The following is a 442,372-nucleotide window of genomic DNA, read 5'->3' as shown; positions in this document are numbered from 1 at the left end:
CTCTCCCCCCTTCCCCTTTGATAACCATAAGTTTGTTTTCTATGTCTGTGAGTCTATTTCTGTTTTGTAAATAAGTTCATTTGTATCATTTTTTTAGATTCCACATAAAAATGATATGACATTTGTCTTTGTCTGACTTACTTCACTTAGTATGATAATCTCTAGGGCCATCCATGTTGCTGCAAATGGCATTATTTCATTCTTTTTTTATGGCTAACAGGATTTTTTTTAAGTATTACATATATTATGCTGATTGCACTGTTTCTACAGGCTTGAGCTTCAAGTGAAAATCTCTATCAAGGACATACATAGTTTAAGGATCATAATAGCCCAGAGAATTTTTAGTAAAGCTCTGTCTTTCTACTATATATATATATGTTATGTATATATTTTAGTTGCTTTGCTCCACCGACATGAAGATATGGACATAAAATACAATGGACCTAAAACAGTGGACAGTTCTAGCTACTCCCAAGCCACAGGCCTTGACTGTAAAGACTTTGACTCCTGTCTCACATTACTGCCAGCCACTCCTGGTAATATCAAACAGCTGGACTAAGCACTCTATGAGCCTCATTAATTTCCGGTGAAACCCCTTAGAAAGCAGCCCCTTTGCAAGTCTTGACTCACACACCTTCACACAAGCAGCTATTTTTCCTTTCTGAAGTGTGCTTCCCCATAATTCTGTACCTTCCTGCCCTCCACTGGCAAGTAGTCCTTTCACCAACTTGTCTGTACTCTCCCAACACTCAAGATTTGCATCCCTGCTGCAGTCTATTCTGTACGTACCTGTGGGAATGATAATAACTAACGTTGAGTAAGCACTGGCCGTGTACTAGGAACTATCCCAAGCACTTGAAAGAGATTAACTCATTTAATCCCCACAATTATCATCTGACATATGTAGTATTATTGTTACTAACATTTTACAGTGAAAGAAACTGAGGTTGACATTGTGTGCCCAAAGTCACACAATTGGTAAGCAGCTGACCCAGGACTTGAAAGCAGTCCAGCTCCCAGCCCTCATAAATACACTCTTAACCACTCCTACACCATGGTACACTACTATAGTACACTCTCATACACTGCCTTTTCGAGCCTCCCACCCCACCCCCGTGAAACATTTTTATCTTATGACTCCATCTTAGAAATCCTACAATGGCTCCTTAATACCAACTATATCATATCTGAGAGTCTCCTCTTGGCTTTTAAGGACTGTAGCACACTCTCTCTCTCTGACTATCTTCATTCGCCTCACTTCCTTACACTCTCTCCCTTGCCCCCGACACATCCATGGGTGTTCACTCCATTTCAGCCCAACTCACCTCCCAGATGATTTGCTCTTTCTTTCACTCTGCTTTTCCACATGTAAATCTTTAAATTAATTTACAGCAATTTTCTTTTTTGGTACCTGACTCCACAAACAACCTGGACTTAGATTCAAGTACTACTTCTGCTGTTTTTGCCGTGTAAGTTTGAACAGGTTACTTAACTTTTCAGTCCCTGAGTTGCCTCTTTGGTAAAAAAGAAAATAGTAATGATACCTCATAGAGTTATTGCAAGATTAAGTGATTTGTGTATTTAAAAGGCTTGTACAGTGCCTGAAACATGTTAAACACCCAACAATTGCTATGTATTAGTAATAAAATCCCATCCTCAGTCTATTTTTGCCCTTCCTTGGCATTCTTTAGCACTCATGTATGTAGCTACATTTATTTATTCCCTGTTACTTTCAAAGGAGCAAAAGAGGGGAAAAAAACACTACCTAAATAATAAAGAAAATGAGTGAATACACTATCATTTCACACCTGTATTGCCACTTTCCCCAGCATCTGTCACCACAAATATTGCAATAACTTCAAAACTGGTCTCTATTTCTACCTTTACCCCTATTTTTTTTTCATCTCCCCTGTGCTGTTTATTCAGAAGAAACAGGAAAATGTGCTCCATAAAAACAAAGATGTAAATCGAGGAAAAGAAACTCAAGAAATCCGGGCTTCCCTGGTGGCGCAGTGGTTGAGAATCTGCCTGCCAATGCAGGGGACACGGGTTCGAGCCCTGGTCTGGGAAGATCCCACATGCCACGGAGCGACTAGGCCCGTGAGCCACAACTACTGAGCCTGCGCGTCTGGAGCCCGTGCTCCGCAACAAGAGAGGCCGCGATAGTGAGAGGCCCGCGCACCGCGATGAAGAATGGCACCCGCTTGCCGCAACTGGAGAAAGCCCTCGCACAGAAACGAAGACCCAACACAGCTAAAAATAAATAAATAAATAAATAAATTTAAAAAAAAAAAAAAAAAAAGAAACTCAAGAAATCCAAAAAATGCACAATTCAATACCTTTACCCTCTTTAACAGTCCCTCTCCACCTTCCCCTCCCCAGGGTCTATTGTTAAGAGTAGGTCAAGTCAATGGTTTCCCCTCTCACTGAGAGTAAAATCCAAAGTATTTCCTATGGCCTATAAGTCCCTCCAAGACCCGGCCCCCTCTCACCTCTGACCTCATCTTCTATTACTCTTTCCTGGGTTATTCACCTCCAGTCTCATGAGCCTTCTGTTCTTTGATCATCCAAGCATGCTTCTTCCTCAGGGCATTTGTAGTAGTTCTAGCTACTCCCAAGCCACAGTCCTTGACTTTAAAGACTTTGACTCCTATCTCACATTACTGCCAGCCACTCCTGATAATAAAGAGCTGGAATAGACACTTCTTCTTTGAGCCTCATTAATTTCCAGTGAAACCCCTTAGAAAGCAGCCCCTCTGCATGTCTTGACTCCTTTAAGTTAGCTGTACTGTATGACTCATTTCGTCATTTTTTCAGGTCTTTACTCAAATGTCAAGCTATTTTGTTTGAAGAACCTAGAAACAGTGTCTGGCACATAGTAAATGCTCAGTAAATATGTTTTAAGGGAATAGAAAAAATGAATAAGCAGGTTGACTCAGAAAAACGTGGACTAAGTATAAAATTATATGAAGGATTTTGGGTCTTATTTTTATGCTGCTTAAATTTTTAAAAATTATTTATGCTTATACTTACTGGAATATTTCTTCATAATTCTGGGCCTCAGTTCAGTCAATATTTGTTCCACAAACATTTACTGAGTGCCTGCCATAAACCAAAAACTGTGCTAAATTGTAGTGATAGATGGTGTAAACATTACCTTCTGCCTTCAGGGAGACAGTAGATTATTTTATTTCTACAAGTTCTTCTGGCCCAGATAGACTGGGGTTGTGTGTTTTATTGGTTTTTTGTTTGTATTGCAGTTCATGTAGTGCTTTTCCTGTGGCAGAGATATCATAAATACCATTCTCAGGCTAGTTGCCTTATTTTCTTTGAAACTGTTTGCCATCCAAAGTAGCATTGACCTCGCTTTTTGCCTCCTTAAAAACAGCAGATGGCGGATGAAGCCAGTGCTGGGGAAGGGCCCGGAGGTGGGGGGGAGGGGGCCTGGAATGGGAGGCCGCGGTGGCTTCCGAGGAGGCCGCGGAGCTTGCGGAGGCAAGGCGGAGAGGACAAGGAGTGGCTCCCTGTCACCAAGCTGGGCCGCCTGGTCAAGGACATGAAGATCAAGTCCCTGGAGGAGATCCATCTCCTCTCTCTGCCCATCAAGGAATCTGAGATCATTGACTTTTTCCTGGAGGGCATGCCTCAAGGATGAGGTTTTGAAGATTTTTCCTGGCAAAAGCAGACCCGTTAATAATTCAATAAAAATAATTAATGAAAAAAAAAAAAAAAAAAAGCAGACCCGTGCTGGCCAGCTGACCAGGTTCAAGGCATTTGACGCCACTGGGGATTACAACGGACATGTCGGTTTGGGTGTCAAGTGCTCTAAGGAGGTAGCCACTGCCATCCGTGGGGTCATCATTTTGGCCAAGCTCCCCATCGTCCCCATGCGGCCAGGCTACTGGGGGAGCAAGGTTGGCAAGCCCCATACCATCCCTTGCAAGGTGACTGGCCACTGTGGCTCTGTGCTGGTGCGCTTCATCCCTGCCCCCAGGGACACTGGCATCGTCTCAGCCCCTGTGCCCAAGAAGCTACTGATGATGGCCGGAATTGACGACCACTACACCTCTGCCAGGGGCTGCACCACCACCCTGGGCAACTTTTTGATGCCATTTCCAAGACCTACAGTTATCTCACTCCTGATCTCTGGAGAGAGATGGTGTTTACCAAGTCTCCATATCAGGAATTCACTGACCATCTTGTAAAGACCCACACCAGAATTTCTGTGCAGAGGACCCAGGCTCCAGCTATAGCCACCACATAGTTTTCTATGAGAAGAATAAAGTGAATGAAGCCAGAAAAAAAAAATTAACCTCTTCTGAAACATACCTTTTTACCCTACGTCAAACAAAACTAATATGCAAAGATCTACCAAACAGCTCAATCTTTTTTTATTGCAATATAATTGATATACATCATGTATTAATTTCAGGTGTACAACATAATGATTCAATATTTGTATATATTGTGAAATGATCACCACAATTAGTTAACATCTGTCACTATGTATAGTTACAGAGTTTTTTTTTCTTGTGATAAGAACTTTTAGGTTTTACTCTCTTAGTAACTTTCAAATATGCAATACAGTATTATTAATGATAGTCAGCATGCTGTACATTACGTCTTCATGACTTATTTATTTTATAACTGAAAATTTGTATCTTTTGACTCCCTTCACCCATTTTTCCCACTCCCACCCCCCACCTCTGGTTACCACCAATCTATTCTCTGTATCTATGAGCTTGTTTTTTTGTTTGTTTTTAAGATTCCACATACAAGTGAGATCATCCAGTATTTGTCTTTCTCTGTCTGACTTAGTTCACTTAGCATACTGCCCTCAAGGTCATCCATGTTGTCAAAAATGGCAAGATTTCATTCTTTTTTTATGGCTGAATAATATTGTGTTGTATGTATATATATATATACCACATTTTCTTTATCTATTCATCCATCAATGGACACTTAGGTTGTTTCCATATCTTGGCTATTGTAAATAATGCTGCAAGGAACATGGGTGTGTATATATCTTTTTGAGTCAGTGTTTTTGGTTTCTTCAGGTAAATACCCAGAAATGGAATTGCTGGGACCATACGGTAGTTCTATTTTTAATTTTTTAAGGAACCACTATACTGTTTTCCATAATGATGGCACCAATTTACATTCCAACCAGTAGTACACAATGGTTCCCTTTTCTCCACATCCTCACCAACACTTCCAGACAATTCAATTTTAAATGTAAAGTGTATTTGCCATATAAGTCCCATAAACGGTGAGTTTCTCTCAGTGCATTGAAATATTAGATATTAGATGTGGAACCACCAGTATTTTAGCTACTTTAATTAGTTCCCTTTATCTTACAGCCTATTAAACTACTCACAAATGAATCTTAATTCCAATTCCTGGCTTTTTAATTTCTGTAAATGTGTTAATAAATATTTTTATTTCTTTAATGTAGAATTTTCAGAAGTTTTAAATTCCGCCATTAATAGAAAATCCATTACATGTGTTTCTATCAATCAACAAGCATTGACTAAAAATGTATTCTGAAGAATGTAAAGGCTCTCTGGTTGTATATTTAGATGAACATTTATATCCTGGCTCCCTTAACCCTTCATTATCTTTTCAAGCCACTCTTACATTTTATCTATTATGCTTTCACCTACTTTTCCTTCTTCTCCTAGGAAGAGAATTTTTAATTCTTCAGGAGGTTCTTCTTCCCATGACTCTTTTGTTGTAAATCCTGTGTTTTTCTTTCCCTGGTCTCTCCAATAATTCATTTCCCCTATTTCTCCTACCTCTTCTATTTAGCCAATCTGAGTGCGAAATCAAGCTTCACTATTCTGTAAAAAGGAATGCAAATTCATGTTGATGAACTCCATTGACCTGAGCCAGAGAAAGAATACACCTGAAGTTTCAGGTCCAAAGAGCAAGACAAATCACAGCTGTTGCAACAATAATCAAGGATCCACACACTCTCCACCCATTTATGTGTAATTAATTTCATGTACAAAGGATGTATGACTATCTTAATGACAGGGGACATTGAATGACTGTACCTGAACTCACCCTGGATTACATCAGATTGTTTCTATGCATGCATGCACTTAAAACAGAAGTTCTTAATGTGAGTATATTGCTCTCTAAGGAGGTTATTTCTCCTGACATTGTTTAACCAATGGATGCAACAGCCTTAACTTGGGTGAAATGGTGATTAGAAGATAACAAATTGACTTAATTTAAAACTAAGTGATTGGACTTCCCTGGTGGCACAGTGGTTAAGAATCCGCCTGCCAATGCAGGGGACACGGGTTCGAGCCCTGGTCCGGGAAGATCCCACATGCCGCAGAGCAACTAAGCCCGTGCGCCACAACTACTGAGCCTGCACTCTAGAGCCCGCTCACCACAACTATAGAAAGCCGGTGCACAGCAACGAAGACCCAACACAGACAAATATAAAAGTAAAATTTAATAAATAAATTTAAAACTAAGTGATTTAGCCATGTATCAAGTCAATGACAAACAGAAGCCTGAATTTTACTCCTCTGAGAACCCTTCTCTGTCTATACTAACCAGAAGTGATTTTTACCCACCCCCATCCTACGCCTAATTATCTATACCTCTCATTTGGTATTCATTACTACTGTTTTATATGATTAGACATTTCTTTTTATATTTTAATAGTACAGCAATTTACACAAATAAAGATTCAACACATGCTTGTTGAGACCAGTAAGTGTTGAGTGTCTTAGGTCAGAGACAACTTTATAGAAATCAGACCAGTGGGTCAATGGCTTAAGTTAGTGCTTTGAAAGTTCTATAGCTTTTATCAGCCTCTAGTAGCATCTTTAAAACTCCATTAGTGAATCATCCCTCTGAGTAAGTCTCTGTCTTCTATTAAAATAAAGCTCCCTTAATAGCACAAGAAGAATTTTTAAATTAATTGCAGAATTATTGGGAGAGAGGACATGACAGTAAGATCAAGGGAAAGATGAGAATGAAGTGAAGCTCAGGAGGCTTCGAATTCTAACTGCATCACTTGTCGACTGACTGGCTTTGGACAGGTTACTCAAACCTTGATTTGTGAGTTGTTAAAATGGAGACAATAGCAGAAGCCACCTAAGGTTTTTGTAAGAAGTAAACTGGGTAAGGCTTGAAAAGTGTTTGGTATTGAGTAAGTAGTATTATTACCCAGATAGCCTAATAAAGATGATAAATGGAATAAAACAGGAATAAAAATTAACAACTTGAGAGTAAAAGTGTTATGTCTGAAAAGGGCTAGTGATGGACATTGAAAGTAAATAATGATATGGAAATAATTATAAATAATTGTTTGAAATAAAGCTAAAAAGAATGTAAAAATTATCTTGAATAAATTCAGATTTAAAGGCAACAGTTAACCAAATAGCTCTTCATTGTAAATATCACAATGGATTAATATTCTTAATATTTAAAGAGTTCATATAAGTGTATAAGAAAATTCAAAAGCCCAGATAGACTGGGCAAAATACACAACTAGGCAATTCACACACAGAAAGGCAATAGTACTTTGGTGAACAAAGTAGGACATAGTGAAATGTTCACACTAACTACAAAGAAATTCAAATTAAAACAGCAAAGATATTTTGAAAAATGAGTTTATCAAGAGTTCACAAAAGTGAAGTAAAATAGGTAGGAAATGAAAATTATTAAAATGAATAAGGAAATAATGTGGCAATATATACTCTAAATGTTTGACTCAATTCAATTTTAGGAGATCTGTTCTAAAGAAATAATCCAGGGACTTCCCTGGTGGTCCAGTGGTAAAGAATCCACTTTCCAATGCAGGGGACGCAGGTTCGATCCCTGGTCAGGGAACAAAGATCCCACATGCGGCGGGGGAACTAAGCCCACACACCACAACTACTGAGCTCACGCACCTGAATGAGAGAGCCCATGCCCCACAACTACAGAGCCCACGTGCCCTGGAGCCCATACACCACAACTAGAGAGAGAAAACCCTCACACCACAACTAGAGAGAAGCCCAAGCAGACCGCACGCCATAACGAAAAGATCCTGCATGCCTCAACAAATATCCCATGTGCCACAACTAAGACCCTATGCAACCAAAAAAAATAAATAAAAAGGAAAATAAATAAACAAAATAAATAAATATTGAAAGAAAAAATAAAGTGTAATGCTGAGGTTAAAAAAAAAATCCAAAGTACAGGAAAAATATCAGGCACAAAAATGTTAATTGCTGCTTTATTTGATAACAGTGAAAAATGAGAAGTAACCTAAATACTTAGTCACATGTGAATGGCTGAGCAAATTATGATGCATTCACTTAAGGAGAGTATAATATAAAATGTACAGCTAGCATCATACTCAACAGTAAAAAGCTGAAAGCATTTCCTCTAGGATCAGAAACAAGACAAGGATGCCCACTCTTGCCACTTTTATTCAACATAGTTTTGGAGAGAAGCAATAGTTTTGGAGGAATCAGAGAAGAAAAAGAAATAAAAGGAATCCAAATTGGAAAGGAAGAAGTAAAAGTGTCACTGTTTGCAGATGACATCGTACTATACATATGAAATCCTAAAGATGTCACCAGAAAGCTGCTAGAGCTCATCAATGGATTCAGTAAAGTTGTAAGATACAAAATTAATATACAGAAATCTGCTGGATTTCTATATACTAACAATGAACTATCAGAAAGAGAAATTAAGGAAACAATCCCATTTACCACCACATCAAAAAGAATAAAATACCTAGGAACAAACCTACCTAAGAAGGTAAAAGACTTGTACTCAGAAAACTGTAAGATACTGATGAAAGAAATTGAAGATGACACAAAGAGATGGAAAGATATACCATGTTCTTTGATTGGGAGAATCAATATTGTTAAAATCACCATACTACTCAAGGCAATCTACAGATTCAATGCAATCCCTATCAAAATACCAATGGCATTTTTCACAGAACTAGAACAAAGAATTTTAAAATTTGTGTGAAGACACAAAAGACCCCAAATAGCCAAAACAATCTTGAGAAAGAAGAACAGAGCTGGAGGAATCATGCTCCCTGACTTCAGACTATACTACAAAGCTACAGTAATCGAAACAATGTGGTACTGGCACAAAAACAGACACATAGATCAATGGAACAGGATAGAGAGCCCAGAAAGAAACCCATGTACTTATGGTCAATTAATGTATGACAAAGGAGGCAAGAATATACAATGGAGAAAAGACAGTCTCTTCAACAAGTGGTTCTGGGAAAATTGAACAGCTGCATGTAAAAGAATGAAATTAGAACATTCTCTAACACCATATACAAAATTAAACTCAAAATGGATTACAAACCTAAATGTAAGACTGGATAGTATAAAACTCCTAGAGGAAAACAGCGGCAGAACACTCTGACATAAATCTCAGCAATATTTTTGGATTCATCTCCTAAAGTAAAGGAAATAAAAACAAAATAAACAAATGGGACCTAATTAAACTCAAAAGCTTTTGCACAGCAAAGGAAACCATTGACAAAACAAAAGACAACTTACTGAATGGGAGAAAATATTTGCAAATGATATGACCGATAAGGGGGTGATATTGAACATTTATAAACATCTCATGCAGCTCAACATCAAAAAACAAACAACCCAATTTAAAAATGGACAGAAGGACTGAATAGACATTCTTCCAAAGAGGAAATGCAGATGGCCAACAGGCACATGAAAAAGATGCTTAACATTGCTAATCATCAGGAAACGCAAATCAAAACCACAGTGAGATATCACCTCACACATGCCAGAATGGCTATCATGAAAAAGAACATAAATAACAAAAGTTGCTGAGGATGTGGAGAAAAGGGAACCCTTGTACACCATTGGTGGGAATGTAAATTGGTGCAGCCACTGTGGAAAACAATATGGAGGTTTCTCAAAAAACTACAAATAGAACTATTGATACCATATGACCCAGAAATTTCACTCTTGGATATATAGCAAAAAAACCCAAAAACACTATTTCTAAAAGGTACATGTACCCCAATGTTCATAGCAGCATTATTTACAATTGCCAAGATATGGAACCAACCTAAGTGTCCATCAACAGATAAACGGGCAAAGAAAATATGGTTTATATATACAATGGAATACTACTCAGCCAAAAATAAAAATGAAAATTTGCCATTTGCAGCAAAATGGATGGATTAGGAGAGCATTATGTTAAGTGAAATAAGTCAGACAGAGAAAGACATGTACTGTATATCACTTACATGTGGAATCTAAAAATACAACAAACTAGTGAATATAACAAAAGAAGAAGCAAACTTACAGATACAGAGAACAAACTGGTGGTTATCAGTGAGGAGAGGGAAGGTAGGAGGGGCCGTGTAGGGGATTAAGAGGTACAAACTATTAGGTATAGAATAAGCTACAAGAATATATTGTACAACACATGGAATATAGCCAATTTTTATAATTACTGTAAATAGAGTATAATCTTTAACAATTGTGAATCACTATATTGTACACATTTAACTTATATAATATTGTACAGCAACTATACTTCAATAAAAAATATAAAAAAGAAAAAGTGTACCTTCAAAAATTTGCAATAACACTGGAAAGTACCTATGTCAATATGCAAAGAAAAGGTCAGGGGAAAATTGTGACAGCATGATATTAACTATGTAAAAGAAATTAATTGATGTAATATTAGAAAGAAATATATCAAAAGGTGAAGAATGGTTGTTTCATAGTAATGAAAGTTATGTCAGTTTTTTTCTTTAAACTTTTCAGTATTTTACAAATTTCTATACTAAAAGTATATTATTTTTACAATGGAAAAAGTGGTATTTTGTGTAAAGCATGGAGATGGGCATAAAGAAGAGGTTCCAGGACCCCAGCTATTGTTATCCATCTTTCGGGGGGGTTGCTGTTTATTAAGGAGCAGACGGCCACATTTAGTGAAGGGCAAAATTAACTGGCTAAAACAAGTAACATGGAGAACTCCCAGTATTCTACATTTCTTCAAAAATTTCTATTTCTGAAAATTCCCTTAAAGTTTTTAAAGAAAGAGAGAAAGGGGCAAGGGAGAAAGGTAGAGGTAAAAACGGAGAGATATTTCTTTAAGTGGTAAGAAAACATATTGTAGACTGAAATAACTGGATTCTAGCTTTGGTTTTGCCATCCACTCTGTGTAACATGGGTACATTTTATCTAATTGCTGCTTCACTATCAACATCAAAGTGTAATGGAGAAGACCAAAGACCTAGAGGTACTTTTCCCAACTAACCACCATGTATCTGACCTGAGGAAGGTAATAAGGAGGAAAGACCATTTAGGGACTTAATTGTCATTCCCCTGAAGAGTGGAGCTCCATGAGGGTAGGAGTCTTGTGTCTTTTTTTTTTTAATTGAAGTATAGTTGATTTACAATGTGTTAATTTCTGCTGTACAGCAAAGTGACTCAGTTATACACATATAGGCATTCTTTTTTCATATATTCTTTTCCATTATGGCTTATCACAGGATATTGAATTTTTTTTTAATTTTATTTATTTATTTATTTATTTATTTATTTATTTATTTATGGCTGTGTTGGGTCTTCATTTCTGTACGAGGGCTTTCTCCAGTTGCGGCAAGCAGGGGCCACTCTTTATCGCGGTGCGCGGGCCTCTCACTGTCACGACCTCTCTTGTTGCGGAGCACAGGCTCCAGACGCCCAGGCTCAGTAGTTGTGGCTCACGGGCCCAGTTGCTCCGCGGCATGTGGGATCTTCCCAGACCAGGGCTCGAACCCGTGTCCCCTGCATTGGCAGGAAGATTCTCAACCACTGCGCCACCAGGGAAGCCCTGAATATTTTTTTTATGCCATACAGCTAGTGCCTAGTACAAAGCACGGCACAGATAGTAGGTACTCAATTTCTGTCTGTTGAATGGACTTACAGAAATCCCCATTAACAGCATTATTCGACTTGTTTTTTTTTTTTTTGGTTTTCGGTTTTGTTTTTTTTTTTTAAATTTTTGGCCGCACTGCGCAACATTGGGGATCCTAATTCCCCGACGAGGGATCGAACCCGTGCCCCCGGCAATGGAAGCACAGAGTCCCAACCACTGGACTGCCAGGGAAGTCCCTATTTGACATTTTAAAACATATCCAAACAAATAAAGATAGACTTAAACTGGAACAACTATTTCTTTCTTGAGTCTTCTTTTCTTTACTTAAAATTTGTATTGAGCACTGTGTGGCCGGGGCTTTGCTAGATGCTGGTGATGGGAAGAGGAAGGAGCACAGAGTCCCTCAAGTTGTGTATGTGTGTTTCCAGGGGTGAAAATTATTAGCATAGTTTTAGTATACACGACAGATGCTTTGTTTTTGTTTTTTACAAACAAAACTGAACTTTTACATTTAAAATGACCACTATCCTCTTCAAAGTAGGTACCCAAGGAGACTATGAACCAATTTCAATGATGCCTGCCAAGAAATAACATCGTTTGAACTTTTGGGGGGATTTGTCTTCAGATTCTACTGACATATGCTTTGAATGTCCTCAATAGTAGCAAATATTGTCTTATGCTGATAAATTTAAGTTTTAGAAACAGGTCATTTGACACTGGACAATGTATTTATTCTTACTGCAACTGAAATTCCTCATTTTTAAAATTAGACAGTGAATGTAGAGCAGTTAGCTTAGTACCTGGATGTCTAAGTTCTGAACGTTTACTTCTGTTGTTCTCATTATTAGTAGGCCAATAGGTGACTTCCTTGAGAGAAGTTTCAGCTAAAAATGAAATATGGCTATAAAGTAACGAGCCCAATTTTCTTGTATGCTTAGCAAAGTTGTTCTGAAGATTATTCCTAAAGGGAAATCCCTTCAATGTTCAGTGCTTATTTGGTTGAATCACTCCTAGTATATATCCATTTAATCATTCTCTTATTCTATAGCCAAAGCTTTTGCCCTCAGACATCAGTACTGAGGAATTCCTAACACAATAATAATGTTACCTTAAATGGTTTTTGAACTTGCAGAGTTCATAAAAAATGTCACTTTTTTTTAGTTTTTTAGTTACTTTATGATTCATCGACTTTGAACTTGCCTGATCTTAAATGAACTCTCTCCTGGGAACAAGGTCAAGTCAGTTCAATAAGCTGATATTCACTCACTTATTTTTTCAAATAGGTTTTGTATTATTTCAGAAGACAAATCTACTTAAGATATACTTCCACATGGAAGGAACATGGTGCTAATAGACTGATGGTAGTTGGTTAGATCTGATTTTGAAACTGTAACTTAAGTTAGGAAATGTTTCATTTTACATTTGTAGTGAGGATTCACTCTTGCATCCATTCAACAATATTAACTGAGCAATTTCTGTATGTCATGTGGTATTATATGTGCTTCGCATCCATCCAGGAACAACAACAAAATCCCTTCCCAGGTAAAACTTACATTTGGTGGAGGGGTAGGCAGATCAACAAAAGCATAGATAATGAGTGATTTAGTATGTTAAAAGGTGGAAAATGCTTTGGAGGAAAACAGAGCAGAGGAAGGAGACTGTGCCAGTCAGGGAAAGATTAGAATTTTAAATAGGATGACCTCATGTGACCGAGACAGGATGAAGCTGAGGAAGGTTTTCAGTGATGCAGTTAAGATCTTGGGAATCCTTGAATATTAATGCTTTTAAAATTATTTCTATAAAATAGTTTCTACTGTAGGGTAATTTTCATGCTCCGGTGTTTCTTTCTAGATTCATGGATGCTTAGGCTTGTAAGAGCATTTAGAGGTCATCTTATGCAGGTCTGTTATTACACTGAGTCTCTGAAAAGCTAAGGGACTGGACTGAAGTCCATATAATCAGAAAGAGGGTCATTAACGACATGGCTTTTCTGACACTGACTTTGCTGTTCTTTCTATCATACTGAGAGGGAATTCTAATGGTGAGGATTCAGACTGGCTAGTGTGGGATACGTGTTAGGGGGACAGGTGCAATCAGACTCTAGCTGTTTTACTTCAGCTTTGTGTGAAGTTTCTCCCACTTTGATTTTATTTTTGTCCTTGACCAGTTATGTTACCGACCAGGGTTCTTGCCCTCCGTGATCAATAGAAATTGATAAGAGACCCGTCAAGAAATTCAAGCAGGGACTTCCCTGGTGGTTCAGTGGTAAAGAATCTGCCTCTTACAAGGCAGGGGACGTGGGTTCGATCCTTGGTGAGGGAATTAAGATCCCACATGCTGAGGGGCAACTAAGCCCACGCGCCACAACTACTGAGCTCATGCGCGCATCAACGAGAGAGCCCACGTGCCACAAACTACAGAGCCCAGGCGCCCTGGAGCCTGCACGCCACAACTAGAGAGAGAAAAAAACTGCACGTCACAACTAGAGAGAAGCCTGCACACCACAACAAAGAGCCCAAGCACACACACACACACACACACAAAAGAAACAAAGAAATTCAGGAGGGGCTTTATTGGAGCTCATGCTGCAACAGAGGGGAGGGAAAACAAGTAAGAGCTTCCCTTGCTTGCTTGCTTGCTCCCCGAGGTGGGGTGAGTTGGCTCTTTACATGCGGTGAGGGTAGGGATGGGTCCAGGGGTTGGGCCGGAGGGGTGGCTTAGGTAGTTTGCCCACCCCTTTGGTGGCGCTGTGTGCAGAGGGCATGCATAGTACCCTGCTTTTGCTTCCGACCCTTCAGAAGTGGCAGCTGGGTTTTTGGTCTCTTTGTATCATGTTGTCTGTAATTTGCCCCAACTGCACATGCACGCAGTTATTTTTAGTCCCTTATAGTTTCTTTGTATTTTGTTGCTCAAGAAGACATTTGTCCAGGTGCAAACACTGCAGCAAAGTGTCCTAGGTCCTAGGTCCCAGCCTGTCTCAGGTAGACTTGCCTGTTTTAATCATCATTTTTCAGGACCCAGGAGAAGGGCTATAGATTCTAGAGTACACTATTTTTTTTATTTGTTTATTTATTTTGGCTGCGTTGGGGCTTCAATGCTGTGTGTGGGCTTTCTCTAGTTGCGGCGAGCCAGGGTTACTCTTCGCTGCAGTGCATGGGCTTCTCATCGTGGTGGCTTCTCTTGTTGCGAAGCACGGGCTCTAGGTGTGTGGGCTTCAGTAGTTGTGGCTCATGGGTTCTAGAGGGCAGGCTCAGTAGCTGTGGCTCACGGGCCTAGTCACTCCGCAGCATGTGGGATCTTCCCAGACCAGGGCTCGAACCCGTGTCTCCTGCATTGGCAGGCGGATTCTTAACCACTGAGCCACCAGGGAAGTCCCCACTCTATCTATTTGCCTTAGTAGTGTCTGAAGTCCAATTATCTGGGATTCTAAAGCTGGGCAACTGAGGCCCAGGGTTTATTTTACTGTGCATACTTAAAAATGCATGAAAGAAATATTGCTCATTACAAGTTGCATGTTTGTTGTAATTCATAATTAAATTATCTATTAAGATACCTTAAATGATATTAACATTTCTAATATTATTAGAAAATGAGGACATAATGCTAACCACAGTAGTGTAAAAGAAGTTGTAAAACTTGTAATTTATCGCATAACCTTTCCTTGAGACACTGATGAATTCTGATTCTTATCTTTTAGTTGGTTTCCCTTGTGTTAGTCCTTCCTAGTGAGGAATTCTGTAATTCTGCCAAATATTTGACTGTATTTTATCTGTTGCTTGACATAGCATGCCATGACCTTGTAGCTATTGTGTTGCTTTTAATTGCCATCATACTGCAGTGTTCTTTTCCAGGAACTGGAAATTTAATTTGCAATTAATATTCTGCTCTATCACCTCTAGGTTTGTTCCTTTTATTTTATTGATTACTATGCATTACAGTCAAATAGTCCTCACCCAAGCCAAGCATATTATCCTATTACCATTTCATCACATGTCAAAGGCGAACCTTCTTGCTATCCTAAGTCCGGTTTTTCTCACTCTCCATCATCTTTGTTACTCTTAAAGACAGTAAATTCTGAAGATCATGCTTTAGAATTGCCACCTGGGTGGCTCAATTCATCTCACATTGAGCCCTGAACTGATCCTGTCCCCAGATTGGCTTCTCTTTCAGATGGGCATATGAGTATCCAACACCACCATTTACTTTGTATGAGAAACCTGGGGAGAGGGGAGGAGTCAGCATTGTCACACACACACACACACACACACACCTGTCTCCCTTACTTTCTATGTCAGAATTGGATCCATTTTCTTCTCAACAGTGATAATAACCTTGTCCAAACCATTATAACCACTGTACTCTCTTACTTGGGCTACTATGAAAGCTTCCTACCTAGTTTCTCCATATCCATTCTAGAACACTTCTAATTCACTCTCCATACAACAGCCAAAGTAACTCATAAAAATGCACATATGGGACTTCCCTGGTGGCGCAGTGGTTAAGAATCCGCCTGCCAATGCAGGGGACACAGGTTCGAGCCCTGGTCTGGGAAGATCCCACATGCCGCAGAGCAACTAAGCCCGTGCGCCACAACTACTGAGCCTGCCCTCTAGAACCCATGAGCCACAACTACTGAGCCCATGTGCCACAACTACTGAAGCCTGCATGCCTAGAGCCTGTGCTCCGCAGCAAGAGAAGCCACCACAATAAGAAACCTGTGGGGGCTTCCCTGGTGGCGCAGTGGTTGAGAATCTGCCTGCCAATGCAAGGGACACGGGTTCGAGCCCTGGTCTGGGAAGATCCCACATGCCACGGAGCAACTGGGCCCGTGAGCCACAACTACTGAGCCTGCGCGTCTGGAGCCTGTGCTCCGCAACAAGAGAGGCCGCGATGGTGAGAGGCCCGCGCACCGCGATGAGGAGTGGTCCCCACTTGCCGCAACTAGAGAAAGCCCTCGCACAGAAACGAAGACCCAACACAGTCATAAATAAATAAATAAATAAATAAAAAAGAACGTGAATTTCTTTAAAAAAAAAAAAAAAAAAAAAAAAGAAACCTGTGCACCGCAATGAAAAGTAGCCCCCGCTCGCCGCAACTAGAGAAAGCCCGCGCGCAATTGCAATTTTTGCTCGTTACAAAATGTGTCTTTCCCATTGAGATATAAGCTCTATAAGGGCAAGCCATCTCTGCTTTGTTCTTCTGTTTCCCAGCAAATGCAGCATAGTGAGCACTCAGTAAATATTTACTGAATGAAGGAATGACTAATTAATATCATTGCTCATCCCCTTGCTTTTTCTCTCATTATATTGGGCACTCCTCTTTTTGAATCATCGTTCCACATTTGCAGAACAAGACTGCAAGATCTTATCTGGAAAGCATCACTACGTTCATTTGACATTCTCAGAAAAATTCCTTTAAAGATAAGGAAACTAAGACTCAATGAAGTTAAAACATTACTATCTTTCTGAGACTATGAAGAAAATAGAGCATTAATATACTTTTAAAAATGCTTAGGTAGCCCTCGCACAGAAACGAAGACCCAATGCAGCCATAAATAAATAAATAATTAAATTAAAAAAAAAAAATGCTTAGGGCATGTCTGAAATTCTTCGTTCTATGTAGATTTGATTCTCAGTTTTGTGTACACGTTGCAAATAAAAACCAGGACATTTTAATTTTATTTATTTATAAATAAAATAATTATTCATGAAAGAATAATTTTTGATTTATGACTCTTTGTATATAAAAATGTTACAAAGGGGGAATTTCCTGGCACTTCAGTGGGTACGACTTGACACGTTTGCTGCCATGGCCTGGGTTCAATCCCTGGTGGGAGAACTAAGATCCTGCAAACCATGTGGCGTGGCCAAAAAAAAAAAAAAAAAACTTACAAAGGTATAAATTAATCATGTTTAGTTACACATAGAGCAAATCACCTTTACCGAAAAGAAAGGTTTGGAAATTTTTGGAGAGTCTTATATGATCAAGATTCTTGACTAGTATTCGAAGGAATTCCCTGCTCTTCGTCACCACGTGCTATGCCCTGGTAATCTGGTGCCACAAGAAATACATTATTTACAAATTTTTTTAATAGCAGTGCTGCAGATGGTTCCCTCAGATCTAAGGATCCCATAACAACAAAACTTAACAAATATTTATTGAGAAATTGTACTGAACACGCTAGGTATAAAGAGAAATGAGTTAGCCCTTGCCCTCAAAAGAGCTCCTAATGTATTGGAGGAAAGAAGGTAAAAATAATGACTAATATTTATTGAGCTCTAAATCAGATGTTTTCACACTTAATCCTGACACAAGGAGGGCTATAATTATATTTATTTTAAAGAAAAGGAAAATAAGACTCGGTGAAGTTACAAAGCTATAAAATCACACCCAGTCAGTGACTGGCAGGACAGAAATTTGAAGCCAGGATCCCATATCGAAATCTGAACTTTGGAATCCACATCGTTAACCACTTTTCTATGATTCCTCAGGTTCACAATGACATTAAGTGTTTAAAAAGCAGAACTGAGATTTTTCTCAGGCATCTATTGTGCTACTTAAGGACATCCTTTTTTTTTCTTTTTTTTGAGAACCTATATATCCACATTTGATTTTTTCCCTAAATAAATCACATAGGTTAATGCTAAATGAAGCTATATTAAGAGTTTGAGAGGATGAATATTTGAGGTGCATGTTTTGTTGTTGGAAAGGTACTTAAAATAGTCTCCATCAATGTGCCAAGGAAAGCAATTCAAGTTCATGAAAACTTCAAACCAACCTGCACCAGCAATTGTTATATATTGTCAACAGTTTCTTAAAAGTAAAATCAGGCCTGTTAAAACTACTGAGCTGGAGCGTGTTTGAATGATTTGGTAGGCAGGTTTCGGAGCTAGTTTCTGAATGACATGGCTCTCAGCGTAGCCTTGGGACATGGGAAGATTGGCAATTAAATCCAGAAAGGTGTTGTCATAGCCTCTATAGGTGGAGTGTGTGTGAGAAGAGTTTTTAATAATTGCTGTTAGCTTGGGAGTGATGGCAGGAAACCTTAGTTTATGTTTCTGGGTTGTACAATTCCATGTGTTCCCTGATGGTTTTTTTTTTTTCTCTTCCATTATGGTTTATTACAGGATATTGAATATAGTTCCCTGTGCTATACAGGAGGGCCTTGTTGTTTATCTACTTCATGTATACTAGTTTGTATCTGTTAATCCCATACTCCTAACTTCTCCCTCCCGCCCCCGCCCCCCATCCCTTTCCCCTTTGGTAACTGTAAGTCTGTTTTCTATGTCTGTGGGTCTATTTCTGTTTTGTAAATAAGTTCATTTGTATCATATTTTAGATTCCACATAGAAGTGATATCATATGATATTTGTCTTTCTCGCTTGATGTTTTCTTGAATGTAGACTCCGAGAGTATCTTGTCTACTGATTCTAGGATCGTGAAGAAACACCAGTATCCTACATGATGAAATTCTAGAATTTAGCAAGGATGGATAAGAAACAAAATCCTGGAGACTTAATTCCCAGTGGATGTCGGTTTACTCAGGGTATTCTTCCTGTAGTCCTTCATCCCTAATGCTAGGCTCATGGCGGGATTCATAAGCAAGTATAAAGGAGTTCTTACCCTATGTGGCAGTGAGAAAATTCTACTCCAAGAATCTTAATATTATAATAAATCTTCATGAAAATTTGCCTGATCTGTTCTGATGAGGCAGTACAAACCAGGATATAAATTAAATTAGACTTTAAAAAAGAAAAATATCTCTCCTTTCTAAATAAGTCTTGTACATCAAAAGGATTTCAGGATTTATGTGGTTATTTCCTTTAAAGGAAGCAAAGGAAGTGTCTAGGGAAATGGGGATAATTGGAAGAATGAGGAAAGACATGGAATGGGAAGGCATGGATGCATGTATATTAAGACTTTTTCTTTTTTTTTTTTCCTCAACATTCAGATGTTCCTTAAGCCCATAATTTTCACAAATGAGTTGATGGACGACAATGTTTTTACATAATACAGTGAAGAATATCACTGTCCCAAGCATGGTGTATAGTAAAAAGGAAAATTTCAGCCAAAAGTATAGACCTTTTCTCAAGGTATATATATATATATACATATATATATATATATATATGTATGTATATATATATATATATGTATATATATATATATGTGTATATATATATATATATATATATATATATGTATGTATACATTCTCCTGGAAATTGGTCTTAGAAAAATAATCCTAAATACAAAAAGCTTTATGACAAACTTGATTATCATAATGTTATTTGAAGTACAAATAATACACTGGAAAATAATTATTCAACAATAGGGGAACAAAAGTAAATTATGATTTGTGACCACTTTCATATATAAGAGGACTGTGGAATAACATAGCAAGAGTTTACCATATAAATAAGGAAAAACACAGGACACAAGGTTGTTTTTACCATGTGATTACAATTGTATAATACTGCTTGCACATAATGAAAAGCCCTGAATATTTGGGTAAAGAAAACGTGAGTTATTATTTCCAAAATTTAAAAATATGCATGTTCTATTATTCTATAAGTACAATAGCATGATGTATTTCTATAATAAGTGTGACACTTTTTTCACAGACTTTACTGAAAGTAAAACTTGCACTTTTAGTTTTTGACTTCTATAAAGTTTTATCAGAATACAAGGGATTATCATTTAGAATAAAGAATTTGTATATTTTTAAAACTCTCTATAATGTCACGTTTTCCATTTAAATATTTGATTGTATGTTATGTGCAAGGCATTGTGCTATGCACAATGGAATAAAAGAATAAAAATTTGTTCTTGGCTTTAAGAAACTCACAAGTAGTGAATAAATAAAATCTTGCCATACAATAACATTTATGTTTTACAGTTAAATTTAGCACAGGGTATACTATGGACAACTCAGATAACAAATTTTTTTTCTGAGTTATTGAAACATAGACTAAATTTTGCACAGTATAATGGGTGATTTGTCTACCTGTAGATATCACGTCAAGACTTATAGGGATACGTGGAAGTTATTACATTTATGTTTGGTGGAAACTCACATATCCTATGTCTATGTGCACAGTGGAGAATTACCTGCCACCAGAGGCATAGGGGCACCTTGGCTGAGGACACTCCTCCCATGAATGGGTCTCCACTCGGCACTGCCAACGCTTACTTACAGAAACAACAGGATTTTATGGCTGATCAATCCAGACTCTTCCAGTTGATCCCATTTTTTCCCTTTGATTTATTACTACTTTTACAAATATTGACTCTGTGTCTTGCTTTCCTAGCCATATGTTTTAAGGTACTTTGGTATATTTCTATTTTGATCCATTATATATAGGTTTTGAAATTTAACTATCAGAGGGTAATCTGATTTCCAGGTTCAGTGGGAAAACTTCATCACAGCTCCTGAGACAGCAAATACTTCAAACGCAACTATTCCCAGTGAATTTTCTCTATATTTTTCTTCTTTCTTTTCATCTTTTACCATTTATTTCTCAGAAGTAGCTGAATTATATTAAAATGACTTTATTTTAAAAATTCTTCCTTCAGATATTAAAACCTGAATTTCTTTCATCAAAAATTGGATCTAAGAAGAGGAAGATTTGTTTTTGTTTGTTAACCTATAAAAACTGTTAAATTATCCTTTGGGTTCACGATAATATTTAATATCTTCTATTTACTTGCTCCTCATTTTAACCAAACTATTCTAAATGGTTTAATAACTTTTTTCTTTATGAAGTTAGTTCTCTACCCAAACCAAAAAAAAAAAAATTATATTATGATGAAAGGAAAAACCCTGACTGATATTTATGTACTATAGCTTATGGTATGGCCCAGTTTATAGCATTTCAAAGTTCATGCATGACCTTGCATTACAAAGCATTAGATCAAATAAAAATACTCTTCAAGGTGAATGTTCATTGTGTAAGAAGAGTGTTGCAATCTAAAATAAAGCAAACTAAAATGTGTTAAAATTCACCAAGTTTAAATATAATACTTACTATTGGTTTTGCCTTTTATGTTTATAACTTGTTCGTTTCCTACTGCTACACTGTAAATTCATTAAGGAAGGAGCTCTGTCTATCCTGTCTGCTTCCATAATCCCCAAAAATCTGTGCCCAGAGTAGGGGCTTAATCTGTATGGGTTGAATTAATGAATAAATAAAGTTGGGCTGTGTCGTCCACTGAGAGTTAATGAGAGACCTAGGAATGAAGAAGGCAAAAATGAGGAATTACTCTAAGAAATTCCACCTGCTCTTCGCCTCTGGTCTCAATCCCCTCCCACTCAAATTCCAGAATGATCTTTCTAAAGTTGCCAGAAAAACAGATCTGACTGTGACACTTTCCTGACTAAAACCTTTCAGTGACTCTCAGCTGCCTAAATAATATAGTTCAAATTCTTTTGCACACAAGGGCTTCCAAATTCTGGCTTGTGTTACCCTTTTCAGCCTTCTCTCTTGACATCTCTGCTCCAGTCTTACTTAACCAACTGCAGTTCTGATACCCACATCCTTACTCACCACAGATTTTGTTTAGGCTGTACTCTCTGCTTATAATGTTCTTCCCTCCGAAGCCCACTCACTGAACACCTACTCAGCAAGTCCCTTCCTATCTCCAGCGCTCAAGTAAAATTACTTGTTCCCCCTTCGATGTTCTAATATGTACTGTACCAGGTTTCATTATGAGAGTACCTATCAATGTGTTTTTTAAAATTAATTTTTATTGGAGTATAGTTGATTTACAATGTTGTGTTAGTTTCTGCTGCACAGCAAAGTGAATCAGTTATACATATACAAATATCCACTCTTTTTTAGATTCTTTTCCCATGTAGGTCATTACAGAGTACTGAGTAGAGTTCCCTGTGCTATATAGTAGGTTCTTATTAGTTATCTATTTTATTTTATTTTTTAATAGATTTATTTATTTATTTTTGGCTGCGTTGGGTCTTTGTTGCTGCATGCAGGCTTTCTCTAGTTGCGGCGAGCGGGGGCTACTCTTTGTTGTGGTACGCGGGCTTCTCATTGCAGTGGCTTCTCTTGTTGTGGAGCATGGGCTCTAGGCACGCGGGCTTCAGTAGTTGTGGCACGTGGGCTCAGTAGTTGTGGCTCACAGTCTTTAGAGCGCAGGCTCAGTAGTTGTGGCGCATGGGCTTAGTTGCTCCGCAGCATGTGGGATCTTCCCAGACCAGGGCTCAAACCCATGTCCCGTGCATTGGCAGGTGCATTCTTAACCACTGTGCCACCAGGGAAGTCCCTATTTTATGTATAGTAGTGTGTATATGTCAATCCCGATCTCCCAGTTTATCCCTTTCCCCTCCCCCACCCGCCCACCTCAATGTGTTGTAATGATTGGTGTGCGTGCAGGTGATCACTTTGACAGAAGAGGTTGTCATTCATTTTTGTAACCCCAGCATAATACCCAGATTATAATGTGTTTAATAAATGAGTGAATGAATAAAAGGCAGAAAAAGTAGGAAAAGAAAACTGAGGCTGGTTTCATCAATTCAAAAATAATAATTAAACACCTATAATATGTCAAGCATTGTTTTATATCAGTGAACAAAACCTACAAAAATTTTTTGCACTGATGAAGTTTTACATCATCGTGAGAGGAGATAGAAAATGAACAAATGGATGAGTGGAAATTATTGTATTAAGATGGTGCTATAGAGACAAACAAATCAATGAAAGAGGATAAGGAATTCAGAGCAAACAGGTTTGCAGTTTGGAGTGGTACTGGGGAAGGCTTCACTGAGTAGATGATTAAAGTAGGTAAGAAAATGAGCCCTGCTCTTATCTGGGGTATAGCAGTGCAAAGGCCCTGAGGCAGGAGCATCGCTGACATGTCCAAAGAGCTGCAGGAAGCCAGTGTGGTCCGAGCAGAGTGACCAAGAGGGCTAAGAGGTAGGAGATGATGACAGAGAAGTGACAGTGACATATGATTCGGTCCTATAGGGCCTTTTACTTGGAGTGAGAGAGAAAACCATTGGAGGATTTAGAGCAGAGGTGTAACATAATCTTATCATTCTGGCTGCTAAATTGAAATCAGACTATAGAGAGGCCACGGGAAGAAGCAGGAAGTCAGTTGGGAAGCTGTTCCAATAATCTGGGTCATCCCAGAGGAGCAACAGTGGGAGTAATGAGAAGTGTTCAGATTCTGGATATACTTTGAAGGTACCAACACCAAGATCGTAGACAGCCCTTAAATGTCATGATAACATAATTTGTAGATGTGTGTAATAAAGTTGCTAAAATAGGCTATTAATAAGAAGTAATCAAGGGAGGAAAGGGTAGGAGGGCATGAGGTCATACCAGAATGTCCAGAGTTTATAAGTTTGAAAAGGTACATCTATCTAATTTTATATTGGAAAAAACTGATTTTTCAGTACAGATTACAGAAAGTAAAGATCTGCAAAATCTTCTTGACTGGTGGGGATGGAGAACACTCAGAAGATTAAGGAAGATGGCATTGAGAGAGAGTCTAGCAATTATCCTTGTTCTTAGCTTCGTTAATGAGTAAGTTCACAGTCAGTAGAAGGTGTAATTTATACCTCTTTGGCTATTGCTTCAGGTAAGTATAACATATTTAAAGGAGAGTAGATTTTTATAGAAATGAGGTAAAAGAACAAGAAGCATCTGCCCTGTAAAATTCTGTACCTGAGTGTTATTTATATTTTATATTAGTATCGTCTATTGGAATAATAAGGCATCTGAAGTGTGATCATATTCTGGGCTGTTACTGAATTTTTTCGATTTCTGCATTGTGAAGCCTTGGAAGTCTTGTGCAGCATGAGAATGTAGAAGAAAAGGACAAAGATCATTCGAAATACCCTATCAGACAAACCTGAAGAATGACAGAGAATTCTTTTTTTTAAGTTTCTTTTTTTTTTTTAATTTATTTATTTATGTATTTATTTTTGGCTGCATTGGGTCTTCGTTGCTGTTCGCGGGCCCTCTCTAGTTGTGGCGAGCGGGGGCTACTCTTTGTTGCGGTATGCAGGCTTCTCATGCGGTGGCTTCTCTTGTTGCAGAGCACGGGCTCTAGGCACGCAGGCTTCTGTAGTTGTGGCTTGTGGGCTCTAGTGTGCAGGCTCAATAGCTGCGGTGCACGGGCTTGGTTGCTCCGCAGCATGTGGGATCTTCCCGGACAACGGCTCGAACCGATTTCCTCTGCATTGGCAGGCGGATTCTTAACCACTGTGCCACCAGGGAAGCCCCGACAGGGAATTCTTTGTGAGAAAGAAGAAATGCCTGATAAGGAAGTATAGATATTCTGCTATCTTCCTGGTGGCACCGTGGTTAAGAATCCGTCTACCAATGCAGGGGACATGGGTTCGAGCCCTGGTCCGGGAAGATCCCACATGCCGCGGAGCCTGTGTGCCACAACTACTGAGCCTGCGTGCCTAGAGCCCGTGCTCCACAACAAGAGAAGCCACGGCAATGAGAAGCCCACACACCACAATGAAGAGTAGCCCCCGCTCACCGCAACTAGAGAAAGCCTGCATGCAGCACCAAAGACCCAACACAGCCAAAAAATAAATAAATGAAAATAAATATATAAATAAATAAATTTTTTTTAAAAAAAGAAAAAGAACCTGAGCCTCATTAAGTCCTGAAACCAGGTGTGTGATCCCAGTTGGAAGACTGTGGGTTTTGGCCAGGTTCGAGTCCCGATCTGAGTTGAGGCTGGGTTCAAGTCCTGGCATGTGGGTTCAAGTCCCAATCTGAGGTGCACGGTTTCTCCACCACCTACGACAGTGTCTGTCACATAGTGGGCAGCTGTGATAGCTAATTTTAACCTGTCAACTTGACTGGTCTAAAGGATGCCCTGATAGCTGGTAAAACATTATTTTTAGATGTGTCTGTAAAGAGTGTCTACAGAAGAGATTAGCATTTGAATTAGCACACTGAGCAAAGAAGACTGCCCTCACCCATTGGGCATTATCCAATCTGCTGAGGGCTGGAATAGGACAAAAGAGAAGGAAGGCAAATTCAGTCTCTTTGCTGGAGCTGAGACATGTGAGCTTTTTCCTATAATAAATCTCCTCTTATGTCTATCTTTATATATACATATATATATACTATTGGTTCTGTTTCTCTGGAGAACTCTGACTAATACAGCAGCTAAAAAAATATTTATTGAATGAACAAGAAAGACAAATGTTGCTTTCCCAAGCTATGGAGACCGCCAGTTGATTAATGGTCTCTTTGAAGTTAGGTGTATCAAAATTCTTACAAGGATTTCAATGGAAATGGTTTGGAGTGGGGAGGTCAATGCCAAATTAACAGACATTTAGCAAAATAACTCTTTTAAGGATTGTATTGTTTCTTTCACCACTGCAGTGGGCAAAATCCTGAGATGGCCCTTATGATATCTGCTCCCTGGTGTTACTCCTGAGATTACATTATTGTATGTGGTATTGATGACAAATTAATCCGTTGACCTAAGAAAGAAATGGCAAATTTTATTCCAGCCAAATCTGAGGGTTTTACCCTGGGAAGAGTGTCTCAGAAAACTCTGAGAACTGTTCAGCCCTTTAGAAGTCAAGGCACAATTACCCAAGTTTTCTGAGACAGAGGGCTGTACATTAAATGACGTTTTACGGACAGGTTACACAATCCAGATACGAGCGTCATCATGGCCCCTTACAAGATCACGAAGGAATGTTATCTTTTAAGGAATTCTCTTATTGCTGCTACGGGAATGTTGCTGTTTATGGTTGAGCAGGTATTTCTGCCGATGGGGAGGTTTGGTCGAATGCATAATGCAGATACACAGTGTACAGTAGAAGGGACATAGGCGGTCAAAGGGCAGAGAAAATTTTTTATGTTTAAATTTTTTGGTCTCACCATAAAATGTGAATTTTATTTCACAGTGACATAAGGGATTTTGCAGATAAAGTTAAGGTTACTAATCAGTTGACCTTGAGTTAGGGAGATTATCTAGTTGGGCCAAACCTAATTGCATGAGCCCTTTAAAAGCAAAGTTTTCTCTGTCTAGTGGCAGAAGAGGACATCAGAGCTTCAGAGCATGAGAGGGCTTCAGTGTCTGTTGCTGACTTGAAGATGGAGGAAGCCACATGAAAAGGACTTGAGGGACTTCCCCGGTGGTCCAGCGGTTAAGACTCCACGCTTCCACTGCAGTGGACACGCGTTCCATACCTGTTTGGGGAACTAAGATCGTGCATGCCCCTCGGTGCAGCCAAAGAAAAAAAAAAGAAAGAAAAGGACTTGAGAGTGACCTCTAAGAGTTGAGAGCAATCCCTGGCCAATAGCCAGCAAGAAAACGGGGACCTCACTCCTACAATGGCAAAGGACTGGATTCTGCCAGCAACCTGAAAGAGCTTAGAAGTAGATTCTTCCCAGAGCTTCCAGATGAGCACACAGCTTAGCTGATACCTTGATTTCACCCTTGTGAGACCTGAGCACAGAACTCCATCATATTGTGCCAAACTTCTAAACTACAGAACAGAGAGTTAATAAATGCACGTGTTTAAGCCAGTAATATTGTGGTAATTTGTTATATAACAATAGAAAACAAATATAACCACTTAAACTTTGGCTTCCAAACTCTGCCAACCATACCTGAGCAGATATTAACCTCTTTATCAAGATCCATTGTATGAAACACAATAAATTAAACATAAGCTTGGTAAAGACCTGAATGATAATCATAGCATTCTTCTTTTCCGTATGTTACTGAGCTCAGGTTCAGCTGCTCACCGCTCGAAAGCCAATGATTGTGGGACAAGTGTCGGTAGAAATGAAAGGTGCTTTATTCAGAAAAGCCGGCAGTCTGGGGTAGAAGGTGAACTCTTGCCCAGAGACCAACCCCGAAGATTCTGCGCAGCCATAACAATTTTTAAAGGGAAAGAAGGGTAACAATCTCAGTTAATCATTAAGGTAGGAGGTCAGATTCTTCATCATCTTTCTGTTGCATGCAGACCTGCTGACTTCTCCTGATCTCCCTTTGGACACTATCTTGCTCCTGTTGTCTGCCTGCAATTGGATTCTCTCTTGCCAGTGTAGTCTGCTGGCACCCATGGGGTCTGCCTGCAAATTTACCAAGGGGAATCTAGGGGTAGACAGCTTAATTCTTCTTAATTAACTACTTAATTCTTCATTCTTACTCCTTCTAATCCAGGAAAGGAATCAACAGGTTAGGCAAGGAATTGTGTACACTCAGTAAAGCAAAAATCAGGAGCTAGGTTAAATGTTAACTAGTTACCTAATTATTTTTATGATTAAGGTTTAAGGGGAACAGAAATAGACAAACAGGAAAGGGGCAAAAGAGCTGCTTACATATATGGGCAGAGCGGGCTACAATTATTCTAATGCCCACAAACATATAGATTATTATGAGCAATAGTGTTAATCTCATTCTTTCATCAGACACTGAGTCTGTGACTCTGTTGTCCTAATCTTTAACCGCTTGGGCCTGTTCCTTTGTGACTCTGAGAGGCCTGGGAGACTTCAGCTTTTCTACAAAATAGAGGCAGGGGACATAGAGGGGTTTTGTACTTGGGGGTGACCCTGCAGGGTACTGCTCCGTTCCACTTAACTTTAGGTTCATTGGTTGGCACAGGGAAATATACTTGGCTAGAGTTGAAGGATGCAGCTGTCCAATTTTTGAACACCAAGCAGCGATCTTAGTGGTCATAAGGTAGTATATATGTATATATATAATTATATATATATATATACACATATATATATAATTATATATATACATATATATATACATATATACATATATATATACATATATATATATATATATATACACATATATATGTATATATATATGTATATATATATAATGAAACCAAGCAAGACCCTGTGAGGCCCTCCTGGGTACAAATCCTTTCCGTGTCCTCCCCACCCCCTTTCTTGTTTGTTGAAAATAGGCTTCATTCGGCCTCCTTGACATTCCCTGAGTTCCAAAGGGCAGAAGCAAACATATGCTAATTTGGGAAGGGAGGGAATGCAGAAACAATGGAAGAGCAGTCAAGAAACAATAGTACAGCAATAAAGCAGGGTCCTGGTTCCTCCTCAAGGGATATATATAATAATACCTTTGAGTTTTTCTGCAGGAACTAAGGCCCCACTCAGGTGGAGGATGGTAACTTCAGGCTAAGTACAAGATTCCTGGAACACCGCCCTGTTACTTCACCACCAACCAATCAGAAGAAAGTCTGCACACAGTGGAAGATAATGAAGACCCTGACCCCCTCCCCAAATGAATCTCCCTTTAAAAACTTCCATGGTCAAGCAGAATCTTCAGAGTTGGTTTTTGGACACAAGTCTACCTTCTCCCCAGGTCGCCAGGGAATAAAGCAACTTTTCTTTTCTAACCAACATTTGTCTGTTGAGTACTGGCTTTTGAGTGGTGAGCAACCAGACCTGAGTTCAATAACAATATGATTAACATGACCCTGAAAATTCAGGGAGGCAATCATTACTGTCATTGTCTTTTTGATATATTTTAAACATGTTTACGCAGAATTCAACTGTGGACATAGTAAACTGGTACCAAAATGTATTTTAATTCTCTTAACTTTAAGAATCTCTCAAGAAGGACATCCCTGGTGGTGCAGTGGTTAAGAATCCACTTTCCAATGCAGGAGACGTGGGTTCGATCCCTGGTCAGGGAACTAAGGTCCCACAGGCTGTGGGGTTACTAAGCCCACACGCCACAACTAGAGAGAAGCCTGCTCGCAGCAACAAAGAGTCGCCATGCTATCCTACGTGCCTCAACTAAGACACAAGGCAGCCAAAAATAATAAATAAATATTTTTTTTTTAAAAAAAGAAGCTCTCAAGGAGAATTTTCTTGAAAATTGTTTTAAGCTTAAGAAGTCTCATTTAGTCTACCTGCAGAAAGAATTAAAGCAGTATATATATTTTTATATCCTTGACATCATAGTTTAAAATCCTATTTGGAAGTTTGTAAGTAACCCATTTCTCACTGATGTTTAACTTTTGCCAAATATCCCCAAGATGATTATTTTTAAAGATCTTACATTTAAATAAGTTAGCTAAGATAACTTGCAGAAAACTACTTTATAGAATTGGCATTCACACAGTTTTAGCTATGAAAATGAATTCTTGATATTAAAGAGATTTGTGTGTTACTTCACTAACTTCACTATTAATCTTTCTGTTTTTGAGCTAGTATCTTGCTATTTTATAGTATGTTTTTATATACTTTACAGTAGATTTTAATATCTGATAAAGCAAGTCTTCCCTTGTTACTCTTGTTTTACCCAATGATCTCGGCTATATATGCATGTTTATACTAACTTTAGATGAAACTTAGAATGATTTTGCCAAGATCCAAAAATGTAAACCTACTTACTTCATCATGGACAATTTAGTCTTTCTAATAACTTACTAATATAAATAATAATAATCATAATAATTATATCTAATGGTTATTGCATACTTACCAAGTGCCTGTCAATATTATAAGCGCTACATGAATAAACTCAGATGATATAACTGTTTACCTGGAAAACTAAGAGAATCTACTGAAAATATATTAATAACAATAAGCACACTTAAAAAGATAATTGTGCAAAATTAAATATCTTTCCTCCGTAAAAATTATAACTAGTTAGACATATAATGAAAGAAAAAAACCTAGTCATACTGTCACTGGAACTTTACAACAAAAGCTCCACGAGTGAAATAAAAGAATATGCAAGGAAATGAAGACACATACCTTGGTCTTAGAACATTGCAAATATTGCAAAGATGTTTATATTTTTTAACATAATCTATTAATGCAGTGCATTCTTATTAGAATTTCTATAGCCTTTTGGGGGGGAAGAATGTGTCAAAATGATTCTAATGTTGTGAAGAACAGACATTCTAAAATTGCCTAAGAACCTTCTGAAATATACTAATTAGGAGATAAGCCCTACTAGATATTTAAAGTAATTATAAGGCTTCAGTACTCATGAAATTTTGGTACCAGTAGTTCACAAATGATAAATCAGAGGATCAGAATAGAAAATCCAGCAATAGACTCAAATATATATAAACATTTAGAATCTAACATAAGTAGCATTTTATATCAGTGGGAAAGAATGCATTATTTAACACCAGTATTAAACTATTGGTCATTTGGAAAAGTTATGCTTTTTTACCAAATGTCTCTTACACCAAGATAAGTTCTGTAAGTATCAAATATACAAATGCAAAAAAAATAAATAAATAAAATAAAAAAAGGAAAAACACACTACAGAAAGATAGGTAAACATTTTTATAATCTAAGCATAAAGAAAAGCTTTTTTAAGCATGAAAACCCAGAAAACTTAAAAATCAGAATACATAAATTTGACTGTATAAAAATACAAAATTTTTGAAAGGAAGAAAACTTTGTAAACAAACACATACAAATAGTCACAGGTGGTGAAAATATATATTGACTGTATGTAGCATGAGCCCATCTGGATAAAATTCAGTATGTATATCTGTATTGTGTGTCTGGAGAGATATCTAGAAAAAAACTGCTGTGAAACATTTATGAAACGTAAGTTCATTGTCTCTGTGGATTTATTATCATGAGCACAAATCTTTATTGCAAATGCAAAATTCCTATTAAAATTATTGCATGATAAATTTAATATTTCAAATCAGTAGGGAAAAGATGAATCATTTAATAAGTAGAATTGGACAAATGGCTAATCATTTGGAAAAAATAAACATATATCCTAATTTCACACCTTCATGTATTTCATATATATGAATTATCTTTTTCATTCAAAAAATATTTATTGAATATTAAAAACAATGTGCCAGATGCTAAACATGATGAATGTGATATCTATCTTCCTGGAGCCACAGTGTACATAAATTTTTACAGAAATACGGTTTTTTGAATTTTATTTTAATTATTTTTTTATACAGCAGGTTCTCATTAGTTATCCATTTTATACATTCTAGTGTATACATGTCAACCCCAATCTCCCAATTCATCCCACCACCACCACCCCCCTGCCACTTTCCCCCCAGAAATATGGTTTTAAATGAGAACAATAGACGAACTATTTTTGATGTAAAAAAGAAACCATAAAATATCTGTATAATCTTGGGGGTGGCAAAGGCCTTTCTAATATGACCAAAGGAGAGACCAATAAAGGAAAAGAACGATGAATTTAATTTATATAAAACATTTTCAACATCTCTCTATACGATAACTCTATAGGCACCATAAACGAGGCAACAGCAAGCTAGAAAAAGTATTTACTATACATACAATAGACCAATATGATAATCACTATAAAAAAGACTCATACTCTTTTAGAAAAAATGGTCAAAGGACATGAATAGGCAAACCCAAAGACAAAATATAAGTGACAAATAAGCACATGAAATAAATGTACAATTTCACTACTAATAAAAAAAGTTAAGGGACTTCCCTGGCGGTCCAGTGGTTAAGACTTCGCCTTCCAATGCAGGGGGGTGCAGGTTCGCTCCCTGGCCGGGGGGGCTAAGATCCCACATGCCTTGTGGCCAAAAAACCAAAACATAAAACATAAGCAGTATTGTAACAAAATCAATAAAGACTTTAGAAGCAGTCCACATCAAAAAAAATAAAATAAAATAAAAAGGTAAAATTTAAACAAGGGACTTCCCTGGTGGTCCAGTGGTAAAGAATCCGCCTTCCAATGCAGGGGACGAGGGTTCGATCCCTGGTCGGGGAACTAAGATCCCACATGCCTTGGGGCAGCTAAGCCGCGTGCCACAACTTGATTCCAACTACTGTATTATTTTAGACAACATCAGCATTGCAACATCTGTATATCCACAATTTCTACTTTAAGAGAAATTGTTGCATACAGTTAGTTGTGCACCTCAATGAGAGAGCCCACCTGCTGCAAACTACAGAGCCCACACACTCTGGAGCCTGCATGCCACAACTACAGAGAGAAAACCCGCACGCCACCACTAGAGAGAAGCCCACGCACCACGACGAAGACTCGACGCAGTCAAAAAAATAAAAAGAAAATAAATATTTTAAAAATTTAAATAAGATCTTGCCCTTTGCATATTATATGGAAAAACAGCAAAAAGAATGATAGTTCCCAGAATAGGGAAGGGTTTAGGAAAGCTCTTTTATGTACTGTTAGTAGAAGTGTAAATTGGTAAGACAGCTCTAGAGAAAAATTTAATTTCTAACCATTAAAATTTTCATATCCTTTGACTCAGCACATAGTTGAGTGTATGCAACAATTTCTCTTAAAGCAGAAATTGTGGATATACAGATATTGCAATGTTGACGTTGTCTATAATAATATAGTTGGAATCAAGCTAAAAGTTCAACAATGTGGGGTTGATGGAGTAAATTATGATACAACCACACCGTGAATAGTGTTTTGTTATTATGATGGTGTAGAAGAGTTTTTATTGTCGTTAAGATGACATAGAAAAATGTTGATGATATGTGATAGAAACACAGAAGAGGAGGGGACTGGGTAGAAAACAAAGTTAATGTACTGGCAAATGCTGACAACAGTTCCCTTTGGCACAATTTCCTTTGGCGTAAAGTAATTCAGTTTGGTGTAACATGAGGCTAAGTTTCTAGTCCAAAAAGAACAGTAAAAGGGAGGAGAGAAATGAAAGAACTGCTGCCCTCCCTAAGTTGGTCAGGTGACTTTCTCACTGACTCCAGTGGTGAAACGCATTCTATATTTCTTATAAAGCATTATGGAAGCCTGAGCTCTGGTGCTCTCAACTCCCTGGAGACTGTATTCCACGAGGGATGCAGTTGGTCATTCCCTACCATCCTTCTTGATTCTTAAGTACTCTGTGTGCAAAGCAGGGGTTTTATGTTATGCCTTACCTGGAGCTACTTTCTCAAAAATGTAGTAAACATGTTAGGAAAAAGAATGGACCTTTGCACCCAATAGATCAAGATTTCAATCTCAGCTCTGCCACTTATTTTGTGACTGTGTTACTTAGACTCTCTGCTTCCTTGCTTGTAAATGGGAGAATATAACTACCTATATCAGAGAATGGCTCTGAAGATTCATTGATATAAACCATGCAGTGTCTGGAGTCTGTAATTTTTGGTTTATTAACACCCCTCTCCAAGACAAAAAACAAACAAACAAAAAAAAAGAAACAGAAGAAGGAGAAGAAGAAGAAGAAGAGGAAGAAGAAGAAGAAAGAGCCCATATTGCCCTCCTCAAAGAAACTGTAAGACCAAATCCAACTTGTTTTTATCAACCTTTATTCAAAGAGTAAGCCTTTTCACACAGAACAATTTGTGAGACCTGTCAAGGTACTCTTCAACATAGCCTGTAACGCCAGCCTCACCATCCATGCCAACATGTTTTGCACTTCTTTGCCCTGGACCTTGTCTGCCACCCTCTTCCATCACGCCCTCTGGAACTTTTGCTGTATGACTAAGACTACCTTGTATCCTCCATGGGTACAATGGAAACATGGATCTCCCATAAGGATTCTGCTTCCCTTGTCAAACTCTCAAACGGATGTTTTTGTTTTGTTTTGTTTTGAATAATTTCATCCCTTTTATACCTCTGGCCCAGAGGAGTAGTGTTTTTCCTGGTTTCTACTGCCACTTCTAGACCATTATTTCTCCACCTTCTTGTAAAAAGCAAGCAAACCAACAAAATTTGCTCTCAATGCTTGAGGCTTAGGTAATTTGACAGCATTGTTATCTACTAATCTCCCATGTATTCCCACTGAATTATTGAAGATAACAGTGGCTACTATGTATTCTAAATCCTGCCGTAATTCTGGATGACTTCATAACAGCATAAATTGCCATTCAACACTCTGACTTCTGAATTTTTTTTTTTTAACCTCTTTTCATCACCAGCTCTACTCCTCAACCCCTCCACTGGTACATATTACCATGGTTACAAACCTTGGATTTTGTCATCACCCATAACTGCTCTAATTCTAAAACTGCTATTCAAGCGTATCACTCTCTGACCACAATCTCCAATCTCCTCTCTTACTTTGCTTATCCAACTATATCCATTATGATTATTCTTTGGACTTAACAGATCATCCAGGCCTTTGATCCCTCTTCTCTACCCCAACCCATCATTTCTCTCTTTTCGTCTTTCCCTCTGTGTCCAACCTAAAGTGCTTTAGAATCGCACTGTTCATATCCCAAACTTCCTTGTATTTTTGTCTTTTCCTTTTACCCTTTCATAAAAATCTCATTCCTGCATGAAATTAACATTTTCCTTATTACCTGCATGCCAGCAGTCTAATCGTTCTGGGCTGAATGTTGTGTTCACCCCAAATTCATACACTGAGGCACTACCCCACCCCCACCCCCCGCCCCAGTGTTATGGTATTTGGAGATGGAGCCTTTGGGAGGTGATTAGGGTTAGATGAGGTCAGGAGGATGGGTCCTTATAATGGATTAGTGCCCTTCTAAGAAGAGACACCAGAGAGCTTGCTCCCTCTCTCTCTCTCTCTCTCACACCCGCTACCCAACCTTCTGCACACAAAGAGGTCTTGTGAGCACACAGGGAGATGGCGCCACCTACAAGCCAGAAAGAGAGTTTTCACCAGGAACCAAATTGGCACCTTGATCTTGGACTTCCCAGCCTCCAGAACTTTGAGAAAATAGATCTATATTATTTAAGCCACCACACTATGGTGTTTGTTACGGCAGCCTGAGATGACTAATACACTCGTAATATCAAGGAAAGTCACACAATAGGATGGATATGTCCATTGTAAATTCATCATCGCCAGTCTTAAATAGGTCCTCAAACACTGACCTGGAGTCCTAAATTTAATTAGTCAACTCATTCTACTATTCACTGTAAGATGGACTGTTTGAATCTTTCAGCTGGTGACTTTGTCTTTTAATTTGCAGATAAAGCACAAGTTACCAGATGGGAACTTCCTCAACTTCTAATAATAAATGCTTAAAACTACTTATGTTTGCACCTGTGCTCCCACCCTTCTCTATGGTTACAAATGAGAATTAGTACCTTTAACCAAAGCTCAATTCATGCACCTGTGTCTTGGATCCCAGTGCTCTTCCATATTCTCACTTCTGATCATTTTTTCTCTCTCTTGCGTTTCTAACGTTTCCTTCCCAGTGGATTCATTCTATCAGCTTTAAAATGTGCTCAGGTCATTTCCATGAAAAGTAACAACACAACGATAGGGATAAAATACCAATATCCTAAGTGAGTTGTGTGATTCTCACTTCCCACTCTTTTGGTCTCTCCTATTTGGCTTCCACCTTCATCATTCTACTGAAACTGTGCTTATTGATCCGCAGGAACATTGTGTATAAAAGGAAATTAGCTTTTTGTCCATGATGAGAATGTCAAATATCTTTTCTCGGTCTGTCATTTTTCCTTTGTGTTTATGGTGAAACTTGCTTCATGGATTAAAAAAAAATTGTCTCTTCAATTTTATCAATCTTTTCTGTATGGCTGCTGGGTTTGGGCATACACAGGAAGTCCACTTCTTTGAGGGACTTCCCTGGTGGTCCAGTGGGTAAGATTTCACGCTCCCAATTCAGGGGGCCCAGGTTCAATCCCTGGTCAGGGAACTAGAGTCCTCATGCATGCCACAACTAAGAAGCTCGCATGCTGCAACTATGAGCCTACATGCCACAATTAAAGATCCCGCGTGCTGCAATGAAGATCCTGTGTGCCACAACTAAGACGCCATGCAACCAAAATAAATAAATAAATAAATACATAAATTTATTTTTTTTTAAAAAAGAAAGTCCACTTCTTTGAGATTATAAATGATGCTTTGGTAATCTCTCTGGCTTGTAGCATTTTAGATTTGAGGACATTTTATATGTCACAGTTGTAATTTTGTCTCTTTTTAAAAAAATTTTTGTCTTTTTTGATGGGGAGAACAAGGTGATTGGGAAAATAGTGAATGAGTATGACCTGCCCATTCAGTTCTACAGAATTCTTGTAGGTTAAATTCAGCATCTACTGTTTTCATTATTTTTGTTGTGTCTTTTTACCTCTCTGAATAACCTTTGTGCAAATTCTTGGATAAATAAAGAATTGCAATAGGTGCCAAAAAAAGTTCAAAAAGTAATGTGAAAACTCATGTGGCTGTATAGTAGTATTGTACTTCGCACTGCATATAATTGATTAGTTATCACCGGATTAGTAATCTGGAGAAAGAATGAGACCCAGGACATATAGTTCAAGATAATTAAGAAAAAAGCTTTATCACATAAGGCCCCCATGTGGCAGTTTAATAGCACACTGTACATAGAAAAGATGCTTTAAGGCAAAATCTTCTTCAGCAAGTGCCACTGTCAACTGAATCCCCCTAAAAGTAGCACTTGAAAAAATAACATTATCACCTAATCATCTAAGATGGAGTTTTACCAAGTCTTCAGTCATAAATATAAATTCGTAGTACAAATAACATGAAAATGTACTTGAAAGGCTAGAAAGCCAATTTTGAGAATAATGACACCTCACTTTTCCCTATTTGACATGACCACTCATTTTTGTCTTCCTGATAAGTGTTTCAGACATATGTGTTCTCTCACTCCTGCAGGACAAACCAGCATGGAATTTTCTTGATAATTGATGGCTTTCCACTGTCTTTTCTATGCAGTTTTCATCTGTGTTTAAACAACAGTTTCAATTTGAGTAGGGTAAACCTCCTTACAAGCCTCTATGTCACCATAGAGCCGACAAGAAATGTTTGGCAACAAGTGCACTGACCTGGAAAAACCTTCTACTTTTATTTATGTGAAAGATAATGTTTAAAATCTGTCTGAATTGTTTCTTATAATTTTAATATCTGAATATTTATCATAGTAAATTAGTTAAGACAGTTTTTTTTTTTCTACATGTATTTTCATTCCACTATGATTAGGATGAGTGGATGAAAGGGCTCAGTCTTTGCCCTGATGATTTCAAATAGAGCTTTAAAATTTTTTACAACCTCGGAAATTAGTAACCTACAGCTTTAATATACATAACTCTGTTTTAAAAGCGTTCAACATAGAGTAACAGTAACCTCCTGTAGTACTTTGTATAATATATAAGAAGTACAGAGATATCTACACTATATCTATATATCTATTCTATAATATTCTTTGACAGAAATGTCAAAACCAGAGCTGGAAGTTTAATGGATTTTAGAACCACCAAAACTGTAAAATTAGAGTAAAATAATTCCAAATGTGACTTCCAGTTAAATTTAGTGAACATTTGAGAACCTGTTCTATGCACAGCACCGTGCTAGGCTCCACAGGGATAGCTGTCAATAAGGATTTCACTCTAAAATCTGCGCATATTCATTTGCAGCAACATGGATGGATCTAGAGATTGTCATACTGAGTAAAGTAAGTCAGAGAAAGAGAAATATATGATATCCCTTATACGCGGAGCCTAAAAGGAAATGATACAAATGAAGTCATTCACAAGACAGAAACAGACTCACAGACTTAGAGATCAAACTTATGGTTACCAGAGGGGAAGGGGGGGGTGGGGAAGGGATGGTTAGGGAGTTTGGGTTAGACATGTACACACTGCTAAATTTAAGATGGATAACCAACAAGGACCTACTGTAGAGCACAGGGAACTCTGCTCAATGTTATGTGGCAGCCTGGATGGGAGGGGAGTTTCGGGGAGAATGGATACATGTATATGTATGGCTGAGTGGCTTTGCTGTGCACAGGAAACTATCACAACTCTATAATGGGCTATACCCCAATATAAAATATAAAGTTTTAAAAAAATCTGGGCATATTGATGCAAAGAGAGGTGAACGACCGACCTAGATGAGCACCAGAGAACTCGGGCCGAAGCCAGGACCTCCCTGCTGGTAAGGCCGGAGGGGTGGAGAGGCTCTGGGAAGTGGGCGCTAGGTTCCAAACACTGCCCGGAGGCTCACCGGCACCCCCCCACTAATTCCGGGGGCACTGCCCAGGACGGGAGATGGGTGAAAGGAGCAGAGTGTACACTCGCACCGCTCTCGTTCTTCTGTGGGTGGTCAGTCCGGGCTGCAGGCCTTGCTGGGGGCTAGGGTAGGAGCGAAGTGGCGTCAAAAATCCCACCACCAGACGCCGCAAGAGGGATGTTCTGCGGGCAGTTTCCCTCTTTGGGCTATCTGTAGCTGTCTACTAGGCCAGGGGAGGGCGTTAGGACAAAAGAAAATCCGCTCCTTTCCTGGGAGTTAGCCCTGGGTCAGGTGCGGGAGCCGCCGCTGCTGCTGGCTCGGCCTTGTAGCTACGGATGCCACTAGGCTGGGGAGTCGGATTCTGGGAACGGGATCAGCCGTTAGAGCTAGCGATCCCAGCCGTTAGCTGGGCTCCGGGCAAGGGTGGTCAACACGCCCCGAGCACTCCCGAGTCCCGCATCCCACAATCCCCAGGGCAGCTGCGGCGCTGCTCCCCTGAGGGCCGACTGCCTGCGGCTCACCGGCTGCGAGCGCGGGCCCGGCGTTGACAGCTACCCACGCGCCGGGGCGGGGCTCTAGCAGGTTGCTTTAAAGATCCGCGCGGCCAGCCCCGCCCCTCGCGCGCCGCGATTGGCTCCAGCTGGGGCGGCATTGGCCCGATAGGGGCATGGAGGGCGGGGCTGCGCCCGTGAGGCCCGTGGCTCTCTGCGGTGCCCGCAGCTGGGGCGCCAGGGGCGTCCGAGCGCGGGTGGTTGGGCCTGCGGGGCCTGCGGGGCCGGCGGGCACGCGCGTGCGCGGCCGCCGAGGTCCCTGGGGGAAGTAGGGGAGCTGCTGACGCCGACCTGCACGCGCTTCCCGGCGGCTGGCGGCGCGCGCAAGGGCGGGGGTGGTGCGTGCGTGTGTGTGGGGTGTGTGTGTGTGTGTGGAGCTCTGGTGCGGAGCGCCAGCCGCCAGTCCCCGGGTGCGAATCCCTCACCGTCCTCCACACCCTCCCTCCGTTCCCCCCTCCTTCCCTTCCACCCTCCCGCGGCCCCACGGCCGCACGCCGAGCGAGAGCCCAGGGAAGCAGGTGTGGGCAGCGGGCGGGGTCGCACGAGACAAAAGGGGCGCAGGGGTCAGCCCGCCATGGCCTCCCGGAGCCTGCGGGGCCTGGGCGGGAACCGCGGCGGGGGCGGCGGCGGCGGCAGGAAGAGCCTGAGCGCCCGCAACGCCGCGGTGGAGAGGAGGAACCTGATCACGGTGTGCAGGTACGGCGCGGCCCGCCGCTTGGGAGAGGAGAGGGGGCCGCCGGCGCCGCGGGCTCAGGGTTGGGGCGAGCGCGAGCCCCTGGGGGTCCCGGAGATAACGGGCTGTAGCCCCGGCCGCTACCGCGCCGGGCGTGTCCGCGGCCCGGAGCGTCCAGAGAGGGGCCGGTCTGGGTACCGCCAAGGCCCCGGACTTTCCATCAATTTCAGTGCTGGGAGCAGCTGAGGGTAGGGCTTGGGGCGGGGCTGGGGGAGGATTTGTTTCGAATGTGCAATCTAGTGTCTGAGTAAAAGAGGAGGGCAGGGAAAAAGAGCTCTTTCATTTAGTGCGCGTTAAGCTGTCAGGCAGCTGTTAGTAAAGCAATCGTTATTGTGATTGTTTACTGTGTTGCCTCAAAATCGGAGTGCGTTTTGTTTGTGTTTTGGCTTGTTTACATATATATTGTCCTTTCGTGCCACATATTAAGTGCCTGCTACATGCTAGCTAAGTGTGTGTGTGTGTGTGTGTGTGTGTGTGTGTCTGTCTGTCTCTCTCTCCGTCCGTGTTCTCTCCACTTTAAATTGCAGTGTTAGTGCTGTTTCTGCAGTTGAAAGCAAGAGTGGGACTGTCGAGGATACCTATTCAGTGATTTATTTCAAGGTCTGCCTTTCTTTAATTGTTTTCTAACTGTAATTGTAGTATTCCCTTGCTTTAGAAAATGTAGAAACATAAGAGGAATAATGACTTTCAGCCAGCCCAGTATTCAGAAATAACTGACTTTTAACATGCTGACATTTTCTTTAAGTCTTGTTTCTGGGTATTAAAAAAAATTGAAGTCCTAAGCATTCATTCCTTAGGAACTTCTTTAAACCATTAAGTTGTTGTAAAATTACGTTGTTCCATCAAACCCCTCCTCATCAGCTGTTGAAAATCCTGTAAGAATGAGAGAATGATGAGACCTTTTCCTCCTTTGCAATTTATATCTGTATTTTTTCTTTTCCTTGTGTAAATAATGTCTAGCATCTTAAAACAGAATATAGATATTTATACTAGGACTATATTCAATAACTTTCAGTGATTTTTTGTTTTTTTACCTTGGACTATTACAGCTGTTTGCCCACTTAGCAGGAAGACCTGCCTTACTGACTTATATGGCACTTGGAGTTATAAACAGTAAAATATTAATATGGAATCTGTTGAATTTACCATTTGTGCTGTCTAGGACGCAACCTTTGGAGGAAGATAGGTTGTGTGAAATTTTTTTTACATCTAAGCAAATTTTTAAAAATTAGGTAAATAGAACAGTAAGCAAGGCTGATTTTCTTACCTTTACATGTATTAAAAAGAATTATTTTTTAAAAAGAGGATGTTTTCAAGCAGACCCCAACATATACAGTGATTCTTGGGGTGATGTATTTCATAAAGGCTCCATAAGTGTTAAGCTTCACAGGGCAGCGACCATGTCTGCTTTTTGCTCAGTTTTCTTTTTTGTTTCATTCTTCCTACCATAGCATCTGACACTCAGTAAATATTTATTATATGAGTAAATCCAGTGGAGGGTAACAGTTTTTGTTTTGGGGAGTTTTGTTTTGTAGTAGTGGCAGCTGAAGTGATTTTGAGTGTTTGCAGCATGGTGTTAATTAACCAAATGTTTCAACCTAAAACGTTAACACCTGGGCTGACATATATTGCTCTGAATCAGTGTGGCAATCTTTTTGAAACGGTGGATGTTGAAGATTTGGGGTAAAACACAGTAGATGGGAAGAGGTTTTATGCTGTACTCATTTTTTAAGACAGAATAAAAAAAAAAAATCAGTGGAGGGTACTGTTCCCTTTGCATCTCCATTTTTGTCACGGCATCAGAGGCAGTTCAGAAGAAAGGGACTTGTACCTCAACCTTATTTAAGTTACATGTTAAGTTATGTTTTAAGAAATTTCAGTCACGTCACACTGATTTGTGTGGACTGTTGTCTGGGCTAGCTGTATTTTTTGTTATGTTTATTTGTCTAATTCTTCTTCTCTACTCTGAAGTTAGTATAAGTGCTGACTTTAGTTACAGTTTACATGTAAACTTAGTATTGTAGCTAAAATATATTTCAGTTTCTGGCTTAGATTTCAACTTGTGTATTTATTTATGTGGATAATACTACTAACACTGTTCTTCATGTCCAGATAGTTGATGGTGCATATAAATTATTATCCTTGTGTAGTAATGGGATGTATTTGATAGGCTTTGTCTAAAAGCCTTTTAGTTTTTGGAAAAAAGTCACTGTAGGCCATTTGGGTGTTTTAAGTATCCCCACCTAAATTCAGCAAAATGAGCAAATCAATATTTATGCATTTCTGTCGCTTTTCACTTTCAGAGTTACCAAACCCTGGGTATCTCACCCATGTCTCTTAATGAATTTATTTAAAAATTTTTATGTAGCAGATCAGACGTGATTTGGTATTTAAGTTGGGAAGAAGCTGGTTTAGTGGACATATAATTGAGTTCTAAGTTTACTTTGTCATTAATTGTGTGCCTTTTAATAAGCCCATTTTCTAGTTTCCTCATCTGTAAAATAAACTTGGACTAGATCATTGGTAATCTTCAATGACAGCCCTGAAACTAATAATAGTCTTCAAGCAGAATGAGTTTATATTTGGTTTTGAATTTCTCCAAACATGAGCAGGGTAATGGTGGACATATGTTTAATGGTAGCTGGATGAGGCATGTGCATTTTTCTCTGTAAACAAAAACATTTTGAATTGTGCCTTCCGTATTGTGACTCTCTGCTGATATTCCGGAAAAATGGAACAGTATAGAAAGCCAAACCAAACCAAAACAAACTCCCCCCACCCCCTGACTATCATTCTATTATGTATATTAATACTTATACAGTAATGATTTTCATTACTCCTTAAACAATTTAGGCATACTGTGCTCTCAGTTTAGGTTTACTACCTTATTATGTAACTACACAATTTTTTCAGTTTAAAAGCACCTTATATAAGAACAATATTATTAGAGTTTGAACTTTGGACGTGAGTTATTTGGTTAGGTGGGATAGTCAGGAATTGAATTTTGGTTCATTGTGATTGCGTATGTAATTAGTTCATCAGTTGTATTTTTTCATGAACATTTATATATTATAGACTAAAAACACTTCGTACTTATCTCAGCAAGTAAGTACTCTTTTATCATATTTTTCACATTGTGGTGGAGAGAAAGTAGGTCATTTGAGGTCTCTAAATGTTCCACACTCAACTCAAAATATTCATAGACTGACTTTAGTTCTGTGTACCAACTAGTATTTTCCCTGAATATTCTCCACCATTTAGAAAAATTAAATTGTTAAAGTCCTTCAGGATTTTTTTTAACCTGCATTTTTCATCCATAGAAAATCAGGTACTACTCATTTTTTTTCTATCATTTTTAAGCTTCATAGGTTATTGAAAAACGTACATATTCCTTTGATTTTAGTTCTGGTGACAAGGAGAATTAAAATATAAATTCTCTTTCTGTGGGTTAACGTCAGTTTATGAAAAATAAATTATTAAGATAAACATTTAAATATACATGGATAAATATTTTAAAATAACATTTGTTAAACGTTTAAACCAGTTCTTTAAGAGAAACTCCCCACACAAAGTCATAAGTTTCCCGTCTTGTGCATGGAAAGGATTAATGAGAGATTGAAAGAGGTAGTATGATGAGATAAGCACAGTGGAGACCAATGATGATTTTCAAAATTAAAGTACTTTTAATAACATGTACATAGTTCTTAGTTTTCTATAGGTCAAGATATTATTTCATAACATGAATGTTAATTCAAATAACAGTACCACCTCATTTCCTCAGTGTTTTTGGGAAATGAGATGCTCATATTTTTCATGTAACTGATGTTTGAGTTAAAATTCTCCTATCAACTGCAGTGCTTTACTCAGCATTTATTGTGGTGTGCAGTCTTCCGTATAACTGAAGCTTATAAATTAAGTGTTCAGATTTAAACTATAATCAAGAATATTTTAAACATTTTGGATGAACTCCTTTTAAAAAAGGATTATGCAGGGACTTCCCTGGTGACACAGTGGATGAGGCTCCGTGCTCCCAGTGCAGGGGGCCTGGGTTTGATCCCTGGTCAGGGAACTAGATCCCACATGCATGTCACAACTGAGAGTTCACATGCCTCAACTAAGGAGCCGGCGAACCGGACCGAAGGAGCCAGCCTACTACAACTAAGACCTGGAGCAACCAAATAAATAAATAAACATTAAAAAAAAAAAAGGATTATACATTTCTCTACCTTATTTTAAAAAACTCTACGTAGTATAATATAATCCTTATCAATGACTTTACTCTGGATCTGTTTCCGTGAATATACCCTGTGTAGTGGTTGCCCTTGGAGACTCTTGAGGTACATAGAGCTGTTTGCTACATGGCCTCAGAAGATTGTGTGTTTGGAGTTCTTGGTCTGTTTTTGCATTTACTGTCTCTTCCTACCAAGTTAGCTGTTATTTCTTGCAACTCTGCCTGTTTCTACCAGCTTTTTTCTTTGTGCTTCTCATCCTGACTTGCTCATTGTAATTGGTTGTGAACTAGGAAAGCAGAGAAGTAAATTTATTTATTTTTGTTAAAAAAAAAAAAAAAAAAAGTCACCGAGAGGCCTGAGTTCAGTGAGTGAGCTTTAGCACTCTGAACTTCTTAACATTCTGGTTGCTGAATAATCGGGAAAAAAATGATCTATTCCTATGCTTAAGCAGGGTGGAGGCATTGCAGATATGTGAAGTATTACCGAGTATTACTGGTGGTATAATCCTCTAAATAACTTTAAATTCAGTGACTTACTTTCCTTGTTACTATTGATATTTGCTTGAGAATGCCCTTTTAAGACTGTTCATACCTTGCCTATAGTGATTATATTTTTGGCTAAAGCTCTTTTAGTCAAGCTATACATAGTAGAACTTTGGGTTGGGACTTTGAGCAACATTACCTGTACTGTATTGCTTTGGAGAAGGTTCAGTATCATTTCTAAAGATTCTTAGAGCCCTAATAGTAGGTTTTCACAATGGAGGTAGGATGATCATCCCACCAGTCGGAGGTAGGCTTCTCAGCATTCACGGAAGGTCATTATCTCTTCCCCTAGCTTAACTGGGTTCATATTCAACTGACAACAGAGAATAGCTGTCCCCTACACATTTATTAGAGGGTATTATCTTTTTTAAAAATAATTAATTAATTTATTTATTTATTTTTGGCTGTGTTGGGTCTTCGTTTCTGTGAGAGGGCTTTCTCTAGTTGCAGCAAGCGGGGGCCACTCTTCATCGCGGTGCGCGGGCCTCTCACTATCGCGGCCTCTCTTGTTGCGGGGCACAGGCTCCAGATGCGCAGGCTCAGTAGTTGTGGCTCACGGGCCCAGTTGCTCCGCGGCATGTGGGATCTTCCCAGGCCAGGGCTCGAACCCGTGTCTCCTGCATTGGCAGGCAGATTCTCAACCACTGCGGCACCAGGGAAGCCCTAGACGGTATTATCTTAACTTCACTGCTGACTGATAAATGTCAGAAGTCAGGTGAGAGATATGATATTGAGGGGGGAGATCTGTGAAGCTTATCCACTATTATATTCAGTCTTACAGGTTTATAAAATGTATCTCTGGATCAGTCCAGATCATCAGAGAGCAGTTGAGTATGTAGACTGCATTGCTTTGCACTCTCCTATCCCAGTTGCTTTTGCCCCTATCGTGCATTGATAAGATTCCATCAGCCTACCTTGAGAGTCAGCAGAAGAAGCAATTACAGAGGATCTTCTTGAAATTGTTGTCAAAAACATTGTTTATTATGTCAAAAAGTATCTTCTTTTGTGAAGATTTTTATGAGAAATAGCTGTCTTTTTTTTGTGCCAAGAATTGTAGCTTTAGGCAGTTGATTTATTTGTATCTACTGGGCATGAATGTGTAACTGACAACTTCTCTTTTCTCATACAGCTATTAGAAGTCTTAGTGTTAAATCTGTGGCCAACCTCTAAAACACATGTAGAACATCATAGTGATGTATCAGTATTTAGCCTCATTTCTAGCAACAATTTTTCTATATGCATATAAGTCAATTTTTATTGACTTATATGCACATAGAAAAGTACACACAGCATAGGTGTATAATGAATTGTTTTTGCAAAGAGAATACAACTTTGTAACCAGCACCCAGGTCAAGAAAAAGAGCGTTACCCAGAGGAAATGAAATCATTATGTCAGAAAGGTATCTGCACCCGCATGTTCATTGCAGCATTATTTCCAGTAGTCAAGACATGGAAGCAACTTAAGTGTCCATTGATTGATGAATGGATAAAGAAGATGTGGTACATAGATACACAATGGAATATTACTCAGCCATAAAAAAGAGGGAAATCCTGCCATTTGCCACAGCATGGATAGACCTTGAGGGCAGTATGCTAAGTGAAGTAAGTCAGAGAAAGACAAATACTGTATGATCTCACTTATATGTGGAATCTTAAAAAAATCATACTCATAGATACAGAGAACAGATTGGTGGTTGCAAGAGGCAGGGGGTGGAAGGTTAGCAGAAGGGTGAAGGTGGTCAAAAGATACAGACTTCCAGTTTTAAGATAAATAAGTTCTGGGGATGTAATAATAATAATAAAAGAGAGTATTACCCAAATCCCCAGAAACCTCTTCCTTGCCTTCTTTCATACTACCCTTATGAAGGGTAACCATTCTCCTAGCTCTCAACACAATTGTTTAGTTTTACCTTTTTCTGAATTTGAATGTGTTGGGTCTTTGTCGCTGCATGCCGGCTTTCTCTAGTTGTGGTGAGCGGGGGCTACTCTTTGTTGCCTTGCGCGGGCTTCTCATTGCGGTGGCTTCTCTTGTAGTGGAGCACGGGCTCTAGGCGCGCGGGCTTCAGTAGTTGTGGCTCATGGGCTCTAGAGAGCAGGCTTAGTAGTTGTGGAGCACGGGCTTAGTTGCTCCGTGGCATGTGGGATCTTCCCCCACCAGGGCTCGAACCCGTGTCCCCTGCATTGGCAGGCGGATTCTTAACCACTGTGCCACCAGGGAAGTCCGTGTACCTTTTTCTATTTAGCTTATTTTGCTCAACATTATGTTTGTGAGATTAACCGTTTTTGTTGCACGTAACTGTAGTTTGTTAATTTTCATTGCTGTATCTTTTTCCATTGTATGAATATACCGCAGTTTATCCATTCAGCCTAATGGACATTCGAGTTGTTTTCACTTTTTGACTATTACTAATTGAATATTCATGAATATGTATTTTGGTGAATATATGTACATATTTCTGTCAGAGATATACCTATGAGTGGAGTTCCTGGGTTATATGGCATGCATATGTTCAGCTTCAGTGGATGTAACAGTTTTCCAAAGGCATGGTACCAGTCTGCATAGTAGTGAGCAGTGTACAGTTGACCCTTGAACAATGCAGGGGTTAGGGGTGCTGACCCTCAGCGCAGTCAAAAATCTGCATGTAACTTCACAGTGGGCCCTTTGCATCGGTAGTTCTGCGTTCTCAGATTCTACCAACCGCTGCTTGTGTAGTACTGTATTTAGTGAAAAGAAATCTGCATAAAAGTGGACCTGTGCAGTTCAAACCCGTGTTGCTCAATGGTCAACTGTATAAGAATTCCAGTTGCTCTACATGCTCACCAACACTTGAAATTTTGTATTTCCCTGATGTCTATTGAAGTTAAGCACCTTTCCATAAGTCTGTTGGCCATTTGGAGAGTCTCTTTTGTGAAGTGCCAGTTCAAGTCGTTCATCACCTGGAATATCTGACTTTTTGATTCCTCTGATGTGTAACTCTGTACATTCTATGTGGGTCTTTTGCTGGATATATTTAAGGCAAGCATCTTTTCCCATTTGGTGGCTTGATTTTTCATTCTCTTTGTAGTGTGTTTTTATGAACAGAAGTTCCTAATTGTAAAGTAGTCCATAAATTTCCTTCATGGGTTGCTTATTGTGACCTGAAATTGGCAGTAATGAAAATATTATCCTGTTTTCTTCTGAAAGATTTATTGTTTTGCTTTTTTACATTTATATCAACAATCTACCTGTACTTGATTTAAATATTTACCTTAGGAAAATCAATTTGACCTGGTACCATTTATTAAAAAGACCATGCTTTTCCCACTACACTCAAGTGTCACATTTATCAGAAGTCAGGTGACTGGATCATTTGTCTGCTTCTGGACTCCCTCTTCTGTTCCATTAGTCTATTTGTCTGTCCTTGAGCTAATATCATACTGGCTGAATAACTATAACTTTATAATATGTCTTGATGTTTGGTAATGTAAGTTCTCCAGCTTTGTTGTTCAAGATTGTCTTGTCTATTCTTGGGCTTTGCAAACTAGATTTCGAATCAGCATGTCAATTTCCATTAAAAAATCTGCTGGGATTTTTATTAAGATTGCACTTAATCTATAAATCAATTTTGGGAATTGTCATTTTTATGAGACTTAAATGCAATCTATGAATATACTATATCCATTCCTTCATGTATTTAACTATTCTGAAATTTTTCTCAAAGATGTTTTGTAGTTTTGAACACATAGATATTGTATCTCTTTTTAGATTTGTCCTTCCATATTTGATATGTCTGTATTATTATAATAGATAGTTTAAAAACTTTTTCGGACTTCCCTGGTGGTGCAGTGGTTAAGAATCCGCCTGCCAATGCGGGGGACATGGGTTCAATCCCTGGTCCAGGAAGATCCCACATGGCCGCGGAGCAACTAAGCCCGTGTGCCACAACTACTGAGTCTGCACTCTAGAGCCTGCGTGCCTAGAGCCCTTGCTCTGCAACAAGAGAAGCCACTGCAATGAGAAGCCTGTGCACCGCAACAAAGAGTAGCCCCCGCTCACCACAACCAGACAAAAGCCCCTGCGCAGCAACGAAGACCCAACGCAGCCAAAAATACATAAATAAATAAATTTATAAAAAAAAAAACCCAACCTTTTCATTTTCTTTCTTTTTTGCTGATATATAGACATGGAATTTACCTTTTAAAATATTGGTCTTGTAATCTAGCAATTTTATCAGATTTACTTATTAAATCTAATAGATTTTCTGCAGTTTTTTGTTTATTTGTTTTAGCATTCTGAGTACATTGTCATGTCTTGTGCCTGTTTTATTTCTTCCCTTTTTAAACTTTATGTCTTTTCTTTTTTGTCTTACTGCACTGGCTAGGACCACAGTATTACAGAAAGCATTAATAGTTTTACCTTAAAGTAGGATGTTTGCAGTAGGTTTGTTTTAGTTCCCTTCTACTTGTAGATTGCTGAGAATTTTTATCATAAGTGAATACTGAATACTCTATTAACAAATATTTTTTCTGTCTATCAGGATGAACGTATGATTTCTCTCCTTTTTTCTTTTTATGTAGTGAATTACATTGATTGACTTTTTAGTGCTAAACTACCCTGGAATAAAAAAACTGGGTTGTGCTGTATTATCTTTTTTACATATCTTTACCTTCAGTGAGTTGATATTTTATTTGGGATTTTTGCATATTTGTTCATGAAAGTGATTGGTCTGTAATTGTTCTTTCTTATGGTGTCCTTGTCTCGGTTTGTTGTTAAAATTATCTGACCTTACAAAACAAGTTGGGAAATGTTCTTTTGTGTTCTGTAGAAGAATTTGTGTATGATTAATATTATTTCTTTCTTAAACTTTTGGAAGAATTCACCAGGGAAGAAATCTGAACCGCAAATTGTCTTTGTGGGAAGTCGTTTAGTAACAGATTCAATTTATTTAATAGATACTGAACAATTGAGATTTCCTGTTTCTTCTTTTATCAGTTTCAGGGAGTTCTTCAAGGAATACACCGATTTCATGTATGTTATCAAATTTAAACTTAAAACTTTTCTTAATATCCTCTTAATATCTTTCTATTGTTTAAAAATCTGTAGTCATTTTCCATTTTTCTCTCCTGGTACTGGTAATCTCTGTTTTTCCCATGTTTTTTTTCTTACTAGGAGTATATAAATTTTATTAATATCTTCAGAGAACCAGCCTTTGGCTTTGTTAATTTCCTCTGTTGTATATTTGTTTCTTAATTTATTGATTTCTCTTCCCGTCTTTATTTCCTTCCTTCCACTTTTTTTAAAGTTCATTTTCTTTTTCTAATTTCTTGAGATGGGAGTTTAAATCATTGTTTTTCAGCCTTTTGCCTTTCCGATCTATGCATTTTAAGACTGCACATTCCCTTGTTTGACATTGCTTTGAGATAGCAAACAAGATTTAAAATTTGTATCTTCACTATTAATTAGTTTAAAATGTTTTCTACTTTCTGTTGGGATTTCTTTTTTGACTCATGGGTTATTTTAAAAGGTATTGTTTAATTTTCAGACAGCTGAGGATTTTCTATTTTTAGTTATTGAATTCTAACTTAATTCCACTGTGCACAGAATATTCTAAAAGATTTTAAAGTTTTGAATTTTTATTTATGTTTGCTTTATGATGCAACATATGGTTAATTTTGATAAATATTTTATATGCATTTGAAAAGAATATAAACAGTCCTCTGTATCCACCGGTTCCACATCCGCCAATATGGAGGGCCAACTTTAAGGGACTTGAGGATCTGTGGATTTTGGTATCCTCAGGGGTCCTGGAACCAATTCCCCACAGATATCGAGGGACGACTGTATGCTGTCATTGTTGATTGCATGTATGCCAATTAGATCTAGTATGTTAATTGTGTTCATATCTTCTGTATCCTTACTAGTTTTTTGTGTGCTTAGCCTGATATTAAGAGAGATGTGTTAAAGTCTGTCTCTATGAGTATAGATTTGTCTTTTTCTCCTCTTAGTTCTGTCATATTTTTAAAAATTTATTTATTTTTTTATTATTGTTATTATTTTTCTTTGGCTGTGTTGGGTCTTCGTTGTGGCATGCGGGTTTCTCTCTTTAGTTGTGACGCATGGGCTCCAGGGTATGTGGGCTCTGTAGTTTGTGGCATGTGGGCTCTCTCGTTGAGGTGCACGAGCTCAGTAGTTGTGCTGCATGGGCTTAGTTGCCCCGCGGCATGTGGGATCTTAGTTCCCCACCAGGGATCGAACCTAGGTCCCCTGCATTGGAAGGCGGATTCTTTGCCACTGGACCACCAGGGAAGTCCCTGTCATTATTTTGTTGTTGTTGTTGTAAGTATTTTGTTGCTCGATTACTAGGTGGGTGCAGATTTAGAATTGTGATCTCTTCCTAGTGATTTCATTCCTTTGTTATCATGAAATGTCCTTCTTTATCTCTAATACTGTTCCTACCTTAAAGTCTATTTTTTTCCTGCTATTAACGTAGTTAAAACAGCTTTCTTGTAGTTAGCATTTGTATGATGTACTTTTTCCATTCTTTTTTTCCCCTTAATATTTATTTATTTATTTATTTATTTAGGCTGGGCCAGGTCTGCGTTGCAGCATGTTTAGTTGCAGCATGCGGGATCTTTTAGTTGTGGCATGCAGACTTCTTAGTTGCGGCATGCATTCAGGATCTAGTTCCCCGACCAGGGATCGAACCTGGGCCCTCTGCGCTGGGAGCGTGGAGTCTTACCCACTGGACCACCAGGGAAGTCTCTACTTTTTCCATTCCTAACTTTCAGTATTTCTGGGTCCTTAAATTTAAAGTGTCTCTTGTAGGCAGGATAGAATTGAATTTTGCATTTTATCTAGTGTTTTATTTAGAGTATTTAGCCCATCTCTATGTAATGTTATTACATTTGGGTTTATGGCTACCATTTTACTATTTATGTTCACTTTTTCTCTCTTCTTGTTTTCTTATATATCAGTATTTTTTATTATTTCATTTATTCCACATAGAGTTTTTCTCTCCATGAACTTGTTGGTCATATATTCTTTTCTGTTTTCTATACAGTTGACCCTTGAACAATGTGGGGGTTGGGATGCTGACCCTCCACAAGTCAAAAATCCACGTGTAACTGTGCAGTCAGCCCTCCATACTTGTGATTCTGCATCCACAGATTCACCCAACCGTGGATCATATACTACTGTAGTATGTATTTATGGGAAATAAATGGTCCATGTATAAGTGGACCTCTGCAGTTCAAACCTGTGTTGTTCAAGGGTCATCTGTTCATATATTTGGTTTCTATCCTTTGGGCAGTTACCCTTGATTTATTACATATAATGCAAATTTAAATTTTATTGCCTCTCCAGTAGTGTTAGAACCATTTATCCCCCCTCATCCTAAAACATACTTTTAAATAAATATGACTCTCATTATGCTGTAATCTAATTATCTTTTTGTCTCCTATTAGAATGTACATTTCTCAAGTCCAGGAATCATAGTTTATTCAGCATCTGTTTTATTCCCAGCATCTAGTATGCAGTGGGCATGTTTATCAAATGAGGTAATTCTCCCTAACTAGTGAAGAATAATAGCAGTGGACATTTCCAAAATAAGGTTGAAGGTGAATTAAAGAACCATCCTCACTTATTTTTAAACAGTCACCCTAATGACTAATCTCAGTAATGACTAATGACAGTAGAGTTTTAAACATCTAATAGCTTTAGACTCACAGATATAGAGAACAAACTAGTGGTTACCAGTGGGGAGAGGAAAGGGAGGAGGAGGGGCAATATAAGGGTAGGGGATTAAGAGGTATAAACTGTTAGGTATAAAATAATCTATAAGGGTATATTGTACAACACAGGGAAGATAGCAAATATTTTATAATAACTATAAATAGAATATAACCTTTAAAAACTGAAAACAAATAAAAAGCATTCAAATTTAAAAAAATCTAATAGCTTCAGTAGTAGAATTGTCTGTCTAGTTTACTAGATAGCTTACCTATGTTAAAATATATTGCTTGAATATTTTCATTTGTCAATGAGTAAAGAAGAATTGGATTCCAAAGGGATATGTGATCCAAGTGTACAGTGAAAGTATTCTTTATTAAAATGATTTTAATTGGGAGTATTTCATATAAGAAGTCAAATGAGTTATTATAAGATGGGAAATTTTCTTGGTTTAAATACTTTGCAATTTTAAATAACTTTTTTAAAATTGTCCTTTTTTTTAAAAGATAGTGCTTCAATGTTATTTTTCATGTTGTGCAATCTTGCTCTCATCAGTCTGCTTATATAGCAGTACAAGATGTTAATAATATACTATCTCAGCCTTAAGGTACCTAGATTAACAATTGTCTTTTGAAAGAAATTTTGACAGTAGAGGTGGGGAAAATATTTTAAAATATACTTCTCTCTCTCTCTTTTTTTGATTTTTACATTGAGCAAAAGTTTAAAAAATGTTAAACACTGCCAAAATAGACTTTTGAATTTCACAGTATATATTCCAGATGGTTGGAACTTTTTTATTCTGTGTTTAAATAAAACTTTATTTACAGAAACAGGCAACTGGTTGGTTTTGGCCTGTGGACAATAGTCTACAGACTCCTGCTAAATGGATATATGAAAAGTATTTTTTTCTCCTTACAAAGGAATTTAAATTATAGAAAAAATAAAGGGGAAAATACACATGATGGTTGGGAGTTCTTAACTTGCGTAAAACTGGAAAAAAGAAGGCAAATTGCTGATTCAAAAAGATTTCGGGGGTTTCTTTTTTATTAATTTAATTTAATTTTTTTTTATACAGCAGGTTATTAGTCATCCATTTTATACACATCAGTGTATACATGTCAATCCCAATCTCCCAATTCATCACACCACAACCCCCACCCCCCGTGGCTTTCCCCCCTTGGTGTCCATACGTTTGTTCTCTACATCTGTGTCTCCATTTCTGCCCTGCAAACCGGTTCATCTGTACCATTTTTCTAGGTTCCACATATATGCGTTAATATACGATATTTGTTTTTCTCTTTCTGACTTACTTCACTCTGTATGACCGTCTCTAGATCCATCCACAACTCTACAAATGACCCAATTTCGTTCATTTTTATGGCTGAGTAATATTCCATTGTATATATGTACCGCATCTTCTTTATCCATTCGTCTGTCGATGGGCATTTAGGTTGCTTACACGACCTGGCTATTGTAAATAGTGCTGCAATGAACGTTGGGGTGCATGTGTCTTTTTGAATTACGGTTTTCTCTGTGTATATGCCCAGTAGTGGGATTGCTGGGTCATATGGTAATTCTATTTTTAGTTTTTTAAGTAACCTCCATACTGTTCTCCATAGTGGCTGTATCAATTTACATTCCCACCAACAGTGGGGATTCCCTTTTCTCCACACCCTCTCCAGCATTTGTTGTTTGTAGATTTTCTGATGATGCCCATTCTGACTGGTGTGAGGTGATACCTCATTGTAGTTTTGATTTGCATTTCTCTAATAATTAGTGATGTTGAGCAGCTTTTCATGTGCTTCTTGGCCATCTGTATGTCTTCTTTGGAGAAATGTCTATTCAGGTCTTCTGCCCATTTTTTGATTGGGTTGTTTGTTTTTTTAATATTGAGCTGCATGAGCTGTTTATATATTTTGGAGATTAATCCTTTGTCCGTTCATTCGTTTGCATATATTTTCTCCCATTCTGAGGGTTGTCTTTCCACCTTGTTTGTAGTTTCCTTTGCTTTGCAAAAGCTTTTAAGTTTCATTAGGTCCCATTTGTTTATTTTTGTTTCCATTACTCTAGGAGGTGAATCAAAAAAGATCTTGCTGTGATTTATGTCATGGAGTGTTGTGCCATGTTTTCCTCTAAGGCTTTTATAGTGTCCGGTCTTATATTTAGGTCTCTAATCTATTTTGAGTTTATTTTTGTGTATGGTGTTAGGGAGTGTTCTAATTTCATTCTTTTACATGTAGCTGTCCAGTTTTCCCAGCACCACTTATTGAAGAGGCTGTCTTTTCTCCATTGTATATCCTTGCCTCCTTTGTCAGAGATTAGTTGACCATAGGCACGTGGGTTTATCTCTGGGCTTTCTGTCCTATTCCATTGATCTATATTTCTGTTTTTGTGCCAGTACCATATTGTCTTGATTACTGTAGCTTTGTAGTATAGTCTGAAGTCAGAGAGTCTGATTCCTCCAGCTCTGTTTTTTTCCCTCAAGACTGTTTTGGCTATTGGGGTCTTTTGTGTCTCCATACAAATTTTAAGATTTTTTCTTCTAGTTCTGTAAAAAATGTGATTGGTAATTTGATAGGGATTGCATTGAATCTGTAGATTGCTTTGGGTAGTAGAGTCATTTTCACAATATTGATTCTTCCAATCCAAGAACATGGTATATCTCTCCATCTGTTTGTATCATCTTTAATTTCTTTCATCAGTGTCTTATAGTTTTCTGCATACAGGTCTTTTGTCTCCCTAGGTAGGTTTGTTCCTAGGTGTTTTATTCTTTTTGTTGCAATGGGAAATGGGAGTGTTTCCTTAAGTTCTCTTTCAGATTTTTCATCATTAGTGTATAGGAATGCAAGAGATTTCTGTGCATTAATTTTGTATCCTGCAACTTTACCAAATTCATTGATTAGCTCTAGTAGTTTTCTGGTGGCATCTTTCGGTTTCTCTGTGTATAGTATCATGTCATCTGCAAACAGTGACAGTTTTACTTCTTCTTTTCCAATTTGGATTCCTTTTATTTCTTTTTCTTCTCTGATTGCCGTGGCCAGGACTTCCAAAACTATGTTGAATAATAGTGGCAAGAGTGGACATCCTTGTCTTGTTCCTGATCTTAGAGGAAATGCTTTCATTTTTTTACCATTGAGAATGATGTTTGCTGTGGGTTTGTCGTATATGGCCTTTATTATGTTGAGGTAGGTTTCCTGTATGCCCACTTTCTGGAGAGTTTTTATCATAAATGGGTGATGAATTTTGTCAAAAGCTTTTTCTGCATCTATTGAGATGATCATATGGTTTTTCTCCTTCAATTTGTTAATATGGTGTATCACATTGATTGATTTGCATGTATTGAAGAATCCTTGCATCCCTGGGATAAATTCCACTTGATCATGGTGTATGACCCTTTTAATGTGTTGTTGGATTCTGTTTGTTAGTATTTTGTTGAGGAATTTTGCATCTATATTCATCAGTGATATTGGTCTGTAATTTTCTGTTTTTGTAGTATTTTTGTCTGGTTTTGGTATCAGGATGATGGTGGGCTCATAAAATGAGTTTGGGAGTGTTCCTTCCTCTGCAATTTTTTGGAAGAGTTTGAGAAGGATGGGTGTTAGGTCTTCTCCAAATGTTTGATAGAATTCACCTGTGAAGCCATCTGGTCCTGGACTTTTGTTTGTTGGAAGATTTTTAATCACAGTTTCAATTTCATTACTTGTGATTATTCTGTTCATATTTTCTGTTTCTTCCTGGTTCAGTCTTGGAAGGTCATACCTTTCTAAGAATTTGTCCATTTCTTCCAGGTTGTCCATTTTATTGGCATAGAGTTGCTTGTAGTAGTCTCTTAGGATGCTTTGTATTTCTGCAGTGTCTGTTGTAACTTCTCCTTTTTCATTTCTGATTTTATTGATTTGAGTCCTCTCCCTCTTTTTCTTGATGAGTCTGGTTAATGGTTTATCAATTTTGTTTATGTTCTCAAAGAACCAGCTTTTAGTTTTATTGATCTTTGCTATTGTTTTCTTTGTTTCTATTTCATTTATTTCCGCTCTGATCTTTATGATTTCTTTCCTTCTGCTAACTTTGGGTTTTGTTTGTTCTTCTTTCTCTAGTTCCTTTAGGTGTAAGGTTAGATTGTTTATTTGAGACTTTTCTTGTTTCTTTAGGTAGGCTTGTAGTGCTCTAAACTTCCCTCTTAGAACTGCTTTTGCTGCATTCCATAGGTTTTGGATCATCATGTTTTCGTTGTATTTTGTCTCTAGGTATGTTTTGATTTCTTCAGTGATCTCTTGGTTATTTAGTAACGTACTGTTTAGCCTCCATGTGTTTGTGGTTTTTTAATGTTTTTTTTCCCTGTAATTGATTTCTAATCTCATAGCATTGTGGTCAGAAAAGATGCTTGATATGATTTCAGTTTTCTTAAATTTACTGAGGTTTGATTTGTGACCCAAGACGTGATCTATCCTGGAGAATGTTCCATGTGCCCTTGAGAAGAAAGTGTAATCTGCTGTTTTTGGATGGAATGTCCTATAAATATCAATTAAATCTATCTGGTCTATTGTGTCATTTAAAGCTTGTTTCCTTATTAATTTTCTGTTTGGATGATCTCTCCATTGGTGTAAGTGAGGTGTTAGAGTCCCCCACTGTTATTGTGTTACTGTCAATTTCCTCTTTTATAGCTGTTAGTAGTTGCCTTATGTATTGAGGTGCTCCTATGTTGGGTGCATGTATATTTATAATTGTTATATCTTCTTCTTGGATTGATCCCTTTTTCTTTATGTAGTGTCTTTCCTTGTCTCTTGTAACATTCTTTATTTTAAGGTCTTTTATCTGATATGAGTATAGCTACTCCAGCTTTCTTTTGATTTCCATTTTCATGGAATATCTTTTTCCATCCCCTCACTTTCAGTCTGTATGTGTCCCTAGGTCTGAAGTGGGTCTCTTGTAGACAGCATATATATGGGTCTTGTTTTTGTATCCATTCAGCGAGCCTGTGTCTTTTGGTTGGAGCATTTAATCCATTCATGTTTAAGGTATTTATCAATATGTATGTTCCTATTACCATTTTCTTAATTGTTATGGGTTTGTTTTTGTAGGTCCTTTTCTTCTCTTGTGTTTCCCACTTAGAGAAGTTCCTTTAGCATTTGTTGTAGAGCTGGTGTGGTGGTGCTGAATTCTCTTAGCTTTTGCTTGTCTGTAAAGCTTTTGATTTCTCCATTGAATCTGAATGAGATCCTTGCCAGGTAGAGTAATCTTGGTAGTACGTTCTTCTCTTTCATCACTTTAAATATATCATGCCACTCCCTTCTGGCTTATAGAGTTTCTGTTGAGAAATCAGCTGTTAACTCCTATGGGAGTTCCCTTGTATGTTATTTGTCGTTTTTCCCTTGTTGCTTTCAATAATTTTTCTTTGTCTTTAATTTTTGTCAATTTCATCACTGTGTGTCTCGGCGTGTTTCTCCTTGGGTTTATCCTGCCTGGGACTCTCTGCGCTTCCTGGACTTGGGTGGCTATTTCCTTTCCCATGTTAGGGACGTTTTCGACTATAATCTCTTCAAATATTTTCTCGGGTCCTTTCTCTCTCTCTTCTCTTTCTGGGACCCCTATAATGCGAATGTTGTTGCGTTTAATGTTGTCCCAGAAGCCTCTTAGGCTGTCTTCGTTTCTTTTCATTCTTTTTCTTTATCCTGTTCCGTGGCAGTGAATTCCACCATTCTGTCTTCCAGGTCACTTATCCGTTCTTTTGCCTCAGTTATTCTGCTATTGATTCCTTCTAGTGTATTTTTCATTTCAGTTATTGTATTGTTCATCTCTGTTTGTTTGTTCTTTAATTCTTCTAGGTGTTTGTTCTTTAATTCTTCTAGGTCTTTGTTAAACATTTCTTGCATCTTCTCGATTTTTCCCTCCATTCTTTTTCCAAGGTCCTCGATCATCTTCACTATCATTATTCTGAATTATTTTTCTGGAAGGTTGCCTATCTCCACTTCATTTAGTTGTTTTTCTGGGGTTTTATCTTATTCCTTCATGTGGTACAAAGTCCTCTGCCTTTTCATTTTGTCTGTCTTTCTGTGAATGTGGTTTTCCTTCCACAGGCTGCAGAATTGTATTTCTTCTTGCTTCTGCTGTCTGCCCTCTCGATTGGGGGGGTTTCTGATGTGAAATATGAGAAAAGAAATAAGCCTTCCTTCTAATGAACATATACGTGAATACTGTGCTCATTATCATCCATAGTCACTATTTTACATTACATTTGGGGTGGATTGTATCTTATCTCTTGGCAGCAGATGGCTGCCAAGAGATATGATACAATCCTTGTATCATATCTCCTTGTTGATTATTAACGGTAGGTATTATATTAATGGCAGAGGATCATTACCCCCACACCTTGGTAAAGACTGCTAGTGATAATAATATGTTATAAGGAATCCTATAAATTTGGTGTGAAGTAGTGGAAAGAATTCTCTCTTACAATTTGGATACTTATGTTCTTTTTAAAAATATCACTCTTATGAATGACTATATACTTTTCTAAACCCCTTTTAGTTTAGTTGGTTTTTTTTTTTTTGGCTGTGTTGGGTCTTTGTTGCTGTACGCAGGCTTTCTTTGCTTGCAGCAAGTGGGGGCTATTCTTTGTTGCGGTGTGTGGGCTTCTCGTTGCAGTGGCTTCTTTTTTTTTTTTTAAATAAGTTTATTTATTATTTTTGGCTGTGTTGGGTCTTTGTTGCTGTGCGCGGGCTTTCTGTAGTTGCAGCGAGTGGGGGGCGCTACTCTTCGTTGCAGTGCGTGGGCTTCTCATTGTGGTGGCTTTTTTGTTGTGGAGCATGGGCTGTAGAGCACACGGGCTTCAGTAGATGCGGCATGTGGGCTCAGTAGTTGTGGCTCACGGGCTTAGATGCTCCGCAGTATGTGGGATCTTCCCGGACCAGGGCTTGAACCCGTGTCCCCTGCATTGGCAGGCGGATTCTTAACCATTGCGCCACCAGGGAAGCCCTGCAGTGGCTTCTTGTTACAGAGCATGGGCTCTAGGCACGTGGGCTTCAGTAGTTGTGGCACGCGGGCTCAGTAGTTGTGGCTCACTGGCTTAGTTGCTCCACGGCATATGGGATCTTCCCAAACCAGAGCTTGAAGCTGTGTCCCCTGCATTGGCAGGTGGATTCTTAACCACTGTGCCACCAGGGGAGCCCCCCCCCTTTTAGTTTTGAAATGTGATGATTCTGTATGCTTTTATGTACTTTACTTATCTTAAGGTATATTTCCATGTAAAGGGATATAACAATATAGATAATAAAATCTCATTTTTGTGAAATGAATTTTTTTCTGAAGCATATTTGATAAATGGTTAAGATTACATAAGCTTGTTTTAAAGAGATGGGGGTACATTTCTTTCCTACTCGATTGCTCTGTGTATATGGGACTACATCTGTGTATATTACTAATGCAGGAACTAAATATTAAAGATGAATTTTCACTCTTTAAATAGTTTCTTTCCAATAAAGAGTGTACATATTTAACACAGTAAGTTATTTTGGCCTGCAAGAAAATTCTTTTTTTATTATTGAAGTATAGTTGATTTACAATATTGTGTTAGTTTCAGGTATGCAGCACAGTGATTCAGATATATATATTTAGATATATATATGTCTATATGTATCTATATATAGATATATATGTATTACTTTTCAGGTTGTTTTCCCTTATAGGTATTACAGAATATTGAGTATAGTTCCCTGTGCTATACAGTAGGTTCTTGTTGGTTATCTATTTTATATATAGTAGTGTGTATATGTTAATCCCAAACTCCTAATTTATCCCTCTGCCCACCCCCTGTTCCTCTTTGGTAACCGTAAGTTTGTTTTCTATGTCTGTGAGTCTCTTTCTGTTTTGTAAATAAGTTCATTTGTATGATTTTTTAAAAATTTCATATATAAACAATATCATATGATATTTATCTTTCTGTGTCTGGCTTACTTCACTTAGTATGATAATCTCTAGGTCCATCTGTGTTGCTACAAATGGCATTATTTCATTCTTTTTTATGGCTGAGTATATTCCATTATATATGCATACTACATCTTCTTTATCCATCCGTCGATGGACATTTTGGTTTGCTTCCATGTTTTGACTGTTGTAAATAGTGCTGCTATGAACATTGGAGTGCATGTATCTTTTTGAATTATGGTTTTCTGAGGATATGTGCACAGGAATGGGATTGCAGGATCATATGATAGCTCTGTTTTTAGCTTTTTAAGGAAAAGTAATTTTATTTTTGACTTTATTGTGACATTTTTTGCTTTTAACTATTCGTTGTTACAGTTATGTTACAAACTTATGAGCTGTGGAAGGAATTAATATGGGTGCAATGAAGATTTTTTTAAACGTAGTTTTGGTAACCATCTCATCTTTCTTGGTATGTTTCCAAAGGGAGAAAGGTAGTTCCTGCTTTAAGTTTGATGGTTTTAGTCACATTTTTTCTTATTTCTAAGGTAACAAAAATTTCCTTTGGACTTTGAAGGTGGGAAAGAAAACCTTTTAAGAGAGAGACGTTTCAAAAACCGCACTTAAGGGCTTCCCTGGTGGCTCAGTGCTTGAGAGTCTTTCTGCCAATGCAGGGGACACGGGTTTGAGCCCTGGTCTGGGAAGATCCCACATGCCACGGAACAACTAAGCCCGTGCGCCACAACTACTGAGCCTGTGTGTCTGGAGCCTGTGCTCCGCAACAAGAGAGGCCACGATAGTGAGAGGCCCGCACACCGTGATGAAAAGTGGCCCCCGCTTGCCACAACTAGAGAAAGCCCTAGCACAGAAACGAAGACCCAACATAGCAATCAATCAATCAATCTTTAAAAAAAAAAAAAACAAAAAACCGCACTTAATTAAAAGACCCTTTCATGTAAATTTTTGACTTTTTAATTCTTATGTAAAAGCTGTTACTTAGACTTGATTTGGTATTTTTAGACATCCATCAAATTGTCATTTCATTATTTTAAAATCAGTCCTTTTTGGGAAATAGATGACTAATATTGTCATCATTATCAGGAAATAGCTCAGCATCTGTGTGATGTTTTTTGGATGTATTGAAATTCTTTTTACAGGTTTGGTTTTTATAGCATGTCTTAGTTACTGTGTTATGGAGGAAAAGATTCTCACTATTCTGGCATAATGGAACTAGCCACATGATTCTAGAGAAGTAAATGTTGAGTGGGAAGACTTGGCTAGCTAGAAGTAAAACATGGACTCTAAGGAACTAATTTGCCTTCTGAGGTTTTGATTTCTGTTGACAGGAGGAGAGTAGGCTATAAATGATAAAGCAATGCTGGGAAACATTATTTTTCTTCATTATTAACCTTGTTATAATAGAAATTATTTAAAAGGCTTTCTCACCCGTAAAATATCTTCATGCTTAGAAATAACAGAAGTTCTGTCTAATCATATGCTTTGGGATATTTGCACTTTTGTTTTAGTTTTTAGCCAGATACAGAGTTACAAGTAATATAGTGCTCTGAGATTCACCATTTTAGGTTTTCATCATGCAGATAGTGTCTTCTAGAGGAGATGATGCACTAATAACATGATAGAAAGGCATATTTTATTGACTACTGATTGATCTGTACATGGCTCTTGATGCTACAGAGATATATGTGTTACTCTCCATGGCTTTTCCTTCCTATTACATTTACAAAGAAGAACATTTGTTAGGTAATTTTGTGTTATTCCTGGAGGACATTAGTGGCTAAAATGTTACCGGGCTGTTACAGGTGGAAATTGAGTTCTATCTAGCTCTTTTTGATGAAATAAGCACTCTATTATTTTTATCTTTAAATGTAATTTTCAGTTCATTTCACCTATGTGCTTACTATCTTAGATGCCATGCTTTTTTGAAGTGGTAGATTACTCCTACCTTGGGTGTGATTGCAGAGTTAGATTTCCCATTCCGTTCTATCTGTTAAAGATTAGAGAGAAACATTCAGAAGTTTCCTTATTTTTAGGTCAAAGGTGGAGGTGGAGACTGTATGGTTTTTGTTTACTCATTTTAGGAACACTTAGCATTTCATTCTTTTACTGAATAAGAACGTTATACTTATTTATTCTTATTAAAAGTTTGCTGAAGATTGGCAGCACTTTTCTAGTGTATTGTCAATGAAAAGGGCATAGGACACAAAAATGAGTTTTCAAGTCCCTTCTTGAATCTGGTTTTGGTTTACCTTGCTTTTGTTTCTATTCATTTATTCATGTGTTACATGTAGCATTTATCTAACTTGACTATTAGGTGCAAGATACCAACTTCGTCAGAGTTACTTCCTAGTTCTTTTTTTTCTCTCTCTCTTTTACATAATGGCTCCTCTGTTGAGCTCCACTTGCTGTTGTAGATAGCATTATGTAGTTGAACATTAATCTGTCTCAGCCTTTCTCCGTTAGAGTTATTCGTCTGAACCAAAGAAGACTGAAAATTATTTGAGTAACTGTTTTCTCAAGGATATGTAATTACTACCATTCTAGTTGCATTGTTATTTAATTACATACAAAGAATGCTGTAGGGTAGTGGTTCTCAAAGTGTGCTCCTGGCCTCAGACCCTTTTGGAGGTCTGACGCGTCAATAATATTTTCTTAACAAGTCTAGGATATTATTTGCTTTTTGTTCCCATTTTTAAGCAAGTGCACAGTGGTGTTTTCCAGAGACTACATGGTATGTGATATTAGAATAGCTTGAATGCAGAAACAGATGTGAGAATCTAGTTTTCTTCTTTTAAACACAACATAAAAGATATTTGCAAAGATTTAAATAATACTATTGCCACTTTTTTTGTTTTGGAGAATATAGTTTTAATAAAAATATTTGTGCTAACATGTAATGGGTTTATTTGTAATTAATCAGTAAGGCAGTCTTCACTTTGCACAGTTCCAATTAGCACTAATTTTAGTTACGACAGTTTAGTTAAATAATACCAGTCCCACAACAACATGGTTCCAATTTGACGACCACTGTATATTAACTGTGAGTAATTGCATAAAATAAAATTTTGCGGGTAGTTCTTTAGTCCACGGGTCACTGTGTAAATAACAAAATGCACATCATGGTTAGTGACCAATCACATCACTTCTTTCAAAGCCTGTCTAGGATTGGTCAGTGTGCATCTGTTACGAATTCATACATAGAAATCAAAACCTGCAGTTGTGTTGCTTCCTTGTCTCCTGTTTGTAAACCCACATGTCGCTTTATGAAAATGCATATTTGAAAGAGTGAATTGGCCAGCAAAGATGAAACTGTGGCAAAGAAACAGAAAGTGCTAATCTGGAAGTGAAACTTGAATGGAACATAAATGGAGCCATAGAAGAAATAGTTGATCATGGGAATATTGATACTGCTGCTGTTCAAGATAATTTAGATATTCAGTCAGAGGAAATTATTGAAGGCGAACATATTAATATAAATGAGCAAAGTGGTTGTGACCAAAGGATGAAGATGTCCTAGAAGAAGTGATGCTGAAAAACCCCTTCACATTATAGGACCTCTCAGACATTTTCACAGCTTTGAAAATGCAAAGAATAAAATGTTGGAAACTGATTCAAACTTAGAAAAGAATATGACAATTTGCCCAGGCATAGAAAACATGTTCACTTGTATTTTAAGTTATACAATGAGAAGAAAGCAAGCAGTGTTCAAAATACTCTAGATAAGTTTTTTTTTTTTTTACAAAAAAGACACTTTAATTCTCAGTATTGCTAATGTTCTAAATTACAGTATAGTAAATAAATTCGTTTGACTGTTTTTTTCCATTTCCCTGTAGATAATAACTGGCAGTGAGAGAGTTTTTAATATTTTGACAAAAATTTGTAAAGGGCACAGAATAATTGTAATTCTTTCCGTTGATTATTGGGATCACTTTTAGACATTACTCAGTTCTAATATAGTAAATATTGATAGATATAACTCATATAAACAAATCTCTTTATATTTGCCTTTATACTTGTCTCCTATATTTTTTGTCCTGATTGAATAAGCATTGCCAATAAGCCTAAAACCTAAGGAACAATTTATACTCCTTTATCTCCCTCATAGTTTACATTTCTAATGATTTAACAACTCTCATCGTTATCCCCTTCTCTTCATACCCTATTGATTGTCTTTACTTAGGCACTCACATATCACCCTTCATAGGGTATGACTGTAAAGGGATGGTATGGTTATAAAAGGATAGCATGAGGGAAATGCTAGGGGCAACAAAACTGTTCAAGATCCGGATTTTGGTGGTGGTTACAGGAAGGGTATGCATGTTAAAAATCATAAACTTTCTTTTTGTCTTGCTGTGACATTGGCCTTTAAATGTTTCTTTGCCATGCCTTCAAAATAGGTCTTACAAATAAATCAACAAGTACTTACAGAGTACATCTGTCAAGGCATTGTCCTGTGTGCTGAGGAAGATATAAACACACAGAAGCTATGTTTCTGCCCTGGAGGAATTTATATTCTAATAAAATAGAGTTAGACAACACAAGTAACAGCAGTAAGATAAATTGTAATCATCTCTTAAAGGAAATACAAACAAAATACTAGTCTGTGCTAGGAATATGTAGGAGGATAATTCTTCATTGAAGAGATGGCATTTAATCTGAGTCTTGGAAAACGCATTGGTACTTGGCAGTCAAAAATAGAGACAAAGGACGTTCTGAAGAGAAGGAAAAATATAGTGCACTTTACAGAGTTTTAAGTTTTCCTATTATAGCTCATAAAAACTTGGGATCTACACCTCATGAATGCTCACATCCTGTTTTATTCCATTTTGTGCTCCAAAACTCTTAGAAACATTTTGGTCTGACGCTGCAGTCTCTTACAAGTAGTATTATGACTTTCAACTTAATAATTTCGTTCATCTTTTTTATTCTGATTTTAATGGTTCTGTGGACAGTGAACTATTTCTAAGTCTTAATGTAGTCAACAGATAGTAAATATATAAGTGAAAAGTCTGATATTTCTGTAGAATTTTCTATTGACAGAGTGAATTTGAGTAAATGGAGTTTTCAGAATATATAATCTTTTTTTTTTTTTTTTAATTTTATTTATTTATTTATTTTTGGCTGCGTTGGGTCTTCGTTTCTGTGCGAGGGCTTTCTCCAGTTGCGGCAAGTGGGGGCCACTCTTCATCGCGGTGCGCGGGCCTACTCACTGTCGCGGCCTCTCTTGTTGCGGAGCACAGGCTCCAGACGCGCAGGCTCAGCAATTGTGGCTCACGGGCCCAGCTGCTCCACGGCATGTGGGATCCTCCCAGACCAGGGCTCGAACCCGTGTCCCCTGCATTGGCAGGCAGATTCTCAACCACTGCGCCACCAAAGGAAGCCCCAGAATATATAATCTTATAAAGTATTTCTGTAGTACTTCTCCAAATTGCTTTCCTCTAGTTTTTCCTATTTAGGTGAATGAATCAAGTCTACTTAAAAGCAATCGTAATCTCTTTTTTTCCATAGGTTTTCTGTGAAGACCCTGATTGATCGGTCCTGCTTTGAGACAATTGATGATTCTTCTCCTGAATTTAACAATTTTGCCGCTATTTTGGAACAGATTCTAAGTCACCGGCTGAAAGGTAATAGCGCTAATGTATTATTTATTCTGCCAACAGCTCTCATATTAACAAGGTTGAAATTTTAGAAACCATACAGTATGGTGTATGTAGCAGCCAAGCAGCATCTTGAGAAACATAAAACTGATTTTAGAAGGTCTAATCTTTTGGCTGTGTCCCTGTAAAGAATCTCTATTCTTGGATTTATACCCATTTCCAGGATGCATTAAAAATATTGAATATATTAATTGCCACATACAAGAAGCAGGATCACTTTCTATATGTAATTAAAATAAAAGTTTAAATTAAAAGGTAGCCCATCTTCAAAGATTACTAGATGGTATTTTAATTAGTTTACAGAGAAGCATCCAGGCATTAAGTTTGTTTGCTTAATCTTTTCTTTATTAAACTCAGAATCTTTGAAAATTTTTTAGCTGTAAGTAGGTTAAAAAAGAGCTATGTAAAAGAGATGCTGGACTTAAAAAAAAAAAAATCAGTAAATGTATTAATGTAAGAAATGTAAATCTCTTAAAATTTAAAAGGGAAGATGGGAGCTGTGTTCTCTCAGAATTATAAAATATTTTTAAATTAAAAATATACATCTGTAAAATATAGCTGATAACATCAAGAACTATTATGTAGTATAAATTTTAGTAATAATAAATAATAACTTTATCACATTAATTCCATTATCTAGTTTTCCTAAAGGAGACTTGATCATTAGATGTTTTCACTTAAGTTTTTATTATCTTTACAATCTTAATGGTATAGTAGTTTCAAATAAGTAATCTGTGTGGTAATATAATTTATGAGAATCTCAAATTTAATCTGAAGGTTAATCTGTTTTGTGCTTTATGATGCTGAAAGCATCAGTTGAGCAGTCCTGTGGGCTTATAACAAATGGTTGGATTTAATAAATGGGGAAACAAAACCTGAATTCATTCAGCCCTTTGCAATTTAAAATGGGATCCATAAAAATCACTGGTGCTTTTCTGTTAAAAGTTTGTTGTTCTCTATTTTTAAAGGGTTATTTATTTTTCTTATTTTGCTGTTCTGTGTTTTCTAAAATTTCTGCCATTAACGTGTTACCTTTTATGAGAAAATAAGTTTTTATGAACGCAGAGCGTCTGAAAGTATTTTGAAATATTGTCATGGTTACTGTATTGTGTGGTGATCGTGTTTTAAAATTTTATACATAATTTTATAAATAATACTTTAAAACACATCAAATACAGCAGAGCTTGATGTATCTTAATGTTCCAAGGGTTTTATCATAAGACCTCAATTCCCTTGATTTAGTGTACCATTTAGCATTTAATTCGCTCACAAAATAACGTAAACAACTGCAACAGAAAACAATTAGACTGTGTTGATATAGCCGTGCTGAGTTACGGGGTTGACTAACTACCGCATAAGTGGACCCCTCCTGCATACCTGTGTGCCATCTTCTGAGTCATGCCTCAGCAAAAAACAGATCATAGGCCTTTAGACTTACTTCGTCACCATGAACGTTATTTCTGAGAAGCCAGTGAACTACTGTATTGAGAATAGAATCTCTAGTTGATTTACGGATAAGAATTCCACGAGTATGACAGTAAGACAGTAAGAAAGATGATCCAGTGAGGTTAGTGTGAATTTTTTAAGCTAGGTAAGATTAATAATTCAAAACATGCTTTTTAAAAAAAGTTCCTGTTGGGACTTCCCTGGTGGTCCAGTGGTTAATACTCCACACTTCCACTGCAGGGGGCACGGGTTCGATCCCTGGTCGGGGAACTAAGATCCCACATGTCAGAAATAAATTTAAAAATTTAAAATAAAAAAAAAAGTTCCTATAGGTCGACTATGGTGGTCACTGTTATTACTATTGATATGAATTATGAAATGATCTGTAACTCTGAAGATGAGGTAGTTTATTAAAGATTCAAGTGTCTAGAAACTTCATATAATATTGCCCATTTTTTGGTATTCTAATATGTAACAAATTGCTTTTACTTTTGGAGAAGTTATATAATTATTTGGGAGGTTTTTATGTTTTGGTTTTTTGGTTTTTTTAATATCTATCTATTTATTTTGGCTGCACTCGGTCTTAGTTGCGGCAGGCAGGATCTTCTTTGCGGCATGTTTAGTTGTGGCATGCAGACTCTTAGTTCCGGCATGCGAACTCTTATTTGCGGCATGCATGTGGGATCTGGTTCCCCGAGCAGGGATTGAACCCGGTTCCCCTGCATTGGGAGCATGGAGTCTTACCCACTGGACCACCAGGGAAGTCCTGAGAAGTTATATAATTATTTCAATAGTACAGTGTGTTCACTTAAAATTTAGTTATTATAACAACTCATTTTTTCAATGTTTTTCTTGATAGAAGTACAAATTTAAAATGTATAACTTCATGGGTTTATAAGATTTACTTTTCTCTAACTACTTTTTATTTTTGAAATAAAAGGGTGTTTAGTTTATCAGTTTTTTTCAGAGAAAACCAAAATTCATCCCCAGACACAATATAGGCTGTGCTGACACAGGTAAAGGGGAGAGCTTCATTCATTCAAACAGCCCCATTATTGAAAAAAAAGGAGGCTTTTAAAATCACATATATTAATCTTGTTTGCAGTAATTCCTTAATAAGTTGATCTTACTTTTCTGGACTATATTTGAGAACCAAGAATTAATACACCACCAAATGTAAAATAGATAGCTAGTGGGAAGCTGCTGCATAGCACAGGGAGATCAGCTTGGTGCTTTGTGACAGCCTAGAGGGGTGGGATAGGGAGGGTGGGAGGGAGACGCAAGAGGGAAGAGATATGGGGATATATGTATATGTATAGCTGATTCACTTTGTTATACAGCAGAAACTAACACACCATTGTAAAGCAGTTATACTCCAATAAAGATGTTAAAAATAATGATAATAAATAAAAACTATTTCCTTTAAAAAAGGAAAAAAAAGAATTAATCACAGAATATAAAATTCAAAGAGGCCTTAGTTCATGTCTTCAGTTCAGTCATTTTTGAACTTTTACTTTAAAGCATAATCCTTCTCTCTAGCCCACTCCCACCTCCCCTAATAAAAGACACTGCAGATGCTAGACATATAAGTGGAAGGTCTGGTTGAAGCTGAGTAGGGAAATCGGGCATTTTGTCAGCTCGGCAGCAGTCACACCCCAGTTCCACAGCACCACTTCAGGCAGCGCCGTGAATCATAGCTTAAAAATCACTACTCTAGTTTCCCTCCTACTGAAGCCATCCACTCAATGATAATTTCCAACCGGTGGACATACAGTCTTTGCTTTAATCCTTCTGATATTGGGGAACTTAGGACAGTAAAGTAGGGCCATCAATTTTGGGGCAGTTCAGATTGTTAGGAAATTCTTATGTATAAGAAGCCAACTTATCTGACTGTGCTTTTCTGCCTCTTTTTAAAATTGTGAGCCTCATAAATATTAAAAGATTGCTATTCTATAATCCTTTCTCCTTAGTTACCCTTTTTCTTTCTTCCAGGTAAAGTATCTCTAGTTATTTCGATCTTCTGGAACCACTATAGTCTTAGTTATTCTTCTGGTTTATCACTGGTTTACCGAGATCTTAAAATGTGGTACTCAAAGCTGAGTAAAGTGCTTCAGATAGGCTAACTTCTGTAATTTGAGATTACAGTGACTTTTTGATTCCCACATCACACTTTTGTTCACATTGAAATTAAGGCCAAGTAAAATCCCAAGGCTTTTAAAAAATTGCTTGTTTTATGTTTTAGATTCTCTAAATTAGTTGCCTGAGATCAAGTTTGAAAAGAATAAATGCAGTATTATTTTCTTCATCATTCACTTTAGAGATAAATGAGGTGGCTATAAAAATGAAATTCTACTTCCAGGAAGATAAAGTGAACATACTTTCCCCTATTTCTCCCATTTACTATAATCCAAAACCCTGGACCTATAAAACACAAGACTCTGAAAGGTAGGGAGAAGAAGTCTAGGGACTTCAGGACCTTAAGAAGGGCATGGTGGTGGGTTTCTTGGATTTTCTGGTTGCTTTACATCCGACACTGAGTACTGGATAAGCGAGTAGCTTGCAGACATCAACAAGCGCGTGTACACACACACAAGCACACAGTCTCACGAGGACCTACTCGTTCTAGCTAAAGGACCAGGAATAGAACAGCCTGGCAAGACAGAACACTTTTAGACAGTATCTGCTCTACTTTAGACAAATATCACAGAAAAACTGTGGCACTACCCCTAGCCAGGCCTGAAGAGGCTGAATGGAGAACCTAGAAGTCCACCCTCATGAGACTGTAACAGAGTATCTCAACACCACCACAGTGTGGTATCAAAAAAGACCAAGCAGAGAGCTGGCACTTCTTCCCTCTTTGCTGGTTGTGAGCCTTCTCTTCTCACCTACCCCCACACCGTGTCAATGGAGAGCCTGGACTTTCATCCCCACCCAGCAGTAATGAGGTTGTGTCAGAAGAGGTGTATTGGAGAGTTATATCTTTGACCATCACCCAGCAGGTGACAAGGCTACCCTCAGTGCATTGTCAGTCAGCCTGTACTCCCACCTCCACCCAGCGGTAATGAGGACCCCGCCTTCAAGTGTCAATGAAGGCCAACCGGGAAACTTGGACTTCTCCCTCCACTTGCCAGTAATGAAATGTGGTGCCCTCCACCCTCCGACCTTCCCCTGCTGGAGCAGTGTCATAGAAAGCCAGTTAAAACAGAAGGTTTAGGAACTTCCCAGATGGCGCAGTGGTTAAGAATCCGCCTGCCAATGTAGGGCACACGGGTTCAGTCCCTGCCCCGGGAGGATCCCACATGCTGCGGAGCAACTAAGCGCGTGTGCCACAACTACTGAGCCTGCGCTCTAGGGCCTGTGAGCCACAACTCCTGAGCCCGCGTGCCCCAACTACTGAAGCCCGTGCACGTAGAGCCCATGCTCCGCAACAAGAGAAGCCACTGCAATGAGAAGCCTGCACACCGCAACAAAGAGTAGCCCCGTTCTCCACAACTAGAGAAAGCCTGCACGAAGCAATGAACACCCAATGCAGCCAAAAATAAATAAATGATTTAAAACAAACAAATAAACAGAAGGTTTAAATAAAATCATAGTCTCATAACATAGTATGAACATATCCAGGTTTCATTTGAAGATCACTTTTCATACCAAGAACCAGGAAGATCACAAGTTGCATAACAAAAGACAATAGATGTCAACACTGAAATGATAAAAGGTGGTAGAATTACTGACAAAGATCACAAATCAGTCATGATAAAAATGCTTCACTGAGCAATTCCAAAGACACTTGAAACAAGTGAAAAAATAGAAAACCTCAGCAAAGAAATAGAAGGTAAAAAGAAGAAGCAAATGGAAATTTTGATATGGAAAAGTACAAAACCAAATTAAGCTCAGTGGATAGGCTCAACAGGAAAATGGAGGGGAAAGAAGAAAAATCAGTGAACTGGAAGACAAAACAATAGAAATTTCCTAATCAAATAACAGAGACTCAAAATAATCTAAAATTAGAAATAAGAGACTGAAAAAAAAAAAAAAAAGAAAGCCTCAGGGATCTGTGGGACCATAACAAAAGATCTAAAATTCCTGTCATCAGAGTCCTCAAAGGAGAGGTGAAAGAGGAAAAGACTGAAAATGTACTCAAAGAAATAATGGCTGAAATTTTCTCAAATTTGGTGAAAGAGGTAAACATACAGATTCAAGAACCTAAGTGGATCACCGAGTATATCCAAAGAAATACATGCCACAGCACATTATAATTAAACTTTTTAGAAATAAAGACAGAGAAAATGTTGAAAAGTAGCCAGAGGGAAATGATACCTTGTCTATAAGGGAAAAACAATTTGAATGATAACAGATTTCTCATCAGAAACCATGGAAGCATTTCTGTCAAGTGCTGAAAGTAAAATGTCCACACAGAATCCTATATCCAGCAGAATTAACCTTCAGTAATGAAGGGAATATCTAGACATTCTCAGATGATGGAAAACTAAGGGAATGTATCGCCAACAGACTTATTCTAAAACTGTGGCTAAAGAACCCTCTTTAAGCAGAAGTGAGTCATAAAAGAAGGAACTTTTAAAAGGAAGGAAGAACATGGTAAACAAGAATGTGGGTAAATACAATAGGCTTTCCATTTTATTTTGTAGTTTTCTGTTTGTTTCCTCTGTTTTTGGTTTCTCTGTTCCCTTTTTCCTATTTTCCTGTGAGTTACTTGAAAATTTTTTCGAATTCCATTTTTATTCATCTCTAGTCTTTTTGAATGTATCTCTTTGTGTATATTTTTTAGTGGTTGTTCTAGGTATTACATTATATATACATAACTTGTCACAGTCTGTTAGTGTCATCATTTTCCAGTCTGAAATTTAAAAACCTTACCTTTCTTCATAGACATTACTCTCCCCCATTTATAATTGTTTTAGATATTTCCCGTACATACATTTAGAATTAGTGTTATAATTTTTGTTTCCACCATCAAATTTAATTTAGAAAACTCAAGAGGAGAAGGCAAGTCTGTTGTTTCAGGTTGCTGCTTTGTCCAGCACACAGTCTGGGATAGACAAGGCAAAGGGACTTAACTGCTGTGTCATTTCTTGAGTTCCAAGGTCCCTAGCCAATCTTCCTTTTATTCTCCACCTTCAGAATCTTCTTACGGTTTTTTTTTGCATGTAATATCCAGGGTTTTTGGTTGTATTTAACCGGAGGAGAGTACATCTGCTTTATCTTTTCCGGAACCAGCAGTCTCCTTTAATTTTGTAATGTGAAGAATTGCATCAACAGTTTTTCTAATGTTAATTCATCCATGTATACTTGGGAAAAATCTAACTTGAACCTCATGTATTGTTTTAGTATACTTTATTTAGGATTTAGTTTTGATTCTGAGTTTATGAGCAAAATTTGTCATTTTTCTGTTTGGTACTTGTTTTGGTTTTTGTTATCAAGATTATATCACCTCATTAAATAAATGAAGGTGTTTTATCTTTTATTATTCTTTGGAAGAATTTTGCATGAGCTTGGAATCGTCTGTTAGGGAGAATTTGCCAGTAAAAACTCTGGGTCAAGCAGCACGGGGTGGTGTGCATGCACAAGTGCACTTTAACGGCTAATTTACCTTCTTTAATGCTTATAGGTCTGTTTAGGTTGTTGATTTCTCTATTCTATGTTCTGTTCTACAGTTGTCAATTTCTTCTGTATCCTCTTAATTATTTACTTTCTAGTTAGTTGCCATTTTTCATTTCAGTGTGACACACTTAAAGTAGATGAATTCAACTGTGAATGGTTTAAAAAAGTCAAAGCTCACTGAAGAGATCTAAAGATAAGTCACATATTCATTCTTATGGCATTGTTAAAAGCTAAGATTCTGCTTTTTAAAAAAAACCCGCTCCCTACCCTCATCGTTTGCCAGCTGTCCCCCTCCTCTGAAGGATATGGTATACAGTTGTTCTTCAATATCCATGGAGGATTGGTTCTAGGACCCCCTGGATACCAAAATCCGCAGATGTGCAAGTCCCTTATATAAAATGGTGTAACCTTTGCATATAACTTACGCACGTCCTCCCGTATAGTTTGAATCATCTCTAGATTACTAGTAATACTTAATACAATGTAAATGCTATGTAGATAATTGCCAGCACCTGGCAAATTCAAGTTTTGCTTTTTGGAACTGTCTGGAATTAAAAAAATTTTTTTTCATGCATGGTTGGTTGAATCCATGGATGCAGAGGGCCATCTGCATTTAATTCAGTCTGCTGTTAAAGAACGAAACAAAAGCTCCATTAGTGAATACCTGGTATTATTTTCTACACAGATGTCCCCTTTTGCATCCCTAATATTGATTATTAGTTATTTTTCTCTTTTTTCATGAGCACTATTGCCAGAGATTTGTTCATTTTATTAGTCTTTCAAATAATTAATTTTTGGCTTTGTTGATTTCCTCCTCTCCAAATACTGCTTTGGCTACATTTACAAGTTTGGATATGTATTATGTTTACTAATATTCATTTTTAAGTAATTTCTACTTTTCATTATTATTTCTTCTTTGGCTTATGTGTTATTTGGAAGTTTAGTTTTAATGTTTCTGAAAATAGGAGCTTTTAGCTTTTCATTTTTACTTCTATGTTAATTGAATTATGGTCAGAGAATTTGGTCTGTATGGCAGATTTTTTGAAATTTGTAAGATTTGCTTAATGGCCTAGTTTATGATTAGTTTTAAATAATGTTCCATATTGAGAAGAATGTTTATTCTCTAACTGTTGATTATGTTTTTCAAATGCTAGTCACATTTTTGTCAGTTTGATCTGTTAATAACTTAGAAATTTTAAACTATTTTATTATTCTGATGGATTTATCAAGTTATTCTGGTAGATATGTCTATTTTTGCTGTCTGTATTTTGAGTCTATTTGATGCCAGTTTTAGGGTTTTTGTAAATTCCCTTATTTTCTGTTTATTTTTCATTTTTAGCCTCTTAAGTATTTCTGTGGGTTTCTTCGTGTGCTTGCTGTGTTTAAAAGCGTATCTATTATATTTTATCCAGCATTTCTAATTTTCTTTTGTTTTGTGTTGGGAGGAAAGATTTTCCTAAAATTCCATGTTTCCCACTTGAAAGACCAATTCTGCTATCGCTAAAGAGAGTTCTAAAACTTTCTCTTCTTTTCTTTGAAAATTATCATTGCCCTTTGTTGTTGATTTGAGTGAGCAGTTAAACTTAATGGTCAAAGTGTATAATGTTGAGGTAAAACAAGTCTGGCACCAATAGTAAGTATTCATTAGTTCCTTTTAGATAGTTTCTATTGTCATGTAATTAAAAAATTTTTTAATTAAAAAATACTCAGGTGTATTTATCTGTATATTATATATCACAATGCTATAGTAATATATAATCACTACATTATATGTATTCATATTTAGGTAATACAGTATATAATGTATTATATATTTTTTTATGTTTAGATCCTACCTTTTTCCTATTTCCCTTTTTATACATAAATTCACCCATTTCCATCCTCTAGCCCTGGCTTTTAAATACTGTTTTGTTCCTGTAGATATAAGGTTTTTTTCTACTTGACAATGAGGTCTATTCCTGGTTATTACCCACTGAAACTATTACTTGAGTAACCATTTCAATTTCCACTTCAGTTGCACTCTTCTGTTTCCTCTTTATTCCCTTCTAACCAGTTCTTAATAAGCTTTTCCTACAGGTGGTTTTTCTCCTTCCTCTTCTATGTATTACTGCATTCTAAACTCTCTATTTCATTTTTCTTAGCTCTGGAAATTTTCCTAAGAAAACTTGCCTTATTTTTCTACTGTATCCTTTTTCAGACAGCATGGGTTCTGTTTATCTTATGTCTTTTAGTATGCTGTACACTTTACCATACTATAGCCTTCAAAAAGTTACAATTCAAAAAGTTAACTCAACTTATGATGCTAGAGAAGGTGGAGTAAGTCCACTACTACCCTAACTCTCTGTCTTAGCATGCTTGGGCTGACAGGACAAAATACTACAGACTGGGTGGCTTAAACAACGTAAATTTAGTTCTCACAGTTCTGGAGCTTGGGAAGTCCAAGACCAAGGTGCTGGTTGATTGAGATTCTGGTGAGAACTCTTTTCCTGGCTTGTAGATGGTTGCCGTCTTGCTGTGTCCTCAGATGGCAGAGAGAAAGAGAGAATGAGAGTGCTTTCTGGTGTCCCTTCTTATAAGGACACTAACCCTACAGGATCAGGACCCTACCCTTATGACCTCATTTAACATTAATTACCTCTTTATAGGCCCTATCTCCAAATATAGTCACATTGGGTATTAGGGTTTCAACATAAGACTTCGGGGGGAATCAGTTCAGCCCACAGCACTCTTCTACCGACTGCAGCTAAAAACTCTGGACAGAATACAAAAAGCAACTACTTATATACTTTGGAAAGTAAACAATAGCAGCCAGCTTGGGGAGAGAGATCAAAATTTGAAGAAGAACCATCATAGGAATGAGTGTCCTTTGTATTTTTTTCCCTCCTATGTCCTCAGCCTTGATCTGAGTGAGGGGCCCTTTGTCTTTAATTGTGCTATGGATACAGACAGCAAAAACTCCAACAGTAACCTTCTCTTCCTGGCCAGAGTATCCGGAAGAGGTCCCTCTGTGAGCCAGAGAGTATGAGGCTTCCCATTTTTTCTCTTTTTTCTTGCTGCTTTCCCCCAAGAGCAGCTTGAGTTGCCGAGGATTGTGCCATTGCGTGAGAGGTTAAACCTCTAAAACTTTTTATTAGGCTAGAGTAATCAGGAAGAGGAAGGATCTGGGGGCTGGAGAGTCTATCAGGGAAGAGAGCACTGGAAAGGGGAATGCCCTAATTCTGTATGTAATGATCAGCAGAAGTTCTGGCCTCACACCCAAGAATGTGAGGACTGAGCTAGGATACAAACCACCACCCAAATCCCAGAGCGGCATATGTATCAGTAAGGCCCAAAGAAGCATAGCTAAGGCTTTACAAACTGAACTTACATTGTAACCACTGCCCACATAAAGCAAGAAAGAACTTGGTTATCTGAATCTAGCTGGGTCGATTGCCTACCAAAACAAAACAAAACAAAACAAAACAAAAATCAATGTATTTTAGGGATTTTAATAGGATTTAGAGTCTAAAGATAATATTTAAAACATCCAGTGTAAAAATTAAAGTTACTTCATATACAAAGAACCAGGAAAATATGACCAATTGTCAGAGGAAAAGACAATCAAAGATGCCAATCCCGAGATGAGTTATCAGGCAAAGACGTTAAAATCAACCATTAAAACCATGCTCCATGATGTAAGGTAAATATTCTTGAAATGAATAGAAAAATAGAAGTTCTGAATTGAGAAATAAAAACCTCATAAAGGACCACATGGAAATTTCAGAACATAAAAGTAAAATATCTGAAATAAAACATTTACTAGGTGGGGTTCTATAGCAGAGTGGAGATAATAGAGCTGTGTATGAATTTGAAAATAGATCAATAGAAATTATCCAAACTGAAGAACCAGAGCCTCAGGGACCTGTTGGACAATAGCAGAAGATACAATGTTTGCATCATTGGAATCCCAGAAGGAGAGGGGCAAGAGATTGGTGCAGAAAATACGTTAAAAAAAAAAAAAAAGAGCTATAAGTTCCTGGATCTGGGAAAGGCATAAACTTATTCGTCCAAGAAGCTTAGCAAACCTCTGAAAAGGTAAACTCAAAGTTAAGCACTCCCAGATACATCATAACTAAACTTCTGAAAATAAAAGATAAAAAATCTCGAAAGCAGACAGAGAAATATAGTACATTATGTACAGGGAGCAACAATTCAAATGACTATAGGTTTTTCATCAGGAACCACAGAAGAGAGGGGAAGAACATCTTAAAATTCTGAAAGCAAAGAACTGCCAACTCAGAATTCTGTATGCAGTGAAAACATACCTCAGAGATGAAGGCAAAATAAAGAAATACTCAGATGAAGGAAAAGTAAGAATTGTTACCAGTAGACCTGGTCTAAAAGAAGTGCTAGCGAAAGTTCTTCAGACTAAAAGGAGATGATACCAAGGAAACTTAGAACTTTGTGAATGAAGAAAGAGCAACAGAAATGGTAAATGTCTGAGAAAATATAGCAGTTTTTTTTCCTTCAAGATTTTTAAAATATAACTGTTGAAAGCAAAAATTACAACATTTCTTGAGAGGTTTCAATGTTTGCATATATAATGTAAATGACATTTAAAACAAAGAGGGGAAAGTAAAGGGACCTATGTGGTCATATGTTATACTTGAAATGGTAAAATATTAACTCTAAGTAGACTGTTAAAAGTTAGGTTTTTTTTTAGATTGGAATATAGTTGATTTACAGTGTTGTGTTAGTTTCAGGTGTACAGCAAAATGAATCAGTTATACATATACATATATCCATTCTTTTCCCATATAGGTTATTACAGAATATTGAGTCGAGTTCCCTGCACTATACAGTAGGTCCTTATTATCTATTTTATATATAGTAGTGTGTTTATGTTAATCCCAATCTCCTAATTTATCACTTCCCCCCACATTTCCCCTTTTGTACCATAAGTTTGATTTCAAGATCTGTGAGTCTGTTTCTGTTTTGTGAATAAGCTCATTGGTATTTTTTATTAGATTCCACATATATGTGATATCATATGATATTTGTCTTTCTCTGTCTGATTTACTTCACATAGTATGATAATCTCTAGGTCCGTCCATGTTGCTGCAAATGGCGTTATTTTGTTCTTTTTTATGGCTGAGTAATATTCCATTGTATATATGTACTACATCTTCTTTATCCGTTTCTCTGTCAGTGGACATTTAGGTTACTTCCATGTCTTGGCTCTTGTAAATAGAGCTGCAGTGAACACTGGGGTGCATGTATCTTTTCGAATTACGGTTTTCTCTGGGTATATGCCCAGGAGTGGGATTGCTGGATCATATGGTAGTTCTATTTTTAGTTTTTTAAGGAACCCCCATACTGTTCTCCATAGTGATTGTACCAACTTACATTCCCACCAACAGTGTAGAGGGTTCTCTTTTCTCCACACCCTCTCCAGCATTTATTGTTTGCAGATTTTTTGATGATGGCCATTCTGTCTGGTGTGAGGTGATACCTCATTGTAGTTTTTTTTTTAAGGTATTTTAAAATTTTTATTTATTTTATTTATTTATTATTTTCAGCTGCATTGGGTCTTTGTTGCTGTGCGCGGACTTTCTCTAGTTGTGGTGAGCAGGGGCTACTCTTCATTGCAGTGCACGGGCTTCTCATTGCGGTGGCTTCTCTTGTTGTAGAGCATGGGCTCTAGGCGCCCGGGCTTCAGGAGTTGTGGCTCCTGGGCTCTAGAGCACAGTCTCAGTAGTTGTGGCGCATGGGCTTAGTTGCTCCGTGGCATGTGGGATCTTCCCAGACCAGGACTCAAAACTGTGTCCCCTGCATTGGCAGGCGGATTCTTAACCACTGCGCCACCAGGGAAGCCCCTCATTGTAGTTTTGATTTGCATTTCTCTGATAATTAGTGATGTTGAGCATCTTTTCATGTGCTTTTTGGCCATCTGTATGTCTTCTTCGGAGAAACGTCTATTTAGATTTTCCACCTATTTTTTGATTGAGTTGTTGTTTGTTTTTATATTGAGCTGCAGGAACTGTTTGTATATTTTGGAGATTAATCCCTTGTGGGTCGCTTTATTTGCAAATATTTTCTCCCATTTTGTGGGTTGTCTTTTCGTTTTGTTTATGGTTTCCTTTGCTGTGCAAAAGTTCTTAAGTTTAATTAGGTCACATTTTTTTTTTTATTTTTTTTATTATAAAAGTCAGTTTATTTTCCCTTTCTGTGTTTTGTATTTTCCCTTTTTGTCAGTAATGAGCAATTAACTGATTGGGAATCTGCTTGATTAAATAAATTAGCAAGTTCATAAACACACCACATTTAAGAGTATAAAGCAAGAGGTTGAAAAATATTCCATAACCCAATGCAAATTAGGCAGCCCTCAAAATTGCACATTTTTCGCCTGTTAATTTCCATAATTTAAAATATATATACAGTATGAGCTTAAAATATTGATAATTAGTATAGAATTCACAGCCTTGAAGACATATATTCTACAAACTTCTAAAGAATAGATACCTAGAGGTGCCTCAGGCCCTAGTAATCCATTAATGTGATTCAGTGTCACATACTTAATGCTTATAGGGCCAAAAGGTCTTTCTTCTTTCTCTAATTCTAGTCTTCAGCTGAGGTAACGCAAGGAACCCGGTTGTGACAGAGATCAATCCTCTGAAAATAGCGCTAAGCCGGTTACCTTCCTAGTGGATCCTAAAGTTCCCAGAGAACAAATCTGGGGTTGAGTACTTCGGTTGTAAATTACACACTGGAATGTTCACAATTGAGGTACCTTATGGTCCTTGAAAGGAAGACTAAAGACTTCCAGGAGTCAAAGGGAATTCTGAATGAAGAAGACGGAGGAGAGCAAGTTGGCAATCATTTGAAGGTATTTCTGCTTCTGGAGCTGAATGACTTTAGAGCAGATACAGAGTGAGAGCCAATCAGCATGTAGTGTGATTTTTCCCACCGTGGTTAACAAAGGGATTCTCTGTCCAAGGCAGGCTTACACTGGGCCTGGCTGGAGTGCTTTATCCGGATTTGATGTGTCAGAGATGAGCCACTCTCTACAAACTCATGACCAAGCAAAATGCAACGATCCTTTCTGTTTGTGGAGCATGTCGTTGATACAAACCATGCATGAATGCCTCGTGGTCACTCAGCTTTCCAGGCTGGAGAACTAGGGTCCAAGTCCAATACAGCATTTACGTTTAAAAGGATAAACCTCCACAGGCCAACAAAGATGCTGGCAGATTCATAGGCCATTCAGTACATTCATGAAACAACAGCGATAAAAATCATTAACAATAATTCCTGTCGTGTAGAAAAGCAGCCCAGCCTTCACTCTGGTCAGCATCTCCGGTGGCTGACACTGTTGAAAGAGGCTTGACAGTCTGAGGTTATGTTGGAGCTCTTAAGACAACCCCAAAATAAGGTGAATGTAAAGAAATAGTCCTGATGTGTCTCCTATTTTTCTTGCTCTTTTGTGGGCACTGGTCACTCACTCAATATGCGAGCTTGTCGTCCTTGCATAAGATAGCATATTTCCCTCACTATTAATGGTGAAATAAATAGAATTGTGCAAATAGTCGTAAGAATGAAAAAGTAGAAAACCCACATCCATCCTGGGTTGTCCTGGATCAAAGACACTAAATACTGGCTCACCGCAGCTCCAGTGCTCCCGGTTCCATCAACTATTCTGTGATGATCGCCAAAGCCTCACTGCTCCCTTGGATCAGCTCTTGATGACCCAGGTCCTCAGAAATAGCAGAGCTAATCATATTAGAAGGTCCACCAATAAAAAATCCTGTGACAACCATCAGAAGTGCATTGATAGACTTATTGTTTGGAGAATGACTACATCCAACGAGGGACCTGACTGCCAGAAGCAGACTGAGAGCTAACACTGGGGCTCTCTTTTGTAGCACATCGGAGATGAAGCCTTGCAGAGTTCCACCAATAATTCCTCCAACATTGTATCAAATGGACAGCTTGTCGGCTTCAGGCTCCTTCCATCCGAAGTTATTACTCAGATAAAAGGGCAACCAGAAGAAGAAGGAGTAATTCACTAACTTCAAGCAGGCACAGGCCAGTGAATATGCTATAACTCCGGGAAGGCAACAAGCCTGGTAAAAGCTTATCGCCTTGACTTGGGTAACACTCTTGCCTTCTTGGATTGAATAATTAGGATCAGCTTCATCTTCATTTTCAGCACCATTAATTAATGGCCTGTGCAAGTCTTCTTCAAAATCTTCTGCCTCAATACCTGGGAGACCAATTTCTTTGGGTGACACCAGGAGTCTAAAGAAGATGATGATCCCACCAGCAAACTGCACAGCCGCTGTCACCACAAAGGCATACTCATAACCATACTGCAGAACAGAAGAAGCTAGACACACTCCCAAAATATTGCCCACTGAGGCACAGGCACTCCACCGACCAAAAACAACTCCTCGTCCGGCTTTCCCAAACCATTTGCTCATAACAGTAACCACACAGGGCCAACCAGTGGACTGCAGCAGGCCATTCACGATCCACAGGCTGCAGTACAGCCCCTTGTTGTAGAAATGCAGCCATTCTGTGAGAGTACCAGAGACAAACACCACTAATGCAGAGGAGCACATGCCAGAAGACAGAACCCATCACAAATTAAGCTGATCCCTGACGATACCGCTGATGAAAAGGCCCACAGCGTAGGAGAGGAAAAGAGTGGCTTCCTCTGCACTGGGAAACAAAAGGTTGCTGCTCCAGACCTCTACAGGCAGTTCAGTTGACTTGTTAAAGGCACTTGGGGTCCACTGCTTAGAGATACTGACTTTGACATTGCTAAGTGTTTTTCTTGATGCGTGGAGCAACGAGTAACTGAAGAAGGTGAGCAGGAACATGAGCACATGATGATGGCTGAACCGGGAGAGAAAAGTTCCTCTTTGAAAAATATTTGGCCAGGCCATGTTCCTCCTGACCTTCCTTCTCACCTTGACCTTAAAGGCTGGATAATGAATCGTTTACGTCATTTCTTCTTTCTGAGTCCTGCAGTAGTCGTCGTGCTCCAGCCGGCTGCTCCGCTCACTCCACTGTGCCTGCAACCTCGCCACTCACATTTGTTTGTTTTTGTTTTTATTTTCATTACTCTGGGAGGTAGATTCAAAAAGATATTGCTGTGATCTATGTCAAAGAGTGTTCCGACTGATTTCCTCTAAGAGTTTTATAGTATCTGGACTTACATTTAGGTCTTTGATGCATTTTGAGTTTATTTTTGTATATTGTGTTAGAGAATGTTCTAATTTCATTCTTTTACATGTAGCTGTCTAGTTTTCCCAGCACCACTTATTGAAGAGACTGTCTTTTCTCCATTATAAATTCTTGACTCCTTTATCAAAGATAAGGTGACCATAGGTGTGTGGATTTATCTTTGGACTTCCTATCATTGTACATTGATCTATATTTCTGTTTTTGTGCCAGTACCTTACTGTGTTGATTACTGTAGGTTTGTAGTATAGTCTGAAGTTAGTTAGCTGATTCCTCTAGCTCCGTTTTTCTTTCTCAAGATTGCTTTGGCTATTCAGGGTCTTTTGTGTTTCCATACAAACTGTAAAATTTTTAGTTTTAGTTCTGTGAACAATACCATTGGTAATTTGATACAGATTTCATTGCATCTGTAGATTGCTTAAGGTAGTATAGTCATTTTCACAATATTGATTCTTCCAATCCAAGAACATGGTATATCTTTCCATCTGTTTGTGTCATCTTTGATTTCTTTCATCAGCATCTTATAGTTTTCTGAATATAAGTCTTTTGCCTCCTTAGGTAGGTTTATTACTAGGAATTTTATTCTTCTTGATGCAATGGTATACGATATTTGTTTTTCTCTTTCTGACTTCAGATGCAATGGTAAATGGGATTGTTTCCTTAATTTCTCTTTCGGATCTTTCATTGTTAGTGTATAGGAATGCAGGAGATTTCTGTGTATTAATTTTGTATCCTGCAACTTTACCAAATTCACTGATGAGCTCTAGTAGTGTTCTGGTAGCATCTTTAGGATTTTCTACTTAAAGTATCATGTCATCTGCAGACACTGACAGTTTTACTTCTTCTTTCCCAATGTGGATTCCTTTTATTTCTTTGTCTTCTCTGATTGCTGTGGCTAGGACTTCCAAAACTATGTTGAATAAAAGTGACAAGAGTGGACATTGTTGTCTTGTTGCTGATCTTAGAGGAAATGCTTTCAGTTTTTCACCATTGAGAATGATGTTAGCTGTGAGTTTGTCGTATATGGCCTTTATTATGTTGAGGTAGGTTCCCTCTATGCCCACTTTCTGGAGAGCTTTTATCATAAATGTATGTTGAATTTTGTCAAAAGCTTTTTCCGCACCTATTGAGATGATCATATGGTTTTTATTCTTCAGTTTGTTAATGTGGTGTATCGCATTGTTTGATTTGTGTATATTGAAAAATCCTTCCATCCCTGGGATAAATCCCACTTGACCATGGTGTATGATCCTTTTAGTGTATTGTTGGATTTGGTTTGCTAGTATTTTGTTGAGGATTTTTGCATCTATGTTCATCAGTGATATTGGCCTGTAATTTTCTCTTTTTGTGGTATCTTTGTCTGGTTTTGGTATCAGTGTGATGGTGGGCTCATAGAATGAGCTTGGGAGTGTTCCTTCCTCTGCAATTTTTTGGATGAGTTTGAGAAGGATGGGTGTTAGCTCTTCTCTAAATGTTTGATAGAATTCACCTGTGAAGCCTGGACTTCTGTTTGTTGGAAGATTTTTAATCACAGTTTCAATTTCATTACTTGTGATTGATCTGTTCATATTTTCTATTTCTTCCTGGCTCAGTCTTGGAAGGTTGTATGTTTCTAAGAATTTGTCCATGTCTTCTAGGCTGTCTGTTTTATTGGTATATAGTTGCTTGTAGTAGTCTTTTAATGATCCTTTGTATTTCTGCGGTGTCAGTTGTAACTTCTCCTTTTTCATTTCTAATTTTGTTGATTTGAGCCCCCTCCTTTGTTTTCCTTGATGAGTCTGGCTAAAGGTTTATCAATTTTGTTTATCTTTTCGAAGAATGAGCTTTTAGTTTCATTGATCTTTTCTATTGTTTTCTGTGTCTCTATTTCATTTATTTCTGCTCTGTTCTTTTTGATTTCTTCTACTAACTTTGGGTTTTGTTTGTTCTTCTTTCTCTAGTTGCTTTAGGTGTAAGTTTAGGTTGTTTGTTTGAGATTTTTCTTGTTTCCTGAGGTAAGACTTTATTGCTATAAACTTCCCTCTTAGAACTGCTTTTGCCAGGTCCCATAAGTTTTGGATCATTGTGTGTTCATTGTCATTTGTCTCTAGGTATTTTTTAAAATTTATTTATTTTATTTATTTTATTTTTGTCTGTGTTGGGTCTTTGTTGTTGCATGCGGGCTTTCTCTAGTTGTGGCAGGCGGGGGCTGCTCTTTGTTGTGGTGCACGGGCTTCTCATTGCAGTGGCTTCTCTTGTTGCAGAGCATGGGCTGTAGGCACACGGGCTTCAGTAGTTGTGGCATGTGGGCTCAGTAGTTGTGGCTCGTGGGCTCTAGAGCGCAGGCTCAGTAGTTGTGGCGCATGGGCTTAGTTGCTCCGCAGCATGTGGTATCTTCCTGGACCAGGGCTCAAACCCATGTCCTCTTCATTGGTAGGTGGATTCTTAACCACTGCACCACCAGAGGAGCCCTCTCTAGGTATTTTTTAATTTCCTCTTTGATTTCTTCAGTGATCCATTGGTTGTTTAGTAACATACTGTTTAGCCTCCATGTGTTTGTGTTTTTTATAGTTTTTTTCTTGTAATTGATTTCTAATTTCACAGCATTGTGGTCGGAAAAGATGCTTGATATGATTTCAGTTTTCTTAAATTTACCAAGCCTTGATTTGTGACCCAAGATGTGATCTATCCTGGAGAATGTTCCATGTGCACTTGAGAAGAAAGTGTATTCTGCTTTTGGATGGAATGTTCCATAAATATCAGTTAAGTCCATTGGTGTAATGTGTCATTTAAGGCCTATGTTTCTGTATTGATTTTCTGTCTGGATGTTCTGTCCATTGGTATAAGTGGGTTGTTAAAGTCCCCCACTATTGTTGTGTTACTGGTGATTTCCCCTTTTATGGCTGTTAGCATTTGCCTTATATATTGAGGTGCTCCTATGTTGGTTGCATATATATTTACAATTGTTATAACTTCTTCTTGGATTGATCCCATCACCATTATATAGCGTCCTTCCTTGTCTCTTGTAACACCTTTATTTTAATATTTTAAAGTCTATTTTGTCTGATATGAGTATTGCTACTCCATCCTTTATGTGATTTCCATTAACATGGAATACCTTTTTCCATCCCCTCACTTTCAGTCTGTATGTGTCTCTAGATATGAAGTGGGTGGCTTGATACAGCATATATACAGGTCTTGTTTTTGTATCCATTCAGCCAGTCTGTGTATTTTGGTTGAAGCATTTAATCCATTTACATTTAAGGTAATTATTGATAGGTATGTTGCTATTGCCATTTTCTTAATTGTTTTGGATTTGTTTTTGTAGGTCTTTTTTCTTCTGTTCCTCTTTTTGTCCTCTTGTGATTTGATGATGGTCTTTAGTGTTGTGTTTGGGTGGGTTTTTCTTTTTTGTGTAAGTATCTATTGTGGTTTTTTGGTTTGCAGTTCCCGTGAGGTTTTGATATAGCAGTCTCTATATATACAAGGTTGTTTTAAGTTGCTGGTCCCTTAATTTCAAATGCATTTCCCATTTCCTGCATTTGTACTCTCCTCTTATCATGGTTGTTGGTTTTGATATCATATTTGTGTGTGGATAATTTCCTACTTTTACTGTATGGCTGCCTTTACTGGTGAGCTTTCACATTTGTGATTTTCTTGTTTCTAGTTGTGGCCTCTTTTTTTATTTTCCTGCCTACAGAAGTTCCTTTAGCATTTGTTCTAAAGCTGGTTTGGTGGTGCTGAATTCTCTTAGCTTTTGCTTGTCTATAAAGCTTTTGATTTCTCTATCGAATCTGAATGAGACCTTGCTGGGTAGAGTATTCTTGGTTGTAGGTTTTTCCCTTTCATCACTTTAAATATATCGTGCCACTTCCTTCTGGCCTGCAGAGTTTCTGCTGAAAAATAAGCTGTTAACTTTATGGGGATTCCCTTGTATGTTATTTGTTGCTTTTCCCATGTTGCTTTTAATATTTTTCTTTGTGTTTAATTTTTGTCAGTTTCATTAATATGTGTCCTGGCGTGTTCCTCCTTGGATTTATCCTGTATGGGACTCTCTGCACTTCCTGGACCTGAGTGTTTCCTTTCTCATGTTAGGCAAGTTTTTGGCTATAATCTCTTCAAATATTTTCTCAGGCCCATTCTCTTTCTCTTCTCCTTTTGGGACCCCTATAATGCAAATGTTGGTGCATTTAATGTTGTCCCAAAAGTCTCAAAGGTTAGGTTTTACATTGTAATCCCTAAAGCAATGACTATAGAGCAGCTAAGAGATCCAGCAAAAATCCAATAGATAAATTAATATGGAATGCTGAAAATATTAAAATTATCCAAAGAAGGCAGGGGGAAAAAAGGATAAATGGAAAACAATGAAATGGTAGACCTAAATCCAATTGTATTATTAATTACATTGAATATAAATCATCTAGACACACCAATTAAAAGAGATTGTTTGGATAAAAAAAATGTTAATTTTTTAAAAAAACCTTTAATATAGTGATACAGATAGTTTAAAAGTAAAAGATATAAAAAGATATTTTTATAAAACAGAACTTCAAAAAGCAAAAGCTGGTAGAACTGACTGGAGATTAAAGACAGAAAAATTCACAGTTGTACTTATCAACTACAGCACTCTTCTCATAATAATCAGTAGGTCAAGTAGACAGGGTATCAATAATATAAAAGATCTGAACAGCATTATTAACCAACTGACTTAATTGACATTAATAAAACACTCCACCCAGTAACAGCAGGTTGTATGTTCTTTTCAAGGGCAAATGGGACATTCAAAAAGATCTTATTCTGAGCCATAACACAAACCTTAACACATTTAAAAGAATTAAAATCGGGCTTCCCTGGTGGCACAGTGGTTGAGAATCTGCCTGCTAATGCAGGGGACACGGGTTCGAGCCCTGTTCTGGGAAGATCCCACATGCCGCGGAGCAACTAGGCCTGTGAGCCACAACTACTGAGCCTGCGCATCTGGAGCCTGTGCTCCGCAACAATAGAGGCCACGATAGTGAGAGGCCTGTGCACCGCGATGAAGAGTGGCCCCCGCTTGCCACAACTAGAGAAAGCTCTCGCACAGAAACGAAGACCCAACACAGCCAAAAATAAACAAATAAAATTAAAAAAAAAAAAGCTGTATAATTACTATAAAAAAAAAGAAAAAAAGAATTAAAATCATTCAAAATATGTTCTCTGACTGTAACAGACTTAAACTAGAAATTAAGAACAGAAAGATCTGAAAAATCACCAAATATTTGGGAATTAAAAAAAACTGTAAGTAACTCATGGGTCAAAGAGGAAGTCTCAAGGAAAATTAGCAAGTATTTTGAACTGAATGAAAAATGAAATGCATCATATCAAAGTTTATGGGATGCAGTTAAAGCAGTGCTTAGAGGGATATTTAAGTCATTAAAAGCTTATATTAGAGAAGAAGAAAGGTTTAAAGTTAATAATCTAAGATTCCACCTTAGGAAACTAGAAAAATGAGAAAATTAAACCCAAAGCAAGTGGAAAGAATAAAACAATAAAGATAAAAGCAGAAATTGATAAAATTAAAAACAGTAGATAAAACCAATCACGTGAAAGGCTGGGTTTTTTTTAAAACATCAATAAAATTCATAAACCTCTAGTTAGAGTGACCAAGAAAAAGAGAAGACGCAAATTACCAGTATCAGGAAGGAAAGTGTACATATCGTTATAGACCCTATATTCAAAGGATAAGTAAATTCTATGAACAGCTCTTAACATAAATTTGACTTGGATGAAATGGACCAATTTCTTCAAAGACAAATCCTAACAAGAGTTACAAAGAAATAGATAAGTTGACTAGTCCTATATCTATTAAAGAGATTGAATAGGTAGTTGAAAACCTTCCAACGAATGAAACTCCAGGCCTACATGGTTTTACTGTTGATTGTGACCAACAACTTAAAGAAATAATAATAATCCCACTCAATCTTTACCAGAAAATAGGAAGGGAGAGAATATTTCCCACTTCATCTTATGAGGTCAGCATTAGCCTGATGCAAAACTAGACAAAATATTACAAGGAAAGGAAACTATATATCACTACCCCTCATGGAAATAGATACTGGAATCCTCAATTAAATATTAACAAATCAAGCCCTGGAATGCAAGGACATTTCAGAATTTGAAAATCAATTCATGTATTTCATTTCATGAACAGACTAAAAACATTAATTCATGATACAACTACTCCGTAAACTAGGTATGAGAAGAGAACTTCCTTAAATGGTATAGTGCATTTGGATTACATTAACAGAATACCATAGACTGGATGGCTTATAAACAACAGAAAGTTGCTGTGTCTTCACATGGTGGAAGGAGTGAGGGCTCTTTCTTGGTCTCTTTTATAAGGCCCTAATCCCATTCGTGAGGGCTTATGATGTGATAACCTCCTCAAGGCCCCACTTCCAAATACCATCATATTGGGGATTAGGTTTCAATATTGGGGAGACACAAACATTCAGTTAGACACAAACATTCAGTAGCAGGCATCTACAGATGTCTACAGCAGGGTTTCTCAACCTTAGTACTATTGACATTTTAGACGAGATAATTCCTCTAAAACTCAACATTGTTAACATGTCAGTTCTGTCTGTATTGATCAATAGATTCAATGCACTTTCATAATCTTAGCAGGTTTTTTTGTAGATATCAAGCAGATTCTATAATGGCTAAACAAAGTAAGTAGAAAAGGCAAAACAATTTCACAAGGGAAGAACAAAGTTGGACACTCAAGCTCTCTGATTTCAAGACTGTCAGGATACAGTGATTAAAAGAGTGTGTTATTGGTGAAAGCTTTTACATATAGATCAGTGGAATGGAACAGAGTCCAGAAACAGAGGCACACAAATATGCTTGATTGGTTTTGGCTAAGATGAAAAGACAATTCATTGGTGAATTGATAATCTTTTTCAACAAATGGTGCTGGAACAATGGGATTACTGTATGCAAAAAGTGAACTATGAGTCATACCTCACACCACATACAAGAATTAATTCAAAATGGATCATAGACTAAATGTAAAAGTATAAAAACTTTAAGAATATGAAACATCTTTGTTACATTCAATTAGGCAAACAGATTTTAGATAAAACAATAGAAGCATGATCCATAAAAGCAAAAAATAACGAAGTGTTGACCTCATCAAAATTAATAACTTTTGTCCTCCAGAAGACATTGTTAAGAGAGTAAGACAAGCCATAGGCTGGGAGAAAATAGTTGCGAATCACATATTTGACAAAGGGCTTGTGTCCAGGATATCCCAAGAACTATAAACACGTAATATGAAAAGAACTAACCCAATTTAAAAATGGGCAAAAGGGGACTTCCCTGGTGGTTAAGACTCCAAGCTCCCAAAGCAGGGGGCCTCGGTTCAATCCCTGGTCAGGGAACTAGATCCCATATGGCACAACTAAGAGTTAGCATGCTGCAACGAGGATCCTGCACGCAGCAATGAAGATCCCGTGTGCTGCAACTAAGACCCAGCACAGCCAAATAAATAAATAAATAAATATTAAAAAAATAAAAATAAAAATGGGCAAAAGATTTGAACAGATACTTTACCCCTGAAAATAAACGATGGCGGGCTTCCCTGGTGGCGCAGTGGCTGAGAATCTGCCTGCCAATGCAGGGGTCACGGGTTCGAGCCCTGGTCTGGGAAGATCCCACATGCCGCGGAGCAACTAGGCCTGTGAGCCACAATTACTGAGCCTGCGCGTCTGGAGCCTGTGCTCCGCAACGGGAGAGGCCGCGATAATGAGAGGCCCGCGCACCGCGATGAAGAGTGGCCCCCACTTGCCACAACTGGAGAAAGCCCTCGCACAGAAATGAAGACCCAACACAGCCATAAATAAATAAATAAATGAATGAATGAATGAATGAACGAACGAAGGCAAGGAAACACATGAAAAGGAGCTCAATATCATTAGGCACTTGGAAAGTGCAGTTAAAACCACAATCAGGCACTACTGCGCACCTATACCAAGTTCTAGTGGGGATGTGGAGAAATTGGAACTCTCATGTGTTACTGGTGGGAATGCAGAATAGTTTCCCAGAAATCTCACTCCTTTACTCAAGAGAAATGGAAACTTATCTTTACACAAAGACCTGTTCATAGCAGCCTTATTCATAATCACTAAAAACTGGAAACAGCCCAAATGTCCTTTATGTGATGACTAGATAAACCAACTGTTATATATCCACACAATGGACAAACTGAGCGATAAAAGGAAAAAACTTCTTTCTACACACAACAACCTGCTTGAATCTCAAATGTATTATGCTAAGTGAGAGAAGTGAAACTCTTAAGGTTAGATACTGTATGCTTCCATTTATATGACATTCTAGAAGAAGCTGAACTATTGTGTTGGAGAAGAGGTTCAGTGGTTATCAGGGGTTAGAGTTTGGGGGTGTTGATTATATAGTGTCAGCTATATAATCATGAAGGAGGTTTTTTGGGTGGTGGAACTGTTACGTATCTTACGGACATGGTCACATGACTGCTTGCATTTAAAAAAAAATCATAGAACTGTATACCAACAGTAAATTTACTGTAGGTTAAAATATATATTTATAACTCCCTCAAATTTTATCGCTTTCCATTAAAACATTTTAAAATGGCGAGGATCCCACTCTTTCATTGTAATACTTAAAATTACCACTCCTTGATCCCGAGTTACTTTAGGAAGTTGAGTAGTTTTTCATAGAGCACAGTAGAAGGAAACCCCAAGGAAAATCCCTTTACCATCAGCCCTTCACGTGTTTCTTGGCTAAATGTAACTCACTTTTCCTCTGCTTTGGAAATGAGTCATAGTGTGAGTTCTCTATACTTTTTCTGGAGCAGATGCTTTAAATTTGACATTGTACGAATGCCTTCCTCTTTTTTCCCTTTTCCCCTAATCTTTTCCACACATACACACCCTATTCTCTTTATCCCATTCATTCTCTTATTTAGCAGTCCATCTAGGCCCTGTGCTAGGGAATGGGATACGAAGATTAATCAGGCATGCTTTCACGTGAAACTCAGTTTTGGAGGGCAAAGGGAGGATACATTAACAAATAATGATGTATATTAGTGTCGTTGAGTCATAGTAGAAGTGTTAATGAGCATGATGTAGCGCAAAAAGATGAATAATCCTTTCTGCCTGGATGGGTCAGGGAAGGCTCCACACAAGAAAGGGGCATAAAAGTGACTCAAATAAAAATTAAAATTTCATTTTTTATGGGAGATTGAAAAAAATAAAAAATAAAAATAAATTTAAAAAAAAAGAACGACATAATGGCATTTGCAGCAACTTGGATGCAGCTAGAGATTACCATACTAAATGAAGTAAGTCAGAAAGAGAAAGACAAATACCATATGATATCACTTATGTGTGGAATTTAAACTATGACACAAATGAACTTATCTATGAATCAGAAACAGACTCACAGACATAGAGAACAGACTTGTGATTGCCAAGGGGGAGGGGGATTGGGGAGGAATGGAGTGGGAGGTTGGGGTTAGCAGATGTAAGCTTTTATATACACAGTGGATACACAGCAAGGTCCTACTGCATAGCACAGGGAACTGTATTCAATATCCTGTGATAAACCATGATAGAAAAGAATATTAAAAAAAAGAATGTATGTATGTATAACTGAATCACTTTGCTGTACAGCAGAAATTAACACAACATTGTAAATCAACTATACTTCAATTTAAAAAAAACTCGTTAATCATTCTTTTTAAAAATTTGTTAAACTTATTTTCAAGGAAAATGTTATATTTATGTCTATTCACCATCTCTGGACGCTAGGAAAATGTTATATTTATGTCTGTTCACCATCTCTGGATGCTACTTTGGTAAATGCTATGAAATAAAGTCTGCTTCTTGTAAAAAATAAAAAAATAAAAATATAAATCTTGCCCAAACATACTGAATTCTTTGTTGATTAAATTACTCTAATCTCCCTTAACAATGTTAAGCACAAGATATATGTAAATATCAAGAAGGATATCACTTTTCTAGAAGAAAGAACATTTGAAATATTCCAGTTCACCAAAAAACTAGTCAAGGTAAGAAACTCAAAAATGGACAAGTCGTGGTATAAAATATCTCAACAGTCATTTACACATAGAGTTAACAGTCATTAAAATGTTTATAAAATATAGCAGATTTCTAAAAATACAAAAATTTCATTTTTTAAAATGTCATCTGTGACTTTGATTATAGTCGTATATTGTATACCAGACAGTTTAAGAAAAATATGTCAGAAAAAATCTTGAAAAAAAAAAAAAAAAGAAACAATCTTATAAACTTCAGCTAGGTGGTGTGGGGATGGGATACAGTAGTGAATTTCATAAAGGTTATAGGGAAAATAACTGATTAAAATGAAAAATCTTCTGAGTATCATAGAGGACTAAAGCCCATCAATTAGCAATACACTACTAATTGAAGAAAAAATGACCAAATATAATGAGATACTATTGAATATATCAAATTTCCTATGAATTAATCTGCTAATTATGCTTATTAACATTGGGCTTGCTGACTCACATTCAGTTTAGATGTTTGTCTTGATTCTAAATATTGTTTCCCCATTATACTTATGTACAGAGAATCCTTTTTTTGTTTTTAAATTGGTGTGCTCTAGCCTCATGGGTCTTTTCCTTTTTCTTGACTATACCAGACACATTGCTGTCATAGAGCACCACTGCACTTCTCCTAGATATCCAAATGGTTAACTCCCCATCTGTTTCAAAACTGCTCATTGAAGCCTAAATCCTTCCAGCATATTTTATTTTATTTTATTTTTTTAACATCTTTACTGCAGTATAATTGCTTTAGCAGCATATTTTAAATTATAACTCACCTTTCCTCCTTTCACCCCAAGCGCTCCTGACCTCTTTTCCCTGTCCTACATTTTTTTTTAAATTAATTTATTTGTTTTTATTTTTGGCTGTGTTGGGTCTTTGTCGCTGCGTGCAGGCTTTCTCTGGTTGTGGTGAGCAGGGCCTACTCTTCATTGCGGTCTGCGGGCTTCTCTTTGTCGTGGCTTCTCTTGTTGCAGAGCACGGGCTCTGGAGCGCAGGCTCAGCAGCTGTGGCTCACGGGCCCAGCTGCTCTGCAGCATGTGGGATCCTCCCAGGCCAGGGCTCGAACCCATGTCCCCTGCATTGGCAGGCGGATTCTTAACTGCTACATCACCAGGGAAGCCCCTGTCCTACTTTTTTTTTTAAGTCTTAGCTTCTAACATATTATGAGATTTACTCATTATGATCATTGTTTATTATATTCCTTTACCTCTGCTAAAATGTAAGCTTCGTTAGGGTAAAGATCTTTGTCTGTTTTGTTCTTTGATGTATCCCACATTTCTATAACAGTGCCTGGGATATGGTAGGCACATAGTGAATATTTGCTGGAAAACAGAACTGAGAAATTCCTACTTCTTGATCCCCAGAGTACTAAACTCTGGGTTGGTTTTTTTTGGGTTTTTTGTTTTTGTTTTTTTCTCTGATAGTATCTGGATTCAGACTCTTAAAATAAGGTAGAACGCCTGTGACTTGACATTTTAGAATTTCTCCAATCCAGTTGAACTGTTATGATACCTAAGCATTGTTCAGGAACACTGGCTTGAACCTCAAAGCTCTTCCTGACTTAAATGATAAACAGTTACCTCCCCATGAGGCCACCTTTTGAAGTGTAGTAATAACACTTTTAGAAACAATGGGTAAAGATAAACCTATCCATTTGGCTTTTGAATTTTCTTTGTTCATTTTTGAAGGTTTTCCAACTTTTGATTCTTGGTGTGCACACAAAATGAGACACGAATTGTTTCTGTTGTAACATAAGAACACAACTCACCCAATAAAACCCACCTACTCAGGCCAAAAAAACATGATACAGTAGATAAGAAAGTGGCTCCGAAGGTTACCAAAGTTTGGCTTTTAGACAGTGGACAAGGCCACTTTGTACTTGGAATGTACTTCCATTATACACTTGGAAATGTAGGAAACCTTCAGCAGATTTTGTATCTCTGGAAATCATAATATTCAAAAAATTCTTGAAACATCCAGGGTTATATGTAGTATGGTAAATTTGGTTCAGTGTCTTAAATTGTATAGGAAATAAAATTAACCTCTATATAATATAGTAAATTTAAGGTTCGGTAGTAAATAAACAACTATGTAGATTCTAAAAACAGAGAGCTTTAGTCTCTGTTTAACCATACTCTGCAAGTATGGTTAAAACAAAAACGGTAACTGAAAAAATTTGTGTCACTCAGATTTCCATGTTCCTCATGTAGCTTTTTTGATTAAAATCATATTCCTAAACTTTTATTTACTTCTAAGTTTATAGCCCTTATCATTTCTTGTTTTTCTGATGCCTTTTGAAAAACCTCTTTCTTCATTTTAAGATTTTGTCCCATACTGGCCATGTAGACTACTTGACTTTGCATTCTTGTTAATGTTCTACTGTGTTTTTAGAAAAAGAAGGAAAGAAAGAAAATCATAAAGCTCTAGCATGATTCCTTAATTTAACCCCTTTCTGTATATATATACTTTTTGTCTTCTTGGACTGCCAGTCATTTTTTGCCTTCCCTCTTACCCCTACTCCATGTAAAAATAACAAGAGGTTCAAATATAAAGCCATAGGAAGTATTAATAAAAGCTTTATACCAGATATAATTGCAGCTGGCAATTATATCTGGTATAAAGAAATACCAGATATAATTGCAGCTGGCAACTCTTTGTATATCTGTCATGTAAATTATCTGTGTATATACATATGAATGTATATACATAGACAATATGTGTATTTTCTTTGTTATGACCTGTATTTTGCCCTTAGTATTGGCCATACTATATTTTTCCATTTCATTTTGTTTTATTAGTATTTTGACTTGAAATTAAATTCACATAACATAAAGTTCACCATTTTAACTACTTTAAAGTGTACAATTCATTGGATTTTCGTATATTCACAGTGTTGTGAAACTATCACTACTGTCAGTTCCAGAACATTTTCATTACATTGAAAAGAAACTCTAGGGAGTTCCCTGGTGGTGCAGAGGTTAAGAAACCGCCTTACCATTCAGGGGACGTGGGTTCCATCCCTGGTCGGGGAACTAAGATCCCACATGCTGCTGGGCGACTAAGCCCCCACTCCGCAACTCCTGAGCCCTCGCGCTCTGGAGCCCGCGCTTCGCAACCAGAGAAGCCCACACACGGCAATGAAGAACCTGCACGCCGCAACGTAGACCCAGCGCGCCACAACGAAGACCCAGCGCAGCCAAAGTAAAAAAAAATAAAATAAAACGGAAAAGAAAATAAAGCCCAGTTTTGATTAAATGCCTCTATTTCAAATTCTTAGAATAAAATTAAATTTCTTTAAAAAAAAAAATCTATATCCACTAAGCAGTCACTTCCTCTGCTCTCCTCCCCACCATTTCCTGGAAGCCACTAATACACTTTTGGTCCTTATGGATTTACTTATTCTAGACATTTCATGTAAATGAAATCATAAAATATGTGGCTTTTATGTTTGGCTTCTTTCATTTAGCATGTTTTCAAGGTTCGTCCATGTTGTACAGGTACCAGTACTTCATTCCTTTTTATGGCTAATATTTCGTTATATAGACACACCACATTTTGTGTATCCATTAATCATTTTAATTAATTTATTATTATTTATTTATTTTTGGCTGCATTGGGTCTTCGTGGCTGCATGCAGGCTTTCCCTAGTTGCGGTGAGCGGGGCCTACTCTTCCTTGCGGTGCGCGGGCTTCACATTGCAGTGGCTTGTCTTGTGGAGCACGGCCTCTAGGCGTGCGGGCTGAGCACGGGCTCAGTTGCTCCACGGCTTGTGGGATCTTCCCGGACCAGGGATCAAACCTGTGTCCCCTGCATTGGCAGGCGGATTCTTAACCACTGAGCCACCAGGGATGTCCCTCCATTAATCATTTAATGGACATTTAGATTGTTTCCATTTTTTATCTTATAACTAGTACTGTTGTAACATTCATGTACAAGTTTTTGAGCATCTGTTTTCTATTCCCCTGTGTATATTTCCATTTCATTTTTAAACAAATATATAATATTCCATTGTATGAATGAACCATAATTTATATCCTTTTTACTTACCAAAGTTTTTTACCAAATTTCCCTTTCATAAACATGCTGTCATATATCACTGAAAAAATTTTTTACATAGTTTTCTAATTTCTTTAAAATTAGTTTATATTAATGATAATAGCTAATGAATTCTTAGAACTGTAATTACTGAAATTAAAGGGTATGCACATTATGATATATGCGCTATGTTATATTTAATATATGTTGCTATATTGTCTATCAGAAAGGTTGTACCAACAGTAATATATGTGGTTATTTTTCTCATATCCTCATTATATTATTATATTAATATTTTTAAGTTTTAATTTGGTAAGGGGAAAACATCTTTTTTTGGTCTTCTATTAATATGAAATATATAAAACATTCTGTTATTTTAATTTGTTTTTATTTACAAATGAGATTGAATGTAAGTTCATGTTTATTAATCTTTTTTCCTAATATTTTGATTATGACCTTTGCCTGCTTCTTTTGTGGAGTTCTTTTAATTTTTCTAGAATAGAAAAGAACTAATTATTTACATCATGTGGAACTAGTTTTTATATAACCCATTTTGATTAGTGACCTTTTTCTCCCTTGATATTAGTCTTCTTACGTGATTATTATTGGTAGTTTATTATTTTACTCTTATTTTTCATTTGAGAGTTTATTTCTGTTTTGAAACGTCTGAAATATTTTTCTTATCTTAGTTTCATAATACTTTATATGGTTTTGAATGTCTAAAATTCTAAAACAGACTATTCCCACATACTTGGTTATTTGCTTCTTTTTGGAGCTATGTGATTGTCATAGTACTCTTAATAACTGTATTTGTTGTAGGCATTTTTGGGTGAAGAGCAAGAAAAGTATCTCAAATATTTGTACTTATTAGGAGATATAGACTAAACAGTTTTTATATTTTGTAACCAAACCATAATTTTCAAGGAGTCATTTTAACCTCCAAATTTAAATATTTTCTTATTTATAGAAGGAGAGATTTATTAATGGTTTTAAACTTTGTTATCCCTGGAGAATTTTTCAAGTTTATTTTACATGAACTTCACTTTCAAAACCCCTTCAACTTAAAGAATTCCAATTTAGATTTGGCTTCTGAGAGGGAGTAATACATAGAAAGAAAGTATTATGAAAAGATTAATTAAATAATAGCTACTATTGATAAAATTGCCTAGGATATTTTTAGGTTTTTTTTTTAATATATGAGAGAGTTAAAACAATTTATGATTCTACCAGGTAATCCAAATTCTTGGATTTAGCAGGAATTGATGGTCTCTGATGGTAGTTTATGTTTGTTTATCTGTGTTTGTAGCCCTTTGAGTTTCTGCCAGAAGAATAATGGGACATTTCCAGTTTGACCTTATGATTTTTGCAAATTAGCATAGAGCAACTTACAGTACTTGTAATAATCAAACCATAGTTTGTTTATTTTCAGTAATGGAAAGTTGTTTTCTTGAGAAAATTTTTTGTTACATAATTTCAGCAACAGTTTTGATCACTTTTAATGCTCAAATATTGCTCATTTAAAGGAAGTAAATATTTCTCATTTTATAGAACATGGAAAATATTGCACAATATAATGTACTTTAATTCATCTTTGGAGAACATCATAATTTCAGTTCCTACACCTTTCTGATTTTCTAATCTCAGTGAGTTGTTGATGCATATAATCTAATATTTTTATTCTTTGTACATTCCTTTTCTTTCAAGTCACTATGACTTTTCAAATGTAAAATATTTGCATGATTTTGGTGCTCAGCTTTTAAAAATTGTTGAATCAAATAGCCAAATACTTTTTCTAATGTACCTAGCATCTACCTGTAAATGGCATTTTAAAGTAAACTTTTAAAAAGTTTAAGATAAGTCATATATAATATTAAATTTTAATTTCAGAAGCTATTAAAAAATGGAAAATGGCTACATAGAAAAGAAGATAATATTGTTTCATTGTTAGCTTAATTACAGTGCATATTGCAGTTGTAAATATTGCTTCACTGAATGATTTTTCTCTTAATATAAATACATGGTTGAAGATTCAAAATGTCAAACAATAAGAACTTGCACATTATTATTATCAATGACAGAAGAGACTATATGCTATCTGGTATTGCCAGTTTAAAAAGAAAACTTGTGAAAATTCTGACTTACTATTTGATCATTTATAATCAGTTTTGTTATATGCCTTATAAATAGCAATCAGTTTACAACTCAGTCCATCTAGGCATCTTTTCAGGAATCCATCTTGAATCACATAAAAATAAAGTCATCTACCTGTAGCCTTATTAGCAGAGTATATACACAGAGAGAAAGAAAATTAGACTAAGTACAGCAAAGGCAAAAGGCTCACCTTCTACATAGTTGTCAAATTTTATCAATCATGATAATGTAGCTCAGTCGTCAAAGAAATCAAAATAATTAGAAAGCTGAAGTTGTAACAAGGGCTAACATGAAAAAATGGAAGAATAAGTATCATATTTATGGATTAGAATTATATTCAGTCTTATCACCAAGGCTGATTCATGTGTTTAAAGCCATGGTCAGTAATCTTTTCTGTATGATGGCCATTTTCCACCTTAATATAAAGATTATAAAGTTGATTTACTTTCATTTATTTGTTTTTGAAAAGTATATAATTTTTGAGTCAGAAAACACGGTATCTTCAGTATGATTAAGCATTCTTTTATTGCATATCTATTTCTTTTTTTAAAAAATATTTATTTATTTATTTATTTTGGCTGTGCTGGGTGTTAGTTGCGGTGTGTGGGATCTTTGCATGCAGGATCTTTAGTTGTGGCTTGCGGACTTCTTAGTTGTGGCATGCATGTGGGATCTAGTTCCCCAACCAGGGATTGAACCCAGGCCCCTTGCATTGGGAGCGTGGAGTCTTACCCACTGGACCACCAGCAAAGTCCCCGCATATCTATTTCTGAGTAGATTCTTCTTTTGGCTGAAATTTCAGAAACTTAACACCTAATATCACAATATATTATATAATTATAATGGTACATTTCAATGAATTTTGTTCTTGAACAAAACACTTTCAGTTTATTTGGTCTTGTCTCAACTGTCTTAACATTATATATTTTAAATATGTAAATAAATTTTATGTATTTTATATATTAATATACCTATATTTTATATGTGATATTATATGTATTTTATGTTATAAATATTTAATATTGTATACTTTAAAACAAAAGTTTTAATTTCAACTACAAATGAGAACGTTTTCTACTAACAAGCACTCCTTGAGCCACTTTAAAATAATGTAAGCTTTGTGGTTCATTTATATATATATTTTGGGGAGCAACTAAACTAAGGCTTTAAATTTTATATGAAAAATATTTACCTCATTCACAGTGCATGTTTACTGCCCCATTATTTTTCCTATTTCTTAGGCTGTAGTGAGAACTCATATCCAACCAGAAAAGCCAGCTGACTGATTCTCTCCATCTGTCAGATCTTGTCTGTAGCCAACGAGTAGATCAGTATGAGGCTACAGGGAACAGGGGTGTGCTTGGGTCTAGGCAGGCTCTCTCTGGGCCTCTCCTTTCCCATCTACAAAACAAGAGTGGTGTTGAAATTTGACTACAGATAATTTGGAATCTTGTGGGTTGTCATTTGGTCTGGATGCTTCTGGTTGCTTATAACTGAGCTAGAGTGAGATATTAAATTATAATTAAAGCAATTAATGCCTACAAATAAGTGAAAATGTTTTAATTGTTAAAATTTTCACATGGTGTCCCATAGCCAGGATCAAAATAACATGCATAACCAGGGCATAAAGGCTAACATATTAACAGCTTAAAAAAATCCCTAAACTATAAATTGAGCTTCATAATAGATTCAGTAGTTGTTTCCCATTTTGTACCAAGGATTGATTAAGCCATGACATAAATCTGGACATGATACATTTTACTTGATACATTTTTTGAAGTGAAATTACTTTAAGTACGGTTTTCCTGGAAATTGTTTTTACTTTGATAACTTTTTGATTACGTAAATGACTACAAATAAGATACATAACTTTACTTTCAAGGCAGAGCTAGTAAATATGGTTTAAACATTAAGAATTGGTATTCTTAATATTTTCAATGAAAAGCATTCTATTCTGATTTACATTTAATGCAGAGAGATTTTCATTTTGTTTGTTGTAGTTGTAGAAAGAGCATTATGTTTTAACATGGGCTTCAACTAGGGTACCTTCTGGTTATAGATCCTTTTGGATATGTGTTTCCAAATTTAATATTCATTTACAGTGATACAAATGGACATAGGAGGATAGAGGTGAATAGTAGAGACATAGAAGTGACCAATAGCACAACTATATATATCTCCTTCCTTTCACTTTTTTAACACTACTGACTGTGTTTGGTTGGTTGGTTTTTGTTTAGTTTCATAAAAGGTCTAGGTATTTGGAAAGGTGTGGAACCACGTCCTATTGGAGATTTCAGTGTTTGCTTATGAAACAAAAAGATATCATCTGTTGGGAATATGACTTCAGAAATTTGGCTTTGGAGTTTTCCTGTATAGGAATTGCCAAACAACATAGGCAAGAATTTATAGTACTTTTCCAGATGGTGATTGTTAAACAATAATTGGAAGCTGTAGGAAAAAACAGTATTTTGCATGAAGTAGGCATTTAGTCAACATTGGTTAAACTGAAGAACATTTTACTAGATATTTAAGTGCTGTTCTCATAATTCTGAAAAAAAAAAAACATACAAACTTTAACTCTGCTTAGACCAAAAAAAGAAAGAACTGCTCTTCAAAATGAATTTTATAACTTTCAGAAAAGTTAACAGTAAAAAAGGTATATTTATTTTTAAAGTTGAAACCTTTCTAAGCCATATAGTTCAATAAGTGAGTAATTTTTCTAACCAATTATATGAATTCTGAGGTGCAAAGCTAGCAAATTCAGTCAGGCTTCTTTATGTTTGGGTAAGAATAATGGAGGTGAAAGTAGACAGGGAAAAATAGCTTCTCATTTATTTCTGTGACTTAAAGACATCCTAGCCTCTCCAACAGAATAGGCTACAAGGGACCAGCTTGATTTCCGTGCTGAGTAGAGCATGAGCTCAATTCATCTTAACTGAGTTCATTTTATTTATTAGGTAAAAGTGGTGTTTATGGTGTTTACTGCATCAAGATTATGTGTAGCCATCTTATTGGGGCCATTCAGCTTGCTATTGTAAACTTGATGTCAGGTTTCTTAAATATCTGTGTGTTGTTGTTGTTGTTTATTTTTTTTAAAGAGATTTCCCAAAGTTGCCGATGGCTGGCTCATCTCCAAATACCTCTTCAAGGTACTCTATGCTGGTGATGCCTCCCGCCACTGAGCTGCGCGGGAGCATGGAATTGACTTACTGGGGAGGGCTGTATCAGTTAAGTGATCTTTCTTAGTACATTGCATGGGTTTTGCAAAGCTTTCTATTTTTGTTTTTGTTAATCCAGAGGGCAGAACTATGCTTTATGCTAATTTTTAAATTAAAAGCTTTTTGTGAATCCACACAATATAATAATCCATTTGCTCTCCTCCTTCTCCTACATGACCCCTCTATATTTCTATTAAGTTTCATGGTTTTAAGCACAATTTTATTAATCATGCATCTCTGTGTTATTTATATTTTATTATAATGATAATATAAGACTTATTGGTTATTTTGTCAGTTTTGTAAGTGCTGTGTAGTAATATTTGTATTACATGCAAACTGGGTCTCAGGGCAGCTGTGTGAATTTCCAGAGTTACTCAGTAAAACATACATGGGCGCTGTCAACAGTAACTGCTTCACTGTTCTTGAACCACTAGTGGGAATATATTCCTTAGTTTCCTTTCTTCCAGGTAGAATATATGCCTTTATTCACTTATTCAAAACTTTTTTATTGAGTTCCTGTTGTATGCAAAGCACTGCTAGGCCTCTGTGCTAATGACCTAGCCTTTTATTATATTTTTCACTTAGAAAAGTAATACATAGTTATTATTTTTAAAGATTACTTATAATAAGAAAGGTAGAAAGTAGAAAACAAATGTCTTCTCATTTCCTCAACCCTGATCCCCACAAACAATCACTTTAAACAATTTAATGTCCCCTATGTATAACCTTAATCACTACTGAAACACATTATGCTTGATTTCTTCAGGGCTACACATTTATGCGTGGCTCTCTGTGTGGACGTCAGCCCTCGGTACTCCAGTTCAGTCTACTGGTATTCTAAGCTTTATGTTAAAAAATGCTGGTGGAAGAAAAAAACAAAACCTTTGTACTCTGCTTAGAAAGATGGTAAAATTACTGGGATAAAAAAGCCTATTAAGTAAAATTCAGTTTTCAGATTTTGGGTGAACCTGGTTATCTTAAGTTTTTTTTGTTTTGGAAGATTAAGAATTGACTTAATTTTTATGGTATAGATACATACTTGAGATGCTTGTTTGTGATAAATTCCTTACCAGTGAACAAGACATTAATTGTCAGTACCAAAGGGTAGTAATTACATTTTATAGATTAGTGACTGTGATTCATAGTCGCTAAATGATTTACTTGAGGCATCTTGTAACATACAGAGCTAGCAGTATAAGTACAGTTGAGTATCTAATCTAGACTCAGACTTCTTCAGATCAGCTGAAAGTGTAATTAAAGTTTTTTTTAAAAGTGTTTATATTTGTTCTTTTTTTTAAAACATTAACATGAGACTTTATCTGGAAAATTAATCAAGGTCGTAATTTTACTTTCAAAGCTGGGTGATCTAATAAGTATAAGCTTCAACTAATAGTAGTACTTTTTTAAAAGGAAAAGATTCTGACCTTTTGTTGAAATGGGAATTTTCTCTATTCAGTAAAAAGATAGTAGAAAATATTAAACTAATTTTCATAAATTAGCAGTAAGAAATTTAGGATTGCTGCTATAAAATTTACAGTGAAAAGTTAAATACTGAAATATTAATATATTGGCAACGATAAATCCATAAGTAACCAGTTTCAAGTATCTGAAACTTTTGCAATATCAGAGTAGTTTATTAAAATTAAAATGGGACTGTCTTTTATTGCTTGTCTAGATGAATAGCAGCTCCAAGGTAATAGACTTTGTTGTTATCATCTAGGTGATATATTGTAGCACTAACAAAACTTCAGCTTGTGAGACCAGTCTTACACTGGCTCTTTACATAGCGAAGTACTAATACAAAGGGTGGAGAAAGGAAGTCACTTAACAGATTCATTTATATTTTATATTATCAAAAGATGATGTGTCATTAGCCACTACTAAATAGAGAACCACTTTGGAAAGTTTAGTTCTTGTTTTTAGAAGGTCTCATCTTGCCATAAAATAAGATAAAAGCAAAACGCGAGTATATTGCATGATGTGACTGTATTATTTAAGTTAGATACCTTAAATAATATTAAGGTAGGTATCTAAAGTAATATTAAGTTAGGTGTCTAAGTTAAATAATATAGAAGAGTAATTTTAGAATAACATTGGATCTTAGAGATCACAGGCCATTTTAAGTTGCTGAAAATGAGGCAGTTTAGTGGGAAAGACATCACATGGCTAGTTAGTAGCAGATCTCCTTTTAGTCTAGCAAACTTTCACCATTTATTTCTGTGCCCTAAAATGAATTAGAGTTGGATTGATGGGTTGGGAATAAGTTTTGAAAAGCTTGTTTAACTTTGTCTTTGGTAAAAAGTCAACTACTAAAAACATGTAAAATTGAAAGCACTTTATACACTTACACTTGTCAGCAACATTAAAAAGAGAATTGTTAGTGACAGCATAATTCTTCTCCTGAATAAAATTTCTTCAAAATGTAGGCTAGTCAGTTTCTTGCTATGTGATTTGCTTTTGTGGTTCTTTTTAAAGGAAATGAGAATATCTTTGGAGTGATTATTTATTACCTCAATAATTATTTTTAAAGGCATGCTCAGCCTGTAGCTTTGTTTTTTAATTTTCCTGTTGAATATTGGTTGCAGACTAATAGCCCAAGTACATCTTTTGCTAGCAGTTAGTCTGTGTTTAAGTAAAAGTGATGTTCAAGTAATAATATCTCAAATAACCAGTTGAACACTTCTGTTATTTTTAATTAACTTCAACCTTTTTCATAGATGCAGAAATTATTTAATTATTTAAATAAAACCCTAGGATACATGAACAATTTACATGAGAGTTCATTTGGAGGTTCTAACAAGGGACTCCACCTTCTCTTAACCCACATCCTTCTGAATGTGAAAAATTCAGGGTCTTGATTTAAAAACTTCATTTTGGAAATGATGCACATGAAAGAGAAAGGAAGGCAGAATCAAGCCAAGTCATCTTCTCATCTCGTTTGTTGAGTAGGTAGCAGTGTTGTGAAGATACTACTGGTATACTTAAGGCCCTGCAAGTCATGGCAACATGTCATTTTGCTAATTGTTTAGTTTCTCAGTTTGTTAGCTAGGAAATCTTGTCATTATCTCTTGGGTGAAAGTCTTGTAGACAGCATATCCTACACATAGCAGGAGTCCTAAGGATTTAGCGCCCATTCCTTCTCTGTTTAACCTAAGCCTAGATATTTAGTTTCTCTATATCTTTGTTTCCTCTCCTCCAAAAGGGGGCTTTGTTATATTCTTTTGGTTTTCAACAGCTCTACTTTGAAACTTCTCATAAATTAATATCCTCAGCCATGTCAAACTCATGAGAAAATTTAAAATAAAGTCACCAGAGAAATCTTGTGATTCTCCTTTTGAGGTCCCTGGCAGTGTGTGGTACTCCATTTCTTGAGGGAAGTGTGGTAGCTATTCCTCATTTTTAAATTGCAGGACAATCCCAATTAATAGAAGCCAAGGAAAATTAGTCAAGACTAGATTTTAGGGAGGTAAATTTAGAATGGTTGATATGGTAAAAGGTTGGATTAGGGAGTAAATTTTAAAGATTTTTCTAGATTCTAAGCAAGTTATGGGAAAAACTTCACTGTGCATCTCATTCCCACTTTGCAATGCAAGGGGACCTTGGGTCTCTTGACTATTTGTATGATAATAGTAATAACAGTAGTAATCATTGTTAATATTTGTATTAGGCTGTGTACTAATTGCTGCACATACATTATTTAATCCTCGCAACAGTGTTATCATGTAGATACCACCATTATTGTCAATTTATAGAAGAAACTCAGATTGGTAGAGTGCAGTTAAGTCATTTGCTCAAGATTGCACGTCTAGAAAGTGATATAATTCTGGTCCACCAGGCTCAAAAGCTCATATTCTTACCATTAGGCATCGTGTTTCCTCTCCAAATGGCTAACAAATTGATAACATGAAAATTGCCCCAAAGACAGACTATACTGAGATCCTGTTCTAGGAACTTTTTTTAACTAAAAAGAGAGGGGGCAAAGAAAAGTGATGGGGAGAGATTGAGAAAAAGAAGGAAGATTATAAACATTCCTATAGATTTCTATTTTTTGGTAGTAAGATTTAATTATTAAGGAGACATTTGAGTTATATAGATGTTTGAGTAAAGATTTCTAGATGCTTTTGTAGTTTTAGTTATTTGTAGACAAAGCTAAATGTATTTGTCCAGAATATTTGATATCTGTGATCTAGCATGCAGACATCTTGATACCAGCTTGTCATTGAGCTGTTTCTGTAAAAAGATACTAATTAGATTTCTTAAATTCAAATTTCTATATGCATTGCTATTAAGATCTTGTTTTGTGCTGATTAACCAGTTGATTTGTTTAGTAAATATTTATTAAATGCCTGCTATGAGCCAAGCACTGTGTCAAGTGCTGGAGATAGAATTGAGGACAAATAAGATACAGTCCTTGCCTTAGTGATCTTACCACCTAATATGTGAGACAATCAAGTAAGCAGATAATTATAAGGGTAAGTAAGCTCAGGGTGATACGCCAGCACGTAGGGAGGAGTAACCTACTGCAGAGATCACACGTGGCTTACCAGAAGAGGAGCCCTTGGAAATGTCCTGCATGATGAATAGGGGTTACCTATCATGATATGTGAGCTTTCTGTTGGTTGAGTAACCATACTATTAGAAATACCAGGGGGATCTTTTAAAAAATACCAGTGTGTAGGCCCACCCCGCAAGATTCTGATTATTTAGTTTGGGTGGAGCCCAGACATGAGTACTTTTTAAAAGAAGCCCCGTCATTCTTATGGGCTGCCATGGTTGGACACCACTCAAATATTTCAGGCATTGTTCCTAAAATACTGCTTGTGGACAAGAACACTTTAACTCTTTTTGATGTTGCTTAGAGAGAACGTGTAACTGGGGAAAAGAAGATTGAGATAAATATTAATTGAAAACAAAGAAGCAGAGATTTTAAAATATAAAAGCTAATCTTTCTTCATTAAGATTGAACAACTTCCCTAGGTAAGAATAATTATTCCAGACACCTGAAGAAATATTAAGATGTCTCTCATGTCCCATTTAAAAATATTCAGAGTAAAAAATTGTTCTCCTGGACCTACTACTACTCAAAGTCCTGCAAAGAAATATTAATACTAATATAAGATACACACAAAAGAACATTTGTTCTTGAACAATACATAATTACCCAAATCTGGAAGATTAGCATAGTAAATGCCTGAAGGACTTGTCACAGGTTGGTGACTAGAAGAGAGCAGATGAATGACAGTTAGATGAAGGCTTGGGTAGAATGGTAGTGAATGGGTGGGAATGATTAGTGAATGTAGGAGTCTCACTGATTATAGGTACTTACAGACCACACATTGTTTCATTTCTTTGAAGTGTCCCTCTGAAGAGGAGAAAAAGTGTTGCCTTTTAATTTTTTTCTGTTATTCCAAGAAGAGGAAGCCTTAGGATGCAACTGGTGACATTTAAATTAATGCTTAACTAGAACCACGAGGAGGCATACCTGCGTGCTCTCTGAAAGACTGTGTTAGAATAACAGGATATTAACCTATAAGAGATTTTTTAGCGTCTAGACCCTTTTTGCTTCATTTAATTTAATTTTATTGTTGAGAAAACTATGATCCAGATACATTAAATAAATTGCCCAAAGTAACACAGCTAGGTAAAGGTAGAACGGGACCAGACTTAAGGCTTTTTGACCCCGGGTGCCCTTTCCACAATTGCACACTCTACTGACATTTATTTCTCAGAGTTTTATTGTTCTTGCATTTTGAATTTCTAGTCTAGTTTTATTTTGTATTACAATTTGTCTCCTGAAGGTCAAGTAACCTGGTTTGGTTATGAAAGTCCTCGTAGCTTCTGGGACTATATCAGAGTGGCTTGCCGGAAAGTTTCACAGAACTGTATCTGCAGCATTGAAAGTATGGAAAATGTCAGTTCCTCTAGAGCTAAGGTAAGACATAAATAATAATGTGCAGTATGTGTAATCTAATCCTAAGCAGTTTTGACCCAAATAGAAGATTTTGAGCTCTTTGCTATATAAAGTCTTTCTTTTCTTTGTTGGAATTAAGCACTTGACCAAATTTAACATCTTTCAGAGGCTTGTTTCATTTTTTATTTCTGGTAGCATGTAATTATTTTAGAATGCCCTTGAATCTTCACTGTTGCCTTATAAATAGCAGGAAGGTATGAAGCTAGTAACTATGAATTTCTTTTTTGAGAAGCACAGTCAAATATTTCCTAGTCTGTGAAGTTTCTACATTTCTTGAATTACCTAAATCAGTGACTCTTAGTGTCCTGCGCTGGCAGTCCATAATGTCAAAACTATTTTCACATAGTACCAAAATGTTATTTGCCTTTTGCACCGGGTTGATATTTGCACTGCTGATGCAGAAGCAATGGTGGGTAAAATTAACTGGTGCCTTAGCATAAATTAAAGCAGTAGCATCAAACTATACTAGTAGTCATTGAGTTCTTCCTCACCATACATTCAGTCTTAGAAACAAAAACCAAAACCAGTTTCACTTAGTGTCCATGATGGTGAAGTAAACATTATTAATTTAATTAAATCTCAACCTTTGAGAATCTGTCTTTTTAATATCTTGAGTGACAAAATGGGAAGTATGTATAAAACATTTCTGCAGCGTATGGAAATGTGATGGTTGTCTCAAGGAAACGTACTCATGCAGTAGTTTGAATTGTTAACTGAACTAGACACTTTTGTCATGTAATACTATTTTTACTTGAAAGAAAAACATTCAAACTATAGCCTTTTTAGACGTAGGCATTTTGTAGACATTTCATAAGTAAAGATGAATGAAGTAAACCTGTTCCTTCAAGAAAAACAGCTTGACAGTATTTGTTGCCAATGGTAAAATTAAAGCTTTCCGGTAAAAATTAGAATTTTGGAAAACTTGTAGTGTATTCACCATCTTAAGCTCGATAACTTCCTAGTACTTAAATGCTTTTCTGATAACGTTGATGTTGATATTAACAAAAATATATTTATATTATTTAATGGAATGTGTCAGTATTTTGTAGACCTGCATAACTTATATTTTTTAAATGACTGATGTGTGGAATAATAAAATCATGCATGGGTAAAAGATCCATTCAAAGTGTAAGAATGTAATACAGTATGAAACATTCATTGATATGGTTATAGAGTCCATGTTGCAATTAACCTTTAAGAAATTATCACTTACTGACTTTTGATTAGAACCAAAGGAGAATATCGTCCACAATTATCTGAAAAGGCTATTAAATGATTCCTTTTTCCAATTATGTGTCTATGTGAGGGTAGATTTTCTTCACATGCTTCAACCAGAACGACCCATTGTAACAGATAGAATGCTGAAGCAGATATCTAGTTCTCTTTTATTAAGCCGTACATTAAAGAGATTTGTAAAAATGTAAAACAGAGCTCCTTTTCTCTCTAATTTTTTTTTAGGGAAAGATAGTTATTTTTTCATAAAAATATGGTTTTCAGTGTTAACATATAATGAGTTCATTATTTTTTAAATTACTATATATTTTTAAAGTTTCCAGTTTTGACTTGTAGTGCAGTAAATATAGATAGATATAACCTATGTAAAAACCCTTTGGAGTCCTCAAAATTTTTAAGATTGTAAAGGTCTGAGCTGGTGACATAAGCTATATCAGCTTTAGTATAGTAGTTTATTTATTTTTATTGGTTTGTCATAGTAACTTTCCTTACCATTTTTGACACTTAAGAGTTACAGAATGAAATAAAAATGAAGTAGAAAATAAAGGTTGAAAATACTAGATATGTACAGTTTTAAGATCGACATAATTTAATTCAATTCATTATTTGACAATCATAACCTTATAAATTACATGTCTGTATAATAAACAAAAGTATAACAATCATCTTTCAACAGTGTAGTTTCTAAGTTTATTGTTCCTGTATCCATTTTTATTTAGAAATTTTTTTTTCTTATGGAAAATTTTTGGTTAGCAAAATTGACACATATATTGAAATTAAATATTTTGTAAAACATGGACCAAGTACCTAAAGTTTTAAAAATTTATTTTTACTTTTTTTAATATAATTTTTAAAGGTTACTTTCCATTTACAGTTATTACAATATATTGGCTCTATTCCCTGTGTTGTATAGTGCATCCTTGTAGCCTATCTTACACCCAGTAGTTTGTACCTTCCACTCTCCTACCCCTATACTGCCCCCCGCCACCCCAGTGGGGGGGGGGATAACATTATCCTATTGTTAGGATAAGCAACCTTATCCCTTGTTCCTTCTATAATGTAAATTTAACATATTAGACCAATTTCTGAATATACTACTCACATCAACCATTCATACATCCATGCATCCTTCCACCTGATAAATTTTTACTGAGCTCCTATACCATGACAGAACTGTGAGTGTAGTCTTTAATACATCCTTATGACTTATGTCCCTAATCCTTCCTAGTTATTCCTGGTCTCATCTTCTTGTTTACTTTTTCCTTGTTCAGAAGCTGGCCTTGTCAGTGCTTTGTCCCAGAGGCTGGTTAGCCAAATTTGCTACTGAAAGAGGCAGAGGCAGAGAGAGGGTGTTAATTACAGATACACCAGAATTACCAAATACTAGAACTTTGCAAGAAGATACAATATTGCAAAGAGGCCATTTTTATGTTCATTTTCTATTACTGATTCACAAATCTACCTCCTCTTTTAACTACCACTCGACTTTTCCTATCCCTAGTTCTTTAGTGTGATGGCCCCAAACCTGGAAGTCAAACAAATTGGAGGGGCCCTATAAACACTCCAGGCTTTTATTTGTGACGCCAGAAAGGCTATACCTTGGGAGTAAGGGAAATTCAGATGAAGACCAGCCCCCAGAAGACCTAAAAGTGGTGTCCTTAAGTGGTACAAGGTGATTTTCAAGTACACTGTCTACCAGAAGAAAAGTAAATCTACTCTAGAGAAAGGTAGCATTAGAGTTGCTACAAATTTTCCTCCACAATGTCCATTATTTAATCAGAAATCACCAGGTATATCAGGAAACAAGATTAAATGAACAAAACTAAGAAATATAAAAAAGGCAATTGAAACAGACCTATGGGAGATGCAGATAATGGACTTTTAAGTAATTATGATATAAATAAAGAAAATATAGAGATGAATAATACTAGAGAAGTGGAGTATATAAGAAAATCAAAATAGGAAACTACAGGATATTCATTCTTATAGAACTTGTACAAAAATCGGTCGTTTGCTAAGTTGTAATTCACCTCAATGAATTTCAGAGGATTGAAATATAAAGTATGTTCTCTAACCACAGTAGAATCAATAATAAAAAGATAACTAGAAAATGCTTATATAAGTTGAATTTGAGAAGAATTTCTAAATAACTCATGGATGAAAGAAGAAATTGCACATGAAATTGAAAAATATTTGGTAAGTAATGATAATGAAAATATATAAAAAATTGTGCTTAGAGGAGAATAGATAGGCTTAAACAGGCTTTTATGTATTTTTTTTAAAGAAAGGCTGAAAAATCAGTGATCAAAGCTTTCATCTCAAGAAGCTTAAAAAAAAGTAATAAACCCAAAGTAGAAGGAAAGAAATAATGAAGAGCAAAAATTCAATTAAATTGAAACAAATGTACACTAGAAGAATATCAACAAAACCAAAAGTTGGTGTTTTTTGGTTTTGTTTTTTTTAATTTATTTATTTATTTATTTTTGGCTGCGTTGGGTCTACGTTGCTGTGTGCTGGCTTTCTCTAGTTTCGGCCAGCAGGGGCTACTCTTCGTTGTGGTGCGCAGGCTTCTTGTGGCGGTGGCTTCTCTTGTTGCAGAGCGTGGGCTCTAGGTGCGTGAGCTTCAGTACTTGTGGCAGGCGGGCTCAGTAGATGTGTCTCACAGGCTCTAGAGTGCAGGCTCAGTAGTTGTGGCACATGGGCTTAGCTGCTCCGTGGCATGTGGGATCTTCCTGGACCAGGGATCAAACCCATATCCCCTGCATTGGCAGGCGGATTCTTAACCACTGCGCCACCAGGGAAGTCCCAGTTTGTGTTTTTAAAAAGATTAATATAACTGATAAGTTTCTAGTAAGGCTACTCAAGAAAGAAAAAAAAAAAAAGAGATTATAAATTACCAGTATCAGTAATGAAGAAGAGGTAAACCCCATCGACCCTACAGACATTAAAAATCCTAAAAGAAGGTATTATGAATAACTTCACACCTATAAATTAAAAAATTTAAATGAAGTGGGCAAATTATTTGAAAACTGTCACAAAGCTAACACAAAAAGGAAGAAAGCATCTGAATATTCTGATGGCTACTAAAGAAATTGATGCTATAGTTTAAAATCTTCCCCTTGCAGCTCATTTTTAAATTGAGTTATCTTTTTCTTATGGACTTGTAAGAATTCTTGGCATTCTACAAATGAGATTCTTTTGTCAGATACATATAATGCAAATATTTTTGTCCACTCTGTGATTTGTCTTTTTACTATCTTAAATAATTACAGTTCATCCCCTGAAATAGGAGGGCAGGTAGAGTGTATGGGTATTAGTTCAATTAGGTTGGTCGGTTTGGTGGCAAGAGTTTCCTGTCTTCCAGTTGTGTCTGTTTTTTGTTTCTTCATATAGTAAAGTAGGGATAGTATTGTAACCTGACTCACACACAGTTCTTGTGAGGATTAAATATCTTAATGTGTAAAAAGCTCTTAAAACACAGGCAAGCATGTATTAATTACATTCTTAAGAAGTGTTGACTACTTTTATTAATTTTTTGGAAAAACTTTTAGTGGCAAACAAACAAATATTTGTGTCTCCCAAACAATAACAGCAACCTTCAGTGGTTCACCATTATCTGATAAAGTCTAAAATCTTAAACCTAATTTTCAGCTTTTCCCCCTTTATGGTCCCAACAAGCTTTATATCTTCTGTTTCTTTTCTTGAAAGAAAAGAAACTGTTAAAATCAGCACCATTTATTATGACAATATAACAAAGAATTCCACAAACGTCTAAGGACAGGAAACTAGGTGCAGCCCAGTTTTGTGTGGATTGAAATTAATAAATCAGGAAGCAGGACTTTCCCCCATATTTCTTATCTTAACAATAGCACAGTCTCCTGTGTCTAACTTTCTCTGGAGAGTAGCTTTTCCCGCTTCTGTTTAAGAATGTAGCTTTTTGATTCAAGCCACTACTACTAGTCTCTGTGTCTTTTAGATGAAATTTTAAGAAACTTGAGACTGGGAGCTGGTGCTTGCCTTTTCCTTCCTCTGTTCCAATCCGCTACAACTAACTGTAGGTTCCCCTGGGCTGACTCAGCAGAAACAATAGACTGAGCACAGGGCAAGCTAAGGGATTTTTAGGTTAAAAAAAGGTGGGCAAATTGGTGGGCAAACTGACTGGTATGCTAACCACACCCATATCATTCCTTTATTTCCCAACAATACTGCTGCTTGTAGCCTGCTAGGTTTGTTTTTTTTTAATTTATTGTAATTTATTTTTGGCTGCATTGGGTCTTTGTTGCTGCGCATGGGCTTTCCCTAGTTGTGGCGAGCAGGGGCTACTCTTTGTTGCGGTGCGCCGGCTTGTCATTGCGGTGGCTTCTCGTGGAGCACAGGCTCTAGGCGCACGGGCTCAGTAGTTGTGGCTCACGGGCTCTAGAGCACAAGCTCAGTAGTTGTGGCACACGGGCTTAGTTGCTCCACGGCATGTGGAATCTTCCCGGACCAGGGCTCAAACCTGTGTCCCCTGCATTGGCAGGCGGATTCTTAACCACTGCACCACCAGGGAAGTCCTAGCCTGCTAGGTTTTTCCACGTCTGGATTAACTCCGTTTTGATCCTTCTGTCTGACAGTTTTGGTGAATTCACTAGAGTTGTAGACATTTCTACAACTGTAGACATTTCAGTGCTTTTTTTTCTATACTGGTAGTCGACCATCATATATATTGGTTAGTGACACCTTTATTCTTAGCTGCCATTGCAGTGTTTTGAATTTCTATATAGTTAATCTTCATAGATTTTCTGGAGATGTGTGAAAGGGTTGAGTGAAAAGGAAAGTAATTGAATTATAAAATTCTCACTAAAAAATATAATCTTTATAGTCTTTCATTCTAAACAAAGAATCCAGAAGAAATGCTTTGGATTATAAAAAAACTTAACTGGCTAGTCCCGACTATTGAATGATGTTACCTCTTTTCAAAAGTAAAATTAAATTTTTCATATTTTGTTAGAATTGTGTGTTTTCTGTGATTTTGTACTAGAGTATGCTTCTGGGTGTTTTTGTTGTGTGTTTGTTTTTTCTGGTTTAAATTTTTGGTAATAGTCTTCAGAATGCTGTGGAGGCACCAAATTCAGTAACTCATGATTTGGATGCATGATAAATAATGAAATTTGGTTGTCTGAAACCTTCCTCTGGAAAGACTAAGCAAGTGGTATGAGGGTGATTATTTTTATTAATGAGAACGGACTCTTTTCTTCATGTTTTATAAGGGAACTCATTTTAATTGGCATGTTGATTTGGGCATTGAAGTAAAGAGGTATGTCTTGTGATTTCCTTATATAATTCACAAGAAGTCTCTAACCCAAGTTAAGTCAATATTAATGGTTATGTCCCTTCTGAAGCTAGAAAGTTAATCTGACATGATCTACCCTGCACCTTCAGAGAACAAAGTATATACTATATATAATTAAAATTTACCTCATCTTATCTACTTAAATATTTTTTAGTCTTTATCAAATGCATATTTTGAGTGAGTTATTCTTTGCATATTAAAATGTTTATATTTTTATGACATAGCAGGCAAAATATATTTTAACTTCTAATTTTTTTTTTTTCATGTTTGATTCTTTCTTCTTCCTTTTAGGGTAGAGCCTGGATCAGAGTAGCACTCATGGAAAAACATTTATCTGAATACATCTCTACAGCTCTGAGAGACTTCAAAACAACCAGGTTTAAAAGTCCTTTTAATTTTCAATATATATTTAAAAGATTTACCTGAAGACTTAGAAGTAAGAATAGATGAAGACACATTTGATTTTAAAGTCCTCACCTATTTTATTTCCTCCTTTTTGTACTTCTCAGATAAATCCACTGTCTTCTCAGGAAAATGCAATTTCTCAACTAAACATACATCTACCTTGGTTTATCTTTTCAGGACTCACATTATGCCTGGAATATCTTTTTTCTGAACAATTTCTGATTCTTACTTTTTCAACACGTGAAGTTTCATTCTCTCCACAGACTTTTTTCTAACTAATTTGAAGAAAAATCTGTGAAATTCCTATAGCATTCTTTCTCTTTCCACACCACAATATTTATTTCATTGCTTTTAAAGAATATAAATGAATCACTCACTTCTTTAATTCTTATATAATATAATTAATGATTGTTCAATTGTCTTTTTAGGGCAGTCTGTACCAATGTTCTTCTTGGGTTGTAAGATGGTACATTGTGCAAAACAGGACTTTAATAATTTTTTATGATGGTCGAGAAAAGGTTCATATTAGGACAACAGTCATTCCTACTCAGCTGTGGTCTGCTAATCTATATTTATAGCTTTTGTTAAAGAAACCACTTTTTTTCCATTTCAATAGTATTTGTAAATGAAAATATTCAATATTTTCAATATCCTAGATATGTACTATTCAATACAGTCGCCACTAACCACATGCCACTGTGTAAATTAAAATTGAAATTAAGTAAAATTACTGGGCTTCCCTGGTGACGCAGTGGTTAAGAATCCACCTGCCAGTGCAGGGGGCACGAGTTTGAGCCCTGGTCCAGGAAGATCCCACATGCCGCGGAACAGTGAAGCCTGTGGGCCACAACTACTGAGCCTGCGCTCTAGAGCCCACGTGCCACAACTTCTGAAGCCCGCGCACCTAGAGCTCATGCTCTGCAACAAGAGAAGCCACCTCAGTGAGAAGCCCGTGCACTGCAATGAAGAGTAGCCCCCGCTCGCCGCAACTAGAGAAAGCCCGCGCACAGTAACAAAGACCCAGCACAGCCAAAAATAAATAAGTAAAATAAATAAATTTATTTTAAAAAAAAGTAAAATTACTGATTCAGTTCTTCAGTTGCTTTATCACATTTTAGGTGTTCACTGGCCTTGTGTGGTTAATGGCAACCAAATTGGACAGCACAGATATAGAACAGTGCTTCATAGCAGAAAGTTCTATCAGACAGCACTGCCTTAGACACTTCTGAATTACCATACTTATTTCTACCTTGTTAATCATATATCTTAAAGAAGAGAGTGACTGTAAACCAGTTTTGACAGAAAGTTAGGAGTATACATACAGAAGTCATGTATCTGGAATCTTAATTTCATGTCCTGATGCCATATTTGACATTTTGGATTTTGAGAAAATCTGGGCCTTTATTATGACACATTCTTTTAGCTAACTAGCTGATACAAATTACAATATCTTTACTTAGGTGTCTCTATGTTTTTAGGTAATAAAACAATAAATTTTTTATTTGGAAGATACAAAGAAAAAATTATCATTATAAATTTGACCAGGATACAAAGACTTTTAACTCCAAGAAGTATTTGCATAAAGTAAATCTGATATATGTGTATTGAATTCTTTTAAAGCAATATGATACTCTTGAGATATTTCTAAAGATAGACAGTGAGATGATGATAAACTCTTAGACATTTGAAATAAATCTTATGTAATCAAACATTTGTTTTATTTATCATCACTAGTAAATACATTTAATTATGAGAGATACTAAATATTGAAGATAATAAGGCTTCAAAAATAAAAGTAGTATCAGAATCTCATAGATCAAACCTAAAAATCCTAAATTAATGAAATCAAAACCAAGTTTATACCATAATTATCTCCTATACAATAACAAGATAGTCTTTTCTAAATAGAAATTAAAGCATTAATAATCTCTCTAGGGTTTCCCTGGTGGCGCAGTGGTTAAGAATCCGCCTGCCAATGCAGGGGACACGGGTTCGAGCCCTGGTCAGGGAAGATCCCACATGCTGTGGAGCAACTAAGCCCGTGTGCCTCAACTACTGAGCCTGCTCTCTGGAGCCCACGAGCCACAACTACTGAGCCCACGTGCCACAACTACTGAAGCCCATGTGCCTAGAGCCCGTGCTCTGCAACAAGAGAAGCCACTGCAATGAGAAGGCTGTGTACCACAATGAAGAGTAGCCCCTGCTCGCCGCAACGCAACGAAGCCCGCGTGCAGCAACGAAGACCCAGTGCAGCCACAAATAAATAAATAAAATAAATAAATTTAAGAAAAAAAAATCTCTCTAAGTTGTTAGTCTTGTTTCTTAGTTTACACAGTTGGGTGGGGTAGAAATAGTACTTGAATAGACAATTTTTAGAGTGAGTAGCTTACATTTTTTAAGGGAAATCCTTTTTGCCTTGTTTTTAGGTATTAGCTGGGTTTTTTTGAAAAAAGGAAGTGATTCAGCTGTAAAAAGTTCATGAAGTAAAAACATTCTTGTAACAATATATAAACATATTATTCAAATAGAAACATGGCTTAGTATATGTTTATACACACACAGAAATACATCATATTTATATACACACATACATGCACAGTATTTAAATGTGACTATGATGGCTCTGTAATTATCAAGAAATGAAGTAAGTAGTTACTTCAGAACTCTCATCCTAAAAGTTAACTAAAAAAATGCAGTTGCAAAAAGACAGTCTTTTTTTTTTAACTATTTACACTACTTTTTTTTTTTTAACTGAAATCAAACCAGAGAAACTTCTTAATTATAAATAAATTTGATTGTGAACCCCTAGCGAAAACATATGTATTTGGAAGATTAGGTTTGTAAAATAACATGCGTACTTTTGGCAAGAATAGTTATCTCTTACCTTTTTGTCTGGATGCTTCCTGACATAAGTGCTTGTAGAACAATGAGAAGTGATCTCTAATCCTTTAGGAATCTTGAGAGTATCTGAATCAAGTGATTTCTTCTTGTTCTACTCTTCACAGATAAAGAGTAATGAGGTCTTTTAAAATGGGGATACAAGTGTTTACCCCAGTACAGGAGGAGCTACATGAGCTAAGACAGGCAGCTTGAAAGTACTAATCAGTGAAAATCCAAGGATAAGATTGGGTAGAGGAACTGTGGGGCCCACAACTACAATAAATCTTCTGAAGTACGTGACGATCGCTCCAAAGTATTAGAGAAATTCATGTGATCTTTTTGCTACCGTGGAGTATATCTTGGTGAGCAATTGAAAAAATCCTTGGAGAGTTTCACGGTTTAGAGATTGGGGTGTTATTGGGAAAGAGCCAGAGGTTGGAAGTTGGCAGACTCAAGAAGAGAATCCAAGCTTAAAAAAAAAAAAAAAAAAAAAGGAATTATTTTGGTAGGTTACTGGGAAAACCTAGAGATAGAGAAGTAAGGTAGAAACTGAATAATTTGCTCAAAGTTTTACTTTCTCCTCACCAGCAGCCTGAAAAATAATTTAAAAAGTTAAGCTAAAGAATACAAATGTGACATTTGAAACAAGATCGAAAATATTCTGGTTAAGATTTTGAAGTAACAACTGTGGAAAGGATAAAGTAGAGAAAAAATTACTGTGCGGAATCCTGTTTATTACTTTGCAGTTGCACCACAATACTTCATTTATGATGACAAAAGTAGTGTTCAAAGAACCGTTAATCTTCTCGATATGATAGTAGTAAGAGAAGAGTAAAGTATAAAGTAAAACTTCAAAATTACTGAGCTGTCACAAAGGGGGGAAAAAAAGGTGTGGATGAACAGTTTTCTAAAGGATAGAAGAGTAGATAGGGTAGTGATAAATTACCACACCTTTCAAGAACTAAGGAGGCCTTTAGGAATTTGAATCTGTTTAAACGTTTTACATTATTAAGATGAAAAAAATAAACGTTATTAAAAGGTGCTTATGGACTGCTGCCACACAGCACATATAAAGTTAACTCAAAATGGCTCAGACCTAAAAGTAAAGCTCTTAGAAGAGAACATAGATGTAAATCTGCATGACCTGGGATTAGATAGTAGTTTCCTAGACATGTTACTAAACACCCAAGCAGCAAAAGGAAAATAGATAAATTGGACAGAATCAAAATGTAAAGCTTATTGCTTTGAAGAATATCTTCAAGAAAGTGAAAAAAAAAATCCACAGAACTGGAGAAAATATTTGCAAAGCCTATATCTGGTAAGAGGCTTGATTGTGAAATATATATAAAGAACTCTTACAACTCAGTAATAAAATATTTTTAAATTTTAAAATGGGCAAAGAATCTGAATAGACATTTTTCCAAAGAAGGTACACAAATGACCAAGAAACACATGAAAGATGTGTAACATCAGTAGCCATCAGGGAAATGCAAATCCAAACTGCAAGATACCACTGCACACCTGCTAGGATGGCTACGATCAAAAGAACATATAACAAGTGTTGGCAAGGATGTGGAAACATTGCAACAGTTATACATTGATTGTGGGAAAGTAAAGTGATGCAACCGCTTTGCAAAACAGCCTGGCAATTCCTCATAAGGTTAAACGTAGAGTTACTATATGTCCCAGCACATGACTCCTAGATAAATAGATACAGATATCCAAGAGAATTAAAACCATATGTTCACAAAAAAAACATGGACACAAATGTTCATAGCAGCATAATCCATAATTAGCCAAAAAGGCGAGAGAACCCAAATATCCATCAACTGATGAATGAATAAGCAAAATGTACATTCCATGCAGTGGCATGTTATTCAGCCATAAAAAGGAATGAAAAGCTTCTGCCGCTGCTCCTGGTGCTTGCTTATGTGCTTGTTCTGTGGGACCTGGGACCTCATTTGTGAAGTGGTAGCTGAGGGGGCTCTGGAGCTCGCCACGGCCGATGAAAAGCCCAAGGAGTCAAGACTGAAGACAACAATCATATTAACAATCAAGACGATCATTTTTGTTGTGATGGAATGTCTCTCCTGTCAGAGGCTGCTTTCTTCTAGATCCTATCCCCATTCACCTCTTCCTTTAGTTATCACCTCTCTCTTTCCTCATCCTCAATCTCTTTCCCATTGCTGGATCCTTCCCACCCATGTAGAAGCATATACTGGTATCTCCTACCTTAAAAGCAAAAACTTCTCCCTTGAACCTGTGTTTCCCTCTCATACTGCTCATTTCCATGTTCTGCTTCATCACCAGACTTCTCAAAAATCTTGACACACTTTCATCTCCTTACCTGAGAGTCGCTCTTTATTCTCATCCAGCTTCTGCCTCTCACCACTCCACCAAGGATAATTTTAAAAGAATACCAATAATCCCCAAGCTACCCAAACGTAATGGACATTCCCCTGTCCACATTGTACTTCATTGTACAGCTAAAATAGTTGAAAACTTCCTCTTTCTTGAAAAACCTCTCTGCTTTTAACTTATATAGCGTTCCCTGGCTTTTCTTTCTCCCTCTATAATTGCTCTTTCTCAGGCTTCTTTTACGCTTCACAGCTTCTTAGTGTCAGTATTCTCCGGGCTCAGTCCTCTATTGTCTGCCCTTCTTTCTCTTCTCAGAATTTCATCCATCTCCCTGGAACTTTAAATACCACCTGTATGGTGGTGGCACCACATTTAAACCTCTAGCCAGATAGTTCAGATTTCTTGATTCCCTGCCCCACCCCGTCCTGCAACCCTGTTCATCCACTTCTTGGCAAATGGTTTCGCTGCCCTACTTACATGGCTGATGAAGTCAGAATCTGAAATTCATATTTGATTCCTTTTTCTCCTTCATTCTTTTTTTATATATAAATTTATTTTATTTCTTTCTGACTTCATTGGGTCTTCATTGCTGCACGCGGGCTTTCTCTAGTTGCGGTCAGTGGGAGCTACTCTTCGTTGCTGTGCGTGGGCTTCTCATTGTGGTGGCTTCTCTTGTTGCAGAGCACAGGCTCTAGGCACATAGGCTTCAGTAGTTGTGGCACAAGTGCTCAGTAGTTGTGGCTCACGGGCTCTAGAGCGCAGGCTCAGCCATTGTGGCGCACGGGCTTAGTTGCTCCGCGGCATGTGGGATCTTCCCGGACCAGGGATCGAACCCGTGTTCCCTGCATTGTCAGGCGGATTCTTAAGCACTGCGCCACCAGGGAAGCCCTTCTCCTTCGTTCTTTCCAGTCATTCCAGTAGCAAGTCTTTTCGATCCTATCTCCAAAATCTATCTCGAATCTACCCATTTACCTTTATCGCCTTGGCTGCAAGAGTAATGCGTACCTCTCTCATCTCTTGCTTATACTCCCCTATTGGCCTCCCATCTGAGATTCCAGTTTGCCCCCTCCCAGTAGCCACCCAGCTTCCAGCCAGTCTTCTTAAAAGTAAAAGGGATCCTGTCAATTCCCACTTTAAACATTGAAATGGTTTCTCATTACTTTAGCCAGCAGGCTCTGCAAATATATTCCCTGGAGTCAGACCCTGGATTCGCCACTTTCTGGCTGTGGAATCTTGGGTAAATTGCTTACTCCCTCCATGGCATAGTATTTCGTGGAAAAGTTTAAACAAGATAATTCATGTAAAGCACTTATAAGTGTGCCTGGCACTCAGTAAATGTTTACAATTATTGTTAATGTTATATGGCCTACAGAACCCTGTGTGATCAAACTTCTCTGGGCCTAAGGTCTCAGACTAAACACTTGAGGATGTCTTTCCTAATGACTTTCTTCAAAGTTGGGTTCTCCTTTAATTTTTCTCTACCTCAACAACTTATTTATTTACTTTATACTACTTACCATCTCTGATTATCTTTTTTCAGCCTGTCCTCTCGCCTAGACTATAAGCTCCATAAAGAGGGGTCATGTTTACCTTATTCACCATTTTATCTATAGTGTATAACACAGTTCTTGCTATATTATGTATTTATTGATAAAAATAATTAAAGAATCTCACATTCTTTTGGAGATTTATTTTTTGGCCAGTTTTTCATTCTGATTCCGTTTGACTTAGAATAGAACATTTCTTTATAATGCTGTAATTTGTTTTGTATGTCATGAGGGAGAATCTTCTTTATCTCCTCCCTTCAAGTTTCTTATGTAAGGACTAAACTGGGGAAGAGAACAAGATGTTGATAAAGAAATTTCTTTGGTTTATAAGATAAGCTTTCTCATATTTTAATATTGTACTTTTAGCGTGTGGAATAACTTATGACTCAAAAAAGGAAATTTTGAAGCATGATATTGTGCAGTATCAACATAATCTATTCTGGTTGTTCACTTTGGATCCCACCCAAAGGATATTTGTTATTGAAGTACCTGAAAGGCCTTAAAATAATCTTTCAGAATGAACACTAAGGATGGCATTATAGAGACATATTTCAACTAAAATTAAATTATATGTGTTAATAAAAAGAGTATTATTCTTATTATGGTATTATTTTAAATACTTTTCTAGTTTCTAATATATTTCTAGTCAACATACAAATAATTGGAAAGAGTATACCTAATAGAAAGTGGGAGCTTTTCTTCCAGACCACAGTAATATCAAATAGTTGCTCACAGTTTTCCTTTGCTTCTAAAATACAAAACTTCTTTAAAGATATAGTCTACTACATAAATCTTTAAACAGAAGTTTTTAATATATTTTTCACCTTGGTACTTTCAATATTTATAATACATTTTTGCAAGTCAGTATGCTCTTTTGGTTAGATCCTGCTCATAAAAATATTTTCTTTAGAACAAAAAATATTTTCAACAAAAAAAAGGGAATTTTTTTAGTATATACCTTACTATTATTGGATTAGTCATCTTAGACTTTGCTCTTGGCTCATTGGTTACATAATCTTGGTTATATAAGCAAACTTTTTTAATGTTCCAGTTTTTCTATGAGATAAAATGAAGAAGTTGAAAGCTTACAGTCTTTAGAAGTCTTTGAAAATATTGATAACAGGAATCAGATTTTCAGTCAAAATTATTGATATGTTGGTTTGATTAAGGGAATATAAAATTAATTTTTCCTAATAGCTTCTGCCTCTCTAATATACATGAATGAGTGTGTTGTCTTTGATTAAATGATAGAAATATAATCTTTTTCAGATCACTTCAATTCAGTATTCTTTTAAATATTGTTATTTTTAAAATTTGTTATCTCAAACTTAGAAGTGCATTTACTGAAAATTTTTTGTTTTTTTAACCAGGACTAATAATGAAAAGTTCAGCATACAATGGACAATTCTCTTAACTAGCCTTTCCTCTTCCATTTGTCCTCCCTTCCCCTCTGGTGCAGTGAAGACTGTTAAATTAAATCAGGTCTATGCAGCATTATGCTTCATGCTTGGTTTTATTCGAGTGGAATTATTGATTTCACATATAGCAAGCACTTCACTTATATGGGTTAGCTTAAAAAAATCAGTAGTAAAACAAAAGCCAAAAAACCTCAGTAAATCAATATGATATACACACATATAAATGACCTTTAGGCTTAAAAATTTTTCTAAAAACCAGTTAGTTTTTATTTGTTTCAGGTATTTTTCATTAGTTCCTAATATAATATTAACATTAGGAAACAAGCAAGAATAGTTTTGATCTGACTCCTAGAATGTACTTTAAAACATGGTGGGCTCAAGGTGGCAAATAAAAGTAGACCTTTTCTTATATAGGGAAGTACTAGGAATAATGGGTGATTGCCAGTGTCAAAAGCCAGAACAAACACATGTGTCCCATAGAATGTGGTGGTCTAGAACCATTGGAATCACAGTTCTTCCAGGAGTTGATAAAATATTCTGCCAACAGCCAATTTAGCCATTGGGGCAGGGACAAGATCTCAGATGTATAGATTTGTCTAAATATCTTTTAGACAAATCTGTATATCTTAGATTACCTTTTTGTGGAACACCTCAGTTGAATATGTAGAAATTACTTCCCTTTATTTTACTAATCTTTGTTAGGCTGGAACTTTTAGTTTTTCTCCTTTTATGTAAATGAATAAAAACAATTCCCATATTTCCGAGGAAACAGAAAACATCTAATCCAAGCTAGTCTTCCCACCATGTTTGTTGGCAGCCTTACATCTGTCAGAGGGTAAATAGTTGTCTCTTATTTTTCTTTGTACTTTTTATTCATATAAAATTCCTTAAGGTCCATAACAGAGGTTAAATTCTCTTTAAATATTTTTGTTTTAAAAGAAGTATTATGGTTTAATAGAAAATATGTAGAACTTAAAGTAAGAAGGATTGGTTTTCCTCCTTGATAAGTTTATCAGCATAAGCTTGGGCAAATTGTTTTAACCTGACTCAGTTCTTGATGGTGCATTTGAAATGAATGACAATTCCTTCAGCATTTACTTCATGGGCTTTGCAATTATTAAATAGTATGATTGTAAAAGTATTTGGTAAACTGTGGACTATTCAGTATTGATGATAGTATTATAAACTTTACATGCAGCCTTTATAAACTCATGAATATGGAAAAGAGCAAGACAAATTTCATTTAATAAGAAACTTTCCTTTTAGTTAGTGGGGTGTTATAGAGTGGTGTTCACTGTGTGTAATATAAATAGTTATAACAATTTAATTATCCCTGTTACTGAACATAAACCAGTTTTTGCATACTATTATTTTTAAAAAGAAGTAAATTCAATGATCTTACATTCTTTTGTGGAAAAATACCTTAAGCCCATATTAAATAATATTTTTTTCAAAATATTTATTTTAAATATTTTAAAATAAAACTTTAGTATTTTAAAAATTAACATTAACCAAAACAGAAGGCTTTCCAGGAATTAGCACAGATAGATTCATATTCACTTTTTGTCAAAGATATGATGAATACTTTTTTTTCATAGGCAGCCACCTTGCTAGCCCATCTGCCCTATTAGTATTGTAGTGTTAAAGGTTAGCATAAATTACTATTAATCACACCTTCCTAGTTCTTAATTTAGTTAATAACCGTTGGAATTACAGAAAAACAGAATGTATGTTTGTTTTTGTTCTATGTATAGAATAATAATCTACATAGTATTGAAAATAGACCAGTATAAATGACTGTGAATTTACCACCTTTCAGTTTACATTTATATTGCTTCACTCTTAGAGAAAAATGCTAGACACTGTAGACCCCTTGAATGCGTCACTTTGGGGATTCTTTTTAAGAGAGGTTTAAGCACTTAGAATGATTTTCTTTGTTACGGTGGCAGCTTTTTTTTTCTAAATATCTGCAAGACTTGAGTGATCCAAGTATGTTCTTGTTGTGACAAATTAAATAAAATTTAGTTCTTTCTACTTTCGCTTGGGCTCTAAGTGATTTCTGTAGATGAAACTTCAGTCAGTTTTTAATATTTATGTGTTCACCCATTTCACTTTTTAGGAGATTTTATGAAGATGGAGCAATTGTCTTGGGTGAGGAAGCAAATATGCTTGCTGGCATGCTGCTTGGACTCAATGCTATTGATTTCAGGTATTTCATCTAACTACATGCATTATGACTTAAAGTTTTTCTACCTCATAATAGTTTCTACTTATGATTCTTTTCCTTCAGTTTTCTAAGTAAAGCACACAGTTGGATATTGATTTGATTTATGTTGTTCCCTTTCGAATGAGATCAGTTTTCTAAATAGGTTTGCTCTCAAAAAAGAGGCTGTCTCAAACTTAGGGAATTAACTGACAACCTTGCTCTCTAGTTCGGGTAAAAAAGCTTGGACCACATCCTGCCAAGCAGAGAAGTCATGCACTCTGGTAGCACTGAAGGAAGGTTTTGGATCTCATCTCTTAGTATTTTTCAACTACTGCTTTAAAATGAAAAAGAAATACACTAAAAGAAAATTCAAACCCAGAAAGATTTTCATTGTCTCATGTGGTGAGATAACGAGGATATTGACAGACTATCTTAGGTATGTTATGTTTCTTGTTTTGTATCTAGACTATTAAAAATTTTGTTAATATTTGCTTTTATTATCAACAAGATGAATTGATTTCAGAATAAGATTACAAGTACTAAAAATGGACATTGTAAGTTCTTTTTAGGTTGATGGCAGTATCCTTTTGCATTTCTTTAATTGATCTAAGATTTTACATTGTACTAAAAGTAAAAGGTTTGTCTAGAAAAAGAACTCAAACATGAGAATGAAGGAAGTATTATATTTTTATTGAAATATATCACTTAAAAATCCAAGAATGTTAACAAATAAGTATAAAACTTAAATGAAAATCTACTTTTAATTTTTAGTTCATTTTTGAACTAAAAAATAATGCTACCCAGTTTCACTGAGGTTAACTTTTTCTAGTAAATCACTTCTTTGCAAAATACTTTTCACTTTGTAAGTGTAACTTTCCTCTATTTAAAATTTGATAAGTGGGATTGGGTTAATTAGCCTAATTCTTTATGATGAACCAGATGGATGCAGTTATGCAGGTTGTCTTTATGATCCCTCTAAGGGTGTTAACTTTTTACATGGCATGTTGCTGGCTCTGTCCAAATACTTTACAACTTAATTTATTTTTTAGTTGGGAAAAAAAAATGGGATAAGAATCTAAACTCTTGGCTTATTGTAACCCATTGATACTGTATAGAGAGCAGGTGTCTTAAAGATGCATTAGTAACATTTCTATAAATGAAGGAAAGCCCAGGTAAAATGTTGCCACTTTGATTCTTTCCTCATTCAATTCTGGAAAAATATATACTGCACCCTTGATAATAACATATTAGAACAAGTATTTCAACAGGCAAATTTCCCAAAGAAACCAGAAGGTAGTGGTTCATATATGAATTTTTTTCTTTCTTTTTTTTTTTTAAATTAATTTATTTTATTTATTTATTTTTGGCTGCACTGGGTCTTCGTTGCTGCTGGCGGGCTTTCTCGAGTTGCGGCTAGCAGGGCCTATTCTTCGTTGCGGTGCGCGGGCTTCTCATTGCGGTGGCTTCTCTTGTTGCGGAGCACGGGCTCTAGGCGCGCGGGCTTCAGTAGTTGTAGCACGCGGGCTCGGTAGTTGTGGCTTGCGGGCTCCAGAGCACAGGCTAAGCAGCTGTGGCGCACGGGCCCAGCTGCTCCGTGGCATATGGGATCTTCCCAGACCAGGGCTCAAACCCACGTCCCCTGAATTGGCAGGCTGGCTCTCAACCACTGTGCCACCAGGGAAACCATATGAATTTTTTTCTAATTAGACCTTTTTAGGAGATATTAAGTGTCACCTGAGAATTTGTAAATGTGAACAACAAGGCTTCATTTGAAAATTCTCTAGCGATGTCTTAAGAATTTAATAAAGACCAAGATAGTATGAAATAAATAATGTTTGAACAGATTTCTCAGTAAGTTTTACTTTTGCATGATATATTTATGTAACAGTGTTATTAACTCATACAAGCCTTTGTTATTGACATGGAAGGTAGAATATCTTTATGAGGTGTTTATAACAAGTCACATTTAAATTACAAATAAAAAATTCACCTGCAATTTGATGAAACAAATGTCTCTAACAAGAGATTGTTTATAACACTTTGATTTAAATTTTTATGTATTAATATATTTACTGTCTATTGTCTTAGCTTCTGCCTGAAGGGAGAAGGATTAGATGGCAACTTTCCTGCTGTAATAGACTATACACCATATTTGAAGTTTACCCAAAGGTATTTGACATTTTGAAATATGTTATTGAAATCTTAATTTATAATTGAATGTCTTGTTGTGCAATATATTCATCTGATTAAAACTACTTTTTATAAAACATTTATTTCAGTATCAGAGATCATTCAAAAATATAAACTCCAGTTGTGTTTTTAGTATATATGTAAATATATAGTTTTTACATAATTGTAATCCCTGTGTAAATATAGTTTTTAAAAAATAGCATGTATTTCTACTGCTGTAGTCAATATAATAACTTTAATAGCTCTATAATAGTCCATTGAGATTACAAAACTATAATTCATTATTTAGATTGTTTTTCATTTATCTCCATTATAATGAAAAGAATAATGAACATTTTTGTGCAAATAAATTTTCCTTTTGTTTCTGTTGTGAATTTATAGAGTTATTCAGGTAAGTACAGTAAAAAATTTTGTGGCTCTTAAAGTCTGTTCTTAGAGTTGTATCAGTTTATCCTACTACCAGTATTTTGTGAGAGTTATGGATTTTCCATAATCTCATCAGCATTGAAAATTAATCAGATGAAATCTAAAGATATTCTGAAGATCTTCTCGCATAATTGATTTCCTGAATAGAATAATGATCTTTATATACTTCTTTTTTTTTCACATCTTTATTGGAGTATAAATGCTTTACAGTGTTGTGTTAGTTTCTGCTGTACAACAAAGTGAATCAGCTATATGTATACATATATCCCCATATCCCCTCCCTCTTGCGCCTCCCTCCCACCCTCCCTATGCCACCCCTCTAGGTCGTCACAAAGCACTGAGCTGATCTCCCTGTGCTGTGCCACAGCTTCCTACTAGCCATCCATTTTACATTTGGTAGTGTATATATGTCAATGCTACTCTCTCACCTCATCCCAGCTTCCCCTTACCCCCTTGTGCCCTCAAGTTCATTCTCTACGTCTGTGTCTTTATGCCTGCCCTGCCACTAGGTTCATGAGTACCACTTTTTAAAATGCCATACATATGCATTAGCGTACAGTGTTTGCTTTTCTCTTTCTGACTTACTTCACTCTGTATGACAGATTCTAGGTCCATCCACTTCACTACAAATAACTCAATTTTGTTCCTTTTTTATGGCTGAGTAATATTCCATTATATATATGTGCAACATCTTCTTTATCCATTTATCTGTCGATGGACATTTAGGTTGCATCCATGTGCTGGCTCTTGTAAATAGTGCTGCAGTGAACATTGTGGAACATATATCTTTTTGAATTATGGTTTTCTCAGGGTATATGCCCAGTAGTGAGATTGCTGGGTCATATGGTAGTTCTATTTTTATTTTTTTTAAGGAACCTCCATACTGTTCTCCATAGTGGCTGTATCAGTTTACATTCCCACCAACAGTGCAGGAGGGTTCCCTTTTCTCCACACCCTCTCCAGCACTTATTTTTCTAGATTTTTTGATGATGGCCATTCTGACCAGTGTGAGGTGATATCTCATTGTGGTTTTGATTTGCATTTCTCTAATGATTAGTGATGTTGAGCATCTTTTCATGTATTTGTTGGCCATCTGTATATCTTCTTTGGAGAAATGTCTATTTAGGTCTTCCACCCATTTTTGAATTGGGTTGTTTGGTTTTGTGATATTGAGCTGCATGAGCTGCTTGTATATTTTGGAGATTAATCTTTTGTCCGTTGTTTCATTTGCAAATATTTTCTCCCATTCTGAGGGTTGTCTTTTGGTCTTGTTTATGGTTTCCTTTGCTGTGCAAAAGCTTTTAAGTTTCATTAGGTCCCATTTGTTTATTTTTGTTTTTATTTCCCTTACTCTAGGAGGTGGGTCAAAAAGGATCTTGCTATGATTTATGTCATATAGTGTTCTGCCTGTCTTTTCCTCTGAGAGTTTTATAGTGTCTGGCCTTATTTAATCCATTTTGAGTTTATTTTTGTGTATGGTGTTAGGGTGTGTTCTAATTTCATTCTTTTACATTGTAGCTCTCCAGTTTTCCCAGCACCACTTATTGAAGAGGCTGTCATTTCTCCATCGTATATTCTTGCCTCCTTTATCAAAGATGAGGTGACCATATGTGCGTGGGTTTATCTCTTGGCTTTCTATCCCATTCCACTGATCTATATTTCTGTTTTTGTGCCAGTACCATACTGTCCTGATTACTGTAGCTTTGTAGTATATATAGTCTGAAGTCAGGGAGCCTGATTCCTCCAGCTCTGTTTTTCTTTCTCAAGATTGCTTTGGCTATTCAGGGTATTTTGTGTTTCCATACAAATTGTAAAATTTTTTGTTCTAGTTCTGTGAAAAATGCCATTGGTAATTTGATAGGGATTGCATTGAACCTGTAGATCGCTTTGGGTGTAGTACAGCCATTTTCACAATATTGATTCTTCCAGCCCAGGAGCATGGTATAGCTCTCCATCTGTTTATGTTATCTTTGATTTCTTTCATTAGTGTTTTATAGTTTTCTGATTACAGGTCTTTTGCCTCCTTAGGTAGGTTTATTCCTAGGTATTTTATTCTTTTTGTTGCAGTGGTAAATGGGATTGTTTCCTTAATTTCTCTTTCTGATCTTTTGTTGTTACTGTATAGGAATGCAAGAGATTTCTGTGCATTAATTTTGTATCCTGCAACCCTACCAAATTCACTGATTAGTTCCAGTAGTTTTCTGGTGGCATCTTTAGGGTTTTCTATGTATAGTATCATGTCATCTGCAAACAGTGACAGTTTTACTTCTTCTTTTCCAATTTGTATTCCTTTTATTTCTTTTTCTTCTTTGATTGCCATAGCTAGGACTTCCAAAACTCTGTTGAATAATAGTGGCGAGAGCGGACATCCTTATCTTGTTCCTGATCTTAGAGGAAATGGTTTCAGTTTTTCACCATTGAGCATGATGTTCGCTGTGGGTTTGTGATATATGGCTTTTATTATGTTGAGGCAGGTTCCCTCTATGCCCACTTTCTGGAGAGTTTTTATCATTAATGGGTGTTAAATTTTTTTTTTAATTTTATTTATTTATTATTTATTTTTGGCTGCATTGGGTCTTTGTTGCTGTGCACAGGCTTTCTCTAGTTGTGGCGAGCGGGGGCTACTCTTCGTTGCGGTGCATGGGCCTCTCATTGTGGTGGGTTCTCTTGTTACGGAGCACGGGCTCTAGGTACACGGGCTTCAAGTTGTGGCACGCAGGCTTCAATAGTTGTGGCTTGCGGGCTCTAGAGTGCAGGTTCAGTAGTTGTGGCGCACAGGCTTAGTTGCTCCGCACCATGTGGCATCTTCCTAGACCAGGGCTTGAACTAGTGTCCCCTGCATTGGCAGGTGGATTCTTAACCACTGTGCCACCAGGGAAGTCTCTCTTTATGATTTCTTTCCTTCTGCTAACTTTGGGTTTTCTTTGTTCTTCTTTCTCTGATTGCTGTAGGTGTAAGGTTAGATTGTTTATTTGAGATTTTTCTTGTGTCTTGAGGTGAGCTTGAATTGCTATGAACTTCCTTCTTAGAACTGCTTTTTCTGCATCCCATAGGTTTTTGGATCATCGTGTTTTCGTCGTCATTTGTTTCTAGGTATTTTTTTATTTCTTCTTTGATTTCTTCAATGACCTCTTGGCTATTTAGCAGTGCGCTGTCTAGCCTCCATGTATTTGTGTTTTTTTACCGTTTTTTTCCTGTAATTGATTTCTAATCTCATAGCATTGTGGTCGGAAAAGATGCTTGATATGATTTCAATTCTCTTAAATTTTCCAAGGCTTGATTTTTGACCCAAGATGTGGTCCATTCTGGAGAACGTTTCGTGTGCACTTGAGAAGAAAGTGTATTTTTCCGCTTTCAAGTGTAATGTCCTAAAAATATCAATTAAGTCTGTCTGGTCTATTGTGTCATTTAAAGCTTGTGTTTCCTTACTGATTTTCTGTCTGGATGATCTACTGGTGTAAGTGGGGTGTTAAAGTCCCCCACTATTATTGTATTACTGTCCATTTCTCCTTTTATGGCTGTTAGCATTTGCCTTATGTATTTTGAGGTGCTCTGTTGGGTGCATAAATATTTATAATTGTTATGTTTTCTTCTTGGATTGATCCCTTGATCATTATGTAGTGTCCTTCTTTATCTCTTGTAACAGTCTTTAATTTAAAGCCTATTTTATCTGATATGAGTATTGCTACTCCAGCTTTCTTGTGATTTCTGTTTGCATGGAATATCTTTTTCCATCGCCTCACTTTCAGTCTGTATGTGTCCCTAGGTCTGAAGTGGGTTTCTTGTAGACAGCATCTATAAGGGTTTTGTTTTTGTATTCATTCAGCCAGTCTGTGTCTTTTGGCTGGAGCATTTAATCCGTTTACATTCAAGGTGATTATCGATATGTATGTTCCTATTACCATTTTCATAACTGATTTGGGTTTGTTTTTGTGGATCTTTTTCTTCTCTTGTGTTTCCCACTTAGAGAAGTTCCTTTAGCATTTGTTGTAAAGCTGGTTTGGTGGTGCTGAATTCTCATAGCTTTTGTTTGTCTGTAAAGTTTTTGATTTCTCCGTCAATCTGAATGAGATCCCTGCTGGGTAGAGTAATCTTGGCTGTAGGTTTTTCCCTTTCATCACTTTAAATATGTCCTTCCACTCCCTTCTGTCTTGCAGAGTTTCTGCTGAAAGATCAGCTGTTAACCTTATGGGGATTCCCTTGTATGTTATTTGTTGCTTTTCCCTTGCTGCTTTTAATATTTTTTGTTTGTATTTAATTTTTGATAGTTTGATTAACATGTGTCTCGGCGTGTTTCTCTTTGGGTTTATCCTATATGGGACTCTCTATGCTTCCTGGACTTGATTCACTATTTCCTTTCCCATGTTAGGGAAGTTTTTGACTATAATCTCTTCAAATATTTTCTCAGACCCTTTCTTTTCCTCTTCTTCTTCCAGAACCCCTATAATTCAAATGTTGGTACGTTTAATGTTGTCTCAGAGGTCTCTGAGACTATCCTCAATTCTTTTCATTCTTTTTTCTTTATTCTACTCCCCACCAGTTATTTCCACCATTTTATCTTCCAGCTCACTTATCCATTGTTTTGCCTTAGTTACTCTGTTATTGATTCCTTCTAGAATATTTTACATTTCAGTTATTGTGTTGTTCATCACTGTTTGTTTGCTCTTTAGTTCTTCTAGATCTTTGTTAAACGTTTCTTGTATTTTCTCCATTCTGTTTCTGAGATTTTGGATCATCTTTACTATCATTACTCTGAATTCTTTTTCAGGTAGGTTGCCTATTTTGTCTTCATTTATTTGATCTTGTATGTTTTTACCTTTCTCCTTTGTCTGTAACATTTTTTTTTGGCCTGAGGCGTCCAGCACTGGAGTTTGCAGGCAGTTGTGTAGAGCCAGGTCTTGGTGCTGAGATGAGGACCTCTGGGAGGCCTCACTCCAATTAATATTCCCTGGGGTCTGAGGTTCTCTGTTAGTCCAGCAGTTTGGGCTTGGTGCTCCCACCACAGGAGCTCAGGCCAACGTCCAGCCTGGGAACCAAGATTCCGCAAGCTGCATGATGTGGCCAAAAAAAAAAAACAAAAACAAAACCAAGTAGTACAATAACAAAGAATAAAAAATAAAATAAAATTAGAAAGATATATTAGGAAAAATAAAAATATAATTGAAACAACTGCAACAAGGTAAAACAAAACCACAACAGAAAAAAGAAAATAAATAAACAAATAAATTTAAAAAGGGGGGGGAACAAGCCAAAAGGAGCAGAGCAATAACAAAGTATAAAGAATACAATAGGGCTTCCCTGGTGGCGCAGTGGTTGAGAATCTGCCTGCCAATGCAGGGGACACGGGTTCGAGCCCTGGTCTGGGAAGATCCCACATGCCGCAGAGCAAATAGGCCCGTGAGCCACAATTACTGAGCCTGTGCATCTGGAGCCTGTGCTCCGCAACAAGAGAGGCTGCGATAGTGAGAGGCCCGCGCACCGCGATGAAGAGTGGCCCCCACTTGCCACAATTAGAGAAAGCCCTCGCACAGAAACGAAGACCCAACACAGCCATAAATAAATAAATTAAATTAAATTAAAAATTAAAAAAAATAATAATAATATTAAAAAAAAAGAATACAATAAAATTAGAAAAATAAAAGATTTATTAGAAAAAATAAAAATATAAATGAATCAACAACAGGGTAAAACAGAACCCCAACCTAAAAGAAGAAAAAAGAAAAAAAAAGCCTTGGCTAAGTGGGGCAGAGTTTAGATGGGGTTTGGAACATAGCCAGGGGTGGGGTTTAGGGTGGGGTGGGGCCTTGGTGGGGAGTGACGTTTCAACGTGGGGCAGGGCCTAGGCTCAAGACCCATACCAGCTGGAAAAGGCCTTGTGGGCGGGGCCTAGGCGGGCGACGTTCAAGCGTAGGGCGGGGCCTCTGCTTAGGACCTGCACAGAAGGGGAGAGGCAGCACGTTCGAAGAAGGGCTTCTGGCGTGTGGGGTTCTGGAGTTTGGAGGCAAGGTCCTGGGTGAGGGTGTGTGGGTAGGGGTTAGGGCCAGCGCATTGGAAGGGGTCTCTGAGGGGGTCTCCGAGCCTAGAGGTAGGGCCCTGGGTGGGGGTGTGGGGGCAGGGCTTGGGTTCTGCGGCAGGAGGGAGGCTCTGAGGGCAGAGGATTAGGCCCGGGAGCCCAAGAGGCTGTGCCTAAGTGGACAGGGAAAGCCTGGCCCCGTTCCCTTCCGTTCCTTCACGCCCCTGCCCCACCGTTTCCCGCAGGGTCTCCCCCATCTCGTGGGTGTGTCCCACTGGGTGTAGGAACTCCTTCCCTCCCCCAGCTGCCCCTCAGGGGCGCCAGTCCTGTCCCGCCTCCACTTCTCCTACCCCCATCCCTACCCCCACCCAGGCCCCACGTCCTACCCAGTCGCTGGGGGTTCCTCCTGTCCCCTTAGGTGTCTGTGGTCCCCCACTGGTGCCGGGTAGGTGCCCTAGTTGTGCGGGAGATGCGAATTTCACGTCCTCCTAGTCTGCCATCTTGACTCCGCCCCCCTCTCTTTATATACTTCTAAAATGTTATTATCAGGCCAAAGCTGTAAGGGAGATAGAGTGAGTAATATATGTATATATATAATATATGTATGTGTACACACAAACATACACACACACTTGAGATACATTTATTGAGTGCCTAAAGAAACTTTCCTAGGGATACATGCATGTCAAGAGTATAGGAACTTTGTGAACTTCTAAAAAGGAATGCAGTCCCTGTATCCAAGATAATCACCATCTAGTAAGAGAAGTCACTATGATTTCAGAGCTAGGAGTGTGAAGCTATTTTAGGTGATGAAGGAGAAGGAGGAATAGAGTATTATGGTACAAAGATTTCTAACTTAAGTAAGTGGATCCCTTGGGAAAAGGGATAATTCTGTTACATTAGATCTAGAAAAGAAATACACCAAGAAGATGTTTTAAACAGGCATAAAATTGTACTGTTTTGGGATATGTTCGGATTATAGGACATTTTGTGAAGATAACGGATAGTTCAAAACAGTACTAGTAAAAATATCAATACTATTTATTGCATGTTTATTATATAGCAAGCATTGTTCTAAGTCCTTTACTTCTATTAACTCATTAATCTCAAAAGCCAGTGAGGTAAGCACCACTGTCCTTATTTTTAAATGAGAAAACTGAAACACAGAGAGGTTAAATACCTTGTACGTAGTCACACAGCTAGTTTGTGCAGAGTGGGCCTCAAGTCTGAAATTAAAGAGCAAGGTGACAGTTGGAGATAGGAGTTTGGTCATCAGAATGCAGATAGAAAAGCTATTTTTAGTGATTTAGGAAATAATTTAAATTAAAAAATGAAGAGAAATATAAATACAGATTTTTCTCTTTTCTTACATAAGAGACTGTAGTAATTATTACAATGCTTTTATAAAGATACGATAATGAAACCTTCTCATCTGGTGCCCTCAGAATGAGTTTAATGATCTATATTCTATGTCCCCAGCTGCTTAGCCACTTTTGTCTGATTTTTTGTGCAGCTTCCTCTTTCTTTAATGCACTAATCCAAACATATATGTATACCTTCCTCTTCTTTATATACTAAAGGATCCCTACTATCTTGTTATATAAAGAATACTAAAACAAGAAAGGAAATACCAATTCAACCTAGTCATAACCCAGTTAGCATTACAGACCATGGAGTTTTTCTTTTTACAAAGATTTAAACTATCCTAACAGTCATAAGGAGCCAATATTTTTTAAATTGAATTACTTCCACCCAAATGTACCTGTAATTAGACACAATTTTTAAAAATTCTATTTGATGCCTAATTTAAGAAACCGTAAGAGTCTCTCCCTCCCCAAATTACTGCTTTTAACTTATTTGGAAAATAAGTATTTATTGTAGAATAATTGGAAAATACAGAAAGGTAGAAAGTAGAAGAAAGCTTAAGTCACTCATCTTACATTTAAGGAGCAACTGCTAGAAGCATTAACATTTTAATGGATAGCTTTCAGCCTTTTCTGTGCATAGGAATATTTTTTAATTAAAATGGAAGCATAATATACATGTAACTGTTTCCCTTAATACTGTATAGTGAACATTGTTGCATGTCTTTAACTATCCTTCTATAGCATCATTTCCTAAAATGAATAGAACTCATTATTTGTATAGTATGTTAACCCAGTTATTGTTGGACTTTTGGAGTGCATTTAGTTCCCTGTCGTATATAGTATTGCAGTTAATATCCTTGTAACTACATCTTTTTATGCAGAACCATCATTATTTCTTTAAGTTAAAATCCTGGAAGTAGGGGCTTCCCTAGTGGCACAGTGGTTGAGAATCTGCCTGCCAATGCAGGGGACATGGGCTTGAGCCCTGGTTCGGGAAGATCCCACATGCTGCAGAATAACTAAGCCCATGCACCACAACTACTGAGCCTGCGAGCCACAACAACTGAGGCCGCATGCCACAACTACTGAAGCCCACACGCCTAGAGCCCATGCTCCGCAACAATAGAAGCCACCGCAATAAGAAGCCCTCACACCTCAACGAAGAGTAGCCCCTGCTCGCTGCAACTAGAGAAAGCCCACATGCAGCAACGCAGACCCAGCACAGCCAAAAATAAATTAAAAAAAAAAAAAATCCTGGAAGTAGAATTTCTAGTATATATGTTATTGAAACTTTTGAAACATGCTGTCAAGAGAGCATGTCCAGAGAGGCCATACTAATTTAGATCCTATCAGCAATATGTGACAGTGCCTGCCTCCACAATTTCCAACTTAAAGGTGTGGCTAATTCTGTAAGTAAAAAAATGATATCCTGTTGTTGTTTTGGTTTGCATTTATTTGATTGCTGGTGAAGTTGAACTTTAAAAAATATTTATTAGCTATTAGTCTTTTGAAATAGAGTTTTATCCTTCTGAAGCTAAATATATGAAATATGTTAATAGAAAACATCCTAAAATGTATTTCATATTTTAAATTGGTTTAATTAAGTTTTAGGTTGTGTACCAGTGAGAAAAGTTTTTTCTGAGTTACTGCTTGGTGTAACTTTAAACATTTTTTTCTTGAATGGATTTTAGGCCAAAAAAGGCTAATACTAGCCAATGATTATTGGTCTTCTATGATGCCTTCAATTTTTCACTTTAAAATATAGCATTCTAATAGCTAAGTCTTTATACTTAGAATGATTATTTCCTAAAGAGGTAAATTTCTGCAAACAAAATTGCTGAGTGAAAGAGACCATAAACGATCAAGCATGCTGTTAAATTGCCCTTCCTAAACGTAGCATTCCATATACTGTCCATATCTGCAGGTTCCACATCCTTGAATCAACCAACTGTGGATCAAATGTGTATGGGACTTGTACATATAAGGGACTTGAGCATCCATGGACTTTGATATCTGGGGGGGCTCCTGGAACCAGTCCTTCATGAGTACTGAGGGACCACTGTACTCTGCCTTTTCCCCCTCTTAGTAGGGAGAAACTAATCATTTGCTACCAAAGGCCAGTCTTTTGGCCTGTGTACTGCATCCCATCCTGTCTTTTCTGTTTAAGGTCTTAGCTCCAGCAGTTGTCCCCTTCCATTAATTTTTCCTTTTCTAGATCTTCCCACACATCACAGCATATAAGCATGTTGTTATTTTCCTCATCTTAAAAAATGAAACAGAGAAACTTTCCTAACCCCACATTCACTTCTAGCTGTTTCTCAGTACCCCTTCCTTTATGACAAAACCGTGCCTCCCTTTTTTTTTTTGCCTCCATTCTCTCTTGAACTATTCAAATGAGCTTTAATACCTACCACTGAAACTGCTCTTTTCAGAGTCACCAGTAATTGTCTTGTTGCCAAATCCAGGGGTTAGTTTCCTCACTTTACTTGACCTTGGAGCAGTTGTTTGATACACATGACTGCTCTTGTCAGCACTCCTGCTTTTCCTCCTTTTTGCTCCTTCTTACTCTCCTTCACTGCTTTCTCCTCATTTCCCCAACCTCTCAATGTCGGAGTGTTTCAGAGATCAGTCCTGAATCATCTTCTCTGTCTATACTAAGTAGTTTCATCCAGTTTCATGGCTTTAAATACTATCTATATGCTGCTTCTTTCCCAAATATATACTTCCACCTGGAACACTACTCTAAACTCTGAACTCATACATCCAGCTGCCAACTTGACACCTCCACTTGGATGTGTAATAAGCACCTCAGATACAACATGTACAATAATGAACTCCTAATCCCACCACCCCACACACCCCCTCACACAAAAACACTTTCCTTCCTTTAGTCTTTGCCATTCCAAGAATGGTAGTTCTGGCATTCCAGTTGTTCATGCTCAAAAACTTTAGAGTCATTGTTGAATTCTCTCTTCCGTAATCCACATATGATCCATCAGCAGATATTTTTGCACCACCGTCACCTCCTAAATTTAAACCTGGAGATTTGCAAGGGTCTTCATGCTTCACCTCTGACTCCTGTAGCTTATTTCTCCATAGAGCAGCCAGAGTGATCCTTCTGAAATAGAAGTCAAATCACTTCATTCCTCTGCTCACAACTCTCCAGTAGTTTCTTTCCTTCGGACCCGAAGTGAAAAACAAATTCCTTAGCTGGTCTGGCCTCCAGTACCTCTCTGACCTCATGTCTTACTCCCTGCCCTGTTACTCTCTGTGCTTCAGTAACACTGGCCATCTTGTTATCCCTTGAGAACACTGGGCACACCTGTGCGTCTTTCTGTTCTCTCTACCAGGAGCACAGTCTCTCTCAGATATTTGCATGGCTAGTTTGCTCATCTCTAAACCTCAGCTTAATACCACCTTAGTAATGAAGCCTCCACTGAATGTTCTGTCTAAAATAGTGATACCAGTTCCCCTTACTGGTGTGACCTCAAGCAATTGCTTATCTCTTATTCTCATTTTCTTCATTTGCTGAATGAACCTATGAAATAGTACAGCAGTACCTCATGGGGATATCATGAGGATTAATGAGGTGATGTATGTGAAGTGTTTATACAGTTCCTTGGACCACCATAGTCAGTATTTATTTTCTGCCTTGCCCTTATAAGGAACTTCCTTGTTATCAGTTCTCCCTTTCTACTCTTGGATGTTTTTATTTATTTTTTGTTTAAAAAAATTTTTTTGTATTCATTGCTTTTTTCTTTGTTTCCATATATATATAAATTTATTTATTAATTTATTTTTACTTTTGGCTGCGTTGGGTCTTTGTTCCTGCACGCAGGCTTTCTCTAGTTGTGGAGAGCGGGGGCTACTCTTTGTTGCGGTGCGCGGGCTTCTCATTGCGGTGGCTTCTCTTGTTGCGGAGCACGGGCTCTAGGTGCGTGGGCTTCAGGCTTTATGGCACACGGGCTCAGTAGTTGTGGCTCGCGGGCTCTAGAGCACAGGCTCAATAGTTGTGGTGCATGGGCTTAGTTGCTCCGCAGCGTGTGAGATCTTCCCAGAACAGGGATGGAACCCGTGTCCCCTTCACTGGCAGGCAGATTTCTAACCACTGTGCCACCAGGGAAGTCCCTCTTAGATGTTTTTAAAACTTACTGATTTATTTATGATCTTTCCAGTTTCTATTATTGGTTCAGTTTTGGTAAATTATATTTTGTTAAAATTTTCAGAATTTTATATCGTGATGTTCAGAGAATTTCTTTTAATATCTTTTAAATCTCTTTTCATCTCTAGTTATATTACCTTTTGCTTTTTGTTATCGTAACTTTTATTTTTTTGTCTTTTTTAAATCATCCTTGCCAAAGCTTTATCAATTTTGTTAGTCATTAAGTGTTTGCTTTTCTTTGTTGATCCTCTGTTATACCTTTGCCATCTAACTCATTAATTTCGGTTTTTATCTATACTATTTTGTTTCTTCTACCTCCTTTGGGTTTGTGATGATCTTTTCTTACTCTTTTGTAAAATCAACTTTATTGAGGTATCATTAACAAGTAAAATTCTAAGGTATTTAAAGTGTACATTGTGCACGCTTCCCTGGTGGCGCAGTGGTTGAGAATCCGCCTGCCAATGCAGGGGACACAGGTTCGATCCCTGGTCTGGGAAGATCCCACATGCCACGGAGCAGCTAAGCCCGTGCGCCACAACTACTGAGCCTGTGCTCTAGAGCCCGTGAGCCACAACTACTGAGCCCGCATGCCACAACTACTGAAGCCCGTGTGCCTAGAGCCCGTGCTCCACAACTAGAGAAGCCACCGCAATGAGAAGCCCGCACACTGCAACGAAGAGTAGCCCCCGCTCGCAACTAGAGAAAGCCTGTGCACAGCAACGAAGACCCAACACAGCCAAAAATAAATAAATTAAATAAATTTATTTTAAAATAAATAAATAAAATTTTTTTAAAAAGTGTACATTGTGGTGATTTGATGCCATATTTTGATAATGTATACTTTGTGGAAGGATTTCCCCCATGTTGTTAATTAACATATGCATCACCTCACGTATTTATCTTTTTGTGTGTGTGTGAGAACATTTAAGTTCTACTCTCCTAACAAATTTCAATTGTACGATACAGTGTTATCAACTATAATCACCATGTTTTACACTAGATCCTCAGACTTTATTAATCTTATAGCTGAAAGCTTGTACCCTTTTAACAACCTCTCCCTATTCCTCCTCCTCACCCCTGGGAACCATTTTCTACTCTCTATTTCTATGAGTTTGACTTTTTTTTTAAGATTCCACATATAAGTGATATGTCCAGTATTTGTCTTTCTGTGTCTGGCTTATCTCACTTAGCATAATGCTCTCAGGATCCATCCATGTTGTTGCAAATGGCAAGATTTCTTAACCTCTCATGGCTGAACGGTATTCCACTGTGTATATGTATACACCACATCTTCTTTATCCATTCATTTATTGATGGACACTTAGCTTGTTTCCATATCTTGATTACTTGTGCTGCAGTAAACATGGGAGTACAGGTATCTCTTCAAGATTCTGTTTTCATTTCCTTTTGATACATTCCTGGAAGTGGGATTGCTGGATCATACAGTAGTTCTATTTTCAATATTTTGAGGAAACTCCATACTGTTTTCCATAATGACTGTATCGATTGACACTCCCACAGCAATGCACAAGGGTTCCCTTTTCTCCACATCCCCATCAACACTTATCTTTTTGATGATAGCCATTCTTTTTTTTTTTTTTTTTTTTTAAGATGATAGCCATTATGACAGATGTGAGGTGATATCTTGTGATTTTGATTTGCATTTCCCGGATGATAAGTGATGTTGAGCACCTTTTTATGTACCTGTTGGCCATTTGTATGTCCTTTTTGGAAAAATGTCTATTCTCTTCCTCTGATTATTTTTCAATCACATTGTTTGTTTTTTGGCTATTGTTTGAGTTCTCTATATATCTTGGATATTAACTCCTTATCAGATATATGATTTGCAAATATTTCCTCCTATTCTGTAGGTTGCCTTTTCATTTTGTTGCTGGTTTCCTTTGCTGTGCAGAAGCCTTTTAGTTTGATGTAGCCCCACTTCTTTATCTTGCTTTTGCTTTTTTTTTTTTTTTACTTTTTTTTCTTTTTGGTGTCAAATCCAAAAATCAGTGTCAAGATTGATATCAAGGAGCTTACCCCTTATGTTTTCTCCTAGGATTTTTACAGTTTCAGGTCTTACATTCAAGTCTTTAATCAATTTAGAATTGATTTTTGTATATGGTATAAGATAGGGTTCCAGTTTCATTCTTTTGCAGGTGGGTGACCAGTTTTCTCAGCAACATTTGTTGGAAAAGCTGTCTTTCCCCATTGTATATTCTTGGCTTCTTTGCCATAAATTAATTGACCATATATACATGGGTTTGTTTCTGGGCTCTCTGTTCCGTTCCATTAATCTACGTATCTGTATTTATGCCAGTACTGTACTGTTTTGATTACTGTAGATTTGTAATATATTTTGAAAGCAGGAAGTGTAATGCCTCCAATTTTGTTCTTCTTCCTCTAAATTGCTTTGGCTATTGGGGGTATTTTGTGGTTCCAATACAAATTTTAGGATTGTTTGTTCTATTTCTGTGAAAAACGCATTGGAAGTTTTGTAGGCATTGCATTAAACCTGTAGATTGATTTAGGTAGTATGGACATTTTAACAATATTAATTCTTTCAATTCATGAGCACAAAATATCATTCCATTTAATTGTGTCTTCAGTTTTTTCATCAATGTCTTACAGTTTGCAGTGTACAGGTCTTCCACCTTCTTAGTTAAATTTATTCGTAGGTATTTTATTCTTCTTAATGCAACTGCAAATGGGATTGTTCTCTTAATTTCTCTTTCTGGTAGTTGATTATTAGTGTATAGAAATGCAACTGATTTTTGTATATTTATACTATATCCTGCAACTTTACGGAATTTATTTATTCTGACAGTTTTTTGGTGGAGTCTAGGGTTTTTATATTTAATATCATGTCATATGCAAATAGTGACAGTTTTATTTCTTCCTTTTTGACTTGGATGCCTTTCATTTCTTTCTCTTGCCTATTTGCTCTCTGGTTAGGACTTCCAATACTATGTTGAATATAAGTGGTGAGAGTGGGCACTCTTGTCTTATTCCTGATCTTAGAAGAAAAGCTTTCAGCTTTTCAGCATTGAATATGGTGTTAGCTGTGGGCTCAACATACATAGCCTGTATTATGTTGAAGTATGTTCCCTCTATACCCAGTTTGTTGAGAGCTTTTATGATCTTTTCTTTCTCAATACTTAAATTTACTTCTTTTCTTATGAGTAAATAAGGCTTATAAACATCCCTTGAAGTACTACTTTAGCTGCATCCTAAAAGTTTGATAAGTTATTTTTTATTTTAGTTGTTTAAAGTACAGGTTCCACTATAATTTTTTGACCAAAGGTTACTTGGAGTATAATTTTTAATTTTCAAATATTTTCAGTGCCTTTGTTATTGTTGTGATTAGTGAATGTGGTCTACATAATAATAGTTCCTTGAAATCTGTTGAGAAATGGTCTAGGATCAATGGTATTCCAATGATTGGGTCTAATATTCATTAGATTATGCTTGTTAATGGTGTTGTTCTAATACAGTATTTTATATCCTTTCTCATTTATCTTTTTTCATCTTTTTAATTATTGAAATAATGTAGTAAATTCTTCAGTATGATATTTGATTTCTCGGGTTTTCCTTGTGATACTTTTAATTTTTTAAACTAACTTGTCAGATGCATACAATTATAGAATTCTTAATTTATCCTGATGTAATGAATTAGTATCAATATGTAGTAACCACAAACATGTAGTAATTTTTTTAATTCCTTGAAGTGTATTTTGTCTGATATTAATGGAGTCTAACCAGTTTTCTTTAGGTTAATATTTTTCTAGTATCTTTTTTTTTTAACCGTATTTGATCTGGCATGCCTTCCATTTAATATGTGAGAAAATGGTTTCACAGTAATAGTAATGTGTCATTGGTTGTAAGTTGTACCCTGATTTCAGATGTGTTAATATGAAAAAATGTACAGCAAGAATTTATGAAATAAGAGTTCTTTTAACCTTTCTGTGCCCTTACGTTTTTAAGTATATCTTTTAAAATAGTACTTAACTTGAGTTTAGAAACTCTAGTCTGATGGTCTTTATCTTTTAACTGAGGTGCTTAGGATATTTACTGATATTTTTGGATTGATATCCACTCTATTGCTTTTTTACTTTCTATTTGTCCTTTCTTTTTCTACTCTTTCTGTCTTGTTCTTCTTCTTGTTTTTTTTTTTTTTTTTTTTGGATTGACTTTTCCTCTCCTCCCATCTCATTCCTCTACTAGTTTATAATTTACATACTTCTCTTACTGGTACTCCACTAGTTTTACTATGCATATTTAAACCTTAACAAAGGCTAAATTTAATATCTTTACCATTTATCCTGATAAATGAAGACCTTGTATTGTTTTAACTCTGATCATTTCATTCTTGACATATGCTATTATTGTCCAAAATTTTAGATCTGTCATTGATTTATTTAAAACTCCATAATCTAGACATTATTGTTAGTGTTTATACTCTCACTATTTGTTTAGGTTTACTCATAAGTTAACTATTTGCTAAGTGTTCTTTCTTGGATCATTTTCCTTTTTCCTGAATTATGATCATTAGGAAGTTCTTTTAGTGAGAATTTAGTTTAGGTACATCCCTCAGGTTTTAGTTTTCTGAAAATGTGCTTGTATTGCCCTCTTTCTGGAAAGATGATTGTGCTGTACATGCTATCCTAGTATAGCAGTCATTTTTTCATGGCATTTTGAAAATCTTTAATAAATGTTATAATTTCTTCATATCTACCTTACATTTTACTAATTGTCTACTTCAATTTTATCTGCTTTTTAGCTAATTCATTTAATTTTTAATGTCAAATAACATCTTTTAAAACCTCTATTCGTCTGTTTTTCAAAGCTGGAACTTTATTATCAGCCACTGCTTTCTTTTCTCCAAGCCACCCAAAGCCACAAATGTGACAGGCAAATTTCATTTGGTGTGTGTTTGCTTATTGGTTTGTTTACGAGATCATCAACTGAGAACATCTCCTTGGTTGGACTTTTATGCGGAGGTCTCTAATTCAAATCTGCAGCATGCTTGGACCTGACAGATGCAAACACAGATCGTGGAGGATAAAACATATAATATCTTTCTTTGATCCTTATCATATTTTCTACCATTATATCTATGTTAACTTACAGAATTACAATTTCTGACCTGGAATTCTTCTGGTTCATATTTTCTTGGTGTGTTTCCATCTTTTTAATTTTATTTTTTCTGTATTCATGTGTATCTTGTAGACAACTTATTGTTGGCCCTTATTTGTCTTAATCAAACCAGAGCATCTGACTTATTGGTTGTTGAGTTTAACCCATTTAAGATTTTTGTAATTTCTTTTGTATTAGTGCTTATTCTGCCATCTTATTTTTTGTTTTAAATTTACTGTATTTTCTTATTTCGCTCCTCTGATTAATAGGGTTTCTTTGTAGACCTTCAAGCTTATACAGACTGTTTTTATGCTCTGCTTCTTAAATGTTAATATCATTGCTGATTTTAAAACTTATTTTCCCTGTTCCTTTCAAAGTATATTTTTCTTCTAAACTAGACTCATCTTAGCACACTTTCCTCTCCATTATCTAGTTTCTCTCCTACTTTTTTTCCCACCTTAGTCTGTATTTCTCTACCATACTGATATCATAAGGAGTTTTAGATATGGATTTTAATGGATATTTTCTCTGCTTCACCTCTGCCTCTCCTTCTTCTGCCAATAGAAAATGTTTAGGTGTAATCACTAGTTTTTCTGAACTGCTTGTTATCTTCTCTTTGTCTGACTGCTCAAGATCAGTCCCTGATATTATACCCAACTGGCAGCACACTTGTGGTGCTGTTTTCTGCCTTACAGTAGAGATTGGACAGGCAGTGATGTACATGGGACAGTAAAAAGAACCCAGCTAGGCAGGTCTTCTCAGCACATGTGGAGTTTCTCATTCTCTTCTTTAGAAGTGTTTTCTCTCTCCTCAGGACAGTCTCACAGTTTCTGTGTTAATGCCTTAGATCTGTAAACCTCACTTGAACTTCTGTAGCATCTCTAGGCTTGATGATAATATCATTATTATTCTATAGTTAGTGATGAATATTTTGGAGCTTGCTCACCAGTAGCTTGCAAATACAGAAGTATTTCTAAAAAATCAAAGTGGAACATATTATGAATTTTGTTTCTTTAAAAAATTTTAATCTTCTCAGTTCTGATAGTATCAGCAGTGATGAGGAAGAGCTAAGGACTTTGGGAAGCAGTGGTAGTGAAAGCAGCACTCCAGAGAACGTCGGGCCTCCTTTCATCATGGATGAGAATAGCTGGTTCAACAAGTGTAAGAGAGTCAAACAAAAGTATCAGCTAACCCTGGAACAGAAGGTATTTATCAGTTGTCAAAAGTCATTTAATTTGGTTCTAGTTACTACCTTTAGTCTGTCACTACCAAAAGATCTTTTAGCTGTGTAGAAGTATTTACCTATTGCTACTTCCTTTCTGTTCTTGGATTGTCCCCCTTTTAATTAAAAATCAGGCCCAGTTTTAGGAGAGGCTTTTGTTTCTTAAATAATTTTATGTTTTAATATATATAATAAGCCATTTATTCTTCTGTATGCAGTTTCATTTGTTTGAGGTATTAGTTTCTATGATTAATTTTATAAAGGATTATTTGGTTTGTGAAAATGCAGTGATTGCCTAAGAAATTCCATATATGTGTCTCACTCTTTTTTTTTAAATCGGGTATTTTAGCAGCTCTTGTGTGTTAAGCGCTGTAGTAGGCAAAGTGGGGTACATAACAGAATGGAATATAAACTCTATCATCTTGAGTTGTAACCTCTTCTTTTTCACTGTATTATTTATTTTCCTTCCTACCCTTCCTTTCAAATTATCATTATTCATAGGTGACCTATGTAGGGAAAGCCCAATGGAATTATCAATAGAATTATTAGAACAATAAAAAATACACTGAGGAAAATGGTTACAAAGGAAATTTACAAATATGAAGAGATTTCCTGTAGACAAACAGCTGCTAGTTAGAAATATAAAGAAAACTTTAATACCCTGTTAAAGGAGAATTCTGGTACCAGCTACCAGCAAGAAGTCACACTAAGATGACTGAAAGCCTTTACATTGCAAAAATCTGAAAATGCCAAGTAGAATAAAATTTTGAAAGAGTTTCATACAGAGCTGCTCTCTCAAAGAATAGGAGCTCACTAAGGACTGTAAACAAAGAAGGGCCTAAAAAATAGGAGCTCACTAAGGACTGTAAACAAAGAAGGGCCTCACTAAGGACTGTAAACAAAGAAGGGCCTGGAATAAGTCATGAGTTAAAGTCATTGCAGGCTTCTGGGGTGGGGGTGAGGGGCCATTCCCTTAACCTAGGTACTTGTGTTTTAATACCAACAGGAGAGCAGCAAATCTAGGCCCACTGTCATTCAAGTTGGAAACTGAACCTAGAAGGCAGGATGCAATGCAAAATGGCAGAGTAAGCACAGAAATTGGCAAATAAACCTTGACTACATGAAACAGCAACAGCAATATTAGTGACCATTACTGGGTGGCAGTGGTGTTCTGGGATATGATTAACAACTGGCTTTGCAGAGGAATTAGATGAGCCCTGATTTGTAGCATTTGCTGATTTCTCTGGGATAAATACTCCCATCATGGCCAACTTAAAACTACCAATTTGATGTCACGGAAGGCAGAATTAGGAAGAGAGGCACAGTAGCACACCATTATATAGTTTTTCTACCAGGCAGACATAGTAAATATAAATGACTCGAAGAGCACAGATAGTAATAGTAAAATATAGTAAAACACTTGGGAAATGATAGATTTTGAGTAGTTATTCTCTTGTTTTTTAATATAATTTACTTAATGGTAAGTTTATAAAATTTAATTTTTAATAATAGCAGTGTTTTAACAGTTGAATTACAAAATATCTGAAGCTTAACAATTAGTTCTGGCTTCAGCCTACCCTGGGAAGTAAAATGGAACTAAAACACTATCTAATAGTATCAGAAAGAGTGAGAGAGGGTGATTGAAGCTAAAGCCTTTTGAGGTCTTTGTATTACAGCAAAGGAGTGTAGACACATTTTTTAATGTGTATGCCTGTTTCCAAGGTTGCAGTTAAAAGAAATAGAATATTTAGTTTTTAAAGTAATAATAAGAAAGAAAAGAAATAAGGAAAATTGATTAACACAATAGCAAAGAGCAAATGAGAAAAAATAAGGATGGTATAAAGAAAACACAAAATAAAGTGGTAGAAGTAAATCTCAATATAACCAAAAGAGTCAACATCACCATAAAAGTAAATGGTGTAGGGCTTCCCTGGTGGTGCAGTGGTTGAGAATCTCCCTGCCAATGCAGGGGACATGGGTTCGCGCCCTGGTTTGGGAAGATCCCACATGCCGCAGAGCAACTAGGCCCGTGAGCCACAACTACTGAGCCTGCGTGTCTGGAGACTGTGCTCCGCAACAAGAGAGGCCGCGATAGTGAGAGGCCCACGCGCCGCAATGAAGAGTGGCCCCCGCTTGCCGCAGCTAGAGAAAGCCCTCACACAGAAACGAAGACCCAACACAGCCTAAATAAATAAATAAATAAATAAATAAATAAATAAATAAAAGTAAATGGTGTAAACTTGCCAGTTAAGACAAAATCTTGGGAATTCCCTGGCGGTCCAGTGGTTAGGACTCTGTGCTCTCACTGCCGAGGGCCCGGGTTCAACCCCTGGTTAGGGAACTAAGATCCACAAGCCTCATGGTGGGGCCAAAAAATAATAATAATAATTTTTAAATTAAGAGAAAAAAAGACAAACTCTTAAATTTATGTTATAAATGATGAATTTTAGTTATATGCTGTCTGTAAAAGGCATACATAAAATAGTGACACAAAAAAGTTGAAACTAGGAGTATAAAAATAGAGTAGGCAAATACTAACCAAAATAATTCTATATCAGTATCATTCAAAATAGACATTAAGGCAAAAAGCATTTTTAAGACTAAAGAAAGAATTGCCTTTTTAAAAAAGAACAATTCACCAGGAATGTTGTATAACAGTGCTGAACTTACATGCATTTAACAATGTAGCCATGAAAAATATGAAATAGAAATTATTAGAATATCCATGAGAAATGGATAAATCCATAATTATAGTAGAAAATTTTAACATCCTAATAATTACAGATTAAACAGACAAAAAATTGGTAAGGATGTAATGAACTTGAACAACACAGCTAGTAAGCTCAATCTAAAATATGTAAAAAAATAATAATAAAAAAATAAAATATGTTAAATGCTAACAATTAGAATACACATTCTTTTCAAGCACACATGGGACAACTATTCAGTTTTTATGGACTATACTAGATCACAAAACAAATGCCCGTAAATACCAAAGAAATGATATAACAGTGATCACAATGCAATAAAGTTAGATTGAATAGAAAAATTTTACCACCCCCTGAAGTACACCAATGGGGATTTAAAAAAAATAAAGTCTTCTAAATTATGGGTCAAAAAAGAAATGTGGAAATACTTAGAAATGAACAGGAATGAAAACAATGCATACTCTTAGTACTAAAGTTGCAACTTGTTCAGTGCTTGGAGAATTGCTTATCTTAGAAAAGAAAGAGTGAAAATTAAAGAGCTAAGCATCCAGGAAGTAAAAAAAAACAACCAAACCAGTTCAAAATAAGAAAAATAATAAAAATAAGAGCAGGTATTAATGAAATAGAGATATAGAATTAATAAAACCAAAAGCTGATTATCTGTAAAAACTAATGAAATAGACAAATCTCAACCATAATTAAATTTCAAAGAGTTAAGGCACAGATAGACAATTTTAAGAGTTAAAAGAGAATAGACAGGGACTTCCCTGGTGGTCCAGTGGTTGAGAATCTGCCTTCCAGTGCAGGGGACACAAGTTCAATCCCTGGTTGGGGAACTAAGATCCCACATGCCGCAGGGCATCTGAACCTGTATGCCACAACTAGAGAGCCTGTGTGCTGCAACTACAGAGCCCACGTGCACTGGAGCCCGCACGCCACTACTACAGAGCCCACGCTCCGGAGCCCGCGTGCCACAACTACAGAGACCGTGTACCCTGGAGTCCACGCGCCACAACAAAGAGCCTGCGAGCCACAACGAAAGATCCCACGTGCCGCAGCTAAGACCCAATGCAGCCAAAATTAAATAAATAAATATTAAAAAAAAAAAAGAATAGGCAGCATAACTATAAATGCAGTGGAGACCCCCCATAATTATTAACAAATAATTCTAGCAATTTTATGTAAATACCTTAGAAAACTTAGATGAAGAATCTTTATAAATATTACTTCTCAAAACTAATAGACCTATAATCATTGAAAAAACTAAACAAGTAGTTTAAAATCTATTCCCTCCTCTCCCCAGAATCACCAGACTTGTTTGGTTTTTGAGGTAGATGATACCAAATGTTCAAAAGACAGTAATTCCTATTTTATACTGACTGTTCTTGAGAATAGGAAAAGAAGGAATATTTTCCAATGAATTTAGGAACTCAGTATAACTTTGATACTAATATAAAGTCATGTGAATTAATACAGGATGTGATTAATATAAAAAACCATAGTATGAACAATTTGGTGTTATCTAGTAAATGTGGAGATATGTGTGGCCTCTGGCCCAGCGACTCTGCTCCTAGTCATGTCTCCTAGAAGCTCTCAGATGTGTGTCCCAGGTATCATATAACTGACTGTTCACAGGAATATTGTTTATATTAAGACAAATCTAAAATAATCCATATGGCCATTGATAGGAGAGTGAATAAATAAGCTGCAGTATTCATGCAGCAGAATACTATCCACTATAGAGAGTGATGAAGGAACTATAGTTAGACTCATCACTGTAGATGAAAAGGCAAGTTTCAAAAGAATATAGATAAAACCCATCCAAACTAAATATATTGTTTAAGATGACATACATTTGTGGTAACGCTAGAAGGAAAAGTGAAGGGATGATAAACAAAAATCTCAGGGTATTGTTATCTTTGCAAAGGAGGCAGGGGATGTGAGCAGGGAAAGACATTATAGGGGCTCTGAAAGTATTGGTAGTTGATCTAGGTGCTGGGTATTTAAGTATTGTTTAATTACTGATGTTTATAAATAATCATATTTATATAGTTTATATTAAGCTGTGTATACCTACAAAATTTCATTTGTAAAAATTAACTTTAGGTTTTGAGATTTTATTATGGAAAAAACAAATATTTGAGAATTGTCAGGGAAAAAATCTGAAAAAGAAGTGCAGTAACAGGAACAGTGTTAGTTACTATGAACATGTATCATGAAGCCAAAATAGCTAAAGCAGTTTGTTAATGGCACATGAAAAGGATAAGAAATGGAATAGAAGGATACTTTAAGAAAAAAAGATTCTAATTAATATCCTGAGAGGAATTTTAAAGCACACTGATCTAAAAAGAATAGGATGCCATGAGAAGGGAACAGTCAGAAAACACACAAAAAAATTGGAAATGAAAAATAAGATTCCCTGAGTTCAAAAATTTAGTATAAGGATTTGGAGGATAAATTCAATGAAGACTCCCAGAAAGCAGAGCAAAAGGACAAAGAAACAATAAATGAGTGAAAAGATAAGAGAGGATCTGTTCAAAAAGTCTCATATCTATTAGGTATCTGCTTTTATAATAATAGCTAGGAATTATACATTGCATACAGGGTACCAGCTAGTATTCTAAACACTGTATTAATTCATTTGATCTTCCTAGCTAGGTACCCTTGTTGTTCCCACTTTTTTAGATGATGAAAATAAGGCACAGAGAGATTAAGTAATTTACCCAAGGACACTTAGTTTATAAATAGTAGAACTGAATATGACACGATATAATCCCTAAGCCTGCAGGCCTAACCTAGACATTATACTGCTTCCCACTAATTTGTTGACGCTAAAATGTTAATAACTGTTTTTGAACAATAATCACAGAGAGGCAGCTTTATAATTGATCATTCTGTAATTAGGTCTGTATTTTGAAGCTAGGAGGCATTTAGAGTGTTTATCACTGTTGTGGAGCTTAGAAATTATAATGTTTTAACTAAGTTTTACGTTAAATTACAAACATTTTATTGAACTTTAGAGAAGAGCTTTAAATAATGGAAAACATGTTAAATTTTTAATTCAATTAAAGCTTTTTCTATTTCTTCAGTGATACTTTGAAATTGTTTCATTATAATATAGATAAGAATAACATTTAAGCTACTCAGCATTTGTCTTCAAGATACGTATTAGAATTTTGTGCTTGCTATATCTTGGTGATCTGTATTTCCAGGGTTATCTTGAAGAACTCTTACGACTTCGAGAGAACCAGCTGTCTGAATCTGTCGCTCAGAATAAAATACTACTACAAAGGATTGAAGATTCTGATCTGGCTCATAAATTGGAGAAGGAACAATTAGAATATATAATTGTGGAGCTTCAAGATCAGCTGTAAGTGAGTCCTTTTGGAAAAATTTTGGCAGTATGTAAAGTTAAGAAAAATGACATGTGTGGCGTAGGATTCAAGTTCCAAGAAGTCTGATTGCCTTCTGTTTAGTTCTTTTTCGCTTACTCTTTTTTAAAAGTTTACTTTTTTCTTATAAAAGTAATCATGATCACTGTAGAAACTTTACAAAATATGGGAAGAAAGTAAAAATCATCTTCAGTTGTGCTATCCAGAGTTAACGGCAATAACTTGGTGTGTATTATTCCAAATGCATATGCATAATTTTAAAGTATTTATTTAGTGGTTGATTGATAGATTGCAAAAAGATGGTATATAAGGTCATCTATTAGTACATCTAATAGTACACTGTCTTTATAGAAACTCTTTGTTACCAGGTTGTGCCAGAATGTCACTAAGCACAGTTTAGTAGAGCTGACTTTTTTCCATAGCAAGACTTTTTTTGATGAAGGAAACTGTGTATTGATCTACGTTCTGGTACAGCTCCTTAACTTATCACTGTTCAAGTCACTTGCACTAACCATACCGTTTTGTCAAACTTAATTTTATCAATTAGTTGTTTATGGTGAAAATCTTCTCATATTAATATTTACTTAATCTTAAGGATGACTTTTAAATTTTTTACTTTGAAATAATTTCAAACTTTCAGAAAAGTTGCAAGGATAGTACAAAATAATTCCCACATGCCCCTTCTTAGATTCACCAATTTTCAGCATTTTCCACATGTCATAATTCTCTCCCTCTGCTTGTATATACAAACATTATTTTTCGAACTACCTGAGAGGTTGCATACATCATATCTCTTTACCCCTTAGTACTTCAGTGTGTTTTTCCTAAGAACAATGACGTTATCTTAAATACCCACACTTTGGCTCTCATTTTAAGAAATTTAAATCAGTAAAATACTTCTTTTACCTGTAACTCATATTTCACTTTCATCAGTTGTCCAAGTAATGTTTCTTATTGCTTTTGGTTTTTTGGTACAGGATCCAATCCAGGATCACATTTTGCATTTGGCTGTCATTCTCTTTAGTCACTTTTAACTTAGAATAGTTTTTCAGTGATTGTCTCACATGAGATTGATATTTCTGAGAATGCAGGCTAGTGATTTTATAGACTATCCGTCAATTTGAGTTTGTTTGCTTTTCCTTGTGATTAGAATGAACTTATCCATTTGTGGCTGGAATACAGCGTAAGCAGTGTGTCCTCAGGATGTCACATGCAGAGGTCCATGAAGTCTGTTGGCCTTTTATTAGTGATGTTAACTTTAGTCATTTGGTTAAGGTGTTTTTCTCTTCTGTGTAGTTACTGTTGTTCCTTTTGTAATTAACAAGTAATTTGCAAGGAGATACTTTGAGACTAAAAACATATTAAAAATGATTTTTTTAAGTAAAGTTTTATTAAGGAAGATAAAAATTTAATGTTTTCTGGGAATTTGTATCTTGATAAAAAGAATTATGTTCGCATATTGTTTCTTACTTTTTTTCTAATTTTTTAAAAAGTATTTTTAATTTAATTTAATTTTTTGGCTGCATTGGGTCTTTGTGGCTGCATGTGGGCTTTCTCTATTTACGGCGAGCGGGGGCTACTCTTCGTTGCGGTGCATGGGCTTCTCATCGCGGTGGCTTCTCTTGTTGCAGAGCACGGGCTCTAGGCACGCGGGCTCAGTAGTTGTGGACCCGGGCTCTAGAGCTCAGCAGTTGTGGCACAGGCTCAGCAGTTGTGGCGCACGGGCTTAGTTGCTCTGCAGCATGTGGGATCTTCCTGGACCAGGGATTGAACCCGTGTCCCCTGCATTGGCAGGCAGATTCTTAACCACTGCGCCACCAGGGAAGTCCCATTTTTTCTAATATTTTAAAGAGAGTGTGTCGTATGGGGTATCAGTCACTGAGGGGCATATTAATACCTCCCGTAGCCCCTCACTACTATAAGCAGAGAGAAAAATATTATGAAGCAAACAGTAGAGATTTCTGGTTATTTCTTTACAATTAAAAGATTAAGAAAATAATTTTTCTTTTGCATATAATACTGGTAGTTTGTCTAAATGCTTTTAACTTATAAATAATTATGTAATCAGTTTTTATTTCATCACAGAGATATTTTCATTTGAAGAATTAAATTTGACTGTATCACATTTATTTTGCTTCTGATAATTTAAAGGAAACAGTCTGAAACTTTTTAGCTTGAAAAAGAATCTACGAGTTATGGTTTTATCTTACTTTTGTGATAGAAGTGTCACTGATCTTCCTGATTTTGCAAAGAAACCTTACAGTTATTTTTAATCTCTTTAAGTTACTAGAGCAAAAAATAAAAAATTAAGGCCACTGATGAGAATTAGACCATTGAGTTTAGAGGTTAAAGATTTATTTTCACATACCATGGCTACAATCTCTGGCTAGGTTGTAAATTGGTGTCTTACAAGATTCCTTTGTACAAAAACCATTACAAGAATACTTAATGGAAGAGTAAGATACATGCCTTCCAGAATGTTTACGATTTACTTCGTTATCAGCATCATATTTAAGGTGCAGATAATCTCTGGCCACCTTGAAACTATAGGGAGAGAGTGGACATTTTTTCCTTCCTGATATTTTTTTTACCAACAGTTAGGAAGGCCTGCAGTCAAAGTTGGGCACTGAAATTCCCTTTGTTAATCCGGAGGAGATAAAAGTGGCCTTGAGAAGATTAAAATGTATAATGTATAAAGAAAAAGGTCAGAAAAGGAGCATTAAATAGAATATGAAGCATGAAGTATTTGCTTCTACATTATGTTGATTAGCTTTTCCTGGGTGATTTAAATAATTTGTCACTTAACTTTTAATATATTTCTCAATGGTTATCTGTGTTTTTGAATTACTGTTAAAGTATGCTTTAATAATGTCTTTGAATACTCAAAATATGAACATCTTGTAGTTTTGGCAATAGAGTGCACAGTGTGATATGGTAGAGGGGTCTCCCAAAGCTTTCTTGCAAATCAGGACTGTGTTCAGATACTGGCTCTGTGCTTGCCTAATATGAGCTCAGTCTTTTTTTTTTTTTAACATCTTTATTGGAGTATAATTGCTTTACAATTGTGTGTTAGTTTCTGCTTTATAACAAAGTGAATCAGTTATACATATACATATGTTCCCATATCTCTTCCCTCTTGCCTCCTACTCCCTCCCACCCTCCCTATCCCACCCCTCTAGGTGGTCACAAAGCACAGAGCTGATCTCCCTGTGCTATGCGGTTGCTTCCCACTAGCTATCTGTTTTACGTTTGGTAGTGTATATATGTCCATGCCACTCTCTCACTTTGTCACATCTTACCCTTCCCCCTCCCCATATCCTCAAGTCCATTCTTTAGTAGGTCTGTGTCTTTATTCCCATCTTGCCACTAGGTTCTTCATGACCTTTTTTTTTTCCCCCCTTCGATTCCATATATATGTGTTAGCATACTGTATTTGTTTTTCTCTTTCTGACTTACTTCACTCTGTATGACAGATTCTAACTCCATCCACCTCACTACAAATAACTCCATTTCGTTTCTTTTTATGGCTGAGTGATATTCCATTGTATATATGTGCCACATCTTCTTTATCCATTCATCCGATGATGGACATTTAGGTTGCTTCCACGTCCTGGCTATTGTAAATAGAGCTGCAGTGAACATTTTGGTACATGACTCTTTTTGAATTATGGTTTTCTCAGGGTATATGCCCAGTAGTGGGATTGCTGGGTCGTATGGTAGTTCTATTTTTAGTTTTTTAAGGAACCTCCATGCTCATGCAGCTCAATAACAAAAAAACAAACAACCCAATCCAAAAATGGGCAGAAGACCTAAATAGACATTTCTCCAAAGAAGATATACAGATTGCCAACAAACACATGAAAGAATGCTCCACATCATTAATCATTAGAGAAATGCAAATCAAAACTACAATGAGGGCTTCCCTGGTGGCGCAGTGGTTGGGAGTCTGCCTGCCAATGCAGGGGACACGGGTTCGAGCCGTGGTCTAGGAGGATCCCACATGCCACGGAGCAACTAAGCCCGTGTGCCACAACTACTGAGCCTGCGCGTCTGGAGCCTGTGCTCCACAGCAAGAGAGGCCGCAATAGTGAGAGGCCCGCGCACCGCGATGAAGAGTGGCCCCCGCTCGCCGCAACTAGAGAAAGCCCTCGCACAGAAACGGAGGCCCAACACAGCCAAAAATAAATAAATTAATTAATTAATTTAAAAAAAAAGAAAAATCCTGCTTGATAGGCTGGATTCATTTAAAAAAAAAAAAAAAACTACAATGAGATATCATCTCACACCAGTCAGAATGGCCATCATCAAAAAATCGAGAAACAATAAATGCTGGAGAGGGTGTGGAGAAAAGGGAACATTCTTGCACTGTTGGTGGGAATGTAAATTGATACAGCCACTATGGAGAACAGTATGGAGGTTCCTTAAAAAACTGAGCTCAGTCTTGATTAATATCTTGGAGCCTCTGTTTCCTTATTTGTAAAATTGAGATAATATTCACCTTGTGGATTATTATGAGTATTAAGTGGTATCATGTTTAATACAGGTAGGACAAAGAAGGTAGTCAAGATTATTAGCCTGTTTTGGCTTACAGAAACCTTAAGATATCCTTGATAAATTCACTCGGATAAATAGTGAGTTTAAAATGCTTTACCTTATCATGCCCAGACAATGAATTTGGACTTGATTGTATTATTCCTGAGTATCACTTTTGAGATCTAGTTTCTCTAAATGGTAGTTGGATTAATATTTATAATAATATTATAGATCTGTGATAGACCTTCAGATAGATGTTCTACTGTACAAAAGATTCTTTGTAAAACACTGATTGCAGACCTCAAGAATAGACAGCCTCAGAACAGTATGCAAAAGCTAAATGCTTTGTCATGGTTAATACCAATAAAATGTGTAATAGGGAGTCTTTTATAGTTAGTTGATGAAATTTTTCTATTCATGATCTGAAGAATAGGAATAGTAAAATGTCTTACAGGGCTCCCTAGAGAAGGAACTGAAGAGTCTAAATAGTAGAGTGAAGAATCATGCATTGCTAAAACTAAGCCATTGTTATAGTTCAACAGCCAATTTGGTGTAGTTCATGGTGAGTAGTGATGGTGTGATCTGTTGGCCTGCAAACCAAAAGTCAGTGATGCTATGGCATCCTGGTTCACAAATTTTAGGATGAGTGGTATGGATTCTAACAGGAGAACGCAGTGATGTCATCATAGCCCAGTTAATAATGGACAATCATGACAGTTCCTGGTCATATATATTTTTGGCAGGTAACAGTTATTAAAATATTAAATTACAATCATGCTAATATATATTACATACTCTATTATCCATATAAGAACAGAAAAGTCAAGAAAATGCATCCAGAAGAGAAAAAGGCCAGGTACCAGATAGGTAGAACCATTTCTATTGTATTTTCTTGGTATTAGTAAGAAATTATATATTACAACAGGAAAGGGGTACTTATTTGATATGAATGGCATTTCATTGCCTTCAGTCATGATGTTAGATTAAAACTGCTGGCAGATTCTCTTATAGAGCAGATGTCCTTGTATCTGGGCCAGGGGACTACAACAGTTGGGACTGCCCTACAAATTTCATGGAGAAGTGACTCATTTTATTTGGCAAATGTTTTACATTGAGTACATGAAAAAGGGAAGCATCCCTAAATTACAATTTATAAATAAGACAATATCACTATTAACATATAAATATTGTTTTATTCAGTTATTTCTGTTCTTTAGCATTTAACACTTATAAAATTACAATTAGCATTTAAATTCTGAAGCTATTAATATATTTTTAATTCTTTATTAAGAAATTTTCAAGGGACTTCCCTGGTGGCACAGTGGTTAAGAATCCACTTGCCAATGCAGGGGACATGGGTTTGAGCCCTGGTCTGGGAAGATCCCACATGCGGCAGAGCAACTAAGCCCCTGCCCCACGACTACTGAGCCTGTGCTCTAGAGCCCGCGAGCCACAACTACAGAGCTCACGTGCCAAGAGCCCATGCTCTGCAACACCAGAAGCCACCACAATGAGAAGCACATGCACCACAACCAAGAGTAGCCCCCGCTCACTGAAGACCCAAAGCAGCCAAAAATAAATCAAAAATAACTAAATTTATTAAAAAAAAAAAATTTTTCAAGTATCCACAAAAGAAAGAATTGTATAATAAACCCGATTGCCCGTCACCCAGATTGAACAATTACCAAGAATTTGTCACATTTGCTTTACTTGTCTTTTTTCTTTTTCACTTTTTGCTGAACGATTTTGAAGCAATCATGCCCTTTGATTCCTACGTACTTCATTGTACATCTCTAAAAACTATGGATACTTTCTCACATAATTTCATAATCACACCTGATAAAATTAGGGACAATTGTTTTTATCATGGAATGTGCTTTCATACCAAATTTCCGTAATTGTTTTAAAAGAAACTTTTTTGTAGCTGATCTTTTTCAAGTCAGGATTCAAAGTCATACTTTACATATAGTTATGTCTCATAAGCCTCTTAATTTAGAACAGTTTTCCCCACTTTTACTTTTCCTGTCATTGTCTATTTGCAGACTTTTCCTGCACAACTTCCAGCATTCTGGATTAGTTCTTTGTGGTTTATTTACCTTGTTCTTACATACCTATGCCTCCCAGTACGTAGCCATTAGCCACATGTGACTGTTGAGCACTTGAAATGTGGCTAGTCTGAGCTAAAATAGGCTGTAAGTATAAAATCCACACCGGATAGTGTGAAATAAAGAATGTAAAATGTCTCATTCATAGCTTTTTATATTGACTACATATTGAAATGATAATGTTTGGGATGTATTGGGTTAAATAAGTGCATCATTAAAATTAATTTCACCTGCTTTTTAAGGTGGCTACTAGAAAGTTTTAAATTCCATATGTGTCTCTTCTTAACTGGTGTTGGACAGCTGTATTCTCTGTACTATATCCTCTCTTCTCATAGTGGACTGGTTACATTTGCATCGTCTGGGAGCAGATTCTCAGGCCCCTCCCCAGACCTGTTGAATCAGAATCTGTATTTAATAAGATCCTCAGGGGATTAATTGACACATTAAAGTTTGAGAATCACTGCTTTGTACTGTTTATTCTGCAAAGTATATCCTCTTAACTCTGGATTAGTAGTTCTCAATCCTGGTTGCACATTTAGAATCCTTCAGGGAGCCTTTTAAAAGTATATTTTGAAAAATGAGGATGCCTGCCTGAGCCTTACCTCAAGAGATGTGGATTTAATTTGTCAAAGGTGGGACCCAGGCAAGTGTACAAGTGTTTAAAAAGCTTCCCAGGTGTTTCTGATGTCCAGTCAGCATTGAAAACCACTGCTCTGAGGTGCTGGGCTAAATTTGAGTTTAACTTTATGACAAGAATATTTTATAGGTAGTGCTCAATGCTTCATACTGGGAAGCACACAAGTTGTCCCACTTTTATTGATCTTAAGATAGGACAGTGGATTTAGGTGGTTACAGCCTTATTTCTCCTTTGTGTAAGTTCTCATCAGCCTTTCATCTAATGGCTTGACCATGGATGAGCATTACTTGGAGCAATTGATTCATTAGGATTTGTAAAATGGTGATTTCCTAATTGTTATTCCCTCCATGCTTAAAGGCTAGAATCATCTATAAAGGACTTTTCCCTATCAGGGCTATTTGGTGGTTACCATGACAGTTCTTATAGGATATTATTAATTTTCACAGTAAGATGCTGATGTCCTACTTAGCTACTAATGAAATGAAGATTTTGCTTTGCTTTCTCTCTTTTGAGATTATGAACTTGTTATATATAATCTCTTCTATAATGTGAATTAGCTCATACAAGGTTCATAAATAAGGGGATGATGTCAGTATAGCAAAGAAATCGCCTTGATTTATAATTGGTTTTTTCCTAGAGGTTAACATTTCTCAAAAAGCAACACCAGCAGGGACTTACCTGGTGGGTAAGACTCCAAGCTCCCAATGCAGCGGGCCTGGGTTCGATCCCTGGTCAGGGAGCTAGATCCCACATGCATGCTGCAACTAAGAGTCCACATGCCACAATTAAGAAGCCCGCACGCTGCAACTAAAGATCCCGCACGCCACAACTAAGACCTGGCGCAGCCTAAATAAATAAGTAAATAAATAAATATAACACTAGCAGAATGCAAAATACACTAATACAGGCAAATACTGCAGGCCACCAACAGATGGCACTCTCTCACTGTATATAATACTCTCTCACCATGCTTTCCTCTAGCTCAGTTGAGCTAGAACTTGGAGGTGCTTGTTCTGTAGTTGTCCTTGCCCCCATGGCAAGCCTCAGCCTCAGCAGCCTTGACCCTTCCTTGCACCCTCTTCCATCAAATGGCTTTTACTTTTTTGTTGTTGTTAAAGCTGTTGTCGTTGTAAAGTTATTGCAATATTTCTTTAATTAATAGGAATTTAACAAATATTTTAAATTGGGTTTGAAGTTTTATTAGGTTTGTCACAGTTTTTCTTAGTGTTCTAGTTGGAATGTTGAAAAGACTTTGAGTTGTCAGCTCCTAACCCTGTTATCCCCATAAGGCCAGCTATTTTCAGTGTGTAATTGCAGAACACTGTTTTGTTTTGTTTCTGCATTATAGCAGAAATGCCTATATTCAGGGTATTTCTGTCCCATAAATTTATTTTTCTTTTTGATGCTCAAATTGTCCTATCTTTGACTAATGGAAATGCTTTTATATTCATTCCTGTGTCCTTCTGACATGACACATTTGTCTTTGCTAATTTTCTTGCTTTCTGGTACAAGATATCCCAGGCTCATCTTGTATATTTCCTGTCCTGGAATCAGCCATTCCCCTAAGGAGCCAGGGTTTATCTTATATTTTAAAATGAGAGGGAAAAGGAAGCATTTGAGGGAATTCCCTGGCGATCCAGTGGTTAGGACTCTGCGCTGGGGGCCTGGGTTCAGTCTCTGGCCGGGGAACTAAGATGCCACAAGCCACACAGCACAGCCAAAAAAAGAAAGAAAGAAAAAGAGGCATTTGAGTGTTTTTCGAGGTTCTAAATTACTCATTAGGGCTTCCCTGGTAGCGCAGTGGTTAAGAATCCGCCTGCCAATGCAGGGGACACAGGTTCGAGCCCTGGTCCGGGAAGATCCCACATGCCACGGAGCAACTAAGCCCGTGTGCCACAACTACCGAGCCTGTGCTCTAGAGCCCGCGAGCCACAACTACTGAAACCCATATGCCACAACTACTGAAGCCCGCGTGCCTAGAGCCCGTGCTCTGCAACAAGAGAGGCCACTGCAATGAGAAGCCCGCGCACCGCAAGGAAGAGTAGCCCCGGCTTGCCACAACTAGAGAAAGCCTGTGCGCAGCAACAAAGACCCAACACGGTCAAAAATAAATAAATAAAATAAATAAATTTTTAAAAAAATTTTAAAAATTAGAAAAATAAATTACTCATTACTGTTTCTTTCTTTTCAAAAGATACTCTCAAGTTAAGGTCTAAAGTACAACCAGGATAAAATAAATAAGATACAAGGATGTAATTTATAGCACAGGGAATATAGTCAATATTTTATAATAATTTTAAGTGGAGTATATAATTCACAAAATATCGAATAACTATGCTATATACTTGAAACTAGTATAATATTGTAAATCAACTATACTTCAATTTTTTTTAAAGTATAAACAAGGTTGAAAAGCATTTAAGAGACTTTGTTAGATTTGGGGTTAACTTTTTGGGCAAGAATACTTCATAGGTAAATAATTTAAAATTTTTGGATATCTGGCTCCTTTTTAGGCTTCTTCTTTCAAAATGTTTTATTTGAAGGGAAACAATTGTAAAGTGATACAAAGTGAGTCTTTATCCTATGGCTGTGTCTAAAATTAACAAAAAACAAAACACATAAAGATTTATTTTTTTAAAATATTTATTTGGCTGCGTTGGGTCTTCGTTGCGGCGTGCAGGCTTCTCTAGTTGCAGCGCTTGGGCTTCTCTAGTTGAGGCATGTGGGATCTTAGTTCCCAACCAGGGATTGAACCAGCATCCCCTGCATTGGAAGGTGGATTCTTAACCACTGGACCACCAGGGAAGTCCCAAAGAAATTTTTATATTAAAATTATGAAGAAATTTGGATATTCACAAGCTATATAAGCATTTTCCAATTCTGGTAAACTTTAAATGAAGAAGAGTAGGGACTTCCCTGGTGGTCCAATAGTTAAGACTCCATGCTTCCACTGTAGGGGGCACAATTTTGATCCCTGGTCAGGGAACTAAGATCCCACGTGCTGTGCGGCGCAGCCAAAAAAAAACCAAAAAGTAACTCTCATTATTTCCTTTGGTGCTAAATTGCTTTTGTAACTTCTCTGGCATTTATTCATTCATTTGAGAAATAAATATTGAGAATGCCATGAAGAGCCAGGCCCTGTTTTAGGTGCCGGTGATTCAGGAGTGAATAAAACAAAGTCCCTGCCCTCATAGAGTTTACACTGAGTGGACGGCAGCCACCAACACCGACAGTAAACAAATAGTGCCTGAGTGGTGGTCCTGTTCCTCTTCCAAGGTCGTCAAGAGAGGCTGGGAGGCGGTAACTCTCTTAGCCTGTGTTCCTAGGAGAGTGAGGGGTGGAGTGTATCAACACCTGGTGTGCGGTGGCTTTCCCTTTCTGGAACTTCAGTGCTCTCGACCTCATTCTCATTATTCTCATTATTAGTCCCAATATTATGCTCATTAGCATAAAATTTTGCATTCCTGTAGTCATGCTATATTAGATCCTTTATTTTCATGAAGATTGTAGCCTAAGATTTTCTCAGTGTGCCCTGTCACAAATAGTACTGGACTATATCCTGAGAATTACAGTACATCAGGAAATAAATAATAAGTGGGAAGTAACAAAGGTGTGCAGCAGGGGTGTTGGGCATTTGCTAGACTCACTCTCAGAACTTGCCTTGTAGCCATCGGCTTCAAATGTATTGACTTATCAGAATTAAAAATTGCCTCATGTCATGGACCTTTGGGATTACTTAGGAATACGTGGAGTCACAGATATTAAATGCTAAGTGCCAAGGGCTATATACCTTATGTATATCTAGAGGCTGAAAGTAAAACTTCATCATCTGAGGTAAGTGGGAAAGGAGCAAAGTGAGGGAGAGAGGATAACCCTCAAGTTTGGAGACACAAGATAAAGAATCAAATAAGTGAACAGAATAATGTTGATAGATTTGAATTGACTAAGCACTGCTATCAAAATATAGAGTATGGTATTCTACATCTTTTAAAAGAGCTTGTAAGTAGCAGTAGACTTGAGCCTAATCTCTGAAAGGAAGGAAAGAGACCAAACTGGAAATTTCATCTTTTTGTCTTTCATTAAAATAATGAATGTAATATTGAGGGCTCAAAATAATGTAAGATCTCGTTTTTGAAGCTAGGGTACTCTGGCTGAAACCCTCACCTTAAATACCATCTTCAGCTAAAGACAAAAGAGCGTAGGATGTTGAAAGTAGTGGTTTGGAACTTCAGAGTGGAGGGATGAAATTTACATGGAGATGAGAAAGTAAATGTTTGGTAAACAAATGTTTGCTTGACCATGCAGAGATAGTGGGACGCAGAGTAGACTGTGATCTCTCCCTTACCACACCTAGCCCATATTCTTTGCAGGTGTCTTTGGTGATAGCTCTATTCCTGGAACAGACCCATTATCTAAATTCTTTAGGTAGCTAAGGGGATGGTAAAAAGAAAGACTTCTGAGTCTTCTTTTTCTTAAAAACAATCATCCTAAATTAATTCTTATGCCAAAAAGATGTATTTTGGGGTGGCAAACATTGCTCCCTTACAGAGTTAATATCCAAAATATGTAAGGAACTCGTATAACTCAATAGGAACAAACAAAAAAACCAATTAAAAAATCAGCAAAAGACTTGAATAGACATTTCTCCAAAGAAGACATACAGATGACCAACAGGTACATGGAAAGATGCTCAACTTTGCTAATCATCAGGGAAATGCAAATTACAATCACAATGAGATATTACCTCACACCTGTGAGAATTTCTGTTATCAGAAAGACAGTAGATGATAAGTGTTGGCAAGGATGTAGAAAGAAGGGAATCCTTGGACAATGTTGTGAGAATGTAAATTGGTGCAGCCACTTTGGAAAACAGTATGGAGGTTCCTCAAAAAATTAATAGAACTATCGTATGATCCATCAATCCCACTTCTGAGTATCCAAAGGAAGGGAAATTAGGATTGTTGTCAAACCCAAGTTCATGTGCCCCATGCACAGTGAGGCCAGACAAACTGAAAAGTTGGAGTTTGGAGCAGAGAAAGGTTTATTGATCGAAAAGGGTGCTGAAAAGATGGGAGACAAAGGTTTGTCTCAGATCCATCTTACTAGCTGGCTAGGGCATAACGTTTTTAAAGGCAACATTTGGGATGAGGGTTGCAGGGGACTTGACTTTCTTCTGATTGGTTAGTGGTGAGGTCACAGGGTGGTGTTTCAGGAATCTTAATCATCAACCTTCTTGTTCCAACCAGTCTGGGGTCCAGTGCTTGTGCCCAGCCTGTGGTCACCGTCCTCCACCTAGGTGAGGGGGGGGGGGTCTTAGTTCCTACAGAACAGCTCAAAGATATGTGTCAGATTGTTTTGTATATGCCTCCAGGAGGAATTCAGACTGTTTTATCACTGAGCTCTTGTTTCTTGACTGCTTTTCCTTTGTTTCTGCATTCCCTCACTTCCCTAATTAACAACTGCTTGAGTCTCTTCTTTGGGACTCAGGGAAGGCCTAGGAGACAAAGCCTTTTTCTACAAACAAGAAACTGGGGACACGGAAAGCCTTTTGTACCCAGGAGGACCCCTCAGGGTCCTACTCTGTTTCAGAACCTTGAAGAGATATCTGCATTATTGTGTTAATTTCAGCATTATTAACAGTAGCTGAGAGGTAGAGGTAACTTCAGTGTCCATGTGTCCATGGATGAATGGATGAAGAATATGTGATATATATATAAAGACCCTGTGTCTGTATACACACATAGAGGCACAATAGATGATAATTCAGCCTTAAAAATGAAGGAAATCCTGCCATTCATGACAACGTGGATGACATTATGCTAAGTGAAATAGACTAGATGCAGAAAGACAAATACTGCACGATCCCACTTATATGTGGACTCTGAAATAGTCAAATTCACAGAAACAGAATAGAATGATTGTTACTAGGGCCTGGAGAGAGGGGAAGTTGGGGAGATATGGTTCAGGAGTACAAAGTTTCAGTTACGCAAGATGAATAAATTCTGGAGATCTAACGTATAACAATGTGACTATAGTTAACAATATCGTATACTTGAAATTTTCTGAGAGGGTAGATCTTAAGTGTTCTCATCACACAAAAAAGAGGTAAACTATGTGAGGTGTTGGATGTGTCAATTAGCTTGAGTGTGGTTATTATTTCACATTGTATATCAAATCATCAAGTTGTACACTTTAAATGTATAAATTTTAAATTGTCAATTATACCTCAGTAAAACTGGGGAGGAAAAGATTGAATTATGTTTGTGTATGTGTGTGTGTGTGTGTATGTGTGTGCGTGGCCAAATTCCTAAATAATTCCTACTGAGAATCTAAAGAGAAAATAGCTGACTATCTCCCAGTTTAGAGGTAGATACTACAGGAAAGTTCTTAAAATTAGCTGGAATACATATATGATTTCTACTTTCTTAGTAAATTAAACAATTTCCCCTTAGTGTATTTTTCTGTAGAATTATTACCTTAATGAGAGAATGTTAGATTGACTTATAGACATAAGTGACAAGTAGTATCTATCTCATATGGAATGATTTAGTCTTTAGATTAGCTCAGTAGTGTTAGCGTTGGTTAGAGTTTTAATTAGTTAAATGCTAATTATCACATAGTTTCACCTTTAATTTTGCACTATGAAATAACAGTAATTGTTGAGTAATTTAAGATGAACCTATTTTTAAGCTTGGCCAAATGAGGAGAAATTTCCTCATTCTTCGTATATTAACATCAGTTGGATTACTGTTGAGTAGGTCTTGAAGTTAACTTGGTACGTTTTGCTTGTTCTAAGGTAAGTAATGGGATTCTTTGATTGCAAGCAGTTGCAACCAACTCTTAAAGCACAAATGGAATTCATTAGATTTATATCAGTAACTCATGGAATGGATAAGATACTGGGAAAGTAGGCCTGGAGAGAGGTTGGCTGAGCTACTTCAGAGGGTTGGGAAGTAGGAACATCAGGAATATCTCTTTGCTGGTACATTTTGGTCAGGACCTCACTGCTAGAACAAATAAACTGCTTCGTCTATTTATTACTCTAAATGGACTCAGGTCAAGATTCAGAATTCAGGGATGCGGTTTTCAGCCTAACTTAATTCACTTGCCTGCCCCCTAGTGTACTGGAGTGGTGAGAGAAAGGGCCTTCCTTACACAGGATCCTCCAGGAAGCTTTCCTTTTCATAGTAGCAACGCAAGTGCCAGGATTTACTGTGTCTACATTCCTCACAAATGGTGGAACACAGATGTGGCATGGATGAAAACTAGACCTATTCAATACGCTGAGATTTCTTATCTCCTGTTTCAGAGGACCAGGCAACTTCCCATAGAAAAAGGCAATACCTTAGTTCGTCATAGGGCAAAAATTCTGCACAGGCAAATAGTGTGTAAAAACTTTTGTGAAACTTCAGTTCCTTTTTCCGTTTTATATGGTGTAAGGTTTTCACTTTCCAGAAAGAATATATTCTGAAGTGGAGATCGTTCATTTACTTATCATTGAGTTCTACCAATGTCGTTTCCTCAGATGCACATTTGCCTTTCTTCTGTTCTGCTGTGAATATTTCCTGTAGGCCAGTTATGACATTGGAATTGAGTTCTCCAGAGACATTCACTGGGAACCCTAAAGAGGGAATATGTGAAAGAGAGAAATCTAGTAAGAGAACCCAAAATAATGGTAGTTTATTATAATAGATTCTCTGGCCAGTAATCCCCATTTCTGCTTTATACGATTTTTCTGTCAATCTTAGAAGTTTTCTAATCACTCTTCACTGTTTTCATAAAAACCGATGTTAAAGTACCTTAAAAGTCTTTTAAAATTTTTTCATTCCTTTTCTAGTGAAATGAAATCATTGGACCTAGCCTGAAGGAATATCTTAACGGGAGACATTCTCACTGATTTCTGCCTATTTCACTTCTAGTATTCCATTGTAAGAGAGAATCTAGTGTTGACATCAGATAATGTTTCTTTATGGACATAGTGGAGCAAATATTTTTAAATGCACACAGATATTCTATAAAATAATAAATATTTGTATGGAGCTTGCTAGAGACATAAAAAAAAATGGGATTATTCCATTAGAATCATGGTTAATAGCCAGAGGTGTTGTGCAGGCTGATTTTCTCCAGTGTAGGAGCGTCTTGCTAGCGCACCACTGACTCTCTGCCACCCACAACGAGACTATGGTCTCTGAAAGTTAGTGGCAGGCATGTTTTACTTCCTGCTTCTGAGCTGATGGGTTAGAACCTTGGAACACTAAAGTCATGGACTCCTGTTTGAGAATGCAGGTTGCCTAGGTGGTATTTTAAGGCATTATAGAGGTAGAATAAGAGCTTTCCAAACAGAATTATGCTTTTAAATGAACTACCAGTTCAAATGTTGAATTAGTCTTGTGACAGTTGGTTTGTGAAATTGAAATCTTGGCAGAAAACTAGTTCTTTTGCAAGTTGTTATTGACAAGTGACAGCTCTACAAAAATGAAAGTAAACCATGAGTTGTTATAATGGCTTTGTTCTGTAGTTGAAATATTTCCAGTAGATTATATTGTTCAATGTAATTGTCATTGATATAATTATTTTCATGAAGATTTATTAGTAGTCACTCTTATCAAAAACAATTACAATGGAACAAAAACAATGATTCTTAATTTTATATTTTTCTGTATTAGTTTTATTTTTATTCATTTTAATTGTTTTTGTTTGTTTACTGAGTTAAATTACTTCAACAGATTGTGAATTTTGAAGCTAGAGAATCATACACGTAGACTCTTTACTCTCTTTTATATTTTAACTGACGTCTGATCACCTGTAACTCTAAGATATCACCATTGTTTTTTAGTTAAGATGTAAAATGCAGCTTGAGTCCCTTAATCCTTTAGTAATATCTCTGGGGAAAAGATAGGAAGTCTGAATTTCACAGGTAGTGATTTATTGTAGCCAGTAGAGAAAGAATGAAAAATACGTATTGCAGGAGACGAAACAGTCGTAGCCCCAAGTAGTCTTCCTGTAGTTCTATTCACATTCTGTTAACATACCATTTTAAAAAGGTGAATTTGGGGGCCTAAGTTGATACCATTAGGTTCCTGTGCCATTGCAGAACAGTGAAGACAAAAGCACTCACCATCTTAATATTCACAGGACTGTGCTAAAGAATAATGATTTAAGATCAAGACAAGAGTTAACTGCCCATCTCACCAACCAGTGGCCTTCCCCAGGAGCTCTGGATGTCAATGCTGTTGCCTTGGATACGTTGCTTTACCGAAAACACAATAAACAGTGGTATGAGTAAGTGTGATACTTTTTTTTCCAACTAATTACGAACTTAGTTGTACCAAACACATGGCTATCCACTTTGGTTTCTCATTCTTCTTTCTGAATTCGTTATTAGCTTAGAGCAAAAGTAGGATTTAAGACTATTGTGGCTTAGTAAGGTTAGATTAAGGCAGTGACTGTGGTAATGTTATGAAGCCAAGGCACCCTGGAGAAGTAAAAAAATTTGAGAAATCCTTATGCGATATTACACCAGCTACCTACTTCTTCTCTAGTTAATCTTCAGGCAGTCCTTCAGTTAAATCTGTGAGCATGTATTTTATGAGCCATCTATTTTTTAATTTTAGCTTTGGTGTTTGCGTTAGGATTAATTTTCATGCTTGTTATAAAACGTAAAATTTCATCTCATGAAAGGGTAGAAAGAAATTTACTTGTTCTTGATGGGTCTGAAAGACTTTTGTTCATTTTCAGTAAATCTAATTTTGTGGGGATATTGAAGATATAATCACTCCACCTATAGGCCACAAGATCCTCCTCCTATTTCTTTGTCCCAATGTTCAGGACTATTTCGTTTCTTCATTGTTTCCCAGTGTTGAGAGAGCAGCAAAATTTTAGGATCTCTTTCTTTAGGTAGTCTTCATTTTGGAACTTGTAACTTGTATTACCTTCTTTTGGCTTTTAGCCATTTCCCATCATGATGATTTTTTTCAATATCTTTATTTTCCTATTTGTCTTCAGCTAATTTTCTAATTATTTTCCCTGCTCTCCCTACAACTCCTTCTGTTCTTTCCCTTCCCTTCCTCCCTTTCTTCTTTTGTCCCTCCTTCCTCTCCTTCCCTCTCTTCTCTTCTCCCTCTTTTTCTCTCTCTGTTTTTCTCTCTGCTTTTCTTTTAGAGCCCTTGCTTTAAATTTCACTGGTAGAGCAACACACTTCTTTCCATGCTTCATAGGGTGCCTTTCACTAGGTAATTAGTAGCCAGACTGTTTCTACAAGGAATGTTTTAGCATAGACATAATTTCTGCCTGCTTTACTCTGTGATTTTTTTTCATTAATCAGAGGTAGAACTCAAATTTTACCTTTCATTGTTTAAAAAAAATTGCTAGAGGCTTTCATGTTTGTTTCACTGATTGTTAGAGATAAGTAGGGGAATATGAGCCAGTTATTTACAGAATGAATCGGTAGAACTCTCTTCAGCATCTCCTGCACCACACTTAGTATGATTCAAGGTGTTGACTGGGCCTTTCATGGATTGGAACTGAATTCCCCTTACATCCTTAAGAAAGTCATAAATAACTGGAATATATCTCATTATGCTAGTATATAATTTTATCTTTCTGTGACATATTGAATAAATAGAAGAATATTAGTTTATTTGTATTTCTGATTTATAATTGAAAAACTGAATTTATAGCAATACTTGGTAGACTTATCTATGTATAACATATGATACTCCAGCTTTTTTAACTGCAAAAATATTATAATATTATATCCTGACAAGTTAAAAGACTAATAACTATGCCTTTTTATTGCAATACCTACATGGTCACTTTAGACAGTGGGAGGTAAAATATTTTAGCCAAAAGACATGTATGTACCACTGCCTGCCCATAGAGCTACCTACTGAGGAACCAATAAGGACATCTAAGTGGAAGATTTATTTCCAGATTACCTTTGCATGCAGTAATAGTGACTTTTTTACAAAATATTGTAGCAGCAACAAAAGTTATTGCAGTCTCAGAAAAGAATGCAGTGAAACTGCCTGTTTGTGTGTTTAGAATGGATCTAGATTTTATACCTCTTGACTCAGTTGCTTCCTTAGTTTAAGAAGGGGCACCCTTTCCTTCCCAGCATCATCCTTTAATCTAGCCTGGCCTCAGATGTTGGTATTGCTTTTCTGTGGCCCTATTGCCAAACTGATATCCCTGAACAAAAAGTACGCACGAGGGGGTAGTTCTGAGATCCCTGGACCTACAGTTTAAAGTCAGGACTTAAAAGTATCTCTGCTGCTTCCTTGCTGTGTAACACTAAGCATCACTTCCTCTCTCTTTTTTTTTCTTAATAAATTTATTTATTTATTTTTGACTGCGTTGGGTCTTCTTTGCTGCGCGCGGGCTTTCTCTAGTTGCAGCGAGCAGGGGCTACTCTTCGTTGCGGTGTGCGGGCTTCTCATTGCGGTGGCTTCTCTTGTTGCGGGGCACGGGCTCTAGGTGCGCGGGCTTCAGTAGTTGTGGCACGTGGGCTCCATAGTTTTGGCTCGCGGGCTCTAGAGCGCAGGCTCAGTAGTTGTGGCGCACGGGCTTAGCTGCTCCGTGGCATGTGGGATCTTCCTGGACTCGAACCTGGACTCCAGGGCTTGAACCCGTGTCTCCTGCATTGGCAGGCGATTCTTAACCACTGCGCCACCAGGGAAGTCTCACTTCCTCGTCTTACCTTCTGTTTCTGCACATATAATACTGGAGGGTGATGCCTATTTAAACAGAATTGTAAGAATCATATGAGGTAATAAATTGCCTGGCACCTAATCATTTCCTGGTAAATCTTTATTTATTTATAGCCTATATAATCTTTTTTGTTTATACTCTCACATAACCTTGTATCTTTCATGTTTGGAGAATATACACTCACCCAACATCCCAAGCTCTACTTTCTTAGAGAGCTTGTAAAACCCTATATAAAATTAAAATGACCAGCAAATCCCCAATTATTCAAAATACGTAATACCAACTTTTTCATGTAAAAATGGAGACTTCGGATTTTCAGAACAGAGTAGTGCTGTATAAATCATGTTTGAAACAAATCATAGCCTTTCATCAGGATCCAATTTTTGCTGTCTTCAAATTTATAATATAAGCCAGAGCTCTCGAACTGACTTGATAACTAATTCCTCTTCATTTGACCAATATCTTAAATAAGTCCAACACATGTTTATGAGAGACTGCACATTATGGAGGAGGTAGCCAAAGCCTCTTTAATAAGGAGTACTAGTTCTCTTGATAATATGGAGAAAGAAACTGGCCCTGTAATGAGTCATTATAATTTTCTGCTAAGAATATGGGATGTCTATAGTTATTTCTCTGGGGGCTCTGGAAATTTATTCGCCCAGTTGGCTTTGAGAAGAAAGAGAGTGCACTGTTTTATTTAATGAATTTCATGGATTTGTTGACATTTCTTAAAATGAGCCAGATAACTTGGCTATGGTCCCCTGGTCATGGAAGGATCCCTTTCACAATCGATCTTAAATTTATTTCCTTTTACTATACTGTTTATAAAACTTTAAAAATATCATCTCCAGTTTATTTCTTGATTACTTAGACCTGGCAAGATTAGTTATGATGGATTTTATTATATCTTTTCCTTTATTTCAAACATAGGAATATCATGTTTGATATTATAACATTATAGGCTCACTGTAAAAGCTCAACAATAAATAAATATGTAAAGCACACTCCCAAACACACATAGAGCAATTGATTCTTTTTTGTCTCCAATAAATTCTGTTTTAATATGTATCTTTTTATGTAAAGTCTAGGCCACATGAGCTTGTTAGATATTTGTTATATAATCTTGTTAGATTATCCGTTATATAGCCTTGTTAGATTATTGCCTAACCCATCATCCCCATCCCAAAAGATGAGATTCATTTTCACCATATTTATATTTTCTACTTAAGCTTTTTTTAGTCTTCTAAATTTATCATTGTCTCCCAATTTGGCTATCATTCACAAAATTATTAAGAATTATGAGCCTTTATATGCCCTTTAGGATCTATCATTTAGGCCTACTTTTCTTAATGACTCCGATGCATCAGATGTAATCACTTCAGGTGTATTAGAGGTTCTCCTTCCCTTGTGTGTCTTTCCAGTCTTTTTAGAGTAGGACTCCCTAAAGCACTGAGGCTGTAGAAATCTCTTACAAATAAGTTTTGCATCGACCTGACTCACATATATCCTCTTTCAAGCTCCCTTGCATCCTTCCATTGTGTAGTAAATCAAGACTTTATAGATGTTTTGCTATAGCCAATGGTTAGTTTCTTCCTTAAACATACTTCTACGAAAATCAAACCAAGAATAAAAAGAATGGTATATTTCTGTTTCCACGCACAGTCATGTGCCTCTGTGTATACAGTGCACATGTATTTGTTTTTCTTTTCTACATGTGGATAGTTTCTTCTTCTATCTCTCTGTTGCCCAATGACTACCAGATAATGTGAATTATCATTGACCTCAGTATGTTTAATGGGCGAATAAGTAATGTAGATTATCCATATCATTGCATCTGCATTGATATAAAGTATAAGATTGTAGAAAAATTTACTTATAATTGAATTCAGCCCTGTTGCTCAGTTTCCTTTTAATTTGCCTTTATTTGGTACCCAGTTCTATGTATGTAAGTCTGAATTTGAGTGATCTTATTTTATTTTTTTTTATTTTTTATTTTTTCGCCACGATGCATGGCTTGTGGGACCTTAGTTCCCCGACCAGGGATCAAACCCGTGCCCCCTGCAGTGGAAGCGCGGAGTCTTAACCGCTGGACCACCAGGGAAGTCCTGAATTTGAGTGGTTTTAAAATGCTTATATAGTAAGATATTGAATGCAGTGGATTTTATTATGTCCCAAGTGCTCATGACAATTCCTACAAGTTTAATTTAAATTATATTTAACAATGTAATGGCATAGATTAAACTGCAAACTTCTATATAGTCATAATGCATGACTCTTACTGTCTTGGGTTCTTATTTTGATTAAGCTCTTGCCGTTTAAAAAATTATACTCTGTGAGAAACAGAGACAGATGTAGAGAACAAATGTATGGACACCAAGGTGGGTAAGGGGGCTGGTGGTGGTGGTGTGATGAACTGGGAGATTGGGATTGACATATACACACTAATACGTATAAAATAGATAACTAATAAGAACCTGCTGTATAAAAAAATAAATAAAATAAAAATTTTAAAAACTGTATCAACCCCCAGCAACACATTAAAAAAAAAGAAATTATACTCTGAGAAATAGGAACAGACCGTTAACTGGTTTGACGTATCTGGTGGGTTACACTTAAATCTTGCAGTGTGTTTTTAGTGAGTCTAGAATTCTAAGATAGGACTTAGTGATGACTTTTTAAAGACAGAACTCCCATAGGCAGATAGTTTGCTCCATAACAACAAAACATTTATCAGATGGAGCTGCCGGTCGCATTGGAAATATGGTAAAAAAATGAGGAAACCAAAGCCATTCTTTGTCATTACTGAAAGCAGCTGAACTAGATTCCTACCAGGTGGTGGGAAATAGTTTCATGCAAGGAAGATATTGTATGGTACTATTGTTAATATCTTATGAATAATGTGCTTAGTTTGGGCTTGGAATTTTTATTTTTGCTTCAGAACATCAGAACATCATTGTCTACCAAATTTTATTTTTATATTCATTGACATTTGGTTAAGTAAATAAAGCCAATAAACTCAGAGTTTATTCACTAAAGGCTAGAAAGGTCCCTAAATCACTTTGGGTTTAGAAGTGTGGTATTCTAAAAGGTACTTCAGTAGGTCACACAGAAAGCTCATTTTGTGTTGCCATTATCATAGGATGCTTTCACATGCTTTCCTCCCTCAGTGGGTGAGTCCTTGAGAGTCTGTAAATGTGTGCTGTCAAGTTCTCAGTCCTTACTCACCAGAGTCTTTTTTGCTTCTGGGTATTTTGTTTGTAAATACTTCTATGCATAAATTTTTAAATTTAATAATATTAATATTAACAAGTTTCCTATAGTGAAATATCAGTGTCAGAAACTCATCTTAAGCCCTTCATTTTTAAAAGCAAGTCTTCTACCTATTAGGCACAGAAAAATAATTTGGAAAAGAAACTTATTTATAACTTCCTTTATTAAATTCCTCTGTTCCTGATTTCTGCTATAGCTAAAGAAATAAGATTTTACTGGAAATCAAGTGAAATTTTCAGTGATTTGATTAAATATAGTATAGTTTACATGGTCTATCTCAGCAAACAAGGCTATTCTTTAAGAAGGGTTTCTAATAAAATAGGAAGACAAATCTTTTCTTCTTACACTAGAGAGGAGATAGCATAGTAGTTAAGGGGATAGAATTAGAACTAGGCTACCAAGTTCAAATCTCATCTCTTGTGCCCAGTTTCTTCTGCTGTAAAGTGGGGATAATAATAATTCCAACCTCTTCTGGTAGTCGTGAGGATTAAATAAGTTAATGTATATAATATATGTAGAACAGTGCCTAGCATTTGGTAAGTGCTATATAAATATCGGGTATCATTTTTTTGTTACATGTTGTATAGCTTATATATGTGTTATCTATTATAATTATCAGAAGTTTCCTACAGTAGACTTTCCTGCTACTTAAAATTATAATTAAGAACTTTTATACTCAACATTTAAAAAATCATGTTATAAAGTGAGAATGCTGCTCGCATTGTAAGCTGGGAAGGCTATTCCATCACCTCATCCTTCACCTCATTTCTTAGAGGAGAAAACAAATAGATGCCTGCTGTATATATCCCCCTTAATATACATACACCTGATAAATTTGTAAGTCTACTCTTATGTGTATGAATAGAGAATAGCTATGTAATAGATATATGTTTCCTATAACATTATCATAGACTATATAACATTTCTAGGAAATTAGATAGGGTTTGGCTACCTTGGGAAATAAATTTTGAACCTGAAAAACGTATTCCCTTTCCTGGATCATTTATATTTAGAAATAAAAATGAATTTTATTCACGTACTTGAAATGTCAGTAACACCAAAGCTGCATATACCTCTTGAGTTGGTTTTATGTTGACAAATCAAATATGAGGAAGGTTTAAACATTTGCACATAAACATTCATTAACATTTAAACATAAATATTTATTAACTTTCCATTTATAGCTGAATTTTTCATCTATTATAATTTATTTCTAGTGAATTTGTTTACTAGAAAATGAGCTCACAGTTATAAATAGATGATGGAAGAAGGTTAATTATCTTGATGGTGTATTAACACAAACAGGTATTTTACTACCCAACATTTTTTAAACTTCTGAGTTACAGGAATTGATAACAATAATTTGTTATTATTTTTATGTAATAACCATCTGTAACGGTATCAAGGCACTGTGCTTAGGAGATACACAATCATCACTAAGTTATGTCAGTTTTGTTTCTGTATTAGGAGAGATGTAAGATTTTCTGCACCTTTGACAATTGATAATGACCAGAAGTCCCTATTTCTTAGCTAACTTGATCATCAAAAATTGGTGTAAGGAATTCAATTTGTTTGACAAGTGGTTTCTCTTTTCCCTTTTTAGTGGATTAAACAGACCTCCAAAGAGGGTGGAGGGAAAAGGATAACGGAGATTCTATTGCCGCCATGATAAAGACAGTTTAGGGGGGAAATTGGGGAGAAATTAACCAGAAACTCAATAAGTTGGAGAAAACCATTAAAGAATATTTCTAGAAATTCTTTATTGTGAGAAGAAGGTAAAGTAGTATTTCACCCTTGTTTTACAGAAAAAGTTGTCAAAGTCTTGACCAGTTGTCAGCTGAAGTTAGCCTTTCTCAGACTTCATTGGATCCAGGTCAGTCACAAGGAGATGGAAAACAAGACACATTAAATTTAATCAGTGAAGGTAAGAAAAAAATATCTATTTGAAAATTACTTTTTCCTGAACTATACATATTTTGGTTGCAGAGGATTGCTAAAGAATAATAGTGACATTTCTGTGAAGCATGCTAGGAATTAAGCTGCCATTATGATGAAAAATAGTCTGGTCTTGTTTTTTTCTCATGTGTTTGTAGCTAACCTTCTCGAAAGATATTCTGTAATTGTTACCTTTATTTCCTCACTTCCAGTATTTTTTACCCACTCCAGTTGGGCTTTTGTGTCTCTACCACTTATTAAAATGACTTTTATCAAGGTGATCAACCACTGCAGTAGTGCTGACATTGGTCCTCTGTCTTCATTCTTTTAAACTTCTCAGCAGCTTTTGATCCAACTGATCATTTCCTCATTCTTGAGTCACTTCTGGTACTTCATTTTCTGAGTATTCTGAAAAACTTGGGGAACAAACATAAAAGAGTTTTTTTTCCTGTTACTGCTTTCAGCTGTGTTCTAACCACCCCTCTTTCCATTGGGTTGCATCTTCCAGAACAACATATTGATCCAATTTCATAAGTTTTCAGGCCACTTTCAATTATATGATCACATTTCAGTTTCTAAGACACAGTCTATTCATTTTTAAACTTCAATAAAATAGCTGGTTCAAAATCTTTTCTTCCCGTCCCCCCCTCTCCCCCAGTATAGGCTAGGTCTGTTACTCTAGCACTTTGGATTGGACAACTGGTGCTGATATGATCTGATGCTCACATATTTTACCTCTCCTTCTTCCCAGTTGCACACCTGCTGGTGTGTGTGAGGGCTAGGGAAAGACAGACAGTTCCTTACCTCAGAGGAACCTGTGTTCCTCTATGCCTCCTTTTCTTCTCTGTCTTCTCCATTGCAATAAATGACCACCATAGGCATTATCTTAGACACTACTCTTTCCCCCTATAACTGCAAGTCAGTTTATTAGCAAGTCCTGTCAGCCTCCCATACAACACATGCTGTATACATTGATTCATCATCTCCATTACTACAACTCTAGTCTGGGCCACCTGGATCAAGCCTCTGGGATGGACTGCTTTCGTCTCTCATTCCTGCCTCCTCAGTCCATTCTCCATGTAGTGAACAGTGATCTTTGAAAACATAAATCAGAATCTACTGTACGCCCCCCTTAAAATTCTCCAGTCGCTCTCAGTGACAATCAGAATAAAATCCAAACTGCTTATCTTGGATGGCTTCCATCATAATCTTGTCCTTACCAGCTTCTGCCTCATATCATACCATCCTTTTGTTTGTTCTCTACACCACAGCAAACTGACCTCCAAACCCTTCTTCCAAGCTGGTTTCTGCCTCAGCTATCTTTACACTTGCTTTTCCCACTGCCCTGAAACTACTTTCTTAAGGTCTTTGCATGGTAACTTCTTTATCAGGTCTCTGTACAAATATCAACTCTTTAAAGTAGTTTTCATTGGCCGCCACACCTTAATTAACCACCCATGTCAATGTCCACCCCATCCCAGGCACCTTACCATATTGCCATACATTATATTATGAGTCTTGTCTATAACTCTCCACTAAAATAGAAGCTTCATGAGGGTAGGGTATCTTATCCATATTTTCGCCAGCATATTATTAGAGTCTGACACATAATAGACAACCGTTAAATATTTGTTGATGGAATAAGTATATAATGAATAACTATCATAGAATATGAGGAACAAGTTACAGGTAGTATAAAGTAAAAATTCAGTTAACCAGAAATCTCAGGCAATGGGAAAATTGTGATAAGATGAATTCTGCTTCCTTTAAGATGGTTGTTGAAATGTTCTCAAAGGGCCTTAATCTGTTTTACTAGCTTAGTAAATAGTGTATATTGACTACAGATGAATCTTTTTCTTGATTATGTGGATAATAAAAATAGCATATTAGAGTGTCTTAGTGGCACTAATGTAAATGGGAGAGAGTAAACTGATTGCCATTATTTAGAATATGTATATTTTAAAAAACTAATCCATACTCTGAGTGGATTTCTTTGTGATGACTTTTCATATAAAAATACATTTATTTAGGATTTTAATCTAATTTCTAATTATATGCATTTTAATATCAATAAGACAAGATTAATAATGAATATTTTTATACTATAAAAACAAATGTGGGACTTCCCTGGCAGTCCATTGGTTTAGACTCCGCGCTTCCACTGCAGGGGGCACAGGTTCGATCCCTGGTTGGGGAACTAAGATCCTGCATGCCGCGTGTCATGGCCAAAAATAATAAAATTTGTTTAGAATAAACAAATGTATGGAGGAGGAGGGAGGGATGAATGGGTGGAACATACAGAATTTTTAGGGCCATGAAATGGCTCTGTATGATACTAAAATGGGGGATACATGTCATTATACATTTGTACAGCTCATAGAACATACAACTTTAAGAGTGAACCCTAATAGGTATTCTGGGTGATAATTTTGTGTTCATGTAGGTTCATCCATTGTAACAAATGTACACTCTAGTGGGGGTGTTAATAACAGGGGAGACTATGCATGTGCGGGGGTAAGAGGTATATGAAAGCTCTCTGTACCTTCATGCTCAGTTTCTTTGTGAACCTAACTACCCTAAAAAATAAAGTATATATACATATATATATATATATATCCCTGGGATAAATCCAACTTGATCATGGTGTATGATCCTTTTAATGGATTGTTGGATTTGGTTTGCTAGTATTTTGTTGAGGAGTTTTGCAACTATGTTCTTCAGGGACATGGGTCTGTAATTTTCCTTTTTTGTGATATCTTTGTCTGGTTTTGGTAGCAGGATGATGCTGGCCTCATAGAATAAGTTCAAAAGTGTTCCTTCCTCTGCAGTTTTCTGGAATAGTTTCAGAAGGATAGGTGTTAACTCTTCTCTAAATGTTTCGTACAACTCACCTGTGAATCCATCTGGTCCTGGACTTTTGTTTGTTGGGAGTTTTTAAATTACTGATTCAATTTCATTACTGGTAATTCATCTATTTTCTATTTCTTCCTGGTTCAGTCTTGGCAGATTGTACATTTAGGGATTTGTCCATTTTTTCTTGGTCATCCGTTTTACTGGCATACAGTTGTTCATAGTAATCTATTATGATCCTTTGTATTTCTGTGATGTCAGTTGTAACTTCTTTTTCAGTTCTGATTTTTACTGATTTGGGCCTCTTCCTTTTTTTCTTGATGAGTCTGGCTGAAGGTGTATCAGTTTTGTTTATCTTTTTGAAGAACCAGCTTGAATTCTTAAAGCCAGTACTTTATATATATATATATATATTTAACTTTTTATTTTGAGATAATTATAGATTCACATGCAGTTTTAATAAATAATACAGAGAGATCCATGTACCCTTCACCCAGTTTGCCTCAGGGGCAACATCTTACAAAACTGTAGAACAGTATCACATCCATGGAACTGACAGTACAATCCACTGATTTCACACAGATTTACATGTACTCAGTAGTGTGTATGTTTTTAGTTCTGTGTAGTTTTACCACATGTGTAGGTACATGTATACCCCACCATAGTCAAGACATGGACAGTTCCATCACTACAAGGATACCTTGGGCTGCCTTTTTATAACCATACCCACCTCCTTCCCAGCCTTGCCCTATTTCTGCCCCTTCCCTAACCCATGGCAAGCACTAATCTGTTTCCTATTACTGTAATTCTGTCATGAAATTATGAAGAATATTATATAATGAAATTACGAAGAGTGCTGAATAAGTCAGATAGTATATGGACTGTTTGGATTGGATTTTTGTACTCAGCATAATTCCCCTGAGATCTTTCCAAGTTGTTATGTGTATATTCATTCCTTTTTTATTGCTAAGAATATTCCATGGTATGGATGTACTATATCATTTTTGTTTTGTTTCTGAACCAGTCACTGCATTTTTGTTTTGTTTCTGAACCAGTCACTGAGGAACATTTGGGTTGGTTTACATTTGAGGGCTGTGAAGCTGCAACTATTGACTGAATGTTTGTGTCCCCCTAGATTCATATGTTGAAATCAAATCTCTAGTATGATAGTATTAGAATGTGGGCTTTGGGTGGTGATTAGGTATGAGGGTGGAGTGGAGGCATCATGAATGGGATTAGTGCCCTTAAAAAGAGGCCCCAGAGAGCTCCTTTACCCCTTCAGCCATGTTAGGACACAGTGAGAAGACTGCTGTCTGTGAACCAGGAAATGGACCATCACCAGACAGTGAATCTGCAAGCACCTTGATCTTGGATTTCCCAGTCTCCAGAACCGTGAGAAGTAAATTTCTATTGTTTATAAGCCACCCAATTTATGATATTTCTGTTATAGCAGCCCAAAGGGACTAAGCTGCTATGAACATTTGTTTGTAGGTTTTTGTGTGAACTTAAGTCTTCATTTCTCTGGGATAAATACCTAGGAGTACCGTTGCTAGGTTGTGTGGTAGTTGCATGTTTAGGTTTTTAAGAACCTGCCAAAATATTTTTCAGAGTGACTGTGCCATTTTGCATTCCCACCAGCAATATATGAGTGATCCAGTTTCTCCACATCCTTGCCATCTTTAGGTGTTGTCACAATTTTTTATTTTAACCATTGTGATAGGTATGCAGTAATATCTCACCATGGTTTTAATTTGCATTTCCCTGATGTCAAATGATGTTCATCATCTTTTCACATGCTTATTTGCCATCTGTATCGTCTGGTGAAATATCTCTTCGTGTCTTTAACCTGTTCTCTAGTTGAATTACTTTTTTTTTTAACTGTTGAGTTTTAAGAGTTCTATAGATAATTCTAAAATTGATACACTCAAACTTGATGGGTAAAACTATACATTTTTTCATGCTCTCGCAACATAGGTTACTCTTTCAAAAAATATTAACTCTTGAGGAAAAAAATTTTATTGGAAGTTCAGCATTTCTTTTCCTGGCCTTTTCTTTTATTGCATTCCAGTAAAAATAAAATGAAACTTTTAAATTAAAAGACACTCACTGACATCATCCCAATTTTATAATATTATGTGTACCTACTTTTCTGTTTGAATGTAAGCTGGATGGTAAGTTCATTAAAATTTCTTTTGTGCTTTGCTGCACTGATTAAATTTTTATAATGGACATGTCATTTTTACAAACATAACAGATGTGTCTTCCCTTCTAAAAACAAACACTGGAAGTCAAATACACCACATGTATTGTTCGAAGTGGTTAATTTAATGCTAGAACTGTAAATGATTGTTACTTTTACATATTTTATGCATTTTTAGTTAAAAGTGTTATTAACATCTCCGTATGAAGAGTCTTAAGAAATAGAGATTTGATACTTACTACTTGAAAAAAAGAAATTTATCCTTGTACTCTAAAACTTGGTTCAAGCAGAAAAACCTTTTATGCCTTTATATAGTCCCTTACATTCCTCAAGGCTATATTTTAATGAATGGTATAGTAAAAAAGGTATAAAACAAAAAGCAATTCTATATTCCTACTGATTATTAAAAGAATTTCAAAAAATTTCGTAAGTTAAAATGCACCATAATTGTTGATAGGAAGGGTGAGAAGTTGTCATTTTTCTCAAGAAGCATGTATTAAGTCCTTCTTATGTGACAAGTATTATGCTGGAAACTACTAGCAGCTACCATACTTCATCAAATCTAATCAGATGCCTTAGGTTTTAAGATAACACTCATTTTATGTACCACCAAAAGAAAAAAAAGGGGGGGGCAGGGAGGAAGGAATATGCCAACAATTAAACTATAACACATTGTCTCCATATCCTGTAGCACTTTTATCTTAAAAGATCTTTTAGACTTTTAAAAAACTTTTATTATAATTCTCATAACATAAAATTCACCATTTTATAAAATAAAATTTTTTTAAAAATTCACCAGTTTAAAGTGTACGATTCAGTGGTGTTTAGCATATTCACAGTGTTGTGTGTCCATCACCACTGTCTAATTCCAGAACATTGCCAGTAAAGAAACCCTGTTGTACCTATTAGCGTTCAGTCCCAATTCCTCCCTCCCCCTCCCCTTGGGTAAACTACTAATCTACTTTCTGTCTCTTTGGATTTGTCTATTCTGGACATTTCATAAAATGAAATCATACAATGTGTAGCTTTTTTTTTGGTCTGGCTTCTTTGACTTAGCATAGTATTTTCACAGTTCTTCCATGTTGCAGCATTTATCAGTGCTTCATTCCCTTTTATGGCCAGATAACATTCCATTGCATGGATATACCACAATTTGTCCATTCATCAGCTGGACATTTGGATTGTTTCCACTTTTGGGCTTTTATGAATACTGCTACTATGAACATTCATGTACAAGTTTTTGTGTGAACTATAGTTTTATTTCTCTTGGGTATATAACTAGGAACCGAATTGGCTGGATCATATGTTTAACCTTTTGAGGAACTGCCAAACTGTTTTTTGAAGTGATGGTACATACCATTTTATAAGCCCACCAGCAATTAGGGTTTGTTTCTCTATACCCACAGCAACACTTATTATTGTTTGTCTTTTAATATAGCCATCCTGGTAGGTGTGAAGTGGAATTCCATGGTTTTGATTTGCATTGCCCTAATGAATAATAATGTTGAACATCTTTTCATGGGCTTATTGGCCATTTGTATATCACCTTCAGAGAAATGTCTACTCAGATCCTTTGACCATTTGAAGATTGCATTGTTTGTCTTTTTATTGTTGAGTTGTGATAGTTCTTTGTGTATATTCTGGATGGTAGACCTTTATCAGATACACGAATTGCAAATATTTTCTCCCATTCTGAGGCATGTGTTTTCACTTTCTTGCTAGTGTTCTTTGACTCACAAAGTTTTAAGTTTTGTTGAAGCCCTATTTATCTAGTTTTTCTTTTGGTTGCTTGTGCTTTTGGTATCACATCTAAGAAACTGTTGCCTAATCTAAGGTCATACAGGTTTATACCTATGTTTCCTTTTAAGAGTTTTATAGTTTTAGGCCTTACATCTAGGCCTGTGATCCATTTTGAGTTAATTTTTTGTATACGGTGTGAACTGAGGTTCCAATTTCATTCTTTTGCATGTGGATATTGAGTTGTCCCTGGACCATTTGTTGAAAAGACTATTCTTTCCCTCACTGAATGGTCCTAGAACTTTTGTTGAAATCCATTACCCCTACATGTATGGGTTTATTTCTGGATTCTCATTTCTATTCTCTTGGTCTATGTGTCTATGACAGTGCCACATTAATCTTGCTCCATACCACACTGTCTTAATTACTGTAGCTTTGTAGTAAGTTTTGAAATCAGGACATGTGAGTCCTACAACTTTGTTCTTTTCCAAGATTGTTTCAGGTATTTGGGGTCCTTTGCCTTTCCATATGATTTGAGAATCAACTTGTCATTTCTGAAAAAAAGGCAGTTAGAATTTTGACGGGGATTACATTAAATTTGTAGATCAATTTGGGAAACATTGCCATCTTAACAATATTGTCTTCCAATCCATAGAAATAAGGGATGTTTTTCCATTTATTTTGACCTCGAGTTTCTTTCAACACTATTTTGTAGTTGTCAGTGTACAACTCTTGCATACTTCTGGTTAAATTTATTCCTAAGTATTTTATTTTATTCTTTTAGGTGCTATTGTAAATGGAAATGTTTCTTGATTTTATTTTCTGATTGTCCATTGCTTCTTTCAGACTTTAAGCATAGGTTTTAAAAATTAATTTCACTCCTCTGTATCTATAGAAGGGAAAATAAAAGTGAATTCAGTTGCCAAGAACTTCTTCATGTTCAGAGTCCATCTCTTCTGAACCATTTCTTAATCCAAATTGTCAGTAGCTATGTCTTTCCTCACAGTATCATCCTCTGTTCTAACAGTGAACCGTTTCCTAACATAGTACTCCACTGCTGTAGGGATTTTCTTTCAAATTATCAACAAGTATCCTGCACACTTTTAATGCAGACACTTTCCTATTTGCCTTAGTTTCATTTTCTTCCTCAGTTAGATCAGATGCTTCTGAAAGTTAAACAGTGTCTCTTCAAAGACCATAGGAATTCCATGATAAACTGATGTTTGACATCTTAACAGATATCCTGCATGATTCATGAATCAGTCACATCAATTGCCTATGCTTCAAAATTTTTTATCTATTCTGAGGGGTTTCTTCTGCCTTCAGTTACATGCCTGGCACATGAATGAGCAGTTCTTTGCGTATGTCACGAAGCTTCATCATCTTCCCTGGTTTTTCTCTTTATTACAGATCTCTTTTTTTCACAAGTACTTTTATGCTGTTTTACAAGAAATTATGAATTGCACTGATTCCTGTAATGAGTATTTGTTTTACTAATATGAAACTTATATCCTGCTGTCCGTTTTCATGCTTTTCTATGAACAAACTCTTAATTTTAAGGGCAAATTATACTACAATGTTTTTGAAGGTGTTTTAAGCAACATATAAATACAAGTAACTCAAAGTGATATCCGTACGAATACCTGTGACCAAGTTCATGTACGTTCATGCAAAAACAACTATGTCACAGCTCCCTCTTGGCTAGCTACAACCACAACACACATTAGTTCCAATATTTTGAAATTCTATTGCATAAAATGATGACCACCCATTTTCTTGACTGTTGATCTCAAAAAGGTAACGTCATCCTTGCACAACAGTTTAATGTAACATTTTCTCTATATTTATGGGTATATGATAGTGGCTAAGTAATCTCTTTAGGCATTCCTTAAAATTAGGATATGTATTTACTTCCTCTTCATTTCTGCACTGACCCCTTTCCTCCCTACTCCAAACTTCTCTTCCTTATTATAATATTGATGATCTCACCATTCACTTATCAGTTCTCATAATCTACTGAATCATTCATGGCTCCTCCCACCTAACATTTTGCCTTCACCAACTCCTACCAGTTTAACTTTCTGAAGATCTCTACACGTGTTCCATTCTTTGTGTCCCTTCTACTGCTAACATGGTTCAGGTAGCTGCCATAGCCTTCTTACTGGTTTCACTATATCCATTTTATTTCCCTCAAAGTCATGTTTCACAGAGTCCTCAAGTATTTAAAATACAAACTAAGCATGTAATTCCCTTATGTAAAAGTCTTCAGTGGCTCACTTCCGTCTAAGAGTACGATTAAGAATGTCGTCTCTGAATTTGAAGACTTGATTTCAAGTCACAACACAGATGTATTGTTATGATTACAAGATCCTTTCCAGGCTCTTTAACATCAACTCTCAAGTCTTCTGTGGCCTTTGTCTATTCTTCTAGTCTCATTTCTTGCTTGTAGCTCCCTGTACCTTGGGTGCTGATTCTTCCCTCTCTGCCTTTGTTCATGCTGTTCCTCTGCAGAGCCTTGTCTGATTTTTGCCTCCTTGGGCATGAACGTCCACTAGGGTTCAGTTTAATGGTCACTTTTTCCCTGAAACTTCCCTAATTACCCCCCAACCCATACCTTCTGATTTGGTTTGGACACTTGTCCTTTGAGCTTCCATAATGCCCTTTACTTATTATTCTTATACTTACTGCATTTGATTATAATTTTCTGTTTGTGTTTATTTCTATCATATTCTAAGTTCCCTACGGGCAGGAAGTGGGTTTTATCACTTCAGGATAGAGGACACATAGAGAATACCCAGTAAATTGGGCTGAATGAATGACTTCTAATTTAATAATGTTTGTATTAGTACCATCTGAAGACGTGTATAGTCCAGACTCCATATCAAGACATTTAAAACAAAACTGATCTTTCTTGGTATAAAACAAAAATCCATTTTCTGCTCCTGATGACTAACTTATTTCTGCTAGGAACTACCACTCTCCCAGCCGTCTGGGCTAGAGAGTTTCATTGACCTTGACAAGTTCTTTCCTCCCCATATCAGTAAATTGCTTTTAAAATATCACTGTTAACTCAGATTTTAACATGCTTGTTATTTTTAATCGACTGTAGTAATTTTACATGCATTTAGGTCTATGCATATATGTATACATTAGCTGCTGTTGACATTGCAACAATATTGAAGAATATTTTGGAATAATCACCTGTCATCCTCTACCTTAATACAGCTTTGCTTATTTCCTTTTATAAGCGTAGTTGCATAGCTGCAGTCACAATGAACATAACCATTTTGGATCCTTATGCACCTTTTTAAAATTTTTTATTTTTAAATGAAGTGTTGGACTGAAGCTTGTTTTTGGGTCCCTTGAGGGCGCCGCACTGCCCTGCAGGCTCCGTAGGATCAGTATTTTCAGAGGTCAGCTGTAGGTCTTTGAAGGCTGGGATCTGTAGATCCCCCCGTGCTTTCCTGGCTGTGCCACTCAGCTCTGCTGTATGGTTTGTTTCCTTAAGGCATAGCTGAGGACTTCATGTACCTTGCCTGCTTTCCCCACTCCAACTTTTTGTTTTGGGTAATTTCAAACCTACAGAGAAAGTGAAAGAAAAGGAGAATGAACACCTATATATGCTTTACCTAGATTTGCCAATCGTTAACATGTTACCACACTTGCTTTATCTTGCTCATGTGGGCACATGCTCCCTCCGTTTACTCATGTATGTGTGTTTTCTGTTTTGCTCAACCATCTGAAAGTAAATTGCAGATACCATGACACTTTATCTCTAAATACATCAGCATGTATCTCCTAGGGATAAGGATGTTTTCTTACAAAGCCGCACCATTATGACCTCAGGAAATATAACCTTAGTACAATATTACCTGGTAAGTATTGAATGTTATGATTTCTCCACTTTTCCAGTAATATCCTAGGTTTTTTTTTTTTAGGTCCAGTCCAATCAAGAATCCCACAATGCATTTAGTTTTCAATCTCTTTGGTGTCCTTTCATCTAGCAGAGCACCCCCCAACTTTTCTTTTTCTCGCACTTGACATTTATATATTTTAAGCACCCAAGCCAGTTGTTTTGTTAAATGGCTGACAATTTAGATTTCTCTGATTGTTCATTGCTATCATATTCAGGTAAAACATATTTGGCAAGAATACAACATAAATAATTATCTTTTTCAGTGTGTCTCTTCAGGAGGTCACTGTCCTTTTTGGACACTGAGAGACCCTTATGAAAAAGATGGCCCCTATGTCCTTTTGACATCCTGGTAGTCTGTCACAGCTTCCTTGCTCTGTGTAAAACAAGATGTTCTGAGTTGCTTCGGTATATTTCATGCCCATACCCAGGATCAGCTATTTCTCCAAGAAGTCCTGTTTCCTTACACTAGAAAATGATGTTAGAGAACATAATCTGGGCCATAGGGGTGCCCGTTGTGATTGAATTGGTCATTGTTTCTAACCCTCTTCACTAGACAGTTAGGAATTTTTTTTAAAGAAAAATGTACCTTAAATTTATCTTATTTTGTACTTCACACATAAGAGTCAAGGTTTCCATGTACTTGATTTTGTATTTTTATATCTTATGATGAGAATATTGGTTCCTAATTTATAGGAACATAATTGCTTATTTGCTTTTTCCTATTATATGTTTTAATTTCAAGCTAATAGTATCTATATTACTAAGATAGGGTAAGTTAAAATAGCTTAAGATTTGTTTTTAATTATTTTATCTTGAGAATATATCCCAGAGTCAAAGTACTATGCTTAAACTTCACCTCAACTCTGTTCACTTCTACTTTCGTAAGTAACCATTTTTATTTTTAGATTATCTTTCTGTTGATCTTTAAAACATATGCAAATTCAAATAAATTCATATTCCTTTTTAAGATAAAAGGTAACATACTATGCACTATTTCGCACTTTGCTTTTTCCACTAAATAGTATATCCTGGAAATCACAACACAGCAGTACATAGAGATCTTTCTCGTTCTCTTCTACAGCTGCATGTTACTCCACTGTGTAACTATGTTAGACATTTAGATTTAGTCTTTTGCAATTACTGTGTTATAATCTTTATATTTTAAAAATATGTGTAACCTAAGTATATACTCTCAAAGAACTGAAAACAGGATTCAAACAGATACTTGTGTGCCAGTGTTTACATCAGCATTATTTCCAGTAGTCAAAAGGTGGAAACAACCCAAACGTCCATACAGATGAATGGAGAAACAAAATGCAGTACATACATACAATGGAATATTACTCAGCCATAGAAAAGGGATGAAGTTCTGATACATACAACATGGATGAACCTTAAAAAACATTATGCTAAGTGAAATAAGCCAGACACAAAAGGGCAAATGCTGTATGATTCCACTTATAAGAATAAATCTAGGATGGGCAAATTCATAGACAGAAAGTAGATTAGAGGTTTCCAGAGACTGAGGGGAAGGGGAGAATGTAGAGTTACTGTTTAAAGAGGGTAGGGATTTTTTGTTTGGGCTGGTGAAAATTTTTGGAAATAGTGGTTGGTGATGGTTGCACAATACTATGAATGTAATTAATGCCATTGGATTGTACACTTAAAATGACTAAAATGGTAAATTGTAGGTGACATATATATTTACAATGAAGAAAATAGTTATATATACATACATATGTATATGTAATTAGTAGTAAATCTCTTTAAAACATTACAGGTCAATAATTAATTAGAAATTTGGGAGAGACTATCCAAAGCAGTTGCGTTCCTGGAGCATTTAGCAAGAACTCTAGAGCTCATTTTGGCCTGAAATAGGTCTCTAAGCTTAGACATTAAAAGGGTTCTTGAAACATCTGTATCTTTTGATCCTGACATAAGATGATAAAACATTTGAAACCTGAATGTGACAATTACTCTTCCATATCTTTTCCTAACACCGTTGTATTTTCCTGTATTTTTTAGTCAGCAAAACTATGAAGTTAACATTGTCATCTTTTGGTACCTGTTCTCATTTTACAAAGAATAGGCTCAGAGAAGATGCCTTTCCCCAGGTCACATAGCTGTAAAGAACACAGGAGTTCTTTCGTGTCCCAGTGCAGTTCTTACTGAATTATCATTAATTACATAATTATTTAATGAGTGTCTACTGTGTGCTAGCACTGGGAATATAATAATGAATACAACAAATTCCATGTCCTTTCTCAGAGCCTATAGTTTAATAAAGGAGAGCGCCCCACAGTTATCATACAGTATGACAAGGTGGGTTAAAGTATTAATACGACAACTATGAGAACAGTGCAGAGGGACTGTTTGAAACAATGTATAATATTCAGAAACATCTGATATCTGGTTCAGTTTATACTTCTATAACCACGTGAGTAAAACCTAAGCTTTCCATCTTCTTTGGAAAACTGCTAGTTTTCAAAGACCTTATTAGCCTTTCGCAGCCTCAAACCAGCCACTTATCGCTAGTATTTGCACACTGTGGGTTGAAACTTATTCAGCTCTGGAAAGAACTTGTTTTCCCCGGCTGTGGAAACAGATCTGCCATTCCGCCTTCATGGGCCTACTGAAGTCCAGCACTGTGTAACAATACTCCTGATGCAAAGTAGGTGCTGAATAAATGTTTATTCAGTAAGTGAATAAAGACTTCCCAGATCAAGCCCTCCAACTGAATTGAAGCAATTCTGCTTCTGCTGTATTACGTTACCTGCACACGGATTTCCTGGTATTCCTGTGGCCTGGACACTGGTATTGTTACTTTATTTTTTGTTATTCTTTACTAATTGAATATGATCATATTCTCCAAAAAAAGGTCAACTTTCTTGTTCCAAAACATCTCAAACTTCCATATCTAGAACTTTTACAAGAAGCACAAATATTCCCTCTGTAATGTTTTATAAGGGTACCATTGAAACTACTGAAAGATCAAACATGTTAACATATAGGTGTTTGATTTTATAGTTAGATATGTTTGTACTGTTTTGTAGAGTATGCAAGGTTTTAATGGTTTTAGGATCTTTTTGGTATTATGCTTCAAGGGAAATTAAATATTTGTTATTTTATCCTAATTTTCAGGTAAAGAAGATACTCCCTCATTACTTGGTCTCTGTGGGTCTCTGACATCAGTGGCAAGTTACAAATCTCTAACAAGCCTAAAATCTAATGACTACCTTGCAAGTCCTACAACAGAGATGACAAGTCCAGGTCTAACTCCATCCTGAAAAATTTTATGTAAAAGCCAAAAGTTTTTATGTTGCAAATGTTCTATTTATGTAAGTTTGACTGCTGGGAAAACATCCGGAATTTTATATTGTTCTGGCACATGTCTGGAATTGTCGCTTATATTAGAGAATTCAGTCCACTCCATGTAAACTTCTGAGTGGAAAAAAAAATGACTCTGCCACTTTTCATTTTAAAATTCCTATATTTGTCACTGAGGAAGTTTAAAAATGAATAGGCTTAAAAAAAACTTTCAGAGATCCTCTAAGTTAATAATCCATGGCAAATTGTACATATTTATTATTCAGCTGATTTTCATATATTTAAATGTATCATAATTGCCAGAGACCGAGTTCAAGGCTTAAGCTACGTATTTTCTTTTGCTCTTTTATTCAGTGATTAAATTTTCTAAGAATGAGTTACTTCATTTTTCATGAATTTCTTCCCAGGTTCTGATATTTAAATGCCTTGTCTTTAAAGTGAAGAGAAAGGTTCTTAGCTGCAGTTTCACAGTGGCTTATTCAGTTTTTCTTTAACAGTTATCATTTGGCATCAACCTAACATTCCACTTAACATTTTATAAATTTTGTAGGATGTGTCGTTAGGCAGTTACTAAATTTGTTAGGGTCACAGGGGAAGTATTTTACAGTATTTTAGACCATTGAGGTAAAGTGAATACATTTGTTTTTGTTTTTCCAAGATTTTCTTAAAAGTTTATCAATTTCAGAATTGATAAATTTATGTCTCATAAACTGGAAACATTTTAAAATGTAGAACAGATGTTGAAAAAGTATTTAATTGGGAAAGAGTTCAAATTCATTTAAGGATCTGAGACGCTTTTAAAGTCAGGATCAGTAGGCTAATCACCATACTTAACAGTATGTCTGACGTCCAGTGCTGTTTTTCTGCCTCGTATGCAAGAGTGAATTGTGTCATACATGCTTTACAGCTTCTGTCATTAATCATACCATAATCTCATTTTTAAATTGATGTTAATGTTAAAAAATTACTCCACTTCTACAGGTAAAAAATTAGTTTTCTTTTTTTAAAAAGCCATGAGCCGTCTTTTAAATTTTTGCAAATTTTGGAACAACTGTACATTTGTCCCTAAAAACTCCACCATATTGAAAGAGAAAAGGTATGAAGTATATTTTCTATAGTAAGTAATATGAGGAAAACATGATCAGCTGTGCCAAAGAAGTTTTATACATTGTTTACATGAAGAGGCTACTACAGTACTTATTGGGGACTTCATATGCTATATTTATTTGTTAATAAAACATTACATTCAAACTTAGTAACTTCAACATATAGAAAGAATGTTCCTCCTAAAATATTGTATTGAGAGGAGACAAGCAGCACTTGTTACAGTCATTCTTTGTATTAGAAATGTGGGAGTGTCGTGGTTCTCTGAAATATTTAGAGCTTTACGCTCGTCATTTGGAATTTAAGATAATAGTGACAAGGCTAGTCTTATATGTTAAGACCATTCAAACAGTGTCATTTCAGGGACAAAGGCAGCCTGAAATCCCTTAAAATAAATTATCTTAGATGTACCAGAACATGTTCAGAGCTTTATTCCTTTAGCTTGAGGCTTTAGTACTTGCAGTAATGCAAATATTGAGAAATGGTACCTTTATTCTGTACACATTATTGTGAGTGAGAGGTATCTAAAGCAATTTGTAATCAGCATGGGGGAACAGAAGGAAGGTTTAAATGAGGACAGTGGAAACCTTGGGAGGAGGGAACGAGAGAACGGTCAAGGAGGGGAATTTCAAAAATTTTAGGCTAGCCTTAAGCACTATTGCTGCTTTCCTAACAGCTATCAGAACGTTTAAATGCTTTCACTCATGGTCCACTCTCAAATGTCATTTATTATCCTTCAGTAATTAAAAAAAAAAAAGTCATTGTTAAATTTTTTCCATACATTTTTATAATATAGAAAGGAAATACAAGGTTCCATAATTGATCAAATTTTTCAGATTTGCCTAATGTGTACAATAACTTGTGCATCTTAACATGCTGCTAAATGCAGATTTAAACATGACATCTGAGGATAGTGACTTTTTCTCCTTTCTTGGAGCTCTTGGTATAAAATTCATCTGCTAATGTGACTCCAGGTTTCTACACAGTTCATTTCACTAGTTATAGAGGTAGCTTGTTAATGTTTGCACGAGGTATGTCTCAATCTTTAATTTTAGGTGGTAGTGTTTCTTGTTCACACACCCTCCCCTAAATAGAATGCTGAACTATATGCTACTATTTCCATGTGTATTTTGTTGCCTTGATGTACGATACTTGTTGCATGTATATTAAACATTTTGTACCATGCAGTAGTAGTCTTATTTTTTCCATGACAAAAAGTTACTTTATTCAAGGTGTACAGTGAACTTTCGTTTCATCAAATGTGGTAAGTGTATATTAACACCTAAAATACTAATATGGAAATGGTTTCGGAGAAATCCTCATTTCGCATCAAATTAAATACTTTTTATTTTTTTGAAAATGACATGATATGCTTTAAAGCTGACAACATCTGCCGAAGTGGTACGGTACAGTAGTGGTTTTGGCAGTGTTCTGATTTTATTATGTAACAACCATGTTTGTTTTCTCACCTGTAAAATGGAAACATCACCATCTTCTCAGCACCTGCCTGATGGCATCAGGATGTCAACATTAAATAACATCATATGTATAAGTTCATAAGTGGTAAGTACCAAATACAGACTACTATTAATTATGATTGACAGAAACCTTAAAAATGCAAGTAGACTCAGCTGGTTTTTATTTAAGTCATCTTTATTAGATTTACATACAAGTTTTCAAGTGGTTAAAAATGTTTCTCAAATTTACAACTTATGTAAATTCTTTGTTAAATTTCCTATTGTTATTATGACATAGTATGAGTGTTTCATGTTTGGTAATTGCAATCATTGTTGCTTTTGTTGTGGTCATCCATGTACAATGCTTGGTGTCAGTCTATTTATCTCTTGTAAAAATAAAATACAGTGTGTGTGTGTGAAAAAAAAAAAAAAAGAAAATTTGGTTTTAGTAGGGGAAAAGATGTAAATCACTCATGGGGGAGGGGCGGGTGTTGGAGGGCAAAGGTGGTGTGAGGGCAGGGGTTACTGTTTGGAAAGAGACTCAAGTGAGGAAAAGGCCAGTAAAAAAAAAAAAAAAAAAAAAATTTCCTATTGTTGGTTACAATTTCTAGTTTTGATAAACTAATACGTTGGATTACCTTGGAAATGTCACATGACTGCTTTGAACATCAGGGCTCCTTATTTTTTTTTAAACTAATCCACTTTGCTCTTCTGTAAGCAAAGCACCTTGTATTTTGCTTTAGCATTTGTTTTACTTCACTGATAGGAGAGAGAAGATAAAATTATACCAATGTCACAGTGGTACCTTTTAAAAATATATTTTAATCCAAACCAAAACTTTTGTTTTTAAATAGATCACCTTATTATAAGTCACCTTTTTCATACTGCCAGTTATTTTTCTAAAACCCAACTAAAACCAAAGTTTCACTACACAGCACTTGGCCTTAACACGTGACCCATCCCGGTGTTTTCTATTCTATGCTGTGCTAAACTGTGCTATCCTATTTTCTTTCAGTTAAAAGAAAATACTGGTCTTGGGGGAAAAACAAAACAGAACACAACTCTAACTTTTAAAGCTGTGCCAAAAATACTTACTTGGCTCCCTCTTGCTTCTTGTTCCTCCTTTGGCAGACAAGGCCCCTTGGACTCCATTTCCAATCTTATCTCCTACCACATGGCCATGTATACTCTCTGCTCAAGCCACTGGCGCTAAATACCACTGCCTGATTGAAGACTCCCAACCTCCAGGTACGTTTAATTGGATCGCATGTCCTAATCTTAGAAGCATTTCCTGACTAGTCCCTCCGCCACAGGCTGAGGGGAGAATTCTTCAGCTTTTCCATCACTCCTTTTGCATACTTGTAGCAATCACAGCTGAAACCTGAAGGCCAGTGAGAGTATTTGAAATGTCATCTTATCTCCAGTGCTTTTTATACTGCCTACCACATAAAAGGTCTCAGTAAGTGTTGAATGATAGATTAAAATATAACAGCAGTAATTTATTTTTAAAAGTTCATTTTGGAAACAAATTTTAAAGTGATACACTAAACTTTTCCACATCCCTGTAATTTGTGCCCCAGAAAAAGAGGTTAGGATTTAAAGTAGTCAAATGTGGCTAAATAAGCATAGTGAATAGTCTTCCTAGAAATAAAAGAAAATTTTACTTTAATTCCATATTACTTTTTTTAAAAGTCAAACTTGTATTATATGAAAGGTAGCAAACATGTAATACTTGCATAAGACATTTTTCTTAAAAACTTTAAATGTGGGGCTTCCCTGGTGGCGCAGTGGTCGAGAATCCGCCTACCAATGCAGGGGACACGGGTTCAAGCCCTGGTCTGGGAAGATCCCACATGCCGCGGAGCAACTAAGCCCGTGTGCCACAACTACTGAGCCTGTGCGTCTGGAGCCTGTGCTCCGCAACAAGAGAGGCTGCGATAGTAAGAGGCCCGCGCACCGCGATGAAGAGTGGCCCCCACTTGCCGCAACTAGAGAAAGCCCTCGCACAGAAACGAAGACCCAACACAGCCATAAATTTAAAAAAAAAAAAAAAAAAAAAATTTTAAATGTGTATGTTAGAAATTAACATTAACAGAATGAAACTGTTTCCTTTCAGAAACATTACCAAGAACACAATTTGTAACCAAATGCTTTTCAGTTGCTACTATTAATGCTTCTGGACCACTTAAGTATAGCGAAAGCTTCAGTTCAGCCTTCTTTTCATTCAGATACATTGCATGTAATGTATGTTAGAAAAACTGTAGGGCATTAGATTTATTTAAGTTATTCTAGTCATAAAGTAAGCATTTTTCACAAGTGCAGTCCGTAGTGGGGTGGGGGGAGGATGAAAATTTCCCTTCCGTTGTTTATAAGTGACATTAAGGTGAAATATGTGACCGCTTTTTGAGAGCATTTCAAAACCTAAATTTTTCTGCCTTTTTCTACCAGTTATCAAAAAGAAGCATAGCAGAACCAAGGTAAATTTAAATTTAATACTGTTAGACATCAGTGTTCAAGATAAACTTTCATGTGTGTGTGTTTTATATATATATGTGTGTAGTATAGCATTAACATAATGATTTTATATGAAAATATTTAGCTAGAAGCACAGTGATATTTTAAGAAAGCACAAAATATTTTAATGAAAATATAAGTCAAAGTTATATTTACATTTTTATGGATATATATGTTGCAAACTTAAAGTAAATCAACAGGATAAAATAAACACAAAAGGTTAAATACAAACCCTACAGAGTTTATTTCTGGTGAAACATAAACAGTTTTCTACTATATTAGAAAATACATTAATTCCTCTTCCAACACTAGAGATTTGTCACTTAAATATATTACTCTATTTTAGGGAAAAATATGCTTCACATTTTCATAAAATTCACATAGACTGCAATAAAGTGCTTTTTCTCACAGGATACAGATCTTGAGAAAAACAAAAATATTAAAAAAATATTGTTTGTCTTGAAATCATATCCTTTTTATTTCATTCTTACATTCATTAACTAAATTATTTAGGCATTAGCCTCCAGTGACCAAAAGCTCTTTCTTCAAGAAAACTGCTGCCTGTTCAGTTCTTGGTCTAGCATATTAATGTGAGATGTGTAAAATCAAGGGACATTTTGGAAATATTCTGTGACTGATATTGTAGTAATAGTCTCAATTTTGTTAGAACAAGCCAATAGAAACGACCTAGAGAACTCCACAAATGGTGATACTTACATTACAGGACAGCTGAAACCAGAGGCCCTTCCTGTGCTGAAACAGCATTTTTACTGGTCTGAATACAATGTGGTTTTCCACTGCACACCCAAGTTTGACTGAAGTGAACATCTGATACAGGCAGTAAAAGCTCCCTCTCTCTTGCAGAGACAGTAGATAACACAGGGTCTTTAGTCATCAAAAATAGCAGCATCAATACCATACAAATTATTTTTGGTTCATGAAGATAAAATAACCATACACCTCTGATCAGAGAAATCCTAATATTCATGAGGCCTTAGAACAGTAACAAGGTAAAAAAACAAAATACCAAATGCATGTGAATTAAAGAAAATAACTAATAGGTAATATGTGGTATATGTGAATAATGTTATCTAAAGACTGCCTTCCATTATCTACTTTGCTGAAATACTTAAATATCTATGCCCGTGATTTAAATGTGTATAAACGATTTGCGAATTTTTCTTTTAGACTCTGTACATCATTCAGCACACAATTCAAAATGTTCTGTTGTCTCTGACACACTCTCAATAGGATTAACTTACACCGAGATTTGTTATCAAACTCTGAGATTATTGCTTTCAGTGTAGAATAATTCTTCTTTTCTTTACAAGAATGCTCAATGGTGATGATTTCTGGAATATCTTTTTCAAAATCTCAAAAATTAGGATAAAAAATTTATTTAAAAATTAGGATTATGATTTAAATGCAAAGTAGAAATTTACTATTCATTTAAATTATAGATAAGAAAGATAAAAAATCATTGTAAGATAATGGTGAAAAAAAGCTCTTGTCTAAGATTCTCCATCTTATTATTTGGTCATGGTGGTTATTTCAGGTTGAAATAGCATCTCTAGTATTGCTGTCTTCGAGCATTTTGTTTCTGGAAAAAAGACTTTCCAAATTCATATGTACTGATCATAACAGCACAAGCAGGAGCAATTTTAATTAAACGAGGAATTAGGCCTGAAGAGAGAACAGAAAAAATTCACAACAAATATTACCTTATTTTTTTAAATGTAACTTATTTGGTTTCGTTCTGATAGTTATCAAAGTAAGTGAAGTGATATATGAAATACTGTCCCATAAACTGTTGTCAAAGAAGAAGCCAAACTGCTTATTCCTCACCTCCTCTAGAAATATCAATAGTAAATCTACTGTTATTTAACATTTTTAAACTTTTATAGCAAAGATATTTAGGAGGAAATAGTAAATGTGGAATATTTTCAATAATTTCCTGCTGAAAGGTAATTTAGGAAGGTAATAGATTTAAAGGTAAAAGTAATCATTTTAGTCAATGATTTGATAAAGGAAATATTTTTACCTGTAAATAATCCGGAAAATCCATTCTTAGCAACAATGTTCTTCATTATAGCCCATGTTGACATTTGCAAAGGCATAGAAACTAAGTGTTAAAATAAAGAAATGATGCTATTGTAAGTAAGTTACCACTTAATTTCTAATACAGATAAAACACATAAAACAGTGTTTATGGCCTTTGTGGTATATCATTTCACTATAGTAAGAACAGATCTGTTTACCTAAAGAGATAATTTTAAATCTTATTTTTAATAGTTGGATTCATTAAAAAGAAAAAATCATAAAGGCAATAAGTTTTAAGGTACATAGGACCAGATGCAATCAAGGAGGAATATACATAAGACTTTTTCTGAATTGATGATGTTTGTTTTTTAAGCTTGGTGGTATGTATATCCTTTGTACTTTTTTCCACATCTTAAAAATCTTTCATAATGAAAAATTTTAAAGATGTACAGAAATCTTCATGGGGTTCCCAAAGCCAAAGTAAAGCCCTGATAACCATTTTTCATGAATTTTTATTGTATACATTAAAAAAAATTTTTTTCCCCAAAAAGAGGTTTTGAGGACAATAGCTCCTTCCTCCCTAGTGAGGTCCTGCTTTATTAAAACCTTTCTGAATACTAGATGTACCAGTCTTGAAATAAATTAAAGCAGTGCTGTCTCCTCCAAAGGGAAGATTTTTCCTGTAACTAACAGTAACATCTCACTTATTTGCAATTACTCAAATATCTGGAACACCGTAAAAACTAATTTATATATCTTTTGAAAACAGCAAAAATAGATGTTACTGAAGTTCAAACATAAACCTCATGAACGAGCTGTTCATACATAAAGTTTGCTTACCTTCATTTTACACGATTACAAGCATCTGGCGTAGCCCACAGACTACTAGATGCAATAGGTGAAAAAAGTCTGCCAAGAAGTAGGCATACTACCATGTGAAGACTGTGAAGCTGAAGATGTCAAAGTCGTGGTTTGAGACCACTGGATGATGGGCAAACACTCCTAAGTTATCCTCACTAGCTTCTGAGAGCTGCATTATGAAACTCTACAGTAATCAACGTGTACAATGATGACAACTTGCAGTCATTAAGAAAGACTAAAGTACGTATTATTAAGTATGCCTAGGGAAAAAGGGAAAAGTAAGAGAAAGATAGCTTTCAAAACAGCTTTTTAGAATTTGCCACTTAATGAAGAGGGGCTCATTATCTCAAAATTTCTTTTATGTAAAATATCAGATTCTCTGCCTATGAAGATAAATGAGGCCTTGTGATTTACTTAAGAAGCTAAACTATCTATATAAATAGTGTAAGTATAAATATACTAATTACATACACATTTTAAAACCAAGAACAAAATATTTATGACTGGAATTTAACTTTCTAAAAAAAGTCAATGACAAAATCTTTACAAGTTGGTAACTTATACTTCATGTTTAAATTATTTCATTTAAATTCTGGAAGCAACTGGTAAAAGAAAGGAGGCCAAGTAGCTGGGTATTTCTAATCTTATAGAACTCTCAAGTCCCAGACTTCTATTTTAATAGCAGGGTGAAATTAATGTAAAAGAGAAAGAACAGAAAGAGTTATCAACTGGAGGTAAGCCACTGCAGAGCTCTAACAGAACCTCGAAAGTATCTCCTGCCTAAAGATCCAACATCAGAAGAGCTAATCCTACAGGTGATAAGCAACTTCTTACAGTGTAAGGAAACACTGTGATTATTAAATATTTCAAGCATAGACAACAGTAAAATAAACACTCATCTACTGACCATCCAAATTTATCAAATCCTAACAATTGTATGTTTCAGAAACAATCGAAGCCCCATTTCCAGTGGGCTTGCTATACTTTCTATAATAACGACAGAATGGATCTAGTAGAAGCAACTAAGAGTATGCTTTTGTTCTAGAAGAAATTATAGGTTACAAAGAAGTAGATGGGATAGTAGGCAGAAAAAACACATCAAAAGAAGGGAAGCTAAAAAATAAACAACAACAACAAAATGTGTATGCATACTAATGAAACAAGATGCACTAAGAAAAAAGGTTTCCCAGTAATTGCCTATCCTTCACCCTGGTTTGCCTACATTTATTTGAAAGACTACTTACATAATTTAATCTTCTATATAGCAGGTATGAGACTTAACTCATGGCAGGCAAAATACATAGTCTTTAAGATTTCTTAAATTTTTTGTTTAGGTTTAGAGTATTTTTTTCTGGGTATTCCATTCTAACAGTGTATTAGTTTGAGTTAGATAAAGAGTAAGGTAACAAAGGAAAAAAAAATCTTGTTTTCCCTATTTTAGATATTCCTAACTTAGTATCTGGAAAGAAAAAATTTTTCATGGCATCTTAAAAATGTTGTAAATTAATTAAACTTACTTTTCCGACTTTCATATATCCAAAGTTGTGTCTGCTTTTGTGTTTTCACCACATCAAATGGCAAAGTTACAACAGCTGCAAACTAACAAAAAGTAAAACTGATTAATTTAAATCTATTTTTAAATTTTTCCTAAAGTATTTTAATATTCTGATTAGCACATTACTTAATAAGGATAGTAATAAAAATCATAACTAGCACATTAGTTAATAAGGATAGTAATAAAAATCATAACTAAACTGAAACATAAAATGAAACCAGAGGTATTTAAAAGAAGCTCTATTAAAGAAAACAGATATATGTCTTATGTATTCCTCCCAAAATTCAGGAGTAAGTAAACAGTCTCAGAAAAGTTCCCCTATTTTCCTGAGGTCACACAACTATTAGTGGCAGAGTCAGAATTCCAACCAGACCTCTTTGACTCTGAAACCAGTATTCACATTTTCTGATGTTCCTGTGTGTTCCATTATTCCTTTACTACATATGAAGGTATAATATTTTAAAGTGGAAATTCTCAAGTATCTAGTAAGCATTTAAAATTTTCCAACAAATGTTTTTGAAATAAATATTATTAAAAATTTAAATAAAATGTACTTTTAGTTCTATATACCTTTTCTTTATAGGTTTCAACATATTTATCAAATGTAGCTCACAGATCACATTTTTAAAAACTTACCTCAAAATGAATCAATTTAACAATTATTTTCATAATGTCCTAATTAAGCAGTGAAGGTTTTTTGTAAGAATAAATTCCCTGAGGAATGTCTCATAATATTTGATACAACAATCATACAAAGTAAAACCTGGTCTCTATTTTTTGCTTCCCAACTCACATTTGGCCAATATGCTCATAAAATACCCTTTAAAATCATTTACATTTATTTCACCTGTCAATGTTAAAAGATTTAAGTTCTTGAAATCAGTTTCAAAGATCTCAGGTAAGATAAAATCAATTGTTGTGTCTCCATGTCCACAATCTAACACATACAGTTGTCCCTTAGTATCCGGGGCGTATTGGTTACAGATACCCAAATCTGCAGATGCTCAAATCCCTTATATAAAATGGCGCAGTAGAGTCGGCCCTCCATATCTGCGGTTCTACATCCGTGGATTCAACAATCAGGAATCGAACTGGTTGACTCTGCAGATGCAGAACCTCTGGATAGGGAGGGCCGATGGGAGTATCAAAGGTAGCAACAATGTGGTATGAACCTGACACCTTCTAAAATGATATGGTTTAGGCTATTTTGTTTTCTGACAGAAAACCTGGACATTGTCCCACTGATGTGCTTTTTCTGCTGTTATTTGATAAGTCAAAAGGCAGCAATATTTTCTAAATCATTAAAATTTTTTAAAATAAGTTTTCTGTGTTAGGCAGACGTAGTAAAATAGAGAACGTTCCTTCATATTACTGGAAAGCTGGAACAACAACCTATAGCCATTATTCAATGGCTATAGGATATATAGCCATTTTTTTTTTAAGATATAAAGCATTAAGTACAGAATTGGTTCTACAATTCCAACTGTTATGAATCTCTAAATATAAATAGTACTTGTTTTTCTTCATTCGTGCTGGATTAAGATATAAATAAAATACAATTAAGTTACTTTTAATCACCTCACAAATAAGAAAGATAATGAAAAGATTTTGCTGGTATTCTAACTACTTAAATTGCTAAAAAGAACTGCTCTTTTACCTCAATAGTTTTATACCCCACTAGGCTTAATTTGACAGATCTCAGACCCGGGAATATTCACGTCTAAATTTTGAACACGATCTCAGGGGCTTCCTTAGCCTAGGTTTTCTGACACAGTTACTCCAGTACTTTTCTGCAGGTCTCCATGACCTCACTATGCTCCTTCACTCTTGTTTTCATTTGGTTCCAATATGTCAGCACATCACTCTGTGTCATCACAAATTCACTTTCTAAGTATGTGGGTATAAGAAAGCTCTTTGTGGCCAAGATCATGGTGATAAGAATCTGCATAAAGGAAGTCCACTACACAACTTTTCATTATGTGGAGGGGTGGCAAAAGGTGAACTCTCTACTACCCAAAAATGGTCATTTGAGATTTCTCCCTTCTGACTATAACTTTTATTAAAATTCTTTTAAGAGGTACTCAGCCAAAATGTTCCCAAAGAAACAGGAATTAGCAGCAAAGGATGAAATTACTTCTATTCAATCCGATTATACATATGAGATGACACTCTATAAAATATTAAATAACCAGATCTACTGGCATTTAATGACCAAATTGCCAAATACCTTGTAAAGAATAAAGTACTATTTAAACTCTTACCATGATCACAACTGTAATGATCTAACAAATCTAAAAGATTCAGAAAAACATAATGTATTTGTAATATAATAAAAACATATAAAATGCATTTTAAAATATTTAATGGCTAGTAATTTATCTTCAAAATAGGGTAGTAAATACTTATAAAAATCTTAAAGCACTGCAGCCCCAAAGCACTATGTCAATAGACATGAAATGCTACATAATATTTTGTTTTATTTTAGTAAGACAATTATCACTATTGTGGAATATTAACAAAAGAATAAACTTACAGAACCAGATAATGCCCCTGAAGTAAAGTTGATCATAAATGTTGGTTCATATAAACCAGATTTTGCACACAACCACTTCTTTAAAACTTCATAGTTATACCAGTACATTGCTGTAAAAACAGAGAATGAAATGAACACATATTTAGAAATGAAATGTGGACTTTAAATAGTTAAGGAATACTGTATGTTAAAGAAAAGAGAATTCTAGTCTTGACACACCTTGCTTTCTGCTTAGACACATACTAGGCGAGATTTAAAAAAAAAAAATCTCAATAATATTCTAGTAGTCTTATAAACAAAAACACTATGCATCAGTGAAAAGTAGGACTTTAATTTCAAAACCTGACAAGGACAGGAGAGGAAAGGAAAAGTACAGTTCCATCTCATTCATGTACACTGATGTAAAAATCCTAAAAAATAATAATCAGCAACTGAAGCCAGACTATCTCATAAACGATCACATGCTATGACTAAACTGAGTTATCTGATGAATGCAAAGGTAGTAAGTGCTTTAGATGCCATATACCACATTAACAGAATTGTATGATCATCTAAAAATGATGGAAAAGCATTTTATAAAGTTCTATACACTTTCATTTAAAGCAAACAAATTTCTGGGCTTCCCTGGTGGCGCAGTGGTTGAGAGTCTGTCTGCCAATGCAGGGGACACGGGTTCGAGCCCTGGTCTGGGAGGATCCCACATGCCACGGAGCGACTGGGCCCGTGAGCCACAACTACTGAGCTTGCACGTCTGGAGCCTGTGCTCGACAACAAGAGAGGCCACGATAGTGAGAGGCCCATGCACCGCGATGAAGAGTGGCCCCTGCTCGCCGCAACTGGAGAAAGCCCTCGCACAGAAACGAAGAGCCAACACAGCCAAAAATAAATAAATAAATAAATTAAAAAAAAAAAAGCAAACAAATTTCTTAGAAACCTAGGAATAAAAGGGAAATTCTCCGACTTGATAAAGGATATGCATCAAGAACTTGTAGCAAAAATTATTAATGGTGAAACAACAGAACTCTTTCCTTTAGAATGAGGAAAATGATAGGGATGCAACACTATCGTTGCTGCTATTCAAAATTGTACTAGGCAGCACAGTAAGCACAGTATTTATAGAAAAAAGCTGTAACTATTAAAATATGAAGAAATAAAGTAGTTACAATTTACATATTATTGTCTACATAGAAAACCTAAAAGATAGGCAAATTAGAATCTTATTATAAGAGTTTACAAGTAGCTGAATATAAGCTAACAGACAAGAATTGACGGTAACACTGCAGCAGCCACAAAGATTTAGACAGCTTTTTTTTAAACAGGTCTTTTAAAATAGGCACTAAAAGTTGTGGGTGAGTGGTACCTATAAATGAATGTTAGAAAAAGAGGTTGTATATGTAAACTTTATAAAGAAGATTCTAAATCTCTACTAAAAGACTTTAAGAGTTATAAAGAAAAAGGATGTTCCTACGGCAAAAAAAAAAAAAAGGTAACATGATTTTTTTACTATGCACTTTAATTTAGACAGTACTGTACTGTTAGCACAGGGTTAAACAAATTGGCCAGTGAAACACATCCATGCATATATGAAACTTTGATACGACAGGTGACACAACAAATCCCTGCAGCAGGTATGGTTATTCAGTAAATGATGCCTGGATAACTATCCATATGAGGAGGAAATGAATACTTATTTCAGCCGTAATCCCTAATCAATTATGGATAAATAAATGTCCAATGAAAGTGTCCAACCTCATTAATAATCAGGGAAATATAAGTTGAAGTGAGATACCACTTTATATTACTAGGTAAACAAAAATTAAGAACTTTTGGCAATAAAAGTGCTGGTGAGGGTTTGAAATGAAGCAGCAGGAAGCTAGTGGTTGTGATCTGCACAATCACTTTAGAAAAGGGTTTAATATTACCACATACAATTTAAAACGTGTATATTTACATGAACCAGCAAATCTAAAACTGACGAGATTCTTATACCCATACACGTTAAAAAAATGTTCACAGCATTGTTTACTTGTTTTCTCAAGACATAAACACGAGTGAAAACAAAACAGTTACACATGAAAACCAAGAATGAATCTTACATTTTTGAGTAAGATAAGTTATAAACCTCAAAAATAGGCAAAAGTCAGTAACATTATTTAGCAGTAATACATACATGGTAAAACTACTTTTTAAAAATCAAACGATAAAAATTCAGTGTAGTGGTTACCACTGAGGATGTGACAGTGGAGGTGGACATACGTGGTTTCATGATTATATAAATTCAATATTCTAATTCATATATTGAAGTGGTGACTTAACAGGTTTCCATTTTATTAGTGCACTTCATAATTTATATCTTCATTACTTTTTATATATTAAATATAATTTAAAAAATGGAAAAGTATTGGTCTAGGAATCTATAATGTTTCTAAAAAGCATAACTGAACACAAAACGTTGAAGAAAAATACTAATAGAAAGGGAAAGATGCAGAGATGTGAATGACAGCCCAAGAAAAGGAGTAACTCAAAGGGAAAAAGGAATGTTAATACAAGGGTTCTCAATAATTATTTCTTCCAGGTTTTATTTTTTATTTTTTTAAGATCTTTATTGGAGTATAATTGCTTTACAATGGTGTGTTAGTTTCTGCTGTATAACAAAGTGAATCAGCTATACGTATACATATATCCCCATAACCCCTCCCTCGTGTTTCCCTCCCACCCTCCCCATCCCACCCCTCTAGGTGGTCACAAAGCACTAAGCTGATCTCCCTGTGCTATGCAGCTGCTTCCCACTAGCTATCTACTTTACATTTGGTAGTGTATATATATATATGTCCATGCCACTCTCTCACTTCTTCCCAGCTTCCCCTTCCCCCTCCCCGTGTCCTCAAGTCCACTCTCTACTTCTGCATCTTTATTCCTGTCCTGCCCCTAGGTTCTTCAGAACCATTTTTTTTTTAGATTCCATATATATGTTAGCATACAGTATTTGTTTTTCTCTTTCTGACTTACTTCACTCTGTATGACAGACTCTAGGTCCATCCACCTCACTACAAATAACTCAATTTCACTCCTTTTTATGCCTGAGTAATATTCCATTGTATTGTATATATGCGCCACATCTTCTTTATCCACTCATATGTCGATGGACACTTAGGTTGCTTCCATGTCCTGGCTATTGTAAATAGTGCTGCAATCTTCCAGGTTTTAAATGGAAACTTCTGAGATTCACGAGAGAAATACTGGGCTGGCCACAGGATTTTCCCATAAGATGTTACCAAAGACCCAAAAGAACTTTTTGGCCAACCCAACACTACTGAAGTATGCACATTCTACAAGCTGTTATTTTTGCACTTCTTTTTCATGATTTTTCTCCCTTTGCATAATTCAATGATTAGCACAATCTCGAATCTGATTTATAATAGTCCCTACAGGACACTCAGTGGGGCAGATTTTTATCTTTAATAACTGAAAAAAGTAGGAGTCAATATAATTCACAGGTGGTCTTAAACGTATTTTTATTTTATAAATTTATTTATTTATTTATTTGTTTGTTTGTGGCCGCATTGGGTCTTCGTTGCTGCGCACATGCTTTTCTCTGGTTGTGGCAAGCGGGGGCTACTCTTCGCTGTAGTGTGCGGGCTTCTCACTGTGGTGGCTTCTCTTGTTGCGGCGCGCAGGCTTCAGTAGTTGTGGCACGTGGGCTCAGTAGTTGTGGCTTGCGGGCTCTAGAGCACAGGCTCAGTAGCTGAGGCACATGGGCTCAGTCGCTCCACGGCATGTGGGATCTTCCTGGACCAGGGATCGAACCCATGTCCCCTGCCACTGGCAGGCGGATTCCTAACCACTGCACCACCAGGGAAGTCCCTTAAATGTATTTCATAATATCTTGATTTGTAGTACTTTACTTATCTTACTAATTATGACTTAATTTTAAAGGTACTTTGCATTATCTAACTATGAATACACACCAATTAATGTTTAAAAAGAAATAAACATAAACACAAAGAGAAAAGAAAGCCAGGCTTGAATTAGAAACTGTTCATTCAATAAATACTTATCAAGATCTGAGAGCCCAACACTGAACTAGGAGTGTGTGGTCACTAAAGAAGATAACTTACCTTTAGCCTTAAAGGGTTTAAAATTTACTTGATTTAAAAGTGATATGTAAGGCAAACCTGCAGATAAACCCTACCTGAGAATGGTACATCTCTAAGAACGGTAGGAGCCCAGCCCCTCCAGAGGGAAATCCAGCCATCTTCAGACACTTTCTTGCTGACAAGTTGATGCAGTTCCTCGTAAGAAAACTTCTTAGACTGCATCTTGGTTCTAATCAATTCCAGTGGACTTATTACAGTTACTGCACCAACTAGTACAAACAAGCAAATATAACAAAAACAAAGCCATGCATTATGGAAACACACATGCAAAAATTAATATTTCATGCATTTTTGTATTTTAAGCTTTTATTCTGAAATGAAGCAAACCTTAAAATCAAATATCTTATGATACCAACCATACTGGCTCAGATTTTTTTCTTGATAAAGGTATTTCACATACATTACTCTTTCTGGTTTCAACTCTTTCAAGAGCAGTTCCACAACCCTTACACATCAACGAGGACTACTACAAACCTCACTTCCACTGCACAGAGAAAAATGTCCTTCTGTGCAGAGGCAAATTTCCTTATGATTAAACTCTGAATCTCAAAGTCTACAAGGAAAATGATTAAAGACGTTGGCATTAATTTGACAGCTATCTGTTATCATCCTAAAATCTAGAATCTAAAGTCTAAAATCTCAAATCTAAAATCTCTGTCCAAGATTTGACAGGGATAGGCTGATCCCATCTCATTCTGATGGCAATCACCATACAATATGACTTCTAGAGTATAGATATTAACAAATTAGTACAAACTACAATGCAAAATATATCTTTACCAATACTCTGTATTTTAAACAAATTCTCTATGAATGTCAGAATTTTAAAACAAGCGTTAAGCAGAAATCAGAATGAAAATATAGTAATTTATTACTTACCTCTGGCCAGAATTCCAGCAACAATTGGTATGCGGCTTTCATTTTCTCCTAATTTAGATCTCAGAAGAGCAGTTAATTGGTCATAGCAGGTAAAATAAATAACTGTGGCAGGAACTGCCATCACTCTGTTAGAAACACAAAAAGATTTGTACAACATTATCAAAGGCTTAAGCATATTCTTATTGTTAAATATAAGATAAAATCCTTCTATTTTATATAAGCTGAAAACCACAACAAATCAGCCATGAGATAGATTTTTTTTTTTTATTTAAAAAATTATTAGTGTTTAACTTAGTCAACAAAAAGATGTAAAGTAGGTATCTGCTCTCCAAAGGTTTATATTGTAGTTGAGAAGTTAAGTTACAGAGCACCCAGTCAGGTCATAAATAGGAAAAGACAAATGAGGACACCTCTCTTTTTTTTTTTTTAAAGAAATTCACGTTCTTTTATTTATTTATTTATGACTGTACTGGGTCTTCGTTTCTGTGCGAGGGCTTTCTCTAGTTGTGGCAAGTGGGGACCACTCTTCATCGCGGTGCACGGGCCTCTCACCATCACGGCCTCTCTTGTTGTGGAGCACAGGCTCCAGATGCGCAGGCTCAGTAATTGTGGCTCACGGGCCCAGCTGCTCCGCGGCATGTGGGATCTTCCCAGACCAGGGCTCGAACCCGTGTCCCCCGCATTGGCAGGCAGATTCTCAACCACTGCGCCACCAGGGAAGCCCCAAGGACACTTCTCTTATCTCCTTGACTTATTCTGTTTCTGGTCTTCCTTCCCAACTACATTACGATAACATGAAAATCACTGAAGTAAAAAGTACAAGCACAAGTGTAAAATTCTTTTGAACTGTGGACCATATACCATACCTGCTTGTAACTGAAAATAAATTACAATTAATGTCGCTGGAATTATATATACTAGAGTTCTGAGGAAATTCCAATGACTTATTCTTTCAAATGAAAATATCAAGAGGGAGTTATTAATTAAACACAAAGTTGCAGGTACTGTCATGTCATAAATATTAATGCAACAAAAAACCAGTCTCTGTTTATGGCCTAACCAAGGACATTCACAGACCACACATGGAAATGCCTAATGTTCTACGGTGAAGTGTGACGATGAGAATTTAGGAATAAGACCGACTGCTGCTCTTGGATCTACCGCTAACTTTATAACCTCAGGCACTGTTTAGAATATATGCCTCAAAACTGACTAATCTGCTCTATAAAAAGATAAATTAGAAAGAAACGAGGCAGAGAAAGTCAAGATATTATGGGATTTTTACATTCAGCCTTACTAGCTTGTCATGTTAATTCATATAATAGCTAGTTAGTAGAGAATTATAATTATCTGGAAAAGGAAAGTATACATAGCACAATACCTCTCATTATTTTAGTAAAATAAACAGTCAAATGAACACTAAATTCTTAATTTCTGAACATGAAAAAAAAATTATGCTTGTGCACCAAAGTGAACACAGCAGGCCTAGCTGCTCTAATCTATATCTTCAGGAGGACCTATCTGTCTGCTTGACCTTTGGTCACCCCCAAGGAATTTAGCCCTTGGAATATTCCCTATAACAAGGTTTTTCTGTATGTCTGGAGCACTAAACCAGCTTGTCTAGGTTGATTTGTGCAAATGATGTGATTTTGGGTAAACATCTGCTTTCTTTTTGGGGCGCTAGGGTTTTGGTAATCACAGCTGGTCACAAAAAGAATGTGCCTACATCATCAGCCCGCAATACAAGCCCTAGACTCAGACTCCAGGGCTGCATGAGACGGAAACACTGCGTGTGCCACTGCAGCTCAGTGCCGGGAGAAGCAGCACACGCTCTGCAGTGTCACACGGGAGGGCTCAGGGTGCCTTTGCCTGGTCGACTCCTGTTGTGTCCTTTCCCCTTACTGATTCTGCTTTGTTTCTTTTGCTGTAATAAACTGCAGACATGAGTATCACTTCTTTAGGTCCTGTGAATCCTTCCAGCAAATCATCAAATGTGTGGACAGCTGTGAGATTCACAAAAAAATACTCTAGAAAATGAAAAAGCACTAATATTAAAAATGCATGATGTTGTCCAACGAGGCTGATTATAAGGCAAAATAACAACCATCATTTAGTAAGAAAAATATTAAATTTCAACTTACAAGGTAGGAGGAAGGCCACTCCACAGGGACTTAATTCCCTCATTTCGAATGATTTTCAAAAAGGCATCCTAAAATTATAATAGAAAGAAGCGGTCAAAATATATACCTGAACCTTATATACAAAAAAGTTTATGGTGATAATTGATTGGTAATTTGCTTCTTTCAAGCATTTATTTCTAAAATAAAAGCTTCACAGTTTTATGTATGCCCATTCTTTAAAAAAAAAAAGGAATTTTTCTCAACTTTCAAACACAAGTAAAGTATTTCTGGATGATACTTCCTGCTTACAGAGTAAAATCTATATTACTCAGCTTGGGATTGTTCTACTTAGGGCTTAGAAGCAATGTTTTTCAAAGATTATTATAAAAAGGAAGTGGACGAATGGCAGACATTAACTCTCCTGTCCAATTATGAAATCTGAGAAAATATTATTTAAACCCAATGTCTGAAATCTCTGGAGAAGAACCAAAAGCAAGTAGAAACTATAGGGAAGCTTACTGTTGAAAGACAAAGTGCAATGAGTGAGATTTGCAAATTTACAGCTTTTTGCCTATGGGAGTTGCAAGGAAAAGCACATTTACTTGCTTGAGATGGCAAATATCAGAGTTCAGGCTGGGACTAATCAGAAAGTTACAAGGGAAATCCTAGGAAAAAAGGCTGCAGAGGATGTAAGCCTCCAAATTTAGAGACAAAATCAGCCACAGAACGTGGCTCACCACTAAATTATGCAACACCAGGAGAAGAAAAGAGAGTTCTGGCAAAAACAAACAAAATACCCCCAGCAACTAAAGGCTGGGTAGAAATTTCAGCTGCAGCCCACCACAACGGTACCTGAGTGTGAAGGCTGAATCCAGCCAAAGTTAACTGCCCTCTAGAACAGAACCGACTCTTTAGAAGAATATAAAAGAATCCACAGTCTTTTTTTTTTTTTTTTTTTTTAATTTATTATTTATTGTCTGTGTTGGGTCTTCGTTTCTGTGCGAGGGCTTTTTTTTTTTTTTTTGCGGCAAGCGGGGGCCACTCTTCATCGCGGTGCGCGGGCCTCTCGCTATCGCGGCCTCTCTTGTTGCGGAGCACAGGCTCCGGATGCGCAGGCTCAGTAATTGTGGCGCACGGGCTTAGTTACTCCGCAGCATGTGGGATCCTCCCAGACCAGGGCTCGAACCAGTGTCCCCTGCACTGGCAGACAGATTCTCAACCACTGCGCCACCAGGGAAGCCCCAAGAATCCACAGTCTTTACAAAGCATTCTTCATAATGTTCAGTACCCAATCAAAATTCATTAGACATAAAAAGAAACAAGAAAATGTGCCCATACTCAAAGAAAAAGTAGTCAACAGAAACCAACACTGAGATGATTAAGATGATGCAATCAGCAGAAAAGCACTCCAAAGCACCTATTATAAACACGTTCAAGAATTTAAAAGATGATGTATGCATAATGAATGGACAAATTTGCAATTTCAGCAAGGAAATAATTACTATAAAAAAACTGCCAAATGAAAATTCTAAACCTGAAACGAAAAATTCACTAAGTGGGCTTAACAGCAGAAAGGAGACATCAAGGAGTCACTGGAGTTGAAGACAGAACTTATTAAATCTGAAGAAGGAAGAGAAAAAGAATGAAGAAAAATGGGAAATTCCTGGCAGTCCAGTGGTTAGGACTCTGCATTTTCACTGCCAAGGGCCCAGTTCAATCCCTGATCAGGGAACTATGATCCAGCAACCTTTGCGGTGTGGCCAAAAAAAGAGAATGAAGAAAAATTATCAGAGGCTCAGAGCCCTGAGGGGAAATATCAACACAGGTTTATGTGGAGTCATAGAGGAAAGGAAACAGAATAGAACAGGAAATTACCTGATGAAATGATGACCAAAATCTTCCCCCCAAAATCTCAAAAAAATCCCAACTGAATAAACACAAACAGGGACTTCCCTGCTGGCACAGTGGTTAAGAATCCGCCTGCCAATGCTGAGGACACGGGTTCGATCCCTGGTCCGGGAAGATCCCACATGCCACGGAGCAACTAAGCCCGTGCACCACAACTACTAAGCCCGCGTGCCATAACTACTGAAGCCCATGTACCTAGAGCACGTGCTCCACAACAAGAAGCCACCGCAATGAGAAGCCTGCGCAGCACAACAAAGAGTACCCCCTGCTCGCTGCAACTAGAGAAAGCCCGCATGCAGCAACGAAGACTCAATGCAGCTAAAAATAAATTAATTAATTAAAAAGAAAAATTCAAAATGGATTAGACTTAAACCTAAGACCTGAAGCCAAAAAACTTAACAGAAAAAAACATAGGCAGGGGACTTCCCTGGTAGTGCAGTGGGTAAGACTCTGTGCTCCCAATGCAGGGGGCCTGGGTTCAATCTCTGGTCAGGGAACTAGATCCCACATGCATGCCGCAACTAAGAGTTCCCATGCCACAACTAAGAAGTCTGCATGCCAGAACTAAGAAACCCACATGCCGCAACTAAGAGTCCACATGCCACAACTAAGAGTCCACATGCCACAACTAAAGATCCCACATGCCGCAACGAAGATCCCGCGTACCGCAACTAAGACCTGGTGCAGCCAAAATAAATAAAATAAATAAATAATTTTTTAAAAAGAAGAAGAAAACATAGGCAGTATGCTCTTCAACACTGGTCTTTGCAATATTTTTTTGGATATGTCTCCTCAGGCAAGGGAAACAAAAGGAAAAACAAACAAATGGGACTACATCAAACTAAAAAGATTTTGAACAGCAAAGAAAACTATCAACAAGACGAAAAGGCTACCCACTGAACCGGAGAAAATATTTGCAAATGATATATCCAACAGGTGGTGAATACCCAAAATATACAAAGAACTTATAGAAGTGAACATCAAAAAAACCCAAAAAAACCTGATTTAAAAAACTGGCAGAGAATCTAAATAGATATTTTTCCAAAGAAGACATACAGATGGCCAACAGGCACATGAAAAGATGCTCACCATCACTAATCATCAGGGAAATGCCAATCAAAACCACGATGAGATATCACCTCACACCTGTAAAAATGGCTATTATCCGGGCTTCCCTGGTGGCGCAGTGGTTGAGAATCTGCCTGCTAATGCAGGGGACACGGGTTCGAGCCCTGGTCTGGGAAGATCCCACATGCCACGGAGCAGCTGGGCCCGTGAGCCACAACTACTGAGCCTGCGCATCTGGAGCCTGTGCCCCGCAACGGGAGGGGCCGCGATAGTGAAAGGCCCGCGCACCGCGATGAAGAGCGGTCCCCGCACCGCGATGAAGAGTGGCCCCCACTTGCCGTAACTAGAGAAAGCCCTCGCACGAACCGAAGACCCAACACAGCCAAAAATAAATAAATAAATAAATAAAGTAGCTATAAAAAAAAATTTTAAAAAAAAAAAGGCTATTATCCAAAAGACAACAAATAACAAGTATTGGCAAGGATGTGGAGAAAAGGGAACTCTTATGCACTGTTGGTGGGAATGTAAATTAGTGCAGCCACAATGGAAAACAGTATGAAGTTTCGTCAAAAAACTTTAAACAGGGCTTCCTTGGTGGCGCAGTGGTTGAGAATCTGCCTGCCAATACAGGGCACACGGGTTCGAGCCCTGGTCTGGGAAGATCCCACATGCCACGGAGCAACTGGGCCCGTGAGCCACAATTACTGAGCCTGCACGTCTGGAGGCTGTGCTCCGCAACAAGAGAGGCCACGATAGTGAGAGGCCCGCGCACCGCGATGAAGAGTGGCCCCCGATTGCCATAACTAGAGAAAGCCCTCCCACAGAAACGAAGACCCAACACAGCCATAAATAAATAAATAAATAATTAAAAAGAATTAAATCTTAAAAAAAAAAAAAAAAAAAACTTTAAACAGAAGTACCATATGACCCAGCAATTCCACTCATGGGTATGTATACAAAGAAAACAAAAATACTAATTCAAAAAGGTATATGCACCCTATGTTCACTGAAGCATTATTTACAATAACCAAGATATGAAAGCAACGTAAATAGATGAATGGATAAAGAAAATGTGAGATATAGATATAGATACCTATCTATCTAATGATAGGTCGATACACAGATAGATAATGGACTATTACTCAGCCATCGAAAAGAATGAAATAATGCCATGTGTGACAACATGGATGGACCTAGAGGGTATTATGCTAATTGAAATAAGTTAGACAGAGAAAGACAAATACTATATCATTTCCCTTATATGTGGAATCTAAAAAAACAAATGAACAAACACAACAAAACAGAAACAGAGTTATAGATACAGAGAACAAACAGGTGGTTGCCAGAGGGGAGGGGGAGGAGAGAGAGGAAAGAAATAGGTAAGGGAGATTAGGAGGTATAAACTTCCAGTTACAAAGTAAAGGATTCAAGGGGATGAAATGTATCTTGTGAGGAATACAGTCAATAACTATGTAATATTTTTACATGGTGACATACAGTAACTAGAATTATCATGGTAATCATTTTGATATGCATAGAAATATATCAAATCACTATGTTGTGTAACAGGAACATAGTATTGTAGGTTAATTATACTTCAAAAACAAACTCATAAAAAAGAGATGAGATTTGTGGTTACCAGAGTTGGGGGGTGGGGGGAAGGGAGAATTGGATGAAGGCCAAAAGGTACAAACTTCCAGTTATAAGATAAATAAGTACTAATAAATGATGTACAACATGATAAAGATAATGAACACAGCTGTATGTTATACACTGAAGTTGTTAACAGAGTAAATCCTAAGAGTTCTCATCACAAAAAATGTTTTTTCTATTTCTTTAATTTTGTATCTGTGAGATGATGGATGGTGATTATTCTGGAAATCATTTCATGATGTATGTAAGTCAAATCATTATGCTGTACACCTTAGACTTATACAGTGCTGTATGTCAATTATATCTAGAAAAAAAAACAGACTGGAACACTCAACACAGTAAAGATGTCATTTCTCTCCAAATAAGACATACAGGTTTAACACAATTCCTATAAAAATCTCATCAAGATTTTTTGTAGGTATATACAAGATTATTCTAAAATTTATAGGCAAAGACAAAGAAACTTTGGAAATAGCTAAAACAACTTTCAAAAAGAAAAATAAGAATAAAGTGGGAGGAATCAGTTTACCTGATTTCAGGACTTATTCTATAGCTACGCTAAGACCGTGTGGTACTGATGTAGGTAACAGACAAATGTTACAGAATAAACAACCTAGAAGTAGATCCACACGATATGCCCAAGTGATTTCTGACAATGTGCAAAGGCATCTTAATGGAGGAAAGATAGCCTTTTCAACAAACGCAACTGGACAAACACATGCTAAAACAAACAAAAAGGATCAAACTTCAACCTCAAACCCATACATTATATAAGAATGACTCAAAATGGATCAAGGACTTTAAAAACAGGAGAAAAATCTTCAGATCTTTGGGTAAATAAAGAGTTCTTAGATTAGATTTGACACCAAAAGCATGATCTATAAAGAAAAAATTGACAAATTGACAAAATTCATCAAAATGAATAACTTTTACTCCATGAAAGACCCTGTTTAAGAGTATAAGAAGGGAAGTTAGAGTGAGAAAGAATGCTTAGTAATCACATCTTCAACAAAGGACTCGTATCTAGATAGTATAAGGAGCATTTAAAACTTAACAGTAAAAATACAAACAGTTCAATTCGAAAATGGGCAAAAGACATGAAGAGCCATTTCACTGAAGAGGATATACTGATGGCTAATAAACATATGAATAGGTTTTCAACATCACTAACCACTAGGGAAATGTAAATTAAAACCACAATGAGATATTACTACACACCTATCATAATTGCTAAAATAAAAATAGTGACAACACCAAATGCTAGTGAGATTGTGGAGACGTTACATCAGTCATACATTGCCACTGGGAATGTAAAATGGTCCTACCAGTCTCATAAACAGGTTGGCAGTTTCTTAAACCCTAAACATGCAACTACTATATAACCCAACAACTGCACCCATGGACATTTACCCCAGAGAAATGAAGACTAACAGTGATATTATGATTAATAATAAGAAATATACATTTTGGCCTTAATCCATGGTTCCTGGCACACAGCTCCAAAACTCTTATAATTTCCTAATTAATACAGAGCAAAGGAAGCATCTTTTGTTGATAATTTTTGGTCTTTTGTTCCAGTCCTGAAATAGCTCCAGAGGATAAGAGGTGAAAGTAGTGTCTTTTGTTATTCACAACAAGCCTCTTTCAACCACACCTAAGTTTATGTTAATGACGTGATTTTTGGAAAGGCCCTAGAGAACCAAAGGATGGGGGCTGGTTGCCAGGAGGAACCAACCACTTGACTAGAAGGCTGGAACTTTTAGTCCCACCCTCCCCACCCTACCCCAGTCCCCAACCTCAGGGGCTCTGGAAAGGGAGGCAGAACTGGAAGTTTAGTCAGTCACCAAGGGCCAGTGATTTGATCAATCGTGTCTATGTAATGAAGCCTCCATAAGAATCTCTAAAGAATGGCATTTGGAAGCTTCCAGGTTGGTGAACACAGGGAGGTGCTGGGAGAGTGACACATCTGGAGAGGACATGGAAGCTCCACAGCCCTTCCCCCAAGTCTTGCCCTGTGCATCTCTTCTACCTGGCTGTTCCTGAGTTGTAACCTTTCATAATAAACTAGTAATCTAGTAAGTAAACTGTTTTCCTGAGTTCTGTGAGCTCTTCTAGCAAATTACTGAACCCAAGAAGGAGACCTTGGGAACCTCTGATTTACAGCCAGTCAGTCAGAAACACAGGTGTCAACCTGGACTTGCGAGTGGCATCTGAAGTGGGAACAGTCCTGTGGGACCTGACACTAACTCCAGGTAGATGGTGTCAGAATTGAGTTAAATTGTAGAATACCCAGTTTGTGTCCCCTGGAGAGTTGCTTGGTATGGGGAAAAAACCCACATATCGGTTCAGAAGTGTTCTAAGTAGAGTGTTCAGAGAGAAAAACCGTGAGCAGTTTTTTCTTACACTTACTTTCACACAAAAACCTGTGAATGAATGTATGTAGCAGTTTTATTCAGAGCCAAAAACTGGAAACCACTCAGAAAACAAACTGTGGTACATCCATACCATGTAATACTAGTGACTAATAAAAAGGAACAAACTATTGATACATTAAACAACTTGAATGAATCTTCAGATAATTAAGCAAAAAGTGCCAAACCCAAAATGTTCTATGTTATTTCATTTATGTAACATTCTTAAAGTGACAAAATTATATTAATAGAAAACAGATTAGTGATTGCCAGGAGTTAAGAAGTGTATGTAGCTATAAAAGGGAAATAGGAAGGGTCCTTGCGGTGATGGAATTGTCTGTATCTTCACTGTATCAATGTCAGTATCCTGTGGTCGTATTGTACTCATCTTGTCACATGTTACCACTGGGGGAAACTGGAAAAAGGGTACATAAGGTCTGTCTGTATATTTTTCTTAAAACTGTATATGATCTGCAAGTATCTCAAAATAAAAAAGTTAAAAAAAACCTACTCCCTAAGTATAAACAGATGAAAATAAACTTAGCAAAGAATTAAAAGCAAAAAAAGTACTTTCCCTTTCCTGCTTCAATGTCTACTTTTTAACTGTGGATAAGTGTGCTAACTACCTGATGGACATTTTACTCTCCTGTAATCGTTAAATATTTCATATACAAGAGTAAATATTAGAATAGAAAACATACTGTGATTATAAATAATATCTCTTTACCAATGTTCCCTGGAAACGTCCTGGCTTCTTATACCATGCTTTGTTGCCTTCCTCTTCACAGACACATAGATGATCCATAAGTCCATTACTATATAAAAAACATTTTCCTAACAAGGAAGATTCCAATAGTCAATGATTATTTCACAAAACTATTATTTTTACATATGAACAAAATGAAAGTACGCTGAGCAGGCTACACAAAAACATAACTTTGTCTTCACCTTTTAGGATGAAACATAAATAATTTGATTTGTTTAATGACAGAGCACTGGGCTCTAAACTCACAGTGGTAAAAAGCAATTGAGTTAAATTAGTGGATTATGTTTTCAGGACTGCAGTCAACAAATGCACACGGAAATAAATTCTTTTCGGTTATCTGAGGGAGTGGAGAGGGAAGACAGAGGAGAAAACCTGTTTTGAAAAGACAGCATGGGTGTACGTCTTCTCTGTTTGACCAGAAAAAAACCCTGTGGTATGTAAGGGCAATTCAGACAAAAATATATTATGAAATCTAATGTGTATCTGAAAGTTGCTAAGAGAGTAGATCTTAAAAGATCTCATTACATGGAAAAAAATTTATTAACTGTGAGATTATGAAAGTTGACTAAATTTATTGTGGTAATCATTTTTCAATATATACATATATGAAATCATTACAGTGTACACCTAAAACTAATACAATGTTATACATCAATTGAAAAAATATGTTTTTCTCAACCAATGTAAATAATGCTGTGCTTTGTCCCTTTCTCTGTATTTATACTGCTCAATCTAGACATTTGTCAGCTCCCTCTTAACTGACTACAACTTTCTCTAATAACGATCCTTGCCATTATTGGATTCATTCTTGCTGCCAAAATTGTCTTCTCTATTCGACCATATATAATTCTGTCAATTTCATAACACATTAGTCTAACTTTAATGTACAGGAAACTACTTTTCAGTCTCTTCCTACAATCCATCTATCCTTTCATCCACCTGAAACAATGCCTGATGTTCATTCTGTCTCACTGCTATGCATTCAACAGAGTGGCATTTATGTCTGTGAGAAAACTAGCTTTCTCACAGTCTGTTTTCTGCTATTTAAACATGTTTGAAACAGCATTATCTTTATAAAACCGCAAAATATTGATCAAGGAATCGCTATTTTTGCCCATCTAATAAAAACATATAACTACTCTTCTCAAAGTCCACATAAGCTATAATGTCCAGCAATTAACCAAGCTGCCTGGTAAAATGATGACTTTCCTATCACTATTCAAGCAACAATTAGATGACTGTTGGATGAATACTGTAGGATGAGCACAGCTCTTGGACTAAAGTAGGAAGCTAGATTCTAAGATGCCTTACAAGTTTAATTCTGTTCTTACTTGTGAGGCATACACTCAAATATAAAATTGTCCTCTGCTTTAATTAGTAGGTTCACAAAAGTGTTATATGTTTTATACACACACATACACACAGGCAGTTGACCCTTGAACAACACAGGTTTGAACTGTGAAGGTCTACTTATGCAGATTTTTTTCAATAGTAAATACTACAGTACTACACAATCTGCAGTTGGTTGAATCCAAGGATGAGGAACTGCAAAAACAGAGGAACTGTGGACACTGAGGGCCAACTATAAATTACAGGCAGACAACTGTATGGACAGTGGGCAGTGTTAACCCCCTCAGTGTTCAAGGGTCAGCTGTATTTGTTTTCTGCCTAGACCTCATCATGTACAATTAAGAAATGAGAAAATGTTTCTGCATGAGGACAAAGGCATCAATTTTTAAAAACTAATAAAAAGAGAATATTATTCAAACAAAAATGAATACAGCGACATTTAAAAATCTAACATAATGTTTTCAGGATAAGCAGAACACATACCTTTGGGGAATGGGTTGTTTTGGGCTTGGAGTCGAATTTTAACAACATCAAAGGGTGTCACTATGAAGATACATAAATCTCAATTAACAAGTGATACCTATAAATTGTATAGACATTTGTCCAAAGAACACAAAATACACCGAATGATACTTTCCTCATGACTACATAATGGGTAAGATTATTTATCTTAAAGTGGTTTTGAGTATTAACATTCTAATTTTTTGCACTTGAATTTTGTTTAAAGAGTACCAATGAGAAAATGTAATTACTTCTCTCACAAGTACTCAACTCTCATTTATAATATTTCTACAACTATAATTCCATTAGCACTAGTATTTATAAGAAAATATGTTATCTAAGGTAAAGAATGAAAGTTCCAAAAGTCCATTTAAATATTTGAGAATAACTCTGTATTACAAGTAATCAATAATCAAACAATGTAAGTCTTCCTATTCTGTTAAATTCACTTATATCAAACAAAAACTATAGATAATGCAAATTTGAGTAAGCGAGTCATAAATCATCCTTACTACCACATTGTGTTACTCCATTTGGGAACAGTGCAGCAAAGGAGAATGGTTTTAATTTGCATGCTGTATTTCCTCGTCTGAGAATGAGGAAGTCACATCAGAAGATCTCTAAAGCCTTTACAACCCTAGCATTCTGACCTAAAGACACTGCATTCTAAAGCAATTAGTTTACATTTTTTCTATTCATCTGCTATCTTATTTGAATAAACGAGCCAACTTAAAGTCATTAAAACGCTAAACTATCACCTAACTATGTCATTTGGCTGTGTCTACAAGAAATTCATTAAAAAAGACAGAAAAATGTGGTCCAGAGGAATTTAAGCAATTCACTGTTACTAAAGCAAAGTAAAATATAATTTGAATTTGTTGCTACTATACGTTGTCCAATTTCTGTATTTTTCATTATGCTAATATTTTATTCCATATTAAAAAAATGATAATAGAGTCATAAAAGTTTAATATTGATAGGGACCTCAAAGAACTCCTGATCTAAGCCCCTAATTTTAGAGATGGAAAATTAATTTCAAAGAGAATAAGGACTAGCCCAACGTGCATTCACCCTGAGAATGGCAAAGCAAGGACTAAAATTCTAGTCTCTTGATTCTCTGTCCAGGGTTCTTTTCATGTTATCATGATGAAGCATGAATGATAATATTATCATTATTTCACAGATAGTAAAACTCAAATGAAATCAATGATTCATTCAGTTACATAATCTACATATTATTTTACCCATCAGTGATGTCAGTATAGCTCCAGTACAAGAGGCAAGCATTTGTTGAAGAGGAGTCACTTTGATAATTGGTGGTCCCTCTGCTTCAGGATCCATATTTTTAACTAATAGAAGAAAAATCTGTTAAAGAAAAGCAAGATGTAAAATAAAAGTGTAATAGAAAATGCCCTCAAAATCAACAGCTAAAATTTAAATAAACTATACAAACAATAACCAGTATTACTATCAAAGCACATGTTGTTGGACTTCCCTGGTGGCGCAGTGGTTAAGAATCTGCCTGCCAATGCAGGGGACACGGGTTCGATCCCTGGTCCAGGAAGATCCCACATGCCGCGGAGCAGCTAAGCCCGTGCGCCACAACTACTAAGCCTGCGCTCTAGAGCCCATGAGCCACAACTACTGACCCCATGTGCCACAACTACTGAGGCCTGCACGCCTAGAGCCCATGCTCTGCAACAAGAGAAGCCACCGCAACGAGAAGCCCGCACACCACAATGAAGAGTAGCCCCCACTCGCCAGAACTAGAGAAAGCCTGCGTGCAGCAACGAAGACCTAATGCAGCCAAAAATAAATAAATTTATTTTTTTTAAAAAAAAGCACATGTTGTTGACCACTATCAGAAGTAAACATGTAAGTTCTATACCCCAATGCACTAAACAATCGTCATTAATAGAACATGTTCTCTATTTTCCAAAAATGGTAATGTACTTCAGCTAAGCTATGTGAGCAGCACACATGTGTAAGACAATTATTAGAGCATTAAGAAAACGGACTCTGGCCATGTAAAAGAATGAAAGCAGCTGACCAACAAGGCTCAAAATCTGAATTTAGCCTCACAAGAACTACTCAGGTACTCAAATCTAGTACAGAATTATCAGCAAATATAGCACTATTTTTATTGCATATCAAACACTGTTGCAAAGGTACAAAATAAAATCAAAAACATAACCTTCATAAGAAGCGTTATCTTACAAAACTTTAATGAGAAAAGCAACATATACTCTTTTGAAAAACTCAGTTAACACAAAAGTATAAAAATCACTTATAAACTTATTCTTAAAAAATAACCACTTGGGGCTTCCCTAGTGGCACAGTGGTTAAGAATCCGCCTGCCAATGGAGGGGACACCGGTTCGAGCCCTGGTCCGGGAAGATCCCACATGCCGTGGAGCAACTAAGCCTGTGTGCCACAACTACTGAGCCTGCACTCTAGAGCCCGCGTGCCACAACTACTGAAGCCCGCGTGCCTAGAGCCCGTGCTCTGCAACAAGAGAAGCCACCGCAATGAGAAGCCCACACACTGCAATGAAGAGTAGCCCCCGCTCACCGCAACTAGAGAAAGCCCACAAGCAGCAACAAAGACCCAACACAGCCAAAAATAAATTAATTAATTAATTAAAAAAATAAAAATAAAAAAATAACCACTCATGGCCAAAAAAATAAAATAAAACAAATTTTTTAAAAAAAGGGAATTCCCTGGTAGGCCAGTGGTTCGGACTCCATGCTTCCACTGCTGAGGGCCCAGGTTCGATCCCTGGTCCAGGGACTAAGATCCTTCAAGCCGTGCGGTGCAGCCAAAAAAATAAAATAAAACAAATGAAAAAGTAACCACTGGCAACATACAGTATCATCTTTCCAAATGTCTATGTGCATAAAAACACATATATGTATATGTATAATATATGTATACAGACAGGAAGATTACATCTAACTAATCAATTACAAACATTCGTATTATCTGTGTATATGTATTCCTGTATCTGTGTATATGCACCTTTTTTGAAAAACAAAATAGATTAATACTACTCATATTGTTTAGTAGCCAGCTTTGACACTTAAAAATATATTACAAACATGCCAATAAATAGATTTACATTATCATTTTTAATGCTTACATGGTTTTTAATTATACTTATTTAGTCATCCTCATATTCTTATTTAGGTTACTGACAATTTGTCATTAATTCATTAATTTCATAAACTCTCATATAAATATCCTTATACATACATCTTATTGTAGTGTTCCTACAATTACTATAGAAAAAAAGTAAGATTGCTGGACTAAGCTAAAAACTTGAGACAAATTGCCAAAATGCTTTCCAGAAAGATTGGACCAACTTATACTTCCACATTGGCAATAAATGAGTTCCTATTAGCCCATAAATTAACCAAGCGCCCTCTCATATTACATATCACTTATTTTTTCTAAACCATTTGGAAGTAGATTGCCATACATCACACCCCTTTCAGCCTAAATACCTCAGAATATTCCTATATAATCAAGGTACAATTATCAAATTGAGGAAACAACGTTGATAGTATCCTACAGTTCATTTTCCAATTTTGTCAATTATCCCAATAATGACCTTTATAAAAATGAATGGTAGCTGTATTGTTTATTTTTTTTATTTTTTATTTCTTAAAAATTTCTTTATTTTATTTTATTTATTTTATTTTTGGCTGCGTTGGGTCTTCGTTGCTGTGCACGGGCTTTCTCTGGTTGGGGCGAGCGGGGGCTACTCTTAGTTGCAGTGTGCAGGCTTCTCATTGTAGTGGGAGCACGGGCTCTAGGCACATGGGCTCAGTAGTTGTGGCTCGCGGGCTCTAGAGTGCAGGCTCAGTAGTTGTGGCGAATGGGCTTAGTTGCTCCGTGGCATGTGGGATCTTCCCGGACCAGGGCTTGAACCCGTGTCCCCTGCATTGGCAGGCAGATTCTTAACCACTGCACCACCACGGAAGCCCTGTATTGTTTCTTTAGACTTTTATTATTTACCTACCTGGTTTAAGTCTTTTCCTCAACTCTATGTTCCAATATTTTGTTTGTAACATCAGTAGCTGAAAATCTGCAGTGAAAAAAGAAAGTTAACTGTCTTATCTTTTCAGACAAGAAAGGGATAACAAGCCTAAAGGAAAGGAGTATATAAAAACTTTAAAACACAAATCAACAAATATTTATTAACTATTACTTTTAAAATATTTCTATTAAGTGCTTTGAGGAATATGAAGAGCACTCCACAAATGTTATCATTAGAGTTACAAAAGTATTTTCACAAAAAAATCTTCATATTTTCCCAGTAAATATACTCTGCTTTAAAAACAATTCTAAACCTGAACATACGGACCCATCTTAGTATCAACAGAAGTTGAACAACCAGATTTTGTGACACTTACAGGAAATTCAGAGACTAAAGTAACATGGTAAAGCTTGACATAAAATATAGAAGAAGGTATAATACTCTGGTATACAGGACTACTGTCTTAGTTTCTTCAACAAGTGAAAGTAGGGTGGGAGAAAAGGTGGCAGGGGAGGTATAACCGTTCTAGAATAAAGGAATCCAACCAAATGAATCCTGGTTTGAAAAAACGAACTTTAAAAAGCCAGTCTGAAAGTAACTAAAGAAATCTGAACGTGGGCTGGATATCAGATAATATATTTAAATTACTGTTGATTTCGTTAGTGAGATGTTATTACGGTTACGTACAAAGTGTCTTTTTTAAAGAGGTTCAAACTGACATATTAAGGGCTGAAATGTTATGATAGCTGTAGTTTATAATAGTCCAGAAAAAATATATTATAATGTTAATGATCTGTTAAATCTAGGTGTTATTTCACTCTTCTGAATTTTTCTGTCTATGGGAAAATTCGCACAATAAATTTTTTTTTTAATTCCTGAAATGTATGTAGAACCTTCAAATCTAAGCACCTACTTCTAACATTTATTTGAACACAGGTCTTTTAAGTGGAAAAATAACACACATATGCTACAATACAGGTATATGCCTCCTCCAGAAAGGTAAGAAGACCTACAGTGCTTTATTTTGGCACCATCCTAGCAAAGTTGGCAACCTGAATATTCTCACCTTAAATTAAGGCTAGAAAAATTGACATATTTCTAGCAATTATTTAGGATGTAAGGGGAAAAATCCAAAAATTAGATGTAACTTTTTAGAACCAAAAATTAAGGTTATTCAACTTTTATTTCTTAACATATACATATTTCAGAAAAATGTCATATCAACAATCTCTGAAGATCATAACATGAATCTACTTATGAGGTCTGAAAAATTAGTCTCCTTTTCAAAATATTGTGGGTCAAATGGATAACATACCCAAAGATTCAGTAGAATATGAAGAAAAAGTGGCAAGTTATATATATAATCTTAGTGGAATGTCTAGAACTCAAAATGTATTCTCCAGTGCTTTAAATTCCCTCCAGTCCAGGGGGACTTCCCTGGTGGTCCAGTGGTTAAGAATCCATCTTGCAATGCAGAGGACGCCAGTTCGATCCCTGGCTGGGGGACTAAGATCCCACAGCTACTGACCCCGTGCACTGCAACTACAGAGCCCACGCACCACAACTAGAAAGAAGCCCGCGCGCCACAACGAAAGATCCCGCATGCCGCGACTAGGACCTGATGCAGCCAAAAAATAAATAAATAAATAAATTCCCTCCAGTCCAATCAACCTACTTCTCTTTTTTCTTTGTATCCACTCTTCTATGTGGCAGGTACCATCCCTTTTTCAGGGAGCACACAGACTAGTGAGAAAGATGACTTTAACATTAATATCTCCTTTAACTTTATGAGTCTTAAACAAATGTTCTACAAGAATAGCTTCCTTGCTCAACTATACAAAATTCTTATACAACTATACAAAATTCCTCTTTTCTATACTTTTTCTGCATTCTGTACTCACTTAATATTAATGATTTGCTATACCTGGCCAAGGTGGACTTCAAATATAAATGGCAAACACTCTTAACATGAATAATCAATGAGCCCCTCTTGGGGGAAGAAAGCTACCTGACGACAAAATCTACTCAATCAAGCGATGAATGGAGATGCTTTAGTAAAAGGATTAGAGCAATATCCAAGTCAGAAAATAGTAAATCAATATATACTTAGTATCATCAGAACTTTAAATTTTTTCCATCAAATGTGTGTTAAATGCTATCTTATTATAGTTTTATGTTCCTTGGTCATTAACGATGCTGAACATCTCTTCATATTATTACCAGTATGTACTGCCTCTTCTGTACTATGTCCGTTCATATCTTTTGTCCATTTTTCTCCTGGGGCATTTACTTCTTTTTATTGGTTTGAGAAATTTTTTATTCTTAGTACAAATTATTTGCAGGCTGTGTGAACTGTCTCTTCTCAGAGTCTATGATTTACCTTTCCACTTTCTTTAAAGCATATTTTAATAAAGTTCGTAATTATTTTTTGTGGTTAAAAAAGAAACACAACATGAAGTCTACCTTCTTAACAAAATTTTAAGTGTACAGTACAGCACTGTTAACTATATGCACATTGTTTTACAGAAGATCTCTAGAACTTTTTCATTTTGCATGACTGAGACTCTATACTCATTAAATAGCAACTCCTTATTTCCCCCTTCTTTTCAGGCCCTGGCAACAACCACCATTCTATGTTCTTCTGCTAAGAGTTTGACTACTTTAGATACCTCTTATGATCAGAATCATGCAGTATTGCTCCTTCTGTGACTGGCTTATTTCGTCCAGCATAATGCCCTCAAAGTTCATCCATGTTGTAGCCTATGACAGGATTTCCTTCTTTTATAAGAAGTATATAATACTCTATTGTATGTATATACCACCTTTTCATTATCCATTCATCCACTGATGGACATTTACATTGTTTCCATTTCTTGAATTACGCATATTGCTACAATGAATATGGGAATACAAATATCTCTTTGAGATCCTGATTTCAATTCTTTTGGATAAATATCCAAAAGAGGGATTGCTAGATCACATAGTTGTTCTATTTTAAGTTTTCTGAGGAATCTCCACACTGTTTTCCATAGTACACCATTTTACATTCTTACCAACAATGCACAACGTTCTGATTTCTCCGCATCCTCACTAGCACTTGTTATTTTGTTTTGTTTTTTAATAATGGCCATCATAACAAGTGAAGTGACAACCTTGTGATTTTGATTTCATTTGCTTGATGATTAGTGATGCTCGGTGTCTTTTCATATTCCTGTTGGCCATTTGTACATCTTCTTTGGGGAAATGTCTATTAAGGTCTTTTATCCATTTTTAAATCAGATTATTTGTTTCTTTGTTGTTGTGTTGTAGGTGCTCCTTATATATTTAGAATGCTAATCCCTTATTTGATATATTGTTTGTATATATTTTTCTCCCATCCCATAGACTGTCTTTTCACTCTATTGTTTACTTCCTTTGGTGTATAGAAGCTTTTCAGTTTGATACAGTCCCACCTGTCTTTTGTTTTTATTGCTGTGCTTTTGGTGTCACAGCCAAGAAATCATTGCCAAGATAAATGCTATGAGGCTATTCCCCGTATTCTTCTAGGATTTTTTTAAATTGCGGGTCTTATATTTAAGTCTTTAATACATTTTGAGTTGATTTTGTATATGGTATAAGGGTCAAAATTCTTAATGTAGCCAAATTTACTGGCCTTTTCCCTTTTTTTAAAAAAATAAATTTATTTATATTTGTTTATTTATTTATTTATTTATTGGCTGTGTTGGGACTTCGTTGCTGTGTGCAGGCTTTCTCTAGTTGTGGCGAGCAGGGGCTACTCTTCATTGCGGTGCACGGGCTTCTCACTGCGGCGGCTTCTCTTTGTTGTAGAGCACGGGATCTAAGCGCACGGGCTTCAGTAGTTGTGGCATGTGGGCTCTGAAGTGCAGGCTCAGTAGTTGTGGCGCATGGGCTTAGCTGCTCTGTGGCATGTGGGATCTTCCCGGACCACGGCTTGAACCCGTGTCCCCTGCATTGGCAGGCGGATTCTTAACCACTGCGCCACCAGGGAAGTCCCAGCCTTTTCCTTTATGGCTAACACTTCTTTTGTGTTTTCTTTAAACAATCTTGCCCTACTCAAAAGTCCAAAGATACTCACCCATATTTTCTCCCTAAAAGTTTTAAACTTTTGCTATTGACAAATTTTAAGTCCTTAATCCATAAAGAGAAGTATTTTAATAGTACATGAATTAGTGATCTAATTTCATCTTTTTCCATGTTAAAATAGATAACTACTTTATCCAGCTCCAAGTATTAAATAATCCCTCCTTTCTCCTTTCAACTGACATACTACTTGGTCATAACTAGGTTCCATTCCTGTGTGGAACTGTTTCTAGTCTCTCTATTCTATTGGTCAACTTATCTATCCTTAAACTGTACCACACTGTATTATTATTGTGTCCTAATACGTCCTCATATTTGGTAGGGCCAGTCTACCCTCCCTGTTCTTCTTCAGAAGTGTCATGATTATTCTTGGCCCTATGGTCCTTCATGTAAGTTTAAAAATCATCTTACCATTTTCCTTGAAAAACCTCTTTGGGATTTTGATTTGAACTGAATTGAATCTACAGATAAAACTGGAGAGAATCATTATTATTGATTTAATATCTTTCTTCTTTTTAAGATAGGCTTTGTAGGGCTAAAAATTCCCTTCCAAGCACTGTTTACATTGCACCTCACAAATCTGGATATACTGTGTTGTCATTTTCATTCTGTTCAAAATATTTTCTAACTCTCTGGTGTTTCTTATACCATACTTATTGGGTTTTGGTATCAAGGCTATGCTAATCTCATAAAATTAGGTGGAGAATCAATTACTGAGCCTGCGCGTCTGGAGCCTGTGCTCCGCAACAAGAGAGGCCGTGATAGTGAGAGGCCCACGCACCGCGATGAAGAGTGGCCCCCACTTGCCACAACTAGAAGAAAGCCCTCGCACAAAAACGAAGACCCAACACAGCCAAAAATAAATAAATAAATAAATTTTAAAAAAAAGAAAAAAAATTAGGTGGAGAATATTTTCTTTTAGAAGAGTCTGTAAGGTTGGGATTATTTGATCCTTAAATATTTGATAGAATATAACTGTGAATTATAATTGTATCTGTGAATTTCATTTTGTGTTTTCAAAATATGCATAATTTTATTATTTGTTAAACAGATACTCAGAAAAATTCATGCATTTTTTTGGTGATGAAAATGCTATGATTATTTTGTATATAAACAATCACCAACCTTACCACAAAAATGTAATAACATCTACTAAACCAAAGAAGAAGAGAAATCCTCATTGAGTTTTATAATTTTTGTGTGACATTATCAAGCATACCAACCTACACATAATGAGAGTCCCAGAAGGAGAGGATAGAAAGGGACAGAAAGAATACAAGCCAAAAACTTCCCAACTTTGATTAATAGGGGAGGGGGGGGAGGAGAAAAAGAAACTATACATCCAAGAGGCTCAACAAATTCCTGGTAGGATAAACTGAAAGAAAGCCACACTGAGAACATTATAATCAAACTGCCAAAAGCCAAAAAAATGAGAATTCTGAAAGCAGCGAGAGGAGCAATTCATTATATTAAAAGGATCTTCAATGATTAAAAAGCTGATTTCATATCAAAAACCATGGAGACCAGAAGGCAGTGGAATAACATTTTCAAGCAGTGAACAAAAAAGACTGTTAACGGAGAATTCTACATCTAGCAAAATTATCCTCCAAAATTGAGAAAAAAATTAAGATATTCCCAGATAAACAAAATCAGATAGAAGTTGTCACTAGTGATCTTGTCCTACAAGAAATACTAGGAGGAATCCAGTCAGGCTAAAATGAAATGAAACACACCACTAGATAGTAACTGGAATTCATATGATGAAACAAAGAGCACTGGCAAAGGTAACAACATAGATGAATACAAAAGAAAACTGGATAAAGCAATAAAATAAATCTTTGTTGATACGCATTCAATATATAAAGATGTAATTCGTATGACAACAATAGCACAAAGGAAGGGAGAAGAGAATGGAGCCATATACTGTTGAAGTTAAAATGATACTAATCTGAACCAGACTGTTATAAATTAAAATACTAATTATAATTCCCTAGGCAACCACTAAGAAAATACCTCAAAAAAATATAATAGAAGAGACAAGGAAACTAAAATGGTATATGAGAAAGTATCTATTTAAAACAAGTGAAGGCAGCAATGAAGGAAGAATGTGACTAAACAAATGTATAGAAACAAATAGAAAAATGGCAGACATAAATTCTTTTAAACGTAAAATGGATTAAACAATCCAAAAAAGGGCAAAGATGGGCAGAATTTTTTTAAAAAATCAAACTATACCCTATCTATAAGAGACCTATTTTATATTCAAACACAAAAATAGATTGAAAGTAAAAGAATAGCACATAAGTAAAGGCAACTACATACATAAACATAAGAGTCTGCATTAATGGATTTTTGGTTAGTAATTCCTTTTTCCCTTCTAATGACTTAAAATACAATTATATACAACAATAATTAAAAATCTATGTTAATCACTGCCATTTATAACATTACGTTATTTGTAACATACAATGTCATTAACATTGCATATTTGTTAATATATGTTATATGTTTACTATATATATCAACATAACATATACAAATATATTTGTTACATGTTTATAATATACACATTTAAATGCACATTACATATGTGCTTATATTATACATATTGCATACGTTATATACGTTATACATACAACAGTAACAATATGTCATTTATAACAATAACAACATAAAGGGGTTGGGGGAATGGAGTTATACAGGAGTGAAGTTTTTGTATACTATTAAAACCAAGTTGGTATTAATCTGAAATCACTGTTATAAATGTGAATTGTAATCCTCAAGACAACCACTAAAAACATAACTAAAATATATACAGAAAAAATGAGAATGCAATCAAAACAGTACACTAGAACATCTAACACAAAAGAAGGCAGTGACGGAACTGAGTAACAAAAATATATGACATACACAAAACAAAGAGCAAAATGGCAATGCAAGTCTTCTATTTGAATAATTTAATTAAAGATAAATGGATTAAACTCTCTAAGAGACAGAGGCTGGAAGATTAAATATAAAAAGGGATCTAACTATATGCTGTCTATAAGAAACTCATTTTAGTACCAAATACACAAATAGGTTGAAAATAAAACTGTAAAAAGAGATGCTATGAAAATAGTAACCAAAAGAGAGCTAGAGTGACAATACTAATATCAGACAAAATAAATTTTAAGACAAAAATTGTTAAAGTAAACAAAGAAGAATGTTATACAATGATATAAGGGTCAATCTATCAAGATAAAAAAAATTATAAACATATATACACCTAACAACAGAGTCCCAAATTATAGGAAGCAAAAACTGACAGAAGATAGCCCAACAACAGTTGGAAGCTTCAATATATTTCATTTTCAATAATGAACAGAACTAGACAAAAGATAAACAAGGAACTAGAAAACTTAAACAATACTATAAACCAACTAGACCTAACAACACACAGAATACTCCACCAAACAAGAGCAAAATACACATTCTTCTCAGGTGAACATGGATTATTCTCCATGAGAGATCATATGTTAGGGCACAAAAAAAGTTTCAATAAGTTTAAAAAAACTAAAATAATACAAAGCATCTTCTCTGACCACAGTAGAATAAGAAATCAGTAACAAAAGGAAATTTGGAAAATTAAAAAATGTTGAATGAAACAATACACTCTTAAATAACCAATAGGTCAAAGAATCCATTACAAGGTAAGTTAGAAAATACCTTGAAATGAATGAAAATGAAAACACAACATATCAAAACTTAAGGAATGCAACAAAAGCAGTGCTAAGAGGGAAATTTATAGTTTTAAAAGCCTACATTAAAAAATAAGAAAGATCTCTCCAATCAATGACCTAAAATTCTCCCTTATGGAACCCAAAAAAAGAAGAGTTACCTAAACCCAAAGCAAGAAGAGGAAAGAAATATTATAGATTAGAATGTAAATAAACAAAATAGAAGAAAAACCATCGAGAATCAATGAAACCAAAAGTTGCTTCTTTAAAAAGATCACCGGGCTTCCCTGGTGGCGCAGTGGTTGAGAATCTGCCTGCCAATGCAGGGGACACGGGTTCGAGCCCTGGTCTGGGAAGATCCCACATGCCACGGAGCAACTGGGCCCGTGAGCCACAATTACTGAGCCTGCGCGTCTGGAGCCTGTGCTCCGCAACAAGAGAGGCCGCGATGGTGAGAGGCCCGCGCACCGTGATGAAGAGTGGTCCCCACTTGCCGCAACTAGAGAAAGCCCTCGCACAGAAACGAAGACTCAACACAGTCATAAATAAATAAATAAAAGAACGTGAATTTCTTTAAAAAAAAAAAAAAAAAAAAATCACCAAAGTTAACAAACATTTAGTTAAACTGACCAAGAAAAATGAGAAGACTCAAATCAGTAAAATCAGGCATGAAAGTAGAGATATTACCACCAGCTTTACAGAAAAAAAAATTATTATAGGAGAATATTACAAACAAGTATCTGTCAACAAATCATTTAACCTAGATGAAATAAACAAATTCCTAAAAACATACAAAGTACCAAAAGTGACTCAAGAAGAAAGGGAATACTTTCTAACTCATTCTGTAAAACAAATATTACTCCGATTGGGCTTCCCTGGTGGCACAGAGGTTGAGAGTCTGCCTGCCAATGCAGGGGACACGGGTTCGAGCCCTGGTCTGGGAAGATCCCACATGCCACAGAGCGACTAGGCCCGTGAGCCACAATTACTGAGCCTGCGCGTCTGGAGCCTGTGCTGCGCAACAGGAGAGGCCGCGATAGTGAGAGGCCCGAGCACCGCGATGAGGAGTGGCCCCCGCTCGCCGGAACTAGAGAAAGCCTTCCACAGAAACAAAGACCCAACACAGCCAAAAATAAATAAATAAGTAAATAAATTTATTAAAAAAAAAAAAAAATCTTCCACCATCTTGGACCTAGTTGGTTTTAACCAGTTTATGTCGTATCCTCAACGGCTCTGTCATTCTTTAAGAGTTGTGCCCTGCCTGCTTCCCTCCTGTTTCATATGTACATATAAGATACATTAGTCTGTAGTTGTCAAGTGATGTCTTTTTATGGCCACGGAGCGACTAGCCACAATTACTGAGCCTGCGCGTCTGGAGCCTGTGTTCCACAACAAGAGAGGCCGCGATGATGAGAGGCCCACGCACCGCGATGAAGAGTGGCCCCCACTTGCCGCAACTAGAGAAAGCCCTCACACAGAAACGAAGACCCAACACAGCCATAAATTAAAATAAATAAATAAATAAAAATTTAAAAAAAAATATTACTCTCATACCAAAGCCATAAAAAGACATCACTTGAAAACTACAGACTAACGTATCTTATATGTACATATGAAACAGGAGGGAAGCAGGCAGGGCACAACTCTTAAAGAATGACAGAGCCGTTGAGGATACGACATAAACTGGTTAAAACCAACTAGGTCCAAGATGGTGGAAGATTCCACTTCCAATAGACCTTGAGCCTCATCATACGCTCATTGTAATACATTAGCATGCTAAATGACACACCCACGGGTGTCATGACAGTTCCGAGGCTGACCATAAGAGGACAAAAAGTGGGCGGCAGCCCAATTCCTAGAAATCCCCGCCCCTTCCCCGATATAGTTGGAATAATCCTATGAAATTACCTAGCCCATAAAAACTAACCTCCCCATACTTTGGGTCACTCTCACCTTTTGAGACAGACCTCATTCTGTCTATGGAATGTGTATCTCTCTAAATAAATCCACTTCTTATCTACAACTTTGTCTCTCACTGAAGTCTTTCTGCAACGAGACAAAGAACCTGAGCTTCATTAAGTCCTGAGACCAGGTGTGCGATCTCAATTAGAAGACAGTGGGTTCGAGTCCCAATCTGAGTTTTGGCTGAGTAGAAGTCTCAGCCTGTGGGTTCAAGTTCCAATCTGAGTTTTGGCTGGGTTCGAATCCCATCTGAGTTGTGCAGTTTCATATAGATGCAAAAGTTCTCCACAAAATACTAGTAAGCCAAATCCAGCCTTATATTAAAACAATTTACACCATGATCAAGTTGGATTTAACCCCAAACATGCAAAGGTGGTTCAACTTATGAAAATCAATCAATGGAATTCACCATACTAATTAGATAAACAGAACCATATCATGAACTGTTAATACAGTAAAAATTGAAAAAAAAAATCCAACATCTTTTCATGATACAAACACTCAACAATGTAGGAAAAGAAGGGAATTTCATCAACATGATAAAGGGCACCTATGAAAACCCACATATAACATCATACTTAATGGAGAAAGACTGAAAGCTTTCCCCCTAACATCAGGAAAAAGACAAAGACGTCTGCTTTCTTGCTAATCATGGAAGTTCTAGCTACAGCAATTAAGCAATAAGAACAAACAAAGGCATCCAGATTTGAAAGAAAGAAGTAAAACTATCTCTATTCACAGATGACAAGATTTTATATCTTGAAAATTCCTAAGAATCCACCAAAAAAACCTATCAGAGCTAATAAATAAATTCAGCAAACAAAATCAGCATATAATAATCAATTGTAATTCTATATAGCAATTAACAATCTGAAAATTAAACTAAGAAAACAATTCCAGTTAGAAAAGCACCTGAGCATAACTTTATAGTTATGCCTTCTGGCCTCCTGTATCTGAGGTTCCTTGGATTCAAACAACTGCAGACCATGTAGTACTGCAGTACATATTTAATGAAAAAAAAAATCCACATATAAATGGACCTGCACAGTTCAAACGTGTGTACAGTGAAAATTACGGAACACTGCTGAAATAAACTAAAGCGGACCTAAGTAAGTGGGAAAACATCCTGTGTTCATGGATAGTAACCCATAATACTGTTAAGATGGCAATACTATACAAATTCAATGCAATCACTCTCAAAATTCCAACTGCTCTTTTGTAGAAATGAATAAGCTGAACCTAAAATTCATATGAAATTTCAAGAGACCCTTTCAATAACCAAAACAATCCTGAAAAAGGAGCACAAATTTAGAGGACTCAGACTTCCCAATTTCAAAACTTACTAAAAGGCTACAGTAATCAAAGCAGTGTGGAACTAGCTTAAGGATAAACATATAGATCACGGAATAGAACTGATAGTCCCAAAACAACCTCATACATCTATGGTCAACTGATTTTCAACAGTCTTTTCAAGAAATGGTGCTGGGACAAATGGATACCCACATGCAAAAGAATGAAGTTGGACCCTTAGCTCACACAATATACACAAATTAACTTAAAATGGGTCAAAGACCTAAGCTAAAACTACAAAACTCTTAGAAGATAAGATGAAGTAAAGCCAAATGACCTTGGATTTGGCAATAGGTTCCTAAATATGACACTAAAAGTACAAGAAACAAAAGAAAAACATAAAATTGAATTTTATCAAAATTAAAACTTTTTTGTATCACAGGACACTGCCAAAAAAGTGAAGACAAGCCACAGGATTGGAGAAAATTTTTGCACATCTCTCTGATAAGAGTCTACTATACAAAATCTTTAAGAACACTTACAACTCCACAACAAAAAGCCAAGAGCCCAATTAAAAAATGGGCATGGGGCTTCCCTGGTGGCGGTGGTTGACAATCTGCCTGCCAATGCAGGGGACACGGGTTCGAGCCCTGGTCTGGGAGGATCCCACATGCCGTGGAGCGACTAGGCCCGTGTGCCACAACTGCTGAGCCTGCGCGTCTGGAGCCTGTGCTCCGCAACGAGAGAGGCCTCCATAGTGAGAGGCCCGCGCACCGCGATGAAGAGTGGCCCCCACTTGCCGCAACTGGAGAGAGCCCTCGCACAGAGACAAAGACCCAACACAGCCATAAATTAATTAATTAATTAATTTTAAAAAAAAATAGTAAGGTTATGATGCTGGTATATAGTATTAAAAAAAAAAAATGGGCAAAGGACCTGAAAAGACACTTATTCAAAGAAGATATACTAATGGCCAAGTAACACATGAAAAGATGCTCAACATCACTGATCATTAGAGAAATGCAAATCAAAACCACGATGAGATACCACTTCACAGCCAGTAGGAAAGCTATAATTTAAAAAAGAAAAAAGGAAATATAACAAGTGTAGATGAGGATGTGGAGAAATAGGCAACCTTTTACACTGCTGGTGGTAATGTACAATGATGCAGCCACTGTGGAAAAGCTTGGCAGTTCCTGAAAATGTTAAACTTTAATTATCATATGACCCAGAAATTCCTAGGTATATACACAAGAGAACTGAAAAACAGAGTCTAACAAAAACTTGTACACAAATGTTCACAGTGTTATTCATAACAGCCAAAAGTAGAAATAACCCAAATGTTCAACTGACGAATGGATAAATAAAATGTAGTATAACCCTACCAGGGAATTTAATTTTATTCAGCCATAAAAAAAAGACTGAAGTATTGATACATGCTACAATGTGGATGAACCTTGAAAACATTATGCTAAATGAAAGAAGCCAGGCATAAAAAACACTTATTTTATTATGCCATTTATATCAATACGAAATGTCCATAACTGGCAAATCCATAGAAACAGAAAGCAGATTAGTAGTTGCCACAAGTTGGGGGGAGGGGGGAATAAGGAATGACTGCCTAATGAGTACCGGGTTTCTTTTTGAGGTATTGAAAATGTCTGGAATTATATGGTGGTGATCATTGCACAACACTGTGAATACACTGAAAGTCACTGAACTATACACTTCAAGATAGTTTAAATGAATTTTATGTTAGGGAATTTCATCTCAATTTTTAAAAAAACTACATGAGATAACCAGTTCACACCCAGTGAGTGACAAGGATGTTTAACAACTGGGACTCTCCTACATTGCTGCAAGGAACAGTTACTAAAAACGTCTGTACTTTCTCATCATGTTAAATATTCAGTAAACATATGATCTATCAATTCCAAGAAAAATAAAAGCCTATGTCCACAAAAAGACCTATATACAAATGTTCATAGCAGCATTATTCATAATAGCCCCAAATTAGAAATAACCCAAATATCCATCAAGAGGGGATGGATAAACTGTGGTATATTCACAGAATGGAATACTACTCAACAATAAAAGGGAATGGACTACTGATACATGTAGCAACATGGATGAATCATGAAAATATGTTATGCAAAATAATGAAGATGCAAAGCATATAAATTATATGATTCCATTTATAGGAAGTTGAAATACAGGAAAAATTATTTATGATATTAGAAATCAGAAGAGTGGTTACCACTGATGGGAGAAGGGAGATTGGAACAAGGAGTGAAATAACTTTCTGTGGTGACAGAAATGTTCTTTATTTTGATGGGGGGGTGGTAATTACATGGATATACATATTTGTTAGAACTCATCAATCTGTATGCTTAAAATGGGTGCACTTTATTGTATGTGGATTATAAAACATATTAGAAAATTTTAAGACTTACATGATGAGACTTCAATGGGAGTCTTAAAGTAAACAAGTCTCACTGGGCCTAGCCCATTGTAGGTGCTCAATCAATATAAAGGAAAGAAAAAAGTGGGCTAGGAAGGTAGATTGTTTTATAACCATGGCTGGGAGTTCCCTCGTGGTGCAGTGGTTAAGAATCCGCCTGCCAATGCAGGGGAAACGGATTTGATCCCTGGTCCGAGAAGATCCCACATGCCGTGGAACAACTAAGCCCGTGCACCACAACTACTGAGCCTGCACTCTAGAGCCCACAAGCCACAACTGCTGAGCCCACGTGCTGCAACTACTGAAGCCCACGCGCCTAGAGCCTGTGCTCTGCAACGAGAAGCCACCGCAAGAAGAAGCCCGTGCACTGAAGAGTAGCCCCCGCTCGCCGCAACTAGAGAAAGCCCACACACAGCAATGAAGACCCAGAAAAGCCATAAAAAAAAAATTGCCAAATATGTATTGTGTAATATCCTAAAGGAATTTACAATCTAGTTCAGGATGTAATACAACCTCTGAACCAACTCATTATCCTTAACAGCTCCGACAGGTACCACAGCAGCCTCTGAATTATACTGTCTCAACGTGATTCACTCTCAAATTTTGAATTTTCCTGTCTTGCTTATTCTCCATTTTTGACCCTTCACTTAGGTTATGTTCAGGGACTTGATATGCTGAATTTTCCTTGGCTTCCCAGCCCAGCCTCACCTGAGACACGGACTTCAGCGCCACAGCCACTAACCAACTCTATCCCTTCATACGCTTAGCTTGCAAAACTAAGAACTAAATCTCAGAAAAACCTTAGGCCCTCCAATTCACCAGGGTAATGAGACTCTAAAATACGAAAATTAATTAATAACAATAGCAACAGAACACATTTCAGGAGATAATATATCAATAGCTGGCAAATAAATCAAACTGGACTATTACTGAAGGCCCCAAATGAGCAGGAGATAAAGGCTGAGTCTAAGTCAGGCTTGCTATGAAAAGGAAAGAGGAACAACTGTGAGCCAGGTGGAGAGGCTTAAGGAAAAGAAATAAGAAAGGAAAAAGGTACTGCAGAAGAATGAATAAATCCATTTGTCTAGACTCTAGAATAAGAATTATATTTGTATATTCATGAGGTAGTCTGAAAAAGCAAATTAAGGCCTCATTTGATAATTACAAAAAGTTGTGGGGTAGACAGAGCACATATTATTTGCATTTACAGATGAGGAAATTGTAGTATGGCAAGGTTAGTATTTGCCCAAGGTCATGAAACTACCTAGGAATAGAGCCAGTACAGAATGAAATTCATTTTCTCTTTATTCACAGTCAAACGTTCGTTTACTTAGACCATGATTCTACTCAATGTTTTCCAACTTTGCTTAATAGAATTCTTTAACCAACTTTTCACAAGTAACGCTGCCCCCATTTATTTCTTCTTGCATGTATACCTTTCACCTGAAGCACATCTCAAGACATACTTTAAATAAATCTTATTCTTTGACCAACAGCCCTGATTATTTGCATGATAGTAAGGAGGTTTCTATGTTTACAGGCCATAGATATATGACCACACCCTTCTTCTGGTGGCTACTACAAGATTTGAGTTCCAATAATAATTTTTTTAAATTGTCCTTGGGTTACAGATCGGAAAATTTCTAACACTGTCCAGCAAAACAAACTTTCTGCTTATTCACAGCTTGACATTATTTCCTGCAGTGCAGTCAAGGGTGTTTCTAAAAGCCTAGGGTGCCACCATGTTACTGTCCTTCCTCATTATAGTAAATAAGAAAGGTACCTCATCTTTCACTGGAACATAAAATGGGCTTCCTGTTTTTACTTTCTTCAACAGAAACCTATCTTTCCCATATCCCCTAAACCTTCCAAAGACCCTATCTTCCCTTCCTATCATGATAATTTCCTACACTGACAAATTTTTTCCAAGAGTATAGTCAACCCATCTCCACTTCAAGCCCATCATTTTTATCTAGTACTCACCTTAGCCATCGCCTGAAATTCTAAGGAACCAATGACATCTTAAACACCAGAATTGAAGGCCTAGTTGTCAAGTCTTAGCCTTTTGGAAGGTTTGAAGATGGAGAGAGGCTGATATAGAGTTCACCAGGATGACAGCACTTACTCAGCTCTTACTCTGCGCCAGGCACCGTACTAATTAAGCTTCCAAGAATGTTCCAATTAATTCTCACAACATCTGAGAAGTGTTTATTACCTCCATTTTCAGATACTAAAATTTAGGACCAAAATTACCCAAAACCATACAGTTAGTGAAGCCTGCACGATCCCAAAGTTTGTAATTCTGGGACATTTGAAGATTAGTTCCCAGTTCTCTTCCTAACTCTGTGGCCTTTTCTCCGTCTCCTTCACCAGTTCATCATCCTCCGCTCATCACTAGTTCTCTTATTTCACATGCTCTCCTGGGCAATTTCCATTTCCTCCCGTGGCTTTAGCTACCTTCTGTACTAGTGTTTCTCAATCTTTTAAAACTTTTTATAAACATAAAAATCATGTGCTCTTTTGGTAGCTTACATTTTGAAAACAGATTGTTTTTCCCAAATAGAAATTCTAGTGTTGTTCAAACTACACCTCCTCCTGCCTTTTAAGATCTGATAACCTCTTAGGCATCACCCCATGACTGAGAATCAGCAATTGGTCTGTATGACATCTCTCAAATCAGTCTTCCCTCTCCTGACCATCCCCACTCTCTCCCAGACATCTCTCCTGAATTACAAATATTACGAGGTGTCTAATAAAAAGAGATCCATTATCGTCTCCCCAGGCCCTTCAAACTAAGACCATCCACAGCAAAACTCATTTCCCTTAGCAAACATGAACCACCTCTTTGCGTTCTCCATTTTGGCTAAAGGAATTACAATCTACCCTTTTCTATACTTTTAAGGTACCTATTTGTGAAACGGCAACATTGGCACTAACTTCCCTTAGCTACTAAGTTAAAAATCAACCATCAAACAACGAGACACTATCGTGGCCAGGAGGGAAGGAATGTGAAGTATGGTACAAGATCTAACGCTTTTACTCCTTACGAAGTTTACAAGAAGAGACACACCAAAATCCATTTTTTGTGTGTGAAGCGTTTTCCCCCTTACCGAACAAAATTAATTTACTTTTCAAAACATTTAAATGTAATCCTTACTACAAATCCCATTTTAGAGATGAAAAAAACTGAGATTCAAAGGGATTAGGTAATTTAACCCAAGTTTTAGAAGCTGGTCGGTGCAAGGTCCAGACCCGAAACCCTAGACTTGAGATTTCAAATTCCCTTTCCTGTTATTGTTGAAATAAACTTCTACACAATAAAATGAAATCAAGGGTGTGCACAACAGAGGTCAACAGAGCAGCGCACGCAAGTACCAGAAAGCACAAGGCACCCTAGACACGCTCTAGGCCGGGGGCCTTCTGGCCCAAGCCTCGCTCCGACGCCGCCCGGCCCCTCTCTCCCCGCTAAGACCTTCTGCGGCCTGCCTCCAGCCGGCCGGGTGACCACGGGAAAACGGCGCTCTGAGAATCGGGGCGCGCTGGGTAGAGGCTGCCGCCGCCAACCCGCCCCACCCCAATCTGCGTCCCGGCTCGGCCGCAGCCGCCGCGCCTCCAGCCGCCGGGACAGCCGAGCCGGGGAGAGCAAGCGTACCTGGTGGAGGAAGCGGCTGGAGGGCAGGCAGTCCCGGCAACCTTAGAAGGCGGGAATGACCTCGGAGGCGAGTTGGTCTGGCTGACGGCGCTAACTGCATTCATTCCGTTTAGCCACCTCGGAGCCACATGGCGGATCTGAGAGCGAGAAGGCGTCACAGTGAGTAGGGCGCAGGGGCGGAGACGCGACCCGTGGGGGCGGGGCGCAGGCGCGAGGAGGCGGGGTGTGAGGGGCCAGATGCGCAGCGCGAGGAGGCGGGCACCAAGGGGCTGGGCACGCGACGCGAGCACGTGGGGCAGAGCGTGAGGCGGGGCGCGCGGCGTGAGAGGGGGCGGGGCGCGCGGCGTGAGAGGGGGCGGGGCGCGCGTATCGGCGCCGCGGCCGCGTGACGCGTTTTCAAATCTTCAACCGCCGCATCCCACTCGTTTGTGCTTTCCCAGTTCCTCCTTGGCGCCCTGGGGCCGAATTCTGCCCCCGGAAACCCGGGGGACAGACGCGGCATCTCTACTGCGTGGGTGTGGTGGCCCGCTGAAGGGGAGCGGCTACCTGCAGGTCAACGGGCCTCGAGGAGCTGTGTTTCCGCGGCCGCCCGGCGCGACACCCTCACCGGACCCAGCATGTAGGTGCCGGGCGGTTGCCATGAACTCCAGAGCCATGAGGATCCACAGCCGAGGACATTTCCAGGGTACGAAGCCCCTCCTCCGGCTGCAGTCCCTTTAATCCTTTCCTTCCCTCCTGGTTCCATAATTGATTCTTAAGAGTTCTCGCGCTGGATCTCTGCTTCTTTTCTCTTCTGACACGTGCATCCTTCTCTGGCCTGAAGGAGGGCTTGCTTCAGGGTTTTGCCTCAGGAAGGGAACGGATCCCGGCCCGGCCCCTGGCGCTCTCCACGCTCCAGCCTCGGCCGCAAATTCCTCGTAGCGCCGTCGGTTATAAAACTAGAAGACAATGCGGGACCCGGGAACCCGCCGGGGCTCCCACAGATGCTGCGACCCTTTGAGGCTGCCGCTTGAGCCTCGATTTAAAAGCAGATGTGCTCGGGGCTTTTCGCTTCCTGATTAAACTGGGTGATTATGGGTGGATTTTTGGTCTTACTCATGAAGTTGAGGGAAAGTGTTTGTATTTCAAACACACCGTTGCTGTTTTCAACATTACAGGCAGAAACAAAAGCAAACTTTCATTTTCAATCTCTTCTATTTGGTAAAGCATTACAGCCTGTAAGTTTTTCTTTTTAACATGTATAGTGTGTGTGGGTATATATTGATATGTATAGTGTGTATATGTGGTCTCCTACTTATGAGCAGATGGAGTTCTTAAAGTTAATTTTTAAGCAGCTGTTTGGATCTGATATGTTTTCAAAGGAAAGAATGAAATGAATGGTGATTTGGTTCTTCAAATGGACCATTTAGTTCTTCTTAATATATACACGGACTCTATGTGAAACTGAACCTTGAGCAGTCAGGAACCTTTGAGGTCTAGGTCATTCTGAGTTAACAGGTTTCTTGCATTGCTAAATGTTCAGCATTTTAAGTACCAGTTGTGAGTGCTCAACAGAATGGCAGACGCTCCATGAGTATTTGTTGAGTAAATACTCCATGCAGTTTACATACTAGGAAAACTCTTTCAAATTGGTTTTACATAGTTCACTGCCTTAATGCATAAAACACGAATAAACACATGAATATTTCCTGCAGAATCAACTATTGACTGTGAACAACAGTCATTTTGCGACATATAGCATCTGTTAAAATAGAGTATTTTGCCTTTATCCTAAGTGATACTACAAAGAAATATATTAAAATGTTAATGACTGCTAAATTAGTAGGATTATAAAGATTTTTCTCTCTGTGATATTATCATATAAACAAATATTTTTAAAACAGTAGAAATTTTCTGTCTGCGTAAAACATGATCTAATTCTAAATTTTTTAAACAATAGGTGGAATCCAAGTCAAAAATGAAAAAAAACGACCGTCTTTGAAATCTCTGAAAACTGATAACAAACCAGAAAAATCCAAATATAAGCCACTCTGGGGTAAAGTATTTTACATTGACTTACCTTCTGTCACCATATCTGAAAAACTGCAAAAGGACATTAAGGATCTGGGAGGGGTAAGTCAAAACCATACACTGTAACAAAAAAGGAAAACTTTCTAATGTGTAATCATTTATAATTTTCCTTTTGGAAAAAAACTTTTATAAGCACAAGGCTTAAAATTTTTATCAGCTGTTTATCGTTAATGAGCAGTCATTTGTTTTAACCTTTTGTAGGCTGACAAAACTTTCAGGTTTCTGTGATTATTAGTCTGGTGTGAAGCTCACAAGTGTGAGAAATGAGACTCCCTTGTCCTGGAGGAACGGCTGATTGCCTTCTCGTTTTAATGTTGGGATGTCCTCCAGATGGCAGGAACTCCTTGATTATGATTATTGGGAAGCTACATAAAAATAAGATGTTATTTACAGAACAAGGAAAACATGTTCAAACCACAAAGAGTTAAAATTTCTCTTGACTGATACCGTGTCAACAGAATGAATGTCATTAAGGGAACGATTTTGGATTATAAATGTGGAAAACGTGCTTCTTTCCTACCTTATACATTGAGTAAATGATTAGGAAATTAGAAAATTTGGGTAAAATTCTAAGATTTTCTTAGGATTAAGGGTAATACTGGGTAAATTTTAGCAAGGTTAAGATTTTGTTAATTTATTTCCTGATTATTCCTGTTTCAAAGATTTCTGCTGCACTTTGAGTTTGTCATGGTTAACATTTTTTGAATAATATGAACAAATCCTGCCATTACTAGAATAGAAATTTGCAGAACAGGTAACAAGTTTTTTGGAATCGTTTATTGATACGATATTTTACTTAATTGTCTTTGAAAAGCTATTCTACTTTTTTGCTATTCATTTTCTTAAAATAAAACATTGTCACACATTTGTCATAGTAGTAGCATGTACCATAATGACCATATGACTGCATTCCTAAAGGTCATGTTTTATAACCTGCCATCATTGAGTAAAGATCCCTTATTTTAAAAATTAAGTACTTAAGTGTCCAGAGAAGTAAGTGACTGACCCAGGGTAGAATCAGCCTAGTACCTGGACTCACATGCTACTGCACCATTCTGTTCCTCTAGTAATCAGTGGCTACAAAGTAGCTATCTGATACGGTTTGAGAGCTTTCTTAAATATGATGGAAAAACTCATTAACCCTTCTAATCTAAATCAGTAATTTTAGATTTGTGTTTTTAGCAGTGGAACCCTTCAAACAAAATCATGTTCAGAAGTCCAATGTGTAAAGCCAATAAAAAGGGAATTGCTGTAGCTGAAACAGCAGTATAGAAGCTAGTGCAGAGACTGCCTGCCCTACCCCCTTTTTCTCTCTCCTCTCATCCCCATAGCAGTTCCTGGAGGCACTTGCAAGAAACAAATTTTGAATTCACTTATGTGTTAGATAATAGCTGAGAGAGAGCTGAAAGTTGGTTTTATACACTTCAAATTTTTATCCTAAAATGGTTTGAAGTAGGTCAATGAAACGAGGAGCATATTAATGTCATAAGTTTCCAAATTTTTCCCCAAAGCTGTGGATTTTCAACTGAATTTGATTTATTGACTTTATTCTTTAATTTCTCCTAAGATTTTTTTTAATCAAATTCTCATCTCCCCCCACACTATCTTTCCAATAATTCATGATGTCATGATTTCTGTCTCTAGCACAGTACTATTTCTATCACTGAAAAAGACTGTTAGAAGATCTCGTATGGGAGCTATAAAGGAACTTTGATTTCCATACACTAAGTTTTAAGATTCAACTTTAAGAAATGTGTAGTTAAATATTGATAGATCTTCCTCGAAAGGACTGTGCTTATTACTTAATTTTTAGGATTACTTAGATCCTTTAACCATTTGTAATTTGTTTTGCCTCAGGTTATTAACAGTGTCGTCTTTTTTTAAACTGTCCATTTTATGCATTTGTTTTCTCTAGTCTGAATGAAAACATCTAAATACACCTTTTATTTGGAGAGTACACTTCTGAAAATTCAACCACTGAGAGCACATCAGTGAAGTGCTGACATGATGGGGGAATATCTCTAATAGTGGCAAGAAAGGTTGCTGTTGCAAAACCAACCATGCTTAGGCCCATATCTAAACAGTGTGGGCTAAAATAAGACAGCTGGAGAAGAAAAGAGATGTAGGGTCAGATACCTTGGCATAGTTCTGTCCTCATGAACTTGAGGACAGAATGACTTGTTTTTGATGTTCAGTGTGACCTTGAGTCATCAGAAAATAAGTTTTGAATTTACTCTTTTAAAGACCTAGATTCCACAGTAGTTAATAAATTAAAGGCCATGATAAAACTAAGTCAACAGTACAGGACACAGTATTAAGTATTTTGGTAGATTCAAAAATGAATCTGATGTCCATCCCACCTCAATTTCTAATCTAAGCAGAGATGGCATTGGTACAATTAATTGTAATATAGAATGTTATGAGGGAAAGATTACTTCCAGCTAAGGAATCTTGGAGGCCATTGTACAGACACAACTTGAACTCAGCTTTGAAGAATGGTTATGATTTGGGCATATGGTAATTCATTCAGAAATTATTCCACCAGTGTCTCCCATATGCTAGCACTATTTTAGATGCTGGGGAATGCAAAAATAAGATATAGTCTAATCCTCTAGGAATTCTCAGTCTATGGGAACATCAGACACCTAAATAAATAAATTACAGTATAGCATTGTCAGTGCTTTAACAGAAGTTATGTAGAAATTGCCATTAGAATACAGAAATGGAAATACTAACTCTGCCTTTTGGATTTATAGCAGCAATAAAATTTGAGCTGAGTCTTGAAAGCCTAGTAGGAATATACCAGGTAAAATGAACAAACTAAATAGAGGAAAGAACATATTTAAAATATAGGTCTGTGTGGTTTGTTTGAGCAACTGCTAATATTAGAGTATGACTTGAGCTTGGGATTTAGATGGGGGATATGGCAAGAAACAGTGTTACACTGGGACCAGATTGTAAAAGATATTTGTTCATTACTAAAGACTTATAACTCAAGGTACAGGAAATGGAAAACCAAGGGAAATGTGTCATATTAGCATAAGGACAAACATATAGACCAATGCAATAGAAGAGAGATCCCAGAAATCCTCTCATATAGTCAGTTGATTTTCAACAGGGGCACCAAGACCATTCAGTGGGGAAAGGATAATCTTTTCAACAACTGATGCTAGGAAAACTGAATATCAACATGCAAAAGAATGAAGTTGTACCCTTAACTGTACATTATGTGCTACAATTAATTAAAAATGGATCAAGATCTAAAATGTAAGAGCTAAAACCCATAGAGGAAAGTATTGGGAAGAATCTTCATGACGTTAGATTTGGCATTGAGTCCTTGACCATGACACCAAAAGCACAGACAACAAATGAAAAAATAGATAAATTGGACTTAATAAAAATGAGAAGATTTTGTGCATCAAAGGACACTATCGAGAGAGTGAAAAGACAGCCCACATAATGAGAGAAAAAAATATTTGCAAATCATACATCTGATAAGGGATTAATATCTAGAATATAAAGAACTCCTACAACTCAACAAAAAACAACCCGATTGAAAAATGAGCAAAGGACTTTAATAGACATTTTTCCAAAGAAGATATATATAGATGGCTAGTAAGCACATGAAAAGGTGTGCAACATCACTAATCACTGGGAAATACAAATCAAAAACAGTGAGACAGACATAGAAAACCAACTTATGGTCACCAAAGGTGGGGGAGGATGTAAATTAGGAGTTAGAGATGAGCAGATAGAAGCTACTACATACAAAATAGGTAAACAAGGTCCTACTGTATAGCATAGGGCACTATATTCCATATCTTGTAATAAACTATAATGGAAAAGAATATGAAAAAGAATATATATGTATGTGTAACTGAATCACTTTGCTGTACACCAGACACTAACACAACATTGTAAATTATATTTCAATTTTAAAAAAACACACAGTGAGGTACCATCTGACATCCGTTAGGATGGCCACTATCAACATAGGTGTTGGTGAGGATGTAGAGAAACTGGAACCCTTGTGAACTGTTGGTGAGACTGTAAAATGGTGCAACTGCTATGGAAAACATTATGTTGTTTCCTCAAAAAATTAAAAATGGAATTACCATATGATCAAGCAATTCCACTTCTGGGTATATACCCAAAAGAATTGAAAGCAGGGTCTTGAAGAGATACTTGTATACCCATGTTCATAGCAGCATTATTCACAATAACCAAAAGGTGGAAACAACCCAGATGTTAATCAGCAGATGAATGGATAAACAAAACATGGTTTAGACATACAATGGAATATTACTCAACCTTGAAAAGGAGTGGAATTCTGATCCATGCTACATCATGAGTGAACCTTGAAAACATTGTGCTAAATGAAATAAACCAGACACAAAAGGACAAATACAGGATTCCACTTATATGAAGTACCTAGAGTTATGAAATCCATAGAAACAGAAAGTAAGGATTAAAAGGGGCTGGCAAGGGACTTCCCTGGTAGCGCAGTGGTTAAGAATCCACCTGCCAATGCAAGGGACACAGGTTCAAGCCCTGGTCTGGGAAGATCCCACGTGCCGCAGAGCAACTAAGCCCGTGCGCCACAACTACTGAGCCTGCACTCTAGAGCCTGTGAGCCACAACTACTGAGCCTGTGTGCCACAACTACTGAAGCCTGTGCACCCTAGGCCCCGGGCTCTGCAACAAGAGAAGCCACCGCAATGAGAAGCCCGTGTACCGCAACAAAGAGTAGCCCCCACTCGCCGCAACTAGAGAAAGCCCGTGCACAGCAACTAAGACCCAATGCAGCCAAAAATAAACAAATAAATAAATTTACTTAAAAAAAAAAAAAGGGGGCTGGCAAGAGGGGAAAATGGGGAGTTATTTTTTAATGGGTACAGGTTCAGCTTAGAATGATGAAAAACTTCTGGAAATGGATAGTGGGGAAGGTTATACAACATTGTGAATATACTTAATGCCACTGAATTGTACACTCAAAAATGGTTTAAATGGTAAATTTTATGTTATGTATTTTATCACAATTTTTTTTTTTTATATGTAGAAAGAGATTTATTCTAAAGAGTTGGCTCACACAGCTGGGGATGCTTGGCAAATTCAAAATCTAATAGGGGAGGCCAGCAGGCTGGAGACTCAGGAAAAACATTCAATTCAAGTCCAAATGCAGTCTGCTGCAGAAATTCCTGCTGCAGAAATTCTGCAGCAGTCTGCTGTAGAAATTCCTCTTTCTCACAAGAGGTCAGCCTTTTGTTCTACTCAAGCCATCAACTAATTGGCTTTCTTTTTTTTTCTTTTTTTTTTTTTAATTTTATTTATTTATTTTTCACACACACACACTGTATTTTATTTTTACAAGAGATAGACTGACACCAAGCATTGTAAATGGATGACCACAACAAAAGCAACGATTGCAATTACCAAACACGAAACACACTCATACTGTGTCATAATATTGACATTCAGTCCAGTAAACCTCCACTGTAACAGCTCCTTTGCAGTGAAAATTGATTTGTATATTCTTTGCCTCTGAGTCCTTGTGGGATTTTTTTTTTTTAATCATTCAAACAGAAAGTCACAAAAATTATAATCATCCTCATCAGTTCACTCAGTCCCATGTAATTAATTTTATTTTTCATCTTGATAATTTTTTTTTTTTTTTTAATGGGTGGGAGATTGGACTTCTCTTGAAAAACTGGAAGCTCTGGCAGTGCTGGGGCCACATATTTACGAAGATGAAAAGAGTATTTGACGTGTAATCGTTCGTTTGTATTCTTGCTGGCCCTTGTAGGCATTTGAGTATGTCATCCTTAGAATATATAAATGTACTTTATTTACTGGTGGATGAAAATGTTACTCAGAAAAAAAGGAAGTAGTGATTTGCATTTAACCAAGGCAGCTGCTGGTCTTAGCAACAAATTGTGCTTAATGCTTAGATGAAATTAACTCGTTACATACTTTGCTTCACTTTTTATTATCTTCATTTATGTTGTGAGACCCTATAGAAATTAGATACAGCTGCTTAAAATAGTTTGAGTCTCTCATTTATGCAAATAGTTAATGATTAATAGTATTTTTTCTACTTAATTTTCCTACCTTTGGATGGCAGTGATTTTCAACACTGACTTATTGACTTTGGTACATGTGTTTATAAATTCAGACATTTAAGCAGTGGTTTTCAAACTAGGGAAATTCTCTTCAAAACAGTCATACACTTTTTTTTTGGGGGGGGGGCTACGTTGGGTCTTCATTGCTGCGTGCGGGCTTCAGTAGTTGCAGCATGCTCAGTAGTTGCGGTACAGGGGCCTGAGAGCCCTCAGGCTTCAGTAGTTGTGGCGCACAGGCTCTAGGGCCCCCAGCATTGGTAGTTGTGGCACTCAGGCTCAGCTGCTCCCCCAGCATTGGTAGTTGTGGCACTCAGGCTCAGCTGCTCCGCGGCATGTGGGATCTTCCCAGAACAGGGATCGAACCCGTGTCCCCTGCATTGGCAGGCAGATTCTTAACCACTGCACCACGAGGGAAGTCTCAGTCATACACTCTTAAAAGTAAGGGTTTCCTACCTTTTAATAGTTTAAGTCTTAAGGAAAAATGTTATAACTTTTTAAGTTTGAATTGTGCTATCCAGTATTGTAGCCATTCGCTACATGTGGCTATTGACATTTAAGTTAATTAAAATTAACACAGTTTAAAATTCAGTTGCTCAGTCACATTAATTACACTTCAGGTACTCAGTAGTCACATGTGGCAGTTGCTGCCATATTGGACAATGCTGATAAAGAACATTTCCATCATTACAGTGAGTTCTATTGGACAGTAGTGCTTTAGAGCATGGATATGAAACAGAATACCTATGTTCACACAACGCTGTAAATCAACTATACTTCAATTAAAAAAAAAAATTAAGGTTAAAAAAAAAAGAGTACCTGTGTTCAAATTCTCTTACTACTGGTGTAACCTCAAGGCAAGTCACTTAACTTCTGTTTTCTTCTCCACAAAATAAGGATAATATTAGTATTATGGGTTGTTATGTGGATTAAACTAATTACGATATATAAACTACATGCTGTTGTTGTGTTATTAGAATTCTCATTGTACTTTCTCAGAACTCTAGGTTCAGAATAATACAGTATAGAAATTTAGAATATTAAAATGCATCAAATTGGCATTTTCTACTGTGTCTAGCATATGAAACAGTTTATGGTTTATATGACTTACTTAAAAATACTTTGTTTTCCTTTAGCGTGTTGAAGAATTTCTCAGCAAAGATATCAGTTATCTTATTTCAAATAAAAAGGAAGCTAAATTTGCACAAACCTTGGGACGAATTTCTCCTGTACCAAGTCCAGAACCTCTATATACTGCAGAAACCACATCACCTCATCCCAGCCATGATGGAAGTTCATTTAAGGCTCCCGATACAGTAAGTCTCTGAAATATGCTTTGAGATTCTGGGAAGGGCTATAGGATTTTATAATTTTCAAGAGTGGGCTGATAGCAGAGTTCACTTAGGTAGAATAATATCTACATTAAGTGTGGCTTTCCAGTTGTTAATAAGGTTGCTGTTGCATATAGAAAGGTGATTTTTCTCCTAATAGTGCTTGTGTAGTCACACACTGATTCCTAAAATGTGCCCTTGCATTTAGTGATGGCTTTTATTTTTAGAGTAATTTACAGCTAAAGAGTGACAGCAGATCATTTTTTAAAGAAGGAATAGAAACCTTCTTTTTGTTTCAGAGCAGGGGTAAGCAAACTATGGCCCATGGGCCAAATCCAGCCTGCCGCCTGTTTTTTACAGCCTGCGAGCTAAGCATGGATTTTACATTTTCAAGTGGTTGGGAAAGAATTCAAAAGAATACTTTGCGACAAGTGGCAATTATGTGAAATTCAAATTTCACTGTCCATAAGTAAAGTTTTATTGGAACAGAGACATACCATTCATTTACATATTGACTGGTTGCTGTACTGCTCTAAAGGCAGAATGAGATAGTTTCAACAGAGACTATATGGCCTGCAGAGCAATATAAACATGTACTGTCTGGCCCTTTAAAGAAAAAGTTTGCCAACCACTGTTCTAGAATTAGTAACATCACATCCCTACCACTCAGTTGCCAGTAAGTTGTAAGATACAGTGAAAGATAAATTAAATTGGTTTAATTGGGTATGAAAAGGGGAAGAAATTGAAAAATAGTGTTTATCTCATTTTTAGATTGAAATTAATTATTTTAAAATATCCTCCCCGGGGCTTCCCTGGTGGTGCAGTGGTTAAGAGTCCGCCTGCCAGTGCAGGGGACACGGGTTTGATCCCTGGTCCAGGAAGATCCCACATGCCACGGAGCAACTACGCCCGTGCGCCACAACTACTGAGCCTGCACTGTAGAGCCCACAAGCCACACTACTGAGCCCGCGCACCTAGAGCCCGTGCTCTGCAACAAGAGAAGCCACCGCAGTGAGAAGCCCACGCAACGCAACAAAGACTGAATGCAGCCAAAAATAAATAATAAATAAATAAATTTTAAAACAAATTAAAAAAATATCCTCCCCAACTTATCTACTCCAGCCGTTTGGAAAGCAGGGAAAAATGGGAGCGGGGGAGAACAGGTTAAATAAATGATTGTTATACAAAACATACCTCTTGGAAAAAAAAGAGACAAATACGAAGAAGAAAAAAAGTCAAAGAAGAAGAGACCAAGGAAGCCTCATACATTCTTGCAGTTAATGCTTTTTTGGAGGAACAAGGTTGTACACCAGTGACTAGTTCCAACTTAATTGCTGCTATTAGCATTTCAACTGCTTTTCCTAGTGTTTTGTTTAAAAAGTGAAATACGTAAAAGTGAAATATGTAAAAACAGTATATACGGTTTACTCATATCCTTAGATCTTTGGTTAAATAGGAAATTAAAATATAAACTATTTAATTATAGATAGAGTTTCAGATCAACCTATTTTATTTTTCATGTTGAATAACATTTACTACAGAACTGACCTTGGGTCTCATTAAGCTGAGTTTAGGCTCTACCAAAAAAAGAAGAAACAAACTTTTTAATAGGAGATCTTATTACAAACAAAGACCCTAAGGAAATCACTTTTTACTGTACATTTATTATGTTGATGGTCATTAAGACTTGTACAAATAAACTTTATGTATTTTAAATTTCATATTTATATTAAAATTCATCTTTAAATTTTATCTACTTGCTTTAGCTATTTTATCTTTTTAAAATTTTTTCCAATGAGGCACTATGTTATAACTTGATCTCTGGTCTTTTTATAGGTGTGTTTGAGCAGAGGAAAATTATTAGTTGAAAAAGCTATCAAGGACCATGTAAGTAGGAATTTTAAAAATTCACAGTGTATATTCTATGACTAAAAACTGAAGTGTAAAATAGAGATGTTCTTGAAATCTTTTCCTCATTTTTCATAGGAAAAGCGTAAATATCAGCATGTATCTCATAAAGAACAGAATCTGCTTTTCATGAAGAAACGCCTCCATCTTGTGGCCTTTTAAAATATTACTGGACACTTCTGAAGCCTGTGGCATTTTTGTGTCTTTAAAAGAGATAATTTCTTGAAACTATTAACTGTAAGGCTACAGGGTACATTAATTGTCAAGAATATGGGAGTGTATTAAACAGAAATGGTTTTAGAAATTTCAGAAGAAAAAAACTGATGTCCTCACAGCTATTGTAACTGTTTAGGGTCTGTTCTGAATAACCATCCCAGTGACATTAAGCTTCAGATAATATTTTTAATTTAGCTCATTTAAAATAGTAATTTCCTAGAAAAAACTATCAAACTTTTTTTTTAACAGGATTTTATTCCTTCAAACAGTATATTATCAAACGCCTTATCATGGGGAGTAAAAATTCTTCATATTGATGGTAAGTATTTTATTATTGCTTTTGACAATATTTGTTATAAGTGTCTGTCTCTTCATTCCTAATTTTAGATAGAATTCTGATAGCAAGAGATACCTGTAAGGGTATTTCTTTCATCTAAATTTACTATAATTATAAGAAAATAGCAGCATTTAACTCCAAAGGTAAAAATGCTAATCTTAAACCCTTCTTTCTTTTAATAAAGACATTAGAAACTACATTGAACAAAAGAAAAAAGAATTGTATTTACTCAAGAAATCAAGTACTTCTATAAGAGATGGGGTATGTTATTTTCCTTAATTTTTAAACTAATTAAAGAAAATGGTAAGCTTGGTTTTTATTTATGTATCTAAATTTTTTTGCCAAGTGGAAAATATTACTGCCAGAATATCCTAGGGGTAATCCTGTGTACTATATATGCATGTTTCTGTTATTTGAATAAATTCTTGCATATCATTTTACTTTAGGATTTACTCATGAGGTAAAAGTTGTTCCAGGGATGGTGGCATAGTTTTGTTTTCTTCTTTGGTTGCTGCTGCAACCAAGAAAACATAGTTTTGTTCATTCTGAAGGAAAACAGCACAATTAACATATTACATGAGAAGCTCCTGGTATGTATAATATACTCCGTTTGGGAACATAAATAGGAAGTAGGCTTACTGTTCAACTGCTCTATAAATCTTGTCATATAGTATGACTGTGTGGCCTGACCACAAAATATTTGTTAAACAAGTGCATTGGGCATTGTCATCTGTTAGACCTAATGTTCCATATTTTCAGTTTCTTCCCTTTTTACTAGCTTCCTCCTCAAACCCTCTAAATAGAATCAAGCCTCTTCTATCCTTTAAAACACGGGTCCTGTTAGGAACCAGGCCGCAGAGCAGGAGGTGAGCAGCAGGCGAGCAAGCGAAGCTTCATCTGCCGCTCCCCATCGCTCACATTAGCGTCTGAACTGACAGCCCCCCACCCGACCCCTGTGGAAAGATTGTCTTCCATGAAACCGGTCCCTGGTGCCAAAACAGTTAGGGACCTCTGCTTTAAAACAAATACAATAAAACCTTCCTTGACCTCTCGTCCCTACCGACTATTCAGTCTTTATATCATCCAGACATCTCACATTTCCACTTTTACACTTCCCATTCACTCTTCAACCTATGAGGTATAAAACTACTGACCAAGTTGGCAAATCAAGTGTACACTTTTTAAAACCAGTCATATTGGTTCTCTCAGCTATTGTTCACTTCCTCCTTGAACTTACTTTCCTCTGGAACTTCTCTCGTCCCTTTGCTTTCTTATAGTTCTCATATCTCAGAACATTCTTGTGTGGTCCACTGTTTCTTCACCTAATCCCTAAATGAACCTAAAAGGTAAATAAATATTATAGAAGAATGCATATAAAGACATGAAGCCATAAGTAGGATGGCATGTTTTGGAAATTTTCTGCAGTATAATACAACCTGATCTTTGAGTGGGAAAGTGACAGGAAATGAAGCTAGAAAAACTAGCAAGTTCAGATGGACCTTGCACGCTCTATAAAGGAGTTAGATTTTATCTTGAAGGCTTTGGAACATTATTGAGAGATAATTAATAGGAGAGTAACCTGGTTGGATAGGTATTTTGGAAGGATGCTGTGGTTGCCAGTTAAGAATATTTCCTGGCAAGACTGATCATTTTACTGTCATCATAGTTCTACTTTTTCCAGAATACCATATAGTTGGAATCATACAGTATGTAGCCTTTTCAGATTGGCTTCTTCAGTTAGTAATAGGCATTCAGAGTTCCTCCATATCTTTTCGTCACTTGATAGCTCATTTCTTTTTATCGATGAATAGTCCATCATCTGGATGTGCCACAGTTTACCCATTTACCTTTTGAAAGACATCTTGATTGCTTCCAAGTTTGGCTGCCTGTGGCACCTTTACAGCTGCAGTTTCGTACCTGGGGCCCACTCTCAGGTCAGAACTGTGGGAAAAAAGAAAGAGGAAATAATACAGGGGCGCAGTGGTTGAGAGTCTGCCTGCCAATGCAGGGGACGCGGGTTCGAGCCCTGGTCTGGGAAGATCCCACATGCTGTGGAGCAGCTGGGCCCGTGAGCCACAATTACTGAGCCTGCGCGTCTGGAGCCTGTGCTCTGCAACAGGAGAGGCCGCGATAGTGAGAGGCCCGCGCACTGCGATGAAGAGTGGCCCCCACTTGCCACAACTGGAGAAAGCCCTCGCACAGAAGCGAAGACCCAACACAGCCATAAATAAATAAAAATAAATTTAAAAAAAATAATAATAATACAGGGATTCCCTTTGTACTCTTTGAACGGCAGGAGCCTCTTTCCTGATTCTTTGTAGCCAAAAAGATAGGGTTTGTATAGGAGTAATCGCCACTGGCTCTGCTATTGCTGCGAATCTCATGACTAGAGGTCCATTCTTAAGGAAACATTGCAAGAGAAAAGGGGGAGAGGGGGATGGGAAATGTACCCCCTTAAAGTTAGCTTCTCCAAGTTTTGTCTTCCTTCTGCAATATACCTGCTTTTGTTTACTTTTAGTCCTCAAGTAGTTGCTTATTGAATTTTGTCCAGAGTTTTTATTGTCATCAGTGGGGAGGGACCATATTGAACGTATTCCTTCTTGGCTGGAATTGACAGGCTAATAAATTTTTTAGTAATTCCTTTGATGAGTTTATCACAAAGGTTTTGCCGAATGAGGGCATAAAAATAACTTACATGACTATTTTTAGATTATTTTACTAACCATGCCTTTTCTTTATTGGTTGATTTCTTTCTGTGAAGACATTATAGCTAAAATGCAAAATATTTGTTGGGGGTATTGTAAAAGTGAGCTTGTATTACTAAGTTCCATACCACTGGCTAAAATCTTTAATTCCTGAATGATCTTTGTTTCATTTATTTGGTTGAGTTGATTTTGAAAAGCAGCTTTTTCTCTTTTTTTCCCCATGAAACTGCAATAATCACCCTCCCTTTATTTAGTTGTTTTCCTGTATGATTTTTTAATCTTGATGATATTGAGCAATTGCAGTAGCTGTTTTCACTGTACTTTCAAGCCCAGTGTTTTCACCATATATATGTTTATATATATATATATAAATTTTTTTTTAGGGGAAAGGAGTAAGTATTGGCACACAGAAAGCAAGAAGTAAGTATTTTGATTTCCTTAAGTGTGTTTGTTTTGCTTTTAGAAAATAGAATAAAACATAAAAATCTTCTAAAAAATCATGTAACCATCCCTTTAAATGACTTTTTCAGTGGTTCTTAGCCTTTTTTTTTTTTTTTCTTTAGAACACTGACCCCTATGGCAGTCTGGTAAAGTCTATGGACCTTTGCTAGAATAATGTTTTTTAAAACATTTTTTCTTATCATTATATTACTAAGAAAATGAATTATACTGAAATTCAGTTATCAGAATATTTTTCAGTATAAAATAGTTACATACTTGTTTTTATTACACATTAAAAAGCTCTAGCAGTGATTATAATTGCTCCTGTAATTTTGTTTTGAAGTGATGGGTGTAAATGATGCTTTGAGATATTTGTAGTAACTAATATGATATGAAAATATGTTTCAACTGATATCAAAATTACAAGCACTGGGCCTCCCTGGTGTCGCAGTGGTTGAGAATCCACCTGCCAATGCAGGGAACACGGTTTTGAGCCCTGGTCTAGGAAGATCCCACATGCCGCGGAGCAACTAAGCCTGTGCTGTAGAGCCCGTGAGCCACAACTACTGAGCCCGCGTGCTGCAACTACTGAAGCCCGCACGCCAAGAGCCCATGCTCCACAGCAAGAGAAGCCACCACAATGAGAAGCCCACGCACCGCAACAAAGAGTAGCCCCCACTCGCCGCAACTAGAAAAAGCCCATGTGCAGCAAGGGAGACCCAACACAGCCAAAAATAAATAAATAAAATAAATAAAAATTACAAGCACTGCTAATACTACTGTGATTCTTTTGCTTATATGCAAAATTGAAGGACATGTTAAATTTCAGTTAGAGATTAGTGAACATAAAAGTTAAATTTTTTTTCCTGTTCTAGCTCAAAATCCTCCTGAATTCTGCTTATAGATCCTTTAGGAGATCCATTCAGTTTAAGAATCGCAGAATATAGATAGAACTTCTGTCATTTTGGAAATGGATTTATAATTGTAGGCTACCTTACCTGAGGCTGAAAACTTCAAATTGAAATGAAATGGATAATGGATACATAGTTGGATTATTTTAGCCAGAGTAGTTTTGTTTGGAAAAAAAAAAAAACTCTGGATTTGTAAGCATCTAATATCATGTTTTGTATATTCCCAAGCAGGTAGACTCAAAAAGCCTTTTGTAAAGGTGGAAGATATAAGCCAGTAAGTATCTTAAATTCAATCTGTGTGATTTAAATACAATATTAAAGGAGAAAATCTAACTAATTAAACTGTTCCCGCTAATACTGTTAGGTCCCTTTACGTTAGATTTATATGATATTAATAATGCGTGTGGCACAGTTTCAAAAAGTAGCATTACTTACTTTGTGCTCAAGGACTGAATTTAGTTTCAGTAGGTTTTAGATAATGCTTCCTTGAAAATCTAGTTTAGAGCAATCATGAGACCAACTCATTTTTCAGTATTTCAAATAACCATTCTCTGGCTAAAGGTAATACCATATGATTTAGAACTACTACTTAAAGACTGCATCTACATTTGTAAAAAAGAAATTATTAGTTACTACTTGGAAATACAAAATCTGAGTATAACATCTAATTTGGTAGTTTTCCCAAACTCATTCTGAAGCTCTGTAGAATAATCTTAATGAAGACTACAGATATAAGTAGGCTAATTTGGCGTGGGAGAATTAGATTTCTTTCTCTTGACATTCTAGTTACTCATTTAGACATGTGTGATTAATTCTCTTGGGTGCTCACTGAGGTGACAAAGATGTGTTGAACGCTTTTTTTTAAATGTGCTACTGTGAGAAAAAAAGTACAATTTAAAATTAGGCCTGGAGGGACTTCCCTGGTGGTCCAGTGGTAAAGAATCGTCCTTCCCATGCAGGGGACACAGGTTCAATCCCTGGTCGGAGAACTAAGATCCCACATGCTGCGGGCAGCTAAGCCCTCGCACCTCAACTATAGAGCCTGTGTGCTGCAAACTACAGAGCCTACATGCTCTGGAGCCCACGCGCCACAACTAGAGAAGAGAAAGCCCGCATGCCACAACGAAGAGCCCACGTGCCACGACTAAGACCCGACACAGCCATAAAAATAAATAAATAAATATTTTAAAAAATAAAATTAGGCCTAGAGAAGCATCAATAAGTGGAAAGACAGCCCATGTTCATGGATTGGAAGACTTCATATTTTAAGATGTCAGTACTACCCAAAGTGATCTACAGGCTTAATGCAATCCCTATCAAAATCCCAATGACTTTTGTTGCAAAAAGAGAAAAATCCATCCTAAAATTCATATGGAATCTCAAGGGACGCTGAGCACCCAAAGTAATTTTGAAAATGAAGAACAAAGTTGGAGGTCTACACTTACCAATGTCAAAACTTACTGCAAAGCTATAGTAACCAAAACAATTTGGTACTGACATAAAGACAGATGTATAGACCAATGGAATATAATAAAGAGCCCAGAAGTAAATCTTTATATATATGATGAAATGACTGCTGACAAGGATGCCAAGAACATTAATTGGGGAAAGGACAGTCTTTTTAATAAACAGTATTGGGAAAACTAGATAGCCACATGCAAAAGAATGAAGTTGGACCCTTACTTTATACAATATATAAAATTAACTCAAAATGAGTCAGAGACCTAAAACTATACAACTCTTGGGAAAAAAACACAGGGGGAAGCTATATGACATTGGAATTGGCAGTAATTTCTTGGATATGACACTAAAAGCAGAAACAAAAAGATAACTAAATTGGACTACATCAAAATTATAAATTTCTGTGCGCAAAAGACATAACACAGTGAGAAGGCAACCACAGAATGGGAGAAGATAGTTGCAAGTTATATATCTAATAAGATAGTAATGTGAAGAACTCAACAACAGAAAATCAAATGACCCAATTAAAAAATGGGCAAAGGACTTGACATTGCTCCAAACATACCCAAATTGCCAACAAGCATATGAAAAGATTTTCAACATTACTAATCATCAGAGAAATGCAAATCAAAACCACAATGAGAAATCTGTTACCTCACAACCATTAGGATGGGTTCTATTTTAAAAAGAAAAAATAAGTGTTGGTGAGGTTGTGGAGATATTGGAACTCTTATGCACAGTTTGTGGGATTAGAAAATGGTGTAACCATTATGGAAAACCGTATGGAGAGTCCTCAAAAATTTTGAACTGCTTGCTGTATGATCCAGCAACTCCACTTCTGAGTATATATCCAAAAGAACTGAAAACAGGGTTTAGAAGAAGCACTTGCACATGCATTTTCATAGCAGCACTATTCACAATAGCCAAGAGGCAGAAGCAACCCAGATGTTGATCAACAGATGAATGGATAATATGGTATATACATACAATGGAATATTATTCAACTTTAAAAAAGGAATGAAATTTTGACACATACCACAACATGGATCAACCTTGAGGACATTATGCTTAATGAAATAAGAGGAAAATACTACATGATTCCACCTAATGAGGTACCCAGAGTAGTCAAATTCATGGAAACAAGGTAGAATGGTGGTTGTCAGGGGCTGGTGGGGAAGAGAGAATGGGGAGTTACTTATTTTATTTTATATGTGGATACAAAGTTTCAGTTTTGAAAGATGAAAAGAGCTCTAGATATGGAAAGGTATTAATAGTTGTAAAACATTGTGAATATACTTAATACAACTGAACTGTGCACTTAAGAATAGTAAATAGTTAAGATAGTAAATTTTAACTGATTCCTATTGTTTGTTTCAGATTCCAGGTGAATTACATGATTTTGAAATATAAGACTTCAAACATGTTTTCTTTCATCATAAAGATTCTCATGTATTTGTCTTTTTATTCTTTTAGGCTTTATAGGCCATTTTATCTTCAGCTGACCAGTATGCCTTTTATAAACTATTCTGCTCAGAAGCCCTCCAGTCCATTTGATGTAGATAAGCCATCTACCACCCAAAAGCAAACTCAGGTTAAACTAAGGTTGGTTTAACCGTCAAGTAATTTTTTATCTTTTTAAACAAATATTTAAAATAATTCATTTAATGCCATGGTGTGTGTGTGTGTGTTTCTAATCACTGTTGTGCTTTCTCCCCTGGATATTTGTAATGCCCCTTTGCTAGATTTAAAGTCTGAATCTCTTTTTAAAGTGTGTCACATTTAGACACTTTAGATGGGGGCGGTGGGGGGGAGCTTAAAAATATTTGCAAATAATTGAAATGTGTTGTTTCTCTTCAGTGATCTGATATATTCTCCAGAATAATCGTTACATTCTCAGTTTGCTTCTCAATTTCTTAAAAAGAAAAATGGCTAAAAGTATTTGTTTATATAAATCTCTGCAAATTATGGCAGATGCTGTTTGATAGTTGAGGACTGTAAATTTTGTTAAATTACTCCTTACGTTCAGCGGTTAATCTTTTACCATATATTTCTATCAGGATCCAAACAGATGGTGATAAATGTGGTGGAATCCCAGTTCAACTCCAGTTAAAAGAGAAGAAAAAAAAGGGATATTGTGAATGTTGCTTGCAGAAATACGAAGATCTCGATACTGTAAATGTGATTTTGTATTTAGAGGGTTGATATTTCTAAAACTATGAATAATATTTGCTGTTTAAATTTTAGCTTATTCTTTTGATTGTGGTTTACAACTTGGTAATTATTAAATAGTAGATACTTCTTTTTGATAGAATTATCTTGAACTTTAAGAACCCAAAGTGGGGAAATGTGTATTGAAAAATCATTTTTGTCCACTCAACAAATATTTATTGAGCACCTGCTGTGTACCAATTACTGCTCTGGGTGAACAGCATTGAACAAAAGTGACCAATTCGCAACCCTTGTGAAGATTACATTCTGTGGAAGGGGAGGAGAGAGAGCTAACCACAGGATAAAAGAATAGTGAAGTATATAGAGAGAACATTCGATCAGCACTATGAGAAAATAAAGCAGGAATGAAGGTGTTGCTATTTATTTAGACTAGACAAGGAATACCTAACTGATGAGGTGGTATTTGAGTAGAGACCTGAGAGAAGTTGAGGGAACAAGACTTGTGAATATTGAAGTAAGCAATGCAAAAGTGCTAAATGAAACTGACGGGATCAAAGAACAGATGCTGGTGGACTGAGCAATGGTGGTAGAAGTCAGTTTGCGGATATGATTGTAAAGGCAGGGCCAAGAGGATTTGCAGTGGATTGGATGTTGGGAGGGAGAGAGGATGGGTCATGGGTCACTGCATGCTTCAGGCCTTAACATTAAAAAAATGGGCAAGTGATTTACTAATGGGAGGATGAGAAGAAAGTGGAGACAGTTCTTTGAAATAGCAGAAAGAGAAGTGGTTGAAAATATATATGGGATGAAGAGAAAGTTTTAAAAATGGGAACAATTACAATTTGTAAACTGATGAAAAGAGCAAGAGCTTTGGATCCAGGCTAACCCAAGTTTGAATCCTGTCTTCCTGTCTGTCTATGAGACTTTGGACAGTACCTGGCACTGTGCTTATTAAATATTAGCTGTTATTGTTTGAATTGTTAATTTTTAAAATACTAGGACGGTCTGTTTTGGTGCTTGGTTTTGGTAGAAGATGGTGGGAAAGTTGAGAAAAAATATTTGAAAATATCTGATTCATTAACTACCTCTGTCTTCAGATTCTAAATTGGAAGTTTGTTTTATAACTGAAAGTTTGTGTCCGTTTTTTGTGTTCAGCTTATATAATAAAGTAGAAAAATACAGTTAGTTAGTTTAAAATTATTTTTAATCATAAGCTGAACTTTCTCGGAAATATTTGCCCTTCCCAAAAATCATTTTGAAAATTTAAATTGTAGATTGGTCCTGAAATTCTACGTTGCTGTTGCAATAAATTAATCTAAAATGGATGTTTTCCTTAATATCATTTTGTGGATCCTAGTTTGATGCTCAGAGGATGTTGGGGCTAAAAATCAACCACAAGAAAGGAAAATCAAAGTAGAGGCTGTGATGGATATTTTTAAATTTTTATTTATTTTTTTTTTATTTTTATTTTTATTTTTTTACAGTTTTTCATGTATATGATCCCTAGTCACTAAGAATAAAGAAAATATTTTGTTTTTTGAAACTTTGATTTCACAGTGATTCGGTTCCACCTGTGTCAAGGCATTCATTTAACAAATTTGATCACAGGAAATTAAGCAGCAAACAAGGCAGATACATTCCCTACCCTTTTACCATCTTATGGTCTGACAGAGGAAATAGATATGAAACATGTATTTGCAAGTAGGATGAAAAGTGAAGTATGAAGTGCAGTGGTAATAAATAATGAGAGTACTGAATGTAGAATGAGGGCAAGGAAGGCTCAACTGAGAAAGTGACATTTAAATCAAGACTTAAAGCACAAATAAAAAGAGTCAGGTGGAGGTAGAGAGGAACTACACAAAAGTTGGAAGTTGTTTTTCTTAGTTCAGTTAGTTATTTTTCCTTCCAAGAACATGAATAAACAGAATCTGAACTTACAAAGTTAATGTTTTGTTTCTTATTAGTTTTAACATTACTGGGCATGCATAATTTGTATATGGTAAATTTTGCAAGCAAGGAAGGAATACGTTTATATTCCAGAACACTGTATTTTTTGTGACCAGTGAAGAATTTCGTTTTTGGAATTAAAATCAAATAATTGCAAGTTAAAATTAGTGCTTGCTTCGGCAGCACATATACTAAAATTGGAACGATACAGAGAAGATTAGCATGGCCCCTGCACAAGGATGACACGCAAACTCTTGAAGCGTTCCCATGTTTTTAAATAAAGATGTTAAATAATAAAATAAAATGGATAACCAAAAAAAAAGTTAAAATGATATGAAACTAGGGAAACAGAAATGAGGTTCTTCCATGATCACCTTGATACAGGCTTCTAGTTACAATTCCCTGATCAGCTGATAGACAAATGATAGAATTAGCCTGGAGATTCCACCTATTCAGAAGGAACTTAGTTTCCTCTGAGTTTTATCCCAATACACTGAAGTTGTTGACTTTTGTTCTTAACCACCCTTAAGATTGAGAAAAGCTTCTCCGTACTCAGTCATAAGCACTGGGTAATTGAGATCATTTATTCCCTCATTCTCAAAATTTTTTTTATTCTTCCCAGCATTAGTTGTACTTCATCTTTTTATACTTAATCTCTCTTCTAGATTCTTGTTTTAGATTCTTGTATGTTACATAACATTTCATGTATTTAATATTTTATAAGCCCTACCTTATTACTTAGTGGTAATTGCATAAGGATAAAATAAAGTAGTAAAGAGAAGTGTTTTCATAAATATTAGCATACTCTAAATGCTATATGTTACTGTTGTTTTTCTTCAGCTTTATCTTCATTTTCTGATGGAGCTCACTGGTTTTCAGTTCCCTTAAACTACTAATTCATTAGTACTTGACTTTTCTGATTGAAAAATGGAAGACTAAAAACCAAAGTACTTTTAGTGGTTTCTCAGCAGTTACTTTTATTCTACTTATTTTAAGTTCTGCTAAAGGATATTTCTTTGGAGTAGTTATTAGATACTTAATTTTAGGGGCATGAGAATACTAGAAAAAAGTATCTATTGCTTTTAAAATATAATTATGATTTATATACTTTTTTGTTTTATTTTAGCATCTTCTAAGTGAGCAACACAGAAACTTTGCACAGAGTAATCACTATCAAGTTGTTGATGACATTGTATCTAAGTTAGTTTTTGACTTTGTGGACTATGAAAGGGACATGCCTAAAAATAAAAGGTAATTTATCAACGCAAGTTTTAAATTTTACAAGAATATTAAACCATTAAACTAAAAATAAATGCAATGTTTTCTGTTCTTAGAAGGATTATATTTTCAGCATAGAAATATGGTTAAGAACTGATTCCTTCTTTTCTCTCTCCCTCCTCCACCACCACCAAAAATGCTTACCTTATTATTACTTTTAAGGCTCTCTTCTTAACATAGTCGAAAAGGGGAGTTGGCAAACTTTTTCTATAAAGAACCATATAGTTAATATTTTAGGCTTTGTGAACCACAAGATCTCTATTGAAGCTGCTCGGCTTTGCCATTGTACAATGAAAGTAGCCACAGACAATATGTAAATGAATGGGTGTGGCTATATTCCAGTAAAACTTTATTTAAAAAAATAGATGGCAGACTAGATTTGGCCCGAGCTGTATAAAGTGTGAATACAGTGATGTTCAGTATACAGTAACTGTACATTGACAAAATGAGCCTCATTAAGATTATTCCCATAAATCTAAAAAAGAAATGCTTTCATATGAATATACCCTAGAATTGGTAATAACTCAATAGGTTGTTAAGTCCTTATATCTGTTTTTAGACCAATCTTAAGGCATAAAGAAGACTATAAAATATGATAACAAGCTACAGCTTCTGAAAATTAACTAGAAAGTTTTTTGGCTGTATCTGGATAGAACAGTTCCTAAACCTCTTATTTCTGTAACATTCAGAATGATTGTTCATGACTGATTTAATATTTGGAGAGGAAACATATTTCCAACTATTAAAACTTATATGGGCTACTGTAAGAATTTAGAATTCCCTAAAAACTCATTCTGCAGCAAAATTCTGAATTAATACTTATATTTAAACTGGTTTATTCCTTAATTATCTTATTATCTGCACAGTTTTTATCTCTATAGACAAGTCACTTAAACATCTCTGGACTTTAAAGAAGAGTGATGTTGGACTAGTGTTTTTACATTTTATATCCTCCATTTGTTCAAGAGGAGTCTTAAGTATCAACAAAATAAATAGAAAAGGAACCATTCTGGTTTTGAAGGGGCAGGTGGAATTCTATATTTCTCTTCATTATCTGTGACATGTATAACATAAAACATAATTAGTGAGCTGTTAAGTTTTTTTCTCTTTGTAAGTAGTTTAGGATTGTCTAATACAAACTAGCATCCCAAGGATATTAAGAGGCTCCATGAAGAAGAGAGTTTCAGGTCAAATATGTGTGTGAAACTTAAGGATTACTAACTTGTCATCTTTAGAAGTATAATGATATAAGGTTTCTGGCTCACTATAATATTGGATTGTTTATTTTTAAATATAAATAAATATCCATTTCTGCCTTAGGTTTCCCAATACTCATTCTCCACATGCTAAGTCAACATTAATGTAAATCAAAGCATAGAAATTAAGAAATTTTTCAGGACAGTGAAAAAATTAGGAACAGACCCAAATCCCTTTACTATCATCTTTCTTTGATTTATATGATCAAAGTAGTTTTAAATACCAAAGTCACAATACTGTTTACCTCTGGGAGGAAGTGGAAGAATGTGGATGAGGAGTGGTACACTAGAGTTTTTAGCTATATCTGTAAAGTTTTATTATTTTAAAAACATCTAAAGTGGACTTCCCTGGCAGTCCATTGGTTAAGACTCCCCACTTCCACCGCAGGGGGCATGGGTTTGACCCCTGGTCGGGGAACTAAGATCCTGCATGCCACGCGGCGCAGCCAAAAAAATAAAAGCATCTAAAGTAAATTTGGCTAAATATTAAAAGTTCTATATTTTTGTAGCGTTTTCTAAGTTAAATAAGTTTTGTAAACAGTTTTTAAAGATTTTTACTAATTTAGTTTTTAAATACTCAGGAATTTTTGATAGCAATTTTAATTTTTTTCTTTTTCCTCTAAAGAATAAAATACAGTGTTGGATCCCTTTCTCCTATTACTGCAAATGTCTTGAAAAAGTCTGAACCTAAAGAGAAGATGGAATTACAACATACTTCTCAGAAAAACTCCAGGGAAAATGTACAGGTGATGGAGCACGGTTTCCTGTATAAAGAAACCCAGGAACCTGAACAAAAGTTTATGTCTACTTCAGAACACATCCCACACCTTTCAAGTGAATTAAGAGGACAAGATGATAAAACATCTAATAAATGTTCCATGTTAAATCCAGCTGAAAATGACATAAAAGAAAATTTTATATCTCTAAATTTTATATCTCTGTCTCCACATAAAAATAAACAGGAATGCATTCTTGATGTTCCTGAACATAAATTAATTATAAATGAAAATGACTTAGAAGTAAGGGTGGATCACTGTCCACGTAGGCAACAGGCATCTGTACAAGTTTCTCATTTCAGTACGGATAATAGTGCATCTCAGCCAAAACAAAAGTCAGATACTGTGCTTTTTCCAGCAAAGGATATGAAGGAAAAGGACCTTCATTCAGTATTTCATCATGATTCTGATCTGTTAGCAATAAACAGTTCACAGGCGCACCTAACAATTCAGGCAAAAGCTCCATCCCAAAGCCCTCCTGAGGAAGCCAACCCATGTGACATCAAGAATATGGATAGTTTACCTTCTGGTAAAATCCATCGGAAAGTGAGAATACTATTAGGAAGAAATAAAAAAGAAAATCTGGAACCAAATGTGGAGTTATATAAGAAAAGAACTGAATTTCTTACTATACAAGAAGAAAACAGAATTTGTAACTCATCAGTACAATCTCTACTGGACTTATTTCAAACCAGTGAAGAAAAGTCAGAATTTTTGGGTTTCACGAGCTACACCGAAAACAGTGGTATATGTGATGTTTTAGATATTTGGGAAGAGGAAAATTCAAATCTGTTATCAGTGTTTTACTCTTCCCCTTCAACTTCTACATTTTCTGGTTTTTAGATTTAAAAAAATAAATACCTTTCAGAAGCAATGAAGATCATATTGAAATTTTTATAAATATGTATTAAAATTCTTAGTTTTGGAGGTGAGGTTTTGCCAATTTTGTTTACAGAATGAAATGTAAATATTAATAAAGGTGATGTTTGCATTCTTCTACAGAATTGAATACCTATTCTAGAAAAATTGTAGAATAAACTTGTGACTCATCTTATTTTGCATACTATGTTCATAATTGTTTTCTAAGAACTATTATGAATAATAAGTTTGCTTTATGTCAGTGAAAACTAATTTCAAGGGAAATTTTGAGAATATCAAAATTTAGCATTTTAAATTTAGATATTCTAGTTATATCTATTGTCTATTAAAACAGATTTCCACGATAACATGATAATATTGCTTTTAAAAACCTAATTTTCATACAGAAAGGAAAAATTGTATTTCAGTGTCTGAGTTCTGGAAATCATTATTACCAGAAACATTGACACATGAGGGTGAACTAGTTGGACCATGCTAGGGTGTTGGCACTGAGGAGTTAGGTTATTTGTAGAGATAAATAGAAGCCATGAGGAAAAACTTAACCAGGCTAGCATGTGGAATGAAATAATTTTTCCACTGTTCTTATTTACCTTTGGAAATAATTTCTTCCAAAAATGACTCTTTAATCCCTAATTTGGTATCAAGAAAGGAAAGGGAAAGGATGGCAATGAACTAGATATGTTTTGAAACATGCAGATTGCCTTTGATCAGTCACTTGGCGATTCAATAATTTAGAGAAGAGAAAATTCAAATATCAGGAAAATTTCAACTCTTACCGGTAGATGGTTCACAATAAAAATTAGTGCCAATGAATATTATATGAATACACTGTCAACTAAAATTAACAATTTTATTGTTCATGGCTGTACTTAAAGGAGGATCACTGAAATATCCTTTATAGTGCATACATGCGTTTATGTTTTAAACAAAAAATCCCTTGGAAGATTTTTACACAGGACAGAAAATTCCATTTATAAGTATGAGGGTTCTTATATAATGACATATTTTCAGTAGTAAACTCATGTAACAACAGACAAATAGCCATTTTCAAAATGCTCTCATATCGTGACCATTTCAAAAGCAGTTCTCTTATTGTTAACAAACATCTTTAACTTTGAAGGGATAAATTAAATGGTTGGTTTTTCGTTTTTTGTTTTTCAAAAACTCTTTGAGGCTCCCAAAGACCACATTAGTTGCCCCTAATAGTAATCCCATAAAATCTCTTTCTTTACCTTGTCTTAGCACTTTCAAACAGTATAAAAACTGAGTCGTAACGGCAACTCATCACAGGTTGGGTTCCCACAGGAAGTAAACTCTATGATGGAGTTTAGCATGCAGGATGTTTTCTAACGAGTGCCTTTGGACATAGTTGACCCCACAAGAATCTCGCAGTTGCTAGGTGAAGCTGACTGGTAAATCAGTGAATGGTTCAATGACCACTCAGATGGGGCATGACCGGGCAAGGAGGCTCTGCAGATGAGAATTCCTTCAGGAGCTGACAGCTGTAAGCTGTCTACTGCCTGTACTCCCAGCAGCTGGGGCAGCACGTTCTTTATTAAAGATGGATCGGAATCAATTACTCCTACCAGGATGGTGACTCCCTGTCTGCTGGTCTCTTGGAACAAGGAACCCAAAGGGGCTAGGTGGTAATTGCAGCTTATAGTTCAACAGGAATTGATAAAATGGGAAGCACAAATTACAAGAGGGACACAGGAATAATAATGGCAAGTAGGGCCACTCCTGCTTCCACCTGTTGGTTCCCAGACCCATGTATTCTTTTATCAGAGACATAGCACCATATAAACGTTTTGAACTCAAAGTGTATCCTGCATCCTAGGTGATACCCCATCCTCAAAAATATCACCTCCACACCTCCAAGCTAATGCTACAGCTGTGCCTTTAACAGGCCATTCCAATACTCTATCATTTAGGAAGCTTCTGGGTGATTCTATATGAGTTAAGACCATGGACCACGTGACCATGGGCTCACTCCAACACCTTCGCCATACAGTCAACCCCCTGGTGTAACATGAAATTATGTATGATGCCATGCCAATAAATCAAATCCTCAAAAAGTGATGGCATGAGCAAGAAAGACAATCTCCTACCTGGAATATGTTGTTACTGTGCCTAGCGTGATCAACTTGTCATCAAGTGCCAGGTTGGTCTCCTGGAGGGATTGTGCCATATCAGGAGCTCAGTGTTGGTCGCTGTTTCTGGCAAGTTGAACTTCAGGCAAAAGCAGAAACACTAGATCAACTTAAGTGAATAGGAGCCCATACCATTGAGCCCATACGTGGCTTTCATCCCTGCCACCATAGCCCTTTTGCTTATGTACCCATTGTGCCAGCATTAGGGTGGTATTAACGTATGACATGAAGATGCTCACAACTTCATGCCCACTCCCATATGCCACGTGCCTCTACCCCCTGACATGCAATCTTCCAATCTTTCTCTCCACAAATCACTTAACAGCCAGTCATTTCTCACTGCCCAAGGGTTCACATATATTCTGAACTCAGGCCACTTCTCTTTCCACACAAAGGGGGTGACTTCAAGCTTCACCTCTTGAAGCTCTGCCCATTGGGAAGATTTTCCCTTGTGACTGGCTTTCAGTACCACCCCTGAGTGGAGCTGTATGGAGGATGCTATCTATTTCCAGCTTGCAACCACAGAAGCAACTAGTCCATGAACCAAGTTTGGGTTTTTCCTCCTTTTTGCATCTGGTCTTAAAGGATGGCCCATACACCTGTAGGTGTGACCCAAGAGACAGGAACTGATACAACATTGATGGACGACATGGGGGTCTGGGCTGCCTGCTTGTGCAACTCCCACAAACCCTCGGGTCCTGCTCTTGCTCAGCCCTGTATGTACCAGTTCCATCTTACCATGGATTATTGCTGCACCTGCTCCAAGTTATGACTGGATGGTTCTGATAGAACCCCAGCTCAAGATTGCCAGTTGTAACCACATGATGATTTTGCCCCATGGTCAGGTAATTCATCTCTCATACATCATCATCTCATACAACAAACTATCTTCATTTTTCATAAAGTATATAATTCTCCACTGAAGATGGCATGGCCTTATTCTAAAACCCCCAGGGCCTCGGTTGTGATTCCCTATTGGTGGTTGCCATAAACTCCAGCTTTCCTACCACTGAAGTCTCTAGAACCTTTGAACCTGCCTGGTTACATGACTGCAGAGCCCTTTTCTGCTTATAGCTGGCAGCCTTTCATGCCACTGGGTGGAAGCAGTATTCCCAGTTGGAATATACTGCCTCCAAGATCTGAAGAGGCCTACTACGCATTATGCTACCTTTTTCATGTTTAGGAAGTTCAGGGTGCAATAATTTGTCCTTTACTTTGGATGGCATGTCCTGGAATGCCCCTGACCAATGGAACTCTAAAAATATTACTGATGTGACAAGGTCCCTGAACCTTCTTACGGTATCTCTCTCACCCTCTAGGGAGGGTGTCTTATCAAAGTTTCCAATATGTTAGCGACTTCTTGCTCATATCGTCCAATAAATATGTTACCATTGATATAATGTATTAATGTGATGTTCTCTGTGGCATCCTCTTCAACTTACTGGATGACAAAGGACAAGAAAGTTTAAATAGCCCTGAGGTAAAACTACAAAGGTAAACTGTCATCTTTTCCCTGTGAATACACACTGTTTCTGATCTTTTATTTTCCTAACAGGGATGGAAATTATGCATCTACCCAATCAATGTCTGCCTACCAGGTACTTGGGAATATGTTCACGTGCAATGGAAAGGACACCACATCTGGCACTTGCAACTGCAGTTGAGCCTATGACTTAGCACAGTTTGTGGCAGTCTGCTGTCATTCTTTACAACCCAGATGATGGGAATCAACCATCTTTTAGATACTTCACAGGCTCACTAATTTCCTCCACCACCACCCCAGGTTAAGATAGTGTTTTTGATTTATTATTTGGCTGAGGGATAGAGGCAGTTTCAGAGATTACCACTTACTTGGTGTTTTCTTTTCCTTTTCCTTCTCTTCTCTTCTCTCTTCCTTCTTTCTTTCTTTCTTTCTTTTTTTGTCTCTCCCACTATAATGATTCTTATCCTGTAGGTCAGGGACACAATGCGAGGGATTTTATGAAGTACTAAGTATTCGCTCTAATAAAACATTCAGAGGCTAAACAAATAACATTGTTGACCCACTGTGAGCCAAACCTTGGCCAGGACTCCATTTATTACCTGGCTGCCATATGCACCCATTATACGAGGTGCTTTGCATCCCAGGTATCATTGTGAATTCAGACCCTGCATCCAACAAATATTGGGTTATTCTTACCTTTGTCCCCAGTGCAATTACTCAAATAGCTGGAGGTAAGTCCCTTTGGGGAAGGACTAGGGGAATCATTACCACATGTATTTGACATGTGTTGCAGTGTCCTTCTCCTGGGGACATGACTTTTCCTCAGTGAATGGTTTCTGGGTTGAAAAACTGACTCAAGTTTGGAAACAGAACAAGAAAGCATGACTTTATTGGAGCAACTGCTCTCAGCCTCCTGAGGTGGATTTATTTTAATGATACATATTGAGTAGATTCCTTTGTTATTGTCCATCCATTTCACTCCTAAAGGAACTGTGTTCTATTAACCAACTCCACAACTCTCTGAGGATCAGCCCTCCTCTGGCTGCCTCTTTAACCTTGCCAATTATTATTATGGTTATGTGCACATGGCATCTGTATATGTGATGGGTTTCATTCAAATATATATAATTATATATAGATATATAGAACAGGCAAGATGTGGCCAGAAGCACACAACTGCAACAACTGTCAAAGGAGATTAATATGATACACCACATAACAAAATGAAGGTTAAAAATTGTATGATCATCTCAACAGATGCAGAAAAAGCACTTGACAAAATCTGAAATCCATTCATGATAAAAACTGTCAACAAACTAGGCACAGAGAGAATGTTACTCAACATAAGAAAGGTCATATATGATAAGCTCACAGCTAACATCATACTCAGTGGTAAGAAACAAAGTTTTTCCTCTAAGACCAGGAGCAAAACAAACATTCCCACTCTTGCCACTTTTATTAAACATAGTACTAGAAGTACTAGCCAGAGCAATTAGGCAACAAAAAGACATAATAAGGATCCAAATCAGAAAGGAAGAAGTAAAACTGTCTCTGTTTGCAGATGACGTGATATTATATATAGAAAACAAAGTCCAAGCAAAGTCCTGAGCTAGTCTACTTAGCTGAGGGTTCTAAAGAATGCATCAAGAGTTCTGTAATAGGGCTTCCCTGGTGGAGCAGTGGTTGAGAATCTGCCTGCCGATGCAGGGGACACGGGTTCGAGCCCTGGTCTGGGAGGATTCCGCATGCCGCGGAGCAACTGGGCCCGTGAGCCACAATTGCTGAGCCTGCGCGTCTGGAGCCTGTGCTCCGCAACAAGAGAGGCCGCGATGGTGAGAGGCCCGCGCACCGCGATGAAGAGTGGCCCCCGCTTGCCGCAACTGGAGAAAGCCCTTGCACAGAAACGAAGACCCAACACAGCCATAAATAAATAAATAAATAAATAAATTTAAAAAGAAGTGAAGCATTGATACTAACTTCCTGTAGTCTTTAAAAAAAAAAAAAAAGAGTTCTGTAATAAAGCCTTCCCTGTCTCTAGTCTATCAGGGACATTGTAATAATCAAGGAACTACAGGAATTGCTCCAAGTCCTTCCAAGTTAGGGAAACCCCAGCCACTTTCCACCACGGGGTCTGTAGAGTAGACAGCAGAGCCTCAAATAGGTCACCCTGCGTGTCTTATCAAAAAGATCCTGGCTTAACAACTAGCACTTCAGGGGTTCTTTCCAAGTTCTATCTCCATTCGACTCTGAACCCACTAGCTATATCTGGCCGGGCAGATAGTAACAAAGAAGTAAGATAATGATTCTGGGAGATGTAACCCAACGAACAGAGAATGTTTCTGTTATGGTGGAGAGATATCTCACTGGCCTTTACTAGGGCCTAGGACAAATATTCTAGGCCAATTCCCAGCAAACAACTTTCTGATTCAAAATTTAGCATCTCAGGCATCTTAATACCAAAAAAGTAGGACCTAGGAGACTCTTAGCACCATGAGAAAGGAACAAAGTTCACTCTAAATGAACAAAGTAGCATTTTGTTTAAATACTAGTCTCAAGTAATACTAGTACTTAGTACTTATACAGAGCTTCCTATGTACCAGGCACTATTCTCAGAGCTTTGTATCTATTAACTTCTTTTATCCTCATAACAATCCTATGATGAAGTAGGTTCTGTCATTATTGTTCTCATTTTCCAAATGAAGATAGTAAGGCATAAAAATGTTTGGTAACATATCCAAGGTCACATCCGCTGGTAAGAAGTGGCAGAGCTGAGATTTAAACCCAGACAGTCTGGCACAAGAATTTGTTTTCTTAGCCATTCTGCTATTCAGTGTGGAATCTACCCCCGGGAGACCTGCCAAGTTAAGGCCAAAGCCTAGGACGTGAAGTTCTAACACATATGCTAATCCGAACAAGCCCTGCCAGCACTCCAGCCCTTGATAATAACTCAATCAGATGATTCCTCATTGCCTAAGCCAGATCTTTGTTTGAATATGGAAATACAGAATGTGTGGTAGATGATGAATAAATCAAAGGCTTATAGAAAAGTTCTCACTAATGCTCAAATCATTTCAGAGTTCAATGTCTTTGCATATGCTGGCAATATTCTCCACTCTTCACCAGGCAAACTCCTCCCTACCTTTCAAATTCAGAACAACTATCCTGTTCTCTGGAAGGCCTTCCTCATTCCCAACTCCAAAGGCAACCCTTCCTCTGCACCCTTTCTTGTAGCATTTAGCACTTTATATTCTATCTACTGCTACTCACATCGCTCTAGATGGTAAACTTTTTGAAAACAGAACTCTCTGGAAAGCCTCTGTTCCCTCATTGGAATACTGAGAGTAATAAAATTACCTCTTTCGCGAGGATTAACTAAAATAATCTCTGTAAACTTACTTGACATTTAATTAGCACTCAGTGAAGGATAGCCACTGTGAAAGTATAGTTTTGTAACCGTGCGTAGTTGGTACAGTGTTGACATACAATATACAGTTAGTAAATGTTTGTTAAACAAGTACAAAATAATATTCCAAAATATCACTGAGGAAAAAACAAAAACAAAAAAATCACTGAGGATGTACTTCAAACGTCTTAGTTAAAGGTCTTGAATATAATGCTAGCCCTGATTCGTCAGTTTTGCCTATTGAAATTTCACAGCTCAAGTTGTCACATACCTTGTTCGTGTCATTTCATTTTTCCTGTTACAGTTGAAGGGATGCTGTGACCAAGACTGTTTAAAATTAAAATAGAATTTGCAAGTATATTCAGATAAGGAAAAGATACCCTTGCTTTTAAATTATTTCATTGGTACATTTAGTCATCTTACATTTTAAAATGAAGACAATAAATTAAAAATATTCCTTGGGCTTCCCTGGTGGCGCAGTGGTTGAGAATCTGCCTGCTAATGCAGGGGACAGGGGTTCGAGCCCTGGTCTGGGAAGATCCCACATGCCACGGAGCAACTGGGCCCGTGAGCCACAGCTGCTGAGCCTGCGCGTCTGGAGCCTGTGCCCCGCAACGGGAGGGGCCGCGATGGCGAGAGGCCCGCGCGCCGCGATGAAGAGTGGCCCCCGCTTGCCGCAGCTGGAGAAGGCCCTCGCACAGAAACAAAGACCCAGCACAGCTAAATAAATAATTAAATAAATAAATAAATAAAGTAGCTAAAAAAAAAAATAAAAATAAAAAAAAATAAAAATAAAAATAAAAATATTCCTTTCTCATTTTTCCTTTTTTTGGTTCCTTTCCCTCCTTCACAGTTTTAATTTTAAATAAAAAACAATGGCTGCCTTCAAAAGTTATTTTATAAACAGACCAAGTTTTGTTTTACTAACACAAGAAAAATTTCAGTGTACTCAAAAAAATTTCTAAGCTCCTTGACATAGCCCACTTTACTGGGTTACCATGAATACAATAAAAATGCCAGACTAATAAAAGAATTTGGAAAATTCCTTGGAGAAACTGGATATTATCTACTGGATAAAAAACATTTCTGACCCTTAAGTAAGTCTTGGTCTGTATTTTGTTTACTTTCTTGAATATCTCCTAAGTATCTCTAAACTCTCCATCTTACTAATTATGCAAATATATAAAAATTATTTAGTATAAGGTTATTTTACCTTAATTCCTTTGAAGGGAATAAAATAGCTATCTTATATCATTTTATAAAGCATCTGTTTCCTCACGCAGGGAATTTCATGTAGTTATAATTAAAGTTGATTTTACTCTAATAATTTTTATCCTTTATATATTTAGGAAACCTGAACCTTACTGCAGATGAAGTCAGTATTGAACTTAACATAATTACCTGCACAATCTATAGACATCCATTCCACAAATTGTTACCAAAAGCCCTATGCTGTATAAGCATTATGCTAGGTGCTCATGATACAGGAATACAAATTAACAAAACACAAGTCAGTAGTGATAAGTATTACAAAGAAAAAGAAAGCAGATTAAGGGGATTAGAGAGTGAAGGGGACGAGGTGTTATACAGATCAGGTAAATATCTCTGAAGGAAACAAGAGAGTGAGTCACAGGGCACTGAGAAAGGGACCTCCAGGCAGACAGGTTAGCAAGTGCAAAGGTCCCGAGACAGAAATGTATTCTGCTTGTTCTAAGCAGAGAGATCGGTGTGGTTGGAGTGGTGTGAGCTAAGGAGAGGAAAAGGGACCTCCCTGGTGGTCCAGTGGTTAGGACTCTGCGCTTCCACTGCCGAGGGCCCAGGTTCAATCCCTGGTTGGGGAACTAAAATCCCACAAGCTGCGTGGCCAAAAAAAAAAGGAGAGAAAAAAACGTAGGAGATGAGGTCAGAGAGAAAGCATGGCCACAGATCCAATGGAAAGATGATGTGAGCCACATACAAAGATCTTCTAGCAGCCATATTTTTAAAAATACAAAGAAACAATTTTTTTTTTGCCACGCCACTCAGCTTGTGGGATCTTCCTCGACCAGGGATTGAACCCAGGGCCACAGCAGTGAAAGCACCAAGTCCAAACCACTAGACCACCAGGGAAGTCCGAAATGAAATTAATTTTAATACTGTATTTTATTTGAAGCACCATATCCGAAATATGATTTCAATACATAATCAATATAACAAAATATTAATGAGGTATTTTACATTTTTTCTTTCTTAAGAAGTCTTTAAAATCCAGTGTGTATTTTATACTCACAGCACATCTACATTCAGACTAGCACATTTCAAGTGCGCAGTAACCACATGTGGCTAGTGGCTACCATATTGGTGCAGTTATAGACAACTGTAAAGCCTTTGAAGAGTTTGGATTTTGTTTTATGTATCAAATATATACGAAAATAAAAGAACAATATAATGAATTTAAAGTTGCCATCACTCAGTTTCAACGATTAGCAATACATGGCCATCTATACCTCTATCCACCTTCCCCAAACCTAGATTATTTTGAAGGACTGTACTGGAGAGTTTTGAACAAAGGAATGACTTTTAACAGCTCACTCTGACTGCCAAGTAGAGAATACCTTGTAAAGAAGCATGGATGGAAACAGGAAGACCTGTTATGAGGCCATTACAATAATCCAGGTGAATTTACAGCAGCTTAGTGGGGGGTGATGACAGTGGAGTTGGTGAGAAATGGAGGATTGATTGGATTCTTAATATATTTCAAAGGTAGAAGCTGACAGGATATATTGGTGAGCTGGGTACAGGATATGTAAGAAAAGAATCAGAGATGACTTCAAGGTATTAGGCCTGAGCAATGTGATAGAGTTGCCATTTACTGAAACAGGGGAGACTGCCAGAGGAACAGCTGGATGGAAATTGAGGGTTCATCTTTGGATATGCTAAGTTTAGACATCCTATTAGACATTCAAGTGCCAATAGTGAATAAAAAGTTGTATATCTAGATCTGCAATTCAAGGAAGAAGTCCAGGCAGAGATATAAATTTGTGAGCGATCAGAAAATAGGTGGTATTTAAAACCATGGGACAAGACGCATTCACTAGGAAATGAATATAAATGGAGGAGAGGTCCTGGTACACTCCAAAGTTAAGAGCAGGAAGAGGAGGAGGAACCAGGAAAGGAGACTTAATCGAAGCCCCAAGTGAGACAGAAAAAAAAATAAAAATAAAATGCAAGAAAAAGTAATGTCCCAGAAGAAAAGTAAAGGAAGTATTTCAGTATAGCAATATATGTTATTATATACAAATATAGTAATATTCAATATAGCACAGGGAACGATACTCAATATCCTATAACAACCTATAATGGAAAAGAATCTTAAAAAGAATATATATATGTACATATATGTATAACTGAATCACTTTGTTGTACACCTGAAACTAACACAACATTGTAAATCCAACTATAATTCAATAAAAAAATTTTTAAAAGAACTGTTTCAAGAAGGAGGTAGTAAACAAAACACAAAACTAAATTTAAGAAAATAAAAACCAATGCCTAGAAGTTGAAAACAAACTGAAACAAATGAACCTAATGGTATATCAGTTTGGTAACAAAATCACACAGAGAAAAGAATTATTCCAATTGATCTCAGAACAAAATATTTTGACTACACAGTTTTTAGTGCAATACGTTCCTAGGACAAAAATATTAAAAGGGCAAACAAATCTTAAAATACCTAATGTCACTTAGTATTCTTATTGTTAATAGTAACAATTGTATTATTATTAACATGTATATATTTTAACATAATACAACTAAGAAACTATGTTAAAGCTGCTAAGGACTAATGTTCAGCATCAAAATGTCAGTTGAAAAACCTTGTAATTTTAAATTGTGGTTGTAAATATCAGTATAAACTTGTAACTTTATTTTTTAAAAGGTACTTATTTTCTAACTGTCCACTGAAAGGCCAAGAAGCAATGATAATCAAGTAGCAACAAGAATTTCATACTCTGGTCTCAAAACACCTTCACACACTAAAAGGACTCAGGGTTATTTCTGAACAGTCAATTCCAGGAAATGTACCAATTGAGCTTGGGATATCACATTATGATAGAAAGCAAGGAAGCTATCAAAAGCTAATATTGCCATATTAAATAAATACAGAAAACATCAAAATGTTTCCCTATGTGCCCAAAATAAAATAATGTGAGTATCAAACAACTACAACTGATAGAAATACATTGAATGTGTAAAGCCATGAGTTCGTAGTGACATGCAAAAAAGGAAAAAGACAGAGAGAGAGATTCTTTGGACATCATGGAGGTTGCTAGGTAACCAACACATTACTCTGAAATTGGATAATTTAAAGGAAATAATTAAAGATCTCTCCTGTCTTTTCGGTATGAACACTATTTCAGGGTAACCAAATAAGCCTAAAGGATGCAGAAAAGTTTTTCTATACAGAAGACTTCTAGCTAATAAATGTAGAAGTAATGATCAAATTAGAAAATCACCATCTTGCAACCCCTATTTCAAAATGAATCAGACAATAGTCATCAATAGATATTAAAATCATTAGTTAAAAGACTGTTGGGAAACTTCATAATGAAGGAACTAGGTTGTCACCACCTGAATTAAGCATTACTAAAAACGTGAGACAATCTGACACTATGTGGTTCTCCAGGTGATGAAACAATATGAAGTCTGTAACATCACCTACAGCTAGTCTCGTCAAAACTTGAAACAGAATTTAATCAAGTCTTTAGATCTCACTTCTAGACAGCAGGACTACTGACCCACTTTCTTCAAGAAGTAAATGGAATAAGGGAGGGGAAAAGGAGCACTCCTCCAGATGAAAAGAGATCCTAGAGACCCTAAGAACCAAATTCAAGATGTGGACCTTGTTTGGACTCTGATCTGAAAAAAATAATTGTAAAAAGGCATTTTTTGAGACAATCGGAGAAATGTTAATAGTTTGTATTAAAACTTCAGAAATGTTTTATTTCCTTTGTTAGATGTAAAAATGGATTTGCGGTTACCTAAGGAAAAAAAATTTTGTCTTTCAAAGCATAATGAAGTGGCTGGGTTAAATAGCATGCCATCTAAGATTTGCTTCTAAATACTTCAGCAAAAACAAAAACACACACACAAAAATAGAAACAGCTCCAGTTATCAAGATACTCACTTACCCCAGCATAAGAGCTGCGAGTTCTTCAACAGCCATAGAATACTGTCCCTGCTTCAGCAACTCAGATACTCACCATGACTCAAGAGTTGTCGAGTAGAAGCATGGAGGTCAGAACTGAACTGGGCAAACGCAGCAACCTCACCATAGGAGCCAATTTCAACTTCATGGTGCCTGCACCTGCTTCACAGACCTGGTGTGGGCAGCAGATCTAACACAGGACACAGAAAAACCAATGTAAATGGTAGGGCAGATACCTTTGTAGAACAATTCTGTTTCCAAGAAGATCTGTCCATCACGGATAGGAACGATATTCGTTGGAATGTAAGCAGACACATCACCAGCTTGTGTTTCTGGTAAGAAGTCAAGGAGCCACCACCAAAAGAATCGTTCATTATGTCTGCCCTCTCCTGTAGATGAGAGTGTGAGTAGAACACATCATCAGGCTGGGCCTCATGAGTAGCTGAGTGGTCTGCAGATCAGCAGAGGCACCAGCCTGTTTGGATAATTCATCATAGATGATCAAAGCATGTTTGCCATTATCCCTAAAATACTCTCCCACGGCACAGCAAGAATAAGGAGTCAGGTGCTGATGGAGGGCAGTGTCAGCAGCAGTGGCTGAAACCACACTGGTGTTCTTCATGGCATCCACATCTGTAAGTGTCTTCACCAACTGGGCAACAGTGGATCTCTTCTGACCAATAGCAGTGTAGATATAGTAGAGCTTCTTCTTTCCATCAGATCCATCACTGAAATGTTTCTGGTTAATAATTCTGTCAATCACTGATGTTTTGCCAGTCTGTCAGTCACCAATCGTCAGCCTGTACTGACCACAACCAATCAGCACCAAGCTATCCACAGCATTAATGCCAGTCTGCACTGGTTTCTGCACAGAGATTGGAGAAATGATGCCAGGGGCTTTCAGGCCAACTCACCAATGGGTCTTGGAACCAACTGGATCCTTGCCATCAATGACATTACCAAGGACATCTACTATACAACCCAGTAGCTTCTCACCAACTAGAACATTCACAATGGCTCCCGTCCTCTTCACAATATCTCCTTCCTTAATTAGTTTATCATGTCCAAACACAACAAGACCAACATTGTCAGTTCCCAAGTTGAAACATACCCTTTAAGCCTGAAGAAAACACTACCATTTCGTCTGCTTGAACATTCCTCAGCCCATGTATTCAACCAATACTATCACCAATACTTGAGACACACCCTGTTTCTTCACAGTCAACAGAGGTTTTGGCTCCAAGATTACGCTCTTCAAGAACAGAGGATACCTCAGCAGTGCCAGTCTTCTGAAGACAAGTGTTAAGAGGCATGGAGGTTCCCTGTGGCAACGAAGGATGATCCCAAAGCATTCTGAAGACCAGTCTGGCCTGCCAAGGGAGGGTGCAAGCCACAGCCCAAGACCACGTGTCCAGACAGCATCTTTGCAGCTCTCCTTGGGTGGTTCCTCTGCAGCTGCAACCTCTGGACCAACTTCCAAGCAAATATTAACCAAAAGAAATTACACCAGAAATTCCAGTATTTTGAGATACTATGTAAGAGGATTATGAGATAATTATATTAATAGCAGACAAAATATGTTGTTAAGGAAAAAATCCTTATTATGGATAAAGTCACATGTAAAGATAAAATAATGCAAGAATAACTCACTAGAAACATAATATACATGCTTGTATAATTTTTTAATTTTTTTACTTTTTATTATGAAATTTACAAACATACAAAAGTAGAAAAAAATAGTACAATGAATGCCTATAAATCCACTAAGATTCAGCCATTGTTAACATCTGTCATATTAGCTTTATTGATTTATCAATCTATTTCATTTTTTATTATTGTGGTTGAGCTGTTTCAAAGTAAGTGTCACACATTATGACATTTTATGCCAAAATACTTTACACTTCTAAAAGAAAAAAAAAATTCTCCGATCTAAATACAATGGTATTGCCTCCCCAACATGAAAATAGCTCTCTAGTTTCATCTCACACCCATTCCCATTTACCCACGTCCTCAAAGTGTTATTTATAGCTCACTTTTTCATAGCAGGATCCAATCAAGGATCATCTACTGTATTTGGTTGTTATAGCTCTTAAATTTAATCTATAGTTATTGCCCCTCCCCCATTTTTAGGAAATCCCATTTCTAGAAATCTATCCCAAAGATAACACTAGCAAAAAATTTTTTTAATTAATTTTTTGAGGTATAATTGACATACAACTTCATATGTTAGGTACATAACATACAACTTTATATGTTAGGTACATAACATAATGATTCGATATTTGTATACTCTGTGAAATGATCACCACAGTAAGTCCAGTTAACATACATCACCATACATAGTTACGGAATTGTTTTCGTGACATGAGCTTTGATGATTTACTACTCCCTTAGCGATTTTCAAACATGCAATACAGTATTATTAACTATACTCGCCATGCTGTACACTACATCCCCACGACTTATTTATTTTATAAATGGAAATTTGTACCTTTCGACTCCCTTTACCCATCTGCCCACCCTCCAACTCCCGCCTCTAGCAACCACCAATCTGTTCTATCTATGAACTTGGTTTTTGTTTTTGTTTGAGATTCCACATATAAATGAGATCATAACCAGCAAGTCTGTTTTAATACATACATACAAAGGTATTCCCTTCAGCACTATTTGTTATAGTAAGAAGACTGAAAACAAACCAAACATTCATTAAAAGGGGACTGGAGGCATGAACAACCACACAATGAAGTCCTGTGCAACATTTAAAAATGAGAAAGACTCTTGATTACTGCTATGAAGTGATCTCCAGAATATATTTTTAAATGTATAAATCATGTCACAGACAGTGGGCATAAAATGCTACCTTTTATCTAAGAAATAATTGAAGAGCAAAGCAAAAACTAATATAAATGAAAGGCAACATCATTAAAAACCATGCAGTAGATATAAAAAGGACAATAAGATATTACCAACAGCTTTATGCCAATACACTTGAAAATTTAAATGGACAAGAAAAATAGAGAAAAACCAACTTACTAAAATTAACACAAAAATTAAAAATAAATCTAAATAACCCTATACCTATGAAAGAAAATGAACCCATAATTAAAGACCTTCCCCAAAAGAAATCTCCAGGCCATATCACTTCACTAGTGACTTCTAAATTAACAAAGAAATAATATCAATCTTATACATGCTCTTATAGAGAATACTTTTCAACTTGTCTTATGATGTCAGAATAAACTCAATACCAAAACTGAAGGACTTACAAGGACAGAAAATTACAGACCAATTTTTTTCATAAATCTCATAAATCTATTGATTTAAAAACCCCTAAAACAAAATAGTAGCAAATTGAATCCAATAACATAAAAAAGAAATAACACATTACATTTAATGCAATGTTGGTTTAATATTTGAAAATCAATCAATGCAATTCACCATATTAATAGAATAAAGAAAAACATGCAAACTGACAGGAATATGGAATGGAAATTAAAAACCCATTCTACAGGTACCTGAGAGTTGTGCAGTAAATCTACAGTACAAGAAAACATATACACACACACACACACACACACACAATTATTCCCAGGGAAATAGGTAGCAACTTGGTTTAGAATATTGCCAGAGTTACTCTCTCCTCTGGGCTAGGCCTCACTTTCTTTAAATTAGCAATGAGATAAGTTTGTGGACACCAACAGACAGAGACTGGTCCAAGGGTCCTTCTATTAGTCCCTTTATTCTCTGCCTTGGAGACAATGTTTTTTCATCCTTCTGCCGGTAGAACTTTCTTTTTTCCATTGTGTGCATGAACAGTTCGGGACCTCCACTCACACGACGTTACGCGATTGCTCACCATCTACAGCTATGTCCTGTGGGCACAATGGAGCAACTGTTTCAAAGGAGTGAGGTGTTATGGCCCTGCTATTTCCTCCCTGAGCGTGGGCAAACGTGGAGGCATCTAATCAAAACTCTGCTGCCAGTGAGAGTGCCAAATGCACAACCACTTTGGAAGACACAGTGCATTTCTTAACACACTTACCATATGACCCAGTAATGTCACTCCTAGGTATCTATCCAAAAGAAATGAAAATTTATGTTCACAAAAAAGACTTCTGTAAGAATGTTCATGGGAATTCCTGGTGGTCCAGTGGCTAAGAATCCGTCTTCCAATGCAGGGGACGTGGGTTCGATCCCTGGTCAGGGAACTAAGATCCCACACGCTGCGGGGCAGCTAAGCCCGCGTGCCACAGCTACTGAGCCCGTGCACTCTAGAGCCCATGTGCTGCAACTACTGAGCTGGCACACCGCAACAATGAATCCCACGTGCAGCAACTAAGACCCAACGCAGCCAAATAAATAAATAAATATTTAAAAAAAAAGAATGTTCACAGCAGTTTTATCATAATAGCCCCAAACTAGAAAGAGCCCAAACGTTTATCAATAGGAGAAAAAATATACAAACTGTGTTACGTTCATATAATGAAATACTACTCAGCATTAAACAAATTACACACGCAACAACATAAATGAAAATCAGAAACATTATGATGAGTGAAAGCAGCCAGAAACAAGAGCACACACTGTATGGTTCCATTTATATGAAACTCTAGAATAGGCAAAATTAATTTATGGTGGAAAAAACTGCCTTGGGGTGGGGTAGGATTTGACTAGGAACAGTATAAGGGGCCTTTTTGGTGGGATGGTAGTGTTCTCTATATTAACAGAAGTTTGGGTAGCAGGCTAATGAATTTGTCAAAACTCAGCTAATATATGCTAAAAATGTGTGCATTTCATTGTATATAAACTTTACATCTAGAGAAGAAACTTTAAATACTGAACTTGAGTTAATGACGTGCATGTTAAAGTACTTAGGGAAAAGTGGCTGAAAACTGTCATTTGTTTCAAAGAGCATAAAAAAATCAGATGGTTTAATGGATAGATGTGGCAGAGTATAACAAAAGAATTAATGGTAGAATCTAGATGGTGGGCATATTCTTTCAACCTTGCTGCATGGATGAACTTTCATAGTAAAATGTTGAAAATAAATGTAAAGCTCTGTCGCCTCGTTTGAAATAGGTTCAGTGAGGAAGCCTTCCTCAGGTAGATATATTAAGTAGCAAGTAAGCATAATTTGAAGAAAGAGAGGGACTTGTTACAGGAATTTGAACAATATAAATTTTCATTCCTTTTAAGCAATATGTAAAATTTGTCTTCATGATAGGATATGCAGAGTTCTTGGTGTGACTTAAAAACATTAGTTGATAGTCATAATTTGACAGTGCCATTTGTTTCCTATAAGAAATGAGAAAATCATTAATTGCACAGTATGAGGGGAGGTAAGCTTATAAAGAAAAATTTGACCGGGAAATTCCCTGGCGGTTCAGTGGTTAGGGCTCCATGCTTCCACGGCAGGGGGCATGGGTTCGATCCCCGGTCAGGGAACTAAGATCCCGCGTGCTGCACGGCATGGCCCAAAAAAAAAAAAAAAAAAATTTGACCAAGGACCTCCCAAAACATGACTTGATTAGTAAAGCAGGTGTATTTTAGTTTCTTCTAATTACCTCCCCAACCGGGGTTGCAGTGGGGGGAGTCCTATACAGCTTTTCTGGCATAGAATTCTGTTATTTTCCTTGCTGCTAGCAGCAAACTAGAATTCTGTTATTTTCCTTGCTGCTAGCAGCAAACTAGAATTCTGTTCCAATTATTTGTCTTCTTAAATCAAGCAAAATGAGAACAGCTCTGTGTAAATTATAATCTGTATAATTATATCAGTGGCCTTCAAAACTTTTTTTAACCTGAACCTACCAAAGAAATATATTTTACATCATGACCCAGGAAACACACACACACAGATATATGAATCAAAAGTTTCAGGAAATACTGTTATTACTTATGATGCCATCTGATATTTATTTCCATTTTATTCCATTACTTCAAAATGCTAGTCATAACCCATTAAACTGATATCCTATCTCCCTAATGGATCATAACCTGCCATTTGAAACACTGTACCATGTAATAGAGTTTTTCAGAAAACTCTAAGTCCTGGATGTGGACTGCATTGTGACACAATCTAAGAAATGTAGAAATGTAAAATATCTTCCTATTGCTTTTTAAGTGCAATTCCACAGACTCCTTTTCTCGTGATAAATTAATAAATATGTATTGAACCAAGTCTGTGCAAGGCCTCGTGCTAGGAACTTGGGATGAACAATTTCATTATACTTCTTTTATATATACTGGTGGCGCCCTGGTGGCACAGTGGTTGGGAATCTGCCTGCCAATGCAGAGGACACGGGTTCGAGCCCTGGTCCGGGAAGATCCCACATGCCGCGGAGCAACTAAGCCTGTGAGCCACAACTACTGAGCCTGCGCTCTAGAGCCCGTGAGCCACAACTACTGAGCCTGAGAGCCACAACTACTGAAGCCGGCACGCCTAGAGCCCGTGCTCCGCAACAAGAGAAGCCACCACAATGAGAAGCCTGCTCGCCACAACTAGAGAAGGCCCACGCGCAGCAATGAAGACCCAACGCAGCCAAAAATAAAATAAATAAATTTATTTAAAATATATATATATATATTTTTTAAATATATTTCCTTTTATATATTTCCTTCCTAAGAACTCAAAGGGTTTTAGATATACTCTGTTTATTGTACCAAAACCCCATGGGGTCACAAAGGATAGGCATCATCAATGCTTTGGAGTTGAAGGCACTGAGTCAGAAATCACATATTTGCCAAAAGTCATACTATTAAAGTAATGGAAGTTAAGAAACAAATTTTCTCAACTTCAACTTTAAAAAGCTAGAGTATTTTAAAAAATCAACTTCAAAAATCATATTTATTTTCTATATTAAAATACATGATGACTTTTTTGCATAGAAATAACTGGATTAAAAGTTTGATCATGTCTTATTTAAATTATATCCATCTATCATAATACAGTCAGATGTGCATTAAACACTGTTTAAAGATAAAGAAAAACATTTTTCTCAAGATCCCCAGAGAAAAACTAGGAGAAGACCACAGAGAATATAGCAGTCATTTCCTGTTTACTCGTACTACTACCCTTGAAACATACCCTGGCATCCCACAGGTTTCATCTACTAGCATGAGTTACTTTCCAGAAAATTTCTTAGTTCCTTACATAAGCAGACATGCATCGCATCTCTTCTGTTTATGTCTCAATTCTGGGAGTTATCAAAGTGTTTGTTCTTTTATTTTTCTATATGCAAGTAATAAAAACAAAATGTAAAGAGATACTATTTATAAATTACATCTAGTAATAAATATTGGGTGGGCCAAAAAGTTCCTTCGGTTTTTAAGTAAAATAAAAGACACATTTTTCATTTTCACCAGGAACTTTATTGAACACATTCACCGTTTTGTTCCACTACCTTCTGCCATTTTTCAGGCAACTTCATAATTCCATCTTCCCAAAACTTTTAATCTTTTTGAGCAAAGAACTGTTCCAGGTGCCTTTTACAGCCTTCCAGGGAATTCAAATTTTTTCCATTATGAGAATTTTGTAAAGACTGAAATAAATGGAAATCCAAAGGTGCAATGTCTGGTGAACAGAGCGGATAAATCAGAACTTCCCAGCCAAGCTGTAACAGCTTTTGCTTGGTCATCAAAGAAACATGTGGTCTTGCGTTATCCAGATGGAAGATTATGTGCTTTCTATTGACTAATTCCGGAACTTTTTGTTGAGTGCTACTTTCAGTTGGTCTAATTGGGAGCAGCACTTGCTGGAATTGTTTGGTTTTCTGGAAGGAGCTCATAGTAGAGGACACCCTTCCAATCCCATCATATATACATCACCTTCTTTGGATGAAGGCCGGCCTTTGGTGTGGTTGCTGGTTGTTCATTTCACTTGCCCCACGATCTCTTCCATTCCACGTTATTGTACGGTATCCACTTTTCATCATGCATCACAATTTGTTTTAAAAACGGAACTTTTCCTACGTTTAAGTAGAGAATCGCATGTGGAAGTACTGTCAAGAAGGTTTTTTTCGCTTAACTTATATAGAACCCAAACGTTAAAGCAATAAACATAACCAAGCTGGTGCAAATGATTTTCAACGCTTGATTTGGGTATGTTGAATATGTCGGCTATCTCCCACGTGGTATAATGTTGATTGTTCTCAATTAATGTCTCAATTTGATCGCTATCAACTTCAGCTGGTCTACCCGACCGTGGAGAATCGTCCAGCGAGAAATCTCCAGCACAAAACTTCACAAACCACTTTTGACATGTTTGATCAGTCACAGCACCTTCTCCACACATTGCACAAATCTTTTTTTGCATTTCAGTTGTGCTTTCCCTTTTCTCGAAATAATAAAGCATAATATGCCAAAAATGTTGTTTTTTCTTCCATCTTCAATATTAAAATGGCCACACAAAAATCCACCAATTTTGATGTTTTTCTTTTCAATGCACGCTGATATGACAGCCGTCACAATACAATCTAAAAAAATTGTTTCGAATGAAGTTAAAGACAACTAAGCGCTACTAGAACCATCGTAGGGAAAAACCCGAACGAACCTTTTGGCCAACCCAATACAACAAAACACATATAAAGCCTCTGCAAGGAAACTTACAAAAGTTTACTGAGAAACTTTAAAGAACACCTTAATAAATTTTGAAAGTTACCATATTTGCGGAATGAAAGACTCAGTATTTTAAAGATTTCAATTCTTTCCAATTCATAGTTTGAATTTATTCCCAAAGTTTTTGTTCTTAAGCTGAAAATCATTACACATTAAATTGAAATAACAAATAAATTCATTTGTTAACTCATTCAACAAACATTTACTATGTGCTAGTTACTGTGCTGGGTGCTAGGAACCTGACGGTCTCTGAATATACAGAAAGGCCTCCTACTTTAGAATGGTAGTGAGGGAAGGTCTCTCTGTAGAAGTGGCATTCAGTTCAGACTTGAAGAATTTCTCCAGAAAAAGCCACTCGTGCAAAGACCTGGGAGAAGCGTAATCGGACAGAGGGAACAGTGTGAATGAGGGACTAAATGCATGAAGCAGGGACAAGTCAAAATGGGATTCCAGAGAAAAGGGCGATCTCTTAAGGCTGGGAACAGAAAACTTGGAATACTAAGTAGGTAAAACTTGAAAAGCACATTGGAAAAACTAATCGTACTCAAACCAAAGAGAGTAAGGGAAAGGCATTCCAGGCAAGGAAATGGAAAAGAACAAATCTGAACTACATGATATAAAATAGGGCAGCCAAAGCCTGACAATAGCATTGTTTCATAGTTGTGACTATTTCTGGGCTCGGCTTCATCTGCTTGGAATTCCAACAGGACATTGTAAGATGGCAAAGGGTCCCAGCTGTGCCTAGAATTGGGACATTACTTTTATGCAGCCAGTCCTCATGCCTTATCATCAGCAAGAAATACTAGTTATCTTGGTTTTGCAGAGGCAAAGAATACTTTCCATCTAGCCTTCTGGGTTGTGAAGAAACCAATTCTCCCCATCTTAGCATCAGTGTTATGTGAAGTGAAGACTCTCTGAAGAAAGGTGTAGAAGGTATAACTTAAGTCTTCCCCAAGCTCATTATTTCCCTGATAAAGTTAACTGAGCACTAATCGACAGTAAGAAAAACTTCCCCCTTTCAGAGCTGTGGCCTTGGCTTCCTTTTTAGACTTAGGAAAAATTTATTTCTAGAAACAGAAGGCAGAGTGACCACTTATGCAGTCTCCAAGCCCCTCAGCTGAGGCTCTGTTAGAAGTCACTTGTTTTAATCAAAGAAAGAGCTACCTGTCTTCTGCTGTTAACCATGGTTACTTAGCACTGTATTTAAACTCAATATTGTTTTTAACACATGATATTTAGGAAAAAAGGTAAGAAGAATTAAGTCATGTGAAGAGACAGAAAGTGATTTTTAATTAAAACTATCAATATTCATACCACCTTGCCTGGGAGAGTTTATTTCCAAGCACCACTTAGGTACCTTCCAAGGCAGAAAATGACAGCAGCCAGCAGAGAAAAAGAAAACAAACTGTATTAATATGTCAACCCTCCAACCCTCTACTTCTGCCTGCCTTTCTCCTCCAACTGTGTCTTCGCCTGGAAGCTAAAAGGAGAAGGCCATTTTTAGCTAAAATGCACTCTTACAGTTCACAACAAGCATTCTTTACATTCATTCTAATTTTAAATACATCAGCTTCAGGGGAAGACCAAAGAAAGAGATGCCCTTTTATTATATAGGACAAGTAATAATGAAGATGCTAAAAAGAGGATTTCCATGCAAGTTTTTCCTCGCTTCTCCATGGAGAGATCAATTCCAGTCTGATTATCAGTGCATGGACCATGTGCAGTAGGCAGCAGTCTTCCAGAGAAAGAAAAAAGATGGACCCAGAGCTTCCGCAATTTAAAATGCTCTCAAATCAACAGGGAAGCTTTGGAGAAATGGCTAGAGGTTTTTTAGGCTCAGACAGTATTTTAGAAAACTCAGAGATATTCTGTGAAACGCTTAGGTCAGACATATCAAGTCAATATCAAGACAATCTGAGGCTCCTTTACAAGTCATCAAATGATACATCTGTGAAACCCAAAGACATTACAAAGGGCAAAATAATAGACCAAGAATGTGGTCTTGAATCCCACTCTGTCTAGCCTCCAATAAGTGGAAATATTTTGGCCCCAGAAAGTCCCTAACCTAAGCCTTGCAAATAACATCTTAGTACTAGACTTGACATTGATGGAGAACTGCCGTAGGTGAGTTGATAGTGCCCTGAATCCCATGCTGGATACAAAAAAAATGGCCTTAATGAGGAAACTGAAGATTCTCTTCACCCTGGAGAATATGCACTAAGCCGATTCCTGGCTTCCCTTTATTCCAAGACAGGATGTAAGAGCTGCTATCGTGGCAGGCGTGTTCATAAGCTCCCAAATACCATGGCATGTGTTCATCTCCCGTCATCCCCAAACCCAGCCATCCTGGGCCATCAGCCTGGGTGGGGTTACCACCAATGCCTGGGGGCCCAACACATACTGTGTGACGCCTTTGCAGACTCTGTGCGCTCTGCTGACCCAGGCCGTTGAGGACACAGTGAGGAGATCTCTCTTGGATCAGAGCAGAGAAGTCTGTAAGTCTCGGGGACAAGATTAGGGGAGGGAAGGGGAATGCTTGAGCTTACTTAAGCCCAGATTGGCAGAACAGCTGGTAAGGCACAGTGGTCAAGAGCACAGACTCTGTAGACCAACCCTTCTGGGTCTGAATCTCTGCTGTGCAGCTTAAAAGATCTGTGAAAATGGGGGTAACAGAACCTACCTCACAAAGCTGCTCTGCATATTAAAACAAGACATTGTACAAGATGAGCACAGTGCAGGGCACAGCCCTTAGTAAACGCTCCATAACTGTTACCGTGATGATCTCATTACATGAGGGATATTATTAAAAATAAATTCTCCAAATCCTTCCTGCTCTAAATCCTTCCTCCCAGAGCATTTTGTGGTTTTGAACAGTTTTAATATACAAGCTGTAGAGTCTCTTTCAGGAGGCAGGGGCCAGTGGCCCCTCTCACCTGGCAGAGGGCCCCTTTCTGGCCTCTCCTGATTCAATCATCCACTCAAGGTTTAGGGCCTGAAACTCCTAGTTCAGATTTGAAGAAAAGAATAACAGGGGATTTTTTCCTCCTTTTCAAACTCATGAAGATGAAAAACAAACAAGCAAACAAAAAACACATTTACCTCAAAATTGAACATAATCTGTTATGGGTAAATTCCCAAACACCAGTGGTTCAAAATGTTTCCTCTCCTCAAGCTTTCTTATTATATCTCATATCACCATCCCACTTAAAAACAATCCTCAGAACCATAGTTTACTTCTTTGCCTGAAAAAAATCAGTATTAACTATTAATGTCTAATCGGTATGAGACAGTAAAGAAAGAGTGGGTGGGTGGATGAATTAAGCACCTGAGAAAGCTAAATGAAAAATAATGATTTATTTAAATGAATGATGATGCTAATCAACACTTAGAAGCAACGTGAAGTTACACTTGACCTAATAAGGACTCACTGGAGGTCCTAAACTCATTCAGGAAAGATGTCTGAAAGATACTAACATTGATAAAATAAAAAAAAAAAACAATAATTTAAAAAAATCTTTATGGCTTAACTTCCCTACCTAAATACACACTAATATTACTGATTCGTTTTAAGCCAAAAGCTATAAAATAACAAACCTGATCTGATTAAGCACAAGTTTGACTACTAACCAATCCCCTCCCCGTTCTCTAACCCTCAGTCTTTTCCTTACTTCGCAAAATGGTTCTAGCCTGCTGCTCATGATATAAAACAAAGCCTAAGGATGATCACCAGTTTTGGATTTTCTCTGTTCTTCCAGTAGAGATATTTCAACACTTTATTTTGTCTCCCCCAAATGGATATTAACCACACTTTATTAGGTTACCCTCTAGCATCTAGACAACAAGGAATAATGGAAAGAGGTCAGGCTTTAGATTTGTCCCACACCAAGGTCTAAATCTTTTATATGCAACCAAAGTGCCCAATAATTGAGTGAAAGGTATATCAACTGTGATATTCATTTCACACCATGAAATAACCATGAAAGTTATACACTTACTGACTTGGAAATAAGTTCATGATATGTTGTACAAAAAGAATGTCTTTTTTTAATATAAAGGTATAGATGCACAAAGCAAAAAGTGTAAAATGGCTGAGGAACTTGTATTAACAAATATTTATCAGGCACCTATTATGTGCCAGACACATAATGTATATGTGTACACAACTGTATATGCCCAGGTTATATCAGTGAATTAGACTCTAATTCACTCGAAAACCTATGCGACACGGCAAAAGCAGTTCTAAGAGGGAAGTTTATAGCAATACAATCTTCCCTCAGGAAACGAGAAAAATCTCAAATAAACAATCTAACCTTACACCTACAGCAACTAGAGAAAGAAGAACAAACAAAACCCAAGTTAATAGAAGAAAGAAATCATAAAGATCAGAGCAGAAATAAATGAAATAGAGATGAAGAAAACAATAGAAAAGATCAATGAAACTAACAGCCGGTTCTTTCAAAAGATAAACAAAATTCATAAACCTTTAGCCAGACTCATCAAGAAAAAGAGAGAGAGGACTCAAATCAATAAAATTAGAAATGAAAAAGGAGGAATTCCCTGGTGGTGCAGTGGTTAAGAATCCACATGCCAATGTAGGGGACACGGGTTCGAGCCCTGGTCCAGGAAGATCCCACATGCCGCAGAGCAACTAAGCCCGTGTGCCGCAACTACTGAAGCACGCACGCCTAGAGCCGTTTAAAACTTATTGTAGCCTTAATGTACAGAACAAAATGACTTACAAGCAAATTTTGTTAGCAGCAGCTAGAGAATGGGTAACTGACCAGTCTGGTGAATGTAGTGGTAGTCCCGCAGCTGGTCCTTCTTGCGGCGTTTCTAAAAGAGCTCCCAACGAAGATCCACCTTGTCGACTATCAGGTAAAATAAAAGAACATATTCTAGAAGAAATAATACCCACAGGACTAACAAAAAATGCCGCCGGAAAGTGTAGTCTGCTCTTCCAGGGGAAAGTGCAGTGAAACACAGTATATTTGTAATAGATGTTCTGTTCCCCTGAACAGAGGTGCCTGCTATACTACCTATTACACTCTAATGAAGTATTAGAACGCTTTAGTATGACATGTACGAAGTTTCAAATAAATACATTAAGTGCAAAAAAAGTTGTTGATATTTACTCAAACGTGGGTGTTTCAATATTCGCTTACATTACAAATCGCCAGCCACAGGTGTTAGTTTCTGCAAAAATCCCATGGTCAATAATGTGTTAATACACAGAAATTGGTTGCATTTCTATACACTAACAACGAAAGATCAGAAAGAAAAATTAAAGAAACAACCCATTTACCATCATATCAAAAAGAATAAAACACCTAGGAATAAACTTACCTGAGGAGGCAAACAACCTGTACTCCGAAAACTGTAAGATGCTGATAAAAGAAATCAAAGATGATACGAACAGATGGAGAGGTATATACCATGTTCTTTGATTGCAGGAATCAATATTGTCAAAATGACTATACTACCCAAGGCAATCAACAGATTCAATACAATCCCCATCAAAGTACCAATGGCACTTTTCACAGAACTAGAACAAAAAATCTTAAAATTTGTATGGAGACACAAAAGACCCCAAATAGCCAAAGCAATCTTGAGAAAGAAAAACAGAGCTGGAGGAATCAGGCTCCCTGACTTCAGACTATACTACAAAGCTATAGTCATCCAAACAGTATGGTACTGGCACCAAAAACAGAAATATAAATCAATGGAACAGGATAGAAAGCCCAGAAATAAACCCACGAACCTATGGTCAATTAATCTATAACAAAGGAGGCAAGACTATACAATGGAGAAAAGACAGTCTCTTCAATAAATGGTACTGGGAAAACTGGATAGCTACATGCAAAAAGATGAAATTAGAACATTCTTTAACACCACACACAAAAATAAACTCCAAATGGATTAAAGACCTAAATGTAAGACTGGATACTATAAAACTCTTAGAGGAATATATAGGCAGAACACTCTCTGACATAAATCACAGCATATCTTTTTTTGATCTGTCTCCTAGAGTAATGAAAATAAAAACAAAATTAAACAAATGGGACCTAATTAAACTCAAAATCTTTTGCACAGCAAAGGAAACCATAAGCAAAACAAAAAGACAACCCACAGAATGGGAGAAAATATTTGCAAACGATGCAACTGACAAGGGATTTAGTATCTCCAAAATTTACAAACAGCTCATGCAGCTCAATATGAAAAAAACAAACAACCCAATCAAAAAATGGGTAGAAGACCTAAATAGACATTTCTCCAAAGAAGACATGCAGATGGCCAAGAGGCACATAAAAAGATGTTCAACACTGATAATTATTAGAGAAATGCAAATCAAAACTATGATATCACCTCACACCAGTCAGAATGGCCATCATCATAAAGTCTACAAAAAATAAATCCTGGAGAGAGTGTGGAGAAAAAGGAACCCTCCTACACTGTTAGTGGAAATGTAAACTGGTGCAGCCACAGTATGGAGGTTCCTTAAAAAACTAAAAATAGAGCTACCATAAGATCCAGCAATCCCACTCCTGGGCATATATCTGAGAAAAACATGGTTTGAAAGGATACATGTGGGACTTCCCTGGTGGCACAGTGGTTAAGAATCTGCCTGCTAATGCAGGGGACACGGGTTCAAGCCCTGGTCCGGGAAGATCCCACATGCCGCAGAGCAACTAAGCCCGTGCGCCACAACTACTGCGCCTGTGCTCTAGAGCCCACGAGCCAGAACTACTGAAGCCTGCATGCCAAGCACCTGTGATCTGCAACAAGAGAAGCCACCACAGTGAGAAGCCCGTGCACTGCAATGAAAAGTAGCCCCCGCTCGCCGCAACTAGAGAAAGCCCACATGCAGCAACAAAGACACAATGCAGCCAAAAATCAACTAATTAATTAATTAATTTTTTAAAAAAAGAAAGGATACATGCACCCCAATGTTCACTGCAGCACTGTTTACAATAGCCAAGACATGGAAGCAACCTAAATGTCCATCAACAGAGGAGTGGATAAAGAAGGTGTGTTAGATATATACAACGGAATATTATTCAGCCATTAAAATGAATGAAATAATGCCATTTGCAGCAACACAGATGGACCTGGAGATTATCATACTAAGTGAAGTAAGTCAGACAGAGAAAGATAAATATATGATATCAGATTATAAGTGAAACCTAAAAAAAAAAAAAAAAGATACAAATGAACTTATTTACATAACAGACACAGACTCACAGACTTAGAGAACAAACTTATGGTTAACAGGAAGGAAGGGTGGGGGGTAGGGACAGATTGGGAGTTTGGGATTGACGTGTATACAATGCTATTAAAATAGATAACCAACAAGGACCTACTGTATAGCACAGGGAACTCTGCTCTATACTCTGTAATAACCTAAATGGGAAAAGAATTTGAAAAAGAACATATACATGTTTATGTATAACTGAATTACTATGCTGTACACCTGAAACACATTATTAATCAACTATACTCCAATATAAAATAAAAATTTAAAAATTTAAGTTTAAATTTAAAAAAACTCAACAGTAAACTTCGATTTGACAGTACAAGCCTAGGAACCACCTCCAAACACAATCCCCAGATTTGTTCCCATCAATCCCTAAACTCAGACTCTCCTAACCTGAACAAGGCAATCTTCCATTTTTCTCTTTTGAAACAGCTATCTGGAATTCATGGAACAAAACCCAAATTATCTAAGATTCCTTTTAATCATTTACCATTTATTAAATGCACAATCACCATTAAAGAAAAAACTTATGATAATACTTTAAAGTACAAATAATACATTTTATTTCATCCCTGAAAACAAAAACAAAAAACAAAAATGTCAACATCTAATGAGAGACTGAACAATTATTCCAAACTTTACCTGGAAATTGTATATAAATAATTTCTTCACATAAAGGTAGGGTACAGGGAAGAGTCTGGAAAGATACCTTTCATGAAATATTTTCTCATACTTACTTTAATAAAACATTATAATTATTGCTACTATGTCTGGTAGTACATTGTAATAATGAACAATACAATATCTAAAACTAAATTCAATACAGTCTAAATCTAGAAGCTAGCTGCACTTAAGCAGTTGTTATAGAGAATAAATACTATGAAACATAGGGCACCATATGGCAATTAAATTTGCTACAAGGTAAATTTAAATAAAGGTGTACTTTGCTCTATAGTAGAATTACCCAAGATTAAGATCTCCTGTGCTATATAGAATAGCTGTTTTCCTGAAAAGATAGTCCATCTTCATAATTTAAATTATATTTTAAACATTCTTAATTATTTTTAAGTGTTCATTATATAAAATGAATATCTAACGTATCTATTATACAAATCCAAAATTTCATAAAGCAGGATATTCTACGTACTATAATGTTACCATTTTCCAAGCAATTTAATGCAACACAAATACTTTTATTATGTACATCTGGCTAAAGTCCTTAAGAGTCCCAGTCTCACAAATATCTCAGTTTCTCTCTCCCTTGCCAATATAATATAAGCAAAAATTACCAAAATATGGAAATAATGTGCTTTCTTGACAACATAATCAAAGGGTTACACTTTTAAATTAACATTCTTGTACATGAAAATCATGAATTAATACTTATTTTTAATCTCATCATAAAAATCTTGTATTCTTCAGAACATAAGTATATAAGAAAATGTTACATATGAGATTAGAGATTACTATTTTAATGTTATTTAATTGTCCCAATGTTTAGAATAGGTTACGAACAGTGGCTACTACCCATTTCAAGATTATACTCTTATAAATGTAATTTTTAAAAATATACAATAATTATTAACCTCCAGTTATTCTGAAGGGATAGTGCAAATGAAGACATTCTTTGGGTCATGATTTCAAAACATTATTTTCAACATTATACTTCCTTTCTCTCTGCTCATAATCTGAATAACAAAATATAGTAAGTACTGGAAGTAAGCACATTTTCTAATAGTATTAGTCAAACAGTCACATCTACCGATAACAAACGACAGAATGATTCAGTAACAATATTCTTCACTTGTCTGAAAAACATGTTAATATTTAAATAAATATTTTATAGAAATGAATCCATGTCTTTCAGTGTTTTTGTTTCAACTTGATCTCAAACACAAAGATTTATACAAAGATCACCTACCTGCTTACTACATCAACCATGTTACCAAATTCCCTTTAAGGATATAGTACAGCGTTGAAGAGTTGTGCCTGAAAGCAAACTAATAACTTTTAAAATTTATATACAGAATTAGAGTTCCATGAATCCAGCATATTCCTTGAAAATGCGTAGAGGTTTTATTGTAAAGTAGTACTCTATGCTAGCCAGCAATATAAAAGCTTTTCTGCCATAGGATATAATCCACGGTGAACGTAGCAGCACAAGCTGATCTTCAACTGCTATCTAATGCTGCCTGATGCATTTATCCTTTTATTTGTCGTCACTGGCACCAGATTCCCACTAGTGCCATTGGTAGTGTTGGTTGCTGAGCTGTTCACAACAATATAGTCGACTTTGTTCTCCAGCTTTACCAAACGTTGTAAAATGTCATCCAAAAGGACAGCAATTGTTCTTTTTAGATCAGCTAGGGGAAAAAAAAAATGAGAATAAACCATATTAAATACTGATAGAGCACTTAATATTTGTGTTTTCACAGTATGAGGGGAAACGTGAACAATTATCGAGTCATCCAAAAGAAAATATATGAGAGGGAAAACACTCATACCACACATAGAAAAAGCCTAACTGTTTTAAAGAAGAGCATCACATACAGAGCTTCTTAATGGAATTTCAGAGTTATAAATGTGGGGAAACTCACTTTTCTAGTGCACTAAAACAGATTTAAAGGCTGGTTTAAAATGTTAGTCCCTCTGTAAGGAACCCATTTACTTTGAGTTTCTTAGTCTGTAAAGACGACCGTGGACTAGGCAGGTAAGGTAAAAAACTAGCTGAGCTAAGTAAGAAATTCAAGGAAATGCAGAAACAAGAAACCTGGAACCCTCCACAGGCTGAAGTGTAGGGGCAGCCTAGGATCCAGAGCAGATGCCAGGAACCTGATCAGTGCAGTACAGATACTAGTTCTGACTAGAAAATGATGGGGAAGACTGTATCTTCTAATCTCTCTGCGAGGTTAAAGGGTTTCAGTAGAATTTACCTGATAAGAATGAAATTTTGACCCTTTGCTTCCTTAGAATCCTCTTTTCTCAGGTTTCCCAATGGCACCTAACACATATTATGTATTCAGTCAGTGGCAACTAATATTGTTATTTTTTGTTGATCCTGGACCAAAAAAGGCAGCTCAAACCCTAATCTGTGATCAGGAGAAAAATCATTTAACAACAACTCATAAAGTTGCTGATGGTTCTGTTACTAAGCTATCAGAAAAAGCAGAAGCAGAAGAAAAAACAGATAAATTGGACTTCATCAAAATTTAAAACTTTTGGACATCAAAAGATACTATCCAGAAAGTAAAAAGACAATCTAGAGAATGGAAGAAAATATTTGCAAATCATAGATCTGACAAGGGCTTAGTATCAAGAACATATAAAGAACTCCTAAACCCAACAACAAAAAGATAAACCACTCAATTTTTAAAATCAGCAAAGGACTTGAATAAACATTTCTCCAAAGAAGATACGCAAATGAACAATAAGCACATGAAAAGATACCCAACGTCACAATGAAATACCACTTTACGTCTACTAGGATGGCTATAATCAAAGAAAAGGAAAATAAGCATTGGCAAAAATGTGAAGAAATTGGGACCCTCATACACTGCTGGTGGGGATATAGAATGGCACAGCCACCACAGAAAATAGTTCGGCAGTTTCTCAAAAAGCTAAACATAATACGACTATATGACCCAGTAATTCCACTCCTAGGTATCTACCCCAAAAAAGTGAAAGCAGAGACTCAAAGAGATACTTGCACACCAATGTTTATTTCAGAATTATTCACAATAGCCAAAAGGTGGGAACAACCTAAGTGTCCATCAGTAGATCAAAAGATCAACAAAATGTGGTATTAACATACAGGGAATATTATTTAGCCATAAAAAGGAATGATGTTCTGATACATGATACAAAATGGATGAACCTTGAAGACATTATGCAAAGTGAAATAAGCCAGACAAAAAAAGGACAAATACTGTATTATTCCACTTATTTGGACTACCTAGAATAGAAAAACACGTAGAGACAGAAGGTAGATTAGAGGTTACCAAAGACCAGGGGAAGGGGGGAATGGCAAGTTACTGCTTAATGGTAAGGTTACAGAGTTTCTTGTTTGGAGTGATGCAAGTTTTAGGTAGTAGTGATGGCTGTACAACATTGAATATAATTAATGCCATTGAACTGTACACCTAAAAATGGTTAAGATGGAAGGGCTTCCCTGGTGGTGCAGTGGTTAAGAAGCCACCTGCCAATGCAGGGGACACAGGTTCAAGCCCTGGTCTGGGAAGATCCCACATGCCGTGGAGCAACTAAGCTTGTGCACCACAGCTACTGAGCCTGCGCTCTATAGCCCGCGAGCCACAACTACTGAAGCCCGCGTGCCTAGAGACTGTGCTCTGCAACAAGAGAAGCCACCGCAATGAGAAGCCCATGCATCGCAACGAAGAGTAGCCCCTGCTCACTGCAAGTAGAGAAAGCCCGCGTGCAGCAACGAAGACCCAACGCAGCCAAAAATAAACAAATAAAATAATTTTTTTTTAAAAAAATGGTTAAGATGGCAAATTTTATGTTACATACATTTTACCATAATTTTCTTAAAGTGAAAAAAGCAAAACAGATTTCAGAAAGGAGTAGTGAGAGTAGTGGTAGCAGGTGGTTGTAAAAAGTGATTAGAAATAAATCAACAAAAAAATCAATGTAATATAAAGTGAGGGGAAAAACTATTTGGAGAAAGTCCAGTGATGGAGGAAATCAAGCAGTGTATCTTTCGGCATCATTCATCATGAACACTTAAATATTCTAGTTTAGTGGGTATGCACAAGAAGAAAAGTATAAGAAAAATTCTTTGATAAGAAGTATTTAGGGATAAAATGTCATGATATATACAACTTGTTTCAACTGGAACCCCCTAAAAGCATATATATTTGTATAGAGAAGGAAAGATAAAAATACAGAAAACTTTTTAGCAAATGATGAATCTAGAGAAAAGATATATGATGTTTACCCCACATAATTTTCCCTAACTTTCTGTAGACTGAGAATTTTCAAAATAAAAGATTAGGGAGAGGGGGCATTTCTTTATTAAGACCTTTCAATCAAGAGTTATAATAGTATTTGGTAAGTTAAAAAATATATATTTTAAAGAATCTTCCAGCAACAAGACTAAAAGATAACTGCTGGATCTGTTTTTCCCTGGCAGCCACCTCATGTATAATATTTGAAGAAGTAGGCAACCCAGGCCAGAGAAGTCTACATAGAATAGACTGGGGTGGGGCGCTTACCATCATGTTCACATAAAATGAAGCGAAAGCCCTCAGAGGTTTGACACCAAGCGGAAGTGCGACATGAATTATAAAGGTACAGCCTCCTCACTGATTAGTTATAGTTAGGAATAGCAATTAAAGGAAAAGTTGGGGTTCTTTAAAATCAAATACAAACAAATTTATTGTAATGTATGTGTATTTTATACATATATATATATTTGTGTCTGTATATATATACATATATATGTATATGTGCACATCAGGGTTTTTTTTTCATACATTATTTAATATTTTCATTAGTAATGAGGATTAAATGATACATAAGGCTTAGCTCAATGTGTGGTACACAATAAGGTCTCAACAAACCTTACTTGTTATTAGTTGTTGTAATATTCAGTAAACATGTCTATTTTTTTCCGTATAAAATAGATTGAAAAAGTAAACATTTTTAGCAGGTAGGAAAACTAGAATTCAGACCCCAGTCTTTCGCTTCCAAGGCCCCAAACTCAGGGTTCTCCACTACAACACAGATGCAAAAAGAATACATATATATATTTTTACCTCTATGGTGTCTAAATGGTGAGTAGATATACTGTATCTCATGATTTTTTTTTAACATTTTCAATGTTTTTAATTTTGGAAAATTTCAAACATACACAAGCAGAGATAGAACAGTATAATGAGTACTCATGGACCTAATTCTCATCACTTGGCTTTCACAATGAACAATATTTTGCCATTCTTGGTTCATCTCTCCCCTTCCACCTTTTTTCTCCAACAGTATTTTAAGTCAAATCCCAGACATCATGTCATTTCACTGTAAATTCTTCGGAATGCACCTTTAACTTTTAAAGAACTTAACCATTGTGCTATTATCATGCTTAAAAAAATTTATAGTAATTTCTTAATTTAAGTAGTTTAATACCTGGTCCATATCCAGATTTTCCTGATTACCTGAAAAATGTCTTCTTACAGTTAATTTGTTTGAATCAGGATTCAAATGAAATCTACACATTGCATTTGACTATTGCTTCTTTAGAGGAAATGTATATATATCTTCAGCCTACCACAATAATTTTTCCCTTTTATGTTATTACTTTCTACATGCATACACTTTTTTTTCCCACACACACACACTGTCAGGTTTTTTTATTACAAATAATTTGGGTTATAACAGTGACAAAGGCCACTACGTTTCCAATCTAAAATCCATGTAGCATATATCTGAGCTTCCTGCTTATATTTTATTACGATGCTGCAGAATAGTGGTGTCCACAGCCTTTGATAAATGCTTACACCAATTCTCTTTGGAAAAATTCATTTTATTTTAAACTTATAATTTGTAAGTTAAGTAATCAGTTTTCCATCAAAAAAGTACTCAAAGGAAAAGTTGGGTTTAATCAGAAACAACTATATATTACTTTAACAATGTTCTAAATTATCATATATCCTCCTTTCAAATTTTCTAAAATCAGTTGTTTTAATAAAATATTTTAGAAGACTAAGAAATCTAAATTACTTTGCTCAATGATATAAAATCAGTTAGTTGAAAAACCACAATGATCCCTTTGAACATAACAAAACTCACCCTTTCTCTAGATTCACATTATAATTTTCTGTTTACATTTCATGTGACTATATAGTTATGGGAATTATATGTTTACACTATATGGGAGTCCACAGTACTTCCCCACAAAGCCCTATCACTGAAAGTGCTAGCAATAAGAACTCCTACCACGGGACCCGGTTCAGAACCCCTAAAAACAACCTGGAAGTGGAAGACCATACTATATCCTTTTACTCAGCTCATCCAGCTTGATGCTTTATCACATAGTAGACAGTCAACAAATGTTGGAAATGAACATTTGCTGAATGTCTGATTCATGTTTGGTAGGTGGTATCATGGTTGAGACTAACATGAAGAATCAGACTTAGGAAATAAAATCCTTTAAGGTTGCTCTGCTCCTGCTTTAAGTTTCCCTACTCTGGGAGAAGAAATCAAATAGTTTAAGGGAAAAACAACAAAAAACAGGCTAATACAAAGGCACATAAGAACACACATACTATCAAAATAGCACCTAGCCCAATTATTTCACAGTATACAAAAATCAAAAGGAGGATATAATGGAATCTAAAAAATAAAACAAATGAATGAATATGACAAAACAAAACAAAAAAGGAGGTTACAATGCTATTAAATATACTAAAGATATTGGATATAAAAAGATTCTTGCTACAATAAACATAATCAGAGATTGTGAGGCACAGCAGGAAGCCACTATCATCCCAAGTCTAAGGAACAGAGGGAAAAATCAGTAATGTTACAACAGCCCAAGTCCAAGGACACCTAGTGGAATACAGAGCCAAGGAGTCAGTCTGGCAGAAGCTGGCGCTACAAAGGAGACATCACCTGAGGCAGAAAGGGAGAAAAATACCCTAGCTTCTCTTTTCCTCCTACATTCCGAATTCCTGCCAGTACTTCTCATTGGCTGAACCCAGGCAGTAGCTAGTTGATTTAGGAACTGAGAAAGTGCCACCTACTAGAATCACCCTCCCTTGAGATACAAAACAGAGAAAAGTAAAGGAATAAATCTGAAGGCAACCAGGAAAAGGACCAGCACAAACACCAAGTACACATGCCTTTGTGGACCCCATACTTATAGGTCTCTGTTGATTTATCTCTTATTTACATCTCAATAGGTTTTATTATTTGTATTCTTAATGTGAAGAGAGGCAGATACAAATAAAAATAGCCATGTGTACACAAAAAAGAAATTCAATTGTAGTAAAATGCAAAAATGACTAATGAAAATAAAATACATAAGTGTGGGACTTCCCTGGTGGCACAGTGGTTAAGAATCCACCTGCCAATGCAGGGGACACAAGTTTGATCCCTGGTCCGGGAAGATCCCACATGCCACAAAGCAACTAAGCCCATGAGCCACAACTACTGAGTCCACATGCCACAACTACTGAAGCCCACATACCTAGAGCCTGTGCTCCACAACAAGAGAAGTCACTGCAATGAGAAGCCAGCGCACCTCAACGAAGGGTAGCCCCCGCTCACCACAACTAGAGAAAGCCCACACACAGCAACAAAGACCCAAAGCAGCCATTAAAAAAAAAAACAAAAAAAACAGAAGTGTTTAAAGTATCTAAGTCAAAAACTTTTCCTTATTAATATTTTTCAAATTCAAATTAATATTTTACCACCACTAACATCTGCTTAATTGTACAAGGGAGAAAACTTAGAAGTCACTTCTTGATTATCAAAGTGAATTACTCACTGTAAAGTTTTATATGAAGCTAGCAATAAAACAAGAATGCTTCCTAAGCAATATGAACGAATTCAAATATCAGAGCAAACTGCTAGGTAAAAGTGGTTTCAAAAGCCTCATAAACTCTGTAATTAAATGTACATTAATTGTTTAGTCCTTTACATTTTTAATACAGCTACCTTCTCCTACTGAGTGCTGAATAAATTATATCATTCAACAAATATTTTATTACTTCCCTACTTAAGGCTGCAAGGCACACTGTTTAGGTCTCATGAGTAGATCGACATGTTCTCATCAAACTTTAAATACAAATTAAATGCCTAGGTACATAAAATAAGCCTAATTTTTCTTAAGTGAGAAAACAAAAGCTAGATAATGGATTTGACTAAATAATACAAATCATGAATAATCTACATTTTAAATAGCCACATTAAAACCACTTCTAATAGGAATTCTGAGATTGACTTCCCTCTAACATGTTTAGAATATAAGGACTATTCATTTTACAGGTTTGTTTAGTCTTTTTCTTAATTGGTAAATAACTTATTTTGAGATAACTGTACATTTACATATAGTTGCAAGAGATAACAAATACAGAAATTCCTGTACCCTTTACCCAGTTTCCCCCAACAGTGATATCTTGTAAAACTACATACATCACAACTATAGTACTGACGCTGGTACAGTCAAGATGCAGAATATTTCCTTCACCACAACAATCCCTGTGTTGCCCTTTTACAGTAACCCCCACCTCCCTCTCATTAGCCTGTTAATATGATGGAATACACTGATCGATTTTTTTTTTTTTTACGCCTGCCATGTGGCATGTGGGATCTTAGTTCCCCGACCAGGTCTCGAACCTGTGCATTGGAAGCATGGAGTCTTAACCACTGCATTGGGAGCATGGAGTCTTAACCACTGGGCGGCCAGAGAAGTCCCTATACTGATTGATTTTTGAAAATTAAACCAGCCTTGCATCCCTGGAATAAATGCCACTTGGTCACAGTATTTAATTCTTTTTTTTTTTTTAGGGTCATACATATAACCTTTTAATCACTTATTTGAAATGCATATAAAATAAATTGCCATAATTTTTTTTTCTTAAACAACAGAAATTTATATTTCCCCAGTCTGGAGACAGGAAGCCCAAGATCAAAGCTATGGCCGGTTTAGTTTCTCCAGAGGCATCTCTCCTTGGCTTGCAGATGGGTATCTTCTCACTGTGTCCTCATGTGGCCTTTTCTCTGTGCATGCATCTCATGTCTATTTCTCTTCTTATAAGGACACCAGTCCTATTGATAAGGGTCCCAAACTTCTATGTGTGTCATTATATCCACAGTGAATCTCTTATAGACAGCATATAATTAAATCCTGGGTTTTTTTAAAATCCATTCTGCCAATCTATGTATTTTGATTAGGGAGTTTAATCCATTTATTTTTTCTTTTTTTGATTTTTTGATTTTATTTTTTTAAATTTCATTTTACTTATTTTTTTATACAGCAGGTTCTTATTAGTCATCAATTTTATACACATCAGTGTATACATGTCAATCCCAATCGCCCAATTCATCACACCACCACGCCCACCCCCCACAGCTTTCCCCCCTTGGTGCCCATACGTTTGTTCTCTACCTCTGTGTCTCAATTTCTACCCTGCTAACTGGTTCATCTGTACCATTTTTCTAGGTTACACATATATGCATTAATATACGATATTTGTTTTTCCCTTTCTGACTTACTTCACTCTCTATGACAGTTTCTAGATCCATCCACCTCTCTACAAATGACCCAATTTCGTTCCTTTTTATGGCTGAGTAATATTCCATTGTATATATGTACCACAACTTCTTTATCCATTTCTCTGTCGATGGGCATTTAGATTGCTTCCATGACCTGGCTATTGTAAACAGTACTGCAGTGAACATTGGGGTGCATGTGTCTTTTTGAATTATGGTTTTCTCTGGGTACATGCCCAGTAGTGGGATTGCTGGGTCATACAGTAATTCTGTTTTTAGTTTTTTAAGGAACCTCCATACTGTTCTCCATAGTGGCTGTATCAATTTACATTCCCACCAACAGTGCAAGAGGGTTCCCTTTTCTCCACACCCTCTGCAGCAATTGTTGTTTCTAGATTTTCTGATGATGGCCATTCTAACTGGTGTGAGGTGATACCTCATTGTAGTTTTGATTTGCATTTCTCTAATAATTAGTGATGTTGAGCAGCTTTTCATGTGCTTCTTGGCCATCTGTATGTCTTCTTTGGAGAAATGTCTATTTAGGTCTTCTGCCCATTTTGGGATTGGGTTGTTTGTTTTTTTAATATTGAGCTGAATGAGCTGTTTATATATTTTGGAGATTAATCCTTTGTCCGTTGATTCGTTTGCAAATATTTTCTCCCATTCTGAGGGTTGTCTTTTCCTTTACGCTTTCCTTTGCTGTGGAAAAGCTTTGAAGTTTCATTAGGTCCCATTTATTTTTGTTTTTATTTCCATTACTCTAGGAGGTGGATCAAAAAAGATCTTGCTGTGATTTATGTCAGAGTGTTCTTCCTATGTTTTCCTCTAAGAGTTTTATAGTGTCCACTCTTACATTTAGGTCTCGAATCCACTTTGATTTTATTTTTGTGTATGGTGTTAGGGAGTGTTCTAATTTCACTCTTTTACATGTAGCTGTCCAGTTTTCCCAGCACCACTTATTGAAGAGACTGTCTTTTCTCCATTGTATATCCTTGCCTCCTTTGTCATAGATTAGTTGACCATAGGTGTGTGGGTTTATCTCTGGGCTTTCTATCTTGTTCCATTGATCTATATTTCTGTTTTTGTGCCAGTACCATATTGTCTTGATTACTGTAGCTTTGTAATATATTCTAAAGTCAGGGAGTCTGATTCCTCCAGCTCCGTTTCTTTCCTTCAAGACTGCTATGACTATTTGGGGTCTTTTGTGTCTCCATACAAATTTTAAGATTTTTTGTTCTAGTTCCATAAAAAATGCCATTGGTAATTTGATAGGGATTGCATTGAATCCATAGATTGCTTTGGGTAGTATAGTTATTTTCACAATACTGATTCTTCTAATCCAAGAACATGGTATGTCTCTCCATCTGTTGGTATCATCTTTAATTTCTTTCATCAGTGTCTTATAGTTTTCTGCATACAGGTCTTTTGTCTCCCTAGGTAGGTTTATTCCCAGGTATTTTATTCTTTTTGTTGCAATGGTAAATGGGAGTGTTTCCTTAATTTCCCTTTCAGATTTTTCAACATTAGAGTATAGGAATGCAAGAGATTTCTGTGCATTAATTTTGTATCCTGCAACTTTACTAAATTCAATGATTAGCTCTATTAGCTTTCTGGTGGCATCTTTAGGATTCTCTATATATAGTATCATGTCATCTGCAAACAGTGACAGTTTTACTTCTTCTTTTCCAATTTGTATCCCTTTTATTTCTTTTTCTTCTCTGATTGCCGTGGCTAGGACTTCCAGAACTATGTTGAATAATAGTGGTGACGGTGGACATCCTTTTCTTGTTCCTGATCTTAGAGGAAATGCTTTCAGCTTTTCACCATTGAAAATGATGTTTGCTGTGGGTTTGTCGTATATGGCCTTTATTATGTTGAGGTAGGTTCCCTCTATGCCCACTTTCTGGAGAGTTTTTATCATAAATGGGTGTTGAATTTTGTCAAAAGCTTTTTCTGCATCTATTGAGATGATCATATGGTTTTTATTCTTCAATTTGTTAATAAAGTGTATCACATTGATTGATTTCCACATATTGAAGAATCCTTGCATCCCTGGGATAAATCCCACTTGATCATGGTGTATGATCCTTTTAATGTGTTGTTGGATTCTGTTTGCTAGTATTCTGTTGAGGAATTTTGCATCTATATTCATCAGTGATATTGGTCTGTAATTTTCTGTTTTCGTAGTATCTTTGTCTGGTTTTGGTATCAGGGTGATGGTGGGCTCATAGAATGAGTTTGGGAGTGTTCCTTCCTCTACAATTTTTTGGAAGAGTATGAGAAGGATGGGTGTTAGCTCTTCTCTAAATGTTTGATAGAATTCACCTGTGAAGCCATCTGGTTCTGGACTTCTGTTTGTTGGAAGATTTTTAATCACAGTTTCAATTTCATTACTTGTGATTGGTCTGTTCATATTTTCTGTTTCTTCCTGGTTCAGTCTTGGAAGGTTATACCTTTCTAAGAATTTGTCCATTTCTTCCAGGTTGTCCATTTTATTGGCATAAAGTTGCTTGTAGTAGTCTCTTAGGATGCTTTGTATTTCTGCGGTGTCTGTTGTAACTTCTCCTTTTTCATTTCTAATTTTATTGATTTGAGTGCTCTCCCTCTTTTTCTTGATGAGTCTGGCTAATGGTTTTTCAATTTTGTTTATATTCTCAAAGAACCAGCTTTTAGTTTTATTGATCTTTGCTATTGTTTTGTTTCTATTTATTTCTGCTCTGTTCTTTATGATTTCTTTCCTTCTGCTAACTTTCAGTTTTGTTTGTTCTTCTTTCTCTAGTTTCTTTAGGTGTAAGGTTAGATTGTTTATTTGAGATTTTTCTTGTTTCTTGAGGTAGGCTTGTATAGCTATAAACTTCCCTCTTAAAACTGCTTTTGCTGCATCCTAGAGGTTTTGGATCGTCCTGTTTTCATTGTCATTTGTCTCTAGGTATTTTTTGATTTCCTCTTTGATTTCTTCAGTGATCTCTTGGTTATTTAGTAACGTATTGTTTAGCCTCCATGTGTTTGTCTTTTTTACGTTTTTTCCCTTGTAATTCATTTCTAATCTCATAGCGTTGTGGTCAGAAAAGATGCTTGATATGATTTCAATTTTCTTAAATGTACTGAGGCTTGATTTGTGACCCAAGATGTGATCTATCCTGGAGAATGTTCCGTGCGCACTTGAGAAGAACGTGTAATCTGCTGTTTTTGGATGGAATGTCCTATAAATATCAAATCTATCTGGTCTATTGTGTCATTTAAAGCTTCTGTTTCCTTATTTATTTTCATTTTGGATGATCTGTCCATTGGTGTGAGATGTTAAAGTCCCCCACTATTATTGTGTTACTGTCGATTTCATCTTTTATAGCTGTTAGCAGTTGCCTTATGTATTGAGGTGCTCCTACGTTGGGTGCATATATATTTATAATTGTTATATCTTCTTCTTGGATTGATCCCTTGATCATTCTGTAGTGTCCTTCCTTGTCTCTTGTAACATTCTTTATTTTAAAGTCTATTTTATCTGATACGAGTATTGCTGCACCAGCTTTCTTTTGATTTCCATTTGCATAGAATATCTTTTTCCATCCCCTCACTTTCAGTCTGTATGTGTCCCTAGGTCTGAAGTGGGTTTCTTATAGACAGCATATAGATGGGTCTTGGTTTTGTACCCATTCAGCAAGCCTGTGTCTTTCGGGTGGAGCATTTAATCCATTCACATTTAAGGTAATTATCGACATGTATGTTCCTATGAACATTTTCTTAATTGCTTTGGGTTTGTTTTTGTAGGTCCTTTTCTTCTCTCGTGTTTCCCACTTACAGAAGTTCCTTTAGCATTTGTTGTAGAGCTGGTGTGCTGGTGCTGAATTCTCTTAGCTTTTGCTTGTCTATAAAGCTTTTGATTTCTCTGTTGAATCTGAATGAGATCCTTGCCGGGTAGAGTAATCTTGGTTGTAGGTTGTTCCCTTTCATCACTTTAAGTATATCATGTACTCCCTTCTGGCTTGTAGAGTTTCTGTTGAGAACTCAGCTGTTAACCTTATGGGAGTTCCCTTGTATGTTATTTTCCATTTTTCCCTTGCTGCTTTCAATAATTTTTCTTTGTCTTTAATTTTTGCCCATTTGATTACTATGTGTCTCGGCACGTTTCTCCTTGGGTTTATCCTGTATGGGACTCTCTGCGCTTCCTGGACTTAGGTGGCTATTTCCTTTCCCACGTTAGGGAAGTTTTCAACTATAATCTCTTCAAATATTTTCTCTGGTCCTTTCTCTGTCTCTTCTCCTTCTGGGACCCCTATAATGCGAAATGTTGTTGTGTTTAATGTTGTCCCAGAGGTCTCTTAGGCTGTCTTCATTTCTTTTCATTCTTTTTTCTTTATTCTGTTCCGCAGCAGTGAATTCCATCATTCTGTCTTCCAGGTCATTTATCTGTTCTTTTGCCTCAGTTATTCTGCTAGTGATTCCTTCTTGTGTAGTTTTCATTTCAGTTATTGTATTGTTCGTCTCTGTTTGTTCTTTAATTCTTCTAAGTCTTTGTTAAACATTTCTTGCATCTTCTCGATCTTTGCCTCCATTCTTTTTCCGAGGTCCTGGATCATCTTCCCCATCATTATTCTGAATTCTTTTTCTGGAAGGTTACCTATCTCCACTTCATTTAGTTGTTTTTCTGGGGTTTTATCTTGTTCCTTCATCTAGTACATAGCTCTCTGCCTTTTCATTTCGTCCATCTTTCTGTGAATGTGGTTTTTGTTCCACAGGCTGCAGGATTTTAGTTCCTCTTGCTTCTGCTGTCTGCCCTCTGGTGGATGAGGCTATCTAAGAGGCTTGTGCAAGTTTCCTGATGGGAGGGACTGGTGGTGGGTAGAGCTGACTGTTGCTCTGGTGGGCAGAGCTCAGTAAAACTTTAATCTGCTTGACTGCTGATGCACGGGGCTGCGTTCCCTCCCTGTTGGTTGTTTGGCTTGAGGCAACTCAACACTGGAGTCTACCTGGGCTCTTTGGTGGGGCTAATGGCCGACTCTGGGAGGGCTCATGCCAAGGAGTACTTCCCGGAACTTCTGCTGCCAGTGTCCTTGTCCCCACGGTGAGCCACAGCACCCCCCCCCACCACCGCCTCTGCAGGAGACCCTCCAACACTAGCAGGTAGGTCTGGTTCAGTCTCCCCTGGGGTCGCTGCTCCTTCCCCGGGTCCCAATGCGCACACTACTTTGTGTGTGCCCTCCAAGAGTGGAGTCTCTGTTTCCCTCAGTCCTGTAGAAGTCCTGCAATCAAATCCCACTAGCCTTCAAACTCTGATTCTCTAGGAATTCCTTCTCCCGTTGCCGGACCCCCCAGTTGGGAAGCCTGATGTGGGGCTCAGAACATTCACTCCAGTGGGTGGACTTCTGTGGTATAAGTGTTCTCCAGTTTGTGAGTCACTCACCCAGCAGTTATGGGATTTGATTTTACTGTGATTGCACCACTCCTACCATCTCATTGTGGCTTCTCCTTTGTCTTTGGATGCGGGGTATCTTTTTTGGTGAGTTCCAGTGTCTTCCTGTCAATGACTGTCCAGCAGCTAGTTGTGATTCTGGTGTTCTCGCAAGAGGGAGTGAGAGCACGTCCTTTTACTCTGCCATCTTGGTTCAGGGCTCATCTTAATTCTTTTTATGTGTTGTTGAATTCCGTTTGCTAAGTTTTTCCTAAGGATCTACACATCTATATTCATGAGGGGTATTGGTCTGTAGTTTTTAATTACCTATACTGTCTTTGGTTTTGGTGTCAAGATAATACTAGCTTCATAACTGAACTGGGAAGTGTTCCCTCCCCTTCTATTTTCTGAAAATGACTGTGTAGTATTTATACTAATTCCTATTAAAAATTCTTTTAATGAAATTAAAAAAAAATTTTTTTTTTAATTTATTTTTGGCTGCGTTGGGTCTTCGTTGCTGTGTGCGGGCTTTCTCTAGTTGTGGCGAGTGGGGGTTACTCTTCGTTGCGGTGCACAGGCTTCTCATTGCAGTGGCTTCTCTTGTTGCAGAGCATGGGCTCTAGGCATGCGAGCTTCAGTAGTTGCAGCACATGGGCCCTAGAGTGCGCGGGCTTCAGTAGTTGTGGCGCATGGTCTCAGTAGTTGTGGCCCACGGGCCCTAGAGCACAGGCTCAACAGCTGTGGCACACGGGCTTAGTTGCTCTGTGGCATGTGGGATCTTCCCAGACCAGGGATCAAACACGTGTCCCCTGCATTGGCAGGTGGATTCTTAACCACTGTGCCACCAGGGAAGTCCCCTATTAAAATTTCTGATAGAATTCTCCAGTGAAACCATCTGGGCCTGAAGATTTCTTTTTTGTAAGTTCTTGAACTATAAAGTCAATTTCCCTAACAGTTACAGACATATCTCGCTTTATTCCACTTTGCAAATATTGCATTTTTTACAAATTGACAGTTTGTGGCAACCCTGTGCCAAGTGAGTCTATAGGTGTCATTTTTCCAACAGCATCTGCTCTCTTCATGTCTCTGTGTCACATTTTGGTAATTCTTGCAATACTTCAAACTTTTTCATTATTACTGTATGTGTTATGGTGATCTGCGATCAGATGTGCAGACGTGGTAGCAACAGCAAGAGAACTAGAATTAGAAGTGGAGGGCTTCCCTGGTGGCGCGGTGGTTGAGAATCTGCCTGCCAATGCAGGGGACACGGGTTCGAGCCCTGGTCTGGGAAGATCCCACATGCCGCAGAGCAACTAGGCCCGTGAGCCACAACTACTGAGCCTGTGCGTCTGGAGCCTGTGCTCCGCAACAAGAGAGGCCGCAATAGTGAGAGGCCCGCGCACCGCGATGAAGAGTGGCCCCCGCTTGCCACAACTAGAGAAAAGCCCTCGCACAGAAATGAAGACCCAACACAGCCAAAAATAAATAAATAAATTAATTAAAAAAAAAAAAAAAAAGAAGTGGAGACAGAAGATGTTAACTGAAATCATGCAATCTCATGATAAAAAAAAAACTTTAATGAATGAGGAGTTGCTTCTTATGGATGAGCAAAGAAAGTGGTTTCCTGACATGGAGTCTACTCTGGGTGAAGACGCTGTGAAGATTGTTGAAATGACAAAAAAAGGATTTAGAATATTACATAATCTTAGTTGACAAAGCAGCAGCAGGCTTTGAAGACTTACTCTAATACTGAAAGAAGTTCTGTGGTGGGTAAAACACTATCAAAGAGCATTGCATCAAACAGCATTGCATGCTACAGAGAAATCATTTGTCAAAGAGTCAAGTGATGCGGCAAACTTCATTGCTGTCTTATCTTAAGAAACTGCCACAGCCTCCCCACCCTTCAGCAGCCACGGACATCAAGGCAAGACCCTCCACCAGTTTAAAAAAAAAAAATCCTGACTTGCTGAAGGCTCAGATGGTTAGCATTTTTTTAGCAATAAAGTGCTTTTTAATTAAGGTGGGTACATTTGGTTTTTGGTTTTTTAGACATAATGCTATTGCACATTTAATAAACTATAAACATAACTTTTACATGCGCTGGGAAACCAAAAACTTCGAGTGACTTGCTTTATCGCGGTAGTCTGGAACCGAGTATCTCTGAGGCATGCCTGTATACGGCTATTCAAATCATCTGTTCCATACTGGGTGAGTATGCTGGTTTGTGGTTTTTGAGAAACTGACCCCTTTCATGTAAGTTATAGTGTTTACGTGTAGAGCTGTTCATAATAGTCTCTTATTATGCTTTTGATGTCTGCAGGGTCTGCAGTGACATTCACTTTTTCATTCCTGATATTGGCAACTTATCTTTTTTTGTTCAGTGTTGCTAGAAGTTTGTCAGTTTTTTTCCCCACCTTTCAAAAGAAAAGCTGTTACACTGATTTTCTCTGTTTTTCTTTCCATTTCATTTATTTCTGTTCTTATCTTGATCATTTCCTTCCTTCTGCTTTGATCTGTTTTGCTCAAGAACCTAGGTTCTTGAGGTGGGTGGGAGCTTAGAATATGGATTTAAGACTTTTCCTCTTTTCTAAAGTATGCACTCTTTTCTAAGGTATGTACTTTTCTAAAGTAAACTTCCCTCTCAGCATGCTTTAGCTGTGTCCCACAATTTTTATGTTGTATTTTCATTTAGATCAGTGCATTTTTTAAAATTTCCCTTGAGACTTCCTCTTTAACTTACAGATTATTTAGAAGTGTGTTATTTAATTTCTAATTATTTGGAGATTTTCCTATTATCACTCTGTTATTAATTTCTAGTTTGAGTTCACTGCAGTCACAAAATACACTCTTTATGATTTCAATTCTTCTAAATTTGTTGAGATTTGTTTTATGGCCCAGGATATCTATTTTGGTGAATATTCCATGGACTGTTAAAAAACATGTATATCCTCCTGTTGCTGATGGAGTTTCTGTGTATGTAAATAAGATTCCACTGATTAGATTGCGTTCTTCAGATCTTCTATATCTTTGTAGATTTTCTGTCTAGTTCTATCAGTTCCTGAGTGAGGAGTGTTTAAATTCTCAACTATAATTGCGGATTTATCTATTTTTACTTTCAGTTCTATCATTTTTGTAGATACATTTAGGATTGTTATTTCTTCTGGGTGGGCTGACCTTTTTATGATTATATAATTTACTTCTCTGACTCTGGTAGTTTTCTTTGCTCTGAAGTCTATTTTATCTGTTATTAATGCAGCCACTCCCGCTTTCCTTTGATTAATGTTTGCATGATATATCTTTACCCATCCTTTTACTTTTAGCCAGCCAATATCATTAAATTTGAAGTGAGTTTCTTGTAGACAGCACATACTTGGGTCATGTTTTTTAATTCTGTCTGCCAATGTCCTCTAGTGTATTTAGAACATTTATAATTAATGTAATTTTGATATATTAGGACTTAAGTCTGACATTTCATCTTTTGTTTTGTTGGTTCTGTTTTTCACTTCCTTGTTTTCTTTTTCCTGCCTTCCTATGGGTTACTTGAATATTTTTTAGAATTCTTTTATTTTTCTGTAGGGTTTTAAAATGTCTCTCTCTGTATAGTTTTAGTTGTTGTTCTAGATATTACATCATATACATAATGTGCCATAGTCATTTTACCAATTTGAGTGAGCTTTACCTCTCTTTACCATCTGTGATGGTTCATTTTGGGTCAGCTTGGCTAGGCTATGGTACCTAGACAAATCTACCAGTCTAGATGTTGCTGTGAAGGTAGTTTTTAGATGTGATTAGCATTTAAACCAGTAGACTTTCAGTAAAGCAGATTATTTACCATAATGTGGGTGGACTTCATCTAATAAGCTGAAGACCTTAAAAAAAAAAGACTCAGGTTCCTGGAACAGGAAGGAATTTTGTCCCCAGGCTGACTGCCTTCAGACTCAGGACCGCAACACCGGCTCTTGCCAGAATTTTCAGCCTGCCCTGCAGATCTTGCCCCCAGGCTGACTGCCTTCAGACTCAGGACCGCAACACCAGCTCTTGCCAGAATTTTCCTGTCCTGCAGATCTTGGACTTCCCAGGCCCACAACAGCATGAGCCAGTTTCTTAAGGTCCATCTCTCCCTCTCCCTGCTCAGTTTCTATCAAAAACCCTAATACACCATCCTTTTACCCTACTTCATTTATAAGATACTGCCTTAAATATTTCTTCTACATACACTTAGAATCACATTAGGCAATGTTATAATTTTTGCTTCAACCATCATAGTTTAGAAAACTCAAGAAGAAAAGGAACCTACTGATCTACCCTTATTTTTATTTACTGTGTTCTTTCCTTCCTGATTGTTCCAAGGTTCCTCCTTTTTATCATTTCTTTTCTGTTGAGAGAACTTCCTTTAGCCTTCTCTTAGAGTAGGTCTGCTGGTGACAATTTTTTTCCTTCATCTAAGAAATATCTTTGATTTCCCTTAATTCCTAAAGGATATTTTTACTGGGTATAGAATTCTGGAATGATAGTTCTTTCCTTTAAGCACTTAAAACAAAATATGCCACCTATTTCTGGCCTTGATGGTTTCTGATGAGAAATCCACTGTCATTTGAATTGTTTTGTCACTATAAGTAAAGTGTCATTTTTCTCTAGGTGCTTTTTTTAAAAAATAAGTTTATTTATTTATTTTTATTTTTGGCTGCATTCGGTCTTTGTTGCCGTGCACAGGCTTCTCATTGCGGTGGCTTCTCTTGCTGCGGAGCACAGGCCCTAGGCGCAAGGGCTTCAGTAGTTGTGGCTTGCGGGCTCTAGAGCACAGGCTCAGTAGTTGTGGTGCACGGGCTTAGTTGCTCCGCGGCATGTGGGATCTTCCCAGACCAGGGCTGGAACCCGTGTCCCCTGCACTGGCAGGCAGATTCCTAACCACTGGGCAACCAGGGAAATCCCTCTAGGTGCTTTAAAAACATTTTCTTTTCTAGATGCCCTTTTAAGTTTTCAGAAGCTTAATTACAATGTATATTGGCATGGGCTTTTCTGAAGTTATCCTACTTGGGGTTCACTCAGCTTCCTGAATCTGAGGTCTATGTCTCTTGCAAAATTTGGGAAGTTGGTAGTCATTATTTTTTTGAGTACTTTTCCAGCTCTGCCCTCATTCTCTTCTCCTTCCAAAACTCTGACAACACAAATGGTATAATCCCACAGGTCCCTAAAGCGCTGGGATTGTTTTTTTTTTAAGTCTATTTTTTAAGTCTATTTTCCCTCTGTTGTTCAGATTGTGTAATTACATTATTCTACAATCCAGTTCACTGATTCTTTCCTCTGTCCTCTCCTTCCTGCTTTTGAGTCAATCTGCTGACTCACACATTTTATTTCAATGGTATTTTTCAGTTCAAAATTTTCCATTTGGTTTTCCTTTATATGCTCTATTTATCTGCTGAGACTTTCTATTTCTTTGTTGATGCTTTCTGTTCTTTCACTTGCTTTGTGTTCATTAATTCCTCATTGAAGCACTTTTAATGCTGACTACTTAAAAACTTTTTTCAGATAACATCTGTCATTGGTTGTCTTTTTTCATTCAGTTTGAGATTTTCCTGGTTCTTGGTATGACAAGTGATTTATACTTAAAACCTGGACATTTACATATTTTGTTATGAAAGTCCAGATCTTATTTAAACTTCCTATTTTAGATAGTTTTCTCTGATATCACTGTGGCAGGGCAGAGGGCTGTCACCTTGTTACTGCCAGGTGGAGGCAAAAGTCCAGGTTCCCACTTAGCCTCCACTGTTACCTGAGCTCCTCATCACTGCTGGATGGAAGTGGGAGTTCCAGGTGCCCTCGTACTCTTCACTGACATTGTGACGGGGATTGCTCTTTACCACTGGGCCATGGTAAAAGTCCTGACTCTCCACTAGGATTCCTCTGACATCACCCCCAGAGGGAGGGAGATGAGCACCTCATTACTGCCATGCGAGGGTGGAAGTCCTGGCTCCCCATGTGGTCTCCACTGGTACCATGTGGTGTGGGGGGAGTTTGGATGCCTCATTATAGCCTCACAAGGGGGAAGTCTATGCTCCTCACTTAGCCTTTGATCATGTGGTTGGCGGTGCAGTCACCAACTTTTTTCTGAGGTGTCTGGCTGGAGGAGAATGGTTTCCTGTCCAGAAGTTTTCTGTCTTACTAGGCTGCCCCTTCTTTGGCTACAGAGGACAGCCTTCTGTTGGGGTATTTGTTTTATTTTGTTTTGTTTTTATCTGTGCCTGGTAGCATTTCTTAATTTTCAGAAAGCATTTAAATATTAATACTGAACTGCTCTCCAATTCTCTGAAAATATTTTTGGAGTCCACTTTTTTTTAAAGTGTTCAGCAACCACAGTAGATAGTAAAACTAAAACTCTTAAAAGAAAGCAGGGTCTGACTTCGGATGGGAAAGCCTGAGGTGTTAAAAGACTGGTGTTGCTGTACATTCAGGTGTAGGAAACCATGTGTCAACTGCAACGCGTTCTACAACAGTCACTGGGCATCAGAACAAGAACCCCCAATTCATTGTTCTAGACAAACCCCAGAATCCAAAAGAGATGTTACATGGGAAGAAACAAAAATCTTCTTTCCTTAGGGAAAACTAAGAATGCTGAGAATAAGACATAAGACAGTTAGAAATGTTATCTTAAAGAGAAAGCACAAGTTACTGCTCAAGATTTACAGACAGTAATCTTTAGAGTTGAATTGATTTGTTCATGGCCTTTGCAATAGTAACAATTCATTGTAGACTAGCATTTAAAAAAATATATTAGCTTATGTTTATTTTACCAACTAGGAAAATCACGTTAAATAGCTCAAGGGAAGACCATTCAATAAATATTTTTGATGGACTAGCCTTTTTGTATAGTAGCAATGAAAGAAATGGTTTTTATAGATGGCTGAAAGTGCAAGTTCTCCAGAACTCATGAAATTCCCATCTTATTGTCATTCCAAATTAATGGAGGAAAGGATAGAATTTAAGTAATGAAACTGAAATAACTGGCTACCTAGTTTGGAAAAAAGACCCTGCATCTCTTACTGCTTCCATCAGAAATCTCAACTATATTACAGACAAAAACGTTAAAAAAAAAAAAAAAAAAGGTAATATATTAGAATGATTAGAATGTAAGTTTTGGAAGAAACATTTTAAGCATATAACTAAACCATAAAAAATGATGGACATGTTTTACCACAAGATTTTTAAAAACAATATACCAAGTTGTTAGACAACTGAAAAATCAGAGGAAAAACATTTGCTACGTACACTAACAGCATGAATATCTTTATAAAAAATCAATTAAGAAACTTCCCAGCAGAAAAACTGACAAAGGATACAAACAATTCATTCTCACGTACAAGAAATACAAATAGCCAACAAACAAGAGAGTCTTTCAACCTCTCCTGTAAACAAAGAAATGCAAAAGCAAACAATTAGAAGCCACTTAAAATTAAATAGAATTGGTGTAGTGGGGAGCAACTGGCACTTTCGGAATTCCCTGGTGGTGCAGTGGTTAAGAATCCGCCTGCCAATGCAGGGGACACTGGTTTGAGCCCTGGTCCAGGAAGGTCCCACATGCTGCAGAGCAACTAAGCCCATGCGCCACAACTACCGAGCATGCGCTCTAGAGCCCACGAGCCACAACTACTGAAGCCCGCGCGCCTAGAGCCTGAGCTCCCCAACAAGAGAAGACACTGCAATGAGAAGCCTGCGCACCGCAACAAAGAGTAGCCCCCGTTCGCCACAACTAGAGAAAGCCCAAGCACAGCAATGAAGACCCAATGCAGCCAAAAATAAATAAATAAATAAATCTATTAAACAAAAAAAAAGAAAGAAAGAAACCGGCACTTTCACTCTGGTGGGAGAATGGTAGTAGGCCGGTAGGGCCACCCTGGAGGGCAATCTGACAAGTGTCTATTAAATTTAACAAGTGTCTATTAAATTTAAGGTGCATACCTTCAGCCAAAAAATTCCACCTTGAGAAAATCTATCCTTCTGAAACATTCACACAAACATAAAATGCCCACACATTTATCACTCACACATATATTTCATATACACAGACACACATATATCACAGCACTAAATCCAGCACACAAGGTTAGCAATAAATTATCCATTACTACAGAATAAGCAGAAAAAAACGAATATTTATAAAATGAAACAATGTTGTCATTAAAAAGATGAAACAGACCTATCTGTAATAACATGGAAAGATATCTACAACAATTAAGTGAAAACAAATAAGCTGCAAACTAGTATATATAGTACAATCCCATTTTCAAAATAAAACAATGTGCTTGACGAACAATGCGTCTGCAAACTACGGCTGGCTGGCTGCCTGTCTTTGTAAAAAAGTTTTACTGGAACATAGCCATGTTCATTTATTGAAAAGGAGACCACATGACCCACAAAGCTGAAAATATTTACTATTTAGCCCTATAAGAAAAAGTGTGCTATCCCCGATATATGCCAAATTAACTGACATTCTCTCTCTGCTCTACTTTTACTTATCTATGTTGTACATTTCTATAATATTTGAATGCTTATAATTTTTTTATAATCAGAAATAAGCAAAAAACATTTCAGAGAATTGGTTAAATACCATGTGGCCATTAAATGATGCAGGCATATATTCATTGATATTGAAATATCTCCACCATATATTAAATTTTAAAATACAGTTTATAGGATACCATGTGTACATGAGTCTCATTTTGCTTTTAAAACTGAGTTGTTATGCACAGTTGGGCAGCATAGAACAGCTACCTTTTAAAATATCACAGTTATTTTGCTCAAGCGGAAAGAACTTTTTTCCAAGTATTTCTCCTGTTCCAAAAGAATTGCTTCTTCATTGTTTCTATCAGTGTCCTTGGACTAAGCAGAATGCAAAACAACACAACATCTACATGTCTATCTGCCACAAGTACCTCCATCTCCGTTTACACCAATTCCTTCATCTCTAGTCATCGATATTTGATCCTAAAGAGCCAATGCAGACTAACCCTCATCACTTCAAAGACACCATCATAAGTGGCAGAAGAAAAAACAGAAAGTGTCTTGGGCATTCCCAGATAAAGATGGTAAACTCAACCAAGGCACTTAACCTCTGCTGACTCTGGCTACCCTACCAAAATAGTAAAGGTGTTTTTTTCTCTTTTTTTTTAAAAGCATAAATCCGTGGGGCCAAAGCAAAGATAGCAAGAGAGGAGACAACAGCAACAGAACTCCAGAAGCTGGAAAGCATATGGATGAGTGTTAACTGATTTAGCAGACCTGAAAAACTTGGATATTAAAAGAGAAACCAAAAAGAAATTGAAAATAATAAGAAAAATCAAAGAGCAATTCATTTTTCTCCACAGAAGCCCATCCCTAAAAGGTCCAGAAATAGCTGCATCAGGTACCAATGAAAACAGGGTGAAAAGGGGACCAAAAACAGAAGGACTGGGTGAAAATTTATCTATAAAGCAATTTGGTTTCTAAACTTTCTTTACCACTCCAAACTAGACAACAGTCCCTCCACCATTGCAGAAAATCTGAGATGTGTTTTTGGAAGCCAGTAAAACATTTAAGGGCCTGGGCACCAAACTGAAAACTGGGGAAGTAAGTGAAAGTTCACATAGTGAGTGCTGAGGCTACCCCTCCTCCCCCACCCTTTTCCTCCCATTCAGATCCCACAACACTTGGAGGCATATACATCCTGCAAGAGACTGGAAGTCCTTCTCTAGAGAACCTGACCAGCTCAAGAGAAAAGACCTAAATATACTAATATATACCAAAAAAAATAGACACTGATACTATGTAATAAAGAATTTGGCTGGCCTTTGTCCCAGGTTCCTGGGAGGTAGCCTCTAAATGCCTGGAAGTTCCAGACTGATTGTCTTTGTTATTCATGGTGGGCCCCTAGATAGTTTGTGCTGAGATAACTCAGAATGGGGGTTCGCCATGTCAGAAAGACCAACCCTGCGATTAGAGGGTTAGGGCTTTTCAGTTGGGGGAGGCAGGGGAGACGGGGAAATTGAGTTCAACCAAGTGGCTAATGATTCAATCATACCTACACAATGAAACATCAATAAAAATACTGATTATGTAGAAAAAAGTCATTATTTTAGAGATACATATGGAAATATCTAGCAGTGAAATGTCACAATTTTTAATTTAAATATTCTCCAAAAATTGGAGAAAACAAATATTGCAAGATGTTAAAATTGTTAAAATCTAAGTGATGGATATATGGGTATTTATCATGTTTCTATTTTCAGTACATTTGAAATTTTTCATAATAAAAAGTCAAGATAAAATTACTTTGGGAACACCTGTGCGTGAAGTCGTGAGTTGGATTTCCATGACTATTTTTAAATGGGGACAGGATGAAGAGGAGAAAACTAGGAATATTCTACCGTTATCTTACCATATCCTGCCATAGAAGCGCCATTCTCGACATCCACTGTGTTCTTATTTTCCTCTGCTAGAGCTTTAACGTATCTTTTGCTTAAATCTAGTATTTGTTCACGTAACTTGACACTGCTTTGATGTCTTGGTTGTTGAAAAGTATAGTGCAGTAACATCAATCCCCAAATGAGTCCAAAGACAAGCAACAGTAAACTCAATTTCTGGGACATATTTTTTCTTGAGATTGTAAAAATCATTTCTGATGAAGCAAACAGACTCAACTGAAAAATGGTAACTAGAGGCAAGCCACCAAACAATCAAGACTTTTGAAAGAAGAAAGAAAAAAATCTCCTCCTCTAATGTATATTCTTCATCTTCAGCAAGGTTGCCTCCAACTCTCAATTAACTCTGTAAAATTGAGAAGAAAAAAGGTGATTAGTCTTAACCTACATCAGTAACAGAATAGACAATGATAGATAAGAAGAGATTCTATAAACAGTTTTTATTTGGAACTGTATCATCTTCTTTGATAACTTTCTCTACCACTAAATAAGATTCCGGGTCTTTTATCAGCTCCATTTACACAGCTCTTCAACAATTTAAAAATAGAAATAAATGTCAGTTCATTAAAACTACCTGAAAGAAATGCCACCATGGTCACAAAATTCTTTGAATGACTTCTCATCATTTGTAACTAAAACTATGGATATATAAGATTTATAGGAGATCTCAGTCTATTCAAATACAGGTCACCAACCTAAATGTGTAAAAGCAATTCCTCCTCCTCCTCCTTTAAAAAAAAAAAGAGGTTGATGCCAAAATGAAAGTAAGAAATAAGGAAAGGTGAAACAGATGGAAGATGAAAAAGGCTGTCTGACTAAAAAAATAAAAAAATTAAAAAATAAACCCACATATAAGAATGCCAGTATTTGAAAATGTCACTAGAAAATACTACTAATGGCAATGAGATAATCTTAAAAAGCACCCAATCTAAGATGAAAAATAAGTTGTAATTTCTAAGTTCACACTTTTAAGTTTATACCAGACATGACATGTGCTAAAACAGGTAGAAAATTTTTTTTACCTTTCCAAATTTACAATTCTAAATTTTAAATAATGCAGGTATTTTTATAATTTATAAAATTTTATAATTTTTATAATTTAAGGAAAAATTGAAAGGTTATACTTCAATTTTTTAAAGAAGAGAAAGGTTAATGACAATCATGGAATCTTCAAACACCTGGACAGTAAGAATGTGCATGGGGGCTTCCCTGGTGGTGCAGTGGTTGGGAGTCAGCCTGCCAATGCAGGGCACACGGGTTCGAGCCCTGGTCTGGGAAGATCCCACATGCCACGGAGCAACTGGGCCCGTGAGCCACAACTACTGAGCCTGCGCGTCTGGAGCCTGTGCTCCACAACAAGAGAGGCCACGATAGTGAGGGGCCCGCGCACCACGATGAAGAGTGGCCCCCGCTCTCCGCAACTAGAGAAAGCCCTCGCACAGAAACGAAGACCCAACACAGCCAAAAATAGAAATAAACAAATAAAATTTAAAAAAAGAATGTGCATGAATCACCAAAGTGTCCAGTGAGGAAAACTCTTCAATTACGTCTAATGGAGTCAAATTCTTTAGGAAGAAATATACCTGGAGTCAAAAAGTGCATTTAACAGCTTAATGAAAATAATCTTAAGAACTTTTTAACTTCCTAGAGTAGTATGGTCAAATAAAACATACTAATTCTAACCCACTTAATAGGGTATAATCAGTGAAAATCTAGTTAAAAAAATCTAGTTTGAGGATAATAAGACTAGAAATGAATACAGTATCAATACAGGCAAAGCACTCAATCATTTTCAACACATATTTATGAGCCAGCATATATGCTAGGCAGTAGGAAAACCATGTTTTACCCTAGAAATTTGCTTTCCGGCATAGGTGCTTTCAAACCTTTTTAAAAATAAAATAAGAAAGTATTTACTCAATAATCTTATGCAAAATATCAAAACACAAAATACATACAATCAAAGTTTCTCTAGCAGATGCATGTGTGTTGAGGTATGTGTAAGTGCGGGACCTCCTGCCCTGCCAATTCTTGTTCAGAAAATGACCACTCTTACTCTCCCCCACCCTGCTACCTAGTCCCTGACACGCGTCTAATAAATCCTGGAGCTCCAAGGTCTGAAGAACACCAATCTACTCTTGTTGAAGTGTACTCATCCTGCCAAACCTCACTACAAGCATGACTACACCACTAACTAGGTATATTAATTACTATGGTAAACTAATAACAGTATTAAAAATTAGGAATTAACTCATTTTCTAATTTTATTCCACTTCTGCTTTTTTCTTTAGTTACCATGCACACAATAAATCCCCTCAGATCTCACTGAAACAAAACCATTAATATCAATACTGGATTTTACTAAACTTTGCTTAGCAAAGTAAGGTAAACGTTAGCTAATAATTTTTTCTACAAAGATTTTTACATTTGAGTTCAGAAAGTAGAAATTCTGGATTCTCAAGCAAAATTTTAAAACATTCTTTGATACATGTATGTTAAATGTATTCTTTTATAAATCTTTACAGGCTCCTATGTCTTTTCAAGTTTGACGTATATTCCTTAATGAGGAACCAGGATACTGCTTTAATCGCTGCAGTACAGTTTCTTGATTGTTTCTCCTTTGTCTCTGCATACCCATACTTCCCTGATTAGCAACTGTTTGAATCTGCCCTTCGAAATTCGAGGAAGTCTAAGAGGCTGAAGTCTTTACCCCACAAGTAAGAAAAGGCGGACATGGAAAGGCTTTTGTACCCAGGTGGGCCCCACAGGGTCCTGCTCAGTTTCAAAATCAGGGACTCAAAGAGGAACTTGTACACCCGTGTTCACTGCAGCACTGCAAGGTGGAAACAACAGATGAACAGATAAACAAAATGTGGTGTGTATATATATATATATATATATATATATATATATATATATATACAATGAAATACTATTCAGCTTTAAAAGATAATAAAATTCTGATACAAGCTACAACATGGATGAAACTTAAAGACATTATATTGATACTAAGTTAAAGAAGCTAGACACAAAAAGACAAATATTATATGATGCCACTTACATAGGTACCCAGAAGAGGTAGATACAGAGATAGAAAGTAGAAAGGTAGATACCAGTGGCTAGGGGGATGAGAGAATGGAGAGTTATGGTTTAAAGTTTAGAGTACAGGGACTTCCCTGACAGTCCAGTGGTTATGACTCCACACTTCCACTGCAAGGGGCCAGGCTGGATCCCTGGTCAGGGAACTAAGATCCCACATGACGCGTGGCACAGCACAGAAAAAAAAAACAAGAAAACAAAAATAAAGTTTAGAGTACAGAGTTTTACTTTGGGATAAAGAAAAAGTTCTGGAGATGTACAGCAGTGATGGTGAGGTAGGAGGTAGATGGGCTCCTGGGCTGGGCAGCTGGAGTTTGTCAAGCGGAGTAAATCGTAGTTTGTTTTCCCTGACACTTCAAGGTAAGAGTTAATGGCAGAAGCTGAGCTCTGCTGGAGTAAAGAGATAAGATGACCACATCTATCACTACTGAGGTCAAGGAGACCTCCCCTGTTGCACGTGCACAGGAAGGCTCCTCAGGGGTCAAAAGGGAGGGGACACTACCCCCATAATATGTGCTGTCAAATTTTCCCAGAGGCCTCCACACTGGAATCCATCTTGGCTAAAAGATGCACACACATATTGGATAGGGCCCTGGGACAGGTCAGATGTGGGAAAATAGCCAAGATAATTGGCCAGAGGAAAACAAAAACCCTGAAGAACTGCCCCATGTAAGGAATTTAAATCACCTTTCTGGTGCACTCTTCATCAGGAAGGATAGCCACACTCTTCTCTGGGTGTGTATTTCTACTTTGCTTCTGCTCTAAATAAGCTGCTTCTTTGTTCTCTTTGCACATACAGTGCCTCCAATAAACTCTGTGCCTGCTTTACAATGTCTCTTTGTGGAATTCTTTCTTCAAAGAGGACAAGGACCAAGGTCCTCTCACCTGCCGACATCAATGGTTGCACAAGAACGTGAAAGTACTTAATGCTACTGAACTGTACACTTAAAAATGGTTAAAATGGTACATTTTATATTATATATTTTACCACACACAACCCTTCAACGCACTATGGAGAACAGTATGGAGGTTCCTTAAAAAACTAAACATAGAACTACTATATGATCCAGCAATCCCACTCTTGGGCATATATCCAGAGAAAACCATAATTCAAAAAGATACATGCGGACTTCCCTGGTGGCACAGTGGTTAAGAATCCACCTGCCAATGCAGGGGACATGGGTTCGAGCCCTGGCCTGGGAAGATCCCACATGCTGCGGAGCAACTAAGCCCATGCATCACAAATACTGAGCCTGTGCTCTAGAGCCCGCGAGCCACAACTACTGAAGCCTGCGTGCCTAGAGCCCCTGCTCCGCAACAAGAGAAGCCACCGCAATGAGAAGCCCGTGCACCACAACAAAGAGTAGCCCCCAGTCGCCACAACTAGAGAAAGCCTGCGCACAGCAACAAAGACCCAACACAGCCAAAAATAAATAAATAAATAAATAAATAAACTTATTTAAAAAAAAAAAAAGATAACACGCACCCCAATGTTCACTGCAGCACTATTTACAATAGCCAGGACATGGAAGCAACCTAAATGTCCATCAAGATGTGGTACATATATACAGTGGAATATTACTCAGCCACAAAAAAGAATGAAATAATGCCATCTGCAGCAACATGGATGGACTTAGAGATTGTCATACTGAGTGAAGCAAGTCAGACAGAGAAAGACAAATATCGTGTGGTATCGCTTATACGTGGAATATAAAAAAATGGTACAAGTGAATTTATTTACAAAACAGAAATAGAGTCACAGATGTAGGAAACAAACTTATGGTTACCAAGGGGGAAAGGAGGGGAGGGATAAATTGGGAGACTGGGATTGACATATACACACTACTATGTATAAAATAGGTAACTAATAAGAACTTACTATATAGCACAGGGAACTCTACTCAATACTCTGTAATGATTTACATGGGAAAAGAATCTAAAAAAGAGTGGATATATGTATAACATTCGCTTTGCTGTACAGCAGAAACTAACACAACATTGTAAATCAACTACATTCCAATAAAAATTAATTAAAATAAAAAACTCTTCAACAGTTTCCCACTGTACTTAGAATAAAATTAAAACTATTTACTGAAACCAAGCAGGACCCTGTGGGGTCCTCCCAGGTACAAATGTCTTTCCATGTCCCCCCCCCCCCATTTCTTATTTGTAGGGAAAAGGCTGCAGCCTCCTAGGCCTCCCCTGCGTTCCAAATGGCAGATTCAAACAGATACTCACAAAAGGCAGGGAATGCAGAAACAAAGGAGGAGCAGTCAAGATACAATAGTGACGGGCTGCCCTGGTGGTGCAGTGCTTAAGAATCCCGCTGCCAATGCAGGGGACACAGGTTCGAGCCCTGGTCTGGGAAAATCCCACATGCCACAAAGCAGCTAAGCCTGTGCACCACAACTACTGAGCCTTCGCTCTAGAGCCCGCGAGTCACAGCTACAGAGCCTGCACGCCACAACTACTGAAACCCATGCGTATAGAGCCACTGCTCCGCAACAAGAAGCCACTGCAATGAGAAGCCCACGCACTGTGACAAAGAGTAGCCCCCACTTGCCGCAACTAGAGAAAGCCACACACAGCAACGAAGAACCAAAGCAGCCAAAAATAAATAAATTAAAAAAAAAAAAAAAGATACAATAGTGATAAGCACAAGATTTCGGAGTTCAGGGTTTTTGAGCAGGAGCTGCCCATTCTCCTTGCACAGTCCTTGCAATAAACATTTCCTAGCTCTGAACTCACATTGGTTAGTTTGGCCTCACTGTTCATCAGGCATACAAACTTGTGTTCAGCAACACGACCACAATCCCGAAGGTTCTGCATAGCTGACTTCTACCCTTATCTCTGTCTGTCCTAATCTCACATCACTTCCCCCTTGCTCACTGTGCTACAGCCCAGCTAGGTGAAACACACCAAATTCTTTCTGAACTCAGGGTCTATACAACTGCTATTCCCCTGCTTGAAATGCTCTCCCCATGGCTTATTCCTTTTCATCCTTTAGTATTTAGCTCAAATGTCACCTCTTCAAAAAGTAGCACTCCCACCCCTACCCCACCTCCAGCCTCAAAGAACTCTCTATCAATCTCCATATGAAATTATGTATAGTACAATCCTCCCTCAGTATCTGCAGGGGACTGGTTCCAAGACCCCCAATAGATACCAAAATCCACAGATGCTCAAGTCCCTCATATAAAGTGGCATAGTATTTGCATATAACGTATGCACATCCTCCTATATACTTTAAATCATTTCTAGATTACTAATAATACCTAATACAATGTAAATGTTATATAAATAGTAGCAAATTCAAGTTTTGCTTTTTGGAACTTTCTGGCATTTTTATTCAATATTTTCAATCCACGGTTGAATCCGCAGATGCAGAACCCGCAGGTGCAAAGGGGTGACTATATTCTATCTTTAAAACCTTAACTAAGTTATTTTATCCCCCTATACCCTAATGTCCTCACTTATATCATGGAGACAACAGTACCTATGTAATACTGGTGAGAATAAATGACACCTCATACTACTAATGTCAATAAACGTTAACATTTATTATTAGTATCAGGTATTTACACAGCAATGCCAGTAATTCTTAACAATCTTAGTAACCTGAGTTAATACAGGGGATGTTTTACCAGACCCAAATAAAACTCCTGATTAGCTCTCATGTCCCTCCCAGAAACCAGTCCCCAAAGACAAAATTTATTTCCCACTAATCACAGAAATATCTTCCCCAATCACGCCAATCTCTGTCTCATTCAGTAACAATAATAATGATACTCGAAAACTGGGTTCGCCTTTTGATGGGTGTTGAGCCAAAAGACACGACCAAGCCGAAGATCAGAAGGAAGGATTTATTATCACTTGCAGCAAGTAAGGAGGGATCTTACCCAAAGCAGTGTCTCTCGGAACAGCAAAATTGGGGAAGTTTTTTTTTTTTTTTTTTTTTTTATCCTCTCCCTCCCGGGGAAGTTTTAAGCTAAGAGTATGTGCATATTCAGGAAAGGGCTTGGGCAGCCCACGCTTTATTTGATTTAAGTCAGAAGGATCAGAAAAGGTCAAAGTCATCCCTTAGGTTCCAGCTGATCTGGTAGTTGAGCACTTCAGGCTAATCTTCACCACTGAAACAGAACTTGGAGCCTTTACAACTGATATCATTATCTTTGCTTGAATGTTTCTGCATTCTTCTGTGCCCTTAAGATCATTCATTACTGAGACCTGTTCAAGGGCAAGCATTATGGCTAGGCTTAGATCACAAAATGGCTTAGGCCAAAAATGGCTTCTCTCATGTCAAGAAAGCCATGCCTGGTTCTCTTCCTCCAGGGACCCCCTACCCTATCTACTTACAATAATACCTTACATTTATATAATATTTTTATTTACCAGATATGTTTCCTTACATCCTCTCATTCAGTCAGTAGCAGTCAGGCTGCAGTCTTGAAAAAAATTTCTTCGCAGAATTTTTGGACAACATGAAATACCGCATTGGTAGTAGTCACTGAAGAATTACCCAGTCCTAAAAGATGACATAATAGCATGCTGTTGATGAGAACAGTTCCTCTTCCATATAGCCTAAAATGAGACTAGAGTATCTGCTTAAATGCTACCTGCGCCAGAAGGATTTCAAAACCTCATAACCTTACTCTAGCCCACTTTGGCCTTCTCTCACATCTCACAGCACATTACTTTATACCAACTGATTTTACACATCATATCACTCAATCACGCGTGTGAGCCTTGTCTCTTTAAGTCCCAGGTCCTTTAAGGGCAAGAGTAACATGCCCTACACTGCAGCCACAACTCCCACACAGCCTGGAGAACAATCAGCAGAGATGCCTTATATTTAAGCACACCCCTGAGCCTAACCCCAGCATCTCCCAGGCACCAATATGACCTCCCTGCAATGTTTCTGGGGGGTAGAGGGGCAGAGGAGATGGGAATTTCAAGATAAAATTACAGTCGGTGGGTTGCATATCCACAGATTGAACCAACTGCAGATAGATAGAAAATATTTAAGAAAAAGAAATTCCAGAAAGTTCAAAAAGCAAAACTTGAATTTGCCATGCACCGGCAACGATTTACATAGCATTTACATTGTATTAGGTATTATAAGTAATCTAGAGATGGTTTAAAGTACACAGGAGGACGTGTGTAGGTTATATATGCAAATAATATGCCATTTTATATAAGGCACTTGAGCATCCCATAGATTTTGGTATCCATGGTTGTGCGGGGGTAAAGGTGGAGGTGGACCTGGAACCAATGCCCTGAGGACACCGAGGGACAACTGTATCTTCAATTATCCATTTCTAGGCTGGAAGGACCTGAGAAGAAATCTAATTCAATCTTCTCACATTTCAGATGAAAGAAGTAAAGCCCAAAGATGTTAACTGTCCTGCCTAAAATGAGGCAATGAGTTAGTGGCAGAAAGTGCACTGGTCCTGAACACAGGTCCTGACTCAGTATTTAGGTTTTTCTCTATACTATACTACCTCCTGTACCTCCATTAGAAGGATTGCATTTGTAAGTACTGAATGAACTGTAATATTAAATGAACCATGTTCTTTTTTGCTTTAAAGGAACGTAACAAGAAAACAGTAATGGCAGTTTAGGGCAATGATCCTAAAATTCTGAAGATGTGTAATTTGGACTGTTCTTTAAATTATCAAGTTCACATATTAAAGTTCAAATATGTTGATTCACATAAATCAAAGTATTACAAAGTTGCTACAAGAAGAATTTAAGAAATCTTCGATCTCTGTTTTATTTTTTTTAACATAGGCAAAAAACTACAATAGAAAAAATATGAAGTAAAACAAAGATAAATACAAGGTCTTCTGTATGTAGATATCTTCACCATGATCAATAAATACAATGATAAGAAAGAACACATTTCCAGAAAAAAAAAGGAACGGAGTAGGGGGGATGCAGAAAGAGACATATTCAAACACAACCTTTACTACGTGCAGTTTCATTTAAAGCATGAAAGAACTTGATTTATTCATTCATTTGCTCACTTATTCATTCACAATATTTATTAAAGCACCTACTATGTGCCAGAAACAGGAGATGTAAAAGATGAAACGAGACAGGATTCCTGCTCTTCTGGAGATCATGCTTTAGTAGGAGTGGGATGGTAACAAGCAAACACAGAAACAAGCCAATTGCAGCTTGTGATAAATTGCTATGGAAAAAATAAACAGGGTGATGTGAGAATGTGTGAGGAGTCTACATGAGGTATGAGGGCAAGGAAGGTCCTCTAAGGAGGTCTGATCTGAGAAAGAAGAGGAAGTACAAAGTCTGGTTCCAATTTCCTTCTAACTAAAACCTTTAGAACTCCAACCAGAATCTTGGGAGGAGGAGTAAATTCCTCATTCCTAGTCTCCTCAGTACAAACACAGGAGAATGAGAGGGATCCCAATCCCCACATGGAATGGCCTGGTTTGGAGAAATCGTCCAAAGTGAACAAAAGGAAACTCACAAGCAAAGAAACCTCTATATTCGCCTTTCTTACGAAAACGGCAGTTCCACTGTGTGGTAACATATGAACAGTAATGACCTGACACGGTGGACTTTACACAGAAAAACATACTCTTTTTGGTGTTTTCTACTATGAAGAGGGCGGTGGTAAGATGAGGCAGGAATAAATTCTATATAGCAATCCACTGGCATGTTACTTTACAACTGTTATTAAGCATTTTAAATACAATTTTTCAAACTCTAAAATATTCCTGGTTAAAAAACACAAAAGTAGAAAAACAAAGAACATGGGGAAATTTTTTTCTTGATTTGTATATTTACTGTGTTACAGGTCTTAATGTATTCACTCCAATTTACAAGATTTACACATAAGCAAAGATCTGTTCAAAGCTCTATTATGCCACCTGCCAAACAGCAAACATGCAAGCAACTAGATGTCTGAGCAATTTTTCAGTGGTTTCTCCCTAGCCAAAGACCTAAAGACAATTATGTTAGTACATTATTACTAGGGAAGAGTAAAGATGGAGAATCAGTGAATATTTAAACCAGAACACCCTCATTTTAAAGATAAGGAAAGTGAAGCACAAGGATAATGACTACCCAATGTCAAAAGAATGGGGGAAATTAGGCATCCAAACTCTCAGCTCAGGACTCCAGCGCTATTTCAAAAGCAAGGAACAAGAATCTACTTTTCAACTGGCACTTTTTAAACAAGATGAAACAGAAACCTTCAGAGTAGGTTGTACACAATACAGATTTTGTTTTGTGAAATTTTTTTCATTTTTTTTATATATACATTTTTCATACACAGATATGCACACACAGAGTTACATATCTATGGAGTCTTGAGGTAAAAAGATCTCTTGCTACGGGTTGCAGTCAAAAATATTAAAAACACTACATTTCACACTGCCTATCTTGAAATACTTCCTTGTATTTATATTTTTATGCAAACGTTGCAAAGAGCAAGGCTGAAAACATTAATGGATGGCCAGTCCTACCTTGGAAATCTCTCCTTCAAATTCCATTTTTGCATTCATTCAGTGCTCTACTTTTTGTGCCGTTGACTACAGCTAAAGTAACTATCGACAGCGATAGCAGCAACTAGCAAGCACAGAAGCTCTCATTCAGCCAAAGGTGCTGGAAGAATCACTGCCTATTGGTCTGGAAAAGCAGATATTTATTACAAAAAGACACCGTATGTTCACTAGAGCGCAGAGGTTCAGAGAGTTCTCTCCAAGAAAAGAAGTAAGTACGCCACAGACTTGCCTTTGAATGTAATTTCAGGGGAAAGGCTCATTCCTAAAATATTTTCTATTTTCTCTACATAATATTGCCTGAGGCTAACATCTAGGGGAAAAAATTTAACATAGGACACAGCATCCACTCCTAATTAGGTCTAAGATTTAAAATGTGAACTGCCTTGGGAGAAGCTACACTAAAATTCCAGCTAAGATACAGAAATATCACATCTCAAGATACAAGATCATTTTTCGACGGCATACTGGGGAGAGGCAAGAGAAGACAACAACGTTGAAGAGTATAAAGACAGATAAAAGAAAATGGGTAAAATAAGTCAAGGTTAAGAAGAGAATGTTAGAGCAAAAGGGAAACTACCCAATCACTATGTCACAGTAGAAGTTTAATCCGAAATATATCACGCACTACTAGATATTTCCGTCTCGGAACCTGACCTCCCCACTGCCTCAGCCAATCATATTTTGTGCCACATGACCCCATGTCCCCTTCCACAGCTAACTAGACTAGCACTGGGCACCTTTGCCTGAGGCCTCCAACAAAAATTGGCCCCTAAAAAACCCAATATGTTGGGAGTAGGAGCAAAAAGTAAAAGAAATCACACAAAAAAACAATGAAGTTGAATTAGGGATTGACAAACTCAAGTTATATAAAAGCAAGCATAATAAAGAGGCTATGAGTCTGCCTGCCGGTGCAGGGGACACGGGTTCGAGCCCTGGTCTGGGAAGATCCCACATGCCGCGGAGCAGCTGGGCCCGTGAGCCACAACTACTGAGCCTGCGCGTCTGGAGCCTGTGCGTCTGGAGCCTGTGCTCCACAACAAGAGAGGCCGCGGTAGTGAGAGGCCCGCGCACTGCGATGAAGAGTGGCCCCCACTTGCCACAACTAGAGAAAGCCCTCGCACAGAAACGAGGACCCAACACAGCCATAAATAAAATAAATAAATAAATAAATAATTTAATAAAGAGGCTATGAGTAAAAAAAAAAGAGATACGTAGTAGGGAGGAAGAGAACTAAGCATGTCAAAAATGCAGAGAAAACATGTGCAGCTCATGAAAGAGGGATGAAGTGGTCAGGAGAGATTTTTGTTTATGGCAGCTTTCTAGTTCTGTCGTGTATATCCCCTTCCTCAAGGTGACGGGAAAAAAAAAAACCTAAGACACAAATAAATGACTAAAAGGGTTTACATCATTTTTTTTCCACATTAAAAAAGCTTATCATTGCAAAGTCTGAGTTAGAAGAGTCCTTGGAATCAGATCAATTCACTATTTGAGAGAGAAGGAAATTGAGGACCGCAAAGGAAACTAGGGTTGTATAAATAGTGACAGAGCTAGGACAAGAACCAAGGTCTCCTATTTCCATAGTCATTACTCTCTGTCCTACACAGCACTAAATATCAACAACAGAGAAAAATTTTTACTCAAAACGAGTATTTCTGCCACACATTTTTATTTTTTTTATTTTTTTATTTTTTTTTTTAAAGTTTGTTTTTTTTTTAAATGTTATTCTTGTCTGCTTACATTCTTTTTATTTATGTATGTATGTATGTATGTATGGCTGTGTTGGGTCTTCGTTTCTGTGCGAGGGCTTTCTCTAGTTGCGGCAAGTGGGGGGCCACTCTTCATCGCGGTGCGCGGGCCTCTCACTGTCGCGGCCTCTCCCATTGCAGAGCACAGGCTGCAGACGCGCAGGCTCAGTAATTGTGGCTCACGGGCCCAGCCGCTCCGCGGCATGTGGGATCCTCCCAGACCAGGGCCCGAACCCGCGTCCCCTGCATTGGCAGGCAGATTCTCAACCACTGCGCCACCAGGGAAGCCCTGCCACACATTTTTAAATGAATCAGAAATCTTTATGTGCTTTATGCCATCTCCCACAGTTTAAATTTTTCACTTATTTACTCTCTGGTTCTCTGGTATTCTTATGAAATACATTCATTAGATTTCTCCTTTTCTTTGTAAAGGTATTTTTTTTTTAATGCATGTGTCACTCAAGACATTACACAAAATTCATCATGCTCCACTGGCTTTTCCCCACCGTACCTTCAAAAACAGCATTACTCAGAACATGTTATTTCACAGACTGCACAACAGTGCTTGAACCCAAAAGTAGTACAGAACAGGGCTTCCCTGGTGGCGCAGTGGTTAAGAATCTGCCTGCCAGTGCAGGGGACACGGGTTCGAGCCCTGGTCTGCGAAGATCCCACATGCCGCGGAGCAACTAGGCCCGTGAGCCACGACTACTGAGCCTGCGCGTCTGGAGCCTGTGCTCCGCAACAAGAGAGGCCGCGACAGTGAGAGGCCCGCGCACCGCGATGAAGAGTGGCCCCCGCTCACAGCAACCGGAGAAAGCCCTCGCACAGAAACGAAGACCCAACACAGCCAAAAATAAATATAAATAAATTAATTAATTTTAAAAAAAAAAGTAGTACAGAACAGACATTTTAACTGAAAACAATTTCAACTAAGGACCATAACGATTTCCCTGAAGAAAAACTCAACACCTATGTCACTAAAGTTCAGAGAAAACAGTGCAAGAACAATCGAAACTGAAGAACTAATGTGAAATGTTTCAAGTCATTCCTTATAAAATGTATTGCAATCATTCAACTTATCCTGAGACCAAAAACTACAACTTGGAAACACAAATCCCAAAGAGGGGAAATTACTAAACAGTGGGAAAGTGTAGAGAGAGGAAGAAAAGAAGTTGACATAGGGTAAAGGTGGTGAAGCCCCAAGTCAGGACTACAGCACACCTAAACGCTTATTCTGCCAGAACAAACACTTAAGCTCCTCTAAGGATCCTCTACAGGACACAGCTGGGGGTGGGGTGAATAAGTCCTTGAATCTAAAGCTGATCCACAGAAAAGCAAAGTCATCAATTTCCTAAGAACATTCTCAGCCATCTTAAAACAGCGGAAATTGAGAAGACAGCATATTTTAAAGAATTCTTTGCTTAGGTTTAAGGTGAACAAGGTATATATAAAGTGAAGAACACACAACCTAGAGTGCTAATGATTAAACAAGGAAAAACACAAAGCTCACCAATCTAGGGGCCACTTCAGTATAGCTAATGTATCATACTCAAAAGAATTTTTTCGTCAAGCGAAGAATTCATGGCGTTGTAAGCATATTACTTCTTATTCTAGCATCTTAAAGGTGTGTACTGTTACCGCCATTTGGTGAGAAAATTCAGGCTTAGAGCCTTTAATTAACCAAGGTCACTAAAGCCAGGCAGTGCGTCGATCGGGATTGGAACCCCGGCTGTCTTAACAAGGCTTAGCGAGAGTATAAGCCGCAGTCGACACAGCTGTTTAAGTTCATCCTTACCAGTCACCCAAGAGCCGAGTTTTGAAGAGGAAATTTTAAAAGGGCATTTGACTTTCTCTCTCTCAAAGTAGAAGAGAACTGAGCTGTCAGAAACAGAAAGAGAAGTGAGTGCGGCTGCCGCGCGGGCGCTCCATACCCCCAGCTCAGGTCAGTCGCTCCCCAGCGCCAGCGGCCACGGGACCGAGCCCGCCCTGCTCGGATCACGCAGCCCGAGCCACGCTCGGTTCTCCGCCCGGGGCCAAGGGGGCGCGGCTGTCAGACCCTGAGGGGCAGGGACAAAGAGCCTCCCCGGCCGTGGCCCGGGGCTGCGGGCCAGTGGCCGAGCCGGGGCTCCGTGGACGCCCGGCGGCAGCGGCCCCGATGGGGCGGGGTGCGGACCAGTGCATAGCGCGGCGGAGGAGGGGCGGCCGCCTGCCTGAGGGGCTCAGCCAGAGACGCGGACAGGGCGAGCGGAGACGCCTTCCCTCTCGCCCTCTCCCCATTACCTTGTTTGTGGGCTTCTCGTCACCGTCGCCGACGCCAACGGGCTTCCAAGCCGGGGCGGCGCAGCGAAAGCCGATTAGCGGGCGTCAGCAGCCTCCTGCGCCTGCGAAACAGCCTCCAGGTCGGGATGGAGAAAGGCCGGGGCTGGGAATCAGGGATAAGGTTGGCTTCCAGCTGCTGGAGATTTTACTCCTCTCGTCCCTAGCACTCCGCTTCCGCTCCGCCTCCTGGCCCGGCCCTTCCCCCACTTCGGAGACCAGCCGCCCGCAACGCGCGGCATTGTGGGGGTTGTAGTCCCGGAATGCGGAGGAGGCGGCACGTGTTTCTAAGCCGTCGGCACCTACTCCGGGTCAGGACGACGCCGTTGCACAGCAACCAGAGGCGCCAGCAGGCTTCTTTTTCGGATGAGCTTAGCTTGAGGGAGGAGTTCTCTCTGCCTTCATTCGCTGCGGGCGCGGAAAGGAGAGCGTAGGCGTCTCACTCATACCCTCCAGCTGGGAACTAACAGTTACACGCTGTTGGCTTGAGGCAGAAGGGCTTAGTAGTGATTAAAAGTGTACTACTGACAAGAATGCCCGTTTTTGCCCCGAATGTCCGTAGCCAACGGAGTAAGGCAAAAATAACCGACTAAAGATTGAACAGGAAGAAACAAAATCGTTATTTTTCATAGATAATATCAATACTATGTATGTGGCAAATCCAAAAGAATTTGCAGATAAATTGTTACAATTAATAAGAGTTTAACAAGGTTAATAGACACAAAAATAGTATTCTTAAAAAATATTTATTTCTATATTCCAGGAAAAAAAAGAGAATTGGATTTTCTTTAAGTTAGAGAATTTGAAGCTTACAATACCCTCAAACCAATATCAGATATCTAGGAATAAATCAAAGAAGTGCAAGACCTATATGAAGGAAACATTTTAAAAACATTGAACAAGACCTAAACAAATAAGAGATAATAACACGTTCACAGATTGAAAGATTCCATACTGAAAGATGTCAAGCCTCCCCAAATTAATCTGTAGACCCAGGCAATTCCAGATAAATTTCAGTAGATTTCTGTGTGTGCGTGTGTGTGTGTGTGTGTGTGTGTGTGTGTGTGTGAAAGAGAGAGAGAAACTTAACGAGCTAATTTAAGTTTATGGAAGAGCAAAGACAAGTATATATGAGGAAGAGGAGGAAATAAAACAAGTATATATGAGGAAGAGGAGGAAGAAGACTTGTGCAACCAGATATCAAGCTTTATTATAAAACCATAGTCGGGCTTCCCTAGTGGCCGCAGTGGTTAAGAATCTGCCTGCCAACGCAGGGGACATGGGTTTGAGCCCTGGTCTGGGAAGATCCCACATGCCGCAGAGCGGCTAGGCCCGTGAGCCACAACTACTGAGCCTGCGCGTCTGCAGCCTGTGCTCTGCAATGGGAGAGGCCGCGACAGTGAGAGGCCCGCGCACCGCGATGAAGAGTGGCCCCCGCTTGCCGCAACTGGAGAAAGCCTTCGCACAGAAACGAAGACCCAACATAGCCAAAAATAAATAAATAAATAAATTTTAAAAAATAAAAAAATAAAAAATAAATAAAACCATAGTCATTAAGGCAGTGTGGTATTGGATCAAGGATGCACCAATATACCAATAAAACAGAATGAAGAGCCCAGAGATGCGCCACGGCTTCAGTAGCGACAGCCGCTCCCAACGATAGGTCTGAGCCTCGCCAGCCCCTCCCCCAGGAGACCGATGCAGTCGGCCAACCCCTGATATTTAAAAAAAAAAAAAAAAGAATAAAGAGCCCAGAAAGTCTCATCTGTACATGGAAGTTTGATTTACGTTGTCATGATGGCGATGCAGAGCAATGCCTAAAGGATGGTTTTCAATAATTGGTGCTGGGACAAATAGATTTCCATTTGGAAGAAAAAAAATGAAATTGGGCTCTTTACATTACACACCAAAATCAATTCCAGGTGGATATTAGACATAAATTTGAAAGGCAAAACAATAAAGCTTTTAGAAGATAAAATAGGAGCAAATATCCATGACCTCAAGAGTAGGGGACAGAATTTTTTAATTAATCCAAAAGCACTAATTATAATAGAAAAACTGATAAATTGACTACATTAATATTTAAGACCTGGTTTCATCAAATGACACCGTTAAAAGAGCTAAAAAGCAAGCCTCAGAATCAAATAAGAAATTACAGCATTATGCTGTACACCTTAAATTTATACAGAGCTGTATGTCAGTTATCGCTCAATAAAGCTGAAAAAAATTTACAGTATATAGAACCAAGAGAAGTCTTGTATCCAGGATATATAAAGAACTACAGTCATAAGAAAAAGAAATGAACAGGCAAATTACCGAGGAAGAAATCCAAATAACCAGTAAACCTGTGAAAAAGTGTCAATCTTATAAAAGAACAGGGAAATTTGAACCGCAGCAAGATAACACTACACCACCGACCAGAATGGCTAAAATGAAAGAGACTGACAATTACAAGTGTTCACTAGGAGTAGAGCAACAGGAATTTTTCACTTTACTATAGGGAGAGTAAATTAATAGAGCAGTTTGGAAACATTGTTGGCCTTATCTACTAAAGTACAGAGGCCTGTGTATGACTAAGAACACAGGCCTGTACATGACCAAGCATGTCACTTCCAGGTATATACCCTAAGAAAGGCTCATGTGCACCAAGATGCATGTGCAAGAATGTTAACAGCAGTATTGTTGTTATAGCTAAAAACTGTAAACAACCCAATGTCCTCTATCAACAACAAAATGGATAAATTGTCATATAATAATAGACATAGAATATAACAGAAATGAACAAACTACATGCAATAATATAGATGAATCTTAAAATACAATGTTAAGAAAAAGAAACCACTCTCGAAAGAATATATAATGTATTATTCCATTTTTATAAAGTTCAAAAACATGAATAAAGAATGCATACTTAGGTGCTGAAACAGTAAAGAAGAGGAAGGAAATAGTTACCATATAAAGGTTAACAGCTACCTCTTAAGACAGAAGGAACCCTATGGGGAGAGGATTGAGACTGGGAAGTCTCTTATGGTAGGGGGAGGGGGGAGAACACAAATATACAGAAAGCCACAGTAGAATGTGGTATCTGCTATATGTAGAGAAAAAACATTTCTATCTGAGTGGGAAAAGTCCACATGGTAGCCAGGCACAAAGGAGAAGAGGCAATACAGGCCATGTATACAAAACATGGGATAACCTGGATACAGATTACGTGAGCTGTCCAGTACAGTAGCCACTAGCCATATGTGGCTTTTGAGAGCTTGCAGTGTGGCTAGTCTGAATTGAGATGTGCCGTAAGTGTAATATACACACCAAATTTTGAAAATTTACTACAAAAAACATTAAATTTCTCTGATAGTTTTAAAATACTGATTATATGTTAACACAATAATATTTTGGATATATTGGTTAAATAAAATACATTATTAAAATTAATCCACTTGTTTCTTTTTACTTTTCAAATATGACTACAAAGAAAAATAAAACTGCATATGTGGCTTGCATTATATTCATATTGGACAATGCTTCTATAGAGATACATCAAACAAACAAACAGACAAACAGAAAGATAGGACAGAGCAAAAACTTAGAAGGCTTAAATGCCAAACTAAGAAACTTTTACTTAATTTGAGGAGCCACACAAAGTTTTAAGATGGGGAGATAATTATGTATTTGTCTGTGAGATTCTATTTTGTTATCTAATATGTTAAACCAATCTCCTCTATTAGATTATAAACACATTACTATCCACTGTTTCCAGACACTGGTAGAAGGCACTCGGTAAATATATGATGAATAAATAAATCTTCCTACTGGCCTCATACACAAATCTCTGGATACCATATATATTTAATAACTGCTGTTTGATAGAGGTTTCCCTGGCCAAAAGATTCATCTATTGTTATTTTCAAGATTTCTCATCACCTCCATTCTATCCCACATCTGGGTAGACAAAGAGTAAATTAATTTGGAATGTTGAAGGTAATAATTATTATTATATTTTATAGCACTTTACAACTTAGAAATCTTTTTCTTAGATGCAGTGGGATGTATTGCCAAACTCTGCCCACTCATCTGTCAAAGGGAGACCTAGAGTCAAAAGAATGTAATCAGCTAAACTCTAGGCTAAACCTGTGGGGAAATGGTGGCTCTTTCCTGAGAGTTTGAAATATAGAGACCAGGAGGAGGGAGAGACACAGGTCAGAAATGAAGGGAGCCTCCCTGAAGGACGCTATGGTTGGGAAAGCCTAAAACTGGAAGCACCTTCCACTGGGCTTTGAGGGGTACATTCAAGTTAACAGAATCTTTGCTCTTCCTACATTGTGATATGTTTCTGTGATATACCTGACCCTTCGTGGACAGTTCTATTTTTCCACATAGTGGTCCAAGGGTTTGGTCTGGGGGAGTCTGACAGGCTAGGCAAGGGAGGCCCTAACCTGCCCTTCTCTGGGGTTTGGGAATGTGAGAGGAGCCTGCTAACCATAGGAAAAGCTCCTAATCAAAAGTGTAATAAAGGGGCTTTCCTGGTGGCGCAGTGGTTGAGAGTCTGCCTGCTGATGCGAGGGACGCGGGTTCAAGCCCTGGTCTGGGAGGATCCCACATGCCGCGGAGCAACTGGGCCCGTGTGCCACAACTACTGAGCCTGCACGCCTAGAGCCCGTGCTCTGCAACAAGAGAGGCCGCGATAGTGAGAGGCCCACGCACCGCGATGAAGAGTGGCCCCTGCTCGCCACAACTGGAGAAAGCCCTCGCACAGAAACGAAGACCCAACACAGCCAAAAATAAAAATAAATAAATAAATAAATTTTAAAAAAGAAAAAGTAATAAAGAGTTTGGACCAAGACAGGTTTTTTGTTTTTTGTTTTGTATACAATATATGTTTTTATTTAAGTATGTGTCTTTGTATATGTATATACACATATATATCATTTAACAGTATGTAGAAAAACCTATATCAAAATAAAAACAATGTTTAGTTTTTTTTTATTATATATGGGAGTATAGTTGATTAATAATGTTGTGTTAGTTTCAGCTGTATAGCATAGTGATTCAGTTACACATATACATGTAACAATTCTTTTTCAAATTCTTTTCCCATTTAGGTTATTACAGAGTATTGAGCAGAGTCCCCTGTGCTGTATAGTAGTTCCTTGTTGGTTATCTATTTTAAATATAGCAGTGTGTACATGCAAGACAGGTATTTTAATTCTCTGCCGCTAAGCTATGTCCTGTGACCATTAACTGATTGCACAATGCAGGTTGCTCTTGCCAATGAATAAATACAGCCAAATCCAGCAAGAACTCATCATATCTTGCCTAATTCAAATTTAGACTTTCCTTTATAGAAAGCAGATCTTATTTATTTAAACTCCCAGTTGTAAACTGCAAAAATGCAAAGATGAGCATTCAAATTATCAAGATCATAAAGACCATTATATCTCCTAGCAGGTGCTCACACGCAGGGAGATAGATTTTAACCAACCAAAAGGTGCAAATATGTATCTTTTTTTTTTTTGCTAACTTGCCTAACCACAAAAATTACCTATATTTTGTTCATTATTATAAAATTCAGAATAATTACCCCATTAAAGTAAATGAATTGATGAATGCTATTGCATTCAAAGCTCATTACTATACATTTTTTCCACATAAGGAGCTAGATTTAGAAATTAAAGCCTCCGGATATTCTAAATTAGATTAAATGGATTCAATTTTTAATAACCATGTTTGATAAATCCCAAGGATTAAGCCACTTTCCTTGGCTATGACTTAGTTTACCCATTCATTAAAAAAATGTTTAGGCATCTCTCTACTTAACTCTTCCTCAAATAGATTATGAGATCTTGTCGATCAAGATGTATGACATTGCAAATTTAGAGAAAAGATGTGACACAGTGCAGAGTTGTATTAATATTTTGGTCTAAGCATTACCCAACTTTATTGCGTTTTAATTCTTACAATCCCAAGAGCTTTGTCTGTCATAAGTTCCACTTTAACATGTACTATAAAATTCACACATCCCAATACCTTCCCCATTGTACACTACTCAGATCAATCCTTTAGCAGAACAGATAGATGCAGCCTTAAAACGCTAGTCCCTGTCAGATCCATCTATTCCCACCCACATCCTGTCAGCCATCTCTCTCAGATTCCATAAAAAGTGAGAGGGAGGAAACAAAGAAAAAGACTTTAATGCAGGCATTAACTACAGTCTCTCCTCATTTCCTGCCTCCCTATTCCTATGGCTGATGATAACAAACAGGGCACACACTCCGTTATCATAAAAATAACCTTATCCATTCAATTATTCCATCAACAGGTATTTATGGAGCACCAACTTCCCACCTTTATACCCAGTGCCTTGGAGAACACACGGCAAGCACAAAACAGGCCCGTGATTGATGATTTTATGAGGAGGTTGGAAAAACAAGTTAACAAGGAAAGTCATTAAAGAGCAATATAGATATTACTAAATATGATACCAGTAATAAGTGTTATAGAAATTCAAGGTGATATAATGTTTATAATGTTCTTAACTCAGACCTGGTGGTAGATAAGTCCAATCATAAAAGGACATTATTAACTTTGGAACACTATTCTTCTGTTACTGTGACTGTTGGGAACACATAACCAAAGTGTTCTAAACAATGTGTAGAAACTATACGATCTGTGGGCAAAACACAGTAGCTGACATTTGTGTAATTTTCAAAACATTTTTGCATTATTTCTTCTAATTGTTATAACTCTCCGAGAGGTACACAGAGAGGATACTATCTCAATTTTTTTTGAGGAAACTAAGGCTCAGAGTAGGGACATGACAGGCCCAAGAAGACAAAGCCTGTAGGTGGCCAAGGCAAGATTAGAAATTAGGTCTTTTGATATCTCAACTAGGACCCTACCCTTACAATAATAGTACCAATCTGTTTTCGAGATACTTGTGAAATGGAATGAATAAAGAAAGAAGGCATTTCCCTCCCTTTTCCTGTGTATGGGATTAACCACAAGAAAGTCAGAGACTTTAGTTTTCTTTCCTACAGACTCTTAGCACCTACACCAATGCCTGGCTCCTATTAGGTATTCTCAGTAAACATTTGTTGAAGATGTCAACTCTAAACATTTTGGGGAAAGCTTGATTTGTTTAAAGCAGAGGTTCTCAGAGACTCATCTATAATTCAGCGCCTGGCTGTCTAAATATGGATGTTAAAACTATAGATCTCAGAGACCCATTTGTGGAAATTTTGATACAGGGGGTCTTGAGTGAGACCCAGGAATCAATGTTTTTAAAATGATCCTGTAATGATTCTAATGAGCCACTAGGTTTAGAAACCTCTGGTTTAAACCATCTTGTTTCTCTATTCCTCCCTCCCTCCATCTTAGTCTGTAGGGAGAAGCCAAAAAGCAGATGGGAAGAGAAAGGTAAAGATGAACAAACATGTGGCCCTAGAGACTGACCCTTAGGAGAGAAACTGCCCCAGGTCCCGATAGTTTTCCGGTTTTCAGTTGCAGTCCCTTATGAGCCTCGGTTCTCTTTCATTTATTTAAGTATTCATTCAGCAATGTGCCAGGTGCTGGGGAAATAGCAGCGAGCCATCAAAGTGCCTGCTCTCATGGACTGAGAGTCCAGTGAAAGCAATGAACAAACGGATGCTATGTCTGGAAATGATAAATGCTATGAGGAAAAGTAAAGCAAAATAAGAGGATGGAGAGTGGCAAGGGGGATGGCAACTATTTTATACAGGGTGGTCAGGGAAGGCCTGTCTGAATTGTTTCATGAGACGCCTCTGTATCCCTATAATAAATTTGCCTTGCCTGAAGCCAGCTTGATTGAAGGGATCAGTAGCGTTTCTTGACTGCAGACAACAGAAACTAACTCTAATTATCTTAAGGAAAAAAAGAAAATGTGTCAGGGGTTCAATGAATAGAAAAGAGGCTATAGAACCAAACTGAGAAGATGGATAGGGACTGAGGCATCGTTGGAATGTCCAGTGGCCCAACAATTGTCTTTTAACAAGGATAGGCTGGCCAGAACACCTTTACCACTGCTATGCAACACTGCCAGCCTCTGAAGGTACCCTTAATGAATCTTAATGACCTCTTACCTTCGCATCGTTTGCTCCAGACTTAAGGCTCCAGGTAGGAGAAGCTGTAAGGTCAAGTCTAAGGCCACCTGCTCCAGCTGCAAAGTGTTAGGGAGGAAAGAACTCTCTTCTGGGGCAACCAAGGAGGGGAACACAGCATGGACTCCCCAAAAGCTGCCATCTCATGAGAGAGTCCCCAGGTGAAGGCCTTGGATACTACACTAACAAAAAAGGATGCAATTCCACTATAGTTTCTGTGTTTTGCAACTAAATTAGCCTTGACATACCCCCCCAGAGGAAGGCTGTAACCTAAGACCAAGTCTGAACACAGAGTGTAAAATTCTATCCTGTCCTTGGACATTTAATAAGCATTAACTAGGCCCAGTGCCAGGATGTTAAAGACCCAAATGTGAGAAAAAAAAGAAAAAAGATTCTTGACTTTATGATCCTTAAGGTCTAGATGGGGAGACAAAACACATAAAAAAGAAATTTCAAAATAAGATAGCATATGAAATGGGCCAAAAAAAAAAAAAATGTTACTGCTAGTGCGAAGCAGTTCAATGTAGTGCTTTAAAACCCTTGCTCTGGGACTTCCCTGGTGGCGCAGTGGTTAAGAATCTGCCTGCCAGTGCAGGTGACACGGGTTCGATCCCTGGTCCGGGAAGATCCCACATGCTGTGGGGCAACTAAGCCCGTGCGCCACAACTACTGAGCCTGTGCTCTAGAGCCCGTGCGCTGCAACTACTGAGCCCACTTGCCTCAACTACTGAAACCCATGCACCTAGAGCCTGTGCTGTGCAACAAGAGAAGCCACCTCAATGAGAAGCCTGCGCACCGCAACAAAGAGTAGCCCCAGCGAGCAGCAATGAAGACCCAATGCAGCCAAAGATAATAAATAAATAGATTCGCCTTAAATAAATTAATTAATTAAATTTAAATAAATAAATAAATAAATAAAACTCTTGCTCTAAGGCTAGACTGCCTGTTTGAATCCTGCCTCCATCCCTTAGTAAGGGCAAAACCCTGGGAATGTTAGTTTCTCTGAGCCTCAATTTCCTCATTTGTAAAAATGTGGATAATAAACATACCTACCTTGTAGAGTTCTAGTGAAGATTAAACTGAGATAATCCATGTAAAACCCTTCATACCATGCCTAGTCAACACACAGTAAGCACCAATGCAGGTTAGCTAAGTTAATGGCTATTGTATCTCATCAGTATCAATTGATGCCGTCAATTGCCGTCATTATTTTATAAATTACAATGAAAGAAAATCACTTCCCAATTGTCTCTGTGATTCTCTACCACTCTGTCAGTCTGTACATCAATTACATCAATTACATTCAACACATGTGGTACCAATAATGCCTTTAACTCAGTTGAAGTGATGACAATTTGAAAAGCTATGACCATAATTACTGATAATAACATCTATGTCATAACTGCCACCTGGCTGATGGTGAATGCAGACACATCCTGATTTCAGAGATGTTAATGTGTAAAAAAAATGGGTGTCTTAGAATTTTTTTAATTATTACAATTTATAAAATTCTAAGGGACTCAGAAGAAGCCAGGAGTTTGTTCAGGAGCTCAAACTCTGCAGTTTTATAAACCAAAAGGACAAAAAAGCAATAGTTTTGACAGACGTTTGCAATGAATCATCTTTGTTGCTGTAAACTTGTAGAAAACTGTTAAATTGTTACCATAGTGAATAGTAAAAGGAAAGCATTTTCAGAACTACCAGGCCAAACTAATGTGCAGAGAAATTTTCTCAGAATCCAAGAACTATAAAGGTGTAAGGGAATCATGCGAGACTTGACTCTATCCCTTCTACATCACCCTGACATCTAAAGGTCATCCAATCTTTTTAAAAAATTCCTCCAGTGATAGTAAACTCAAAACTTTCCAAGGAAGTTTATATCATTTTAGGGAAATTCTGCTCAAAGTTCTTCTGCATATTAAAAAAAAAAAAAAAAATCTTACTTCTGTGCCAACTACCTCTTGGCCATAGTCCTATCCTTTAGGCCCATACCCTCAAACATAATCACTCTTCATTCCACCTCAAGTGCCCTCCCAACAGCCTTCTCCTCACCTCCCCACCCCTCTTGGCCACATCTTCTCTTTTCCAAGGTCCATCAATTCTGAGGGTCAACAGTAAGAGCTGAGCTCAGCTGTGTGATTCTTCTTCCGGGCATACTTGGAATCACACAGCTGTGATCATCTGGCAGCTCTACTGGGCTGGGTGGTCTAAGATGGCTTCACTCATGTGTCTAGTAGTTGTCCTGGCTGTCAGCTCCAGGTCTCTCCACACAGTCTCTTGTCCCCAAGGTGTCTAGACTACTTTACCAATAGCGTCAGGACAGCAAGAAAGCGAGAGCAGAAACTGCAAGGACTTTTAAAACCTAGGCTCAGAACTCCCATAATGACGGCTCTCCCACATTCTCTTGGCCAAAATGAGAAACAAGCCAGCTCAGACTAAAGGTGGTAGATAAACAGACTTCACTTCTTGCTAGGAGGAGAAGCAAAGTCACAATGCAAACAGGTGTGTATACCAGCAGGTGCTTATTGTTTTATTTGCATTATCTCACTTTCCTCAACTATGTATGGAGTAGGCACTATTATTATTTCATGTTAGATATGAGTATGGCTCATACACTGATAAGGTGGGACTTCATAAGTCATAATTGGAAAAACTACTGTCTTTCTTTTCTCCACTTTCCATTCAAACCGGTTCTGTAGGGATGAAATCTAAGGCAAATCCTGTGACTTTTGTGGTCACTCTTAGAAAATAAGAAGTCTGCTTTTTAGCCTTCTGAAACAGTCTTACTTCAGTAAATAAAATATCCAGTGCCACATAAAACTGACTTCCAACTTTTCACTTTGCAATCATTATGACACTAACTGATCCAGACAAGAATCATCAGTGGATGCTAAATATAGTTGGTGAAAGTTTGATGAGGAGAAGGAGATTTATAGTGTCTCAAAATATCTCCCTTCATGGTTTCCCTGGTGGCGCAGTGGTTGAGAATCTGCCTGCCAATGCAGGGGACACGGGTTCGAGCCCTGGTCTGGGAAGATCCCACATGCCGCGGAGCAACTAGGCCCGTGAGCCACGACTACTGAGCCTGCGCGTCTGGAGCCTGTGCTCCGCAACAAGAGAGGCCGCGACAGTGAGTGGCCCCCGCTCGCCGGAACTAGAGAAAGCCTTCGCACAGAAACGAAGACCCAACACAGCCAAAAACAAAATAAATAAATAAATAAATTTATTTAAAAAAAAAAAATCTCCCTTCAAAATAGTTACTCATTACAAGTGGGAAAATTGTCACTTTATAGTGGAGAAATCTGGCAGACACCACCTTATGTAAGCGATCAAAGTTAACATGAACAACAATGGGACAAACTGACACCATGTGCCTCTTGATGTGGTGTATGAAGAAGAGCACAGCATCAGTTGTGAAACATTCCTGCTAAGAATGCAAATTTTTCAACTAATCATGAGGAAATGTCCAATAAACTCAAATTGAGGGATGTTATGCAAAATAAATGGCCTATAACCTTAAAAGTGTCAAGGTCATGAAAGACAAAAACTGCTGAAGAACTGGCCAGATTAAGGGAGAATAAAGACACATGAAATGAAATGTAATGCCTGAGAGGGACCCACATTGGGGGTAAGACCTCACAGGATACTGACAATGACTGTTCTCTCCAACATCCTCTTCTAATTACCAGCCTTCCCCTTGGGATAGGGGTATGGTCAGCTAAGGTTGGGAAATCTGCTCAACCACCTCCTCTCCAACTCCTGATTTGGTGATCTTATCCATCATTTTGGAATTTGGGATAGTTGGTAACATTTTGGGGGGACTCATTTAAAATGGAAACAAGAAGCCCTATTTTAAAATACCATTGTGTGAGGAAACTAAGACTTAAAAGTTTAAGTAACTTGTCCTAGGCCACGGATAATAAAAAGGAGAGCTGGGATTCAAAAATTAGTATCAAATTTATGCTTACAAATTTTACCTTAGTAGCTTTGGCCTGTTGTTCTGGGCTGTTGTATCTTTTTAGATCCTGATTAAGTTGTTTAAGAAATTTGCTCTACCTGCTAATAATTATTTATCAAGTGCCTACTGTGATGTGCCTTACATACATTGTCTCAGTTTATCTTGTATAACTGTAACATGTAGCTATTATTCCCATTTAAAAGATGAGAAAATTGAGGTTGAGAGAAGTTAAATGACATGCCCAAGATCTCACAGCTGGTAAGGTGTAAAGCCAAGATTCAGAGCCATGTGTATCTCCACTCCAAACTCATGCTCATATCCAAAATGCTATTCACCTCCCCACATTCACTATATACATTTATCTCCAGCTTTTACCTTACCTCTTTGACAAAGGATTTGAAACAATTTTTAGTGAAATATAATACAAGGATGCATATCAGCCACAAAGTACAAGGGAGAAAAACACTCAACTCAGGAGTGGGAAATCAGTGGCCAGTTGAGATGATGAAGGTAAAGAAGATGATTATACCAAAACAAAAAACAAAACAAACAAAACAACAAAGAGAAGAAATTCAAAAGGAATACAAAAGGGTTCTGAGTTTTCTGGAAGAGAAGGTGGAAAGGAAAATCACCATGAATCCCATAGCTCTCACGGTAAGGTAAGGAGAAGAAATGGCAACAGTCTTACCAGATCATAAGGGGGTGTGTGTCCAGTTATCTGTTACTGCTTAACAGATCACCCAAAAACTTAGTGGTTTTAAACAACAACCACTTTATTAACTCTTAGGATTCTGTGGGTCGGCTAGGCTCATCACCTGGGTGGTTCTGGTGTTCTACATCTGGGGGCTCAGTTGGCCTAGAGAGATTCCAGATGATTCACTCATAATTCTGACACCCTGTCAGGCAGCTGAGAAAATGACTCAGCTGGGATTCTGGAAGGGCTGGGGCTCTCTTTCTATCCATGTAGTCTCGGAGCCTCTGCCTCTCCCTCTCCATCGATCTTCTCCACTTGGTCTCTTCACGTGGTCTCTTCAGCAGGGTAACTGGACTTCTGACATGGGGGCTCAGAGCTCCCCAAAGAAGCATTTCAAAAAACTAGAGGTGGAAGCTGCCAGCCTTCTTAAAGGGTAGGCCTGGGATTAGCACAGTGTCACTTTTGACATATTCTATTTGTTAACACAAGTCCCAGGCAAGCCGGATTCATTGTGGGAGGGTCTACTACACAAACATGTGAATATCAGAAAGCATGGTTCATCGGAGCCTTTCTATGGAGAACGACTACCACTAAGGGAGATCTACTTTTTTTTCCTAGCACTTAACTGTAATGTGAAATAATTATATATACTTTTTTTTTTTTTTTTTTTTTTGGCTGCGCCTCGGCATGTGGGATCTTAGTTCCCCGACCAGGGATTGAACCCACACCCCCTGCATTGGGAGTGCGGAGTCTTAACCACTGGACTGCCAGGGAAGTCCCTTATGTATACTTTTATAGACATTTTATAAAAAATACAAAGGTATACTACCTTCGAGCATGACTTTTTATATGACTCCTAAGAAAGTCAAAATATAATGTAAAATGAGAGAAAAGGTATGTATTTCCGACAGAACCCAGGGTAATACACTCCAAACATACTGCTTTATGATAATTTGATTGATATAGGGGTAAAACTTATGGAATTTATAGAAATGAATGTTTAACATTTCTCCCAGGTTATGCCACTTAAATACCTATTGTTTCAACAGGAAATATTTTTTGCAGATACGAAACAGCTAATAATTGAAAAACTAAGATGACTGTCCCAATGCCCTCCAGCCAAAAGATCATCAGAAACCTATGGTCGAACAATATTAGATGACATCATGAGACAGAAGCAATTATGATTAGTTATCTTAATAAGCCTTATCTAGATGTAGAGAAGACTAGAATGAGGCTAAAGCTGTATTGGTAAAGAAGCAGCAAACACTCATATTTTACCCGGATAGGGAGATGTTTGGTCATTTTTGTGATTTGGACAATGTACATGTTTTGTCTGTGTTCAGATATGATTAAGAAGTGGTCTTGTTTTAGTTGCCATATGATCCAGCAATCCCACTCCTGAGCATGTATCCGGAGAAAACTCTGATTCGAAAATATACATGCACCCCAATGTTCATAGCAGCACTATTTACAATAGCCAAGACATGGAAACAACCTAAATATCCATCAACAGATGAATGGATAAAGAAGGTGTGGTAGGGGCTTCCCTGGTGGCGCAGTGGTTAGGAATCCGCCTGCCAATGCAGGGGACACGGGTTCGTGCCCCGGTCTGGGAAGATCCCACATGCTGCAGAGCGGCTAGGCCCGTGAGCCACAACTACTGAGCCTGCACGTCTGGAGCCTGTGCTCCACAACAAGAGAGGCTGCGATAGTGAGAGGCCCGTGCACCGCGATGAAGAGTGGCCCCCGCTCGCCGCAACTGGAGAAAGCCCTTGCACAGAAACAAAGACCCAACACAGCCAAAAATAAATAAATAAATAAATAAATTAAAAAAAAAAAAAGGTGTGGTAGATGTATACAATGGAATACTACTCAAGCATAAAAAAGAATAAAATAATGCCATTTGCGGCAACATGGATGAACGTAGAAATTGTCATATTGAGTGAAGTCAGACAGAAAAAGACAAATATCACATGATATTACTTATATGTGGAATGTAAAATATGATACAAATGAACTTACTTAGAAACAGGCTCACAGACATAGAAAACAAACTTATGATTACCAAAGGGGAAAGGGGGAGGGGGAGGGATAAATTAGGAGTTTGGGATTAGCAGATACAAACTACTATATATAAAATAGATAAACAACAAGCTCCTACTGTATGGCATGGGGAACTACATTCAATATCCCATAATAAACCATAATGGAAGAGAATATATATATACATATATATGTATAACTGAATCACTTTGCTGTACAGAAGGAACTAACACAACATTGTAAATGAATTATTCTTCAATAAAATAAATAAATAAAAACAATAATAAAACCTAAAAAAAGAAATGGTCTTGTTTTGTTTTGATTTATCACAATCACATAGTAGTCTTATCTGATGTGAGTGTTGTATGAAATTATTTATGTTCATCAGGAAAACACCAAGGCCTGGCTGTGCCAGGCCGGCTTACAGCAACAGCAGGTGCTGATAGTACTAACATCATAAGCTGATAGTACCAAACCAGGGCCTCTCTTCCTGTCTCAACTATAATAGCAAAAAAACAAAACAAAAAAAAAAACTACTCTTTCTTAATGTCTAATTACAAGGGACAGATAAAAATAAGTTATGAAATTGTGCATCCATATAATGGAATACAATGCAGCCATTAAAATGATGTAATGAAAGAATATTTAATGACATATAAAGATATTCTCAATACACTGTTAAATTCTCAATACACTGTTAAGTGAAAAGACTGATTACAAACCAGTACTTAGAGTGTAATGATAGTTTGGTAATTATATACACATATGCATAGAAAAAAGATTAAGAGAACATAAACAGCAGTATTAAAATTGGCATATCTGGCTGCCGAGATTATGGACAAATGTTATTTTCCAAAGTTTCTCAATGCAGGTGTATTACTTTTACAATGGGAAAGGACTGTTTCGTCGTTATTGCTGTTGTTGTTTAACAAGGCTCACAACATGAGTGAACACTCAGAAGCAGGAGTCATGGTGAGACGGCAAGGACCTTGAAGAGCCTCAGGAATGAGCATTTAGGGAGCAAGATTTACATTCCAGTATGCAAATTAAGAATGCTGACTCGTATTTCACTCCAGGTGGGGGTAAAAAAATAGCTTTGGATTTGCTCAAAAGGTTTGGCTCAAAGTCCTAGATTTCTGCATCATTAAGCAAAGAATAAGTGACCAATTACTTTCTGCCAGGCACTGTTCTAAGCACTCTGCATATATTAAATCAACTAATCTTTAAAGTAACCCTAAGACATAAGGTTTATAATTATTCCCATTTTACAGATGAGAAAACTCATAGAGATCAAATAACTTTCCCAGTGTCCTACAGCTAAAAAGTGGCAGATCAGCATTTAAATCCAGACCTTCTATTTCTAGAATCTGTGTTCTCAAGTTCTGCTTGAAAGATGATGATGGCAGAATTTAAACGTATTAGTCATAAATTCATATAAATATTCCTGTACTCTCCTTAGACTTTTAAAAATCTATATGGCATCCCAATGGGCCAGCCCTAAATTTCTTAAGCCAGGCAACTGACAAAAATGTTAGGCAGCCTCAAGGATAGAGCCTGGAAGATTTAGATGGAAACCTAAGTAGTATAGTTAATGTGCAATGTTGTGTTAGTTTCTGGTACACAGCAAAGTGATTCAGTTATACATAAACACATATATATTCAGTTATATATATACGTATTCTTTTTCATATTATTTTCCATTATGAGTAACCATTATTCTTATCTCTATCCTCATATACCATAATGATATACCATCATGTTCAAAAATTATAATGCATATGATAAATTATTATAACAAAAAATATTACAAAGTTTTCATTTTACCATATAAATAGTTGTCAGTTATATTGCCATTTTCATTATCTACATTTCTAGAGAAACATAGGTCCCTAGAATATTCCTTAAGTTTTTCTTCCAAATTTTCAATGCTTGGATATTACAAAGAAAACCAAAACTGGAAGTATGCAAATCGATTTGTTCAGATCGCTCTTCAGTTGAACTACATCTTAATCTATCATGGCCAGAAAACATGTTCTATGGAAATTAGTTTGATGGTTATTTGTACAGGAATCTTCTTATTTATGAAATTTATGTAAAACCTTTGTTTCTTTGCTCTAATTTCTTTATATTTTATTGAATGACATCTTTGTTAAAAACCTTTTGATTTAGAAAAACTATTTTCTCTAAAATTAAAAAATTAATTATTTTCAAAAATGAAACTTAGCTAAGTAAGGGGTTTTTTGTAAAGCTTTTGCTAATATTAGTAATAACAGTGAACAGTTTATACCAAATCACTGTGGCCAGTACAACTTCAAAATAAATTTCATTTTCCTGCAAAGGCCACAGTTGCTCTTTGCTCAAAATCTATTATTTTGTTTAACTTTTCTAATGCATCTTGTATCTTGTCTAAATTAAATGCAATTAGTTTGACAAAATTTAGGAAGCATTTTCCTCATGTGGTCAAGAGTGATTTTGTATATGCTTCATCAAGATGTTCAACGTTTGGGCAGATCCAGAATGTTGTAGGTGATCTTTGATATGTTCCAAAGAATATGACTGCTGTTGACATGATTAACAGATTTGAACAAAGTTCAGAAGTGGTTTCATGAATGTTTCCAGATTGGGGCTAAATTATGGCATGTGCACTTTATTTTTACAGGACCTTTATCATAGGCTTTATCATGCATGGAGGGGATCACAGTCATAGACTTACACCACTAGTGCCACATGGTACATCTATTAACATAGGATTTACTGGTAGAGCATACACAGTCCCCTGAACTCTCACTACCCCACAGCACAGGCCTGGCATAGGTGTTCTCAGCGCACCTTGGTCAAAGTCCCTGGCACCTGTCTGAGGCAAGGGGTTAGTCGGCACAAACGCCACAAACAGAACTCAAGGAGAAAGGACTCTGCCCCGTCTCTGCGTTACATATTTATCAAGTGGAGTAAGAGAGTGTAGGGAATATCTAGTTTCTCCAAGAAACAAGAATATATCAAGGGATTTGGAGCCCAGGAAGAGTGTTAAGGAGTGTGTAAACCTAAGGCTGAGGTGTTATACTGACGGCCTTGAGAAGAGCCTTGAAGCTCTACCTGTAGGAACACTGGCACCGGCGGCAGCCTAATCGTCCCTCTGCAAACAGGCTCAGTCCCTCTGAGCCAGCCCTCTGCTAACCTACCAAATGAGGGAAAGAAACATACCTCCAGGACCATCCAGATTTGTTTCTTTTTTTTTTTTTAGCTTGTTCTTTTTTTTTTTTTAACATCTTTATTGTAGTATAATTGCTTTACATTGTTGTGTTAGTTTCTGCCAGATTTGTTTCTTAGCAGACCTGCCTTCAGCAATCTTTTCAATCAATGCTTAAAATTGAAAAATGTTTTTTTAGTTCTTTACTTAAGCCAAAAGCCTATACTTTTTTATATCGGGGTAATACTAATGGAACATTCCTTAATTTTCCACTTTTTTTTTTTTTTTGGTAGTTCAAATGTGCGTGCATATAAAATTATTCAACATGACTTTGTACAACCTAGTTGAAGTTGATAATACAAAGATCTGGGGTTTTTTATATTTGTTTTCCTCTCTCGCTTTGCTAACCACCAAATTAATAATCTTATATTTAATTTTCCATCCTAGATAGTGATCATTATCTGTCTTAAATTTTGAGCCATTCTAGCTTCAACTTTCAAAATCATTTATTCTAAATCTAGAAATGTTCCACTATTCTCTGAAATGTTGTGCTGTTAAAATAATGTTACTTTAAGAGTATTGTAATAACGTCCTACATCAGTGTTTACTTCTGATGGTGAAGCTATCATCATTTGCTGTTTATTCAGCCTTTTTTTTTTCCAGTTCCAGTAATAGCATGTGTGTTTTTGTATGCGTCAGTGACATTTCTGTTCTTTTATTCAGGAACCTAAATATTTCCAGTCACAAATACCTTCATTAGTCAAAGCTGACCTTGAAAATTGGTTGTGAGATGCCTTACAGTATAAAAACACACATAGCCTTAAACTTAAAGTACAGGGACTTCCCTGGTAGTCCAGTGGGTAAGACTCCATGGTCCCAATGCAGGCAGCCCAGGTTCAATCCCCGGTCGGGGAACTAGATCTCGCATACGTGCCACAAGCTGCAACGAAGATCCTGCTTCCAACAACTAAGACCCAATGCAGCCTAAATAAATTAAAAAAAAAAAAAAAAAAAAAAAGCATAACTCTTTAAACTTAAAATATAAAATACTATTTCTAGAGTTTCTAAATTTCAATTGAAAGCATTTTGGTATAAAATGAATTACTAAATTTTTTGCTAAGTGAAAATAGAAATGAAAAATTATAATGAAATTATATCCATTTCAAACAGAAGAGTGTGATTATCTAGGATCATTTTTCAGGATCATTGCTCAACAAACATTGAAAAGCCTCAGGCTTTTTCTTGATCATTCAACCTGTTGATTTCATGTATAATTCTCTATTCGTTTGAATTGCTTTAGCTAGTCATTAAATCTTCATTAATAAAGAATGTGAAATTTCAGAGATTCATTTGGCCTGTTAAGCTGTGAATCTGAAGACAATAATTTTCTTCCTAGCTTCATTGCATGGATCAGTTATCAAATCTCCACTAAATAAAAGATTGTAATCTCCTATTCAAGAATCTCATGGGGGTCATTCTCAACAGAAGTCCTCCTGCTTTCATTGTTTCCAATTTTTAAAAATTTAAGCAGACTGCCTCTCTCAAAGACTTTCTTTTCTTTTCAGCTCTTTTTTTTGTTTTTGAACTCCACTTTTATATTTTCTATATTTATAATGACCTTGACTTATATTCATTCTCAAGGGTCCAGATTTAAAAATAATCTGTAATATATTGACTTTACACAACTTAAATGTATTTTCTTTTTAAAAGTAAACTAAAATACATGTAAAAGTAAAAATTAAAATGAAACTTCATGTATGTTTTTCAAAAAAGTATTTTTCTTCTAAAATATTCAGACGTATTTAGTACATTAAAAGGCAATATATAAATTACAATTAATGGATATCAGAGTATTCAGTCAAAAAATGTTCAAATAAAGCTGAATTTTAAATTCAGTTTTCTAAAACTTTAACTAAATCTTTTAACATATTTTTATAAAAATAAAACTATTCATAATTCTAATATTCGGTGTCCATTTAGTTGCCAATGTAAAGAATCAGTTTTCTATTTTACACATGGTATGTCTAAACCACACATTTAGTAATATGAATTGTTCGCTATTACAAATGTTCCTCAGCTGCTATATTTATCTGTTGCAAACACAGTGCTAATGTATGACAAACTACAAGTTGGAATACGGAGAAGCAAAGAAAGGGATGCTCAGCGCTACTGGGAAAGGACACTGCATTATGCAAGAATCTATTGCATTGTAGCATCTGAGAGTAAGGATTTGATAAGTAAGTAATTTGTCTCCTCCCTTACCTAAGCATTTTTTGCCACTCAGGTGCTCCCAGGCCTCCATGTCCATCTCCAAAGTTGGCCCAGTACACCCTACAGATCTTCACAATAGTCTAATTCAGTGCCACCTTTTAATCTTATTTATTTATTTTTTTGGCCATACCACGCTTAGTTCCCCAACCAGGAATGGAACCCGGGCCCTCGGCAGTGAAAGCACCAAGTCCTAACCACCGGACCGCCAGGGAATTCCCTCAGTGCCACCTTTTTAAAGGACATAGGACAAGATATGTGGATGCATTTCCCTGGAGCCTGAATATCATTAGTCACAAAAGAGGGTATGTAGGTTACAGGTCAGGCCCTGCCGCCCTAAGTACCAAGTCAGAGACCAAGGTGCCCATATGTACTTTAAGAAATGTACTTTTTGTATCTACGTGATATTTGAAGACTTCTAAAGTGCAGGGTCCACAGCAGAGGCCCCTCTTGCTCACACCTAAGGTCCTGCCCCTATGTTGCTTCGTATTCTTTGCTACAAACAAAACCATGATAAACTTTCTCATTTCCATCTCCTTAAGGATCTGTGAGGAGTTTCTGTGGAATACATACTCAGGAGTCAAACTGTTGGATTATAAAGTATACCATATTTTTGGGCTTCCCTGGTGGCACAGTGGTTAAGAATCCACCTGCCAACGCAGGGGACACGGGTTCAAGCCCTGGTAAGGGAAGATCCCACATGCCACGAAGCAACTAAGTCCGTGCACCACAACTACTGAGCCTGCGCTCTAGAGCCAGCGCGCCGCAACTACTGAAGCCTGCGTGCCACAACTATTGAGCCCATGCGCCTCAACTACTGAAGCCCACGTGTTCCCGGACCCGCGAACCACAAGTACTGAGCCTGCTTGCTGCAACTACTGAAGCCTGTGTGCCTAGAGCTCATGCTCTGCAACAAGAGAAGCCACTGCAATGAGAAGCCCACGCACCGCAACAAAGAGTAGCCCCCGCTCCCCGCAACTAGAGAAAGCCCACGCGCAGCAACGAAGACCCAACACAGCCAAATAAATAAATAAATAAAATTTAAAAAAATAAACTAAAATAAATTAAAAAATAAAACTGTTCTAGGCATTGGGGAACCCAAAGACAAATGGGGCATAATCCCCTACACTCAAAGACCTTGGAGTCTGGAAGACGTGATGAGACACCTATTCCAAAGCCTTGCAAAAGTCAAGATTACTCTCATTTTCATTTCTTCTTCTACAAATTCATTAATATTGTCAAAAGAAAGGAAGTTAATCTGAAAATACATGTCTCTAGCAAACTCTCACTTCTAATGATGTGTTTACTCTGTAAGAGCACATAAACAATACCTTAAAAAATCCTTTCCTGAGTCTTGCCCAGGATCAAATTAGGTGTGGGTTCTCCACCTTCTCCTTTTGGAAAATTGCCTCTGTATTCACCAATATCCAATCTTGATTTCATTCCCCCTGATTTTCAAAATAACATTTGTTCAACCACTCATTCTGGGCTGTCTGAGTATGCTGGACATAATTCACGTAGTCCAGATGATTGAAATTATTTAGATCTCTGCACAACTTAGATACTCTCATTCTTCTAACCCACTTTGGTTTAACCATTTTCAGTATGAAGAGCATTCTCCTTGACATAGAAGACAGACTCAGAGCTCTGCTCACTCTGTCACTTGTTCACATTACACAGCTGACCCCACGCATCACCTACAAGCAACGATTTTCTTTTTCATGGGCAGTAGAGTGGCTAACAGCCAGTGACAACTGTTTTGAGGAAAGACCTGTGCCCTTTCCAAATGGAGAAGGTGCTATTCCATGTAAGAGAGAGAATTTGAAGCATCTTTAAATCCCCTGCTTACACATCCCCTTGGGTTAGAAATTCTAGTTGTTTTGTTCTTGATATAGTTGCGTGTAAAAAAACACATTGAGAGGATCTATTTTCTGTGTATCTCAAACAAGATTAAGAAAGTTATTGTGATTGAATGTTGCCATGAACTCACAATTTCTCCCCTTGGGAAAGTTGTAAAAGGAGGACAAATCCTTCTCCCTGCTCCCTTCAAACTTTGCTGATAATAGCTCAGCTGTCCCCGTGGGTGTCCATGACATGGGCTGTGGGCTGTGGGCAAAACCCATCAGGGACCACTTGCAGCCAGTTCCAGGCCCAGAGCCATGAATACTATGAAAGAATCCAGACTTCAGCAGGAATCTGAGTACTTGATGGGTAATGTCTAGATATCGCTTTGCTTTTTATTTGCCAAGGAATTAAGGGGACATGAACCCTGCTAATTAGTCTTTGTTATTTCCATCCTTTAGTCTCTGTCTCACAGCAATCGAGGGAACTGAGATGTGTTCCTGTCCAAGAGGGCAGGCAAACCCAATTTGGGTAGTTCTTAAAACTCTGGTAGGAAATATTAAAGCAACTAATTGTTCCAAAACCATATGTTTTTTCCATCCTGTATATAACTTTGATATTTTAGATGAAATATAGCCTTATTTTGACACCATAGATAAATCTTGCCATTAAAAAGACATTTAAGAAGCCATTAAGAAGAAAAGACAACCCTCCGAATGGGAGAAAATATTTGCAAATGAAACAATGGACAAAGGATTAATCTCCAAAATATACAAGCAGCTCATGCAGCTCCATATCAAAAAAAACAAACAACCCAATTAAAAAATGGGCAGAAGACCTAAATGGACATTTCAGCAAAGAAGACATACAGATGGCCAAGAGGCACATGAAAAGATGCTCAACATCACTAATTATTAGAGAAATGCAATTCAAAACTATAGTGAGGTATCACCTCCCATTGGTCAGAATGTCCATTATCAAAAAATCTAGAAACAGTAAATGCTGGAAAGGGTGTGGAGAAAAGGGAACCCTCCTGCACTGCTGGTGGGAATGTAAATTGATACACTCACTATGGAGAATAGTATAGAGGTTCCTTAAAAAACTAAAAATAGAACTACCATGTGACCCAGCCACCCCACTACTGGGCATATACCCTGAGAAAACCATAATTCAAAAAGAGACATGTACCACAGTGTTCACTGCAACACTATTTACAACAGCCAGGACATGGGAAGCAACCTAATGTCCATAGACAGATGAATGGATAAAGAAGATTTGGCACATATATACCATGGAATATTACTCAGCCATAAAAAGAAACGAAATTGAATTATTTGTAGTGAGGTGGATGGACCTAGAGTCTGTCATACAGAGTGAAGTTAAGTCAGAAACAGAAAAACAAATACCGTACGCTAACGCATATATATGGAATCTAAAAAAAAAAAAAAAGATGATACTGATGAACCTAGTGGCAGGGCGGGAATAAAGACGTAGACATAGAGAATGGACTTGAGAACACGGGGAGGGGGAAGCTGGGGTGAAGTGAGAGAGTGGCATGGACATATATACACTACCAAATGTAAAATAGATAGCTAGTGGGAAGCAGCCGCATAGCACAGGGAGATCAGCTCGGTGCTTTGTGACTGCCTAAAGGGGTAGGATAGGGAGGGTGGAAGATGTTCAAGAGGGAGGGGATATGGGGATGTATGTACGCATATGGCTGATTCACTTTGTTATACAACAGAAATTAACACAGCATTGTGAAGCAATTATACTCCAATAAAGATGTATTAAAAAAAAAAAAAAAAATTTGTGCTACAGGACTTCCCTGGCGGTCCAGTGGTTAAGACTCCACGCTTCCACTGCAGGGGGCGCGAGTTCAATCCCTGGTCAGGGAAGTTCTGCATGCCTCGCAGTGCGGCCAAAAAAAAAAAAAAGGAAAGGAAAAAAAAAAATCTGTGCTGTATATTGTATGATTTGATTTATATGAAATGCCCAGGATAGGCAAACCCATAGAGACAGAAAGTAGATTAATGGTTGTTAGAGAATGAAGGGAAGGGAAAATGGGACATGACTACTAAATGGGTATGGGGTGGCTTCTTTTTGGGGTGATACAAATATTCTGGAGTTAGATAGTAATGATGGTTGCATAACTTTGTAAATATACTAAAACCCACTGAATTGTGCACATTAAAATAGTTTAAATGCTGATTTTTATGTTATGTGAATTTTCCCTCAATGAAAAAAAATTTTTTAATCTGCTTTGTTCTGCTCCAATAAATTAGTATTGTCGAATGTAAGGGAAAATATAAAGCAACAACTTATATAAAGCTGCAGAAGACTAATGTTAATAAAAGATGAGTTGACCAAAAGAAAAAAATAGGGAAATGTGTGTGTTTGGGTCACCCACCTGCATGCAGAGACCCCAGTATCCCGGATCCCTGACCTCGGTTTTCCAACACGCTCATACTGCCACCTGGTGGCTTTGAGTCTCCAAATCAGGTAGGGTCCAACATTTATGACTGACTGCCATCTCTTACCTATTCTTCTCTCCAAGTTTGCCCTCTTCTGGTGGTAAAGGATATGCAAAATGAATTCCTTAATGAGATTTGAAAATCCAAGTGGGTCAGTATATTAAGATCTACTAAGCTCCCAAATAGCTGACTGAGCAACATGTTAACTCAGAGAACAGCAGAGGTAGAACTTCAGGCACACCTCATTCATTCCATCAAATAAATATGTATTGAGGGGCGTCCCTGGTGGCGCAGTGGTTGAGAATCTGCCTGCCAATGCAGGGGACACGGGTTCGAGCCCTGGTCTGGTAAGATCCCACATGCCGCGGAGCAACTAGGCCCGTGAGCCACAACTACTGAGCCTGCGTGTCTGGAGCCTGTGCTCCGCAACAAGAGAGGCCGCGATAGTGAGAGGCCCGCGCACCGCGATGAAGAGTGGCCCCCGCTTGCCGCAACTAGAGAAAGCCCTCGCACAGAAACGAAGACCCAACACAGCCATAAATAAATAAATAAATAAATAAAAATTAAAAAAAAAAATGTATTGAGCCTGCTTTGTACTAGGCACTGTTCGAAGCTCTAGGAATATAGCAGAGAATAAAACCAACGAAAATCTGTGCCTTTGTGGAGTTTATATTCTTGTGGAATGGAGCAGGACAATAAAAATTAATGAACTAGAGTTACAAATATCAACCTGAATACATCTCATAAACATAATGTTGTAGGGGAAACATTTTATCAGAAAACATACTATATTAAACCAGTTTTACAAAACTTTTTTTTTTACAAATTTTTTAAAAATTTATTTATTTATTTATTTGTTTATATTTTGGCTGCGTTGGGTCTTCGTTGCTGCACGCGGGCTTTCTCTAGTTGCAGTGAGCGGGGGCCACTCTTCGTTGCGGCACGTGGGCTTCTCATTGTGGTCACTTCTCTTGTTGGGGAGCACGGGCTCTAGGCGTGCGGGCTTCAGTAGTTGCAGCACGCGGGCACAGTAGTTGTGGCTTGCGGGCTCAGTAGTTGTGGTGCATGGGCTCAGTAGTTATGACACATGGGCTCAGTAGTTGTGGCTCACAGGCTCTAGAGTGCTGGCTCCGTAGTTGTGGCGCACGGGCTTAGTTGCTCCACGGCATGTGGGATCTTCCCGGAGCAGGGATTGAACCCGTGTCCCCTGCACTGGCAGGCGGATTCTTAACCACTGGGCCACCAGAGAAGTCCCTTACGAAACTTTAAATGTGCAAAACAACATTATATATATTGCTTAAGGTATATTACATAAATAGGCAAGGAGTACTTGCTTCCACACCTGGAAAGAGGAAGAGGAAGAGCACCAATTTTTAGCATTTATTGATTTCCATAAAATAACCAGCTCACAATATTCCTGAAATATTAACAATCAGCCCTTGTGAGCCTATAGGAGCAGCTCCAGCACACTGCTGCTGGATGAGTTGGCCCTGTCTAGGAGAATGGATGATTCATTCCTAGTAACAGAAGGGAAGAATCATGGCTGGTATGATGGGTGAGTAGATGGGGTAGTGGGAGCTTATGAAAAATTCTCATTTTCCTAGGATATAGGAAGCAAGTGAGTTTAAGAGGGAAAAGTTTTGAAATGAAAAAGGAAAGAGGAAGGAGGGATCAAGATGGTGACATAAGAGGTTCCTGAACTTGCCTCCTCCCATGGATGCATCAGATATACAGTTACACACGGAGCAATTCCCTCTGAGAGAAATCCAGAAACTAGCTGAGTGACTCCTGCACATCAGACAAATGAGAAAATACCCACATCAAAATGGGTAGGAAAGCCTAAGACACACTCTCACTATAAACCCTGACCCTGGTACAGCACCACACAATTGGGAGGGAATCCCCAGTTCCATTTCATTAAGGTCTGTTCTCCCTGAGGAGAACCAGCTCTCTCTGAGGAGCAAAGGGTTTGGATCACACATCTAGTGTCCCAACTTTTAAGGCTTCTACAGGAGGGATAGGCCCCCAAATCACCTAACTCTTGATAGTCAATGGGGATTGCATTCAAAAGAGCCACAGGACTACAGCAGACATAGAAGCAGTTTTTAAACGTGCAGGAGACTCCTCACCACTCCCCCTGCGGCTATACACCTGGGCTCAGTGCAGAGGGAACAGGCAAAAATGCCCATCTCCCAGTTTCTTCCTGGACGGTGTTTCACTCCATCCTTTCACAGCTGTGGCCTGAGTGGTCCAGCTTCTAATTAGACTGCATCTAGGCGCTAACTGTGATCCTTCCCTTTGGGACTCTGTCAGGTCTTGACACACCCTCAACTATTGGGAGCCACTAAGAACAAAAATGGCAGACTGGACAATCACAAAGGTTGGAGAAGCAGCCAGGAGCTCGGGCCAGGATGATTGGACACACACAGAATGAAAGTGAGAGGATGGAAATAGGTATTCCATGCAAATAGAAACCAAAAGCAAACAGGGGTGGCTGTACTTGTATCAGACAAAGCAGACTTTAAGCCAAAAACTATAAAAAGAGCTGAAGAAGGTCGCTGTATAATAAAGGGGTCAATCCTTCAAAAAGATACAAAAATTGAAAATATTTATGCACCCAACATCAGAGCACCTCAATATATAAAGCAAACATTAACAGACCTGAAGGGAGAAATAGACATCAACACAATAATATTAGGAGACTTCAGCTCTCCACCTTCAACAATGGATAGATCATTCAGACAGAAGACCAATAAGTAAACATTGGACTTAAACCACAAGTTTGTTTCTGCAAAGTAGCAGAAAATGAACACCAGCAGACGTGGACCCCTCCCGGATAGATTTACCCACCAGGGAGAGCCAGTCAGTTGGCATTGGAGGAAAAACACATTCCCTGTGGCTGCAAGCACAACTCTACCATCCTGTCCGTGATGCCAACTGTTATGATTTTATTAAATCAGCATTTGTTACATAGAGCCCTAGTGAGCTGTGGTTCAACAAAAGAAAAATTGAGGTAGAGAGGTTTATTACTCACAGGTCCTTGGGAGGCCACTTGTTTTCCGGTCCTTTGTGCTGCAGCATACCACCTAGATGGAGTGTACTGCAGCTTCCCATCCCAGAGGGCACACTCCAAAAGAAGCAACCAAAGCATCCCAAACCTCAAAGCACTGCTCATCGGAGCTGGTTTGAAGTGCCTCAGATGTGTTTTCCTTCTGTTAGCGCCCTACAGCACGTAAATTTCCCCAGTGGGTGTTAGATTTGGGGTCTATTTCCCGACTGTATGCACAGACCCAGCTACTATTAGAACTGGCTAAGATTTTCACAAGGTCGCATTGTATTTTTTTTTAATAAATTTATTTATTTTATTTTATTTATTTCATTTTTGGCTACGATGGGTCTTCGTTGCTGCACGCTGGCTTTTCTCTGGTTGTGGCGAGCGGGGGCTACTCTTCATTGCCATGCGCAGGCTTCTCACTGCAGTGGCTTCTCGTTGCAGAGCATGGGCTCTAGGCATGCGGGCTTCAGTAGTTGTGGCACACGGGCTCAGTAGTTGTGGTTCGCGAGCTCTAGAGAGCAGGCTCAGTAGTTGTGGCGCACAGCTTAGCTGCTCCGTGGCATGTGGGGTCTTCCCAGACCAGGGCTCGAACCCGTGTCCCCTGCATTGGCAGGCGGATTCTTAACCACTGAGCCACCAGAGAAGCCTGGTCGCATTGTATTAATGGCGACTCCTGTCCAAGTGTGAGCTCCTCAAGGTGCAGAGCAGTGACTTTAGAAGGAGGAGAAGGAGACTCCCCTTCCCTGACACCCCATGTTTGCGGACGGCCCCAGGACTCTGAGTTTTAACCAGTGCAGTAGGGACACCTTTGCCGGACAAGTCAGGGCTCCTTGCGAACGCAAGTGCGGCTGGGGCCAAGGTCCCTCTGTCGCTGCATACCTTGCTGCTGTCACACTTCATCCTCTGACCCTATGGGATATCATGGGGTCACTTCTGGTGCATGGTAGCACAAGATCTAATGGTCTGCTATCAACATTCCTGGCTCTAATAGACAGAGGAGTCTAAATCACGGTAACTCCAGGTAACCCTTCTAAATTTCCCAAGCAAACCTCATACAGCCTACAAGGCATAGCAGGTAAAACTATATAGAGTACAAATTAAGCTACATGTGTCTTTTGGCACCATATTTCTCAAACAGTTAGTGGTGGTTGCCCCTGGCTCTCTGTTCCTAGTATCGGTATGGACGCCCTCACTCACGGACACACCTGGTGGATTAAACCCAAATTGCTGGCCTTTCTCGTGGGAGCTACCAAATGGGGACCTGTCCACCTGCCTCCTCCAGTGAAAACAGTAAATACACTACAGTATTGGCTGAAGCAAGGTACAGAGGGCCTTTGGCTCATCCTTAGAGATATGCTTGACCCCAGGGTCATTAGGCCCAGCATCTCACCCTTGATAAATAGCCATATCTGGCCAGTGTTAAAACTGGCCACCAAGGAAAGGAGATTAACAATTGACTATCGAAACTTAAATGCACGGATTCCCACCACTAAGGCTCTCATTGCCAATATTACAGAGATGATATATAACATCCAAAGGGCTCAGGGCCCCTACTTTGCTGTCCTAGATTTAGCCAACATGTTTTTACCCGGTCCCACAACCTAAATTTGTTTTCAATTTCAGGGCACCCAGTAGACCTTTACGCAGCTGCCCGTGGATTATCTATCTGAATAGCTCCTCCATCGCACATAACCTATGCAGACAAGATCTACATTCACTCACACCAAACCACTGCTGCCTTGACGTCCGATAGATGACATTCTACTATAGGGCCCCTCTGAGGATGCAGTCTCGGAAGACTTATACCTAGTAACAACATTTACAGCACAGAGGACGGGCCATTACCCCACATAAAATCCAAGGACTGACCACTTCTGTCAAGTTTCCTCATGATCAAGCCTCCCACTACCTACGGCAGGCACAGCACATATGGGTCCTCTTCCCCTTTGGAAGACAACACATTCCACACTTATCCCTTCTACTCAGGCCTGTTCATGCTGTTTCATGCAAATCGGCTTTTTTCTATTGGGGAGAACCTCAACAAACTGCGTTATGGCTGGTGCAGCAAGGCACACCGCAGCCCCTGCCCTCAGTCCCACCAGGCTCAGACTGCCAAGTTGAACCACTGTCGATGCCTCACTATGGCTCACGGAGTCTCTGGACTAAGGACAGCTCTACCTAGCTGGCCGTGGGGTTCAGGACCAAACATCTGCCCCAAACAGCAGCTGGTTACATAACACTCAAGCACCAAACTGTGGAAGCCTACTGGGTTCTTTTAGAGACAGAGGTGTTAATAGACTCACAGCTTTACATACAAGTCCCCATGCTGCCTTGGGTTGGGGATTCAACATAAAAGAAGCTCATCGTGGCCACTGAAGCCTCACTGTTAAAATGGAAATGGTACCTTCGGGAAAGAGTGAAACCTGATGTAAAGGGCATTTCCAAATTACAGGAGGGTGTGGCTTCCCCCATGCTCGGCCCCTTGCCCACTGACACTGAGGGGCAGCTAGTGGCACCCTCACTGCCGGCCTAACATTTTGGGGAGCCCCTTGGGATGGAACTATCTGACATGGAAAGGAAGTGGGTGATCTTCACCGATGGCAGCACCACCAACGTACACAGCGCAGCCTGATACAAGGTCACAGCATATCAGCCTGCTAGCAGCATCTCACTAGTCCAGAAGGGTTCTCATGGCTCAGCCTGACTGACGGAGTTGGTGACAGTGTGCCTGACTCTCCAATAGGCCATAAAAATGAGACTCCCAAGGGCACACACTTTTAACTGACCCTGGGCAGCACCCAATAGGCTCACTGTCTGGTCTGGACAATGGCAAAGGGATAATTTCATGATTCAGAGAAAGCCTATCTGGGTCCCTCCACTCAGAAAGAGATAACCATGCTGAATATGGTCACTCATGTCTCTGCCCACACAAGCCAGCAAACACCAGAAGCAAATTATAATAACGTTGCCAACACCTTATCCAAAGTACACACCTGTTCCGGGGCCCCCAGTGAGCCACCTCCCAAAATACCCAGACATAGCCCTGGACACAACTATTCCTCCAGAGACGTCATACCCACTGGCAGAGTGAGCCCATATTCCATCAGGCCATAAGGGGAGTGACAGCACTCACTGATGGGCATATACAGTTGACCGTGAACAATGTAGGGGGTTGGGGCGCTGACCCTCACAAAGTCAAAAATCCGCCTATGACTTTACAGTCAGCCCTCCGCATCTGTGGATTCAGACAACTGTGGATGGCGTGGTACCGTACTGACTGAAAAAAATCCATGCCTAAGTAGAGCCACACCGTTCAAACACGTGTTGTTCACCATCCCCCTCACCCCCAACTCTAGCTGAAGTGGTGGTTAATAATTGCCTCCTTTGCTCCCAGTCAAAACTCTGAAAGGCTCTCACGTGGGGATATGAACCCCTGGGCAACAGACCCTTCTCACAAAGGCAGATTGATTTTATCACGCTGCTGCTGCCCCCTGCTGGAATCATAAGCACAGGACCATCGTCATCCACACCTTCATGGGACTCCTGCTGGCGGCTTCCGATCATGTAATCTTCTTAACCAGGTATCTGCTCGTCCCCTTTGGCCCACCAGACATCATAAATTCAGATCAAGGTACCCGTTTCACCTCCCAAGCTGTGTAGCCCTGGGCTCTAGAACACGAAACCTTGGGGGATCTCCACTTGCTTACCGGTCCCAAGAGGCTGCACTTACTGAGCACATGACCTACTCAAACACATGCTCCTCAAGCTTTTTAACAATAAGTGGTCCCCCAATTGGCCAGCAATTGTACCCCAGCTCTAATACCGCTTTATTCCTAGCCCCCAGGTCTCCAATCCCCCGAACATCAACTACCAGTCTTCTCCAAAGACTCCCCTGCTAGTACTCACAGGGAGCCCCCTCTCCTTTGACATCAGAGAGGATGTCGTTCATATGCATTCACCAGATGAATGCTCCCCTTACCATTTTCATGCTTCGATCCTCTCACCATCTTTCACATGCTGGTGACCCAACTGAGGGCAAATTGTGCAATATATGACCCAAGAGGACAAACCCCCTACCCAATTGCATGGAGAGCATGATTATACAGATTTTACTGGCCGAGACAATGATCCAGTACCAACCTGGAAGCTGAGGCCATAGGCTTTGCCTCATTATTTGGGTTATAAAGGCTGATTAATTAAGCCAAATTCATCAAAAATTTTGCAGAAGGTTGAAATGATAGCTCCAGCACCCACTAATAGAACTGTGTGAATCTCAGAGGGAGGAAAAGAGGACCTCTATCTAGTGGATACCAGCCATTTTTGGAAATGAAATCCAAGCAGAAACACTGGCATCTACTGCGCTATCAGTACATTCAGGACAGGTCCCTACCCCACCTTAAAGGAAGAGCTAAACAACTCTTGTTCCAAAGCAAGTACATTCAGCCTTTGGTTAGTATCCAGAATGCTCACCGGAAGGAGGCCCTGCAAGCTACTCAAATGCAAATACTCTCCTTTGCTGTGGCTATTACTCTTATTGCCTACAGCCTGGGTAATAGGTTGCTAGTAGACCCCTCGGTCCTAACTCTGTCTTGGGAGATGTGCAGAAGCCAAATCAGCCAGGTGCACAGCTGCATCACAGGATAGCTGAGCACCAGATGCTGGCAGGCCCTGTTAAAAGGGCTACAGTGAGTGAGCCACCAGGTGTTGATTCGGACCCAGAGCTCACGTCCCTCTACATTAAATGGTACCAACAGAAGCAATGCTTCGATGAGTCACTCCCTCATTATACCATGCTGAAAATTATATCCCAGGCAGAATGGCCCTCCCAATGTAGCCAGATCAAACTCATTGGGCTGGCAGATGTGTACCCTAATGAGCTTACTATAGTTTTAATGGGGTGATCTCTACATTGTAAAGCTGCTGTCCACAGCATGTCCCTACAGTTAGCCTATCAATGTGCCCAGACTATATATAAATTGTGGATGGAGTTCCCACAAAGCTCAGTCATGGAGATCACATGCTGCTTTGCAAGGTACACCCCTGATGGAGATCATTGAGATCCTCTCAACCAGCAGTAGAGTCCATTCTTGCAGTTTCATCCTGAGGCAGGCCTCTAGCATATGTACTCAGAATTTAACCCCAGCCAGCCATTCTTACCCTTCCTGGATCTCTACCTGGCAAGGAGATCCTTCCTTGAGCTGGTCTTTGCCAGTCCCAAGCACACCAACCCCTCAGACAACGTGGCCCCAGTCCAAGAGCTCATCGTTGGAGATGACGGCATCTCAGACTGTGACTCCACAACCCAAGAGAAAGTCGAGGAAGGCGATGTACTCCAACCCCGCTGGACACTGGGACTTTCCCTTCCCAGATCACCTCCACACCAGGAGGGAAATTACTATGGTGACTGTTAACTTCCAGGCTGAGTTGCAAAAATGTTTTCAGTTGATCAACACTGAGGACCCCATAGAATACTACTTCTCTGAAATAGCTCATTGCTGGCCTCGTGAACCTTGCGTCCGTATCAGAATGCTTGCAAGACTGTACGTCCCCCGGCAGCGCTAGACATCGTTTCACCTTGGTGGTAAGCCAAACCATGTATTCTAAACCACACTAGCCACAATGAGGGACTTGGACACAACGCCCTTAGTTTGACCTACTTAGATCCCACGGTTAGGGACCTCTTGCGGCTGTGTTCACTGCTCGGCGTACTAGATTACAGCTTTTGCTTTCCACACGATGCACCCATGACAGACCCAATTTCTCTTGTTATTCCCACCATGACTACCAGCACCTCCTCCACATTCGAAATTGCTACCTCCACTCCTGTCCACATATTATCCATAAGCTCCTCACCACGGCATGCGACAACCCTGCCCCGCACAACCAAGTGGGCCAGGTCTGACATGACTATATTCATACAAATCTCCAAGAGAGCAGCCCAGGCCTAGCAAGTAAAATGAAGTTGGATGTGTCACCCCACAGGGTCACACCTACAGCCCATTTAGAGCTATCTATACTGCAGTTCTTCCTAGCGATCAGCCCTTGGACTAATTCCCTCCAAAACATAGCAAACCTCATTTAGGCTAAACCAAACCTCTAATCTAGACCCCAAACAGGGTACCCTGTGGGTAAGCATCAAAATTATTAACCCTCCACGGCGATACTTTCTACCAACTCTACTAGAACATAAAAGGCTGGACTTCACCCTGTATACTCACTGCCCCTTAATGATAAATAACATCTCACTTCAGTTTTATCGTGGACCTAACTCAGGAGGCCAGTATCAAGTCCACTTGACTCTGCCCCATCTGCAAGCAATCTGCAGAGATAACCTTTATTACTGCAACACTGTCACCTTTGATATTCTAGCCACCTTTTAACCTCTTGGCATTTCTCTGCTAGAGATGCGTCTGGCTCACGTACCAATAGAGCCATTCTTATTCCTATCCTGTTGGGACTGGCTATCACCAGGCATAGGAACATGTGCTTCTACCCTAGCCCAACAAGATCAAATATTAAAAACCACCCAGCAATTATCAGCCACCCTAACCAACTACAGGCAGATGCTACACCATACTCTGAGTCTGATGCAGCAACAGTATGACTCACAAGCACAAAAGATGACGGATAATTGACTGGTGTTAGATTTCCTCTTGGCAGAACAGGGTGCAGTCTGTTCTTCACAAGGCACCTCTTACTGCAGGTACATTAACAACTCAGGACAAGTACAGCCCGACCTCCACAAGCTATGTCAAGGTTTACAGATCATGCATCATATAGTTAAAATATTTCAACAAATTCCCACACTCCTCAAGGTCCCTGATTTGTACTCATGGCTCTCTCCATCCACCTGGGCACAATGGCTAAACTGGATTTCAAACAGTAGCAAGTCTATTCATCATAGGCTTCATCATTATTGCCCTAGTTAAATGTGCTTTTTGATGACTTCTGAAAACAATCCCTATGTCCCTTAACATATCAGCTACACAGGGGATTGTATTCCTAATGTTGAGGCATCACAGGATGGATTGTTGAGAGTTTAGCTACTACATGGTATTGCTGCCTTGGCATCCATTTTGTTTGGCCAAATGACCTGCAGGTGCTTTAAAATGACACAAGCCCCTCGTTCAGGTGCATGCCCCAGATAACAACCCATGGAGTACAAACAAAAGTTCCAGATATGACTCCTCCAACAGCCCTGTGATAAACAGTTTCCCTTGAGTCCCAGGGCCTTCTACCTTAGATAAGACCCCTGATAAAGTTTATCAAAATTCCACTCATTTTTGTTTTAATTGACCAATCCAGCCTTAACCCGAGAACTCCAAAGCACATCACCTTTGGACCCTAATAAAGGTATGTTCCCCAGGTCCTGTCATTCTCTCTGCCTACACCCTGCCTTGATCTCTCCATATGGCCTTGTGAGGCATCCTTTCTCCAGGACCCAAGAGTAATAAACTTCTCTGTTTCTTTTGTGGTCTTTTATTGAACTATATGTCACCCTGGGGCTCTACTTAACAAAAGTTGATTTAGCAAAATCATAACAAAGCTCCTGCACAGCAAAAGAAACCATCAACAGAAAGAAAGGCAACTATGGAATGGGAAAAACTATTTGCAAACCATATATCTGATAAGGGATTAATATCCACAATATACAAGGAATTCAGAAGAAAAAAAAAACCCAAATAACCCAATTTAAAAATGGGCAAAGAGGACTTCCCTGGTGGAGCAGTGGTTGAGAATCCGCCTGCCAATGCAGGGGACACGGGTTTGAGCCCTGGTCTGGGAAGATCCCACATGCCGTGGAGCAACTAAGCCCGTGCGCCACAGCTACTGAGCCTGCGATCTAGAGCCCGCGAGCCACAACTACTGAGCCCGCATGCTGCAACTACTGAAGCCCACACGCCTAGAGCCGGTGCTCTGCAACAAGACAAGCCACTGCAATGAGAAGCCTGCGCACCACAACGAAGAGTAGCCCCCCGATCGCCACAACTAGAGAAAGCCCATGTGCAGCAATGAAGACCCAATGGAGCCAAAAATAAAATAAAATAATAAATAAATTTATAAAATAAATAAATAAATAAATAAATAAATATATTTTTAAAAATGGGCAAAGGACCTGAACAGACATTTTTCCAAAGAAGACTTACAAATGGCCAACAGGTACATGAAGAGATGCTCAATATTACTAATCATCAGGGAAATGCAAATCAAAACTGGAACGACATGTCATCTCACAGGTGTAAGAATGGCTATTATCAAAAAGACAAGAGGGCTTCCCTGGTGGCGCAGTGGTTGAGAGTCCGCCTGCCAATGCAGGGGACACGAGTTCGATCCCTGGTCTGGAAGGATCCCACATGCCACGGAGCAGCTAAGCCCGTGCACCACAACTACTGAGCCTGTGCTCTAGAGCCCGTGAGCCACAACTACTGAGCCCACGTGTCACAACTGCTGAAGCCCACGCACCTGGAGCCCGTGCTCCGCAACAGGAGAAGCCACCGCAGTGAGAAGCCCGCGCACTGAAGCAAGGAGTGGCCCCCGCTCACCACAACTAGAGAAAGCCCGCGCGCAGCAACAAACACCCAACACAGCCAAAAATAAATAAATAAATAAATAAATAAATAAAAAGACAAGAGATAACAAGTGTCGGCAAGGATATGGGAAAAAGGAACCTTTATACACTATTGGTGATGTAAACTGGTACAGCCACTATGGAAAACAGTATGGAGTTTCCTCAAAAAGTTAAAAATAGAACTATCATATGATCTAGCAGCTCCACTTCTGGGTATATATCCCATGTTCATTACAGCATTAGTCACAATAGTCAAGGCACGAAAACAACCTAGGTATCCATTGACAGATGAGTGGATAAAGAAAATGTGATGTATATATACAATGGAATATTATTCAGCCACAAAAAGAAGGAAATATTGCAATTTGCAACAACATGGATGATCCTTGAGGTTATCATGCTATGTGAAATAAGCCAGACAGAGAAAGACAATACTGCACAGTATAACTTATATGTGGAATCGCAAAAAAAAAAAAAAAAAAAAAAGAAGTCTTACTCATAGAAACAGAGAGTAGAATGATGGCTGCCAGGGACTGGGAGGTGGGGAAATAGGGAGAGGCTGGTAAAAGGTACAGACTTTCAGTTATGAGATCAGTAAGATCTAAAGATCTAATGCGTAAGATGGTGACTATAGTTGATAATACTATTGTATTTTATAGTTGAAATTTGCTAAGAGAGTAGAACTTAAGTGTTCTCACCAAGGAAAAAAAAGTAAATATATGAGGTGACAGATGTGTTAATTAACTCGACGGTGGGAATCCTTTCACAATGTATACGGATATCAGATCATGTTATAGGCTTTTAATATATTACAACTTTATTTGTCAATTATACCTCAATAAAGCCGAAAAAAAAGAAAGCGAGGAAAGAAATAAGATAGTTGTCTAGAAAAGGAGAGTAAAGAGATTAGGGAAATATATTGTTGGGTAGCATTAAGGGCCCCCTTGAGGTTAGTGGTCATAAACTTGAAGAGAGAACAGTTAGCATAATTGAATGCTTTGGTTCGGCCACATTCAGCTGCATGGTGTAGGCTCTGGGTAGATGGATAACTGGATTTCACCAGGGACAAGTAAAAGTTGTGAGGAACCGTAGATTGATTGCCCTCATCAGATCAAAGGTTTGTGGAAATCAGACTGCTAGAAGGAATGGGCTAAACTGACAGGAGGTGGCGGACAGAAAATGGACCGCGTGAATTGAAATGATGGAGACATTGCAGTTAAAGTCAATGAGAAACAATGATAAGTGAGCAAGTGACTGAGGTAGGGTGGAGAGCAAGATTCTTGCAGGAGAGGAATACAAGGAACTGAGAGTCTAGGATGTTGGATGGATAGAGAAATCACCAAGATTTAAGACAGCTGCAGTGTTGAAGAGCATGACAGTGAAAGAGGAGCTCAAATCAGTAAATGACTGCAGTAAAGACAGGAAGTGAGTGTCAAGCCTGATAAGAAATTCACAACTAAACTTTTTCTTAAGGATTTAGGGGAAGGGGTGGGGGGTGGGGGGTGGGGTGTTCGAAAGCAGCGAGAAGATGAAATACTTCCCAGTCCTGTTACAAGAAAACACAGACACTAGTTGAGAAGGCTGCAGGTGAAGCAGTTCCTCCAAGACAGAGTCAGGGCATCTCGACCCGAGCCCTGCTGATGTTTGAGGCCTGAAGATTCTTTGTTGTTGGGGGCTGTCCTGTGCACTGTAGGATCTTTAGCAGCATCCCTGGCTTCTAACCACTAGTTGCTAATAGCATCACCTCTAGTGTGACAACCAAAAATATCTCCAGACATTGCAAAATGTCACCAGGGAGTGGGGCAAAATTACCCCCATTGAGAACCACTGAACTAGAGCAAGAAGGTGCAGGAAATATTCAAAGAAGAGATTTAAAACATAAGGGCGGGACCTCCCTGGTGGTCCAGTGGTAAAGAATCTACCTTCCAATGCAGGGGACGCGGGTTCAATCCCTGATCGGGGAACTAAGATCCCACATGCCGAGGGGCAACTAAGCCTGCGTGCCACAACTACTGAGCCCGCACGCCTCAGCGAGAGAGCCTGTGTGCCGCAAACTACAGAGCCCACATGCTTTAGAGCCCGCGCACCACAACTAGAGAGAGAAAAACCCGCAAGCCACAACTAGAAAGAAACCCGCGTGCCGCAAGGAAGAGACTGCACGCCACAACAAAAGATCCCGCATGCCTCAACAAAGATCCCACGTGCTGCAACTAAGACCCAACGTGACCAAAAAATAAATAAAGAAAAGAAAAAAAAAAAACATAGGGGAGTTTTGCAGATGATTAACCATGAGCCCCAGAAGGCAAAGAGGAAAAGGTGGGGATAAATTTAAGCTGAAAGTTCTTCTGTGCACCAGTCAAATCATACCACTGGCAGCTGACAGATCAAGGCTGGTCCTATCAAGGTATTTAAAGATGAAGTGAAGTTTCTCTGTTTTCTGCAAAGGTGTGTCTCTGCTCTCGAAGTTGCTCTCTTTGATATCACCATTGCCTAATGAAGTTTGGTGACAGGGACAATAAGTTAACAGACCTTGGTATTCCTGCAGCTCTTAAAACTTAAGCTCTACATCAGTGCAGGTCCAACTGCCAGTGATAAAATTCCATGGTGCATTGAGGTTGAAATATCCAGCCAAGAATGTCATCACAGAAAGTTCTGAAAACTGGAAAAGATGCTATAAATTGAAATTAAGTTTAATTTGATTATCCTGTAAAAATAATGTTGGTGGTTTAAAATATTTTTTGAGTAATCAATACATTCACATGATTCAAAATTAAGAAGGTACTGAATGGTTTATAGTAAAAAGACTCCTTTCACCTAGGTCTTTCAGTTCCCCCCACCCCAGGGAAAGAATGATATCAGGGTTTTTTATATTCTTTCAGAGATACTCTCTCTATATACAAACTAATATGGATACTGAATAGATTTTTTTTTTAAACAAACCTCTTATTTATTTATTTATTTATTTGGCTGCGTCAGGTCTTAGTTACAGCACTTGGGATCTTTGTTGTGGTGAGCGGGCTTCTTTCCAGTTGTGGTGCACGGGCTCTAGAGCATGCGAGCTCTATAGTTGTGGTGCATGGGCTCCAGAGGGCAAGGGCTCAGTAGTTGCGGCATGCGGGCTCTCTAGGTGTGGCAGGCGGGCTCTAGAGTGTGCAGGCTTAGTTGCCCCGCAGCATGTGGGATCTTAGTTCTCTGACCAGGGATCGAACCTGCATCCCCTGCAATCCACCCTGCAAGGTGGATTCTTAACCAGTGGACCACAAGGGAAGTCCCGTGAATAGATTTTTTTTTAATGTATTATATTAGACATGATCACACCACTATCATATTCAAACAATTATAAATGATATTGTTATATACAGCAAGTTTAAAACTCATAATTTATATATCTGTATTAACAGTGTGTATAATCGATTACATATCATTTGATAGATCACACAGCATAATAACTTTTTTTAATTAATTAATTTATTTTTATTTTTGGCTGCATTGGGTCTTCTTTGCTGCGTGCAGGCTCTCTCTAGTTGCGGCGAGCGGGGGCTACTCTTCATTGTGGTGTGTTTGCTTTTCATTGTGGTGTCTTCTCTTGTTATGGAGCACGGGCTCTAGGCGGGCAGGCTTCAGTAGTTGTGGCCCGCGGGCTCAGTACTTGTGGCTTGCGGGCTCTAGAGCGCAGGCTCAGTAGTTGTGGTGCACGGGCTTAGTTGCTCCGCGGCATGTAGGATCCTCCCAGACCAGGGCTCGAACCCCTGTACCCTGCATTGGCAGGTGGATTCTTAACCACTGCGCCACAAGGGAAGCCCTAATAATTTTTATATAGGGTCCTTCTATTACTTGTTTATAACACTTGACTCATTTTTACTGCTGCAATAAATTGAAAAGGAAAAAAAATCATCATCACAGGTTCATTGTTGCTTCATTGGGGCAATTTTGTCTGGCAGCATTTTGGAACCACTTAAAGTGATTAAGGGTCAACATAATGGTTTCACATTCCAGATAGACTGTTTAGCTTTCTCTCTCTTTGTTGATCTTTCTTTTCTTTCTTTTTTTTTTTTTTTTTTTACTTACGGCATTTTAAAATTTGAGATATACTTCATATAACATAAAATTCACTAGTTTATACAGTTCAGTGTGTTTTGGTATATTCGCTCTGTTCTGTAACAACCATAACCACTATCTAATTTAGAACATTTCCATCACCCCACAAAGAAACCTTGTACCCATTTGCAGTTAGTCCCCAATTCCCCCTTCTCCTCATTCTCTGATAATCACTAATCTACCTTCTGTCTCTATGAATTTGCCTACACTGACATTTCACATTAATAGAATCATACAATATGTGGACTTTTATGTCTGCCTTCTTTGAATTTGTGTAATATTTTCAAGGTCCATCCACATTGTAGCGTATAACATTACTTCATTTTTTTATGGCTAAATAATATTATATTGTAGAGATATACCACATTTTGTTTATCCACTCATCAGCTGACACACATTTGTTTTGTTTTCACCTTTTGGCAGTTATGAACAATGCTTCTATAGCTATTTGTGTACAAATTTTTGTGTGAACACACGTTTTCAGTTCTCTTGGGTATACACCTAGAAGTGGAATTGCTGACTCATATGGAAATTCTGTGTTTAACTTTTTGAGGAACTGCCAAACTGTTTTCCACATTAGCTACACCATTTTACATTTCCACCTGCAACGTATGAGAGTCCCAACGTCCAATTTCTCTGCATCCCTGTAAACACTTGTTATTGTCTGGTTTTTATTTTTTTAATCTTTTATTTTATATTGGAGTAGAGTTATGGTTTTGAAAAATTATTATTATAACCATCCGAGTATGTGTAAAGTGGTATCTCATTTGTGGTTTCCGTTTGCATTTCCCTAATGACCCATGATGTTGAGCATCTTTTCATGAGCTCACTGGCCATGGGTATATTTTCTTTGGAGAAATGTCTATTCAAGTCCTTCGCTCATGTTCACATTGAACCATTTGGGGTTTTTCTCTTGAGTTGTAAGAGTGTTTTATATTGTCTAGATACTAGACTCTCGCAAATATTTTCTCCTATTCTGTGATTTGTATTTTCACTCTGTTGATAGTGTCCTTTGATACCCCAAATTTTAAAATTTTTAAATTTTTGGGGGGGCTTCCCTGGTGGTGCAGTGGTTAAGAATCCGCCTGCCAATGCAGGAGACATGGGTTTAAGCCCTGGGTCCGGGAAGATCCCACATGTTGTGGAGCAACTAAGCCCGTGCACCACAACTACTGAGCCTGCACTGTAGAGTCCGTGAGCCACAACTACTGAAGCCCGCGCTCCTAGAGCCCATGGTCCGCAACAAGAGAAGCCACTGCAATGAGAAACCCACGCACTGCATCGAAGAGTAGTCCCTGCTCTCCGCAACTAGACAAAGCCCATGCACAGCAACGAAGACCCAACACAGCCAAAAATAAATAAATTTATTTTTTTAAAAAAAGAAAGAGCTCTTTTAGCACCATCTGCTCACCATACCGCTTTCTGCTCCTCCCGTCGCCGTCCTGAGTCACTGCCTGCACAGCTCCTGCCGCCTGGCTCCCCATGCTAGCCACCGATATTTGGCGCTCATACAACATGGCAGACATCGACAACAAAGAACAGTCTGAACTTGATAAAGATTTGGATGATGTTGAAGAAGTAGAAGAAGAAGAAACTGGTGAAGAAACAAAAATCAAAGCGTGTCAGCTGACTGTTCAGATGACGCAAAATCCTCAGATTCTTGCAGCCCTTCAAGAAAGACTTGATGGTCTGGTAGAAACACCAACAGGATACATTGAAAGCTTGCCTAGGGTAGTTAAAAGACGCGTGAATGCTCTCAAAAACCTTCAAGTTAAATGTGCACAGATAGAAGCCAAGTTCTATGAGGAAGTTCATGATCTTGAAAGAAAGTATGCTGTTCTCTATCAACCTCTATTTGATAAGCGATTTGAGATCATCAATGCCATTTATGAACCTACAGAAGAAGAATGTGAATGGAAACCAGACGAGGAAGATGAAATTTCAGAGGAACTAAAAGAAAAGGCCAAGATTGAAGATGAGAAGAAGGATGAAGAAAAAGAAGACCCCAAAGGAATTCCTGACTTTTGGTTGACCGTTTTTAAGAATGTTGATTTGCTCAGTGATATGGTTCAGGAACATGATGAATCTATTCTGAAGCACTTGAAAGATATTAAAGTGAAGTTCTCAGATGCTGGTCAGCCTATGAGTTTTGTCTTAGAATTTCACTTTGAACCCAATGAATATTTCACAAATGAAGTGTTGACAAAGACGTATAGGATGAGGTCAGAACCAGATGATTCTGATCCTTTTTCTTTTGATGGACCAGAAATTATGGGTTGTACAGGGTGCCAGATAGATTGGAAAAAAGGGAAGAATGTCACTTTGAAAACCATTAAGAAGAAGCAGAAACACACGGGACGTGGGACAGTTCGTACTGTGACCAAAACAGTTTCTAATGACTCTTTAATTTTTTTGCCCCTCCTGAAGTTCCTGAGAGTGGAGATCTGGATGATGCTGCTGAAGTTATCCTTGCTGAGGACTTTGAAATTGGTCACTTTTTACGTGAGCGCATAATCCCAAGATCAGTGTTATACTTTATGGGAGAAGCTATTGAAGATGATGATGATGATTATGATGAAGAAGGTGAAGAAGCGGATGAGGAAGGGGAAGAAGAAGGAGATGAGGAAAATGATCCAGACTATGACCCAAAGAAGGATCAAAACCCAGCAGAGTGCAAGCAGCAGTGAAGCACGATGGTCTACCTTCTGCTTCCCTGGAAAGGATGAATTTGCATCATTTCACAAGCCTATTTCAAGTTTTTTGTTGTTTGTTTGCTCGTTTTTGTTTTTGCAGCCTAAAATAAAAATGTCAAATATAATGAAAAAAAGAAAAAAAGAAAAAAGAAAGAGAGAGAGAGGGAGAAAGAAAGAGAGAGAGTGCTTGCTCCGGCAGCACACATACTAAAATTGGAACGATACAGAGAAGATTAGCATGGCCCCTCTGCAAGGATGACACGCAAATTTGTGAAGCGTTCCATATTTTTGAAAAACAAATACCATATGCTAACACATATATATGGAATCTTAAAAAAAAAAAAAAAGGTTATAAAGAACCTAGGGGCAGGACAGGAATAAAGGCGCAGATGTAGAGAATGGACTTGAGGACGCAGGGAGGGGGAAGGGTAAGCTGGGACGAAGTGAGAGAGTGGCATGGACATAGATACACTACCAAATGTCAAATAGATAGCTAGTGGGAAGCAGCTGCATAGCACAGGGAGATCAGCTCAGTGCTTTGTGACCACCTAGAGGGGTGGGATAGGGAGGGTGGGAGGGAGACGCAAGAAGGAGGGGATATGGGGATATATGTATACGTACAGCTGATTCACTTTGTTATACAGCAGAAACTAACACATCACTGTAAAGCAATTATACTCCAATAAAGATGTTAAAAAATAAAATAAAATAAAATAAAAACAAAAATACACCTTTAAAAAAGAAAGAAAGAGACAGAGAGAGGAAGGAAGGAAGGGCGCGGAAGGGAGGAAGGGCAGAAGGGAGAAAGAGAAAGATAAAGAGAGGGTAGGAAAAATTGGATCATTGTAAATAAAAGAGATTAAAGACAAAATGAGAAAAAGCAATCTTGGTGCTTGATTAGATCCAGATTTTAACAAAAAAATTTAAACGAGTTTTGGGACAATAGTGGAAATTCGATGATGAACTATTAGGTAGTATTAGGCAATTATTGTTAAAGTTTAGGTGTGATGATGGTATTGTAGGAAATAATATTGCAGTTATATAAGAAAAGTCATTTTTAAAGAGATGCATGTTGAAACAGTTATGCAATATCAGAATATTTCAATTTAATTTAAAACACTTCAGCATTATACCAGACTCTCTTTTTTGTGTGCATGTTTAAAGCAAACACTAAAACTCTGTATGTTAAAAAAAGCTATCACTGCAAATAATGACCTTTTTGGACAGTCCTGCCGCACTGTCAAAACAATATAAACTATTCTGTGTGTTTGCTTTTACTTTGCTTTTATGAAAAGTTTGTGTGATCTCAACACTTTAGTTCTTAGTTAAAACAAGCAAGTTTTGAGTGACTGGACATTAATCTTGGATCTGCTCACTTGAGCTCTGTATCTGCAATGCCAGAGGCTTGCTGGGGGCACTGGAGCCTAAGTGGTTAGAAGTGTTAATCCGCCCAACTTTAAATCCCAACTCTGCCTTGTGCCAGCTGACTGGCTCACCTTGAACAAGTTACTCTACCACTCTCAGTCTCAGTTTTCTAAAAAATGGAGGTAATAATATTAATTATTCTTCAGGTTCCTGTAATAAGTGAGATAAACTATGTTGATTTCTTAGTACAGTGCCTGATACATGGTGAGGACCCAAAGGTATTATTATTGCTACAAGACCTTGGGTGGGCCACACAACTTCTGCCTCTGTGAAACCAATAAATTGGATTAGATTATTTCTAAACTTGTTTCCATCTCTCTGTTGGTGTAAGTGACTTCCCCTCCCTGAGCCTTCATGTCTGCATTTAAAATGAGGAGACTAGGGACTTCCCTGGTGGCGCAGTGGTTAAGAATCCGCCTGCCAATGCAGGGGACACGGGTTCGAACTCTGGTCCGGGAAGATACCACATGCTGCAGAGCAACTAAGCCCGTGTGCCACAGCTACTGAGCCTGCATGCCACAACTACTGAGCCCACGTGCCTAGAGCCCGTGCTCTGCAACAAGAGAAGCCACTGCAATGAGAAGCCTGTGCACCACAACGAAGAGTAGCCCCCGCTCACCACAAGTAGAGAAAGCCCACGTGCAGCAACGAAGATCCAAGGCAGCCAAAAATAAATAAATAAATAAATTTTAAAAAATAAAAATAAAAGTAAAATAAATAAAATGAGGAGACTAGAGGAATTCCCTGGTGGTCCAGTGGTTAAGACTCAGGCTTTCACTGACAAGGGTCTGGGTTTGGTCCCTGGTCAGGGTACTAAGGTCCCTCAAGCCGCTCGGCACGGCCAAAAAATAAATAAAACCTTTTAATAAAAATAAAAATAGGGCTTCCCTGGTGGTGCAGTGGTTGAGAATCTGCCTGCCAATGCAGGGGACACGGGTTCAAGCCCTCGTCTGGGAAGATCCCACATGCCATGGAGCAATTGGGCCCGTGAGCCACAACTACTGAGCCTGCGCGTCTGGAGCCTGTGCTCCGCAACAAGAGAGGCCGCGACAGTGAGAGGCCCAGCACTGCAATGAAGAGTGGCCCCTGCTCGCCGCAACTAGAGAAAGCCCTCGCACAGAAACGAAGACCCAACACAGCCAAAAATAAAATAAAATAAATAAATAAATTTAAACAAAATAAAAAAATAAAATGAGGAGACTGGAGATACCATCTATTTCTAACATCTCTGACCATAAAGGATCCTCTTCTAAACTTCCATGAACACAGATCTGAACAGGGGAGTTAGACTCAAATAACCAAAACCTCCTCACCTGCTAAGACTGAGAAGGTAAGCTTGGGGAGAGGAAAGATACTTACATACTTTCAACTCCTCCCAAAGTCTGCCTGAGTTTTGATGCTTTATTAAATGAGAAAATGTGCATAAAATGGTTAGTACATAGACGGTATAGCTGGTATGGATGACACCATGATGATAGCAGAGATGGTATGATGATGATAATGAGGAGGGAACTAGGAAGATTGCTCTTTTCCTTTGTCAGGAAGTCAGTAATAAAAAGGTATCATTTCCCCATAAAATGGATAGCGGTTACTGAGGCTAACTTTAAAAATATATAAAAATGTATAGGAAGGGGACTTGCCCTATCAGACATTAAAACTTAAAAGTGTTTATAATTAAAACAGTGTGGTACTGATGCATGAATAGACAAACAGACTGAGGGAACAGAATAGAAAATGCAGAAATAAAATTTAATGCATAAGGAAATTTAGCATATAATAAAGGTGGCATCTTACATCACTGCAGCAAAGATGAGATTTTTAATAAATGGTGCTGAGACAACTGGGTAGCCATTTGGAAAAAGGTAAAATTAGATCCATATGTCATACCGTACATGAGAATAAACTCCAAACGGATCAAGAACCTAAATGTAGGGACTTCCCTGGTGGCACAGTGGTTAAGAATCTGCCTGCCTGCCAATGCAGGGGACACGGGTTCGAGCCCTGGTCTGGGAAGATCCCACATGCCGCGGAGCCACTGGGCCCGTGAGCCACAACTACTGAGCCTGCGCATCTGGAGCCTGTGCTCCGCAACAAGAGAGGCCGCGATAGTGAGAGGCCCGCACACCGCGATGAAAAGTGGCCCCTGCTTGCCGCAACTGGAGGAAGCCCTCGCATAGAAACGAAGACCCAACACAGCCATAAATAAATAAATAAATAAATAAATAAATAAAAAGAATCTGCCTGCCAATGCAGGGGACATGGGTTCAAGCCCTGGTCCGGGAAGATCCCACATGTCACAGAGCAACTAAGCGTGTGCGCCACAACTACCGAGCCTGCGCTCTAGAGCCCACACACCTAGAGCCCGTGCTCTGCAACAAGAGAAGCCACTGCAATGAGAAGCCTGTGCACTGCAACGAAGAGTAGCCCCCACTCGCCACAACTAGAGAAAGCCCGTGCGCAGCAACGAAGACCCAACGCAGCCATAAATAAATAAATTTATAAAAAAAAAGAAAGAAAAAGAACCTAAATGTAAAATATGAAACTACACAGCTATTGGAAGAAAACATGAGTGAACTCCCCTTTAACCTCAGTGTAAGGGAAGGTATTCTATGATTCAAAATCCAAAGGCAATAATAAGAGAATAAATCTGACTATGTAAAACAACTGTATGCAAAAAATACCATAAACAAAACCAAAAGACAACTCACAAACTAGGAGAAAATTCTTGCAACATACATCACAGATAAAAGGGTAATATTCTTAATACATAAAGAACTCTTGAAAGTTGAGGGACAAATCCAATAGAAAAATGGAAAAGAGACATGAACAGACAATACACAAAGAGACCTAAATATATATGTTTAAACATAAAAAAATTTAAACTAACTCATAAATAGAGAGTTCACTTAAAGAGACTCTCTATGGACAAATCTGGGACAATTTGAGTAACAAAATAATGATAGCAATAGATTAGAACACAGAATAAAATAAATAGCCATGAGCTCATACTGATAAAAATGAATAATAAATAAATTGAATGAATAATGGGAGAAGAGAGAAAGATCTTCCTTAGAGTAGAATTCCAATTAATAAATGTAGAAGGAATGATGGCAACAGAAAACCATTTGACAAATAGCGTGGTAATACTTGTTGCTGGCAAGAAAGTATTAGGAGAAGCAAGGTATTTAGTCTCAAAAACATCTCCCCACAAAACACTCTTTTTCATTACAAAGAGAAAGAAAGTGATTTTACAGTGGAGAAATCCAGCAAATATCACTTGATAAACAGTGATTGAGGTTAACATCACCAGTAGTGAGACATACTGACATCATGTATTGTACCTTCAGATATGATGAACTGAGATGAACGCAACATAACTTCTGTGATATTTTTGCCAAAATACATAACCTTAAATTAATCAGGAGAAATGTCAGACAACCCAATTTGAGTTATGTCTACAAAACAGCTGGGCAGTATTCTTCAAAACTTTCAGTGACTGAAAGTAAAAGACAAAGACTGAGAAGCTATCCAGATTAAAAGAAGATAACAATTAAATGCAATGTATAATCCTGGATTAGATCCTTGCCCAGAAAAGGGTTATTAGTGAGACAATTGATGAAATTTAAATAAAGTCTGCAGATTAGTTAACAGTATGTCAATTTCCTGGTTTTCATGATTATACCCGTGGTTATGTAAGCCAAAAATACTTGGGGAAGCTGGGTGAAGAGAATTCTTTGTACTACTCTTACAACCTTTTTTAAAAAAAAAAAGCTTGGAATTATTTCAAAATGAAAAGACAAAAATAGAACTTGTCTGTTCAAATAATTATTATACTTCAGAGTACTGTCTCTGAGATGTTATTTATCGTAAGGTTGTGAAAAACAGTTTTTGACTTTTTCTTTTGAAAGTGCTTTCCATATCAGTTTATATATATATTTTTTTAATCTTATTATTATTTTTTTGGCTGTGTTGGGTCTTTGTTGCTGCATGCAGGCTTTCTCTAGTTGTGGCGAGCAGGGTCTATTCTTCGTTGTGGTGTGCGGGCTGCTCATTGCGGTGGCTTCTCTTGTTGTGGAGCACAGGCCTAGAGCACACGGGCTTCAGTAGTTGCAGCGCATGGGCTCAGTAGTTGCAGTGCATGGGCTCAGTAGTTGCGGTGCACGGGCTTAGCTGCTCCGCGGCATGTGGGATCTTCCCAGACCAGGGCTTGAACCCGTGTCCCCTGCATCAGCAGGCGGATTCTTAACTACTGCGCCACCAGGGAAGTACCCCGTATCAGTTTAAAATGACACAAGAAAAGTAATTTCTTCCAATATTTTTTTAAAAACTATTATGGAAAATTTTAAACAAAAAAGTAGAGAGAATAACCCTTTTGTTTCCATTATGAACCCTGTGTACTCACTACTGAATTTTAGCAGTCATTATCCTCCCCATATTCACAATATTTATTTATTTGGGGTTTTTTTCTGGAATAATTTAGAGCAAGTCCCAGATATGTCATTTTGTGGTAAAGATTTTTTTCTTTAAATATATCCACCATACCATTATCACATCTACTAATATTAATTCCTGAATACCATCTAATTCCCAGGCTTAATTCAAATTTTCCTGTCTTAAAACAGTTGGTTTGAATCAAGATCATGAGGTACATATTTGATTATGTCTCTTAAGACTTTTAGTCTTTTTTTAAATTAATTAATTAATTTATTTATTTATTTATTTTTGGCTGCGTTGGGTCTTCATTGCTGCGGGCTTTCTCTAGTTGCAGCGAGTGGGGGCTACTCTTCGTTACAGCACGTGGGCTTCTCATTGCGGTGGCTTCTCTTGTTGAGGAGCGCAGGCTCTAGGCACATGGGCTTCAGTACCTGTGGCATGCAGGCTTCAGTAGTTGTGGCTCGTGGGCTCTAGAGCTCAGGCTCAGTAGTTGTGGCGCATGGGCTTAGTTGCTCCGCGGCATGTGGAATCTTCCCAGACCAGGGATTGAACCCGTGTCCCCTGCATTGGCAGGTGGATTCTTAACCACTGCGCCACCAGGGAAGTCCCGACTTTTAGTCTTTGATAGTCCACCTTCCCTCTTACACACTTGTTTTTATTGATTTTTTTTATAAGCATTCTTTCTTTCTTTCTTTTTCTTTTTGGCTGTGTTGCGTCTTCGTTGCTGCGCACAGGCTTTCTCTAGTTGCAGCGAGAGGGGGCTACTGTTCGATGCAGTGCACAGGCTTCTCATTGCAGTGGCTTCTCTTGTTGAGGAGCACGGGCTTTAGGCGTAAGGGCTTCAGTAGTTGTGGCGCACGGGCTTAGTTGCATCCACAGCATGTGGGATCTTCCCGGACCAGAGTTTCAACCTGTGTCCCCGGCATTGGCAGGTGGATTCTTAACCACCCTGCCACCAGGGAAGTCCCTTGTTTTTAAATTTATTCAATTTGTTGGGGAAATTAGGTTATTTGTCCTATGAAACCTGATTACTTCTTGGTGTTTTGGTGCACTTTTTTAAACTTCTTTTTCTATTCCCTGTATTTCCTGTAAACTGTTGGTTAGAGCTAAGGCTTAATTAGATTTGAGTTCAATTTGGAGGAATCATAAATACTTATAGAAGGTGCTTTGTAGTTTCTATTGCATCACCTCAAGAAGTATACCACGTCTGATTATCTCACTTTTTTTTTATTATCTCACTTTTAATGGTACTAAGATTGATGGGAGGTTCAAATGGTATATGCCTCATTAAAAGTTATGGTATATGATTCCCTCATTAAAAAGTTCAACATCTTTTTAAAAAGTAGTTGTTATAAACAAACAACCCAATCAAAAAATGGGTGGAAGATCTAAAAAGACATTTCTTCGGCTTCCGTGGTGGTGCAGTGGTTGAGAATCTGCCTACCAATGCAGGGGACATGGGTTCGATCCCTGGTCCGGGACGATCCCACATGCCGTGGAGCAACGAAGTCCGTGCGCCACAACTACTGAGCCTGTGCTCTAGAGCCCGCGAGCCACAACTACTGAGCCCGTGTGCCACAACTACTGAAGCCCGTGCGCCTAGAGACTGTCTCCGCAACCAGAGAAGCCACCACAATGAGAAGCCCGCACACTGCAACGAAGAGTAGCCCCCACTCACCACAACTAGAGAAAGCCCGCGCGCAGCAACGAAGACCCAACACAGCCAAAAATAAATAAATAAATAAATTTATTTAAAAAAAAAAAAAAAGACATATCTTCAGGGAGTTCCCTGGGGGTCCTGTGGTTAGGACTTGGTGCTTTCACTGCCGCGGCCCTGGGGTTCGATCCCTGGTCATGGAACTAAGATCTTGAAAGCTGTGCGGCACGGCCAAAAAAAGAAAAAAAGAAAAGAAAATGAAAGCAGTTCTGAAGGCAAAATTCTATGTATAGTGTGTATATGTTCTTTAAAAAAATTTAAAAATTTAAACATAAAATAAAGAGACATTTCTCCAAAGAAGACATACAGATGGCCAAAAGGCACATGAAAAGATACTCAACATCGCTAATTATTGCAGAAATGCAAATCAAAACTACAATGATAACCTCACACTGGTCAGAATGGCCAACATCAAAAAAAAATCTATAAATAATAAATGCTGGAGAGGGTGTGGAAAAAAAGGAACCCTCCTACACTGTTGGTGGAAATGTAAATTGGTAAAGCCGCTATGGAGAACAGTATGGAGGTTCCTTAAAAAACTAAAAACAGAACTACCACATATGATCCTGCAATCCCACTCTTGGGCATATACCTGGAGAAAAACCGTAATTCGAAAACATACATGCACCCCAATGTTCACTGCAGCACTATTTACAGTAGCCAAGATATGGAAGCAATCTAACTGTCCATTAACAGATGAATGGATAAAGATGTGGTATATATATACAATGGAATATTACTCAGCCATAAAAAAGAACAGAATAATGCCATTTGCAGCAATGTGGATGGACCTAGAGGTTATCATACAAAGTGAAGTAAGCCAGACGGAGAAAAGACAAATATCATATTATATCACTTATATGTGGAATCTAAAAAAATGATACAAATGAACTTATTTACAAAACAGAAATAGACTCACAGTCATATAGTTTTGCAACTTGTAGTTACCAAAGGGGAAAGGGGGGGAGGGATAAATTAGGAGTTCGGGATTAAAATATACACACTACTATATATAAAATAGATAACCAACAAGGACCTACAGGGAACCATACTTAATATCTTGTAATAACCTATAATAGAGAATGTACAAAAAGAATATATATTTTTGAATCATTTCGCGGTACACCTGAAACTAACACAACATTGTAAACCAACTATATTTCAATAAAAAATTTTTTTAAAAAGTACGTGTTATATATGTTTAGCTCTATCAATAGCAGACACAGTCAAATCTTGAAATCTTGCCCTGGGGTAGCGATCTTCATAAAAATGTTTTTCAATTACCTTTCCTAACATAAAACTGTGGTTGAAGGTTCACATCAACCTTTCCATCACAAAGTATTATGGAAAAAAAATTTTATGAGGAAACTAAGTTTAAAATTGCAAAATACAAATAAAGCTCATATTCACCTCAGAAATTACCACCATGATTGGGAACTAAGTAGATAGATTTGGGAGGTCTTGGCTATGAAGATATAAGGAAATATCTAAGTCAAAGATTAGAGAATTAAGGGGTCTTCCCTGGTGGCGTAATGGTTAAGAATCCGCCTGCCAATGCAGGGCACACAGGTTTGAGCACTGGTGGGGGAAGATCCCATATGCCGCGGAGCAACTGAGCCCGTGCGCCACAACTACTGAGCCCAGCCCACGTGCCACAACCAGTGAAGCCTGCACACCTAGAGCCCATGCTCCACAACAAGAGAAGCCACTGCAATGAGAAGCTCGTGCACCGCAACAAAGACTAGCCCCCCGCTCGCTGCAACTAGAGAAAGCCCGCGTGCAGCAACAAAGACCCAATGCAGCCAAAAATAAATAAATAAATTAATTAATTTTTTTAAAAAAAGATTAGGGAACTAAGTCAAATAATGCTTAGTTCCCTAAGATTAGTAGGGAACTAAGCATTATTAAAAATAAAATTGACACAGTTGTCTCAGGGAGGAGTGAAGCAAGGAACTGCGACTTTTCATTATAACCCCATCTGTGCAGAGAAAAGTAAGAGTAAGGAAAACATTCAAAATAAAAAGCCTCCTAATTATGTAGGCGATTCCAGTTTTTTCTGTTCCATCAGAATCCACTTGGAAAATATATAAAGGGACCAAGGTCAATAAAAGCTTATCTGGTGACTGAAAATCTTCAAAAGGACTGACGCGTTGGAAGGAGTCTGAAGTTCGCAGGTCTGGCGGGCATTCGGTTCGAAGACGCGGAGCGTCAGAGCCCGGACGGCCCGCGTTGCTAGGCCGGGGCCACCACAAAACCTCGCTGGGGGCGGGTCCACTTGACGTCACAGAGACGCTCCGCCTCCTTACGTCGCGCACTCGGGAGGCCAGAAGGTTTCTGGCGGCACCGGCGCCATTTTGCCGGAGCCTGCGACTGAGTGGGAGTGGAGTAGAGCGGCTGTTGTTGCCGACTCTTTCCTCCTCCCCACGGTCCAGTCAGCTGGTTGATTAGGCCATCGGCCCTCAAGCCGAGACCTGTCTCTTATTTAGTTCTGGGGAGTGCCTGGCCGACATGAGTGATGTAGAGGAGAACAACTTCGAGGGCAGAGTGAGTACAAAGCCGCGGGAGCCGTCTTCGGCGGCGGCCCGATGCTCGGGGTTTCTCTGGGACGAGCGCGGTCGGGCGGGGTTGCGGGGAGTTCTGCGGGGGCCCGCGGGGAGCAGCCTGTGGAGCCATCGAGGTCGCTTCTTCACATCCCAAGATGGCTTCTGGGTTACACTCTTGCCCCAAACACCACGGATAACCTCCCCTTCCCCCTTTCTTTGGAGACTGATAGCTGGACCCCTGGGTCCGATTTCCCCCAGCGGTGCGCCCTGCCTTCTCCCCACCCCGAGGCTTCCTTATCTCTGTTCCGAGGTGTGGGTCCCGGTGGGGCGGGAGGAGACGGCAGGGAGTTCCCCCCGGCTGGATAGTGGTAGGTGCTTCCTGCGGTGGCGTTTCTGGCGACCCCGAGCATCGTAGAGGGTCTCGGGGTCGAAAGTGCGCGGGGCTGCTGTCCGGGCGGGGAGAAGCTGGCGTGGGACTAGCTGGGGCCTGTGTCTCCTTGGCTCTCTATTGCAGTGAGCGGCCGCGTCTCTGTTGGAACCGGCGGCGTTGCGTCTATAAAGGCGAAAGCCTTGAGGTTGAAGGTGGGACGAGCCTAATGAAGTGGTTAGTCAACGACCGCACCGACCCTTAAGCGTTCTTAAGACGAGAGCTGTGAGGGGAAAACTACGCGAGGAGCCCTTTTCCTTTAATGTCCCTTCTGCTTTCCTTTCACTTCAAAATGAATGTGGAAATGCTGTAACGGCTTATTTTTCTAATTCCTTGATGTTGGGCTTTTTTTTTTCTTTCTCTTCTTTATATCTCACCTTCTAATGCTTTTCTTCCTATGATCTTTCACCTCAACACTGACCACTCCTTTACAGGTTTTTACGGTAAAAAAAAAACAAAAAAACAAAAAAGGGAATCTTCTGTCTTAATCTTACATAACTGAACAAATTTCAGGGCTCAGTATTTTTACAGTAGTTAATGCTATTTTCTTAACCCAAAACGTTACCTGAAAATTACAGGCCTTCTGTCTTCCATTTCTCTTCTCAACCCATCCTCCAGCAAAGAGGGCTCGAAGTTTTTCATTATTTTGGATGTGATGAATATAAACATCACAAAGATACGTTATCCTCAGCTTAAAGATACTAGAACGTTTAGCAGTGATTGGGTTATATTTCCGAAGTTACCCTCGTAGTGAAAATTGATGTGAGCTAGTGTAGAACCCTGAAAAGAAAACAGTCCCCAGGCAGCATTTTCCGGCTCTTGTGTTGGCATTCTGGTCACTAGGGGAGACTCATAAAAAACACTTTAGGTGTATGCTGGATGGAATGAGTTTTTTCTTTTTTTTAGAAGTTCATAAGATAAGCATCTGGAACCAGACAGTTAAATCAGAAGGTCAATTTAGGCTTTTCTTTTTGAGGTTAGAGACAAAGCTATCTTTAATGCCTTTAAGATTGGATTTCTCTAATAAAATCTGGAGCATAGATATTAATGAATAGTTGAACCTGCTCATTTTTTAGGATGGAGTATTGATTGTCCCAACAAAAGTTTTTAAAATCATGTAATGTTATTTAGGTGGTAGTTAGTCATAAGCTGCTTCTTGTTTTGAAAATGTTAGGTAGTTATGGGAAGAAATTTTGCTGTCAATCTTCAGTTACCGTCAGTACAATTTTGGGCAGTTAATGTTTATTTTGGTTTGTGGTGAAGTGAAGAGGACTACTGTTTTGGACCTTGTTTTCCTTTAGGTTCTTATTTTTTATGTAGTCATCAGGTTGAATTTGTCTAGTTCTAGATAATTGTTACCTTACCCATCTGAGAAAGAAAGAAATGTAAGATTCCCACCCAGTTTTAAGCTAAACTGCATGTAGGCATTAACAATTTATTTTAGTAGAAAAAGGTTTTTACCTTTTCCTCTTCTTTTAGAGTGTTTGTGGTCATAGAAAATATTTTTTCACATGTGATACCCAGATGTGTTTTAGTATTAATGAACTCCGATTGTGTAATAAATACATTCACCTGTTACTTTTTTTTTTTTTTTTTTTGGTAGGTTGAGGTATTTGTTTTTATTCATAATTGGGTGAAGAATTAAAATGCCAGAGACTTCTGAGGGTGCATGTTTTGTTGTTGTTGTTGTTCTCTTAAAGCAGTTTCATATTCACCAGTGCTTTTGGTTTTTAAACTATAGTGATATTTTATCAGCTAACCACAAACCAATTTAAAAAGGTTTTATAGAATACAGTTGTTGTGTTATCTTTTTTTTTTTTAATTTATTTATTTTTGGCTGCGTTGCGTCTTTGTTGCTGTGCGTGGGCTTTCTCTAGTTGCTGCGAGCGGGGGCTACTCTTCCTTGCGGTGCGCGGGCTTCTCATTGCGGTGGCTTCTCTTGTTGCGGAGCACGGGCTCTAGGCACGTGGGCTTCAGTAGTTGTGGCACGTGGGCTCAGTAGTTGTGGCTCAGGGGCTCTAGAGCGCAGGCTCAGTAGTTGTGGCGCACGGGCTTAGTTGCTTCGCGGCATGTGGGATCTTCCCGGACCAGCGCTTGAACCCGTGTACCCTGCATTGGCAGGCAGATTCTTAACCACTGTGCCACCAGGGAAGCCCTGTGTTATCTTTGTATCTAAATGTAGTAACCTTTTAGAGAGCCTCAGAAAAAGGATTTTCAAATGATGTTTCTGAGGTGTTTTAAGTAGTTATTATACTTCAAACTTTTTGACAAAAACAAAGTAGAGAAAACATTGATAGGTCAGTATTCAGATTTCATTTGCTTTATGTACAGAATAAACAACACATTTTAACCCCATCTTATTGAAAAGATATTTAAAATTAGAGGGTAAGTTCCTAGAGACTGCGGAACATATTAAAGAAACAGGACTCGTACTAATAGTTCCTACTTCTATAGCATTTTAGGATCTCCTCCCCTCCCCGCCATCTTTGACATATTTTCTCATATACTGCTCATAATCTTGCAAGGGCTGGAGAACTCTTAGCATTTTAAGAAATTAAACACTGAGGCCCAGAAGACCATGCAGCCAGAAATCTGTACAAGTCCCAGTCCATTGCTCATTGTGTACTTAAACTATGCGGTGTATATTTTGATTACTTTTTTTAAAGGAGTACAGTGCACTTCAGTGTCTCCGAGCCATTAATGGAGTTTGCTAAAAACAATGACAGGAGCTTAATTTTCCATTATATATTAATATTTCTTGCATTTTCAAAGGACTGGAGTAAGAGAGCTTTAGGAAAGAAAATGTAATTGGCTGAATTTTGTTATAAGTAACCCTAACAGTTAAGCAACCAATTTCCCTTCTGCCTGGGGTGAAACTGTTGAGCATCCGCTACCTTTTTAGTAAAGGCCAGATGTTCTTGAGGGAAAGAGAGCTTCGAGTCTGATTTGAGATGACTGACAGCTCAAATCTGGGTAAAAGTAAGTATATAATCAAGTGCTGTGTGATGGAATTAATAAGGAATTCAGAAAATAAAGCTGAGCAGTTTCGTGAGCTTAGAGGAAAGGGAAAGCTTTATCTAGTATGTAAAACTTATGCTGGACATTATGATAAGGGAAATAACGAATATTGATTATAAGGATGAGACAAGGAAGAGGTTGCTGGACTAATGAGACGTGATAGATTTGACTGTGTAGTAAGATAATGGAGGATTTTGAATTTTAGATTTAGGAATTTGGACTTAATCCAATATGCAGTAAGGAGCCATCTATGGATTTTTAATTCTGGGAGTGGCGAAATGAAAGGAATTTTAGCAAAGAACAGAGACTAATATAGGAAGAGCAGCAGGGCACACTTGAAATATTTAAGGAAGGAGCTTATGAAAAATCTGATCTAAACTGGACAGCAGTGAGATGTAAAGAATGAGGGAGACATTTTTAAGGGATCCAGGAGAATAGTGGTTTCATTAAAATAGCAATAAGTAGGTCCATTAAAGCAGTTTGCTTGGGACATGTATATCAAGTTAACAGAAGTTTAAGCGGAAATGTCTTTTGGAGCTGAGAGTGAGGTTGGCACTTGATCTATGACTTCGAATGTCATCTTCAGAAAAAGAATACAACTTCAACTAAAATTCAATCTCAAAAAATATTAGTGTCCTTGATAGAAATTAAGGGGAATGGAAATTAAGACTTTCTTGTTATTTTACTTATTCCCCTTTACCCCTAATTTTTTTTTTTGAACGAAACTTAGAAAAACGTTAAGTCCAATTTTTTTCTTTGACAGTGACCCAGTGCTCTTAATAGAGGTTAAGGATTCGCTATCTTATAATTCCACAATTGTCTATGCTTTGTAAAATAGTTCAGAATAGTTGAAGAGGAAGGATAGTACTTATTCTGGCGTCCTTTTTTCAGAGCTTATTCTGGCTTCTTGAGTAGCTGGAATATTTTAAAGAGACTCCTTAGTGTTCCCCTTCTTAATATATGAGATGATTACCTGGATGATAAAAGTGAAGAGCAAAACATAAATTCATCTGTATCAGTTTGGAATTTAAATTTGTGTGTGTTAAGATATTTTGTTGAAGAATAGCAGAAATGGGGGAAGTTTTGTTTTTTGGGGTTTTTTTGCTTCTTTGAACCCTGGTTTGTAATAATAATGAGGGTGATGGCTATGCCATTAAAAACCCAGCTTGGTGACTGACTCCTTTTTAAAAAAAAAAACAAAACAACCCTGTCTTTTCTTTTTTTTTTTTTAGAATACAGTTAAGATTGAATCCCTGTTACAGATTAAGAATGTTAGCACTTTAGCTTAAAAAAAAAAAAAAACTTAGTTCAGCTTCTTCAGCAATTTAATTTTATATATCTCATCAATCTGTTGCAAAAGGGTATGGCTTCCTTTTAGTAGGAGTGGTATTAAACTTGGGGGATAGTCTTATGTGTCTTGGGTTTAATTTTTTTCCCTAAAGTACTATGGTTTATCCAGTTTTAATGCTTTTTTATTCCCCCATCCATTTAAGCAGAGAATTTGTAAAACTTGAGACATTTTAACACTCAAGTTTTTGTATTTGAGATTCTTTCACTGAAGGGTGCTAATTTGCTCAATATAAGCAGAAGTTGGGATTTTTTAAAAAGAGCAGTGCAACTAATCATACCCATGGTGCCTAACTAATTTTACAGATTTGTCGTAGATACTTATTATGATTTGTACCATTCCTAAAACGAGTATAAAGAGTCTTGGGATCTGAAAGAATATCAAGAGATTTAAATATTTAAGAATGAGAGTCGTTAAAAAAAATACAGATAAACTTTGTTTATGGACTTAATTTTGTAAATGAACTGGGGTTACTTACACATGGTATAGTGTGTAATATAACAGGTGTGAAATAGCCGTGAGTAATCAGCATAATAGTTTTTTAGAACTTGTGAACAGTACGAAAACCTCTTTGATAGCATCAGTGGATGCTCAGGCATCAAGTAACTAACCCTGGGACCTTTATAAAAGGTATATATCCACAAGCTGAGTGAATTAATACTGATTATTTGTTCACACGTCATAATCAATTTAGTAGGACTGAAGTGGAGCTGAGAAAATGGTAGCGATCAGATGGGGGAAAGAATCAGTAAACACTAAAAAAAGAAAAGTTTAGAAGGGAATAACTGAAGGAAGTGTGGTTTCCCCTCCCTCCTTTAAGTTACTGCTGTATGTAGTTCTGTATAATCCTTATTGTCTCATGATTTTCACCAAAGTGTGAGTGACTAGGCCTGACCAATCTGAGGTAGAAGAAAAGTTATGATTTTTTTCCTTGAAACTAGAGCCTGTAGTCTTACTTATTCGATTTGTTAAATACTCCATGACATTAGAAGATGAGAACATAAGTAGGGAATTCTGTAACAGGTTCTTAGTAGTTTGTTTTAGTATAGTTAAACCACTTTAGTCTTCTTACACTTGTTTCTGTACCTTTGAAGTTGCCACTTATACACTAGCTTTTTGGACATTACAGTTGATCATGGCATTATAAGCCGGCCGGTTTATGAACCACATTTAAAATTTGTACAGAAGGGAATTCTCTGACAGTCCAGTGGTTAGGACTCCAAGCTTTTACTGCTGAGGGCAAGGGTTTGATCCCTGGTCAGGAAATTAAGATCCCGCAAAGCCCTGTGGCACAGCCAAACTAAATAAATAAATAAATAAAATTTGTATAGAAGATTTGTAGATTTTACAGGTAATTTCACAGTGTGACATGAGTTTAAATTTGATTAACTGCCAATTCCTTAATAATTTGTCTAACACATTGCCAAAATTATTCCAAACTTTAGAGAATATAAAGACATACAAGTTGGAATGTGTGAGCCTTTGTAGATACAAAGACCACTTTAATCTTACTTAGAATGCAGCATACTGGTATGACTTTAAAAAAGGGGAAATTAGCATTTAAAAATAGCTAATGTTATGAGCAATCAGTATTTTCTTTTTAAGAAATTGCTCTAATACCAGTTATGGATTAAAAAGAGAGTGGAAGTATTTCTTTTACAAGCCTAAGGATGAATCTGTAAAAGAAGCAGTCTATCATACTCGAAAGGAAGGAGGCAGAACTGCTATTTCTGTAGACTGAAATGAAAGAATTGAGTAAACACAGAAGGTTTCCCTCAAATCCTAAAGAATGAAGTTCTTAGTACAATAAATATAAGTTATTTGGGTAATTTAAAATCCTCCCCACTCCCACATACAGTTTACCTAAATGCACTAGTATGTTTCTGTGGAAATCTCCAATTTTACAAAGTAGTAGAGAAATATAATTTTGAGAATTTGTTTTAAAAGCTTATACTATATTCATATAGACTTGAATTTCTGTAAACTTGGCACTGTTACTTGGCATTTGCCTTGCCCCAATATTAGAATGGGTTACAGCATAGCATTTATATTGGTGTATTTTAATGGGCTTTAAGTATTGAGCATACATATGGTCAGAATTTTTTTCCAATCTATAATATACTAGCTGTATTACAAGACCCTGCAGTTATTTTTTGCTGTAGGAATCGTTCATGTTTGACAACATGAACATATTTAAAACCTTTCTCCTGGTTTAAAAAATAGTACATGGTTATACTATTTTTATACATAGAAAGATAGTTCTTTGCTTGTTTTGGATACACTATAGTACTTTCTTAGGAATTGTAGTTAGCGCCTTCTTTTTATTTTTGGCTGTGTCCTTCAGCTACCACCAGAGGAATCTTGTTGATAAAAAATAGTTCAAAAAAACAAACGGACACTATTTAAGCAGGTAGTACTGTGAGAACTTTCTGCCTAGCTCCTGGTTTATAGTAGGTAAGGTAGACTGGAAGCCTCCTTAAGATATATTTCTGTTAAAATTCGTGATATGATTTGGTTGAGTCATTAATTTGCCCATTTCAAGTAGGCACTATATATTTTTTTTAAATAAATTTATTTATTTATTTACTTTTGGCTGCGTTGGGTATTCGTTGCTGCGCGCAGGCCCTCTCCAGCTGCAGCGAGCAGGGGCCACTCTTCATTGCAGTGAGCGGACCTATTGCGGTGGCTTCTCCCAGTGCAGAGCACGGGCTCAGTAGTTGTGGCTCGCAGGCTCCAGAGCGCAGGCTCAGTAGTGTGCAGCACGGGCCTAGATGCTCCGCGGCATGTGGGATCTTCCCGGACCAGGGCACGAACCCGTGTCCCCTGCCAATCAGGTGGATTCCCAACCACTGCGCCACCAGGGAAGTCCCGACACTATATTTTTAATGGTTGGTGGGTCTAGATGCAGGTTACTGAAGAATTTGCAGAACTTTTTGACTGGACAGCTTTAAGAGCAGGTTAAGTAGTCTCTAGTGAAACAGGACAGATAACACCCCTTCTCAATATTTATTTTTCTCTTCGCAATTTCAATTCTGTTTACAAATTCTGAATAGTTGTATGAATTTCTTTGGAAAAAGTTGAAATTACCATTTCATAATGAAGACAAGTCAAAGGTAGAAAAGGATAATCTAGCATTTGTCCATAAAGGGCTTATGGTTGCCTGATTTCCAACGCACAGTTTGGTGAAAGTGGCATTTATTTGGTTATCAGCCTTTGAGGAATGTTATTTTAAAACGGTGAATATGACTATGTGTGTTTGAAGACTAAACTACCAGTTCTTTACAATGACAGGCCTTTTGTTTGGTATTATAGTAAAAATAATTATGAAGATTAAAAGTTTTTTATACTTTGCAGTTTATTCTTTAAGTTTACTGACAGTTACTGATTTACTTTTTAGATAGATAAGTCACTAAATTGCTTTTGAAAGTTAAAATTATTGACATCTTTATAAGTTAAAGGGAAGTTACTCTTTCTTAATCTTGAGTGATTCCAGGAAAAAAAAATATGTAGTTTGAGGTTTCCCTGATATAAAAATTGAAGAGTAGGCAACAAAAGAGGTTAGGTATTTGTGACACCTTGGATAATAAAAAGCAAGCCTTCTTTTAAATTTACTGGTGTCTTTTGAAAAGATATTCTGTCATTTCTTAATGCTTTTGTTAACAAACTAAAAGGAAAATCCCATATTTTCCAGTGGGTTGCTACACCAGAAATGGGATTTAAAATTTAAATTTTAAGTTGTTACGGAGTTACCTTGTTAACATTAATACCTAAAAAGTGGTTATTTTCAGCACTACTGAATAATTTTCAACTATTGTTTTTATGATGGAAGGCTTAAACCTAATATATAAAATTTTGATTTCTATCCTAAAAATTAAAGGTTTTAGAGTGTCACAGAACACACAGCTTTCTATATATATAACAAAGGCTGTGATGATGTTTGTAGATTTATACCAGGGGATCTGTTTTATATGAGGGAAAGCCAAAAGGGAGAGGGGAATATATTTTTACCTAATGAATTATAGGTAATGAACTGGCCTGTGAGACTTCAATTACAAGTGAATTAGCCATACTTTTGTTTTGTTTTTGTTTTTAGTCCTGAATATGCTGCTTTTACAGTTTCAGTGAATGAAAAAGCCTCAGTTGCTGTGCCTGCTCCAGGCATCTGTCCAGAAATTTAGAAAGTATCTGAGATGTGGTGAAAGACTTATTGTAGGTAAATAGATGGGAAAAGCTGATGTTGAACAGAAAGGTAGCTATATATTTTGATTTTGTTTTCATCTGAAAAACATAAATAGGCAACATTAATACTGTCCTTGATGAATAAGTCTTTTGACATTAAACCTGAAGGAAAACTTTAAGGAAGTTGCATGATAGTCTTAATAGCCTAAATGATAATTGGTGCTAATAATCAAGGCTTAAGTGGACAGAGAAACCAAACTGTCCATCCTACTTCGGTCATAAGTGCTTCATATGTCTATCAAATTTTTTAAAAAACAAGCTTTTAATCAGTTTTTTTATATCCAACTTTTTCAGAAGCCAGTCAATTTTCTGATAAAGGATATAGTTACTGAAGGGAGTATAAGTATGCATAGCTGCATAAAATATACAAAAACTATGAACAAAAGAGGTAGGATAAACAATAAAGACCATGATACTAATTTTATTATGTACTTCATTGGATAAAATACAATTTTTTAAATGGCTCAGTTGCAAAAATACATCTACTACTAGGAATTTACAAGCCAAAGGGGAAATTTTTTAAATTTCATGCTTTCTTTTCCCCTTGGTTTTTTCAGTATGCTTGTTTTATTTCAGATTGTATCTTTCTGGTTAAGTCAGAGGGAGCAAAGATAGTGGTCAAACAGAATCAGGAGATGGTAGTGATTTTACTAATTTTTTTTACTTCTTTGAACCTCAACATGTGTCCTATAATGTGTGAGTTTAGATAGGTGTGTACAAATATTTCAGCCTATGATGCTTTGCTTTAACTATATCTTGATATCTTAGCATGGCTTAGTGAAAGCTTATTTTAAGATCACTGGGAATCTTCAGGTTATAAATTAGTGAAAACTTAAGACATAGGTGGGGGGGTACAGTTTGTTAGAGTTATGCTTGAATTAAGTATTTATATTAAAATTGTTCACGTTTTAGGAGCTAGGATGAAACATGAAAGGGGAGGAGGGTGAAGAGTATGGTAAAAACATTTAGAGAAATTCAGTAAATTCTCTTTAATTGTTAGAAACTAGACTTTTGAACAACTTTAAAGATTATAAAATTGTTTTTTTAATAAACTAGTTATTTGCACTTTACCTGCTGGCTTTTCCATTTGGTAGATAACATTCTGAACTCCAGCAGAGTTTTATAATCCCCACGTGCTTAAATATACTAAATGTTCTTTTTCCATTAAGGTTAATGTTCGTGAAGAAATTGAAGAGTTTTTTCCAAGAATGTGGAAGATAAATCAAGATAAAAGAAGGCTAATGAAAAGTATTAAAGATCAGAAAATTAAAATTGAATGGGGGAAAAAATTGAACAGAAGATTGGTCAGATAGAAGCACTTGAATATTTTTTTTTAAGGCTATTTTGAATTGTTTGAATTGGGGAAGAATACACGAAGTATGAAAAATGAAAAACTCAATGAAGAATGAAGAGAAGTAGAAAGCAAGAGTGAAGTAGAATTAAAAGAATCTGGAAGAATGAATGGGTCCTAGGTTAAGTAAATGTATGGTTTATGTTCCAGTGTCTGTATGATCAAGTTGTAGATGAATTTGCATGATTACTTAGTTAATAGAGAATTGGTGATCTGGTTCAAGTAGGGAATTATTGAGGACAGTTAGCAGTATTAACAATGGGTTATTAATGAGCTGAAATTTTCTGGAGGGTGTTGCCTAACCATTTGTTTTTCAGGAGCAATCAATATAAATAATTACGGTACTTTAAATGTTAGGTGTTAGGCATCTACGTGACCAGTGCCATTTGTAATACTGTCTTCTTTGTTAGGAGTCTCGCTCTCAGTCAAAATCTCCAACGGGAACTCCTGCTCGTGTAAAATCGGAGAGCAGGTCAGGATCTCGTACTCCATCAAGAGTTTCCAAACACTCTGAATCCCATTCTCGATCAAGATCAAAATCCAGGTAAGTGTGTTTAAAATAATATGTAAGTATGTTTAAAATGCTTTTCTTGGATTTTTCAGGGCAAAGTGGTTTTTACCAAATCCCTCATATTTGTTGCATTTTTTGTGGAAATTTCACTGAAGACTCAAAATCATGAAGTTGTCTTTTTTTTTAAGCTATGGTTTAGAAATGAATGATACGTAATAGATACAAAGACTTAGATAAGGTAGAATCTTCCCTTAGTCCATTAATCTATCTGATGCTAGCTTTTAATACAAATTAAATATGTGTTGTTTGATTTAAATGTGCTTGGCATTTGAAGGTTAATGTTTGATTTTATTTTAATAATATTTGCACAACAAAAAGGTAATTTTCTCCATTGGAGACTTGGCATGCAGTTTAGTGCAGAGGTGGTTGGTGTATGTATGTTGTACTGGTTATCAAAATGATTTGAGAAGATTTTTCAAGTTTTACCTTCCAGCTACATCCTTTACCTGAAGATTCTAACTAATTAGGTCCAGCGTGGAACTCTGGTCAGATACAATTGGCAGGAAGTGGTCCTGGAGTGATTCAGAGCCCCAGCCACTACCACTTACACTGATTAAAACAAAAAGTCTAGTGAGCCACTGCAGGGCTCACTGTATCAGATGTCCCAGGTGTACTGGTGTGCGGAAAAAACAGTGAAAAACAACCTGGGACTTCCCTGGTGGCGCAGTAGTTAAAAATCTGCCTGCCAATGCAGGGGACACGGGTTCGAGCCCTGGTCCGGGAATATCCCACATGCTGCGGAGCAGCTAAGCCCGTGCGCCACAACTACTGAGCCTGCACTCTAGAGCTCACGAGCCACAACTACTGAAGCCCGTGCCCCTAGAGCCTGTGCTCTGCAACAAGAGAAGCTACTGCAATGAGAAGCCCGCACACTGCAACGAAGAGTAGCCCCCACTCGCCACAACTAGAGAAAGCCCACGTACAGCAATGAAGACCCAACACAGCCAAATAAATAAACAGACAAATAAATAAAATTTAAAGTAAATAAATAAAAACAACCTGGACAGTTGGTTTGATAAGTCATTGTAATTTCTTCATTAAAGAGGTAATTTATGTCTTTGAATAGAGTGTGATTGCAAGGGGGCATGAGACAGAAGAATCAATTAAAAGGCTGTACTTTTCGTGCGATCCACAGCTATGTCTTTTTCTCTGTTGGATCCAGGATCCAGCCTAGTGCTTGATTTGCTAACCACTCTACATATTTAATTGAATCCACATGTGCAGAATAGTGCTCGATAGAATTCAGGTGTAGAAACAGAAGTGAGCACGTTTTCATTTTAGTACTTTTTGCACTTGCTGCCCTTAGCCTAGAATTCTCTTCCATCAAGATATTCTCATATCACTTGATGCAGTTCTTTGCTCTTGTATCAATAGAGAACATTAAATACCATGCACACTCTTTATTCCCTTATTCCTAATTTTTTTCGTAATATTTATCACTATCTGACTTAGAGAAAAGGTAAGCAGTCCTGAAAGCTTTTAAATTAACGTCACTTTTTGTTACTATAGTCCTCCCTCAGTATCTGTTGGGGGAGGATTGGTTCTCCTGCTGATAACCAAATCCTTAGATGGTCGAGTCCCTTATATAAAATGGCGTGGTACAGTCAGCCCTCCACACGAAGGACCAACTGCATTTAAATGTAACTATTGGGCTTCCCTGGTGGCGCAGTGGTTGAGAATCTGCCTGCCAACGCAGGGTACATGGGTTCGAGCCCTGGTCTGGGAGGATCCCACATGCCGCGGAGCAACTAGGCCCATGAGCCACAACTACTGAGCCTGCGCGTCTGGAGCCTGTGCTCCGCAACGAGAGATGGCGATAGTGAGAGGCCCGCGCACCGCGATGAAGAGTGGCCCCCGCTCGCCGCAACTAGAGAAAGCCCTCGCACAGAAACAAAGACCAAACACTGCAATAAATAAATAAATAAATGTAACTATTGATATTTTATGTGACAACTTGTCTTATTAATGTTTTTTATTTTTTAATTTGAAGCTATAAATTGGTGCTAAGGAAAATAGGAAATATCCTGTTTGGTATTTGTATAAAACACAGGTTTTTTTCTTGTTTCTCCCCCACCCCGGCCAGTGATTAATTTCTTGTAGATAGTAGGCCGTTCGTATTATTTTCATTCCCACTCAAGATTGTTTGCCTCCTTTCAATAAAGCTGTACTCTAAGCTTCATACACAAGATTTGTCCCAGTCCTTTCATCATCTTCATTTGCATTCCTTCCTTTATAAGTATCCTAATTCCTAGCAGATTATACTCTTTTGCAATTCTCTAATCTCATTTCCATGTCTTCTTGCCAAGGAACCTTTGTTCTTGGTATTCCTAGAACACTTTTCCCCTGTCTGCCTAGTAAAATCTTATTAAGTCTCCTAGCTTTATTGTTTAAACTTTCTGGCCCTTAGCATTTATATCATTTATTGAATGCCTCATAGAAGTTTTTTTGTATGACTGTCATGACTACTGGTCTGGGTGTTTGAGGATAGATCATATGAATAGTAATAAGAAATGGCATTTTCTTTGCAATAATAGGCAGAGAAAAAGGATAGTGAGCAATTGGAAATAATCAGATAGGAGAGGAACTAGGGAATCAGCAGTAGAGAGATTGGTGAGATGCTGTAGAAAGCTTGAAGAATTGAAGACCATTAGACATGAAGACTATTAGTTTAGTGGGGACTTAGGTTGTGATGGGTTAATTTAGCAGATGCTAGATTGCAGCAGGCTAAGGAAAGACTGGAAAGGAAATGATACTTAACAGTGGAGGGAATATAGGACTATTTTGAAAATGTGATAATAATCAAGCGATTTTATTGTGATGGTAATGGTAGTTGGTGGTTTGTTTTGTCTTTTGTGTGTGGTGAAATACACAAAATTTATAATCTTAACCATTTTTACGTGTATGGTTCACTGGTATTAAATGCATTCATATTGTTGTGCAACCATCACAACCATCCATCTCCATAATTCTTTTTGTCTTGTAAAACTGAAACTCTACCCATTAAATAATGACTCTCATTCTCCTCCCAGCCGCTGACAACCACCATCTTACTTTCTGTCTCTATGATTTTGACTACTCTTAAGTACCTCATCTAAGTGGAATCACACAGTATTTGTCTTCTTATAACTGGCTTATTTCACTTCGCATAATGTCCTCAAGGTTTATCCATGTTATAGAATATTAAAGAATTTTCTTGCTAGTGCTAGTTGATTTTTTTCTTTCTAAAGAAGGTGGAGCCTTAACATGTTTGTAAGGTAAGGTGGGAAGAGTGAATTTAGAAGGGATAGACTGGGAACAAGGAGGAGATGTAGTGATTAAGAGTACAAGAGGAAGAATACTTTTTCCTCTGAAAGGGAAAACGAGCTGAGAATAAGCAGGGATGTATATACGTATAGGTCCTTGGCATTGTCAAAAGTTCAGAAAGCGAAAGTAAAACCAATGAATCATGAACATAATTAGTAAAAATTTACCGTACACATACCAAAAAGACACTTTGCAAACTGGGAGCACTCCAGCCAAACATGGAATGAGGCTGAGTGGTATGTTGTTACAAAGCAGCTTATATGGTGAGCAGGCAGTGTCTTCACAGTATTTGGTGATTAAGCTAAATTAATGACCTGGTTTTGTCTGCTCAGGGAACCTTCATTTGGTGTCCATTTGCTTTTGATTTTAACAGCGTTAGCCATTTTGTTCCAGTATTTTTACCTAAATTTATTTCTCTCAAAGGTCGAGGTCAAGGAGGCATTCTCATAGACGTTACACTCGATCCAGATCCCATTCTCACTCTCATAGGAGACGATCTCGAAGTAGGTCCTATACACCAGAATACCGGCGTCGAAGGAGCCGAAGTCATTCTCCAATGTCTAACCGGAGAAGACATACAGGCAGCAGGGTATGTGTTTTTTAAAAGTTAATGAGGGACTTCCCTGGTGGTCCAGTGGTTAAGAATCCACCTTCCAACGCAGGGGATGCAGGTTCGATCCCTGGTCGGGGAACTAAGATCCCACATACCGCAGAGCAACTAAGCCTGTGCTCTGGAGCCTGCACTCCACAACAAAGATTCCGAGTGCTGCAACTAAGACCTGACCCAGCCAAATAAATAAATTTAAAAAAAAGAAAGTTAATGAAAGCTTATTTTGTATTTCCTGTGTATTTAGTCATAGTATAACATCTTTTATGGTACTCCAGAAACATCCTTGGCTATATGAATATTGTTTATATGCATTCAAGTGTGTTTTCTTTTTTTGACTTTTGAGTTGTTAAATGAAATTTGGGGGCTTCCCTGGTGGCGCAGTGGTTAAGAATCTGCCTGCCAATGCAGGGGACATGGGTTCGAGCCCTGGTCCAGGAAGATCCCACGTGCCGCAGAGCAGCTAAGCCCTTGTGCCACAGCTACTGAAGCCCGCGCGCCTAGAGCCCATGTGCTTAGAGCCCGTGCTCCACAACAGGAGAAGCCACCTTAGTGAGAAGCCTGTGCACCGCAATGAAGAGCAGCCCCCGCTCACTGCAACTAGAGAAAGCCCATGCGCAGCAACGAAGACCCAACACAGCCAAAAATAAATTAATAAAATAAATAAATTTATTTTTAAAAAAGAAAGAAATTTGGGAAGAAGCAATATGTTCCAAGAATTGAAATGAAAAGCTGAGTTGAAAATACTGAGATTAAAAGTTTTACCATGAGAAGGGGGTAGCAAGGAAATAGCAAAAGCTCTGTAGTAATAGTAATAGCTAACACTTATATTGAGCAATGTGCAAAGTTCCTCAATGAAGTAATACTTTTAATCTCTTTTTGAGTCAAGTTACCTTATTATTGATAAGGAAATTGAGTCTTGGATATGTGACACTGAGGTTTGTTTGTATTTAACCGTGGTGGAGTCTGCTATTATTTAATGGTGTTTTGAAATCTGCACGTTAATTTTTCAAATCTGGATTGTGGGAACCTTGAAAGATCATCCTTGCTAAAGAATGAAAATTGAGGAGAATCTAATCAGCAATTGCAGATGAAGTCAACATTGAGTACAAATCTATAAGGGATATAAAACATTTGAATAAACTAAAAATATGGCATTAAACTAAGGATGAATTCTTAGGATACGTTCTGAAAATTGCTGGGCTAGAAAGTTAGGGACATTTTTATTCAGGATGCAACCTGAAGTATATTCTAAAGAAGGCTTGAGTGTGCCATGAACTGTAAAATATAGCTCACCTGTTTTTTTTTCTTTTAAATTCTTGTTTCCAAGTGACTTGAAACAATATAGTCTTTGTGTATTGGGTGAAGTGTTCTAAGCAAAGTATTTCTGTGTGTTTTTATTTTAATTTGGAGCTTAAAGTTAAATAACATCTTTATTCAACAGGCAAATCCAGATCCCAACACTTGTCTAGGAGTGTTTGGCCTCAGTTTGTACACAACAGAGAGAGATCTTCGCGAAGTATTTTCTCGATATGGACCATTGAGTGGTGTCAATGTGGTTTATGACCAGCGAACTGGACGATCACGAGGATTTGCTTTTGTTTATTTCGAGAGAATAGATGACTCAAAGGAGGTAATTTTGTTTTTGTAATTATTTGTCATTTTGAAAATTTTCTGATGTGCATTATTTAGTATTGAGTTACTGTTAAAAGCTGATTGATAAACTCCCAGTTCCATAAACATTATGTCCTCTTTCATTGTCTGACATGATTTAAACTCCACCTCTCAGTATTAGAATTGGAATGGCCAGTTTCACTTTCCAGCTAATACTCTCTGGTATAGGCACATCTTTATTGAAATCTGGCTTTGTAAAGTGTGGTTATGTGTTTGAGTTAATGGAAAAGGTGAAGTACATATAAGTGTTCTCTTTTGAAACCCTTATTCATGCTCCAAGCAAATGATTACATTGACCTTTTAAAAGAATTGTGTTTAGGGCTTCCCTGGTTGCGCAGTGGTTAAGAATCCACCTGCCAATGCAGGGGACACGGGTTCGAGCCCTGGTCCGGGAAGATCCCCCATGCCGCAGAGCAACTAAGCCCATGTGCCACAACTACTGAGCCTGCATTCTAGAGCCCGTGAACCACACTGCTGAGCCCGCATGTGACAACTACTGAAGCCCGTGTGCCTACAGCTCGTGGTCCGCAGCAAGAGAAGCCATCTCAGTGAGAAGCTCGCACACTGCAACAAAGACCCAATGCAACCAAAAAAAGAAAAAGAAAAAAAAAAAAAGAATTGTGTTTAGGTTTAATCTGTTTAATTTTTGTAAGTGTCTAATTAGCTCCCTGTCTATACAGAGCTTTGTTTATTCTCTTAAAATTCATGTACCATTCTGTTCTATAAATGAAAAATAATACATGGAAAGAATTGGTACTTTTTCATTTTTGTTTAGTGCCATTCTTAATTTGCCTAACAGAATGATCCTAATCAATGTCAGGGATTTGAAATAGTGCTATTCTAATGTACTAGATAATGGATTATAGAGGAAGCAGTAGGCTTGCCTTCTCTATATTAAAAGTTCATGGTGACTGAATTAGAAAATTCCATTTTAAGGAATTTTTGAAGGTTATTTGTTAAAGAAATAGAAGGTACTGGCATTTCTTTTTTGTACCATTTTACACGTGACAGTAATTGGCTATAGGTCATTATTGCTCTTTGCATCAACAATGTTTGATTGTGGTATAAGCAGTCGTAATAAAAGAGTATCTTTCAAAAATAATAGATGCTATTGATACTTGGTGGTAGAGGCCAGGGTTGATACTAAACATCCTACAGTGCACAGGATAGCCACCCGCAACACGGAATTAGCAGGCCTCAAATGTATCAATAGTGGTGTGGCTGAAAAACCCTGGATAATTCTAACAAAATAATGCTCTGAGTTGAAGGCATTTATGTTATAGACATTCTGATAGACACAGTAATGGTTTTTTTACTGTTACATGTTTGTGATTGGTTTATTCCTGTTCTCAATTAAGGGATAAAGGTGTAAATTTAGAAATACCAGGATATCTGACCTGAAGTGAAAGTTTGCAAAGTGCAAACAATATCATAATTAAACATTTTTTTAATATGAAACTTGTTTGTCTTTTCACACACCTCCTCCTCTTAGGTTTATTTCTGGATAAGATAAAATGAAAATGGCAACTTTACTTAGTTTCTGAGAATGTCTTAAAATGTGTTAAAGTGGTTAGATTCATTTTTGCATTTATTGGTATTAGTACCAAAGGGCAAAGTGTTGTGGAATGTGAGCACAGACATAAAGACAGCACTTGCTGGCAGATTAAGAAGTTCCTTTATATTTGGAGTTCACTAGGTGGCAGTGTGTTACTTAAGGAATGGCTCGACAAGTTTTTAAGGAATGACTTGTCCACTGAGTTGCAGTTTCTGCTTTGAGTTGCTCAGACTGAAGCTAGTTACTGAAGCCTCAGAATTCTGCAGGCTTCCCTGGGTTGTGTGGTTCCTTCTTTATGGCTGTAGCTGCCCCTAGTCTTTCAGGAGAGGCCTGCTTAAGTGTCCATGTGTACGTTGAAAACTCAGTACTATCGACATGCGTATAGCAGGGATTAATACATCAAATCCTAGCCCTTCTTACTTGAGAAAGAAGTGTTTAGAGAATTTTAATTTTTGAAATTTCAAATGAAAAATGTGTTAAATTTTTTGCAGTTTTGATAGTTTCTCCTTGGTGAATTATGCATGACTTCCTGTGTCTGTTCTCCTTTATAGGCTATGGAAAGGGCAAATGGAATGGAGCTGGATGGTAGAAGAATTCGTGTAGATTATTCTATCACCAAGAGAGCGCACACACCTACACCAGGCATATACATGGGCAGACCAACTCAGTAAGATTTCAAGTTTCCTAAGCTGAATTTTAGGAGCCAGAAATCCACCAGAAATGTGTGCAAAATTTTGATTAATCAAAAGATAAACTTCTTTTCTCTGTAATTTGAATTGAAAGTTATTTAATATGACTATATGTATTCTTTGAATCATTTCATTTCTTTAATTTTTTATATGTATATTTGAGCAGGGGGAGAAATTAAAACTATTGAAGTGCATTCCTGGCTATTTTCTTGTACTACAGAAATAGAAAAATATTAAATACTAGAAAATTGTTGTATGCTTTTAAATATTGTTTTAACGTTTGTGTGACCTTGGAAGCCTCTGTGTATATGGAATGATTTTACTGATATTAATGTTTGTTTTTTAAAAAGCCAGTTTTGCATTGTGTACAACATAAATAGGGAATTTTATAAAAGTTTTTTAATATAACCAAAGGCAGTATTTCTTAAGAGTGAAAGAAGAAATATAGGCTTTCATTTAATGTGAAGCCTCTTGAGAAAATATAGGATGTGACAAGGAGAGCCTACTGAAAATAGTAGTAACAGTGAAAATAATGTCCCTATGATCAGGAGTTGGGAAAACAGCAGGAAAAAGAGGGCTTAGAATTTAAATTCACTGCCAGAGGTTTGAACACGAGACCTTGAAATTTTTTTAGCGCTGGACCTCAGTTCTCTTTGGTGTTCAGGGTTGGTTACTTTTAAATTCTTGATATTTATTAACTGCTTTTGAACTAGTCATAGGACATACATCTTAGCATTTTGGTACTTTTTCACCTTATGGAAAAAAGCACGATGCTTTTTTCACCTTATGGAAAAGGTCTTGCTGATTTGGATAGTGCATTAATAGAAGAGCATTTTATAGTTTGGAGAGTTTCATGAAATTATTCCGGGTTATTTATGTTATAAATATGAAGCAAAAGTAGAATACCATGGGAGTCAGCAAAGAGACGTGGAAGTAATTGGCATGAAAGGGTTATGTCTTCTCTCTCGTCTCTCTCCCTTCTTCCATTTTATTTAAGCATCCATTTATATTAAATGATGATAGAAGGTAATCATTCACATTGATGTAGAATTTTCACATTTTTCTGTAGTAGTGGTGGTGGAGGCGGTGGAGGAGGTGGTGGAGGTGGAGGAGGTGGCAGACGTCGAGATTCTTACTATGATAGAGGATATGATCGTGGGTACGACAGATATGAAGACTATGATTACCGGTACAGGTAATGTTTTAACTTATGATTTCTGTTCTAAGTTAGATGATAGTAGTAGTGTTTGGCACTTTTAATTTATGTTTAATGTGTATTAATAAAAATATTTAAAATATGGGGCTTCCCTGGCAGTCCAGAGGTTTTGGCTCCACGCTTTCAGCACAGGGGACACAGGTTTGATCCCTGGTCAGGGAACTAAGATAAGATCCCACATGCTGCACAGCGTGGCCAAAAAAAAAAATTAAATAGATTTTATGTGATGCTTTCTTGAAAGTAGGAAAAATGATTTTTCTCAAGACCAAGAAAAGAGGTTAATTATCTGTATTGGCCAATACTGTTCTAGTATTGTTGGCACATGGAAAACTTAATAACTTTCATCTTAGGTCCATTATTATTTTGAATGATGGAATTTTTGGTTTGATCTGCCTCGGTGTAGTGATTATGTAATATGCTAAATAAACTTTTATTTCCTACAGAAGAAGATCGCCTTCTCCTTACTATAGTCGATACAGATCACGATCAAGATCTCGTTCCTACAGCCCAAGTACGTACACTTTTGCTTTTGTTGCATTAAGAACCTCATTTCTAATTAATGGTTTATTTTAGAAAATTAAGGTATATAGTGACTGTTAATAGTTGGGAAAATATTAGGCAAGTCAAACTATAATTCTCATTTGACTAAAAAAAATTTTTTTTTTTTACTCTTTTCCAGGACGCTATTGATAAACAGAGTGGTTGCAGTTGAGGACATCTTTTTCTCTCTTTTTTTTCCCTTTCTCTTTTTTTGTTTAATTCTGGATTTCCCCAAGCTTCTAATCCTTCCTACTCCTTAAAAAGAGCCCTTAAAAACATCTTTGGTTTATTTAGCATCTACACTTTGTCGATTGTATTGTTGTTTTCACCCCTTTTATTATATTCTTAAAGATGTAATTGTTGTCATTTTGAGTAGTTAAACATCTTGAGTTAAAAAGGAACCCCCAGTGTTATGCTTTTGTAAATGTTTTTTTGTTTGTTTTTTGCTTTTACAGAAAATTAACTCCTGCCTAATTGAATGAGGAAAGAAATGATCTTTTTAAAGCTTCTTTTGTGTTAGATATTGTATTAGACATGGTATTAGAGAGCTGCATTTACTACAAACTCCTTTTCTAACTTTCTTTTGGGGAAGTTAGTAACATAAAGTAGTTCAGTCATGTCAGGTTTGTCTGGGATGGCATGGAGCAGTCAAATAATTGAGTGTAGAAAGTTTGAAGCTATAGAAGAAAACACTTGGTCATTTCTTTTGAAGAACGGAATTTTTGAACCCTAAAAATTGTCGTTTTTTAGAGGTGAAAAGCTTGTGGACTCCTACAAAACATGTTGTATTTAAAATACATTTGTTAAAACTTAAAAACGTAAAGTTTGATTTTTGTGTTGAAATTAATCAGTGAAGGACAAGCCTTATTATTTATTATTTAGAGCAGTTGTATGCTTTGCTGTTAGAAATTTTGGTATTGGGGAAATGGTTTAAGTAAGCTGTTGTATAGAGTCCTTAGAAATAGTGAGGGGAAGGGTAGTGTCCTTTCAAATAAAAGTTAATTTCTTTGAAAATGGGACTGTCTCTTTATTGTGGTACAATGGGAAAATATAACTGGATTAATTTGGATTTCCTTTTTCCTAACATTTTTGCTTACACCTGAATGTATAATCTGTGTCTCTTTTTCAGTCTTGCAAAACCGTTTTCTTTCCTCCCTTTTTTGGTCATCAACTTGGAAATATTGAGAGTGTTCTGAATCAAACAATATGCTGAAGGAAAGATAAATAATATGGTTCATTTCTTCAAGAAGCCCACATTCTAATAGGAAGCACACTTAAATGACTGTAATGTAATGAAAGGGGAGGCTGTTAGGCTGAAGAGGTGGATGATTTTTCAGGTGACCTTTATAAAAAGGTATAGGAGCATGAGCCTCCTTTGTTTTCTCCCTCAAAGCAGTGAGAATAAAATTAGATAATTATGATCTATATAATAGATCAGTGGGATCTATGGAACTGAAGTACCTCAGACGCCTTTATTAAAAAGCTAACTCTTCAAAATGTGTTTAAAATTTTTTTTGCCAGTAAGGGCTATCCAGAGAATGAAGCCGTCTCTTGTTGCTCCCTAGAGGGTTTTTGTTCTTAAAACCAGGTTATTTAAAGACGAAATCATTGCCCTAAAGAGAACATTAATTTGTTGACCGCAGGAGTACTTTAAAGATTTAAGCTGTATATCATCAACAAAAGTAAAAACGTTGGCTACAATGTGGAGGAGAATTAATAGCCATATAAAGAGATAGTGAACATAATTGAAAACAATATGTAGGGAATTCCCTGGCAGTCCAGTGGTTAGGACTCCGCACTTTGAATGCCGAGGGCGCGGTTTCGATCCTTGGTCAGGAAACTAAGATTCCGCAAGCCCTGCGGCACAGCCAAAAATTTAAAAAAAAAACATAAAATGTATTACACATAAATGTGTTACATATGTATTACTGGAGAGAAAGCAGGGAAGGAGAAAAGGGGAGTAAGGGGGATAGAAGTCTTAAATAGGCCAGTCTTTGAAGGCTTCCCTAAGAAGGTGGAATTTCAGTAAAATTTTAAGGTGAGGAGGGAGGGAGCCTTGTAGATATGTGGGGGAAGAATATATTAGGTATAGGGTACAGCATGCGTAATGGCCTTAAGGCAGTTACATACCTGGAAGTGTTGGAGGAGGAGAAAAGAGGTCAGAGAGGACAAAGATAACCAAGGGCTCGGCACTGCTGGGGAGAATGGGTTCACCTATAGTATTAAAGAAAAAATCCAAGACAATTTTTTCTTTTCTTTTCGTATTGAAGTATAGTTGATTTACAATATTGTCTTAAGTTTCAGGTGTATAGCACAGTGACTGTTTTATATATATGTGTGTGTGTGTGTAAAACATATATATATTCTTTTTCAGATTCTTTTCACTTACAGGTTATTGAAAAATATTGAGTATAGTTCCCTGTGCTATACAGGTTATCTATTTTATATATAGTAGTGTGTATATGTTCACCCCAACCTGCTAATTTATCCCTCCCCCCACCGCCCTTTCCCCTTTGGCAACCATAAGTTTGTTTTCGGTCTGTGAGTCTCTGTTTTGTAAATAAGTTCATTTGTATCATTTTTTTAGATTCCACATATGAGTGATATTATATGATACTTGTCTTTCTTTGATTTCGTATGGTAATCTCTAGGTCCATCCATGTCGCTGTAAATGGCATTTCATTCTTTTTTATGGCTGAGTAATATTCCATTGTGTGTGTGTGTGTGTGTGTGTGTGTGTGTGTGTGTGTGTGTATATACACACACACCACATCTTTATCCATTCATCTGTCGATGGACATTTAGGTTGTTTCCATGTCTTGGCTATTGTAAATAGTGCTGCAATGAACTTTGGGGTGCATGTATCTTTTTGAATTATGGTTTTCTCTGGATATATGCCCAGGAGTAGTATTGCAGGATCATATATGGTAGCTTTATATTTAGTTTTTTAACGAACTGTTCGTCATAGTGGCTGTAACCAGTTTACATTCCTACCAACAGTGTAGGAGAGTTCCTACAGTATTTTTTTTTAAATTTTGGCTGCATTGGGTCTTCATTACTGCATGCAAGCTTTCTCTAGTTGCAGGGCATGGGGGCTACTCTTTTTTTTTTTTTAACATCTTTATTGGAGTATAATTGCTTTACAATGGTGTGTTTCTGCTTTATAACAAAGTGAATCAGCTATACATATACTCTTCGTTGTGGTGCACGGGCTTCTCATTGCGGTGGCTTCTCGTTGCGGGGCACGGGCTCTAGGGGCACGGGATTCAGTAGTTGTGGCTCGTGAGCTCTAGAGCGCAGGCTCAGTAGTTGTGGCGCACAGGCTTAGTTGCTCCATGGCATGTGGGATCTTCCCAGATCAGGGATTGAACCTGTATCTCCTGCATTGGCAGGTGGATTCTTAACCACTGCACCACGAGGGAAGTCCCCTACAGTATTAAAGTAAAAATCTACAATAGTGTTTTTAACTCACTGAAAGGTAGAAATAACTTTGGGTAGTGATGGTGGTAGTGGTGGTTGTTTTGTTGTAACTCCTTACAACAGTGGTTCCTGCTTAATCTTACTTGGGTCATGGAGCCGTTAAAGATCTGAAAAAATGGAGGCTTACCTGGTGGTGCAGTGGTTAAGACTCCGCACTCCCAATGCGGAGGCCCGGGTTCAATCCCTGGTCTGTGAACTAGATCCCACATGTGTGCCACAACTAAAAAGTTTGCGTGCCACAACTAAGGAGCCCACATGCAACAACTAAGACCTGACGCAACTAAATAACTAACTAAATAAATAAATACTAAGAAAAACAAGAGGCAGGCATGTTCCTGACTCTTTAAAAAAAAAAAAATCTGAAACATACTTGCCAACTGTCTTCCTAGGTAAAGTGCACATATAAAACAATATAAGTTCACAGACATTGTGCATACATCTCTTTTAAGGTAAAAACACGTAACATACAGACATCGCCCATGGATTCAAGAAGAATAATTGTCTTTCCTCGGCTGCTTTTGTTTAGGATATTACTGCTTAGAACATTTGAATTTAATAGCACCTTGAGAACTATGAAGCACACATGTATATTGCTTCATTATGGCAGTTAAGAGACTTATTTATAATGTAAGATGAAGGTTTATTTGTTCTAAATAGGTCTACCCCAATGTCATATTTAATGTTTTGAACGTATGGATTTTCTTCTTCCCACTAAACTGAATTTGAAATTAAGTGGATTCAATGATTAAAATCAGTGCATTTTTTTATTACACAAAAGACACATTAAAAGGTAAGATGAGGGCTTCCCTGGTGGTGCAGTGGTTGAGAATCTGCCTGCCAATGCAGGGGACACGGGTTCGAGCCCTGGTCTGGGAAGATCCCACATGCCACGGAGCAACTAGGCCCGTGAGCCACAACTACTGAGCCTGCGCGTCTGGAGCCCGTGCTCCGCAACAAGAGAGGCCGCGATAATGAGAGGCCCGCGCACCGCGATGAAGAGTGGCCCCCACTTGCCACAACTAGAGAAAGCCCTCGCACAGAAACAAAGACCCGACACAGCCATAAATAAATAAAAATAAATAAATAAAAATTTAAAAAAAGAAAAAGGTAAGATGAGAGAGATACCACCGAGGAGTAATGAATATAGAAAATGAGAAAGGTTTAAGTAACTTCCAAGAAAGCAAATACACAAGTAAATGGAATAACAGGCTTTGCCAGTTTATACTCCCACCAAGAGTATGTGAAAGGGAGGTCTTCTCTTGAAACAGAAGGTATTAAGATATTACTGAAGGAAAATAAGCTTGTATACTCTGGAATTATTTACACCACAAAATTATTTCAAAATGAAATTAAGGTAACAATTTTCAAAAACAATATGGTGGGACTTGTGGAGCAGTGGTTGAGAATCTGCCTGCCAGTGCAGGGGACATAGTTTGAGCCCCGGTCTGGGAGGATCCCACATGCTGCGGAGCAACTAAGCCCGTGCGGCCAAGAGCCCACGTGCTGCAACTACTGAGCCTGCATGCTGCAACTACTGAAGCCTGCGTGCCTAGACCCCATGCTCTGCAACGAGATCCCACCGCAATGAGAGGCCCACGCACTGCAATGAAGAGTAACCCCCACTCGCCGCAACTAGAGAAAGCCCGTGCGCAGCAACGAAGACCCAATGCAGCCAAAAAAATAATAATGGCGAGATAACTGATAAAGCTAAGGGGGAAAAGTAAGACAACATGATAGTGGTACAAAATATGCATACTATGGAATCCTGTATACTTAAAGTGATTTCACTAATTCTGCCCTACACATGCTTGCAAGTGACCCTAGAAGCTATCCAGTCAGGAAACTTCAGCACGATGTTCATAAGGTTAAAAAGAAAGTTATGAGTCCTCACAGGACTCTGAAGTGCGATCTAGGTATGTACAGTTCCCCATTTATCCTGGGGGTATGCATTCCAAGACCCCCAGTGGATGCCTGAAACCACGGGTAGTACCTAACCCTGTACTACACTTTTTTTTTTCTTTATGTACATACCTATGATAAAGTTTAACTTATAAATTAGGCACAGTAAGAGATTAACAATAATAAAGTAGAACAGTTAAAAGAATATACTGGGACTTCCCTGGTGGTCCAGTGGTAAAGAATCCTTCCAATACAGGCAACGCAGGTTTGATCCCGGGTCAGGGAACTAAGATCCCACATGCCGCAGGGCAACTAAGCCCACACGCCACAACAAAAGATCCCACGTGCTGCAACTAAGACCCAACGCGGCCAAAAAACAAAAACAAAAAACAATATGCTGTAAGAAATTCCATGGTGGTCCAGTGGTTAGGAGTCCACACTTTTCACTGCTGAGTGCCTGGGTTCAATCCCTGGTTGGGGACTAAGATCCCACAAGCAGTGCAGCATGGCCAAACAAAAACACAATATAAAGTAAACTGAAAGTTACATGAATGTGTTCTTCAAATACTATACTGTAATTACACTTGTGATAATATGAGATGATAAAAATGCCTATGTGACGAGATTGAGGTGAATGACAGACATTGTTAGGCTACTGTTGACCTGATGATAGGTCAGAAGGAAGATCATCTGCTTCAGGTGATGCTGGATCTTGGATCTATGATGACGTTGATGTTTGGAGATTCTAGGCAGGATGGAGCAGGATGGTGCAAGAGTTCATCACACTACTCACAATGGCATACAGTTTAAAACTTAAGAATCGTTTGTTTCTGGAATTTTTTGTATTTTTGCATCATGGTTGACCTCAGGTAATTGAAACTACAGAACGTGAAAGGAGGGACTTCTGTATCTCTCTGATGATAATTTAATCCAGGCATACATTTTCATGGCATAATTTTCAGACTACTACACATATTCTTTGTAAATTTGAGAGGATACTTCCTTGATACAGGGAATGTAACTGGCAACGTACTTTAACGATGAGTTGGGGATAAAATTGACAAACTTGGAAAAATTAAGACTCTTCAAAGAGAGGGCCTAAATAGACTATCCTAGTCTATTTATCCTAGTCTATCCTGCTCAGAGGTGAACATGGACACATGAGTAACTGAAGCATGACAGTTTTAGAACATAGAATGTGGCTCTGATCACTTTAATTTGGAAAAATTAAAAGGACAAAAGGGGGAATAGAAAGTGTTAAATTTGAATAGAGTTTCAGTTGGAGAAGATGAAAAAGTTGGAAATGGATGGTGGTGATGGTTATACAACAACGAATGTGTTCATGCCACAAATCTGTGCACTTAAAAATGGTAGATTTTATGTATAGTTTACCACGCAGAAAAAGGGACATAGTGAAAACCCCCAAAGCCTAACAGATCCACACATATCTAGCTTGGCGCTATTTCTCTCTGGTGTATCCTGCAATTTGAAAATAACAAAAATGATTAGATAACCAATGAGGTTATAGTTATAGTACCTATAACTCCTGATGGAGTAAGTGTCCAATAAATATATGTATAAATGAGTGAATTAACATGGGGAAATAATTGGTGAGGCCTGTCATGAAATTCCCAGTCCAAAATTTCCATCAAATTAAACTGAAAAGCTGAAGTATAAAAGGGGTATGACAGAAGGGGTCCAGGCTGAAACTATATTCAATGATGATGACCCTAAATAGGGATTAAGAATCACATTTAATATAAATCTGTTTAATAAAGGAAGAGAAGAGGCAATTTAATAATTATGGAATTCACTGGCAGTCCAGTAGTTAGGACTCAGTGCTTTCACTGCATGGGGCCCAGGTTCAACACCTGGTTAGGGAACTAAGATCCTGCAAGCTGCACGGTGCAGCCAAAAAAAAAGGAAAAAAAAAAATGATAAAAGTATTGGAGCTTAAGTCATCTTGAAAATTCATTTACCTGAAACACTGGGATCCCTGGTGTCAGATGAGTGAAGCATTCTATTTGATATTTACAAAATCAAGTGCAGAGACATCACAATGGCAAATGTTTTTTGAAATGTAAAAAGGGACATGAGTTTTATTTTCAAGTACTGTTACATTAAAAATTATTTGTGAAGGGCATACACATCTAATTGAACTTGTAATACAATTTTAAATTTTAAATTATGGTTTGTGTGATCTGGTTTCTCAGAATTATTTAGGGTTTACACTTGTTAATATAAATTTAGTAGGTGCAAAACTCAAGAAGAAATGAGGAAAACTAAAAACATTTGTTGTCGTGTATACGTGGATCCTGAATCCATTTATACATTACTGAATGGGAAGACCTAGTAGTACTAGTATAAACATTCCAATCCTTACCCAAAATATATATATGTATAAACATGCAAAAGGGGGAAGGGTTTTGTTAATTGCTTATAATAACCCCTACGAGTTGGGCAGTTTGGGAGGAGTGGATGAAATTATTCCAAGGACCACATAGAAGAATGTATGTAGGGATGAATAAACGGGGGAATAGAATCCAGAATAGATCCAAGTACATACGAGAATTTATAAAGATGACATTTCATTTTGGTAGAAAAAGGACAAATCAAGATGGTACAATTGACTATTTGGAAGAAAATAAATTTAGACCCTTGCCTCATACTACATTACCATGAATTACTGGTGGATTAAATATCTAAATGTGAAAAATGAAGCTGTAAATTACCACTTGGGAACCATGATAGTATTAACTAAGACAAGCAAGGCTCTTTGATGGGTGCCAAAACTAGGGTAAAAGTGTGAGGAATAATGAAAAAAACATAGTATGAAAATCTCTCCCCAGAAGATACATGCTAATTACAAAGGGAAAAATCTTGTACAGTTGACCCTTGAACAACATGGGGTTTATCTGTGTATAATTTACAGCTGACCCTCTGTATCTGTGCTTCCTCTGTATCTTCGGATTCAACCAACCAGAACCATGTAGTGCTGTAGTATTTATTACTGAAAATTTTCCATGTATAAGTGTACCTGTACAATTCAAATTCACGTTGTTCAAGGGTCAACTGTAATTGTACACTGGAGAAGTCTGGCAGACACCCCTTAAACCAAGTGATCAAAGTTAACATCACAGTAATGGGACTGATGAACATCACGTGCTTCCTGATATGAAACACTAAGGACAATATCACTTTTGTGACATTCCACAAAAAATATGTAACTTGACTCTAATCATGGGAGAAATGAGTTCACCCCCAATGGAGAGGCATTCTGTAAGTAACTGATCTGTTTGCTTCAAAAATGCCAATGTCATGAAAGGTAAGATTGAGGAATAAAGGAGACTAAAAAGCCATATAACAATGCAAGCCACGATCTGGGATTGTGTTTGATTCTTTTTAAAATATGATTTTTAGAGAAAAACATATATTAATGCATATATGTGGGATCAAGAAAAATGGTACAGATGAACCAGTTTGCAAGGCAGAAGTAGAGACAGAGGGCTTCCCTGGTGGCACAGTGGTTGGGAATTCGCCTGCCAATGCAGGGGACACGGGTTCGAGCCCTGGTCGGGGAAGATCCCACATGCTGCGGAGCAACTAAGCCCAAGCGCCACTTCTACTGAGCCTGCACTCTAGAGCCGGCGAGCCACAACTACTGAAGCCCGCGTGCCTACAGCCCATGCTCTGCAACGGTAGAAGCCACAGCAATGAGAAGCCCGCGCACCGCAAAGAAGAGTAGCCCCCGCTCACCGCAACTAGAGAAAGCCCATGCACAGCAACAAAGACCCAGTGCAGCCAGAAGTGAATAAATTAAACAAATTAATTTTTTAAAAAACTATTAAAAAAAACAAAGTAGAGACACAGATGTAGAGAACAAACATATGGACACCAAGGGGGGAAAGCGGGGAGGGGGGTGGTGGTGGTGGGATGAACTGGGAGATTGGGATTGACATACACACACTAATATGTATAAACTAGATAACTAATAAGAACGTGCTGTATAAAAAAATAAAATTTTTTAAAAAATAAGTTAATAAAATATGATTTTTAAATGGTTTCAGGGACTTCCCTGGTGGCACAGTGGTTAAGACTCCATGCTCCCAATGCAGGAGGCCCGGGTTTGATCCCTAGTTAGGGAACTAGATCCCACATGCATGCCACAACTAAAAAGCCCAGGAGCTGCAACTAAGGCCCAGTGCAACCAAATAAATATAAATATATTTTTTTTAAATAATAAAAATTAAAAAATAAATGGTTTCATTGTTTTCAGTCATGGGGATTCATACTATTGATTAATCATTCCTCTAGTTCTTCTTAAACTCAGCTTTATTGTACAGTTTACATAAAATTATATTCACCACTTTTAAGTGTACAATATGATTTTTGACTAAATGTGTACAGTCAGGGTTTATATTAATTTTTAATCTACTTCAGCAGTTACAGAGCACAGAAACCTTTTCATACCAACAATTATTCTTAGTACTTCTTTAGTACTTATCGTATTAGAGATTTGATTCTGTAAACTGACTTTCCAGACAGACTGAATTGGTGTGAAAAAGAATGTTATGTTTGATTTTAAATAAAAGTTAATTAAGTTCTCACTAAGCTAAGGGTTACTCTACTTTTAGGTGACAGAGATGTGTCATGAGAAAGCAAAGTGCTAACCAAAATCTTATTTAGTGAAACAATTTTCATTCCATGACCTTTAGACTGTTTAGTAAACGTCCTATAATTTCCACAATAAAATACAATTAGACTTAATTTTAAGGTGCGTGAAGATTGTTAAAAAGTTGTTTATTGGATTAAAAGCAGGAAGCTAACACATTTAAAAAACTTACTTCAAGAGTTGAAATAAAGGACTTTCTTACTAAAAGTCAATTAATGAGAAAATTCAATTAACCAGATCACTCCAACAGCTGATCAAAACTTTACTAAATCTTCCCCGGTGGTCCAGTGGTTAAGACTCCACACTTCCATTGCAGGGGGCATGGGTTCGATCCCTGGTCGGGGTTAGATCCTGCATGCCACGAGGCGAGGCCAAAAAATAAAAGATAAATAAATAAAACTTCACTAAATCTTAACACGGATCTTCATAGAAATGGGCCAAAGTTTGAGTTAAATGTGTTCATAATATATGGTACTCCAAATCTGAATTGGACTATTAGATTTAGAATTGTAAGTCATCTCTGGAGAACAGGACACTAATACATTTTAAAAACCAACTGATATTTTAAGTTGAGTTTATATCTTAAGATATACCCAAATATATACACTTATTTTACCTAATAATTGCCAAACTAGTATGAAAAATTTGCTTTTAAATTTAAATAGCGGGAATTCCCTGGCAGTCCAGTGGTAAGGACCCTGCACTTTCATTGCTGAAGGCCCAGGTTTAATTCCTGGTCAGGGAACTAAAATCCTGCAAGCCCCACAGCAAGGCCAAAAAAAAAAAAATTGCTACTTCTAGAAATATACCTTAGATATACATGAGCATGGGCACAAATATTCACATATGAAACTCCTTATTGATGCAACTTAAATGTCCATCAACAGAAAACTAGTAAAAGTGTATTATGGGGCTTCCCTGGTGGCGCAGTGGTTAAGAATCTGCCTGCCAATGCAGGAGACATGGGTTCAAGCCCTGGTCTGGGAAGATCCCACTTGCCGAGGAGCAGCTAAGCCCGTGCGCCACAACCACTGAGCCTGCGGTCTAGAGCCTGCGAGCCACAACTACTGAAGCCCACGCGCCTAGAGCCCGTGCTCCGCAACAAGAGAAGCCACAGCAATAAGCCCATGCACCACAATGAAGAGTAGCCCCCGCTCACCGCAACTAGGTTAAAACCTGTGTGCAGCAACGAAGAATAGCCAAAAATAAATAAAATTAAATGAATAAATTAATTTTAAAAAGTATATTATGGCAACCCATTCAATACTGTCTAGTTATTCAAAAAATGAAGAAAAACATTAACATAATGATACAATCTGTATGTACTGATATAAAAAACCATCCAAAATATATAGGTAAAGTGAAAAACAAGGTGTAGAATAGTATGTATTCTATGCTGCTATTTGTGTATCTGTATTAGTGTAGTGCACGTGTTCATGCATGTAATGGAAATATGTACGTATCTGCTGTTAAGTACTTTGGAAATATATATGACATGGACATGATAGTTTCCAGAAATTAGTTGACTGCAGGTCCCATATTGAAGGGAGGCTTAAATTTCACAGTACATTTTTTAGTACTGTTTGAATTTTTTAAAACATACATGTTTTTATCTATTTAAAATAATGTAATCAAATTGTGACTATTTTTTATCTCCAAAGATAGAATGTATAATTTAAAAATACGGAGTGATACGTATACTTCATCCAATTCAGTGAAAAATAATTCTCAATATATGGGAAAAAACCAAATTTTTGTAGAAAATTATTCAAAAGAAAAAAAGAGAAGGAGAGAGAGAACTTCTTAACTTGGAAGAATCTCTTATTTACCATTCTTAAATTCGTATAGTCCTTTAAAATTGGTCATTTGTGTAAGTAGTCCATAAATGCTTGATCAGTCGTTCATGCTGTATTGTTTTGTTTTACCATTCAGTTAAACATTCTAGATTGGAACCTCAGGGTTGAGTAATGTCTTAAAATGATCTAATCCAACTCTCCATCTAATAATTGAATCCTTTCTAAAACATGATATTCCTTACAGTAGGTAGTTTAAGGAAATGAGTCTTAACCTAGGGTCCTTGGTTAGGGGGTAGTGAATGAACTTTAGAGAGACCATGAACCTTTGAATATGTATTCAGAACTAGATGTGTTTCTGTTTATTTTTCTAAAGAAAGAGTTTAGTGCTCCCATCAGATTCTAAAAGGTGTTCATAACCCTCCCCAAGTAAAAAAGCGTGGTCATTTAGGCTAATAGAATTGAAGCTGTGTATGATTTGAAAATAATGAGTGGAAATATGGATGTTGTTGGGAACCCATATTTTTCATTTTGTGAGAGAAGGAAGATAGAAATATAGAGTAAGGGAAGGTGAGGAAGATCTCTGTTGTGTTGGATCTGAATTGGAGGTATCAGCATGAACTTACTCATATTGAAATATGCTTCCTTTTATCAGTGTTGCCGTCCGTAGAGACAGAAAGCTTAAACAGACCAATTTCTAGAAGAAATAGATACATTTATTAAATAATTAATTCAAGAAAAAGCGCCAGGCCCACATGATTTCCAAGGGTAATTCTGACAAGACTCCAAAAACCAGATAATACCAAGATTATCCAGATTGTTTCAGGGAATTTTTTAAAAAATCCAAATTGTTTTGTGAAGCAAGTTTCACACTGATATCTAAACTTAAAGGTGGCACAAAATAGAAAAGTACAGACAAATTTCATTTAAGAATAACAATGCAAATATTCCGAATGAGATACTAGCAAGTAGACTCCAAGAGCACATTTCAAACAAATACACCAAAGGGGATTTATTCTATATATATAAGAATGTTTAATAGTAAGTAATACATTAATATAATTCACCATATTAATAGTCTAAGGAGAAAAATCGTATGATTATTTCCAGTTGTCTAACAGCTCTTGACAAAATTCAATAACTATTCTTTTTTTTTTCCCCTTGGCCACACCGCACGACTTGTGGGCTCTTAGTTCCCGGATCAGGGATTGAACCCGTGCCCTCAGCAGTGAGAGGACAGAATCCTAACCACTGGACCGCAAGGGAATTCCCTCAATACCTATTCTTGATTTTTCCAAGAAAAACTTAAGAAAACGTAAACATAAGTTGATACTTTCTTAAGATGTATGTGTGTATATATATATATATATATATATATATACAAACAACAGCCTTAAAGTCTTAAAGCCAGCATCTTACTTAGTGGAGACATTCCCATTAAGGTCAGAAACAAGGCAAAAATGTCTACTATCTCCATTACTATATAACTTTGTATTGGAGGTAGTAAATGCAGTTAGGCAAGAGAAAATTAGAGGCATAAAGACGGGAAAGTTGAAGTTAAAAAATCTCTATTTGGAGGTGATATGAAGGTGTACTGTACATAGAAAACCAAAAAGCATCAACGATAAAACTAACATAAACAATAAGAGAATTCATATATAAGGTAGCAACATATAAAATCAAAAATGCAAAAACCAGGGGTCTTCAAATGTATAAACACATCCAGTTAGAAAATATAATGGAAAAGAAAATCCATGTGCAACAACAATAGTAAAGATTAAATATGTAGGAATACTTAGGAGAACTTTACAACCCTCCTGAAAGACATCAAAGTAGGAAAAGAAATGCTTTATTCTTGGATATAACATCATATAGATGACAGTTCTTCCCAAATTCATATATAAATTCAACACAACTCATCCATTCTAACAATTTTTTTTAATTAATAAACTTTATTTTTTAGAGGTTTTTTGTTTTGTTTTGTTTTGTTTTTGGCTGCGCAGTGCGGCATGCAGGATCTGACCAGGGAACAAACCCACGCCCCCCCACATTGGGAGCACAGAGTCTCAACCACTGGACAGCCAGGGAAGTCCCTAGAGGAGTTTTAGGTTCATAGCAAAATTGAGTGGAAAATATAGAGAGTTCTCATATACCCCAGTCCAAGCTGTTGTTTTTTTTTCCCCTTAGAGATAGATAATATGATTCTAAAGTTTATTTGCAAAACTAAACCTGCTGAAATAGCTATGAAAACCCTGGGCATGGGGGCAGCAAATCGAGACTATCCTTACCAGATATTAAAACATACTATAAAATCTCCATAATTAAAACAGTGTGGTACTAGTCCATGAAAATAGACACACAGATAAGTGAGTGGAACAGAAAGTCTAGAAATAGACCAATTTACGTATGGAAAATTGGTATATTAAAGAGGCAGCCTTCTGAAATCACTGAGGCAATGATGGACTTTTTAAGAAATGGTGTTGGGACACCTATGAGTATACAGTGAAACACAGAATTAATCAATGATTTTTTTTCTATTTTTTTTTTTTTGCCTCGCCACAGGTTTGCAGGACCTTAGTTCCCCAACCGGGATGGAACCCAGGCCACGGCAGTGAAAGCGCCAAGTCCTAACCACTGGACTGCCAGGGAATTCCCAGAATGAAGCAATGAATGAAGCAATGATTTAAATGAAATGAATGAAACCATGCCAGTTTGAAAAGAAAACATAAGTGAATTTCTTTATAATCTGGTGTGAGAGAATCCTTGCTAATTATCACTCAAAATCCATTTGCAATAAAAGAAATTGATAAATTCAATTACATAGAAACAAAAAATGTATGACAAATATTATAAACAAAGGTGAAGAGAAATGATAAACTGCAGAAAACATTTGTAAATATATTACAAAGGGTGAAACTCCATATATATGTGATATAGACACATATCCCCACAAACTCTTAAAAATGAAGTCAAACACAGACGCGTGCGTGCACACACACACACACACACAGAGAAGGAGTGGGAAAGTTCTTTACAGGTGAATGACAGTAAATGTATAACTGATACAATTAGGAAATCATTCTGCAGCCTTCAATATAATAACAAATTTAGACAAATTATCAATGGATTCTAAAACCTTTGGGTGAATGTTTGTTGGAAAAAAGGGTATTTGAATGGACTCAAAGTATCATGCTACAGATTACTTATTAATCATAAAAGGAATATTCCTTTACAATGGAGAGATCTGGCAGTCATCACATTAACAAGGTAACCAAATTTAGCATCATCAATAGTGGAACAACACATGTGCCTCCATGAACCTGTATTGTAATACAACGTAAGGTTTACAACTTTGCTTAAAAGTATTCTTGCCAAAAGTGTTCAACCTGAATCTAATCTGGAGAAAATCATCTGACAAATTCAGAATGTGAGAAATTCTACACACAACCAGCCTGAAAGGCTGGGGTGGGCGTGGAGTGGTCTAGATTAAAAGACACTGAAAAGATATGATTTCGGTATGCTGTACTTAAACCTTGACTGCATGCAGGATCTAACAAATAAATATCCACAAAAGTTATTTGGGTCACTTTGGGAAACTGAATTTGAACTATGTATGTTAGCTAATGTGACTGAATGAATGTTAATTTTCTTAGCTATGAAAATAGCATAATGATTCTATGGGAGAATATCATTATTCTTAGAAGATGCAGACTGAAAGGGTGAAGCGTCAAGATGACTGCAACCTTTTTCAAATAGTTCAAACAAAAAAACAGTGTATATACAGATACAGAGTTAAGTCAAAAAGCTGTGTGGATTCATGCACTGTTCTTTCAGAGTTTCTATAAGTATAAATTTATTTAAATAAAAATTGAAATGTTTCCAACCTATAATTTGAAGAGGAGACAACTGTGGCTAAAGCGTATTTAATTATAATTTTTTAAAAACTGGGAAAAGGGACTTCCCTGGTGGCACAGTAGTTAAGAATCCGCCTGCCAATGCAGGGGACACGGGTTCGAGCCCTGGTCCGGGAAGATCCCATGTGCCACGGAGCAACTGGGCCTGTGAGCCACAACTACTGAGCCTGCACTCTAGAGCCCGCGAGCCACAAGTACTGAGCCCGCCTGCAACAAGTACTGAAGCTCGTGCACATAGAGCCCATGCTCTGCAACAAGAGAAGCCACCGCAGTGAGAAGCCCATGCACTGCAATGAAGTGTAGCCCCCACTGGCCACAACTAGAGAAAGCTTGCGCACAGAAACAAAGACCCAACACACCAAGAATAAATAAATAAATAAATAAATTTATATTAAAAAAAACTGGGAAAAACCTCAGCTTTGAAAGTAAAAATGATCCCAGTTTTCAGCACCAAAAAAGTAAAACGAAAGGGAGATGACTGACCCAATTTCTCAAAGAACATTTCTACAGTGTATACAGTATGAATTACTACTCCTAGGCTTGCTAGCACAAGGAATTTCACTTAGCTAACTACAATGCAGGTAGGTTTAGAATCTTTTTCAGCAGATTAATCCTTTGGAAAACAAACTATGGTCTCATAGGGTGAGAAAAGTGCAACTAGTAGCAAACTGTGTACTACATAAACAGAAAAGTTAAAAAAATTTAAAAGATCACCCGTTAGATAAAACCATAACATAATAGACAAGAATATATTGACTTCAGATTGATTGTATATCATTATTTAATATTCTATGTATATTTAAGTTATTAATTAGTTTTTATTTCTTGAATCTTTATAGTTTCAGCCTACAGAAGGTGAAAGTGAGTACTAAAGTTTGGCTAGAATTTATGTTTAGTTTTATAAGTAGTAGAACCAAAAGAACAAATGATGCAAGTGTCCATGAAATGTTTGCTCCCTCTGTCCTTAAAAGTGGTGATAGGTAGGGTTTCCCCTTGGGATGACAAAAATGTTCTGGAACTAGGTAGTGAGGATGGTCACACAACATGGGGAATGTACTAAATGTCACTGAATTGTACATTTTAATATGGCCAAAATGGTGAATTTTTGAAAAAGTGATGCTAAAATTTCTAAAGGCTGGTGCATGGGGGATGAAAGCCCACTCACTCTTCCTCTCACCCGTATGTATAAGTGAGATTTTTCAAAAAATGAATTCTGCTACGATTACAACTCTCTAGATGGAAATTTATTATCCTTTAGCGTATTCTGCATTTCTTCCCAGAGAATTCAACTTATAAGTCTCCATGTTGGCTGTGATAAAATTTTCTCTAGACACTATTTAAATACTAAATGGCAACAAATAAGCTATAAGCAAAGTCAACCTTGGGTAGCAATTTCCTGTTTCAGGAGAATCAGTAAAATATTAGAGCTCAAAAGGGCTTTAAAGATCACTAAGTCCAGGCCAGTCATTTTCAAATCAGGGAACAGCCAGATAAAATTATAAGGCTAAACTTTTGTGTGACATCATTGAGATGAACCTGATCTGTTTAATCATTAGTGGGTAAGAGTATCATATCTGTGGGATATGACAGTGCTGATGATTTCTACTCACCACTTTAACGCACTGGTTAACAGTTATCTATTCTTTTCCTCCATCCATTCGCCCAAGAACATAAAGAGTACAAAATAAGCTTCAGTCTAGGTAAGAGAAAAAACGAGGGGCTCTGCTCCAAACAATAACCAATACCTCGGGAAGAGATTGAGGAGTTAGTGTGCATAGTTGCATTTAAACAGCAGCCTGAGATACAGGTCCAAAAAGCCTGAAATCTCCCCACCCTGGGTGATACTCACACATCACTGAAACAAGATGGAAAACAGAACTTCTCCTTTCATAAAATCATAGTGAACCCCTGCCTGGATGTTGAATATTGCTCCAAAAACAGTGAAAGGAAGACAGAAGTCTGGAAAAGGCAACAAATGATCAAAGGCATCCATCAATAAGTATCTTAAGAGACCAGGCTCAGAGAACCAGGACACTATAAACTAGAACGTTAAAATAAGAGGATATATGATTGAGGTTCAAAAATTCCTGAAAGGAACTGGTGGGATGTGTGTGAACTTGTTTGGTATTTAGAATTAGAAAGCATACTTTCAATCTTGAGAGATCTTTGGAAAAAAGAAAGTTCTTTAGAGGGTAGGTAGTGAGTTTCTTGTGGCCCTTTACTGTCAATCTCTGTTAGGACATGATGAACCAAGAAACCTCTGATTGAGAAAAAAAAACTAAATAGTTTATTTGATAGAGTCATTATTTTTTGAAGGCACTTTGATATCTTTATATCATTTAGATATGTTCAAGAAGGGTTTGGATGGATTTCTAAATACAATCTTTAAAATGGGCCATTAAAGAAAGTTAAGGGCTTTTGGGGTGCATCACTGACATTTTTAAGGGCTGCATAAATGGCATTTATATGCTGCCTTTTATGGGGTGGTGAGCAAGGACCACACCTTATGCATCAATTTCTGCCCTCCACAGTGCTCTACACCTTTGGGGGCTCAAATATTTGTTGAATAAATAAGAAAACATTATTTCACCAAATGTTTTTTGATGACATTTATTAGAGAGAGAATTGTAGACATGAACAAATCCAGTTCAAAGTATACCCAATACACTAAAGTCTTTACAGAAAAATGTATCTGCTATATTCATTATTTTCAGAAGCTAGTGATTCTATAAATCATTTTTGTTAGCTAGCTACATAATTAAAACTTATGACATTATATTACTACATTTTGGATAATGCTAACTATTTGATATTGGCCATTGTGAAATGAGAAATGTAAAAATTAAAGATTCCATAAAAATCAAAGCACAGATTTCACTATCTGAAAATCATAGCTATTTCAAAGTAGAAGGTGAAATGGGTTTATTGTAACTTTCCAGAATCCTACTTGATAATTTGTATGAGGTTCTCAGCCACTTTACTTTTTTAACTTGAAAATAATTGTTTAAGGAGTTTTAGGTCATAGACTTGCTCTTTTTCTGGACAATTTTACCATTTCTTCTCTTAAAATAGGACTGTATCATAGGGCTACTTAATAAAAACCTCATGTTTACTCAATATACGTTGCCAAATGTGACAAAAATCATTCATACATAGTAAGTCTCAAAAAAGTTTCCTTTAAATTCAATTATACTCTCTATTATTTTTTAGAAGTTAGTCTGTGTATGAAGTGATTAAAGTTTATGATGCTCTATCTGACATGATTGTACTGATAAGAAATTATGATCAAAGGCTTTTCAGCACCTTCACAAAACTGGAAACGATAGAACTTTGATGTATTTTGTTGCAGAATTAGTCTATATTCTCAATCCCAAAGTAGCTAGTTTTTTTCTTTGAAACAGGGTCACCACATGCCTTTTAGAGGGTAGGATGAAGTATGCATTTGCACCCCAAAAGCCCCAGCATTTATATGTTCAACAACTTTAATTGAGGGCTTGCTTCACAAAAGCCTGGATGTTAGATAGTATCGTGCATTCATTCAACAAATATTTATTGAGTATATACTATGTGTCAAGCACAATTTTAGGTATTGGAAAATTAGCAATAAGCAACATAGACTAAACCAAACCAAACAAAAAAACCCTGCACTCATTGACTTTACTTATATACAAGGATAAATCAGGCTTTCTAATCAGTTTACACTCTAACAGAGGAGATAAGTGTAAAAAAATTTTTTTAATGATAAATGTCTTGCAATATATGAAGTGCTATGTCAAATTCATGCTTCAAAATTCTAACATCGGAGGAGTAAGAGGTAATTTCTAGTGTCAAGGATCAGGGAAGGCTTCATGGAAAATAATGACTTAGTTGAGACCAGCCTACATGTGTAGTCTAAGTTATGAATATGTCATACATAATTACTTTAAATTAAGTTCATTATATTACAAAATAAAAAGAACAAAGAAAAGTGAGGTAAGTTTAAAATATACAGTGCACAATGTGTCTACCTTTGAATGTGTCATGGGCATGAAAGATTTTCAATATGAAAAACACAATAGCACAAAAAGTAAAAGGAAAAATCAACCCAAATTTGATTGGCTTCCTTGTTTTCAAACATTATTAGTTCTGCTTTTAGACTATAAGGACTTTTTTTTTAAAATTAATAAATTCATTCATTAATGACACATTCTTTTCCCAGCCCTAACTTCATCACTGCCAATTGTACTTTTTTATTTTTTAATTTTATTTATTTATTTATTTGGCTGTGTTGGGTCTTCGTTTCTGTGCGAGGGCTTTCTCTAGTTGCGGCGAGCAGGGCCCACTCTTCATCGAGGTGCGCGGCCTTTCACTGTCGCAGCCTCTCTTGTTGTGGGGCACAGGCTCCAGACGCGCAGGCTCAGTAGTTGTGGCTCACGGGCTTAGCTGCTCCGTGGCATGTGGGATCTTCCCAGACCAGGGCTCGAACCCGTGTCCCCTGCATTGGCAGACAGATTCTCAACCACTGCACCACCAGGGAAGCCCTATAAGAACTTTTCTTGTTAAAAATATATTTAAATTGTTGCTGTGGAATAGAAGTTTTATAAACTTCTAAGTTTTATAAAAATCTCTTCTATATTTACATTATTAATAACTTCAAAGTAGCAGGACAAGATTAAAAGGCTTTTATTTTTATGAACACTTGGAGGTATAAACTAAATAGGCTAAATAATCTTTTCTGCTGTTATCATTGAGAGTCTTCATTTACTTTCACATTGTGAAATTTTTGTTAACAAAATAGTTTTCAATTTGCCTAGCCTCTAAAAATTTTAGTCTCTGCAAAAATTTGAAATATCGTACATGAAAAGCACAATAAATTCCAATAAGCTGCTTTTTTTCTTTACAATTTATTATTTTAAATAAGTGAGAAATAAGAAATGGCTCCTAAATCACTCAGTTTGTTCCATCAAGCTTCTCTCTCCTTCGTTTTATGAGAATGAATTAAGCAGATAGAATGCACAGGGATACTCATAATCACAGAGTATTAAAGTTGCATTATAGGGACTTCCCTGGTGGCGCAGTGGCTAGGAATCCGCCTGCCAATACAGGGGACACAGGTTCGAGCCCTGGTCCGGGAAGATCCCACATGCCGCAGAGCAACTAAGCCCGTGTGCCACAACCACTGAGCCTGCGCTCTAGAGCCTGCAAGCCACAACTACTGAGCCTGAGTGCCACAACTACTGAGCCTGAGTGCCACAACTACTGAGCCCGCACGCCTAGAGCTGGTGCTCCACAGTAAGAGAGGCCACCGCAATGAGAAGTCTGCACAACGCAACGAAGAGCAGCTCCTGCTCGCCGCAACTAGAGAAAGCCCGTGTGCAGCAACAAAGACCCAACGCAGTCAAAAAATAAATAAATAAATTTATTTAAAAAAAAAAAAGCTGCATTATATAACTGTGCTTATTTCAAATACTGAAAATAAAGATTCATCCGCAGGATCTTTTTTTCTCTTAGAGCCCTGCTATTCCCATTATTTTTGGAGTTTTTCAAGTGCACCACTGCTAAAGCTATTTAGCATGAAAGAGCAACTATGCTGAACTTCTTTAATTCTATGGAAAACTTTCTCTTGAAAATGTTGCTCAAATGAACATTTCCACTCTAGAGGGGGAAAAGCCAAGCCAGGGATAGTCACTGCAGCACAAACAAAAATTTTATGTCTTTTTTCTAAGTAATTCTTACAGAATAGTTCAAGAAACCACCAGGAATAGAAGTAAACATAGATATTTTAACTGAGCACTTTAAATTCTTTAAATCTAATATACATGGTCTTAATCTAGTGATATTTTGTTTACCTTTAGTTTGGTCTAGTATATTTTCAATATAATTGGGCTCAAGAGGCTCAAGTTTTTGTTCTAATCATCTTAAATTTGTTTCTATAAAATTAAAATATCCAAATTGATTCATTCTTCAGAAATCTAAGGGAAGTACTTCCCTGGTGGTCCAGTGGTTAAGTCTCCATGCTTCCAATGCAGGGGGCATGGGTTTGATCCCTGGTCAGGGAAGTTTCCCACATGACTCGCCCCCTCCCCCCCCCAAAAAAATCTAAGGGAAGCAGTTAGAAAATTAATTTAAAGGCCAAATGTAGTTATCAGTAAACATTCACACTGACTGATCATCTAGTAATTTGACATTTGACTCATCAGTTTCAAAATTTTTGACATTTTTGGTTTTCTGTGTTAATTCTCTTTTACCTATAAATTCTGTATTATGGTAATAATTTCTTATCTAAGTTCATCTGAAGCATGAGGTTCTGATTCTAACAGAAGGAAACCATTTATGGAAATAAATTGTTTTACTCGGAGAGCTGAGACAAATTTCTTACAACCTCTGGTCGGGACATTGGGTTGTTTTGGTGGCTGGCATCAGTAAGGGAGTCCTTTACAGGGGATAGTTTTTCATTTTTGTTCTGCTTTCCCTACCAACTCTTCTTACTTAGCTGTGGTATTTAAATGAGCTTTCTTTTCTCTGATACTGGTTCTATATACACAAAATATCCTACCTGCATTATTTTCCAGTGTCAAGCAATAATCCCTTCCCCTCTTGCATTTGATAGAACTTTCTGAAGTGGTCCAGTAACTTCATTGCTATTTCCAATCTTAGTCCTCTTTCTGAAAACTAAATTCCACAAGTATTTGTAGAAAGTCTCCTCGGTGCCGGTTGTTGTGGAAAAGGTAAAGGATGGTATAAATAGTTTAATTCTCTTTACAACTGCGGAAACCAGACCAAGGAGGTGAAAGAAAAACTGACCCAGGGTCACAGCAGGGTCAGCGACACACAGAGAAAACAGGCGCCTTTGTGGCATCCACAGTTTATGAAGATCAACAGATTTACAGGTAAATGAAGTTATTTAAGTGCAGCTTTTAATTCAAAGGCACAGCCAGGGACTTTGAGCTCTGCGAACAGGCCATGGTTCATGTCTCTAGTTAGGGTTGGGAAGCCAGAAGGATTTATGGCCTGTGACCACCGCTCTGTCCCGTTGTGAGCAAATAAGAGAAGGGCTAGTGGCAGGGGGCGCTTCTGCCAGCTGTTCTTCACAGTGCAGGAGATAGCAGAGGAGGGAAGAGTTTGAATTACACCACGGGGAGATAGATATGCAAATATATGCACGTGTATATGTATATACACATCTCCCCCCCTGAAATTTCACTAAAGCAAAAAGAAAACAAAATTCAAACCCAGTGATAAACTATTGTTAATTTGGACTAAATCTGAACATATTTTTAAAGTTTGATATGAGGAGGAATTTCTTAGCTTACTGCTAAGAGTGTGTGAAGTGGTTGTTAATACAGATTCCTTGGCTTCTGGAGGTTCTGATGTGGCTGGGCCTTGAATCAAGCTTTTGAGAGAAGAAAAATCATGGGATCTTCTTCCATATCAGCCTTTCATATTAAACTGAGTTTACATGTTTGGGGTCGTTTAAATGAAATCCTGGGTAAAGTGACTGAGATGAACCAGGTAATTTTTTTTTCAAGGTCTCTTCTACCTTCAAGTCTTTTGCCTTTAGCTTTCAATGACATGTAGAACTTTTGGTCTGGATAAATATTGGTGTTTGTTTTTTAGAAAGTAATGCTATTGGGTCTGGGCAAACCTTACCTTGGGTCAGTTTTCTTACCACCAAAAATAGGAAAAAGTATTTTTACTACCTTCCACTCAGGATTATTATGTGGTATCATTCTATGATAAACACAGTCTCAGCCCTGCCACCGAACTAGCTGTGTGTCTACCTGCTTTGACCTTCCCTGGCTTCAATTTCCTCAAATGTAAAAGGAGACTCTAGCAGATCCCTAAAAATCCTCTCAGTCCTCAAATTTTAGAATTGTTTTATAATGAAAGAGGTTCAAATGAAAGACATATAAAAGAGATGATACTCTGCACAATCGCCTAAACACACAAACGAAAAGCCCAAACTTCTTTATACAAAGTATCCAAGAATTTGGAATATATAAAGGGCTATTTTCCCACTTTGAGTCTTTTAGGACTAAGTTCTAATATGAACTGCTGCAATCTCTTTCTCTTTCCATTAGATAAAAAAGTGCTAACAGTTTACATTTCCAAAGACCAAATCTTAACTACCAGAATTACATTTTAGAGAAATCATAACTTACTATTTACTATAGTGAATCTAGATATCTTCCAGTTCACACAGCCTTTTCCTGTTAAAAGTGCTTCAAACACTTTGACTTCCCTTTACACCACAGAGTCTGCTTTTTTGGCTTCACATCCACCCTAGCCTGGGCTTTTGAAAACAATAATTTATTTGCATATTTATATTGGTATATCCATAGTAGAATTTAAAATCCAGAGTCTATACCTCATTTTATATAGCATAATCACTTTGGTAATGCCACTTGGTGGCAATTTGCTTAAATTGTATTACTTTCAAAATGAATTTCTGTTTAAATGTCCAACTTCTAATTAGTTACATATACATAAATCAAATTCTCTAATATCCTTAAATTATCTGTAAGACTATTTTAAAAAAATTCAGCAAAACTTGTTTTATGACTTTGTAAATGCCATTGCATCTCTTGGTTTTTAATAGGTTATTATTTCAAGCTTTCATGGAAAAATTAGATGGAAAAGACCATATTTTAACCCACAGATAATAGATTTTAACAAAATAACTAGTAGTCTTCAGCTTAACTTTCATGTTTTCAAACTTATTGCAAAAAAATATGAAAACATGTTTAAAAAACAAAGTAATTGGTTTTTATATTACATACAAAGTTACATTAAATGAAACCACAAGCTATTAAAGAGATTCTACCTATGATAATTAGTAGTAACTGCAAACCAACAATACATTCAAATTTTAACTGTTATAGACTTTAAACAATAAAAATTATAAGCCAGATCACTGGATTTGGTTGTGGGAAGATACTTTAATTTTTAGCTTAATCAAGACATGCTGATTTTTATCTTTTTCTTGCTTATACAACTTCTTTGCACTTTGGTTGTAATATATTTATTTCCATTAACTACCACATCTGAGAGTAATTCAGCTTATTACTATATTAGCAGAACATTGGTATAGAATAGGAAAGAAAATAAATGCATCACTTATTACAACAAAAAGACACTGTTTTGTTTATTTAAAAAGCAGTGGTCCTTCTTCATTTGTCAAAAGCTCAAAGTGTTAAAAATATTTGGTTATCCTAATGTAACATGACTTTCCCCCAACTCTGTAATGAAATAATTTAGGGATATTTAATAATCAAGGAAAGAGAATCTCTTCTGAGAATAGTAATAGGAAGGGGCTATCATTGATTGAAACAACATCCTTTATTTATAGCCACTAAAAACTTTATTGGTGGTCAGCCCTGAAGCAATATTACAGTTTAATCCATTCCCCTATCCCTCAATAAATAGAGAAAATGCAGTAAATAATAGGACCCAGCTTTCACTTAAAATCTGAGTTTCCTCTCTATATTTAGGTTTCAAAACACATTGTTGTTTTCACAATAACAGCACACCATATCTTTGGCTTTTTTTTTAATTAGGGACATTTTCTCAAATAATGTTATTTACTTTGATTAAAAGAAACCATCCATATATGGATCATACACACAAATGGAAGTGGTAGAACAATCCGACAGAAATGATTTGTGATAATAACTTCATATTTTTTGAGTAAATTTAACACGTATAATTTTCAAAATATGTGATATTATTCTAAGTTTTAAAATTCATTACATGTATGTTTTAATAATGTTATTGGATATTTTTAACCTATATGTAATAGTTTTTTAAAAATAGGAAACAAGACAAAGAAAAATAGAAAATTCCAAACATATTTGTATTATTTAAATTCTAATGTTGATGTACTAATAGCATCCTAATTCCAGTTCAGTCTGTATTATTACTCTTCTCTCCCCACCTTTAAAAGCATCATATTGAAGTATTCTGATGGTTAAGGAAAAAACTTAATAAAATAATGCTTACCTTGCTTGTTTTAACCTGCAACCTCAGAACTGAACACAAGTTCTATCTTGCTTTACTCCACAAATCTCCACAAAGGGCTTCTCAGCAGGAACATGTACATATGTTCTCCTGTCCAATTGCACACACTGACTGCATTCCACACCTTCCATACCTGACAAAACTGCCCTCAACTGGAAGATTTGTTGATATTGAGGGAAAAGAGTAATGTCACCTTTAACCCTATTGTCTATTGCACTGGATTAAAACATTTTCTCAACTTCTTTTGCTGTTGTTTATTAATATTTAAAACAAAATTCAATTTAATCTGTTTTTAAAGGCTATGATATTGGCTGTGGATTAAAATACAATTTGAATATATCTCTATGGTTGCCAGAGATAAGCATCTAGAGTGTACTACACCAAAATTTAAAAAAATTTTAGTTTATTTTCTATTTGGCTTTTTATAGATGGCCATTCATTTAAATCAAAACCAAAAATGGCATTTGAATCTTGGTAGTAAAGAAATATAAGAGCAGATAAATTACCATAAGAGATATGGTAATATTTAGAATGAAGGAGCAAAATTCTAGGCAATTTTCAACAAACGAAAGCAAAAGATGGTGACATCATTCAGTATTTAATTGTCCCAGAACAAACTGTTAACAATATAACAGAAATCATACCTTTCCTTGATGTAACAAAATTGATTTTTTTTTGGTATTTATGACCTTTGTTAGTGTCCTTTTTATGAATTAAATTTTTAGTAGCTGGATTTGAATTAGAATGGGTTAGAATTAAAAAGAGGGGCCATACAGTTATGTTAGCTTAGTGGAAAATATTCAATAGTAATATGTTTCATACTTCTTTGTATCAAATTATACACATTTTTAAAAGTTTTAATAATATTTACAGAGTAAGATTTAGTTACATTTAAATTTTTCTCCAAGTCTTGGAAAATGCTAGGAAAAACACTTTTAGATTACAAATAAGATATGAAGAGTTTACAAAGAAAAATAACTTAAAAAATAGAAAAATTACTTCAGTGACTGGCACAAGACTCCCCTCCCCCAAACCAAAATTAAATGAGGGGAAATTATCAGTTTCAATTATTGATATTAAATTTAAATCCCAGTTCAAGCAAAATTTTGCCTTTGAGAAGGCACTAGCACTGTCAATTTAAAAATAATTGATCAGTAAATTTAAGTCATTTGAGAAAAGCAACAAAAAATACTACCAACTTTTATATTTTTAAGCAACCTACTACAAAAAAGAAGTAAATGTTTCAACAGAAGTGTGTTAGGCATGAATTTTAGCACAAATCTTTATAGGGTCTATTTTGATAAAGATTTTAGACTAGGTTTTGTTTTTTTTCTGCTGTATCTTATATTCTCAGATTCTTATGAATTTTAGCTGAGATGTTTTGAAATAACAATAAAATCCTCACCCAGCCTGTTGTTTCCATCTTTAAAGCTGGGATCATCACGCTAGAGAAGTTCAGGACCAAAATGTAAACAGAACTCAGAAGGAATGAACTTTAAAGAGTCAAAGTGTAAATGATAATGACCTACCATTATTCCTGCAAGTAAGGAATTTATAAATATACTTTGCCTTATTATATCTAAAAACTGTATTTTCATATATAGACAGCATGAAGGATTCATCAGTTTATCTCTAAAGGAGCTGATTTGTATATCCATGTCATGAAATCTCCATAGTTCCTTTTTTTTTTTTTTTGAATGGGATTCTGGAAAAGAAATGGCCAGGAAAACAAAAGGTCCCAATGTGAAAATAGTAACCTAAGATGTGTCTTTTAATTGTATGTGTTAGAAAATGCTGAGAACTAGTTATAACCTCAGCATGTGCTTTGCTTTTGGATTATTTTAGTGGGGAGAGAAGGTTCTTATTGTTCTCTCCAGTGGGATTTCATGCTTGGATTACTGTCCCATTTTACTCCATCAGTCAATACATTCTCTCTCTACCACCATCCTTACACCCTTAGCAGGAAAACCTGCAGGATAAATTAGTTGCAACCAAGAAAGAAATTTAAATATCCAAGTCTTCTCAGCCTCCCCATACCCCTCCCCCCACAAACAAATGTCTATCTTCTTTGTTTCCTGTGGCTGGTCTGCAAATACTTATGTACACATCAATTACCAAAGAGTCTTTTCACTAAATGTCTCATCTCCCCCACCCCCCAGAGTAGCAATAATAAATGAATATTTTTTTAAAGTTTCACTCATGTGAAGCAGTAAAACAAAGAATATAATTGCAATTAAAGGAATCATGTTTATCTACTACTTTAATAATTATGTTTTAAGTTACCAGATAGATGAAAATTCTGATTCCTGACTTAGTAGTTGAAAATTAAAAAAAAAAATAAATTTCTCCAACCAGAAAAAAGTTTTCTGAAATAAAAATATTGGTTATATAAATCTTTGAATTCGAGAAAACATTTGAAAATAGCTCAGGTTTTAGAGTTTTGGTTTGTCCAGATTATTTTGGAACTTTTATTTACAATTGAAATTTACTCTAAAAAATTATTTTTTCTACTGTATCATTTTCAAAATATAAAAGTTACACAATATAGAAAACCCAATCTAGGGTCATTTTACAAATAATCATGTCTTCACATTTTAAATTTCTTAGGTGTTTAAGGTTTATATAAATTATTAACTCTGTAATCTTCAGTATTTACACTATAAACTTAGTCTCTAAGCTTTCATTAATTTGTGCAAGTGAAAATAAACCATTTGTAAGTTACTCTGGTTTCTGAGAAATAATTTTACATGAAAACTTAAAAAATACATTTTCTATTAACCATATTAGTGAAATGCAGTTGAATTACACAAAATGTAAACAGAATGTATTTTAGAACAGTTTTTCTTTACTAATTAAGCCAGTTTTTAAAATTTGTTTTAAAGAGCTGCTCAAATAACTTTGCTTTAGTATCATGGTACATGGCATTTATATTCCTTCAATTAGTTGGTTTTTAGAGACTAAAAAGAAAAAGTACAGAACTAAATAAATAGTTTTTCCAAATGAACTTAAGAGGATGATAGGATGATGTAACTTGACTACTTTAAAATATTTACTGGGGAACTATTGTTTTACTAGTTTTAAACCAAATCAAGTATTTTGTCAAGACTTCAAAAAAACAACTAAATTATCTGTGAACAAATTATTGTTATATTTCTAACTGGTACATTTCCTTTTCTTTAGATAATCAAAGAATTGGAAAGTCTGTCATGAAATTAGATATACCAAACAAATTTATACTTCCCTCTTTTCTGTAATGGTCAGAGTTCTGATTTTTAATTTATTTTTGAGACCAGTAGCAACTTACGTATAAAATTACAAATGCATCCAAGACACCACCACCTAGAATACACCACTGTAGCTGTTAGCTTTTTATTTAATCACATTAAATACGATCATTCGTTTGTTTTGTGCTTTTCCAAGCCAAATTCATATTTATTTTTTCTCACCGTCTCCACCAAACGTCAGTAAAATTAGAACATTTCAGCTACAGAAATCGCTAATCCTTCAAGGTCGGTCTCAGCTCCTAGGTCTTAGGGAAGCTTCAACGAAAACGTGGTCTCGGCATAGTTGATTTTACCCGGAATTTTTCGTTTGCTTTTTTTGGAGGGATTGTTTGGTTTTGCTTAAAACAACCCTGTGGACCACAAAGGGGGTTAGGAAAGGAGGGGGAGGAATGAGTCAGTTTCTCTAGAAGCCCCGGAAAAATCAGGCACCTGGAAACGTTATTTTGTTGTTTTAACTAAAAAAGACGTATAAATTCTAAGGTGCCGGAATCGAGCAGGGAAACGATGTGACTCCAGCAGCTGAGCATGGAGCAAACCTACGACCTCTGGGCGCTGGACGTTGGGGGAAGGGAAGGGACTCTGCGGGCACCACGCGGTCAGCCCAAGGGGCGGAATTCACACGCACACGCACAACTATTTTCCATTCTTTCTCAGTTATCTCCCTCTTTCCTCCTTGGGGGTTGGGGTTGGGGGCTCACAGTTAAAGGGCAGGAAAAATGAGAGCAAGAAGAGAGGAACCCAATCTCACCCCTCAACAAGAACAAAACCAATGAGAGGGAGCAAAGGGTTATTTTCGCGCCACAAAAGATGGAAATCCAAGGGCTGCTCGATGGCCAATGAATGGAAACTAGCAAACGGCTCCGGCGGAGGCAGCCGACGGTGATAGGTTCCCTCCGTCCACCAATCGGGTGAGAGAAGCCCTCACGCCCCCTCCCCAGCCAGGGGCGGTGTCTCTCTCCAAGCTGGTTGCTCAGACTCGGGCTCAGCGAGTCGGCCCCACAGAGCGCGAAGCCCCGCCCCGGAGCCGCGTTTGCGCGCCCAGTGCACCCGTCTCACCGCCCCGCCCCGCCCCGGGCATAGGCGGAGGGTTCAGCGAGCTCTCCTTGCGGTCTTTCTCCGTGGGTACCGAGCATCCCCCAGCTCCAAGGAGCCCCTGGCACACTCGAAACAGGCCGGAAGTGCGGCAGGGTCGCCAGAGTCGCTGCCTGGTCCGCCCCGGCAGGCAGGGGAAGGACGAGCTCAGGTGGGGTAGTGCCGCGAGGGGGACGAGAGAGGCTCCCCTGCCCTGGCCCCCACGTCTAACCCGTCCACGCGGCTCCGCGCGGAGGGACAGACCCCGAGGCGGAGCCAGAAGGCGCCTGTCCCGCGGCAGGGCTAGGGCGGACGGGTGGTCTAGGGCCTCCGAGGCGAGCAGCGGCCGACGAAGGATCCCGCCCTCTTTCTCCCGGCAGAGCCAGGGGAAAAAGGAAACATCTCCTAGGGCACCATTTTTTATTTTAAACAAAAATAACTGAAGGCATATTCTGAAGAGAGGGCAGAGCCAGGTTACCACTTATCACGCATCTGGTTTTAACAGATTAGAGTCCAGGAGAGCTGTTCGAAGGAGCAAGAGAATGTTTAAAAATACCTCCTATGAGGCCCAGGCGACGCGGCGGGCATTGCGTGCCCACCCGCGTTAAGGACTTCGGCTCTGGGCTGGTCTCAGAGGAAGCCAGGAGTTAGGGGTAGCAATAAGAATGCCCCTTCTCCCTCCTCTACGTGATAAGCCGTCGCTCATAACCTGTGGATACAGCAGGGGTAACTGACCTTCTAAACATGGTTTTTCTCCTTTAATATTACACTGACCCTTAAGAAACATTTTTATTGCCTTCAGGTCAGGAGATCAGGAGGAGGTGCAGCTGTCCAAAGAGTAAACAGGCTGCAGTTGGAAAGACTCAACCGCATCAGAGCACATACAATGGGTGGGAGTCCTTCGTGGAGTTAACATTAATTAGGAGCTGCAGTTGCTTCAGGAGGAACTTGGAGTAGCCCATACACACGGTTAATTTCTTGTGTGAGACTCATTCAGACTGGAGGTTACATTAACCTTATATTCATTCTTGAAAATCCACCGAAGATATTTTTACACTTGAAATGCCAGTTAAAAAAAAAACAATTACCCATGCCCTTTCTACTCAGCCATTGATTATATACTTATCCCTCAAATGCTTGGAAAATTCGAAGTGGAATGGACAGTATTTACCTCCCTTTTTGATGTCTGAGCTTATATAACTCGTGTATGTTTTTAAGGTCCTAGACGGAGTATCCAGTTTGTTATAATAATACACAGATTAAATTCACAAGAGCCCCAGGAACATATTTCATCAAAACAGCACACACTTGTTTTAAATTCCAGCTGTTAGATTTGTTTGATAGTGACAGACAGGCACGGACTAGTATTTATGGAAAATAAACATTTTACCCCCTGCTTTAGAAGTAGATATTTTCTTAGGTCTCAGTTTTAATAAGAGCAAGTACAGTCAAGAATCCAGAAGGCACCATTCAATTGATTTTTGAAAGCAAGTTGAACATATAAAATTGTTCTTATGAAAAATTACTAAAACTTAAATGGTCAACAGACTATAAAATTTAAAGAAAAGCAAATATTACTAAGTGAATGAAAAGCATATTTCTCCAAATAGCTTTTTTTTCAAATAGCTTTTGATCACATGCAACAGGTAAATGAAAAATAAATTCATAATTTGATATTTACATTTTGAATACCACAGAAGTCATAGAGAATACATACATTTTTTCCCTTTTTTTAGAACGAAGGTTCTCTTTTCAAAAACATGAAAAGGAAAAATAAGTAAGGTCTTTTTAAAAGCTAAACCTAACCAGAAACTTAAAATTTCACCACCAAAACGTTCTTTTAAGATATAGCTCATAACGCAGTTCTAAACATGATTACACAAGAACATGTTTGCCCCCTCCGTGTCGTAAAGTAAAAACATTTCACTAAATTAAATATGAATGAAAATATTGTGAAAGTGAGTTTACGTTTAAAAAGTTGGATTTGCTTGCCAGGAAAAGAAAAACCTGTTAGAAAGAAACAGTTGCATTTAAAATGGATGATCTGACACCTTCCGGTTTCTTAACACAAAATTATGTTCCTTTTAAAAGAAAAAATGTAAATGCTCTTTAAACCATGCAATAATTCCCACATATTTAAAAAATAATCCGCCATTCATCTTTCGATTGGAAGTCATACACCTTTAAATGCCATATACGGATTGGACCAAAAGAAATGAACTATATCAACTGTCATAATTACTGAAGATGATTCAGTGTAAACAGTATTTTCTCTGCTACTCTATACATTTTACTAAATAATAAGAGTATTAAGTCATTAAAGATTCTTGCTTATAGTTCCATCCTATATATAATTGCAATCACTTTTAAAAAATAAGCATTCTTTTCCATGGAATACCTGTTAAAAATAAACCTCAAGTATCCTGGTGCAAATGAAGCCTTTGAGTGGAGTACACAATCATGAAACACTTGAAGATTTCCAAAAGAACCCCAGCACTCATTTCCGTATTCCTCGTCTCCAGTCCTCATTTTGTCGGCCCAGTAAGGCTCCACCGGGCCCAGACCCTCCCCCCAACACCCACCATTGTACTCGTTACACACAGGGGAAATTATGAATGGTTCTCTTGGCCAAATGCGGGCAGAAAAGAAGCAGAAAGAGACTCGAGCAATTTTTCGAGTGCAAATACCACCCAGGGGTAACGCAGAGCGGGCTTCCTGTTTTAAGAGTCCCAAGTTCTCCAACTAAAATTCTTTAAATAAAAGTACCAGCCTACCCCACTCCTCCTCCTCCTCTGGAAACTACAGGAAGAAATGGTTTCCGTTTAAATACCGACTTTTCCCACTCTGTATTCTCGGCTCTGGCCTCCGAGGCTCGGGACGCCCCCATCCCCACGCCAGAAACCTCGGCCCCTGCGCTCCCCTCCCCCACCGGTGGCCAAGCCCGCCCCCGGCCTCATTGATCCCGGAGCCTTTTCTGAATCGCGCAACCAATGGCAAACGCGAAGCCCAAAGCCACCGCGAGCGCAGGCGGAGGCGGAGGAGGTGTCGCCCAGACACCCGCCCAGGACGCCGCGGGCTCCCATCCCCCATCCCCCTGGCTCGGGGCCGCCCCACTTCCCCGGTGCCCGCGACTGTAAAGGGTGCACAGGGTGGGGCGCGTCTGCCCGCCTCTCCCGCCCGCACCCACCCAGCCAGCCACCCCCTCACTGCGTTTCCGTCCCTGCCAGCCCTGGGAAGGTGCTCGCGGCTTTGCCGAGGTTACACTTGTGTCATGAAAGCCACAAGGCGAGTTCGGAATGGGGACTCTTTGGCTTTGTTAATTACCTCTTTTTAAAAATCGAACATTTAAAACTCCGGTAAATAGAGCTGAGGAATTGCCTAGTTAGCACCCCGACTCCTATCTCATTAAAAAAAAAAAAAAATCAATATTTCTCCCCTCCCCCTCCCCTCCCCCTCCGGATCCGCCCCGACCAGATAACCCTTTCTAAACTCCGTGGTGACAGTCTGCTCCCCCGGCCGCGCTCCCCTCCGTGCCTCGGCTGCGGCTCCTTTAGCATTTTCCGCCCCTCTTCCTCCTCGCCTTCTCACGGTCCCTCGCCCAATCTCGTTTCCCCTCCCCCTCTTCCTCCTCCTGCTAGCTCTTTTTTTCCTGCGAAGCCCACTCTAATTGAGGCGCTGGGATTCCTCACGTGAGACGTTGATTTGTAGTTTGAACACGTGGCTCATTCAAAAAGC

At 37.4% G+C, this 442,372-nt stretch overlaps 5 protein-coding genes, 1 long non-coding RNA gene, 3 other non-coding genes and 4 pseudogenes across 16 annotated transcripts; 8 read left to right on the top strand and 5 right to left on the bottom strand.

Moving 5' to 3' along the window:
• Positions 1-3,391: 3,391 nt before the first annotated feature.
• LOC132371568 (small ribosomal subunit protein uS5-like) lies at positions 3,392-4,295 on the top strand (annotated as a pseudogene).
• A 35,240-nt stretch (positions 4,296-39,535) lies between these two features.
• RUNDC3B (RUN domain containing 3B) lies at positions 39,536-192,412 on the top strand. Of its 5 annotated transcripts, XM_059934018.1 has the most exons (12): positions 39,536-40,049; positions 66,012-66,127; positions 101,822-101,872; positions 107,740-107,873; positions 114,769-114,854; positions 125,205-125,294; positions 127,380-127,460; positions 145,619-145,787; positions 151,725-151,882; positions 168,315-168,461; positions 175,964-176,082; positions 189,938-192,412. In XM_059934018.1, exons 1-12 carry the CDS (start codon positions 39,928-39,930, stop codon positions 190,081-190,083), a joined length of 1,419 nt encoding a protein of 472 aa, XP_059790001.1. In that variant the 5' UTR covers positions 39,536-39,927; the 3' UTR covers positions 190,084-192,412. The 5 variants fall into 5 exon arrangements, with proteins under 5 accessions (XP_059790001.1, XP_059790002.1, XP_059790003.1 ...); XM_059934019.1 differs by lacking the exon at positions 101,822-101,872; XM_059934020.1 differs by lacking the exon at positions 168,315-168,461.
• On the bottom strand, positions 80,699-82,152 carry LOC132372045 (sugar phosphate exchanger 3-like; annotated as a pseudogene).
• A 4,167-nt stretch (positions 192,413-196,579) lies between the features above and the next one.
• Positions 196,580-240,385, bottom strand: SLC25A40 (solute carrier family 25 member 40). 3 transcript variants are annotated; one of them, XM_059933999.1, is made up of 12 exons: positions 240,222-240,385; positions 223,022-223,087; positions 220,245-220,365; positions 218,983-219,042; positions 217,111-217,217; positions 209,365-209,432; positions 207,224-207,348; positions 206,380-206,553; positions 202,188-202,297; positions 199,617-199,698; positions 197,240-197,320; positions 196,580-196,881 (listed from the first exon to the last, which is right to left on the bottom strand). In XM_059933999.1, exons 3-12 carry the CDS (start codon positions 220,339-220,341, stop codon positions 196,769-196,771), a joined length of 1,017 nt encoding a protein of 338 aa, XP_059789982.1. In that variant the 5' UTR covers positions 220,342-220,365; positions 223,022-223,087; positions 240,222-240,385; the 3' UTR covers positions 196,580-196,768. The 3 variants fall into 3 exon arrangements, with proteins under 3 accessions (XP_059789982.1, XP_059789983.1, XP_059789984.1); XM_059934000.1 differs by lacking the exon at positions 223,022-223,087; XM_059934001.1 differs by lacking the exons at positions 196,580-196,881; positions 197,240-197,320 and adding an exon at positions 197,794-198,359.
• A 194-nt stretch (positions 240,386-240,579) lies between these two features.
• Positions 240,580-265,986, top strand: DBF4 (DBF4 zinc finger). 2 transcript variants are annotated; one of them, XM_059932859.1, is made up of 12 exons: positions 240,580-240,906; positions 242,161-242,333; positions 249,544-249,723; positions 251,575-251,625; positions 252,112-252,181; positions 252,384-252,460; positions 255,288-255,324; positions 256,488-256,530; positions 259,191-259,319; positions 259,775-259,889; positions 262,960-263,084; positions 264,993-265,986. In XM_059932859.1, the coding sequence occupies exons 1-12, from the start codon at positions 240,861-240,863 to the stop codon at positions 265,984-265,986; spliced, it is 2,040 nt and encodes a 679-aa protein (XP_059788842.1). In that variant the 5' UTR covers positions 240,580-240,860. The 2 variants fall into 2 exon arrangements, with proteins under 2 accessions (XP_059788842.1, XP_059788841.1); XM_059932858.1 differs by having other exon boundaries at positions 256,485-256,530.
• On the bottom strand, positions 254,052-270,191 carry LOC132371567 (uncharacterized). The gene is made up of 3 exons (XR_009504879.1): positions 270,024-270,191; positions 268,131-268,251; positions 254,052-254,140 (listed from the first exon to the last, which is right to left on the bottom strand). It is a non-coding gene; the product is annotated as an uncharacterized LOC132371567 (long non-coding RNA).
• LOC132372280 (U6 spliceosomal RNA) lies at positions 262,001-262,107 on the top strand. The gene has a single exon (XR_009505148.1). It is a non-coding gene; the product is annotated as a U6 spliceosomal RNA (small nuclear RNA).
• Positions 270,192-274,826: 4,635 nt separating the features above from the next.
• On the top strand, positions 274,827-274,899 carry TRNAG-UCC (transfer RNA glycine (anticodon UCC)). The gene has a single exon. It is a non-coding gene; the product is annotated as a tRNA-Gly (tRNA).
• A 3,240-nt stretch (positions 274,900-278,139) lies between these two features.
• LOC132371298 (ATP synthase subunit alpha, mitochondrial-like) lies at positions 278,140-279,665 on the bottom strand (annotated as a pseudogene).
• A 15,020-nt stretch (positions 279,666-294,685) lies between these two features.
• On the bottom strand, positions 294,686-335,064 carry CCDC126 (coiled-coil domain containing 126). Its single transcript, XM_059932857.1, has 3 exons — positions 334,835-335,064; positions 320,136-320,524; positions 294,686-296,471 (listed from the first exon to the last, which is right to left on the bottom strand). Exons 2-3 carry the CDS (start codon positions 320,371-320,373, stop codon positions 296,287-296,289), a joined length of 423 nt encoding a protein of 140 aa, XP_059788840.1. The 5' UTR covers positions 320,374-320,524; positions 334,835-335,064; the 3' UTR covers positions 294,686-296,286.
• Positions 335,065-376,604: 41,540 nt separating this feature from the next.
• Positions 376,605-377,999, top strand: LOC132371564 (nucleosome assembly protein 1-like 1; annotated as a pseudogene).
• Positions 378,000-378,054: 55 nt separating this feature from the next.
• LOC132372288 (U6 spliceosomal RNA) lies at positions 378,055-378,161 on the top strand. Its single transcript, XR_009505156.1, has one exon. It is a non-coding gene; the product is annotated as a U6 spliceosomal RNA (small nuclear RNA).
• Positions 378,162-387,778: 9,617 nt separating this feature from the next.
• On the top strand, positions 387,779-409,542 carry TRA2A (transformer 2 alpha homolog). Its single transcript, XM_059933998.1, has 8 exons — positions 387,779-387,991; positions 398,784-398,917; positions 402,671-402,836; positions 404,299-404,487; positions 406,635-406,750; positions 407,842-407,967; positions 408,432-408,499; positions 408,668-409,542. Exons 1-8 carry the CDS (start codon positions 387,956-387,958, stop codon positions 408,676-408,678), a joined length of 846 nt encoding a protein of 281 aa, XP_059789981.1. The 5' UTR covers positions 387,779-387,955; the 3' UTR covers positions 408,679-409,542.
• The last annotated feature ends 32,830 nt before the right edge of the window (positions 409,543-442,372 follow it).

Source organism: Balaenoptera ricei, chromosome 9 (genome assembly GCF_028023285.1).
Source record: "Balaenoptera ricei isolate mBalRic1 chromosome 9, mBalRic1.hap2, whole genome shotgun sequence".
In the NCBI taxonomy this organism is placed as follows: domain Eukaryota; kingdom Metazoa; phylum Chordata; class Mammalia; order Artiodactyla; family Balaenopteridae; genus Balaenoptera; species Balaenoptera ricei.
The sequence above is the reverse complement of the archived record's forward strand: the minus strand, read 5'-3'. Positions and strand labels throughout refer to the sequence as shown.

Coding starts and splice junctions, on each gene's coding strand:
- RUNDC3B (XM_059934018.1), top strand. CDS start 39,928: ATGGCCTCCCGGAGCCTGCGGGGCCTGGGCGGGAACCGCGGCGGGGGC. Junction 114,855..125,204: donor AGAGACTTCAAAACAACCAG/GTTTAAAAGTCC, acceptor TTCACTTTTTAG/GAGATTTTATGAAGATGGAG. Junction 125,295..127,379: donor CTCAATGCTATTGATTTCAG/GTATTTCATCTA, acceptor CTATTGTCTTAG/CTTCTGCCTGAAGGGAGAAG.
- SLC25A40 (XM_059933999.1), bottom strand. CDS start 220,341: ATGGATCCTGAAGCAGAGGGACCACCAATTATCAAAGTGACTCCTCTT. Junction 209,433..217,110: donor GACGTTTCCAGGGAACATTG/GTAAAGAGATAT, acceptor TTATAATTTTAG/GATGCCTTTTTGAAAATCAT. Junction 206,554..207,223: donor TGCTGGAATTCTGGCCAGAG/GTAAGTAATAAA, acceptor TGTTTGTACTAG/TTGGTGCAGTAACTGTAATA.
- DBF4 (XM_059932858.1), top strand. CDS start 240,861: ATGAACTCCAGAGCCATGAGGATCCACAGCCGAGGACATTTCCAGG. Junction 240,907..242,160: donor CAGCCGAGGACATTTCCAGG/GTACGAAGCCCC, acceptor TTTAAACAATAG/GTGGAATCCAAGTCAAAAAT. Junction 252,461..255,287: donor GTACTTCTATAAGAGATGGG/GTATGTTATTTT, acceptor ATTTTTTTTTAG/GGGAAAGGAGTAAGTATTGG.
- CCDC126 (XM_059932857.1), bottom strand. CDS start 320,373: ATGATTTTTACAATCTCAAGAAAAAATATGTCCCAGAAATTGAGTTTA. Junction 296,472..320,135: donor CGCTTCTATGGCAGGATATG/GTAAGATAACGG, acceptor TTTTTCCCCTAG/CTGATCTAAAAAGAACAATT.
- TRA2A (XM_059933998.1), top strand. CDS start 387,956: ATGAGTGATGTAGAGGAGAACAACTTCGAGGGCAGA. Junction 402,837..404,298: donor GAAGACATACAGGCAGCAGG/GTATGTGTTTTT, acceptor TTTATTCAACAG/GCAAATCCAGATCCCAACAC. Junction 404,488..406,634: donor GAATAGATGACTCAAAGGAG/GTAATTTTGTTT, acceptor TCTCCTTTATAG/GCTATGGAAAGGGCAAATGG.